General features: G+C 39.0%; 4 protein-coding genes across 71 annotated transcripts; 2 read left to right on the forward strand and 2 right to left on the reverse strand.

The window, feature by feature from the left end:
- The first annotated feature begins 29,903 nt into the window (after positions 1-29,903).
- FBXL2 (F-box and leucine rich repeat protein 2) lies at positions 29,904-130,964 on the forward strand. Of its 10 annotated transcripts, none has more exons than XR_014822678.1 (17): positions 29,946-30,102; positions 44,700-44,761; positions 58,677-58,731; positions 59,229-59,303; positions 72,363-72,457; positions 89,152-89,220; positions 89,321-89,416; positions 89,579-89,705; positions 89,811-89,885; positions 90,623-90,753; positions 92,327-92,387; positions 93,147-93,191; positions 93,927-93,983; positions 103,675-103,887; positions 104,652-104,876; positions 108,533-108,650; positions 129,397-130,964. XR_014822678.1 is itself a non-coding variant. In XM_084987625.1 (16 exons), exons 7-16 carry the CDS (start codon positions 89,196-89,198, stop codon positions 104,757-104,759), a joined length of 957 nt encoding a protein of 318 aa, XP_084843751.1. In that variant the 5' UTR covers positions 30,074-30,102; positions 44,700-44,761; positions 44,906-44,999; positions 58,677-58,731; positions 59,229-59,303; positions 72,363-72,457; positions 89,152-89,195; the 3' UTR covers positions 104,760-105,565. The 10 variants fall into 10 exon arrangements, 5 of the variants coding, with proteins under 5 accessions (XP_020927218.1, XP_084843749.1, XP_084843751.1 ...); XR_014822676.1 differs by lacking the exons at positions 58,677-58,731; positions 129,397-130,964 and adding exons at positions 44,906-44,999; positions 112,955-114,800; XR_014822679.1 differs by lacking the exon at positions 129,397-130,964 and adding an exon at positions 112,955-114,560.
- On the reverse strand, positions 105,573-178,207 carry UBP1 (upstream binding protein 1). 7 transcript variants are annotated; one of them, XM_084987616.1, is made up of 17 exons: positions 178,087-178,207; positions 177,374-177,565; positions 152,480-152,631; positions 136,426-136,502; positions 132,845-132,950; positions 132,295-132,401; positions 129,952-130,104; positions 129,747-129,857; positions 129,208-129,315; positions 120,813-120,916; positions 116,651-116,705; positions 116,319-116,412; positions 113,870-113,960; positions 113,063-113,172; positions 112,008-112,150; positions 111,236-111,287; positions 105,573-108,488 (listed from the first exon to the last, which is right to left on the reverse strand). In XM_084987616.1, the coding sequence occupies exons 2-17, from the start codon at positions 177,484-177,486 to the stop codon at positions 108,451-108,453; spliced, it is 1,614 nt and encodes a 537-aa protein (XP_084843742.1). In that variant the 5' UTR covers positions 177,487-177,565; positions 178,087-178,207; the 3' UTR covers positions 105,573-108,450. The 7 variants fall into 7 exon arrangements, with proteins under 7 accessions (XP_084843742.1, XP_084843741.1, XP_084843744.1 ...); XM_084987615.1 differs by lacking the exon at positions 178,087-178,207 and adding an exon at positions 177,944-178,007; XM_084987618.1 differs by lacking the exon at positions 129,208-129,315.
- Positions 178,208-206,773: 28,566 nt separating this feature from the next.
- Positions 206,774-411,945, reverse strand: CLASP2 (cytoplasmic linker associated protein 2). 50 transcript variants are annotated; one of them, XM_084987581.1, is made up of 43 exons: positions 411,522-411,945; positions 400,487-400,565; positions 390,355-390,458; positions 388,244-388,335; positions 386,980-387,055; positions 384,619-384,716; positions 370,906-370,976; positions 346,366-346,512; positions 326,932-327,011; positions 324,330-324,422; positions 316,036-316,181; positions 312,824-312,959; positions 306,809-306,879; positions 303,734-303,793; positions 302,322-302,399; positions 300,797-300,964; positions 298,417-298,472; positions 296,711-296,884; positions 288,508-288,531; positions 286,458-286,475; positions 284,236-284,337; positions 284,056-284,082; positions 281,192-281,218; positions 278,324-278,494; positions 277,301-277,408; positions 273,467-273,529; positions 272,372-272,478; positions 270,167-270,190; positions 268,413-268,657; positions 265,995-266,058; positions 253,701-253,864; positions 252,831-252,909; positions 252,648-252,698; positions 248,669-248,812; positions 233,618-233,761; positions 232,001-232,107; positions 228,557-228,710; positions 225,351-225,579; positions 219,498-219,691; positions 218,868-218,996; positions 212,152-212,358; positions 211,926-212,042; positions 206,774-208,510 (listed from the first exon to the last, which is right to left on the reverse strand). In XM_084987581.1, exons 1-43 carry the CDS (start codon positions 411,714-411,716, stop codon positions 208,424-208,426), a joined length of 4,710 nt encoding a protein of 1,569 aa, XP_084843707.1. In that variant the 5' UTR covers positions 411,717-411,945; the 3' UTR covers positions 206,774-208,423. The 50 variants fall into 50 exon arrangements, with proteins under 50 accessions (XP_084843707.1, XP_084843667.1, XP_084843670.1 ...); XM_084987541.1 differs by having other exon boundaries at positions 326,932-327,014; XM_084987544.1 differs by lacking the exon at positions 252,648-252,698.
- Positions 411,946-501,078: 89,133 nt separating this feature from the next.
- On the forward strand, positions 501,079-565,271 carry PDCD6IP (programmed cell death 6 interacting protein). Of its 4 annotated transcripts, none has more exons than XM_021071621.2 (18): positions 501,079-501,441; positions 509,025-509,079; positions 510,766-510,835; positions 518,016-518,143; positions 520,396-520,549; positions 521,867-521,967; positions 524,242-524,373; positions 534,236-534,458; positions 537,046-537,169; positions 539,498-539,675; positions 543,617-543,728; positions 544,624-544,793; positions 552,714-552,962; positions 553,307-553,441; positions 554,592-554,686; positions 561,765-561,888; positions 563,348-563,565; positions 564,605-565,271. In XM_021071621.2, the coding sequence occupies exons 1-18, from the start codon at positions 501,233-501,235 to the stop codon at positions 564,777-564,779; spliced, it is 2,652 nt and encodes an 883-aa protein (XP_020927280.2). In that variant the 5' UTR covers positions 501,079-501,232; the 3' UTR covers positions 564,780-565,271. The 4 variants fall into 4 exon arrangements, with proteins under 4 accessions (XP_020927280.2, XP_020927281.2, XP_084843761.1 ...); XM_021071622.2 differs by having other exon boundaries at positions 524,257-524,373; XM_084987635.1 differs by lacking the exons at positions 501,079-501,441; positions 509,025-509,079; positions 510,766-510,835; ... (1 more) ...; positions 520,396-520,549; positions 521,867-521,967 and adding an exon at positions 522,356-523,127 and having other exon boundaries at positions 524,257-524,373.
- Positions 565,272-576,716: the final 11,445 nt, after the last annotated feature.

The raw sequence follows: 576,716 nt of genomic DNA on the forward strand, positions 1-576,716 counted from the left end.
TGAGTGGAAATCAACAACAAGAAAAAACTGCAAAAAAACCCCACAAACACGTGGAGACTCAACAACATGCTACTAAACAACCAATGGATCACTGAAGAAATCAAAGAGGAAATTGAAAAATACCTAGACGCAAATGACAACAAACATATGACACTCCAAACCTATGGGATACAGCAAAAGCCGTACTAAGAGGAAAGTTTATAGCAATACAAGCCCACCTCAGGAAACAAGAAAAAGCCCAAATAAACAAGCTAACTTTACATCTAAAGCAGCTCGAGAGAGAAGAACAGACAAGACCTAAAGTTAGTAGAAGGAAAGAAATCATAAAGATCAGAGCAGAAATCAATGAAATAGAAATCAGGAAAACCATAGAAAAGATCAATGAAACAAAAAGCTGGTTCTTTGAAAAGATCAACAAAATTGATAAACCCTTAGTCAGACTTATCAAGCAAAAAAGAGAGAGGACTCAAATCAATAAAATTAGAAATGAAAAAGGAGAAGTAACAACAGACACCACAGAAATACAAAGGATCATAAGAGACTACTATATGCAACTATACGCCAATAAAATGGAAAACCTAGAAGAAATGGACAAATTCTTAGAAATGTACAATCTTCCAAGACTAAACCAAGATGAAATAGAAAAGATGAACGGACCCATCACAAGTATGGAAATTGAAACTGTGATTAAAAAACTTTCAACAAACAAAAGTCCAGGACCAGATGGCTTCATAGGCGAATTCTATCAAACATTTAGAGAAGAGCTAACACCTATACTTCTGAAACTATTCCAAAAAATTGCAGAGAAAGGGATACTTTCAAACTCATTCTATGAGGCCACCGTCACTCTGGTACCCAAACCAGACAAAGACTCCACAAAAAAAGAAAATGACAGGCCAATTTCACTGATGAACATCGATGCAAAAATCCTCATCAAAATACTTGAAAACCACATCCAACAATACATTAAAAGGATTGTGCCTCATGATCGAGTGGGATTTATCCCAGGGATGCAAGGATTCTTCAATATCTACAAATCCACCAGTGTGATACACCATATTCACAAACTGAAGAATAAAAACTATATGATCCTCTCAATAGAAGCGGAAAAAGCCTTTGACAAAATCCAACACCCATTTCTGATAAAAACCCTTCAGAAAGTGGGCATAGAGGGAACCTACCTCAACATGACAAAGGCCATATATGACAAACCCACAGTGAAAATCATTCTCAATGGTGAAAAGCTGAAAGAATTCCCACCGAGATCAGGAACAAGACAAGGATGTCCCCTCTCACCACTACTCTTCAACATAGTTCTGCTCTTGCCACTACTCTTCAACATAGCCACAGCAATCAGAGAAGTAAAAGAAATAAAAGGAATCCAAATTGGAAAGGAAGAAGTAAAACTATCGCTATTTGCAGATGACATGATACTATACCTAGAGAATCCTAAAGACTCTACCAGAAAACTGTTAGAGCTCATTAATGAATTTGGCAAAGTCACAGGATACAAAATGAATACACAGAAATCGATAGCGTTTCTATATACTAACAATGACAAAGCAGAAAAGGAAATTAGGGAAGCAATCCCGTTTACCATCACATCCAAAAGAATAAAATACCTAGGAGTATCCTACCTAAAGAGACAAAAGACCTGTACTCTGAAAACTATAAGACACTGATGAAAGAAATCAAAGATTACACAAATAGATGGAAAGATATACCATGCTCGTGGATTGGAAGAATTAATATTATCAAAATGACTATACTACCCAAGGCAATCTACAGATGCAATGCAATCCCTATCAAATTACCAAGGACATTTTTCACAGAACTTGAACAAAATATTTTAAAGTTTCTTTGGAAGCACAAAAGACCCAGAATAGCCAAAGACAGACTGAAAAAGAAAAATGGAGCTGGAGGAATCAGGCCCCTGACTTCAGACTATACTACAAAGCAACAATCATCAAAACCATATGGTACTGGCACAAAGACAGACATATAGATCAGTGGAACAGGATAGAAAGCCCAGAATTCAACCCGTGCACTTACAGCCAACTCATCTATGGCAAAGGAGGCAAGGATATACAATGGAGAAAGGACAGCTTGTTCAATAAGTGGTGCTGGGAAAACTGGACAGCCACATGGAAAAGAATGAAATTAGAACACTCCCTAACACCATACACAAAAATAAACTCCAAATGGATTAAAGACCTAGATATAAGACCAGACACTATCAAACCCTTAGAGGAAAACATAGGCCAAACACTCTCTGACATAAACGACAGCAACATCTTCTCAGATCCACCTATCAGAGTATTGACAATAAAAAGAAAAATAAACAAATTGGACCTACTCAAACTTCAAAGTTTCTGCACAGCAAAGGAAACCCTAAACAACACAAAAAGACAACCCACAGAATGGGAGAAAATCTTTGCAAATGAATCAACTGACAAGGGATTCATCTCCAAAATTTATAAACAACTTCTGCAGCTCCATACCAAAAAACAAACAACCCCATCAAAAAAATGGGCAGAAGATCTAAACAGACAGTTCTTCAAAAAAGACATACAGATGGCCGATAAACACATGAAAAGATGTTCAACATTACTCATTACTAGAGAAATGCAAATCAAAATCACTCTGAGGTACCACCTTACACCAGCCAGAATGGCCATCATTCAAAATTCTACAAACAATAAGTGCTAGAGAGGGTGTGGAGAAAAAGGAACCCTAGTACACTGTTGGTGGGATTGTAAATTGGTGAAACCACTGTGGAAAGCAGTATGGAGATTCCTCAGAAAACTAAACATAGAACTACCATTTGATCCTGCAATCCCACTCCTGGGCATCTATCCAGAGAAAACCATGACTTGCAAAGACACATGTACTCCAATGTTCATTGCAGCACTATTTACAATAGCCAAAACATGGAAACAACCTAAACGTCCATCAACAGAGGAGTGGATCAAGAAGAAGTGGTACATATACACAATGGAATATTACTCAGCCATCAAAAAGAACGAAATACCAGCATTTTTAGCAACATGGATGGACCTAGAAACTATCATGCTAAGTGAAGTCAGCCATGCAATGAGACACCAACATCAAATGCTTTCACTTACATGTGGAATCTGAAAAAAGGACAGACTGAACTTCTTTGCAGAACAGATGCTGACTCACAGACTTTGCAAAACTGATGGTCTCCGGAGGAGACAGTTTGTGGTGTGGGGGGATGTGCTTGGGCTGTGGGATGGAAATCCTGTGAAATCAGATTGTTATGATCATTATACAACTACAGATGTGATAAATTCGAGTAATAAAAAAAAAGAAAAAAAAATTAATCCCAAATGCTAAAGAAATTGTCTGGCAAAAGGACACTTTCTTATCCAAAACTCTTCTGTCCTTATTTCCAAGTGCCCCTTTCACCAGTATGATTCTAATAATTTTTCAAATTTTAAATTACACAAGTCAAAACTTATTAAAAAACTCAAAATGTTATATAAAATTCAAGGTGCCCTTTGACTACTGACTCTATGAAAGACAAACCCTAGCCCTACCAGAGATATCCACTGTTATGTGTGCAGTAGGTACTGTCCAAAAAAGAATGGGGAAGATCTATATGTTCTGATACAGACGTACAAGACATACTGTCCAGAAAACAAAGAAATTACTAAATTACACTATGATACTATTCTTGTAAAAGATTAAAATACACTCTAGATAATACTGTATCTATGTATCTGTATATCATGTCTATCTAGATCTATTTATGTCTATATTATCTATATATGTATCTAAAGCTATTTATGTATGTAGTAAGTAGAAAAAGTTTAAAGGAATTTTCACTTCTGGTAATGGTGAAATAAATTTCTTTCTGAGGAGAAAGGACATTTAAAAACCCATGCAAAATTTGTTAACATGTACTTAAAGGCATCAAGTATCCAGTAAGACTCGGATCTATGGAAAGGCAGGTACTCAGAGATATTCTAGGAATTAAGACCTCTTTCTCTCTGGTGATTTTTTACTCATTTTAGAGGGGACTGCTGAGAGGATGAGAAATGAATCATTTCTATAGACTTATCAGGCTAAGGAAACTGAAAAATGACCCAGGGCAACTAAGAAGGGGCGCTCCTTTGTTTTGTTTTGGGACCTCAATGCTCTACATTAGTAATGAGGTTATACAAAAATGGAATGTTCCTCCAGAGATTGCAACTCAGCTTTGAATAATCTCAGCCATAAATTTGGTTTAAAGTTAACTCCTATTACATTGGTTTAAAGTTAACTCCTATTACTTGGGTGTGCATGTGTCTACCAGAAATAAACATACGTTCTCTAGAGGAAGAAAACATCATTCTGGGGAACAAATCAGTCCACAAACAAATTTCCAATTACATATCTGACCTACAATTAAAATAAAACAGGCACACATGAGACAAAAAGGGGAAAAAAATGAAAATGAACAAAAACAACAGATGATAAAAAGAGAACCACAGAGAAACCAGATATTGTGCCATAAGACTCAGATTTTAAAATACCTATTTATTATATTCAGGAAGACAAAGACAACTCTGAAAAATATGGCAGAGTACCAGAAACTATAAAAATTTAAAGTCTACAACTAAAACTTAAAATTAAAATTCTACATACATTTTCTTTTCTTCTTCTTCTTTTTTTTTTTTTTTTTTTTTTTTTTTTTTTTTTGCTTTCTAGGGCTGCATGTGTGACATATAGAAATTCCCAGGCTAGGGGTCAAATCAGAACTGCAGCTGGTCACAGCAATGCCAGATCAGAGCCACATCTGTGACTAACAGCACAGCCACAGCAATGCTGGATCATTTATCCAATGAGCGAGGCCAGGGATCACCCCACTTCCTCATAGACACTAGACAAGTTCATTACTGGTGAGCCACAACAGAAACTCCAAAAAACTCTGAATATTTTTAACAGCAGGCTAGACATCGCTGAAGAGAGATTTAGTGAAGTGGAAGATGTGTTGGAAGAAGATATCTAGAATGAAGCATAAAGAGACAAAAGGAAGAAAATATAAAACAGAAAGAAAATAATATAGAGAATTCTTTGTGAAGATCAATGATATGATAACTTAAGTGCTAGAAGAAAAGGAGAGGAAGGATGGAACAGAAAATTATTTTAAGAGATATGGCCTAGGAGTTCCTGTCATGGCTCAGTGGTTGATGAATCCGACTAGGAACCATGAGGTTGTGGGTTCGATCCCTGGCCTTGCTCAGTGGGTTAAGGATCTGATGTTGCCATGAGCTGGGGTGTAGGTCACAGACATGGCTTGGATCTGGTGTTGCTGTGGCTGTGGCGTAGGCAGGAGGTACAGTTCTGATTAGACCCCTAGCCTGAGAACCTCCATATGCCGCAGGTGAGGCCCTAGAAAAGGCAAAAAGCTAAAAAAAAAAAAAAAAAAAAAAAAAAAAGGAGAGAGATTATGGCCTAGAGTTTTTCTCAGTTGATAAAAAGAAATCAAGTCATAGATCCTAAAAGACGTACAAAGCCATGCAGGATAAATTCAAAGAAAGCTATACCTAGGCACATTGTAGTAAAACACTGAAGCCCAACAACAAAAAATATATATCTTAAAGTGCTAAAGAGAAAAAAAGATTATCTTCAAAGGAGAAGCAACTAAACATTATAGAAACAATGAAAATCCAAAGATATGAATAATCTATTTAAATTATAGAGAGATAATGACTGCTAACAAAGAATTCTACCCCAGGGAAAATATCCTATGTGAAGGAAGGTGAAATAAGAGATGCAAAAACCACAGAACTTGGATTTCCTGTTGTGGCTCAGTGGTTAACAAATCTGACTAGGAACCATGAAATTGCGGTTTTGATCCCTGGCCTCACTCAGCGGATTAAGGATCCGGTGTTGCTGTGAGCTGTGGTGTAGGTTGAAGATGTGGCTCGGATCCTGCGTTGCTGTGGCTATAGGCCAGCAGCTACAGCTCCAAGTAGACCCCTGGCCTGGGAACCTCCATATGCCACAGGTGCGGCCCCAGAAAAGCCAAAAAAAAAAAAAAAAAAAAACCTACAGAACTTAACAACACATTAAAGGAAGTACCAAAAGTATTCTGGCAGCAGGAAAATGATCTATCATGGAGGACTAGAGGTAGAGCAAGGAATGAAAATTAATAATAGGTAAATAAAGAGGATTATTGACTGCATGAAACAACAATAATAATATCTTTTTGGGCTTTAAATGTTTAATAAACTAAAATACATGAAAATAGCATGAAAGTTGAGAGGGAGAAATGGAGTTAAGATGTTCTAAGATCATTGTATTTTTTGGGAAGGGGTGTGTGTAATGGACTAAATATTTGTGTCTCTCCCCCTCATATATTGAAATCCTAACTTTAATGTGATGGTATTAGTGGGATTCGTGCCCATATAAAAGGGACTTCAGAGAGGTCTCTCTCCCTCTTTGCACCATGTGAGGATATAATGAGAAGAAAGCAGTCTGCAACCTGGAAGACAGCCCTCACTAAAACATGACCATCGTGGCACCCTAATCTCAGACCTCTAGCCTCCAGAACAAAATTGTGAGAAATACATTTTTGTCATTTATCAGTCTATGGTACTTTGTTATAGTGTACCCAAACTGATGAAGAAAATGGGGGGTGGGTGGGAAAGGAACTCTTAGCTAAGATTAGACATTGAGGATGTCTGATGCTGATCAAGATGGAGTATGCCTACTACAGTCTATGTTTTATTACAACAAAATACTGTACAGAATAGAAAAGGCAAGAATTAGAAAACTCTGAGGAATTCTCATTGTGGTTTAGCAGGTTAAGAGCCCAACTAGTATCCATGAGGACGCAGGTTTGATCCCTGGCCTCGCTCAGTGGGTTAAGGATCCAGCATTGCCATGAGCTGCAGCGTATGTCATGGACATGGTTGGGATCTGGTGTTTGCTGTATCTGTGGTATAGGCCAGCAACTGCAGCTCAAATTCATCCCATAGACTGGGCACTTCCATATGCCAAGGGTACAGCCCTAAAAAGACAACAAACAAACAAAACCTCTGAGAAAGCACTGGACAAAATTCAATATGCATTCAGTGAAACAAAACAAACAAACAAACAAAAACTCCCAGCAACTTAGGAATAGAAGGAAAAGTTGTTAACTTAAAACAGGGCACCTATAAAAACTCTACAGCTCAGAGTTCCCTTGTGGCTCAGTATATTAAGGATCTGGTGTAGTCACTACAGTAGCTTGGGTCACTGCTGTGGCATGGGTTTTATCCCTGGCCCAGGAACTTCCACATGCTGAGGCCAAAAAAAAAAAATTCTACAGCTAACATCATGCTTAATGTTGAGATATTGAATGCTTTCCCCCTATAACCCAGAAATTGTAGACCTGATTATCTATCAAAATGAGTTGAAAACTAATGTTCACACAAAAATCTGTAAGTGAATGCTTTTAGCAGCTTTATTCAGAATTGTCAAAACTTGAAAACAACCCAGATGTCTTCCAGCAGGTTCATGGAAACTGAGATATTTCCATACAATGGAATATTATTCAGCAGTAAAAAGCAATAAACTATTGATTCACATAACAACAGAGATGAATCTCAAATGCACTTTGCTAAGTGAAATATCCAAAAGGCTATACATGCTATATGATTCCATTTATATGACATTCTTAAAAAGGCAAAAGTGTAGGGATGAAAAATATATTAGTGGTTGCAAGGGGGTGGATGTGGGAGAAAAGGTTGATTATAAAAGGGTATAACAAGGGGGATATACCCTTGGGGGATAATGGAACTCTATTATATGGTTTTGTGGTAGATATACAATTTTATGCATTTGCCAGAAGCCATGGAACTATAAACCAAGAGGAGAAAATTTTACTGTACATGGTTTTTAAAAACCAGCCACCAAGATGGAATTCAGAATGTGACAAATAAAGCTAACTGTATATAACATCATTATTATATTTGACACAACCACACTGAACGGGGTGGTTAAAAAAATGAGCTTATCTACATTGGAAAGCAGTGTTTTGAATGAATACTGAAATGCTGCAGACAAAAAGAACTGCCTAAAAACAATATACTCTAGGAGTTCCCACTGTGGTGCAGCAGGTGAAGGATCTGGCATTGCTATAGCTATGCCATTGGTTGCAGCTGCAGCTCAGATTTGATCCCTAGCCCAGGAACTTCCATATGCTGTGGGTACACCCACCCCAAAGAAAAACCCAATATGCACTAGTTGGTAAATTCGTTTCTTACAGGGGTGTGGCTTAGTAATTCTGAAACTATTTTACATGCCTACTAGGGTTGAAAAAATAAGTACGTGTACTATAGATAATGATAACCAAGTCTCTCGCTGCCAGAGAAAGAAATTACAATATGCCAAAGAGGAATGCCAGAATGAACCCTGTGGCTAAAGTGGAGTCCAAAGCATCAGTATAAACTCATGTTTTCCTTTTATACCTATACAAGAGGTAGCACAGAATAGCACATGCACAGATTGTGAAAACATTCACAAATATTGCATTGTTTTTTAGTTGTGAAAGGTTTGTGGCAATCCTGCATTGAACTAGTACATTGGCACCATTTTCCCAACAGCATTTGCTCATTTCATGTTCCCGTGTCACAATTTGGTAATTCTCACATTTCAAACCCTACAACAAAAAGATTGACTCATTGGATGCACAAATGATGGTTAGCATTTGTTAAGCAGTAAAGTATTTCTGTGTGTGTGTGTGTTCTCTTGTAGCTCAGGAAATTAAGAATCTGGCATTGTCACTGTAGCAGTTTGAGTTGCTGCTCTGGCAAGGGTTTGATCCCTGGCTCAGGAACTTCCATGTGTCATGGGCGTAGCCAAAAATAAATAAATAAATACTAAAGTACTTTTAAAAAATTTGACCATGCCCACAGCATGCAGAAATTTCCCAGCCAGGGATTGAACTCTTGCCACAGCAGTTTACCCTCACCACAGCAGTGACAACACCAAGCCCTTAACTGTTAAACCACCAGGGAACTCTAGCAATTAAGTACTTTTAAAGTGTGTACATTGGTTTTTTTTTAGACATACTGCTACGCACACTTAGACTGCAGTATAGCATAAACATAACTTTTCTATGCACTGGCAAACCAAAAAGTTCATGTGACTTGCTTTATTTCAACATTCACTTCATTTGTTACAGTTGATTAACCAATTTATTAACTAGAGTTCATAGCTTACAGTACAGTTCACTCTTTGTGTTGTATAGTTCTGTGGGTTTGTCAAATATATGCCAAGTAGCCACCATTATGGTATCATACGGAATTGTTTCTGTTTTAATAAATTTCCTACGCTGCTCTTTCTCCGTTTACCTATTGAACCCCTAACAACCATTAATCTTTTTTCTGTCTCTATACCTTTTACAAAATGTCATATATTTGGAGTCATGTAGCATGTAACTTTTTCAGATTGGCTTCTTTCACTTAGAATGTGCATTTAAGGCTCCGTCATGTCTTTTCACGGTTTTGTAGCTCATTTCTTTTTATGCTAATAATATTCCATTGAATGGAGGTACCACAGATTATCCATTCACCTACTGATGTGCACAGGTCCGGTGTGCCTAGACCAATGCATTATGTCCTCATTCAGCTGACCATATGAATAACTTATGCCTTTAGGTCGTTGTTCTTAAGCTTAAGTCATTTGCGAGCACTGCGACTGTTTTTCAAGCAGGAATATGGGGTAAAGTAAATCAGGACAAGATGGAGTTTTTGGCATAGAAAATAGAAGCAAAGAGGCTAAGAAAATATTGTAGAAACATATTTCCTGACACTGATGTACATCTTGTTTGCTTCCAAGTTTGGCATTTATGAATAAAGCTGTCTTAAACTTTGTGTGTGGGTTTTCTGTGGACATAAGTTTTGACTCATTTGAGCAAACACCAAAGAGCACAAAATGTTGGGTTGTATTGTAAGAGTATGTTTAGTTTTATAAGAAACCACTAACCTGTCTTCCAAAATGGCTTACCATTTTCCCTTTCCACCAGCAAAAAATAACAGTTCCTGTTGTTTACATATTCACCAGCATTCGGTGCTGTCAGTTTTTTTGATTTTTAGCCATGTAATGTTATCTCGTTGTTTTAATTTACAATTCCTATATGATATTGGCCATCTCTTCTTTCTTTTTTAACAACTTGAACAATTTGATACCTAATTTTGAAGATGTTTGCCATACTTTAATTTGATGTGGAACAGAAAAGAGAAAAAAGATTGAAAACAAATGAAGAGAGTCTCAGAGAACTCTGGGGCAATGTTAAACACACCAACATCCATATTATAGGAGTGCCAGAAGGAGGAGAGAGAGAGAAAGGGACAGAAAAAAATGTTTGAAGCGATAATAGCTTAAAAATTCCCTAACATGGGAAAGGAACCACTCACTCAAATCCAGGAAGCTCAACAAGTACCATATAAAATAAACCCAAGGAGGAACACCCTGAGACATGTATTAATCAAACTGATCAAAATTAAAGACAAAGAGAAAATCTTGAAAGCAGCTAGGGAAAAGAAACAAATAACATATGAGGGAACCCCGATAAGGTTATCAGCAGATTTTTCAGCAGAAACTCTGCAGGCCAGAAGGGAGTGGCATGACATACTTAATGCGGTGAAAGAAAAAAACCTCCGATCAAGATTACTTTATCCAAAACGGCTCTCATTCAGATTTGAAGGAGAAATCAAAACCTTCACAGATAAGCAAAAGTTGAGAGAATTCAGCAACACTAAACCAGCTTTACAACAAATACTTAAGGAACTTCTCTAGGTGGAAAAGAAAAGGCTGCAACAGGAAACAAAGATACCACAAATGACAAGGCTCACCAGTAAACGTATATATATAGTAAAGATACAAAATCATCCATGCATAATTATGTCACCAAAATCAGAAATTGTGAGAAGAGGAAGGTACAAATTCAGGACACTGGAGATACACTTGCAATTAAGAGAACAACAACTTAAAACAATCTCATATATATATATATATATATATATATATATATATATAGACTCATATCAAAACTTCAGAATAACTGCAAGCCAAAAATCTACAATTGTTACACAAACAAATAAGAAAAATCAACTCAAATACAACACCAAAGAGAGTCATCAAACCAGAAGAGGAGAGAACAAGAGAAGAAGGGAAGAAAAAAGAGCAACAAAAACAAATCCAAAGCAGTTAATAAAATGGCAGTAAGAACATACATATCAATAATTACCTTAAATGTGAATGGACTAAACGCCCCAGCCAAAAGACACAGACTGGCTGAATGGATACAAAAACAAGACCCATATATATGCTGTCTTCAAGAGACCCACTTCACTTCTAGGGACACATACAAATTGATAGTGAGAGGATGGAAGAAAATATTCCATGCAAACAGGAATCAAAAGGAAGCTGGAGTAGCGATACTCATATCAGACAAAATAGACTTTAAAATGAAGAATGTTTTAAGAGACAAGGAAGGGCACTACATAATGATCAAAGGATCAATCCAAGAAGATGTTATAACAATTTTAAATACTACGCACCCAACACAGGTTCACCACAATATATAAGGCAACTGCTAACAACCTTAAAAGGAGAAATCGACAATAACACAATAATAGTAGAGGACATTAACACCCCACTTACAGCAGTGGACAGACCATCCAGACAGAAAATCAATAAGGAAACACAGGCCCTGAATGAAGCATTAGACCAGATGGACTTAAGAGATATTTATAGGACATGCCATCCATAAGCAACAGAATACACATTCTTCTCAAGTGCACATGGCACATTCTCTAAGATTGATCACATCCTGGGCTACAAATCAAGCCTCAGTAACTTTAAGAAAACTGAAATCATATCAAGCATCTTTTCCAACCACACTATATGAGTGGAAATCAACAACAAGAAAAAACTGCAAAAAAACCCCACAAACACATGGAGACTCAACAACATGCTACTAAACAACCAATGAATCACTGAAGAAATCAAAGAGGAAATTGAAAAATACCTAGAAGCAAATGACAACAAACATAAGACACTCCAAAATCTATGGGATACAGCAAAAGCCGTACTAAGAGGAAAGTTTATAGCAATACAAGCCCACCTCAGGAAACAAGAAAAAGCCCAAATAAACAAGCTAACTTTACATCTAAAGCAGCTCGAGAGAGAAGAACAGACAAGACCTAAAGTTAGTAGAAGGAAAGAAATCATAAAGATCAGAGCAGAAATCAATGAAATAGAAATCAGGAAAACCACAGAAAAGATCAATGAAACAAAAAGCTGGTTCTTTGAAAAGATCAACAAAATTGATAAACCCCTAGCCAGACTTATCAAGCAAAAAAGAGAGAGGACTCAAATCAATAAAATGAGAAATGAAAAAGGAGAAGTAACAACAGACACCACAGAAATACAAAGGATCATAAGAGACTACTATATGCAACTATATGCCAATAAAATGGAAAACCTAGAAGAAATGGACAAATTCTTAGAAATGTACAATCTTCCAAGACTAAACCAAGATGAAATAGAAAAGATGAACAGACCAATCACAAGTATGGAAATTGAAACTGTGATTAAAAAACTTCCAACAAACAAAAGTCTAGGACCAGATGGCTTTACAGGCGAATTCTATCAAACATTTAGAGAAGAGCTAACACCTCTCCTTCTGAAACTATTCCAAAAAATTGCAGAGAAAGGGATACTCGCAAACTCATTCTATGAGGCCTCCATCACCCTGGTACCAAAACCAGACAAAGATGCAACAACAACAACAAAAAATTACAGGCCAATTTCACTGATGAACATCGATGCAAAAATCCTCATCAAAATACTTGAAAACCACATCCAACAATACATTAAAAGGATTGTGCCTCATGATCGAGTGGGATTTATCCCAGGGATGCAAGGGTTCTTCAATATCCACAAATCCACCAGTGTGATACACCACATTCACAAACTGAAGAATAAAAACCATATGATCCTCTCAACAGAAGCGGAAAAAGCCTTTGACAAAATCCAACACCCATTTCTGATAAAAACCCTTCAGAAAGTGGGCATAGAGGGAACCTACCTCAACATAATAAAGGCCATGTATGACAAACCCACATTAACATCATTCTAAGATTAGGAACAAGACAAGGATGTCCCCTCTCACCACTACTCTTCAACATAGTTTTGGAAGTCCTTGCCACAGCAATCAGAGAAGTAAAAGGAATCCAAATCCAAATTGGAAAAGAAGAAGTAAAACTATCACTAAACCTATCACTATTTGCAAATGACATGATACTATACCTAGAGAATCCTAAAGACTCTACCAGAAAACTGTTAGAGCTCATTAATGAATTTGGCAAAGTCTCAGGATATAAAATTAATACCCAGAAATTGACTACATTTCTATATGCTAACAATGAAAGTTCAGAAAGAGAAATTAGAGAAGCAATCCTGTTTACCATCGCATCCAAAAGAATAAAATACCTAGGAGTAAACCTACCTAAAGAGACAAAAGACCTGTACTCTGAAAACTGTAAGATGCTGATGAAAGAAATAAGATTACATAAACAGATGGAAAGACATACCATGCTGTTGGACTGGAAGAGTCAATATTATCAAAATGACTATACTACCTAAGGCAATCTACAGATGCAATGCAATCTCTATCAAATTACCAAGGACATTTTTCACAGAACTTGAACAAAATATTTTAAAGTTTCTTTGGAAGCACAAAAGACCCAGAATAGCCAAAGACAGACTGAAAAAGAAAAATGGAGCTGGAGGAATCAGGCTCCCGGATTTCAGACTATATTACAATGATGAGACCTTCTCGTCAACCCAGGTCCCAAAGTCAGCGGTGCCACAGATTTAAGAAAGAAGAGACAAAGAAATAGAGTGGGGATCGGGAGGCTACTGCCTTTGAGAGGCAATAGCAACCCTCTGAGCCAAGTCATGGTTTTTATTTGCTATTTTCTACTTCCTTGTATGTACAGAATCACATATGTCATTTACAATGTTACTGATCAAGGCTACAGATATGCAAAGCACAGACCCTTTGTATTCATAGGTGCTATAAATGATTAGCCCTCCAGAGAAAGATTATATTGTTTATGCTTAAGGATATTATGCCCTTTCCTCTAACTCACTTAGGGTTCTGGTCCTGAGAACAAGAATGTCAATGGCTTTCCATCAACGACATCTGGAGTATTTGGAAACTTGCTTTGTACATTTCCCATCTAACTCCCTTTCCCCCAAGGGTCTGGGAAAGTCTTATATATTTTGCAAGCCTACATTAGTGTCATTCAAGCGCCATCTAGTTTCTTTGATTCACTATGGCCTGTGTACATGCATATCTGGCAAGCCTCAAACACTACAAAGCTACAGTCATCAAAACTGAATGGTACTGGCACAAAGACAGAAATATAGATCAGTGGAAGAGGATAGAAAACCCAGAATTAAACCCACACACCTATAGCCAACTAATCTATGACAAAGGAGGCAAGAATATACAATGGAGAAAAGACAGCCTCTTCAATAAATCATGCTGGGAAAACTGGACAGCCACATGGAAAAGAATGAAATTAGAACACTCCCTAACACCATACACAAAAAGAAACTCAAAATGAATTAAAGACCTAGATATAAGACCAGATACTATAAATCTCTTAGAGGAAAACATAGGCCAAACACTCTCTTGACATAAATGACAGCAACATTTTCTCAGATCCACCTCTTAGAGCAATGACAGTAAAAACAAAAATAAACAAATGGGACCTAATTAAACTTAAAAGTTTCTGCACAGCAAAGGAAACCCTAAACACAATGAAAAGACAGCCCACAGAATGGGAGAAAATCTTTGCAAATGAATTGATGAGTGATTAACCTCCAAAATTTATAAACACCTCCTACATCTCAATACCAAAAAAACAAACAACCCCATCAAAAAATGAGCAGAAGATCTAAACAGACAATTTTCCAAAGAAGACAAACGGATGGCAAAAAAACACATGAAAAGTTGTTTAATACCATTCATTATTAGAGAAATGAAAGTCAAGACCAAGACCACTATGAGGTACCACCTTACACCTGCCAGAATGGCCATCATCAAAAAGTCTACAAACAATAAGTGCTAGAGAGGGTGTGGAGAAAAAGGAACCCTATTACACTGTTGGTGGGAATGTACATTGGTGCAACCACTGTGGGAAAGAGTATGGAGATTCCTCAGAAAACTAAAAATAGAACTAATATTTGAACCAGCAATCCCACTCCTGGGCATCTATCCAGAGAAAACCATGACTCAAAAAGACACATGTACTCCAATGTTCATTGCAGCACTACTTACAATAGCCAAGATTGGAAACAACTTAAATGTCCATCATAGAGGAGTGAATCAAGTAGATGTGGTACATATACACAATGGAACATACTCAGCCATTAAAAGGAAAGCAATCATGGCATTTGTAGCAACATGGATGGACCTAGAAATTATCATGCTAAGTGAAGTCAGTCAGGGAATGAGACACCAACATCAAATGCTATCACTTACATGTGGAATCTGAAAAAAGGACAAAATGAACTTCTTTGCAGAGCAGATACTGACTCACAGACTTTGAAAAACTTATGGTTTCCAAATGAGACAGTTTGGGGGGTAGGGGGATGCACTGAGGGTTTGGGATAGACATGCTATAAAGTTTGGTTTTGATGATTGTTGTATACCTATAAATGTAATAAAATTCATTAAGTATTAAAAAAATCTTTCTAAAAAAATTAAATAAGGCACAAAAAACTTGAGTAGCTTATTTTTAAAATTGCATCAGGAAATTCCCTTGTGGCATAGTGGGTTAAGTGTCCAGCATTGTCACTGCAGCAGCCTGGGTTACTGCTGTAGCATGGGTTCAATCCCTAGCGCAGGAATTTCCACATGCTACAGATCTGACCAAAAAAAAAAAAAAAAAATGCATCAGGATAGAAGGATAGTAAGCCTGGTATCTGAGTATGGGTCCATAATTCTATTTCCAGATTTCTGAAATTCCCAAAGCTCTGAAAATCAAAAGTTGTTTTTCTTTTGTTTTGTTTCCCAAGTATTTAGCATGAAAATTAAGTTGGCAGTGAAACTTGACCCAGACAGGTTAATTTTATTCCTTATTTATCCCACTTTCTGTGACTACTCATACATTTTACTGAAGAAATATTAATTCATTTAATGCCCAGGGTTGTACCAGGCCGCAGTCAGAACGTCATATAGAAATTATACACATATACATATGGTATGCCTTCAACAAACAAATGAACATACACACCCACACTTTCTGAATTCTGAAACATGCCTGACCTCAAGATTTTGGTTAAGGATTGCACTATACTACAGCTTTTTTTTTTTTTCTCTAATAGTCACACCCAGGGCATGTGGAAGTTCCCAGGCTAGGGATTGAGTCCAAACTGCAGCTGCAACCTGTGCCAGATCCTTTAACCCACTACGCCAGGCTTGGGACTGAACCCAAGCTGTTGCAGAAACAATGCTGGATCCTTAACTCACTGTGCCACAGCAGGAGCTCCTCTTATTTTATTGACATATAATTGACTGGCTGATGTTCATTTAAGATGTACAATATAGTGTTTCAATATTTTTGTATATTACAAAGTGAGTACCATAAATCTAGTTGCTATCTGCCACCATACAAAGTTATTACACTATTATTGACTATATTCCCCATGCTGTATACTGTATTCCTGTAATGTATCTTATGACTAGAAATTTGTACCTCAGTCTCTCTTACCTATTTCATTCATACCCTCTATACTAGTTTTTTCTCTGTATCTGTGACTCTATTTCTGTTTTGTTATTTAATTTGCTTTTCTTTTAGATTCCACATGTAAGTGATACCATATTTTTGCCTGACTTATTTCATTTAGCATAATACTCTGCAGGTCCATCCATGTTATCCCAGATGGCAAGATTTCATTTTTTTTTATGGCTGAGAAATATTCCATTTTCTATATATACTACATATTCTTTATCCATTCATATGTTTATGGACACTTAGATTGCTTTCATATCTTGGCAATTGTAAATAATTCTGCTACCAACATTGGGATGCATGTATCTTTTCAAATTAGTGTTTTTGTTTTTTTGGATATGTACCCAAATGTAGAATTACTTGGTCATATGGTAGTTCTGTTTTTCATTTTTGTTGGCTCCACCAACAGCACACAGAAGGAAGTTCTGAGGGCAGAGATTGAACCTGTGCTGCAGCAGTGATAACACTGGATCCTTAACCAGCTGAGCCACCAGGGAACTCCTATTTTTCACTTTTTGAGAACCTCTATTCTGTTTTCCACAGTGGATGACCAATTTACATTCCCACCAACAGTGTATGAGGGTTTCCTTTATCCACATCCTTACCAGAATTTATTACTTGTGTTCTTTTTGATGATAGCCATTCTAACAGGTGTGAGGTGGTTCTCATTGTGGTTTTGATTTACATTTCCCTGATGAGTAGTGATGTTGAACATCTTTTCATGTTTTTGGTGACTAGCTGCATGTCCTCTTTGGAAAAATGTCTGTTCAAGTCTTCTGCCCATTTTTAATTTGGGTGTCCTTTTTTTTATGCTGAGTTGTATGAACTATTTATATATATTAGATATTAATCCCTTATTGGTCATATCATTTGCAAATATTTTCTCCCATTCAATAGGTTGTCTTTTCATTTTGCCAACATTTTCCTTTGCCATGCAAAAGCTTTTAAGTTTAATTAGGTGCCATTTGTTTATTTTCACTTTTATCTCTGCTTCAAGAGACAGATCCAAAAATATGACTATGATTTATGTCAAAGAATGCTCTTCAGATATTTTACTCTAAAGTTTTGTTGTTTCCAAACTTACATTTAGGTCTTTAATCCATATTTTATATTAGAGTATTCAGATATTTTGATTTTATTCTTTTACATGAGCTGTCCAGTTTTCTCAGCACCATTTTATGAAGACTGTCTTTTCTCCATTGTATATTCTTGCTTCCTCTGTCATAGATTAATTGACCATGGTTGTGTGTGTTTATTTCTGGGCTCTTTGTCCTGTTCCATTGATCTACGTGTCTGTTTTTGTGCCAGTATCATACTGTTTTGATTACTCTAGCTTTGTAGTATAGTCTGAAGTCTGGAGCAGGATTCTCCCAGATTTCTTCTTTCTCAAGATCATTTTGGCCATTTAAGTTCGTTTATGTTTCCTTGCAAATTTTGAACTTATTTATTCTTCAGAGTTCCTGTTGTGGCTCAGTGGTTAACGAATCTGATTAGGAACCATGAGGTTGTGGGTTCAATCCCTGGCCTTGCTCAATAGGTTAAGGATCTGGCGTTGCCATGAGCTGTGGTATAGGTTGCAGACGTGGCTCAGGTCTGGCGTTGCTGTGGCTCTGGCTTGGGCCGGGGGCTACAACTCTGATTAGACTCGTAGCCTGGGACTCTCCATATGCCACAGGAGCAGCCCTAGAAAAGGCAAAAAGACAAAAAAAATTATTTGTTCTATGTCTATGAAAAATGCCATTGGTATTTTGATAGGGTTTGCACTGAATCTGTACATTGCCATGGTAAGTATGGTCATTTTAACAATATAACTTTTTTTCCAATAAAAGAACACAGTCTATCTTTCCACCTATTTGTATAATCTTCAATTTCTTCCATTAGTGTCTTAAGGTTTTATGAGTACAGGCCTTTCTCCACCTTAGGTAGGATTATTCCTAGGCATTATATTCTTTTTTTTTTTTTTTTGTCTGAATATGGAAGTTCCCAGGCTAGGGGTCTAAATGGAGCTGTAGCCCCCAGCCTATGCAACAGCCATAGCAACATGGGTTCTGAGCTGCGTCTGTGACCTACACCAGAGCTCACAGCAATGCCAGATCCTTTAACCCACTGAGCAAGGCTAGAGATTGAATCTGCATCCTCCTGGATACTAGTCAGGTTCATTACTGCTGAGCCACAATGGGAACTCCCCATTTTATTCTTTTTGATGAAATGGTAAATGGGATTGTTTCCTTAACTTCTTTTTCTTTTCTTTTTTTAAATGATTTTAATGATTTTTATTTTTTCCATTATAGCTGGTTTACAGCCTTCTGTCAATTTTCTACTGTACAGCAAGGTGACCCAGTCACACATACAGGTATACATTCTTTTTTCTCACATTATCATGCTCCATCATAAGTGACTAGATATAGCTCCCAGTGCTATACAGCAGGATCTCGTTGCTTATCCATTCCAAATACAATAGTTTGCATCTATTAACCTGAAATTCCCAGTCTATCCCACTCCCTCCCTCTTCCCCTCCCCCTTGGCATCTGCAAGTCTGTTCTCCATATCCATGATTTTCTTTTCCCTGGAAAATTTCATTCGAGCCGTATATTAGATTCCAAATATAAGTGATATCATATGGTATTTGTCTTTCTCTTTATGACTTACTTCACTTAGTATGAGAGTCTCTAGTTCCATCCACGTTGCTGCAAATGGCATTGTTTTGTTCTTTTTTATAGCTGAGTAGTATTCCATTGTGTACATATACTGCATCTACTTCATTCATTCATCTATCGATGGACGTTTTAGGTTGTTTCCACGTCTTGGCTATTGTGAATAGTGCTGAAATGAACATACAGGTGCATGTGTCTTTTTCAAGGAAAGTTTTGTCCGCATATATGCCCAGGAGTGGGATTGCTGGGTCATATGGTAGTTCTAGATATAGTTTTCTAAGGTACCTCCATACTGTTCTCCATAGTGGTTGTACCAGATTACATTCCCACAAACAGGCAAGAGGGTTCCCTTTTCTCCACACCCTCTCCAGCATTTGTTATTTGTGGACTTATTAATGATGGCCATTCTGACTGGTGTGAGGTGGTACCTCACAGTAGTTTTGATTTGCGTTAACTTCTTTTTCTGATAGCTTGTTGTTAGTATCAAGAATGCAGTGGATTTCTATATATTAATTATGTATCCAGAAACTCTACCAAATTCATTGATGAGCTGTAGTAGTTTTCTGGAGAAATCTTTAGGATTTTCTATGTATAGCTTCATATCGTCTGAAAACAGTGATAGTTTACTTCTTCCTTTCCAATTTGGATTCCTTTTATCTTGTTTTCTTCTCTGATTTCTGAGGCTAGGCAGTACTCTGTTGAATAAAAGTGTAAAAGTGGTGAGAGTGGACATCCATGTCTTATCCCTGATATGAGAGGAATTGAGTATGAGTATGAATATTTCACCATTGAGTATGATATTAGCTGTGGGCTTGTCATATATGACCTTTATTATATTGAGGCATGTTCCCTCTATGCCCACTTTCAGGAGAGTTTTATCATAAATGAGTATTGTGTTTTGTCAAAAGCTTTTTCTGCATCTATTGAGATGATCATATGTTTTTATTACTTAATTTTTTCCTTTTTTGATTTTTAGGGCTACACTTGCAACATATGGAAGTTCCCAGGCTAGGAGTTGGATCAGAGCTGCAGCTGCTGGCTTATATCACAGCCACACCAATGTTAGATTTGAGCCACATCTGTAAAGATGTGATCTATGCTGCAGCTTGTAGCAACACCAGATCCTTAACCCACTGAGCAACATCAGGGATCAAATCCTCATCCTCATGGATACTAGTCAGGTTCCTAACCCACTGAGCCACAATAGGAGCTCTGAATCTTCAGTTTTTAAGTGTGGTGCATCACATTTATTGATTTGTGGATATTGAAAAAATCCTTGTATTCCCTAGGATAAATCCTACTTCACCATGGTAAATGATCCTTTTAATGTTTTGTTGGACTTGGTTTGCTAATATTTTTTGTATATTTTTTTTTGCAGTTTTACTTTTTTTCTTGCAGGTGATTTCTAGTCTCATAGCCTTGTGGTTAGAAAAGATGCTTGATATCAGAGTTCCCATCGTGGCTCAGTGGAAACGAATCTGACTAGGAACCATGAGGTTGTGGATTCAATCCCTGGCCTCACTCAGTGGGTTAAGGATCTGGCATTGCCATGAGCTGTGGTGTAGGTTGCAGATGTGGCTCAGATCCCATGTTGCTATGGCTGTGGCTGTGTCTGTGGCATAGGCCCACAGCTGTAGCTCCGATTGGACCCCTAGACTGGGAACTTCCATTTGCTGCAAGTGTGGCCCTAAAAAAAGAAAAGATTCTTGATATGATTTCACTTTTCCTAAATTTACTAAGACCTGTTTTTTGGCCCAGCATGTGCTACATCCTGGAGAATGTGCCATGTGTACCTAAAAGAATGTATTCTGCTTCTTCTAGATGAAATATTAAGCCATTAAGCCACCTAAATACCCATTAAGTGCTCTTGGTCTACTATGTCCTTTAAATTCAGTGTTCATCGATTTTCTGTCTGGCTGATCTGTCCATTGATGCAAATGGGGCGTTAAAGTCCCCTACTATTATTGTGTATCAGTATGTGCTTTATCTATTTATTACTCCTGTGTTGGGTACATGTATATTTACACCAGTATCTCCATTGTTATATATTCTTCTTGGATTGATCCCTTGATCGTTATGTAATATGCTTCTTTGTCTCTTGATCTAGTCTTTGTTTTAAAGTCTATTTTGTCTGATATAAATATTGCTGCTCCAGATTTCTTTTTATTTCCATTTTCATGGAATATTTTTTTTCTATCCTTTCATTTTAGTGTCTCTGTGTCTTTAGATCTGAAGTGAATCTTTTGTAGGCAGCATATATGGGTCTTATTTTTGTATCCATCTAGCCACTCTGTGTCTTTTGATTGTGGCATTTAGTCCATTTTCATTGAAAGTAATTATTGATAGATATGTACTTATTTCTGCCTTATTGTTTTCTGGTTATTTTATAGTTCTTTTTTTTTGTTACTTCTTTCTTGCTCTCTTCCCTTATGACCAAATAACTATCTTTAGAGTTATGTTTGGAATCCTTTCTCTTTTTTGTATGTATATCTATTACAGATTTTTAGTTTATAGTTATCAAGAGGTTCATATGTAAGAGCATAATCATATATTTGATTATTTAAGTTGATGATCTTTTAAATCTAAATACATTTAACAACTCTGCATTTTTACTTCCCAGTCACATTTAATGTTTTGATATTATATTTTACCTCTTTTTGTTTTGTGTATTCCTAGCTATCTATTGTGGATAGAGATGATGTTGCCACTTTTGTCTTTTAACTTTCTTACTAGCTTTGTAAGCAGATGATTTCCTACCTTTACTGTATGTTTACTAATGAGATTTTCACTTAGTAATTTTCCTATTTCTAGTTGTGGCTTTTTATTTTCACTTACACAAGTCCCTTTAATATTACTTGAAAATCCAGATTAGTGCTGCTGAATTCTTTTAGCTTTTGCTTATCTGTAAGTCTCTTTATCTCTCTCTCTCATACATGAATGATTGCCTTACCAGATAGAGTATTCTTGGTTGTAGGATTTTTTTTTTCTTTCATCACTTTGAATATATCATGCAATACCTTCTGACCTGCAAAGTTTCTGCTGAAAAGTCAGCTAATGGTCTTATGGGAGTTTCCTCATATGTAAATAGTTGCTTTTCTCTTGCTGCTTTTAAGATTCTCTCTTTATATTTAACTTTGTATCTTTAATTACAATGTGCCCCAGTGTGCACTTCTTCAGTTTCATCTTATTTGGACTCTGTGCTTCCTAGAATGTGATGTCCATTTCCCAGAACAAATAAATTTTCAGATATCATGTCTTAAAATAAATTCTCTGCCCCATTCTTTCTCCATTTCCTTCTGGGGTGCCTATAATGCAAATGTTAGTATGTGTGATGTTGCCCCAGAAGTCTGTGAAACTATCCTCACTTTTTTAATGGCCACGCCTGTGGAATATGGATGTTCCTGGGCCAGGGATTGAATCTGAGCCACAGGTGTGACCTACACCACAGCTGCAGCAGCACTGGATCTTTAACCCATTGCTCTGGGTCAAGAGTTGAACACGCATCTCCACTGTGACCCAAACCACTGTAGTCAGATTCTTAACCCACTGTGCTATAGTGGGAACTCCAAAATATCCTCAATAAAAAAAAATTCTTGTCTTTTTTCTGTTCAGTTTGGGTGACTTCCACTGTTTTGTCTTCCATTTCACTGATCTGTTCCTCTGTATCATCTAATTTTCTGTAGATTACTTCTAGTGTATTTTTAATTTCAGTTATTGTGTTCTTTAGCTCTGTTTGGTTATTCTTTACATTTTTACATATTCTAGCTCTTTGTTAAACTTCTCACTCTGATAACCCATTCTCCAGACTTAGTTGAGCATTTTTATGATCATTACCTTGAACTATTTTTATTTTCTTTCTTTCTTTTTTGGCCATACCTGTGGCATATGGAAATTCCTGGGCCAGGAATTGAAACTGATCCAGCTGTGACCTGTGTCACAGCTACATTGTTGCATCCTCAACCCACTTCATCAGGCCAGTGATCAAAACTGTTGCCGTTACACAGATAACACCATATCATTAACCCACTGTGCCACAGCAGGAACTCCACCTTGAAGTCTTTATCAGAAACATTGCTTATCTCCACTTTGTTTGGTTCTTCTATGGTTTTGTTCTGTTCTTTTTCAGAAAATATCCCTCTGTCTCCTCATTTTGCCTTATTTTCTATTTTTTTTTTTTTTGTACATACTGGGTAAATCAGTTACATTCCCCAGTCTTAGAGAAATGACCTTATGTAGGAGATGTCCTGTGGGTCCCAAGAGTGCACTCCCTTTTTGCCACTAAAGCTATATACTCTGGGGGTGCCCCTATGTGTGTTGCATGGGCCCTTTTGTTATGGAAGACTGAGTACTGTGGGTATGCTGGTAGGTGGTGGCCCCAGCCCAGTTGGCTATCAAGCCCTGCCTCATATGGTCGCTGCTGGCCTACTGGTGGCAGGGCCAGGTCCTGAGGTGGCTGGCCATGGAGTCTGAGGGACCCTAGTTCTGGTGTCAGTCTGCTGGTGGGTGGGTAAACCCTTAGAGATAATAGACTAGGGGTAAGACTCCAAAATGGTGCTTGCCAGCATCCGTGTCCTTGTGGTAGGACCAGCTCCCCAGAATGGCTACCAGGAGTATCTATATCCCCAAGAGGAGTCTCCATTGATTTCTCCTTCTAGGGAGGTTCTTCAAAATCAGCTTTTGATTTTGACTCAGGTGCCTTTCAAGTTACCACCTCTTAGCCAGGACTGAGATTTTGCGTGCCCCTTAAGAGCAGAATCTCTGTTTCCTATAGCCTTCAGGCTCTTCTATACAAACTCTACTGGCCTTCAAAGCCAGATGTTCTGGGAACTCATTTTCTGGTACAGGACTCCAGGCTGGTGAGACTAGGATTCCTAGCCCCTTGGGGAGAAACCCTGAAATTGTGATATCCTCCCATTTGTGGGTCACCTCCTCAAGGGTATGAGTTTTGACTGTATTGCATCTCTGCCCCTCCTACCCATCTTGTTGTGGTTCCTTTTTCATATCTTTTGTTGTGAAAAATATTTTCTGCTAGTCTTTATTTTGTTCTCATAGACAGCTGCTTTGTAAATAGTTGTGATTTTTGTTTGCAAATGTGAAGAGGTGTCTTCCTACTCTATCATCTTGCCCACCATTTTCATACACTATTTTCCATTTGCATATCTTCTTCAGTGAAGTGGCTGTATAGATCTTTTGACCATTTTCTATTTGGGTTGTTTTTTTTCTTACTGTTGAGTTTTTAAAATTCTTTGTGGAGTTCCCTATTGGCGTAGCAGTTAAGGACCCAGCATTGTCACTGCTTTGGCTCAGGTCACTGCTGTGGTGGGGATTCAGTCCCTGGCCAGAGAACTTTCACACACCATGAGTGTGGCTGATAAAAAAAGTTATTTGTATATTTTGGATACATGTTCTTTATCAAATATGTGTTTTGCAAATATATTCTCCAGTGTGCTTTATTTTTTCATTGTCTTAACCTGCCTTCATTTTATTACCTTTTTCTTCAGCATACTTTATGTTTCTTTGATTGTATGTTTCTAGCTACTTTTGCTTACTTTTAGTTGTTTTAGTTTTTACTTAATGCATTAATGGCAACAAATGTTTCTCTAAATACTGTATCAGCTGACTCCCACAAATATTCATAGGTATACTTTTATTTTTTATTTATTTATTTTTTTTGTCTTTTTGTCTTGTTGTTGTTGTTGTTGTTGTTGCTATTTCTTGGGCCGCTCCCGCGGCATATGGAGGTTCCCAGGCTAGGGGTTGAATCGGAGCTGTAGCCACCGGCCTACGCCAGAGCCACAGCAACGCGGGATCCGAGCCGCGGTCTGCAACCTACACCACAGCTCACGGCAACACCGGATCGTTAACCCACTGAGCAAGGGCAGGGACTGAACCCGCAACCTCATGGTTCCTAGTCGGATTCGTTAACCACTGCGCCACGAAGGGAACTCCTATTTTATTTCTAAATACTTTTTATTTCAGTTTTGATTTTATCTTGAAATCATGATTGATTCAAATCTGCCTTTCAGTTTTCAAACGTATGGCTATCTTTTGTCATTTGTCTAACTTTATTGTACTATGGTCAGTGGATATAGCTAGTAGGGTACTTGTTTTTAAATGCATTTCAAGTGATATCCTTTATGTCCTGGTATGATTAATTTGGAAGCAGGAGTGTCATGTTACACAACTCTGAGGTACCAATTTATATCCTAATTTATGCAGCTGATGCCCTTTTTATGCTTGTATAGTATATATGTTTTGTAGCTGTCCATGGTGGCACTTCCTGATTTGAGAGAATATTTTGTGTATTTGAAAAAAAATTTGTAACTTGGTCACATTTGTCAATTTTTCTGTTATGTAATTTAAATCTATGTTGTTAATGCAGTAAACTTCAGAATCTTGAAATAGTCTCATACCAGTTTTCAAAAAGGTACCCAGACCATTCAATATGGAAAAGGATAGTCTTTTCAAGAAATGGAGCCAGAAACACTGGGTAGCCACATGCAAAAGAATGAAGTTGGACCCTTACCTTGCAAAATTAACTCAAAATTTGTCAAAGATCTAAATGTAAGAGCTAAATGTATAAGACTCTTATAAAGAAAGTTCCTTGGTGGCTCAGCGGGTTAAGGATTCAGCCTTGTCACAGCATTGGCTCTTGTTCAATTCTTGGCCTGGCACAAGTTCAATCCTTGGCCTGGGAACTTCTGCATGCCATGAGACACACACACACACACACACACACACACACACACACACACACGAGTCATAAAAAGAAAACATAGGGATAAATGTTTATGGCCTTGGATTTGGCAAAAGATTTTCAGATATGACCTCAAAAGCAGATGCGACAAAAGAAGCAAAGGAAAAATACCTCACTTAAAAATTAGCAAAGGAGGGAGTTCCTGCTGTGGTGCAGTAGATTAATTATTCGGTTTGTCTCTATGGTGGCTTAGGTTCAATCCCTGGCCTAAGAACATCCATATGCTTCGGGTGCAGCCAAAAACGAAAAGAAAAAAAAATTAGAAAAGGATATATATAGTCATTTCTTCAAGGAATATAAACAAATGGCCAGTAAGCACATGAAAAATACTCGAACTCATTAGTTGTGAGGAAAATGTAAATTACTACCACAATGAAATACTACTTCACATTGCTAGAATGGCTAAAATCAAAAAGTCAGATAAGAACAAGTGTGACATGGCTGCGAAAAATTGTTATCCTTACATGCTACTTGTAGGAATATTAAATGGTGAAGCCACTTTGGAAAACAGTCTGGCAGTTACTCAAATGCTTAAACATAAAGTTACCACGTGACCCAGAAATTCACTCCTAGGTATAGAGCCAATAGAGAAATAAAAACATATATCTATAAAAATGTGTTCGTCAGAGTTCCTGTTGTGGATTAGTGGGTTAAGGACCCGATATTTTCTCTGTGAGGATGTGGGTTTGATCCCTGGCTTCAGTTGGTTAAGGATCCAGCGTTGCTGTGAGCTGCAGTGCAGGTTGCAGATGTGACTCAGATCCAGTGTTTCAGTGGGTATGATGTAGGCCCCAGCTGCAGCTGTGATTCAACCCTTGGCCCTGGACTTCCATATGTCATGAGTGAAGCTGTAAAAGAAAGAAGATGAAAAAAAGTGTCCATAAATATTCACAGCAAAATTATTTACAACAGACCAAATATAGAAACAATTGAAATGCCCATCAATGGACAAATGGATAAGCAGAACCGTTTTATATCCATTCGAGGAATATTATTTGACTATAAAAAGGAATGAAGTACTGATACATGCTACAACTTGGATAAATCTTGCAAATGTTGTGCTAAGTAAAAGAAGCCAGTTACAAAATCCCAGTTATTGCATGAACACATTCATATAAACTTTAGAATGGGAAAAGCTATATATTATACAATGGAATGTTATTCAGTGTTTAAAAAGAAGGAAATCCTGGACTTCCCTGGTGGCCTAGTGGTAAGAATTTGTTGTTGTCATTGCTGTGGCTTGGGATTGATCCCTGGCCTAGGTACTTCTGTATCTTGGATGTGGCCAAAACAAAACAAAACCCACACACAAAGAAGGAAATCCTACCCTTTGTGATGAACCTAAAGGACATTATGCTAATTGAAAGAAACTTGACACAGAAAGACAAACACTGCATGATCTCACTTATATGTGCATTCTAAAATAATGAAACACAGAGTGGCATACAGTGGAATGGGGGTTATAGGGGCTTGTTTGTAAAAGAACATGGGGGGATGTTGGTCAGGGGTATAAAATTTCAGTTATTCAGGATGAAAAAGTTTGGGATAGCTAATTAACAACAATGTGAATGTAGTTGACAATACTGTATTGTACAGGAGTTCTAGTTGTGGCTGAGTGGAAACAAACCCCACTAGCATCCGTGAAGATGTGGGTTCAATCCCTGGCCTTGCTCAGTGGGTTAAGGATCAGGCATTGCCACGAGCTGCAGTATAGGTCACAGAGGCAGCAGATTGAGTGTTGCTATGGCTGTGGTGTAGGCCAGCAACTGCAGCTTCAAATTGACCCCAAGCCCTGAGAACTTCCATATGCCATGGGTGCAGCCCTAAAAAGACAAACAAACAAACAAACAAACAAAAAAAAACCCCGTATAAAATAAAAAAATAAAAAGATCATTTCAAGGGGTAGCCGGTATTTTAAAAACAAGACAGTTAAAGAGAGGCAGAGTAACAGGGATGAGATGTTTTATTTTATTACAGCATATTTAAAATTTTGTATTGACACCCCAGCATGTGTAATTTCCCTGCGCCAGGGATCAAACCCTTGCCATAGTAGTGGCCCAAGCCATAGCAATGACAACGCAGGATCATTAATCCACTGAGCCACCAGGGAATTCCAAGATATTTTATTATTATTTATTTAGCCATCCCTCAGCATATGGAGTTCCCAGGCTGGGGCTCATATCCAAGCTGCAGTCATGATCCAAGCCCCAACTGTGGCAATGCTAGATCCTTAACCCACTGTGCCAGGATGGGGATGGTACCTGCATCCCAGTGGTCCCAAGACACTGCTGATCCTGTTGCACATAAATTTTTATTAATGAAGGCTTTTGTGAAGATGACTTAACTGAACTGGATCAAGTGAAGGAGAGGGCAGTGTGAAGTTCCAGAGGAGGGCTATTCCAAATAAGGGAAGCAGTTGTTGCTGAGGCTCTTAAGTAGGAGAGTGTTTAACATGTTTGAGGGGCTTTAGGAAATACAGTGAGGCTAGTGTGGAGTGAATGTGGGAAGGGTGGTAGGAGACCAGTTTATGCAGTAGACAAGTCTCCCATCATGGAGAACCTTGCAGACCACAGGAAGAGTGTGGATCTTTGTCCTAAATGTCATGAAAAGCCACTGAAATGCTCCTGTTGCATGTCCACAAAGCACTCAGGTGGCCAGGGAAGACAGGGGACATGGAGACAGACTAATTTAGGCAAGAGATGATGGTGGCTGAGAGGTGGAGATGGTGAGAAACAGATAGATTCAGAATTTACTTAAGTATAGAGACAAGAATATTTGTTAATGGATTGAATGTAAGGTGTGAGGAAAAGAGAACCAAGGATCATACCTAGAAGGTTTTTGTTTTGTACTAAGGGGAATATGTGCTGAGATGAGGAAGAATGGAAAGTAAGAGACTTGGATCAAAAGTCTTATTGGGACCATATTATTAGACATTCAAGAGGGGATGTCAAATTGACTGTGAATATGTCTCTTCATAGCCTTAACAGGCTGGATTTGAGGATATCTGAAGTTCCCTTCAAGCACATTAAAAACATCCAACAAGTTGCTGAATGATTTAATAAATTAGAGTGTATACATACAACGCTATTACATGAATTGGTATGCAAAGATAGTTTTTAACTGAAGAAAGTAAATCATAAAAGTGTGTGTGGGAGTTCCTGCTGTGGCACAGGAGGATCAAAGGCATCTCTGTAACCCAGGACACAGGTTTCATCCCTGCCTGGCACAGTGAGTTAAAAGGATCCCCCATTGCCACAGCGTAGGTGGCAACTGTGGTTCAGATCTGATCCCTGGCCAGGGAACTCTGCCTGGCAGCAAAAAAAAAAAGGAAAAAAAAAAAAGTGTGTATAGTTTTCTTCCATTTCTAAGAATACAATGTTATAATACACATTTTGTTGGAAGCTTGGAAGCAGATAGACTAGAATATATGCAGTTACCTAGGGGTTTGCTAGGATTTGGTGTAGTTTTATTCTTTTTAATTCATTATTGTTTAAAATGTCTCCAATAATCATTGTTACCTGTGTAATCTGTTTCTTAAATAAAGAAAAATCCATAGTTTTTTTTCAGCAGGGCAGCCTTTGGGCTGTCAGGTGAGCGATGTAAAGGTGAGCAGCAACGATTATTTCAGGTGAGGGGTGTGAAGGTGATCAAATGAAAAGGAGGACAGGCCAAGAGGCCAGGCCCCAGAGCTGAGGCTTGGGGGGCGAGGGGGCGGTCCAAAGGGCAACGCCCCTGCGGGTCACGTGCTCGCCGGCCGCCAATGGCCGCCTCCAAGCCCACCTTGAGCACGGGCGGGGTGCCCAGCTGGCGTCACCAGGACAACGGGCGTTGCCGGCGCCGTGTGACTTCGGGCTGTGGGCGCGCTGGCGGCTCTTCGGCCATGGTAAGTCTAGGGCCCGCGGCGGCCAGGCCGCCCGCCCTTCCCTGCCGGGGCTGGGTCCCCGCGCGGCCGTCTGCTGGGCTGGGGCGGGCAGCGCCAGGGTCGCAGGGAGGCCGGGCCGCGGCCTTCGGGGCGGCAGGGCAGGGCAGGGCGGGCCCGCGGGAGGGGGAACCCGCGGGTCTCTCAACGCCCGCCCGCTGCCTGGGGCCGCGTTCTGGCCTTTGAGTGCCAGGGTCGCAGCTGGGACCCCCACCCCGCGGGCCGCAGGTCAGCATGACGCCGTTTGGCCCCAGCGAGCCTGGGAAGCCACTCAAAGAGGGTGTGGTTAAGAAAAAAAAAAAAAGGATATTCATGAATATCAGATACCATATATATTCATATTAACAGTATATTGCAGTCGACGTGTCTTGTTTCTGTGCAGTTACATGTTAGTATTATACAAATAGGTATTTTTTTTGAAATTCATCCTTCGAACAGGTTTTTTTGTTTTTTTTGTTTTTTTTTTAGCATGTGGACTTTTAAATGGGAGATTTTGGAGATTCCTCCCTCCTTTTTAAAAAAGGGACTTTAAGCTAGATCTTTTTTCTGAATGCTGCACCCTCACTCAGGGATTTAATCTATAATTAGTATGTGGTAAACATCTTAAATCATTACCTATATTCAGTAAACTTGAGCATGAGTGGGCATTCTCCCTCCCCCCTATTAAGCTCATTTAAAACCTGACCTGAAGACTCAGCTGAGATACTGGCTTGACTAGGTATTGGCAAGGACTTGCCAGCCAAAGATGTGATTTCTCCAGAAGCCTCCAATGAGTGTAAAAGAAGAGAGAAGCTGATTGTCTGCTTGGGGACACACCTTCGGTATAGAATATAGGGAATGGGGATGGGTAATAAGAAAATGCCTAATTTTGAGAAACCGTTTTTTTTTTTTTTTTTTTTTTTTTTTTTTTGGAACTGTTAAGAATTTAGTGTAGCTTTTTGCTCCTTATCTTCAAGGGTTAATGGAAGTGCTGATAAGCAGAGGATGCAGGGTGCTCCCCAAGTGTCAGTCAGTCTTCTGGAGGGAGAAGCTGCTGTTGGGAACTCTGGCTGGCTCTGTGTTTTCTGTAAGAGAATGTGGATGGTGTGTATCTCCTTAAACTGGAAAACAACTGCCAGGTGTGTGGCCTGTTGATCGCAGAAGAAACATATCACTCAGAAGTAACAGCAATGCCTTCTTTCTTTTGTGTATTTTTCTTTTTAATTCTGAATTGCTGTTAAGTGAACGTTAATGGAGCCAGCAAGAGTTTCAGAAAATGAATTTTATAAATACCTAAGTGTTTTAAATATTACAGTGTCTTACTTTTACCTGTTGTATGTGAGAAAAGCTCTTACAATTAAAGCAGTTTAATGCAGACCACAGTTAAAGTAAGGAAAAAGAATATTCAGAAGTTACATTCTCAGAGTTCCTATTGTGGCTCAGCAGTAATGAACCCAACTAGTATCCATGAGGACGAAGGTCTGATCCCTGGCCCCCGATCAGTGGATTAAGGATCTGGCATTGCTTTAAGCTGCGGTGTAGGTTGCAGACTCTGCTCAGAGCCCACATGGCTGTGGCATAGGCGGGCAGCTTCAGCCCCAGTTTGACCCCAAGCTTGGAGGGTGTGGCCCTAAAAAAAAAAAAGCTTACATTCTCAAAGCTGAATTCTCACATTCCTCTTGTCCATTTTTCTTTTCTTCTCCTTCATCCACCCTTTCCTTCCCCATTCACGGTCCACCTTGATTCACGTTTGTAAATCTTAGAGTTTTATTTACTCTAAAATGAAAGCATTTTACTGTACTTAGGTACTTAGTGTTTGCTTTGCTCTCACATGACATAGTTAAGAGAACTTGTATAATGAGATCTGTGTTAATGGATCATGACAGGAAGTTTCTCTTTCCTTTAATTTCCCTACCCTTGACAATATTGGTCTTCCTTTTGGTTGCACGGGGAGTAGGGGGTGGAATAATTTTTAGTAATTGTAACAATAACTTTCATAGAGCCCTTACACCATGCGCAGTGGCACAGCTAATCACTGAACATTTATTTCATTTAGTTCTTCTAACATCCCTTTGAGGTTGACATTATTTCACCTGCTTAACAGGCCCATATCGATTAGGCAGTTTGGCCCAGTCACACAGTTGGTGAGTCACAGAGCCAGGATTTGAACTCAGCTAGTCTGTTTTCAAAGTCTGGTGTCTTAACCATCCATCACACCACAGCTTCTTTCCAAACTAAAGATTGTGTCCAGCTCCTGGCATGAATGTCCCACACCAAGATTAAGCGTCTCGGTGTCTTAGCTGAGCCAGCAAAGTTTTTATTTTATGACCGGCTGTTATGAGGTTGTCTAATGACATCCTGCAGGATTAATTTCGCTTTTTTTTTTTTTTTTTTTTTAATGCAGACCACTGAAATTCAGATATGGACAGCCATAGGTTGGGCTACACTTGCACCTCTGCCTTTCCTGTCTCATTTTATGTCTCACCTTTACTCTTGAGTAGTGTCCACCTCAGCCACTGCCACTTTCAGCATTGGGGTTGCTGTACAAGAGATGAAGCCAGGAGCAGAGGGGTCTAGGGAAGTGGAACAGGGTAGTCATTGTTAAAAAGTTTTTGTGGAGTCAGAATCATGGTTCAGACCCAGCTTTTCTATTTCCCAGTACTGCCCTTATAAGTATCTTTCCATGAAATTTTTCTGTCCTGTGGTTTATTATTTTAATTTTTTATTAATTTATAGTTGATTTATAGTGTTGTGCCAATTTCTGCTGTACAGCAAAGTGACTCAATTTATATATATATATATATTCTGTATATATATTATATATATATTTTAATATACTTTTTTATATTCTTTTCCATCATGGTCTATCCCAAGAGACTGGATGTAGTTCCCTATGCTATCTATACAGTAGGATTTTGTTATTTATCCATTCTAAACGTAGTAATTGGCATTGACTAACCCCAAACTCCCAGTCCTTTCCTGTCCCTTCCCCTTCCTTGGCATCTTCAAGTCTCTTCTCTATGTCTGTGAGTCCACTTCTGTTTGTAGATAGGTTTATTTTTGCCATATTTTAGAGTCCACATGTAAGTGAAATCATATGGTATTTGTCTTTCTCTGGCTTTACTTAGTATGATAATCTCTATTTGCATCCATTTTTCTGTGGATGGCATTATTTCATTCTTTTTATGGCTAAGTAGTATTTCAATTTCTTAATCCATTCATCTGTTGATGGACATTTACGTTATTTCCATGTCTTGGCTATTATGAATAGTGTTGCTCTGAACATAGGGGCACATGCATCTTTTTAAATTATAGTTTTGGTGAAATATATGCCCAGGAGTGGGATTGCTGGATCACATGGTGGTTTATATGTTTAGTTTTCTGAGGAACCTCCATACTGTTTTCCATAGTGGTTGCTCCAAGTTACATTGCCACCAGCAGTATAGGAGGGTTCCCTTTTCTCCACACCCTTTCCAGCATTTGTTATTTGTAAACTTTTTAATGATGGTCATTCTCACGGTGTGAGGTGGTACCTTGTTGTAGTTTTGATTTGCATTTCTCTAATATTAGTGATGTCTATTGGCCATTTGTATTTCTTCCTTGGAGAAATGTCTATTTAGGTCTTGTGGCTATTTTTCGGTTGTGTTGTTTGCTTTTTTGTTGTCAATTTGTATGAATTGTTTGTATATTTTGGAAATTAAACACTCATCCATCATGTCATTTGCAAATATTTTCTACCATTCTGTAGGTTGTTTTTCATTTTGTTTAAGGTTTCCTTTGCTGTACAAAAGTTAGTAAATTTGATTAGGTCCTGTTTGTTTATTTTTGTTTTTATTTCTATTGACCTGTAAGACTGACCTAAGAAAACATTTGTATGATTTATGTCAGGCAGTGTTTTGCCTATGAGGGTCGTTTATTTTCTTGCTATTGAGTTGTAGGAGCTATTTGTGATTTGGGATATTAATCCCTTATTGGTCATGTTATTTGCAAATATTTTCTCTTATTATGTAAGTTTTCATTTTGTTGAGGGTTTCCTTTGTTGTGCAAAAGCTTTTAAGTTTAATTAGGTCCTATTGTTTATTTTTGCTGTTATTTCCTTTGCTTTAGGAGACAAGTCCAAAAAAAATATTGTTACAATTTATGTCAAAGTGTTCTGCCTATGTTTTCCTGTAGGGATTTTTATGGTTTCCAGTGTTATATTTGGGCTTTTAATCCATTTTGAATTATTTTTGCATATGGTGTTAGAGAATGTTCTTTTTTTTTTTTTTTTTTTTTTTTTTTTTGGTCTTTTGTCCTTTTAGGGCCACACCTGCAGCATATGGAGGTTCTCAGGCTAGGGGTCTAATCAGAGCTGTAGTCACAGGCCTATGCCGCAGCCATGCCACATCTCAGCTGCGTCTGCAACCTACACCACAACTCATGGCAATGCCAGATCCTTAACCTACTAAGCAAGGCCAGAGATTGAACCTGCAACCTCATGGTTCCTAGTTAGATTCATTTCTGCTGCGCCACAATGGGAACTCCTAGAGAATGTTCTAATTTCATTCTTCTACACTTAATTGTCCAGTTTTCCTTGCACCATTTACTGAAGAAATTGCAGTTTCTCCATTGTATATTCTTGTTTCCTTTGTCATATTTTAATTAATGATAAATATATGGGTTTATTTTTGGATTCTCTGTTCTATTCCATTGATCTATGTGTCTATTTTTGTGCCAGTACCATACTGTTTTGACATTATAACTTTGTAGTGTAGTCTGAGGTCAGGGAGCATGATACCTCTAGCTCTGTTCTTTCTCAAGATTATTTTGACTATTTGAGATCTTTTGTGCTTCCATACAAGTTTTAAGATAATTTGTTTTCATTCTGTGAAAAAATGCTATTGGTATTTTGATGGGGATTGCATTGAATCTGTAGATTTCTTGAGTAGTATGGTTATTTTTATAGTATTAATTCTTCCAATCCAAGAACACAGTATATCTTTCCATCTGTTTGTATCATGCTCAATTTCTTGCATTACTGTCTTATAGTTTTCTGAGTACAGATATTCTACCTCCTTAGGTAGGTTTATTTCTAGGGATTTTATTATTTTTGATGCAATAGTAAATAGGGTTGTTTCCTTCTCTTTCTGATGGTCCATTGTTACTGTGTAGAAATGCAACAGATTTCTGTATATTAATTTTGTTATATTCTGAAGCTTTCCTGAATTCACTGATGAGCTCTAATAGTTTTCAGGTGGTATCTGTAGGACATAAGAGTATTATATCGTCTGGAAACAGTGACAGTTTTACTTCTTCCTGTCTAATTTGTTTTCTTTGTTTGTTTTTAGGGCCACATACATGGCACATGGAGCTTCCCAGGCTAGGGGTTGAATCAGAGCTGTAGCTGCTGGCCTACACCACAGCAGTGCAGGATCCAAGCTGCATCTGTGACCACACCTCAGGACAAGGCCAGATCTTTAACCCACTGAGCAAGGCCTCATGGCTGCTAGTCAGAGTCCTTTCTGCTCAGCCATGACAGGAACTCCCTTCCTCTCTAGTTTGGATTCCTTTTATTTTTCTTGTTTGAATGCTGAGGGTAGGACTTCCAATACTCTATTGAATAAAAGTGATGAGAGTGGGCATCTGTGGCTCGTTCCTGATCTTAGAGGAAATGCTTTCAGCTTTTCACCATTGAGTAGATGTTAGCTGTGAATTTGTCAATTATGGCCTTTATTATCTTGAGGTTGAGGTACTTTCTGGAGAAATTTTTTTTAGCCATGCCTGCAATGTATGGAAGTTCTTGGGCCAGGGTTCAAACCTGAACTACAGCTGTGACTTATGCTAAAACTGCAGCAGTGCTGGATCCTGAACCCACTGTGCCAATCCAGGGATTGAACTGGTGCTACCATAGAGGCAACACCAGATCTTAACCCACTGTACCACAGTGGGAACTCTTGGAGAATTTTTATCATAAATGGATTTAAATTTTGTCAGAGACATTTTCTGCATCTATTGAGATTTTCATATGATCTTGATTATTTAATTTTTTTAATGTAGTATATCACATTGATTTTCAGATATTGAAAAATCCTTACGTCTTTGGGATATGACCATGGTGTATAAGCCTTTTAACGTATTGTCAGATTCAGTTTGCTGGTGTTGTGTTGAGGATTTTTGCATGTATATTCATCAGTGATACTGGCCTCTAAATTTCCTTTTTGGGTGATATCTTGGTTTTGGTATTAGGGTGATGCTGGGCTAATAGAATGGGTTCAGAAGCAATCCTTCCTTTGCAGTTTATTAGAAGGATAGGTGTTAAGTTTTTAAATGTTTGGTAGAATTCACCCGTGAAGCTGTTTGGTCCTGGACTTTTGTTTGTTTGGGGTTTTAAAATTACTGATTGAGTTCCATTAATGGTAATTAGTCTTTGCATATTTACTGTTTCTTCCTGGTTCAGTCTTGGGAGAATGTACCTTTTAAAAAACTTGTGCATTTCTTTTGCCCATTTTATTGGCATATAGTTTTTCATAGTATTCTCTAGTGATCCTTTGTATTTCTGTGGTGTCAGTTGTAATTTTTTTCATTTCTGATTTTATTAATTTGGGCCCTCCTTTTCTCTTGATGAATCTGGCTTAAAGGTTTAACAATTTTATCTTAAAAAAAAAACAGCTTTTAGTTTCATTGATCTTTTCTATTTTTTGTTGTTGGGTTTTTTTTTTTTTTTGTCTCAGTTTCTTTATTCTGATTTTTCTAACTTTAGGTCTTGTTTGTTCTTCTCTAGTTCCTTTAGGTATAAGGTTAGGTTGTTTTATATTGTTTGTGATTTTTCTTGTTTCCTAAGCCAAGCTCTTTTTTTTTTTTTTAATGGCCACACCTGCAGCATATGAAAGTTCCCAGGCTCTGGGTCAAATTGGAGCTACAGCTGCTGGCCTACTCCATAGCTACAGCAACTCATGATCTAAGCTGCATCTGTGACCTACACCACAGCTCACGGCAACGCCAGATCCCAACTCACTGAGCAAGGCCAGGGATCGAACCCACATCTTCATGGATACTAGCTGAATTCCTTTCAGCTGTGCCACAGTGGGAACTCCCCTGAGCTAAGCTTTTAATCACTATAAACTCCCCTCTTAGAACTGCTTTTACTGTGTCCTGTAGGTTTTGGATCATTGTGTTTATTGTGATTTTTCTCTAGGTATTTTTTTATTTCCTTGATTTCTTCAGTGATCCATTTGTTGTTTACTATCATATTTAGCTAAACTCCATGTGTTTATGTGTTTTTTGCAGTTTTTTTTCCTTGTCGTTGATCTCTAGTCTCAGCACTGTCGTCAGAAAAGATACTTGATATGATTCCAGTTTCCTTAAATTTACTGAGAATTGTCTTGTGGTCTAGTATGTGATATGTCTTGGAGAATATTCCATGTGTACTTGAAAAGAAAGTATATTCTGCTGCTTTTGGATGGAATGATCTATTTGTATCAATTAAGTCTGTCTGGTCTAATATGTCATTTAAGGTTAGGGTTTCCCACTCATTTTCTGTCTGGATGATCTGTCTGTGATTTAGGTGGTGTGTTAAAGTGGCCTACTATTATGTTACTGTTCATTTCTCCTTTTATGTCCATTAATATTTGCCTTATTTATTTAGGTGCTATTATGTTGGGGATATATATATATATTTATAATTGTTATATCTTCTTGGATTGATCCCTCGATCATTATGTAGTATCCTTCTCTGTCTTTGTAACAACCTTTATTTTGAAATCTATGTTATGTGATGTATTTATTGCCACTCTTGCTTTCTTTTCATTTCCATTTCCATTAGATGCCTTTTTCCATCCCCTCACTTTCAGTCTTTGTCTTTAGATCTGAAGTGAGTCTTTTGTAGGCAGCGTAAATATGGGTCTTGTTTTTGTATCCATTCAACCACTCTGTGCCTTTTGATTGGAGCATATACTCCCTTTACATTTAAGGTAATTATTGTTACGTAAGTTCTTATTGCCATTTTGTTCATTGTTCCAGCATTGTGTTGTTTTGTCTTTTTCTTCTTTTGCTTTTCTCTTGTGATTTGATAACTATCTCTAGTGTTTGGATTCCTGTTTGGTTTTTTTTGTGTGTATATTTTAGGTTTTTAGTTTATAGTTAGCATGGGATATTTAGATAGCAGTCTATATCTACATGATTGTTTTAAGGTGCTTATCTCTTAATTTCAAATGCATTTTAACAATCCTGCATTTGTATTCTTCTCAGGATTGTTCTTTTTGATATCATAGCTTTCGTCTAATTGTTTTGTGTATCCCTTAAGTACTTATTGTGGATATAGATGATTTTACTATTTTTGCTTTTTAACCTTCCTACTAGCTTTTGTCCATGGATGATTTCTTACCGTAGTGTATGTTTGTCTTTACTGACAGGCTTTATCATTTCATAATTTTTTGTGTTTCTGGTACTGGTGTTTTTTTTGCCTAGAGAAGTTCTGTTAACATTTGTTGTAGGAATTTCCATTGTGGCTCAGCAGTAATGAACCGGACTAGTATCCATGAGGATGTGGGATTCATCCCTGGCCTTACCCAGTAGATTAAGGATCCAGCATTGCTGTGAGCTGTGGTGTAGGTTGCAGATGCAGCTCAGATGCCTCATTGCTGTGGCTAAGGCTTATTTAGGCCAGTAGCTATAGCTCCAATTTGCCCCCAGCCTTGGAACTTTCATATTGTGTATGCTGTGGATGAAACCCTAAAAAGACAAAAGAAACAAAACAAAACAAAACAAAAAAATGTGTTGTAAAGGTGAGTTGGTGGTGCTGAACTCTCTTAGCTTTTGTTTTTTTTTGTGAAGCTTTTGATATTTCTATCATTTTAAACAAGCGCTTTGGTGGGTAGAGTATTTTTGGTTGTAGGTTCTTCCCTTTCATCATTTAAATATATTATGCTCTTTTGGCCTGCAGTGTTTCTGCTGAAAAATCAGCTGATAGCCTTATGGGAGTTCCCTTCCTGCTTTTCACATTCTTTCTTTTATCTTTAATTGTTGTCATTTTAATTAAAATGTGTTTTGGTGTGTTCTTTGGGTTAATCCTGTATAGAACTTTCTGTGCTTTCTAGAGTTAGTGATTGTTAACTTTCCTAGGTTAGGGAAATTTTCAGCTTTATTTCTTCAAAAATGTTCTCACCCCTTTTTCTCTCTTCTCCTTCTTGGACCCTTGTAATGTGAATATTAGTGTGCTTGTTTCATTTCTAACTTAGGTTTGGTCCTTAAGTTTCAGACCTTTCACTGAAAGAAAGGATTTATTTTTCTCACATTCCTGGTTCTGTGGTCTCTGAGGAGCACTGTGAATAGAGCATCGATGCTTTCAAATGTAGAACTTTATTTTTCTTTCTTTCTTTTATTTTTGGCTTTTTAGGGTCATACCCATGGCACATGGAGGTTCCTAGACTAGGGGTCAAATGAGAGCTGTAGCCTTCAGCCTATGCCACAGCAACATGGAATCTGAGCTGCTTCTGTGATGCAACCTATACCACAGTTCATGGCCAGTGCCAAATTCTTAACACACTGAGTGAAGCCAGGGATCAAACCCGCATCCTCATGGATCCTAGACGGGTTCATTAACTGCTGAACCATGAAGGGAACTCATATTTTTTTCTTTATGTGGCTGCACCCATGCCATATCAAAGTTCCCAGGCTAGGGGTTGAATCAGCTACACCTGCAGGCCAATGACACAGCCATGGCACCCCCAGATTCGAACCTTCTCTGCAACTTATGCCACAGCTTGCAGCAATGCCAGATCCTTAACCCACTGAGTGAAGCCAGGGATTGAACTCACATCTTCATGGACACTATGTTGGCTTCTTAAGCCACTGAGCTGCAATGAGAACTCCCAAATGTAGAACATTCTAGTATGGGTTATTCTAATTGCTAGAAAATTTTCCCATATGTTCTGTTGAAGTCCTGTAACTGATTCACTGGTTACTGCGACAACAGAAAATAAGCCTGTTCTTCTAACAGCTGTTAAGATATGTAAAGATTGGGAGTTGCCTTCATGGCTCAACATATCAAAATGTATGGGATACAGTAGAAGCAGTGATCAGAGGGAAATTTTTAGTTGTAAATGCCTACATTAAAAAGAAGAAAGAGGAATTCTCACTGTGGAGCAACAGGATTAGCAGCAACTCTGCAGCTCCAGGATACAGGACTGATCCCCAGCCTGGCATTAAAGGAATAAAGGATCTGGCATTGCTGCAGCTTCAGCATTGGTCACAACAGTGGCTCAGATCTGATCTCTGGCCCAGGAACTCTATATGCCATGGGGTGGTCAAAAAAGAAAAATAAATAAATAATTAAAAAGAAGAAATCTCAAATCAATAGCCTAACTTTATACTTCAAGGAACTAGATAATGATTAGTTAGATAATTTAGCTAGTTTATTTAACACAGTACTTACTGGAACTTATAGTAGGTACTTAATGTTAGTATCGCACATACATATCACTAAGGCTAAGGTTAATCACTGAGAATACTTCAATAATGGGTATAGGGTGCTATTTTGGCACTGTTTCCACTTCTGCATTTGTTTTGGTGAATAGTGGCATATGTGTTTTTTAAGCAGAGATATTACCATATTACTATAAATTTCACCCATTTAAAATGTACGTAAAATGTATGACTATGTATTTTAACATAGTCATTCAGTTATATCTTTATCAAAACTGCCTATTTTTTTTTCTTTCTTTTTTGATTTTTAGGACTGCATTCTTGGCATATGCAGGTTCCCAGGCTAAGGGTTGCATTGGAGCTACAGCTGCCAGCCTATACCACAGCCACAGCAATACCAGATCTTTAACCCACTGAGCAAGGCCAGGAGCGAACCCACAACCTCATGTTTCCTAGTAGGATTTGTTTCTCCTGAGCCATGACAGGAACTCACCACACCACACCTGTCTAATTCAAGAACATTTCCTGGAGTCCCATCATGGTGCAGCAGAAACGAATCCGAGTAGGAACCATGAGGTTTCGGGTTCAATCCCTGACCTCGCTCAGTGGGTTAAGGATCCAGCATTGCAGTGAGCTGTGGTGTAGGTCACAGACGAGGCTTGGATCTGATGTGGCTATGGCTATGGTGTAGGCTGGCAGCTGTAGCTCCAATTCGCCCCTAAACCTCCATATGCCATGGGTGCACTGAGCACCACTGAGCAAGGCCAGGGGTCAAACCTTCATCCTCATGGATACCAGTCAGATTTGTTTCCACTGAGCCATGACAGAATTCCGAATGTGTAAGTTTTACATAGACATATGTCTTCGTTTCTCTTAGGTATTTACCTATAGTTGAAATTGCTGGTTCACACAGGTACTCTATGTTTAATCTTTGAGAAACTACCAAACTGTTTTCCAGAGTTGCTGCACTGTTGTGTTTCCATCAGCAGTATATAAGGGTTCCAGTTTCTCCACATTCTCACAATTACTTATTATGTATTTGATTTGAGTCATTCTTATAGCTGTGAAGTGTCTTTTGTTTTTGATTTGTACTTCCCTAATGACTAATGAGGTTGATCTTTTTATTTGCATGTATTCTTCAAAGAAATGTCTATTCAGATCTCGTGCCTGTTTTTTTTTTCTTTGTCTTTTCAGGGCCACACCTGCGGCATATGGAGGTTCCCAGGCTAGGGTCTAATTGGAGCTGTAGCTGCTGGGCAAGGCCAGGGATCGAACCAGCCATGCCAGATCTGAGTGGCATCTGCAACCTATGCCATAGCTCACAGCAACACCAGATCCTTAACCCACTGAGTGAGGCCAGGGATCAAACCCATATCCTCATGGATGCTAGTCAGTTTCGTTTCCACTTAGCCATGATGGAAACTCCCTCATGCCCATTTTTTTTTTTTTTTTTTTTTGTCTTTTTGTCTTTTTGCTATTTCTTGGGCCATTCCCACGGCATATGGAGGTTCCCAGTCTAGGGGTCCAATCCGAGCTGTAGCTGCCAGCCTCCGCCAGAGCCACAGCAACTCGGGAACTGAGCCGAGTCTGCAACCTACACCGCACGCAGCTCAGGGCAACGCCGGATCATTAACCCACTGAGCAAGGGCAGGGGCCGAACCCGCAACCTCATGGTTCCTAGTCGAATTCGTTAACCACCGCGCCACACTGGGAACTCCCCTCATGCCCATTTTTAAGCTGAATTTATATTTTTATTGTTGAATTGTAAGAGAGCTTTATATATTCTGGATACAGTTCTCTTGTCAGATATGATTTGCAAAAATTTTTTTTTAATCTTTTTAGGGCCACACCTGTGGCATATGGGGGTTCCCAGGCTAGGGGTTGAATCGGAGCTGTAGCTGCTGGCCTACACCACAGCCACAGCAATGCAGGATCTGAGCCACATCTGCGACCTGCACCACAGCTTAGGGAATGACAGATCCTTAACCCACTGAGTGAGGCCAGGGATCGAACCCATATCCTCATGGATACTCGTCAGATTTGTTTCTGCTGCACCACAACAGGAACTCCAATCCTTGTTTTCTTTTAGTTTTTTTTTTTGTTTTGTTTTTTGCTTTTTTAAGGCCACCCCCGAGGCATATGTAAGTTCCCAGGCTAGGGTTTGAATTGGAGCTACAGCTGCTGACCTACACCACAGCCACAGCAACACAGGATCTGAGCCGAATCTGTGACCTATACCACAGCTCACAGCAACACCGGATCCTTAACCCACTGAGCAAGGCCAGGGATTGAACCTGTATCCTCATGGATGCTAGTCAGATTCGTTTATGCTGAGCCGCAACCGGAACTCCCCTTGTTTTCTTTTAAATGTTGCAGTTTTAACTCATATTTGTTTAGGTCTTTGATCCATTTTGAGTTAATTAGTCTGATGTGAGGTAGGGGCCCAACTTTCATCTTTTAAATGTAGATATTTAGTTGTTTTGGTACCGTTTGTTGAGAAGACTATTTTTCTTCATTGAATTATCTTAGCACCTTGTCAAAAATCATTTGCCTGTGGGAGTTCCTTGGTGGCTCAGTGGGTTATGGATCCAGCATTGTCACTGCTGTGGCAAGGGTTTGATCTCTGGCCCAGGAACTTCCACATGCTGTGGGCATGGCCAAAAAATAAAATCAGTTGCTCATAAGCATAAGGGTTTATTTCTAGACTCTCAGTTCTGTTCTTTTGATCTGTATGTCTGTCTTCATGTCAGTACCACAATGTACCAATTACTACAGCTTTATTACTTTACTACTTCAACTTTATTTTCCTTTTCAAGATGCTTTTGGCTGTTCTGGGTCCCTTACATTTCAACTTTGCAATTTTTTTAAAAAAAGTAATTGGAGTTTTTTTGGAGGGGCCGCCTCGTGGCACATGGAGTTCCCAGGCCAGGGATCAGATCTGAGCTGCAGTCATGACCTAAGCTGTGGCAACACCAAATCCCTATCCCCCTGTGCCTGGCCAGGGACAGAACCTGTGTCCTGGTGCTCCCAAGATGCTGCCCATCCCATTGCACCACAGCAGGAACTCCTGTAACTAGAATTTTGATAAGGATTTTAGGATTTATGGATAAGTTTGAGAAACATTGCTAACTTAACACTATTTGGTATTTATGAACATGGGATGTGTTTCAATTTATTTGTCTTTAATTTCTCATAACAATGTTTAGTATAAGTTTTCAATATATAATGTCTTAAACACTTCTTTAAGTGTATTCCTAAGTGTTTTTTTTTTTACACTGTTGCAAATGAGATTGTTTCCTTTATTTCATTTTCAAGTTGTTCATTGCTAATGTATAGAAATACTTTTTTTTTTTTTGGCTGCAGTGAGGTGTGTGGAAGTTCCTGAGCCAGGGATCAGACTCACACCATGGCAGCAATTTGAGCCAGTACAATGACAATACCAGATCTTTTACCAACTGTACCACAAGGGAATTCCGAAATACAGTTTATTTTTGGAATTCCCATTGTGGTGCAGCAGAAACGAATCCGACTAGGAACCATGACGTTGAGGATTCGATCCCTGGCCTGTCTCAGTGGGTTAAGGATCCAGCATTGCCATGAGCTGTGGTGTAGGTCACAGACGCGGCTTGAATCTGGTGTGGCTGTGGCTGTGGCATTGGGCGGTGTCTGTAGCTCTGATTAGACCCCTAGATTGGGAACCTCCATATGCTGTGTGTGCAACCCTAAAAAGACAAAAGACAAAAACAAAACAAAGTAAAAAAACCAAAATACAGTTTATTTTTTGTATATTCTATATTTGTATGTTATATCTTACAACCTTGCTGAATTCCGTGATTAGTTCTCATATTTTTTAGAATTTTCTGTGTACAAGATCATGTCCTCTCTAAAAAGAAGTTGTTTTATTTCTTCCTTTCCAATCAGCATAATTATTTTCTTTGCCTAATAGAATTGGCTAGGATCTCTAATACAGTGTAATATAGAAATAGCTGTGTGTTGTCATTTTTACGAAATAATGAAAGGGTATAAACTATTTTTATATCAACACTAAAGTTCGGTGGCTTCATGAAATTAGTATCATAATTGTAGGACAGCAGCTTTGGCCATTCTGATCTACAAAACATGTAACTTTTTTTGGAGTGATTGAGGAACACTTTAATCAATTCCCTTTTTTTTTCCTTTAGGTTTTCTCAAATAATGATGAAGGCCTTATTAACAAAAAGTTACCCAAAGAACTTCTTTTGAGGTAAGTGACGATAAACTTTAGATAAAGATTTCAGATAGGATTCAGCCATCAAGTTCCAAGACCATCCTGTTTCTCACTATTGAGTCCATAGCATAAAACATCAGCCAGAGTTAGCCTAACTGACTTTTTGTTTTTGTTTTATAGAATGCTGTTCAGCTTGTTGTTAAATTTTACTTGGTCTAATCCAGAATGTACTAAGTATGTACATAGCATTGGTCTGGATTCTTTTTGTAATGTGGTAAGTATTGTAATAATCTTCAGTAGGTGCCACTGTTTTGGCATCAGTAGATTACCTCAGTGTAGTCATAACATGAGGAGTGATTATTGTTAAGTTTGTGAGTTTCTCAAGTCATAGACACCTAGATGGTTTCTGATCAATTGGTTTCAAAATAATTACACTCTGAGTTTTTACTGAGACTTAAAATGCTGTCCACCCCCCAATATTGATGTTTTTTACCCATTTTATGAGAATTACATGCTGAGTGACAGTACTATAAAATAGGCTTTTGGAGGAGTTCCCTGGTGGCATAGCACATTAAGCTTGTCACTGCTGTGGCATAGGTTCGATCCCTGGCTCAGAGTCTATATGTCATGGGTGCAGCTAAAAAAAAAAAGAAAAGAAAAGAAAAAGAAGAAAATGGTGCTAGAATGGAAAATAACTGTATCACTTGAAAGTCTTCTTTGAACATCAGGGCACACAAAAAAAGGCCTTTTGTCCTTTATTTCTAGCATTACCGAATATACAGTTAATGGTATTTTGGTTGCCATTTTACCAAGTGAAGCTATCAACCAACATTTGTTGGTCTTGAGGCATTGCAGTTTCCTTTTTTACTCTCTGAGCATCAAGAAAATCTTATTGTAGCTTTGGGTGTTGTATTTTGTTAACAGACAATTGATATATGTATACATGGTCATCTTTGAGTGGCGTTTCTGAGACTCTTTTCATATCACTGATGTTTCACAAATAAAACAGGTTTTATGATCAAGTAAGTGTGGGAAACAGTGCATTAACAAAACCAATTTCTTTATGACTTCTCAGAGCCTTACTGGGCTAATACCCACGGTGGTGCTCCCAGGTGAATAGTTTTTCAAACTTACCATGTTATCCTTTTAATATCCTATAGACAAGTTTCAAGGAAGTGTTGACATACAATAAGAGGTGGACCAGCTGACTCTGTTCCCTGACTGTGCCAGATTTCATTTTAACATTTAGGGAATGAGTTTGTGTGTTTTGTTTGCATGTTGGAGTCCCTCAGAGTTGCTTTATAAATAACCACCTCAGTTTGGTATCTTTGCCACCTGAGTATGTAAGACACCTGTTCTTGAATCAGAAATGGTGTGAAGATTTAGCTTCTTTGTGGTGGTGATCACATTGTAGGGGCTTTACAGTGATGTTTCATTAGTCATCAGGTGTTGTTTGACTCTATTGTCATGAGTTCATTCTACTCAGTTAATAAAAACGAAAATGGCAGGATGGTTATGAAAAATAAAGTGGTTATATTTTATTTCAATAAAGTAAATATTTGGTCAAGAGAGAATATTCTTTAGCATTTTAAACCACTTTAAAGTTAAAAAAATGATAATTAGGAAGAACGATATGTTTATCATACAAACCCACAAGGTCTTGATCAAGCACAGTAAGCTGTCAGAACCATCATGGTTGGTTAGGGCAGGCCGGCTGTTACTGTGCAACTGCAGTGGTGCCATCCACAGCAGACCACAGAGTGAATGGTGTTTCCTGGAGTTGTGCTGTGTTTCATTCTTGGTCTGAACTTTTTGCTAGCACAGGCATCAAACTGTAATATGACGGTGTCATTTTTACCCTGGGGACTCATAGCCAGCTCCAGGCAGACCCATATTAGTCATTCAGTGCTGAAGTGTGATTAAATTCCACCCTTCTCTTGAACACTGCTATTTGTGACTCAAGGCTGCCAACTTAATATTATTTTTCTCTTTTGGTAGGGTTAGCTTTTACACTGTACTCAACCGTGTACTACCTATTGACCAGAAGGTGGAGAAGTTGGCATATATTGCTGTCTATGCTAGTTATGATTTCTGAACTGCTGATTTAGAAATGTTAGTTGTTCTAAAGGTCCCTGCTGGGCCCAGCTTTCAAAAATCCTGGAGTTAAAGTTTTTGAATCATGCTAAAGGCTCATACATAGATGGTTTTTCAGAAAGAATTATCATTTGCGAACAAATGTTCATAACGTGTCTGTTCGTAGACTTGCATTTCCTCTTCTCTTCTTATTTTGGAGTCTGTAAGAGGATTTAAATTTTAAAGTGCTTCCATTACAGGTCTTCTCTGACTCTTGAGTCTCAAAACTAACTCTAGCCAACCAAGGTATTTTAATTTTCTTTTGGTGTTTAAGTCATTTCTGCTGGTTTACTCTCAGACTTTCCTACTCTCAGTAATAGAAGCTCTCCCCATTCTCAGCTACCCTTGTTAAGCAACATTTTGAAGAAGGATTTGAGGCAGGTTACCAAATCAAACATTGTCACCACTTAATGCCATGACCATGACATCATGAGTGAGTACAAGAGTCCCTGCCTCATGGAGCTTCAGTGTTAAGAGTGTTACCACCCTCTTACGTTGTGTGCTGCTTCCATTACTGATCACATCAAGTGAAGCCTCAGCTTACCCTCTGGAACCATTAACAAGCATGGTCTGGAATTATGTGCTTTTCATCTGTCTATATCACTTTGAATCTACTCAGATAAATCTGTGAGTTTTTTTTAAATATGATCATTTATTGCTAGTTTTAAGAACACCCAATATTAATTGAAAGATTCCTTCTGCCACCCATTTTTTGTTATTTTGCAAGCTTTTAGAATTTTGCTTTTTCTATCTAGCTTTCACTCCTAAATTAAAGGTGCTCAAGTTCTCCCCCTCTGTCCTTCATTCTCACAACAGTTCAACAAATAGCTTATAATTTAATTCTTCCTGGGGAATCAGTTATATATTGTTTATAACAAGGAGAATATATATAATTATATATAATATATATAAATGGAAATATATAATAATCTCTGTATCTGTTAATAAGTTGGGTTGTCCTTGCATATATTGGTCCTCAGCGTTACTGTCTGTATTACTTTTGGAGCAGTCTGGCTCAAGATTTCAGTTCTCCCCACTGTAACCTTAAACTGACGTCACTCTCTGGGCCATAGTTTCCCATATCTGTAAAATGGGAATAGTAAGAGTTTTTACCTTAGGTTCTTACCTAAGAACCCAGTTCTTATGCTTTTTTTTTTTTAAACCAATTTAAAATTTTTATTTATTTATTTATTTATTTTTCTTTTCATCACCACACCTGCGGCATGTGGAAGTTCCCAGGCTAGGGGTCGAATCAGAGCTGCAACTGCCAGCCTGCGCCACAACCACAGCAACACCAGATCTGAGCCGCATCCACACCTACGCCACAGCTTGTGGCAACGCAGGATCCTTAACCCACTGATCAAGACCAGGGATTGAACCCACATCCTCACGGACACTACATCAGGTTCTTAACTCACTGAGCCACAACAGACACTTCTGTTGCTAGCTCCTGAGAGTACCTGGTGAGTTCCTGACATGGCTCAGAGGAAATGAATCTGACTAGGAACCATGAGGTTGCAGTTTCTATCCCTGGCCTCTCAGTGGGTTAAGGATCCGGTGTTGCCATGAGCTGTGGTGTAGGTTGGCAGCTACAGCTCAGATTAGATCCCTAGCTTGGGAGGCTCCATGTGCCGCAAAGTTGGCCCTAAAAAGAAAAAAAAAACAAAACAAAACAAAAAAAGAGTTTGGTAAACTTAAATAAATGTTACCTTTTATTAATTACTATCAATTTTGAATGAATGCTTAATAAATTCTGTTTGACAGTGCAGATGGTTTTAATACAAACAACTGATAAAAGCAAGCTGCCCTGATACGGATCTTAACATATGCTCCTGCTAACAGCCTCAGTAAAGAACCTGATTATTAAGTAAGTTAATGTAGGAGTTCCCTTTGTGGCCAACTCTGGATCACTGATAATTCTCAGTTAACCGTTATTCATCATCACTGATCTATGCACTGCCCTTTCCCCCTCTCCAACATAAAGTTACTTTATCAAGAACTTTGCATTTATGATTGCTTTCTTTAAATTTTTTTATCTTAAATACATTTGACTAAAGATATAATGTATACTCTTATTTATTAACTATAAATAAAAGTATATCTTCAGAGACATGGTTTTCACTCAAAATTATGTTACTGAGAGTGATCCATGTTACTTTCTTTGACTATTACTCATTCACTTTTACTGTATAATATTATATGGTGTGAATATACCAAGATTCACTTACCCTTCTTTTGTTGAGTATTCAGGTTTCCTAAATCATGGATGCTAGTCAGGTTTCCAGTATTTTGTTCATAAAAGCAGTGTTGTTGTTTTGGACATCTTTGTAGATGTTTCCTGATATACATGTGCAAAAGTTTCTCTAAAGGAATGAAACTGCTGAGGGTAATATCCTATACCAATATTTAATTTCATGTAGTAATATTTTATCTTTTCAAAGTGGCCTTACCAGTTTGCATTTATTTTTCAATGTCTAAGATACTCAGTTGAGTCATTCCTTTCTAATATTTAGTGTTTGTATGTCTTATAAGTACAGGAGAGCATCTCATTGCGCTGTTGATTTGAATTTCTCTGAATTCTAATAATGTTGCACATCTGATTATATGTTTATTAGTCGCATGTATTTCCTCTTCTGTGAGATGCATATAAACATGTATTTTATCTTTTGGGCCGTTTCTTATTGGTTTGTAGGAGTTTTCTTGCTCTTTCTTGGTTCTTAACACTACTTCTATATTTTTTCATCCAATTTTCCAAATAGTGTCCCAATTTAATAATCTTTATACGAGGGCAATATGAGGTTTTAATGATTAAAAGGACTATTTTAGTCACTATGATTATTATAATTTTTTATTAATTTCTCTGTAAATGATGCTGCAGTAAACGTGGAAGTGCATATATGTCTTCAGTATCCTGTTTCCATATACCCTGGAATTGCTGGATCATATGGTAATTCTATTTTAAATTTTTTCAAGAATCTTTATATTTTTTTCTGTAGTAGCTGAACTAATTTACATTCCTACCAACAGTGCAAATCCCTTTCTCCACATCCTCTACAACACTTGTTTTCTCGTGTTCTTGATGATACTGGTTTTATTATTTTGTGTTTTTTCTTTGTTTTCGATTTTAATTGTTTCCACTCCTAGCTTTTTAAATCCCATTCTTTTTTTTTCTTTGGGTTAACTGCGTTTCTTTTAGCTACTTCATAAGTTGAACGTTTAGCTTGTTTTTCAGCCTTCTTATCTAGTAAGTTATTTGGGCAATAAACTCAAATTCTACTTTTGTCAAATTTCAGAAGTTTTGAAGTTTAATTTTTTCTTACTGTTGTTTTAAGTATTAATTTCCTTTGCTTTTTGACCCATATATTATATTTTCTTAAATTTTTTGTTATAAAAGTATAATATATAGAGAAGCACCTCCATTTCCCATTCAAATCATAACTGTTTCTTCCTTTTCCAGAAGTAATACTTTTTTGACTTTTATTGCTATCACTGTATTTCAATTTTTTTTTTTTTTTTTTTTTTTTTGGTCTTTTTAGGGCCATACCCATGGCACATGGAGGTTCCCAAGCTAGGGGTTGAATTGGAACTGTAGCTGCTGCCACAGCCACAGCAGTGCCAGATCCAAGCTGTATTTGCAACCTACACCACAACTCACAGCAATGCCAGATCCTTAACCAACTGAGCAAGGCTAAGGATCAAACGTGTATCCTCATGGATGCTAGTCAGATTCATTTCCACTGAGCCACAACAGGAACTCCTGCATTTCATTTCTTTATGGATCTTTCCCCATATGTGCATCCCTGGAGATGGTACAGTTCATTACATTTTAGTCTTGCCCATTTAATAAATCTCTTAAGTCTCTGATATTCAGCAGGTCTCCTGTCCCTTTGTGTTTCATACATTCTTATCTGTTGGAGAACTTGAGTTATTTGACCTGTAGAATTTCCCACAGTCTGGATTTTGCTAATTGCATCCTTAAGATGCAATTTCAACATGTTTCCTGTACCATCTAGATTTCTTGGGAATTAACAGCTGGATCCAGAGGCTTGATTGGACTCAGGTTCTGTCCTTTTAGTAAGCTCTGAAGTACTGTGTTCTTTTTACTAGGATTCACATAATGTCTAGTTTTCCTTTTTTGTGGAGATGCTAGCATCTGTGTGTTCTTACTGCCTGATTGTATTAATTTACTGGGGCTGCAAAATGATATTCTGATTCTTTTTCTTCATCTAATAGTTGGAATGCTTTTATTTATTTATTTATTTATTTTTTGTCTTTTTGCCATTTCTTGGGCCGCTCCTGCGGCATATGGAGGTTCCCAGGCTAGGGGTGTAATCGGAGCTGTAGCCGCCGGCCTATGCCAGAGCCACAGCAACGCAGGATCTGAGCCGCGTCTACAACCCACACCACAGCTCACGGCAACGCCGGATTGTTAACCCACTGAGCAGGGCAGGGATCAAACCCGCAACCACATGGTTCCTAGTTGGATTTGTTAACCACTGCGCCACGATGGGAACTCCCAGTTGGAATGCTTTTATAAAGACTTTTCTTTTCTATTTGATTACAAAGTGCTACTGTTTACACAGAGAAAGCAGGATAAATGTTTAATTTCCCTTTATTTGCCTTTTAAGAAATTTTTTTTAATTTTATTTTTTTTGTCTTTTGTCATTTCAGGGCCACACCTGTGGCATGTGGAGGTTCCCAGGCTAGGGGTCAAATTGGAGCTGTAGCCGCCGGCCTATACCACAGCCATAGCAACGTCAGATCCGAGCCATGTCTGCAACCTACACCACAGCTCACAGCAGCTCCGGATGGTTAACCCACTGAGCAAGGCCAGGGATTGAACCCGCGTCTTCATGGATACTTGTCGGTTTTGTTAACCACTAAGCCACTATGGAAACTCCCTATTTGCCAGTTTTGAAACAACGAGGATATGTGAAGGTATGACATTGGAGAAGCAAAACATTTTCATTGTTTCGAATAATCTCCAATAAGATATGTAGTACCTGCAAAGGGAAAAATGGTAACTTTATAATGGGCACTCTGGCAGACATCATCTTAACCCAATGATCAAAGTAAACATCAAATAAGAGTACAAGTGGCTGCTTCCTGACATGATGCACAAGGACAGCATGACGTTATTTCTGTGGAATCCTGACAAAATGAGAAAATGTTAGACACAAAGGGACCTATAGAGTAACTAGCCTATATGCTTCAAAAATAGCAAAGTCATGGAGTTCCCGCTGTGGCACAGTGGGTTAAGAATCCAACATTGCTGCAACTGTGGCGGAGGTTGCAGCTGCAACTTGAATCTGGTCCCTGGGCCAGGAACTTCCACATGCATGGGTGAAGCTGAAAAAAAAAAAAAAAAAAAATAGGAGTTCCTGTTGTGGCTCAGGGGCAGAAAACCCAGCTGGGATCTATGAGGATGTGGGTTTGATCCCTGGCCTCACTCAGTGGGTTAAGGATCTGGTTTTGCCATGAGCTGTGGTGTAGGTCAAAGACACAGCCCAAATTTTACGTTGCTTGTAGCTATTGTGGAGGATGGTAGCTACAGCTCCCATTCAACCCTTAGCCTGGGAACTTTCATATGCCGCAGGTGCAGCCTTCAGAAAAAAACAAATAGAAAAGGCAATATTTTGAAAGAGACTAAAAAAGTGTTTGAGGTTAGGAGAGACTAAATAGACATGACAAATAAATGCAGTGTGTGATCCCAGGCCAGAAAAGAAAGATTTTCTTTTAAGGGCCATTAATGGGACAATTGGCATATTTTAAATAAGATCTATGTTTTATAGTATTATAGCAACATTAATTTCCATGTTTTATTAATGGCACCATGTTTCTGAAAAAGAATGTCCTTGTTTTCCAGTAAAAAGCACAGGAAAAAATGTAGTTGACCTTGGGTTTGACGTGAGTTTTTAATGATTTATCGATTTATTTTATGGCTGTACCAGAAGCATATGGAAGTTCCCTGGCCAGGGATTGAATCCAAGCTGCAGATGCAGCTGCAGCGTACACCACAGGCTTCAGCAACACCAAATCCTCTAACCCACTTTGCTGGGCTGGAGATGGTATCTGTTCCTCCACAGCAACCCAAGCCACTGCAGTTGGATTCTTAACCCACTGCGTCACAGCGAGAACTCCTGGCAGTGAATTTTTAGACACAACATCAAAAGCATGATCCATGAAAGATAAAATTGATAAGTTGGACTTCATTAAGATTAAACCTTTCTCCTTGAAAAGACTGTTAGGAGAATGAAAAGGCAAGCCACAGTCTGGGAGAAAATATATTCAAAGACCTACATTATAAAGGATTGATGTCCCCAGCATATAGAGGATACTTAAAACCCAACAAGAAAACAAACCAGGAGTTCCCATCGTGGCTCAGTGGTTAACGAATCCGACTAGGAACCATGAGATTGCGGGTTCGATCCCTGGCCTTGCTCAGTGGGTTAAGGATTTGGTGTTGCCGTGAGCTGTGGTGTAGGTTGCAGATGTGGCTTGGATCCTTTGTTGCTTTGGCTGTGGTGTAGGCCGGCAGCTACAGCTCTGATTAGACCCCTTGCCTGGGAACCTCCATATGCCTCAGGTGTGGCCCTAGAAAAGGCAAAAAGACAAAAAAAAAGAGAAGAAAACAAACCAGTTTTAAAAAGGGCAAAAGCTATGAACTGACACTTCACCAAAGAAGATATACAGATGGCAACAAGCATATGAAAAGATGCTTAATATCATGTGTCATTTGGGAATTGAGAACTAAAATAACAGTGAAAACATCACTGTACACTTAATAAAATGGCTAAAATTTAAAAATATATCAAGTGTTGGCAAAATTCAGAACAACAGGACCTCTCATGGCTGGTGAGGATTCAAAATAGTACAGCCACTTTGGAAGACAATTTGGAAGTTTCTTACATAGCTAAGCACAAACTTAATGATCTATCACTCATACTTCTAGATATGTATCCAACTGAATAGAAAACATATCCACCTGCATAGGTGTTTATATGGAAGCAACCACGATGTCCTTAAATAAATGAATGGATAAACAGTGATATATCCATACAGTGGATTATTATTCAACAATAAGAATTAATGAACTGTCATGCCACTAAAAGACATTAAAGGCATACACTAAGTGAAGGAAGCGAATCTGAACAGTGACGTATTGTACGATTCCAATTACATGACATCTTGGAAAAGGCAAAACTATAGAGACATTAAAAAGATTAATTGCTGACAGAGTTTCCTAAGGAGATTAGAAGTGAAGTACATGTGATTTTTAGGAAGATACATTATATGATACTATAATGGTGAATATATGTCATTATGCATTTGTCAAAAATCATAGTCTTTATACAATACAAAGACTGAACTTCATCATAAACTGTTGTCTCAATATTAATGTTGTATCAGTATCAGTTAATTACAACAAATGTACCACACTAATCCTGGATGTTAATAGTAAGGGAAACTGTGTTTCTCAGAATGGGGGTATGTAGGAACTCTGTGTCCTGTCTGTTCATATTTAGTACATTTTCAAAGGGGAAATAAGCAGATGTTAAAGAAATGTTGTTAAAACCATGTATGTGCAAATTGAGATATTTTATAGGGTGTAGAAAAATTAACTAGAAAATTGAAAAGGCCTATGATAAAATCATAATCAGTGATTAAAGAGTGACAGCTTTTTCTGAGATGGGAATGAGAAAAAGATGTCTTTCATTACCGTTATTGATACTAGAGAAAGTCATGGCCACTTCAATAATGCAAGAAAAAGAATAAAAGGTATAATTATTGGAAAGGAGGGAAGGAAGTTGTCATTCACAAATGTATTGATTTTGTTTATAGAAAATCATTAGAATATCTAAATGAATTTGGAAACATGACTGTGTACAAGGTAATATATGAGAATTAACTATGTATACTAGCAACAGTTGGAAAATGACATTTTAATAGTAATAACATCAAATAACCAGGGAAAAAAGTCTGAAAATGAACAGAGCATTTATATAAAAACTACCGTGAGAAATTAAGTCCTGAATAAATAATGGAATATATCTTTTCCTAATTTGGAAGACTTAATATTGTAAAGATCTTAGTTCCTCCCCAAAGATAATATAAATTTAATGTGGAGTTCCTGTCGTGGCGCAGTGGTTAACGAATCCGACTAGGAACCATGAGGTTACGGGTTCAATCCCTGCCCTTGCTCAGTTGGTTAAGGATCTAGCGTTGCCGTGAGCTGTGGTGTAGGTTGCAGACGCGGCTCGGATCCTGCGTTGCTGTGGCTTTGGTGTAGGCTGGCAGCTACAGTTCCGATTAGACCCCTAGCCTGGGAACCTTCATATGCCGTGAGAGCAGCCCAAGAAATGGCAAAAAGCCAAAAAAAAAAAAATATATATATATATATATGTGTGTGTATATATATATATATATATATAAATTTAATGTAATTCAAGTAAAATAAAGTTGTCTTGCAGAAATTGGTATGCTGGTGAAAATTCAAAGAACCAAAAGTAGTTGAAAATAACCGAGGTAATCTTGAAGTAGAAAAACTAAGTTGGAAGACTTTCATTACCACAATTAAGATGTAATATAATTCAAACAGGGTCTTATTGGCACAGAGGCAGACAGACCAGTGGAACAGGATGCAAAGTCCAAAAGTACTTCCATTCCCATATAACCCTGTATGTATTTATTTATAACCAAGTTGCTTTTTTCAGTGCTTTCCTGATAAAAGAGTTATTACATTTGAGATAGGAAGCAATTTCCAGAAAAAAAAAAATGTTTTGGAAGGGCCAGAGCCTCTTTCCCAGTACACTAACTCCTTTAGCTATCTCTTGTTTCAATTGCCATTTGCCAGGCTCTGTCATTCAGAGCATTAATTTTATTCTTTAAATATGATTCAGAATTTTGCTTAGACTGCAGTTCGGCAGTTTGGAGTCTTATCACGCCTATTTAACTTGTGCAAATTCCACTACATGTAATTGTGGTGTGGGGAAGATTATGTAAATAATGCAGGCAGTCTGCTTTTTCATTCAGTAACCATAACATTGGGTAGTGAGCCTGAGATGGGAAGTGTAAACTTAAGTTTCAGCTGTTGGTTCTGACTTATATCCAAATATCTAACCTCTTGTTTGAGTTAGTGTGATTGTCGAATCTAAGATACAGCATGCTCACTAAACACGAACTACTTTGTCTGCTGTTCATTTGAAGAATTGGTATCTAGTCCAATCCTGAGGGAACAATAGCTGGTGCTAAACTTTCTAGGGTACTTTGTGTAGGGTCATGGCTTAGGCTCTCAAGCCGGACAACCTGGGTTCAGATTCTGGCTGCATTCTTTCTGTGTGGCCTAGGCAGGTACTCAGTGTTCTTACCTATAAAATGGAAATGATAACAACACCTCATGGCATTGTTGTAACAATTAAGTGACTAATGTAAACAGTGGCTAGCACATAGTGCATCATCAAGATTATCAGTACTGGTATGTGTGTACCTAGGTGGTACATTCTTAAGGGGTTTTCAAGGCAAACTGCTTTCTACCTTCAGCATGTACATTAAAACCCAGCCTCAGTGTGAAACATGACTCTGCCATACCATGCTCAGTTCTCTCTCTCGTCTTTGGTTTTGTTTTGTTTTTTTGTCTTTTTGCTATTTCTTGGGCCGTTCTCACGGCATATGGAGGTTCCCAGGCTAGGGGTCGAATTGGAGCTGTAGCCACCAGCCTACGCCATGACCACAGCAATGGGGGATCCAAGCCGCATCTGCGACCTACAGCACAGCCCACAGCAATGCCAGATCCTTAACCCACTGAGCAAGGCCAGGGATCGAACCCGCAACCTCATGGTTCCTAGTCGAATTCGTTAACCACTGAGCCACAACGGTAACTCCTGGTCCTTGGTTTTAGTGAGCTTATGACCATTGTGGCTCATGGTGGAATGGTCATATGGCACAAAACACAGATGTTTGAGGCCGGAGGGCCTGAGGGTGGGGCAAGATGTAGTTCTGTGAAAGCAATGTAGGTATGCAAACACCCTGAAATATGTTTAATAGATGGCTTTAAGCCACTTTTATTTCATTTTTTAAAATTTTATTTATTTTAATTTGCCACACCCATGGCATGTGGAGGTTCCCAGGCTAGGGGTCAAATTGGAGCTATAGTTCCTGGCCTATACCATAGCCACAGCAACGCCAGATCCAAGCTTCATCAGTGACCTACACCACAGGTCACAGTAATGCCAGATCCTTAACTCACTGATTGAGGCCAGGGATCAAACCTGCGTCCTCATGGATACTAGTCAGATTTGTTTCCACAGAGCCACGACGGGAACTCCTAAGCCCACATTTTTAGCCATGAGCACTTTCCTACATACAAAGTTCCATTGCGTCTTTTAAGGTCAGCATATCCTTTATGCATCTGTCCTTGGCTTTTCACAGTAAAAGGGTTGGCGCCTGTATTATACAACTGGGCTACTGCTAACCCTGTGGTGCTCCTTGCGGATGCTTTCTTGTAGGTTGCAGTGCCCTGATGTTTTATGGATCAGTTATTTTCCCCAAGCCCATGGCTTTTCAACTCACTGCTGATTTTGTCATCTTTGAAGAGTTTTAAAGAATTTTACAGGTGGCCGTTGGCCATCTCACCTTCTCCCCTTCTTCCTGCTTCCACACGGTCCCAGACTCTCATATTGGCTTTCTAGTACTAAGGGGATTGAAACCCTGCTGACCCTGACTGCATCCCCATCTACCCTCCCTCTCTCAGGAAAGCTGTTCTTTGTTTTCAGCTGCTGCTTCGCAGCACTGAGGCACACATAGCACACGAGTGCTGCTTGTCTCCACTGCCAGGACATCAGGCCTGTTCTCTGACCCTGCCATGCTGACAGCTACTATTTCTGCTGGGGGAACTGCTGGTGTCAGTGTACTTTTTTTTTTTTTTTTTTTTTTTTTTTTTTGTCTTTTTGCCATTTCTTGGGCTGCTCCTGCGGCATATGGAGGTTCCCAGGCTAGGGGTTGAATCGGAGCTGTAGCCACCGGCCTATGCCAGAGCCACAGCAACGCGGGATCCGAGCCGCGTCTGCAACCCACACCACAGCTCATGGCAACGCCGGATCGTTAACCCACTGAGCAAGGGCAGGGACCGAACCCGCAACCTCATGGTTCCTAGTCGGATTCGTTAACCACTGCGCCACGACGGGAACTCCATCAGTGTACTTTCTCTTTGCTTCTCTGTGCTTTTCCTTTTCCCCACCTTTCCTGTCTTTTATATTTGCTTGGTTTTGCTCAGAAAAAACTGATCACTTATACACCTTGCCAACTAATGAGTTCCATCTTTCTGTGCAGTGAATAAATACATCAAAAGCAAGTGGGTCCTATCATCGAACCTTTATTGGCCGTGTTATTTGATCTTCAGGTGCAGGAACCTGTTTCATACATCTTCCACCAAATCAGGAGTTTTGCACTGCGTATTAGGGGCATGGAAATTAGAATGGTTTAGCTGTCACTAGGCTTAGTCCCTGGGAGATGAGAGACTTGGTCTTTGAATACATGTGATGATCTGCTGTCCCATGTCCATGAGTTAGAAGAAGGGAAATAGGAGTTTAATGAGTTCTTGTTTAAGGGGGACTTTGGTAGTGTACAGTGTTGGAATGTGTAAACATTTACTATTTCACGATAGTGATGTAAAATTATAGTGCACCTGTGTGTTGTGAATTGAGGAATCTGAGAAAACTTAGGACCATCCAGATGGTGCACTGGATTTTAACTTTCAAGTTATAAATATTCTAAAATGTTAACAGCATCTCATTTTTGTGCTTTCTCCCTTTCTTCCTAGAATATTTTCCTTCTTGGACATAGTAACTTTGTGCCGATGTGCACAGATTTCCAAGGTAGGGTATTAACCAGATTTGTAATTAAGAAGTACCAAGTTTTATTAGAATGAGGAAGAGTTTTGGTTCAAGTAAATGGTTAAAAATTAAAATGTCGGAGTTCCCGTCATGGCGCAGTGGTTAACGAATCCGACTAGGAACCATGAGGTTGTGGGTTCGGTCCCTGCCCTTGCTCAGTGGGTTAACGATCCGGCGTTGCCATGAGCTGTGGTGTGGGTTGCAGACGCGGCTCGGATCCCGCGTTGCTGTGGCTCTGGCATAGGCCAGCGGCTACAGCTCCGATTAGACCCCTAGCCTGGGAACCTCCATATGCTGTGGGAGCGGCCCTAGAAATGGCAAAAAGACAAAAAAAAAAAAAAATTAAAATGTCACCTTTTATATTTAACATAACACAATGTTATAATTCCACATTTGATTATCAACTTAATGAAGCAAGACTTACTTTAGCAGTCTCAATAAATGTATCTTTTTCACCCTAATCCCTCCCAACTTTCCAGGCTTGGAACATATTAGCCCTGGATGGAAGCAACTGGCAAAGAATAGACCTCTTTAACTTTCAAACAGATGTAGAGGTAAGTTAACCTTGTTTTAGACAAAAGACTTTTTAAAAACGTAAATAAATTGCTCACTTTTTCCTGCCTTTTTATTTTGCTTCATTTAGATTTGATATTAAGGTGCCAAGGTGGAATAGAGAAGAAAAAAACCTGGAAGGTATTTGCATCCATCAAGACCAAAATTCTGTTTGTAATTTACTTTTTGCTTTGTATCAGTCAGACCAGATGTTTGCTTTACTTTTCCCTCTTGTCATGGTTATAATCTGAGTTTTACCACTCAGCTGCTGCTGCTGCCTTTTTTTTTTTTTTTTTTTTTTGGCTTCTTAGGGTCAACACCTGTGACATTTGGAAGTTCCCAGGCCAGGAGTCAAATTGTAGCTGCAGCTGCTAGCCTACGCCACAGCTACAATAATGCAGGATCTGAGCCATGTCTACGACCTACACCACAGCTCGCAGCAACACTGGATCCTAAGCCCACTGAATGAGGCCAGGGATCGAACTTACATGCTAGTCAGATTCGTAATCTGCTGAGCCACAATGAGAACTCCTACCATTCAGCTTTTAAAAGCCTCACACCTTCATCGGTAACACCTGGTTCAATGCTTTAATATTAGGAAACTCTTGACAGATATTTATTGATCTGAAAGATCCACTGAGAATTCTAATTCAGGATTGGGGATGGGGAAATGGCAGAAACACAGGCCCAGGAATGAGGCTGGAGACGGGAAATGTCACTCCAGCTCAGCCATTTAAGCCATACACCCTCTGAGTGCCTCAGCTTTATTATCATAAAATAAAGAAGTGAAATAATCTTTAAAGCCTTTGTAATTCCAGGGTTCTGGTATGTTTAATCTGGAAATGTATAAATATCCTCATTTAAGAATGGTAAACTAGATCTAATGAGAAAAGTTTATTTCAAAACAACTTTAATATTAAATACCAGTTATAACCAAAAAGAAACAGGAGAGTCATAAAGACCATTGCACATAGTAATTGTCTAGAGTGTTGTTTTAAAGGTCTGGAGATTCTGAAGTGTATTATTTACCCAGTGTTAGTAAAATCTTACTCATTTCCAGTTTAGCCAAATCAGTTAGAGTAGTAGAATTGTGTTTTAATTGTTACCCATGGAGCATGTTCATCACGTTTTTATTAAAGTATTGTGTCTTTTTTAATGGACAAGGAAATGAATGTGTTTAATAGTGAGATGAGCCCAAATGATTTCCTGTGAGTCACTTAATCTGGTGTCGCCTAGAAGAACTAACGGCCAGTCCTGGAGGCCCTTCACCTCCTTTTCCGGGTTCCTTACTGCTTATCAGTCTCTGGTCCCATCTCAAACCAGTGGAGCAGCAGCACTAACAGGAGTGGGGCACAGGGTTTCCCACTGCTCAGGTTTCTGTGCTCTGAGCTTGGAAGGGGGCAGGGACCTCAGGGCTTCCCATTTCCCTGGAAAGGTAAGAACAGAGCTGGAGGAATCAGTCTGAAGTTGTAGAGCCCCATTCCTCCAGCTGCATTTTTCTCACTCAGGTTTGCTTTGGCTATTTGGGGTCTTTTGTGTTTCCATAGACATTTAAAAACTTTTTGTTCTAGTTCTGTGACAAATGCCATTGGTAATTTAATAGGGATTTCACTGAATCTGTAGATTGCCTTGGGGTAGTAGAGTCATTTTGACAAAACTGATTCTTCTAATCTAAGAACATGGTAAATCTTTCCATCTGTTTCTGTCATCTTCTGTTTCCTTCATCAGTGTCTTCTAGTTTTTAGAGTACAGATCTTTGTCCCTTTAGGTAGGTTTATTCCTAAATATTTTATTTATTCTCTTTGATGTCATGGTAAATAGGATTGTTTCCTTAATTTTTCTTTCTGATCTTTCATTGTTAATGTATAGAAATGCAAGAGATTTGTGTGCATTAATTAATTTTGTTTCCTGCAACTTTACTGAATTTGTCGATGATCTCTAGTAGTTTTCTGGTGACATCTTCAGGACTTTCTTTTTTTGTTGTTGTTGTTATTTTTGGGTTACCTCTCAGTATATGGAGCTTCCTGGCCAGGGATCAGATCCAAGCCACAGTTGTGACCTACACTGCAGCTGTGGCAGTGCAAATCCTTTAACTGTCTGTGCTGGGGAATTGAACCTGCATCCTGGTGCTGCAGAGACACAGCTGATCCCATTGCACCAAAGCAGGAATTCCAGGGTTTTCTATGTGTAGTATCATGTCATCTGCAAACAATGACAGTTTTTTTTCCTTTTTTTTAAAATTACCTAATGAATTTTATTACATTTATAGATGTACAACAATCATCACAACCAAATTTTACAGCCTTTCCATTCCAAACATGCAGTGCATCCTCCCGCCCTCCAACCTGTCTCATTTGGAAACCATAAGTTTTGCAAAGTCTGTGAGTCAGTATCTGTTCTGCAAAGAAGTTCATTGTGTGTGTGTCCTTTTTTCAGATTCCGCATGTCAGTGACAGCATTTGATGTTAGTGTCTCATTGTCTGACTGACTTCACTTAGCATGATAATTTCCAGGTCCATCCATGTTGCTGAAAATGCTGTTATTTCTCTCCTTCTAATGGCTGAGTAATATTCCATTGTGTACATGTGCCACATCTTCTTTATCCACTCCTCTGTCAATGGACATTTAGGTTGTTTCCATGTCTTGGCTAAACAGCAGTTTTACTTCTTTTCTAATTTGGATTCTTTTTATTTCTTTTTCTTCTCTGATTACTGTGGGTAGGACTTGCACAACTATGCTAAATAAGAGTGATGAGAGTGGAAATCCTTATCTTGTTCCTAATCTTAGAGGCAATGCTTTCACCTTTTCACCATTGAAAATGATGTTAGCTGTGGGTTTGTCATATATGGCCTTTATTGTGTTGCGGTAGGTTCCCTCTGTGCCCACTTTCTGGAGGGTTTTTATCATAAATGGGCGTTGAATTTTGTCAAAAGCTTTTTATGCATCTATTTGAGATGATAATATGGGTTTTATTCTTCAATTTGTTAATGTGTATAACACTGATTGATTGCGGATATTGAATAATCCTTGCATTCCTGGGATAAACCTCACTTTATCATGGTGTATGCTATTTTTTTTTTTTTGTCCGTGCCTGTGGCATAGGGAAGTTACTGAGCCAGGCATTGAAACCCACTGCAGCATAAGAAATCCATGGTGTGTGATCCTTTTAATGTATTGTTGGATTTGTTTTGCTAGTAATTTGAGAATTTGAAAATTTTTTGTGTATATGTTCATTGATAATATTGGCCTGTAATTTTCTCTTTTTCGTGGTGTCTTTGTTTGGTTTTGGTATCAGAGTGTTAGTGGCCTTATAGAATGAGCTTGGGAGGTTCCTTTATCTGTAGTTTTTTGGAAGAGTTTCAGAAGGATAGTGTTAGGTTTGCTGAGGAAGAAACACGCAAGGCCTAGTTGGTAAAGCAAAAGAGATTTATTAAGGCATCAGAGGGGCATGGGCTGAGCTCAAGATGGTGCCAGTCCTGACTGTGAGGAGGTGCTAGGCTTATGAAGGATCTGTGGCTGGATGGAGTTCATGGCAGGAAAGATGAAGGAGGTAGAGGGGAAGGTCAAGGGAGGTTTAGGTAGGGAGGGATAGGTGGTCGAGTCCAGTGACAGAGGGCAGTGAATCCTTGTAGGTGGTTAATCTATGCTCCACATTCTGGGAAGGGCTGTAGATCTTGTGCTGGGCTGTGCCCATGTCCGCAGCAGGTCTCCAAGGTAAACAGTCATGTGAGGGGAGAGGTGGGGGGGAGGGGTCTGTCTCCACCCTCCTGGAAACCTATCAGATAGGTGTTAACTATTCTCTAAATGTTTGATAGAATTTGCCTATGAAGCCATCTGGTCCTGGACTTTTGTGTTTTGGAAGTTTTAAAATCACAGTTTCAATTTCAGTACTTGTGATTGTTCTATTCATGTTTCTGTTCCTTCCTGGTTCAGTCTTGGAAGGTTGGTTGTACCTTTGTAAGAATTTGCCCATTTCTTCTAGATTGTATATTTTATTGGCATATAGTTGCTTGTAGTAGTTTTTTATGATCCTTTGTGTTTCTGTGGTGTCACTTGTAATTTCTCCTTTTTCATTTCTAATGTTAATGATTTGAACCATCTCCCTTTTTTTCTTGATGAATCTGGCTAAAGGTCTATCAGTTTTGTTTATTCTTTCAAAGGACCGGCTTTTAGCTTCATTGATCTTCTCTATTTTTTTTGTCTCTATCTCTGTTTATTTCTGTTTTGATCTTTATGGTTTCTTCTACTAACTTTGGCTTTTATTGTTGTCTTTCTCTAGTTGCTTTAGGTGTAAGGTTAGGTTGGTTTTGTTTTATTTTGTTCTTGCTGCACCTGTGGCATACAGAAGTTCCCAGGCCAGCTACTGAACCTGTGGCACATCTGTAACCAGAGCCACAGCAGTGGCAATGCCAGGTTCTTAACCCACTGAGCCACCAGGAAACTCCAAGGTTAGGTTATTTATTTGGGATTTTTCTTGTTTCCTGAGGTGATTGTTATTGCTATAAACTTCCTTCTTAGAACTGCTTTTGCTGTGTCCCATAGGTTTTGGAACATCATGTCTCCATTGTAATTTTTCTCTAGGTATTTTTTGATTTCCTCTTTGATTTCTTCAGTGATCCAGTGATTGTTAATAGCACATTGATTAGCCTCCATGTGTTTGTGGGGTTTTCTTTGCCCCTTTTTTTTTGTTAGGGTCTCACCCATAGGATATGGAAGTTCCCAGGCTAGGGTGGAATCAGAGCTGTAGCCGCTGGCCTACACCACAGTAACGCCAGATCCAATCGACATCTGCAACCTACACCACAGTTCATAGCAATGTTGGATCCTTAATCCACTGAGTGAGGCCAGGGATCAAACCTGCATTCTCGTGGATACTAGTCAGGTTCGTTACTGCTGAGCCATGATGGGAACTCCCTGTTTGTGTTTTTTTGCAGTTTTTTCCTTGTGGTTGAATTCTAGTTTTATAGTGTTATGCTCAGAAAAAAATCTTGGTATGATTTCAGTTTTCTTAAATTTACCAAGGTTCGATTTGTGGCCCAAGATGTGATCTGTCCTGGAGAAAGTTCCATATGCCCTTGAGAAGAATGTATATTCTGCTTTCAGATGGAATGTTCTGTAAATATTAATTGAATCTATCTGGGCTAATGTGTTATTTAAGACCTGTGTTTCTTTATTGAATTTCTGTCTGGATGATTTGTTGATGTAAGTGGGCTGTTAAAATCCTGCACTATTACTGTGTTAGTGTTGATGTCTCCTTTTATGGCTGTTAGCAGTTGCCTTATATATTGTGGTTGCTCCATGACAATTTACAGTTGTTATGTCTTCTCAGATTGATGCCTTGATCATTAGGTAGTGTCCTTCCTTGTTTCTTGTCACATTCTTTGTTTTAAAGTCTATTTTTTCTGGAGTTCCTGTCACGGCTCAGTGGAAGAGAATCTGACTAGCATCCATGAGGACGCAGGCTCCATCTCTGGCCTCGCTCAGTGGGTTAAGGAACTGGCATTGCCAAGAACTGCGGTATAGGTCACAGGTGTTTCTCGGATCCCGAGTTGCTGTGACTGTGGTGCAGCCCTAAAAAGACAAAAATAATAAAAAAATTTAAAAAAGACGTAAAGCCTGTTTTTTCTGATATGAGCATTGCTACCTCTTTGATTTCCAGTTGCATGGAATATCTTCCATTCCCTCACGTGTGCGTCCCTAGATCTGAAGTGGATCTCTTGTAAATGGCAGATATACAGGTCTTGTTTTTGTATCTATTTAGCCAGTCTTTTTTTTTTTTTTTTTTTTTTTTTTTTACTTTAAAAAAATTTAAAAAAAAATTTTTTTAGGGCTGCATCCACAGCATATGGAAGTTCCCAGGCTAGGGGTTGAGTCAGAGCTGTAGCTGCTGGCCTATGCCACAGCCACAGAAACTCCAGATCTGAGCTGTGTCTTCGACTTGCACCACAGCTCATGGCAACGAGAGGTCCTTCTTTTTTTTTTTTTTTAACTCAATGAATTTTATTACATTTATAGTTGTAGAACGATCCTTACAACTCAATTTTATAGCATTTAACACCAGATCCTTAACCCACTGAGTGAGGCCAGGGATTGAACCTGCGTCCTCTTGGATACTAGTTGGGTTTGTTACTGCTGAGCCACGACGGGAACTCCCTCTTAATTGTTCGTATTAGTTATTGTTGGAATTTTTTTCTTCCTTTCCTCTTTTATTCTGTTCTCATGTGATTTGATGATTATCTTAAGTGTTGTAATTGAGTTGCTTTTTCTTTTTTATGAGTGTGTCTATTGTAGTTTTCTGGTTTATGGTTCCCATGAGGGGTGTGTGTGTGTGTGTGTGTGTGTGTGTGTGTGTGTGTGTGTGTGATTAGGGCCATACCTGTGGTATATGGAAGCTCCCAGGATAGGGGTCGAATGGGAGCTGCAGCTGCCAACCTCTGCTACAGCCACAGCAACGTTGGATCCAAACCATATCTGTGGCCTGTGTGCCACAGCTTGTGGCACCCCGGATCCTTAACACACTGAGCAAGGTCAGGGGTCAAATCCTCGTGAATATTAATCAGTAGGGTTCTTAACCTCCCCTATGAGGGTGTTTTTTTTTTTTTTTTTTTTTTTTTTTGTCTTTTCTATGACTGCACCCAAGGCATATGGAAGTTCCCAGGCTAGGGGTCTAATCGGAGCTGTAGCCACTGGCCTACACCACAGCCACAGCAACTTGGGATCCAAGCCGCGTCTGTGACCTACACTACAGCTCACGGCAACACTGGATCCTTAACCCACTGATCAAGGCCAGGGATCGAACTTGCAACCTCATGGTTCCTAGTCGGATTCATTAACCACTGAGCCACAACAGGAACTCCCCCCATGATGTTTTGATGTAGCATTCTATATATACATATGTGTATACACACACACACACAATTGTTTTGAGTTGCTGATCTCTTAATTTTAAATGTGTTTTCAATATTCTGCATTTGTTCTCTCCTCACAGTTGTTGGTTTTGATAATCATATTTGTCTGTAGTTGATTTCCTACTTTTTTTTTAGGGCTGCACCTGTGGCATATGAAGGTTCCCAGGCTAGGGGTTGAATTGGAGCTGCAGCTACCACCCTGGGCCACGCCAGATCCTAGCCACGTCTTCAGCCTACACTACAGCTCACAGCGACACTGGATCCTTAATCCACTGAGCGAGGACAGGGATCGAACCTGTCTCCCAGTGGATAGTAGTCAGATTCATTTTCGCTGAACCATGACAGGAACTGCAGTGGTGCTGAATTCTTTTAGCTTTTGCTTGTCTGTAAAGCTTTTGATTTCTCTCTTGAATCTGAATAAGGGCCTTGCTCAGTAGAATATTCTTGGTTGAAGGTTTTTTGCTTTCATCACTTTAAATATATCATGTCACTCCCTTCTAGCCTATAGAGTTTCTGTTGAAAAATCAATTTATAACCTTATGGGTCTTGAGTATGTTATTTGTTGTTTTCTCTTGTTGCTTTTAATCTTTTCTTTTTTAGTACTTAATTTTTTTTTTGTTTTTTTGCCTTTTCTAGGGCTGCTTCTGCGGCGTATGGAGATTGCCAGGCTAGGGGTTGAATCGGAGCTGTAGCCACTGGCCTACACCAGAGCCACAGCAACGTGGGATCCAAGCCGCGTCTGCAGCCTACACCACAGCTCATGGCAACGCCGGATCCTGAACCCACCAAGTAAGGCTAGGGATCCAACCCACAACCTCATGGTTCCTAGTCGGATTCGTTAACCACTGAGACACGACGGGAACTCCGATTTAGTACTTAATTTTTGTTTATTTGATTAGTATGTCTTGGCATGTTCCTCCTTGAGTTTATCCTACATGGGACTCTGTGCTTGCTTGACTTGAATAAATGCTTCCTTTCCCATATTAGGGAAGTTTCTAGCTATAATCTAAAGAAGAGTGGTTTTTTTTTTTTTTTTTTTTACTTTTTAGGGCCACACCTGCGGCATACGGAGGTTCTCAGGTTAGGGGTTGAATTGGAGCTATAGCTGCCAGCCTGTGTCACAGCCACAGCAACACCAGACCCAAGCCATATCTGTGACCTTCACCACAGCTCACGGCTAAGCTGGATCCTTAGCCCACCGAGTAAGGCCAGGGATCAAACTCACAACCTCATGGTTCCTAGTTGGATTTGTTTCTGCTGCGCCAAAATGGGAACTCCAGAAGAGACTTTTAAAAAAAATTTTTAGAAATAGTTTTTTTTCTTCTGTGGTTTTTTTATTGTCTCCTCAGTTTTCTTTGATTTTTCCAAACTATAGCTTTTTGGAAGTCACATAAAAAACTTTTAATTCAGATATTTAAAAAAATATTATCACAAGTAAATATCACTACCTTCTGCATTATTTGATTTCATAATTTTAGGTGACTACTGACTAAAGCCATAGAAACACACTCACTTCAGAAATTCTTGAGTATTTCCACTAGAGGAGAAACCAGCTTATGGTTCAGCACTTAAGTAGAGAACCACAAGTGAAAAATATGGTCTAATACTATTCAATTCCTCCTGGGGGCTACCACTTTGAGTCCAGGTTGGATTATAAACCAAGTCTGGGGCCACCCACAGACATTAAAAGGACCCTCTGGATACTCACCCTGGAAGCATGGATAAACTCGTGGTCTCAAATTCATTGTGAGGGGACAAAAATGGTGATTTATGGATCTGTTGAGAGAAAAGAGAAGGTGCCAAGAATCAGGACTGTCATATAACAGTATGTACTGTGTACTGGGCACTTTCCTAAGCCCTTCACATGTGTTAATTCATTTGATCATTTCAGAAACATCACATTGAAGAAATTGAGGCAGAAAAGTTAGAAAAACTTAGCCAAAGTCACTTACCCAGTAAGAGGAGAGAGTAGGTACTTTGAACTGTGGGGTTTCATGACCTGAATTTCAAAGAAAAGTCAGAATAAAGCATTTCAGGTGGCAGGTGTGCACTGAGCCTGTCCTTGAGCATCTCTCTCCTGAGTAGGTTTGTTTCTCTGGGGTCTAGGTGTTTTCCATGCTTTTCAAAGTTGAATGTTTTGTTGTCAGTGTCTTCATGGTTACTAAAGAGTCTACTGGGCAAAAATGAGAAATAACCAAGTAATATGTTGTCTGAAAGTCATAAATCCAGGGGTCCCTCTGTCAGGCCCTGTTTTTCTGCAAAACCCTTCTTTCTAAAATGCTGTATAGGAGTTCCCATTGTTGTACAGCAGGTTAAGGATCTGGCATTGCTGCAACTACGGCATAAGTCACAGTCAGATTCAGTCCCTGGCCTAGGAACTTCCATATACTGCAGGTGTGGCATAGAATAGGATAGGATAGGATAGGATAGAAGGTGTTCCTTTTGTGGTTTAGTAGGTTACGAACTCAACTAGTATCCATGAGGACATGGGTTCAATCCTTGGCCCTGCTCAGTGGGTTAAGGATCTTTTGTTGCCATGAGCTGTGGTATAGGTTGCAGACGCAGTTAAGATCTGTCGTTTTTGTGGCTGTGGCAAAGGCCAGCAGCTGCAACTCCATTTCAGCCCGTAGCCTGCAAACCTCCATATGCCACAGGTGTGGCCCTAAAAAAGCAAAACAAACAAAACCCTTACAATATACTCTCTAGTAGATGTTATGCAGAGTCCTCGACTCAAATTTTGTATTGGAAAAGATTTGCTTATTGTTTTCTTCTTAGTTGGAAACAGTAGAGTGGAAAATTCTGAATATAATTTTACTCCAGTATAAAAACTTTTATTCCAAAGAAAGGAAGAACAGGAAGTTTTTATAAATGTGACTGACTTGAAATGGAGAAAATTGATGGTGTGCTCCACTTGTAGGCGTTGGTGTCAAGTTGTTTTTGCTGTTTTATTCAGTACTGAAATATTTATGTTGGATTTCCAAGTCATAATCTTTTTTCCTCCCACTGACAGAAATTTATTTTACAGATGTCTTGAGTTTTGATTCAAAAACTAATTATTAACTTAGGTAAGACTCAAGAAAGCATAGAGAAAGCCACCAGCAGTTGCAGAATTTGGATTCTCAGCTTAATTAAGCTGTTAACCAGATATAGTATATGTGAGCCCTGCTTCTGTGATCCTGTGGTTTGATGTGTCCTAGTGAATTCTTAGTGCTTACAGTTCAGTGTCAACATCTCTCTTTTATAAAGTTAGGATCATAATATTAAAAATGAAACAAGATGACCTTTTCAATGTTTCCTCCCTTGTGAAGGTGGTAGTTATGCAAAGCACACAGGTTTTAGAGTCATATCAACTACAGCCCTACTAATTACTAAAGTGTGACCTTGGCAGTTTAACCATTTAATTTCTTTACTTGTGAAATGAAGATAATGGATTCAACCTGTATTAGGATTCTTCAGAAAAACAGAACCAGTAATATGTGTGTATATATGATATCACTTATATGTGGAACATAAAATATGATACAAATGAACTTATCTATGAAACAGAAACAGACTTACAGGCATAAGGGACAGACTTGTGATTGTTGAGGGGGAGGAGGGAGGGAGGGACTAGGAGTTCGAGATTAGCAGATGCAAACTAGTATATGTGGAATGGATAAACAACAACAAAACAAAGGTTATGTGTGTACATAGGTAAAGGCAGAGATTTATTATAAGGAATTGGGTCTGAATTCCCTCATGGCTCAGTGGGATAAGGATCTGGCATTGTCACTGCTGTGGCTTGGGTCGCTGCTGTGGTGTGGGTTTGATCCCAGGCTCTAGAACTTCTGTGTGCCATGGGTATGGCCAAAAAAAAAAAGGAATTGGATCATGTGATTATGGAAGCTGAGAAGCCCCCAGATTTGCAGCTAGCAACCTGGAAACCAAGAGAGCTGATATGTAGCTCCACCAACAAAGCCAGTGGTGTAAATTATACTCTGAAAGCTGGCAATTGCAAGACCCAAGAGGAATTGCTGTTCAAGTCCAAAGTCCAGAAAACAGCTAGTCTGGCTCAGCAGTAAGGCAAGAAGAGTATCCTTTCACTCAGGCATTTTTGTTCTAGACAGGTCTTCAGGATGCGGCCCACCCACGCTAGGGAAAGCAGTATGCTTTACTCAGTCCACTGATTGAAATGCCAGTCTCATCCAGAAACCCTTGCAGACGATACTCAGAATGTTTGGCCAAAAGTCTGGGCACTCTATGTCCCAGTCAGGTTGACACATAAAATTGATGATTAAAAGTTCACCTCTTGTCAACTTGGCACCCACATGCATCTTCTTAAACCATACTTAATATGATACAACTATCCAATGTACAACCGAAACCAAACTAACCCCTTCCTCAGAAGAGAAGGTAAAGTCCTAGAGTGATATTCACTCTCCTTGATGTCCTGTGCTTTAAGTACTGTGATGTAGAACTGACAATACTTAAATACTATGATACAATGTTAATACATCTTATACGATAAGGGGATAAGAGAGGAAAGAAAACAAAAATGTTTGTTGTATACACACATTCATAACAAAATAGGGAGAAAACACTCATGACAAGTATAGTTCTTATTTTTGTAACTGGTCATGTGGTCAGAGTTGGTATTTATTTATTTATTGAGTCTTTTTAGGGCCATACCCACGGCATATGGAGGTTCCCAGGCTAGGGATCCAATCAGGACGCTGGCCTACGCCAGAGCCACAGCAACACAGGATCCAAGCCACATCTGCGACCTATACCACAGCTCACGGCAACACCAGATCCTTAACCCACTGAGTGAGGCCAGGGATGGAACCCGAATCCTCTTGGATGCCACTCGGGTTTGCTAACCACTGAGCCACACTGGAACTCCCAGAGTTGGTATTTATAACTACCTCCTACCCACTCAGTGTGTTCTCTTTGTCTTCAGCAAACACCTCAGCTTGTCGTGGCTCCTTACCTGGTGGAGTGACCCAGACCATCATTCCTGAAGCCATGAGTAGTCCTGCTTGGATTGGCTTGCAATTTTCCTTTGCCTTTAATCATAGGGCATATTAATTTCAAGAGACATCCTAAGAGATTCCAAATATACTCTTCCTTACTTCAGTGTGGAGCAGTAGTCTGTGCATTTGTTGTGAATATTAAATGAGCCGTAATAGGTACACGCAAGTATTAAAATCATGCCTAAAAAAGTGGAAGTGCTTAATCAATGTTCATTTTCTCAGAGTTCCTATTTTGGCTCAGCGGAAACGAATCTGGCTAGTATACACGAGGATGCTGATTTGATCCCTGGCCTTGCTCAGTGGGTTAAGGATCCGGCATTGCCATGAGCTGTGGCGCAGGTCACAAACATGGCTCAGATTTGGTGTGGCTGTGGTGTAGGCCAGCAACTACAGCTCCAATTTGACCCCTAGCCTGGGAACTTCCCTATGCCATGAGTGGGGCCCTAAAAAGACCCCCCCCCCAAAAAAAAGTTCATTTTCTTTTTTCTTCCTCTAGTGTATTTGCCAGCACCCAGCCCAAGTTCCTTTTTCAAAGCAAATGTGTTTAAATAGGGTTTTTTAAAATTTATTTTTACTTTTATTTTTTGCTTTTTAGGGCTACGCCCATGGTGTGTAGAAGTCCCCAGGCCTATACCACAGCCTCAGCAACGCCAGATTCGAGCCATATCTGTGACCTACACCACAGCTCAGGGCAACGCCAGATCCTTAACCCACTTAGCAAGGCCAGGGATCAAACACACATCCTCATGGATACTAGTCCATTTATGCTGCGCCACAACGGAAGCAACGTTGTTTTAGAGCTCTTCTCAGTAGCCAGTGTTTCTATAGCTGACCTCAGAAAGCCTTGTAGTTGGTGGTGCAGCTGTGAGCCCTGGCTAGGGACTGCCTGACTCCAGAGTCATGGCTTTCAAAGAGTAGTGTGTGATTTTTTTAAAAAAATACTTCATGCTTTAGTTGAAAACATTTTTTCAGAGCTTGCACCCCCTTTATACACTGGGAGCAAAGGTGAGGTGTTAGAAGAATGTTCTAAAGTATCTGTTACACCTGGAAATACACATTCAGTTCCTAAATTTCAGGTTATCCTGCTGTTGGATAAGCAGCATGAAAAACAATATTTTCTCCAACTTTCTCCATTTTGAAGGGTCGAGTGGTGGAAAACATCTCAAAGCGCTGTGGTGGATTCCTGAGGAAGCTCAGCTTGCGAGGCTGCATTGGCGTTGGAGATTCCTCCTTGAAGTAAGTCAGTCCACAGTGACTCACTCTCATGGCAGCTTGTAGCTGACATTTTCATCAACAAAAATAAACCAAGCATATTATTTGCTTTTTTTTTTTTTAATTCTTTCTTTGGCAATTCATGTAGAGAAATGAGACTATCACAACTTTGGAGCCAGCAGGCTTGAACTAGAAACCGAGCTCCGGTGTTGTCAGGGATGTGACTTTGAGACAGTATATTTCACTTTGCTGTCAGTTTTCTCTCTGCAAAGTGAAGGCATTTGAAGCTCCTTCATGGGAATGTCATGGTATCACATAAAGTAACATGAGTGTAGGAGCTGGCACATAATAATATTATGACCTTAGTTCACCATTCTTCTTGGCCCTTCTTCACTTTCCCACCTTCCTAGGTTCCTTGTCGTAGTTGTGGCTCCCTTCTTACCTAAATTATACTAATTAACAAAATAATTTTGTTTTGTCTTTTTAGGGCCACCCTCATGGCACATGGAGGATCCCAAGCTAGGGGTCGAATGGGAGCGATAGCTGCCGGCCTACACCGCAGCCACAGCAAGGTAGGATCTGAGCCACATCTGCGACCTACACCACAGCTCATGGAAATGCCGGATACATAACCCACTGAGCAAGGCCAGGGATCAAACCTGCGTCCTCGTGGATATTAGTCAGGTTGTTAACTGCTGAGCCACAATGGGAACTCCCCAAAATAATTATTTTTAAAAGTTCCTTAGCATAACCTGGAATTTTGCTTACCCGTAATGGGATGTGATTATCATATTCATTTTATTATCATTAGCAGTATACCCCAAACAACCAGATACTTGCCCACCCCTTATTGGATAACCATTATTTACCAAGAATGTTATCAATTCACTGTAAAGGATATGTAGTTTGAGCTTTTCTGAGATAGGACAAAATTAAAATCTTTATGTCCTTATCCTGGTGGCTTTAGATATTGTTTGAGGTTAACTATGTTAGGACACAGACTGCCCCTAGAATCTGAGACTGGACTTTGCCTCTTGCAGACTTAAGCATTACCACAGTATACATTCATCAATCACAGATCTCCTGTAAGAATGTGCAGTGTGTAGTGATTGCAGACAGTAGAATTTGTCATTGAAACCTATACTTTACCATTGCTAAGAAAATTGGTTTGTAACATCTTTTGTCCTGGACCAGGGATGGAACCTATGCCACAATAGCGACCTGAGCTACTGCAGTGACAATGCCTGATCTTTAACCCAGTGAACCACAGGACAGCTCCCAGATCCCCTTTAAGAATCAAAACATTCCTTTAAATGTTATGGAACAAAGAGGTTTTTTATAAATCAAAAAATTTTAAAAAAAGGGGAGGGGGTTCCTGGTTGTCTAGTGGTTGGGATTTGGCACTTTTACCACTTTGGCCCAGGTTCAGTCTTTGGTCTAGGACCTGAGATCCCACTTCAAGCAGCTGCACACCACAGGCAAAAAAAAAAAAAAAAAAAAAATTCATATCATCAGACCAAATTTTCTGCTACTTCAAAAGCTTTGCAAACCAGTGGAATAGATTGATTCTCTTTTAACAGGAAGCTTAAATGTACCAAATAGGTCCTAAGATAACTTGTAATGGATAACATAAATCTAATAGTGGTTCCATTAAAGAAACTAAAAATAAATGTGAAGTTGTAGATTGTCAGTGAGGAATATTAAAGTAATACAGTCTCATCTTGGTGCTTGGAATAGAGCCATGTGTAACAAAACTGTCCTATAAGAATGTTATTTACCATAAGTTTTAGAGCAGGTATATCTATTAATACCTATATAACTTTTAAAATATGTGAGGCAAGATCACTGTGAAAAATAATGATAAGCATAATCACAGAATCATGATCGGGAAGAATTTTATCATGCCTTCAGTTTTTGACTGTAATCACCTAGAACCAACCTTGGCCTCTAATCTGCCCCTTCCCTGTGGGTGTATTGTTGCTTTGGTGCAAGGGGGTGCTATTTGGCTACAAGTGGTTATTGAGCCTCCCCTATACCAGGCACCAATTTAGGCACTGGGGATATATCAGAATAGATTGAAATTCTGGTTCTAACAAATCTTGCATGTAAATTCTCTGTAACTGCAGCTCCATCACTTACATGAAGTCCTAAGGACTTTTAAGTTTTATTGAGATATAATTTAAATATGGTAAACTGTGCATCTTTTTTTTTTTTTTTTTTTTTTTTTTTTTTTTGCTTTTCAGGGCTACATCTGCAGCATGTGATGTTCCCAGAGTAGGGGTGGAATCACAGCTGCAGCTGCTGGTCTGCACCACAGCCATAGCAATGCAGGATCTGAGTCACATCTGCGACCTACACCATAGCTCACAGCAATGCCAGATCCTTAACCCACTGAGCGAGGCTAGGGATTGAACCCACGTCCTCATGGATACTAGTCAGGTTTGTTAACCACTGAGCTACGATAGGCCCTCCTACAAATTTTTTTTCCCAGTCATTGGTTTACCTTTTTGTTATTTTTAACTTATAAAATGTTGCACTTTAACGAAGTTTATCAGTTTTTTTTTCTTATGAATCATACTTTTGGTGTTACATATGAGATCTTTCCTAACCCAAGATCATAAAGATTTTCTCCTATGTTTCTAGAGGTTTTATAGTTTAGTGCTCTTATCCATTTTGAGTTGATTTTTGTATATGGTGTGAGGTATATATTGATAGCTTTTTTTTTGCCGGTGATTTTGGCTTATTCCAGCACCATATATTGATATGAACACTCTTTCCACAGAATTGCCCTTATACCTTTGTTGAAAATCAGTTGTGCAAATAATTGTAGCTGTTTTTATACTCTCAATGGTTTCCATTGATCTCTTTGTCTGTCTTTACAACAAACCACACTGTCCGGATAGCTATAGCTTTATAATAAGTTTTGCAGTCAGGTTTTATTAATCCTGGAACTTTATTCTCTTTCAAACTTGTTTTAGCTGTGCTAGATCTGTTGCATTTCCGTATAAATTGTAGCATCAGCTTGTCAATTTCTGCAAAGAAGCTTGCTGGGATCTTGAATAGGATGATGGTAAATCTGTAGCTCAATTTGTGGTGAATTGACATCTTAAGAATATTGAGCTTTTCAACCCACAGGCATGATATATCTCTCCCTATATTTAGGTGTTTTAAAATTGCCCTCTGTATGTTTTGCAGTTTTAACTGTACAGGTTGTGAACATCTTTTGTCATATGTATCCCTAAGTGTTAATGAAATATTGTAAATGATTTTTTTATTTCAATTTTTGATTATTCATTGGTGGCAAATAGAAATACTATTGATTTTTGTATATTTGTCTTTTCACCTGTAACCCTGAATAGACTCAACGTTTGTTCTGTAGCTTTTTTTTTTTTTTTGTATCTTTTTTTTTTTGCTATTTCTTGGGCCGCTCCCGCGGCATATGGAGGTTCCCAGGCTAGGGGTCGAATCGGAGCTGTAGCCACTGGCCTACACCAGAGCCACAGCAACGCGGGATCCGAGCCGCGTCTGCAACCTACACCACAGCTCACGGCAACGCTGGGTCGTTAACCCCCTGAGCAAGGGCAGGGATCGAACCCGCAACCTCATGGTTCCTAGTCGGATTCGTTAACCACTGCGCCACCACGGGAACTCCTCCTCTGTAGCTTGTTGATTATTTTGGATTTTCTTTTTTTTCTTTTTCTTTCTTTCTTTTTTTTTTTAGTCTTTTTGCCTTTTCTAGGGCCACTCCTGTAGAATATGGAGGTTTCCAGACTAGGGGTCTAATAGGAGCTGTAGCCACCGGCCTACGCCAGAGCCACAGCAACACTGGATCCGAGCCGCGTCTTTGACCTACACCACAACTCACAGCAATGCTGGATCATTAACCCACTGAGTAAGGCCAGGGATTGAACCTGCAACCTCATGGTTCCTAGTCGGATTCGTTAACCACTGCACCACGATGGGAACTCCCTATTTTGGATTTTCTATGTAAACAGTCATGTCACCTGTAAATGAAGATAATTTTTGTTTCCAGTCAGTGCCTTTTCTTATTCTTGCTTGATGGCCCTGGCTAGAATCTCTAGTACAGTGTCAAATAGAAATGGTGAAAATAGGAATTCCCTAGTAGCTCAGCAGGTTAAAGATCCAGCATTATCACTGCTGTGGCCCTGGTTAGAGCTGTGGCACAGGTGTGGTCCCTTGCCCAGGAATTTCCCCATGCTGTGGGAGTAGCTGAAAAAAAGAAAAAAGAAATGGTGAAAACAGACATCCTAGCCAGTTCTCCATCTTAGGGAGAAAGTATTCATGTATGATGTTAGCTATAGATTTTTTTTTTCGACATTATCAAATTGGAGACATTTCTATTCATACCTTGTGAGCTTTTTTTTTTAATTAAGAGTGGATATTAGATTTAGATTTTGAAATGCTTTTCCTGCATCTTTTTGATCATCATTTTTTTTTTGTTTGTTTTTTGGGTTTTTTGTTTGTTTTTTGGTTTTGGTTTTGTTTTGTTTTGTTTTGTTTTGTTTGCTTTTTTAGGGCTGCACCTGCAGCATGTGGAAGTTCCCAGGCTAGGGGTTGAGTCGGAGTTACAGCTGCTGGCCTTCACCATAGGCACAGCAACATGGGATCTGAGCTGCATCTGCAACCTATACCACAGCTCATGGCAATGCCATATCCCCGACCCACTGAGCCAGGCCAGATTTCAAACCCACATCCTCATGGATACTAGTCAGATTCATTTACTCTGCACCACAATGGGAACTCCTGTTTTTTCTTCTTTAGTTTGTTAATGTGGTAAATTGGTTGATTTTTTTTTAATTGAAATAAGGTCGATTGACAATATTGTATTAGTTTCAGGTGTACAGCAAAGTAGTTCAGTTATATAAATATTTTTTTCAGATTATTTTCCATTATGGATTGTTACACTGAATTTAATTCCCCTGTGCTATACAGTTAATCCTTGTTACTTATCTATTTTGCGTATAGTAGGTTGTATCTCTTATCCCAGACTCCTAATTTTATATCCCCCCCAAATAACTTTTGGTAATCATAAGTTGTTTCCTATGTCCCATTTTGTATATAGATACATTAATCTTATGTTTTAGATCCCACATAAAAGTGATGATGTAAGATATAGTTGTCTTTGTCTGAATATTATACTTCACCAGGTATAATATTCTCTAGGTTCACCCATGTTACTGTAAATGGCATTATTTCATTCTTTTTATGGCTGAGTAATATTTCATTGTGTGTATATATACACCATATCTTCTTGAGTCACTTGTCTGTTGATGGGCACTTGGGTTGCTTCTGTGTCTTGGCTATTGTAAATAGTGCTGCTATGAACATTGGAGTGGATAAATCTTTTCAAACTAGAGTTTTCATTTCTTTTTAGATATATTCCCAGGAGTGGGATTTCTGGATCATAACTCTGTTTTTAGTTTTTTAAGGAGCCTCTATCCTGTTTCCATAAGTGCAGCAATTTACATTAGCACCAATGATGTAGAAGGAGTCCCTTTTCTCCACACCTTCTCCAGCATTTGTTCTTTGAAGGCTTTTTGATGATGGCCATTCTCATTGGTATGAGGTAATAGTTCATCGTAGGGTTTTGTTGTTTTGTTGTTGTTATTGTTTTTTGTTTTGTTTCATTGACATAAAATTGATTTACAATGTTGTGTTCTTCATTGTGGTTTTGATTGGCATTTCTCTCATAATTAGCAATGTTAAGTGACTTTTCATGTACCTCTTGTTCATCAGTGTGTTGTCTTTTGAGAAATGTCTATTTAGACCTGCCCATTTTTTTGATTGGTATTTTTTTAATATTGTATGAGCTGTTTGTATATTTGGTATTTAATCCCTTGTTGGTTGTATCATTTGCAAATATTTTTTCCCATTCCATAGGTAGTTTGTTTGGTTTTTGGTTTCCTTTGCTATGCAAAAGTTTGTAAGTTTGATTAGATCCCATTTCTTTATTTTTTGCTTTTATTTCTTTTGCCTTGGGAAACTGATCTAAGAAAATATTGCTGTGATTTATGTCAGAGAATATTTTGCCTTTGTTCTCTTCTAGGAGTTTTATGGTGTCATGCCTTCTACTTAAGTCTTTAAGCCATTTTGGATTTATCTTTGTGTTTGGTGTAGGAGAGTGTTCTAACTTCATTGATTTACATGTAGGTGTCCAGCTTTCCCAACACTACTTTGTTGAAGAGACTGTCTTTTCTCCATTGAATATTCTGTGCCTGCTTTGTCACATTTTAGTAGACTATAGGTGTATCATATTTTTGGGTTCCCTACTCTGTTCCACTGATCTGTATGTCTGTTTTTGTGACAGTATCACATTGTTTTGATTACTGTAGCTTTCTGGTTATTCCTCTTGCTTGTTCTTTTTCCTCAGGATTGCTTTGTTAATTCTTGGTCTTTTGTTGTCCCATATAAATTTGGGGATCATTTGTCCTAGTTTTTTGAAAAATGGCATGGGTATTCTGATAGGCCTTGCATTAAACCTGCAGATTGCTTAGGATAGTATGGCCATTTTAATAATGTTAATTCTTCTAATCAAGGTATCGGATAGCTTTTGGTTTCTTTTAATCATCTTCAGTTTCCTTTGTCTATGTTTTATAGTTTTCAGCATATAGATCTTTCACTTCCTTGGCTAAGTTTATTCCTGGATATATTTTTTTGATCCAGTTTTAAACACAGTATATATATTTTTTTCTTTCTGCTATTTCATTGTTGGTATAAAGAAATGCAACTGATTTCTGTATGTTAATCTTGTATCTTGCTGAATTCATTTATTCATTTAGTTTTTATGTGAAAACTTCAAGGTTCTCCATATAGAGTATCATGTTATCTGCAAATAATGACTGTTTTACCACTTCCCTTCCAGTTTGGATACCTTTTATTTCTTGTCTGATTGTTGTGGCTAGACTTCTAATACTGTGTTGAGTAGAAGTGGTAAGAGTGGACATCCTTGTCTTGTTCCTGATTTAGCAAAAAGGCTTTCAGCTCTTCGCTGTTGAATATTAATACTGGCTGTGGGTTTGTCATAAATGGCTTTTATTATGTTGTGGTATGTTTCCTCCATACCCATTTTGGTGAGAGTTTTTATCATACAAGGATGTTGAATTTTGTCAAGTGCTTTTTCTGCATCTGTTTTGATCATCATGTAGTTTTTAATCTTTCCTTTTGTTGATATAGTATATCACATTGATTGATTCACGTATGTTGAACCATCCTTGTGGCCCTGGAATGAATCCAACTTGATCATGATATATGATCCTTTTTATGTATTGTTGGATTTGGTTTGCTAATTATTTTTGTATCTTTCTTTCTTTCTTTTTTCTTTTTAGGGCCACACCCGAGGCAGATGGAAGTTCCCAGGCTAGGGATTGCCAGCCTGTGCCATAGCCACAGCAGTGCCGGATCTGAGCCACTTCTGTGACCTATGCCACAGCTCACAGTAATGCCTGATCCTTAACCCACTGAGTGAGGCCAGGGATGTAACCCACATCCTCATGGATACTAGTCAGGTTCATTACTGCTGAGCCACAACGGAAACTCTTGGCTTGATTTTTTTTTTTCTTTTCATTTTTATTTTTTAGGCCTGCACCCACATCATGTGGAAGTTCCCAGGCTAGGGGTCAAATTGGAGCTGTAGTTGCTGGCCTGTGCCACAGCCACAGCAACACCAGATCCACCACATCTATGACCTACACCACAGTTCATAGCAATGCCAGATCTGTAACTCACTGAGCAAAGCCAGGGATCAAACCTGAGTCCTCATAGATACTAGTCAGATTTATTACTGCTGAGCCACAATGGGAACTCTTCGGTTGCTAATTTTTGTTGAAGATTTTTGCATGTATATTCATCAGAGATATTTATTGTCTGTAATTTTCTTTCTTTTGTTTTTCTTTTTTCTTTTTTTTTTTTTGGTAGTGTTTGGCTGTGATGGTGATGTCACAGAATGACTTTGGGAGTGTCCCTCATCTTCAGTCTTTGGAAGGAGTTTGAGAAAGATGAGTATAAGTTACTCTGTATGTTTGGTAGAGTTCTGCAGTGAAGCCATCCGATCCTGAACATTTGTTTAGAGGCATTTTGTTTGGTTTTTGGTTTTATTGGTGTGCCAGCAGCACTTGGAAGTTCCTGGGCCAGGGATCAAACTTGAGCCACAGCAGTGACCCAAGTCACAGCAGTGACAACGCTACATCCTTAACCACTAGGCCACAAGGGAACTCCTACAAGGAGTTTTATACATTCCAGATCCTATTTCATTTCTAGTGATTGGTCTGTTCAAATTATCTGTCTCTTCTTGACTCAGTTTTGGCAGCCTGCATATTTCAAGAAACTTGTTCATTTCTTATAGGTTGTTGAATTTGATGGCATATAGCTGTTTGTGGTGTTCTCTTGTGATTTTTTGTATCTCTGTGATATCAGTTGTTATTTCTCTCCTTTCATGTCTTATTTTGTTTATTTAGCTCTGCTCACTTTTCTTGGTGACTGGCCAGAAGTTATTGATTTTTTTTTTGATCTTTTCCAAAAAAGAGCCCTATTTAATGATTCTTTTCTATTTTTAAAAAATCTCTATTGTATTTATTTTCTCTCTGATCTTTATTATTTCCTTCCTTATGCTGACTTTGGGTTTGATTTGTTCTTTTCATAATTCTTTTAGGCAGTAGGTTAGGTTGTTTACATGAGATGTTTCTTTTTTTTATTTTTTTTATTTTTAATTTTAATTTTAATTTTTATTTTTTACAGAATAAAATACATACATTTAAACACAATTACATTCACACAGATTATTATATCATGGATCTTAAGAAACAAATTAAGTGACTCCCACTGGAGAAGTGGAATGGAAAATATGCTGAGACAAATAGGAAATTTATTCTATACTTTGTCCCATTTTTATGGTTTTCATTTTACTACTTAGTTTTACCTATTACATTTCAATTTTTCTTTAAAAATTAGTATTATATTAAAATTGTTATATTATGCAACTAAAATTTATAAAGAAGAAAGCCTTATATACCATTAAATATTTTATATAGCATAATAAAAAGAATGACTTAACTGGTAAGAATAACAAAAATAATACACCCTCTGAAAATAAGTAAAATATAAAATGCATAAATTGGTTAAAAAACAATGTAACTATATAAATATGTCCTCACAATTTGTTACATCTTATTGATTCTTCAATGTAGGCATTACACCATTCTAGGTGATGTGATAAACAAGACATTATAGACCTTACATTGTACCATGGAGAGAAATGGTTATTAATACTACAATTGTAGAACTGTATTATTTAATTGTACAGTCACATTGTTTAATTATAATTGTCATAAATTCTTTGATGGAGAGGAAATCAGAATCAGATGTAAGAAGACTTCAGCATTCCAAGAATGATGTCAAATGACCCCCTTCATGGTGGATTATGCACTCATTTACTATGAGATATATTTCTTCTCCAGAGATTCCTTGTTTATGTACCAATTGTAGATTTTTGGTTTGCAGTTATTCTGAAGTTTTGATATAAGAGTCTATATGTATATGAGATTGTTTAAAGTTGTTGTTCTCTTAATTGCAAGTTCATCTCCAGTGTCCCGCATTTGTACCTACCTCTTCTCATGATTTCTGACTTTGGTGGTATAATTGTGCATGGATGATTTCGTATCTTTACTGTATATATACCTTTACTGGTGAGCCTTGTCATTTGTGGCATTTTTGTTTCCTGTTGCTGATCTTTTCTGCCTAGAGAAGTTCCTTTAGTATTTGTTGTAAGGCTGGTTTAGTGTTGCTGAATTCTCTCAGCTTTTGCTTATCTGTGAAGGTTTTGATTTCTCCTTCCAATCTGAATGAGAGCCCTGCTGGGTAGAGTAATCTTGGTTGGAGGTTTTTTCCTTTCATCATGTTAAGTATATCATGCCACTCCCTTCTGGCCTGCAGAGTTTCTGCTGAAAAATCTGCTGATAACCTTATTGGGGTTCCCTTGTATGTTACTTGTTTCTTTTCCCTAGCTGCTTTCAAGATGTTCTCTTTGTCTTTAATTTTGGTCAGTTTGATTATTATGTGTCTCGGTGTGTTCCTCCTTGGGTTTATTTTATATGGTACTCATTGTGTCTCCTGGATTTGAGTGAGTGATTCCTTTCCCATGTTAGGGAAGTTTTCGGCTATTATCTCTCGGAATATTTTTTCTGTCCCCTTCTATCTCTCTTCTCCTTCTGGCACCCCTATAATATGGATGTTGGTGTGTTTCACATTGTCCCAGAGTTCTCTGAGACTCTCTTCATTTGTTTTCAATCTTTTTTCTCTTTTCTGTTCTGCATCCGTAATTTCCACTAATCTGTCCTCCACCTCGTTTATTTGTTCTTCTGCCTCCTGTATTCTGCTGTTAGCTGCTTCTAGTGAATTTGTTATTTCCGTTATTGTATTTTGCATCTCTTCTTGTTTAAGTTTTATATCTTGTATCTCTTTGGTCAGTGTTTCCTGTAAGTTATCCATCTTTGCCTCCAGTTTATTTCCAATGTCTTGCATCATCTTCAGTTTCGACAGTCTAAAGTCTTTTTCCTGGAGGCTGAGAATCTCCTCATTGCTTAGCTGATTTTCTGGGGTTTTTCCTTTCTCCCTCATCTGAGTTAGAGTTCTCTGTCTTTTCATTTTTATAGGTTTTTGGTGTGGTGACCTTTTTAGAGATGGTAGAGTTGTAGCCTCTCTTACTTCTGGTGTCTGTCCCTTTTGTGGCTGAAGTCAATATGGGGACTTCCTGTAGGCTTCCTGATGGGAGGGGCTGATGCCTGCCCACTGGTAGGTGGAGCCTCTGGTGGGTGGGGCTTAGTCTCTGGATGGGATTAGGGGTAGCTGTGTGCCTGAGGCTCTTTAGGTAGCCTGTTTACTGAGGGGTGGGGCTATGATCCCAGCTAGGTTGTTGTTTGCCCTGGGGCTTCTCAGGGGCTGGCTGACGGGTGGGGCCAGATTTTCCCAGAATGGCCACCTCCAGAGAAAGGCAACTGCTGAATATTCCTGAGAGCTTTGCCTTCAATGTCCTTCCCTCACAACAAGCCACATTCACCCCTATTTTCCCAGGATGTCCTCCAAGAACTGCAGTCAGGTTTGACCTAGTTTCCTGTGGAGACCTCGCTCTGCCCTGGGACCCAGTGCACGTGAAAGTCTGTGTGCGCCTTTTAAGAATGGGGTCTCCGTTTCCCCCAGTCCTGTGGAGCTCCTGCGCACAAGCCCCACTGGCCTTCAATGCCAGATGCTCTAGTGGCTCTTTCTCCCAGTGCCAGATCCCAGCATGTGAGGGTTTGATGTGTGGCTCAGAACTCTCACTCCTGTAGGTGAGTCTCTGTGAACCAGTTAGTTTTCAGTCTGTGGAGCTTCCCACCCGGGAGGTATGGGGTTGTTTATATCGTGAAATCATCCCTCCTACCTCTTGATGTGGCCTCCTCTTTTTCTTCTGGAGTAGGTATGGGTTTCCGGTTCATTTGGGTGGAGATTCCTGTCTTTAGTTGTGAATTTCGTTGTTTTTAGGAAAGAAGTTGTGTTCTAGTCCTTCTGTTCTGCCATCTTAATCCTGTCATCCAGGGTATCCATGAGATGTTTCTTGAGGAGGGCCTGTATCAGTATCAACTTCCCTCTTAGAACTGCTTTTGCTCCGTCCCATAGATTTTGTAAAAGGTTGTGCTTTCATTTTCTCTTGTTTCAAAGTATTTTCTGATTTCTTTTTTTATATCATTGTTGACCCATTGGCTTTTTTAGTAGCATGTTGTTTAGTCTCCATGTGTTTGTTCTTTTCTGGTTTTTCTTTCTGTAGTTGATTTTTAGTTTCATACCATTGTGGTCAGAAAAGATGCTTAAAATAATTTGTTCTTAAATTTATTGAGGCTTCTTTTATGACATAGTATGTGGTCTGTCCTAGAATGTTATATGCACACTTGAAAAGAATGGGTATTCTATTTTTTAATTGAATGCAATGTTCTTTATATATCAATTAAGTTCAACTATCCTGTTGTGTCATTTAGAAACTGTTGGCTTATTGATATTTTGTCTAGATGATTTGTCTGTGGATTTCAGTTAAAGTCTCCTACTATTGGAGTTCCCATCATGGCGCAGAAGAAACAAATCCAACTAGGAACCATGAACTTCCAGGCCCTAAAAAAAAGAAAAAAAAAAAAAGTCTCCTCCTACTATTACTGTAGTATTTTTTGTTTCTCCCTTTATATCTGTCAATATTTGTTTTATTTCTTTAGATGCTCATATAATGGATGCATATATGTTAATGAGTATAATATCTCTTCTTCTTGATCCCTTTGTCATTACATAATGTCCTTCTTTGTCTTGCTTTATGGCCTTTGTTCTAAAGTTTTTTTTGTCTGATATGAGTATTGCAACTCTCGCTTTCTTGTTATTTCCATTTGCATGAAGTATCTTTATCCATCCCCTCACTTTTTTTTTCTTTTTTTGTCTTTTTGTCTTTTTAGGGCCACACCCATGGCATATGGAGGTTCCCAGGCTAGGGGTGTAATCGGAGCTGTAGCTGCTGGCCTACACCACAGCCACAGCAACATGGGATCCAAGCCTCATCTGTGATCTATACCACAGCTCATGGCAACACCGGATCCTTAACCCACTGAGCGAAGCCAGGGATCGAACCCGCAATCTCATGGTTCCTAGTCAGATTTGTTTCTGCTCTGCCATGACAGGAACTCCCATTTCTTTGTGCATCCTTTGCCCTAAAATAAGTCTCTTGCAGGCAGCATATTGTAGGCTTTTGTTTTTTAATCCAGTTTGTCTTTTGATTGGAGTGTTTAATCCATTGACATTTAAGGTAATTATTGATGGATATGTATTTATTGCTGTTTTAGACCTTGATTTCCAGTTAATTTTGTATTTCTTTATTCATTATGCTTGTGTTCTCTTTTTTGTTTTTGTTCTCTTTTCTGTTATAAGCTTTTGATTTGTGGTTACCCTGTTTTTTAAATATGTTAAAGACTTCTTACATCTTCTTGCTTTAGACTGATTGATGACTGTTTTTAATGTTGTATTTGTATTCCTTTCTCTTTTTTTGTGTGTGTCTGTTTTGGTTATCATGAGATTTCTATATAGCCATATATGTATCTTAAAGTGTATTGACCCATAACTATATTTGTTTTAAACTGATAGTCATACAAGTTCAAACACATTCCCCTCGTGGCCTGGTGGTTAAGAATTTGATTCATTGCTGTGGCTTGGGTTCAGTCCCTGGCCCAGGAACTTCCGCATGCCATGGATATGGTCAATAAATAAATAATCTACATTTTTATATTCCCATCCCCCACATTTTGGGATTTTGATGTCTCATTTTACAACTTCATGCTTATCCTTTTACTGCTAATTGTAGTTATAATTACTTATACAAAAAAATTTTTAATTGTTTTTTAACCTATATACTAGACTTAGTGCTCTTCAATCTTTTTTATTTTTTATTTTTTTTAGGGCCATACCTGTGGCATATGGAAGTTCCCAGGCTAAGGGTTGAATTGGACAATGCTGGATCCTTAACCCACTGAATGAGGCCAGAGATCAAACCTGCATTCTCATGGGTACTAGTTGGGTTCATTACCACTGAGCCATGACAGGAACTCCAATCCTTTTTATATATTTGCCTTTCCTAATGTAATCTTTCCCTTTCCTATAGATTCTTGCTCCTTTTCTCTTTAGAGAAAATCCTTCAACATTTCTTTTAGGGTAGGTTTAGTATTGCTGAATTCTTTTAGTTTTTGCTTTTCTGGAAAATTCTCTCTCCTTTTATTCTTTTTTTTTTAATTACTCAATGAATTTTATTACATTTATAGTTGTACAACAATCATCACAACCAAATTTTATAGCATTGTCATCCCAAACCCTCAGTGCATCCCCACACCCCCCTTCTCTCCTTTTATTCTAAATGATGATCTTGCCTCATAAAGTATCCTAGGTTGCAGGTTTTTCCTTTTTAGGACTTTGAATGTATCGTGTTACTCCGTTCTGGCCTGCAGTGTTTCTGCTTGAATCAAGCCTTATAGGTATTTTCTTGTAACTGACTCTTTTTCTCTTGCTGTCTTTAGAATCCTCTCTTTCACTTTTGCTGTTTTAATTATGCTATAAATTGGGCTGTGTATGTTTGGGTTCATCTTGTTTGGGACCCTCTTCGTTTTGTTTCCTCTCTCTGGATTTGTTTCCTTCTTAAGGTTTGGAAAGATTTCAGCTATAATTTCTTCCAGTACATTTTTGATCCCTTCCTCTCTCTCTCTTCCTTCTGGAACCCCTATTATGTGTAAGTTGGAATGCTTTATTATCCCACAGGTCTTGTATGTTTCTCTCAGTTTTTTTTTTTTATTTGTCTTTCTGCTGTTATGATTGGGTGATTTTCATTATTCTATCTTCCAGATCATTTATTCATTCTTCTGTGTCATTTATTGTTTTTTTTCTTCTGTGTCATTAGTCAGATATTCATTGCTTCTTGATTGGTTTTTCTTGGCGATTGAATTTTCTTTTTTGGTCGGTTTGTCTTTAATTCCTAGTTCCTTGGTTACAGTGACCTGTATATCTATTGATAATCTTTTTAAAATTCCTTTGTCACTTTTATTATTTCCTTTTTGAACTTGCATTCTAGTAGATATTATTTGTTCTTTCAGGTGATTTCTTTTGTCATTTTAATTGAGAGTAGTTCTGCTTTTTCATTTTACTTTTTCTGTCTCTGTGAATTTAGGAGAAACAGTTAACTGCTGTGGTTTTGAAGGGCTGTCTTCCTGTGGGAGTGTCCATGTGTAGGCCATGTATGTCCACTATTTTTGGTGCAAGGGCTGTTTTGGTATGGATGTCAGCCACATCTTTCCTTAGAGTGTGCTGCTTGCTATCCCTTTGATAGGGTGTGTGATTGGTATTGTAGTGTCAGTGTCTAGTGCCTCTGCTGGATGTGAAGCAGTTTGCTCTACGGTTGTCACTGTCCTGTTGGGGGAAGGGTCTGCTCCCCCGTTGTTGGAGTAGAAGCTCTGAGGGTCAGTTCATTCAGGCTCTGTTGTCCTTGAGTGCTTTTCCTGACAGAGAGGCACCAGTAGCTGAAGCAAGTCAGACCTGTGCAGTCACAGCAAACCTATGTGCTACCTGTGTAGGCATCCTCAGTTCCACTCCGAAGCAGCCCAGGGTTGCATTCGTTTCTCTGTTGTGTTTGTCCCAGATCTTGTGCAAGGCTGTGGTGTGGAGTAGCCTGGGGCTGAGGGTCAAGGTGTTGTTGCTATAGGAGTTGATATGGCCATGCTGCCGACTCATGTGGCATGAGTTCTGGGCTGCCTCTGTGGCAGTCTTCTCCCAGGACCTGTCTGCCCCAGACCTAGCACTAAGCTGCAGTGTGGAGTGGGTGGAGCTGGGGCACTCTTGCTGGAAATGAATCGCTGTGTACTGCTGCCCAGAACCTGTCTTCCTGAAATTCAGCGCTGAGTTGCTGTCCACTCTGGTGGCACTGCCCAGTGCACACACTGACATCATCTGCTGCAGCTAGACCAGTCTTGGCCCAGAACTCATGCCAGCTGTTGTGTAGACTGAGCAGGGCTGGAGTGTTGACCCCTTTGGATTGTGAGTGCAACGCTGCAGCAGCCGCCAGTGCAAGGCTCACTCCACCCTGACTGTCAGCAAGCCAGCACGCATACTTTCCTGGCAAGTAGAGTCTATGCCTCTCCAATTCCCAACTGTCTCAGTGGGCTTCCCAGCAGGCAAGGGGCCTTGTCTCCTCCATGCTGGACCCTGGGACTTAGATGCCCAGTTGTGAGTCAGCTGCTTCCTCCCAGGGTGAAAGTCCACTGGAGTGGACTTTGTCATTTGTATGGGTCTTTCCCAGGGGCCCAGGCCCCTACTTGATGCCTTTTTTTTTCCTTCCCTCCATTCTCCCCAGTTACATGGAGATCTTTCTTGCAGCTTTGATTGTATAGTTCTCCTTCCAGTTTCCAGTTCGTTTTTTGCGAGAATCCCTCCTTATGTAGCTGTATTTTTGATGTGTTGGTAGGGGAGGTGAGGTCCACATCCTCCTCCTCCGCCATCTTGATCCCCTCCTCCTACCTTGATTGATTTTTCGAGCATTCAAGATTTGATCCCGTAAGATACGTTGAAGCCATAGTTCAGGAAAATGCAGGTGACTTGAGCCAGTCCTTGCTGAATATGTTAAGGAATAAAGGTCAGGAATGTTTAATTTTTGCTTCTGGCCTTGCTGTCAGCTCACGAATTGTTGAGGGCGTTGCCCTTCACAATTCAGTGTCCTCACCAGTGTCCTCTCTCAGTTCTTGATACTGATCAAATGCTGACTCTGCCAGTGGTCAGAGATAGTTTCTCCAGAAAGGCCCTGGGGTAACCAAGTGACAGCATGGTACAGTACAAGAAAGACTTGGCCCCCTTGCTTCCAGCTGATTTTCCCAGAGTAGAAGCCTTGGCATCACAGAAATGCGGGCTGTCAAGCAGTTTGCCATTGTTGTCTGCACTGTGCCAAGAACTGTAGCGTTTTATGTACATGTTGAAGTTTGAGGGGCACTGGTAGGTGTCATATGTTACACACTTAAAAACCTAAGAGAGTAGATCTCATGTTAAGTGTCCTTTCCACAACAGAATAAAATGTTGAGGAGCCTTGTTCCAAATGTAAATGGTTATACATGCCCTCTAGTGGCTGCTAAGCAACTTGCAGGCAGTTTTTAAATGTTTTCTCATTTTAGGACCTTTGCGCAGAACTGCCGAAATATTGAACATTTAAACCTCAATGGGTGCACAAAAATCACTGACAGGTAAGCAATGAAAATTACTTTGGTGATGGATTGGCCATGGGGACAGAGAGGGGAGAGAAAGGTGGTTGAAAATAGCTTTAGTGCATCTGCTATATTTCAGCACGTGTTACAGCCTTAGCAGATTCTGTTCCAAGCTGAAACATCTGGATCTGACCTCCTGTGTGTCCATTACAAACAGCTCCTTAAAAGGGATAAGGTAAGAGTACCTCTCTGACTGTCCCACTGGATCAGAAAGTGGGTGACTTAGGGCACAGAGGTCACTCTGCCTTGAATTGCTTGTGAGCCACTGAACTAAGAGTGGGTCCTGAGCCCTCCATGGGACGGGCTTCACAGGTGGGGTTCTGTTTCCTGTTCTCAGTGAGGGATGCCGGAACCTGGAGTACCTGAACCTGTCATGGTGTGACCAGGTCACGAAGGATGGCATCGAGGCCCTGGTGCGAGGCTGCCGCAGCCTGAGGGCCCTGCTGCTGAGGGGCTGCACACAGGTATGGGCCACTCGAAACTAACACCAGGGGGCTTGCTTCACTCGGTTGCCTGTATCCACCTGCTTACCTGGCCCCATCTCTCTTCTGTTCTCTCCCTCCACTCAGTTAGAAGACGAAGCTCTGAGACACATTCAGAATTACTGCCACGAGCTTGTGAGCCTCAACCTCCAGTCCTGCTCGGTGAGCACCATGCTTTTCCCACGAGCTCCCATCCCTCCCAGGAGCTCCCTTCCCTGAAGCTCTCCAAGTAGGTGGGGGAATTGCTACACACTTATTTCTGTACCGTCTACCAGTTTGCCACAGGGTAAAAGAACAACAGTCTGAACAAAAAGGCCAATGCAAAGCCATTAACATCTCCCCTTAAAATAGCATAGCTCAGGGTCTTAGTTTAAGATATCAGGAATGCTGTGAACTAGTCACTAACCTGAACACTTCGTCGTAACGTCTCAGTGTCTTGTCTTTACTTAGAAAGTGGGGATGGTGATGCCTCCCATGTTGCTTCAGTGGATAAAATGAAATTACAGATATGAAAATGCTTTGAAAAATAAGGGCATATTCAAGACAGGGTGTGATTTTCATCAGTGCATTTCTAGCCTTTGGAAGGTTATTGTTCTTTCTTTACTGCCATTGTAAATGCTGATAATTGAAGAGAATGCTTGGGACAGCCTATTGGGTTTCTCCAGGGGAACATCAATTCTGAGGAAAGTAAGAGAAATAAATACCTCTCATTAGGCATCCATTTATACATACATGTCTGCCCCATGCTTCACCTTTTTTTGTTCAGTTATCAGGATAAAATGCTGGTAACTGGCAACCCAAACCAATCAACTCACAGTAGTCAGTTCCATCTGTCCACTGCTCCTGTTTCAGTGTTGCTGGCACCCTCCGATTTTCCTTTCTGCTTTGGTTTTCCCCAGCGCATCACAGATGAAGGCGTGGTGCAGATATGCAGAGGCTGTCCCCGGCTGCAGGCCCTCTGCCTTTCTGGCTGCAGTAACCTCACAGACGCGTCCCTCACGGCCCTGGCTTTGAACTGCCCAAGGCTTCAGTGAGTGTACTGTACTTTCAGCTTTGAACTCAGAGCTTGGGGCTGACCTGAAGGGCTTCCTGCAGGAGGAGAAAGGCTTGGCAGCAGGGTTAGGGTTAGATGGAGGCGGTGGTGGTAGTGGTGTGGCTTTTGTCAGATGGATTGGTGCGGGGCAGTATGGAATCTCAATCGTTGAGGGCTGCATACAGAGCACCACCCTGTCCACCACCAGGGAATATGAGTCTTAATTTCCCGATGGATTTGACTCATTTGGCCACCTGGCTGGCCTCATCCTCTTATCAGTCTGACATCTGAGTGATCTGATAGTGAGCAGAGTGACAGCCTCATGTCCAGACATCACCAGGTTCTCCTCTAGACCAGTAGCTAAACAGAAGGGGAGGAAAATCACAACCACCTTATTATCGTTTTCCCCTAGTAGGAGAGAAAGGTTTGATTTAACAGATAATGATTTATTTTCTGATTCTCCATATGAATGATGAAATGTTAATAATGGCAACAAAATAGTAGTCATGGTCAACGTCACTTGAACTTGGGGTTCAAGTTCCCGGCTCTTTGTTAGGCACCATCATGAGCACTGACTTACATCATCCTTACCTCCTCTCCAGGAGGTCAGTACAGTTATTCTTGCTTGTTTTGCAGAGGAGAAACCGAGACTCAAAGAAAAGCACATATTTTATTCTGCGTCATGTGATGAGTAAGAAATAAGGCTAGAGTGTGAACTTCTGAGTTTGACTTCAGGACTGGCAATCTTAACGCCTATAAAACAGGCAGAAAAAAAGATTCATGTTTTCTTATTCTTATCAGTAAAATGGATCCATTTTTCGTGGTTATATCAGTGACAAATCTTTTAAGGGTTGTCTCCTTCTGCTTTTCCCCCATTTTTCCTTATTGTTGTATTAGGGAAGATTCTGAATAATTTTGATATTTCTGCATAGTAGAAGGAATCTGGGTAATCAACACTGGTCAGAAAGGAGGTCAGAGTTATTGCTATAAGAGAGTAATTTAACTTTTTGTTTTTCTGGCTGCACCCACGGCATATGGAGGTTCCCAGGCTCGGGGTCTAATTGGAGCTGTAGCCACCGGCCTACGCCGGATCCTTAACCCACTGGGCAAGGCCGGGGATCAAACCCACATCCTCATGGATACTAGTTGGGTTTGTTTCCGCTCCACCACAGTGGGAACTCTAGGGAGTAATTTAACTTTAAAATGTTATTTAAGCTAGCGATGGATGATTTTCATTGGCCACAAATTTTTAAAATTTCCTTTAAGACAACGGAGAATTTCATTAAGTTCAGTGTACATCAAAATGATTTTGTTAAGTGAAAGTGCATTTTAATTGTGTTTCAGAGTCAACAAATATTGGAATATTTCAAAGCAAGAGCAACATGTGCTGGTATTGTGGGAATATTCCTGGATTTACTGTCCAGGTTTGGAATGGGACTTTGGAACTTAGGGCAGGTCAAAACCCCATTTTTTGGTCAAAGAGTGGAATAAACTCAAGAGTTGCATTGTAAAGTATGCTTTTCTGTTGTTAACCAGTCCTACCTTTTCTCTCGTGTGCTCCTTATCCCAGGATTTTGGAGGCTGCCCGATGTTCCCATTTGACTGATGCAGGCTTTACTCTTTTAGCTCGGGTAAGACAGAGTGTTACACAACCAAACCAAACTCTTCATTCAGCTCCCTCAGTCAAAGTGACTTGGAATGGTTTTGGAGGGTGCAAAAAACTACCTTGAGAAATGACAGACACCAAGTAGAATAGAGCCCTTGGGGTATGTCACATTTTTCCCAGCTGGCAGGAGAGCTAGGAGGCCCTGTAGAAGGTTCTGTGCCAGCCCAGCCCTGCTCTCACGAGGTTGGAAGGGACGATGAGAGTCCTCCTCTTGGTGGAGATGCTCCTCACACAGACCCCACCTCAGCCTCTCAGCAGATCCCCGCAGCTGGGCTGTGCTCAGCCCCTTCCCACACTGCGCTGCAAATGCCAGCCACCATGGGGTCCCTGTGGCCTGCCACCCAGAACCCATGTCTTCTTGGGGTGCTGATACACCCCTCTTCCTACCCCTACCCACCCCTGTCTACGCCATGGCTGAGCACACCCTCCCACCCCCAGGCCCTTCCAGAGCCTGTCCATGGCTGAAATGTACCCCCTGGGGAGGCGTAGGCAACTACCTCTCCAGGATGAGAGAAGTAAATGCAGTCCCAACTCCCATTTCCAAAGTGAATGTTACTCAGAGGGCACCTGCTCAGAAGGGCCGGCTCTCTGGGTCACTTTAGTAACAAGGCACATTTCTTAATGTGAGAACAAGGATCCTGGACCAGTACTCAGAGGGACAGGCAAGCCCCCAGTGTTGCCCTAACCACTGACTGATAGTGGGGTGTCTTCTGGACTCTTCCAGAATTGTCATGACCTGGAGAAGATGGATCTCGAAGAATGCATCCTGGTGAGTGGACTCCTGACAGCCCTTCAGGGCCACCCCTCAGCCACTGACAGACAGACAGATGTGACCAGAGATTCTGACTGGCTGTTGTCTGGACTCTCCTTGCCCCAGCAGAGGTGTCAGGGCCACAGCAGGGGGGTGCATACACTTTGGGCTGTTATCAGTCCTGAGAGCCACAGCCAAGTTCAGGGAGCACCATCTCTTGCCAAATGTTTCAGAAAAATCCCTCATTTTCATAAAACTTAAGGAAGAAATAGATCCCGCTGAATAGCATTGAGAACTATGTCTAGATACTCATGTTGCAACAGAAGAAATGGTGGGGGAAAAACTGTAATTGTAATGTATACATGTAAGGATAACCAGACCCCCTTGCTGTACAGTGGGAAAATAAAATTTAATAAAAAAAAAAAAAAAAGTTAAGACCAAAAAAAAAAAAAAAAAAAAAAAAAAAGAAATAAACTTGCACATCCAGTGATGAGGTGACTCTAGAGAGACAAATCTGGGAGACCCTCCTTGTCCCTTGGCCCTGTTGGAGCACCAGAGGACAGATCAAAGAGGAACTTTGTATCCCTGGGAATGAGCAGAATTGGGGTTGCTGGAGAAGAGAGGAGCCCCCAGTCTGAGTGGGCCTTCAATGCATTTTTAATTCTCTGTTGGACCTTTTGATTCGTGTGTTGGGAAGAAGCAGTATCAAGTTGTGGTATAGAGGCCACACTGAAACAGCATGTTTCTCTCCAGATAACGGACAGCACACTCATCCAGCTCTCCATTCACTGTCCTAAGCTGCAAGCCCTGGTGAGTCTGAGCTCTTCATGTTGTTATTTACCTTGTCGGAGGAGAGAACCTTCTTTTCTCTAAGAGTGTTGTCATGCTTGATGCCAGAGATCTATTGATTGGCCTAACTTGGGAGACAGGGCATCTAAATGTTACGGCTTTCGTGTTAGGATGTGGATCCACGTCCTTGCTATTTCACTCTAGTTCACATTCATCATGTCAGGTAGAGTGAAAGTTAGTTAAAATGAGGCCATGCTGATGTTACATTTTTTCATTTCATATCTGCTCACATGTCTGTGGGGGGGGGATTATATAGAAAGATCCAACATGAGCAGTGAAAGGCGTCACTACCTTCATAGCCGTGCAGGCGTCTCATGCATGCATCCAGCCAGCTGTTGCCCCCGGAGGGGAAATGGAGGCCCTGTTCATCAAGCAGGCTGTGTGACTCCCGTTAGACACACACAGTCGCCTTCAATCCCCACACAGTCCTGCGATGCAGGCACCATGCACATCCCCACTTTATCAGTGATGAAACTGAGGCTCAGAGTGGTTAAGAAACTGCCCACATTTATACAACTGCCCAAAGGCCCCGGGTTTCATGGCTTCAGTGGGGTCTGGTCTTTCCACTGCCCTGAGGTACATGACGGATTTGTCATAAGCCAGCTGCCTCTGTCCTCGCTTCATCAGCAGGGGCTGGGAGGTTAGAGCATCATTAAGGCTCCATTTGGCCTTGAGTGTCTCTCCTCACCCATTTTCCTTACTGCCACATTCCTCTGGATGACTTTTCCCTCAGGCACAGGTACACAGGGCTTTGAACAGCTTTGGAACTTTTTGTTTGGGGTCAGATTTCAGAGAAGAGTCAGGAACTGACTGTACCCAAATTCTCTAAGCAAAGTGTTTCCCTTCACCTATTTGCAGATAATTTTTGTAGTCCTGCTGTCTTTACTTCCAAATTGGTTCTGATCCGGTTTTGTAATTGACAGAACCTTTTCCTCAACCATGCTTTCTCCACCTCTTGTCCCCGAGACCGCCTGCCTCAGCAGAAGTTCAGGAGCCCTGTGCCTGCTTTCACTTCCTTCCTGTCTTTGCCCAGCTCCCACACACTCTGGAGGACTCTTCACCCCTGCATCCCTGTCGTTGCTGGTGTGCACGGGGATGAGGCCGTCCACTGGCTCCCTGATTCCTGCCTTCCTCCCACTTCCTCAGGAGGGCAGGGTCCCCCCCAGGAACGGGTCAGGAGATGCCTTCCAAGTAAACAGTGTAATCCCCGGTGGGGATTCTGCTGACTGAAAATCTTTTCCATCTGGTCCCCCATATATAAGCCACTTCCAGAAAGGGGGCTTAGAGTAAAAGTTAAACTATAATGAAAACCAAAAGTCCAAGATAAGCACCCCAAATTAAAAACAAACAAACAAACAAACAAACAAAAAACCCAGGGAAGCTTATTAGCAGAAAAGTAAGGGAACAATTGCAATTGAAATCTAAACTTAGCTTGGAGATGCCTAACAGCCAAGACAGAAAAGGGAAATGCTGTGGATTATGTCTGATCACATCCAGCAAATTTACTTGACAAACATCTCTTGAGGACCACTGCACACCAGGCAGTGTTGCAGACACTGGAGAATAAAAAGCTGATTGATTGGAAAAGAGTAACTTTATCCTCCCTCTGAAATTCCAGAGCAGGATGTGTCTGGAACATGCTCACTTCAGGTAGAGCTGAGGGTGAGTGACAGCCCAGGTGCGGGTGTGCACAGGAGCAGCCAGACCCACCTCCCTGGAGGAGGCCCAGACAGTGCTCTCTGCTTTGGAGCTGGGGCTCCACCTCAGGGGTTTCTCTCCCAGCCTAGGGGGCTCAGAGGAGGCCATGCTGTTAGGGCAAAGCACCATAGATTCAGAACTTTGAAATCTGGTTTTTCTCTTTTACTAAAGATCCAGGAGCAAGAAGAAATGAGGGAAGTAACCACCAGCCCCGAGCCAGGTGACTTGTCACACCCCATCTGCTAACATTTCAGTTCCAGGTTGTCCTTGACACGTGAACGAGGCAAATGTGCACACACACACCCCTTCCAGGAACTGTTCTATGGGTTCCTCAGGGAAGAGGGGCCACGTACACACACAAAAGCAAAATCTGGAGGGCTCTTTGAAAGGGAAGCTAATCGTGTTTATTTGACAATAAGTCAAATATACCTTTACATGGAGTTCCCGTCATGGCTCAGTGGTTAACGCACCTGACTAGGAACCAGGAGGTTGCGGATTTGATCCCTGGCTTTGCTTGGTGGGTTGGGGATCCAGTGCTGCTGCCATGAGCTGTGGTGTAGGTTGCAGACACGGCTCGGATCCCACGTTGGCTCTGGCGTGGGCCAGTGGCTACAGCTCCGATTAGACCCCTAGCCTGGAAACCTCCATATGCCACGGGAGCGGCCCCAGAAATGGCAAAAAGACAAAAAAAAAAAAAAAAAAAAAAAAATATATATATATATATATATATATATACACACACACACACACACACACACACCTTTACAAACAAGGGGAACTCCAGATTCAGAAGCACACAGAGGAGTAGGACCTTGAAACATCTGTGAAGAGTTCAAGACATTTATTCAGAGGAGGTTAAGGATCTTCTTTATTCAATTTTAGCTTGTGGGATGTGTCTTCCAAAGGGTCTGTTGATAATGAAGAGGCTGGTTTTCTCTTCAGCATCAGAGCCAGTTCTTTGGAGAAAGAGAGAGTGTATATGTGTATCTGTGTGTGTGTGTGTGTCTGTGTGTATGTGTACGTGTGTACTGCCAGTATATGGAAGTTCTCAGGCCGGAGATTGAACCCATGCCACAGCAGCAGCAACACTGGTTCCTTAACCTATTAGGCCACCAGGGAACTCCTTGGTTTTTTTGAACTTTTTTTTTTCTTTTTTCTTTTTACAGCTGCACCTGCAGCATATGAAGGTTCCCAGGCTAGGGCTTGGATTGGAGCTGCAGCTGCTGGCCTACACCACAGCCACAGCAACACCGGATCCTTAACCCATTGAGCGAGGCCAGGGATCGAACCTGCATCCTCAAGGATGCTAGTTGGGTTCATTACTGCTGAGCTACAACAGGAACTCCTTTGAAATTTTTAAAATCACATTAAGCAGGAGTACTGTTGTGGCTCAGTGGTTAATGAATCCAACTAGGAACCATGAGGTTGCGGGTTCAATCCCTGGCCTTGCTCAGTGGGTTAAGGGTCCGGCGATCCTGTGAGCTGTGGTGTAGGTTGCAGACGCGGCTCAGATCCCGTGTTGCTGTGGCCCTGGGGTAGGCTGGCAGCTACAGCTCGGATTGGACCCCTAGCCTGGGAACCTCCATCCATATGCCGCGGGAACGGCCCAAGAAATGGCAAAAAAAACCCCAAAAAACAAACAAAAAAAATCATATTATGCAACTCAGTGGTCCTAAAAGCTATCTAAAATTTTTAGCTATTATTTAAGAATAAGGAATTATAGCCAAAAATGGCAATATATTATTTTCTTTATGCTACAGAGTTTTATTTTTCATCCTAATCTGTTAAAACTGATGATGTGTGGAAAGCCAAGTCCATCAGGCCACTCTTTCTTTAGAAAGATGAGTACACAGGCTGCCCACCTGGCAGAAGCCTGCTCTTGGCAACGTGTGGAGAATCTCACCAAGCTCTGCTCACTGCTCTGGAGGAGAAATAGGGATTCAAGGCTCAGTGACATTTAGATGAGTATTTCTTCCAGTTTAAAGTGGAACAGTTAAAAACTTTGAAAACAACCATGTAAAACAGAATGGATGTTGTTTCTGTCCCAGTTTCCCATGCCCCACAGTCTGACAAATACCTCCTGTCTTTCCCAGCCACCCCTTCTGTTACCTACCTGCAACATAATTTCACCTAAAGGGGACCCATTCATGCCACCATTTTCTCATTGTCATTCTCCATTGCTGCCCCTGAGTTCTGTGGTCCTCGAGGTCCACCTTCACTTAGCAAAGCTGTTTTGCTTAAATCTGCCAGCTCCTGAGCCAGCTCTCCAGAGCTGAGGGCATTTTCTGCAATGGAAGAGGCTTGCTTTCTGGGTTTTATAGGGCGGTTGGAGAGAAGATGAGGTGGGGGACCAGGCTAAGCGCTGCTCACTCTCCATGAGGCTTAAGAAGGCTGGAGTGATGGAGTTCCGTGGTGGCGCAGCGGGTTAAGGATCTGGCGTCTCTTCTGTGGCTCAGGTTCCACCCCTGGCCTGAGGAAACTTCCACATGCCATAGGCATGACCAAAAATAAAAAAGAAGGCTGACCATGAGAAGCTCAGGGGGGCCTCACAGTCTTAGGGCCGTTGTTCTGTGGCAGCTCCTGAAGGAGAGCAGCCCAGACCATGTTTGCTCCCCAGCTGAGGACCCCAGTTTATTCAGACCTCCTAGTTATCTCAGCTTAGAATGTTGAGGATCCGGTGTTGCCGTGAGCTGTGGTGTAGGTCACAGACACAGCTCAGATCCTGCCTTGCTGTGGCTGTGGTGTAGGTCGGCAGCTGTACCTCTGATTCGACCCCTAGTTTGGGAATTTTCCTATGCCACAGGTGTGGCCCTAAAAAGACAAAAACAAAAAACATCACAAGATCTCCTGTAAAGCTCCCTTCTAATCAGTAACCCCAATGGTAGTGAGTTACAATTGCATAGATTTGTTTTGCCATTTTTTGTACTATGTTATATAAATTGTATGACTGGAATCACGTGCACCTTTCTGGCTTCTTCAGATGTGATGTTTGTGAAATTCATACTGTGTGTAGTTGCACATCGTTCCTTCTCATTACCCGGGGAACGGGTGTGCTCTGATTATTTCTACTTCCGGCTGCTGAAAGTTTGTGGACTTTCCAGTTTGGGGCTGTTAAAACCAGGGTTGTTAAGTCTCTGGTTAACACCGATGTGTTTCAGTCAGGATTGTCCGCATTCCTCTGCAACACTTGCTTCACATCTCGACAACTACTCATTTTCTATTTATTTATTTATTTTTTTCTGGTGGGTAGAGTGATGAGCAGCCATCTTCTTGGAAAACAAACGTAATGTCGCCTTCTTAAAACGCTTCCCGGTGGCCTTGGAATCAAAGTAAAATTCCCTTATGTGGCACACATAGCTGTGATGGGGTCTCTGCCTTTCCAGTCCTGTATGAACTAAATGCTTCCCTTACTCCTCGGTACTTGCCCTTTTCCTTCTGGCACCTGGTCCTTCATCATTTCCATATCCCCAGCTTCCCCAGAGCAGAAGTGAGTTTTTACTCACCATTGCGACAGGGGCTAGCACAGAGTTGGAATATATATATAATTTGTCTCTTTAGGGCCGCACCCACGGCATGTGGAAGTTCCCAGGCTAGGGGTTGAATCAGAGCTGTAGCCACCGGTCAACACCACAGCTCACGGCAACACCATATCCTTAACCCACTGAGCGAGGCCAGGGTTGGAACCTGCATCCTCATGGATAGTAGATTTGTTTCTGCTGAGCCACAAACTCCTGGAAGTCATATATTTGAAGTATCAAATGAGTGATTAGAACTTTAATGCAGTATTTTTTGCCTCTGAACTTGTATGGTGGGATGGATATTACATTTTATATGAACTGGGTGAAACTGTCAGGTCTTCCATATGGAGAACTTAAATGACGAAAATGTCATTTAGCTCAATAACTTTAATCTGAATTTATGTTCTACAACGTTTGCTGTTCATACTCAAGAGCAGCCAGTAATGTCAGATCACACTGTTCAAGGTCTAATTATAAGCTTCAAAAATGCAGAGTGTTTCTGAGTCATGGCTGTAGACACAACTTTCTAAATGAACAAAGACGTTGTCAGACTCATTGATTTCACTGGCCTCCCCTCTAATGGAGAATCAAGTTATGAGACAGTGATAAATGAAGTAAACTCTAAAATTTCCATTTGCAGTTTTTTGTGTTTTCTTTTTAAAAGGTCTTTAATGATAAGTGAGCAAATTAGTAACAATTTAATTAAAATGTACAGTAGCTTACTCTTAGCCATGCTAGGTCAGAGTGGGCTTCCATTCCTTAATCACCAGAATGCCACCAAATCTAAAATAGAAATGCTTTCAGTCCACGCTGTGTCTAGTATCCAGACATTTGCTTTTTTTCCAGCACCCTGCTGCCCACCCTGTCTCTGAGGGCAGGAAGCACTGCTAATCATTCTTTTATTATTTGTTTGGCTGTGCCTGTGACATGCAGAATTTTCTGGGCCAGGGGTTGAACCCGCACCACAGCAGCAGCTTGAGCCACAGCAGTGACAATGCCAGATCCTTAACCGCTAGGCCACCAGGGAACTCCATAGTCGTTCTTCTGCTCGTCACTGAACTGGATTCTTTTCAGAGCCTTGGCGGCCCTTCCTGGATATGGTGAGACCTGCTTAGACCATCCGGATTCCTCGGCAAGGCAGGCAGTCTGAAATCAGGTGGTTGGTGTCCTGATTCAGTTTCCATAAGACCCATTAACTGTGTTGATGGGCACCGTAAGAGCATTAACTCCTTCATTCCCAGGCCTTCCAGGTACTAAAGTTTGACTGTTTCAGGAGAATTACTGCTGCTTTTAGAGAATCCTGGACACCAGTAGCTCTGGTGGTTCTTGTAAATTTTATCAAAGTATAATTGATAGAACATTCTGTTATCAGGTGTGCAACATAATCATTCAGTATTTGTATATGTTGTGAAAGGATCACACGACTAGGTCTAGTTAACGTCTATCATCCTATGTCATTCCACTCTTGTTGTAATGAAAACTTTTTAAGATGTACTTTTAGCAACTTTCCAAATCTGCAGTCCAGTATTAATACCTATGGTCACCGTGCTGTACATGACATCCCCATGACTAATTCTATAAATGGAAATTCGTACCTTTTGACCCTCTTCATCTGTTTCACCCACTCCCACCCCCATCTCTGGTAATAACCAGCCTCGTTTCTGTGTCTGTCAGCGTAGTGCTTTGTGTGGTTTGTGTACAAATGTGCGTGTTTAATTCCACATAAGAGTGAGATCATTTAGTATTTGTTTTTCTTTGTCTGACTTGTTTAGCATAATGCCCTCAAGGTCCATCCAGGTTGTCAGAAATGCAAAATTTCATTCTTTTTTATGGCTGGATAATAGTCCATTGTGTTGTATTGTGTGCATGTACATGTGTATATATCACATTTTTCTTTTTTTTTTTCTTTTTCTTTTTGCAGCCAAACCTGCTGCATGTGGAAGTTCCTGGGCTGGGGTCAAATCAGAACCACAGCTGCCAGCCTGTGCCACAGCCATAGCAATACTGGATCCAAGCTGCATCTATGACCTACGCCGCAGCTGGTGGCAACACTGGATCCTTAACCCACTGAGGAGGCCAGGAGTTGAACCCACATCCTCACAGAGACAACACTGGGTCCTTAACCTGCTGAGCTCCAATGGGAACTCCTACCATATTTTCTTTATCCATTCAGCTATTGGTGGATCCTTAGGTTGCTTCTGTATTTTGACTACTGTCAATAATGCTGCAATGAACACAGGGGTTCATTTTAAATTAGTGTTTTCATTTTCTTCAGATAAATACCCAGAAGTGGAATTGCTGGATCATATGGCAGTGCTATTTTCAGTTTTTTTGAGGAATCTCTATACGGCACCAATTTACATTCCTACCAGTGGTCCACAAGAGTTCCCTTTTCTCCACATCTTCACCAGCACTTTTCTGTTGCCTTTTTGTGATAGCTCTTCTGATAGGTGTAAGGTGGTATCGCTTTGCGTTTTGATTTGCATTTCCCTGATGAATAGTGATGGTGAACAACTTTTCATGTGCCTGCTGGCCATGTGTAGGCTGTCTTTGGAAAAATGTCTGTTCAGACCCTCTGCTCACTTTCTTTTCTTTTTTTTTCTTTTGCTTTTTAGGACTGCACCTGTGGCATATAGAAGTTCCCAGGCTAGGGGTTGAATCAGAGCTGCAGCTGTGGGCCTCCACCACAGCCACAGCCACAGCCACAGCCGTACAGGATCCAAGCCACACCTGTGACCTACACCACAGTTCACTGCAACACCAGATTCCCTATCCACTGAGTGAGGGTGGGGATCGAACCCACATCTTCATGGATACTAGTTGGATTTGTTTCCACTGCACCACAACAGGAACTCCCCTGTGCTCATTTTTTGAATCAACTGTTTGGTTCTTGCCATTGAGTTCTTTATGTATTTAGGTTATTAACCCCTTATCAGATAGATGATTTGTGAATATTTTCTTCCATTCAGTAGACTGCTTTTTCATTTTGTTGATGGTTTCCTTTAGTGTGCAGTAGCTTTTTAGTTTGATGTAGTCCCATTTGTTTGCTTTTATTACCTTTGCTTCTGGTGTCAAATGCAGAAAAATCATCATCAAGACTGTTAAGGAGCTTACTGCTTATGTTTTTTCTAGTTTTATGGTTCCTGGTGTTACATTCAAGTCTTTAATCACTTTGAGTTAATTTTTGTGTATGGTGTAAGACAGGGATACAGTTAATTCTTTTGCATGTAGCAGTCTAATTTGCCCAGCAACATTTATTGAAGAGATTATCTTTTCTTCATTGTAGATTCTTGGCTCCTTTGTTATAAATTGACCATATATATATGTGGGTTTATTTTTGGCTCTCTATTCTGCTCCATTGATTTGTATGTCTGTTTTATGCCAGTACCACAGTTTTGATAACTGTAGCTTTGTAGTATCACTTGAAATCAGAGAGTATGATGCTTTTAGCTTTGTTCTTAAGACTGCTTTGGATATTCAGGATCCTTTTTAGATTTAAATTTTAGGGTAGTTGTTCTGTGAAAAATGCCATTGGAATTTTGATAGGGGTTATGTTGAATCTGTAGATTCCTTTGGGCTATATGAGTATTTTAAAAATATTAATTCTTCCAATCCACAAACAGAATATCTTTCCATTTATTTGTATCTTCAGTTTCTTTCTTCAGTGTCTTATAGTTTTCAGTGTAGAGGTCATTCACCTCCTTGGTTAAATGAATTTATTCCTAGGTATTCTTTTTTTTTCAATGCAATTTGTAAGTGGTTTTTAATTTCTCCGACAATTCATTTTTAGTGTATAGAAACACACCAGATTTTTGTATATTATTTTATCCAGAAACTTTACTGAATTGGTCAATTAGTTCTAACAGTTTTTTTGATGGAGTCTGTAGGGTTTTCTTTCTTTCTTTTTTTTTTTTTTGTCTTTTGCCTTTTTTTGAGCCGCTCCTGTGGCATATGGAGGTTCCTAGGCTAGGGGTTGAATCGGAGCTGTAGCCACTGGCCTACACCAGAGCCACAGCAATGTGGGATCCAAGCCGCATCTGCGACCTACACCACAGCTCACGGCAACGCCGGATCCGTAACCCACTGAGCAAGGACAGGGAGCGAACCCGCCACCTCATGGTTCGTAGTCTGATTCGTTAACCACCGAGCCACGACGGGAACTCCTTGTCTTACATTTTTGATGTCTTACATCTTTTTATTTTGTGCATCCCTTAGCCAATTATTGTAGTTCTAGGGCCTTCTTTTTTTCTTTCTTCCACCTTTACATCTGGGGATGGTTTGAGAAGCCACTGCCTATGGGCTAAGGCTTTGTGCTCAGTGCTCCTGGTCAATCTGCAGTTCTGGGGGCACTGCCTGGCCAGCTCCCCTGCCATTCCTGGGCCTCAGGCCTTGGAATGAGAGGGTCCTGTGACATCTGCCCCTTCTCCTCATTGCAGAGTCTGTCCCACTGCGAGCTCATCACAGATGACGGCATCCTACACCTAAGCAACAGCTCCTGTGGCCACGAGAGGCTACGGGTGCTGGAGCTGGACAACTGCCTCCTTGTCACCGATGTGGCCCTAGAGCACCTAGAGCACTGCCGGGGCCTGGAGCGCCTTGAGCTCTATGACTGCCAGCAGGTCACCCGTGCGGGCATCAAGCGGATGCGGGTGAGTGAGGGCACCATCACATGTGGCAGCATCTAAGCAAATGACAAATATATCAAGAACCAACATCCATTTTCTACCTCCTGTCCTAAGCCACTAGCCAAACCATCTCCTTAGACCACTTCAAAATCTCCTTATTAGACCCTACCCTGAAAGATTCAGCTTCTGGACTGGGCCTCGGTGGAGGCTCCCTGTGGTCTGTTGATCAGCAAATTTCTAAGAAGGAAGGCATTTAGGCCATTATCAGGAGGAGCAACAGCAGCCTTGGTTAATTTCCAGGTGAACACTGACGGGCACCACAGCAACACGAGATGCGAGCCGCGTCTGTGCCCTACACCACAGCTCACGGCAATGCCAGATTCCCAACCCACTGAGCGAGGCCAAGGATCAAACCTGCGTCCTTGTGGATACTAGTGGGGTTTGTTACTGCTGAGCCACAATGGGAACTCCCAACTTCTTGGATATACTTTTAAGTTGAGGAACTTTGCGCTCACCCCGCTAGGCAGCCCTGGATGTACCACTGTTAGCCCTTTCCCGTTGTGCACACAGGGACAGTTACTTCCCCTGGGCAGAGATGTTTGTCTGTCTTTAGGAGGTGCTGTTTGGGGGATGTGCCTGTTAGCCCACACCAGAAACTGTATTGGAACTATTTGCCTAGTCATAGAATGAAGTGGATTACACATGGAGAACTCTGGGCTTTTCTAGGATGATGCCTGTAATCCCTAAACCACCGTCAACATGACCGCACGTTTTTCTTCTCTTTCAAGGCCCAGCTCCCTAACGTCAAAGTCCATGCCTACTTTGCCCCTGTTACCCCGCCGACAGCAGTGGGAGGGAATGGACCACGGCTGTGCAGGTGCTGTGTCATCCTCTGACGGCAGCCACCCAGCCTGGGGCTTCAAGCGGCACCCTTTCCTCCAGAGCACAGTCTCTCTGACCTACTCCACCGTCACCCACATCTGTTGATTCTCCTTTGGGAAAGGAATTTACAGGTAAAGGACTTCTTCAGTGACTGGTGATAGGATCCAATTCAGAGCCTTGTGTCAGTAACACAGGGCAAGAGTGGTCTTAGTGTAGCCAGGTTGTTGCAGGAAACTGGGATCTCCTCAGGGGTGGGTGCCTCCCTAGGCACAAAATTCCTGCCCCACCCTGGCTGGCAGCATTCCTCAGACCCAGTGCTAGCACAAACTGAGCAGAAAAACGAGCTTTTGATTTTTCTATCTGATACTTAAGCCAGTGGCCTACTTTTATTCACAACAATTCCATTTTGATTAGCAGGACTTTTCTGCTTTGATAAAGAACAACTCAGTCAAAGTGACAATACTGTAAATCTACAATGCCTGACAGTTTTCTATGTAGAGACTTTAGGTGGAAGGCAAGTTAATAGGTTTCCATGAGACACCAAAGAAATGAGGACTCTGGGTAGCATGGAGCAGCGTCTTCACCTTTCTCTTGCTGTCAACTTGTCCTGTGTACTTTCGGGGACCAGAAACTAAGCAAAAGCAACTCAGAGTTTGTGTATCCCAACTGGAAATGATAAGCTCTGGCATATGCTACAGCACGTGCATTTTTGTTAAAGACAGTTATGTCATCACAAAATTTGGGGAACCTTAAGGAAACAGAATTAAAGCTCAAGTTATCTATAATATAATCAATTAAAAATAATCAATGGATGCATGTAGAATGGGTGTGATTTTTTTTCCAAGTTTATTTTAAAATCTTAGAAATCAAGTTACACCAGGACTACTCAAAAATTATACACACTTAAAACTCATCAGTAAAGTGTTGGCACCTTTGAGAATTTAAGACTATAAAAATGAAAAACCATTGCAGTGCTTAAGTTAGAAGATTTTATTGCTATTACCTATGGCAGACAATTCTGAGCAAAACCATTTTGCAAATTTGTACGTCCCTAATGTTACCTAAAATGTGTGGAGGTGATCTAGTTTCTGCTCTCTGCTGTCCACATCGGTGATCTTTATTCATTAAGATTAGGAACCCAGTCACCACCTTCATTGTGAACCTCTGTGTTAACGGCAGCCCAGCCTTCTTAGGTTGCCCCAAACTGAAGAGCCCAGAGCTCCTGAGAAACTAAAGTGAAAGAGCAAAAACAAATACCCCATGACTAGTGACGCTTCTGGTAGGGTTAGGGTTTCTAGAAGTGGAGAGTTTTAGAAGCTTGTAGGATACAAGGCTTCAGCTGTATTCTGGGGAGAGAAGGCCAATTAGACAATTCCCTGTCAGTTTAACAAGCATTAAAGTCCTAATGATTTTACTGCCTTACTATATATTCCAGTATTTCCTGCTCTAAAACTGTATGTATAACAGTTACTTAAATATACATTTATACCACTGTGGGGTGGGGGCGGGGGAATGACTGATTCAGGAAGCTATGAGTATAGTTTCTATTTAAAAAATTTAAATGACCAGGGCCTTCTGTACATCATCTCCTCTGAGCCAGGACACAACTTATCACAGCTATTGGACTCTGGAACAATTACTGGAATAACCTGTCCTCAGTTGCATCAGCTTTGAGAAGACAACAAACTGAAAACACACAACACACCTCTTCAAACATTTGGACTGGTGTGTATTCAGAACATACACAGTGAACCCCTCGAGTCTTATGCCGTGAGTGACACTGGCAGGAACCTGGATTTTAAATGAGACACACATTTGCAAAACAATCGGAAAACATTTATTATACTGAAATGTGTACATCCTACTATTAAAAAAACAAAGTAGCAAATTTGCTGGTGCCATAATTTAACCTTTTTCACTGGGACAAACTAATGTTCAATGCCGCTTGGTGTAATTTCAAGTTTGATGAGCTTTTAATTATTCTTACCCCACTTCTAAAACCTGATGAGGAATTCAAAATAGCACACAGCATTAAATGACATTTATTGTTCCATAAATCTTGAGACTCAAAAAGGAATGCTAAATAGACAAGCAAAACTCTAAAACAATTGAGAGATAAGCTCACTTCTTTCCCAAGTGACTGGTACAGAAAACATGTGGTCATACAAAAGCAAAGGGAAAATGACAGAAAGGAAAGCTCTCCTGCTTTAGGGTCTATACAAGTTACAGATTTCAAACTGAAGATGGAAACATTTAGAGACAGTACTTTCTCAGCTCAAATAACCCCCTTTATGAATAAAACAATGCCAAAGCCTTTACTCACTTAAGTAGTTTGTCTTCTGGGAGAGATTTTCAACTCAATATTATTCCTATTTCTGCCTGAACAAAGGTAAGAATCAAATAATACATTCAAATCCAAGACACAGGGTAAATGGACAGAGGTGTATAATTAAAATGGAATCAAAGTTTGAGAAGAAAACTGTCTAGTACACCACAGGCCTCAAATGCTTGCTTGATGATTTTTGGGAAGGCTTTGGGTGAAGGGAAGAGAAGTAGTAGAAAAAATTGCAAAAACAGTGGATTCCCTTTGAAAAGTGTACTGGCCGACAAGCATTTGGTTTTGTGAAAGAGGCACTCTTTATAGAAAAAAGCTATTGTGTGGTGTATAAAAAAGTCCCTAAATAATCACTAGAATGTTACCCATGATTGTACTAAAGCTCAATATTTGAGAAGAAGTGAGAGGAATTTTGATGGTACAATATAGTGTTTGATTTGTGATGTCTAGTGTTCCATGAATAATTTCAACTCTTCATAATGAAACCCGTTAACACCAAGTCAGAAACTGCTTCCCCTGCCTAAATGTATTTCCAATGTCAGGAACAGGGCTTTAAAAATGTTTTAGGACTGGATAGTGCAGAGTGGGGTGGGCAATTGGAGACCGAGAGGGAGAGAGGAAAAAAAACCACGAGTTTAAAAGGCATTGGGGCTTCAAAAATGAAAACCAGAAACAAAATGCTAAGAACAGAAGCAGAAGCAAAAAGTTTCTCGATAAATCTGTGACAAAGCAAAAACACAAAGTCTTTGTACCTATTAGGATTTACGCTGATCCTCTCACCAAGGTACTCTTGATAATGCAGTTTGCGTCAAGCCCATCTTCCCGGCTTGGATCTTCCCCGCTCTGGCGTGATCACGTCACACATTCACCCTCAGACATGATTTCTTCCGAGAAGGCGCCAAGCCTCTCCCATGACCACCCATCACCCGTGTCAGTGGTGGCCTCGTGTCTCTCCGCACACAGATTCCGTCCCCACCCTGCCCCAGGTCAGCATGAGGTCCAGGCGACAGAAGCCAAGCTGGCACAGAGAGGTAAATGCCCACAGTATGTCTTTACATTCACTTCCAAACCGCATACAGTGTAAAAAGACAGCAATGGCTGCTTCTAGGAACTGTGTCGACTGGCCTCTCCGCCAGAGAAGCAGGTGGTCCTGCCTGTCCCTCGGCCCCAGGCACTCGCTCTCCTGAGGGGCCGTGATGGTGACGGTGAGATGCGCCTCTCACAGCTCATTAGAAAGGTCATCCTGTGTTTTCAATATGAAACATCTCATATGGTAAAATCCAATCCCAAGGCTTCTTGGATTCAGTCTTCACACACTTTTAAGCGTGGCTTTATTTGGTGCTGAATGAAGTTCAGACTACGTTAAGACGTCACTTCAAAATTATGTGGACACCACCCCCGTTTTCAGCTGCAGAAAAAGGAGAAGTTACAGGCTTTTTTGTTTTTAACCAGGCTGGAGACTCAAAACTGAACTCCTACAACTCTACAACCTCCCATCCCAGTTCAGAGGGTACCTTGAATATGCTCGAGTGAAAAAGCTGGTAACTTGCTCCAGCTCCTCTTCCCCAAGGTAACTTCATATACACTCTCCCTCCCCTTTTCAGACATGGTGCTTTTCAACGTCTGGCCCTCACTCCCATAGGTGCCCTGCCTGCCTGCTGTTCTAGGAGGCAGAGGACCCGCAAATAGTGCTTATACCCACCTTTTCGGGAAATAATTTTTAAACTCCTAAAAATTAGATCTACAACATTTAAAAAATATATTTTGTCTGATGGCCTAGTGTTTCTACAGAGATGGTGAAAAGCAATACAGGCATTCGACAAGGAACAAGTGAGTTTTTTCATAAGACAAGGTATTCGAAGCCCAGTACACTGAGATGGGAGGGGTCACCCTTTGATGACTGACAGCAGAAATAAATGCCTGCTGACTTCACAGGACACAGCTGCACACAGTATGAATTTTCTTTTTTACAGGCAGTTTTGAGTTTTGCAGAGTAAAAACTATTGCTTCGTGAACAGGAAGTTGAGCAGAACGGTACTAAGCCAGATATGTTTGTGCAAGTAAAAGATCACATGAACCAGGCCACAGTTAAAAACTCAGCCCTGCAGCTGACACGATGGCTGACATGACGTGTCAGCACAGAGTGAAATCCTTCCTGATTTCAGCACTTCCCTTCTAGGTGGGCTCCCAGCTTCAAGAGTGACTTCTCAGGAAAGGGGTGACACAGCACTTTTTTCTTTGAGGTGCAGCTTTCGTGCTCAGAATGGACTTTGGTTAGCTCATCAGACCTTTAAAGGTCTCCTCTTGTATTAACTTTACATTTAAAAACTCCTCCTTTTCCACCTCCAGGAATTCTCTCAAGCCCTGTCTGGGCCCACTCTCCACACCCTCTCCCTCCATAACTGTTTTGAGTCACTGTGGATACGCTAAAGGCTTCCAAATTTACGGCTCAAGACCAGACCTGTCTTGCCAGCCCCAGAGGTTATAATTAACTTGACATTTTCACATCCTAAAATGAAACTCTGGACTGCTTCCCTCAATGGCACCTACCACTCTATTGGGACCACTACCTGCTCAGTTGTTCATAAGAGTCACAACCACTCCTCTCTCAAAGGTAGAGCCCAGTAGGGCCCTGTCTATAAGTGTATGAGACACCATAACCTCTCATCTGGATTCTCCTGCCTCCAGTTTGCCCACCTTCTCATCTGTCTCCAAAGAGTTGAGAGAGAAAAGAAAAACCTATTTACATTACTTATTTGTTTAAAAAACCTCACTGACTTTCCAATGCATTTCAAATAAAACCTAAACTTGGAGTTCCCGTCGTGGCGCAGTGGTTAACGAATCCGACTAGGAACCATGAGGTTGCGGGTTCGGTCCCTGCCCTTGCTCAGTGGGTTAACGATCCGGCGTTGCCGTGAGCTGTGGTGTAGATTGCAGACGCGGCTCGGATCCCGCGTTGCTGTGGCTCTGGCGTAGGCCGGTGGCTACAGCTCCGATTCGACCCCTAGCCTGGGAACCTCCATATGCCGCGGGAGCGGCCCAAGAAATAGCAACAACAACAACAACCAAAAAAAAAAAAGACAAAAAAAAAAAAAAAAACCCTAAACTTGCATCAGTACCAGACCTGCCTCCTGCTCTGCTCACCTTCGCGCTGCACGGCAACCACAAGGCCCTCCCAGCCTCCACACAGCCCCATTCTTCCAGGGTGCAGCTCCTCAAGGGCATGGTCGGCTCCCCACCACACTCCAGATCTCAGCTTTCATGGCCTCAGAGAAGCCCTAACAGTTTCATGTAACCCTCCCTGAACCCTGCATCCATGAGTACCCACACTTTCCCACTCCTTCATGGGCATCTAAGTTATATACTGGTAATTGGGTGCATCTACTGAGCAGTTCTGGCTTGCTTTCTCCGCTAGAGTAGTGGAACACCTTTCTAGAACTAACAGCATGGGTCTGACACAAGGCGTTCAAAATGCTGGCTGAATGAACTGGGGTTTTTCTCCAGGCATCTAGAAGGACAGACTCCTCTTCCTTATTTGCTAATTTTCATTTCAATCAGAAATATTCTCTTGGAAGTTCTAGCTGTAGCTCAATGGTAGTAAACTTGACTAGTACCCATGAGGAGGTGGGTTCGATCGCTGGCATTGCTGTGAGCTTTGGTGTAGGCTGAAGACACAGCTTGGATCCTGCATTGCTGTGGCTGTGGTGTAGGGCAGCAGCTGAAGCTGATTTGACCCCTAGCCTTGGAGCTTCCTTATGGTGCAGGTTTGACCCTAAAAAGCAAAGCTGTCTTCATTTTTCAAATTTTCTTCTTAAAATTACTAAAGCCAGCATTTTCAAAAATAACCACACAAGGAGTTCCTGTTGTGGCACAATGGAAACAAATCGTACTAGTATCCATGAGGATGCAGGTTCGATCCCTGAATTCACTCAGTGGGTTAAGGATCCAGCATTGCCGTGGGCTGTGGTGTAGGTCACAGATGCAGCTCAGATCTGGCATGGCTGTAGCGTAGGCCAGCGAACCTAGCCTGGGAACCTCCATATGCCACGGGTGTGGCCCTAAAAAGACAAAAAATAAAGAAAAAGTAAACACAAGATGACTGATTTCAAGCACAGTTTTCCAGCCTTTCAAGACACACATACACATGCAAAGTACCTTTTACTGTGGAGAATAAAAAACAACTCTCATCTTGAAAATTCTGAACCATCTAAAAGGATAAAACAGATACATAATTAAGATCCAACTGTCTTAACTGATTAGAAAAGGTTAAAATTAGAAGAGATTAAAATTGGTAAAAGAATGTCATTATCTGTATACTGCTGCACAAAGCACAGGACTCAATGGCCAAATTAGTAATTCGAGGAGGCAGTGTGAGGGAGCCAGAACTTACACCTGTTGTTCTGGCTAGGCTGACTGTACTTGCCTGTGGTGGTCCCTGAGATCTGGTCAATCACCCTCTGGCCCACGGGGGACCATTCCCTGCTGGGAATAGTGAATGACTAACAAAAAGTCACTGCCAAAGTATTCTTCTGTTATTGCTTGCTTGCTGCTCAACATAAGCCCTTCTAACCTCACTGCTTTTTAAAATTAATCATCAAATAGTGTATAAAAGGAAAACATACCCAAATGCCTTGCTATATAAAAAGGGCCAAAAGCTGTGCTAACACAGAGTCCCCCGGTGACCAGCACCAGAGATCAAAGAGGGTGGGAATGGAGCCACAGTTCTCAACTTGTATTCCTCCTACCACTCAGAGCACCAGGAACTTTTGGTTATAAATTCTCACCACTTTTGATCCCCAACTCTGAAAATGATTCCCGTAAATACTTGCAAAAGAGGCCACAGGATTTTTTTCTATAGATCTTCAATGATCTATATAAAAGTCAACACCAGAATGAAAGGGAAAAGGGCACACCACTTCTGAGTTACCTGATCGCTAACAAGAATGTGAATACCAGTGGGACCCTGTCTGTAAACCTGGTTAATTTGGTGGAGAGGAATATTAAACACCAACGCAAGTTTTCGAGCAACTTCTGAGGCAACCATTTCTTCTAAGTAGATTGCATGATAAACTGAAATAAAAAAACAAGAACAGCATTTTAACAGTAATCTTCGATCTGTTTTCCACCTTATCTACAACAAGGTCGTACCTTTCAAAGTACTAAAGAAATAAAATATAGAAATTAAAAATGGGGGTGTTCCTGTTGTGGCTCACAGGGTTAAGAACCTGACATAGTCTCTATGAGGATGCGGGTTCGATCCCTGGCCTCGCTCACTGAGTTAAGGATCAAGTGGGCTATGGTATAGACTGGCAGCTCCAGCACCGATATGACCCCTATCCCTAGTAACTTACATATGCCAAGGGTGTGGCTATAAAAAGAAAAAAAATTAAAAATGGGAATATTTTCCCCACATGCATCTTTGAACATGTTATAAAGATTTTACGACGTCAGTAAAATGGGAAAAATGTAGAAGAAGCCCCCCACTCCCATCAATGCTTTCTTCCCAAGCCACCAATGTTCTAGTCATCATTTTAGTAAATCTAAGATTTTAAAAAAGCAAAACTGGAGTTCCCGTTGTGGCTTGGTGGTTAACAAACCCAACTAGTATCCATGAGGACGTACGTGGGTTTGTTTGATCCCTGGCTTCACTCAGTGGGTTAAGGATCCAGCCTTGCTGTGAGCTGTGGTGTAGGTTGCAAATATGGCTCAGATCCAGTGCTGCTGTGGCTGTGGTAGAGGCCGGTAGCTATAGCTCTGATTTGACCCCCAGCCTGGGAACCTCCATGTGTCTCAGGTGCGGCCTTAAAAAGACCAAAGAAAAAATAATTAAAAAGCAAAACCCCAGCGCATTCAGGGTGGTCTTTTCCTTGTTAGGTATTTCTCGCATAGAAGGCCACATGAGAAAGAGATCACCATGCAGTCCCCACCCGGCAGAAGTCCTGCAAAGCCCATCTCAGAAGGGCACCCACCTCCCATACCCACCGTAGGGCGTGGCGCTGCTGCTGTCGCCCCCACCACCAGCTGCCTGCTGCTGCCCCTGCTGCACTGGCTGCTCGCGGCAGACATAGAGGGTCAGGCGGGGCCGCACCGACCTGCAACCAGAAGATGGTGCTTGTGAGCTGGCAGGAGGGCCGCATGCGCAAGCAACAGCTACAAGACTCCAGGGTCTACTTCCTGAAGTGAACTGGACAAAGTTACTTCATCATACGAAATCGTTTACTAAAAAAATATACATATATATGAAAACACACACCTCACACCAACTATTACAGGTAGTCTAATCTGACGATCCACACTCAACCACTGAGAGGGTCTGTCAGATACTGGTAAATTTAAGTTTCAAGATTAAGTCAGCAATTTAAAATCAGTAAGATTCAGCTTTAATGGAATTCTCACAGCACAAGTCTAGAAATATCAAAATAGTAAATGGATCTTAAAAGCCAGCACAAGTTTACAGTTCTATTATTTTAATTCACAATTAGAAATTTACATGTTTAATAACTGTTTAGTAGTGTGATATGACCTTGAAAACCAGAGATTCTGTAGCGCTCACCTACGTGAGAAGTTTGTTTTCTTGGCAACAAACCCAGTCGTCTTCAAGAACTCAGTCCTGCCCAGTGCATTTCTACAGCCTTAGTCTACCTCTGCCCTCATCAGTGCCTGCCTGAAGGTGTACACAAAACAGTCTCCTCGTGAGCACGGCGCCCCGGCCCACGCCGCCCGGGGAACGCAAAGAAGGCACAATCTTGTTTCAAGAGGACAACTCCTTTCCAACACAGCATTTTTTACCTGGACTTCAGTGAATGATAAAGCCGAATCCCATCGGCTGTACCACAAATCTGTACTAGATCCTCCTTTGTCAGTTTTAGTAAGTCGGCACCTGGAAAAGAGATGATTAAAGAGAATACTCTCAAGGAAATAAGAAGAGAGCCAGCAGTACTGGCTGCTTGATAGCATGTCTTCACAGTTAAACATCCTTCAAATCCACTGCAGGTCTCCTCTGCCTACCCACACACATGAACAGCACACCCCCTTCCCTTGGAACCAAAGAGAATACTGGTCCTCCCTCCCTCCCTATGCCAGGAAGGAGCTCCAGAAGCCCAGAAGCTGGTAAATCAGGGCAATGAGCACGGCAGACAGGACCCTGTTCCCAGTACAGGACTGCACTGCCTGCCTTATTTTGGCTGGGTTGTGGTTATGTGGAGAAATGTGACTCTGACACCAGACAATCCATCTTGAGATCATCAGACCAATCTTTAACTCAAGGAAGGAAGAAATGCAAGTCAGTTTTGGAAACCTGCCCAAAGTCACACAGTTGGCAGAAGAGCTAACACTAACCCTTTTTACACTATAACATGCTATGTCCAATTGAACATTCTGTAACACAATTCTGTCACAGCAGCCAGTTTTGCTACAAAAACATGGCAGAGAATTGCATCTTATACTTAAGATTTCCCCATAAACACTTGGTAAGTGTAAATGACATGATATCTAGTCTATGCTTTAAAACAGAACAGAAACGGAGTGGGGAGAGGGAGACAAAGGCTAGTCATTTTGGCATTTCACCACCACCAAAATTAGGAGACAGAATCTTGCCACAGGGGTCTCCCTAATTACCTAGTACCCCTCCTCCACCATCCCTAATATCTGGCAACCATTCATCTGTTTACTGCCTCTGATTTTTGTCATTTTGACAGTGTTATATAAATGGAATCATACGTATGTTACTTTTTTTTTTTGCTCAGCATAATGCCTTTGCCTCTATCCAAGATGTTGTAGCAACAGTCTTTTTTTTTCTTTTTATGGCCACACCTGTGGCATATGGAAGTTCTCAGGCTAGGGATCAAATCAGAACTGCAGCTGCCAGCCTATGCTACAGCCACAGCATCTCATGATTCAAGCCACATCTGTAACCCATGCCACAGCTCACGGCAATGCCGGATCCTTAACCCACTGAGTGAGGCCAGGGATTGAACCTGTGTCCTCACGAATACTGGTCAGGTTCTTAATCCACTGAGCCAAAACTACTGTTGTAGCAGAAGTGTGTTCCCCTTTAATGCTCTGTAGTATTACAGAATATGGATTTTATAGACTTAAGTTTTTCTTACCTAATAAGCTAAGGGAGTATTTAGATGGAATTTTTAAAAGGACCAAGCAGTGCTTCTTCCAAGTGGTACAATAAGAAGACTGCTTGGAGGGACAGTAATAGAAATATCAGGGGCAGCATTTCCCAAACATGGCCCTGGGACCCTTTCCTAAAGAATACTTCATAACGTGTCCTGCCACCTCATCCTGTGAAATGCCAGGCCGCAGCAAAGTGCAGCCAGCTGTCCTTGGCCCACAGTGCTATGGAACCATGCAGATACGGCTTGAGCCTTTTATGAGGACGGAACATTGTATGCACACAGTTGGCATAGAGGAAAACTTGGTTTCACAAAGAAATTGGTTTCCTATGACATCAGCCCTGTATGCTGTGCTTATGCTGTCATTAGCCATTCCCCAGGTAGTCTTTGTCTGTCTAAAGTTTTGGCTGAAAGTCATTCCCTAGGTGGGAATCCACATTTTTATGATTAACTGTGAAAAAACTGACTTAAAATTTTAGTGCCTGTATCGGGAGACAGATGAGGAGCACAGCACAGGGCAACACCAGCTGGGGCACAAGGTGGCCCCAGGTTACTGCTCTGTCAGACAGATTTGTGTTTTTAGTTCTGAGCTCTTCCCTGTGAGCAGTGACCACTGTGGCTTGGCCTTCTGCCATTTCCTTCCCCTGTGAGCATCCGCACAGTAGAAAAAGCAAGGAGAGGGAGGCTTCTTGCTCTGACCCTCTCTGGGAGGCACTTTTCAGTAGTTGTGGCTCAGTGGGTTAAGAACCTGACCAGTATTCGTGAGCATGTTAGTTTGTGTCCAGCTCTGAATGTGGGTTAAGGATGTGCACACACATGCTGGTGGTGGTTCTATGAACTTGTACATAAAGCAAAAATTATTATCAAATAAAAAGTTATTAACTATACATACCTAAACAAAAATATGGGCATGTAAAACTGTTGAAACAGTATTGAGTTCCTATTTTGAAACTGTATCGTAAGTCTGCAAGAGCTTACCAGTGAGGACACTGGGGGACAGGTACACAGGACTTCCCTATACAAATTCTGCCATACGCTTAGGAATCTATTTACAGTTATTTCCAAAAAAATTAGGGCTACTGAAAATACAGAACAAGTAAACAACACAAACATACCTAAAAAATTGGAGAACAGTCTTGTATAGGAAGAGAATCTGTTTTTGAGCAGCCATTGTTGTGTTTCCTGGATTGTGGCTGAAGGCTGCAGTTGCTATTAACAAAGAAAATGAACATAAATAGAAGAAACAATTCAAGGTTACCAAAAAAATAGTCACTGGAATGTTACAGAGAAGAATATTTAAACGAAACACAGAAATCCTCCAGGTTTAAAGTTTAAAATGCCCAGGAAGAGCCCAGGGGTTGTGGCTATTCAGTGACATGAACCTCTGTCAGAGGCTGCAAAATGCAGGACCCTGAGAGCATAATAGCTTTAAAGAAAAGATACTTACTTCACTAGAGGCCTGTGAAACTCCATCTCCCTGATGATTTGGGGAAGAAGAATTGCTGGGGAGAAGGAGGGAAGGATGATTATAACATTAAAAATTTAACAAGACATTAAAAGCTATTAAACTAGGAGAGTTTAAAACAATACTGTGGGACAGAGCAATGTAAATATGCAAAAAGAATGTATGCACAACTAGTCAGGGAGTGAATAAGATTAAGACACAGAAGACATTCAATTTGTGCCTTCTCCTCCTCCATCTATTCTAGTAAAAAAAAATTCAAGTTTCACGGAGTTCACTTACGGTGCAGTGGACTAAAAATTTGGCATTGTCACTGCAGTGGCTTGGGTTGCTGCTGTGGCGCAGGTTCAATCCCTGGCCTGGGGAATTTACATATGCCCCAGGTATGGCCAAAAACACAGAAAAAAAAAGAAAAAGAATTCAAGTTTCATGAAATAAAAAGGCTCCAGTCATTTCCAGGTGTACTAGGAAAATGAAGGATACTCATTCATTTCAGTTAGGAAAAAAAAATACGAGAATCAAATAAGATAAACAGTTGAGGAGTTTCCATTGTGGCTCAGCAGGTTAAGAACCCAATATTATTGTCTCCATGTGGATGTGGGTTCAGATCCCTGGCCCTGTTCAGTGGGTTAAGGATCCAGTGCTGCCATGCGGTGATGTGGCTCGGATCCTTTGTGGCTGTGCTGTAGGCCTGCAGCTGCCTGGTCAACCTCAGCCCGGGAACTTTCATATGCCACAGGTGCAGCCCTAAAAAATAAATTAATAAAAATTAACTTTCTTTAAAAAAAAAAACGATAAACAGTTGAAAATAACTGCAAAAGTCTACTTTAGAGTTCCTACTGTGGCTCAGTGGTAATGCACCTGACTAGTGTCCATGAGGTTGCAAGTTCGATCCCTGGTCTCTCTCAGTGGGTTAAGGATCTGGCGTTGCCGTAAGCTGCGGTGTAGGTCACAGATGCAGCTCAGATTTGGCGTGACTGTGGCTATGGCATAGGCCAGCAGCTGCAGATCCAATGTGACCACTAGCCTGGGAATTACCATGTGCCACACAGCCCCAAAAAGCAAAAAAAGGAAAAAAATCTACTTTAATAATGAGCTATAAGAAATGATATAATGGGAGTTCCCGTCATGGCGCAGTGGTTAACGAATCCGACTAGGAACCATGAGGTTGTGGGTTCAATCCCTGGCCTTACTCAGTGGGTTAACGATCCGGCGTTGCCGTGAGTTGTGGTGTAGGTCGAAGATGTGGCTCGGATCCAGTGTTGCTGTGGCTCTGGCATAGGCCAGTGGCTGCAGCTCTGATTCGACCCCTAGCCTGGGAACCTCCATATGCCGAGGGAGCGGCCCAAGAAATAGCAAAAAGCCAAAAGCCAAAAAAAAAAAAAGAAATGATATAATGATCCTAAGCCAAAATAGTAAATAATATCCCTTTAATGAATACATTTTAATGTATACATTTATCTGTGATTAAAGAGGGTGAAATTCAAGAGAACAAAAGAAACTTGTGCCACCATCCTCATGTTTCCAAGGGAAAATGAACACGAGGTGGCTTCAGGGTGGGTGCGGCCTCATTCCTGGTTCCTTCTTAGCCTGTGTACCTCAATTTCTTTGGTTTATCATGTTGATTATTTACCATCCTTCTCCACCCACTAGGACTAGCTCTTGGGACAGAGCTTTCCTTCACTTACATATCACAGCACCCTAGTCCGTGCTGGGCACACAGCAGGCTATCAGCAATTATCTGGTCAACCAGTGTGTCAAGAATTCACAGGTCATCTCTAAAACTGTCATCGTTTTCTTTTTCTTTTTTTTTTTTGTCTTTTTGCCTTTTCTAGGGCCACTCCTGTGGCATATTGATATTCCCAGGCTAGGGATCTAATCGGAGCTGTAGCCACCGGCCTACGCCACCTACAGCAACGCAGGATCTGAGCTGTGTCTGAGACCTACACCACAGCTCACAGCAATGCCAGATCCTTTACCCACTGAGCAAAGCCAGGGATCAAACCCACAACCTCATGGTTCCTAGTTGGACTTGTTAACCACTGAGCCATGATGGGAACTCCTGTCATCATTTTCTAAGTTTATTCAGTCCCCTACATGGTAACACGCTGGTGCCAGAGTGGCCTCCTACTCTCGAGGGATAATCACCTGCATGGAAATAGGCTGCCTCGTCAGAATTACCATCTCTTCAGGGAAAAGGCATGGCTTAATTTGTTTTCTCACCAGACCCTGTTACAGACTGAATGTTTGTGTTCCCTCAAAATTCAGCTGGAAGCCTTACCCGCAATGTGATGGACAAGTACTGACAGTATTAGGAGGTGGGGCCTATGGGAAGTAAAGAGTGTTAGATGAAACCTTAAGGGTGGAGCCCCAGGAATGGGATCAGTGACACTTCTCATGAGTCGTGAGAAAAGAGTCTGCTTTCCACTGCATGAGGACACAGGCCTGCAGTCTGCAACCCCAAAGAGATTCCTCACCAAATCCTGACCCTGTGGGGTCTTCAGCACCATAACATATGAATTTCTATTTTTTCTTCCTTTTTTTTTCCCTCAGGGCAGTACCTGCGGCATATAAGAGCTCCTAGGCTAGGGGTTGAAATGGAGCTGCAGCTGCAGCTTGGGGCACATGCCACAGCCACAGCAACACCAGATCTGAGCCACGTCTGCAACCTACACCACAGATCCCAGCAACGCCGGATTGTTAACCCACTGAGCAAGGCCAGGGATTGAACTCACATCCTCATGGATAGTAATTGGGTTCGTAACCTTCTAAGCCACAACGGGAACTCTGAATTCCTACTGTTTAAGAGCCAGTCTGTGGTTTTTAAATGTTATGGCAGCCTGAGTAAGGCATACCTTGTCAGCATGACTGAAGTATAAAAATGAGAACCCCCCTTCCCCACCCCCCCAAAAAAGGAGTTCCTGTCGGGGCTCAGTGGTTAACAAATCCGACTAGGAACCATGAGGTTGCAGGTTTGCTCCCTGGCCTCGAACAGTGGGTTGAGGATCCAGCGTTGCTGTGAGCTATGGTATAGGTCCCAGACGCGGCTTGGATCTGGTGTTGCTGTGGCTGTGTGGTATGGGCCGGCAGCTGTAGCTCCAATTCGACCCCTAGCCTGGGAACCTCCATATGCCGTGGATGCGGCCCTAGAAATGAGAAAAAGACAAAATAAATAAATAAATAAAAATAAAAACAGAACTCTTTCCTTTTAGTCCTTTAACTTTCCTAATTTTCCTTCTCAGCAAAAAATTTCCTTAAGGGTAGGGACCTTCTGATCTGACCTACTCAGCATGAATTCCTGCGCCTGGGAAGGAACACATCCCCTGCTCCATTTCCCATGCCGCCCCAACCCACCAGGCACCAATGACCAGCAGCCAACAGTTAGGGTCAGTAACAGGATGAACAAAGCTACCACTCCCATTTCTAAACCAGAGTAAGTCTTTAGAAATTCAAAAGTCCTTCAAGTTTAAAGACTTACCTTAAAAAAAAAAAAAAAAAAGAGTGTGTCTTTGGAAGGGAGAAGAAATAGAAAACAGTTCTTATTTGACATGGTGAGCATTTAAGTCAATGCAATCCTGACACATTCAAGTCACAGTTTCATCTTAACAACTCACTGTCCTTTTCTAGCCATGAACCCCATTAATTTTGTTTTATCTCACAAAGAATGTATCCTGAGGAGTTCCCGTCGTGGCTCAGTGGTTAACGAATCCGACTAGGAACCATGAGGTTGCGGGTTCGGTCCCTGCCCTTGCTCAGTGGGTTAAGGATCCGGCGTTGCCGTGAGCTGTGGTGTAGGTTGCAGACGCGGCTCGGATCCCGCGTTGCTGGTGGCTATAGCTCTGATTAGACCCCTAGCCTGGGAACCTCCGTATGCCGTGGGAGCAGCCCAAGAAATGGCAAAAAAAAAAAACGTATCTTGAAAACGCACCCTTTTCTACAATTTCCATGGCTGTGAATGTGTGAGACACAAGGAGCTAGGAGCAAAAAGGCTAAAAGGGGAAGAAAAGACAATTTTCCTCTGAAAAGGCTACTTCTAATGACTACATACACCAGATATACAAAAAGGGAGGCTGCTGTAACTTGTGAAAAAGGGAGCTGACGAAGCGTGGGCACTATTGGGCCCTGGCACATGGCACTCACGCAATACCTGTCTGGGACGCTGCACGTGCTCTGTGGTGGGGATGAGAAGGTAGGCGCTGGGGATGGGCTGTGGTTCACGTAGGTTGTGGGGGTATCAGGCCATGGAGAACACTGAGGATAGAAACAAAAGTCAATTAATGATACACTTCTAAAATTATATAGGAGAAATATTCCTGTAATTCACTCTCTAGTCTGGCCAAATGCAAGATTATGAAACACAAGACACCTAACATTCATCAAGCAACCTCACAGAAACATATCAAATGGACTTCCATGTGGCAAGGAAAAATGTTATCTGCTGTGTGCATCTAGACATTGACTAATCTCAGAGGGGACCTGAAGTGATGACAGCAGCAAACATTTATGAAGCGTTTGAAATGGATGCTTAAGTACAATGTACTTTTGAGAAACTTCACCTCCCGCTTCACCAATTCCCCAGGATGTACCTATCAAGGTTTAAAGAACAGCAAAGGCTGGAGTTCCCGTCGTGGCACAGCGGTTAACAAATCCGACTAGGAGCCATGAGGTTGCGGGTTCAATCCCTGGTCTTGCTCAGTGGGTTAAGGATCCGGCATTGCTGTGAGCTGTGGTGTGGGTCGCAGACGCGGCTCAGATTCTGAATGGCTGTGGCTGTGGCTGTAGCCAGCGGCTACAACTCCAATTAGACCCCTAGCCTGGGAACCTCCATATGCCGTGGGTGCGGTCCGAGAAAAGACAAAAACAAAACAACAACAAAAAAGAACAGCAAAGGCAAGAAAGGATTCAGAAGCAACACCTGATGAGGCATGGTGACAAGGATGGTGGCTCTGTCTCACCTAGTGCTTTCTGTCCTCTTCCCTGAGGAGCAGCCTCACCAGCACCCATGTACTTCCTCAGCCTCTATAAGATTAATACTCATCCCCAAGTAAGATGAGATAGGCCCAACACCAAAATACATCAGCTGTGGATGGTACTGCCTGGGTACATCTACCTATCTATTTATGTTTTACCACTTATATTATTTGGAAGGGGTAGGATGAATTGAAATATTTTTCAGCCCTTGGCACAATTCTGATCAAAAACAGAGCAAAGACACATTAACTATTACACTTAGGAGTACTGAAAAAGCCAAAGCCAACGGCATATGCTGAGCAGGCCAGGGTGGTCTCAAATGCTGAGGACGGAGGGAACACATTTCTTCCATGGGTGGTCTTTCTAAAACTGCCAGTTCCCTCAGTTCCAAGGGTCCCCTTTCATAATCGCTTTTCTCCCATTACATACAAGAAAAAACGACATCCTCTCTCACCATGGCTATGGGTTATAAGACTACCAAAAACCAAGTAAAAGACCATTCAAAGACATTAGGAGAGATACTAAACGTACATGACTCCACAGCATTCTTATGTGTGTCGGGGAGTTTTCAATTCTTTGCTTTCAAAAAAAGCAAGGAGGACATCTTGTCACCTGACAGTGAAATAAATTATCAGATCATATAAAAATAGATCATTGGGATTTGGGTCAAAGGAAGGAGATCCCAAGATCTGAATGATACTGCTGAAAGAAAAATAAATACATCTCAATAAAGTTTATCTTATTTATTAAAAAAAAATCTATAAATACATTCTACCCCGACTCATCATTCAAGAGGCATTTCCAGTAACATTTTTATTTATATACTTAACATTTATTCATCAAAATTTGTATGATTTGCTGTTTTGATAAACTGGTACAAATAACAAGTTTTGAATTCTTCAACTGACCTAAGCCTTATGGCCATTGGAAACTTTAAAAATTAAATTTCGATTTATATAAGTTTGTTGTAAAAAATTAATTAGTGTGAGGAGTTCCCACTATGGTACAATGGGATCAGTGGCATCTCTGGAGTGCTAGGATGCAGGTTCTATTCCCAGCCCCACACAGTGGGGAAAGGATCCAGCACTGCCACTGCCACAGCTGCAGTGTAGCTCATGACTGTGGCTCAGATCTGACCCCTGGCCTAGAAACTCCATATATGCCACAGGGAGGCCAAAAAAGGGAAAAAAAAAGAAAAAAAAAAAAAAAGCAATTAGGGTGATCATTAAAAGATTTCCAACCCATAGCAAATATAATACTTAATGGAGAAAAACTGAAAGCCTTCTCACTTAAATCTACAACAAGACAGGGATGCCCACTCTCACCACTGCTATTCAACATGGTTTTAGAAGTCCTAGCCACAGCAAGCAGACAAACAAAAGAAATAAAAGGCATCCATATAAGAAGAGAAGAGATAAAACTGTCACTGTACGCAGATGACATGATACTATACATAGAAAACCCTAAGGACTCAACCCCAAAACTACTTGAACTGATTAATAAATTCAGCAAAGCAGCAGGATAGAAGATTAACATTCAGAAGTCAGTCGCATTTCTGTATACCAGAAATGAAATATTAGAAAAGGAATACAAAAATACGATACCTTTTAAAATTGCACCTCACAAAATCAAATACCTCGGAATACACCTGACCAAGGAGGTAAAGGACTTATATGCTAAGAACTATAAACTTTAATCAAAGAAATTAAAGAAGATGTAAAGAAATGGAAAGATATTCCATGTTCATGGATTAGAAAACTCAATATTGTAAAAATGGCCATACTACCCAAAGCAATCTACAGATTCAATGCAATCCCTATCAAATTACCCATGACATCTTTCACAGAACTAGAACAAACAATCCAAACATTTATATGAAACAACAAAAGACCAGAATCGCCAAAGCAATCCTGAGAAACAAAAACCAAGCAGGGGGCATAACTCTCCCAGACTTCAAGAAATACTACAAAGCCATAGTCATCAAAACAGTGTGGTACTGGTATCAAAACAGACAGACAGACCAATGGAACAGAAGAGAGAACCCGGAAAGAAACCCTGACACCTATGGTCAATTAATCTTTGACAAGGGAAGCAAGAACATAAAATGGGAAAAAGAAAGTCTATTCAGCAAGAATTGCTGGGAAACCTGGACAGCTGCATGCAAAGCAATGAAACTAGAACACACCCTCACACCATGCACAAAAATAAACTCCAAATGGCTGAAAGACTTAAATATATGACAGGACACCATCAAACTCCTAGAAGAGAACATAGGCAAAACACTCTCTGACATCAACATCATGAATATTTTCTCAGGGCAGTCTCCCAAAGCAATAGAAATCAAAGCAAAAATAAACCCATGGGACCTCATCAAACTGAAAAGCTTTTGCACAGCAAAGGAAACCCAAAAGAAAACAAAAAGACAACTTTCAGAATGGGAGAAAATAGTTTCAAATGATGCAACCAACAAGGGCTTAATCTCTAGAATATCTAAACAACTTATACAACCCAACAGCAAAAAAGCCAATCAATCAATGGAAAAATGGGCAAAAGACCTGAATAGACTGTTCTCCAAAGAAGATATACAGATGGCCAGCAAACACATGAAAAAATGCTCAACATCGCTGATCATAAGAGAAATGCAAATCAAAACTACCATGAGATACCACCTCACACCAGTCAGAATGGCCATCATTAATAAATCCACAAATAACAAGTGCTGGAGGGGCTGTGGAGAAAAGGGAACCCTCCGGCACTGTTGGTGGGAATGTCAACTGGTACAGCCACTATGGAGAACAGTTTGGAGATACCTTAGAAATCTATACATGGAACTTCCATATGAACCTGCAATCCCACTCCTGGGCATCTATCCGGACAAAACTCTACTTAAAAGATACACATGCACCCGCATGTTCATTGCAGCACTATTCACAATAGCCAAGACATGGAAACAACCCAAATGTCCATCGACAGATGATTGGATTCGGAAGATGTGGTATATACACAATGGAATACTACTCAGCCATAAAAAAGAATGACATAATGCCATTTGCAGCAACATGGATGGAACTAGAGAATCTCATACTGAGTGAAATGAGTCAGAAAGACAAAGACAAATACCATATGATATCACTCATAACTGGAATCTAATATCCAGCACAAATGAACATCTCAGAAAAGAAAATCATGGACTTGGAGAATAGATTTGTGGCTGCCCGACAGGACAGGGCGGGAGTGGGAGGGATCAGGAGCTTGGGGTTATCAGATACAACTTGGAATGGATTTACATGGAGATCCTGCTGAATAGCATTGAGAACTATGTCTAGATACTTACACTGCAACAGAAGGAAGGGTTGGGGGAAAAAATGTATACATGTAAGAGTAACTTGGCTCCCATGCTGTACAGCAGGAAAAAAAAAATAAATAAATAATGTCCTATGAAGACAAAATTATTTAAGGGGAGTGAAAGAGAAAACAGAAGTTCAAGAAAGAAGAGCAGAGTAGAATTTCAGACAACCACAATGGGCATCAAACTGCTATGGCATTTAGACTGCACAGGGTACATGACAAACAGTAATAAGACGGTTTCACCTAAACTGAAATACAAGTATTCGCTATGTCAGAAACTGTCTTCTTTGCAACTATTTAAATTTACAATGAAAACTTTCAGTTGTCTATCTAAAAACGTGCAAGAGAGTATATATTATATTCTTTTTCAATATTCTTTTGTGTGAAGTCAAGACCACTAGTATGAAGGATTCTAAAAGTAGAAACCAAGTCTTTCCAAGGGTTACAAGTGCTTCAAAGAACAAGTCTGACGCCCATCAGAAGCATGGAAAGAGGAAAATAAAACAGAAATCCCAGAATCTTAACCTCCTTTACGACTACCCATTAGGTAGGTACCCACTCAAAAATGGGGGAACTGACCGCAGATTTAATATTTCAACTATTATCAACTTTCAAAAAGAGAAATCCAATCTGGGGATTCCTTTGTGGCACAGTGGGTTAAAGATCAGGTGTTACCACTGCAGTGGTTCAGGTCATGGCTGTAGCCTGGGTTTGATCCCTGGCTGGGGAACTTCTACATGCTGTGGGCGTGGCCAAAACAAACAAAACCCACAAGAAATCCAATCTGGCTGGAATACACTGCTAAACCCACCGCACGTTCTACCAATTTCACTATAAATGACATTTTACACAACGCCCATTCATTTTATCAAGGGCCTTTGGGTTTTTTCTCATCTTACAGAGTAGTACCTCCCCCAACTTACCTAGATTAAGGGACTCAAGACTCTGTGAGCCAACTGACAGGTCTCATAACTTGTAGGTGTCACATGCTCAGTCACCTGCACTACTTGGAAAACATTCCTGTGACACAACTTTCCCCAGAAACAAAACATTACAAAAAATAGCAAAACATGCATAAACAGCATAAACCTTTTAATGTCAAGTCTCCCATATTTGCTTTGGTAATTACTGCCAGCAGTTTAACTGAGGAAATTAAGCCATCAACAACTCCAAATTGGCATGGCACATAGTTCAGCAAAGACACCATTTTTTTTTTCTTTTTTGGTTTTTTGTCTTTTCTAGGGCCGCACCAGTGGCATATGGAGGTTCCCAGGCTAGGGGTCTAATTGGAGCTGCAGCAGCTGGCCTACGCCACAGCCGCAGCAACACCAGATCCGAGTCGCATCTGTGACCTACACCACAGCTCATGGCAACGCCAGATCCTTAACCCACTGAGCAAGGCCAGGTTCCTCATGGTTCCTAGTCAGACTATCTCCACTGCACCATGATGGGAACTCCAAAGACACCAAATTTACTGAAACTCCATAAAGATATCGATTTGACTTTTACACATCTAAACTTGCCCAACAAATAAGAGACTTGTTTCGCTGAACACTTGAAAACTAGCAATCAACAAAAACTGGCCCTGTTGGGAGGCCTCTACTTTTAGAAAACAACTGATTCCAGGTTCTTCTTTTTTTTTTTTTTAGTCTTTTTTTTTTTTTTTTTTTTTTAGTGCTGCACCTCAGGCACATGGAGGTTCCCAGGTTAGGGGTCTAATTGGAGCTATAGCTGCCAGCTTATGCCACAGCCATAGCAACTCAGGATCCAAGCTGTGTCTGCAACCTACACCACAACTCAGGGCAATGCCGGATCGTTAACCCACTGAGTGAAGCCAGGGATCAAACCCACAACCTCATGGTTCCCAGTCGGATTCGTTTCTCCTGGCCACAATGGGAACTCCAATTCCAGGTTCTTAAATGGCCAGGCTGGATGAAACACCAAGACTCTCTCCCACCTGGATTTTTTTTAGGTTTCTCTTACAGTCTTACCCATAAGGATAAAAGCATACCAATGATATTTTCGAAGTGTTTCTTCCGCTTTGCCATTCTTTTCTATCTATATAATTAAGCAACTTAACAGTCTAATTCATTAAAGCTCCAGCAACACTGGCCTGCCTGCATAGTTTTGGTGCACTGCATAGTTTTGGTGCACTGCATAGTTTTGGTGCAGAGTCCTTCCCCAGGCAGAATAGAAAATGAAGACCCTGGATAAGCAATGAGATCCTGCTGTATAGCACTAGGAACTATATCTGGTCACTTATGATGGAACATGATAATGTGAGTAGAAAGAATGTATACATGTATGTGTAACTGGGTCACCATACTGTAAGTAGAAAATTGACAGAACACCATAAACTAGCTATAATGGAAAAAATAAAAATCATTATAAAATTAAAAAAAAAAAAATGAAGACCCACTGCAGAATGTAGATACTGGCAGCCTGATAAAATATAGCTCAGATGCAAAGACCAACAGAGACACTAGGGGTTTGGTTGTGCTGTGGCTCCTGGGAACCTACAGTGCTGCCTCTATTCAGTGAAGGATCATTTCACACAGCACCTGTGAACTTGAAAAGGTGAGTCTGGCTATCCCTTTCTGCTCAAAGCCAACTGTAACTATCAGAATTGCTGGCCTTCTTTTCAGGCACTTGATGAAATATACAAAACGCCATAGGACTTTCTTTTTTAGGGGATTAATCTCTACCTTTTTTTTAAGGAACGGGTTCCCAAGAAGAGCTCTAACCACCCCAGAAACATCTTAACCAAATCAAATGCAGCCGGGGGTAGCATGCAATACACACTAAGAAGATGTGAAATCCCAGGCCAGTGAACTGCTGATGTTTTGCATACTTTAGACTTAAGATTCATTAATAATTTACCAACAATTCTACCATCTTCAGATTAGCCCTGGGCTATAACAGATTTGTTTAATTTACAAATTATCAGAATGCATTCCTTTTAATTAGTTTATAACAAGAGGGGAAAAGTGATTTGAGTTACCAGGGTCTCCCCCCAAAATCTACTAAGAACCATCTGTGGGTCTTCAGCTGGGAAATCAGAAGAGAATAAAAACATAAAATTGGAGGAACAGATATTTGGGGGAAGGAGTATACAGTTGTTCTTTACAACCTTTGATTTGAATCCAAAAAACCCAGTTAAAGAAAATGCAACATGTATGCTCCCCCTCCACTCAGGAGGACATTTTTAGTTTTACTACATATAAAAGCATTTAAAATATTTTCATTCAATGATGTTCCTGGGATAGTGCCTGTGACGTTCAAAGTCTACAGACAATTTCAGATTCATGTATTAGAGTGAAAATTCCATTTTTGATACCTTGATATAGTTTAAACACTTCAATGATGAATAGAGTAGCCATTAATACACATGATGATGGTTATTTTAAAATAATTAATGCTCTCTTTCACACTTACTATGGGTATACAAATGATCTAAGTTTACATATAACAGTATAGTCATTTGTCAACTGTTTGATGAAGAGTTGTGTCATGAACAAAGATCTGCTCTACCCAAGCTAACAAAGCTTATATTCAACCATTCCCACCCTGGAATGCACACTGGGGGGACCAGGGCGGGGTGCAGCAAGGTGCATTATTCTGGCATGAAGCATAAGGTCATAATGCAGGTGCAAAAAGGAAATACTAACACAGTCAAAGATTGTTTTTCTACCAGTGCTGCCAAACAGGCTTTTAAAAGCACAGACAGACACACATTCTTATTCTACATGCAGGGAAATGTGACACAAAGTATTGCATATGTTCATGTCAAGCTTGCTGCTATACTTTCTCTAAATATTCTTACCAGTTACACACATGAGAAAACAAAACTTTTTACATCACACAAAAATTCTAACTATTTTACTACAGAAAGTATTTTCAATTAATTTCAGTGCTCTTAAAGGAAGCATGTGTGCAAAGGAGAGGGAGGGAGAGGGAGAAGAAGGAAATAGGGAGGGACCACATTTCTGAGTGCCATTTTTCCCTCCAAAACCACCCAAAATGGTCAACTTGGCTCCAAAGTGTTAGATTTAGGAAATTTTCCTCAGTGAGGAATAAACAGAAAGCAGGAAGTCTAAACAAAAGCAAATTAAATCAAGAACATCAAAAACAAATTTGGCTTTACTTTTCAGTAGAAGTTGGTCCTATATCTAACACTGCACAAGGTTTCTTGCACAATGAAAAGAGAAGCAGAAGCCCCTTACACTGCCTCGCTTTGCCAGAGAATCACCGTAGTCTGCTGGCAAAGTCCGCTTGCTGGACTTTTTCTGCTCATGTTCAACTGCATCTTCAATTATAGGCTCAAGCCTCATCTGGACAAACACCAAAGATTGGGATCAATGTCTTTTCATTATACAAAGAAAGATCTAATACCCTGTTTTATGTCTCTGCAGCCCATTTAAATGACTAGCAGATTCAAAGGTAAAGAAGATGCAAAACCCCAGCAGTGACAAACATCGGACATTCTGGGCCCCGACTTAATCTCTTGCCAACTTCGAGGTTTTTAAGGTCTGTTTCTGAGACCTGATTGGGATTTCAGCATCTTCATTCAAGATCCCACCCAGGAAATGAATCTATTAAAACCCCCAAATTTAAAGAGAATACTTCCCCCACAAATTTCACTAAGAACATTATATCAATCTACCACCCAATCTTCCCAGACCCTTCACAGTGAAACTCATCCTCAGAGGTGGTGCCAGAAAGCACGGCTGGCGTCTCAGGACCAGGGTGGCGCCCGCATTACCTCGGTGAGGACCGTGGTGTCATAGGATGGCTGGTACTTCTCCTTCTCATGAGCAGTTCTCTTCTCCATCTTTTCTCGATCTGTTTTTTGTTTCCTATCTGCACCTTTAGGCTTAAAAACAAAGCAGACTTTTTCATCTATCAGGCTCCTGACAAACACTTTACAAACACTGGGCCTCACTGAAAGCCTGGTTTCCATCTCTTACCTTAAAAACTTTGATTTGGCAGCTAGCTGAGTGTAGATGATCTGTGTACTCTCCATTTTCATTCTGCTTAAAGGTGTCAACCTGGATCCTAAAAGGCACTCCCTTTTCACCTCCGTGCTTCCTGGGAGTAAATTCTGTGCTGATGCAGTGCACCTAGAGAGCAGGTCAAGCTGAGATGGACTCACAGTCCTGTCCACTCATTACCCTTCTACTGCATTCCCTTTTCAGATGTCCTGCCACCAATATAAAGCCAAGCTCCTTTAAAACGAACTCCCATGTATTAGCCAGACATCTCCATAAATATCTGATTGTTTTTAACATGTGGCTTTCCTTGCACAAATCCAACTGGGCCTTTCTGAACTTTCTGGGAATAAGCTCTTCCCAATCCAGTTCCTCTCCTCTAAGCCAGGCCTTATCCCAATCATGGGCACATCAATACAGAGACTTCCTGTGTCCGTCCCCTACCCACCCCCCAAGACCGTTTGCTGCTCTCAGACCCTGGTCCTAAGCCTTCCATGTGGCTCAATCCACAGCAGTTATCACTCATCACTCAGAACTCCCACTGTTTGCCCTCTACCATCCCAACTCCAGCCCATCACCCTACTTCTTGTGATGCTTTGCCCAGGGAATTTCCTCAGTGCACAAAACCCAATTCTCATTCCACTTGCATCCATCTGAACACTCCCACCAACCCTTCAGAGTTCACTGAGGATCCTGAACTCTGCCATCACTGCTGCCCCTCTCCCAACACTACCACATGACAGCTCTAGGATACCTCACAGGGTTAGTTACAAAACTGGTCAGTTACAAAACTGGTCATTTCCCTTTTTCTCTTTCTTTTGGGGGAAAACCAATAGTGAACAGTGAATACTTATTTAAGACTGAATCATATATTTGAAGGGGAACAAATATAGAGGGGAAAAAAAAACCCATAAATGTCTGGCACATAGAAGGCCTTTAATATCTATTGCTTTGATGACATAAATGAAGTAGACACATGCTTAAAAAAAGAACACCCAGGAGTTCCCATCGTGGCGCGGCAGAAATGAATCCGACTAGAAACCATGAGGTTGGGGGTTCCATCCCTGGCCTTGCTCAGTAGGTTAAGGATCTTGTATGGCCATGAGCTGTGGTATAGGTCACAGACGTGGCTCGGATCTGGTGTTGCTGTGGCTGTGATGTAGGCCGGCAGCAACAGCTCCAATTATACTCCTAGCCTGGGAACCTCCATGTGCTGCAAGTGCAGCCCTTAAAGAGCAAAAAAAAAAAAAAAAAAAAAACACCCAGACAGACAAAAATCACAAAACAATGAGATGAGGCAGTGATTCAAGTTACAGGCCTTGGTATATCTTTAGTCTAATTTTCCCTCCACATAAGACTTTGGTAATTTCTGCTAGCTACATATTCCAAAGTTAAAACTGATCTCTGCACTAAGAAAGACTGTGCACAACCTGAGATGCATGGCCGGTTCTTATAGTGCCCTCATTCACCACATGACCAGTTTCCCTGTTAGATTAACAATATAAGAAAATATTCAACTAATATGAACTATGGCCCTAATGATTATTAGCTGATGTGGGCTACTACCCGATGATCAAGAAAATGCAAAACACTAAAGATTTTCTTCAGCTCCCACAAACTAGAGCCTACGTAGCCTGGTTAGCAATTAAGTGGTTCTCCTTTTCTACATAAAGATCACCTACTTAGTAGTTTTAATTCTGCCACTTACAAATTTGAACATACTGAGTAACAGAATTACTGTGGACTTCATTTTATATATAATATTTGTTTAAAAAAAAACTCAATCTCTTTGAGTATTCTTGGGTGAAATGAAATGCCTGGGAGTTGCTTTAAAGTATTCTATCAAAACTAAAAAGAGGGGACTACTAGTAACTGTTGAAGCCAGGTGTTGGGCACAGAGAGGATTCACTATTATTCTCTTACTTTTGTGATGGCTTGAAAATATCAATATTAAAATATCTTAAAATAAAACTAGAGAGAATTTAAAAACTGTACACTCTTTTCAGTCATGTTCTTTTAAACAGCAGCTTTTGTTAAAAAAATGCATTTTAAGAACAATGTAAATTTTGATTATTACTACTACTGGTAACAGTAATATGTAAATGTTTTACCTATCAGATTGTCTTTATATATGTTAGTTTATAAATGATGAATTTAGTAGATTAACTCCAATTTAACAGACTGCACATGTGCATGTATGTGTGTATATAAAGGACATTACAAGATAGCTTACAAATAAGCATTTAAAGAAAATATCATGCATTGAGAATTCCATCTCACCCATGGCTTTCCAAATGTGTCTAATAATGTAAAAATCCAAACCTGAATGAAAGCAGATGTACGTTTTGCAGGATCCCACAGAAATTCAACTGCATTTAACTGGCTTGGATTTGTCCTTGTATCAATTATTCCCACAGACATTGGAATATCTGTATTTTAAAAAGAAGTGACATAGAAACTCGAATAAATAAAACATTACAACCTACTTTAATTATATTCCAATGAAATTATAATACCTCCCTGCTGAACTTTTTTCTTCAGTGTTCTCCATGGTCAATCACTTCAACATCAAAACCCGCCTAATGTGTATAATAATTTATCCCACCGTGGTTTCTATTCCATTTTCTTAAGAATATGATGGATGGTGCCAATCAAAAAGTAAATTAATGGTTTCAAATTCATAAAATTCCTGGCTCACTTTTTTTAAGCACCAAAAACCACTTTCACTTTTAACTATGAAACAACTCAAGGCACACAGGATCTGCTAACACCAGAAATCTCTCCAAATAATTACATGTGGTGCTAACGTATTAAGAGGTACAGCCAAAGAATTGCCCTCATCTCTCCATGGTCTTCTGATGGCCACTTGTACCTAAATCAAGAAGTCTGTCTCCTGGGCGATTCCACTTCCAACCTTCAAGTTGCTGATGCTCTGTATACTGGAGCCGTCTGTCATGGAATACAACTCTTATGATGCTCTATGGGATAAGTGAGAGAAATGAGCACTTTTAAATTGTTCCAGCTAAAAAGCGGGAAGTGTTTTTCACTTCCTATGCATTAGTCTATAACAGAAATGCATACAAAAACAAAGTCTGCTTTCAACATTTTCTAAGTGAACTGTTTTGCTCTTGAACACCTGAGTTATGGTACAATCGTTTGGTGCAAAGAATTATAACTCAAAAATAATAAGACCAAATAAAATAGTTTCTTAAGGCAAATCTTTATTAAAAAACTGATATCGTAATTCAAATTAAGGTACATGTCCTTAAGAAACTAGTAAGAACTATATTTCGATAAAGAAAATATCCAGTATAGACAGAAATTCCTAAAATGAAAAGGTAGTATATAAACAGAGACGGAACCCAAGGCACAATGGTAAACTGTTCATTTAAAACAATAAAAATTGACTTTCTTTCAAAAGACAGTGTGTGTTGCTGGGGGAGGGGGGATTTGCCCACCACCCTAAAAAGAGAATCTATATACAAAATCCATCCTCAACTGTTTAACCTCTAAATGATGTTATCTGAGGTAAGAAAGGAAAAACAAACAGAGAAAACACAGGTAAAAAACTTCACCAAAACACTCAGGTCCATTCCTAGGGAAGGCTTTAACTCTGCTCCACAAACTCAAGACCAATTCTCTGCTCTCTACCCATTGCCCCTCTCACCTTTGGCAGGTTTGGGCTGCCAACTACTGTCTCATTCCAGGAAAAGGATAAAAAGTCAGATACCAGATTTGCACTAATTAGTGTTTCTGACACATTTATAAATAACTGTTTCTCAGACTATGGTGCAATAAAATAATCTTATTTCCAGCAGACTCTCTGCTGGTTTGAACAGGAAATAACTTGCTAGCAATACATTTAAATACTACTTGAGTGTCCCTGCCTTCCTCACCTGCCAAATGCTGTCCAAAACACAGCTGATAAATATTCTGAAGTGAACCACTTAAAAGTAGCAATATTTTAATTTGAAACAATTTAAAAAGAGACCAGGTCAGCTGTTGGGACCTACGTGGATGCCTGTAAAGGCACAGTTGCCACTGATCCATGCCCATTTTCCCCTCCGGCACCCACTTCAACTCTGCCTACTGGCCACAAAGTCCTCAGAGTGATGGTGCCTGGGCTAGTGGTGGCTCCTGGCTCATATTCACCAGCAGGTTGATCTCTCACAAGAAAGTGCAGCACAGAAAATGTCATGATGATTTGATTCTTCTGTATTTAGTAAGAACCAGATCAAATGCATGAATTCAGATGAAAATAGTATGATAATATAGATATTAAATTTAAGGGCTTTACTGAACCCCATCCTAGGCCAGACTAAGATAGTACAGTAAGGAATATGAAGGAAGGACCACAGTTAAGAAATAGCAAGATATAAAAGAAAAGCTCCTAAATGATACTGGAAAGGAAAGTTGTTATCTGGAAGTTCTCACTAAAAGGGGATAATAACCCTAGAGAACCAGCCACAGATAAAAGGGACCTAACAATAAGACGGAAACAGAATAAGCAGAGAAAGCGGATCACTGAATTAATCAAGCACATCAAGAAGTTCCAAAGCATCTTTGATCAGCATTCAATCCCTAAGACTCCCCTACAATAGCAGAGTCAAAGATGATGGGGCCAGGAGGTTAAACTCTGGATGGTTGCAGAGTATTGTAAGGATCCTCTAGCTGAAGAAGGATGTGATCTTTAAGACATTCATCCTTGGAGTTCCCGTCGTGGCGCAGTGGTTAACAAACCCGACTAGGAACCATGAGGTTGCGGGTTCGGTCCCTGCCCTTGCTCAGTGGGTTCACGATCCGGCGTTGCCGTGAGCTGTGGTGTAGGTTGCAGACGCGGCTCAGATCCCGCGTTGCTGTGGCTCTGGTGTAGGCCAGTGGCTACAGCTCCGATTCAACCCCTAGCCTGGGAACCTCCATATGCCGCGGGAGCAGCCCAAGAAATAGCAACGACAACAACAACAACAACAACAAAAGAAATTCATCCTTGAGGAGTTCCTCTTGTGGCTCAGTGGGTTACGAACCCAACTAGTATCCTTGAGGATGTGGGTTTGATCCCTGGCCTCATTCAGTGAGTTAACAATCCAGCATTGCCATGAGCTGTGGTGTAGGTCACAGATGTGGCTCATATCCCGAGCTGCAGCTCTGGGGCATAGGCCAGTGGCTGCAGGACCAATTTGAACTCTAGCCTAGGAATGTCCAAATGCGGCAGTTGTGGCCCTAAAAAAAAAAAAAAAAAAGAAAAGAAAAGAAAAGAAATTTCTCCTTAAGTTCCCTGGTGGCTCAGCACGTTAAGGATTCAGCATTGTGACTGCTGTGGCTTGAGTAGTCCCTGGCCAGGGAACTTCTGCATGCTGCAGGCACAGCCAAAAACAAAGACAGAAAACTCATTGTGGCTCAGCGGTAACAAACCCTAATAATATCCATGAGGATGTGGGTTTGATCCCTGACCTTGCTCAGTGGCCTTGCTATGAACTGTGAGTGGTGAAGGTCACAGACATGGCTCGGATCCTATGTTGCTGCGGCTATGGTGTAAGCCAGAAGCTGCAGCTCCAATTCAACCTCTAGCCAGAGAACTGCCGTGTGCGGAAGGGGTAACTCTTTAAAAAAAAAAAAGAGTATACCCCTTGCACTGTGAATGCTACTTACTGTGCACTGTCTGGCAGGCAGACTTGAGGGGCCGGGAATGGTCTGAAGACATACCCTAAAGGAAGAGCCAAGCCTCCTAAACCTGGAATGACTGACTTCTTTACTCAGATACACCAGCAGGGTAAAGAGATTTCACATTTTACTTGAAATTTTAAAAGGTGAAATTACAGGATTTTTAAAAGTTTCGTATTCCCCCCACCACTATCTTTTACTTTTAAAGAGAAGCAAAGTTTCTGTTGTGGTGGTAGGTGCCCTACCCCCACAGCTTAGCTACAACTAACTTTTCCACAGTACTTTGTTTCCAGAAGGCCTTTACATTTAGTTCACCCAGTAATTGCTGTAATCCCTATCTTACAGATGAGTAAACAAAAACAGCTCAAAAAGTCAGAGTTTTGGGGGTTCCACTGTGGCGCAGCAGAAATGAATCCACATAGAAACCATAAGGTTGCGGGTTTGATCCCTGGCCTTGCTCAATAGGTTAAGGATCTGGTGTTGTTGTGAGCTGTGGTGTAGGTCACAGACGTGGCTCAGATCCTGCGTTGCTATAGCTGTGGTGTAGGCCGGCAACTGTAGCTCCGATTCAGCCCTAGCCTGGGAATTTCCATATGCCTCAGGTGCGGCCCTAAAAAGCCAAAAAAAAAAAAAAAAAAAAAAAAAAAAGTCATAGAAACAGCCATTACTTCGTTCACGTGAAATTAAGTTTTTTTAATAACCCCTGCAACCAAAAACAAAACTCTTGCAGCAAAACTGCTACAATTGTTAGTCACTGCAGTATAATTATGAATGTAAAGAGATCATCCTTACCTTTACCAGTTTCCCAGTGATCTCAGGCACATCTCCTATTTTCCGATTATCCAGCATTCGAATTTCATAAGACTGACCTATTTTTAAAAATTATGTATCAGAAACAATCCGTATAAAATATACCACTGTGTAACAAAAATTCAACTGTCCATCAAACATACTATTACTCAATGTTAATTACTAGAGAAGCAAATTCAGGTTGACCTTTCTCTTCCTGGCAAATCACCTCGTCTCCTTCTTCCACCATCAAAGAAGACTGAAGAGTTCCTTGGTCAGTTTACTTTCCACCATAAGTCTTTCATTCTATAGTTTCATTTTGCATAAATGCATTATCCGAGATCAATCTTTCATTAATAGCTCTACAACTTACATGCCATAAAATTACCTTTTAAAGCATACGATTAGTTTTTAGTATATGCACAGTTATGCAGCCATGACTGCTATTAATTTTAGAGCATCTTCATCACCAAAAAGAAAACTCACACCATGACCAGTCCTTTTCATCCTTCCACCCCAAGCCCTTTGCAAACAATCTTTCTGTCTGTCAGGATTTGCCTGCTTTGGACACTTGATATAAATGGAATCACACAACATGTGATCTTTAGGGCTGGCTTTTCCATTATGTTTTCAAGGTTCATCCACATTGTAGCATGTGTCAGTCTTTCCTATTTATGGCTAAATTATTTGAATGAATGCACATTTTGTTTATTCATTCATCAGTTGATAGACACATGGGTTGTTTTCACTTTCTGGCTTTTATGATAATGATGCTAGGATTATTTATGAACAGGTTTTTGTGTGAGTCAAGGTCAAATTTTAAACCTGGAGCTTTCTCCCTTGTGTCCAATGAACCCAATCACATTTTCTCACTGCTCAATTAGGGTCCATAAAAGAACACAAATAGATATTCATGTACCAATCTACTTAATTAGGAAAATAAGCTGCTGCCAAAAGTAAGTAATATGTTCCAAATCCACAAAAATGATTTCTGGATTATGTCATTAAATAATAAAAATGACAGTATAATTTGATAAGCAGAAAATTAGAGAACCAGATCAAGACAGCAGAGACGTAGGAGGTGGAGCTCAACTTCTCCCACACACATCCAAAAAAAATTACACCCTCCATCCACATGTAGAAGATTCTCACAGAGTATCTATGAATGCTGAGAGAAGATCTCAGACTTTCAGAAAGTGCAAGGAAACATCCACATAACTGAATAAGACAATAGGAGAATGAAAAAAAAAAAAAGAGAGAGAGAGAAAAGAAGGAATCAAGATAAGGACCAGCAGCACTCCTGAGAGGGAGCTATGAAAAAGGAAAGGACTCAGCACACTGGGAGGTCCCGATTGGAGGGGAGATCAGCCAGAATGGAGGGAGAGCCTTAAAGCCTCAGAGAAAAGCACAGCAGTCAGTCTGAGGAGGGCAAAGCAGAGAGAGAGAGAGAGAGCTACACAATCTATTGGTATTTCCGCCAAACCACCTCAGCCTGAGACACTTGGGTGGGGTATGATGCTAAGGCTCAGGTTTCAGAGGTCAGTGCCTGGGAGAAGACTAGGGCTGGCTATGTGGAAACAGTCTGAGGGGGCTGGAGAAAAACAAGACCAGAGTTCCCATTGCGGCACAGTCGAAAGGAATACAACTAGTATTCATGAGGATGTGGGTTTGATCCCTTGTATCACTCAGCGGATTAAGGATCTGGCATTGTTATGAGCTGTGGTGTAGGTCACAGACTCGGCTCAGATCTGGAATTGCTGTAACTGTGGTGTAGGCCAACGGCTGCAGTTCCAATTTAATCCCAAGCCTGGGAACTTCCATACGCCACAGGTGAGGTCCTAAAAAGAAAAAAAAAAAAAAAAAGAAAAGAAAGAAAGAAAGAAAAAAAGAAAACAAAAACCTATTTGTGAAAGTGATGATAAACAGCAAAGGATAAACAGGAAGATGTAAAAAGGGATATTAAATCATAAAATGTGCAGAAGGAGAATAGGAAAATGTAGACTCTTTTAAAATGTGTTTCAGCCTATATGACTATCAACCTAAACCAAGCAGATATAGCAGATATAGGAAGGAGTTAACATACTTAAAAAACAAGGCAGTCACAAATCAAAACCAAAAAATTCACAAAAAGAAAAGGACAGATGCATAAAATAAAAGGAAATCATCCAACCAAATGAAGAAACAGAAAGGAACAAAGGAGAAATGTAGACTCAATTGGAAAACAAGGTTTAAAAGGGCAATAAATGCATATGTATAAATAATTACCTTAAATATCAATGGACTAAGAGCTCTAGTCAAAAGGCACAAAGTGGTAGACTGAATTAAAAAACAAAAGCCTACAAAATGCTGCCTACAGACACACCTTAGAACAAAGGACACGCACAGACTGAAAGGGAGGCAATGAAAAAAGATATTTCATGCAAATGGAAACAATGAGAAAGCAGGGGTTGCTGTACACATATCAGACAAAATAGACTTTAAATGCCATAAAGAAGATAAAGGGACACTATTCAATGATAAAAGGATCAATTCAAGAAGAGGATATTACGATCATCAACATAATACGGCAGTACTCAAATACATAAAACTACTGGCATAAAGGGAGAAAGTGATGGGAATGCAATAATAATAGGAGGTCTCAACCTCCCACTCACATCAATGGCAGATCCTGAAGACAGAAAATTATTAAGGCAACAGAGATCCTAAATGACACAATAGAACAGTGAGACTTAATGGATATTTTCAGGACATTACATCCCTAAATACCAGGATATACATTCTTTTCAAGTGTACATGGAACATTCTCTAGGATTAACCACATACTAGGGCACAAAACTAACCTCAACAAATTTAGTAAGACTAGAGAAATTATTCCAAGCATCTTCTCTGACCACCAAAGCATGAAAGGAGAAATCAATTACAGGGGGAAAAATGAGAAAAACTGATTACATGGAGACTAACAACATGCTACTAAAACACCAATGGGTCAACAAGGAAATCAAAAAGGAAATTTAAAAATACTCTGAGACAGGAGGTCCCATTGTGGCTCAGTGCTAACTAACTTGACTAGCATCCATGAGGACATGGGTTTTTCCCTGGCCCTGCTCAATGGGTAAGGATCCAGCATTGCTATGACCTGTGGTGCAGGTCACAGGATGCAGCTCAGATCTGACATTGTTGTGGCTGTGGCAAAGGCCAACAGCTGGAGCTCCAATTCAACCCCTAGCCTGGGGACTTCCATATGCCATGCGTGCAGCCCTAAAAAGACTAAATAAACATCTCCCTACAAACAAAAGTCCAGGACCAGATGGCTTCACAGGCAAATTCTATAAAACATACAAAGAAAAACTTACAACAATCCTTCTCAATCTCTTCCAAAAGACTGAAAAGGGAAATGCTCCAAAAGATATTCTATGAAGCAACCATCACCCTAATACCAAAACTAGACAAAGATATCATCAAAAAAGAAAACTACAGGCCAATATCTTTGATGAATATAGATGTAAAATTCTCAACCAAATTTTAGAAAACCATATCAAACAACACATAACAAAAAAAAAATCATACAACATGACTAAGTGGGATTCATCTCAAGTTCACAAGGATGGTTCAAAACACACAAATCAGAGTTCCCTTGTGGCACATAACAGGTAAAAGACTTGGCATTGTCACTGGAGTGGCTTGGGTGGCTGCTGTAGCACAGGTTTGATCCATGGCCCAGGAACATCCACATGCTGTGGGAGCAGCCAATAAAAAAAAAAAAAAAAAAAAGCAAATCAATGTAATACACCACATTAATAAAAGTCAAAAACCACACCATCATTTCAAAAGATGCAGAAAAAGCATTTGACAAAATTCAACAGCCGTTCATGATTAAAAACTCTTACCAAAGTGGGTACAGAGGGAACATACCTCAACATAACAAAAGCTATTTAAGACAACCCCACAGACAATTTAATACTCAATGGAGAAAAGCTGAAAGCCTTCCTGCTAAAATGTGGACATGATGGCATGGATGCCCACTCTCACCACTTTAATTCAAATTAATACTGGAAGTCCTAGCTACAGAAAATCAGACAAGAGAAAGATATAAAAGGTATCCAAATTGGAAGGGAAGAGGTAAAATTGTCACTATATGCAGAAAACATGACACTATGAAATAGCAGAAAATGAATATGAAAAAATTTTAATTATACCAAAAAAAAAAATTTAGGAATAAACCTGACCAAGGAGATGAAAGACTTAGACACTGGGAACAATGAAATGTTAGTAATCAAAACGGTGTGGTACTGGTACTAAAACAGACATACAGATCAAAGGAATAGAAGAGAGCTAAAAATAAACAGACACCCATGGTCAATTATATTCAACAAAGTAGGCAAGAATATAAAATGGGAAAAAGACAATCTCTTCAGGAGGTGGTACTGGGAAAACTGGACAGCTGCATGTAAATCAATGAAATTAGGACACACCCTTACCAAGTAGAAAAATACACTCAAGATAGCTTAAAGACTTAAACATGACATGATACTATAAAATTCCTAGAAGAGAACACGGGCAAAAGATTTCTCTGATGTAATGGTAAATTACAAATGTTTATCAGCACAGTTCTCCCAAAGCAATAGAAATAAAAACAAATAAATAAAAAAACGGGATCTAATCAAACTTACAACCTTAAATCTGCAGCATATTTAACAACAGATCTGAACTCAGAGAAAAACAAAACAATTTTAAAAATTAAGCAAATGAATAGATATCTTTGAAAAATACACATTACATACCTGAAATTATACTCAACCTCAAGAATTTAGGAAACAAAAACTAATAAAATGTGATTATCGGGTCAACACAAAACAGTTTAATTAAAAAAATCAGGTGTTCCTGTTGCAGCTCAGCAGGTTACGAACCCAACTAGTATCCATGAGGATGTGGGTTGCATCCCTGGCCTTACTCAGTGGGTTATGGATCCGGTGTTGCCATGAGCTGTGGTGTAGGTCACAGACACGACTTAGATCCCATGTGGCTGTGACTGTGGCTGGGAGCTGCAGCTCTGATTCTACCCGTAGCCTGGGAACCTCCATATGCCACAGGTGCAACCCTAAAAAGCAAGATCAATCAATCAATCAATCAAGTGGGTATAGATGGGGAAAAAATAAGCACATAAAATGTGGGGAAATATAATCTGAAAAAGTCTTTCTGAAAGGTAGTATGGCCGTACCTAAGTTAAATACTGCATCCTTCAACTCTGGGATTCTATTAGCAAGAGGGGAAATACATGCAACTCATATTACACACAATGGGCTAACTCCCTCATCCAAAGAGAAAAGAACTCGTACAAAACTGCTAACAAATACTCAACAACCCTAGAATAAAATAACTGAGCAAATGACATGAACATGTGGTTCACACAACAGAAAGAAAAGCCAATAATTCATAAACATATTAAGACATTCAAGGAGTTCCTGTTGCAGCTCAGTGGTTAACAAACCTGACTGGTATCCATGAGGACCTGGGTTCGATCCCTGGTCTTGCTCAGTAGGATTTGGGATCCAGCACTGCTGTGAGCTGTGACGTAGGTCGCAGACACAGCTTGGATCCGTGTTGCTGTGGCTGTGGCACAGGCCAGTAACTACAGCTCCGATTCAACCCCTAGCCTGGGAACCTCCATATGCAATGGGTACGGTCCTAAAAAGACAAAAAAAATTAAAATTAAAATTAAAAAAAGACATTCAACCTCCATCAGACAAATTCGAGTTAAAGCCATACTGAAATGGTTTTTCACCTATGAGGTTAGCATGAATTCATCAGTTTCAGAGGTCTAGGCTAAAGGAAAATATTCACTCCCATCAAACGACAGTAGGAATGGAGATGGTCATTCTCTAGAGAGATTCTGAGGGTAGGGCCTACACACCTTCTGGTGTATTAAAGTGGGAGAGAAAGAGGAGCTTAAGGGTGAGTCCAGATTTTTGACCAAGGAATTTCCTGACATGGGGAAGATCACAAGGAGGATCTGAGGGAGGAAATCAAGCAGTGCAACTGCACACATCTAAGTCTGAGATACCTGCTGGATATCCAAGTAGACAATAAAGTTCACTTATAAATCTGAAAATCACCTAAAGAAAAGCAGCCTGTGACACAGGAGATGGATCAAGTGGACAAGGAAAGAGGGAGAACTTCTCTTACCAGGATTATCTTGTCCTCAAAAACTCAAAATTCTCAGGATCCAAAAAAAAAAAAAAAAAACCACAACAAAAAACAAATAAAGGAAGAAATCTCAATATTCCTATTTTCTTCTGTATTATTTCTCCTACTCAACCTTAGGATATTTCTATATAAACACAGAAATATTGCTCAAAAGAAAGTTCAATCTATTTCCACAAATGTATCTCAGGATTTGCTACTATTAAATAAAGCCCTAGAGATTTTTTTATTCTTCTAAAATCAAAAGCAAGTGTTGCTGTTGTTGTTTTAAGGCGCTGAAACACTTATTATGTCTAAAATGATTTCCCTATTGGAAACTATCTATGTCCTAGTTTTCTTCCTTCTTCAGTTTTATCCTGACTCTCTCACTAAAAATCCCTCCCCACCAACAATTTTATGCAACGTTAATACCCATTGAGTGAACTACCAGACTTTGATTGGTTTAATTTCTCCTTCTATTTGATTCCCTTCCTTAATTCTTTTTTTTTTTTTTTTTTGTCTTTTTGTCATTTCTTGGGCCGCTCCTGCAGCATATGGAGATTCCCAGGCTAGGGGTCTAATCGGAGCTGTAGCGCCGGCCTATGCCAAAGCCACAGCAAGGCGGGATCCGAGCCGCATCTGTGACCTACACCACAGCTCACGGCAACGCCGGATCGTTAACCCACTGAGCAAGGGCAGGATCGAACCCGCAACCTCATGGTTCCTAGTCAGATTCGTTAACCATTGCGCCACAACGGGAACTCCCCTTAATTCTTTTAATAACACAGCTTCCCAAAATATTAGTCTAGGTTCTAACTGAAATATAAAAAAGGTCCCACTACCAAGAAAGTATAAAGTTAGCACATGCTGCATACAATATTCTATGAGTTACTTGTCTTATTTTTAGCTTTATCCTCTGAATTTACCTTTTGAATTTGGACTTTAGTCCTTTCTTGGCTTAGAAAAGCAAAAGCACTGACAGAATTGAAAAACAGGAGTTCCTATGTGGCGCAGCAGGTTAAGGATCTGGTGTTGCTGCACCTGCAGCATAGGTCACAACTGTGGCACAGGTTCGATCCCTGGTCCAGAAGCTTCCATATGACTGCAGCTGTGGCAAAACAAACAAACAAACAAAAATAAACCCCTGAAAAATAGAACTGTATGAGTTCATGTTCCCACCCAACTTTGAATATAGAGTCTAAGATGCACTCCAGAGCACCATGGAGCCCAAGATGTGACAGACTCCCTTCAGGTAATATTAAAGCATTTACCTCCAAGGTCCTAATACAAAACTTTTTACAAGAACCAAAGCCAGCCTCAGGGAAATCTACTAAGGTGTAAAATGATATTAACAAAAAAAATGGTTTTCATTTATTTATATATATATTTATTTACTTTTTGTCTTTTTTTTAGGGCTGCACCCATGGCATATGGAAGTTCCCAGGCTAGGCGTCAAACTGGAACTTTAGCTGCAGGCCTATGCCACAGTAATGCCAGATCCTTAACTCACTGAGCAAAGCCAGGGATCGAACCCACATCCTAATGGATACTAGTTGGGGCTGTAACCACTGAGCCACAACAGGAACTACCCATATTTTCTTTTTTGAAGCTTCAAGAATTAAAAGGTTTTTTTTTTTTGGGGGGGGGGGGTTGACCATGCCTGCAACATGTGGAAATTCCCAGGCCAGGGATCAAACCCATGCCATAGCAGTGACCTGGGCTGCTGCAGTGACAAAGCCAGATCCTTAACCTGCTGTGCTACAAGGGAACTCCTTGACAGTGTTTTTAACCCAACAGACATGCTATTTTCTAGGATCTAAAGCTTGTTTGCAAAGTAGCTAATATTGTTTAATTAACAGAGGACACTTGAGGTAGAATCTCGCCTCCAAATCAACAGGTATTCCTGATCTAATACCAGCAATAAAATGACCTGAAATAAATCAAGTGTTTAAGATCAGAAGTCTCACTCATACATATCACAGTGGGGAAGCATCAGAGATTCAGCTGGAGCTGTTGCAGCAGCTGGATCCCTGCTCAAAGGGAGAGCCAGCTGCTTACTGCCTCTTCTTGTGGCTCCATGTTGGGACCAGTTTTTTACTCCACAAAGTCAGAGACTTAAGTCTTCTCATTACCTCAGAGCAGAGGATAACTGCACAGCATAACCAGAAAAATACAAACACAGTTTTTATTTTTCATTTATTTAGTCTTTTCTAGGGCCCCACCTGTGGCATATGGAGGTTCCCAGGCTAGGGGTCTAATCGGAGCTGTAGCCGCCAGCCTACACCACAGCTCACGGCAACACCGGGTCCTTAACCCACCAAGTGAGGCCAGGGATCGAACCGGCAACCTCATGGTTCCCAGTCGGATTCATTAACCACTGAGCCCCGATGGGAACTCAAAGACAGTTTTTAAACTCTGTACTTTTACTGTTCAAAATGGTACAAAAACTGACACTCTAAGGCATCACACAACTTGGGAAATTTGTTCTAATTTCTACCTGGGTGATATAAAGACTACACGGAAGTTACTTTTTTTTTCTTTTATGGTGTTACACACAATGGCAAGTGTTCTTTGGCAAGAGCTGTCCAGGAAGCAGAAGGTGAGCCATGACCTTCAAGGGGAGGCCACTAGGAATGACCAAGCTATGGCCAAAGAATGGCTATAGCCCCACCTATGTCAATCAATCCTTTGAGAAAATCCATTTGTAAGTGGTGGTACTGAGGCAAAGCTCATATATTTGCCTGAATACTCTTGAGTAATAAAAAGCTGAAGCATGGTCCTCAGAGCAGCAGCATCAACATCACTTGGAAACGAGTCAGAAATGCAAATTCTCCAGCCATACTCTAGGCCTACTGATTCATAAATCACATCAATCATGTTTTGACAAGCCCTCTAGGTGATCCCGATGCATGCCAAAGTTGGAGAACCACTGCTTTGGGTAAAGCTACAAATATCTAGTAAGTCAGTATTTTTTCCAACACAAAGAATTCAGGACATTCTCCTGGGAATAACCATGTTAAAATTAAGAACTAAGTCAATCTAAAGCTGTTTAAAATAAATTATGATTCCCTTGCAAGTGACAGAAATTCATTAGTCAACATTTTTGACATTATAAATCTTGCAACAGTCTAGAAGAGTTCTTGCTCCAAAACACACATATGCTCCACAAATCCACTTATGTTCATATATATTCATTACACATATATTTGAATATACATAAATGCACACATTTACACACACACACAAAGCAAGCAAGGCCCCAGGGTTCATTAGACGCCCATCTCAAGATCCAGCCTTGATTGGGCCATCAGAGATAAGCTAGAGGCAATACTGTATGATGCAGTGTTTTTTCTAAAATCTTAAGAGTAAATGATGGCTACACTGTTGAAACCGCTCTGATACAAAACAGTGCCTCATTCTGCATCACTCTGGAGATCACCCACCTAGCATACTTTCGCCTTGACTGATGTGTTAATTTCCCATTGCTACTGTAATGAATTTCCACAAACGCAGTGGCTGAAACTATATAAATTTATTATCAGCACCAGAGTTTGGAAGTCCAAAATGGATTAAAAGTAAGGTGTCAGCAGGCTGCACTCCTTCTGGAAGCCCTAGGTGAAAATCTACTTCCTTGCCTTTTCCTATTTCTTTTTTTTTTTTTTGGTTTTTTTGCCTTTTAGGGCCACACCCATAGCATACAAAGGTTCCCAGGCTAGAGGTCAAATCAGAGCTACAACCTCCGGCCTATGCCATAGCCACAGCAACGCAGGATCTGGAGGATCTGGGCCGCGTGTGTGACCTACACCACAGCTCACGGCAAGGCTGGATCCTTAACCCACTGAGCAAGGACAGGGATCAAACCGGCATCCTCATGGATCTTTGTCGGGTTCATTAACCACTGAACCACGTAGGGAACTCCTTCCTACTTCTTGAGGTAGCCTCCATCCATTGGTTCATTACAATCTTCCTTCCTCCATCTTCAGAGCACAGAGCACCTCCAAATTTCCCTCGGACCCCTGACTATCCGGCCCACTTCTTTTACTTTTTTTAAGGATCCTTTTGATTTCACTGGGCCCACCTGGATAATCCAGGTTAATCTCTCCATCTCAAAAGCCTTATCTAAATCACACCTGTAAAGTGCCTTTTGCTATATATGGTAAAAACATCCACAGTCTCTGAGGATTAGGACATGGATTTCTTTGGAGCACCATTATTCTGCCTGCCACAGTTGCCAGACAGTGCAAATATGCTATTTCTACAGTTCAAAACTCTACTACAGGGTTATTTAAAAGACTAGAATCATACTTGCCAACAAACCTGGCAAAATTCCTGAGTCATTACATAGGTGTCTAGTCCCAGGGTTGTTTTCTAACTATTTGTAAAAACTATTCATCTATCAGTAATTGGAAACTAACATGTCAGCCAAGGTCTAATTACTTGGTCTTCTAGTACAACCAGAACTCATTAAAGCTACTAAATAACAACAGCAGCAAAGTCTAGTGTTGTGCTTCCTATGTGCTGATCACCTTGTAAATGCATTACATACATTAACTTAACTGAATTTTCAACCACCTTGTGTGAGGAGGTATTAAATTAAGGAAATTGCCCAGGCTAGCAAGTAGTGGAATGGGATCTAAACACAGGTAGCCTGTGGGAGTTCCCATCATGGTGCAGCAGGAATGAATCCGACTAGGAACTATGAGGTTTCGGGTTCAACCCCTGGCCTTGCTCAGTGGGTTAAGGATCTGGCGTTGCTGTGAGCTGTGGTGTAGGCTGCCAGCTGCAGCTCCGATTGGACCCCTAGCCTGGGAATTTCCATGTGTCGCAGGTTCAGCCCTAAAAAGCAAAAAATAAAAATAAAAATAAAATAAACACAGGCAGCCTAACCACAGAGACTTTTGATAACCACTGCTCATGCAGAAAAACCACATTTCAATCAGTTAGTCCCTATAACTAACTGAAACATTTGAGAGGAACAAAAAAAGGTATTTGAGTAACATGCATAAGGACATCCCATATGCAGCAGAAAGGGCATATATCCTGGGCAGTTCTATTTCACTGGTAACTACATGTGCCAGCTTCTACCAGGCATATATAGTTACCTACAGGGACGGAAGTTCTCTTTTGCATTACATTCTTTTTTCTTTTTTGGTCTTTTTAGGGCCGTATCCATGGTATACAGAGGTTTCTGGGCTAGGGGTTGAATCAGAGCTATAGCTGCTGGCCAAAGCCACAGCCATGCCAGATCTGAGCTGCATCTGCAACCTACACCACAGCTCACAGCAATGCCAGATCCTTAACCCACTGAGCGAGGCCAGGGATTGAACCTGAGACCTCATGGTTACTAGTTGGATTTGTTTCCACTGAGCCACGATAGGAACTCCTACATTTCATCCTTTAGTGACAAGACCATTAAATTCACTATAACTTTGCTTAAGCGTATAATTCAGTCATTACATGAACCAATTAGCTTATTGGAATAAAGTATTATACAATAGTTTTGTTACACAAAGACTGACTTAAAATAAGATTACAGGATTCTTAGGTGTCTAAAAAGGATGCTAATTCGGTGGCTACCTGAGGTGAGCAGAACTAGGTAACTGGGAAGAAGAGTTTTTGGTTTTGTTTTTTAGCAAAGCCCAAGGCATGCAAAAGTTCCCAGGCCAGGGATCAAACCTGCACCACAGCAGTGACAACACCAAGTCCTTAACCACTGGGCCACCAGGGAATTCCAAGAAGAGTTTTTATTATACACACTTCCATACCTTTTGAACTTTGAACCATGTATATCTATTTAAACTGTTAAATTTTAAATAGTGACAATTAACTGAAAATTTAGAAAACACTGGAACTATTCTAGTAAGAGATTTGGTGGTTAAGAAAGAGATTTGGAATCAGAAAGCTCTGGATTTAACTCTACAAAAAGTATGGTCAATCTAAAAGATAACTAGGAGAAATTACTCCCTCTAAATCTTTAATATAATAAAATGTGGATAACTGTGCTTTCCTTAACTGTCACTGCTATTTCCAAGTGAGAAAAAAGTGCTTAATTTCCCACTCATTTATTGGAAGGAATGTGAAGTCTAAAAAGGAATTAAAATCTGGAGTTCCCATTGTAGCTTAAGGTTAAGAACCCGACTAGTATCCATACAGATGTAGGTTTGATCACTGGCCTTGTTCAGTGGATTAAGGATCCCATGTTAACACAAGCTGCTGCAGCTTGGATCTGGCATTGCTGTGGCTGTGGCATAAGTTGGTAGTTGCAGCTTCTATTTGACCTCCAGCCTGGGAAGTTCCGAGCCTGGGAACTTTCATATGCTGAGGGTACCGGCCCTAAAAATATATAAAAAAAAAAAAAAGGAATTAAAATCTGTACTGATAAAGGACAACTTCAAGTGCCCTATCTAATCCCTTCCTCATAAAGTTTTTGTATCCTTTTTTGATAAACAAGGCAATACTGCCATTTTCCCTTGGTGGAGCAGCATAAGAAAATTAATAACTCATGAGCAAATCTGAATAAAAACCCAATTCCCAAAACAGGAAGACTAAAGAATAAATTATACCAATACTCAACAGTCACACTAACAAAGATGATGCACAGACGTTACTACACTAAAATGCTTCACTGAGACCAATTTTACATACTTTGTAAGAATCTACCATGGCAATGTCACTCCAGCTAAAAAATATTCATGGAATTTTACTGGAATTCCAGGATAAAAAAGTCAATCAAGCCTGAATTTCATTTTCCATATCTATGCTTGATTCTCTTTACACTGTTTATTTCAGGAAGAGCTTCATATACAGTTTTGAATATGCACTACTAAGAATGTTTTCCTTTTAATAAGTGAGTGTGATCAGTTTAAGATACTTCACTAAGTTGTGACCTTTGTTTACTTTATCAACTTAAAAGAGGTGGGGTGAATGATACCCAAGCAACATCTCAGTTTCAAACCTAGCCTCAATCTAGAAAAAAATCTATGGATCCTCTCCTTAGAAAAATATACATTTACTAAAAATCTGAAACAATTTAGAGGATTTACAAAAAAATCTTATGTTCAAAATTTTTTGTCAAAATGTAATGCTAGGAAACAAGCCTATTTGATATTCATCTAAGTTTAAAGTATAATTTCTTTTTAAAAGGTATATAAAAGTAGAATTCCTTTATGATTACTCAAATGAATTTTTTGGTCTCACCTGCAGCATGTTAAAGTCCCAGGCCAAGGACTGAACCTGTATATAGCAGTGAACTGAGCCACTGCAGCAACAATGCTGCATTCTTAAACCACTGTACCACTCAAATACGTTTTTAATGATTACTGAAATATGTTTTCAAAAATGCAGCCTACATATGCAGTTCACTTTTTTTTCTTAAAAGGCTGGGAGAAATTAAGAGGTAAATTAACATAATTCTACAACTAAGAAAATACTCATCATTAATATTAATACTGCAGTGAGCAGAGCCAAGTGCCAGAAAATCACCTGTACTTATTATACTGATTACAGGCAACCTGGAGTGTCAGCTGAGGAGGGGAGCTAAGAGAGTCTGCTAGGGTACAGGAAATACTGGACATTAATAGTATGTTCAATGGGATGAACTGTACACTTAAGATTTATGAACACTACTGTAGATACTTCAATAATTCTTTTCTTAATCTAAGCCTGACCAAATTGACATTAAGCAGATTTATCAACTGCTTTAACCTGCAGTTTTTAAAATCTGTAAACTTCTCCTTGGTTTACCATGCGAACTAAGATAACACACGCATAGTGTTTAGTACAATACTTCATATGCAGTGAGCACTCAGTGACTGTAAGTCCAATACATTGTCACTAAAGATGATGGGTTACAACTTTTATCAGTATGAAATGTCTTTATCCAATTTAATAATAATAATGATAAGTTATGGATATTTCCCCAGGCCAAAAGAAAGACAATATTCTTCAAATAGAGGAAAGGTATATGTATGTGTGTGTGTGTGTGTGTGTGTATACGTATGTGTGTGTATGTGTGTGTATACGCATGCACGCACACACTCATTCATGTCATTTTTTGGTCTCACCCACTGCATGTGGCAGTCCCCAGACCAAGGACTGAACTTATTCAACTATCCCCTATGTAAAAGAAATCCAGGTTATTTCCCTTTTTTGGCATTAGAAATAAAGCTGGAGTGAATATTCTTGTCTCTACATTGTTCCTTCTGATACTTTTATGTGTAACACAGATTATCATATAACTCCTAAGTAAGGTTCTTTTAAATATGAACCTTAAATCTTAAATAACTGAATGCCCACCCAAACAAATCCTAAATTAATATTAACACCAATATTGAAGTATTGCCATAGGCTACATATTAGAATTACCTGAAGTAAAACTTCATGAATTCTAACATTTTTATTTCAAATAAAAAGTAAGAAATAAGTTACTCTTCCACATTCCAGAATAATAAACAGTCTAAAATCTGCAGCTTTCAAAAAGTCTGAGGAATTGAAGATTCTACTTAATGACAGAAAAACAAGCATAATACAATCTTAAGTGAATAGATTTTTTTTGTTTTTTGTCTTTTAGGGCTGTACCGGCAGCATATGGAGGTTCCCAGGCTAGGGGTCAAATAGGAGCTGTGGCCACTGGCCTATGCCATAGCCACGGCAACTTGAGATCCGAGCCATGTCTGCAACCTACCCCACAGCTCACGGCAATGCCAGATCCTTAATCCACTGAGTGAAGCCAGGGATTGAACCTCAATCCTCATGGATAATAGCTGGGTCCATTAACCACTGAGCCACAACGGGAACTCTTTAAGTGAATAGATGTTAATTCCCATTTTGTTGAAATAAAATATATATACAAACAAGGAAACATACCTAGGATGTTAATTCTCCTAAAGGGCTGCAACTGAAATCCATTTTCAGTTTTATCCCTTAAAATTAGGTATTACCTAACTTTTCAACACTGAGTATGTAATACTTTATAAAAATGAAAATATTCAATTCTTTTTTATTGTTATAAAACCATTAAAAACATCCAACATGCTTTCAGTATAGGTATCCAACAAATTAATTCCTGCATGACTGAATACTTTTCTCTACACCAGTAAGTCACACTGGCTACTGCCCAAACTGCTGAGAACACCTCAAAAAAAAAAAAAAAAAAAAAGAAAATCCTTTATTCTTTCCAATGGTAAATCCTACCCCCACATCTCTATTTTCCATTCTGCCCACTCTGGCTTTCATATTACCAGAATTTAGTATTCCATTAGGTGTAAACAAGATTCCAGACAGTTTACTTTAGCCACAGACTCCACCTTGGTGCAGCTTATATCTATTCTTAGCACAAATCTCCTTTATGCCTAAGACCAGGTTCCTTGATAGCTGAACTTCTGAGTCACTCTCAAGCTCCCAAATTGAAATCACTGTTCCTAAAAATAACTGACATCCTTTCCTCGTGGCTCCTCCTTTGGATTTTGCCTAAAAAAAAATTCTGTAATAAATCTCGGGCCACAGGCCCTCTTTAGGCAAATGAATTTCCACAAATTATTGCTTTGCTGGCTCCCAGTAAAATTCCTACAATTTTGTTAACTAAAGTTGTAAAATTGAAGAAAAATAATCTAATTTTAAAACATTACTGAAACATTACTAGAATTCCCTTGTGCTGAACTGGGTTAAGTATCTGGCATTGTTACTGCAGCTGCTGTGGCAAAGGTTCGATCCCTGGCCTGGGAACTTCCACATGCCACAGGTACGGCCAAAAATTAAATTAAACTTAATTTCATTTAAAATGAAATAAAGCAACTACCATTAACCTAGGCTGCAATGGCAAAACATTATTTGGATTTTTGTAAACTCTTATATCAAAATATGACACAGCCATACTAACCTTGGTTCAAGTAAGTCAGCGTTTCATCGTGTAGCTTTACTGCTGGTGATGTTGCTGCACACATCACATACTGAAAGGGCGGGTGTTTAGTTTCATCATCCAATGGAAGGCTGGAATCTTCCTGCTTGAAAATGGGCAATGCCAAGACATCACTGAAAACCAAAACATCAACACTGGCCTTACTTTGAGCTTAAAATACTTAGCATATAAAAACATTTAGGGGTAGTTTCTTTTAAAATGTAAGATCAGAAATGGTATGTACAATAAAAGAACTATTAATGCTGATCAGGCTCCCCCAAAAGGTAGTTTTAATAACCCATATCTCTTGTGTGGGGGGGGAGGGGTGTAAATAGGCAGAAATATTAAAATAAGAAATATTTCAAAGTTAGTAAAGTCTAAACTACTAATAAAGAAGTTAAGCTAATAATATATATGGTACTCTTTTTTAAAAAGTTATGTCAAGAGATGGGATTAAGATGGTGGAATAGAAGGACTGGAGCTCAACTTCTCTCCTAAAAACATCAAAATTCACAACTAAAGACTGAGCAACCTCCACCCGAATGGACCCAAAACCTTAAAAAAGATACCCTACTCCAGAAGAAAAAGAGGAGGCCACATCAGGAAGTAGGAGGGGCGAGTTCGTGATATAAGCAACACCATACCTTGGGTGGGAAGGTCCACAGACTATAACTGGTTCACAGAGACTCACCTACAGGAGTGAGAGTTCTGAGCCCCACATCAAACTCCCACATGTGGGGATCTGGCATTGGGAGAAAGAGCCCTTGGAGTATCTGGCATTGAAGGCCAGTGGAGCTTATGGCACAGGAGCTCCAAGGGACTGGGGGAAACAGAGACCCCATTCTTAAAAGGCACACACAGACTTTCACATGCATGGGTCCCAGGGCAAAGTAAACTGACTGCAGTTCTTAGATGACCTCCTGGGAAAACAGGGGTGAGTGTGGCTTGTTGTGAGGGAAGGACAATGAAAGCAAACCTCTCGGGAATATTCAGCAGCATGCCTTTCTCTGGAAGTGGCCATTTTGAGAAAATCTGGACTCACCTGTCAGTCAGCACTGAAAAGCCTCAGGGCAAACAACAATCCAGGTGGGATCAAAGCCCCACCCCTCAGTAAACAGGCTACCTAAAGAGCCTCAGGCACACAGCTACCCCTAATCCCATCCAGAGACTAAGCCCCACCCACCAGAGGCTCCACCTACCAGTGGGCAGGCACCAGCCCCTCCCATCAGGAAGCCTACAGCAAGTCCCCATACTGACTTCAGCCACAAAAGGGACAGACACCAGAAGTAACAGAGGCTACAACTCTACCATCTCTAAAAAGGTCACCACACCAAAAACCTATAAAAATGAAAAGGCAGAGAACTCTAACTCAGATGAGGGAGAAAGGAAAAAACCCAGAAAATCAGCTAGGCGATAAGGAGATTCTCAGCCTCCAGGAAAAAGACTTTAGACTGTTGATGCTGAAGATGATGCAAGACATTGGAAATAAACTGGAGGCAAAGATGGAAAACTTACAGGAAACACTGAACAAAGAGATACAAGATATAAAACTGAAACAAGAAGAGATGCAAAATACAATAACTGAAATAAAAAACTCACTAGAAGCAGCTAACAGCAGAATACAGGAGGCAGAAGAATGAATTAGTGAGATAGATGGAGGACAGATGAGTGGAAATTATGGATGCGGAACAGAAAAGAGAAAAAAGGTTGAAAAGAAATGAAGAGTCTCAGAGAACTCTGGGACAACGTGAAACACACCAACATCCATATTATAGGGGTGCCAGAAGGAGAAGAGAGAGAAAAGGAGACAGAAAAAATATTCCGAGAGATAATAGCCAAAAACCTCCCTAACATGTGAAAGGAACCACTCACTCAAATCCAGGAGGCACAACGAGTACCATATAAAATAAACCCAAGGAGGAACACACCGAGACACACATTAATCAAACTGACCAAAATTAAAGACAAAGAGAAAATACTGAAAGCAGCAAGGGAAAAGAAACAAATAACATACAAAGGAACCCCAATAAGGTTACTGGCAGATTTTTCAGCAGAAACTCTGCAGGTCAGAAGGGAGTGGCATAATATACTTAACATGATGAAAGGAAAAAACCTCCAATCAAGATTACTTTACCCAGCAAGGTAATCATTCAGATTTGAAGGAGAAATCAAAACCTTCACAGATAAGCAAAAGCTGAGAGAATTCAGCAACACTAAACCAGCTTTACAACAAATACTTAAGGAACTTCTCTAGATGGAAAAGAAAAGGCCCCAACAGGAAACAAAGATACCACAAATGACAAGGCTCACCAGTAAATGTATAGTAAAGATATGAAATCGTCCATGCACAATTATGCCACCAAAATCAGAAATCCTGAGAAGAGGAAGATACAAATGCAGGATACTAGAGATACACTTGCAATTAAGAGAACAACAACTTAAAACAATCTCAGATATCAAAACTTCAGAATAACTGCAAGCCAAAAATCTACAATTGACACACAAACAAATAAGAAAAATCAACTCAAATACAACAATAAAGAGAGTCATCAAACCAGAAGAGGAGAGAACAAGAGAAGGGAAGAAAAAAGAGCAACAAAAACAAATCCAAAGCAATTCATAAAATGGCAGTAAGAACACATATCAATTACTACCTTAAATGTTAATGGACTAAACACCCCAACCAAAAGACACAGACTGGCAGAATGGATACAAAAACAAGATCCATATATATGCTATCTTCAAGAGACCCACTTCACTTCTGGGGACATGTACAAACTGAAAGTGAGAGGATGGAAGAAAATATTCCATGCAAACAGGAACCAAAAGGAAGCTGGAGTAGCAATACTCATATCAGACAAAATAGACCTCAAAATGAAGAATGTTTTAAGAGACAAGGAAGTACACTACATAATGATTAAAGGATCAATCCAAGAAGATATAACAATTTTAAATATATATTCACCAAACACAGGTTCACCACAATATGTAAGGCAACTGCTAACAATCTTAAAAGAACAAATCGACAATAACACAATAATAGTGGGGGACTTTAACACCCCACTTACAGCAGTGGACAGACCATCCAGACAGAAAACCAGTAAGGAAACACAGGCCCTGAATGAAGCATTAGACCAGATGGACTTAAGAGATATTTATAGGACATGCCATCCATAAGCAACAGAATACACATTCTTCTCAAGTGCACATGGCACATTCTCTAAGATTGATCACATCCTGGGCTACAAATCAAGCCTCAGTAACTTTAAGAAAACTGAAATCATATCAAGCATCTTTTCCAACCACACTATATGAGTGGAAATCAACAACAAGAAAAAAACTGCAAAAAAAACCCCACAAACACGTGGAGACTAAACGACCAATGGATCACTGAAGAAATCAAAGAGGAAACTGAAAAATACCTAGAAGCAAATGACAACAAACATATGACACTCCAAAACTTATGGGATGCAGCAAAAGAAGTTCTAAGAGGAAAGTTTATAGCAATACAAGCCCACCTCAGGAAACAGGAAAAAGCTCAAATAAACAAGCTAACTTTACATCTAAAGCAGGTAGAGAGAGAACAGACAAGACCTAAAGTTAGTAGAAGGAAAGAAATCATAAAGATCAGAGCAGAAATCAATGAAATAGAAACCAAGAAAACCACAGAAAAGATCAATGAAACGAAAAGGTGGTTCTTTGAAAAGATCGACAAAATTGATAAACCCTTAGCTAGACTTATTAAGAAAAGAGAGAGGAGTTCCCATCGTGGCTCAGTGGTTAATGAATCCGACTAGGAACCAAGAGGTTGCCTGTTCGCTTCCTGGCCTTGGTCAGTGGGTTAAGGATCCGGTGTTGCCATGAGCTGTGGTGTAGGTTGCAGACACGTCTTGGTCCCATGTTGCTGTGGCTCTGGCCTAGGCTGGTGGCTACAGCTCCAATTAGACTCCTAGCCTATGAACCTCCATATGCCGCAGAAGCAGCCCTAGAAATGGCAAAAAGATGAAAAAGAAAGAAAAAAAAAAAGAAAAAAGAGAATGTCTCAATAACATTAGAAATGAAAAAGGAGAACTAACAACAGACATCACAGAAATGCAAACGATCATAAGAGACTACTATATGCAACTATACGCCAAAAAAAATGGAAAACCTATAATGGACAAATTCTTAGAAAAGTACAATGTACAATCTTCTAAGACGAAACCAAGATGAAATGGAAAAGATGAATGGACCAATCACAAGAACTGAAATTGAAACTGTGATTAAAAAACTTCCAACAGGAGTTCCCATCTTGGCTCAGTGGTTAACGAACACGACTAAGAACCATGAGGATATGGGTTCGATTCCTGGCCTCACTCAGTGGGCTAAGGATCCGGCGTTGCCATGAGCTGTGGTGTAGGTTGCAGACGTGGCTCAGATCCTGCCTTACTGTGGCTCTGGCGCAGGCCAGCAGCTACAGCTCCAATTAGACCCCTAGCCTGGGAACCTCCACATGCCACGGGTGTGGCCCTAAAAGGACAAAAGGACAAAAAAAAAAAAAAAAAAGAAAGAAACAAAAACTTCCAACAAAAGTCCAGGATCAGATGGCTACACAGGCAAATTCCATAAAACATTTAGGGAAGAGCTAACACCTGTCCTTCTGAAACTAATTCAAAAAATTGCAGAGGAAGGGATACTTCCAAACTCATTCTATGAGGCCACCATCACCCTGATACCAAAACCAGACAAAGATATCACAAAAAAGAAAATTACAGGCCAAATTCAATAATGAAGATAGATGCAAAAATCCTCATCAAAATACTTGAAAACCACATCCAACTTTACATTAAAAGGATTGTACATCATAATCAAGAGGGATTTATCCCAGAGACGCAAGGGTTCTTCAATATCCACAAATCCATCAGTGTGATACACCACATTCACAAACTGAAGAATAAAAACCATATGATCCTCTCAACAGAAGCGGAAAAAGCCTTTGACAAAATCCAACACCCATTTCTGATAAAAACCCTTCAGAAAGTGGGCATAACGGGAACCTACCTCAACATGATAAAGGCCATATACGACAAACCCACAGCAAACATCACTCTCAATGGTGAAAAGCTGAAAGAATTCCCACTGAGATCAGAAACTAGACAAGGATGTCCCCTCTCGCCACTACTCTTCAACATAGTTTTGGAAGTCCTAGCCATGGCAATCAGAAAAGAAAAAGGAATAAAAGGAATCCAAATTGGAAAGGAAGAAGTAAAACTATCACTATTTGAAGATGACATGATACTATACCTAGAGAATCCTAATCTACCAAGAAAGCTGTTAGAGCTCATGAATGAATTTGGCAAAGTCACAGGATATAAAATTAATACACAGAAATCGACTGCATTTCTATATACTAACAACGAAAGATCAGAAAGAAATTAGGGAAGCAATCTTGTTTACCATCACATCCAAAAGAATAAAATACCTAGGAGTAACCTACCTAAAGAAACAAAAGACCTGTACTCTGAAAACTACAAGCCACTGATGAAAGAAATCAAAGATGACACAAATAGATGGAAAGATATACCATGCTCATGGAGTGGAAGAGTTAATATTATCAAAATGACTGTACTACCCAAGGCAATCTACAGATTCAATGTAATCCCTATCAAATTATCAAGGACATTTTTCACAGAACTTGAACAAAATATTTTAAAATTTGTTTGGAAGCCCAAAGACCCAGAATAGCCAAAGACACCCTGAAAAAGAAAAAAAATGGAGCTGGAAGAATCAGGCTCCCTGACTTCAGACTATACTATAAAGCTACAGTCATCAAAACCAAATGGTACTGACACAAAGACAGAAATGTAGATCAGTGGAACAGGATAGAAAGCCCACAATTAAACCCATGTACCTACAGTCAACTAATCTACAACAAAGGAGACAAGAATATACAATGGAGAAAGGACAGCTTGTTCAATAAGTGGTGCTGGGAAAACTGGACAGCCACATGGAAAAGAATGAAATTAGAACACTCCCTAACACCATACACAAAAAGAAACTCAAAATGGATTGAAGACCTAGATATAAGACCAGACACTGTAAAACTCTTAGAGGAAAACATAGGCCAAACACTCTCTTGACATAAACCATAGCAACATCTTCTCAGATCCATCTCTTAAGAGCAATGACAGTAAAAACAAAAATAAACAAATGGGACCTAATTAAACTTAAAAGTTTCTGCACAGCAAAGGAAACCCTAAACAAAACGAAAAGACAACCCCTGGAATGGAAGAAAATCTTTGTAAATGAAGAGACTGACAAGGAAGGGATTAATCTCCAAAATTTATAAACACCTCCTACATCTCAATACCAAAAAAAAACAAACAACGCCATCAAAAAATGGGCAGAACATCTAAACAGACAATTCTCCAAAGAAGACGTACAGATGGCCAAAAAACACGTGAAAAGATGTTCAGCATCAGTCATTATTAGAGAAATGCAAATCAAAACCACTATGAGGTACCACCTTACACCAGCCAGAATGGCCATCATCAAAAAGTCTACAAACAATAAGTGCTGGAGAGGGTGTGGAGAAAAGGGAACCCTATTACACTGTTGGTGGAATTGTAAATTGGTGCAACCACTGTGGAAAGCAGTATGGAGATTCCTCAGAAAACTAAAAATAGAACTACTATTTGAACCAGCAATCCCACTCCTGGGCATCTATCCAGAGAAAACCATGGCTCAAAAAGACACATGTACTCCAATGTTCATTGCAGCACTATTTTCAATAGCCAAGACATGGAAACAACCTAAACGTCCATCGACAGAGGAGTGGATCAAGAAGATATGGTACATATACACAATGGAATATTAATTAGACATTATAAGGAACGAAATAACGGCATTTTTAGCAACAGGGATGGACCTAGAAATTATCATGTTAAGTGAAGTCAGTCAGACAATGAGACACCAACTTCAAATGCTATCACTTACATGTGGAATCTGAAAAAAGGACAGAATGAACTTCTTTGCAGAACAGATACTGGCTCAGTCTTTGAAAAACTTATGGTCTCCAAAGGAGACAGTTTGGGGGTGGGGGGATGCACTGGGGTTGTGGGTTGGGAAATCCTATAAAATTGGATTGTGATGATCACTGTACAACTATAAATGTAATAAATTCATTGAGTAATAATAAAAAAATAAAAAGTTATGTCAAGAAATTTTTTAAAAACTTTAAACTTGTTATTCATACAAAAAAAGAGCAAGAGTACACAGCCACCTACTTTGAAAGGTAGGTCACACTGGAACCATGAAATCCCAAAGAAGCATTTGATTAAAACAGTACTTTACAAAAAGTTCCCTGCTAGGCCTGGCCAAGTACTGAGAGCATAAAGCTTCATACTTGGCCAAAAACAATGGCTTCTTCTGAGAAGAAGCAAACAGTATCAGTAGTAACAGCTGCTATTTTTCCCCTAAGAATAACTTGGGAGGGGGATGAGAGGGGGTCTTCCACGGTATTGCATATATTCTGCTAAATTGGGTGGTTAAACACACATGGATGTATTTGGCTTGCCTTTTTTTAAATAGCTGAGATAAAATTTACATACCTCAAAGTGCACCCCCTCCTTTTTTTGTCTTTTTATTTTAGGATCGCACCAACAGCATATGGAGGCTCCCAGGCTAGGGGTCCAATCAGAGCTGTAGCTGCCGGCCTATGCCACAGCCATGCCAGAATCGAGCCGCATCTGCGACCTACACCACAGCTCACCGCAATGCTGGATCCTCAACCGAGTGAGGCCAGGGATCGAACCTGCATCCTCACGGATGCTAGTCAGATTTGTTTCCTCTGAGCCACAACGGGAGCTCCAAAATCCAACCTTTTAAAGTGTGTAATTCAGTGGCTTTTCATAGAGTTTACAGTCTTCATTGCCATCTAATTCCAGAACCTTTTCAGCGCCTCAGAAAGAACTCTCATACCTTTAGCAGTCCCTCCCTATCCCTACCCCCCCACCCTACCCCCAACCTCAGCAAACACTGATTTGTTTGCCTCTATGGATTTGTCTATTCTGGATATTTAATGCAAATTACTCACTAATTCTCCTCCTTTATTTATACTTAGGAACTATCAAAATACTCCTAAGTCAAAAGCATAACTGAGGAATACATAGTCAGCAATGGTCCCCAACCCTTCTTTGGGACAGATATAAAAATCTAGTGGTAAATCTAAAAACTTTTCAGGAAACTTACAATGGTGTTTTAAGACTCAGAGTAGCTCTCTTTATGAAAAATAACTGTAACAGCTAAAATGGCTCCATGGTAGATGAAAATATATATACATTCCTATGTCATATATTTGTAAACATTTAAAGTTCTCTTGGTGAGAAAGAAAAACAAAAATGAGAGGTGTAACTCAGATGCATTTGTTAATTATGCCAAAAAGTGACATGGAGAATAATGTAAAAATTTTTTTTTTTTTTTAGGGCCACACCCATGGCATATGGAGGTTCCCAGGCTAGGGGTCTGGAGGTTCCCAGGCTAGGAGTCTAACTGAAGCTACAGCTGCCAGCCTACACCAGAGCCATGGCAATGCCAGATACGAGCCGCATCTGCAACTTACACAACAGCTCATGGCAGCACCGGATCCCTAACCCACTGAGCAAGGCCAGGGATTGAACCCACAACCTCATGGTTCCTAGTTGGATTTGCTTCTGCTGTGCCACAACAGGAACTCCTAATTTTAAAATCTTAATGCTAACTGCTTAGGTGGATCTCTAAATACAGGTCATCACATACGAATGGGCAACTAATTATTAGAGAATCAATATCACTAATTATTAGAGAAATGCAAATTAAAACTACAATGAGGTATCCACACACTGGCCAAAACGGCCATCATCAAAAAGTCTACAAACAATAAATGCTGGAGAGGGTGTGGAGAAAAAGGAATCCTCTTACACTGCTGGTAGGAATGTAAACTGGTGCAGTCACTATGGAGGTTCCTTAAAAATTAAAAATAGTGTTGCTATATGATCCTGCAATCCCTCTCCTGTGCATGTATCTAGAGGAAACTGTAATTCAAAAAGATACATTAACCCCAATGTTCACTGTGGTACTATTTAAATAGAAAAGACATGGAAACAATCTAAATCTCCATTGATATATAAATGAATAAACAAGATGTGGTATATTTATTGAACGGAATACTACTCAGCCATAAAAAAGAATGGAATTTCTTCAAGGGAATACTACTCAGCCATAAAAAATAAAATAACACCATTTAGAGCTTTGGCCCTAGAAATTATCATACTAAGTGAAGTAAATAAGTCAAAGACAAATATCACATGATATCACTAATATGTGCAATCTTGAAAAAAAAAAAGATACAGAAGAACTTACAAAAGAGAAACAGACCCACAGTCATAGAAAACAAATTTAAGCTTACTGAAGGGGAAAGATAAATTAGGAGTTTGTGATTAACATATACACAGTACTATATATAGAAGATAACCAATAAGGACCTACTATATAGCAAAAGGACCTCTACTCAATAGTCTGTAATAACTTATAAAAGAATTTGAAAAAGTATATACATATATGTATAACTTTGCTATATACTTGAAACTAACACAATACTGTAAACCAACTATATGTCAATAAAAAAGATATCAAAATATGATATTAGATTGCAGAAGAATGATCATTTCCATTTGAACTCTCCATCAGCAGCTCACTTTCTAAACTAGGGTCCTTACAAGATCCTACAAGACCTTATTCAATCTTCTCATCTCCTTTTTTCTTCTACCCACCCTCGCATCCTCTGCCCCAGCCATGCCAGCCCCTTCCCTGCCTTTTTCAGGACCTTTGCACTGGCTCTACTCTTACGTCAATATCCTACTGGCTCATTTCATTCAAATGTCACCTTTTCAGTGACAACTGTAATCTTCCTATCTACACTACCAGTTTTCCCTTTCCTGCTCTATTTATCAACAAAGTGTTTCACTGTCCAAGAGTATACATTATACATGACTTAAGCTTGCATGCCCTATAAGTATATAACCGCCCACCAACTGGTTTCTCTTCATTGACTAAACCCAGCATCTAGTACATATAAGGAGCTCAAATAACGAGCTGAATCAATGAACTGTAGCACTGATAATCATGTCAATTATTACTAAAATGAAAAACTAGTCTTCAGATAATCTAAGATCATAATTTCTACTAGGTGAACCATAAGAAAGTTCTAGTATTCAATTGCTTTTGTAATCTCATATCCCAAGACAGGTAGGGCTCCCACGGATCTGACAGCAAATGAAAAGCCTGCAGGCGTCAAACTATTCCAAGTAATTCTGAAATGCCAGCATCCAAAAATAACCAGGCACACAAAGACAAACAGGACTTCAGGAGCAAGAACCAACAGCAAAAAACAACAGATGGCATATACCCAGTTCCCAATTTTGTCTGTTGGTATTCCTTTTCTTTTTTTTCTGCCTCTGTTGCAGAGGATTAGAGGCCTGAAAACTACATATACAAGACTTCCTGCCAGCTGGAACCTTGCTATAGGTTGTTCCAAAAAGAACAGTGGGAAATTAAAAAGGGAATGGCAAAGGAGTTCCCGTCGTAGCACAGTGGTTAATGAATCCGACTAGGAACCATGAGGTTTCAGGTTCGATCCCTGGCCTTGCTTAGTGGGTTAAGGATCCAGCGTTGCCATGAGCTGTGGTGTAGGTTGCAGACGCGGCTCGGATCCCGCGTTGCTGTGGCTATGGTGTAGGCCGGCAGCTACAGCTCCGATTCGACCCCTAGCCTGGGAACCTCCATATGCTGAGGGAGCGGCCCAAGAAATGCCAAAAAAGATCGGGGGGGGGGGGGGGGAAGGGAGTGGCAAAGAACAGAGGCAGGCAAACGCATCTGCAGTGAGGTTCAAGGCAGCAGCAGCAGCTGTGCCTCCAGGAGCAAGCCCTTTTCCCTGCATCCTTCTAGCACCTTTACAATCAAGAACTTCACTAAATCCCCTGCTTGAAACATCTCAATGGTTTCTATCTTCCTGACTGGGCATAGACTAATACTCCCTGCCAAAGACTTCAAGATGCCAGAGTTACTGGACCTGTGCAATAAAATTAAGCTTACTCTCTTTAAGGAGATAAAAGATAAGTCTGAAAATATCCACATAAAATAGGAAATTTTAAGGGACAGTAAAATTGAGAGGGAACTAACAGAACTTCTAGAACAGGAAGATAAAATTGTTAGAATTAAAAACTCAGGGAGTTTCCCATGGCTCAGCGAGTTAAGGATCCAACATTGTCACTGCTGTGGCTTGGGTCATTGTTGTAGTGTGGGTTTGCTCCCTGGCCCAGGAATTTCCACATACTGTGGTCATGGCCAAAAAAGAACGCAGGTTTAACAGAAGCTCACACACAAGAGTACAGAAGGAAACAGGAATATAAGTAAAAAGAAGTTATCCAGAAGGCAGCAGAGAGAGCAAAATGATAGAAAATGCAGAAGAGACATTAAGAAGGAAAAGAAAAAGTGAGAAAATATAACACTTACGTCTCAAAAAAGAAAAGAGGTAGGCAAGAGGCAATATTTGAGATAAAGGCTAAGGAAATTCCAGAACTTATGAAATACACCAATTCACTGATTCAAAACCCCGAAATACACCAAAACAGGATAAAGAATAAAAGAGCCACACCCAGGAGATCCCAAGTGGCCTAGGCAGTTAAGGAAACAGTGTTGTCACTGCTATGGCTCCAGTTTAATCCCTGGCTGGGAACTTTCACATGCCATAGACACGACCAAATAAATAAATAAATAAATAAATAAAAATAAAAGAACGAACCAGAGAAAGAAAGAAATCCACACCTAAATTCATCAATAAAAACTTATAAACCAGTACAGTATGTGGAAACTCAATTTTCTCAGTAAAGTATCAAGTATAGAAATCAACTGAAAGTAGGTCCTGGGAAGAAGAGTGTGGGTCTAAGACTGAGCCACCCCATCCTTCAGGAGAGCAGGAGAGGGAGTGGACAAGGGCACTGCAGTGGTACCACTGAGCAGCAAAGGGATGCACTGGAGCTGGGGTCATGCACTTAGAGTGAATCGCAATCAGTGCTTACCACATTCAGCTACTTAAGTAAGGAGGTGAAGAACTGGATTTAACCAGGGCTATGGTTTCACCAAAAGAAAAGGAATAAAGCAAGAGGGGCAAGAGAGACAAGGGTAAATGCAGAGAAGTAATTATAATGATTGACCAAGGAACCTGAAACTGGCTGGAAAGAAGGAATTCAAGAGGGTGAGGAACAGGGAACTGAGAGCAGCACCAGTGTCTTAGATATTAATGGACCCAATAAGGACAAGAGCAGGGTAATGAGCACAGAAGATGGTAGGAGAACTCTGAAGTTACAGACAGGTTGCATAATTGGTAATGTCAAGGTCTAACATATAACCATAGGATTGAGCCACAGAAGATACTGCCACAGTGAGACAGATAATCAAGGAACAGAAGTGTCAGGCTATTGGAAAACCCATTTAAAGATCTTCTGAAATCACGAAAAACTAATGACAGTGAGCCAGGATCTACAATTTCTAAATTGAGGAATGACCCAGAAATCAGAAGATGGCTGCAGTAACATATTCAGTGACATGAAATTCAAAACTGTGGGTCTTGCAGCAAAGGAGAAGGGAGAACAGTTGGGAAGTGGCAGTGAGAAGGGTCTCTCTCCATCCTTCAGTTGCAGTAGCAGGGCTGTGAAAATAAACCACCACTACTTGAGAGGGCTTCCAGAGAAAAGTGTCCTCAGAAGAGGGCAAGGTCTCCAAAAGAGTAATAAGGGGAAAACAGCATTAAGAGACCAAGTTAGCTGTATTAGTTTCCTAAGGCTGTTATAACAAAGCATCAAAAACTGGTGGCTTCAGGAGTTCCCATTGTGGCGCAGTGGAAACGAATCTGACTAGGAACCATGAGGCTGTGGGTTTGATCCCTGGCCTCGCTCAGTGGGTTGAGGATCCAGCGTTGCTGGGAGCTGTGGTGTAGGTTGCAGACGTGGCTCAGATCTGGCACTGCTGTGTGGCTCTGGCATAGGCCGGCAGATGTAGCTCTGATTAGACCCCCTAGCCTGGGAACCTCCACATGCTGTGGGTGCAGCCCTAAAAAAAAAAAAAGAAAAAAAGACCAAAAAACTCTGGTGGCCTCAAACAACCAAGATTGTCTGTCTCACAGTTTAAGGAACTTATAAGTCTGCCATCAAAGTTTTGGTGGGGTTGGTTCCCTCTGAGAGTTGTGAGGAAAGGTCTGTCTGTCTCATAGCTTCAAGTGTTTGGTGGTATTCCTTGATTGAAAACAAATCACTCAGGCACAAAGTCAGCTTGCCAGCTTCTCCTGTGTGTCTCCACAGTCCTCCCTCTATTCATGTCTGTCCCTGTGTCCAAATTTCCCCTTTTTATAAGGACACCAGTTATTCAATTAGTGTCCACACTGATGACCCCATTTTAACTTGACTGCCTTTGTAAAAGTTCTCATTTTCAAGTAACGCCCCGCATTCTGAGATAACTGGAGGGGATGGTTAGGAATTCAACATATCTTTTTGGGAGGACACAATTTGAACTACAACACTGACCATTCAGGGGATTTTTCTGACAGAATTCCAGAGGGCAAAATGGAAGAGTTTTAGGAATTGGTAAGAAAGGGGAGCTATATAATGGAGGTGGTACAGAGCAGTGTGTTATCAGAGTGCTGAGAAAAGGAGAGTTCCAAAAATCTGGAACTTTTAGTCCTGACAATCAAGAATGAAGCACACAAAAGGACTATTCCAATATACCCTAAAAAATCATATATATGTGTAGAAGAAACTGATCCAAAAGAGAAGGTACAAGTAAATCTGAATAAAAATATATAGTTAATGATTTTAAAAACCTAGTAAGTTGAGAATATCACTAACAACTTTATGTCAACATATTTGAAAATACAGATGAGGAACGATTTCCTAGAAAAATAGCACCAAAACTTTTTTCAAGACATAAAAAGCTTAGATGTTCCCGCTGTGGTACAGCGCATTAAGAATCTGACTGCAGCAGCTCCAGTTGCTGCAGAGGAGCAGATTCGATCCTTGGCCCGGCGCAGTGGCTTAAGGATCCAGTGTTGCTAAAGCTGTGATGTAGTTCACAGCTCTGCCTAGGGTACAGTCCCTAGCCCAGGAACTTCCATATGACACAGGCACAACCAAAAAAACACAACTAGGTACAAACAAAACTAGAAAAAAAAATGAAAAATTCATTTTAACCATAAATACAGGTGCAGAAATCCTAAAATAAGTATCAAAAAATCAAATCCAAGAGTATAATAACAAACCATGATCTAGTTGGGCATTCCCCAGGAACTTAAGGACAAACTCAGAATCTGGAATCAGATCACCACATTTAGAACTTGATGGGCACTGGATTTAGAACAGAATGGCATTAGGAAAAGGTGAGAAAAGGACCCAATCAAACTTACAAGCTTTTGCACAGTAAAGAAAACCATTAAAAAAAAAAAAAAAGACAACCTACAGGATGGGAGAAAATAAGTTTCAAACGATGCAAATGATAAGGGCTTAATCTCCAAAATATATAAATAACTCATACAACTCAAGAACAAAAAAACAAACAACCCAATTGAAAAATGGGCAGAAGACCTGAATAGACATTTCTCCAAAGAAGATATACATATATACTCATGACCAAGAGACACATGAAAAAATGCTACTATTAGAGAAATGCAAATCAAAACTACTATGAGGTACCACCTTACACGGGTTAGAATGGCCATCATTAGTAAGTCTACAAATAAATGCTGGAGAACATTGTGGAGAAAAGGGTACCTTCCTACATTGTTGGTGGGAATGTAAATTGGTACAACCACTATGGAGGTACCTCAGAAAACTAAATATAGAACTACCATATGATCCAGCAATCCCACTCCTGGGCACAGAGCTGGACAAAACATTCCTTGAAAAAGACACATGCATCCATATGTTCATTACAGCACTATTCGCAATAGCTAAGACCTAAATGTCAATTGCCAGATGAATGGATTAAGAAGACCTGGTACATGAACACAATGGAACACTACTCAGCCATAAAAAAGAACTAAATAATGCCATCTGCAGCAACATGAACAGAATTAGAGACTTTCATACTAAGTGAAATAAAGAGAAAGACAAATACCATATGATATCACATATCTGGAATCTAATGTGTGGCACAAATGAACCTATCTACAGAAAAGAAACAAACTCATGGACATGGAGAACAGACTGTGGATGCCAATGGGGAGGAGGAGGGAGTGGAATGGACTGGGAGGTTTGGGGATGGTAGATGCACACTATTGCATTTGGAGTGGGTAAGCACGAGATCCTGCTATATCTAGTCACTTGGATGCAACCTGATGGAGGATAATATGATAAAAAGAGTGTTTATATATATGTATAACTGGGTCACTTTGCTGAAAGTAAAGCAGAAATTGACAGAACACTGTAAGTCAACTATAATAAAAAAATTTTTAAGTCCTTTCAATTATATTAGGTAAACTGCATAATCATACAAGGGTAAGTGCAACTGGCCACCTCTCATACCATAAAGAAACAGAAGGAAAAAAGAAAACCAACTCCAGAGAGCTTGTAAACATATCTGTAATATGTAAAGAAATCTTTAGAAAAGACTCTAACCATATTTCTATACCCTCAGAGTAAGGAAAAGCTAACTATAAATGCAACCTGACCACACCCAAATCAAGAACTTCTGTTCAAAAGCCACCATAAAGAGAAAGGAAAAACAAGTCAGGGAGTAAAAGGAAGTATTTGTGACATATAAGTATAATTAAAGGCTAGTATCCAGAATATATTTTTTTAAAAAAGAAGGAAAACAATAGAACTAAATGAAAACAAACGTACTGCCTTCAAAACTTGGGAAACTTACAGAAAAGTATGCAGCCATAAGCACATCTAAGGAGAAAGCATCTAACTACAAGCTGGAAAAACAAGAGTAATCAAGACAAGGAAGAACCACACAAATTAAACAGAAAATGCAACAGAGAAGAAAAACAAACCCCAAATGTGTTTTCTTACAACACAGTAGATATAAACCTCCGAAATAGGTCACAGAAGGAAAAGACAGAAGCAATGCATGGAAGTAAGGGAGTAATCACAAAGATCAGAGGGATCAGCAAAAGACAAGAAATCTGAAAAAAAAATTTCCACAACTGGCCACAACATAGATATTGCGAGTTTCCTATATCCATTTACTACATTACAAATGTAAACTCATGTAAAAAAAAATTAAAATCACCAAATCCAGGCTAAATTCCAGGTGACCTTTACAAAATCTTGAAGAAACAAGTCCCATACAAATATTTTTGGATCATAAAGAAAAAGTCATCTATCAAACCCACTGGAAGCTGCTGTAGCCCTAATGCTGTCATTGTTTTAAATGACAGGAGAAAAAGAAAATTGAGGAGTTCCCGTGGTGGCGCAGTGGTTAACGAATCCCACTAGGAACCATGAGGTTGTGGGTTCGATCCCTGCCCTTGCTCAGTGGGTTAACGATCCGGCGTTGCTGTAAGCTGTGGTGTAGGTTGCAGACACGGCTCGGATCCCGCGTTGCTGTGGCTCTGGCGTAGGCCGGTGGCTACAGCTCCGATTTAACCCCTAGCCTGGGAACCTCCATATGCCGCGGGAGCGGCCCAAGAAATAGCAACAACAACAACAACAACAAAAGACAAAAAGACAAAAAAAAAAAAAAAAAAAAAGAAAATTGAGGACCAATCTCATCTAGGAACAGAGATAACCTAACCTATTCATGAAACTTTGGAGGCATTCTCCAATCAGAGAAGACTAAAGATTCAAGTTCTTTGAGCTACTAAAAAACACTGCAGCAAAGACAAGGGCTTACCCAACACTAAGGCAAGAAAATTAAATCTAAAGCTTACACAGGAAGAAACAAATCTACCACTACTTAAAGATATCAAATAGGAAATCTGAGGGCCTACAAATTATGAGAACTATTAAGTTTAGCAAGGTCTAAAACTATCAAGTTTAGCAAAGTCCTGGAAGGGGGGGGGATATATATGGCAGCATTTCCAACTGATTTTCCTCTTAGCCATTAAAACCATCTTCTATTACCTTAAGATGACTTCTCAGTTATTCACTGGTAGACATCTCAAGGGTGCAGTGGAAAGAAGTGGAGATCAGATGCCCAACTCTGGAGCTTCAAATGCAGCTCTGGCTCTGCCCCTTACTGAGTGACACCAGGGCTCTCTGAATGCTAATAATGGGTTTATTTTTAATTTAGAAGAAAATATTTTAAGTATCCTAGCTCGAGGCACACATTAGACCAGAGGTTCTCAAAGTGTGATCCATGAAATCCTAAGGAACCTGAGATTTTGGGGGGTTGAGGAAGTCAAAACTATTCTCAGAATAATTCTCCTCCATTATTTGCCTTTTTCACTGTTGATATTCGCAGTGATAGCACAAAATTGACAGTGGTTAAAACTTCAAGTGCCTTGGAGTTCCTGTCGTGGTGCAGTGGTTAACGAATCCAACTAAGAACCATGAGGTTGTGGGTTCGGTCCCTGCCCTTGCTCAGTGGGTTAACAATCCGGCGTTGCCTTGAGCTGTGGTGTAGGTTGCAGACGCAGCTTGGATCCCACGTTGCTGTGGCTCTGGCATAGGCCAGTGGCTACAGCTCCAATTCGACCCCTAGCCTGGGAACCTCCATATGCCGCAGGAGCAGCCCAAAGAAATAGCAAAAAGACAAAAAAAAAAAAAATTCAAGTGCCTTGACATGGATCAAGGCAGTAGCAGCTAGTGTACTAGTAGTCATGGTATAAAAATTATTAATCTTATTAAATGTCGGTCCTTGGGCAGGAGTAATGTATTTCTGCTGCACACCTAAGTGTGCAATGGCTGTCTCACAGAAACTTTTATGAAACTGTGATCTGTGAGCTGATCTAGCAGTTTCTCTCACAGAATATCATTTTTACTTGAAAGAAAAACTGACTATGATTCTTCTTACCCAGGTATTTCACAGAAATTTTCTCAAAAAATGAATGAAATAAGCCTACCATTTTGAGGAAAAAAACTGTGATAGCATTTGTTTTCACTGAAAAAAACATGCACCCTCCACCATGGGCTTTCTCTGATGAGACAGTGGCCATAAGGAACATGATTTTTTTGATACTGCACAGTGAAAAGCATCAACATTTAGAAGATCTGCATAACTCAAGAAATCACTGTTTCCCAAATGACCAAGGCATGCATATTTCAAAATTATTCAGCATTAGAGATCCATAGTTCTGGAGTTCCTGTTGTGGCTCAGTGGTTAACAAATCCAACTAGGAACCATGAGGTTTCAGGTTCGATCCCTGGCCTTGCTCAGTGGGTTAAGGATCCGGTGTTGCCGTGAGCTGTGGTGTAGATTGCAGACATGGCTCAGATCCAGCGTTGCTGTGGCTCTGGCGTAGGCCGGTGGCTACAGCTCCGATTGGACCCCTAGCCTGGGAACCTCCATATGCCACGGGCGTGGCCCTAGAAAAGACCAAAAAAAAAAAAAAAAAAAAAGAGAGATCCAAAGTTCAAAACAGACTGATTCTAATGAAACACTACAAAAAGGGCATTGATAGAGTTTTTTTAGATTCCCCCAACAACTTTAAGAAACTACTACTTGTCAAGTGCTGAAATATTATCAAAGAATATCCAAAATAATCGGCAGAAGCTATTAAAATAATCTTCCCCTTTTCAACAACATATCTATGTGAGGCTGGATTTTCGTCATATATGACAACCAAAACAATATATTCTGATAGCAAGTAAGATAATCCACCTGCTTTTCTATACTAGACATTAAAGAAATCTGCACAAAGTATAAGATAATGCTGCTCATCTAAGTGTTTTAGTTTTTTAACAAAATATATTTGTGGTAATATATACTGGCTTGTAATTTTCAAATAAATTAATAAAATTTAAAAGTTCCTGATTATGAAGGGACCACAAAACACCCAGGATACTACTCCATTCAGACAGACTGAGTGAGACAAAGTAACCCATAAATAACACTGACAGTGGTCCTACTCTACTCAAAATCATCCTGCTAAAATGATAGATCATTTAAAAGCTAAAGGGTATTTTAGGTATGTTCTATATTTGCTTACAAAGTTTTATGTGTTGGAGTTCCCACTGTGGCACAAGAGGATTAACGGTGTCTCTGTAGCAGCAGTGACTCAGGTTTGATTCCCCAGCCGGCCACAGTGGGTTAAGGATCCAGCACTGCTGCAGCTGTGGCACAGGTTGCAACTCTGGCTCTGATTCTGTCCCTAGCCTGGGAACTTCCATATGTTATGGGTTGACCATAAAAGAAAAAATTATGTGTTTAAAAGCAATGGTTAATGAAGGGGAAACCTTATGGAGAGGGATAAATTTTGAGGTTGGGACTGACATATACACACTACTATATATGGAATGGATGAGTAACAAGGAGCTACTGCACAGGGAACTCTACTCAGAACTGCAGGGACCTACATGGGAGAAGAATCTGAAAAGGAACGGACACATGCATAACTGATTCACTTTGCTGTACACCTGAAAATCATACAATATTGCGGATCAGTTACACTCCAATAAAGTCTTTCTTAAAAATTAAAAAAATAAAAATAAAACAATGGTTCTGACTACTACATATTTGAGTCATAAAAAACAAAGACTAAGGAATTCTCACTGAAGGAGACTAAGTGCAATATGGGATCCTAGATTGGACCTAGATCAGAAAACAGGAAACAGAATAGGAAAAAACAAAAACAAAACTGTGAAATCCAAATGAATGTTGTAATTTAGGTAACAGTCTGTACCAAGGCAGTTTTGAATACTGCAGTCTGGTTATGGACATAGGAGAAGCTGGGTAAAAGGCAGATATAAGTCAACTCCCTATAGTATCTGTTTAATTTGTAAACATAAATTCCTAACTCATAAACCCAGAAAGTTTAAGACAAAAAGACCATACTATCAAGGTTCATCATGGAACAGTTTCACATCCATCTATTAGGAATGTCCTAAAGCAAGAAAATAAATATTACAGAGCTTCTTTTAAATCCAGTCACAGAACCTGTATCAGATGAGGCATCAGAAGGTATTTCCACCAAAAGCAAATGTTTAAGTTGTCCTGGCATACTGACAAATGTCACGATGATGAAACATAATCAAGTTTATGAGACTTTACCAATAATCTACCAAGTTTCAAACAGCCCTGATTAAAGGACATAAAATGTACTGAATCTTAGTGCAAGGAGGGGAGACCCTACTTTTAAAAAGTGAACACAATAAAATCTATGGACAAACAGTAGAATGTACATAAATTAGTTGAGTTCTTTTTTTTCCCCTTTTTCAAGCCACGCCTGCAGCACAGAAGCCAGGAACAAATTGGAAGGGTCGAATTGGAGTGTAGCTGTCGGTCTACACCACAGCCACAGCAACAGAGGATCCGAGCCGCGTCTGCAACCTACACCATAGTTTGTAGCAACACCAGATCCTTAACCCACTGAGTGAAACCAGGGATCAAACCCACATCCTCAGGGACACTATGTTGGGTTATTAACTCACTGTGCCACAAAGGGAACTCCAGCTGAGTGAGTTCATAGTCTACAAAAAAATACTTTTTGAATATAAGGTTTCAATACTCAGCAAATGTTTTTCCAAGGCAATCAAAGTATATTATTAGAATCTATCCTTTAAAGCAGGGGTCAGAGCAAGCGGCATTTTCATCCAACCACGATCTAAGAATGGTTTTTACATTTTTAAAGGGTTATAAACTAAAAAACAAGAGTGACAGAGTCCTCTGGCCTACAAAGCCTTAAATATATGCTATCTGGCCTTTTATAGAAAAAACTCTCCAATCCCTGCTTTAAGGTAATAACTTAGTTATTATTAATTATAGTGTCCAATGTGGACACTATACCCTGAAATCACTCTTTCTCATCCACAATTTATTAAATTATTTCTTTCTTTTTAGCTGTCTTTTTAGGGCCACATCCATGGTATATGTAGGTTCCCAGGCTAGGGGCAAATTGGAGCTACAGCTCCCAGCCTACACCACAGCCACAGCCACACCAGATCCAAGCCGCATTTGCAAACTATACCACAGCTCACGGTAACGCCAGATCCTTAACCCACAGAGCAAGGCCAGGGATTGAATCTGCATCCTCATGGATAGTAGTCAGGTTCATTTCCACTGAGCCATGGCGGGAATTCCTTAAATTATTTCTGTACTTCAGCCAAAATTAAATCCAAAAAGGTTTTAAGATTTGAAATGAGAAATCCTACAGAAGTTATTGCCGATGCTGGAAGCAGTCTCAGGTACGACCATAATAAAAGGTTTAAATTTCACTGAAAATTTTCTATATTTCCAAGAAATGTCACCTACTCAAGGATATTCTATTTTAGCATGAGACCCAAAGAAAATCATCAGACATTAATAGCTACATAACAAATCATATCCTTCGAAATCTTCTGCTAACTTAACACTGATCAATGGAATTCCCTTGTGCAGTTGGTTAAGGATCCAGCATTGTTACTGCAGCAGCTTGAGTTTCTGCTATGGTGCGGGTTCAATCTCTGGCCCAGAACTTCCACATGCCAGGAGCACAGCCAACAAACCTCCCCACCCCAAACCCCACCCAGCAAAAGACAATGATCAAAGCTGAAATTTTCCCATTACTTCAAAGGGTCTATGAACTGACATTCTATCCTTTCACTCATTACAGGAAAACTGTCTTCACCCCAAAGCAGTTGTGATTAAGCAAATTATTTGTAAACTATGAACATACCTCTCACTTCAGAATGTTAAGTATATCTTTTGTTTCAAAATATATTTATACCATAGTGAATCAAAAAAGCTTTTATGTGTAAAGAATTCACATTACTTTTATCTTTCAAATTACTCCTTAAATTCTGAAAATTAACTTACTATGGAGTATAAACTTCATGTAAATAGTAAGACAGAAAGAAAATTACCAGGTACCCCAAAAGATCCTCCTTGGAGAGTTTTAATAGTTCTACTTTTTAAAGTCATTTGGTTATCTGCTCCTCACTTTACAAAACATGAATCACCCAGATTTCAAGTTACAATGGGTAACTTCATTCAGTCAGAGTAAATTCAGCCCTCACTTGGAATGGGAGCACCACTGATGATCGCTTTCACATAGATGAGCTTCGGTTTACTCACTTATATGAAAAGGATTCATCTATTAGTTTTCTACTCAATTTATCTATCCCAGGAATCCTGATACTATAACTAAAATTTTAAAAGACCACTTACGACCTGGCTCATTTCAAACGCAATCTGCAGCAGCCCATCCCTCACACAAATGTGCTCCAATGGTATGTACAGAAGAACACACACACAAAATGAGAGGCAGAGTATAGGAAAAAAAAGGAAAGAAACAAGGATATTACCAGAAATTAGCCTCAGCATATCGCAACACTATCACTATTGTTTAACGTGAATATATATATACATATATTTATAAACTGAGAGAAACCCTATGTTTCTTTCATCCCATCTTCCCCCAAAGCTGATGAAATCACTCCCTAAAAGAAGTCTTTAGGAGTTCCTGTCGTGGCACAGCGGAAACCAATCTGACTAGGAACCATGAGGTTGTGGGTTCAATCCCTTGCTTTGCTCAGTGGGTTAAGGATCCAACGTTGCCTTGAGCTCTGGTGTAGGTCGCAGACTCAACTCAGATCTGGCATTGCTGTGGCTGTGGTGTAGGCCAGCAGCTACAGCTCGGATTCAACCCCTAGCCTGGGAACCTCCATATGCTGTGGGTATGGCCCTAAAAAATACAAAAAAAAAAAAAGTCATTTTTTCCAATAATCAAATTTAGCACCTCGCACATACTTCTTGAACTTGAGAGAATAAACAAAATCCAAAGATAAGAATCACTAGACTTACTTTCCTAGAGCTCCTGACTGCCCTTGCACAAAAGAGAGGCTGGGCCCTCTCCAGCTCCAGCGGCAGGCAAGGGAAGCTAAGGGCCAGCAAAAGAGGCCTGTAACAGTCTAAAGCCCTCTTCAGACCCTTTCTTGATGGGAGTCAATTATGGAATTTTCCTAAATTTGAATTTCAAATAAAGGCCCTTGAATTTGCAAGAAGCAAGTACTCTGAGTCTTGGAGGACCCAGTTAAATATGAAAAAATCATATTTTTTCATATTTAATATTTTCAACTCCTTGAAAATATCTGCCTTCAAAGATACTTGAAAATCCAGATTAAATAACACAAGCCAAATAACCAAGTAACTAAAAACAATCAATGGAAAAAGTTTCCATACGGAAAGTGTTGTAAAAGACACAGTTACAAAGATGTCAAATGTTAAGAACCAAGTAGTGAAAGGGCTTACTATCAAGATTTTATTTCTTTTTCACAGAATAAACCGTAAAAGTTCATTAGTTGGCTGAATCATTGCAACAAACAGAACTCCAGGAAAAAAGGAAAAGTTCAAAATAACCCTCAACAAGCAAAGTTTTCAGCAGCAAACTTTCAATTTACCATAATCAAGAAATACTGAATGTGCCTCACTTCTGCCTTGACTGCAAGTTCAAGGTTTTCAGGAGCAGCATAGCACAAGGGGCCCAGAGGTGTTTTTACTAGGAAACCAGTGCCTCTAGCGCTGCCAACTGGGATGACCCTATGACTTTCAGTAGCTCAATTTCCTCAACAACTGAGACAGTTGTTCTAGAAAAATAAGCCACCTCATCCAGAACCCTCAAGCTGCACAAGTGCAGAGAGAAGTGCCAAGTTCAGAAAGATCAGCACAGACCCAATCAAGTCAGAAGGAGTGACCTAAGGCTTTCCTTCATGCACTTTCGCACCCCAAGAAAATCTCCACCTTTCAAGCTCAGTTTCCCTTTAAGATTTAAAAACTCAATTATTTCAGGGAGCAGTTCCTATCATCCCAGGCCTGCTCTGACCCAGAAGTCTTTTTTCTTCACGACTTTCATGCTCCCTGTTCTCGACCAGAGCTGCAGTGAGATGTATAAAAGCTACTGGGAAAGTGGACAGCACTTCAAAGACATCAGGCACTACTTTAAAGAACGTATTCGGAAAATCTCACTAAATTCGCATTAACGAAAAGCTGTCAAACCACTGAATTTTACACTTTAATCGGTGAACGCATAGCATATAAACTATATTTCATAAAGTTGCTAAAAGATAAGAAATACAGGGCTGCCAACTGATAGGAAGAGGAAAAAAACGTATTCTTCAGGATAAAGGCAAGAGACTAAGCTCTGATCTATTTCAACTCTTAAAATTAAACAAAATGAATGGCTCCCTGTACAAACAGCAGAGACTAAACAAACTCTCGTTTGTGGTGCGATCACTGCATCTTAAAGCCTTTTTCAAAAGAAAACAGCCTAAGAGGGTAGTTCCCCCCATGAAAAACTTCAAGTTTGAGACAATCAAAAAACATAACTAAATTAATGTGCTCTTCTCCCCCGTGGCTACTTCCACAAACGATATAATTACTACTGGAATATCAAATGATTAAACTTGCCACCAGAGAAGACTACAATGTAAAACCGAGTAGCAACTGACAGCAAAACCTCGGAGAGTGTATTCCCAATAGAAATCCTACCATTTCGTGCACCGTATTCCAGCTCTAAGTGGCTTGTAAATCACTTGCAAGGGAAGGAAGCCCCTTCCCCCCTACTCAAGCCACCCCAACGCGGGGCGTATTTTATACCAAAAATGCCGCCCTCAGTCCCCCGGCACCGCGGAGGGCAGAGGCCCGCGGTGCTCCATGGCGCCGGACAGAGGCCCAGGGTCGTGAAGGCCTTTCCCAAGGAGACAGTGGCTTAGCCCGACCGCGCACGAGTACCTCATGCTGTAGGCGCCGGCGCCCAGCTCCTGCCCGATGCCCGAGAGGCTGGCGTCGAAGTCGTGCACCAGCCCAGACTCGATCACCTCGTCCATCTTGAGCACCCAGGCCATCTTCCGGCCTCGCCGCCGCCCGGCGCGCAGCGCGGCCTCCGCAAGCGGGGCGAAGAGGCCGGAGCTCCGCGGGCGCGTCCTGGGGGAGGGCGCGGGTGAAGCCTCCGGCGGCGCGGCGAATGGTCACCAGCGGCGACCCGGGCAGCGTCCGGAACAAGAGCAGCCGGGGCCCCGCGGGCAGGGAGCGGCGAGCCCGGCGAGCAGCTGCAGCGGGAGCGGCCGGGCCGCCGGCAGCGCCTCCCTCCCGCGGGCGCCGGCCCCGCGCCTCATGCCGCCGCCGCCCACCCCCTGCGCCGCTAGCGCTGCCAACGCCGCCGCCCGCCCCGCCCCGAGGCCCCTGGCCGCATCCTCCCCTGGACCGCGCGGGGGCGGGAGCTCAGCCCGCCCGTCACCCGACCCCCGGCCTCGACCCTCGGCCCGCCCGCCCAGGCTCTAGCGTCCCGCCGCCCCGGCCAACCCCGCCGACGCCGCTCCGTCGGCCCAGATGCTGGCTTCGCTATGGCTCCGGCTCGAGCTCGCTCCCCGCTTCCGCCTCCTCCGGCCCCACCCCGGCCGCGCCCCCGCCCCCGCGCTCGCCCGGGGCTCAGGCCCGCCCCGCACCGCCGGGGATTTCGCGGCACTCCCGGAGCTTAGCGGTGGAGGAACTGTCGCGCCGCGCAGCACGGCCCCGCCCACGCCGCAGGTTCCCAGCCCCCGCGGCCGGGCGGCCTCCCTGCACACCACCCCCAGGAAGAGGCGGGGCCAAAAGGGCCGTCCGTTTCCGCCCATCCAGAAAAGCGGGCTGACTGACAGGCGAACTGAACAATAATGGCAGGTGCCTGGTCTAGGCTCCCGTGAGTCTCTGCCCTGTACTAAAAAACCAATCAAATTCTTCTTCCTCCTGGGCGGGCTCAAGGACCAAATTTGCTGTCAAAAGAAAGAGTTCATTGAGTTGAACTGGAGGAAGCCTCCATACTTGTGAAGGTGCTTTGATCCCGTGTGGTCTTTGTGGGTAGTTTCTGGGGTTTTGCCCACGCTATAGATGGAGAAAGCAGTTGTGAGTTTAGCCAATAGACTCACACCCTGTCTTGGGAACTAAGAGACTTATTGGGCAAAAAGTCTTGACTGACCTGAAAGCAAGCCAATCAATGCTCCCTAGAAAGGGCTCCGGAAAGTTCCTTCAACAGCTTATTGCCCTGAGCAGTTAGGCTAGTTAAAGCGGGCGTTCAGTAGCAGGAACAGTGGGCAGTTGTGCTGTTGTTGCTGTTCAGGATTCTGGGGTTCCCTGGGCTTAGGCGATTCTCACCCAGGGTCTCTCCTGTGAGTGCGGTCAGGTGGCTGAGGCTAAAGTCTTGTCAAGACTTCGATACTCAAGCTTATTGGATGCTGGCTGTGGACTGGGACCCCACTTGGGCCTGTTGGAAAGCCTACACAGGCCTTTCCACGAGGTCTTGACTTCCTTCATAGCGTGGCAGCTGGGCTCCAAAATCAAGTGTCTCAAAAGACGGGCAGTAGAAGCTGCTGGGTTTTTAGGACAAAGATTCTTTGCTTGACCAAACTTTAGTCAAGCTCTTGATCTTCTCCTAGTCCTATCTGAGCCCTTACTTTGTAAAATTCAATTTTAGCAAGAAAGTGTAGGTACACTCTATTTGCATATCTGATCAGGTTCTTAGCCTTCACCATCCCCCAGGTGATGTCTGATCATCCTGGCTTGCCTTCAACAAAAAAAATCTTGTTACTTGGGTTTAACAAAAAACACCACTACCCTGTTGTTTCTCTTAGTAATTTTCCATCTGCTGACGCCCTCCCTATTCCCTTTACCATGCTTTATTTGGGATTGAGTCCAGTCTCCCCCACTGCAAATCCCACTGCAGTGCTCTCTGTACCTGTAGGAATGGTCCTAAATAAAGTGTGCCTTACCATCTTTTTTTTTTTTTTTTTTTTTTTTTTTTTTTTGTCTTTTTGCCTTCTCTAGGGCGGCTCCTGTGGCATATGGAGGTTCCCAGGCTAGGAGTCTAATCGAGCTGTAGCCACCGGCCTATACCAGAGCCACAGCAACTTGGTATCCCAACCACCTCTGCAACCTACACCACAGCTTATGGCAAGGCGGGATCCTTAACCCACTGAGCAAGGCCAGGGATCAAACCTGCAACCTTATGGTTCCTAGTCAGACTCATTAACCACTGTGCCACGATGGGAACTCCATGTGCCTTACCATCTTTAACAAATGTTGAAAATTTTTTTTTGGGCTGCTTGGGGCTGCATGTGCAAGTTGCAGGGACAGAACCTGCACTGCAGATGCTACCTGAGCCACAGCTGCAGCATCACCAGATGCCTAATCCAATGCACCACTTGGGAACATACTGAATTTTTTTTCTTTAACACTTCTTTTCTGGAAACTGATAGAGCATCTTTATTCTACACTGTATTCTATTAGTCAAACAGCCACAGGATCACATTGGGAAGAAAGTTAAATAATTTGGGGCTCATGTTTTAAAGCTTCCAGAATCCACCCTCAGGACACAATGTTTTACATTCTTTCCACATGCAGTATACACTCATCCCTTCCCCAGACCCCTGTAAAATTTTCATTCCATCATAGCATTAATGTCCAGAATCTTGTGAGGTCCTTGAGTAGATGAAGCTCTTGGATGCAGTTTCTTGAGTGTAAGTCCAGTGGGTCCTTCTGGGTAGGAAGGTCTGTGCATTAAAAAGACAAGGACTCTGGAGTTCCTGCTGTGGCACAGTGGGTTAAGGATTCGACTGCAGAAGCTCAGGTTGCTGTGGAGATGCCCGTTTGACCACTGACTCAGGAAATTCCATATGCCATGGGTGCAGCCAAAAGAAAAAATAAAAAATAGACAAGGGATCTGTACCTACCAAGAGCATGTTCATAACACTCGAGAAGGAGAGAAGCATGGGAAACTGTGCATCTATGGGCATTTCCCTTCAGACAGGAGTGAAATAGGAAGTTCCCTTGTGGCTCAGGGGTTAAGGACCTGGCATTGTCACTGCTGTGGCAAGGGTTTCATCCCTGGCTCAGGAACTTAGGCATGCAGGCAGGCATGGCCAAAAATAAAGAGTTTTAGTGGCTCTTTCCTCCATCCACTGGGCTCTTAGCTCCACCTTCGAGTTATCCTTCCAGTACTATAAAAAGTAGCCCATGTTCTCTCAGCTTCCTCCTGTCTGTAGTTGTGCAGGAGTCTGAAGACCTCCCAGGAAGTTTGCAGGCCTAATCAAGTAACTGGCAATATTTGTGTAGTTAGATTTCAGAATTTCTATGGACTAGTGTGACTACCATGTGCCTTTCATTTCTCTCCTTTTTTTTCTTTTCAAACATGTTTGAAAATACAATAGAAGGAAAGGACCAATTTACAATAAAATTTTAAAAGATAAAAATTTACACTTAACATAGTGTGAAGAACAATGTGAGCAAAATTTTTAGATTCTTAAACCAAAGGTATATTGAAAATTTTTAAAATTACTACATCAAGGGGGTTCTGCTATGGCACATTGGAAATGAGCAGTATCCACAAGGATGTGAGTTTGATCTCTGGCCTTGCTTAGTGGACTAAGGATCCGGTGTTGCCATGAGCTGTGGTGTAGGTCACAGACATGGCTCAGATCTGGCGTTGCTGTCTGTGACTGTGGCATAGGCTATCAGCTGTAGCTCTGATTGGACCCTTAGCCTGGGAACCTCCACATGTTGCCCTAAAAAAAAAAAATTAAAAATACTACATCCAGTATTTTAATGGTAGTTCTCCTTAAGCTAACCAATAAATTTAATATGATTCCAATAAAAATACTAACAGATTTTTTTTTTTTTAGGTCCACACCCACAGCATATAGAGGTTCTCAGGCTAGGGGTCTAATCAGAGCTGCAGCCACTGGCCTAAGCCACTGCCACAGAAATGCCAGATCTGAGCCGCATCTGCAACCTGCACCACAGCTCATGGCAATGCTGGATCCTTAACCCACTGAGGGAGGACAGGGATCAAACCCATATCCTCACGGATACTAGTGTGATTCATTTCCCTGAGCCATGACGGGAACTCCCACTAACAGAATTTTTTAACTGGACACAGTGATTCTAAGATTTATATGGAAAAATAAATGAGGAAAGACAGTCCCTAAAATTTGAAAAAATCAAAAGATATTAAGACATTATAAATATTTATAAACCTAAATATTTAAAAGACCATGGACAGTATGAAAGCATTCCAGTTCTCCTGTATTCTTCATCTATACATGGTTGGTATGGTCATTTTTTTTAATGATTTTTATTTTTAGCATTATAATTGGTTGACAGTGTTCTGTCAATTTCTGCTGTACAGCAAAACAACCCAGTCACACATATATATACATTCTTCTTCTCACATTATCCTCCATCATGTTCCATCACAAGTGATTAGATAAAGTTCCCTCTGCTATACAGCAGGCTCTCATTGCTCATCCACTCCAAAAACAATAGTTTGCATCTATTAACCTCAGACTCCCATCCATCCCACTCCCTCCTCCTCCCCATTGGCAACCACAAATCTGTTCTCCATGTCCATGAGTTTCTTTTCTGTGGAAAGATTCATTTGTGCCCTATATTAGATTATAGGTATAAGTGATATCATATGGTATTTGTCTTTCTGACTTATTTCACTTAGTATGAGAACCTCTAGCTCCATTCATGTTGCTGCATATGGCATTATTTAGTTCTTTTTTGTGCCTGAGTAGTATTCCATTGTTTATATGTACCACATCTTCTTAATACATTCATCTGTCAATGGACATTTAGGTTGTTTCCATGTCTTGGCTATTGTGAATAGTGCTGTAATGAACATACAGGTGCATATATCTTTATCAAGAAAAGTTTTGTCCAGCTCTATGCCCAGGAGTGGGATTGCTGGATCATATGGTAGTTCTATATTTAGTTTTCTGAGGTATTTCCATAGTGTTTTCCATAGTGGTTGTATCAATTTACATTCTCACCAACAGTATAGGAGGATTCCCTTTTCTCCACACCATCTCCAGCATTTTTTATTTGTTGACTTGTTTATCATGGCCACTCTGACAGGTGTGAGGTGGTACCTCTTAGTAATTTTGATTTGCATTTCTCTAATAATTAGTGATATTGAGCATTTTTTCATGTGCCTGTTGGCCATGTGTATATCTTCTTTGGAGAAATGTCTATTCAGGTCTTTTGCCCATTTTTCAATTGGGTTGTTTCGTTTTTTTGCTGTTGAGTTGTATGAGTTGTTTGTATGTTTTGGAGATTAAGACTTTGTTGGTTTCATCATTTGCAAATATTTTCTCCCATTCAATAGGTTGTATTTTTTTTCTGGTTTCCTTACTGCATAAAATCTTATCAGTTTGATTAGGTCCCATTGGTTTATTTTTGCTTTTATTTCTCTTTCCTTGGGAGTCTGACCTAAGAAAACATTTGTATGGTTAATGTCAGAGAATGTTTTGCCTGTGTTCTCTTTAGGAGTTTGATGGTGTCTCATCTTACATTTAAGTCTTTAAGCAATTTTGAGTTTATTTTTTTGTGTGGTGTGAGGGTGTGCAGGTTTCATTGATTTGCATGCAGTTGTCCAATTTTCCCAGCATCATTTGCTGAAAAGACTGTCTTTTTCCCATTTTTATATTCTTACCTCCTTTGTCAAAGATTGACTGTAGGTGTCTGGGTTTATTTCTGGTTCTCTATTCTGTTCCATTGTTCTGTACATCTCTTTTGGTACCGGTATCACACTGTCTTGATTACTGTAGCTTTGTAATATTGCCTGAAGTCTGGGGGAGTTATGCCTCCTGCTTGGTTTCTGTTCCTCAGGATTGCTTTGGCAATTCTGGGTCTTTTATTGTTCCATATAAATTTTTGGATTGTTTGTTCTAGTTCTGAGAAAAATGTCATTGGTAATTTTCTAGGGATTGCATTGAATCTATAAATTCCTTGGGTAGTACGGCCATTTTTGATATTAATTCTTTCATGGAATTAATGGAATATCTTTCCATTTATTTGAATCCTCTTTAATTTTCTTGATGAATGTTTTATACTTCTCAACATATAAGAAAGGAGCTTATTTCGCCTCTTTGGTCAGATTTATTCCTAGGTATTTAATTTTTGGGGTTGTGATTTTAAAAAGTGTTGTATTTCTGTAATCCTTTTATAATATTTCATTGTTAGCATACCGAAATGCAACCAATTTCTGAATGTTAATCTTGTATCCTGCTACTTTGCTGAATTTGTTGATGAGTTCAAGTAGTTTCGTGTGGAGTCCTTAGGGTTTTCTATATATAGTATCATGTCATCTGCATAGAGTGACAATTTTACCTTTTCTCTTTCAATTTGGTTACCTTTTATTTATTTTGCCTGATTGCTGTGGCTAAGATTTCCAACACTATGTTGAATAAAAGTGTTTAGAGTGGGCATCCTTGTCTTGTTCCAGATTTTAGGTGTGGTCAGTATTTTAAAAATTACTTGGTTTAAAAATATGTAGAGGTATTGTCTAAATTCATTTTCCTAATGATTCATGATGTTGAACATAAGACAATAAAAGAAATGTGTTGGAAATAAATACATAATTAAAAGAATGTGCATTGATAAATGAATAGATGATCAAGGGAAGAGAATGAAAAAATATGGAAAAAGATGAATATGCATATGGATATTTATTATGCAATAAAAGCTGGCATCTCAAATCATGGAGGAAAATGGAGTATTCAATAAATAATTTTAGATTCAACTTTTTTTTTTTGCTATTTCTTGGGCCGCTCCCACGGCATATGGAGATTCCCAGGCTAGGGGTCTAATCGGAGCCGTAGCCACCAGCCTACGCCAGAGCCACAGCAACGCGTGATCCGAGCCGAGTCTGCAACCTGCACCACAGCTCACGGCAACGCTGGATCGTTAACCCACTGAGCAAGGCCAGGGACCGAACCTGCAACCTCATGGTTCCTAGTCGGATTCGTTAACCACTGCACCACGACAGGAACTCCTAGAATCAACTTTAACCATCTGAAAAACATGCCAAAATAAATTTCCAGCGGCTTGAAGTTTTTTTTTCCACAAAAAATGATTAAAAGGATAGAAAACAAAATCATAAAACACTGCAAGAAAAATTAGAGACTAATTTTAGTCCTTTTTTTTTTTTTTTTTTTTTTTTGGTCTTTTTAGGGCGCCACCTGTGGCATATGGAAGTTCCCAGGCTAGGGTTCAAATTGGAGCTGCAGCTGCTAGGCTACACCACAGCCACAGCAATGCCAGATCTTTAACCCACTGATCGAGGCCAGAGATTGAACCAGAATCCTCATGAATATTATTCAGGTTCTTAACCCACTGAGCCACAATAGGAACTCCAAGAGTGCCTATGTTCTATGAACAGAGTAAAGGTGTAAACAGATAATTGGAAGCCAGAAAGGTGTATTGTAACAGATTGGCTATGGTACCAAACCAATTTCCTTATGTTCAGCCACACAAAGTACAGTTCGCAGTCTCCCTTCCAATGCTAGAGGTGACCTTGTAATTAAGTTCCAGCCAAGGGAAGACAGGTGGAGGCATCTCCTGCCTCTTCCAGGCCCAGCTATTTAAATTCTCCCTTGGGATTGTCTACACTCTCTTTTTCTTCCTTGATCATCAAGTCAGATGCAAAGTGTCTAGTGGAGGACTGTGAGGCCTGGCAGAGGGTGGAGGCACCCCTTGGGCCACAAGAGCTGGATCCCTGTATGTTTCCATGCAGCAGATGCCCTGGGCAAAGTGCATTACATGGTACATGAAATAAATGTTGAAAAAAGCCCCTGAAATTCTGGAGATGTCTGTTGAAGCAGTTAATTTTTCTGCATAATCATGGGTTTAGCTACCTGTATTTGTTTCCTCTTGCACTGTAACAAATTACTGGGCGGATTAAAACAGCACACATTTATTTGCTCACAGCTCTGGAGGTCAGAAATCCAAAATCATTGTCACTGAACTAAAGTTAAGGTGTTGGGGAAGTTCCCCGGTAGCCTAGTGTTTAAGGATCTGGTGTTAAAACTGCTGTGGATTGGGTTTGATCCCTGGCCTGGGTACTTCCATTTGCCACAGGTGTGGCAAAAAGAAAAAAAAAAAAAAGTGAAGGTCTAGAATTCCCGTTGTGGCGCAGCAGAAGTGAATCCGACTAGGAACCATGAGGTTTCGGGTTCGATCCCTGTCCTTGCCCAGTGGGTTAAGGATCCGGTGTTGCCGTGAGCTGTGGTGTAGGTCGAAGACTCAGCTTGGATCTGGCGTTGCTGTGGCTGTGGTGTAGGCCAGCGGCTACAGCTCCAATTAGACCCCTAGCCTGGGAACCTCCATGTGCCATGGGTGCGGGCCTTAAAAAAAAAAAAAAAAAAAAAAAAAAAAAGTGAAGGTCTTGGTAGGGCTGTGTTTCTTCTGGAGGTTCTAAGGGAGAATCTGATTCCTGGCCTTTTCCAGTCTCTGAAGGCTGCCTGCATTCCTTGGCTCCTACATCACTCTGACCTCTGGCCATCACATCTACTTCTCTTACCCTGACCCTCCTGCTTCCTTCTTTCACTTGTAATGATCACATTCAGCCCACCTGGATAATCCAGAATAATCCCTAGCTCAACATCCTTAAATTAATCATATCTGCAAAGTCCCTTCTGCCAAATAAGGTAACATTCACAGGTTCCAGGGACTAGCAAATGGGCATCTTTTGGTGCCATTATTCTACTACTGGTGAAATAAAATAATTTTAAGTCAGGAAAAGAACTTTTTTTTTTTTTTGCTTTTTAGGCCCACACCTGCGGCATATGGAGGTTCCCAGGCTAGGGGTCTAATTGGCGCTGTGGCCAGCCTATGCCACAGCCACAGCAATGCTGGATCTGAGCCGCATCTGTGACTTACACCACAGCTCACAGCAACGTCAGATCCTTAAGCCACTGAGCAAGACCAGGGCTCGAACCTGCGTTCTCATGGATGCTAGGCAGATTTGTTAACCACTGAGCCATGACGGGAACTCCAGGACAAGAACTTTAAAAAGAAAAAATTTTTTTGGCTGCGGCATGCAGCGGCTTGATGTGGGATTTCAGTTCCCAGACCACAAAGCCAGCCACAGTGGTGAAAGTGCCAAGTCCTAACCACTAGACCACCAGGGAACTCCCAAAAAATTTTAAACATAAAATTCTCTGCCACTACTCCTGCCCCTTTTGTGTGTATTGTGCATGTGCATTATACATTAACTAGAATCATTTAGAAAATACAGGCAGGCCGACTAGCCACAAAAAAAAAAAAAAAAAAAAAAAAAAAAGAGAGAGAGAGAGAGAAGCAATTTCCTCCAGAAGCCAGAAAGCCTTGGAAGATAACATTCCTTTCTCAATACTGTAAGGGATCACAATAACTCACTACTTGCCTTGTTGGACTCTGTAAACTGTCAATATGTTGCTTTAATATATAACTGCTTGTCTCAAGAACTTACATAACTGTGCTGTGAGCTCTAATGGGTGGAACAGTCCTCAAAGCCTTCTGAAAAACTGACTCCCAGATTATAATCCTCATTTTGGTTTAAATTAAACTTTTCACTACTTTTTCTGGTTTGTTTTGTTTTCATGGCCACACTCCAGCATATGGAAGTTCCCAGGCTAGGGGCTGAATCAGAGCTGCCGGTGCTGGCCTATGCCACAGCCAAAGCAACACCAGATCCTACACTGCAGTTTTCAGCAATGCCAGATCCTTAACCCACTGAGCGAGGCCAGGGATGGAACTTGGATCCTCAGAGACACAATGTGGTGTCCTTAACCCACTGATCCACAATGGGAACTCCTCTATCACTTTCTTAGATTAACTATTGATGAGTTTTTTTTTTTTTTTTTGGCCGCACCCACAGCATGCAGAAATTCCAAGGTGAGGGATCGAACCCATACCACAACCCCAGCCGCTGCAGGGACAATGCTAAATCCCTGACCTGCTATATGCCATCAAGAATACTCCTACTGATTAATATTTTCATCGACACTTCCATACTCTGCTTTCTTCACCTCCTTGCTCAATATCCTGCTCTGTACGGTGTTCACTGGCCAGTGTTTGTAAGATTCCATCACATCCTCACCTTTTTCATCCCTCTTCCCTGATTCTTTTCCTTAATCTTTATCACTACACTAAGTATGCTATATTTTTCTTATTTATTTTTTCTTTTATTTTCTTTTGGGGGAGGGCATACCTTTGGCATATTGAAGTTCCCAGGCTAGGGGTCGAATCGAGCTGCAGCTTCCAGCCTATGCCACACCCACAGCAATGCCAGATCCGAGCTGCGTCTGCAACCTATACCACAGCTCACAGCAAAGCCAGATCCTTAACCCACTGAGCAGGGCCAGGGATCAAACCCACATCAACAGGGGTACTATTTGGGTTCATTAACGCTGAGCCACAAGAGGAACTCAAAGAGCTTTTTTTTAAAATTTATTTTTTTTTCCTTTTTTGGCTGCTCTGACTGTATATGGGGTTCCCAGGCTAGGGATCAGATCTGAGCTGTGGTTTCGACCTACACTGTAGCTGCAGCAATGATAGAACCTAGGCTGGGAAATCAAACTCGTATCCTGGTGCCACAGAGACACTGCCAATCCCATTGCTCCACGGCTAGAACTCCCAACCTTTTTTTTTTTTTTTAATGGAAAGGAATCACACTTGTAGTATTTACTGCTCAAGAAAATTTGACTCGTAACTTGGATCAGACGACTTGATATTTTACCACTGTACAACATACATTTCATTGCTAGAGGCTGGGTGATCTTGGGATGTAGTGCTAGAACTCCCAGGATTGTAGTTAATAAATTTGTGCATGGATTTCCTATGAGAATGTGTAACATCGACAACAAAAAATAGCTGCTAACTGGAACGATTCAAGGCGGAGCTCATACATCATTTAACAACTGCTAAAATGAAAGGGATTCTGAAATCAAAGAACTATGCAATGTAAATAACATCAGCACTGTTTATCATAAATGCCTCTAGATCAATGCTTCTCAGATGTTAACATGCCAATGAACCATACGCAGTAACATGCATATGAGTTACCTGGGACCTTGTTAAAAACAGAGATCGTGGAGTTTCCATCGAGGCTCAGCGGTAATGAACCATACTAGTATGCATGAGGATGAAGGTTTGATCCCTGGACTAGCTCAATGGATTAAGGATCTGGTGTTGCTGTGGCTGTGGTGTGGACAGAGGCTATAGCTCTGATTTGCCCCTAGCCTGGGAAATTCCATATGCTGCAGGTGCGGCCGTAAAAAAAAGCCAAAAAAAAAAAAAAAAAGGTACAGATTCTGATTCAGTAGGTCTGAGGTGAGGCCTGGGATTCTGCATTGATGAATTTCTGCCTGATGCTGATTCTGCTGGTCCATGGAATAGCAAAACTTTACAAGATATGAAAACCAGAAATTTCAAAGGTGGTACTTCTCTTGCAGGAAATGTGTTAAAACCAAAAACTGGGACCTAAAGAATAGGTCTGCCCAGGTTGTAACCATTATGGGATCTCCGATGTGGTAAGGGGTTTTCTGAACTGAAATACCACTTTTTTTGGACTAAACATCATACATGAAAGACTGGTGTTTGTAATATATAAATAAAAGTTGAACTATAGAGGCAGGAAAACAAGCAGACTGGGCTAAGGCAGCAGAAGAAAACACCAGAAGGCTTAGTTACCTTTTTGGTAGGATAAGCTTTGTCTATTTTTTATTTATTTATTTATTTTGCTTTTGTTTTAGGGCTGCACCCACAGCATATGGAATTTCCCAGGCTAGGCATCGAATCGAAGCTACAGCTGCCAGCCTATGCAACACCAAAATCAGGCAGCATCTGAGACATACAACACAGCTCACGCAACGCTGGATCCTTTAACCCACTGAGCAGGGCCAGTGATCAAACCCTCGTCCTCATGGATACCAATTGGGTTGTTTCTGCTAAGCCACAATGGGGAATCCTAGGATAAGCTTTTAATAAAAATATATATATAGAGAGAAAAAACAACAAATATAGTAAGTCATACAATTAAGACATACCCCACATCTCAAATACTCTTTTTTTCTCTGTTCCTCAATTCCCTCTGTCCCTGTATCCCAGGTTTGCAATCTTTTAGACTTCCATTTTTTAATTTTTATTTTTAATTACTCAATGAATTTTATTACATTTATAGTTGTACAACAATCATCACAACCTAATTTTATAACATTTCCATCCCAAACCACCAGGGTATCCCCCCACCCCCTAACCTGCCTCATTTGGAAAACATAAGTTTTGCAAAGTCTGTGAGTCAGGATCTTTTCTGCAAAGAAATTCATTGTGTCCTTTTTTCAGATTCCGCATGTGATAGCATTTGATGTTGGTGTCTCATACTGACTTCACTTAGCATGGTAATTTCTTGGTCCATCCATGTTGCTGCAAATGGCGTATTTCTTTCCTTTTAGTGGCTGAGTAATATTCCATTGTGTATATGTAGTTCATCTTTACCCACTCTTCTGTCGATGGACATTTAGGTTGTTTCCATGTCTTCCCTATTGCATACAGTGCTGCAATGAACATTGCAGTACATGTATCTTTTCTAAGACATGATTTTTTTCTTTTTAGGGCCTCAACTGCGGCATTAGGCACTTCCCAGGCTAGGGGTCAAATTGGAGTTACCCGGTGGCCTACACCACAGCCATAGCAACACCAGATCCAAGCTGAATCTATGACCACAGCTCACAGCAACACTGGATTCTTTAACCCACTGAAAAAGGCCAGGGATAGAACCCATAATGGCATGGGTCCCAGTCAAATGTTTCTGCTGCACCATGACAGGAACTCTGAGACACGGTTTTCTATGGAGAGATACGCAGGAGTGGGACTGCTGGATCATATGGTAATTCTATTTTAGTTTTCTGAGGAATCTCCATACTGTTTCCCACAGTGGTTGCACCAATTTACATTCCCACCAACAGAGTAATAGGGTTTCCTTTTCTATACACCCTCTCCAGCACTTCTTGTTTGTAGATGTTTTGATGATGGCCATTCTGGCTGGTGTATGGTGGTACTTCATAGTGGTTTTGATTTGCATTTTTCTAATAATGAGTGATGTTGAACATCTTTTCATGTGTTTTTTGGCCATCTGTATGTCTTCTTTGGAGAATTGTCTGTTTAGATCTTCTGCCCATTTTTTGATGGCGTTGTTTGTTTTTTTGGTATTGAGATGTAGGAGGTGTTTATAAATTTTGGAGATTACTCTCTTGTCAGTCGCTTCATTTGCAAATATTTTCTCACATTTTGTGGGTTGTCTTTTCATTTTGTTTAGAGTTTTCCTTTGATGTGCAGAAATGTTTAAGTTTAATTAAGCCCCATTTGTTTATTTTTGTTCTTATTGTCATTACTGTAGGAAGTGGATCTGAGAAGATGTTGCTGTGGTTTATGTCAGAGAGTGTTTGGCCTATGTTTTCCTCTAAGAGTTCTATAGTATCCTGTCTTATATTTAGGTCTTTGATGGATTTTGAGTTTATTTTTGTGTAAGGTGTTAGGGAGTGTCCTAATTTCATTCTTTACCTGTGGCTATCCAGTTTTCCTAGCACCACTTATAAAACAGGCTGTCTTTTCTCCATTGTGTATTCTTGTCTCCTTTGTCATAGATTAGTTGACTGTAGGTGCGTGGGTTTAATTCTGGGCTTTCTATCTTGTTCCACTGATCTATATTTCTGTCTTTGTACCAGTACAATTTGGTTTTGATGACTGTAGCTTTGTAGTATAGTCTGAAGTCAGGGAGCCTGATTCCTCCAGCTCCATTTTTCTTTTTCAGGATGTCTTTGGCTATTCTGGGTCTTCTGTGCTTCCAAACTTTAAAATATTTTGTTTGAGTTCTTGGTAATTTGATAGGGATTACATTGAATCTGTAGATTGCCTTGGGTAGTACAGTCATTTTGATAATATTAACTCTTCCAATCCACGAGCATGGTATGTCTTTCCACCTATTTGTGTCATCTTTGATTTCTTTCATCAGTGTCTTATAGTTTTCAGAGTACAGGTCTTTTGTCTCTTTAGGTAGGTTTGTTCCTAGGTATTTTATTCTTTTGGATGTGATGGTAAATGGGATTGCTTCCCTAATTTCTCTTTCCGATCTTTCATTGTTAATATATAGAAATGCCATCGATTTCTGTGTATTAATTTTGCATCCTGCGACTTTTCCAAATTCACTGATGAGCTCTAACAGTTTTCTGGTAGCATCTTTAGGATTCTCTAGGTATAGTATCATGTCATCTGCAAATAGTGATAGTTTTACTTCTTCCTTTCCAATTTGGATTCCTCTTATTCCTTTTTCTTCTCTGATTCCATGGCTAGGACTTCCAAAACTATGATGAAGTGTAGTGGCGAGAGGGGACATCCTTGTCTTGTTCCTAATCTTAGAGGAAATGCTTTCATCTTTTCACCGTTAAGAACGATGCCAGCTGTGGGTTTGTCATATGTGGCCTTTATTATGTTGAGGTAGGTTCCCTCTGTGCCCACTTCCTTTTTTTCTTTTCTTTTCTTTTTTTTTGGGGGGGTCTTTTTGCCTTTTCGAGGGCCATACCCATGGCATATGGAGGTTTCCAGGCTAGGAGTCTAATCCGAGCTGTAGCTGCTGGCTTACACCAGAGCCACAGCAACTCGGGGATCTGAGCTGCTTCTGTGACCTACACCACAGCTCATGGCAGCGCCAGATCCATAATGCACTGAGCGAGGCCAGGGATCAAACCCACAACCTCATGGTTCCTAGTTGGATTCATTAACCACTGAGCCACGGGAACTCCTATGCCCACTTTCTGAAGGGTTTTTATCAGAAATGGGTGTTGGATTTTGTTAAAGGCTTTTTCTGCATCTATTGAGAGGAACATATGGTTTTTATTCTTCAGTTTGTTAATGTGGTGCATCACACTGATTGATTTGTGAATATTGAAGAATCCTTGCATCCCTGGGATAAATCCCTTTTGATTATGATGTACAATCCTTTTAATGTTTGCTAGTATTTTGTTGAGGATTTTTGCGTCTATGTTCATCAGTGAATTTGGCCTGTAATTTTCTTTTTTTGTTGTATCTTTGTCTGGTTTTGGTATCAGGGTGATGGAGGCCTCATAGAATGAGTTTGCGAGTATCCCTTCCTCTGCAATTTTTTGGAATAGGTTCAGAAGGATAAGTGTTAGCGCTTCCCTGTTTTATGGAATTCGCCTGTGAAGCCATCTTGTCCTGGACTTTTGTTTGTTGGAAGTTTTTAAATCACAGTTTCAATTTCAGTTCTTGTTATTGGTCTGTTCATCTTTTCTATTACATCTTGGCTTAGTTTTGGAAGATTGTACTTTTCTAAGAATTTGTCCATTTCTTCTAGGTTTTCTGTTTTATTGACATATAGTTGTATGTAGTAGTCTCTTATGATCCTTTGTATTTCTGTGATGTTCATTGTAACTTTTCATTTCTAATTTTATTGATTTAAATCCTCTCTCTTTTTTTCTTGATAAGTCTTGCTAAGGGTTTATCAATTTTGTTGATCTTTTCAAAGAACAAGCTTTTCATTTCATTGACCTTTTCTATGGTTTTCTTTGTTTCTATTTCAGTGATTTCTGCTCTGATCTTTATGATTTCTTTCCTTCTGCTAACTTTCGGTCTTATTTATTCTCTCTCCAGCTGCTTTACATGTAAAGTTAGGTTGTTTATACTTTTTCTTGTTTCCTGAGATAGGCTTTATTGCTATAAACTTTCCTCTTAGAACTGCTTTTGTACTGCATCCCATAGGTTTTGGAATATTATATCTGTGTTGTCATTTGCTTCCAGGTATTTTTCAATTTCCTCTTTGATTTCTTCAGTGATCCATTGGTTGTTTAGTAGCATTTGTTTAGTCTCCACGTGTTTGTGTTTTTTGCAGTTTTTTCTTGTTGTTGATTTCTAGTCATAGAGTGTTGTGGTCGGAAAAGATGCTTGATATGATTTCAATTTTCTTAAAGTTACTGAGGCTTGATTTGTGGCCCAGGATGTGATCAATCCTAGAGAATGCTCTGTGTGCACTTGAGAAGAATGTATATTCTGTTGCTTTTGGATGGAATGTCCTATAAATATCTATTAAATCCATCTGGTCTAGGGGAGTTCCCGTTGTGGCTCAGTGGTTACCAAATCCGATTAGGAACGATTAGGTTGCAGGTTTGATCCCTGGCCTCGCTCAGTGGGTTAAGGATCTGGCGTTGCCCTGAGCTGTGGTGTAGTTTGCAGACGTGGCTTGGATCCCGCATTGCTGTGGCTGTGGCGCAGGCCGGCGACTACAGCTCCGATTAGACCCCTAGCCTGGGAACCTCCATATGCCATGGAAGCAGCCCTAGAAAAGGCACAAAGACAAAAAAAAAAAAAATCTATCTGGTCTAATGCTTCATTCAGAGCCTCTCTTTCCTTGTTGATTTTATGCCTGGATGATCTGTCCATTGCTGTAAGTGGGGTGTTAAAGTCCCCGCTGTTACAGTGTTATTGTTACTTTCTCCTTTTAAGGTTAGCAGTTGCCTTATATATTGAGGTGATCCTATTTTGGGTGCATATATATTTACAATTGTTATATCTTCTTCTTAGATTGATCCTTTGATCATTATGTAATGTCTTCCTTTGTCTTTTTAAGGTCTATTTTGTCTGATATGAGTATTGCTACTCCAGCTTCCTTTTGATTTCTGTTTGCATGGAATATTTTCTTCCATCCTCTCACTTTCAATTTGTATGTGTCCCTAGAAGTGAAGTGGGTCTCTTAAAGACAGCATATATATGGGTCTTGTTTTTGTATCCATTCAGCCAGTCTATGTCTTTTGGTTGGGGCGTTTAGTCCATTCACATTTAAGGTAGCAATTGATATGTATGTTCTTATTGCCATTTTATTAACTGTTTTGGATTTGTTTTTGTTGCTCTTTTTTCTTTCTTTGTTCTCTCCTTCTCTTGGTTTGGTACTATCTTTAGTGTTGTATTTGAGTTGATCTTTCTTATTTGTGTGTGTATCATTGTAGATTTTTGGTTTGCAGTTACCCTGAATATTTGATATGAGTCTCTCTCTCTCTTGTTTTGAATTGTTGGTCTCTTAATTGCAAGTGCATCTCCAGTGTCCTGCATTTGTACTCTCCTCTTCTCATGAATTCTTATTTTGGTAGCATATTTATAAATGAATGATTTCCTACCTTTACTGTATGTATGCCTTTACTGGTGAGCCTTGTCATTTGTGGTAATTTTGTTTCTAGTTGTGGCCTTTTCTTTTCTGCCTAGAGAAGTTCCTTTAGTATTTGTTGCAAAGCTTGTTTAGTGTTGCTGAATTCTCTTAGCTTTTGCTTATCTGTAAAGCTTTTGATTTCTCCTTCAAATCTGAATGAGAGCCTTTTTGGATAAAGTAATCTTGGTTGGGGTTTTTTTCACTTTAAGTATATTGTGCCACTCCCTTCTGGGTCTGCAGTTTCTGCTGAAAAATCTGCCAGTAACCTTATTGGGATTCCCTTTTATGTTGTTTCTTTTCCCTAGCTGCTTTCAGTATTTTCTCTTTGTCTTTAATTTTGGTCAGTTTGATTAATGTGTGTCTCGGTGTATTGCTCCTTGGGTTTATTTTATATGGTGATTCCTGGATTTGAGTGAGTGGTTCCTTTCCCACGTTAGGAAGTTTTTGGCTATTATCTCTTGGAATATTTTTCCTGTCCCCTTCTCTCTCTCTTCTCCTTCTGGCACCCCTATAATATGGATGTTGGAGCGTTTAACATTGTCCGAGAGTTCTCTGAGACTCTCTTCATTTCTTTTCAATGTTTTTCCTCTTTTCTGTTGTGCATCAGTGATTTCCACTAGTCTGTCCTCCAACCTTGCTTATTTGTTCTTCTGCCTCCTATATTCTGCTGTTGGTTGCTTCTAATGAATTTTTTAATTTCAGTTATTGTATTTTGCATCTCTGCTTGCTTACATTTTAAATCTTGTATTTATTTGCTCAGTGTTTGCTGTAAATTATCAATCTTTGCCTCCAGTTTATTTCCAATGTCTTGCATCATCTTTATCATCATCAGTCTAAAGTCTTTTTCCTGGAGCCTCATAATCTCTGGATCACTTAGCTGTTTTTCTGGTTTTTTTTTTTTTTCTTGTTCCCTTATCAGAATTATAGTTCTCTGCCTTTTTATTTTTACAGGTTTTTGTTGTGGTCTCCTTTTTGCAGACAAGAGAATTGTAGTCTTTCTCACTTCTGATGTATGCCCCCCTTGTGGCTCAGGTAGGTACAGGGGCTTGCTGTAGGCTTCCTGATGGGAGGGAATGATGCCTGCCCACTAGTGGGTGGGACTTTGTCTCTGGGTGAGATTAGAGGTGCCTGTGTGCCTGTGTGCTGTGGTGTCTGGGTGAGGCTGTGATCCCACCTGGATTATTATTTGGGCTGGGGCTTTCTCAGCGCTGATGGGTGGGTCCAGATTTTCCCCAAATGTCACCTCTAGAGGAACACATGCTGATGAACATTCCCTAGTCCTTTGCCTCCAATGTCCTTCCCCCACAACAAGCCACAGTCGTTCCTTATTTTCCCAAGAGATATTCCAAGAACTGCAGTCAGGTCTGACCCAGATTCCTATGGAGCTTCTGCTCTGCCCTGGGACCCAGTGCACGTGAAAGTCCATGTGTGCCTTTCAAGAATGGGGTCTCTGTTTCCCCCAGTCCTGTGGATCTCCTGCGCACAAGCCCCACTGGCCTTCAATGCCAGATGCTCTGGGGGCTCTTTCTCCCAGTGCCAGATCCCCACACGTGGGAGTTTGATGTGGGGCTCAGAACTCTCACTCCTGTGGGTGAGTCTCTGTGATACAGCTACTTTCCAGTCTGTGGGCTTCCCGCCCAGTGGGTATGGGGTTGATTACATTGTGTAATCGCCACTCCTACCATCTTGATGTCTTCTGGAGTAGGATATCTTTTTGAAAGTTTCCAGTCCATTTGGTTGAAGGTTGTTCAGCATTTGGTTGGTTTTCTGGTTTTATGGGAGAAGTTGAGCTCCAGTCCTTCTATTCTGCCATCTTAATCCTGTCTCCTCCAGGTTCGCAATCTTGAATGTACCCTTTTCCCCCCTCACTTTAAAATCATATATTGTGGAGTTCCTGTTGTGGCTCAGTGGAAATGAACCTGGCTAGTATCCATGAGGACTCAGGTTCGATTTCCAGTCTTGCCCAGTGGGTTAAGGATCCAGTGTTGCTGTGAGCTGTGGTGTAGGTTGCAGATGGGGCTCCAGTCTGGTGTTGCATGGTGGTGGTGTAGCCCGGCAGCTGTGGCTCCAATTCGACCCCTATCCTGGAATTTCCATGTGCTGTGAGTGTGGCCCTAAAAGCCAGAAAAGAAAAAGAAATCATATATCATGCACACGTGTTAGTTTTTTTTGGTGGTTATTATTTTTGCTACCATGAACAGACACATCTGGAAGTGTTAGTGTAATTCATTTCCTTTTCAAGAAAATCAAAGTGATAGAAAAATATAGCTTAAAATTTCCATTAATGCTACTAAGTTTACAACAAAGCACAGTCGCCTGCCCAATATCCCTTCTTATGAGGTTACTACTTTCCACAGCAGATGCTTTCAACCTTGAGCAATGTGTCCTGCTATGTGGTTCTAGTTACGTCTGTTTACTTCAAGGGAAGGTAAGGGTTCAGGAGTCTATACACCTCCTACCTAATCACAGCTAAAGCAGCTTTTGGGAAAAGTCAGCTTTCACTATTGCCATCATTCTGTGTATTTTTTTTTTTGTTGTTGTCTATTTTAGGGCTGCACCCCAGGTGTACGTGACAGCAATGCCAGACCCTTAACCCACTGAACATAGCTAGGGGTTGAACACATATCCTCATGAATACAAGTCAGGTTCGTTACTGCTGAGCCATGACGGAACTCCTGTGTAGGTATTATTCACAAATAAATATATAGTATATTATAGTTTTCATTTGCTTGTCAAATTACCTACATTCACTCCCAAGGTCTGAGAAGATTTTTTTCTCCAGGCACTCACTCATCACATCACTCATGAATCCCCATCCTTCTTTTCTCTTCTTGGAGACATTCCCAGGGGAGCCTGCTACACCTGTATTCCAGGCTGGGCTGATGACCCCTCCTCAGGGTTGTGGTATGCTGTCTTCCTGAGATGTGTCTTACCAGCCAGGCTTGAAGATGAGCAAGCAAAGAGAGGAAGGACAACTGGAAAGGATGGTAAAATCTGAAGTTTTTATTTTAGCAAGATGGGCTGGAGCTCAGCTGGCTTGCCCGGCCACACTTTGGGTTATTAGGCATCTCCAACACAAATGGTGTTTGGGTTGAATTATCAGGCCTCATTTTATCAATGCTTTCAGTAAAATAGAAGGTAGGGAAATTGCATCTTCTTCTTTAACTACTATGAATATTATCTTTACATTGTGTGAGTACTTCAGTACTTCCCTAGGTGAGATGGGTACATTTTTAGAAATTCAATATTTTTATGCTCCAGTTATTCAAAATATCTAAGGAGCAGTTTTGAAATGCCATAGGTTGTTGTTGGGTTTTTCTTAATCTTAAAAATCACCAATAGGAGTTTCCTGGTGGCCTAGTGGGTTAAGGATCTGGCATTGTTATTGGTATGGCACGAGTTTGATTCCTGGCCTGGGAATTTCCACATATCTCAGGCATGGCCAAAATTTACAAAAAGCACCAATACTCATAAAGTTGGGAGGGGGACCTTAAACATGCAATGTAAAGTAACTAGAGCATTTACATAGCACAGAGGTTAAGTTTTCTATCTCGGGCCTTACCCTGGGTTTAAAACTTCATTACATGACTTGTGAGCTATACCTCTTAGGGCAAATCAATTATATTCTCTAAGTCTTAGTCTCTTCTTCTGTAAGTTGGGGATGGTGATGATAGTAATAATACCTGCCATAGAGGATTGGAATGAAAAGTTAATGCATCTAAAGTACTTGGCACAAAACCTGACACATAGGAAAGAACAATTAGTAGACAGTATTGATTATGTACTTTCATGAAAAAATATAAAGTAGCCATGAAAGTCAGATATGAAAAGATATAGAACAATTTTATTAAGAGACTTGGCCATTCTAAAGACTCACTGAATTTATTCATGCATTCATTAATAAAACAAGTATTAAGACTTGTTATATTCCAAGTATTGTGGGACAGTGCTTGGGACACACAAATTGTTAAAAAAAAAAAAAAGGCCTGTGGAGCATTACAACAGGCAAGACGTGGAAGCAACCCAAATGTCCACTGATAGATAAATGGATAAAGAAATATAGCATATACACACAATGGAATATTAGCCTTAAAAACGAAGGAAATCCTGGCACATGCTATAACACAGATGGACCCTGAGGATATTATGCTAAGTGAAATAAGCCAGTAACAAAAGACAAATACTGTATGATTCCACCTCTATGAAGTATCTAAAGTAGTTAGAATCATTAAAAAAAAAAAAAAAAAAAAGCAGACAGGTGGGTGCCAAAGGCTAGGGGATGGGGAATTCAGGAAAGAGAGTTTCAATTTTACAAGATGAAAAAGTTCTAGGAATTCCCGTTGTGGCTCAGTGGTTAATGAATCTGACTAGGAACCATGAGGTTGCGGGTTTGATCCCTGGCCTTGCTCAGTGGGTCAAGGATCCAGCTTAGCCGTGAGCTGTGGTGTAGTTTGCAGATGCGGCTCAGATCCCACATTGCTGTGGCTCTGGCATAGGCTGGCAGCTACAGCTCGGACTGGACCCCTAGCCTGGGAACCTCCATGTGCCGCAGGAGCGGTCCTAGAAAAGGCAAAAAGCCAAAAAAAAAAAAAAAAAAAAAACTAGAGATCTGGTTGTACAACAGTGTGAATGTACTTAACACTATTACATAGTATACTTACAGATGGTTACAATGGTAAATTTAATGTTACATGCTTTTTCTACCACAATAAAAAAAGTTAGAATGTTAAAAGCCCTGCAATTAGCAGATGAAATGCTGCATCTATGATAGTCACGTGGAGCAGCTCAGGTTCAAGGAGGGTAAAATAAATGAACCCAAAGGAAGACGGCAGCAGTTCAGTGCACTGGTCAGATGGCTACAACCTCTTTAAGACGGTGCCTCCATAGGCCCTTACTTGTGGAGTGTCAGGCATCATTTCATTTAGTCCCACAACGTTCTTACGTGGTAAGAACTATTATTTTTGCTGTTCTGTAGATGAGGAATTGAAACTTTGAGAGATTAACTTGCCTGAGTGGTGGAGTTACTTTGTCTTAAGCAGTTTCACTGCATAACCTATACTCTGCTACTATACCTCTTTCTCGAGATGAGGAAATCTTACCTGGTACAGATGTCAAGTCCCTGATGCAACAGGAGAAGGCAAGGATGGCTGACAAGAGGCAGAGGGTGGTAGATCCACCTGTGACATAAACCTTAAAGGAGGCAGGGTTTAGACAAAGTGGGTCTGCTTTTATATGCCAGGTTCAGAAAAATAGACCAGTGGTGAAGTCAGAATTCATGAAATTGACATCACGAACAAAACGAACAGTGGGTGAAAACAAAGCAATGATTGAAATTTTACAATCCACGTAGGCAACACATCTCAACGCAGCTACTTTTTAAAGAGTTGCTTCAATTTGCCTACTCTGTTCTTTCATATACTCTGTATATATCTGTATATATTCTTTACCATAGATATTATATATTATTCTATATTATTTACCCAAACATCTTAACATAGAGTCATTCATGGTAATCAGGTGGTGAACAGAGTTTTTTTTGGGCCACACCTGTGGCATATGTAGGTTCCCAGGCTAGGGGTCCAATCAGAGCTGTAGCCATCGGCTTACACCACAGCCACAGCAACATCAGATCCGAGCTGTATCTGTGACCTACGCCACAGCTCATGGCAACGCCAGATCCTTTAACCCACTGAGTGAGGCCAGGGATTGAACCCATGACCTCATGGTTACTAATTGGATTTGTTTCTGCTGCGCCACAATAGGAACTACCAGTTTTTTTTTTTTAATTGAAGTATAGTTGATTGACAATGTTGTGTGAATTTCTGCTATACAGCAAAGTGACTCAGTTATACATAGATATTCTTTGTCATATTCTTTTCCATTATGGTTTCTCACAGGATATTGAATATCATTCCCTGTGCTATATAGTAAGACCTTTTTGTTTATCCATGTTATATATTCTAGTTTGCATCTAACCACAAATTCCTGATCCTTCCCTCCCCCACCCACCTTGGCAAGCACACGTCTTGAATAGAGTTCTTAATCACTTTTGTATTTTGACCTCATTTTATTATTATTTTTTTTGTCTTCTTAGGGTCGCACCTGCAGCATATGGAGGTACCCAGGCTAGGGGTCTAATTGGAGCTGTGGCTGCTGGCTTATGCCACAGCCACAGAAATGCCAGATCCACGCCACGTCTGTGACCTACACCACAGCTCACAGCAACACCAGATCCTTAACCCACTGAGCAAGTCCAGGGATCGAACCTGCGTCCTCATGGATACTAGTCAGATTCGTTTCCTCTCAGCCATGTCAGGAACTCCTTCACCTCATTTTAAAGAACTTTTTTTTTTTTTAAATTGTTTTACCTCCATCCATTTCCAGAACTCTTTTCATCATTGAAAACTAACTGTGCCCATTAAACAATAACTCACCATCCCCTCCTCCCCACAGTCCAACAGTCACCATTCTACTATCTGTCTCTATGAATTTGACCCTCTGGATACCTCATACAGGTGGCATTATACAATACTTATATATCAAATTTATAACACTGGCCAACCAATCTCAAGGTTATTCTTCTGGGTCTCCTCGGTCACACACCTGGAGTAACCTAACTCTATGGAAATTCTCGACTTCAAGTAGTAGAAATTGGAATTCCCATCATGCTCAGTGGTGATGAACCCAACTAGTATCCATGAAGATGCAGGTTTGATCCCTGGCCTGGCTCAGTGGGTTAAGAATCCTGCATTGCCATGAGCTGTGGTGTTGGTCACAGATGTGGCTTAGATCTGACATTGCTGTGGCTGTGGTATAGGTGGGCAGCTGCAGCTCTGATTAGACCCCTACCTTCTATTCAATGCTAGCATAAAAACAGAACTGTAGCCAATCTTCTAGGATAAATGAAATTTCCGTAATGAAAAGGAAAATTAAGAAAAAGAATGTAGGGAATTCCTGTCATGGCTCAGTGGTTAACAAACCTGACTAGTATTCATGAGGATGCAGGTTTGATCCCTGGCTCTGCTCAGTGGGCATTGCCATGAGCTGTGGTGGATCGGATCCTGAGTTACTGTGACTGTGGTGTAGGCTAGCAGCTCCGATTCAACCCCTGGCCTGGGAACCTCCATATGCCAGGGTGTAGCTCTAAAAAGACAAAAATAAGTTAAAAAAAGAGAATGTATATATATGCATATAACTAAATCACTTTGCTGTACAGCAGAAATTAGCCCAATAATGTAGATCAACTACACTTTAATTAAAAAAATATATTAGTGTAAAGAAACTGACTCAGTGCTTTTTAATCTGGGCTGTATTACCAGTGGAGCTATCTATGGAAACTCCTTGGCTCTACTGTAAGGTTTCTCAGCCTGGGCATTACTGACATTTGAAGCTGGATACTTTTGTGTGTGTGTGTGTTTGTGTGTGGTGCTTGGGGGGTGGGTACAATTCTGTGTATGGAGGACATTCAGAAGCATCTTTGGCTTGTACTCACTAGGTGTCAGTGGCACTCCACCACAAGGTGTGATCACCAAAAATGCCTCCAGATATTGCTGAATACCTTGCAGAGGCAAAACCACGGCTTTAGGAGGATGGTAAAGAAAAAGTACGTGTCTTCTTCGTTGATGTAATCCAACTGTGATCTGAGTTCCTAATCTGACTGGAACTGTGATAAAAATTAATGTAAATTTGGCTTTAGATTAAAACCAACCAATATGTTGTCAAGCAACTTCTTTTTGCACTCAGTTCCAATCAAATAACAGATTCACACTTTCTTAAGGGGAAATATGCTTGGGAGACTGGGGCTGCACACAGAGCTTTCTCATCAGGATGGTTTGCAACAAGCAGCACCTCTAAGCACTTTCTACTTGAGTTACAGGCCAGCCCCTACTGTACCAATCACATTTCTGAAAGCAGAGTAATGCAAAAGAGAACATTTGAACTAAAACACTGAAAGAAAAGCTATTTCCAAACTTTTGTCTGCACCCACAGCATGTAGAAGTTCTGGGGCCAGGGATTGAACCTGAGCCACAGCAGTGACAACACTGTATCCTTAAAGTGATGAGCCACCAAGGAACTTCCTTCAAGTTTCCTTCTTTCCTTCCTCCCTCCTTTTCTTTTTAGGGCCACAGCTATGGCATATGGAAGTTCCCAGGCTAGGGGTCAAATTGGAGCTGCAGCTGCGGGTCTACGCCACAGCCACAGCCACAGCATATCCGAGCCACATCTGTGGCCTACACTGTAGCTCACGACAAAGGTGGATCCTTAACCCACTAAGCAAGGCCAGAGATCGAACCTACATCCTTATGGGTCCTAGTTGCTTTGGTGACTGGCTGAGCCACAACTGGAACTCCCCTCCAAGATTTCTTGATTGTGAGGATGCACAGATTTCTGGGGGTGGGGGTGGGGTTGATGTCTTGGGGGAATTCTAAAGAGAGTGTGGGAGACTTTTTACATTTACCAGAAGAAATCAGGGTTTTAAAAGTTCCAGTGACATGCTTTAATGCTTATTTCCTACAGCACTGCCTTGCTCTTTGGCTTCCCTCTGCTTTCCCTGCCCTATAACCCCAAAGAGTCTCAGACCCATTCAGCTTCTAGAGTAAGTTTAAGCATCACCTCTTCTTCTGGGAAGCCTTCTGTGGTCACACTTCATGTGTGCCCCCATCCTTGTTCCTCAGCTCCCATCCACACCCTCTGTTACAATATACACTACACTTTATCATGGGTATTTGCTCTCCCTCTTTCTTGAAGGCAACTATTCAGGTATCTGTTGCATAGATGAACATAGGTAAATCTGAGATAGTGAAATTCCGATACACATAAAGATTTCTTGTATCTTCCTGTTCTATTTTAAAAATCATTTGGAGTTCCCGTCGTGGCGCAGTGGTTAGCGAATCTGACTAGGAACCATGAGGTTGTGGGTTCCGTCCCTGCCCTTGCTCAGTGGGTTAACGATCTGGCGTTGCCGTGAGCTGTGGTGTAGGTTGCAGACGAGGCTCAGATCCCGCGTTGCTGTGGCTCTGGTGTAGGCCGGTGGCTACAGCTCCGATTCGACCCCTAGCCTGGGAACCTCCATATGCCGCGGGAGCAGCCCAAGAAATAGCTAAAAAGGCAAAAAAAAAAAAACCAAAAAAAAAAAACAAAACGTTTAAACCCAGCTATTTAAGTATATCTTTAAACAAGCAATGTCTTTATCTAGCAATTTTATATTAAAGACATATAAAAAACTGCCTACTATAAAATAACGAGATATACCAAAGATGTAGCTATTTGTTTTAAGAATATTAAGTGAAGATCAACAACCCGGCATTATGTTGCATACATACAAAGGAATATTTTGCTGCCATTAGAAGTCATCCTATAGAGTTCCCTGGTAGCCTAGTGATTAAGGATCTGGCATTGTCACTGCTGTGACTCAGGTCACTGCTGTAGCATGGGTTCCATCCCTGACAAAGAAACTTCCAGATGCCTTGGGCATAGCCAAAAAAAGATCTTTTTTTTTTTTTTTTTTTTTTTTTTGCTATTTCTTTGGGCCGCTCCCGCAGCATATGGAGGTTCCCAGGCTAGGGGTCGAATCGGAGCTGCAGCCCCCGGCCTACATCAGAGCCACAGCAACTCGGGATCTGAGCCGCGTCTGCAACCTACACCACAGCTTACGGCAACGCCGGATCCTTAACCCACTGAGCAAGGGCAGGGATCGAACCCGCAACCTCATGTCCTAGTTGGATTCGTTAACCACTGCGCCACAACGGGAACTCCAAGAAGTCATCTTAAAGAGAAACAAAGAGAGACAATATATTCAAAACATGTTGTTAAATACATGCATAGAAGAACAGAAGCATTCAAAATACTAACTAATTCTGGAGTTTCTGTTTTGGTTCAGCAGTAGTGAATCAGTCTAGTAACCATGAGGATATGGGTTCGAGCCCTGGGCTTGCTCAGTGGGTTAAGGATATTGTGTTGCCATGAGCTGTGGTATAGTTCGAAGACGTGGTTCAGTTCCTGCATTGTTGTGGCTGTGGCTGGTAGCTACAACTCTGATTCGATGCCTAGCCTGGAAACTTCCATATGCCACTGGTTCGGCCCTAAAAAGACAAAAAAAAAAAAAAAAGCTAATATTAACTTTGTTATTCTCTGGTTAACAAAACAATGGTGCCTTACAGTTTTCAGCATTAAATCAAATTACCTTAGTACTCCAAAAAACAGCAACATTTATCACTTCAAGTGGTGCTATTAGAGATAATTCTTCCCTTCAGTTTTCCATTATTTTTCAAATATTCCACAGTAGAGATGGGTAACTTTTGAACTGACTTTTTTTTTTTTTTTTTTTTTTTGTCTTTTTGGTATTTCTTGGGCCGCTCCCGTGGCATATGGAGATTCCCAGGCTAGGGGTCCAATCGGGGCTGTAGCCACCGGCCTACACCACAGCCACAGCAATGCCGGATCGTTAACCCACTGAACAAGGGCAGGGACGGAACCCGCAACCTCATAGTTCCTAGTCGGATTCGTCAACCACTGTGCCACGACGGGAACTCCGAACTGACATTTTTTTAAAAGCTTCATTCTAGACCTTTTTTTCACTGACCTATAAAACTGTATTGATTGACTGCAATAAAATGAACTAAAATAAGACAGGAAGCAAAGACATCAAAAGGTAAAAAAAAAAACCAAAAAACTCATGTATTATGGAGTAATATATTAATTCTCATTTCTATTTACTATAAATGCTATTCTAAGCTAAGAATACTAAGAAACATTTGAATTTACAAATACGTTTGGCCTGAAGATTTTAGTTTTTAACTATAAGATATAACTCGGTAAAAGTCATTTTGCACTGATGTTTCTAAGAATAAAATATGAAGGAATAGCAAATTTACTCCAAATTTGAAACCTCAGGCTCAAACCATACCTTAATTGAAAATGTCAAAAGTGTTCTATAGATTTTGAAAACTTATAAGAAACAAACATATTTTAAAATCTGGAATTGTAGGCTTTTTAACTGATTCTCAGTAGTGCAAGTAAATGAATGACACTGTGGTGTTCGATCGTGGCTCAGCAGTTAATGAACCCAACTAGTATCCGTGAGGACAAGGGTTCCAACGCTGGCTCAGTAGGTTAAGGATCAGGCATTGCCCTGAGCTATGGTGTAGGTCATAGATGCGGCTCAGATCTGACGTTGCTGTGGCTCTGGTGTAGGCAGGTGGCTGTAGCTCTGATTTGACCCTTAGCCTGGGAACTTCCATATGCTGCAGGTGTGGCCCTAAAAAGACAAAAGACAAAAAAAAAAAAAAAAAAAAAAAAAAAAAAGAATGACATTGATAATTAGCTTTGGGGAGAAAAACAGAAGGAAAAATATTTAGCCAGTAGCTTTTTTTTTTTTTGTCTTTTTAGGGCCTCACCCACAGCTCACAGCAACACCGGATCTTTAATCCACTGAGTGAGGCCAGGGATTGAACATGCATCCTCATGGATACTAGTCAGATTTGTTCCCATGATGGGAGCTCCCTATCATCATTCTTTAATAGCTGAATGAATTAAAGGTATCTTGTATATAACAATCTGAAGAGTCAACAATAACTTTCTTATAGTCTTATCCACTGAAAGTATAGAATTTTAAACATGACTTAGCTTTCATGATGTCACATTAAACTATACTCATCTGTTACTCAGTTCATTTACTGCTTGAGTGCCTGCCTTTAGATGCCAGGTGCTTGATCTAAGTTTTCAAGTGACATTATTAGTCAGCCTAAGTCACTCTATTTCGTTGTCAACAGTAGTTAAAGTAGGACTTTAAAGAAGAGGTCAAAATTAAATCAATACTTAGATTCAAAATGATTATAAAACATACCAAAGGTCATGGAACATAGAACATTACTGAGAAGAGCTCAACATTTAAAATGCCTTTCCTTTGTAAGTATAAGCTATAATACATACATGCATAGAGCTATATATATCAAATTGTGGTTGCTACTCCTGACAAATATTTTCTCCTCAGAGGCACTTACAATTCATAAGAATACTACTGATACAGGACTTTTAAAAATTAAAAAAAACAAACAAACAACTAGTCATGAGTTAGGTGAGTTGTCACACAGTGAGACAGAAAAACAACTGATATACATTGTTAATTTTTTCAAGTAATGTTATGTACAGTTTTATTGCCAGTATATGCGCAACAGTAAGCATAGAACTATAAATACACAATGTAATTAACAGCAGAAAACAAAACTGTTACAGGTAAAGGGGGAAATATAGAGAAACTATTTTCCTGCTGCTAGAACAAAAACAAAGGAAGGTAAAAGCCTATGACAAGTCATCCATTCGGTACTCTCCTCTTAAAATTCTTTACATACATTTCTACATTTTTTTCAATTAAATAAAGTACAGGTCACTCTGTAACAATAGCAAATTGCTTCCCTAATAGCTATTTGCCTTTCCAGTCAAATTCACTTTATGTTAGGATTAAAAAAAAAAAAAAAAAAAAAAGTCAAAATGAGAAATCTTTAGTATCCTGGTTCCAAATTATCTGATTTGCTTTTCACCAAAACTGGTAAATTTTGAAAGTTGGCTGCACAGGAAAATAATAGGTGTAGCAAAAGGTGATTAAAAAAATTTGTTAAAAAGTAACAGAAAATCACCCTTTAAGTAGTTTTCCAAAAGACACTATAGGCAGCAGCTCAGTTAAAAGTATTAGCCCTGAAGAGGTAGAGAATTTGAGCCCATTATACAAAGATAATAGCCTTGGCACCATCTTCTCTCTCATCAGGATCAACATTTTCAAGTAAGACAATTCCATGGTAAAAGGAAACCAGGTTCCACCATTTAAAGAAAAGCGCTGGTTGACTCCCATGTCTCAGTAATTAGTTTGTTTATTAAATGAGAAACAGAAGACGGTCAAGGACACACATGCACTTGATTTTTTGTCTGCTTCCATTATCAAGTTTATTCATAAGTGAATTTGATATTAATAAATAAGAAAAAGCATCATTCACAACAAAGATAAACAAACCAAAAACCCCTGCAATGAAACCTTCTATTTTAATAAGTATCAAGAAAAACACAGGCTGATGATTTGGTGCAGCTTTCTTAAGGAATTACAGAGGGGACATGGTTTTAAATAAAGATGGCAAGATCAATAACCAACAAACATCAGGTTTACAGAACTGGCTGATTCTGTAACATTTCTTGAGGTCTTAGTTTTAAACTACACATTACCCCAAAGAAGTTTCAACTAATGACATATATCACAATCACACCAACAGAGTCCAGCTGTAGTTCAAATTAGTCCTGCTTTGTTTCACATCATTTCAATATTTCTAGCATAGGACATGATACGGAACAAAACTCAAAGTAGCAATAAAAATATTATTCTGCATTTGAATAAAGGCCAAAAATGTGTTAGACTGTTAAACTTTTTAAAGCTTTAAGCATTCCTGTTTAACCAGCATTTAAAAAAAATTTATACAATCGTAACACTGGCAAAGGTTAATGGGAAGACAAAGAAGTACAAACATGTGAAATGATGAATTAGATTAAAAATTACTTCGTATTGATCAACTGATGTTAATACTGCTTCTTCTTGAATTTGGAATAACTATCATAAAAGTTACATGCAGACTGAGGGCAGCCCTCTGTTACAGAAAATACAAAATAAAACAAAAAACTAAAACTGGGCAACAATGTAAGTTCCAAAAGATGTACTTGAAAATTTCCTTTCATTGATGGGGTGGTCTGTCTGTCCTTTCTCTGAGAGACCTGGTTCACTTCCATCAGCTTCACTAGCTTTGTCCAGACACATCAGTCGTGGGATCACCTCCTCCTGAGCCTGTCTGTGCACGTTTGATGTAAAGATTCAGTAGCTTCATCTGCAGATTCAAGCCAAATATATGTCACTGTGTAAGTGGCTTTAAGTTAATGTAACATGTTCATTAAAAAAATTACATACATATGTGAGTTTCAAAATATTGGTTCTCCTCTTTCTGTTCTCATTGTGATCATGGCAGATGTATAACTTTGATTTGGGAGTTAAATTTTCCAATTAGTCCTTAAGACTTAAATAAACAAAATCAGTCCTCCTTTCTTCATTTCTTTGATACTAATAGTATCATAGTTTAAACAAATTGTATGTTTGTTTGTTTATTTATGGCTGCACCCTGGTATGCATAAGTTCCAACCTGAGCCACAGCAGCGAAAACACCGGATCCTTACTTATTAACCCACTGAGCAAAAGAGAACTCCTAATCAAATAGTTTAAACTGAACAGTTATTATTATGCCCCAATTACCACTGATAATTAAGAAAGAAAATTTTTTAAAGTTTCAGTTTGTTTGTGACCGAGTATTCTGGCATGCCTTTTCAAAAAGTGTAATAGTTGGAGTTCCCATCGTGGCCCAGTGGTTAACGAATCCAACTAGGAACCATGAGGTTGTGGGTTCGATCCCTGGCCTTGCTCAGTGGGTTGACGATCCGGCGTTGCCGTGAGCTGTGGTGTAGGTTGCAGACGTGGCTCGGATCCCATGTTGCTGTGGCTCTGGCGTAGGCTGGCAGCTACGGCTCCGGTTCGACCCCTAGCCTGGGAACCTCCACATGCCGCGGGAGTGGCCCAAGAAATGGCAAAAAGACAAAAAAAAAAAAAAAAAAAAAAAAAGTGTAATAGTGATAACACGAAACAATGACAATGATGACAAACATTTGAGCATTACATCCTATTCAGTATGCTGCCGTATCTCTTTTTACCCTCACAACATTGTATTTTTTTAAATTAAAAATTTTTTTTTTGCTTTTTAGGGCCATACCCATGGCATATGGAAGTTCCCAGGCTAGGGGCTGAACTGGAGCTACAGGTGCTGGCCTACACCACAGTCACAGCAATGGAATCTGAGCTGTGTCTGTGACCTATACTACAGCTCACAGAAATGACAGATTCACTGAGAGAGGCCAGGGATCAAACCCACATCCTCATGGATACTAGTCAGATTCGTTTCCACTGAGCCACAATAGTAAATGCCCTATCCTCACATTTTATAGATGAGGAAACAGATACAGAATGTGCCATCCCTGCCTAAGATCAGAAGGGTAGAAAGGAGTGGGCTAGGAGAGGAAACCAGGCACTTGGCTTCCAGGACACAAGACTGTCTCACAAGAACGGCGTTGAGGAATGCCAGCTGTGGCTTAGAGAGTTAAGAAACCGACATAGTGTCCATGAGGATGCGGGTTCAATCCCTGGCCTTGCTCAGTGGGTTAAGGATCTGGTGTTGCCAAAAGCTGCAGCGCAGGTCTCAGATGCAGCTCAGGTCTGGCGTTGCTGTGGCTGTGGCATAGGCCATCAACTATGGCCCTAATTCAACCCGTAGCCTGGGAACCTCCATATGCTGTGGGTGCGGCCCTAAAGAGACAAACAAACAAAAAAGGTTTTGATTTATTTGTGTCATTCTGCAGTCCTTACTATATGCGGTTATATTTTATAGTTTTTAACCAAAGCACATCTAACTCTGTTTTCCATTTTTTTAAAATTCTAATGTCATTCTCAGATATTTTTCCACTTCCTTACTGTCTTCATATGCAACATTATTACTGGTTGCCTAGAATTCTAGTAAAGTGATGAATTTCAGTTCTTCTACAGATAATTCTAGACTAACAGATCCTAACTCAAACTTATAATAAAAGTTAAGAGAGATATAAATATGTGTGTATATATATATATATATATGTATGTATATATATATATTTTTTGGCCATGCCTGCAGTGTGTGGAAGTTCCCAGACCCGGGATTAAACCCGTGCCATATGGTGATAACACTGGGTCCTTAACCTCCCACCCCACAAGCAACTCCAAACATAAGAATACATTTTTTCTCTGAAGATACTTTGTTATTTAAAGTTTGTTTTTTTTAACATTAACTTTTTGACTTAAGGGTTATTAACCTGGTGTCCATGGGATTCAGAGACTCTCTGAAACTGTGTGTAAAATTTTTTGTATGTATTTATTTTTCTTGGAATGAGATTATACCTAAACTTCAAAGTGGTCTGTAACACAGAAAGGGTTAAGAACCACAGCTTTATCTGTAACTAGTAAAAGTGTTTAATTTAAGGTATATACATGAGCTCGTTTTTATTTTAAAATAATTTTTTTTTTTTTTTTTGGTCTTTTTGCCTTTTCTAGGGCCGCACCCGTGGCATATGGAGGTTCCCAGGCTAGGCGTCTAATCGGAGCTGTAGACGCTGGCCTACACCACAGCCACAGCAACATGGGATCTGAGCCGCCTGTGACCTACACCACAGCTCATGGCAAGGCCAGATTCTTAACCCACTGAGTAAGGCCAGGGATTGAACCTGCAACCTTATGGTTCCTAGTCGGATTTGTTAACCACTAAGCCACAACGGGAACTTCTTAAAATAATTTTTTAACTTATTTTTTTCTCTCTTTCTGGGGCCACACCTGTGGCATATGGACGTTCCCAGACCAGGGGTCAAGTCGGAGCTGTAGCTGCTGGCCTAGACCACAGCCACAGCAACAGCATATCCAAGCCACATGTGTGACACAGGCTGCCTTTGTGGCAATGCCAGATCCTTAACCCACTGAGCAAGGCCAGGGATTGAACCTGCATCCCCATGGATACTAGTCAGGTTTTTAACCTGCTTAGCCACAATGGGAACTCCTTTTTATTTATTATGTGGTTTTCATGACATTTTGCTACTTAAAAAAAATTTTCATTATAGTAGTGACAATTGTTAGGATTTGGGGAAACTCTTTAAATGAAGGTGAGGGTCTTGCTAACTGGTCCATAAACCATAATTCAACAATCATAGTTTATCCTCACCCCTTAGAATGAATTTCAAGGTTAGCAATAGCCAGATCCTTTAACCCACTGTGCCGGGCTGGGGATCAAACCTGCGTCCTGGTGGTGCAGAGATGCTGCAGATCCCGTTGCACCAAAGTGAGAACTTCCTATTGTTATTCTTAAACAGTCTGTGGTGTAGGGAATTGTGTGTGTGTGTGTGTGGGGGGGATGGGGGAATCAGCTGGGATTATAAATAACCAGAAGCTGTAGGCACTGCAATCATAGCCGTTTACCAACTGCCTTACAAACTGCTGACTTTACCTGAGTGACAGATATGAAAGTACAAACAGCTAAACTGCCAGTGGTCAGAGGAGTAAGTGGGATGTTCAAAACCTGACTATTTAAAAGTTGAATAACAAATGTACCCTTTAGCACAAACAAAGAACCAACCCTTGAAGAACCATGGCCACCATCTTTGGGGCAGAGCAGCACCACTTACTTTACTGCCAGTGAGCTGACTGAGGTGTGGTTTGAGTTCATCACCAATGACCGCGTGAACAGCCACCAGGCAGAAGACACAAGCTTTCCGAACACTACTCTCCGAATTATCATAACCCTAGGAAGAAAAGTCCTTGTTAGCACTCTTCCGGGCACTGAGAAAAGTATTCTACAGCGATGTGGTGAAACTCAAAGAGGAGCTTATTCCTCCAAGCTTTGCTGCTTACCTGTATCAGGCCTGGCATAATCTCTGGCAAAAGCAGGTTAAGAGTTTCCTTGGACACTCTCTCTATCACTTTTGTTTGCATTTTGATGGCGGCCAGATTAATTGGGTAATCTGCAGTTTGGATGATGGGACAAAGCACTTTGATGCACTGCTCCGGGCTAATTGAAGTGGCTAGCACTGACGCAGCTTCTTCAGCAGATCTTACCACCTAAAACAGAGAGGTCAACATTTAGCTGGGAAGTAATTCTGTAAAATGTTAGATGGTATTCCTGGATGTACATACTTCATAAAATATGTAATAGGATATGGTATCTGGGATTTGTTTTGAAAATACTATGGTTAAAAAAAAAAACATAAAAAATGAGGGTACAGGAATTCCTGGTGGCTCAGTGGGTTAAGGATCTGGTGTTATCACTGCTATGGCTTGGGTTCAATCCCTGGCCCGGGAACTTCTGCATGCCACCAGCACAGCCAAAAAAAAGTGGGGTAAAGATAAAACAGAACTGGTAAAATGTTACTAACTGCTGAAGCTGGATACATGGGTCTTTATTACATCACTCTTCCTTCTGTGTTCTCTTAAGGTTGGCTTGCTCTAACGATTAAATCAATTTTAGCAGGTTGAGGTCTAGTTGTATGGGGAATGGGGGCTGCTTCCCTGGACTATACATGAATGGAGGCCTCTGCACCAGCCATGCAGAAACCCTGCTTGGTATTACTACTACCCTTAGCTCCAGGAGGGCTTGTATGCCTTTTATCACATTATTACAAAATATAAGAAACATTGTTTCATTAGTATGTTATCAAATTAACAGGCTATTTCCCCTACTATTCACAATGATTTTCTTCTGTATCAGGCCTGGGGAAGGTAAGACACTGGTTTTACAAAGAAGAAGAAGAAATAGGAGTTCCCGTTTTGGTTCAGTGGGTTAAGAACCTGACTAGTATCCATGAGGATGTGGGCTGGTCCTTGGTCTTGTTCAGTAGGTTACGGACCTGGTGTTACTACTGCAAGCAAAGGTCAGAGGTGGCTCAGATACCTGTATTGCTGTGGCTGTGGTGTAGGCCGGCAGTTGCCGCTCTGATTTGACCTCTAGCCTGGGAACTTCCATTTACTGTGGGTGCAACCCTAAAAAGAAAAAAAGAGGGGGAAAAAAAAAAAAGAAGACACAGTTGTCTATGTTGTTATTGGAATCTGTAATCTCTAAAGATGGTCTTGAAACTATGTAAAAATTATTGCTTTTGCTGCTATTTTGGTAGTGTCTCACTTAACACTGTCAATCTGTAAGAAATGCTGAGAAAGATATAGTGGAAAATACACTGCAAGTTATAAGACCTAGGGCTAACTTTAGCTCTAACAGCCTAATAATGTCAATTTTATCTTTTGTAAAAATTGGTATGCTACAGGCCTTATATGAATCAGAACTTGGATAACTAAACCAGAAGTTATCTATCTACATAGTTTTTAATTTTTTTTGCTATACTTGCAGCATGTGGGCCAGGTATTGAACTTGGGCAATAGCAGTGACCCATGCCACAGCAGTGACAATGCCGGATCCTAAACTGCTAGGCCACCAGGGAACTACTACATAGTTTATAAAGCCATCAGTAAGATGCTACAGATGCACCACTAATAAACACCAGCTGTATTTAAAAAAATTGGGATGAAGATACAGATTTAAAAGTTATGGCTCATGGAGTTCCCACTGTGGTTTAGCAGAAACAAGTCTGACTAGGAACTATGTATGACCTTGCAGGTTTGATCCTAACCCCATGAGGGTGAAGGATCCGGCACTGCCATGAGCTATGGTGCAGGTCACAGACATGGCTCGGACCTGGCATTGCTGTGGCTGTAGCAGAGGCCAGCAGCTGTAGCTCTGATTGGACCCCTAGCCTGGGAACCTCCATATGTTGCAAGTGCGGCCCTAAAAAAGGCAAAAAAAAAAAAAAAAGTCATTGGCTCACTCTCCGGTAAAATTCAGCCACAGCTTCTGGAAAGTGAATTACTCAGAGGGTTTCAATTTCTTCATTTCTTTATTCACATTTCTTTCTTTCCTCCTTTTTTTTTTTTTTTTTTTAGGGCTGCACCCACAGCATATGGAAGTTCCCAGGCTAGGGGTCCTACACCACAGCCACAGCAAAGTGGGATCCAAGCCATGTCTGTGACCTACACCGCAGCTCATGGCAATGACAGATCCTTAACCCACTGAGCGGGGCCAGGGAGTGAACACAAATCCTCGTGGATACTTGCGTTCGGAACCTCTGAGCTTCAACAGGAAGTCTCTTATCCACATTTCTTACTGTCATTCTTCCTGGTGTGTGTGAAGTATGGTATCTCACTGTGGTTTTAGCTGTATTTCCCAAACAACTAATGAGGTTGAGCATCTTTTCATATGCTTACTGGCCATTTGTATATCTTCTCTGAAGAAACGTCAACTCAGATCCTTCGGTCATTTTTTTTTTTTTTTGTTAATGGCCACACCTGGGGAAGTTCCCAGGCTAGGGGCTGAATCAGAGCTACAGCTAAGGCATACACCACAACCACAACACTGAATCTGTGCCTCATCTGTGACCTATACACCACAGCTCACAGCAACGCCAGATCCTTACCCCACTGGGCGAGGCCAGGGATGGAATCCTCATCTTCTTAACCTGCTCATCCACAGTGGGAACCCCCTCATTTTTAAAGTGAATTATTTATCTTTTCATTGTTCAGTTGTAAGAGTTCTTTATATATTATGGTTGTTAGTTCTTTAAATGATTTGCAAAAATTTTCTCCTATGATGTGGGTTGTCTTTTTACTTTCTTGAGAGTGTCCTTTGAAGCACAAAAATTTTTAACTTTTTCAGAGAAGGTAAATATTTTTTAATATTAGGAGATTTAACATTTTATTTTTTTGCTTTTTAGGGCTGTACCTGTAGCATGAAGTTCCCAGGCTAGGGGTTGATTTGGAGCTACAGCTGCTGGCCTACACCACAGCCAGAGCAACGCGGGATCCTAGCTCAATCTGCAACCTATACCACAGATCATGGCAACCCTGGATCCCTGACCTGCTGAGTGAGGATAGGGATTGAACCCTCATCCTTACGGATACTAGTCAGATTCGTTTCCACTCAGCCACAATGGGAACTTCAGTAATTTATTTTTAAAACATTTTTTTTTGGCGTATAGTTGACTTACAATGTTGTATTAGTTTCAGGGGTATAGCAAAGTGATTCAGTTATACATATAAATATATTTTTTTTCCCATATAAGTTATTACAAACTTTTGAGTAGACTTTCCTGTGTTATACTGTAGGTTCTTGTTAATCATCTATTTTACACTTATACAGTAGCATGTATATGTTACTCCCACTATCCCAATTCTTCCCTCCCTCCAAGGGCTTTACCTATGGTAACGATTTGATTTTGAAATCTGTGAGTTTGTTTCTGTGTTTTTGTTTTGTTTTGGCTGCAACCAAAACATGTGGAAATTCCTAGGCCAGGGATCCAACCCAAGTCACAGCAATGAAAAGGCTGAATCCTTAACTCTTAGGCCACCAAGAAACTCCTGTTTCTATTTTATAAATGTTCTTTTAATTATTTTTAATAGATTCAACATATAAGTGATACCATGATGCTTGTCTTCCTTCCTTTCGACTTTTTAGGGCTGCACCCACAGCATATGGAAGTTCCTGCTACTGTCGAATCAGAGCTATAGGTGCCAGCCACAGCCACAGCAACAAGGGATCTGAGCTGCATCTGTGACCTACACCACAGCTCAGTGAGGCCAGGGATTGAACCCATGTCCTCATGGATACTAGCAGGATTCATTTCTGCTGCGCCACAACGGGAACGCCGATATCTGTCTTTCTCTATCAAGTTTTTAATTTTTTTTTCCCTCCTTTTTAGGGCCACACCTGGGGCATATGGAAGTTCCTGGGCTAGGAGCTGAATCAGAGCTGCAGCTGTTGGCCTATGCAACAGCCACAGCAATGCCAGATCCAAGTTGTATCCGTGACCTATACCACAGCTTGTGGTAATGCCGGATCCTTTACCCCTTGTGCGAGGCCAAGGATTGAACCTACATCCTCATGGATACTAGTCGGGTTCTTAATGCACTAAGCGACAATGGGAACTCTAAAAGTTTTTATTTTATTTATTTATTTTTTTTGGTCTTTTTGCCTTTTCTAGGGCCGCTTCCCACTGCATATGGAGGTTCCCAGGCTAGGGGTCTAATCGGAGCTGTAGCCACCAGCCTATGCCAGAGCCGCAGCAATGCGGGATCTGAGTGGCGTCTGTGACCTACACCATAGCTCATGGCAACACCGGATCCCTAACCCACTGAGCAAGGCCAGGGATCGAACCCGCAACCTCATGGTTCCTAGTTGGATTCGTTAACCACTGTGCCACGACAGGAACTCCTAAAAGTTTTTAATTTTGATGAAATTCAATTTACTCTTTTTCTCTTGTTAGTGATTTCTGCTTTTGGTATTATATCTAAGAAACTAGTGCTTAACCCAAAGCAACAAAGATTTACACCTATGTTTTCTTCTGTAAGTTTTATAGTTTTAGCTCTTACATTTATCTTTAATCTATCTTGTCTCACTATTTTATTGCCTTTTTTTTAAGGGCTGCACCCATAGCATATGGAGGTTCCCAGGCTAGGGGTCAAATAGGAGCTACAGCAATGTCTTCGACCCATACCACAGCTCACAGCAATGCAGGATCCCTACCCCACTGAGTGAGGACAGGGATCTAAATTACATCCTCATGTATGCTAGTTGGGCTCGTTAACCACTGAGCCATGATGGGAACTCTGTCTCACTGCTATTTTAACTTTCTTTTTTTGACTTATCTTTCTCTAATATCTTGATTCTACCAGAAATACCTAAAGCTATTGCTCTGGTGCTTTCCCTTGGAATTGCAGGCAGGCTCTAGTGGAAACTTGCTTTTCTAATTATTTCTGAGATTTTAATAAAAATTCTTATAGTTATTTCACCAATGTTGTTGGTTGTGGTGGGGATATTCTGACTACAAAGTAATGAGACATTGGGGCCGGGAGGATACACTGAGGGTTTGGGATGGAAATGCTATGTAATTTGGTTGTGACGATTGTTGTACAATTCTAAATATAATAAAATTCACTGAGTAATTAAAAAAAATAAAGCTGTAAAATAGAAAAAAATAAAGTGAGACAGGTTTATAGGATTCTTTCAGGAAAGCTGTTCTCATTATTTTATTTAATAAACTTTTAACAGATATCTAGCTCCTATAGATAATTTACCACTTTAAAATAGCAATGAGTCTCGGAGTTCCTGTTGTGACGCAGTGGTTAACAAATCCGACCACGAACCATGAGGTAGCGGGTTCGGTCCTTGGCCTTAATCAGTGGGTTAAGGATCCAGCGTTGCCGTGAGCTGTGGTGTAGGTCGCAGATGCGGCTTGGATCCCATGTTGCTGTGGCTGTGGCGTAGGCCGGCGGCTATAGCTCCGATTCGACCCCTAGCCTGGGAACCTCCATATGCTGTGGGAGTGGCCCTAGAAAAGGCAAAAAGACAAAAATAAATAAAATAAAATAACAATGAGTCTTATCTTCATTAGTTATGTTATTTTATTTTTATTTATTTATTTTTGTCCTTTTAGGGCCAAACCTATGGAAGTCCTCAGGCTAGGGGTGGAATCAGAGCTGCAGCTGCTGGCCTACACCACAGCAATGCCAGATTCAAGCCATGTCTGCTATCTATACCACAGCTCACGGCAATGCTGGATCCTTAACCCACTGAGCAAGGCCAAGGATCAAACCCTCGTCCTCATGGATACCAGTCAGGTTTGTTACCGCTGAGCCACAAGGGGAACTCCTCATTAGTTATTTTAAAAACCAAATTCTTGGAGTTCCCGTCATGGCGCAGTGGTTAACAAATCCGACTAGGAACCATGAGGTTGTGGGTTCGGTCCCTGCCCTTGCTCAGTGGGTTAACGATCGGCGTTGCCGTGAGCTGTGGTGTAGGCTGCAGACGTGGCTCGGATCCAGCGTTGCTGTGGCTCTGGCGGAGGCTGGTGGCTACAGCTCCGATTCAACCCCTAGCCTGGGAACCTCCATATGCCGTGGGATCGGCCCAAGAAATAGCAAAAAAAAAAAAAAAACAAACAAACAAATTCTTATTGGTAAATGGAAATGAAGTTAAGATTGGCAAACTCTAAGAGGAAATCTAAAAATGGTCTAAAGGGGGAAATGAAATCATACTAATTATATCCTAGACCTGGTCTGTTTTAGGTTAAAGACCATGATATCACCAGAATTCACTTAATAGAATATATGGGGAGTTCCCATCGTGGCTCAGGGGTTAACGAATCTGACTAGGAACCATGAGGTTTCGGGTTTGACCCCTGGCCTCGCTCTGTGGGTTAAGGATCCGGCGTAGCCAAAAGCTGTGGTGTAGGTCACAGATGCGGCTCAGATCTGGTGTTGCTGTGGCTCTGGTGTAGGCTGGCAGCTACAGCTCCGATTAGACCCTTAGCCTGGGAACCTCCATATGCTGCAGGTGTGGCTCTAGAAAAGACAAAAAAAAAAAAAAAGAATATATGTTTGCATCTCAATCAGGTACTATCTTGAACATTAGAGTAAGTGTTCATTAAGGAAATGATTGATATGAGTACTTTTCAAACGTTTATATATTGCATGCAATAATATCAGAAATACTGAGAATAAAGTAATAATTCAACCATCAGGTAACTTACCTCCTTATGAGGGTCTTTATGTGCTTCCAGTGTTTTCATGACAGTCAGTTCTGCATAGTTTTTAAATCTTGCTGGTTGGTGCCTTAGGATTTCTCTTAAAACCTTTAATGCCAAAGCCCTGATTGTAGGCTAAGAAGAAACATTTTAATGTTTTTAATTTTTTTAATTGTAGATGATCTTTTATGTTTTCCATTTCTGTAATTTAAGGGTGTTAATATGGGTTGGGGGAAACATAGACAATTGCAGAAAGTATGTGGCATATTATATAATTAAGTTTTCACATCTCTAGTTGAAAACTTACACTTCTTAAAGAAATCAAGAATCAACTACATTCTATTAAAAAGGAATGTAGTTTTACTTCTGAACAGCTAATTCAAATATGCAAAAAAAAGTGCTCTCATATAAACATTCTGTCAAACATTTTTCATTTTTCCTGTTGTCAATGGTTCAAAGCCACTGAGGTACTTAGCCGAGAAGAAAAAGTACTTTATAGTGAAAATTTGGTGTGGAAGCTAGCAATAAAATCTCATTTCCCCAATTTCCAAAAGTGCATACTGTTTCATTAATAGGCAATGACAGGCAATCCAAGACAGGAAAAACAGGCTATTGTTTACACAGTCTACCATTTACCTCTTTATCCCCAAGGGTTTCAAGCAATAAAAGTAATATTGTTTTGAAATGTTCATCCCAAACACTGAAAGATTCTTCCTGTGTCAGTTTCATGAGTTCATATAGAGCGATTTTTCTTTCTTCTACACGCTCATTATGGTTGGACAACTCTTTCAATAACTCTGCAACCAGGTCAGAATGGTCTAGGGAAAGATCTGTCAAAAGGACATGATGTTAATTCCATAAGTTTATAGGTCAACTTTTCTAAGTATGGGAATGATAACTTTATGAAAAACAGATGGAAAATTGGTTCTAAGAAAAATCAAAAATGAAGAAAAATGACAAAGTAATATTCTTATCCATCTGTCATTCCCAAAACATCAATGCTAGTTTCAAACCATTTATAATCAAGATACACAGGAGTTCCTGTTGTGGCTCAGTGGTAACCAACCTAATATCCATGAAGACACGGTTTCATCACTGGTCTTGCTCAGTGCGTTAAGGATCTGGTGTTGCTGTGGCTGTGGTGTAGGCTGGCAGATGTAGCTCCGATGTGTCCCCTAACCTGGCCACTTCCACATGCCACTGGTGCGGTCCTAAAAAGACAAAAAAAAAAAAAAAAAAAATCACAAGCGAGAGAACTGTATAATAAGTCCCCATACACCTATCAGGCAGATTTTACAATTATTAAGATTTTTACCATTTTTACATCATCTTCATCCCCTACAGCCCCCAACTTTCTTTTTCTGAAATATTTCTAGCAAAGCCCAAAGGTATCATTTCATCCTTACATACTTCAGCATGCATTTCTATGTTGTCATGCCAGGAGGCTCACAGTATCTGGGCACTACATTTTTAGTATACCAATAATGATCACTGGATTTAACTGATGACAATTCGATCCCTCTATTGTAAATTCCCCGAATTTCCTGGGCTAGGGGTCAAATCTGAGCTACAGCTGCCAGCCTAAACCACAGCCATAGCAACTGGGGATCCAAGCTGAGTCTGAGACCTGTACCACAGCTCACGGCAACATCGGATCCTTAACCTCCTGAGCGAGGCCATGGATCAAACCTGCATCCTCATGGATCCTAGTGGGGTTTGTTAACCGCTGAACCATGAAGGGAACTCCTTAAAAAAAAAAAAAACTTAAGGAAAACTTTCATGGAACTATAAAAAGAGCACCAAAAACCTCTGGCCCCCAAACACTTATACACAGAGCACAAAATGGAACTACTGAATTAAAAAAACTTGGATAGTCTGGAAAGAATGATCACTGAGGAGAATGAAATTAGGGTTTTGGAAGATCAAGAACCTCTGCAAAATGCACAGCAAAACCATGGAGAGGAAGAAATTTTAGAGTTCAAAGATAAGACCTTAACTTGGAGAATAAAAACTGTCTCATAATAATTTCATGTGTACAGACCAACATTAGAACAATATTGCTGGATTAAAAAAAAAACTACTGCAGCAGGATAAATGCATCTCTACAAACCTCACAAAAATCACTTCTGCAATGTTACATTATCAGAATTTTACAGATGGCAGTGGACCATTCTGATAAGAGTGTATTTTGTTCCAGCTGAATAAAGGGAAATCTTAAGAAAATGCTTTTCAGAGGAACTCAGTTCTCTTCATGAATATAGTCTTTGTAATTACTCTAGAAGATCATTAGAAATAATTTGTCATATAATGATCTGGAGAGATGACTGACAGGAAAATTTATATCAAAGAAAGTACATAAATTATTTGTTAAAAGACCCAACTGTTTACATTACACAAATGAGATAAACTGAACTAATTAAGATAAAGTATAATCAGGAGTTCTCGTCATGGAAATAAATCTGACTAGCATCCATGAGGACGCAGGTTTGATCCCTGGCCTCGCTTAGTAGGTTAAGGAGCCAGTGTTGCCCCTAAGCTGTAGTGTAGGTTGCATATGCGGCTCGGATCTGACATTGCTGTGGCTGTGGCTGTGGCCTGCAGCTACAACTCTGATTTGACCCCTAGTCTGGGAACCTCCATATGCTGCAGGTGTGGCCCTAAGGGAAAAAAAAAAAAAAATTATAATTAACTGCATTTCCTCTTCTCACAGAGGAAGGCATTGTGGTCCTGTGAAAAGAACACAGGCTCTGGAATTTCACCAAACCTCTGTTTCTTAGTCTTTGTGTAATAGGAGCATACTCTCAATTATAGTACAGGCTTGGTCTCCTTATCGGTAAAATGGGAAAACAGCACCCAGCTCCTAGGGTCTCAGTGAGAACTTGGGCCTGAAACATGTATGTCCCCTGGACAACAGCATCATCTTCACTAAATTCTGGTATTCTGGAATATTACAGTCCTTGGTAAACTTTATAAAGGCCATAACCAGAAGTGGATAGCAGTATGTTTTTTTTTTTTTTTTTTCTTCTTCTTTTTAGCTGTGCCCTCAGCATGCAGAAAATACAGGCAAGGGATTGGACCTGAACCACAATACCACCCTAAGCTGCTGCAGTGACAATGCTGGATCCTTAATCTGCTGTACCATAAAGGAACTCCAGTGTTTTGTGTGTGTGTGTGTGTGTGTGTATGTGTGTGTGTGTGTGTGTGTGTGTGTCTTTTGAGGGCCAAACCGGTGGCATATGGAGGTTCCCAGGCTAGGGGTCTAATTGGAGCTGTAGCCACCGGCCTACGTCAGAGCCACAGCAACTCGGGATCTGAGCCTTGTCTGTGACCTACACCACAGCTCACGATTACACTGGGTCTTTAACCCACTGAGCGAGGCCAGGGATCAAACCTGCAACCTCATGGTTCCTAGTTGGATTCGTTTCCACTGCACCATGACGGGAACTTCTCCAGTGTGTTTTTTTGACCTGTTTATTTTGATAAATGTATCACTAACATGTGTATCTGTCTATAAGGTATATGGAAATAGCTGAGTGAGATACTTAAGAGTCTCATAATTTTTGAACAATTTCCTTTTATAAATATTTTCACTTGAACAAAATAATTCTGTCCTGACAAAAGTTTTAGATTTTAAAAACAAACAAACAAAAAAAAAAACAAAAAGAAAAAGAAATTTTACTTTGGGACAGGACATAAAAGAAAAATCAAAACAGCAATGGAGTAGTTCCCACTGTGGCACAGTGGGTTAGGGATCTGGCATTGGTGTAGCTGTGGCATAGGCTGAAGCTGCAGCTCAGATTTGATCCCTGGCCTGGAACTTTCATATGTTGCAGGTGCAGCTGAAAAAGAAAACAAACAAAAAACCAGAAACAGAGGTCAATAAATTAAAAAGGATAATATCAGCAATATTCACAATAAAATAATGTCAAACAAGGTCTTCCACGTCTCAAAGTTAAAAAAGAAAAAATGTATCTTTATTAAAAATGTTTTAATTTATTAATGTTTTAATAAATGAAAACTACTGCTATATGCAGCTTGAAACAACTTGTATTTTGGTTTAACTGAAGGTTTACCCATCTTCAGAAAGTCTTTACTCAACATAAAAGGATTACCTTATGTTTTGGAAGTCAATCTAGTATTATGCTATGAAGAAATAATGTTCTCAAGTTCAAAAATATTCTACCCAGTTTAGGTTTCAGTTATGTAATTCTCAAAGTTGTCTTTCTTTAACAAATGGAAAAGAAATGCTATCCTTAGGAAAAGAGAAGAGAATTAGACAACAAGGGAGTGATCTTGCTAAGTTGTCATTATTTTGGCTCTGTGATATTTGTGATATATGAAGTCTCTGGACAGTTGGCAAAAACACAATTACTCAATGAAGAACTTTTCAATTTGTCAGAACTGCAAATGACCAGGCCTGGGGACAGATTCTTGGATAGAGTAAGGAGGGTTTCCATGTGTGAGAGTGGGAAAGATGGGGTGTCATAGCTCAGCCAGGGTAAAATGGTGTCCTCAAGTTGTGGCCACCAGGTGTGATCTGTCAGAGTCCAAGCAGGATGGCAATGGGAATAGGAGGCCAAGGAGGTGATGGTGTCCATGTGGAATGGTAGAGCCCAGCAGGGTGAGGAATGCATCCGTGCAAGTGAGGAGGTGGTGGCAGAGATGAGGAGCTGGCTGCATACAGCAGTACTGATCACATAAGTAAATATATTAAAGATAACGGAAGTCAGATTCATCACTGTCGGAAAAATGGAGTGGTCAATATGGAAAGGGAGAAACTAGAATTACTCTTATGGTGCCAGACTGGGAATTGGAGTTATTAGTATAAACATAGAGCTTGTGATAGATATAGAAATAGATATAAATCAGTGTGTGTGTGTGTGTGTGTGTGTGTGCACCTGTGCATATGACATAACAGAGCTGGGGGAATAGTGATATTCCAACAGCAGTGAGTACACCTAGTGTGCCCAGACTTTAGTATTTATTTATGCCTTTTTTTTTTTTTTTAGGGCCACACCCGTGGCATATGGAGGTTCCCCAGGCTAGGGGTCGAATCAGAGCTGAAGCTGCTGGCCTATGCCACAGCCCAGCAACACCAGATCAGAGCCGTCTCTGCGATCTACCTCACAGCTCATGGCAATGATGGATCCTTACCCCACTTAGAGAGGCCAGGGACTGAGCCCACGTTCTCATGGATACTAGTAGGGTTCATTAACCACTGAGCCACGAAGGGAACTCCTTTTATTTTTCAGTTTTTTTTTAAAGCTTTTGATTAATCTGAAATGATACTTCAAAAAACTCCACCTAGGAGTTCCTGCTGTGGCCCAATGGGATTGGCATTGCTGGGTATGATCCCTGGCCCAGGAACGTCCACATGCTGTGGGTACGGGCAGAAAAAACAACAACAACCAAAAAACACTGAAAATGTTTGCTGTGTTTCATACTTTACAATCAGTTTTTATACACCTTATCCAAACCTTGCTGCAAACTGTGATCAGTAGGGCAGGTAATATAACATCTCCAACCTAGTGACAACTGAGATTCAGGAAAGTCAACCAACTTCCCGGGTGATACAGCTTATTAAGTGTGAGAGCTTAGATCTAAGTCAGCTCCAAATCCTAATGGTAGTTTTTCCCATACTCAGTCCCCGAATGTATCTTATTAAAGAGTTTATGACTTCACACTTAAAAGGTTATAGTAAAGAATGGGTATTCTGGCTTTCCTGCTGTGGCTCAGAGGCAGCATGGGTTTGATCCCTGGCCTGGCACAGTGGCGTAAGGATCCAGTTTTGTTGCAGCTGTGGCTCAGATTTGATCCTCGGCCTGGGAACTTCCACAAGCTCTGGTGTGGCTGAAAAAGAAAAAAAAAAGGGTATTCTTCAAAAGGGTTTGGCATTCTGGTATAAAAATTAATAACTAAGTGTGGGAGTTCCTGCTGTGGCGCAGCGGAAATGAATCCAACTAGGAACCATGAGGTTGCGAGTTCAATCCCCAGCCCTGCTCAGTGAGTTAAGGATCTGGAGTTGCTGTGAGCTGTGGTGTAGGTTGCAGATGCAGCTTGGATCCTGTGTTGCTGTGGCTGTGGTGTATGCCAGCAGCTGTAGCTCTGATTGTACCCCTAGCAGGGGAACCTCCATAGGCCACAAGTGCGGGCCTAAAAAGCAAAAAAAAAAAAAAAAAATTAATAACCAAGTGAACTGTGTCTAGGTATAGAATAAATTTATAAGCTACAATTGGTTTCAGTTGTTTCTGGGAGATCACTAAAGTTTTCTTGATTTCAAGGATGATCTTAGGATGATTAATTGTCTCTCATTTGGGGTAAACTAACAAACCACTAGAAATGAACTTTTACAAGATGGGAGAGAACATTCCCACCTCAAAGAGCCTTACTTTTTAGGGCGCTACTATAAAAGAGGATGCATGTTTCTTTTGCTTCATTGATAACCACTCCTTCAGTACACAGACAGTAGCAGCATGACCCAGGACATACCATCAGGAAACTGGTCAGCGTCATCATCAAACATGGCTTCCTTGAGGGCAGACTTATTGAAGAGACTGATGCTATCTGAATAGTTATACGGATTATAGTCTCGAGAGCGTGGAGAGGAGTGAGCAGGCATCGAATGGAGCAATGAAGCTTTGTTATCAAGGGCCGTTTGGCTTGAGTCAGTAGCATCACCTCCTGCTCTTGGGTCGGACATCCCAGGCCCGCCACACATCTATTAAAGGGAAGGGGAAGGCAGAGCAAATTAACCCATTTTCAAATATCTCTTCAAAATACTAAAAACATATTTCCCTACTGCTGAAAGGCTATTTTAAAAAGGTAACAACAACGACAAAAAAGGAATGGAAATCAAATGAGTTAAGACTTAAATTCAAAAAGTCAAAGCTTATAGAGAAGATGTAAAGAAACCACAGCTATGAGGGCAAATAAGAACCATAAAAGAATGCCTTCTCTAGTGATGCCTATAGTTTCCTTGCCAATGGCTTGATCAAACAGTGTGATTAGCTACAGCTTCTCCATGCCAGTTAAAGATAGCATCACAGAACTAAAAACTACCAGATACTTATCATTAAGGTTGTTGATTATACAATGAAGTATGTCAACAAAGTCTAAGAAAACCAAATTTAAAAAGGCCTATTTAAAACAAAGGCCTAAAATAATCACATAACTTTTGGAAGGATGCCTGATGTAGTTTGCGTTCATTAACAAACTTATCAAAATATCAACTACCAACAAAATATCACCATTAACACCATTTACTGAGCAACTATGTGCCAAGCCATTAGCTAGCTGCTTTACAAATATCCTTTAAATATTCACTGTGTACCTATTCCACACCAGGTATCATTCTTGGCAATGAGAATATATTAGTGAACAAATGAGAAAACACTATCTTCATTAAGTTTACATTCTAGGAGTTCCCATCGTGGCGCAGTGGTTAACGAATCCGACTAGGAACCATGAGGTTGCGGGTTCGATCCTTGGCCTTGCTCAGTGGGTTAAGGATCTGGTGTTGCCATAAGCTGTGGTGTGGGTTGCAGACATGGCTCCGATCCCACATTGCTGTGGCTCTGGTGTAGGCCGGTGGCTACAGCTCCGATTAGACCCCTAGCCTAGGAACCTTCATATGCCACGGGATGGGCTCAAGAAAAGGCAAAAAGACAAAAAAAAAAAAAAAGTTTACATTCTAGTGGAGGGACAGAGACATTAAAAAACCATAATGAATGAGTAAGTATGTGGTACAGTAGGAGTGATGAGTGTATGGGAGGCAGTACAGTATTAAAGGAATTGTGAGTGCCAAGGTGGGAGGGAGGAGGCTGCAGATAAAATATGGTGGTCAGAGTAAGACTCACTGAGAAGCCATCTGAGTAAAAGGAAGGAAGTGAAGCAACTGGCCATGGGGTGATCTGGAGGAAGAGTGTTTAAGGCAGAGGTAGCAGCTATGACAAAGGCCCTGAGGAGAGTATGCCTGGTAAGTTAAAAAAAAACAGCAAAGAGGTGTGTGTTTAGAACAGAGTGAAGGAATGGGCAATGAGGCCAGACAGAGGGAAAAAAGTCTATTGTGTAGACTGTGTATTTTGAAGATAGAGTTGACAGATTTCCTGATGGACTGAGTAGGCAGGATGAGAAAAAGAGATTAGACAAGGACTACTGTTCTGTTCAAGGTTTTGGGCTAAGCAATTAGCACTGCTATCAACTGAGATAGAAAAGATCAGGAGTTCTAACAGGCAGTTAGAGAGAGGTCTGGGCTGGGTGGAGTCATGTGATTTATTATACTCACAATAATTTTTGTCATTTTTAGGGCCACACCTGTGGCATATGGAGGTTCCCAGGCTAGGGGTCCAATCAGAGCTGTAGCCGCTGCCTACGCCACAGCCACAGCCACAGCAACGCTGGATCTGTGACTTACACCACAGCTCATGGCAACACCAGATCCTTAACCCACTGAGCGAGGCCAGGGATCTAACCTGCGTCCTCATGGACACCAGTCAGATTCATTTCCACTGAGCCACGATAGGAACTTCAACAGTAATTTTTAAGTATGTAGTAATATCCCTATTTTCCTTAGGAGTGCACTGAGACTTAGAAGTAATAATCTAATTAGTAAATGCCAATCTCACTTCTGCCAGAATTTACTGCTTGAGCTCCAGACACTGTACCATGCATCTTTGGAGGAAAAAGATTCAATTAAGCAGTGACTCTTACTAACCTATTATTGCTACCACATGCAGCTTTGGGGATAGGGAACCTCAAACACAAGGAGTGGTAAGTAGGTTTTTGGCAACCAGTTTAGTAGATCCAGTTTACTAGCTTTGGGGATAGGGAAGCTCAAACACAAGGAGTGGTAAGTAGGTTTTTGGTATCCAGTTTACATATAGGCATGGGCAGAAAAACAATAGTAGGAAAGAAGTCAGGAAGCAGAGGGAGCCCTTTAGAGATTTGCTGAAGCACTGCAATGCTCCACAATTTTGCAAACACTGAGAAACTACAGATTCCACAGGAAGTTGTGGGATAGATTGTTTTGAGAAAAGTCTAAGCTGTCAGAGAAAAGTCTAAGAAGCAGAGTAAAAAACAATTGCTCTTTGTATAGTGGCAGAGTCAACAAACTGAATAATAATATTCACAAATGTCAGAAAGATGGGTCATAACATTCTTAACTCGAACTGCATAAATCAGTACCACTATGCATTAACAGGAATAAAAAACATCTAACCACCTTATTTTGTCCTAAGAGCCATGTCATCTGGCCCATGTTTCAGTCCTCCACACTTCCATAACGTTCCAAATACACCTCCTGGTTCTTAACTGTACAAAGCTTGCTCCCATCTAACTGTCTTTGCACTTGTTATTTCTTTCATGGAATTCTCCTCTTTTAAATCTTGTATGGCTTTATTTGGGTCTCAATGCAAATGTAATCTTTCCTGACCACTTAAATCTAAAGCAGATTCACTTCACATTCTAACCGCAAACTCCATAGTACACATCTCCAGCCAGAAATCTATAAGGAACACGAGGGCAGTGAGTCTGCCTTGTAGATGTGAGACCCAGAACAGGGCCTGGCATATGGCAGACACTTGGTAAATACTGAGTGACTGACCCTTGGACAGTTATATTTCAAAATGATAGAAAGCAAAGTTAAAACAAAAAACTTAATGAAAAAGGGAGCAATGTAAGAATATTCAAATACTCACTGAGTCGACATCATCTTTTTTAGATTCCCTTTTCAATGGCTCATTCATATCTTCTTGACTACGGAAGCTGAAATTCTGAATTGCTTCAGTGACACCTCTAAGAGAGCTATAAATATCTTCAGAGTTCATATTTTCTGTGTCATAATCAAATGCACTGTGAAAAAGACAATTATTTATGCATAGTTTTAAAATATCACACATTTGAGAAAATTACATAGGCTATTTACAAAGACAGGAATGGAGACTGTTTATGCTCTAAACCAGAATTAGGAAAACAAAACCTAACAGCTACAAGTGGCTAAAGTACATGTCCCCTTGTTTGACCATCAAGGGCAGCCTACAGTAACTCTAGAGTCATGGCTCTTTTTTTTTTTTCTTTTCTTTTTAGGGCCACACCTGCAGCATATGGAAATTCCCAGGCTAGGGGTTGAATCAGAGCTATCAGAGCTACAGCTGTTAGCCTACACCACAGCCACAGCAACACCAGATCCAAGCTGCATCTGCGACCTACACCACAGCTCACAGCAACACCGGATACCCAACTCACTGAGCAAGGCCAGGGAGGGATCAAACATGCAACCTCATGGATATTAGTTGGATTCTTAACATATTGAGCCACAATGGGAACTTCCTAGAGTACATGGCTCTTAACAACTGGTTTACTTTTCACCTTCAAAAATGTTCTGACTGAACTAGAACAAGCAATCCAAAAATTTATATGGAACAACAAAAGACCAGAATCGCCAAAGCAATCCTGAGAAACAAAAACCAAGCAGGAGGCATAACTCTCCCAGACTTCAAGAAATACTACAAAGCCACAGTCATCAAAACAGTGTGGTACTGGTATCAAAACAGACAGACAGACAGACCAATGGAACAGAATAGAGAACCCGGAAAGAAACCCTGACACCTATGGTCAATTAATCTTTGACAAGGGAGGCAAGAACATAAAATGGGAAAAAGAAAGTCTATTCAGCAAGAATTGCTGGGAAACCTGGACAGCTGCATGCAAAGCAATGAAACTAGAACACACCCTCACACCATGCACAAAAATAAACTCCAAATGGCTGAAAGACTTAAATATACGACAGGACACCATCAAACTCCTAGAAGAGAACATAGGCAAAACACTCTCTGACATCAACATCATGAATATTTTCTCAGGTCAGTCTCCCAAAGCAATAGAAATCAGAGCAAAAATAAACCCATGGGACCTCATCAAACTGAAAAGCTTTTGCACAGCAAAGGAAACCCAAAAGAAAACAAAAAGACAACTTTCAGAATGGGAGAAAATAGTTTCAAATGATGCAACCGACAAGGGCTTAATCTCTAGAATACCTAAACAACTTATACAACCCAATAGCAAAAAAGCCAATCAATCAATGGAAAAATGGGCAAAAGACCTGAATAGACTGTTCTCCAAAGAAGATATACAGATGGCCAGCAAACACATGAAAAAATGCTCAACATCGCTGATCATAAGAGAAATGCAAATCAAAACTACCAAGAGATACCACCTCACACCAGTCAGAATGGCCATCATTAATAAATCCACAAATAACAAGTGCTGGAGGGGCTGTGGAGAAAAGGGAACCCTCCGGCACTGTTGGTGGGAATGTCAACTGGTACAGCCACTATGGAGAACAGTTTGGAGATACCTTAGAAATCTATACATAGAACTTCCATATGAACCTGCAATCCCACTCCTGGGCATATATCCGGACAAAACTCTACTTAAAAGAGACACGTGCACCCGCATGTTCATTGCAGCACTATTCACAATAGCCAGGACATGGAAACAACCCAAATGTCCATCGACAGATGATTGGATTCGGAAGATGTGGTATATACACAATGGAATACTACTCAGCCATAAAAAAGAATGACATAATGCCATTTGCAGCAACATGGATGGAACTAGAGAATCTCATACTGAGTAAAATGAGCCAGAAAGACAAAGACAAATACCATATGATATCACTTATAACTGGAATCTAATATCCAGCACAAATGAACATCTCCTCAGAAAAGAAAATCATGGACTTGGAGAAAAGACTTGTGGCTGCCTGATGGGAGGGGGAGGGAGTGGGAGGGATCGGGAGCTTGGACTTATCAGACACAACTTAGAACAGATTTACAAGGAGATCCTGCTGAGTAGCACTGAGAACTTTGTCTAGATACGCATGTTGCAACAGAACAAAGGGTGGGGAAAAAAAATGTAATTGTAATGTATACATGTAAGGATAACTTGATCCCCTTGCTGTACAGTGGGAAAAAAAAAAAAATGTTCTGACTGAGGAGTTCCCTGGTGGTGTAGTGGTTAGGACTCAGCACTTTCACCACAGGGGCCTGGGTTCAACCCTTGGACTGAGAACAAAGATCACACATCAGGCTACTGCTTGCAGGCTGAAAAAAAAGTTCTGACTAACCAGGGACCGGCAAATTATAACTCCTGAAATCTAAGAATTTTTCATATAGTTGAGAAAAAAAATCAAAACAGTAACATTTCATGACACATGAAAATTATAAAAAATTCAAATTTGTGTCTAGAAATAAAATTGTTTTAGAACATAGCAATGCTTACATATGTAGCTATTGTCTATGCTATTTTCATACTACAACAGCAGAGTTGAGGAGTTCCCGTCATGGCACAGCAGAAATGAATCTGACTATGAACCATGAGGTTGAGGGTTCAATCCCTGGCCTTGCACAGTGGGTTGAGGATCCGGTGTTGTCATGAGCTGTGGTGTAGGTGGCAGACACGGCTCAGATCTGGCATTGCTGTGGCTCTGGCGTAGGCTGGTGGCAACAGCTCCGATTAGAACCCCTAGCCTGGGAACCTCCATATGCCATGTGTGTGGTCCTAAAAAGACAAAAAAAAAAAAAAAAAAAAAAAAAAAAAAGGCAGAGTTGAGTAGAGGTGATAAAGACTGCATGGACTGAAAAACCTAAAATACCACGTGGTATTTTATAGAAAATTTGCTAACCACTGCGATTAGCTCAAAGTAATGGTACCACTTGAAGAAGAGATACTATACACAAATTTGTAAGAAGGCTGAGAATTATTTTTTTAGGGCCAAATCACAGCATATGGAATTTCCCAGGCTAGGGGTTAAATTGCAGCTACAGCTGCTGGCCTACGCCACAGCCACAACTCAGGATCTGAGCCATGTCTGCGACCTTCACCACAGCTCACGGCAACGCCAGCTCCTTAACCCACTGAGTGAGGCCAGGGATCAAACCCACATCCTCATAGATACTAGCTGGATTTTTAATCTGCTGAGCCACGATGGGAACACCCAAAGTTAAACTTTTGTGAATTTACTAAGTATCTATGTCTAAGATCTTTCAAGTCAAGTAGAAATCACCTGGAATTACTGTCTGTTTTTCAAAGAATGGGAACCTGCAAACACAAATCATGATGGAAAATAACTCTTTTATTACCTTGGAGATAAAGTATTCTGAGATGTATTGGTAGGCGAAGTAAGAGGACTGGACCAGTTGGCTGGTGACCGTGGTGTAGGTCTTGTCAAAGGACTCCCCATGGAACCCTGCCAGAGTCAAAGAAACATTACCATGTAACAGGTAGTTCAACCAAAAGGCTCTTAAGGAAGCCACACAATCATGAAGTTGAACAACATGAAAGAGTCATAATTATAGGTCAAAATTTTAAATATTCATGTACTTATCTCTAGTTTTTAAAGGGGAAAACATTCTTTCCATTCAGAAATCTAGCTTTTTAACTTTTTTTTTTTGTTCTCCTCACCTACCTCCTGCTTTCAGATATTATATCTTCTTCCTCAAAGATTAAACAAGATGCCAAATTAACTATTTTATTTTATTTTGGTCTCTCCCATGTGAAAATTCCCAGGCCAAGAATCCAACCCATGGTATAGCAGTGACCTGAGCCGCTGTAGTGATGCCAGGTCCTTAACCTGCTAAGCAACCAGGGAACTCTCCAAATTAACAACTTTAAATTAGCTTCCCATTCTGAGACAATTTCCTTCCTGTATCCATTACTAATGCTCAAGTTTTATTTTTCCTTGAGTTTGTTTTACAAATTATTTTTACAAAGACAAAAAAGGTGTAAAATCTGGTAATATAAGTAATTTGCCTATCTTTAAGGAATAATGAAACAATCCTCCTTTTTTTTGGGGGGGGCTGCACTCGTGCCATATGGAAGTTCCCAGGCTAGTGGTCAATCGAAGCTACAGCTGCTGGCCTATGCCACAACCACAGCAACACCATACCTGAGCTGCATCTGTGACCTACACCACAGCTTACAGCAACACTGGATCCTTAATCCTCTGAGCGAGGCCAGGGATGAACCCACATTTTCATGGATCCTAGTCGGGTTGGTTAACCACTGAGCCATGAAGGGAACTCCTAATCCTTCTCCTTTTAAAACACTGATTTTGATCCCAAGAAATTATCCTCAGATTGTTTTCCCCTTAGATTTTACCTTAGGCTGGCCATAAAGGCATCTACTTTCTCCTTTATCTATTATAAAAATTATCTCTCTGTTTTTTTAAAACTCAAGTTCAATTCTTTAGGCACATTATGTAAATGGTTCAGTACCATTTAGATATAACACTAAATGAGATCTTATCTCTCCAAAACAAAAATATCATCCAAATATCTAAGGACCAACAAGCCTGTAATTAATACATGTGAACATATCCTTTAAAGCACTATTTTCCTTGGGCCTTATTTGTCATCTTTTCTGGTCCTCAAATAATGACTGGTTCATCTAAAGGGGATGGCCTAATTCTAATGGCTTGCAAAGCTGATGACCTCATCTAAGTTCTGCTACAGCTTGCTTTTCTTGTTCCTATCCTGCTCACCATTCACTACCATCCTAATATACACCAAATTAGAAAATAAACACGATAAGCCTAAGGACTCTCTTCAAGATAATATTTAATTCTGTTCAGGAAATGCTGTCCAATGCAGATGCAAAAATTATACATTTGGATTCAAGTTTACTTCATGTAAAAGATAGCAATTATTGTTAACCAACCATCACATTATACAAGGGTCAAGAAAATAACTGAAAAAAACCTGGGTTCCATTGCCAGTGTTTCGAAGGTGATTATGAAGAAGTTTGGTAGCACCATCCTGAAAAGTTTTTGGTAAAGCTCCTAATAACATTGTAAACTCTGGGGTATTGAGTTCAAATAAGGAAATCAGGACTGACTGCGCTGCCTAGAAAACAAACACAGACAAGAAGTAGATGAATATATTTTGGTTACTTGAAGGAGACCAATTTCTTCACTCAACATTTCTGTTCAATAGTACAAGGCCATCTTTCTTTGCTGGAAGAATAAAAACAATACGACCTAATGATCAATGGTAAAAATCAACCGGATGGTTCCTAGAGTTACTCTATCAATATACATTATTACTGCAGTTCTCCTGATAAATGATTACAAGAAGAAACATGGATTAAAAATAAGGAAGTACATCTTGAAGTTATACAAAGCCCATCAAGAGCAACTTAGCACTTTAATTTTCATTTCCTCAATATATGATTCTTTTTTTCTTTCAGGCTGCGCTCACAACACGTGGAAATTCCTGGGCCAGGGACTGAACCTGTGCCACAGCAGTGACCCAAGCCATAGCAGCGACAATGTCAAATCTTTTAACCTTTAGGCCACCAGGGAACTCCAATCTATGACTCTTAAATTAACTAGTCATACCTACTCTTCTCTCATAGCAGCTAATCTTGACAATCTACAATTTGAAGCTAAAACTAGTCTAATGTCTTGTGGAAATGGGAACAAAACAAAGATCACTCAGATCAGTTAAGAAACAAATTTCTTTCTTTCTCCTTTTTTTCAATGGCTGCACCTGCAACATATGGCAGTTCCCGGGCCAGGGATCAAATCTGAGGACCTACACTGCAGCTGTGGCAACACCAGATCCTGCGAGGGGCTAAGGATCAAACCTGCACCTCTGCAGCTGCAGTCAGATTCTTAGCTCATTTTACCACAGTGAGGAACTCCTCCCTTCTTTTTCTAAAATAATCAACTGAGTTATTAAAAGCGAAATTGCGAAATCCAGATTATATAGAAATTTAATTAAGAGAAGAAAGAAACCTAAAGAGTTCATGATCATGACTTGTATCTAAATGTGCATATCTTGTTCTGGATCCTTTTTTTTTTTTTTTTTTTTTTTCTTTTTAGGGCCACCCATGTGGCAGGCTAGAGGTCAAGTCAGAGCTGCTGCTGCTGGCCGACACCACAGCCACAGCAACACAGGATCCGAGCCACATCTGCAACCTACACTACAGCTCTCACAGCAACGCCGGATCCTTAATCCACTGAGCGAGGCCAGGGATCGAACCTGCATCCTCATGAATACTAGTCGGGTTCCTTACGGCTGAGCCATGATGGGAACTCCTTTTTCTGATCTTACTCTATGAAAACCTAGGTGTTCTATGTTTATGGCATCTTATATACAACATAACTCTATGTTTAGTTTCTCTGGACCTTCTGAAAGGAATGATTAAATTATGTTATACGGGAGCAATGGCTACTACACAACACAGCCTTGAAAGATGATGCAGGCCTATATATGAAGAGATTGGGAGAGGACTGTTAGATACTGCTGAAGGAAAAAAAATGATAAAATAGCAATAACATAAGCCCATTGTGTTACGAATAAAATATATACTGCGTGGGTATGCACTCTTAACATGTTAACAGTGCTTACATAAAGCTATCTGCATTTTGAAACAAAATTTTATGATTCAGTTTTAGGAACTGAAACATTGAAGGGATCTCAAGTTAATTTAAGCAAATGAATTAGCTTTATTTTCCCTCTAGAGATAGCCCAATTGTTTCCAAATCAGTGTATCCTTTCCTTATGACTCAACTGACACCTTTATGATATGCACTAATCTTCTACATAAACTTTAGTTTCTCTGGACCCTCTTTTATGTTCCACTGATCTATTTGCCTCTTTCTGCATAAAACAATAGAGGTGGTTTTTGTTGTTGTTTTTGCTTTTTTTTTAGGGCCAAACCTGCAGCATATGGAAATTCCTCGCTAGGGGTCAAATGAGAGCTGCAGCTGCTGGCCTGCTCCATAGCCACAGCAACATGGCATCCTTAACCCACTGAGTGAGGCCAGGGATCAAACCCTCACTCTCATGGATACTAGTTGGGTTCGTAACCTGCTAAGCCACAATGGGAACTCCCAAACAATACAGGTTTAAACTGCATGATTTAAAATGCAATAGCTCTATTCTTCTTCTTCTTTTTTTTTCTTTTTAGGCTGCACCTTCGGCATGTGGAAGTTTCCAGGCGAGGGGTTGAATTGGAGCTGCAGCTGGAGGCCTATTCCACAGCCACAGCAACAACGGCTCTAAGCCAAATCTGCAATCTATGCTGCAGCTTGAAGCAGCACCAGATCCTTAATCCACTGAAGGAGGCCACTGGTTGGAGGTTTTTTCCTTTCATCATTCTCATCAAACTCACATTCTCAGGGACACTAGGTCAGGTCACGGGAGGAACTACACTTTAGTATTTTTTGATGAAGAGCTTAATTTCTGTGAATTTATATTTTAATGTCACATTTTAAAAAATTGTACATTTGCATTCTTTAATTATAATTATCATAAATTCTTTGATGGAGAGGAAATCAGAATCAGATCTAAGAAGACTTCATCATTCCAAGAATGATGTCAAATGACCCCCTTCATGGTGGATTATGCACTCATTTACTATGAGATATATTTCTTCTCCAGAGATTCCTTGTTTGTGTAACAATTGTAGATTTTTGGTTTGCAGTTATTCTGAAGTTTTTATATAAGAGTCTATATGTATATGAGATTGTTTTAAGTTGTTGTTCTCTTAATTGCAAGTTCATCTCCACTGTCCTGCATTTGTACCCACCTCTTCTCATGATTCCTGATTTTGGTGGTATAATTGTGCATGAATGATTTCATATCTTTACTGTATATATACCTTTACTGGTGAGCCTTGTCATTTGTGGCATTTTTGTTTCCTATTGCTGTCTTTTCTTTTTTGCCTCGAGAAGTTCCTTTAGTATTTGTTGTAAGGCTGGTTTAGTGTTGCTGAATTCTCTCAGCTTTTGCTTATCTGAGAAGGTTTTGATTTCTCCTTCAAATCTGAATGAGAGCCTTGCTGGGTAAATTCATCTTGGTTGGAGGTGTCTTCCTTTCATCATGTTAAGTATATCATGCCACTCCCTTCTGGCCTGCAGAGTTTCTGCTGAAAAATCTGCTGATAACCTTATTGGGGTTCCCTTGTATGTTATTTCTTTTCCCTAGCTGCTTTCAGTATTTTCTCTTTGTCTTTAATTTTGGTCAGTTTGATTAATGTGTGTCTCGGTGTATTGCTCCTTGGGTTTATTTTATATGGTACTCGTTGTGCCTCCTGGATTTGAGTGAATGGTTCCTTTCCCATGTTAGGTAAGTTTTCGGCTATTATCTCTCGGAATATTTTTTCTGTCTCCTTCTCTCTCTCTTCTCCTTCTGGCACCCCTATAATATGGATGTTGTTGCGTTTCACGTTGTCCCAGAGTTCTCTGAGACTCTCTTCATTTGTTTCCAATCTTTTTTCTCTTTTCTGTTCTGCATCTGTAATTTCCACTCATCTGTCCTCCACTTCGCTTATTCATTCTTCTGCCTCCTGTATTCTGCTGTTAGCTGCTTCTAGTGAGTTTTTTATTTCAGTTATTGTATTTTGCATCTCTTCTTGTTTCAGTTTTATATCTTGTATCTCTTTGTTCAGTGTTTCCTGTAAGTTTTCCATCTTTGCCTCCAGTTTATTTCCAACGTCTTGCATCATCTTCAGCATTGACAGTCTAAAGTCTTTTTCCTGGAGGCTGAGAATCTCCTGATCACTTAGCTGTTTTTCTGGGGTTTTTCCTTTCTCCCTCATCTGAGTTAGAGTTCTCTCCCTTTTCATTTTTATAGGTTTTTGGTGTGGTGACCTTTTTAGAGATGGTAGAGTTGTAGCCTCTCTTACTTCTGGTGTCTGTCCCCTTTGTGGCTGAAGTCAGTATGGGGACTTGCTGTAGGCTTCCTGATGGGAGGGGCTGATGCCTGCCCACTGGTAGGTGGAGCTGATTCTAATCCCTCTGGTGGGTGGGGCTTAGTCTCTGGGTGAGATTAGAGGTGGCTGTGTGGCTGGGGGTCTTTAGGCAGCCTGTTTACTGAGGGGCGGTGCTGTGATCCCACCTGGATTGTTGTTTGGCCTGGGGCTTCTCAGTGCTGATGGGAAACCAAAATGGCCACCTCCAGAGAAAGGCAGCTGCTGAATATTCCCGAGAGGTTTGCTTTCATTGTCCTTCCTTCACAACAAGCCACATTCACCCCTGTTTTCCCAGGATGTCCTCCAAGCACTGCAGTCAGGTTTGACCCAGATTCCCATGGAGACCTTGCTCTGCCCTGGGACCCAGTGCACTTGAAAGTCCATGTGTGCCTTTTAAGAATGGGGTCTCCATTTCCCCCAGTCCCGTGGAGCTCCCGCACACAAGCCCCACTGGCCTTCAATGCCAGATGCTCCAGGGGCTCTTTCTCCCAGTGCCAGATCCCCGCACATGAGGGTTTGATGTGGGGGTCAGAACTCTCTCTCCTCTAGCTGAGCCTCTGTGAACCAGTTAGTTTTCAGTCTGTGGAGCTTCCCACCCAGGAGGTATGGGGTTGTTTATATTGTGAGGTTACCTCTCCTACTTCTTGATGTGGCCTCCTCTTTTTCTTCTGGAGTAGGGTATCTTTTTTAAGGTTTCCAGTCCATTTGGGTGGAGATTGCTCAGTCTTTAGTTGTGAATTTTGTTGTTTTTAGGAGAGAAGTTGAGTTCCAGTCCTTCTATTCTGCCATCTTCTGTCACATTTGTTTTATTAGTTACATTTTACATTTATTTAAAAATAATTTTCTCAGTCTTTTGGAGTTCCCACTGCGGCACAGCAGGAACAAATCTGACCAGGAACCATGAGTTGCGGGTTCAATCCCTGGCCTCGCTGTGGCTGTGGTGTAGGCCGGCAGTTGTAGCTCCAACTGGACCCCTAGGCCTGGGAACCTCCATATGCCTCTCGAGTGTAGCCCTAAAAAGCAGGAAAAAAAAATTTTTTTCCCCAGTCTTTAAATAAAGTAATACAAACTTATGGATTTTAAAAAAATAAACTGCTTTTTAGAAAAGGTTTTATAATTCTCAATTCCTCTGTTCAGCTCTGCAGTGTTCTTTTCTATAATGCTTGCTGTTTTTCTGATTGTTACACATTATATAATTATCAACTAGAAATTATGCTTATATAATTTATCAACTAGAAACACTTTCCAATAATTTCCTACTACTTTAGACGGAAACTTAGCTTCCTTTCAATATCAGCCCTACTCCTCCTACCCTCTTCTCCCTTAAATAACATAGCAACAGTTCGTTATTTTTTGGGGGGGCAGGGAAGCACCTGTGACATGTGGAAGTTCCTGAGCCAGGTATTGAACCCACACCAAAGCAGCAACCTAAAGCACAGCAGTAACAACACTGGATCCTCAACCTGGTGAGCCACCAGACAACTCCACATTTGTCTATTTTTGTCACACTTACCAACATAATCTTTAAACACATAAATCAGGTCATATCATTCCCTTACTTAAAACATACCAAGGGTTTCTATAGGCAGACCAGTATTTCTTTTCATGGAATATGCCCAATTCTTAATTTTGACCAAGTCTAATTTATCTAGTTTTAGAATCCATTGTCAAACCCAAGGTCATGAAGATTTATTCCCCTTCCACCTCTTTTTCTTTTTTGGCTTCCCAATGGCATATGGAGTTCCTGGGCAAGGGATCAGATCCAAGCCACAGTTGTGACTATGCCACAGCTGCACAATGCTGGTTCCTTAACCCACTGTGCTGGGTTGGGGACCTAACCTGTTTCCTAGTGCTCCAGAGGCACTGCTGATTCTGTTGCACCATAAAGGGAACTCCTATCCCCGTTGTCTGAAGAGTTGGTTTAGCTTTTACATTTAAGTCTTTGATAACTTTGAATTAATTTTTGTATATGCTATGAGTTAAGGGTTCAATTTTATTCTTTCACATGTAGCTGTTCAATTGACCCAAAACAATTTGTTGAAAAGACTAGAATTTCCTGATCAAATGGTCTTGGTACCCTTGTCAAAAATAAATTGAGGAACTCCTACTGTGGTACAACGAGATCGGTAGCTTCTTGGGAGCGCTAGGATGTGGGTTTAACCCCTGGCCCAGCACAGTGGGTTAAGGATCTGGCATTGCTGCAGCTTCAGCTTAGTTCATGGCTACAGCTTGGATCTGATTCCTGGCCCAGGAGCTCCAAATGCTGAGGGTTGGCCAAAAAAAGAAAAAAAAAAAAAAAAAATGGAGAGGGAGAGAGAATTTGCCATAGTTTTCTTTTTAGGCTCTCAATTCTATTTCACTGGTCTTTATGTCTATTCTTTTGCTAGTTTCATACTGTCTTAATTATTATTTGCTTTATATTAGGTTTTGAAATAAGCAAGTGTGAAGTCCTATTTTTTTTTTTCCAAGATTGTTTTTGCTATTATGGGTCCCTTGGAATTTCCTTATGAATTTTGGAATCATCTTGTCAGTTTCTACCAAGCCAGCTGGGATTATGGTAGGGATTACATTGAATCTGTAGATTACTTTGGGGAGTACTGCCTCTTAAAAATGTTAAGTCTTCTGATCCAAGAACATGGGTTGTTTTCCCATTTATTTCAATTTCCTTTAATTTCTTTCAATTGCTTAATAGTTTCTACTAAAAAATTTTGCACTTCCTTTGTTAAATTTACTATTTTACTCTTTTAATGTTATTTTAAATGGAATTTAAAAAATTTTATTGTTAGAAAAAAATTATGGCTGCACCCGCATCATATGAAAGGTCCTGGGCCAGGAACTGAATTTGAGCCAAGTGTGACTTACGCTGGAGGTTTTTTTTTTTTTTAAATTATAGTTGATTTACAATGTTCTGTCAATTTCTGCTGAACAACAAAGTGGACCCAGTTATATATATATATATACACACACATATATATATGTATATATACATATGTATATATATGTATATATATATGTGTGTGTGTGTATATATATATATATATATTCATATTCTTTTTTTCACATTATCCTCCATCATGTTCTATCATAAGTGACTAGATGCAGTTCCCTGTGCTATAACAGCAGGATCTCATTGCTTATCCACTCCAAATGGAATAGGTAGCATCTATCACCCCATACACTGGATCCTTTAATCCACTGTGCTGGGCCAGGGATTGAACCTACACCTCTGCAGTGACCCAAGCCACTGCAGTCAGATTCTTAACCCACTGTGCCACAGCAGGAACTCCTGGAATTGTGTGTTTTTTTTGTTTTGTTTTGTTTTTGGGTTATTCATTTCAAGTGTTTAGAAATACAACTCATTTTTGTAAACTGATTTAAAAATTTTTTTTTCTCCAGGGATTTCCTGCCATGGCACAGTGGAAACGAATCCAACTAGAAACCACGAGGTTGCAGGTTGGATCCCTGGCCTCCCTCAGTGGGTTAAGGATCTAGCGTTGCCATGAGCTGTGGTGTAGGTCATAGACGTGGCTTGGATCTGGCGTTGCTGTGGCTGTGGCTTAGGCCAGCAGCTACAGCTCCATTTCGATCCCTAGCCTGGGAACCTCCATATGCCTCGGGTGCATCCTTAAAAAGACAAAAAAAAAAAAAAAAAAAAAAAAAAAAAAAAAGACGAAAAATTTTTCTCCTTTTTTTTTTTAATTTTTTAATATATATATTTTTAATTTTCCCACTGTACAGCAAGGGGGTCAGTTTCTCCGTATTTTTAAATGGATTTTATTTTTTAGGTTCCCAGCCAAACTGAAGAGAAGGTACAAAGATTTCCATATATCCATACATACACAGCCTCCCCCACCATCAAAATCTAAAGACACCTCATTTTAATCCTTCTCAGGTCCCTAAACTCAGGGTTGACCAGAAATACCCATCTCTTCCTATGATTCATACATCTTACTACCTTTGGAAAAACTAATGCCTATTGAACACCTCCTATACGTCAGGTATTTTTATTAACACATTTTCATTTAAATCTTGCAGTATCCCTGAAAGCTATTGATTGTAAGCACTCAAAGAACTACAACTTAGGTTAAATGATTTCCTTTGAGAATACAGGATGAATACTGTGAGACTAGGTGAAACTGTAAAAAATGGTTGAATATCTGCACTTTCATATGATTCAACCTAATAGAATGTGAGAGGGTAAATATTTAAACCCAAGCCAGTTTAGTTCTAAAGTCTACACTCTTCATTTTACCAAATCTGCCCTAAGTGCTAGATTTTTAATTTTTCCCTTGGCAGCTCTGTGGTTTCAGATTAATATTCCCCTCCCTGAAAGATTAGAACAAGGTGGGGTCTGAGAGGAATATTTGTCAGCCCCAGGTATGACAAATATTGAGTTGGGTCTAGGGATTTTTATATCTTGCAATCTTGCTGAATGGGTTTATTAGTTCTAGTAATGTTTTTAATGATTCTGAAGGATTTTCTATATATAAAATTATATCTTTTGTGAATACAAGTAGTTTTACATTATCCTTTCCAATCTGGATTTTCTTTCTTTTTTCTTTGTTTTCCTCCCCTAACTGCCCTGGCTAGAACCCATCTACAATGTTGAACTGAAATGATGAGAGCAGACATCCCATGTCTTGTTCCTGATATTAGGGAGAAAGCATCCAATCTTTCACCATAAAGTAGCTGTGGATATTTATAGGTATCCTGCATTAGGCTGAAGTACTTCCCTTCACTTGCTAGTTTGTTTAGGTTTTTTGTTTTTTTAAAATCATGAAAAGATGTTAGATCTTGCCATATGTCTTTTCTATTCAGATAGTCATGCGGTTTTTGTCTTTTAATTACTGATATGGAATACTACAATTGACTCTCAGATGTTAATTCACCCTTGCATTCCTAGATTAAATACCACTCAGTCTTAGTGTATAATTCTTGCTTGCTCTCTTTTTTAGCTGCACCTGCTGCATATGGAAATTCTTGGCTAGGGATTGAATTTAAGCCACAGCTTAGATCTATGCCCCAGTCGCAGCAACGCTGGGTTCTTAACCCACTGTGCCACAGGGAAAACTCCATATAATTCTCTTTTTATGTTTTGCAGAATTTGGTGCCAGTATTTTGCTAAGGATTAAAAGTGTCCAAGTCTATAGGAGATACTGATCTGTAATCTTCCTTTTTTGGTGTGATCTTTTTGTTTAGGTTTGTTATCAAGATAAAACTGCCCCCATAGAATGAGTTGTAAAGTATTCCTTCCTCTTCTAATCTTTTGGAAGAGTTTGTGAAGAACTGATATTAATATTTGGTAGAACTCACCAGTTAAGTCATCTGAGCCTGGGCTTCTCTCTGTAGGTAGTTTTTTGATTACTAAATCAATCTCTTCACTTGTTCTATTGACTTCTTGAGTCAGTTTTAGTTGTTTGTGTCTTTCTAGGAATTTGTCCATTTCCTCTAAGTTAACTAACTTATTGGCATACATTTTTTTGGTAGCCTTCCTTTACAATCCTTTTTATTTCTATCAGGTTAGTAATAATATTCCTTCTTTCACTTCTAACTCTAGTGAAATTTGAGTCTTCTCTTTTTTTTTCTGGTCAACCTAGTTAAAAAGTTGTCAATTTTGTTGATCTTTCAGAAAAATCAACTTGTGGTTTCACTGACTTTCTCTATTTTTTTCTTTTTTTCATTTTTTTGGTGGCAACTGTAGCATATGGATGTGCCCAGGCCAGGAATGGAATCCAAGCCACAGCTGCAACCTACACCAATTTTTAACTTACTACGCTGTGCCAGGGATCAAACCTGCGCCACCACAGAGATAATGCCGGAACTTTAACATGCTGTGCCACAGAGGGAACTCCTCTACTGTTTTTCCACTCTGTATTTTATTAATTTTTGCTTTAATCTTTTAATTTTTTTTTCACTGCACTTGAGGCACATGGAAGTTCCCTGACCAGGGAATGAACTTGCACCACAGCAGTGATCAGAGGCACAGCAGAGATAATGTTGGATCCTTAACTTGCTGAGCCACCAGGGAGAGTTCCTGCTTTAATCTTTTTTTTTTTTTTTTTTTTTGGTCTTTTTAGGGATGCACCCACTGCATATAGAAGTTACTAGGCTAGAGCTGAACTGGAGCAGTAGCTGCCTGCCTACACCATACCCACAGCAATGACAGATCCTTTAACCAACTGAGTGAGGCCAGGTGTCAAAACCGTGTCTCATGGATACTAGTTGGGTTCATTACTGCTGAGCCATAACGGGAACTCCTGCTTTAATCTTTTTTTGTTTGCTTGTTTTTTTTTGTTTTGTTTTGTTTTGTCTTTTTAGGGCTGTACCCACAGCATATGGAGGTTCCCAGGCTAGGGGTCCAATCAGAGCTGTAGCCACTGACCTACGTCAGAGCCATAGCAACTCGGGGTCTGAGCTGCATCTTTGACCTACACCACAGCTCACGGCAACACCAGATCCTTAACCCACTGAGAGAGGCCAGTGACTGAACCCACATTTTCATGGAAGCTAGTCGGGTTCGTTAACTGCTGAGCCATGATGGGAACTCCTGGTTTTTTAAATTGAAATACAGTTGATATATACTAATCATCTAATATATAATACTATGTTACATGTATACAATGTAGTGATTCACAATTTTTAAGGTTATATTTCATGACCCCCAAGTCCATCCATGTTGCTGCAAATGGTAAAATTCTGTTCTTTTTTATAGCTAAGTAGTATTTCATTATATATATAGAAAATATACATATTATATATATATTGTATATTATATATACATACACACACACATCACATCCTCATCCATTCATCTGTTGTTGGACACTTAGGTTGTTTCCAAGTAAATTTTGGCAATTATAAATAATGTTGCTATGAACACTGGGGTGAATGTATCTTTTTGAAGTAGGGTTTTTTGGTTTTTTGTTTGTTTTGATATATATACCCCGGAGTGAAATTGCTGGGTCACATGGCAGTTCTATTTTTATTTTTTGAGAAACCTCTATACTGTTTTCCACAGTGGCCACATCAATTTATATTCCCACTAACAGTGTACAAGGGTTCCCTTTTCTCAAAATTCTTACCAATATTTGCTATTTGTGTTGTTTTTGATGATATCCATTCTGACTGGTGTGAGATGACATCTCCTTGTGGTTTTGACTTGCATTTCCCTGATGATTAGCAATATTGAGCATCTTTTTCATGTGCCTGTTGGGCACCTGCATTTCCTCTTTGGAAAATGTTTACTTAGTTCTTCTATTTTTTAATTGGTTTTTAATTTGATGTTGAGTTGTTTTGATATGCTGATTATTAATCCATTTTTAATCATTTTCAAATATTTTCTCCCAATCAATAGGTTGTTTTTTCTTTTGTCAATGGTTTATTTTTCTGTGCAAAAGCTTTTAAGTTTAATTAGGTCTCATTTGTTTATTTTTGCTTTTCCTTTGCTTTCGGAGACGGATCCAAAAAAGCATTGCTGCAATTCATGCCAGAGACCACATTCTGCCTATGTTTCCTCTAGCAGTTTCATAGTATCTGGTCTTACATTTAGGTCTTAAATTCCTCGAGTTCACTTTTGCATATAGTGTTAGAGAATATTCTAATTTCATTCTTTTACCCAGAGCTATCTAGCTTTCCCAGCACCATTTATTGAAGAGATTGTCTTTTCTTCATTGTATATTCTTGCTTCCTTCATTGAAGATTAACTGACCGTAAATTTCTAGGTTTACTTCTAAACTCTCTACTCTGTTCCATTGATCTATACCTCTATCTGTGTACCACTATACCATACTGTATTGATGATTGTAGCTTTGTAGTATATAGCCTGAAGTCAGGGAGCTCTTCTTTCTGAAGATTGTTTTGGCTATTGGGGTGTTTTGTGTTTCCATACAAATTTCACTTTTGTCTTTTTTAATTTTTTATTTATTTCTTTTTAGGGCCACAGCCATAGCATATGAAAGTTCCCAGGCTAGGGGGTCAAATCGAAGCTGCAGCTGCTAGTCTACACCAGAGCCACAGCAACACAAGGTCCAAGCCTCATCTGCAACCTACACCACGGCTCATGGCAACGCCAGATCCTTAACCCACTGAGTGAGGCCAGGGATCAAACCCATGTCCTCATGGATACTAGTCAGGTTTGTTTCCACTGAGTCACAACAGGAACTCCTCCATACAAATTTTAAAATTATTTTTTCCTGTTCTGTGAAAACTGCCATTGGTTTTTGATAGGGATTGCACTGAATCTGTAGACTGCCTTAGGCAGTAATATCATTTTAAGGATATTGATTATTCCAGTCTGAGAACATGGTATATCTTTCCATCTGCTTGTGTCATCTTCAATTTCTTTCATCAGTGTCTTAACAGAGTATAGGTCTTTACCTTCTTAGGTAGGTTTTATTTCTTGGTATTTTATTCTGCTTGATGTGATGGTAAATGAGACTGTTCCCTTAATTTCACTTTCCGATAGTTTGTTGCTAGTGTATAGAAATGCAACTTATTTCTGTATATTAATTTTGTATCCTGAAACTTTACTGAATTCAGTGATGAGCCTTAGTAGTTTTCCAGAGGCATCTTTCTGATTTTCTATATATAGTATTCATGTCATCTGCAAACAGTACCAGTTTTACTTCTTCCTTTCCAATTTGGATTCCTTTTATCTTTTTCTTTTCTGACTACTGTGGCTAGGACTTTTAAAACTACGTTGAAAAAAGTGGTGAGAGTGGGGATCTGTGTCTTATTCCTGATCTTAGAGGAAATGCTTTCAGCTTTTCACCATTATGACGTTAGCTGAAGTTTTGTCTTATGTGAGCTTTTTTATGTTGAAGTATGTCCCCTTTATGCCTACCTTCGAGAGATTTTTTTTTTCTTATCACAAATGAATACTGAATTTTATCTAAAGCTTTTTTTGCATCTACAATGATGACCATTTGGTTTTTATTCTTCACTTTCTTCATGTGGTTTATCACAATAATTGTTTGTAGATATCAAAAAATCCTTGCATCCCTGGGGTAAATCTCACTTGATTATGGTATATGATACTTTTAATGTAATGTTGGATTTGGTTTGCTAATATTTTGCTGAGGATTTCTGCATCTATGTTCATCAGTGATAGTGGCTTATAATTTTTTTTTTTTTTGGTGACATCTTTGTCTAGTTTTGGTATAAGGGTAATGCTGGCCTCACAGAATGAGTTCAGACGTGTTCCTTACTCTTCAATTTCTTGGAATAGTTTGAGAAGGATCAGTGTTAACTCCTCTCTAAATGTTTGGTAGAATTCACCTGTAAAGTTTTTCTACTATCTATTTTATTAGTTTCTGCTTTAATCTTGATGATGTCTTTCTTTCTGCCTACTTTAGTTTGCTCTTCTTTTTCTACTTTTGTGGGGGTGGGTAAAGTTATTGATTTGATGTTTCTCTTCTTTTTTATTAAGGTATTATCAGCTATAAATTTCCGTGTAAGTACTGCTCTAGCTGTATTCCATACACTTTGTTATGTCATATATTCATTTTCATTCATCTCAGTGTATTTTCTAATTTCTCTTTTGATTTCTTCTCTGATCCACTGGTGATTTAGGAGCATGTTGTTTAATTTCTCCAGATTTGGGAATGCTCCAAATTTCTTTCTGTTACTGATTTATAATTTCATTCCATTGCGGACAAAGACCATACTTTATATACTGTTTTATCCTTTAAAAAAAATATTGAGGTTTGTTTCATGGCCTAATATATAGTCTATCCTGGGGAATGTTCCATGTGCACCTGAGAAGAATGAATATTCTGCTGTTGTTGGGTAAAGTGTTCATAATTAGAAATAAAGATCACAAAACTTATATCCTATGTACTCCTTGATAGCAAATATTGAAGGAAATAACCCATCAAGGAAGAGCAGCAATAGCATGCAAGAAACAAATGACTAAGGTTGAAGAAAAGTCTCAGAAAGATAGTGAAGAGGGATACCGATCATGGCTCAGTGGCAACTAACCCAATTAGTATCCAAGAGAACACAGGTCCAATCCCTGGTCTCATTTAGTGGGTTAAGAATCTGGTGTTGCTGTGGCTGTGGCGTAGGCCGGCAGCTGAAGCTCTGATTGGACCCCTAGCCCAGGTACTTCCATATGCTGCAGGTGTGGCCCTAGATAAAAAAAGATGGTGGAGAGAACGTAGGGTCTAGAAAGGAACTTTCCAGAAAATAAATAACCTATGTTTTTGAGCATATGGAAACTATCAGCAATTAGCATGTGGTGGAGATGTTAAAACTACGAACGAATACTTAAGGCAGATTATTATTATTACTTTTTTGCTTTTTAGGGCCCTACTGGCAACATATGGAAGTTCTAGCCTAGGGGGTGATTTGGAGCTACAGTTGCCGGCCTACACCACATCAACACTGGATCCTTAACCCACTGAGCAAGGCCAGGGATTGAACCCACATCCTCATGGACACCAGTCGGGTTCATTTCTGCTGAGTCACAATGGGAACTCCTTTTTTGTTTTAATTTTTTCAAATTAAAAAAGTTTTTTTAAGGCAAATTATTAACACTAGGGCAAACAGTTTCTGTAAGGAAGGAGGCACTAATAAAACATATGGTATAGGAGTGAATACTTCCCTTCTATACCAAATTAAATTTATTCTATTGATTACCAAAAACTTCATTTATAAAGGCAGAAAGACAGATACATAATGTTAAATCTATCAACAGATCAACAGATAACACTTAAAAGTAATAAATCAGGAAACAGCTGAAACTTTTACTTGAAATACATAAGTAAATGGAAGGGAAAAAAATTTGAAATATTTTAGATGGTTATAAGATTACAGGTTGGGAGGATTGTGGCAAGGGCAGCTATTTTTGACTCTAAGCTTGAAAGCTGTACTCTCATTAATTAGATAAAATTTAAAGGAGAAGATTTTCTTTAAAAAGGTCCACATATTGCTAGACTAATAACTCTATGCTAACTGATAACATTCTGAAAATATTAGCTTCCTCCACTGATGATACAAAATTATTAATTTGCTTTTCTAATTTATCTTCTAAACCTTAAATTAAAACATACCTTCCTAACATCAGAACTTTTGGGTTCTGTCGTCCAAGTGATGACCCGGGATACTGCTAAGCGAGTTTCACTGGAATTTATAAAATCTCCTGGATCCATCTGTTTGGCCAGAGTTTCTATGTATTTGAGGATAGCAACCTTCACCTGCAGAGGTAAGCACAATGAGAAAGGGCAATCAGCTGGTCATTAAGGGGCAATGAGAACACTTCAGAAATAATTCTGTGATTATTCTTTGGACAAACACAAAATGAAAAAGTATCAACAACAAAAGAGAAGTTATATAATCACCTACCTACTGGAGGTACAAGTATGTGATAATGCGATTTTTTTTCACACAAGGCAGAATTTAAAAAGTTTTATTCCCCCGTCTGAACAACTGCTGAAGTCTCTTGGTAAGATTAGGCACTTCTGGAGTCTCCTTCAGGGCTTAGAGCTGAGTTTTGTCTAGATATCCCTGGGAACCAGTCTTTATAAATTGAGTATAATTTGGCTCTTGGAGAAATGAACCAAAGTATTTTGGAAATGAGGTATTAAAAAAAAGTTTTACACAAGTATCACTGGAGAAGAAACACAACTTATTTGTATAAAAGAACTGTCACATATGAGTTTAAAAAGTCTTATTCTCCCTGGAATTCCTGATGTGTGGGTTGCATCGAGGCTAAGTGTGTGGTAGGATACAGGCTTCAAAACTAGCAGGAGATGGGAGTTCATGCCGTGGCTCAGTGGTAACAAACTGGACTAGTGTCCATGAAGACGCTGGTCTGATGCCTGGACTTGCTCTGTGGGTTAAGAATCTGGCATTGCTGTGAGCTGTGGTGTAGGTCACAGATGCAAGGCAGCTTGGATCCCATGTTGCTGTGGCTGTGGTGTAGGCCAGCAGCTACAGCTCCAATTCGACCCCTACCCTGGGAACTTCCACATGCCGTGGGTGCAGCCGTAAAAAAAGAGACACAGACACAGACACAGACACACACAGACACACCCCCAGTAGGAGGTGATGCAAAGCAAACATGCTTCTTTCTCAGATGCAGCTTTCTTTACCTTTAGAGTAAGCTGTTGTTAAATTATTTCTACTTTCTTAGGTATGTTGGGGAAAAAAGTTTGAGAACCACTGTTTTCAAAGTCACATCTTCTGAAACTCTAGGACTGCTAAATAACAGTTTTCTAAGACTTTACCAGTGCTATTTATTTATCTTTTTAGGGCCGCACCTGAGGCATATGGAAGTTCCCAGGCTAGGTGTAGATTCTGAGCTGTAGCCGCTGGTCTATGCCACAGCCACAGCAATGACAGATCTGAGCAGCGTCTGCAACCTACACCACAGCTCACAGCTATGCTGGATCCTTAACCCAATAAGCAAGGCCAGGGATGGAACCTGCGTCCTCACGGATACTAGTCAGATTCGTTTCCACTGAGCCACAATGGGAGCTCCTACCAGTTTTCTTTAAAAATGGCACCTGGCATAGAGCACAGTCCTTGGATATAGCTGATGCTGAACGTTTATTAAATGCTGATTTGCAGACTTAGAAAAAGGAAGATTTAAATATATGATTAAAATAGCAAATTTGAAAAAATACTGTCAAAGAATAAGGTAATCAGGTTTTCTATGCTCTTTCTTCCCTTATTATTGATCTTTTTTTTGGTCATGCCCATAGCATGTGCAAGTTTCTGGGTGAGGAATCAAACCTGTGCCACAGGAGCGAGCTGGGCTACTGCGGTGACAGTGACAACACCAGTTCCTTATCCCTCTATACCACCATTGATCTTAAGATGCTATTTTTTTACTCAGTTCAAATAAAATCTCTGGGAAGTAATATCCCAAGTTAATAACATAGGTGTATATGTTAAAATAAAGTTCTGACTCTTGTACATTTTCCCCCTTCTGCTTCCAGTTTAAAAAAAAAAAAGACAGAAGTCATCAACTTACATGTTTCATTTCATAATAAATGAACTTTAAGAAGTAGCTATAACTTTAAGAAATGTATTAAAAACAAGAATGAATCTATAAGCCATCCTGAGTAAAATGTATAGGGGAGAGGGAAAGAGATTTATCGTAGATTTTGCAGTAGCAGGCCCAACTAAATTATGGCAGCACATAACATTCTGGATTCTTTTTTTTTTTTTTTTGCTTTTCAGGGTCGCACCCTCAGCATATGGAAGTTCCCAGGCTAGGGGTCAAATTGGAGCTACAGCTGCCGGCCACAGCCCCAGCCACAGTAATGTGGGATCTGAGCTGTGTCTGCGACCTACACCACAGCTCGCAGACAACACCAGATTTCTGACCCACTGAGTGAGGCCAGGGATCGAACCCACATCCTCATGGATACTAGGTGGATTTGTTTCTGCTCTGCCACAACAGGAACTCCTGAACATTACTTTTATTTTCAGCATAAGGTATAGCTCCAATATAGCTTCTCCTTGCTATCCTAAAACATCAATTCATTAGCGGAAGAATGCTTTTCCGCTACAGCATTACGTGTGTGCATATAATATAATGTGTGTATATATATATATTTACATATATATTATGTTTTTATATAACACACATATATATGTATATATGGCTTTTAGAAAAAACATTCTTTGATGACCAGTATATTTTCCAATAGGGAAGCTAATTATCTATTTCGCACTGTCTTTTTCTTCAGGCCTTCAGCAACTTTGTTCTATCAACTGACCTATGGCTCTTATTTCTTAAGCTAATGGTTTAGAACTCCGTTTCTACTGGCCCATGAAACAGCTCTATATACATTTTCTTTTTTTTTATTTTTTTATTTTTTAATCTATATACATTTTCAACAGCACTTGAATACCATCAGTACCTAAATCATAACTCTTAGCACAGTTTACAGTTTATCATGTATCATAAACAATAATGATAAAAATGTTTTATACTCCTAGAAATACCTAGCACAATGGCTTGGATAAATAAGTTTAAAAAATATTTATCAATAATATCAAGTGGATCATTCTTCTGCAGGTCACTTTTAAAAATCAAAACAGATGGAACCTCTTTCACAAAGCAGCTCTGAGAAAAAAATGCTATGTTGAGTTTAAGTCAACCCTGGTATGAAATATAACTGTGCTTTTAAGGCAAAATCATATTCAAAAACTTAAAGGAAAATCAATCCTAGGCAAAAATGCTTGTAGAAACATATTTCGTGCAGAACAGAGCAGAAAAAGACAAGGCTTGTAAATGCATATATGCTTGTTATTTCCCTGATTTTAATCTCATTTAAGAAAACTCACTAAGAAACATCTTAGTAAAGATTTCAGGCGCACATCTTTTAAATTATTTCTTTTATGTTAAACAGTTCTTTTTAATCAAAATTTGGTTGTTTAGTGGTTAGTTATAATTTTGGTGTTTTTGTGAGAGAAGGTGAGTTTAGGTCCTTCTACTCTGCCATCTTGTCCCAATTCCTTCAATTAAAATTAGGAATCACCCTAGTTTTCACATAAATTAACTAGAAAGTGTGTGCTAATGACAGCTGAAAAAGTTAATCCTGAATTAAATTTTATGCACACATCAGAAATATTGCATTGCAAAAAGAAAATTATTGTTTCATTTAAGAACTGGAGAACAGCAGCACTGAGATTAAACTTAAAAACTTTCGTTTACTGAAATAAGTAGGCAAAACTGTCACTTTGCCCAAAATATCTATTCAAACTTCAAAAGTTAAAAAAACAAATATTGGGAAATCACAAACATAAAATTAGATAAGACTTTATAGAGCAATTTTGCATAACAGCTTAGGGTTAGATGGCCATACTTTTGTTGCCTTCTAAATGTCTCTCCAGTAAGCTTCTCCAAAAGATAGCCTGGCATTGAATAACATTTGGAATCAAATCTGTGCATGCTTTAAAGGCTTACAAAGGGTTAGTAGTTGAATATATAGATGCATACAAATATTATCTGAAACACTGCAGTTTGTAGAGAGTTAAGAAAAGATATAAGGCAGATTAAAACAAAACCAAAAAAACCTTGGAGCTCCAAAAACAGTGAAGCTGGTCCCGAAGTGCTGGCTTGACTGTCTGAAAGTTTATAAAAACAAAATCCACTGATTGAACAGCTTCTCATGTGACAGAAATACAAGTATTAACATAACTTCATGAATAAAATACTTCAATTCTTTACAATGTTTTCAAAAGACCCCAAATTTTTACCTTCAAGCTTGGTGTTTGGGTCTGATCAACTGTAAATCTCATTAGAATATTGAACTGAAGATCATTTGGAAAAGATTCTCTGAAATAAGAAAAGAACACAGCAAAACAAAATCAAAATTAAGTCAGTAAGTAAGCATTTAGCAAACTTAACAAAAGATTATGCTTAACACAAAAACACAATGTCATTCAGAATGCATGCATGAAGTAGTATCTGTATGTGGTATAGTCTATGTGGTAAAGAATACAATAAAAGCTACTCCCAGAAGAATTTGAACATTTTTTTTTTAACCCTGCAGAAGGTTAAAAAGCAACACTATGGCAAATAATGATTTCTTGCCTCAGTTACATATTTAATCAGAAAAACGTATCCAGTAAAAGTTCAACATTATCAGAGATGTTTCCATACCTAATATCTGAATTCTAGACTCACCTCAACTTAGTAAATGGATATTTGAAATAAGTCACTTCAACAATCTACACAAGAAAGTAGAAATATATCATTGGTTCAAAATCTTCTGAAAAAAGAATGCATAATAAAACATTCTTTTTAAACTTAGAAAATATTTTAACATTAGATCGAATAAAATCTTCAATTCTACTTTTCAGATACATCTTAATTAAAATAAAATACAACCCTGAATTACTCAACCAATGTTAATAAAATTTTTTATAGATTAAATGCAGTGTTTGAACTAAGGACCATTAGTTGCATCAAATATACCATGTAAGCTGCCATCATTAACAATTTTCAAATGGAGTTCATGCAGTCTACATGGTTTGAAAGGACTCAGAAATCTGAATTTTTAACACAGAAACTAAATATTCTTGATTACTGTTGAGTAAACTTGAAATATAAGGAGAAACTCTTACCTTGTAACATCGAGGGCTTTCTGAACTTTTGCTTGAACAGACCCAAGCAAATCAGCACCCATTTTTTTTAGTAGTTGTGTCAGCAGTACAAACAACCAATCTTGAAGATCGTCTTTGTGGACTTGTATGAAGTCCACTAGAGTCTCCAAAAACATGCTGAACACCTACAGTGGATAAATGGGGGAGGGAGGAGAAAAAGGAGGAAATATTGATCTCTATGATCAATTCAAAAGTGAAGTAGAAAGGAATACAGGAATCAGAGGCACAGCGATTGGCAGCCAAGCGGAAAAACAATCTCTCTTGCTTTTCATTGGACTCTGTGATACAAGAGTACGTTTGAACTGTTATCCAACTTCTGTCGAAGTTCGACAATTAGCTATTCCATGCAGCATCACTTGGTAAAGAAACTTTTGCCATAATGGCTGGCACACCTAAGGGTGTTAATGATGCCACAGCTTGAACTGAAATCCATTTTACCTGAAATTTAGGAAGAGGAACTACCTATAGGCTCATCAGCCCCCAGGTCTTTGGAAGAGTGGTGGTGAGTTAATCAGAAGGTGACTATGCTGACAGCTTCCTTAAAGTATAAGATCATTTTGACATGTGGGCTAACTGGAGACTTCTTGGCTCTCAAAATGTCAGTAGTCACAATTTTTTTTGGTCTAAGATAAATTATTTATTAAAACTGCCCCAAAAGTAATTTTAAATGGCCTAAGATAAATATAACTGCACACAAAATAAGTCAAATCAGGATACAAATCTATATCTACATTTTAATGATCTCTAAAAAGTCCTAGATGGCATGCTATTATTAGTCCTCATTATTACTGATAGGTCATATACTTGTTTCCAATATTAATCTAGTTTAAGACTTTTTCTAAGATTCAAGAAAAATTTAAGGGATGAGAAGCTAAAATTCATAAGTTACTTATCTGATTAAAAATACCTATGAAAAAATACTTATGAAAAGTGACAAAATTAAGGTTATATCTCCACAAGAAATTCAATATTATACTGGAAAATTTATTTCTAGGTAAAGAGGAGAAAATTCAAGACAGTGTCTCTCATGCTGTATTGTGAGACAATTTATAATCACAATGGATTATAAAAACTATGGTTTAAAAAAGTTAATAATCCCAAAGTAACTATGCTAATTTAAAAGTTAGGAGTTTTGTTCTCAATATATATATTTCTTTCTTAAATTTCCTTTTACATAGTTATACACGAACTCCTGTTTTTTTTTTTTAATGTCAGAAATGAAGGATTATTCTCTATCAGAATGCCTTTTTAAATTTTTTTTTAAAGAGCTGCACCTGCAGCATAGGGAATTTCTGAGGTTAGGGGTAGAATTGGAGCTGTAGCTGCTGGCTTATACCACAGCCACAGCAACGCCAGAGCCGAGCTCTGTCTGTGATCTACACTGCAGCTCAGGGCAACCCCAGATCCTTAACCCACTGAGCAGGATGAGGGATCAAACCCGTATCTTCATGGATACTAGTTGGGTTTGTTACCACTGAGCCACAATGGGAACTCCTCTATCAGAATTCTAACTATACTTGTTTTGCCTCATTCGTGGCATGTGAAAGTTCCTGGGTCAGGGATCAAACCTGTGCCCACAGCTATGACCCAAGCCACAGCAGTGACAATGCGGATTCTTAACCTGCTTTGCCATAAGAGAGTCTTGTGGTATTTGAATCTGCCATTTGAATCTGAGTTAGGAAAAAATACACTTTAGCTATTTGCTCAAGATGCTATTTGTTTTTGTTTTTTGCTCAAGATGCTATTTGTAAAAGCAGAAACTATGACTACTTTAAATCTTCTGTTACCTTCTGATCCCCAGGCAGTAAGTACCTGCTTCAACACTGTTCTTATTCACAATGCAGATTCATTAACTCTGGTCTTATCCTCCCATCCCCACTTACAACCATAACCAAAAAACCTGGCTTCTATTAGATTAAAAACTTGGCCTACGGCTTTACTTAAACTGTCTCTGGCCCTCTCCTCAGAGCATGGACACAGCTGGAACTTCACTAGACCTACTCTGACAAATGCATGTATTTAACCTAGTGCTCACTTTTATTGTACCTCAGAAATCTGTTCAGTGATGTCCTGGAGCCAGTCAGTACCTGCCTAGGAAGTCAAATGTTAAATATCCAGGAATTTTGTGAGTTGGCTGGTGGTTTGAAATTAACCTCGTCCTGGAGCCAGTCAGTACCTGCCTAGGAAGTCAAATGTTAAATATCCAGGAATTTTGTGAGTTGGCTGGTGGTTTGAAATTAACCTCGTGGGAGTATTTATACCTAAGAAATTATAGCAAAGACCACAAATCAGGCTTCCTGCCTCTCCCTCAAACCTGGTTTATCAGCACAACATTCTCTAATTCTTTGGTACATTTTCATTCTTGTTGTTTCAGCTGCTGGCTATTTTCCTGAAGATTCCAACATTAAGTTTTCACTATGTCAAAATCCATTTTGAAAACCACAGACATTAGAATGCCTAAATCAATTCTCCCATTTTATCTGGTTCTCAGGAAAATGAGAACTAGAAAATAAAGTGACTTGCCCAAGTTTCCACAGCTTATCAAAGGCTGGGTCATGACTTAAATCTAAGTCACTTGGTTTTTAGTTGTATTCCATCTGCTTTATTACTTGATAACTTATGTAATCTACTATCATTCAAAAAAAAATTCTCCAGTGACCCCCACCGCCACTTTGATTCCCTCTATAGCTATCCTTCTAATAGTCATTTTTTCCAAGGAAGAGTCAGTATTTATTCCTCTTTAAGACGAATCTTTTCTTTCTATATTTTTGGTCTCTGAAGTATGGGCCTCTATTATTTTTATTCTCAACCTATATTGTTTACAGATGCAGAAGATACTGTCTCAAGAATTTCTCCTTCAACTTCCAGCCTATTGTGCCTATCGATTATCTTCCAATTGTGAAATGCAGCAGCTTTTTCTTAGTATGTTTGGCCATTCTATAGCTTGACAACGCCTTCCTCTTATTAACTCCCTTCCTTCATTCTTACTACAGGGAATTTCCCTTTTGCATCCTGAATGTGGGGAGCTCTAACAGCCAGTCTTCATTCTGATTCTCTTTTCCTCAAAAGCATGACTTCCTTGACAGGGCCTCTCTGATCTAGCCTACCAGGCCCCCAAACCTCTAAATAGCTCTCACTTTTGGTCTTCCTCAAATCTATCAATCATCATGGGCACCAGGCCTTTCTGACTCTAAGTCTGGATTTCTGTAACAGGCCAGATAGTAAATATTCTAGGCTCTGCAGGCCATATGGTGTCTGTCACAACTACTCAACCCTGCCATCGTAGCTCAGCCATAGACAGTGTGCAAACATGTAAGCAGAGCTGTATTCCAATAAAACTTTATAAAACAGATGGCAGGCCAACTCATGCTTCTTTCTCACCATGAGATTGTGATATCACTCTTTTGATAGAAGCAAAAACCCCTTAATGTCCCTTCACTGTCTATAGAATAATGTCTCAAATGCTTAGAAAAAGCTCTAACTCTCCAAACTGATCTTGGAGTACTTGGCAACAAAAGTTCTTTGTCCCTGACACATCTTACGCACACTCCTGATTGCTCACCTACGCCCTAATTCTCCTATTCATACAAAGCATGTGACTCCCTACAAAGCTTTCCACTTAAGTCCTAGCCAAAGAGCTTCTCGGACCTCTTTAGATAATAGCCACTGATCATCCCTACTTGGAATTTGTAGTGGGACTAGCTTTATAGTGCTATTTAACTTTTTCTGTATTTATATTATCTTTGCACCTGGAGCACATAACATATAACCTAGTTTGAGAATAAAGACTATATTTTCAGTCTTGTACCATCAATTAGAACCAAGCCTGAAGTTATGAAAGGCTGAGGAATAAACAAAAAGTTGTTCAGTGAAAGTGCAGGAAAGGTTCCTTAAAGAATAAAGATTTTCTCTTAAGTAAAACTTACCCTGTAATTGGTAGCCAACTCCTTTTTCTCAATGCAAGGGAAGATATGTAAGATCTTCCTTTAATCCCAACCAAGATTTTATTTTTCTTTCCTATAAACTTTCTGACATATCCCACCGCTCTGGACTCAGGCCAGTCATTCCTGGGGGGACCTTTTTTCTCATGCTGACATAATCCAAAGTCAAGATCTGAATTGCTATTTTTTAAAAGAAGACTTCTCTGAGTCTTCTAAGTAGAAATTTCTTTTGATTAGATATAATGTGTGTATAGCTGAATAAAAATGTAGACATGTTTTTATAGTACTCTATATATAGAATTATACTATTCTTTTTCAAAATACTTATATCCTATCAATGGTACTTTACTAAATAATACACGTATGTGTGAATATATATATATATATATATATATCCAAAATACATAATGAAAATTTTACATAAAATTTCTTACATGATAGCCCTAACACAAAAAGTTCAATGTCAAATGTTGATAGCCTCCCATTTCCTTATCTATGGTTAATGGAGATAGAGGAAAGTGGAGCTAAAAATTTGATTCCAGAAGAGAAAGCTGAGAATCATAGGTCCTTTAAAATGCTCTGTTTGCTTTTATGGAATGCCATTAACAGGATATTAGAAAGTGTATACGGGGAGGGTGGAACTCAATTTTTAAAAAAATAATTATGAAACTTGGGAATTGAAAAAAAAAACAATTAACTGGAACCACTTTTCAATGGAATCAATTTATAATTCTACATATCTCACAACTGTAGTTTATTGGAAAAGAATTAACAATATTTGAGCTATTACAATTGAGGCAGCCTTTTCTTAACCTCGCTTATATCTTAGGTGTGCCAGTCATCAAATACAGAACAGAAGAACATAATCAAATTAGATTAATTAGTAGATTAAAAAGCACATCTCCAAACAGAATGACAGTTTGCATAACTGCAAATAGCATTTCGTGGATTGCAAAGGGTCCGACACTGCATGAACTCTTCGGGAGAGAAAATAGAGAAAAAGGGTTAATTTCACAGTCATGCAGTATAGTTAGCTTTCCAACAAATATTGAACCAACTTACTCTCTATTGAGAGTTCCAACACAGGGGACAGCATGCAAAAAGAAAAAAAGAAAAAAAAGAAAAACACACAAATTAGTCGCCATCAATGCCAACTTCCTGTATGGAAGAAAAACACTTAGAAAATAAAAGTGACAAATGTTTTTCAAAGTTTTGTGATAAACTCAAAATAGTTTTTAAAACAAGAGTAAAATGAATAGTATGGAAGACGAGTATGTGATTTTCCTGTTTTTCTCTCTCACTTCCTTGTCAAGGAAATTTAAAAACAAAATATAAACAAAACTACTCTTCTCCAGACCCTACTATCCTTGCGGCTCAACTTCAGGAAAAGAATGTAAGACTAACAGACACCTGCCAAAACTTCTGAACAGTGGCAGCATTTGCTTCCAAAGCACAGTACCTAGAATCTTTCTTTCTTTTTTTTTTAATGGCCGCCCCTATGGCATATGGAAGTTCCCAGGCTATGCGTCAAACTGGAGCTGCACCTGCTGGCCTACTTCACAACCATAGCAAAGCCAGATCCAAGCCTTGTCTGTGACCTACACCACAGCTCATAGCAATCCTGGATCTTTTAACCCACTGAGTGAGGCCAGGAAATGAACCTGTGTCCTCATGGATACTAGTTTGTTTTGTCACTGCTGAGCCACAACTGGAACTCCCTAGAATTTTTCTTTTCTTTATCTCCTCCCACACCCCTTCGAGAAGCAATGCATTCACAAGCTAAATTATTTCTTTGAAGGCTTGAGACAATTACTATTGTTAGGAGCTAAAAAGTAAATATACTACAACTTGTAAATCCCCTAGGTAAGGTGTAAGTTTTGGTCTCCTGATCTTAAGACTGCAGGGAGTTCAGTTGTCTAGAACACACTTCAGGAGACCAGATATGACCTTCTAAGTACGACACTCAACTGTGTCCCATTTTAGTAGTCATGTGTTGAACTCCTAATTTAGCTATTCAAGACACCAAGAGGTGGACTATATAGACCATAAAATGTCAAATTAAAGCATGTACTTTACTGAAGGTGGGTCTTCTCAAGGAGTTCCTTCAGAATCAAATGTCAGAGCCTTAGGGGACAACTTTTGGTATTTGACATTCTTTACATTTGAAGCAAAGAATGAGTCTAGAGCAGTCAAAATAAAAGTCTGCCCTGAATTCCCTAAGTTTTTTCTTTGTCTTTTTTTCAGGGCTACACCCGAGGCATATGGAGGTTCCCAGACTAGGGGTCACATCAGAGCTACAGCTGCTGGCCTACACCATAGCTCACGGCAACACTGGATCCTTAACCCAAGGAGCAAGGCCAGGGATACTAGTCCTCATGGATATTAGGTTCATGAACCGCTGAGCCACGATGGGAACTCTTTTTTTTTTCCTTGTCCAATGTTCATGTAATTTTCATATGTCACTAAATAGCCTTTTCTTTTGAGTATTTTAAAAACCATTTTTAAATGTAAAAACCATTCTTAGCTTGCAGACCGTAGTTTGCTGATCCCCTGTTCCATATAATCCACCCTGGTCATTGACACTAAAATAGAAAATAGGGCCACAACAGGAACTCCCCAAATTCCTTAATTTTTTAAACATTTAAATTTAGTTTTTTAAAAATACAGTGCTTGGTGTGTTTTAAGGGCTTTACATATATTAACTCATTTAACCATTATCATAATCTTATTAACTCTATTTTATAGATTAGGAAAGAAAGGCACACACAGCTAATCAGTGATGGAGGCAGAATCTGAACCCAAGAAACCTAGCACCACTATCCAAATTTGTTATCACTGTATTGTACTGCCTTGCTTAGAAAAATATTAAGAGGCTTTAAATGACACAGTTGCAGCTTTATAGTATAAATTAATGTCATACATATACAGTGATTCCATCACTGGTGTCTGAAGTTTAAGAAGTTGATCAAGTTATGCACACCAAATAATTTCAATTTGCAAACTGTATATATCAATCATATTACTCCTGTCCCAGGAAAAAAAGTGCAGCATCTACTTAAACTGTATTCACAAAGAACTCTTTCCTAGCCCATCTCTTCTGGGATGTCTCTACTATACACTGAAGCTCATCTGATATTTTAGCTGGACTTAGATGCGTATTCTAAAATATATACGAGAAACATTCTGAGGGCTAGAGGTGATCCTAGATGAAAGGAGACTGGGCTGTTGCTCATAACTTGGTTCTCTAAGTATCCTCCTTCTGTGTTGGGGACAGCAGGTGGGCTCAAATGTGTGGGGGAGAAGCGAGAACAACCTGCAGTTATCATGGAAGCCCGATCCAGTCCAGAGGCTGTTAACACAAAGGCTGAAATGTTGACTTCACCTTACAAGGACATGGGAAAACCCACTTACCCAAGCTCATGTATGAGGTGTTTCCTAAACAATATGGCCCATTCTGGGGGCAAGGCTTCAGACAGTTTCAAACCTATGAACTTTCAGGATGTTGAGGTTACAGATAAGTGATTTCAACTTAGAGTGGAGAGCAAAGACAAGTGTCCCTGATAGCCTATTTCGAGGATATGAGGAAAAGCATGTGGCATATATGGGGAAATGAATGTAGTTTTCAGGCTGGGTTAAGAGTGAGAACGGAAGACAAGTAGTCACAGAAGGGTTTTAAAAGTTAGTAGAGAAGATTTATCTTTTAGAAAAATTATTCGAGGAGTTCTAAATATGGCACAGTGGGTTAAGAATCTGACCGCAGGGGCTCAGGTCGCTGTAGAGGTGCAGGTTCTATCCCCAGCCCAATATGGTGGGTTAAAGAATCCAGTGCTGCTGCAGCTGTGATACAGCTCCCATCTGTGGCCTGGATTCAACACCTGGCTCCAAAACTTCTATATGTCTCAGGTGTGGTCATAAAAATAAAAAAAAATTATTCTAAGGATGCAGTGTGGAGAAGAATTTAGGGACAGGAGATGGGGAGAAGGTGCAGCAGGTCAAAGATGACTGTGCCTTGAATGCTATGAGAATGGAGAGATATTTAGAAGGCAGAATTAATTAGGATTGAGTAAATTTCTAGAATACTGCCCAAATTCCTCACTTGAGCAAAGAGGGCATGGTGGTTTTTCCAGTGAGATAAAGCAATGCAGAAGGAAGAATAGTTCTGAGGTTTAAGATGAGCAAAGGCATGACTAAGTAAGCATAGGAGAAAAATATGAGCTAGAAGTATCATTTGAAAGTCACCAGGATTAAGCTACAGATAAGGTACAGAGTGAAAAAGGACGGCATAGGGCAATCTCTAAGCAATACCAACATCAGTAAAACAAGCAGAGAGATAGGTATCTGAAAAGAAAAAGAACTGGTATGAGGGAGATTGGATCAGGCACAACAGAAAACACCTCTCTCCCACACAGAAAAGACAGACTGAATAAACTCACAACAAAGTTGGAAACAAAAACAAAAACAAAGAACGGATGTCAAACAGCAAACTGAAATTTCTGAGAATTCCTGGAAGATCAAACAGATGACCATATTAGCAGAAATGAGAGTACATGTTTATGTGGCTACCAACAACTTTAAGGTGAGACCTCCTTCCATTTCCATAGAAGAAAAGGAGGTACAAAGAATGGCTGAAGTTTGCTGATTTGGGGTCAGGAAATGGAGCTTCTGCTGGATGGCTTCTACTTTCTAGGTAAACTAAGAGAGCTGGACATAGGTTTGGGGCATGAGATGGGTGAAGAGGTGAACACGGCTGGAGTCTTGAGAGACACCATTTGACACTGTCTCCATGGCAGACAGAGGAGAAAAACAAGAAGACGATGCAAGGCAGCACTGAGCATTTAGACAAAAATCACAGATCAGAAATAGAGAAACAGGAATTAACAGGGCTGACTTCACCTAGCAGGGGCTAACACATTGTTTCCCTTCAATAGTCTTAACCTTCATGCCTGAGCATGAGCAGAGGTTCTTGAACATATTTCTATTTTAGTGTCAATGACCAGGGTTGACTATATGTAACAGGGGTCAACAAACAAATGACTGCGAGCTAAGCATGGTTTTTACATTTAAGAATGGTTTTTAAAAAACTCAAAAGAAAAGGCTATTTAGTGATACATGAAAATTACATGAACTTTAAAATTTAGTAGTTTTATTACAAATCAGCCACGGTCATTTGTTTATATATTATCTATAGATGCCTTTGTGTTATAATGGCAAAGCTCAGTAGTCATGATAGAGATCATTATGGCCCATAAAGCTGCAAATATTTACTACCTGGCCTTTTACAGGGAAAAAAGGAAAAGGCTGATTCCTGATAAAGAACAAAGTTTTACGTGGAAAGAAAAGAAAATATCAAAAACAGGTGCTTGATGCTGAAGATTGGACTGTTAGTACTTTATAAAGGGGGGGGGAGGGAGTTCCTGCTGTGGCACAAAGTGATCAGCAGTGTCTCTGCAACACTGAGATGAAGGTTTGATCCCTGGCCTGCATAGTGGGTTAAGGGATCCGGCGTTGCTCAGCTGTGGCACAGATGGCAATTGTAGCGTGGATCTGATCCCTGGCCTGGGAACTCCAAATGTGCTGTGGGGTAGCCAAAAAAAAAGGGGGGAAAAAAGGTGGGATATAACTGCTACTTTAATAATATCAGGATATAATTAAAAAAGAAACACCTCAATTCGAACACTGACATTTTATTTTATTTTTTATTTTTAGTCTTTTTGCCTTTTCTAGGGCCGCTCCCTCGGCATACGGAGGCTCCCAGGTTAGCGGTCTAATTGGAGCTGTAGCCACTGGCCTCCGCCAGAGTCACAGCAATGTAGGATCCGAGCTGCGTCTGCGATCTGGACCACAGCTCATGGCAACGCCGGATCCTTAACCCACTGAGCAAGGCCAGAGATCAAACCCGCACCTCATGGTTCCTAGTCAGATTCGTTAACCACTGTGCCATGATGGGAACTCCTGAACACTGACATTTTAAACTCAGCCCAGTATGATGACATATCCAGCTTATTCTTAATGAAATTAATTATTGGCAGAACCTCTGATGGACAATCACCAAACAAAAACAAATTAACAAAAAATCTTCCCTTTACATTTGTATTCACTGAGCTAATAAAAAACTGAAAACCAAGCCAAACAAACAATGGCATATGGAGCAAAAAGAATTGTATGTTGTTATAAAATCCCATAAAAAAAAAAAAAACAAAAAACAACAACCCAAAAGTCCCCTCTCTGACAAATCAAGACAGGCTTGTAGCTGGTTCTCAACATCTAATAAGGGAGGCCAAACATTTGTGATCAGTTAAGCTCTTTCACTAACATCAAACTTAGCTTTCCTATTTGATCTGCAAGTGACTTAAAACTTTTTAAAACATTTATCTAATTTTTCCTTCCAGAGACTAAAAAGAAATGTTCCCCTTTATTACTGTGTAAACCCTAGAATCCAACCAAATTGCATTACTGTCCTCACAAAAAATAAACAACTATGACCTCAAAAATAACCCAGCCTCAGTCTTATAACTTCCAGTAGAGAAGAATTACATCACTTGAAGATGTTTTAAAACTCTATCTTGGAGTTCCTGTAGTGGCTCAGTGGTTAATGAACCCAACTAGGATCCATAAGGATGTGGGTTCAATCCCTGGCCTCATCAGTGGGTTAGCAATCTGGTGTTACTGTGAGCTATGGTGTAGGTCACAGACGTGGCTCAGATCTGGCATTGCTGCCACTGTGACATAGGCCGATGGCAGTACCTCTGATTCAACTCCTAGCCCAGGAACCTCCATATGCTGCAGGGGCGGCCCTAAAAAGCAAACAAAACAAAACAAAACAAAAAAATTCTATTTTAAAAGCTATATAGATTATTAATTAAAATAACATTTAATAAAACAGGTCCATCCAGATCACAATTGTTTTGTCCTTTGGCTCATACCACCAACAAAAAATATCAAGAGCTAACGTGTTCAGAATTTATGGAAATTATCACATTAAAGCAATCTCTACAGCTGTAATAGTTAGTGGTAGTGCTATCAGTATAACACTGTATAGTTATCTACATGTTCAGTTTGAAAGTTATAAATTTAGGATACTTTACCCTGTGTTTAATGGAATTTTGCATTCTTGGATAAAATAAATATACCTTCTGATAAAAGGATAATATTTGAAAATTATTGTTTTAAAGTGTAAGCAATTTATAACACTTAGTTGTATTTCAGTTTATGTATAAAGGGGAATTTTATTATTTTTTTTGTCTTTTGTCTCTTTAGGGCCACACCCGAGGCATGTGGAGGTCCCCAGGCTAGGGATCTAATTGGAGCTGTAGCTGCTGGCCTACACCAGAGCCACAGCAAAGCGGGATCCGAGCCATGCCTGCGACCTACACCACAGCTCACGGCAACGCTGGATCCTTAACCTGCTGAGTGAGTCCAGGGATCAAACCTGAATCCTCATGAATGCTAGTTGGATTCTTTTCCACTGCGCCATGATGGGAACTCCGAATTTTAGTATCTTTAAGTAGTGTCACAAGTAATGAAAATATTGAAAACAGAAAAAAAAAAAAAACCCAAGGAGGAAATGACATGTGCAACAATAAAATGAAGACAATAAAAAGAAAACCAGTAAAGTGAAATTTATTAATATTTTTCTTATGATTTCTTTCTCAGTTAAGTTAGAAATTCACATGTAGACACCTGGTGTCCTAAAGAAAGATACTGAAAAAAGTTTCACCATTGCCAAACACACTGCTGAAAACAGAATAAATGAATACATTGAACAACAGTACTATCCATCAAGGTAAAGCATAATTTCACAGTATACATGCAGATTATGCATAAATACTTTAATAAACTATGGTTGAAGCCATATTTTGTGTTTTTGTGTTATTTAATGGCAATTCTTTTCTACAAAATTGCTCTTTCAAGATAAGAGAATATTTACATTAATAGAGAAAACTGAATAAAAAGTTATAAACTTTTTTCAACTTAGCCCAATTATTTCCTTTACAAGTAGTAAAACGTTTTTAGTAATTCAAATACTCACCCTAACTGCGTAAGAGTTGTGCTTGTCACTGTGTCTTTCAGTTTATAGTCTTAGATAATCTTTCTTTGGAAAAGCTTAAATGGTTACCAAAGAGCAATTTCTAAATTATGAATGCTATCAAGTACTTAATTTCAATTATGTTTGAAATGATCATTACCATCTTAGGGCATTAATAAAACAAAAAATGGCTTACAGTTTTTTGTTATTATTTCACTTTTTTGGGGGGGAGGGATAGCAATATACAAATGACACCCTATAGGAGTAATCTTAAATACTAAAACATACCTTGCCATGAGGATCAGCAAACATTCTTGTGAAAATTTCACATAATCTTTTCAGTTCAACTCGACTGTCAAAATAATAAAGTGGCTAATTAATACCTTGCTGTAGGAAAAAAATCATTTAAAAGTGACCTTAACATATAACTGAACTTAAAACAAAAGCTAAAAAAAAAAAAAAAAAAATCAGCCCTTAAAAATTAAGAAATTTTTGTGATTTACTAGTCAGGGCTAAATACGAATTCACTAAATGCAACAATAATTGTTTTTACATACACTATTGTACAGGTTGAAAGTTGTATGAAAATAAATATAACAATATTTCATTAATGTAGCATGACAGAGGAACCTATACAAATGACATTCCTAGTACAAGAATCTTATCCTTTTAAATGCTAAGATGTTTTCTTAAATTTTGCCACCTGAGGGCTAAAATCTTTCTAAACTACGATACTGTCTTAACATTTAAAATGATATACTGAACCTAATACGAACGTAATCTTGATGGAGTTGGGAACACTATGATGCTTTACTGCAGTGATTCATTAACAGCCATATGCAAAGATTAAAATATGTTAGGTAGTACACAGATAAACATTTAATCATATGGTTCTAATACTTTCTAAAACAAACACACAACTAGTACATTGAACCCTGATTTCAGATATCAAGTCAGGGAGTAGTCCTCTATTTTCCACTACACTTGAACTTAAGAATTATCTGAGGGGAGTTCCCGTCGTGGCTCAGTGGTAAATAAATCTGACTAGGAATCATGAGGTTTTGGGTTCGATCCCTGGCCTCGCCCAGTGCATTAAGGATCTGGCATTGCCCTGAGCTGTGGTGTAGGTCGTAGGTGCGGCTCGGATCTGGCATTGCTGTGGCTCTGGTGTAGGCCGGTGGCTACAGCTCCAATTAGACCCCTAGCCTGGGAACCTCCACATGCCATGGGTGTGGCCCTAGAAAAGACAGAAAGACAAAAAAAAAAAAAGAAAAAAAAGAGAATTATCTGAGGGAGTTCCCTTCATGGCTCAGTGGTTAATGAACCTGATTAGGATCCATGAGGATGAGGGTTCGATCCCCGGCCTCGCTCGGTGGGTTAAGGATCCAGTGTTGCTGTGAGCTGTGGTGTAGGTCGCAGGCACGGCTTGGATCTAGCGTTGCAGTGGCTGTGTTGTAGGCCAGCAGCTGTAGCTCTGATTGGACCCCTAGCCTGAGAACCTCCATATCCGGCAGGTGCGGCTCTTAAAGGGATATATTATAGAAGTTTAGAACATGACATGGGTAAAGACAATAACAAATTTAGCGAGGAAAGCAAGCAAAAGTCATTGGGAAAGGAAACCAAATCAACCCAACTGAAAACCAATATAAACTTTGGTCAGGGACATTCACTCCAAGTCCATTTCATATCACACCAAGATTCAAATATTACATGAACACCAAGAATGTACCTTCATTTTTGAGTGACCATAAATATTCTTTCATCTCAATGGAAAAGTTACCAGGAAAGAATTTTAGTAAGTGACCCATCTTTAATATTATGTATATTTTACTTATTTTCATTTAAAAATTAGTAACATTTTTCATTTAACTTCTATTTATGAATAAAAAGTATCCTTTCAGAATGTTCCTTTATTTTAAATTTTTCAAAATTATTATTATTATTTTTTTGTCTCTTTGTCTTTTCTTGAGCCACTCCCACGGCATATGGAGGTTCCCAGGCTAGGGGCCTAATTGGAGCTGTAGCCACTGGCCTCTGCCAGAGCCACAGCAACTCGGGATCCAAGCTGTGTCTGTGACCCACATCACAGCTCACAGCAATGCCAGATCCTTAACCCAATGAGCAAGGTCAGAGATCAAACCCTCAACCTCATGGTTCCTAGTCAGATTCGTTAACTACTGCGCCACCACGGGAACTCCTCAGAATGTTTCTTTAAATAGAGAAAGTTAATTAAAAAAAATTTTTTTGGCCACATTTGCAGAATGCAGAAATTCCTGGGCAGGGATTGAACCTGTGCCATAGCAGTGACCAAAGCCACAGCAGTAACAATGCCAGATCCTTAACCTGCTAGGCTACCAGGGACCTCTTAAAAATTCAAAAAGTGAGTATAGATGATCCTAAAGAATTAAAGTGTGGGAAGATATTTTGATGCCCCTTCTGAATTCAGGGCATGTATGATCCCATACAGGTACCTTTAGAGTGTTATGAAAACAAACTCAAGTCGAAAAGTGCTAACGAGACAAGGACTTTTATTACTTATTATTTTTCATTTTGGCCATACCCATGGTATATGGAAGTTCCCAGGCCAGAGATCAAATCAGAGCTACAGCTATAACCTATGCCACAGCTATGGCAATGTCGGATCCTTAACCTGCTGGGCCACAGTGGGAACTCCAGGACAATTATTTTAAAAACAACACAACTCACCTTAGCGTTCTCTGATTTTTTAATAAGTTCTGCAGACCCAGAAGACCTTCTTTCCTTTCTGACCAGTTGGAACTAGCACATCTATTGAGGACTTCTGCCACATCCTCTGTCTGCCGCATGTATGTAGGAATACTACCATTCCGAGAGCTATAGGAGCGCTCTGAGCAAGCACTGGACGCATCGCTGTTGGCATCGTCATCTGAATGCATCCCGTATGATTCATATCTTCTTCGAGCAGGTTTTTTCTGTTACACATAATGATTCTCATTAGTGGCAGCTAAAATAATATACTAGTATTTCACAATTTTACTGACCATAAAAGAATTTTTTGTTTTAAAATCAGTGCAAAGCATGCTCCTAATCGTTGTAATAATAAAATGTCAACATTTAGTTTTTCTTCAGAAAACATGTTTTAGGAGTTAGTAGAAGATGAAATATTCTTTAACTATGGGGAGTGGTAGAAGCAGAATAAGTCTACTATATGGAAGTCAGATATGTAAAGTGGGGAATGCTCAAACATGGGATTTTTCCTTTTCTTCTTCCTTTTCGTGGAAAACTAAGAACTACTAGAGTATAAATGAATAGACTCTGTACTAAATATCTGAGTTGTTAAGAAAAAATTATTACCCTTTTAAAGATGAGAATGGATCAGAGTATGGGCAATGGATTAGAAAAACATGTTTCCCCGTTGTAAAGTTCTATTTTTTTCTGTCTCTCTACCTTCTCTTTCCTCTATATTCTTCTTTTACTTCCACTATTACTTCTCTTGCCTCTCTTTCTTCCCTTGTACCTACCCTGATGTCTCCTACAGAAGTAAAATACAAATAATGATGAGAGCCTGTTTTCATCTACTACTATTACTTTTAGGAGGCAAGCTCCTGGAGGGTCCTCCATGTTTTTCCCTAATGTGTCCATATTATTTCAATATCTGTGAGAAAGCATATATATTAATTAATTTAATTTGTTTTCTGGCTGCACTCACAGCATGCATAAGTTCCTGGGCTAGGGATAGAACCCAGACCACAGCAGTGACAATGCCAGATCCTTAAGCTGCTAGGCCACCAGGGAACTCCTGAGAAAGTGTATTTAGAGTCCTTTGATTTCTTTACATCTGAAGCTTATTATTTAATAAATGTAACTACTAGTTATACCTTGAATATTAAAAATGAAAGCAGAGAGAATAAATATCTTATTTGATATTTCCTTGGAAGAACTGGAAATAAATCTTTCTGTAATCTGACATCTGAATTTAGGCTGGTGAGCAGTAAAGATATTTCTGTGAAATATGTTTAAGCACAATAATTTAACACAGTTCTAGGTGACTTAAATTCTCCAAAAAGTGTAAAATCTAAAAGAAGTATCACTTGAACTTAATTCAAAATAGTTTTATAATGATATTTCCATCACTAAGCTGATTTAATTTAGAGATACCAACTTAATTTAGAACGGCAAAAATGTGATATTTCCCCAGGATGTGTTGGGCCCCAGGATCAGTTCTGTCACAGACATCAGTGTGAATGTTCACCTCACTTGTACAAAGCAGTTAGGCTTAAAGGATAAGAACCCCCTCAGGACACTCTATTCAAGCACTATCTCTCTACTGATAATCATATATACCGAAAAATGATATGTGTCTAAGATTTTATTACTTTTACTTGAATTTTTCTTATAGAACACTATTATCTGTTAAACTGATGAAGGAAAGAAAAAAAGTTATGATATCAGAAGATGTCAGAAAATAGCAATGTCTATACCTTAGTCCGTATGTCTCCTAAGAGCTGAAAGCAGTAGATTTTTAAAGAGAAAAATTGAAAATAATGAAGAACATTTTGCTAAACAGCACAATGAAGTAGGCATAAATAATGCCCCAATCAGAAACATTGTTTTAATATATAGATACATTAAGAATGGCTTATTAGCCAACTATATCTTTAATCTTGTCAATATCCTTTAGTCCAAAGAGAAATGTCTAAGTTATAGAAATAGTCCATTAACCAGTTTTCCCAAAGAAACTCAAGTCTTCTTCCTGTTTGCATCCTTTTGTCATTTCCAAAGTTAATTTTATTTCCATGATTTTCCTTTAGGTCTAACTAGGCTTAAAAGTTGGATAGATTTTTCCTAAAAATTGATAGTAATAACTGGAGTAGCTATGCTATGCAAATAAGGGAAGTAGAGAGAATCAAATTATTGTTTCAGTTTTTAGTCCTGGTGGCTGAATATTCCTCACATAATTTGAATACAACATCTCAGTATTATAATAGTTCAAGAATAATCCATTCAGTTCCTAAAATTTATGTGAGCAGGATTTAATTAGTAAATCATCCATTTAAAATAAATTAGAAAACATGATTTGAGAAATACACTGATGATGAATAGTAAATTTAAAATGTATGACTAATTTAATATCATCAGAACATGATGTGATCAATATATCCCAAGTTCAAGAGAAAAAAGTTCCTACTTAGTTATATTAGTTCATACAAAAATAATCAAATGGCTAAGAAAAAGAGAAAAATTCAGCACATACAGACTGTTAGAGCAGAACTATACACATGATTACATTTAATATATTATAGCTATGACCAATATGTTTAAAAACTTGTTTTTCAAATATATGTAGCAAATATTGTATCAACACTGGTTAAGAGGTGATATGCAGTTTTAAAAGGCATAATGTGTTTTTTAATTTCAAAGCAAAGATGATGCCTTTTATGGGTTCTGGAACTAATAAGTGAATGCTTCTTAAATATAGACTTAATATCACAATTTGAAATATCATATTGAATTGGGATGGGAAACTGGTAAAAGGAATTACAAACACTGTTTCGAATACTTCTTTCTTTCTTTCCTTCTTTTGGTTTTGCCTTTTCTTGAGCCACTCCCGTGGCATATGGAGGTTACCAGGCTAGGGGTCCAGTTGGAGCTGTAGCCGCTGGTATACGCCACAGCCACAGCAATATCAGATCTGAGCTGCTTCTATGAGCTACACCACAGCTCAGGGCAATGCCAGATCCTTAAGCCACTGAGTGAGGCCAGGGATTGAACCTACGTCCTCATGGATTCTAGTCAGATTCTTTTCTTCTGAGCCAGGACGGAAACTTCTCTTTCATGATTTTAACTGAGAAAAACAATAGTGATATACGTACAGCAGTTTTTGTTTGTTTTGGCTGCACCCCTGGCATATGGAAGTTCCCAGATCAGGGATCAAACTCAGGTCACAGCAGGAACAACACTGGGTCCTTAACCCACTGCGCCACCACAGTGGGAACTACTGTATAGCATTCTTCTGACAAACTATTATGGATCTATAGACCATGTTTTTATTTTTGGCCATGCCTATGGCATGCAGAAGTTTCAGGTCAGAGACTGAATCTGTGCCAAAGCCACAACCTGAGCCATAGCAGTGGCAACACCAGATCCTTAACTTGCTGCACTACCAGGGAACTCATATAGATTATGTTTTCAAACCTCACTGTTGAATGTGTCATACATAAAGAGCCAGAAAGACATCTTGAAGGTGTACTTTTTCTCAGTGCAAGAAATACAAATAAGTGAAAGACTAAACAAAATTTTACCCCAAACTAAAACAATCCCTAAATATTCAAGGTTAGAGCTAGCCTTGAAATTATATGCTTGTTGTGTACATATTTATATACTAAACTATCTGCCCTTATTCTCAATGTATTATAGTGCATAAAAACATCACCACATTAACAATACCAATATTTATATTCCTGGCATCCCATCAATTACTATGGGCTCTGACTTAAAAACCTGACCAATTAATAAAGATCAAGAATTAATCACACAGTTTTGCTTTTACACTGCCAACATTTGATCTTCCTAGATGTAATCCACATGAATTTTCCCATCTCCTTTCCCACAAGGTGGACTGACTCACTCATACAATAATTTCATAACTTGAACATCTATAATGTTAAGGAAATGGAGAAAAGTACCAAGGCATCAGCTACTGCCTCCTCCACGTCGGAACCTGTGTTCAGGACTCTCATGGCACTGACAGAGGATGACAGTCGGCTTGACTGGCTGATCCCATACCCCGGACCTAATTCATCAGAAGAAGGAAAACAGCATTGAGAGAGTCATAAATGTAACAGTGTCAGATTGGAGACTTTAAGATCCTTAAGGGGAGGAAAAAAAAAAAAAAAAAAAAAAAACCAATGGGGCAAAGCATTTTAAAAGCAATACTGTATTCCCTCGGTACATTTAGTTTTGGTCAAATAAAAGGGTAAGACAATTAAAATCAATGACATTGTGTAGGAAGTAAATTTAAAGAATAGTAGTGACAATACATTTGTGACCAGAAGACAGAAGAAAGCATGGCTGGCCAGCTAAGTAAGGGCTTGCAAGTCTACAGCCCTGTCCAGCTCTATCAGTCAGGCAAATCTCATCCATTTGGTTGAGCCAGAGAACAGCCCAGAACAAAGACCAATCCTCAAACCAGAAACAATTAGGGACCTCAATGAAGCCACACCAGGAATTTACAAGGGAAAACCCCTCCAAGTATTATCTCTTCTCCTTCACGACAGGCTGATTCATTCTAAAACTAAGACATATCATTTGATAATTGTTAAGCACCTAGAATGTGCCCAACATTCTGAGGTATGTACAGACAAACCATAGATGCCTTCTTCTCCTCAACTACTCTCTATACGATCATTTACTATTAAAACACTTCATCCACCATTTTGGTTTTTTTTTTTTTAAACATGTATACAAAGATGAAGTACATAACTAAGAACATAAAACAATTCTATATTTTAAAATGACATAACTTAGGTTACACAAAAGAAAAATGTCCATCTGCCAGTGAGAAAAAGCTCAAAATAAGATTGCTGAAGGGAAAAAAGTTACTTAGGGGAAAATTAAAAAAAAAAAAAGAAAAAAAACCCACACAAATGACTTATCCTCCAACAAATTAAATGTAAACAAAAACAAATCAATTTTAAAACATGATCATTCAATGGAAACTGAAAAGGACAAAAATCTGAGATGAATGCACAGATGATAGTGAAAATGTACTCATCCTTCACCTGAGGCCCCATACACATCGGGGGCGTAGAGGGCACCAGTAGATCTGGAATGGTGTCTGGAGGCTGGAATAACAGGACCATACAAACCTCATCTATTACTATAGAAACAAGGAATAATGGCAGCACTATAGTCAGGCAAGGAGAGTTAGTTAACAATGGTATTATTATTGAATAGTTCAGGATCAGATTATTGCCAAATAGGGCAACTGAACATTAGCATTCGAACACCATTCTTGACACACAACAGATCTTACGCCTAAGGGGACAGACATAAGCTCACAGGAGACAAAAAAAGCAAGTATTCAAATGGAAGGAAATGTCAAAAGTACAAGCATGAAACAAAGAAATGAACATTGTCGTTAAAAAAAAAACCACTATGGTAACTAGTAACCAATAATAATAATCTCTTCTAATCCTGAACCCATTGAGCAGCTGCTACCAATCAATTTTACAAAATAGGTAAACTAAAGCATAAGGAAGGTTACTTAATTTGTTCAAAGCCATACCTCAGTATCTGTACTCTTTCAAGGCCTTTGCTCTAAAACAGTACACATACTATCTTCAGATTGTTTAAAAGATAACATACTTCATTTATGTTAAGATAAACATTTGCTATAATGGTTTATAGAACATAAGTTCTACATTAAGTAGGGTTTTTTTTTTTTTTTTTTGCTGCACCCGAAGCATGTGGAAGTTCCCAGGTGAGGGACTGAACCCATGCCACAACAATGACCTGAGCCACAGCAATGACAACACTTGATCCTTAAACTGCTGAGCCACCAGGAAACTCCTTGGTTTTTTAAATATCAGAGCACATTTGAACACCAAAGAAACAGTATTAATAATTTAATAAAAAAAATCCCTAGAAACATGTGATTATTCCTATATTTATGACATCTCTCTAAATCTAAATTTAGTATATTTAAAAATTTAGATCTTAAAATCATGATTTTCATAACATCACAAAGTGAGTCTTTCTTAAACAAACCAGGAAAAATTCATTTTATTATTTAATGAAACATACTTAAAAGTTACTGTTTCAGAGATATTAATTAGGACAGTTAAAATACTTTTATTACATGAATTACCCTTTCCTTTGCCACAGGACCTTAATGAATAAGAAAATGACCAAAAGTTTGAAAGGATTAAAGAGAGAATGTTGCATAAAATGTTTAATCAGACCCTGAAAGGTGACTGGTATCATCAGCAAAACACGGTAATATATAGTTTTAACTTTACCAACAGAAATAATTTCTAAAATGATGAGAAAGTGTTGAAACTATATGGAAATACTTTAATAGAGGAAAAACTTTGAAAACCAATTGAAATCAATAGCTTTCTATGGCTGAAGATAACACTGATTTGCCTGTAATAATGTAAGCCTTATTCTGAATCTTGGTTCTAGGAATAGATGGACACTAAGAGTGCAAGTTCCAGAGTTCACCTCTGCTTAGCTCTGACTTACTTCTGGTATTTTAGGGCCTTTCCATGGGCCTTGTGTTACAAGTGAATAAACGGCAAGCTATGGGATTCATCTGCTGAACAGCAATATTCAAGTCAGAGGAGGCAGAAGGATTCACCAAATAAAGACAGCAGAATGCTGGTGAATACAGCAGAAAATGGAATGTAAAGCACAGTCTGGTCTCTGGGAACGCTATCTTCATCCCTGTGTGATAAACAGGGCTATAAAATCTAATTCTTCTAAAACCGTATGATTAAAAGGTTTAACTACCTTTAACCCAAACAGGATGTTTCATTACAATTGAAAAAACTGTCTCTTTCGATAATAAAATGTAAATGATTTAAATGGTCAAGTGGTGGCTTCAAGATAAATCTAGAAAAGTAATGGCTAAACAATCTTTTTAAAAACAGGGAGAACATGTTTATATTTTAAGTAATTAGAAGTTGGTTATAAACATCCTTCAATCTCTATGATATAGGTTTAAACAGTACAGAAACATATTTTTGTTTCTTCTTGAAATGTCAGGTTTTCTACTAATGCCACATTAGATCTTAAAAAATTTAAGATCCCTGCTAATAATGTGTAATACAACTAATGGTAGGGTAGGCAAGCAAGTTTCAAGTAGAAGATGTGGACGAGCAGGAGCAGCAGCAGTGCTGGGTGGCAGTGATGATGACCACAACGACCATGTGCTCACGGTGTGCCAAGCTCTGCTCTGAGGAATCCCAGGTACTGAACAGCTACAGAGCTGGGGTATCAGCCATGCCAAGTGACCCTAGAACACATGCTTTTAGACTACCACACACCTACCCTGCTACTTTCAGCTCTTCAAGGAGGTATGCTTATGTTATGCCAATGTAGCATTTATTTCATTTTTTAAACATATATGCATGAGGATGTACCATGTGTATATGTATATATATATATATGTATGTATGTGTATGCGTACACACACATACACAGACACTCTACAGACTAAGCCTAGTGTATTTTGCATGTCAACTAAATATATCTTTGGTAAAGTATAGAAAGGGAAACTCTGTGGCACCTGAGACTGGAACACCAACATGGGTTGAAGAGACTCCTGTTTGTGCCCACAGCTCAAAGGGTCAGTACAGGATAGTCTAGTAGTGATATATTTGAGCCAATGGCCTAAAGAACAGGAGATTCATTTCTAGAAATTCTATACTAACATGTCTATTGAAGGAAATAGTAATTCCAACAGATAACAAATAGAACTGTGTTCTACTTAAGTGTCACGAAGTCTGAAGCAAAACTTACTAAGTATTACAGTAACCCGCATTTTTGCAGAATTAAAGAAAACACTTGAAATGGTCATAGGTAAGTGCACAGAAACAAAATACTAGTTAAAATGCTGAGGACCATACCAAAATTCTAAAGATTTTCAACATAAAAAAATTCTCTCTCCAACTATTCTAAAATACTAAAAGTTAAAAAATCTTTTAATATTTTTATAATTGAGGTAAATATACTATTATAATCCAGCTTATAATACAATCTTTATTTATTTACTCATTTATTTTTTGTCTCTCTCTTTTTTTTAAGGACTGTACCAGCAGTTGTATGGAAGTTCGCAGGCTAGGGGTCGAATCTGAGCTGAAGCTGCCGGCCTACACCTCAGCCACAGCAATGTGGGATCCCAGCCGTGTCTGCAACCTACACCACACACAGCTCACGGCAACAGTGGATCCTTAACCTACAGAAGCCAGGGATGGAACCTGTGTCCTTATGGATACTAGCTAGGTTTGTTACCGCTAAGCCACAATGGGAACGCCTATGATCTTTATAATCAGAGACAGGTTTTGTAACAATGACATGATATAATCTAATACATGGGAAATGACTATTAAACTGTAAAATACTATGAAAATATTAATCCCTGCCATTTTAATAAGTAGTTCATATAATATTTTGTAATATATATTCCCTTTCTAGTAACCTAAATAAAATATCTAATGTGAAATGTTAACATATCTGGTAAAAAAGACAAAAGCATTTTATCAAACTAAATAGTCCACATTTCTCTTAAGAGTAAATACTTAAATATCACCTTCAAATTTTACTGGTATATTTATTAGGAAAAATCTTGAATTCAGTATTTATTTACTTTAAATCTATCAATTAATTATGAAGGCAATTTGTTTATCCAATGCCTAACTTGCTCATTTAAAACAAGTATATGTCAAAGGAATTTTCCAAACATAAAATTTCCTTCTGACCCATCTCCAAAAGTCAGAAAAGAGAAGAAGAATAGAGTTGATGAAGAAAGCTAAATCCAGGGTTTGTGGAGGTTATCAGATGGTGAAAACACAGTGGGAAGCAATACACCTCACACTTGTGTCAACACTTACCAAGCGGCTGGAAAGAGCGAACAGGACTTGTATCCCGGCTGCTCTCCCGACTGGCTTCCCGGCTGCACCCTTGACTTACACTTGGCCGAGGAATACGACTGCTTCGCGCTGATATGAAGCAATGGACAGCAGCATAGAAGGGGAGTAAAGAGAAGAGCTCGTATTTTTCAATATTTTTTTAATTCTCTTTTTTCCTTTTAGGGCCACACTCGCAGCATATGGGAAGTTCCCAGGCTAGGGGCTGAATCCAAGCTGCAGCTGCTGGCCTACACCACAGCCACAGCAACGCCAGATCCGAGCTGTGTCTGTGACCTATACTGCAGCTCACGGCAATGCTGGATCCTTAACCCACTAAGTGGAGTCAGGGATGGAACCTGCATTCTCATGGTTATCAGTCAGGTTCTAGGTTCATTATCGCTGAGACACAAAAGGAACTCTGAGGAGAAATTATTCTCGATGAAGCATTACCAGTTAAAATTCTTTCTTATTTTACTTTTTTTTGCTTTTTAGTGCCACACCTATGGCAGGCATATGGACATTCCCAGGCTACGGGTTGAATTGGAGCTGCAGCTGCCAGCCTATGCCATAGCCACAGCAATGCCAGATCTAAGCCGTGTCTGCAAACTACACCACAGCTCACGGATCCTTAACCCACAGAGCAAGGCCAGGGATTGAACCAGCATCCTCATGGATACTAGTCAGGTTCACTACTGCTTAGCCACAATGGTAACTCCTACCAGTTAAAATTCTTGAATACAGTTTCTAGTTTGCATGTGATTAGTAAAAATAATACTTCACTAAAATAAAAAAGGTACAAATAAAAATATTTAAAATATAAATGAATTAGAATTTCAAAATAAGATATCTAATTCAATTTTTAACCTATATATATACTTCAATTCTCATTGAATTTTAAGTTGTTTTCCTCTAACTTAGAAGTGTCTAAATCAAATTCTTCAATCCCACCAAAGCCTGAAGTACAAAAGAAATATAAGGTTCCAAGTTTTACAAAAAAGACCTTACCCACAGAAAGCCTAGATGGACTGGCCTCTCTGCTACAGCCCTGGCTTCGTGGTATCTTGCTTCTCTTCTGTGCTGAGGCTGAATTGACCAGGACTCTTTGAACACCAGAGCTCACAGTGGAGAGGGCTGTTGTGGTCAGAACTCTTCCTGGAGACCCAGACCGGCTGCCAGCTGGACACCAAACACACATACAAATGTTAAGATGTGAACTTCAAGAGAACCTACTGAAAGGATAAAAATTCAAGAAGTACATCTGAGAAAACTGATAGAATGGCAAGTTCTAAGTTCAAAGGAAACAGACTGAGGAAGATTTATATATAATCATAACCTGTAATAAAAAGGTATTCTATATCTACTAGGATTGACTGGTAAATCATGTAAAATATATTTTCATTTTTGGTGCATATTAAGAGGCTATGTTAATAAGGATAACACTATTAAGATTTTCAGAACATAAACAGTATAAAAGATTTCCAAAGAAACAATTTATCTAATACATTTCATATAGTTAAAGCTATACATTAAAGAGTTATATATTAAAGCTACATATTTAAAAGGAAAATTTTAATAGGTCTATTACTGCTATTATTTTTGTAAAGAATATAATAATTAAAATTTGCTTCCTGTTAAAATAGTTCGTCTGCTGAGATGTCTCTAAATAGTTATAATAAATTTATCTATTTTGCTACTATGTATATCTTAGAATTTTATATGATTAAATTTTTAATGTTTATAAAATTGGGCCAGCTAAAAAAGAAACTTGCATTTTGCTATTTGTCTTCAAATAGCATAGGAGTCTTGGGTGGCCACAGTCTGGGATGTAGATGCAGAATGAGGGAAGAACAAGACTAGCTGGCAAATAAATGTTAAAGAAGTGAGACCCTTTCTAAACTAGTGATTTTCAGACTTGAAGACAGAGGATTTGTGGCCAGGGAGATAGAGAGAGCTGGACAAAAATCTCAGAGATTGGAGTGAAAAAAAATTTAAGAAATATGGTTTTAAACTAGAATTTTAAACTAGCTTTTAAGAGAATAAGCTCCTGGTCAAGCAAAACATTTTATATCTGCATTGAAAGGGAAAATGAACTTGATAGCTATAAGGTAAAATCTAATTCTAGGTTCTGAGTGATGGCATTACAGAAAAGTTAAACTTGCACTTAAATAAAATATCATGAGGAGTTCTCTGGTGGCTGAGTGGGTTAAAGACCTAGCATTGTTACTGCTGTGGCAAGAGTTTAATCTCTGGCCCGGAAACTTCCCCATGCCATGGGCACGGCCAAAAAAAAAAAAAAAAAAAAAAAAAGTCATGAAAGCAAAAGTGCCCCCTTTATTGGGCATTTCTCCACAGTCACAGCTCAACTAGTCACAGCTCAACTTGTGCAATTTTACCTATCATGCTTCACTTCCACAGAGCACAGATTAAAGCCACAGATGACAATGGGGACAACTAGGGAAAGTCTGTGAGGGAGGGTGCTGAATGCGAGGCAGGGAGTGGTGACTTTTTACTTCAAGCCACATTTTGAGATTTTTTTTTTTTTTTTAAATGAAAGCTTTGATATTTCCTGACTTTTATCATGTTGTGTAGACCAAATAATACATGAATAGAGAGGCAGGTTGGATGTGGCCCATGAACTGCTGAGCTGTGACCCTTGCTACTGTTTTTTGGCATGGTCTTTCTGTACACAATTTAAACTCACGCTTTATTCCTAAACTTTATCAGCACACAAAACGAAACTTATTTTCCAATGATTATAACAATACTGTAAAACAAAACAATGCTTCCGATGAAATAATTTATTATTTGCGTAGAGGGAATTCTAAATTAGTGCAGGGAAATTATACAAGTATATTTTAAAATGAGGGCTCATTTGAATTTTCATGATATTTCAGGTGAAGAATCTTTAAATCAGGTTTCTTTTACTTATAACGTTAAGGATACTCACAAGGCACCTATTTGCTCCATGCAGAGTCTAAACTAAACATACACACCAAAACATCCAAACACCCAACATGCCACAAACTCACAATGCAAGGTAAGCTGATGGAATACTCTATGGCAACACTTGCAACAATATAAAAAGTATAAATAATGAACTGAACACATACAATATGTTACTCTGTTAAAATTAATAATATGAGTTTAGGGGTGAAGGTGTTGGTAGGAGATTGGAGGATTCCTTGAAATGTGGATCTATTCAGCAGAGAGGAATAGAAGCAGAGAAACCATTCCACCTATTCTAGATTTATTGAATTTATCAAAATTATGTAAGCTCACTCTCTCTATATTGAAATTCATTCATGCCCTCTCCTAGAAATAAAACTGTCAGTGTTATTCATTACCCAGTTTCCCCATGCCTCTTGTCCCTGCTGCCTACCAACAGTGTGATATTACCAGTGCCTAAAACTCATTTTGGAATTACTTATTCTTAAATGAAACCATCAAGGCTCAGCAAAAGAACTACCAAGGCTAATTATTTCTTCTGAGAAAACCACAGAGTGATGAAAAAGAGTATGAAACACCTAGGGAATAGAATATGACTAGAAAATATGTTACAAAATTTTAAATTAGATATCTAATTTCTCTTGCACTGCCTAAAGTTTTCAAATTATCATTTAATACCTTTTATGAGACATTCTCCAGGCATTACTAAAGCTCCTCTGCTTCTGTGGGAATATGGATACTTAAAAAAAAAAAACACCAAGATTTTGGTAATAAATAAGGACAGGTCAAAGAAAAATTGTAAATGGCAAGAAAATTGTAAATTGTAAATTGTAAATGCTAAGAATTTCTGCTGAATAGAGCCCTTTCTTGATAATGAAAATAGGTGATCAAACAACAGAAGCACACATAAAGTCTATAGATTCTTACCACCAATGGTATTAGCAGATTGTGATCCTGAACAAGTGTAAAGGCAGAATTAGGGTAAGGGTTATAATCCATGAAGAGGGAAGGAGCAGATTTAAAATGGATGGCAGATGGAAATAAAAAAGCTTTAGTCAGTTCTCAGAAACTAAAAAACGCTAAAGCAAAAAAAGCAGATTAAAAAAAAAAAATCCCAAAAGCATTGATGTCCATAACAAAAGCAGAACATTTAGTCATTTTTATAGCTGATAAACTGAAATCAGACACTCAGGTACAAAGCAGATGAAATGAAGGTGCAAAAGTAAAATTCTTTAGCTTTTCTTCTACTGATAGCCCAAAATCTAAATAATTAAATGTTTAAACTAAATTATTATTTAAACATTTAATTTAAAACTACAGGTAAGGAAGAACTACAACATCTTCTAGCTGAAGAAAAGTTACATGAAGAAGCTACAGATTTTATCTTTTTCTTAAGACACATAGGGAAAAAAGCAAACAGCAGGAGAGTGGGGAGACAAATTTCTGACAGGCTGTACAATCATTTATACATAATCACTACCAACAACAGGCACTACCAACAACAAAAGACACATTTTTTACATAAATACAAATCCAGAAATCTCTCAGTTGAGTCTGCCTTTATTTATTTTGGTTAGCCATCAGAACATAACTGCTTTGACCCAAGAGATATTTTTCCCCCTAAATGGTGATATAAAAATATGGAAAGACCATGCAAACCCTAATGAATTATCTCACAACAATGTGAAAATGGAGATCACAGCAATATTTTTGTGCAAATATGTTGTAAAGAAACTACTTTCAAATCATACAGGGCCAGAAAAAAATCTTTTTCCAAAAGAATTTGAAATGAAACAAAGTCATTCAAATAAATAAACAGGAAAATAAACATAAACCTCACCAATATAATTTAAAACCTAAGTGATTTTACAGTGGGAAAATCTTCTGATCTTAAAAATCCTACTAGGTCTAAAACGCCTATCATTATGTTTTCCCACTCTAAGAAAGGATATGAAGTATTGTGGACTGGGTTTCAAAGTGAAAAAACAAAGTAAAAAAATTATTTTATATTCTTTGAAGTGATCAGTAGTTATAACACTTAAAAAGGAGGTCCTTAATACAGTAAAAAACCATATACAAAGCACTCTGAATCTCTGCCATAAATCTGGCCTTAGTTTACTTTAGAGGAGAACTCAGTAATCTCACATAAAATTAAGTTTTATCCTTAAGGTACTGGATATAGACAGTTTCTGGCTGCTGCTTTTATTTTTCTTCATACTGTAAATTACTTAACTTTACCAACTGTTTTTGTTTCCTGAAGGCCATAAGAATAACAAGGTACAGAGAAGTGCACAACAGGAGTATAAAATTCAGTCGATATCAGGTTAAGAATAACAAGGAAAACAATTTTATTAGCTAAAATATAGAGCATGTATTCTGGGCTCAGACATATACACACATAATTTGATCCTCACAACAATCCTGTGAAATTATCCTCTTCATTTTACGGGTTATAGTAGAAGTATACAGAACTATAGCAATTTTAGATAACCTGAAAGAGTCACATTCAAATCTGGGCAGTAAGGCTCCAGAGTCTATGATCCAACTTGACTGAAACACAAATCACTCAGTGATCTTGTTAAAGACTGAATTTAGCAGATCTGTGGTGGCAGGAGATTGTGATGCTGATGCTAGTCCAGGTATCTGGAGTAGCAAGGCTCTAAACTACCCTGCTACTCTGCTAAAGATTAAGTTACTTTAAACTGATTACTCTGAAAAGAAACAAGATCAGAGAGGAATGTGATATGATCTATTCCTAATTTGGTTGGGAGATAAACCCTTACCTAGAGGGCATTTGCCCTTATTCCATTTGTAAATAATCCTCAATTAGCAAATCCATTTTCATGGGCATTTCTACTTATTTTAGGACTCTTGTTGAGTGCTCCCATCATTACTCTGCCTGGATTTTTTGACTTTGCAAACAGGATAATCTGTTAGGACTCTGGACTTGTCTAATCACCTCCCTAGCCCCCTCTAAGCCCATCTCTTTTCCCTTATTCCAAGATTTAGGAATCAAGTTAAAAACAGGGCGTCTATATCCTGACAGATCACCTAAACAGCAGTGGAGGATAGCTACAGCTATTTCTTTCCAAAATGGCCAAGTATGTAGAAGAACTTCAGACCACATCCCTAGAAAAAAATTCCTGTTCTAAGAGGTATGTGTGAAGGAAAACCTCTTGCTAAAGAAGAAACAAGAACAAGCTCTTTCAAATTAATAATGCCATAAATGTATATATTTCTATTCTGGAACATACAGGAATGAATCATTCATTTTTATCTAGGCAAAAATTGTGCTTTTTAATAATTGTGCTTATGAAAAACAGCTTCCCAAGAAACTGCAAAAACACAAATCTTAAATTTAACAAGGAACTTGGTCATTTCAATTTATATTTCTTCTCTATGAATCAGAATACACCTGCCAAACATGCTAACTGTATTCTAATATATTTTAAGGAGAGTACAAAGATACCACATATCTGCTCTTGAATACCATTAGCAAGATGCAACCAGATTTCATGCTAACATACAGCAATTATTTGGCCTCTAAAAAGCACAATTTTCCACATTTGCAAGTTTCTGAGTAGACTGTGAAAACCTCAATGCTAAAAGATTCGTACTATTTAAAATATCTCCATGCAAAAGTTTGTACAGCAGATGAAGTTTTTTCTTTCTAAGTGGCAGATATCAATGATGCAGCCCTAATAACACACCAAAGACAAGACAACACCCACTCCAAAAATTCCAAAACATGCACAACAACTGACCCAAAACATTGAAAAAAAAAAAAATACCTTCATTTTTGTCAGGTGATGATGAACCTAAAGTACAGAACAAGAACTCAGTTGTGGCTTGTCTTTTTTGAAATTCTTTTTGTCTTTTTCCACTGGTCAATCTCCTAATACAGTAATATACAAGAAAGATGCTTATCCTAACATATTAGAAATACAGGAGAGCTAACAGGCAATACATACGCTGTGACTGAGACACCATTTTTGTTCGACTTCTTCCTCTGGTATCTGTCTTGGCACTTCCCATACCAGCAAGTGGTGCTGAAAGCTTTGCTCTCACCCGACCTAAGGAATAAAATTATTTTCATAAAGATATTTTTCTATAATAATATTTGGTAATGAGGAAAAAAATCACTATAATTTTCTAATTGGGTGTGCTTTTCGAGTATTGTTAAATTCTGTAAGATGTAACCTTCACTTACAGATTACAGTCTTAAAGATTCAGAAATACATACTGCTATTTATGTGTTGTACTATAAGCTAACCTTCTTTGACAGTAAAAATAAAGTCAAACTAAAATACCTCCATTCTTAGTTTGATATTATTAGTCCAGTAAAGTAGAGTTATAACTAGGATAATTACTGCAGCATGCACTTACTCTTAATTGGTAGTTCTAATCCTAAAATTTCAGTTTCTATGAAATTTAATTTATTCTCAAGTTCAGCCTATAGCTTAAAATACAAATCTAATCTTAGAAACAACAACCCAACAATCTTTTTGCTTGAAAATGTACTTCCAAAGGGATCTGCAAGAGAACACAGTACAAGGTAAAAATATCTAATCTTTTTATATCCTGTGCTAAAAATCAGATTACTACAGGTGTATATGGACATGTTTACTATTGTCTTTCCCCAACCAACCGATTTCATTCATAAATCATTTGAGGAAATACCAATCACATAAGAGTTGGCACTTTTCCCCACACTTCTCTACCTCCAAGTTGCATTCCTTTCTTCCCTATATTGCCTCATCTCCCTCCATGAAAACAAGCCAGAAAGGTCTGCTTCTAGAACTCTTGAACCAAAGGAAATAATACTTATCAAAGTGTTTAAGTAAACTGTCATTAAAAAGAACAAAAATATACCACTAGTAGGTACTCTGGTGTTCTCAAGCAACAGTCTCAAACACTATCCAAACAGAACCAAAACCCATGATCATAAAGAAAGGGGTCAGAACCCTTTTGAGTTAAAATGTACAAATTGTAGGGGAATCTCAATATAAACATAATATAGCTTGATATGGTTTTGTTAATTTGGAAAAATATACTGAAGAGTACAAAGAAATTACCAAAAGAAAGGAAAGGGAGAAGATAGTAACTAAGAACTAGGCATAAAACAGAAGCAAAATGAGAAGTACAGTTGGCAATCCTAGAAATGAATCCTAGGATTCTAGGCCCCTAAAAAGCCAGTAGTTCAGAACTTTTGCCCTTTTATAGAGTGTTTTTAGAGCAGGATACAATGTTCTCCTGACTAAGAAGTAAAACAGAAAGATGAAATTATTATTTTTGAAATGGAGAACTCACCCAATATAACAAAGAAATTAGGATAAATTATTTTGACACTATCTTTATAAATTACAGTGCTACAGGGCCAGTAACTATATTTATAGAATACTCTAAAACTTAAAATATGGAAATATTTCAAAAACATAAGAGTAAATATGAGGCCTCCAAAATGTTAAATCTACCTGGTTGTGTATCATAAGAAAATGTCATCCATGTAAAATTTAGGAGAAAAAAGCGTGTTTCATATCAGAGGTTTAATAAGATAGCCTTCAGGCAGGATAAACAGAAAAATTGAATTTTTTTTCCTTTCTACAAATTCAAAAGCAGTGAGTATTTTTTTTAAAGGTAAACTGACTTAGTAAATTAAAGTCTTATATCTAGAAAGCTTTTGTAATCCCCAGTTCAAATCATATATGCAATTCTCCAGTCAAAGATTCAAAATCAAAGATACATTTAAAAGTTGACTAACTAAATACATTTAAACGCTGATGATATTTAAACTCCAATGATAAAGCAATGGCACATGCTCTCTCAAAGTATAAATGAATTGGCATAAATTAAAAAACAAAAACACAAAGCAAAAGCATTAATGTCACTACAGGAAAAGATGAAACTATGTAACTTTATACTAGATATTACTAAACATGTTAAACAATTATGTTTTTCCAGCATGAGATGATCCAAGAAACAAAGCAAAACTCCAGGATGAAGGATTAAAAAAAAAAAAAATCCATATGTATAACTAACACAACCAAAAATAAAATGTAGAAGTTACCACAGCTGGCAAATTATATGGATTTGCAAAGAAATTAGCCTATTTTAGTTTTTAACATTTCATTCCTACCAATGAAAATATTAATGTAAAGGTATTTGTGTTACTAACAAAATGTATAATTCTTACCATCGTCAGATGCTGTTCCTAAATAAGAGAAATAAAACAATAACATTTCAACAAAGTCTGCCAATGCTGATGTTAAGACTTCCTTCTGCCTCCCACCCAAGACAAAAACCAAAGGGCAAAGAAAAAAAACTATCTTCTAGTTTGTTAGCCTTAAGTTAGTTTTTAAAAGGTTCATTTCGATATAAAACAAAATTTGAAGTAACCTAATGACTCACAGCACCAAAAAAAAGGGCTAAATTAGCCGAAAATAGCAAAATTCTCTAGCGAACACTTTTGTCTACTATATTTCACACTTCAAATTTTAAATGGTGAAAAAAAAATCAGAGAAATCAATCACTCAAGGAAGAGGCAACTCTGCCATTACTCTCTCCAAAACAAAGATTTTTACAGATCTTTTCAGTGTAAGAATACTTTCTGTGCATTTTCAAAAGGTAGCTATGAAAGAACTACAAAAGCTAACTAAAAAACATGGGAGTCAAATCCACGACCTAGGCCTCATTCACCTAGTATTTTCATCAAAGCTTTACAAAGACCCATCCGTCCCTCAGCTATTTTATTGAAAATATTTGTGTTCCCTAGATGGCAATGAAAACTAGCAAAAATGATCAAGTATAAATATCATAACTCACTACTACTACATGGCAATGAGAGATGTTTCTCTGGGTGCATGTAGTTTCCTTCTTTTTTTTTTAATTGTAGGGCTACATATCAGAGAGTAACACATCATGAAACACAGGTGATTTCTCAAAAAGGCTGATGTTTCTGACTCAATAAGAAAAAAATTTTATCTGAAAAGTGACACTACTTTGTTTTTAAAGGATCTAGAATCTCAGCATTAGAAGTGATATCAAAGGGATTGAAATGCAGAAATTATCTCTTGATAAGTTTTCTTTCACTTAATAAGTTTTTAAATGTATGAAATACATTTAAAATACAGAGAACCAGGAGTTCCTGTTGTGGCGCAGCAGAAATGAATTTGACTAGGAACCACAAGGTTGTGGGTTTGATCCCTGGCTTTGCTTGGTGGGTTAAGGATTCAGTGTTGCCGTGAGCTGTGATGTAGGTCAGAGACATGGCTTGGAGCCCCAGTTGCTGCGAATGTGGTGTGGGCTGGTGGCTACAGCTCCGACTGGTCCCCTAGCCTGGGAACCTCTATATGCTGCAGGTGAGGCCCTAAAAAGACAAAAGCCAAAAAAACAAAAAACAGAGAACCACAGAAACTAATTATAAGTAACACTCATGTACCTAACCCAAGATTCAATAAATCTTCCATTTCATCAGAATAGAAGATATACCAATTTCAGAGTGTATTCAGTAAAGAGCAGAAATCATACAGGTTTCCATTTTCCCTAGATTTCATACTATGACTTACAGATTCAGGATCTTCTTATAAATTCTTAAAGAAAAAGCTCCTAGATAACATTATGGTATCTGATGAAGTGGAGGGAAAGTGATGATAACATGTAGTCTAATATTATACAAAAATACCATACAGATAAAAATTACCATATTGGGTCAAGTGATTAAAGAGTAACTAAATACTGAAATTTAAAAAGCAAAGCTTAAAGTTCAATTTTGATTAAATGTTAATTTAAAACTCACTCTTAAAAAGATAGCATCTGTAACTTGCATTTCATTTTCATAAACAACCATATGAATCTGTAAAATGTCATTTGTCTCTCTCAGGATCAGAGTTAGTAAACTAAAGAATTGAATCAAATGATTCTGGAGATTCCTTTCCCTTCTGAATCTAATATTTCAGAGAAAGAGTTAAGAAATCAAGAATATTCTAAGAGCTCAGGCTAAAAAAAAAATTAAGATAACTTATTTAACTTCTAAGAAATATTCACCTAGTATTTGGGTAAACTGGGTAACTCAAAATGGATATGCCTAACCCAAAATATATCAGAGAATTATGTATGCATTTTCACATTAAGATTGCTGCTAAATAAGCAGTCTGTTTTCATAAATTAAGAGAATGAACAAAGATATTATATAGAATCCAATAGCCATAAAAATTTTTAGTAGAATTAGAAAAGGAAGTTCTTACCATCCATCTTGTCAGAAGTATCCTCTTTGATGAAAGAGCAAGCAAAGAACAGAGGAAAACTTAGTATATTAGAAAAAAAATTTTATAACCCCTGGAAAACATTATTTTTAAGAAGACAGAATTCATAGTACAGATACATAAAAAGGAAGTTTGTTTTCAATTAAAACATACTAGGATGGAGTTCCTGTTGGGGTTCAGCAGTAGCAGATCCAGGTAGTATTCATGGAGATGCAGGTTCGATCCCTGAGCTTGCTCAGTGTGATAATGATTCAGCATTGCCATGAGCTGTGGTGTAGGTTGCAATTTTGGCTAAGATCCTCTGTTGCTGTGGCCGTGGCTGTGGCTGTGGCTGGCAGGCTCTGACCTAACCCCTAGGGGAACTTCCATATGCAGGGGGTGTGGCCCTAAAAAGACAAAAAAAAAAAAAAAAAATTAAAAAATTAAAAAAATAAATAAAAGAAAGAAAGAAAACATACTGGGAGGTTAAATAAAACAAGGTTCCTTGGTGAGATAAAGATACCTCCCCCCTCAAAAAAAAATTAAAGAACTGAAATGATAATAAGTCTGATTTCCCAAGCATAGAAAAGTTAAAGAAGCTCATGTCCCAACTATGGACCCTTGCACCATCAGGGAAACCCCTGCTTGGATCTGCTGAGTCTCCCGGAATATGAATTGGATCTGCTGAGTCTCCCGGAATATGAATATAAGAGTCACTTTGCCACGCTTTCTCTTTTTCTCTGCAGGCTATAGTACACCCCTAAATTCTACTTTGAATTTAGCTCTCTTGTCATTATCTTATATACTGCCTTTTTGCTTTCTCGCCCGTTCCTTCCTCAGTACTTTCAGTCTCTTTAAGACCTGAAATATGGATAAATCTAATAACTCAATTTCTCTATCCCACTACTTGAGGTGCCTCAAGAGAGAAAATCATAAAACCACAAAGCCATGCCTACTGCCACTACTAGAGATTTGGGTAATTATCAGTCTTGGCCTTGAGTGACTATACAGAAAAGCATTAACATACTAGACTTGAGGCTCTTAAGAGGCTATTTGTGAGACCAGCCCTTATCTAGCCTTTGGGAATTTAGTTTTAAATCCTGATTATATGAATGATAAGGCTGTTTTGTGTGTTTGAGTGAACTCCTGCTATACCAAACTGCCTAGACTGTTTTCACAGATATTGTGATTTACGGTGAACATCTGCTAACTTTTGGCGAGCAGGGAACTCTGGCAATTGTGGCTGGTCATGTGGCAGGTGGTTACCACCCTTATTCTACCACCACTCTGGATCTTGTGTCTTAAATGAGCTTCCTGGGCAGAAACACTGTGTACATGTTCTTGCAAATGTGGGTGGTGCAGGAAGAGTGCCTCCACTCTCGTGCTCCCTCAACGGCTATTCCTAAACTCAGGCCACCTCTCAGATACTCTGCTTTTTATTAGCATAGGATCGTGACTTAGACTCCTCAGACAGGAAGTCCTAACAACCTCTGGATAATATGCCTTGTAATGCCCACTTACCCAAATATATCTGAATCTACCTCCTTCTTAATTTTCTTTCCTTCTACCCCAGTGAAACTGATGACCCTTTCACATCCAAGGCTAACTCCCCAGCTATGCTCTACACATCCTATTCCTTATACCTCTTGTAAGAACTCTGGTCACAAGTGATTTCCTCTAGTCCTTACGGTTTTCAACTTTTCCTTCTCTACTGACTCTACTATTTAGTACGCAAATATATTTAACTCCTCTGATCTTAAAAAAACAACGTTGCTGTGGCTCTGGCGTAGGCTGGTGGCTACAGCTCTAATTAGACCCCTAGCCTGGGAGCCTCCATATACCTCGGGCACAGCCCTAAAAGGTCAAAAGATAAAAAAAAAAAAAAAAAAAAAAAAAAAAAAAGAAAGAAAAATTTCATTAACCTTTAATTACAGATAATTGTTACAATGTTTTTTATACCTTCTTATCCTAAAGTATAGGAATAATTTATACATATTCTCCTTCCAACTTCTTCCTCAATAAACTGAATCTGACTTCTGTCCACATGACACTACTGAAGCCATTTATTTTCTTTTTCATTTAGGTAATTTCATAAACCTAGTTGTTGAGAAGAAATGTTTATCAATATGTATAGATATGTCAAGGTTTCCTTATACAAATTCCTGTCTCCCAACACAGCAAGCTTCCTCTTTAAAATTTTAAAAGATAAACCTCAAATACCATACCCCTGTTGCCAAAGGATTCAGTATTTTAACTGGCTTTTACCTTTAAAAACCCAGTGGAAACAGCTTTAAATAATGTATTAAGTTTAACATTGAAAGATTATAGTATGAACAATTCTCTAATGATTTCCAAATCCAGTCTCAAGCATGGATCTCTCTTCTGAGTTCTCTACCACCATATCTCAGTGTCACTCTGTGTATCTCTCACTATACCACTATGCCTCTAGAACACCTCCAGTTTGATGTCTCAGGGATTTCAAACTCAAAATGCATACAACTCAGCAAGCTTTTGGCTGTTCATCCTTTAGCAACCTACCAATAGATTGAGTGACTCTTTGAATACATACATACATACATACATACACACACATATATATATGTGTATATATATATATATATTTTTTTTTTTGCTTTTTAAGGCCGCACCCGTGGCATATGGAAGTTCCCAGGCCAGGGGTCCAACTGGAGCTATACCTGCCGGCCTACACCACAGCCACAGCAACATCAGATCTGAGCCACATCTGTGACATACACCACAGCTCATGGCAAAGCTGGATCCATAACCCACTGAGTGAAGCCAGGGATGGAACCCCCAACCTCATGGTTCCTAGTCGGATTTGTTTCCGCTGCACCACAATTCGAACTCCTAGAAGCATATATCTTTGGATCCATAAATTTCAACCATGATAAACAAGGCTCAAAGTAGAAGAAAACAAAGATACCTAATTACATCTGTCTAAGAAACCTCAGATGAGTGGGAGGGGGTTGAGAAAAAAGAAAGAAGAAGGAAAGAAAGAAGAAAGACAGAGAAGAAATGAAAATAAGAGAAAAAAAAAGAAAGACAGACAAAAGCAGAAAGAATTAGAAAATCTATTATTTAAGCCCTGGAAAGAGCTGTAGGCAATTTTCTCACTTTCCCTGAGTGTGAACCTGGGCCAAATAAAGAAAAGAAGATATAGAGACATCTTTCCCTTCTGCAAAGAAGCAGACATGCTATTCAAACCTTAAAAGAATCAAAAGAAACAAATTAGGTCAATCTCCTGGCACTATTATGGTTTTTTCATGGAAAAAATTGCTACAAATGGATTTCTAGTTCACATTAAAACATTTCAAATTTATATTTTCTTTTCTGGTACTAATTTATATTTTCTTTTCTGGTACTAATGATAGACATCAAATATATGTTTTTATTTTTAAGACTCAGGATGAACAAGTTTTATTTTTGTTTTCCATTTTTCCCCACTTAAAAAAATTAATGTATAATTCAGGTACCATAAAAATTCACTCTTTTATAGTATACAATTCAGTATTTTTCATATAGTCACAAGATTGCACAGCCCTCATAAATATCTAATTCCAGAACGAAACCTTACACCCATTGATGTCATTCCTTTTATTCACGACTCCCAACCATTGGCAATGATGGATTTACTTTCTGTTTCTTTGAATTCACCTATTTTAGGCATTTTGTGTAAATGGAATCATAGAAAATGTGCCTGTTTCTAATTTTATAATATTTTCAAGGTCCATCTTAGAGTATGCATTAGTATTTCATTTTTATGCAATGTATTCCTTTTAATGGCTGAGGAATATTCTGCTTCATTGGCTATATATTCCTATTTAACCATTCACCAGTTGATGGACATTTGGGCTGTTTCCACTTTTTGGCTATTATGAATAACGTAGCTGTACATATTGTTTACATGCTGTACATGTAAAACATTCATGTACATGTTTTTATTGAGAACATATGTTCCATATGTCTTGAGAATATAGCTTGGAGTGGAACTGCTGGGTCATATGGTAATTCTATGTTTCACTTTTTGAGAAATTGCCATCCCACAGTGGCTCCACTTCCATTCTATGAGCGGTGTGTAAGAGTTTCCATTTCTCCATATCCTCACCAGTATTTGCTACTGACCATTTTCTGGATAATAGCCATCCTGGTGTGTGTGAAGAGGTAATCTCATTGTGCTTTTGATTTGCACTTCCCTAGTGTCTAATGATGTTGAGCATCTTTTCATGTGCTTTCACTGGTAATCTGTATACTGTCTTTAGAGAAATGTCTGTTCAAATCCTTTGTCTGTTTTTCTTTTTTTTTTATTTTATGGCCATACTCATGGTACATGGAGTTCCCAAGCCAGGGATTGAATCTGACCCACAGCTGTAACCTATGGCACAGTTGTGGCAATGCTGGATCCTCTAACTCACTATGCCCGCCTAGGGATCATACCCATGTCTTCACAGTGACTCAAACTGCCGCAGTCAGATTCTTAACCCACTGCACCATGATAGGAACTCCATTTTGTCTTTTTTTTTTTTTTTAGGGCTGCAACTGTGGCATAAGGAGGTTTCCAGGCTAGGGGTTGAATCAGAGATACAGCTACTGGCCAGCACACCAGATCCGAGATGCGTCTGCGATCTACACCACAGTTCATGGCAACACTGGCTCTTAACCCACTGAGCGAGGCCAAGGATGGAACCTGTGCCCTCATGGATGCTAGTCAGATTTGTTTTTGCTGAGCCATGACAGGAACTCCTGTCTATTTTTAAATTGAGTTGTCTTTTTGTTACTGAGTTGTATGAATTCTTTAATATGTGAGAGATGAGTCCCTAATCTGATATGATTTGCAAATGTTTTCTCTCATTTTGTGTGTTGTTTTTTCACTTTCTTTTTTTCTTATTTTTTTCACTTTCTGAATGGTGCCCTTTGAAGTAATACATTTTTAATTTTGATGAAGTCCAATTTATTAGTTTTTCTTCAGGTGTTTGTGTGTTTGGTGTATTATCTAAGAAAACACTGCCTTATCCAAGGTCACAAAGATTTATACCTGGGTTTTCTTCTGAGAGGTTCATAGTTTAGCTATTACATTGGGGTCTTTAATCCATTTGGGATTATTTTGGATATGGTATGAGGTAGAGGTACAAATTCATTCCTCGGCATGTGGCTATTCAGTTTTTCCATGACCATTTGCTGAAAAGAATTCTTTTCCTACTGCATGGTCTTGGCACCTGTGTTGAAAGTGAACAGCCCATAAACGTATGGGTTTAGGAGTTCTCGTTGTGGCTCAACAGAAACAAGTCCGACTAGTACCCATGAGGATGCAGGTTCAATCCCTGGCCTTGCTCGGTGGGTCAGGGATCCAGCACTGCTGTGAGCTGTGGTGTAGGTTGCAGACACGGCTCGGATCCCATGTTTCTGCGGCTGTGGTGTAGGCCAGCAGCTGTAGCTCTAATTTGACCCCTAGCCAGGGAACTTTCATATGAGGCAGGTAGGGCCCTAAAAAGCAAAAACCAAACAAAATCAAACCATATAGGTTTAATTCTGGACGCTCAATTTTATTACATTGGTGAATATGTCTGTATGTCTGTACCACACAGACTTGATTATGGTTGTTTTGAAGTAAGTTTTGAAATTAAGAAGTGTGAGTCTACCAAGTTTATTCTTTTTTTGGGGGGGGGTGGGGAGGGACAGAAGCACAGGTAACAACCTGGACTTGCAACTGATGTCTCAAGTGGGAGTGAGATGAGGTGGGGGGAGTCTTAACAGACTGAGCCTCTAACCTGTGAGTCTGTGTTAACCATGGTTGGTGTCACAACAGAATTGAATTTTAAGACACCCAGCTATTGTCTGAGAATTGCTTGGTGTGAAAAACCCACACATCTAATCTAGTGTCAGCAGTATTATGAGTGTGACTAAAGGAGGAACACTAGAAGGCTTTTTTCTAGAGAAGTCTTACACTTCTTTTGCTATAGTGATTTATTCTTTTTGAAGCTACTGCAATTGGAATTGTTTTCTTACTTTCATTTCCTGATTGTTCATTGCTAGCATCCAGAAATACAACTGATTTTTGTATACTGATCTTGTCTTCTACAACCTTGCTGAACTCACTAATAAGCTCTAACAGTTTTTTTGTGTGTCTCTTTGTGTTAATACCTTGGGATTTCCGATATATAATATGTTTTCTGTAAATAGGTTTACTTCTTTCCCAATCTGGATACTTTTTATTTCTTTTTCTGGCCTGACCTGGCTGGAACCTCCATAATAATGCTATTAGAAAGGACAAGAGTGGACATCCTTATCTTGTTTCTGATTTGGGGGGAAGCATCTAGTCTTTCATTGATACATATCCACTAGCTGGCAATCTTTCAGATTTTTTTTTTAATCAGGTTCAGAAAGTTCCCTTCTATCTTCGTTTGTTGACTACTTTTATCGTGAAAGTGTGTTGAATATGTCAAATGCCTTTTCCGCATCTACTGAGGTCATTTTTGTCCTTCACTCTGCCAATATGATATATTACATTGGTCATGTGCTTTTTGTCCCTTATTCTTCTAATATGATATATTATATTGGGCCGTTTTCGTGTATTGAAATAACAATGCATTCCTTGCAAGGTAATGTTTCTAGTACAACTTTTATGAAAATTAAAAGTACCAATCAACCCAGTGCTGACATCTTTGTCCAATCTCTCATCTATGCATAATTTTATATAAAATGATGAAATTATCACACAGTGTTTGATAGGCCATATCATTTGCTCTTTGCTGAAAATCAAAAGATAAACTGTAAATGGCTACATGGTATATACAAAGATACACCGTAACATAATCACTCCTTCTTTGTTAAGACATGAAGGTTGAATCTAATACATCTATTACTAAAAACATATTCTTTCTATTTTTTGGCACAATTACCTATAAACATTGGATTACTGGCTCAAAACTGAGCATTTTTAAAAAGCTTCATGAGTATCACTAAAATGTCACTCAGATAAAGTTTCCATAAATAATTCACATCAGCACTTTTAACCACACTCTTTGGCAATAGCAGGCAACTACCTTAACTTGCTTGTTTTATTTACAGGTTTTTCTATTTGCATTTGTTAAATTACAACTCAGATTCAATATCTATTCTGGTGTTTTGGGGCAATTTTTGAAATATGCTTTTCTTGATACATGTAGAATTTTTTTTCTATAAAAATAAGCTCATCTGTTTCTCATAGTTTTATAAACCTGGGACATTTTAGCTATTTTTGTAGTACATGGCAAAATCTTTTTCCTGTTTAGTTTTCAGCCACTTGATTTTATATTTTCACACTTATTTGAGGGACTTTTCTCTTTTTTGGTTTTTATGCTTATAAATTTCTTCTCCAACCTAAGATTAGATGAGTACTCAACTACCACGTTTTAATCAACTTGCTTCATATTTTGTTCAATTTTTCAGTCATTTGGAATAAATTTTTATATAATGTGAAACATGGTTCTAGCTTAATTTTGTACCAAATTGTAAGCCACGCTGTCTAAACACCACTGACTGAATAATTTATCCTTTCCTCATTGGTGAGGTTATGCCAACTTTATCATGTACTACATTCATACATTCAGAATCTCTGCACTTCCTATTGTATTCTACTGGTACTAACCAAGAGGAAGAAAATGAAGCACAAGACAGAGATAAATAACATGGATAACCGACCTGAAACATTTACATTTGATGGATATGAAAAAAAACCCTGAATAAGTATGGGAATGTATGTTTAAGCTTTGATTATGATTAAGCTTTGCAGTTTTCTCAGATCCCCAAAAGGTTTTAACTTCTTAGTAAGGGAACAGAGGTAGGAGAAAGAGAACAGAGAAGCTGGGTACGAGACGAATGCCCTTTTCAAACTCTGAGTAACCGGTAGTTGGATATGGCAGTAGAACAGAACTGTGAAAATTCTACAGGCAAATCATGGAATCAAGAATTGTTCCTTGATTAAGAGGATTAGGAGAACAATGGGGGAAGAGTGAAAAAAAGGCATTTTAGACACCTTAGGATTTCATCCCACGGACAGAATCATATTAAAATAAATGGACTCTCCTTAACATGAAAGAGAAATGATAAAGATATCACCATTATCATTAACTGAAACTGATTACAGTTCACTGACTCACTGAGACCAGGGAGCAAATACTGTATGACCTCCCAGAGTTGGCTGTCTTACCTAGTGATGCATAGGAACCTGGGTTCAGGGCACCTGCACCTAACCGCCCACTCCGCACAGACTGCCCAGCAGCATGATGTGCTTTGGCACCAGCAGCTGCATTCACATCAATGTCACTTCGTGAGCGCTGCAGGCTTCCTGGAAGGGAATTGGCTTTGCTGCTGCCTGTGGATACTATGGGAAAAAGTTAAGGTAATCTGTATTATTTTAATCACTGCAAACAGCATGAAAGTTACAAAAAATTTAAACCACCATGAGATAATCCATGATAACAAATTGTCAAAAAGGAAAAAGTAATCAAATGGATGTTAGAAAGTATTTATAATATTTTAAAATCAGAATGTCTCAGTTTCAATTCTAAATTTTTTGGACTATTTTCTCAATATTTCTCTGCCTCATTTTTCCCTTCCAAAAAATGGGAAAAATAATATAGTTTGTAAATTCACAGGACTATTTCATAGATGAAAAGATGATATTTATGACTGATTCATGAAAATGAGGCACTGGGCAAGATAAATAGATGCAGCAGTGCTATTTTTTAACTATAAGAATAATGCAAGGAGAACTAGTATGGGAATAGGATTATTCAGAAAATAGTGGAGGTTCTGCCACTCTTTTTTAAAATTATTTTTTTTTTTTTTTTTTTTTTGTCTTTTTGCCATTTTCTTGGGCCGCTCTCGCGGCATATGGAGGTTCCCAGGCTAGGGGTCGAATCGGAGCTGTAGCCACCAGCCTACGCCAGAGCCACAGCAACGCGGGATCCGAGCCGCGTCTGCAACCTACACCACAGCTCACGGCAACGCCGGATCGTTAACCCACTGAGCAAGGGCAGGGACCGAACCCGCAACCTCATGGTTCCCAGTCGGGTTCGTTAACCACTGCGCCACGACGGGAACTCCCCTTAAAATTATTTTTTTTAATGGCTGCACCTGTGGCATATGGAGGTTCCCAGGCCAGGGATGGATCCAAGTCACAGCTTGGCAATGCCCGATACATTACCCACTGTGCTGGGCCAGGGATCAAACCTGCACCTCTGCAGTGATCCCAGCCACTACACTCAGATTCTTAACCCACTGAGCTACAGTGGGGACTCCAGTTCTGCCACTCTCGGGCAATGAAAATTAAGTCATTATATTTCTAGTATTTAGTTTTTCAGTTTTAAAGAGAAGCAGTTTTATAAGCTCTATGAGTTATGACCCATTAAAGGCTTTGAAATCAACTCAGTGGGTCATGAAAGCATTTTAAAGAAGTGAAACATAAAGAAAATAAAGTGTGTCACTAGTAAGGGTAAGTAAGCATCCTGGAATTTCAGATTATATTGTATATGTATTCCTGTATACAGTATACTACATAGTAGATGTATCTTGTATGTATATAACTGTATACACTACAATGTGTATACTACATGTAGTATATGTGTATGGCATACAAACATAGGTACAGTGTAAATGTGTGGTGATGGGTTATGTAAAATGAATTTCTCATTGTGAGTCACATTAAAATAGTTTAAAAGTTACTACTTTTAACTGTTTAGCTTTTTAAAATGTCTTAATGTGCTTTTAGAACATTTAAAGTGTAACTTTTAAGTGTTGTGATCTTTTAAACTCTTGATGTGACTCACTGTGAGAATATCTTTTTACATTGTAACTTTTACTTTATTTAGTAAACAATATGCATGATAACTCTTACTTAAAAAGGCAATTTACCTCTTCCAGCCACAGTTGATGGGTTTGCTGTGGACCATTTGGAAGAAAAAGGGCGACTGCAAGGTAAAAAAAAATACTTTTAGTAAGAAGATTTAATTTACTACTTCTCTGACAACAATTAATGAAATACTATCGAGTTTTCTGAAGGGTTGAGAAGTACCTCTGATTTCAATTTTCCTTTTACAAATTACTTAGAACTGCTTTTTTTCGTCTTTTCTAGGGCCGCACCCGTGGCATATGGAGGTTCCCAGGCTATGGGGCCAATCGGAGCTGTAGCCGCCAGCCTATGCCAGAGCCACAGCAACGCAGGATCTGAGCCGCGTCTGCGACCTACACCACAGCTCACGGCAACGCCAGATCCTTAACCCACTGGGCAAGGCCAGGGATTGAACCCGCAACCTCATGGTTCCTAGTTGGATTCATTAACCACTGTGCCACAATGGGAACTCCCAGTTTAGAACTGTTGTTGTCACATACAAATGGTATCTAAATTAGATCTGAAGCAAAAGTGAAATAACTAGCATTGAATAAAGACGGTAAGTTCTACAGAAATAGGAATTAGGTTGCTGTTGCCCACTATGGTCCTCAGCATACATGACATTATTTTACACTCACCATAGGGAACTCAATACTTAATAACGGCATTCTCCAACACTTGTTTCCTGAGATATTTTACTTAGGAGAGAGAGGTAGTATTATCACTAGCACACATGGAATTCCGTTTAACAAAATGCCTAAGTCAAAATGGTTATGACCACTGGCAACTAACGCAGTTACCTTACAGGTAGAACACCATCCACAGTGCTGTAGCATTAACTGTCTGGGGCAACAGAAACAAAGCTAAGGACTACTGCTGAGGATAACATGTATGTTTAGAAAGCAAAACAGCTATAATCATCTCAAAGAATCCAACATCTTCTTTAGTATCTTTGATTATTTATCTTTAATTTCAATGATACTCTGTAGCTACCACAAACAAATAATATATCTAAATATATACACTTAAGGATCTGGAAAGTATGTGTATAAATTTTAAAAGTGGGAAGAAAGGTTTATATTAGGCTATTAAAATATACTCTGTAAATTAATATTATCAAATGATAAATTTGGTAGTTGGTTATTAAACTCAGTATTATATTATTTTTATACCTGTCTCCTAAAATTGTTAACTCTAATAGGTTAAGGCAGATCACTTCAAGTGCAAAGATTTTAAAGCTGTTTGTTTAAAGATGTTATACTAGCACAAGATAAAATATCTTGATTACTTAAAGTGTGGTCCATGGATAAAAAGCACTGACATTATCCAGGAGTGTGTAAAAAATGGGAAATCTTAGGTCCCATCCCAGATCTACTAAATCAGATTCTGAATGTTAACAAGATCTTCAGATGATCCATATACATTTTAAAGTGTGAGAATAGTAAATAAAAGTAAAGGGTAAAAGAGAAAAAACTCCTTTGAGGCAAAGGATTTATCACAAATTTAGAGAATTATTCCCACAATAATTATTTTTTGAAATCATATCATATATGCTTTTACTCTGAAAACTTATAATCCACTCAACTTTATTTGGTACAGTACTCACAATATTCTTGTGAGTGCTTCCTTGAATTTTGCACCCTAGCTGCCTCCCTTGCCCACCCTGGTCTCAGTCCTGCAGCAGAGAGCTTCCAAGTCAACCAGCAATCTCTGCGGGGTAAAGGTCCTAAAAAGATAGGAATTACAGAGAGGGGAAATCTGTAATCTGAAATTTTCCTTAGGGAAATCTACAGATACTTTTGGGCACTGCTAGCGAGCAGAGAAAGCATTGGAGATCTTAGCAATCTCATGTGGTTAGAGAGACAGAAAATAGGGGCAAGGCTGCCAAGGCAGCAAGGCTTTGAGGTAGCCAACATAATGATAGGAGTGGAGTTATAGAGAAGTGAGTCATATAATTTTGCCCCTTTGAGGGATTTGCTGAAATCCTATGCTGTGAAAGGGGCGAGGAAAGAAGGCAGTGCAATTTTGACCAGTCACCCAGTGCTGTGTAAGAGCTGTAAGATGACTTCTGAATCTGTTACAACTCCTCCGCTACAATGCCCTAGAAGTGGGACATTTACATTATGGACTATTTTCGGGGTATTAAGAAAAGTATATAAATTAGTGCTTCCCAATTTTTTTCACAGACATGAACATACAGAAACAAAAATTTGAATCACTGAACTCTTCATGTAAAGAGAAGTATGTAATTCAACCCTTGAGAAAACAGCAGAAAATAAGCACATTCAGGCATCATTCTTTCATGGCTTTAAGTGAAAACGATGAGATATGCAACCATCCGACTTAAGGAACTCCGGGGAGCTAGAGAGAGGAAGAAATCAACAATCATTCATATGACCTTACTTGAGACTTTCCTGTGAGCTAGATGAGGACCTGTCTGATTGTGGAAGAGATGCTACACTGCCAGAACTCTTTAAGTAGGTCTGAAGACTCTTCTGATAAGAGGGCTCAAGGGAATTATACAATGTTTCAGCTTCACCAGGAAAGTGGTTTCTAAGACCCATATATGTCCTGAAAAACAAATGAACAAACAACAAAATAAAAAAAAAAATCTTAAAGTAATAACTTTGCATGATTAGACATTAATTGTAAAATGTGTACATTCAAGAGGTCTGAATTTAAAGGCCACACATTTTTGGGGAGGAGGAGCCGGGTTTGGCCGTACCTGCAGCATGCAGAATTTCCTGGGCCAGGGACCAAACGCATGTCACAGCAGTGACCTGAGCCATGGCAGTAATGATGCCAGATCCTTAACCCACTTAGCCACAAGGGAACTCTGCCCACTGGTTTTTAATATACCCACAATATACCAAAGGAATATTTTCTAAATTTGACAAGTTTTGTTAGAAGAATGGCAGGCTTTTGAGAAAAACAGATCTCAGTTCAAAACCTGACCATAATCCTTACTGTGTGCCCTTGAATAAACTCCCAAATCTCCAAACTTCAGTTGCCAATCTAAAGAGATAGCACCTTTGTGGAAGCATTTTAAGGATTAGAAAAAAACGTATACCAACTGTCCCAGGCAGTACCAGGTACATAACACATGCTCAATAAATTAGTTATTTTTATTCACAACAAAAGTGGATATGTTATGATGGAACAGAAATACTGATGAATATGTAAATGAAAAATGTGAAATTAATCATTAAGACATCCAGGACAGAATTGATGGAGAAAAATCAATCTCAGTTGTAGTAAGAGCTAGTGAGGGAGTTCCTGTTGTGGGCTGAGTAGGTTACGAACCCAACTAGCATCCATGAGGATGTGGGTTTGGTCCCTGGCCTCACTCACAGGTTTAAGGATCTGGCATTGCTGAGAGCTGTGGTATAGGTCGCAGATGCAGCTTGGATCCCACATTGCTGTGGCTGTGGCATAGGGCGGCAGATGAAGCTCCAATTTGACCCCTCGCCTGGGAATCTCCATGTGCTGCAAGAGAGGCACTAAAAAGCAAAAAACAAAAACAAAAACAAAAAAAGCTAATCAAATGGAATACTTAGAACACTTCTGATATTTTCATTCTTCCAATATAAATCTTGTCAAAGAAAAGACCAAAGCATGGTCTTTTAAAATGTCATAAAGAGGAGTTCCTATCATGGCTCAGTGGTTAATGAATCCAACTAGGAACCATGAGGTTGTGGGTTCCATCCTTGGCCTCGCTCAGTGGGTTAAAGATCCAGCTTGCTGTGAGTTGTGGTATAGGTCTAAGACACGGCTTGGATCCTATGTTGCTGTGGCTCTGGCATAGGCCAGCGGCTACAGCTCCAATTAGACCCCTAGCCTGGGAAGCTCCATATACCGTGGGTATGGCCCTAGAAAAGGCAAAAAGACAAAAAAAAAAAAAAGTCATAAAGACGCATTACAGACTTACTTTCTTGCCTCCACTCTGGCCTCAGCATCTGCATCATGAATTCCCTTTTTAATAGTTTCAACCAAGACAGCTGCATGCCTATAAAATAAAACATCTTTAGATTCACATGCAAAAGGTATTTTACCACAAATGATACTGCCTCTATGTTACTCATCAATCACAAAGGGGCAGGGGAGATAAAAAGATAATTAGTATACAATAATAAACCTAAGACCACAAAAGATTTCCTAATAACACATCTCATACATTTCATTCATGTATGCTTTCCTTCTGACAAGTCGAAAACTATAAAACTGAACATTTTTTTTTTTTTTTTTTTTTTTTGTCTTTTTGCTATTTCTTGGGCCGCTCCCGCGGCGTATGGAGGTTCCCAGGCTAGGGGTCGAATCGGAGCTGTAGCCACTGGCCTACGCCAGAGCCACAGCAACTCGGGATCCGAGCTGCATCTGCAACCCACACCACAGCTCATGGCAACGCTGGATCGTCAACGCACTGAGCAAGGGCAGGGACCGAACCCGCAACCTCATGGTTCCTAGTCGGATTCGTTAACCACTGCACCACGACGGAAACTCCTGGACATAATTATTTTTAAACAGAGTCCAGATATATACTACTCAAATTAAAATTTTTCATGAATTAAAAAAAGCCTTTTGTGTAGTTCCTCACTAACCTATCATTGTAGAAAATGATTTGCTAATAGTATGATCAGTTATGATCTAACCAACTGAATAGTAGCTGCCAAAAAAGAACTTAAGGAAACCTTGGAATTATATCATGCCTGCATTAAACAATGAATTGTTTTTAAAAAATAGGTTATGAATAGATTTAGTGATTTCCATGAAAATGAAAATTAGCAACGTGTTCAATATAAAGGCATATATACCTCAAGCTTCAAACTTGAAATTAATGACAAATACAGTCATGCAAACAGCCACTGAGACAACAGCTAACCACAATTGTCTCTTGCTCACCTCAGAGCATCATTAGACACTGCCCAGTACATACTTGACCAATGATACGTGACAGGCGGTGTGGAAAAACTTTCCAATTAATCTCTATTTTTAAAATCTCTTTCCTCTGAAAGGAAGTGCCTTTCTTCTATCTTAAACCATTCATTACTTAATTACACTCTAAGAAACCTATCTTATGTGACTAGAGATACATTTTAAAATATTTACTCAATTTAACCTGGAATATTTTATATAACCCATTTCACCTAAGAGACCCTCAATCACCCCATAGAGAAGAAAATCACAGCTTTAATGAATAAGAGGAGCACCACAGCTTTAAAGGAAAACCAGTACAAACAGCTTTTAAAGCAAAATGAGAAATAATGCAAAACCAATACCATCAATTTCTAAGGAACTGATGACAATGGGAGGGAGAGTGATGGGGAGAGGAAGAGTCGATACCTTTCCAATGAGTGAGTCTGCCACTCCTGTAACAATAAATCTAAAAATTCAAATGAACGCCTGCAAAAGAAAAGATAATTATAACTTAACATTATATTAAGTTATATTAATCTATAACTAAATGTTAATTAATTAACACTTTCTTCCATAACATTGCACTTTGCTCCCTGAATAAGAAATCTTTTTAGATATCTTTACTACCAAATACTTATTTTAGGTCTCCAACTTTTTTTTTTTTTTTTTTTTGCTTTTTAGGGTCACACCCACAGCATATGGAGTGGCTTCCCAGGCTAGGGGTTGAATTGGAGCTACAGCTGCCGGCCTACACCATAGCCACAGCAACATAGAACCCAGGCCACATGGGTAACCTACACCACAGTTCACAGCAATGCCAGATCCTTAACTCAGTGAGTGAGGCCAGGGATCAAACCCCCAACCTCATGGTTACTAGTTGGATTCATTTCCACTCCACCACAATGGGAACTCCAAGGCTCCAACCATTCCTATGCTTAATAGTTCAACAAGACCTTAAGAGTTTCACATAGTTTTAACTTAAAATGTCAAATTTAAAATTTAACTTAATTCAAAAGATACTTATCAAACATACTATGCACTAGAAACTGAAGATATATGATGGTGACCAGGAACATTTTCTTCTATTTCTACATTTGTTTCCTTAAATATATGATTCTTATTTTTTTTTTTTTTTTTGTCTTTTGTCTTTTTTGTTGTTGTTGTTGTTGTTATTGTTGCTATTTCTTGGGCCGCTCCCGCGGCATATGGAGGTTCCCAGGCTAGGGGTTGAATCGGAGCTGTAGTCACCGGCCTACGCCAGAGCCACAACAACGCGGGATCAGAGCTGCGTCTGCAACCTACACCACAGCTCACAGCAACGCCAGATCCTTAACCCACTGAGCAAGGGCAGGGATCGAACCCACAACCTCATGGTTCCTAGTCGGATTCATTAACCACTGCGCCACGATGGGAACTCCAAATATATGATTCTTCAGCAGATATTTGCATGTTTTCTCCTAAGCCTTCTCAAATTCTTCAATTATCTCATGCTTGAGCTTCTCTTCTTTTCTGGCATCTGATGACACAGCTCTGCCCTTTTTTTTCTTCCTTTATTAACACTTTTCCTCCACCTACCCTTAAATATGTGCCTACCTGGTTAGTGCTGATTTCAGCCCACTTCCCATTTACAGTCTCTCCTTGGGCAGTATCACCTGTGCCCTTAGCACTGCCCATCAGCTGTACTTCTCACATCTAGTTCTTTATCTCTAGCACTAGTTCTTCAATTCAGTGTCAAAGTGTCAAGCAGCTCACAGTCAGCTCTACACAGGCAGGAAATGTTAACTCAAATACTACATACAAAAGAACAAATTACTCCTTACCCTCTCAAATCTAGTCTTGCAGCCCGTATAATACAAATCACAAAACGAGAAACATAAAGGTTAAATTAACCTGTCCAAAGTGATAAAGTTGGGATTTAAACCTGCTGGCATTCTGACTCCAGACATCACAGCCCAAAGCACCTGACATCACCTCCCTCATCCATACCCAACTATCAAGTTTCATTTCTATACCTGAAATCTCTTGGATTTACTAAATAAAATCTCCTTCAACCAATTGTCATAAATACAGCTCTAGTTCAGACCCTTCCTCTTTGTTTGTTTTTTTGAAACAGAAATTCCTGCTGCCCATCTCTGTAACTTCCTTTTTATTTTATTTTTTTCCCACTATACAGCACAGATCCTTCCTCTCCTACTTAATTAGACCAAAGCTTCTCATTGTCTTTTTAATCACTGCTCATATAGCTGGAATAAAAACTAGGATGGATGACATTACCTCCTCATCAAAAATCGCTAATGGAACAATGGCAAAGTGTCTCTTCCTGACATTCAAAGCCCTCTATGCTGTGACTTCAAGCTATCTCCCCAGCCAATCAGCCTTGTTTCCTACTGAGCCTCCCACTTATCATGTGCTCTGGCCTTGGGGGCTGCCCAATGGCCTGGCAGCAAGCAACATAGCTTTCCACCTCTGCTCAGGTTTTATCCCATTCTCTTTCCAGAGAGGTACTGACTCATTCTCTGACTTCCTCTTCTCTGTCACATTCCTATTTCTCCAATTACCATTTTGTTCAATGCAAGACAGATTGGTAAACCTTTTCTGTAAAGGGGTGGGTAGGTAAATGTTTTAGGCTTTGTGAACTACACAGTCTCTATTTCATATTTTCCTTCTTTCCCCCTTTTCAACCACCCTTCAAAATGTAAGAAACAGCCTTAACTTGTGTGCTATAATAAAACTAGATTGCTGGACAGATTTGACCAGTGGGCTGTTGTTGTCTGCTGACCCCTAACATAAGAGAGAAGTAATTAAACAACTGTCACCCAAACTCCAAATCACTTACAGATAATAATGATATCTTATTTAGCTTCTTCTTAACATTAAGTACTTTAATAAACATATTTATCAAATAAACAAGAGAAAAAGTTCTTTACAATTTTCTTAAACATCCAATGCACAAATCCTGTTTTTGCTATCTTTATGAATGATGGCAATAGTGGTGCTATTAAAGACTGTAGAAATCATAAGGAAAGAGATACTGACTGATTGACCTGTTATGGCTGTATACTCTATGCCAAACATTATGTTCAGTTCTACTAGTATGCATCTCATTTAATCCTCACCTCTTTTTGGGGTCCACATCATCAGCCCTACAAACATATGTAGACACTGAGGTTCAGGGCAGTTAACTGCCTGAGACAGGACAGTCAATGGTTGCAGTTGTAGGACTCTAAGGGAGGCCCTACTCTGGAATCTATACTCTCTGAAAACCAAACTAGTGCCCCAAATAAACCAAACCTTAACAGGATAAGACCCAGAAACATGGGTGGTCACAGTGACTGTTTTGTTCCCTTTTCTCCTATATGACATGATATAACATTTTTAAATAAGGTTTCTAGGAAGGAAAAAATTGATGACAACTAATTTTGGTACACAACTAAGAATTAAACATAATGTAAGAATATTCGACATAAAGCTACACAAGGAATAGTTTCTCCTAAAACTTACCTCCTTACAGGAACTGATTTTGATGTGCAATTGCTTGTTATTAAAGGTATAAGTCTGGGTACATGAGTATGCTGAAAAAGACATTTTAGAAAAGGTTGAAAAATCCTGTGTACTTCACACAATCCTTTTTGCCATTTACCTTACATTCAAGTATTTCGTTACATTAGAACAGGACAAAAGTACCATAAAATCAGATTCTGAAAGAAATTTAGAGCAGTCAAAATATTTTCCCAAGTTAAAGTTAACAGTAATGACATAGTTTCAGAAGGACAGAAATGCTTAAAATATTAAATAATAAAAAAGAGTTAATTATAATAGCAGAGAACTATTAGGATAGTGTACTCTGGGGGGAGGGAGCACCAAGAATGACCCGGCATGTATCTGTTCTTTTTTTTTTTTTTTTTTTTGTCTTTTTGCCTTTTCCAGGCCTGCACCTGCGGCATATGGAGGTTCCCAGGCTAGGGGTCGAATCAGAGCTATAGCCGCTGGCCTATGCCACAGCCACAGCAACGTGGGATCCAAGCCGCGTCTGCAACCTACACCAAAGCTCACAGCAATGCTGGATCCTTAACCCACTGAGCAAGGCCAGGGATCGAAACCACAACCTCGTGGTTCCTAGTTGGATTCATTAACCACTGAGCCACAACGGGAACTCCTGTGTTTATCTTATTTTCTTTATTTATTTATTTTCTGAAGTACCATCGCTCTTACTGGTAGAAGACAGTAACTGCTATGTCATCAAAGCAGATTATCAGAATGAATCTATGTAAGTACTGTGAATGTACTTTGAAATGGCGATTTTTTTTTTTTTTTTTGTCTTTTGTCTTTTTATGGCTGCACCCACACCACATGGAGGTTACCAGGCTAGGGGTCAAATCAGAGCTGTAGCCACTGGCCTATGCCACAGCCACAGCAACAAAGGATCCAAGCCATTTCTGTGACCTATACTACAGCTCACGGTAATGCCGGATCCTTAACCCACTGAGCGAGGCCAGGGATTGAACCCATGTCCTCAGGGATGCTAGTTGGGTTCATTAGCCACTGAGCCATGACGGGAACTCCTGAAATGGTGATTTTAACTGAACTTTCATTCTAGCTGAGCCAAAGTTCTCTAGGATTCAGGTAAAGTTCAGTATATCTAATATTCTGATTTCTATTAGTAATCTTATGTTCTTCAGTGATGCAAACACTAAAAAGTTCATAATAGACATAAGAGTAAAATCGTAACCTAAGCATACACATTTGATGCTTTAAGTCTCCCATGTTTCCTCTTAGCTAATGGTACAGGCTGGGTTACCTAGGAAGCAGGCTCTAAGATGGAGTTCAGCATTGAGGATATTAAGAAGTACTCTTGGGATGAACAGCTGTGGAAGGGAGGAGACAGAGCAGGAGTGCATAGAGGAAGAAATCAATCTGTGATGTGGCCCAAAGATATCCTTGCCCAAAGCCAGTGGGGAGCTCTGGAGCTAAAATGGCCCTTCGGAATAGTGTCAAATTGGTCTTGGACGGCCAAACCTTTACAGTTCGAATCAGTGACTGAATGTGGCCCATAACTAGGAAGACATAAGACCTTGGGAAGGCAGCTCTCTGCAAGCTGAAGCGGTCCTTAAAGAGGCTGGAAGATGAAACTCTGCAAACAGTGCTTCCAGTATTGGGGAAATGAGCCTTTCACTGAAGGAGAATGTGAGGGCACATCAGTGTGTGTATGTGCCACAACTAACTTCTCCAAAACCAGAGGGAAAACTTTTTTTAGCTCCTACAGAGGGAACCACTCACAGACTTTAAGTCGTTCAAGATGAAGATAATGAAGCAGAATATTGACCTGCACATTATTCGGCTGTTACCTTTAGCATGGAAGGGCTCTGAGGACCCACTCCTTTGGGGCATCCAGAAGAACATTACTTTCCCGAACATAACTGTGAAGTTGAAGCCACAGGAGGTCTCAACTACCATTCTCCTACTCTTATAACCTCCTCAAAATCCTACTGCTAATTAACTCACATCCAACACAGTGGCAGGGATGGAGAGGCAGTGGCTACACCATATGCAGGGGGAGCTGTACCAAAGGAAAATAAAAAATGACTCTCGGAATTACGGATGACACCTACAACCAAACACTAAGTCAGAACAACTTAGAAGCAGTCACCTGGGAAACAGAATACAGAATACAGAAAATAATGTAAAACAACAACAAAATACCTGATTTGTATTTTCCGTGAGATGATAGGAGAGCATTCATCAATAATATGAGACAAGCTCATGAAAAAAAGAGCAATTTGAAAACAATATATCAAGAGTAAACAAATCTAAGAATGGCAAAGTTGTACTGTCAAGTAAGGAGAATTTAAAGGAATTTTTCCTGAGAACACACACATCTAAGACAGGAGACAAAAAATTATTCAAGAAATGATAAATGATAAGCAGAAGCAATAAATAAATGATCCATGAAAATGAGCGTAAATTTAAGGAAACTTAATTTTACTCAGAAATCCTATTTTTTTCTTTTTTCTTTTTCTTTGTCTTTTGTCTTTTTAGGGCTGTACCCATGGAATATGGAGGTTCGCAGGCTAGGGGTCAAATTGGTGCTGTAGCTGCCAGCCTATGCCACAGCCACAGCAATGTGGGATCTGCGCAGCATCTGCGATCTATACCAGAGCTCACAGCAATGCTGGATGCTTAAACCACTGAGTGAGGCCAGGGATCAAACCCGCATCCTCATGGATACTAGTCGGGTTCGTTAACCACTGAGTTATAACAGGAAGTCCAAGTCAGAAATCTTAATCTACTGTGTATGGAAAGCACTAATGAAAGACGCCTGCTGTGAGGAAACTCCTGACATAAAGCATCCTAAAATTTATTTGCTTATTTTTTAAAATAAAAGAATCAAATGATATCTCACTTAGGGAAAACAAGTGAGAAAAAGTTAAGAAAACAATTCTGAGTGAAAAGGAAGCAACTCTGAGGGAAAAGAAATGTGAACCTAAAGTCCAGTTATCTTAGTTTTTATATAAGAGCAAAGAAAAGCCATTTCAAAATATGCAAAGATAAATACACATGAAAATTGAGAATATATTAAAACCAAACAAAAACTTAAAATGCAGGTAAAAGTTTACTAATAAACACTGGATAGGAGTGAAAGCATAAAAATCCAGTTAACTTCAATTGCTGAAAATGAAAATGTCATTGCTCAATTTAGTGGTTAAGTGGAAAAAAGATGTGAGTAAGATAAAATATACACTCTTTAAAAGGTGGGGGGAGTGAAACATAGGTTTTATTCTTAATACCAACAAAGAATAAGGAACTGCTAAGAAAATAATGAAACAGGTGAGAAGGCACAAAGAACAGAAAACAGAAAAGACAGGAAAGAAAAAAATACTTCTTTTAAGATGGTAGGCGTCAAAAGCTTTTACCATACATAAAGTATTTATACATAAAACAAGAATTGTTAGGAAAACAAAGTTGTTGAAAATAAAAATCAGAATCTGCCAAATAAAGAAGCTTCTAAAAAAAGAAAAGGAGACCATAGGAGTTCCCACTGTGGCACAAGGGCTAAGGATCCAATGTTACCACAGCTGTGGCTCAGATTCAGTCCCTGGCTGGGAACTTCCACATGCTGCAGGTGTGGCAAAACAAAACAAAACAAAACAACCTTAAAGAATTTGAATAATATAAATACCAAGATAGATTTAGTGGTGAATAAATTAGTACTCTATAAACAAATTCCATATTTTGCAACTACTAAAAGATTACCTACATAGACTTATAATGTAGTAGGATATTAACAAACTTCAGGTTATTCACTGAAAAATAAATTGTACAATCAAATTCTATAATCAGAATGTCACAAAATTACAAAATGATGAGAACAAAAGAGCCATCTGAAAATGCAAAAAATACCCTTAAGTAATTCAAAGAGAAAGTTGAAATGGAAATTATAAATTATTAATAAATCTGGAGTTCCCATCAAGGTTCAGTGGTAACAAACCCCACTAGGATTTCTTCATAGGCACTGGATTTCACTGCTGGAAAAACCTTCTGATACAGCAGTATTAGAAAGAAACTTCATTTAATAGGAGTGGACCAACTGATCCAAGAAACTGAAAAGACATTTAAGAAACAGACCCATATATTTATGGAAATTCACTACATGAAAACGGAGGTATTTTAAGAAAAGACTGAACTATTCACTACATGCCACTGGGTCAACTGGTATTTTTTGTATTTGGGGGGAAAATGAAGTTAGATACCCCTTTTTCACAAAGAAATAAAAGTAAGATCTAAATCTAAGAAACAAAATTATAAAGGTTTAAAAGATCTGAATATTTTATTATTGTGAAATGGAGAAGGTTGTTTTAACTATAATAAAACTTACAAGGAGTGTTACCTCAATGCAAAACAATTTTAAAGTTCTCTATTACAACAAATGATAGCTTAAACAATATTTGAAGAATTGACAAACTGGTAGAAAATATTTGCAACATACATAAAACGGAATTAATATAAAGTCATCCCTCAGTGTCCATGGGGGTTGGTTCTAAGACCCTATAAGGATACCAAAATCCATAGATGCTCAACTCCCTATATAATATGGTAGAGTATTTGCATGCAACCAGCCCACATCCTCCTGTACACTTTAAGTCATCTCTAGATTACTTATTACTGTTCATATAATGTCAATGTATAGATAAATAGTTGTAATTACAACATAAATTGTTATGTAAATAGATGCCAGCAGGAGGCATACTCAAGTTTTGCTTTTTGGAAATTTTTGGAAAATTTTTTCCTGCCAGCACTTGCCATTAGAGGTTGGTTTAATCCATGGATGCAGAACCCATGGATAAGGAGGACTGATTATACTTATTATATATAAAAAAGGCCTTGGAAATCAGTGAGGAAAAAACACACAGATTATAAATTGGCCATCCATAGAAAAATTATTAAAGGAAAAAAAACTTAACCACTCTAGTAATCTGAGAAATGCAAAGCAGAATATGAAATAATATTTCATTTGTTAAATTACTGAAACTTCTCAAAGACTAATAATATACAATCTTGGTAGAGAATGGAGAAAAAGAACTTCACAAACTTTATGGAGAAGAAATGTGAGGATAACTTAATGTTATGTCCTTTAAGAGAGAATTAATTTAGACATTAAAAAGAATTATATGTATGGACAAGGAAAGCTGCCCAAGCATATGATATTTAAAAAGTTTAAAAAACCATTTTTACATATGTGTAACATATAAATACCACATTTACATTTTGTAGTAGATATAGTTTGCATGGGCACAGAATAGAAATTTTCAAAAGTATATACTGAGTGGCTAGAGTGAAAAGATGCAGAAGAGAATTCAAGGGAAGAGATTTATTTTTTTAACTGTTGTTTTGGGCAATTTCAAGATGTGGATGATGAGAAATATTAAAAACTTGTCATCTTTTATCACTGCCTAAAACATGTTTACTGTTTTACATTTGCCTATTACTACCTGTAATGTGTATGTTGTGCTATATTTTGTATGCAAGGATGTTTACTTTGTAATCCTCTGTATTATTTAAATGTTCTATAATAACTGTGCATTGCTTTTATTATCAGAAAAATAACTCAGGCATTCCTGTTGTGGCTCAGCCGTAACGAATCCGACTAGTATCCATGAAGATGAGAGTTCAATCCCTGGCCTCAGTCAGTGGGTTAAGTATCCAGCATTGCTGCAAGCTGTGGTGTAGGTCACACACATGGCTCGGATCCTGTGTTGCTGTGGCTGTGGCTATGGCGAGCAGCTGCAGCTCTTTTTTAACCCCTTGTCTGGAAACTTCCATAAGCCACATATACAGCCCTAAAAAGCAAAATAATAATAATAATAATAATAATAATTCAAAAGTAATTTTCCCTCAGGGTTTTAAAAATACCAATGATTTATTTATGTACATTGCAAGAGAGACCAGAGAGACAGACAGACACACAGAGAGAGGAGGGAAGACAGAAAAAAGGAAAGAGAAGGAAAGAAAAGAACCTACCCGAATTATGAATCTGATTGCTGCACATCCAGAAGTTGCCATGACTTTTGCACTATTGGGGACGAGATTAAAAAGTGTAGGTACAATGGCTTCAGCGCCATGATCAAACTTGTTTCCCAAAACTGTCGAAAGATGGCTACAAAGGAAGACGAAAAATATTTTTTTTAAAAAAAGAGTGTAACATTAAATATAGATAGGACCAAATAATTTTAAAATATTCTTTTAATGAATTAACTTAAAAATTTTTATTTTAACTAGTTCTAATGGGAGATAAACAAAAGAGAAAGGGAAGTGAAGATATTATGTATCTCCTTCTTTTTCTGGTTCTTTTAACTGTCTAGTGTAAAGTTGAAATTTGGCATTTTACCCTCTCTTTACAGTGGCACTTGGAGAAGCCATCTGATCTCAGAATTTAACCATTAATATGTCAGATAAGACATTCCACTGTGATTGTCCTGACGTTTAGTCTTTATTCATCAGATATTTCCATTCTGATGCCCTAATATAAATCTTTTTATTTTTTTGCTTTTTAGGGCTGCACCCTCAGCATATGGAGGTTCCCAGGCTAAGAAACAGAGGTATGGCTGCCATAGCTGTCAGCCTATACACCACAGCCATAGCAATGCCAGATCTAAGCAGCATCTGTGAACTATACCACAGCTCACGGCAACGCCGGATCCTTAACCCACTGAACGAGGCCAGGGATCAAACCCACAACCTCATGGTTCCTAGTCAGATTCGTTTCCGCTGCACCATGATGGAAACTCCATGATGCCCTAATATAAATCTTAGGTCTAACAATATTTTACAAACAAGAAAAATCTTACCCAAATCAGTACTCTTCAAGACACATTCTCTATTTCTATTAATGTTACCACCATTATTTTATTCACAAATACTCCCCCCTGACTTCCTGGTGTAGGATTTCAGAATTCCTGACTGAAAATACAACTGCACCATACACAGGTTCGTTGAGTGATTCTAAAGACATCTGCTTCTCTTTCCAAATCTGCAGTTACACAACTAATTCGGTCTAAATAATTCAACATGATTTTGGTTAAAACATTTAGGAAACACGCTGTAATCAGAGTTCTGACAAAGCTTGTAGTTACTTAATCTCTCTATACTTCTATCTTATTTAAAATATAAAGCTGGGGTACAGTTAGCTCCAAAAATTCAGGTTTCTGATTCAAAGTGGCACTCAGACTCAGACCTACTTATTGGTGTTTAGTTAACCTTCAGTTTTGCAATGTGAAACTCAAATCAGAAGCAAAGCGGTGCCACCTGTGCCTGGGTGTTGCTGTCTTCCTTTAAAAAGTGGGACTTCTGGAGTTCCCGTCGTGGCGCAGTGGTTAACGAATCCGACTAGGAACCATGAGGTTGTGGGTTCGATCCCTGCCCTTGCTCAGTGGGTTAAGGATCCGGCGTTGCCGTGAGCTGTGGTGTAGGTCGCCGACGTGGCTCGGATCCCGAGTTGCTGTGGCTCTGGTGTAGGCCAGTGGCTATAGCTCCGATTTGACCCCTAGCCTGGGAACCTCCATATGCCGCGGGAGCAGCCCTAGAAAAGACAAAAAAAAAAAAAAAAAAAAAAAAAAAAAAAAAGGTGGGAGTTCTATTTGGTGGCAGGTAATATACCTGGGAATCAGCTTGATCTTTTTTTTTTTTTTTTGCCACACCCACAACATGTGGAAGCTTCTGGGACAGGGATTGAACCCATGGTACAGCAGTGACCCAAGCCTCTGCAGTGACAATGCTGGATTCCTAACCTGCTGAGCACACAGGAACTCCAGCTTGATCTTTATACGCTTCCTGGGACGGATGGGGTTGTGAGTGGCCTGAGCAGTGTGATTCCTATACACCAGCCTTTCTGGGGTCTCTACTGAATGCCCTGAGTGGTCCACAAGCTGTTTATCGTATAGCTTCCAACAGTAGTTCTTTCTGGTCCTCAGGAAGCTGGACCTTTACGTGCACAGATCAGTATTCAACTAGAGTCACGGGATCCCCTATAAAGATTTCTATAACTCTTTGTCCATGTATCTCTATTCTCTCCAGGATTGTGCACTGCAAATTTAGCACCTCAACTTTCAGAAACTCCAATCTATGTTTATTCTTCAACTCAGTGAAGCTGCCTTGCTCTGCTTGGGTTCTCCCTTCCTTTCCACAGTCCAGACAATGCATCCAGGTCAAAACTGTGCTGATCATACTGTTCAACTGATTTGTTTCAAGAATTACAGTCCTGCTCTGTCTGCTGTCCATAATTGTCTGACATATTTTTGCCAGTTTTCTGGAAGAGGGCTAATCCTGTACCATTTACTGCATCACGGCAAGAAGCCAATTCCTCACCACAGAATATATTTCAAGGTTGCATTTTGTGGATTTTTGTTTTGTTTTGCTATTACTCTTGATATTCAATTATTATTATATTGACTTTTTATCTAGCAATCTTGCTGTATACTTATTAAATATTCTTATTATTATACTGACTTTTATCTAGCAACCTTGTTATATAACCTCAATTATTATCTATCTATTCTCAAAGTTTTCTGCGCAAATAAGTATATCATCTGTTAATAACGACAGTTTTGTTCATTTTCTTGCAATCCTCATAGTTTTTATTTCCTGGGGGTTTTTGTTTGTTTACTGTTCTGACTAGGAATCTAACACAATCCAGATTAGAATTAATAATAGATATCTTTGTATTCTCTCTCCTCAAAGGAATGCTTATATAGCAATGTATATAACAAAGCATTCTGGTTGGGAGCAGTTGTAAAAGGAGTTTAAGTGTTCCATCATCCCTAAATTTTGGAAACATATAAATGTAAGGAATAGGTTTAGAATTTGATAAGTTAATGATGCATGTTACAATTTCAGGATAATTGCTAAAGTATCAGAAATAAAAAGCTTAATATCCAATTTAGTAAAGAGAAAAATACATATAGCCAGTTCTCAGACTCATTAATTTTCCTATAGAGTTAGCAACCAAAAATCTACCGGGGGACTTTTCCTACGTAAACCCATTTTAAGGTTGGTATAAAGTGCTAGTAAGAAAGATTTCTTCAAGCCACACAAATTTAATCCTTAAATATGTAATTTTTGGATCATTCATATGCTTTTTTGGGGTTATCCTGCAACTGCTTTATTTAAGAAGCACTGAATCAATGAGTACAAAATCTATTCATAAAAAATACATATCAAAAAAAGAATATACTTACGCTACAGTAATGCAAGCTTCTCTAACCACCTGGGATCTAAGATCCTTAGCTGAAAGTTTAAGTGCTCCATCCAACAAGCGTAAATGTTGGAAAAAGCAATCGTACTGTGCAGCTCCAGCAACAAGCAACGATCGAATTTTCTTAAGCTGAAATAAAGAGAATTTTCATTATTGAATGAAAAAGTGGCAGCGCAAAAAAAAAAAAAAAAAAAAAAACCAACAAAATACCTAAACTTCATTATTTGAACAACAACAACAAAATTTCATCAGATTTATATACCTACATTCCGTTTTTTTTTGTTTTTTGGGTTTTTTTTGGCTTTTTAGGGCCACACCCGCACATAGGGAAGTTCAAAGGCTAGGGGTTGAATTGGAGCTGCAGCTTCTGGCCTACACCACAGGCACAGCAATGTAGGATCCAAGCTGCATCTGTGACCTGCACCACAGCTCTGGATCCTTAACCCACTGAGTGAGGCCAGGGATCAGACTTGGCGTCCTCATGGATACTAGTCAGATCCTTAATCCACAAGCCACAACAGGAATATTCAGACATTTTAACGTGATTAAATGTATCTTATAAATAAACATGCAAACAAAAAAGGCTTTCTGGAAAAGAACATTATACATTCAGCTATATGCATAATATGTAATGTTTGAGTAGGTAAGTAAATTTAAAATTTTTAAGGTAATTTAATTGTGACAAAATACATATTAAAATAAAATCTACCAATTTAATCATCTTAAAGTTTACAATTCACTAGCAGTAAGTACATTCAAAATGTTGTGCAATCATTGTCTATCTACTAAGGAGCCTATTTTCAAAAGAATCAAATTTGGAAACTATACTCATCCATAAGCAAAAGTATAAAATCAAAGGGACTAACCATTAAGTAATCACCAACTCCAATATTTGAACCCATTATCACACTCACTTTGTGAAACAAATATTCCTAAACCTTTAAGCACAGGCTTGCCAAATGTTTTCCATCTAAACATCACACATACCTAATACCTTAATCAACAGAGCTACCCACAGGGGCACATTTATGCTCACATATATTCAGGAGCTAGAATTTTGTCTATTATACCCCTATTATGTATACTTTCACATTCAATTCTGAGGGTTTTTTTAAAAAATGATTTTTATTTTTTCCATTATAGCTGGTTCACAGTGTTCTGTCAATTTTCTACTGTACAGCAAAGTGACCCAGTCAAATACATATATACATTCTTTTTCTCACATTATCCTCTATCATGTTCCATTATAAGTGACTAGATATAATTCCCAGTGCTACACAGCAGGATCTCACTACTTATCCACTTCAAAGGCAACAGTTGGCATCTCTTAACCCCAGATTCCCAGTCCATCCCACTCCCTCCCCCTTGGCAACCACAAGTCTGTTCTCCAAGTCCATAAGTTTTTCTGTGGAAATGTTCATTTGTGTCATACATTAGATTCCAGATATAAGTGATATCATGTAGTATTTTTCCTTTCTCTTTCTTCACTTAGTATGAGAGACTCTAGTTCCATCCATGTTGCTGCAAATGGCACTATTTTTTTCTTTTTTATGGCTGAGTAGCATCCCATTGTGTATATATAAATACCACATCTTCTTAGTCCATTCATCTGTCAATGGACATTTACAATGTTTCCATGTCTTGGTTGTTGTGAGTAGTGCTGCAATGAACATACAGATGCTTGTGTCTTTTTCAAGAAAGTTTTTGTCAGGGAGTTCCCACCGTGGCGCAGTGGTTAACGAATCCGACTAGGAACCATGAGGTTGCGGGTTCAATCCCTGGCCTTGCTCAGTGGGTTAACGATCCAGCGTTGCTGTGAGCTGTGGTGTAGGTTGCAGACTCGGCTCGGATCCCATGTTGCTGTGGCCCTGGCGTAGGCCGGTAGCTACAGTTCAGATTCGACCCCTAGCCTGGGAACCTCCATTTGCCGCGGGAGCGGCCCAAGAAATAGCAAAAAAAAAAAAAGTTTTGTCAGGATATACGACTAAGAGTAGGATTGCTGAGTCATATAGTAGTTCTATATTTAGTTCTGTGAGGTACCTCCATGCTGTTCTCCACAGTGGTTGTACCCATTTACATTCCCACCAACAGTGCGGGAGGGTTCCCTTTTCTCCACACCCTCTCCAGCGTTTATTTGTGGACTTATTAATGACAGCCATTCTGACTGGTGTGAGGTGGTGCCTCATAGTAGTTTTGATTTGCATTTCTCTAATCATCAGCGATGTTGAGCATTTTTCATATGCTTGTTGGCCATCTGTATATCTTCTTTGGAGAAGTGTCTATTCAGGTCTTTAGCCCATTTTTCCATTGGGTTGTTGGCTTTTTTGCTATTGAGTTGTATAACTGTTTGTATATTTTAGAGATTAAGCCCTTGTCAGGTGAATCGTTTGAAACTATTTTCTCCCATTCTGTAAATTGTCCTTCTGGGTTTTTTTTATGGTTTTCCTTTGTTGTGCTTGTCAGTTTGATTAGGTCCCATTGGTTTATTTTTGCTTTTATTTCTGTTGCCTTGGGAGAGTGACCTGAGAAAACATTTGTACAGTTGTTGTCAGAGACTCTTTTGCCTATGTTCTCTTCTAGGAGTTTGATGGTATCTTGTCTTACATTTAAGTCTTTAAGTTAGTTTGAGTTTATTTTTGTGCATGGTGTGAGAGCGTGTTCCAGTTTCACTGATTTTCATGCAGCTGTCCAGTTTTCTCAGCAACACTTGCTGAAAAGACAGTCTTTTTCCCATTTTATTAGGTTTTCTTACTTAAAGTTAAAACAGATGGATTAAAGATGGAGAAGCATAAAAATAAAATACCACGGATATTAGAAAAACACTTGAAAGAATAACTATATAATCTTAGAGTATATAAGGATGGGATTATAAATGAAGGGGAAATAAGGCACTTAAAAAGATTAACCAAAAAAATTAAAATGACAATATGTTAGGAGAAAATTGTCTGCAACATATAAGTATAATACACAAGTGATGACAATAAAGTAAGAAAAAGACAAATAACTAAATATCAGGAAAAACAAATATAAGAAAATGTTTTCAAACTTACTAGTGATAAGAAAATGCAAATTACAACAAAGACATCATTTTCCTCCATTAGACTACAAAAATTAAGAAGACCAAAAGAACACAGATGCTTTTACTGTAAGATCTGTAAGATCATGAACTAACATCTTTGTTCAAGATATTTTGATGACATCTACTAAAATTAAATTGTATCTACTCTTTACCCATTAACCTCACTTCTAAAAATTTAACCTACAATATTAAAAATTTGTTTTATAAATTTGTGCAAGGATGTTTATTGAAATTCTGCTAAAATAGTAAAACATGTAAAAACAAGTACATCTACATTTCTAGAAACATACACCCCACCAAAACTGAATTAAGAAGAAATTGATAATTTGAACAGATTGATCAATAGAAGGGAAATAGAATCTATAATTTAAAAAAACTCCCTACAAACAAAAACCTAGGACTGGATGGCTTCACTGAGGAATTTTACCAAACAATCAAAGAACTTATACTGATCCTTATCAAACTCTTCCAAAAGAATGAAGAGAAGGAACACTCCCAAAGTCTCTATGAAGCCACTATCGCCCTGATAACAAAACCATACAAAGACACCACTAAAAAAGAAATTTATAGGTCACTATCTTTGATGAATACAGTGAGAAACAAAATATTAGCAGGGAGTTCCTGTCATGGCTCAGTGGAAACAAATCTGACTAGTATCCATGAAGATGCCAGTTCGATCCCTGGCCTTGCTCAGTGGGTTAAGGATCAGGCATTGCTATGAGCTATGGTGTAGGTTGCAGACCCAGCTGGGATCTCAAGTTGCTGCATCTGCAGGGTAGGCTGGCAGCTACAGCTCTGATTTGACCCCTAACCTTGTAACCTACATATGCCATGGTTTGCAGTCCTAAAAAGACCAGAAAAAAAAAAAAAAATTAGCAAACCAAATCCAACAATACATACAAAGGATCACATACCATGATCAAAGTGGTTTCAGTCCCAAGTTACAAGGGCGGTTCAACATACATGAATAAATCAGTGTGATACACCACATTAAAAAAAAGACAACACACTATCATCTCAAAAGATGTAGAAAAAGTATTTGATAAAATTCCACATCTATTCATGACAAAAACTCTCACCAAAGTGGGCACAGAGGGAACATATTTCAACATAATAAAAGCTATTTATGACAAACCCACAGCCAATATAATATTCAATGGTGAAAAGCTAAAAGTCTTTCTGCTAAATTTTGGAACACATAGGATACATACTCTCACCAGTTCTAATCAACATAGTACTGGATGTCCTAGCCACAGCAACCAGTCAGGAAAAAGGAATAAAAGGTATCCAAACTGGAAGGAGAGAGGTAAGTGTCACTATATACAGATGACATGTTATTCCATACAGAAAACTCTAAAGAATCTATACAAAAACTGTTAGAACTGGTAAGAGTTCCCTGGTGGCATAGTGGGTTAAGGATCCCATGTTGCCACTGCTGTGGCTAGGGTTGCAGGTGTGGTGTAGGTTTGACTCCTGGCCCAGAAACTTCTGCATGCCACGGCTGCTGGGAAAAAACAAAAACAAGAACAAACAAAAATAAAACCAAATGATAACAAAAACAACCTATTAGAACTGATAAATGAATTCAGCAAAGTAGCAGGATACAAGATTAATGGGAAATCTGCTGCATTTCTTTACACTAACAATGAAATATTAGAAAGAAAAAGTAAAAAAAAAAATCACTTTTAAAATCACATAAAAAAATCCCTATGAATAAACCTTAATAACAAGGTGAAAGAATCATAGGCTGAGAGCTATAAAGCACTGATAAAGAAAACTGAAGATGATTCAAAGAAATGGAAAGCTATCCCAGCTCAGTAAGAATTAATACTGTTTAAATGATCATACTACCCAAAGCCATATACAGAATTAATGCAATCCCTATCGAAGTACTCAGGACATTTTCCATAGAATGAGAACAAGTAATCCTAAAATTTATATGGAACCACAAAAAACCCAGAATTGCCAAAGCAATCCTGAGGAAAAAGCTGGAGGCATAACCCTTCCAGACTTCAGACAATACTGCAAAGCTACAGTAATCAAAACAACATGGTACTGGCACGAAAACAGACATTGGATGAATGTAACAAAACAGAGCCCAGAAATAAACCCACATACCTATGGTCAATTAAACACTGACAAAGGAGGCAAGAAAATGAAGAAAATACTCTTCATCAAGTAATGCTGGGAAAGCTAAACAGCCATATTGTAAATCAATGAAGTTAGAACACTCCCTCATGTCATAGACAAAAATAAACTCAAAATGGTTTAAAGGCCTAAATATAAGACATGAAACAATACAACTCCTAGAAAAGAACATAGGCAAAACATTCTCAGACATAAATTGTAGCAATACTTTCTCAAGTCAGTCTCCCAAGGCAAAAGAAACAAGCAAAAATAAACAAATGAGACCTAATCGAACTTTATAAACTTTTATAATGCAGAAGAAACCATAAACAAACAAAAAGACAACCTATGGAATGGGAGAAAATATTTGCAAACAATGCAACCAATATGGGCTTCATTTACAAAATATAAAAGAGCTTGATATAGTTAAAACAAACCCCAATCAAAAAATAGGCAGAAGACCTAAACAGACATTTCTCCAAAGAAGACATACAGATAACCAAACACACATGAAAAGATGCTCAACACTGGTATTATTAGAGAAATGTAAATGGAAACTACAATGAGGTACCACCTTACACTGGTTAGAATGGCCATCATCAAAAAGGCTATAAGGGCATTCCTGTTGTGGCTCAGCAGGTTACAAACCCGAGTAGTATCCATGAGGATGTGTGTTTGATGCTTGGCCTCATTCAATGGGTTAAGGATCTGGCGTTGCTGTGAGCTGTGGTGTATGCAGGCAGCTGCAGCTCAGATGTGACCCCTAGCTCAGGAATTTCCCTATGTTCCAACTATAGCTCTGAAAAACAAAAAATAAAAAAAGTTTACAGATAATAAATGCTAGAGAGGGTGTGGAGAAAAGGGAACCCTCCTATGAAGAATAGTAGGAGGTTCCTCAAAAAACTAAAAATAGAACTGCCACATGATCCAGCAATCCCACTCCTGGGCATATTCTGGAAAAGATAAAGACTCTAATTTGAAAAGACACATGCACATCAATATTCACAGCACTGTTTACTATAGCCAAAACGGGGAAACAACCTAAGTGTCCATTGACAGAGGAATGGATAAAGAAGATGTGGTACATATATACAATGGGAAAGTACTCAGCCACAAAAAGAATAAAATAACGTCACCTGCAGCAATGTGGATGAATCTAGATCATACTAGGTGAAGTCAGAGAAAGACAAATATCATACATCACTTACATGTGAAATTTTTAAAAATGATACAAGTGAACTTATTTACAAAACAGAACTAGATCCACAGACACAGAGAATAAATTTATGGTTACCAAAGGAGAAAGGGAGAGGGATAAATTAGGAATTTGGGATTAAGAGACATACTCACTATTATATACAGAATAAACAACAAGGACATACAATATACTCAGTATCTTGTAATAACCTATAACGGAAAAGAATCTGAAAAAGAATGTATATGTATAAATGAATCACTTGCTGGATACCTGAAACTAACACATTGTAAATTAACTATATACTTCAATTAAAAAAAAAAAAGCCAAAACACAAGAACATCAAGTGGAAAACACGTTAATAAAATATATCTTTTAACTAAGGAATATCTGCATATATAGATCTGCATTCAAATATCTGAGTAACTATTATATACCTGACATTTAGGCCAAGTATACTGAATGGTATGATTTGCAAAACATAAAATACCGTTAGTAAATAATAATAGCATGATCTCATTTGTTTTTACAAAAGAGGTGGGTGGGGGAAAAACCTGTGTTTATCTTGTCATACGTGTTTGAATATATAAACATTGCAAAGGACATACCTCAAGATGAAAACATGTTTCCTTAACAGGGAGTAAACTTACTTTTTCTTTACAATCTTCTGCATTGTTTCATTTACTGCAATGTGCCTGTGTCACTTTTCTAATTAAAAAATTAAAAACCCATCTGTGTTTCCAAATGCATTGTTAAAGTAAAACAAAAAGTATCAAGTACCAAGTCTGTATTTTATTTTGACAACATTTAATTTGTCATGTTTCTCCACAGGATACCAGTGACAGGGGCTTTTCTATAGCAGACTAATCTCAGAACTGAAGAAAGAATAGTGAATCACATTTAACAAATCTGGAGTAACATATTCTCTGTTAAAATATTTTAAGATCTTAAAATATGCAGACTTTCTATCAAAGAAAAGCTGAAAAATGATCTTTTGTTCATAGTGTCATGACGGTCAATGTGTCAAAGGGCCATGTTTGATTTCTTAATCAAATGGAGATTGGCAGCTCTCAGAGCAGAGGAGAGTCTTAGATGGAACCCCTTTGCTGGTTTCTTGGGGGTACTGATACACTCATTTGGTAACTCGGATGTAAATTTGACAAAAATTAAAATATAAAATCCTTTGTCAATGCAAATACTTGAAAATTTATCAAATATTTTCTTAAGGTATTTAGGCTAAATATTCTTAACACGAGGAAATCATACCCCCCACACACACACTTTATTACAAATCATGGGTGGAAAATATTTATCACATTTCGAGAGATGTGAGAAAAGAAAGAAAAAAGCCAAATGGACATATTCCTGTGAATTTATGTCAACAGTGTGAAAATATTAAGCACGCAGGCAGAATGAACTGCTTTTTTCTTAGCCTTGTAAGAACTGAGGATGGGTGCTGATGAACAACCATGAAGTCCTATGGAGCGCCAGGGCCCTGAGGCATCAGTGAAGTACATTAAATAGACACGTGAACACACTAGCAGATGGGTGAGAAAGGCTGTGTCTGATCAGGAGAGCAGAAAAGGCCAATTATCTCAAGTGTTTTCCAGAAAGAAATGTTACCTATCAGACTACTTCGTAAGCAAACACCAGACAGTACTACTGCTGAAAGTTCCTGTGTGGTGCAGTAGGTTATGGATCTGGTATTGTCTCTGGCTTGGATGGCTGCTGTGGCATGGGTTCGATCCCTGGCCCAGCAACTTCCATATGCTGTGAGCATGGCCAAAAACATAAAAGTAGAGTTCAGATAGTACTACTACTGAATTTCCATGTTTTTTGAAAAAAGAAGAGAGGAATAAGAAAATAAAAAACTTACTGCATTGGCACGTTGATCCCAGTCGTGTTTGTCATCTGACAAAATTTCCCTGATTTTATTTAATGTTTCTTCAAGTTCTCGACTAGAATAAATCTTAAAGATGCAAAATTATAATGTTAATATTTCTTACCATAGCAAAATTATGCCCTGATGTTCAAAATAACCTTTCAAGTAATACAGTTATTTCCCATTCTAGCACCATTTTTAAATGGAGAATTGAAATACATTATGGACATCATAAAATAAAATGCTCTAATTTATCTTCCTTACCTGTTACCCATATGCTATTTCTCCACTCATGACTAACCTCAAATACATTCTTAAAATGCTTTGTCATTGAAAAACAAGATGCTAACATCCTTCAAATTAATACAAATTGGCCTGATTTCTCAAAATGATTTCAGGTTTATAACACAGCCATTGCATTCACATTCCAATAGAGAATATCATGAAAGGACATATTTTAAGTTAGTTAGTCCCTCTTCCACCCTTCCCCATGCTAGACTGTAGCCAGGAGAGTTACAAGTTTTTTTCCTTCTGGAGCCATCTATTTGTCAAATACCATTATCCTTTCATTCACTTAACAAATAATCACGTAATAGGGATGTAATATTCTTGGCACTACAGATACCATGGTGAGCAAAAATAGATGTGGTCTTTGCCTTACGGAGCTTATAATCTAGTCAGGGAAAGGAAAAAGAAATTTATCAAATGATATAAAGTAGGAAATTTCAGAAAGAAAATACCAGCAAAGAGACTTATACCCTGCCATGAAAGTATATATACATAATAGGGAGTTTGGACTAGTGAGGAAAGTCAATTTGAACTGAGAGCTAAAGGATGAGGCAGACATCATTAGACAAAATGGAGAGATATAAGCCTTCCCTGTAGGGAACAGCAAGTGCAAAGCTCTGTGAAACTGATACAAGGCCAAGTACAGGAGTAAAGAGTGCAAAGGGAACCAGGGGAAGAGTCAGCAACCCAGACCTAAGTCAACTCCAGTGCACAGCATTTCTCTACGTCACAGTCAAGGTTCAGAAGTGGGTGTGTGACACAAATAAGTTCAGTCAGAGTGAAGTTCACAAGTTTTACATGATCAACTGGAAAAGAGACAGAAGGCAGTGAGGGTGTGAGGCTTGAAGAGCTGCAGCCATGATGCTGACCAAAGGGCAGACAATGAAGAAGAATCCAGAAATGAGAGATGAGAAAGAAAGGGGGTCCTAGACACTATCTGAGTAGTATAATCAAATGCTATCATCAGAACAGCCCTACTTATATTTTTCACCTTCAATAGCCATGAAATCCCCCTTTTACTTAAAGGGAGTTCCCATCATGGCTCAGTGGTAACAAACCCAACTAGTATCCATGAGGACTCTGGTTTGGTCCCTGGCCCTGCTGAGTAGGTTAAGGATCTGGCACTGCTGTGAGCTGAGGTGTAGGTTGCAGACGAGGCTCAGATCCCACATTGCTGTGGCTGTGGCATAGGCTGGCAGCTGCAGCTCCAGTTCCATCCATAGCCTGGGAATTTCCATACGTCACAGGTGCGGCCCTAAAAACAAAACAAAACAATAAAACCCAAAAAACAAAAAACTTGCCAGAGACAAAGCTTAAGAAGCAGCAGAGGGACTAGATAACATGCTATTTGAGAAGAATTACTGGACGCTTCCCAGCCTTTCCTGCCTCCCACTTTCCCCTCATAAAAGCCCTCCTGCCATATTTTAAAAGAAAGGCAGGTCCTTGTACCACTCCTAATCTTATGACGATGCATTACTCTGGAATATAATGCAAGGCTCCCCCTTCCCCGGAAAAGAAAGAAAGGGTCAACGCAACAATTTACTTTAGTGAGGGGGGTACATATTTTTTTAAACATTCTTTTAGGGAGTATATAAGTAGAATAAGTTTGAATACCACCAAGTTGGAAATTGGTTGCAGTAAAATAATTCCTAGGTTTCTGACTTGTGTAACTGATTAAGTGATGATTTTCACATTAAAAAACACAGGAAGAGTAGGTTTGTAAGGGGAAGATCATGAATCCAGTTTAGGGAAGGCTGAAAGAAGAAGTCAAATAAAAAATCAGTGGAAAAAATTACTTTCACATTCAAGAGAGGTCTGGTTTAGAGATAAAAACCTGTGCGTTATTACTGTAATGGCAGGAACTGAAACCATGGGTTTGAAGGATGTGTTTAGTATGAAAATGGAGAGTGAGAAGAAGGGCTCAGAACTAATCCTTAAGAAATCCCAATATTCAGCAATCAAGTTGAGAAGGATATGTCTATCAAGAAGACAGAGATGAAGTGGACAAAAAGGTAGGAGAAAAAAAAGGAAGACTGTTATATCACAAGGACCTTAAAAAAAAAAAAGTGGATGTAGTGTAATGTAATATGATCCAAGAATTTGGATTCAATTTTATTTCACCCTCACTAAAAAAATCACTTGAAAATCTAACTGTACTAACAAGTAATAGTTTGGTAATAAATCAAGTATTTTATTTAGGTAGTCAATTAAGGAAAAAGAGTATGAATAAAGGGACAAAAACAAAAAATTATATGAACAAGCACACAGGAAATATTCGTGGGGAATCCCACTTTACCAGTATCCTTACCTGAATAGAAGGGACATCTGTGAAGGCTTTTATAAAATCATCTTCATCAACTGCTCCGGCACCTCCTTCCTTAGAGGCACCTGCTAATTAAAGGGAAATTTATTTTTGAAATTTTACTTCTAAGCATTTTGGCACCAAGAACATCAAAAATATTAACTCTTTGATATGAACAAAAGCACAATTTTGAGACATTCATTTTATAAGAAGGCATTTTTAAAAATCTCCAACTTTTCAGAAAAATCAAGATCCTTAGCAGTAACTGACTATCTCTTGGAAAAGTATTAGAAGAGGCTATGTAGTAGAATCCAGAGTTGCCGTGAGCTGTGGTGTAGGTTGCAGACACGGCTTGGATCTGGCATTGATTTGGTGTAGTGTAGGCCAGCAGCTGTGGCTCTGATTTGACCTCCATATGCCTCAGGTGCAGCTCTAAGGAAAAAAAAAAAAAAGCTTAACAGTTTAAATGACACTAAATGTCAATATATGATGGCAAATAAGTGAGGCAGAGGGCCCATGTGTGCTGCTGTGGTTAGAAAAGCAAACATGAAATAAATGCAGGTTTGAAACTAAATTTAAACATGCAAACAAATCTTCCTTTATTTTATTGCACATACACGATAAAAAAAGTAAACTTAATAGGCAGCAGTCGTTTAATAATTACATTTTCTCGGTTCCAAATCCATTCTTTTATGTTCTGTGATCATGGGCCTAGGATTGAGCAAACCATTTTTATGCTGATTCTAATTGTTTCCTGTTAAACTGTGCTAGAGAAACTGGAGGCTGAAGAAAGAAGGGACTGACTAGCTCCTTCCTAACTGCTTCCAGTTCTTGACACTAAAACCCTAGCAACCTGGCAGGACAATCATTTCAGTAGAAGTCCTAGTCTTTTTTTTTCTTTCTTTTTTCTTTTTAGGGCCTCAACTGCGGCTAGGGGGTGAAGTGGAGCTACAGCTGGAGCCTGTGCCACAGCCACAGCAATTGTGATCCAAGCAACATCTGCAACTGACACTGCAGCTCATGGTAATGCCAGATCCTTCCAGATCCTTAACCCACTGAGAGAGGCCACGGAGTGAACCTGCATCCTCACGGATACTAGTCAGTATCTTAACCCACTGAGCCAAAAGGGGAACTCCTCTTTTTGCATTCTTTATTCATCAATACCCATTTAACAACTTTCATTATATTCTCTCTAAAAATAACTGTTGTGGATTCCGTCTTCTGACTAGACCATGGCTGGTAACTACTTAACGCTTTTTTCTTCATGGTAAAAATCCAACACATGAGATGGTTTTCAAGTACATAAGATGCACAGTCCAATAGACAATTAATTTAAAAATCTCTCCAATTACGAAAGTAAATAGAAAATATCTAAGTTTATTGTCTAGAAGGAAATATTAATACTTCAAAACTTGATTTAAAAAATAATGTTGTCTTAATTAAAAAAAAAAAAAAAAGCTCAGGATTTCCAAAGGTATGCAAAAAAGGTTCCTTATCTAAAACAAAAACAAAAACAAAAACAAAAACTGAAGATCTTTGTATATGAAGGTTTTTTTTTTGTTTGTTTTTGGCCACACCTGCAGCATGCAGAAGTTCCCGGGCGAGGGAATGAACTCATGCCAAAGCATGACACAGGGGATCCTGAACTTCCAGGCCACCAGGGAACTCCCTGTGAGTTTTAACAGCCATGAGATGGTCCACAGAATACAAAGTTTAGGGCAATAAAAAACTGCATATTAAAAGCAATGACAATTTATTTGTCAATAATGAATGAATGTTTGATATAGGAAATTCAATTACAAAAGTAAATAAAGTATACTTATTCTCCAGATATTAAAAAAGCCAATAAAATAATAAAACTCTCAACCCATGTCTATAATCAGACCTAGTAACTTACTGATGACCTAAAAATAATGAGCTACAGTCCCAATTTGCTATATCTAACCATGTTATCTTAACTTCTTCTAACACACTACATTCATTTACAAATCTCTCATCAGCTACAACACAAGGTCAAAAAAAAAAAAAAAAAAAAAAAAACCAAAAAAAAAAAAAAAACCTTCAAGGGAATGCAGAGTACCAAACAAATCCCTCAAAAGGCCAGAAAAATGTGCCAATGACTAAGGACAAACCTAAGAAAGTCTAAGTTTCAAAGTCCCAATTTGCTCTAATCATAATGTCTTTATTATGCAATAAATTCTGTCTTATGAGGAGGGCCAAATAAGCCAATGGGGAAAGGAGTAGGGAATAGAAATTTTTAATTTTAAAAAGTCCCAAAGAAGACAAAAACAAATGCAGCCTTATGACTATCTAAGGTACACAATTAGGTCTCTAAACCTGAACATGGGCATTGCCAAATTAAGTAAGAACATGCATGGTTGCATGCATGGTTTGAATAATTGATCCCAATCTACCTTACTCTTACCTCTGAAAACCACTTTAAGTAGAGCTGCTGCTAATGGGAATGTCTGGGGTATGGGAACAGTGTGGAGACAGAGGACAAGCAGAGCTCCCCACTGTGGCCTTGCTTATACGTTGCATGTATCACAAGTACATCTGTTTATAATCCTAGTTTGCCTAATGTTTCCCCTCACCTTAGTTTTGACTGTCTGGCCAACAGAGTAGGAAAAGGATCTCTGGAGGGGAATAAGCTGTTGAATGATCTGTTTCATCTCACAATCATCATTCCATTTTCTGATACAGCTTAGAAAAGTTCACCTAAAAATACTATTAGATACTTTTAGCACCAGCAAGGAGAATGAGTAACATAGAAGGAGAGTCAACAAGAGCAATGGGTCCTAATGTTAAGTATTACTTACTGCAAGGAAAGGGGAGTGAGTGTGCATGCCAAGAGGAGATGTATTTAGATAAATTAAATTTGAGAGCAGAAGCACAAGTAGAGGTTGGGCTGAAGGGACAAGCAGGACTGGCTTCCAAGGGGACTAAAGCTCTTTCATAAATAACTGGGTTAATAATCACACCAGAATATATTAGCGGGTTGAAAGAGAAGAGAAGAGCTTTGGCCAATTGTCTAACCACTCTAAAACAGATTTCAGTAATTTTTTTCTGTAAAAGACCAGAGAGTAAATATTTTAGACTTTGTACGTTTCTGTTACAATTTCTCAACTTTGCCACTACAGCCTGAAAGCAGCCATAGGCAACACGTAAATAATAAACAAGGCTGTATACCAATAAATCTCTATTTGTGGACACTAAAATTTGAATTTCATATAGTTTGCATACATCACACAATATTATTCTTTTTTTGAAGATTTTTAATCATTTAAAGACGTAAAAAATATTCCTAGTTTAAGAGTGCAACAAAAATAGTTGGCTGGATAGGGCCTGTGTACTAGAATTTGCTGATTCCTGCTCTAGAATTCACTCTAAGCAGTAATCACTTGGATTTGCAGGTGGAGCAAGAAGAAAGGGGATTAGTGGGTACTGTCTCAGGAGATAACATGGTTTCTAGCGCGCCAGACTGACTGGAGGGGGCACTCTCAGAAATTCCCAAATACTACTTTAAGAGATTCAAGTAAAAAGAGAAAACTCCATTCTACTTAGTCTTAAACTACTCATAAGTTGAAATGCTGGATATAAAGGTAAAAATGAAGCAAAGGGGAGTTCCTGTCGTGGCTCAGTGGAAATGAATCTGACTAGCATCCAAAGGACGCAGGTTTGATCCCTGGCCTCATTCAGTGGGTTAAGAAGCCCGTGTTGCTGTGAGCTGTGGTGTAGGTTGCAGATGTGGCTTGGATCTGGTGTTACTGTGGCTGTGGCATAGGTCAGTGGCTACAGCTCCAATCTGACCCCTAGCCTGGGAACCTCATATGTCAAGGGTGTGGCCTAAGAAAGAAAGAAAGAAAGAAAGAAAGAAAGAAAGAAAGAAAGAAAGAAAAGAAAGAAAAGGAAATGAAGCAAAGGGTCAAGTAGCAAGTAGTATGTTTCAGATACAAGGGCAAAGAAAAGTCTGAGAAATAGAAAGGAGCAGGTTCTTCTCATGCTACAATGAAGTGACTAACACTGAAGAGAGATGCAAATGCTGGAGAAAAAACAAGGAGGAAAATGGGGCATGAACCTTTTGAAATTCATAAGAAAACCTGTATTTTTTAAGGAGAGTTATGCTAACGAAAGCACTATCAGTGCTTTTGAAGAGTGTTATGAAAAGACAGAGAGGAGCCTTCTTGATCCCCAACTTTCTAAGGAAAACAAGTTGAAAAAGATACTCCATTCTTTTTTTTTTTTTTTTTTTTTTAATGGCCAAACACACAGCATATGGGAGTTCCTGGGCCAGGGAATGAACCTGAGCCACAGCTGTGACCTATGCTGCAGTTTTGGCAACATAGGATCCTTTAACCCACTGTGCTGGGTCAGGGATGGAATCTATACTGCTACAGTTGGATCCTTTTTTTTTCAGGGCCACACCTGCTACATATGGAAATTCCCAGGCTAGGGGTCAAGTCAGAGCTGTAGCTGCTGAGCTGGCCATAGCCACAGCAACACCAGATCCTTAACTCAGTGAGTGAGACCAGGGATTGAACCTGCGTCCTTCTGGATACTAGTCGGATTCCTTACTGCTGAGCCCAAACGGGAACTCCTGCAGTTGGAGTCTTAAGCCACTGTGCCACAGCAGGGACTCCAATCATGTGACATTTTTATGCAAAAGAAAGTACAATTTCAGGGGCAGAGTCCAGAGTCCAGGGTGGAACCAAGAATAGCGGAAAACACGGACCTAAAGAGGCACCCCAAAGAGATAATGAAACCTTCATGACAGAACATTCACAACCCTTAAAGTAAGGGATCCTGACTGCAGGTTCCTGCTTGATTTCAAAACTGCTATAAATCAGTGACTACTATGAACTTCCTGCTCCTCCCCTTTAGGAATGGGAGTGTCTATTACAGTTTTCCTATCCCTGGTACCACCACTGTATGTTGAGTATGTAGATGTCTTTTTAGTTCAGAGCCCTCTAGATGGAGAGAACCCTTACATTCATCTCAACCTGATGCAGATCACAAGACCACGGGCTTTGGGCCCGATGGCATAATTAGGATGAGACTTTTGGGAAATGCCTGAGTGCATTTTGTATGTGGGAGTTATGTGAATTATTGTGGCCAGAGGGCAAGCTATCAGTAGATTGTTTACAAGGATAGCTGTAACAATTGCTCTTATTCTTGTCAATTGCTCCTTTTACAATGTGACTTGGCAATTTCTGATCGGAAAGTGGAGTTCCCAGTAAACAGATGGAGAAGAGTAACCAAGAATTCTCCAGTTGAGACAAGACCTAGGAGAGGCTGCAGGGGCCCCGGATAGGTGATTCCCCAATATCCAGCAGGAAAAAATCTCTGAGAAAAGCTTCTAGAAAGCCCAATTTGGACCTAAAGAATTCTACCAATTAAGTTCAAGCAATGAGCTCACAATCTAAGTTCGAAAACCTTTAGACCTTTGAACAAAATATATTTGAATCCACTTAAACTCGGATTTTTTTTTTTTTAACTAAATATTGCAGTACTACATAATCCACAGCAGGGTGAATCCACAGATGTGGAACCACAGAGAGGGAGGGCTGATTATGGCGCTTCGAGGATTTTGGTATCCATGGTGGGTCCTGGATAGGCAAACCACTAAGTCACAAGGAACAAACAATGGATTTTTGAACTGTAGATACTAGAACTGCCGACTTACAGATTACAGAATAGATGTGAATATAATGTCTGAAGAAATAATGTGGACAGAATCACAAAGATACCAATCAACAAATGGCATTAGGAATGAACGGATGAAATTGGGGGAAAATGCATTAACTTGAATAATCAACTGTTAGAATTAAAAATAAAAACAACCTTGACTGAAAGATTAAACAGAAGAAATATTTAGAGAACTAAAAGACATACCTGAATAAATTACTCAGAATGTGGCCAGGAGAAATAGGTAAATGGAAAGACATAAAGAGATATAGAGGATAGCAAGAGAAGATCTAATATGTATCTAATCAGAGTGCCTGAAAAACAGAATGGAAATATTTATAAAAAGATAATGGTTGTGGAGTACCCTGGTGGCCTAGCAGTTAAGGATTTGGTGTTGTTGCTGCTGAAGCACAGTTCGATCCCTGGCCCAGGAATTTCTGCATGCCATGGTGTGACCAATAAATAAATAAAAAGATTATGAACTTTCTAGATGCATGAAAACCATCAATGTATAGACAAGATGCACAATGTAACCCAAGCAGGATAAATAAAAAGAAACCCACATCTAGAACTCTGTGGGGTAACTGCATGACACCAAAGACAAAGAGTTAGTCCTCAGAGAAATAAGAGATCACCTAGAAAGGATCACTTCTCAAAAGCAACAGTGGGAGCCAGGGAAAATATATTAATATATTTAAGTTTCATAAAAAGTAAATCTAAAACTGCATACTTAGCCAAACTAATTTTTAAGAATACACGTGGAAAAAAATTCCGTGTGCTGAAAGTGAGGAAAACAAAATATTTATTAAAGACGGTTTGACTGTCTAAATCAGAGACTGGCAAACTTCTTCTGAAAAGGACCAGATAACAATAATATTTTAGGCTGTGTGTTCTGTGCTGCAACTACTCAACTCTTCGCAAACGAATGAGTGTGGTTACACTCCAACAAAACTTTGATTTTTGTTTTTTTGTTTTTTTTTTTTTGCTTTTTAGGGCCATACCCGTGGCAGAGAGTTCTCAGGCTAGTGGTTGAATTGGAGCTACCAGCTGCCAGCCTACCCCACAGCCATAGCAATGCAGGATCCAAGCCACATCTGTGACCTACACCATAGTTCATAGCAACTCCAGATCATTAACCCACTGAGTGAGGCCAGGGATTGAACCTGTATGCTCATGGATCCTAGCTGGGATCATTAATGGCTGAGCCACGAAGGGAACTCCCAAAACCTTATTTGTAAAACCAAATAACAGGGACCTATTTGGACTACTGACTGTAATTTGCCAAATCCTGGTATAGATAGAAAACCCAAAATAACATATAGTAAAATCATTAAAAAATTAAACTTTAGCCAGGTAACTTGCTATAAAATCAAAGTAAAATAAATTAATTTCATTACTACGCACCAGTGCAACAAAGTTAGAAATTTAAAATTAAAAAAATACTGTTGAGGAAACTTGAGGGCATTATGCTGAGTGAAATAAATCTGAGAAAGACAAATAAATACAGTGTGATCTCACTTATGTGTGAAAGCTAAAAAACAAATAAATGCACAGATACAGAGAACAGACTGGTGGATACCAGAGGCAAGGGGTGGATGAAATGTGTAAAGGGAATCAAAAGGTACAAACTTCCAGTTATAAAATAAATAAGTCCTGGGGTCTAATGTACAGCATGGGGACTGTAGTTAATAATACTGTATTGCATATTTGAAAGTTGCTAAGACAGTAAATCTCAAAAGTTCTCAAGATAAGATTCTGTAATTATGCATAGTGATGGATGTTAGCTAGACTTATCTGTGGTGATCATTTTGCAATATACACAAACATCGAATCATGATGTTGTACAACGGAAACTAACAGAACATTATGTGACAACTATACCTCAATAATAATAATAATAAAGACGGAGTTCCTGTCATGGTTCAGCAGTAATGAACCTAATATTGATGAGGACACGGGTCAGATACCTGGCCTCGCTCATTGGTTTAAGGATCTGACATTGCTGTGAGCTGTGGTGTAGGCCTCAGCTGTAGCTCTGATTCAACCCCTAGCCCAGGAACTTTCAGATGCCATGGGGTGTGGCCATATTAAAAAAAAAGAAAGAAAATGTGTTGACTCTATAGATGAATTTGGAGAGAACTTACATCTTTGTAATATTGTTTTTCTAAGCAGAAATATGTCTATTTATTTATACCTTCTAAAATTTTTCAATAAAGTTTTATAATTTAAAAAAGACAATATTTTTAACATAAAAATATTTTGGGTATATAGAAATAAACCAACCAACCAAAAACAAAACAAAAAAAGTGAAAATTTTTGAGAAAAAAAAAGAATAAATTTTAATGAGACATTAAAGAATACTAAAATAAATAGTCTGTGTTCATGTACAGGAAGACTTAATATCTTAAGATGTCCAGTCTTCCCAAAGTACTACCTAATAATCAAGCCTCCAAGAGGATTTCTTAAGCTGATTTCCAAAAATTTGAAAGAGTTCAAGGTCAAGAACTGTTGAGATAATCCTTATAAGTAAAGGGAAGAAGTATTTGCCTTACCAAAAATCACGACTTACAAACCTAAGACAAGGATGACAGGTTTTAGTGCAGGGACAGACCAACTAAGCAAATACACAACATACAAACTTCAAAAATAGACCCGCAGATGTATAAAAATTTGATACATGACCAAGAAATGATTCAGATCAATGAGAAAGTAATTCAGTAACAATGTCCTAAAATTCAACAAAATGCTGATATAATGGATTATCTAGTTTTTTAAAAAAGGTCATTTCCTTACCAAATTACAAAACTTACAGTAGATATTCAGATTCCTTTGGGAAAATGATAGTCATCCAAATTTAAATCAAATTTCTACTAAATATTCTAAAATCCAGAGACCAAAAGAAAAATAAATAAACTACCCAATGGACATACTAGTAATATGAGTAAGAGACAAATAACATTTCAAACTTCAATTTACAAGTAAATAGGCAAAAACAAACATCTAAGGCCAGCAATGTCAATGATCAAGTCCTCACTGGAGAGAAAAATTAGAGGAATTTACATGGAAAAAGAAAATACTGATAGGGGAGGAACACAGACATCTAAGGTAAGTAGCCCTTAGAAGGGGGAGGTATCCACTCTAAGCTTGATGGATAAAGGAAAAGAAGAAAGAGAAAATAAAGTTTATGCTGAAACAAACTGGTATCACAGAATCAGAAGGAGAAACCTCCATGCCCACACATCCTTTAGAAAAGAGGCTGCACTTCACTATGCCAACAGAAGAGGGCATTCTTGAACTAAGAAACAGTACATTTTTCTTTCTAGCCCCACAGAATTATTTATTAAAAAATATTCTTAGAACATTTGCATAAATTGGAATATAGAATGGAAACACTTAAAAGGAGGCATACAGTTTAAAATAATAAATTTATGGAAAACAAAAAGGCTTTAAGGAACAAGTAAATCACACCACAAAGGAATCAGACAAATCCAGAACATGGAGCAATTGTAAAAGATAACTGGCCTAGATTCCAAGAAGTCATTGCCATGGTATAAAGATTGCTAAGGGGATTGTTTTATACATAATACTATGGAATTTCCATGCATATGATAATGGTATTATGGTTATAATGGAGCATACCTTTAAGTCCTAGAATGAGCATATTAAATATTTATGGCTGGAGTTCCAGTCTTTGCACAGCAGAAACAAATCCGACTAGGAACCATGAGGTTTCAGGTTCAATCCCTGGCCTCGCTCAGTGGGTCAAAGATCTGGCTTTGCCATGAGCTGTGGCGTAGGTCACAGACACGGCTCGGATCCTGTGTTGCTGTGGCTCTGGCGTAGGCTGGCGGCTACAGCTCTGATTGGACCCCTAGCCTAGGAATCTCCATATGCCAAGGGCCCTAAAAAAAAAAAAAGCAAAAGAATAAAAAAGTAATAAAAAAATTAAAAAGTAATAAATATTTACAGATGAAACATCATGATGTCCACGATCTATTGTCTAATTCCTGAGATTTGAAAAAAAAGAATATTTATGGGAATATACATATGGAGATAGTTAGAAAAAATATGGCAAAATGCTACTTATTAAATCTGGTGATGAGCATTCACTATATGCCAACTTTGCTATATGCTCAAAATTTTTCATAATAAAAAGTTTGGGAAATCAGTCAATAAAAAGCTACATTAAGTACAGATAAATAGATCAAGAAAAAAGGAAAAAAACCCAGAGTAACCAAAATTCATCTAGGTAATAGTATCTCAATTCGACAGCGTGAAGAATGTTTTACCTAATTACATAGACATTATTCTGGCCAAGCATTAAGGAAGAAAAGAAATTAAAATGGTACCGCAACCTCATAAAAAAATTAATTATAGGGAGTTGCCATCATGACTCAGTGGTAACAAATCCAACTAGTATCCATGAAGACCTGGGTTCAATTCCTGGCCTCACTTAGTGGGTTAAGAATCCGATGTTGCTGTGAGCTGTGGTATGTGTCACAGATGTGGCCTGGATTCCACACTGCTGGGGCTGTGGTGTAGGCCAGCAGCTACAGCTCTGATTTGACCCCTAGCCTGAGAACATCTGCAGGTGCGGCCCTAAAAAAAAAAAAAATTACAGATCTGTTGAACAAACTAACTGTAAAATAATCTGTTTTAGAATAAATTGGACTATTGTGTCAACTCTGGGGACCGCATAATAACCATTCTTATTCAAGACAGGAAATCTGAAGTAAAAAAAAAAAAAAAAAAGACAGATATTTTACCTACCACACCAAAAACTTGAAATTTTGATGTAAACATGCCATAGACAAAAGGAGAGACTAAGGAAATATTTGTGAAAAAAATTTTTTGGCTGTGCCCACGGCACACAGACATTCCTAGGCTAGGGATCAAACTCATGCCATAGCAGTGACAACGCCAGATCCTTAACTGCTAGGCCATCAGGGAATTCTTGCAGCTTTTAAAAAAAGAATGAAAGACAAATGTAATAAATTCATTGAGTAATTAAAAATAAATGAAATAAAAAATAATAAAAATTAAAAAAAATTAAAAAAGAATAAAAGGTCTGGGAGGTCCCGTTATGGCTCAGTGGTAATGAGCCCAACTAATATCCAGGAGGACTCGGGTTTGATCCCTGGCCTCACTCAGTAGGTTAAGGATTCAGTGTTGCTGTGAGCTGCAGTACAGGTCGTGGGCCCCGAGTTGGTAAGCTAGCAGCTGCAGCTCTAACTTGACCCCTAGCCTGGGAACCTCCATAAGCTGCAGGTGCAGCCCTAAAAAAAAAAAAAAAAAAGAATAAAAGGCCAATTAAACATTGCAACAAATTGATGAGAAGACAAAACAGCTCAATAAAAAAATGGACAACAGCAAATTACAATGTATACAAGAGAATATGCTAATTGCTATTACTGCATTTAAATATTCTCAGTCTTACTACAATATAAACTCTATGCAGATAGGGTCTTTGTTTTTGCTCACTGATATTTCCCAGAGATTACAAAAGTGGTAGCACACTAAAAACTTTACTGAACATTTGTTAGTTGCTGGCAGAATAGATAGGTGGATGCAAATTAAAAGAAAGAAGAAGCACCATTTTTCACCTATCAAAATGACAATAATTAATAAGGCTGTTATAGTCAATGATGGAGAAGTTAAAACAATGTCTTTAATAAAATTAAAAGCATAAACAACCTCTGACTGAGAAACCTCATTTAGAGGAGTCTATTCTACAGATTAGAAGCACCAGAATGTCCAAATACATAAGTACATGGACATCTGCATTCTTCCTAATGGCATAAAGTTGCAAACAACCTGAATGATACTGGCAGAGAAATAGTTTATTAAATCATGGTATGTCAATAATGTGGAATACTGTATAGCTATAAAAGGAAAATGATCACTCCAATTATTTTTTCTTTTCCTTTCTGCAGCATGTGGAAGTTTCTGGGCCAGGGACTGAACCAGTGCCACAGCTGTGACTGGAGCCACAACAGTGACAATGCAGGATCCTTAACCCACTAAGCCACAAAGGAACTCTCTCATTCTTTTTTCTTCTTTTTTTTTTTTTTTAAGGGCTGCCATTGTGGCATATGGAAGTAACCAGACTAGGAGTCAAATGAGAGCTGCAGCTGCCAGCGTACGCCATAGCCATATAGCAATGCTGGATCCTTAACCCACCGAACAAGGCCAACAAGGCCAGCAATTGAACCGCATTGTCATGGACTAGTCAGATTCATTATCACTGAGTCACAACAGGAACTTCCCCTCATTCTTGATGCTGAAGGATGGAAAAATGTTTTGTGGAAAAAAAAAAATCAAGTTGCAAAATGCTTACTAATATGTTTATTGTGGTCAAAAACAAAATCTAATCTGAGAGTTCCAGTTGTGGCTCAGTGGAAATGAATCCGAATAGTATCCATGAGGATTCAGGTTCAATCCCTGGCCTCGATCAGTGGGTTGGGGATCTGGTGTTGCTGAGAGCTGTGCTGTAGGTTGAAGATCTGGATTGCTATGGCTGTGGGGTAGGCCAGCAGTTCTAACTCCGTTTTGACCCCTAGCCTGGGAAATTCCATATGCCTTAGGTACAGCCCTAAAAAGCAAAAAAAAAAATCTAATCTGAGTACCTACACAAATGAACATGGAATAAGATGTGTGTGTACGGTACAGGTCACACATAACAGTGGTTACTCAGGGCAATGGATTTGAGAGGCAAGATATTATGAAAGATTTTTTTTTTTTTTTTGGTCTTTTTTGGGCCACACCTATGGCATATGAAGGCCCCCAAGCTACCGGCCAAATAGGAGCTACAGCTGCCAGCCTACACCACAGCCACAGCAATGCTGGATCCTTAACTCACTAAGACCAGGGATTGAACCCGCATCCTCATGGATACTAGTTAGGTTCGTTACCACTGAGCCACAATGGGAACTCCATGAGAGATTTTTTTTTCAAAGTCTCTCATCCTTTGACTTGTCAACAGCGAGGATGCCTTTTATATTTTAAAAAAGCAAATTATGCATCTTATTAGTAAGAAACACATGAATTGTTTCTATAAAAGAAAAATGTCGTTTTCTATAAAAAAAGAAATTATATTTACAACATGCCCATCATAGAAATAATGCTTCTTACCAATTCAATATAACATATGTAATAAATAAAAAATTGGGATTTGTAAGTTATTACAAACTTCTACTTTTTATGGATCAAGTATAATGAGTCTAACTAATGGAAAAATCTCTCACATGTGCAATCTATATTAAGGATATTTCATTCCTTTCCGAGGCAAAGTGAAATCAATTGGCCTGCCATATGAGACTATAATTTTCTAATGCCGAAATCTCAGTCAAAAGTATAGACTAATTGGGAGTTCCCGTCATTACACAGTGGTTAACGAATCTGACTAGGAACAATGAGGTTGCAGGTTCGATCCCTGGCCTCGCTCAGTGGGTTAAGGATCTGGTGTTGCTGTGAGCTGTGGTGTAGGTCGCAGACGTGGCTTAGATCCTGAGTTGCTGTGGCTATGGTGTAGGCCTGTGGCCACAGCTCCGGTTAGACCCCTAGCCTGGGGACCTCAATATGCCATGGGTGTGGCCCTAGAAAAGACAAAAAAAAAAAAAAGTATACACTAATGAAGTATGGAAAGGTCAAACACTACAACGACTAACACTGGTTGGTGGGATAATGAATATGGACAGATACTGTAATTTCTTTCCAAGTTTAAAATCTTGAGCATTCCATACAGTCTCCTCAGTGCCTAACATGAAGCCTTACACATAGTAGGCTCTCCATAAACCTGAAGATAAGGACAATAACTTATGTGTGAAGAGATTAGGTCTTCAATATGCCTATTAATTTCAACCAAAACAGTTGGGCTGTTTATATTATTTTCTCCTGTCTCTTAAACATTCTGAATGCTTTAAAAAATAAACCTTACACAATGAATTTCTTTGACTTTAACTTTTGCACAAGAAGTAAAACAAAAGTGAGATGAAAGGAAATAAGTCCAGCAAAACATACTCTTAGACATTGTAGGCAATTAGGCAGCTTAGTGATTTATACTTATACTAGCTTATCAGTTAATTATCCAAATTAGATTTGCCTTAAAACCACAGTTAAAAGAGAGAGCACCAGGGTATCTCATGATGAATGATATGGAATTCACAATAATTTAAGACATAATGGTGACTGACCAATCCTTAAATTCCAAACATCAATAATAGCGTTTTGCTACATGAAATAAATATAAGAAATACGTATCAGATACAGTAGTAGATAACCCAGAGAATATGTGAAAAAACTCTGATAGTGGGTTCTTGCTTCATCTCTCCTAATATCTAAATGATCTTAGATACATCATTTAACTTGCTGAGGTTTAATCTATTTATCTGAACTGGGCTCAGATCATCTTTTAAGATCCTGCTGTAGCTCGGCGGGAACAAACCTGACTAGGATCCATGAGGTTGCAGGTTCAATTCCTGGCCTCCCTCAGTGGGTTAAGGATCTGGAGTTACCATGAGCTGTGGTATAGGTCACAGACTCAGCTCAGATCTGGCATTGTTGTGGCTGTGGTGTAGGCAGGCAGCTGTAGCTCCAATTAGACCCCTAGCCTGGGAACCTCCATATGTTTCAGGTGTGGCCCTAAAAAGAAAAAAAAAAAAGATCCCTTCAAGGGCCAAAATCTTCTGATTTAGTATCAATTCCTGTCACTAGGGTGAAGAAGAGAGAGACAAGCAAAACCAAACACACAAACAGAAAATTTACTTGGTTTTACATAAGTTCAAAAACAAGAAACTGAGGTTGACAAGTTAAAAATTTGGACTGCAAAATTAAACAACAAATTCTGTGAGATTCTTTAATTAAATATATGCCAATTTTTGTGATCCTTTGTTTAAAAGGAAAAAACAACTTTACTGTTTAATGACAGGAAAAAATGGAAATGATTAGCATAATCTGTGGAGAACAGATACTTGGACAGTCTTTTCTTTTTGCTTTTCAGGGCTGTACCTGCAGCATACTGAAGTTCCCAGGCTAGGGGTTGAATCAGAGCTGCAGCTGCCAGCCACAGCCACAGCCACATGGGATCCGAGCCTCATCTGCGACCTACATTGCTTCTCACTGCAATACCCGATCCCAGACCCACCAAATGAGGCCAGGGATCGAACATGCATCCTCATGGATACTAGTCAGATTCATTTCTGTTGTGCCACAATGGGAATTTCCAGACATTTTTAATAAAACCTCAGGTAAGACATACATAAAGTAAAACTAACATAAAATTCATAAAGATGAGTAAGTACTACTGAATTTTAAAAGGCTGTAATTACCCAATTATAAGAATTGAAACCATTACACAGTAGTCTTTGATATCAGATGGCAACAACAGAAAATATTCTGTCCTCTTGAATGAATGGGCAAGTGAGAGAGAACAAGAGAACTTCAAGAATCAATGATTTGGTTAGTGATATGTCTTAATGATTACAGACATGATGACTCAGTGACAAATCACTAACCTCAAAATCTTGTACTAATTATAAACAAAAACAATTATATCTAATTCAATTTTTATTTTTAAAAAAGAATAGTCAAAATAATTGGTACAGGAATAGAGACATTATAACTCAGAAAATAAACTTTACAATAGCATTTCAAAAAGAAAATACTAAAAAGCATTTCCATTTATAATGAAAAAATTACCAGTGTGCTTCTTTCCAAATATTCTACTCTGCTGGGAATATACTAGCTGAGGTTTAAAGTGATTGATTCATGGATGCTGAAAGTAGTGATCATTTCTATAGACTATAATCTCAGAGCTTTAGGATCTAGAAGAATCCTTGTTACCCAGTGAGATTAGTGGCAATAAAGCAAAGTGATTTTTATACCTCATCCACTTACTAGATGCATGACTTTGTTCTAGTTGCTTCAATTCTCTAAACTTTAGTTTGCTCATCAGTAAAACTGAGATAATAAAGTAACTCTGAGGTTTTGAGGTTTAAATAGGAGAACACATGTAAGAATACCCCCAAGATTTTTTAAAATTACTACCTACTATAAATATATAAATATTTTAAATAATCAGGTATATCCAGCAATTGTATGCCAAAATAAAGAAAAACATGTTTATTTAAATTTCTTGTGAAGTCACAAATGTTATTCAAAAGATGGACTCTTTAACGGAATTCAATTTGTCCTTATTCTAATTAGCAAAGTACAAAGGTAATGCAAGTTCCCTTGTGACCCAGTGGGTTACGTGAGTTGCCAAAGCTGTCGCTCAGGTTGCAAGTGTGGCTCGGGTTTTATCCCTTGCCCAGGAACTTTCACATGTCAGGGGTGAGGCAAAAAACAAGCAAAAAAAAACAAACAAAAAAACCACACAAAGGTAACACTTTTAACACCCCATAATACACACTTTTATAGTAGTGATATATTGATATGGAACAACCCATAAATTTCCTTTCTTTGTTTTTTTTTGTTTGTTTGTTTGTTTTTAATTCTCCTTAGTTTAAGGGCCACACAACTACAATACGAGTACAACATGCTGGCACACTGAGCCAAAGGACAAAACAAAACTAATATGCACTAAAGATTAAACACAGGCCCTACTGCCTTTAATTAACTGGATAGGATACTTTGCTAAAAATAGCATACATCTCTTTAATCTTGACATGTATCTCCAGGAGAAGTAAATTAAACTCCAAAACTTCAAAAGTAGATTCAATCAGGATTCCAAAGACACTCACTTTATTTTACTAATCTTACCTGTTAAACTCATTGGACTGTGAATGGCTTATATGACTATTGTATACCTCCGCCTACCATGCTACTTTAATTAGAAACTAGTATCTATCTGTTTATTACATACCTAGGAGTAGCAAATAAAATGCCTGGATTGAATTACCATTATTGCATATAAACTTATAAGAAAGAAAATGTATAGTCTAGAAAACAAAATGGTTATAAAGAGAGACCTCAAGTATTTGAAAGTATTGTGCTAACAAATAATTCATCTTCCCTGCCAAAGTTACAAAGGAGGCAGATTTCAATACAATGTAAAAAAAAGAATTAATTTATCCAGAAATGAAATAGCTTATAACTTTTCTGGAGGATACTATACCAAACTGAAAGAACACCAAGAAATCCCTGTACCTTTTGAGTCAGTAAACTTTAAAAATTTATTCCAAGGAAATAAATGGAGATGTGTTGAAAGATACACATAAACGAATGATGGCACAGTTTATACCAGCATAAAACAGCGAAAGCAACCTAGATATTATTTACCATGAATAGTTTTCAATTAATAATTTAAGACAATGAGAAAATGATCAGGGTAAAATATTAAGGAAAAGGGTATACAAAACTATACAATGAAGGGTGCCAATTCTGTTCCCAACCTAAGAAAATATTTGTATGTGTAAAAATAACTGAAAAAGTAATTATAAAAGTAACTTGAACAAAGCACTTCATAATTAATCAGCTGACTATGTCTATATGTAGTGGTACTTCAGGTGGTTTTTGTTTCAAGTTTTAATCCATAAGCACATATTTAACTAGATGCTGAATAATCAATTATCAGGAATATTCTGAAAGGGATTACTATACTTGAATAGAAAATTGAACTATGACTCTCAATGTCCCTTCTAACTGAAAGATTCTAAAACTCTAAGAAAACTTTCTACAACCAATTTAAAAAGCAATAAGCCTCTGCCAAGAATAAAAAAATCTAATGAAAAATTTTCAAAGTACCAACAGCCAAGAAAAGCATTTATTTCTGAAGCAGTATCAATATCCTCTGGCTAGTAGCTTTTTTCTTAGATAGAAAAATGGGCAGTGAACCTAAAATGAGCTGTGGTAAACAAAATACACAAAACAAAAAATTGCAGAATGAATATGCAACTGTCAAAAGGAGGAGGAGAAGGAGGAAGAGGAGGATGAAAGTCTACCCCTTATTTTTATCAAGGGGGCCGCTGCCAAGAAGGATGATAAAATCTGTATGAGTGATTGATGACTATAATCATAAAAGCTACCTCATGTTCTCTTATGCGGTAGGACTACAAACCACAGGAAGGATGATGGCATTAAGAAAGTCGCTGTTTTCTTAGAAATTTGATTTTTTTCAATTTGATTTACATTAGAATTAGGTGACTGTTGGTAGGTAAACTACAGTATTAATTTTCATCTAAGAAAAGAAAGTCAAACATGAAAATCAGAGCTAATTATAAACCACTGGCTCAGATTCACAAAAATGTTAAATATCATCATCATGCAGATTCACAAAAATGTTAAATATTATCACAATGCATTTCAAATATTAGTCCACTGTAAGTCAAAGAAGACAATTTTATAAAATAGTTATCACATCATCATAGATTAGAAAACCATAACTCAAAGAAAAAAAAATCCCTTTGTAATAAGCAAAGGTAGCCATTTGCTACAAAATAAGAAACCACGGAGTATCATCTGCTATTTCTGAGAGCTAAGTAAATGCATAATAGAATCAAGTAATCTCATCTCATTTGGATGAGAATACACTCATATTTGCAAAATAAAAACAAATTAAAATACTAAAGTAAAAATTACTCAAAATATCCAGAGAAATCAGTAAGATATCTCTATTAAACAATATTTTATTTATCTATTTATTTATATGCATGCAAATAAACATGCGTATATACCTATACCATAGCATCTTTCTTGCTAGTTATATGACATACTACTTAAAAATATTTAAAATGAAGTATTTATAATAATTTTTCTATATTAGACTATTGGTTGACACAGAAAATGTTTGACTATATAGAAAGATCAAGAGAACACAACTTACAGAACCCTATCAAAATAGTTTTTTTCTCTTTTTGTTTTTAATAAAAGAATTATAGACGAAAAGAGAAAAAGAGAAGTCCTGAAGATCGTGATTTTCCCACTAGCTATCATAAACAAAGAAAAAAATCTGTTTTCCTCAATTACAACTAACACATATATTTATTAACAAAAAAGAAAGGAAACTACTCTCTTTAGCATTAAGTATTTACCCTTCTTCTAGGTTTCATTTTATCAGAAAGACCTGGTTAAACTGGCACCAGAAAAGTACTCATGGCTTTCTAATAAGTATATGAAAAAATAGTCAAAAATTTTTTGATAAACAAGATGCTAGAAACAGTTTTAATATGATCAAAGAATGTACCATGTGGAATATAATTACATAAAATCTGTCCTTTTCTATTTATTATTATCTAACCCAGAAACCATTCTTGAAGCAATTTTACCTGACCACCACCCATTTCCTACTGTGACAAATTATTCAATATCCAGTATTTTCAAGCATTTTTCAATGTTAGAGTATTTAATATTCATGCCCTAGATGAATGTATAAGAGCACTATATAAATCAGTATTTAACAGCCTTAGTACATGAAAATTGATAGCCAAATTCTGAAAACCCTGCTCATTCCCCTCTCCTTAAAAATAAAAAAAAAACCAAACCCCAAAAAACTCCCTTAAATATCTTTTTATGGTCAATGAAAAATAAATACTCCCCAGAAAACACAAATTCACATATGTTCTGACAGGAAATACAAATATACAATATTTTAAACATTTCCGAAAAGGCTGCACATTTTTCTGTGTGTTGCAACAGACTCTCCAGATCTGCAATCCTGCTGCAGTCATGAATAAACATATTCCTCTGAACTTCTAAGTACATGTGGCCATATCAAGGGCAAGAGGCATGCACATCAGATTTTAAATGGATTTACATTACCTCCAACCTTAGGGCCACCTGCTGAACCAGGCTTCCTTGCACTATTGACAGGATTTCCGGATGTTTTAGGTGCAGGAACCTTGAAGGCTGAAGCAGCTGATGATGGCCTATTTCCATCCACTGATTCTTCATCATCAAAGCTTTTATCTGCACAAAGCGTTAGAAAAATTTATTTTAAGAGAACTAAGCTCTGCTCCATTTTCTGTAAGACTAAAAATTGAATAAAGCTATATACAAAGTCATTACTTTCTAAGATACATAATGCAAAATAAAGCTCCTTTGAATAAGCATTTATATATTGGCTAACACTACATAAAATAACTCAAGATAATTTAAAATTGGTTTATAATATTATCATATTTTCTACCTATATATATTGTCAAAACATAAAACCAAATATATTAACTCCAAGAAGACTAAAAAGCATTTTTCATTTCTCTGCTACTCATATAAGCATTTTCTGCCAGCTCCTCCCATAGTGCATCTTCCAGCACACCCTGCCTTTTTCCTTATACCCAGATTCTGCAACTTACAATCACAGATCCGTTTGCAAATCAGTCGCCTCATTCCTCTGAAAGCTCTTAATTTCCCTCACCCTAGGATGCTCCGAATAGTTCACATGGCCAAATACAATAGATATGATACTAATCAAAGATTCTATCAAAAATAGACAGAAACAACCACAGAACCACCACTGAGGTTTGTGCCGGCATTTTTCTTTCTCCTCCCTGCCCTAGGTGCTGTAACAGCCAATCAGCTACAAGGTGACATCATCTTATGGCAGCTACTGCCAGATGAAAGGTAAAAATTCTCCATATATTTAAAAAATTCTCTATGTATCTGCAACCCTTATTTTATATCAAAATTTCAGAAGCATTCAATACTAAAGGTTTACAATCCTAAATCTGTTTTCTCCTATTTAATTCACATGAAAAATTCTGCAAATAGAATATAAGGTTTCATGCAATAGTCATTCTGCTGGAGTGCTTATTATTGCATCAGTAAAACACGGAATATCACTGTGCTCATTACCGTGCACAATTAACTCTGTAATCTTACAATTTGCTGTTTATTTGGGCTGCAGAAACCAAACTGAACAATATGTTCTCACAAATGATTCTAAAATATGCTACAAAGCTCCTTTTGGAACAATTATGAATAACCACATCAGTATAACCTCCTTGTATAAAAATGAACCCTTCCAGCCCCAATCCACCGCCTAAATCGTTAAGATGTATGCATTTTACTCGTCTGAGAAGACGGTTTTCTCTAGGACCTTGCACAAACCAATCACGACAAACAAGATGGGCGAGGCAGAGAAGCAGCTTTACCACAGGCTTCAGATGAATATACTAGAATCTCTTCCTTTTAGGCTGCATCCCTTACCTATGAAAACACCCAAATCAAGTACAATAAATTCATCCCTACAAAGGACTCCTAACTATTAAATATGTTTTAAAGAAAAGAGATCAAACAAGTGTTAAGAATATTTTATTTACTGGAAAAAAGAATCAAATAGATACCCTAATATAAAACACTTTCCATTTCAGCAAGTGTTTTTCTTAAATAGCACAACCTGTAGGGAAAAAATAGTATCTTCCAGTTAAAAAACACTTTTTTTTTTTTTTTTTAGCATAATGCTCTTAGCCAGTGTGGATCAATTAAAATCTATGCTCTATAGAAAATGCTTTGTTAAAAACACTAATATAATTCCAAAAAAACTTTTTTTGCTACCACCATACTAAAAAAAAAAGAAAAAATGTAGCTAAGAGAGACCTAGAATACACAAAAATCTACAGAGAAATAGGCACTAAAACACTGAGTAGCCAGAAGTTTCCATGGAAACAGTGTTCTCTGTTCCTACACACACACAAGAACTGAAAAGAGTAAATATCTCTATCACTTAAAAATTAATTAACTCAATATTCTCAAACTATTGGGAAATTAATATTTACCTTTTAATCAAAACAAGGGAGAAAAAAGTATACAAATTAAAGTGTGCAGCTCAATGAATTTTTACAAAATGAATTTGTCAGTGTAACCAGTCTTCAGATCAACAGATGATTATCAGCATCCTATAAACACCATCACCGACCCCCCAAAAGTCACTATTTCCTACCAAAGCTAAACCAGTCTTGACTTCTAACGTTATAGTTGGTTTTGCCCATTTCTGAACTTTATAGAGAAGGAATCATACAACAGGAATTCTAGTACCTAGCTTCTTTTCACTAAATATAATGTATGGAAGATTCATTTTCATTATTTATAGTTTTTTTAGTGTATGAATGTACTACAAGTTATTAATAGCCATTCCATTGCTGATGGTCATTTGAGTTGTTACCAGTGTGAGATTATAAAGCAGTGCTCCTAAGAGGTAAGCAAAGTTAAAGGGTCCTAAGGCTTTTAGCATTACTGTGGAAGCAGTAAACACTGTAATTTATTTCAGGTTGTAGTAAGTCAAAGATGCATATTAGCAAGCCCTCCTAGTGATTCTGATGCATAATCAAATTTAAGAACCACTGCCCTACAGCAGGAAAAGGCAAACTTTTTTCTATAAAGCGCCACACAGCATATATTTAGGCTTTGCAAACCATACATATATGTAGGCTCTCTGTGCAGCTACTCAGTTATGCCACTGTAATATTAAAGCAGTAATAAGCAATATATAAACTAATGAGTGTTGCTGTGTTTCAATAAAATGATATGAATAAAAACAGGAGGGCAGCTGGATTTGGCCTGCAAGCAAGTTTGCCAACAATCCCTGTCCTAGAGATTATTTTAATTACTAAAATAAGAGTAAATATAGACATCAAAAAAACAAACAGAAGAAAAATAAAATAAAAATAAAATTAAAAAGTTTTGATTAAGTGAAAAGCAGGAAAAGACAAAAAGATATAAAACAATAAAATAGAAATAAAAGACAATGGCAAAAATAAAATTGAATATATCAGAAACTACTTTAAAAGTAAATGAACAACTTATTCCAAGTAAAAGACTGACTGAATTTTTATTCGTTTAATTAAATGAATTTTATTATATTTACAGTTGTACAACCATCACCATAACCTAATTTTAGAACATTTCCATCCCAAACCCCCAGTCCATCCCCCTCCACCCCAAGTTTCCTTTGGTAAGCATAAGTTTTTCAAAGCCTGTGAGTCTGCTTCTGCTCTGAAAATAAGCTCACTGTATCCTTTTTTTATATTCCACATGTAAGTGACAGTGTGATGTTTGTGTCTCACTGTCTGACTAACTTTACTTAGCATGATAATTTCAAGGTCCATCCATGTTGCTAAAAATGCCAATATTTCATTCTTTTTTAGGGCTGAGTAATATTCCATTGTGTATATGTACTTCATCTTCTGTACCCACTCCTCTGTCAATGGACATTTACGTTGCTTCCATGTCTTGGCTATTGCATACAGTGCTGCAATGAACACTGGAGTACATGTATCTTTTTCAGTCATGGTTTTCTCTGCATAGATGCCCAGGAGTGGGATTGCTGTATCAAATGGTAGTTCTATTTTTAGTTTTCTGAGGAATCTCCATACTGTTTTCCATAGTGGTTGCACCAATTTACATTCCCACCAACAATGTAAGAGGGTTCCCTTTTCTCCACACCCTCTCCAGCATTTATTGTTTGTAGACTTTTTGATGACGGTCATTCTGGCTAGTGTAAGGTGATACCTCACTGTGGTTTGATCTGCATTTCTCTAGTAATTAGTGATGCTGAACATCTTTTCATGTGTGCATGGTTTTTTCTGTTTGTTTATTTTTTGCCATCTGTATGTTTTCTCTGGAAAACTGTTTAGTTCTTCTGCTCCCCCCCCCCTATTTTTTTGCTTTTTAGGGCCACACCTGCGGCATATGGAGGTTCCCAGGCTAGGGGTCTAATGGGAGCTACAGCTGCTGGCCTACGTCACAGCAACGCCAGACCCAAGCCACGTCTGTGACCTATACTACAGCTTACGGCAATGCTGGATCCTTAACCAACTGAGTGAGGCCAGGGATTGAACCCCACAACCCCATGGTTCCTAGTCGGATTTGTTTCCACTTCACCAAAACAGGAACTCCTTCTGCCCATTTTTTGATGGGGTTGTTAGCTTTTCTGATATTGAGCTGTACATTTTCTAAAAATGAATTTTTAAAAACTAGGTTGCTTAAATGAGATACACCTTACATTTAAGGGTCATATAAAAGTTAAAAGTAAAATGATGAGATAGATTATGGCAAACACCAACCAAAAGAAAGTTGGTGTAGCTAATACTTTCAAACAAAGCACCTTAAAGAAGCAGAATAGAGCTGAATAGAGATTTTTTAATAATGATGAAGGTACCCAATTCAATAGAGCGATAAAATAAGAACCATACATTTTTATGCATCAGTAACATCTTCAAATACATAAATCAAAAAATGAAGAACTAAAAGGAAAAACAGACACATCTACAAACATGGAGGGAAATAAATTTTCACCCACTTCCAATAAGGTTATGTACCTTTTTAAAAAAAACTGAAGTATGGTTAATTTACAATATTGCATTAGTTTCTGATGTACAGCAAAGTGACAGATATATATCTATATACCTATATAGATGTATTCTGCTTGTTTTGTTTTTTCTGTGGCTATACCCATGGCATGTGGAAGTTCCCAGGCCAAGGATCAAACACACACCACAGCAGCAACCCAAGACGCTACAGCCATATCCTTAACTGCTGCACCACAAGGGAACTTAATGTGTATGTATGTGTATATACATACAGACATACATACACACGCGTATACATATGTACACTCAGACACATATATCTTCTTTTTCAGATTCTTTTCCATTATAGGTTATTATAAGATACTGATATAGTTCCCTAGGCTGTAAGTAGGTCCTTGTTTATTTTATACGTAGTAGTATGTATATGTCAATCCCAAACTTCTAATTTATCTGTCCACCCCTTTCTCACCTATCCCCTTTGGTAACTGTAAGCTTTTTTCCTATGTCTGAGTCTATTTCTGTTTTGTATGTAAGTTCATTTGTATCACTGTTTTAGATTCCACACATAAGGAATATCACGATACATGTCTTTCTCTGTCTGACTTATTTCACCTAATATGATAATCTCTAGGTCCATTCATGTTGCAAATGGCATTATTTCATTCTTTTTTATGGCTGAGTACAGCGTATACCTTTTTTGACCACAAATAAACTAGAAGAATTCATAAAAGCAATTCATCATTGCAAGCCCCCCCAATTAAGAATGTTTTGTAATTTAACATATACAGGTCATAAATACTATATGCTTAAAATATTTTCTTAATAACTATAAAGTATCAGAACAAATCCTTTATTTCTTCATAGCAACTACCACCTCCTGAAATAATAGATTCTTTTGAGTGAACTAGAAGGTGGAATGGATGTAGGCAGTAACTTTGTCTTGTTGATGCTATAACCCCAATACCTAGAACAATCCTGGGATACAAGTCATTGCTAACTCTTCTTCCTGCTCCAAACACCTTCGCCTCCTAGAGTTTATTCTCAATATAATGTCCTAAGTTGTAGAAAGTCATATAACGTTGCTGCTAAAAATCCTCCTATAATTTCATAAAAAGGCCCACCAGAACTCCGAAATCTATGAGACCTTAGGTACCACGCAGATCTCTCCAACCTCGTGTTCTATTTGATCTCCATCTCTCTCTCCAACCTAGCCCTAACAGTCTCCTTGCTATAACTCATATCAGGGGCTCTGCACTTGTTTGCCTAGAATGCTCTTCCCCTCCATAGCCACACTATTTACTCATCTCCTTCAAGTCTTTATTCACCTGTTATTTTCTCAATGAGGTCCCTCTCAGGATACTAAAAGTATCTGACATTCTGGCATGACTGATCTATCCCTACACCTTCCTGCTTTATTTCTCTCCCTAGCATTTACCATTTATTAATTTTGCTTATTTTATTATGTGTCTCCTCCCACTGAACTGTATTATCTATTAGGGTGAGAACTTTTGCCTGTTTTGCCCACTGCTCTATCTCCAACATGAAGAACAGCACTCAGGATAGCACTTTTCATAGTAGGGAGACCTTCTATCTCCAGTAAAAGTGTTACTAGGTCATTTAAAATGAAACACCAAAGGCAAATAACTATAAGCACAGGATTAAATGTACATTTTAAAAAAAAACTTCTTAAAAACCTGACAAATGGTAAGAAATACTAAGGCAAAAGTGGAATATTTGAACTTCTGAAGGCCTGCAGGGCAAAGGAAACAGAATGTAAAATTGACATAAGATGGTAAGTCTAATAGGAGACTTCCCACCAAAAGATGATGTACCAAACCACTATCCTTACAAGGTTAAAGTCAACCATAAGTAAGCCCTTACCTTCTCATAGTCTTTTATTCTTTTTAAACTTTTCTCAAAAGAGAGCAAGAGAGATAATAAGTAAATCAAATGGAGGACTTCATTAACGTCAACTGCTTGGCCAGCTGAGGCACTTAGGCCCTCAAACTCAGTAGGCTCTCATGGGTAGTACTTTCAAGCAACAGCCAAAGCAAAAGCAAAATTTTCCTGGAAGAAACCCTCTGGCCTCACATTATTTGCACAAATAATTTTCCAAAGGTCACTCGGCATGACAGGATACAAGACATCATGAGCAAGAATAAATAGAAAGAAATAGATGATAAGAACAGATCATAGAATTATCAAAGTCCTAGAATTTCAAATTTAAATCTTAAAATTATTAAGCATGGACTATAAAATAACTATACTTGGAAGCTTTATTAAGCAAGCTTGAAAATAACTTCAGGGATTAAAAAAAAGGGACATAGATTTAAAAAACAAAACAGGGAGCTGCTCGTGGCTCAGGAGTAATGAACCCAGTTAGTATCCATGAGGACATGGGTTTGACCCCTAGCCTTGTTCAGGTGGGTTAAGGATCCGGCACTGCTGTGGCTGTGGTGTACTGGCAGCTACAGTTCTTTTCGACCCCCTGCCTGGGAACTTCCACAAGGCATAGACGCAGACCTAAAAAAGCCAAAAAAAAAAAAAAAAAAAACAAAAAAACCCAAAACAGTTGGCAGGCACATCAGTAGATTAGAGAGATCTATTGATCAAGGGATCACTGGTGAACTGGAAGACAAATCAGGGGGAAAAAATCACTTAGGATACATTATAGTAAGCGCTTTATAACATTTACTAAGTAAAGAAAAAAAAAGGATCAAATACAGAAAGCAACCTATAAATCATGATTATGTTGACACCTCTGTTCTCACTTCAGTGTTTCAAAATGACAATACTATGCTTTGGTGCAGAAACTGAAGAGGATGAATATATCAAAAAGTTATTAGAGGACATAAGCTAATAAAGTGAAAAGGCTGAAGTGGTTATGTGTATGGTGGAAAAGGAAAGAAAGAGGAGGAGAGGAGCTGATGACAGTTGGAAAAAGAGATGAATATGGAGAAGGAGGAGATGATGAAGGAGGAAAAAGAGATGGTGATAGAAGGGAGGAAGAGGTAGAAATAAAAGAAGAGGAGAAAGGGAAGAGAAGGAAGAGATGGAAATAGAGGAGGTGAAAGGAGGGAGAAGATAAGGGGTGGGGGACAGAGAGAGAGAGAAAAAGAAGCCCAAATAGGATGAGGCTTTAAACCTTTTGTTCCTTCATATAATGCTTGGAAACTATCCTTAGCACAAAGAAAGATCGTACAGGCCTACAATACCATCTGCATGCCTGAAAAACAAAAAGCTCTAAAAGTCCAGCTTTATCTTGTTTTGTCCTTTTAAATACACTTGGTGGCAAAACCTGAACTGATTTGAATTCAGTTTATATCAAAATATGATGTGAACTGATAAGACACTACATATTGTCTTTATTTTAATCATTGTGAATTTGTACATTTAACTGCAAAAATGTTAATGTGTTTGACATTACAAGGTACAGACCCAGACGCTTTTCTATAACCTGTCATATTCTGAATTCCACAACACAACTAGTCCCCAAAGTTATGGTAAGATAATAAATTTATATTACCATAATTGAATCCCTTCTCTTTTTTCTTTTACTCTTTGAATGAAAGTCATATATTTACTTATTTTTTTATTTTACTAATTTTTAAATTTATTTTTTATTGTTATTTCTCCCAACACACTTTTTTTTTTTTCTCACTGTACAGCATGGGGACCCAGTTACACATACATGTATACATAATTTTCTCTCCCATTGTCATGCTGCATTGTAAGTATCTAGACATAGTTTTCAGTGCTACACAGCAGGATCTCATTGTAAATCCATTCCATGAGCAATAGTTTGCATCCATTGACCCCCAAGCTCCCAATCCCTCCTACTCCCTCCCCACAAGTCTATTCTCCAAGTCCGTGATTTTCTTTTCTGTAGAAAGATTCATTTGTGCTGTATATTAGATACCAGCTATGAGTGGTATCATATGGTATTTATCTTTCTGACTTATTTTGCTCAGTATTGCTGCAAATGGCATTATTCCATTCTTTTTTATGGCTAAGTAGTATTCCATTGTGTATATACCCCACATCTTCCTAATCCAATCTTCTGTCTATCGAAGGACATTGGGGTTGTTTCCATGTCTTGGCTATTGTGAATAGTGCTGCAATGAACATGCAGGTGCATGTGTCTTTTTTAAGGAAAGTTTTGTCTGGAAATCTACCCAAGAGTGGGATTGTTGGATCATATGGTAGTTCTATGTACAGATTTCTAAGGTACCTCCATACTGCTCTCCATAGTGGTTGTACCAGCTTACACTCCCACAAACAGTGCAGGAGGGTTCCCTTTGCTCCACCCCCCCCCAGCATTTGTTATTTGTGGATTTATTAATGATGGCCATTCTGACTGGTGTGAGGTGGTATCTCATGGTAGTTTTGATTTGCATTTCTCTAATAATCAGGGATGTTGAGGATTTTTTCATATGCTTGTTGGCCATCTGTATATCTTCCTTGGAGAAATGTCTATTCAGATCCTTTGCCCATTTTTCCATTGGGTTGTTGGTTTTTTTGCTGTTGAGTTGTATAAGTTGTTTGTATATTCTAGAGATTAAGCCCTTGTCAGTTGCATCATTTGAAACTATTTTCTCACAGCAACGCAGGATCCTTAACTCACTGAGTGAGGCCAGGGATCGAACCCGTAACCTCACGGTTCCTAGTTGGATCCATTTCCACTACGCAACTACAGGAACTCCTATACATTGTTTCATAGGAAATAGATTCTTATATCAAAGTTCCTCTTTGGACTTGAAGCTGTATCTTTCCTTATTTTAATTAAAACTAGTAAAATGACTTTGGATTTCCAAATTGTTTTACACTCTTGTAGCTAAACTGGCAACTGAAATTAGGAAACAATAATTCCTATAAAAGCTACTGTATCGTAGGTGTCTCAGAAAACTCAAACACATTTGAGTTATCTACTCTTCACTCTGCGCTTTTACGATAGAATACTCTCCTTGGCTTTCCTCTGATCTCATAAATTCCTATAGCTCAGTATCTTCCTCTCTTGCTGAACTACTAAGGCTGAATATCTTCCTTCTCTGCAGACAACACTTTTATAAATGGCTTCATCCATTCTCAATAGTTTTAAATATATTCTGTATGCTGGCAACTCCCAAATGTTTGTCTCTAGCCTAGACCATCTCTGAATTCCAAACCTATATATTCAATAGCCTACTAAACATCTCCCCCATGGGCATTTCAAAGGCATCTCTAATTTGACACAGGTAATCCAACTCCAGAACCATCTCCAAACCCTGTTCTACCTAAGTCTTCCCCCATACCAGTAGATGATGTATCCATCTATTCAGTTGTTTAAATTCACAACATAGGAGCCCCATTCCAAGTTCTCCTCTGCCCCTCATGGATAACTTACCAAGAGGTCTTGTTGTATATAACTCCAAGTTTCATCCCAAACCCACTTACTTCTCTTCACCTCTGTGACCACACCGAATCTAAGACTAGACCAGTTTCACCTCTGCTTCTATTGCTAATGGCAACTTCTTAACTGGTCTCTTTGTTTCCATTCTTGACCTAAACCACTGAAGAGACAATGCAATCCTCTAAAAAAGATAATGTGGATCAATGGTTGCTGAAACCATTAAGTAAAAGGCTGATGGGGAACATTACATGAATAATCAGGTTGATAACACCTAAACCTACTATTCAGTATTAATATCACAGAGAAAGACACTGTATGTGTAAGTACATACATAATACCATTACTAAAAATTTGTGTCCCAGTCCCATTCCCCAAAACAAAAACAAATCAGATCTGATTGTCATCAGCTATTAGCAGAACTGCCATTTTTTTCAGGAAATATAGAGGATATAAAAACATTAAAGAACAAAAAAGATAAAATCACCATGGTAACTCAATCAACAAAATCTAGTATGTGGGAAAACATCACCTGATAGACGTTTTTTCTTCAACAAAGAAATGGCAAGTGGAGAAAAAGAGAACAAGATGAATAAAGACTTTAGAGATGCATCAACTAATCACAATGGTGAACCTTGTTTGAACCCTAATTCAAACTATAAAAAGAAATTTATAAAACAATCAGGGAGGAGTTCCTGTCGTGGCTCAGTGGTTAGCGATTCTGACTAGGAACCATGAGGTTGTGGGTTTGATCCCTGGCCTTGCTCAGTGGGTTAAGGATCTGGCATTGGCCGTGAGCTGTGGTGTAGGCTGCAGATGCGGCTTGGATCTCGCGTTGCTGTGGCTCTGGCGTAGGCCAGTGGCTACAGCTCCGATTAGACCCCTAGCCTGGGAACCTCCATATGCCACAGGAGCAGCCCAAAAACTGGCAAAACGATGAAAAAAATAAAATAAAACAAAACAATCAAGGAAATTTGAACACTAAATATTTGATACTATGGGTTAATTTTTTAAGTTGTGACTATGGTACTGTAATTATCTTTTAAAAAGACGTTTTACTTACATGCACTCCTATGTTCACTGCAGCACTATTCACAATAGCCAAGACATGGAAACAACCTAAATGTCCATTGATAGATGAATAGATTAGGAAGATGTGGTACATATACACAATGGAATACTACTCAGCCGTAAAAAAGAACTAAATAATGCCATCTACAGCAACATGGATGGAACTAGAGACTCTCATACTAAGTGAAGTAAGTCAGAAAGACAAAGACAAATACCCTATGATATCACTTATACCTGGAATCTAATATATGGCACAAATGAACCTATCTAGAGAAAAGAAAGAAACTCATGGACTTGGAGAACAGACTTGTGGTTGCCAAGGGGGAGGGGGAGGTAGCAGGATGGACTGGGACAAATACAAAGTACAAATACAAAGTATTGCATTTGAAGTGGATAAGCAATGAGATCCCGGTGTATAGCAGAGAACTATATCTAGTCACTTGTGTTGGAACATGATGGACGATAATGTAAGAAAAAAAATGTATGTGTATATATATAAAATATATATATGACCGGGTCACTTTGCTGTACAGGAGAAAATCACAGAACACTATGAATCAACTATAATAGAAAAATAAAAATCTTTTTAAAAAAGATGTTTTGGAGTTCCTGTTGTGGTCCAGTGGTTAACGAATCTGACTAGGAACCATGAGATTGCGGGTTCGATCCCTGGCCTTGCTCAGTGGGTTAGGGATCCAGCATTGCCGTGAGCTGTGGTGTAGCTTGCAGACGCGGCTTGGATCCTGCATTGCTGTGGCTGCGGTGTAGGCCAGAAGCTACAGCTCCAATTCGACCCCTCCCTAACCTGGGAACCTCTATATGCCATGGCAGGGGCCCAAGAAATGGCAAAAAGACAAAAAAAAAAAAAAAAAAATTTACATATGTGTATGAGTGAATGTGCATATGTGCACACACCCACACATGCCAGTCCAGCAGTACAATAGGGCTAGGGGAAGATAGGTAGGAATACAGATGAACAAAGACTGGCTATGTATTGATAATTTCCTGAAGCTGGATAATGGGTGACAGACAATGGAGGTTTGTCATAATATACTCTCTATTTCTGGGTATGTTTGAAATTTTTCCTTAAAAAAATTATGGTAGGCGTTCCAGTCGTGGCTCAGTGGTTAACGAACCCGACTAGGAACCATGAGGTTGCGGGTTCGATCCCCAGCCTTGCTCAGTGGGTTAAGGATCTGGCATTGCCGTGAGCTGTGGTGTAGGCCGGCGTCTACAGCTCCTATTAGACGCCTAGCCTGGGAACCTCCATATGCCATGGGAGCAGACCTAGAAAAGGCAAAAAAAAAAAAAGACCAAAAAAAAAATTATGGTAATTTGAATCACTTTACTCTCTTGCTCAAAATCCTGCAATGAAACCCCAATAAAATGATAAGCAACATCATAAGAGCAAAGAAAATGAGGAAGGGCAGAGAGTATGTGAAATCAGCACCTAAAAGACAGCAATGATTTCTTATAAAAAAAGGATGGCTGGCTTTTGAAGAATAATACCACAGCAAAGCTGTAACTTAGAATTTTTGGAAGCAGACTGAAACAGCAGAGAGAACTGATCTACCTTGTAGAATGAGAGAAGTGACAATTTCTAAGCCAGCAAGTACAGGGCTGATTGGCAAGGAAGAACTGAAAAATCTATGGAATGATTTCATCATTAAGCTCTTCCCACCCCCAACTCAGGGAACTCAAAATTTTATATGCAGGTGTGCATGTCCATTCTGTAAAAATGGAACCAGCAAAAAAGGAAAAAGATAGTTCATAAAACTATTTAAACTTTTGTTTAATAGTTGAAATTTAAATTTAATAGAAGAACTTGATGAAAAAGCCTAGGAAACCTCCCAGAACACAGAATAAAAGAGAAAAAGATGAAACTTAGAGAAGATAAAGCATAAAAAAAACACAGTGAGTCAGCCCAGGAGGTTCAACATCTGACTAATAACAATTCCATAAAAAAGGGACTAAAGCTAATGAAAGGAAGAAACCTAATCAAAAAAACCCCAGAAGATTCCTAGAGCTGAAGAAAACCACAAGTCTTCAGAAGTAAGATAATTAAAATGTAAAATTTTAAATGTCTTCAATTTACACTAAAATTAAAAATTTCAGTAAAATGATTAGAAATTGAAAATCCAAGTAAATAAAACAATCACCAGATTTAATACTCACATGAAGACACTGTGTTCTGAACAGCACAGTTAATCAAATAGCTAGCTATTTATTAAAAATAAAGTTTATTTCACACAAATTTTAAGAGAGACCAAGAAATCTGATAAAGTCTCTTTTTAAAATTTATAGGCAGATATTAACACTGGTTAAAAAGTATTTGAAGACTTTTAACCTCTTCTTTAAAGGGGCCTTGAAAAAATTTAAGACCTTCAATAGTTGAGTGAAGTAAAAGGACAAACACAACTTAAACCATTATTTGGTATTAATAGAATTGCTATTTCATGTTAACTATGATAACAAACTAAATGCTAAATGAGGCTCATAATAAGGCCTATTTAGAACCTTTACGAAACGTAGTCATTTCAAATAGTTAACATTTTATGAGAGCTACAGGTTTATAACAACTATCAAGAACATTAACTATAACAACTATCAAGAACATTAACTATATATTCTGCATGCACAAAGAAAAGATGTGAACTTTTTTTGAAGATTCAGGTTCATTAGTAACATCAGTTTGAGGACATGTTGCTACTGAACCCAGGTGGGTAAATGGGTTTGTTTCAAGATTTTCAATCTTAGTATCCACTACTTATATGTCTTTATTGCTGATGAATGCCCAATTTTTTCCTCGCTTGCAATTTACTTCTTCTTACAGACTTTTTTTTTACTTCTTCTTCCTTTTTTTTTTTTTTTTTTGGTCTTTTGTCTTTTTAGGGCCATACCTATGGCATATGGAGATTCCCAACTAGGGGTAGAATCAGAGCTGTTAGCCACTGGTCTAGGCCACAGCCACAGCAACTCGGGACCCGAGCCACATCTGTGACATATACCACAGCTCACAGCAACACCAGATCCTTAACCCACTGAGTGAGGCTGAGGATCGAACCTTTGTCCTCATGGATACTAGTCAGATTCATTTCTGCTGAGCCACAGTGGGGGAACTCTGACCCTTTACTGCTTATCATTGCTCCTGGGAGAAAAGTTTGGCCTTTTGGCCAGTAAATTAAAAGATTGCTTTCTTTCAATTACTTAACTTATCCAATCCTGGTATATAACATAAAATATTCAAGGATTTGGATGAAAGGAGATAGATTCAGCATTAATTTCTTGCTATTATTCCCAAGCCTCCCAAGCAGTGGTTACATGTCAGTTTGGCATGGTCCCAAAAGGCTTACCCCAAGAAAGTCAAGGTTACATCATCACTTGTATGTTTTTTAAGAGATTCATGTTTGGAATAAAAGACTGTTTTGAAATGTTTAAAGTTTAGAAACAGTCTATTTGCAACAAAACCTTATTTCTTTCCATCCACTCTGCAGCATAACAACAAAAGGCCAAATTCCTCTTGTGAGCTTTTGAGGCTGATTTCAGGGCTCAATGCCACATAATAATCCTACAGGTTTTTAACTCTTAATCAGTTTGACTGCCTGGTTTTACACTCTTGGGTAAGGATAAGGACAACTAAACAGAAAGGCACCTTAAAGTCACCCCAACAACTCAACTGATAGTCATTAAGGAGCTTCACATAGAAAGAACATAAAAAAAAAAATAAAATAAAATAAAAAAGGTGTTCCCACTGTGGTGCAGTGGGTTAAGAACCCATTGCAAGAGTTCCCGTCACTGGCTCAGTAGAAACGAACCTGACTAGAAACCATGAGGATGCAGGTTTGATCCCTGGCCTCACTCACAGTGGGTTAAGGATCTGGCATTGCCATGAGCTGTGATGTAGGTTGCAGATGGTGCTCAGATCTGGCACTGCTGTGGCTGTGCCCTAGGCCAGTGACTTACAGCTCTGATTTGACCCCTAGCCTGGGAACCTCCATATGCTGCTACTGCAGCCCTAAAAAAGTCAAAAAAAAAAAAAAAAAAAGAAAGAAAAAAAAAAACCCCAAAAACCTGACTGCAGTGGCTTGGCCAATGCAGAGGTGTGGGTTCAATCTCTGGCCTGCAGAGTGGGTTAAAAAGATTCAGCTCAGACTCAATTCCTGGCCCATCTATGGCCCAGGAACTTCCATGCACTGTGGGTGTGACCATTAAAAAAAAGACCTTCACAAATCCATGTACGCCTAGAAATAAAACCATTAATAAAATATTTCATATGGCCTTGAAGTTAAGCTTATATAATGTATTTAATAGATAACGGATTAATAAACAGAATATATAAAGAACAACTACAAATAAACAAAAAAGTCAAAGCCAAAAAGTTGGCTAAGGATGCCAGAAAGCAATCTTCAGAAAAGAAAATACAAACAACAACTAAACCTATGAAAACAATCAACTTTATTAGAAAGCAGAGATGTTTTTTCAAAAAGTGGGATATTTTTCACCAATCTGATAAACAAATTTTAAAAAAGACTAATAATAATGGGAACTGAAAGGAATGCAAAATAGAAGGCACCGTTGCTGGGAATGTAAGTGGTAAAGCCTCTTTTGAAGGAAATTAGCTGTAGTTAACACAATTTGAAATGAATAAAACCTTTGATTCAGAAATTCTACTTCAGACTATTTTTAAAAATATATACCTGCACACACGATTTGTGTAAAGGTGTTTATTTCAGAATTATTTAGAAAAATATGTGATTAAGTAATCTGAAATTCCATAAATGAAGAAATGATTATGATATACACATGCTATGGAGTACTATGCAACAGTTCAAACAAATGAAACAGTTACAAAGGATGACATTTAAAAAACATCACTATGCCATACTGAGTAGACACAGTAAATGGCAAAAACATATTGATAACATTTATGTAAACATAGTCAAAACAAAATCATTTATTTTGATACTTAATGTGCCTGTAAGGCAGAGTAAAAGGTATGAAAAGACAAACTAACTCCATACTAATAAACGTTTTCCTCTCTACCTATACCTGGGCTTGGGGCTTGGAGGTGGTTTTGAGAGGAGTTTTGCTTTATTTGTATTGTCTGAATTTTGAAAAAGAGAAGATATTTATCTATTAAAGAATAAAAAACAAAGGTTAAGAATAGTAAATCCATTTGTTATATGTCTTACATGATACTAATATGGTATATGTGTGTATTATATGAGAGAGACTAATATATAGAGGAGTATTACAGAAGCTATTAAGATCTATAAAGATTTTAAATTCTCTGTTTTGTTTTTTGTCTTTTTAGAGCTGCACCTGCAGCATATGGACCCCAGGCTAGGGGTCAAATTGGTGCTACAGCTGCTGGCCTACGCCATAGCAATAGCAATGCCAGATCTGAGCCACATCTGTGACCTAAACCAATGCCGGATCCTTAACCCACTGAGCAAGGCCAGGGATTGAACCTTCGTCCTCATGGATGCTATTCAGATTTGTTTCTGCTGAGCCATGACAGGAACTCCAAGATTTTAAATTCTTTAATAAAGGTATATTACCTTAATTATCAATAAAATCCAAGAAAAGTATTTCAATTTCAAAGAAAAAGAGAATATGCAGGCAAGTTACCCTCTGAGATTTAAAAGAGATTGTTACTTTGATTTTTTAAAAAAATCAATACATTCCTAAACAGTCCGAACATATTTAGTATTCCTGAAAAAGAGAAGTTAATATACACTGATGGCCACTGAACCTATAATGTTTAAAAAATAAATAAAATCTGGATATGGCCCAAATCATATGTAACATTTAGAGCTGCTTGTAAATTAAGGTTTAGGAATAACAAACAAAGAAACTTGGCAATACCCTTAAGTATATAAAAACTTAACTTGCTAATTTTGATGAATTTTACCCTAAAAATTGGAAGCCAAAATTATACTGTTATTTATTTCTATAAGGACATAATAAAACACCTATGAAAATTCTTGGAATAAACTATAATGATATGCATAACCAGATTTACTATCATATTTCCATTAAAAGGTACATAATAGTTTAAATGACTATTTACTAATATCATGATTTGGTAAGTTTTCACCCTATTCTTCATCATCCCAAGGGAACAGATTCCCTAGAGGGAAGTCATTATACAGTCATAAAAGAAAGCTAAAACTGCTAAAAGTTAAAACTACCAAATACACTCCATTCTTCCTTAAGAATGCAGTGAAAAATACACAAAACATTTTTGAAGTAACCTCAAATTCTCCTTTGCACACATCTCTGGTGTTGATGCGATTATAAAGTATACCTCAAAGCATCTTAACAAAAGGTTGAATAACGAAGAAATATGTTCAGTATTAAGTGATATGAAGGACAATACCAAATGCACATTTGAGGCTCTAGACCTGATTCTAGTTTGCTCTCTGTGCCTGGATCTGGGACTTAAAATCTCAACAAGCCTTAGTTTCCCAATCTTGAAATGGAAATGACAAAATACTCTGTATGTTTCAGTTATTTGTGGCTTAGGAGTTAATGTACAATAAATATACTAAAGTGCTTTGGAAGACTATAAAGCACTATAGAAATATGTTTTCAAATTATTCTTATCACAATAAAATACTAGCAAAATCAATTTTTGTTCAAATTATACCTATGTAGTATTTATAAAAGACTAAACATTTTTTAGAGAACTATTTACTAGGGACATTGACAAATCACAAGCATATCCATTAAAACAGTGTCCATGGCAAGCCATTTTGCTTCTTTACATACTTTATCATCACAGAATTCCACTTGTCAAATCCAACATGAAAGATGTCAAGCTAGCTAACTAAACCTTCCTGCCAAATCTGTCATTTTTCCAAAGGCCATGCTCTCTCTTCAAAGCTTTTGCATATATTCCATGTTTCTTCCTATATCCCTTTATATCCACCACCAAAGACTGAGGGTTTGCTAGGGTGGCAAGGTAAACTGTCATATTTGCCAGATCCCATACAGACATATCAAGTAGAAAAAGATACCAAATGACAAGTACACACACACGTGCATACATGCACATATGAATGTGTACACACACACACACACAAAGTGTCCTTCATTCTTTAGGGAGAAAGATATTTCTTATACAGCAAATGATCATCACTTTAAAAGGAAGTGTATAACACAGGCGAAAGAAGAAAAATAAATCTTACTCACCATCTCCCATAGCCATTCAGATAGTCCAGGGAGCTCTCTCAAACCAAGAGGTCAAACAGCACAGCAAATAAATGCAGCTTGATGCCTGCGCCACTGGGCTCGGCCTGCAGCCTGCAGACACCCTGCAGACACCCGGAGCACTGTGTGACCCAGGCCGCGCTGCAGCTCTGCACCGCAATAGCCAACAGCTGCTACTCCATTTCAAAATAAAAGTCTGGGGTCTTACTGAAAATCCTCATCTATTTAGCAGAGCCTAGCAGAGCTTGATCAAGATTATTCTTTAACTGCACATAGGCAGTTAGATACAGGTTATGGTGTTTCTCCTTGTACTGGCTGCCAGCAATTTAATGTAAGAAAAGCTCTAGGAACCAATAAATGCCATCCCACTGGGGGACTTTTAATGCAATCATCAAAACACAAGGCATGTGTTCAGCAATCATTTCCTGCTTCCCTAAAGATATCCATGTAATCAGTAGCAATCACATGATCTGATGGATTAACTGATTTGTGCCTTTTTAAAAGGTTTTCATCCTTTTGTCATTACCTTTTAATATTTACAGCAAAAGATTGCTAGAAGTGCACAAACAGGAATAGCCTAGTTTCCATGATTAACTGTTCTCATTATGCAGGAAGCATTTCTGGCTGCCGTAAACAAATCACGTCAAAGGCAGCCCATCAAAGGCTGCTCTGTGTGCGGACAGCAGGGCCGCACGAAACAAAGCTTGCCTCTGGTGGAGGAGACAGAACCTAGCCAGTGCGCAGCTGCAGGGACACGGAGCACCCTCCCTCCATCCAAGCTGCACAAGCATCAGCATATTGTCAAGCTCCGAGAAAGCCCTGGGGCTCATGGTCACAAACAGATATGTTTGTAAATCAACCTAAGAAAAGGGTTGCTTTGCTTTTCACCAAAGGGTATGTTATAAACTAGACTGCAAGTTACCGTATTGTCTCTTATCACCAAATAGCAAGGTAATTTCAAAGCCTAATTTCTATGCTTTATTTTATTGCCAGCCTCCCAAAACAATTCTTTTTCCTAGCAACAATTTTCAAACAGAGAAGTTGGGAAATATTTTACAGTGATTGCATGCCAAGACTGCATTAGGTCCTTACAATACACTTGACAAATCAGAATTGTGTAGTTTTTTCGTGAAAAAGAAAAAGACTTGCAGTCACAGTTACCAACACGTTGGTGTTTACATCTCTGTTAGCCTAGGAGCCTGTCTAGAAAGCTCCATGACGACACCAGACCCTGCCATAATCACAAGGGGCCTGCAACTTTCAGTCTTTTCTTTCCTGCAAGGCTGGTGTTAACTTCTTTCAGCCACGATTTGATTAATTTTAAATCTAGTGTCCTTCTAATAGCAGAGTTAATTCCACTGCACTTAAAGATTCTGCCTAACTTATTCTGTAACATAAGAATTAAAGTTAGGCTTGAAAAACCCTAAAGACAAAAATAAAAAAGCCATGCGCTTCTTACTATTCCCCAATTAACTGACATGCTCAAATCTCTGCTAAAAGAATTTATTTTGTGTTCCTGAGTGTGCGGAACTTATGCTCTAGAAAATCAAGTCAAAGAGTTCAATTAAAAACCTAAATTGGAGTTCTCTTGTAGTGCAGCGGTTGAGGATCTGATGCCACTGCTGTGGTGTGGGTTCAATCCCTGGCCCAAGAACTTCTGCATGCCAGTCTCGGCCAAAAAGAAAAAAAAAAAAAACCTTAAAAGAGTAGAACAAGCTATTGCCTTTGGAATTGATTAGCAATGATAATCTGCTGTGTAGCACTGGAAACTATGTCTAGTCACTTATGATGGAGCATAGCATAATAATGTGCGAAAATAGAATGTGTACATGTACGTGTAACTGGGTCACGACGCTGTACAGTAGAAAAAAAAATTGTATTGGGGAAATAACTATTAAAAAATAAAATAAATAAAAATAAAATGAAAAAAAGAGTACAGATATGGCAGTCATAAAAGAAATCAGAGGCAAAAGCATGAGACGAAAAGTTATATACTAGGACATGCATAAGTGGAGAAGAGGTGGACTGAAGAAAAAAGAAAAGCTATTTTTCCTAACAATAAATGTATCTAAGATAGTGTTAGGCCATGTCACTTCCACCACAATCCTCTCCAGCCTGAAATCCTTCCTACTTCCAGAAGTCTATTATATTCCCTTCCACGGCCTAAAAGGCCCTCAATTTCAGGGTTCCTGCTTACTTTTTCAACTTCATTTCATATATGGTCTCCCTTTCAACCCAGCTCTGGTCTTCCTTTCATTCTTCAAATATACTAAGACCTTTTCTACCGCTCAGCCTTTTTGATCATGTTTTCTCTGCCCAAAGTATTTTTCCTACCATGTATCCAATGAGTAGCTCATTCTCCCTTATCAGGTCTCAATTCAAATGTCAACTTTCAGACAGACTTGCCCCACTATTCTATCTAAAGTGGTATCACTGAGTTGGTTACTTAGTATCTCCATACACTATTTACTTCACTTAATTACTGTGCAGATGACAACTTTTGGGGAGTGGGGGGCACATCCGTGGCATGTGGAAGTTCCCGGGCCAGCAATCAAATCTGAGCCGCAGCAGTGACCCAAGCTGCTGCAGTGATAAGGCCAGATCCTTAACCAGCTGCGCCGCAAGAGAACTCCTAGATGATAACTTTCCACTACAGTGGCTCTTAAAAAGTTATACTACCTTTACAACAAATCCTTTGGGTTTCGTCTGTGTGTATTTAGTTAAATGACTTTTTTTATCCCAAAACACTCTAAATCAATATACTGTAAGCAATGCAATATTTCATTATTATGGTTTTAGGCAAAGACACACTAAAATTTTTAACTTACTCTAATAGGTTTGAGTCACAGACTATCAGATGGAACAAAGCTGAACTGAATGCAATGTTTGCGCGAACTCACAATTACTAGCTTTGCATATGTGCACCAAGTGAGAGAGAGAAGAGGTGGTATCTTTAAAAGCTCTTCAATCTACTGTGTGCATGAACTATTTCCACAAGTTTCCATGTTGAGCCTTAGTTGTGCCCTAAATGTTTTCCTGGTCTATAATTTTATTTAAAAAATTTAAAATTTAAGTAATGATGAGCCAACAAAGGACTGAAAATTATGTGGGGAAAAATTGTGTAAAAATAAAAAAGGAGTCAAATAAACCTTCATTATATTACTTTAGGCATAAACTATTTATTTGCCTTCAAATTGCTAATTATAAAAATTTGTTTTCAGGAGTTCCCGTCGTGGCGCAGTGGTTAACGAATCCGACTAGGAACCATGAGGTTGCGGGTTCGGTCCCTGCCCTTGCTCAGTGGGTTAATGATCCGGCGTTGCCGTGAGCTGTGGTGTAGGTTGCAGACGCGGCTTGGATCCTGCGTTGCTGTGGCTCTGGCGTAGGCTGGTGGCTACAGCTCCTATTCGACCCCTAGCCTGGGAACCTCCATATGCCACGGGAGCGGCCCAAGAAATAGCAAAAAGACAAAAAAAAAAAAAAAAAATTTGTTTTCAGTGCTGGATTGATACATTTTTCTACCTGTGAAAATTATTAAAGCATCTTGGGTTGGGACAAAACATAATATCAGTTAGGAAAGTTGAGAAATAACTTTTTCATATAATTGCTTTTTACTTAGAAGCAAGAATTTTAGGAATAATTTAATTTCATTAAATTCATTAAACAAGGAATAGTGACATTTCTTCCATTACTAACTATAATCATTCTGGATATCTATTTGTTTACTTGTTTATGATTTACCTTTCTCACTAGAATAGAGACAGAAACTTTGTCTTCTTCACTGCTGTGATACAATCTATCTAAATCTTTTTTTTTTTTTTTGTCTTTTTGCCATTTCTTGGGCTGCTCCCGCGGCATATGGAGGTTCCCAGGCTAGGGGTCGAATCGGAGCTGTAGCTGCCAGCCTACGCCAGAGCCACAGCAACGAGGGATCCGAGCCGCATCTGCAACCTACACCACAGCTCACGGCAATGCCGGATCGTTAACCCACTGAGCAGGCGCAGGGACTGAACCTGCAACCTCATGGTTCCTAGTCGGATTCGTTAACCACTGCGCCACGACGAGAACTCCTACCTAAATCTTAAAAAGACCATTCTTACATCTGAGTACAAAATAGATTCCAGGGGTAAAAGAGATATCTATTACAATAATGCAGATAAAAACTGAAGGAGACTTAGAATAGGGTTTTGATTGTAGAAATGGAAAAAAAATAAGTGACTTTGGCATATATTAGGATTTCAGACGTAGAAATGACTGATGAGTTAGAATGGGAGATAAATTCTAATCAAGAAAGTTTTTAGGAGTTCCTGATGTGGCTCAATGGGATTGGCGGCATCTCGGGAGCTCTAGGGACACTGGTTCGATCCCTGGCCCAGCACAATGGGTCAAGGATCCACATTACCACAGCTGTGTGGCTCAGGTCACAACTGTGGCTTGGATCTGACTTCTGGCCCAAGAACTCCATATGCCACAGGGTGGCCAAAAAAAAAAAAAAATTCTAGCCTGAGCTGATGGTAGTACCACTGACTGAAATGGGTAAACTGGGGGAAGAACAGTTTTGAGGGAAAGGAAGAGACAATAGGGTTTAACTCTGGACTTCTTAAGCTTGAAATATCTATTACACATCCTAACAGAAATGTCATCAAAAGCACAGGCTCCCAAATGTAGAGCTCAGAGAGATAAATGAGGGCTAGAAAGGCACATTCAGGAATCATCAGCAAATAGTTACCACTTAAAGCCTTTAGGCTGGATTAGATCACCGGGAGAGAATAAAGACAAGGGAAAAGAGACTTGGGCCTTGAGATCTGCCAACATGATAAATGAGCTTTCCTCTCTAGTCCCTTTCCTTACTAACAAATTCATTAAAGTCTTTTTCAATGACAGCATAATACTATCATCAAAATCATGATGACCAATTTTTACACACCAATATGTATATTATAAACTTCAACATGCACATTTGACTGTTTGCAGTATTACTTCAATCAAAAAGATTTCTGAAGTCTCCCTCCAAGAGAAATTAATGCCAGATACTAATTCCAAAATTCCCTGTTTATGGAGAGACAAGAGGAAACAAAAAATCTTTATTTTGAAGGTAACAGAAATAACCTCACAAAAAATAAGTATGATAAGAGGTTCAAAAGAGACCATATCCAAATAATAAATATATTAAATTTATAGTATGCATTATCCTTTTTTTTCTTAGAGTTACAACTATGTAGTCTTGAATACACAAATGAGAATGCACTGTAAATGGTATGAAAACACATAAGACTCAATTTAAAGAATTTTAGCAATTCTCCATCTTCTTGCTGCTTATGGCTCCTCTGGAAATGGACAGAAGTAACTGTTAGAAAAATAAGGACACGGTACTTAAAACACCTTCTATTCAGAGAAGAGGAGTGAGAAACAGCTGGCCATCAGGGTGAGGACTGGTAGTGCTGAAGTCAATTTACGCTAAGTTTAGATTGGGTAGGCACAATCTTTTTAACATTAAATTCTCACTCCATCTGCCTTCCTGCAAATAAGGCACAATCTTGGTTTACTCCAGAGAAAAAGAACTAAATTATATTAGTAACTAGTTTTCCTCTATTTGACTATAACAACTCATACACCAAATTTTTTCTCCAACATCATTCACATTACAAAGCTAACCACACTCTCTTAAATATGAACCTACTTTTCCAGGTGGAAAAACCATGTATACTATCTTTGGAAACAGAATATATTATTTACATATATGGTTAATTAGTACTTAAGGACTGAAGTCTAGGTAAATGCTAGCTAATAAAACTAAACACCATTTAGCAATCTTACAAAAAGGAGGGCAACCACAAAAGCAAATAAATGCCAGATACCAACACCAAATCTCCTTGAATTCCAACTTGATTTCATTCTAATTAAAAGTAAAAAATGATTATACTGGTCAAGTTTCTAAGTCTTTGTCTCTTTACTAGTATCGTTACTGACTGTCTACACATAGATGTAACAGAGTAATCAACCCTACAATTTCTGCTAAAAACAACTAAGTAAAATAATTCCTCTGGGAATGAAAACACATTTTACGCATGGAAGATAGCGGGCAAGAGGATCATCATACCTTCAACGCAAAAGATACAAAAAATTAGACAAAAGAATAGACTCATTTTAGACAATTAACCAATCTTAATATTTTCACTTATTCCAAAAGAGTCAGAGGATAGATAATGATCCACAGGATGTAAATACTTTGTTACTATATCCTAAATTTTAAGTCACGAAGTCAAGTCTGCTGAATCAGTGATGTAATACTGACTTGAAGGTATAGTTTAGTGTCTATCTAGAACTTTGCTAAATAATTTTAGAAATGTTTGAGAACTGGAATAACTTAATTATTCTTACCTTTGCAGACACTCAAAATCATACCGCCTGAATTTTGCACTTCATCAAATTTGGCAAGTATCGTTTCTAATCTGGGAATAAAGAATAAATTTTGTTTTATATACAATTTAATAGAAACAATTTCCTTCACCATCTCCCTGAGAAAAAACAATTCCAGGGATTCAGTTAGCTCTATACAATTCTCTTTTATAATTAACTCACTTACTGAAAGGAGATTCTTCAATGGAAAGAAGCAATCAAATAGAGGCAGCACTCTACACACTCACAGGTTATGTTTATGAAAAGATAAGGGGCAGGGGAGGGGATTAAGAAGTACAAACTAAAATGTATAAAATAAATAAGGATATACTGTACAACAGAGAGAATATAGTCAGTATTTTGTAATAGCTACAAATGGAATAAAACCTTTAAAAATTGTTAATCACTATGGTGTATATCTAAAACTTACATAATGTACATCAACTATACTTCAATTTTTAAAAAGATAACTTTCACACAAAAGTTTCACATTTCATTACAAAATTATTTCTCCAAACCCATCAAAAACATTTTAGTTCCAAACTTATAATGAATTTCACTCAGTCACCAAGACATCTTTAGAAAGTACACAAAAATCATGCCAAGAAACTCAAGGCAAACATAAAAATAATGAAATATAAAATGTCAGAAATTAAAGTGAGGCCAATATGACTGATAATTTTATAATCCCTATTAACCTGTTTTAATTCAATACTAATTCTATTAGCACTTCTGATATTATATTCAGAATAATTACTTTCTATACTTCTGCTGTCACTTTTTTAAAGTTAAAAATGTGTTTCTCATTACAAAAGCAATGTACACTCATAAAAGAAAATTAGGAAATATAAATAGGAACAAAGGAAAAAACCACAATCCCACCATCCTGAGATTTTATGTAACCATATGCTTTCTGATGCCTTTTATTTATATATAAATTTTCTTTGGACCAAAACGGGATCATGCTGACAGCACTATTTTTTACTCTCTAATATTGTATCATGCTGATTTATTCTTAAATTTATGATTTGGAGATCAGGGGAGGTCTTTAATTGCCAAATGTTTTTCTCTGACTTACCTCAATGTTTCTGTCATAATTTCAATTCTAAATCAGTTATACATCAGTCCACTCATGTCATTTCTTCCTTGTAAACTGAGGAGGCAGATACTCCTCAATCTAAAAAATTTTTTTGGTTGAAAATCATCTAGGAATTCATTATAATGGGATTTCTACACCTTAATCTCATCTTTTACTTCCATTAAATTCAACAAATAAAAATTCAACAAATAAACATCGGAAGGCACGTTCAATCAAAAGACACAGATCTCTTCATCTTACATAGTAGTTATATTATAGAGAACTGAGCAGAGGCTGAACAGGTTGCCCAGAGACAAGGTGTGGACAAGATGAGGTGGGGGAGGGAACACTGAAATTAGAATGAAAACCAGAAAGGTCAAAACAAAAAGGAGAGCACTTAGGAGAGCTCTTTGGGAAAAAGGCAGAACAAGACATATAGAAGGAGGAAATTAACACTCAGCTTTTCGCAGCAAAATGGGAGTAGGAAACCAAGGGCTGAAAGCTCTGAGAGAAAAAGAGGATTGGTAAGGGATTGAGGTGGGACAGATAAAATTATCCCAGGGAATGGAGATGTAGGCAGCTTTAACAGGAAGATGGGTCAACTGAAATACTTGACAAGTATAACAGTAACAAGGAGAAAGAAAGGTAGAAGAAATAATAAAAAGCTATGATAAAATAATAATATAGCTATTTAGAAAAACAAGTTTATTCATAATGGAAAAGGAGGAAAGAAACAATGTGAGAGCAGAAAGAAGAGACTAGGATATTTAACTAATTAAGGAAGAAAAAAATAAGGAAATTCAATGGAAGGCAAATACAAAAGAGGCTGGAATGTCTAAAGGATTATGCACACAATTTAGGAGGCCAAAGAAAAAAAAAGAAGCCTGTAAAGCTCTGGAAGGCTCTGATGCAGGATAAAGATAGAGACCCGTAAAGTACTAGTTTAGAATTGGAGAAGTGACTCTATCCAAAGTCCATATTTAAGTTGGAATCATAACAAACCACAGGTACAACATGAAAGAGACAATTAGGTATCTCAGACCTTATCTTTTTTTGTATAACAGCCTATTATTGAGATAAAAGTCATCCCATACAATTCACCTCTTTAGAGTGTGCATACAATTCAATGGCTTTTAATTTAAAGCCAGAGTTGTGCACAATTCTAAAACATCATTATCATCCCAAAAAATAACCCTGTACCCATTAACAGTCACTCCCATTTCCCCAAATTTCCTCAGTCCTATAGAGTCACTAATCTGACTTCCTTTCTTTTTTTTTTTCCTAACTTCCTTTCTAGAGATTTGCCATAAATCATTTCATATAAGTCAAGTCATTCAACATGTAGTCTTTCATAGCTGGTTTCTTTCACTAGGCTCATTTATGCTGTAGCAAATATGAGTCATTCCTATTTATGGCCAAATAATAGTTCATTGTAAGGATATATCATATTTTGTTTATCCACTAGCTTACACACGAGAGGAGGTGAGGTATTTTGATTTTTTTTAGTTACTATGTATATTCACAGTGCTCTTATGAACACCTGTGTACAGATAGGCTTTTGCATGGATATATGTTTTCATTTCTTAGGTATATAACTAAGGGTAGAACTGCTGGGTCATATGGTAACTCTATGTTTAACATTTTTTTTTTAATGGGCCACACCCATGGTATATGGAAGTTTAAGGGAAGGAACGGAATCTGAGCCACAGCTGTGACCTACACCACAGCTGTAGCAACACCAGATCCTTTAACCCACTGCGCCAGGCTGGGGATCAAATGCCCACCACCAGTGACTTGAGCTGCTGTAGTCAGACTCTTAACCCACTGTGCCATGGCGGGAACTCTTACGGTTAACATTTTGAGGAACTGCAAACTGTTTTCCAAAGTTGCTACACCACTTTACATTCCCATCAGCTATGCATCAAAGTTCTAACTGTCCTACATCCTTATCAACACATATTATTGTCAGTCATTTGGTTTTAGCCATCCTAGTAGATGTGAAGTAGTATCTCATTACAGTTTTAACTTGTATTTGTCTGATGGCTAATGATGAGGAGTATCTTTTCTCACGTGCTCACTGGCAACTTGTGTATTTTCCTTGAATGTCTATTCAAGTCCTTTGTATGTTTTTTTATACTGGATTATCCATCCTTTCACTGTTGAGTTGTAACAGTTTTTTATACTTTCTTTATATCCTCAGGACATCAATCTTTTAACAGATGTATGATTTGCAATATTTTTCCCATTATGTGGGTCTTTCTGATTTACTGATGGTGTACCTTGAAAAAAACGCAATTTTTAATTTTGATGAATGAAAATTTATCTATTTTTTTCCCTTTGGTTGCTTATCCTTTTGGTATTATATAGAAGGAACCATTGCCTAGCACTTTCTACAAGTTTTATCATTTTGCATGTAGTTCTATGATCCATTTTGAGTTAATTTTGGGATGTGGAATGAGAAAGAAGTTCAATTTTATTCCATTACATGTGGAAATCTACAAGCACCACTGATTGAAAACACCCTTTTTTTTTTTTTTGTCTTTTTAAGGCCGCACCTTCAGCGTATGGAAGTTCCCAGGCTAGGGGTTGAATCGGAGCTGTAGCTGCCGGCCTATACCACAGCCACAGTAATGCCAAATCTCAGCTGTGACCTACACCACAGCTCATGGCAATGCTCGATTCTTAACCCAATGAGCAAGGCCAGGGATCAAACCTGCATCCTCATGGATACTGGTTGGGTTCATTACCACTGAGCCATGACAGGAACTCTGAAAAGACTAATTCTTTCCCCACTGAGTGCTGAGTGCTGTTGGTACTTTTGATGAAAATCAATGGACCATAAATTTAATCTAAGAGTTTCTTTTCCGGTGAGCTATAATGTCCAGTGTTATGATGGTACCATACTGCCAGAGCTTTATCTTTTTAAAAAATAGCGGACAAAGAAAAAATTTTTTGTATATTATTAGCTTTAACTGATTTGATTCAATGGATTTATGAATTATACTTAAGTTTGGTTGTTTAACAAAGAAGAATGTGGGTTTTTTTTGTCTTTTTGCCTTTTCTAGGGCCACTCCTGCAGCATATGGAGGTTCCCAGGCTAGGGGTCTAATTGGAGCTGGAGCCACTGGCCTATGCCAGAGCCACAGCAACGTGGGATCTGAGCCGCATCTGTGACCTACACCATAGCTCACAGCAACACTGGATCCTTAACCCATTGAGCAAGGCCAGGGATCAAACCCACAATCTCATGGTTCCTAGTCAGATTTGTTAACCACTGAGCCACTATGGGAACTCCAAAGAAGAATGTTTTCTATATAAACATGAGGGTAGGTGAAACAGAACTTTAAACTGTATCCAACGAGAAATTTGGAAACCACAAAGAGGGCAGCATTTGAGAGGCAGAAATATTCTTTCTGAAAACTAAAGTTAGAATAGGACCACTCTGATTAATATATATAAACATATTTATACAGTTTCTATATTTTATAGTTTTCATAAACTATATATAGTTTATATACATACAGTTTTTGGAGTTCCCGTTATGGTGTAGTGGAAATGAATCTGACTAGGAACCATGAGGTTGGGGGTTCCATCCCTGGCCTTGCTCAGTGGGTTAAGGACCTGACATTGCTGTGAGCTGTGGTGTGCGCTGAAGGTGTAGGTCAGATCCTGCGTTGCTGTGGCTGTGGTGTAGGCTGGCAGCTGTAGCTCCAATTTGACCCCTAGCCTGGGAGCCTCCATGTGCCATAACTACGTCCCTAAAAAGCAAAAAAAAATTAAAAAAAAAAGAATAGGACCACTCTGATTAATATATAGATATTAATATATATATAGTCTATATGTTTTATAGTTTTCATAAACTATATATAGTTTATATATACAGATTTCAAAGACTATTTAGTATAAAAGTCACTTGAGAACAGACATTGGTAGAAAGGGAGTTCCTGTCATGGTGCAGCAGAGACCAATCTGACTAGGAACTATGAGCCTATGGGTTTGATCTCTGGCCTCACTTAGTGGGTTAAGGATCCGGCGTTGCTGTGAGTTGTGGTGTAGGTTGCAGACGTGGCTCAGATCTGGCATTGCTGTGGCTGGGGCATAGGCCAGAAGCTACAGCTCTGATTTGACCCCTAGCCTGGGAACCCCCATATGCCATGGGTGTAGCCCTAAAAAGAAAAAAAAAATGTTGATAGAAACAAGGAAACAGTGGAACAATCATCTGAAGAAATGGGTACACCAAAATTCATTCTATTTTACCTTAAAGAAGTTTTAAAACTCTTCAATATAAATATACCCAGTATTCTGAAAATTCATAATACAATCTATAAAATAGTGAGGCCAAATTGTAAAAGAATAGAAATTACTGGAGTTCCCGTCGTGGGGCAGTGGTTAATGAATCCGACTAGGAACCATGAGGTTGCGGGTTCGGTCCCTCCCCTTGCTCAGTGGGTTAACGATCCGGCGTTGCCGCGAGCTGTGGTGTAGGTTGCAGACGCGGCTCGGATCCCGAGTTGCTGTGGCTCTGGCGTAGGCCGGTGGCTACAGCTCCGATTCGACCCCTAGCCTGGGAACCTCCATATGCCGCGGGAGCGGCCCAAGAAATAGCAACAACAACAACAACAAAAAGACAAAAAAAAAAAAAAAAAAAAGAAATTACTGCACCCTTGAAAAAGCAAAGCTCACCATACCATGTACCCACTCAGAGTCCTTCCTATTTCCTACGTCATGGAGGGAAGCATTGTAGAGAGGCACAAGCACAGCACAGAAGAAAGAACTATGGACTGGGGGTCAGGAAGCCTTCAGCTTCTCACCAACCAGCTGCTACTACTCTGGACCTCAGAGCCCTCATCTGCCAAGCGGCTAGTTGTTCAGAGGAGGGAAAAACCATAATAAAAATGGACAAGATTATAAATCACTGGCTTATTTCAGAAAAAATAGTAAAGCATAAACTATCCACATATGATAAAACCTCTACGAGCTGATTCTGATGAGAGAAAAAAAATCAAATTGGGATTGCCTCTAATAACTAAAATTACTTACAAAACATAACTTAAGGAAAAAGGAGAATTATAGGCCAATCTTACTTTGAGCACAAATACAAAAAATTGTTAAGCAATATATGTGGACGATTTATAACAAAGGCAAAAACTGAAAAAAGGTGTTTACAACAAGTGGTTCTGAGTCAAATGGAGATCCATGTGAAAAAAAAAAAAATGTAACCGAACACTTATCTTACACCATTTACCAAAAATCCTCATGAGGTCAATAAATCAAAATGTGAATAAAATTTCAGAGAATGTCTCCACGACATTAGGGTCTTCAACTGGGCACAGAAATGTCCAATCATGAAAGAAATGACTAAGAACTACATTATAATTAAGAAAATATGCACATTGAAACCAATCCAACTAGTAACCAAGAGGTTGCTGGTTTGATCCCTGGCCTCACTCACTGGGTTAAAGATCTGGCTTTGCCCTGAGCTGTGGTGTAGGTCACAGACGCAGCTCGGATCCTCCATTGCTGTTTCTGTGGTGTATGCTGACGGCTACAGTTCTGATTCGACCCCTAGCCTGGGAACTTCCATATGCTGCCGGTGAGGCCCAAAAAAAAAAAAAAAAATATATATATATATATATATCTATATATATATATATATATATCAAGACAATATCAAAAAAGTAAAAAGGCTCTCCCAAGTGCCAGGCTAGGCGCCAGTGGTGCAGGGCTCACCTGGGCCCTGCGGGCTGGGATGCAGGCGTGGCTGTAGGGTTCACGTGGCTGCTCCTGGGCCTGGGCATGTGTGGCCGGTGCCTCCATGCATGGGACTGGTGGCCCTCAGCCCTATGCGGGCAACACGAGCTAATGGCTGAGTCTGTCATCAGAGGTCATGAACTTGGCGCCCCACCCTCTGCAGTTCTACCTGTGCCTCATGCCCACAGGAATCTGGTTGCTATATCTGCCATGTACCTAGAGCACTGGTTTGGCAGCTGAACCAGGTTGTTTTCCAGATTGGTACATATATATCCCTCTTTGGCACTGGAGCTGTTCTTTCTTTGTCTTCCTGCCTTTTTATGAGGGCTGCTCCCGCGGCATATGGAGGTTCCCAGGCTAGGGGTTGAATTGGAGCTGTAGCCACTGGCCTACACCAGAGTCACAGCAATGCCAGATCCAAGCCGCGTCTGTGACCTACACCACAGCTCACGGCAACGCCGGATTGTTAACCCAATGAGCAAGGCCAGGGATCGAACCCTCAACCTCACGGTTCCTAGTCGGATTCGTTAACCACTGAGCCATAACGGGAACTCCTAGAACTGTTCTTATGCGTGGAACAGGCTGTATTATTAATGGACATGTGGGACCAGGACTACTATAAGAAGGTTAAAAGAACAGCAAGTCGCCCAATAGCTGCTGGAGACATTTCAACTCTTCAATCTTGTTTTTCTTGGAGCACAGCTGACCTTGGCATTGGGTGTTCTTCTCTATGTGAATCACTATAGCATAGCTCTTGAAGCATCATCCCTACTTCTTGTCATCACCTACCTGCTAATGAAAAGAATTACGGGAGTTCCCGTCGTGGCGCAGTGGTTAACGAATCCGACTAGGAACCATGAGGTTGCGGGTTCGATCCCTGCCCTTGCTCAGTGGGTTAACGATCCGGCGTTGCCGTGAGCTGTGGTGTAGGTTGCAGACGCGGCTCGGATCCTGTGTTGCTGTGGCTCTGGTGTAGGCCGGTGGCTACAGCTCCGATTGGACCCCTAGCCTGGGAACCTCCATATGCCGCGGGAGCGGCCCAAGAAATAGCAACAATAACAACAACAACAACAACAAAAAGACAAAAGACAAAAAAAAAAAAAAAAAAAAAAAAAAAAAAAAGAAAAGAATTACGTACTGGCCTCAATTAGCCTTGGATTTACAATCTGGACATCCACAGACCTGAAGATTGTTGGGATAAATTCACCTCCAACCAAACAATAGGACTACTACTTTTTTTAGGGACTGTCCTTGGGAATTTGTGGAAAGAAAAGGAGACAGGTGAAACAAAGAAATATATAGATAATAAATAGAAAGTTAGCAAATTAAGTTTATTTAAGGATTTTCTAAAGCAAACTTTTATAGAACACGCTCACGTCTTGTTATCACATAATTTGATTTGAATAAGCAGTCTTACAATATGTTAAAGAATTACAGACCAGAAGATGAAGACTTAGAGCATATTTGCCCAGATTTTCATTCAAGGATGTTCTAGTCAAATTCTCCCCCGTCACAGAAACCAGGGACTCTTCAGGATTTGAAAAGACCTGGATTGTTTAAGTTAATGCATTCTTCTTGTTGTAATTCACATGTTCAGTTATGGGAATTATGTGAGCTTTGGCTCTTTAGAAAAAACCTGATGTATGTCTCATCTAAATGAATGTCTCTGTAGGAAAACGGACTCTCTTTTTAGGGGAAAATAAAAGCTGCTACAGAAAGTTGGGGCTTATTGTTCTTTGTTATGACCTTTATTACTGCCAAAAGCTGTAATTCAGGAAACCATCCGGTTTTTTATATTTTAGGAGAATTTAAATAAATAAACTTTTATACCTACTGTAAAAAAAAAAAAAAAAAGAAAGAAAGTAAAAAGTCAAGTAATAGGCTGGGATAAGATATCTAAAACATATGGACAGTGAAAATGGGCTTGTATCCAGAATATGTTTTAAAAAGTCCTATTAATCATTTTTTTAAATGACAGACCATTCGATTTTTTAAAATGGATGAGAAATCTGAAAAGACACTTCAACAGAACATATCCAAACAGCTAACAGATACATGAAATGGTGCTCTTCTTTATTAGTAATCTGAAAAATGCAAATTATAATCATAATGACCACACATGAACCAGAAACATAAAATTTTAAAAATTAGAATAATGCAAAATATCAGCAAAAATGTAGAATAATGGGAGCTGTGAACAGTTTGAGAGTATTAATGGTAAAACTACGCTGAAAACTGTGAATATCAACTAGCAGGTGAATGTAACTTACAGCCCAGAAGATTCACTCAAATACATCCCAAGATTAACACAACTTTGTAAAGCAGCTATACTTCAAAAAAGTTTAAAAAAAAATTCCAAGCAAACAAATACATAAGTATAGCAGAAGACATGGATAAGAGTGTTTCTAACAGGATTACTCATAAAAGCTACAAATAAGAAACAACTCAAAAGTTCACTGATAGTACGGATTCATAAAATATGGCCTGCTCACACAAAGGGAAACTATAAGGTAATGAAAGTGAACAACTAGAGCTGGATCCAACAATAAAAATGAATCTTAAAAAGACAATGTTAAAAGAAAGACGCAAGACACCTAAGTGCATATTATATGACTCCATTTACATAAAATTCAAACACAGGCAAAACTAAGGTCTGGTAATAGAAGTCAGGATTTTGATTCATTTTGGGAAGGAGAGAAAAGGCAAGGATTAAGAAAAGATCCTGCTGTGGTACAGTGGATTTAGAATCTGACTATAGCAGTGTGGGTTACTACAGAGGCATAGGTTCAATCCCTGGCCCAGCATAGTGTGCTAAAGGATCCAGTCTTGCCCAGCTTCAGCATGGGTCACAGCTGTGGCTAGGATTCAATCCCTGGCCCAGGAACTTCCATATGCTGAGGTAAGGAGGAAGGAGGAGGGGAGTTCCCGTTAGGACTCAGGAGAAATGAATCTGACTAGTATTCATGAAGACATGGGCTCAATCCCGGACCTTGCTTAGGGAGGTCAGGTCAGGGATCTGGCGTTGCTGTGAGCTGTGGTGTAGGTTGCAAACATGGCTTGGATCCTGCATTGCGCCTGTGTAAGCTGACAGCTGCAGCTCCAATTCAACCTCTAGCCTGGGAACTTCCATATACTTTAGGAAGGTAGATTTGGGAGGTTTCTGGAATGTTATACTGTTCTACTATTTCACCTGTATGGTCGATACATGGTTGTATGTATTCACTTTGTGATAATCTACAGTGCTGCATACTAGTGATTTATGCACTATTCTTTTTTTTTTTTGTCTTTTTGGAACCACACCTGAAGCATATGGAAGTTCCCAGGCCAGGGGTTCAATCGGAGCTACAGATGCTGGCTTATGCCACAGCAACGCCAGACTGGAGCCTCATCTGTGACCCACACCACAGTTCACAGCAACACCAGATCTTTAACCCACTAAACGAATCCAGGGATCCAACCAGCGTCCACATGGTTACTAGTTAGGTTTGTTATCACTGCACCACAACAGGAACTCCATTTCCTTTTATATATATATATATACACACACACACACACTATTCTGTAACTGATGTTAAAAATGATAAAAAATTTTAAACTTTAATAAAACAATCTCAATATACATTTAAATATAGATAACGTAACATAAATATATACATACATATATACATACACACTCACACAAAATACTTATGTTAACACCATTTCTTTCATGCACATAATATGATGCATAATTTACTCAAATAAAATCCTTGTTAACCCTAGAAGTAGAAAGCGAATTAATAAATAAAGCACGATTTTTTTTTTCTTTCTTCTTTTAGGGCTGTGCCCACAGCATATGGAAGTTTCCAGGCTAGGGGATGAACTGGAGCTGCAGCTGCCAGTCTATGCCATGGCCACAGCAATGCCAGATCTGAGCCGTGACTGCGACCTACACCACAGCTCACAGCAACAATAGATCCTTAACCCACCAAGCAAGGCAAGGTACTGAACCTGAGTCCTCATGGATACTGGTCCGGTTTGTTACTGCTGAGCAATGACAGGAACTCTCGATGAAATGCAGTTTTTAAGATGACCTTATTACCTACAAATAATCGTCATGGAAATAATCTACATGGTAAGAGAAGCAGCCAGATCTGATGAGACTTATGATAACAGACTGCACCACCACCTCTGAAGTAGTCTTGCTCCTCCTGCAATCCCCTACCGAAAATCTGATCAAGCCTCTAGATCCAACTACTGATTTATAGGATATAAAGACAGAAGAACACATTAAGCCACACCACAGGAAAAGAATTAGTAATAGCCAGAATATGGGAAACCTTTCAAGATAAACTACTCAGATTATTCAACAAATTAAAAAAAAAGTATTAGGGATACATAAAAATTTAAAAAGAGGAGTTCCCATCATGGCTCAGTGGTTAACGAATCCGACTAGGAACCATGAGGTTGCGGATTTGATCCCTGGCCTCGCTCAGTGGGTTAAGGATCTGGCGTTGTGAGCTGTGTTATAGGTCGCAGATGCGGCTCGCATCCCGAGTTGCTGTGGTTCTGGCGTAGGCCGGAGGCTACAGCTCCAATTAGACCCCTAGCCTGGGAACCTCCATATGCTGCGGGTTCAGCACTAGAAAAGACAAAAAGACCAAAAAAAAAAAAAAAAAATCAAAAAGACTTGTAATAAATATCAACTAATTGTTAGACTTTATCTAGTGATTCAAACAAACTTTTTTTTTTTTCCCCCGGCTTTTTTAGGGCTGCTTCCAGTGGCATATGGAGCTTCCCAGGCTAGGGGTCTAATTGGAGCTGTAGCCGCCTGCCTACGCCAGGGCCACAGCAACTCGGGATCTGAGACTCGTCTGCGACCTACACCACAGCTCACAGCAACGCCATATCCTTAACCCACTGAGCAAGGGCAGGGACCAAACCCGCAACCTCATGGTTCCTAGTCGGATTTGTTAACCACTGCACCACAATGGGAACTCCCAAACAAACTTCTAAAAATATATACATACTGACCTGATCAGTTTTCCCCCAATGTGGATTACCCAGGCAAATGTAAAGGAGGGCTAGCACCAAGGGACATGAGCTATACCCAGGGCAAGAAGCTAAATCACCCCGACATTAAGGGACAGATATTTTGATTATCAATGCTTTCTATTGAAGGACTTAATTGAAAGGGGAAATGATAGAAAATCTATACATATTGAGAACTAAAACCCCCAACAAATGAAAGATGTTAACTACCTGATGAAGCATTCTTCATTCCAGAAAGCAGAACCACCAGAACCAGTCCCGGGGCCCTGAAACCCCAGCCTTAAAGATGAATACAAGCTTGCATCTACCCTGATCTTTGTCTGTGGCCCTATTTCCCACTCCCAAACTATAAAACTACCTCTATTTTCTCCCAAAGAGGACAGTCTGCTGTGGCCTCCTTTGCCTGGCAAAGCAAGAAAGCTATTTTTTTTCTCCTTCATGCCCCCAAAACCATACATACTTATGACATTTATAAAACATTATCATATCTATGAAAGTTTGAACCCTAGCTGGATTTGATATTACAGAATTATTTGCAAGAAAATTTAAGGTGTGATGATTGTATTGCAGTTGGGATTGAAAAAAAAAATTTTTTTCCCCTTTAGAAATATATTGAACAACAAAGATCTACTTTATAGCACAGGGAACTATATTCAATAACTTGTAATAAGCTATAATGAAAAAGAGCCTGAAAAAGAATATATATATACACACATATATAATGGCATCACTCTGCTGTATACTTCAATTTTAAAAATTAAAAAAAAGATACATTGAATTATTATAGATGAAATGCTATGATTTGGATTTGTTTAAAAATATAGGACAGGGAGTTCCCATTGTGGCACAGCAGAAATGAATCTTATGAGGATTCGGGTTCAATCCCTGGCCTTGCTCAGTGGTCAGGGATCCAGCATTGCCGTGAGCTGTGGTATAGGTTGCAGACACAGCCGGGATCCCGTGTTTCTGTGGCTGTGGCTTAGGCCATTTGACCTCTAGCCTGGGAACATCCATGTGGTACAATGTGGCCCTAAAAAGCAAATTAAAAAAAAAAAAAAAAAGGGGGATAAGAGTAAGTAAGTGAGGGTGTAACATACAAAACTGGCCACAAGTTAATTACCGAAGCTGCATAATCAGTACTCAAAGGTTTATTATAGTATCCCATCTACTTTAGTATATATTTGAAATCTTCCATAATAAAAAGTTAGAAGAAAAATTTTTAGGTAAACCCCCTTAAAATGAAGACTAAAAATACATTACAAAAAGAAAATTTAATTACAATAATATCTTTAATAAAAATTAAAGTACTAAATAAGTACTAAAAAAAAAAAGCATCCTTAAAAAAAAAATGCTCTGATACACTAAAAGCTTATCAGCAGGATCATCACTGATTGCTACTCTACTCAGGTATTATTGGTCTTCTTTTCATTTGACTAGGTTGTAAGGGTAGTAACTGATCATTTTTTCCTTTGTGGGTCTATTTCTTTGCTTTTTATGCAAAAAAAAAAATTACTTAATGAATGGATTAATATTTTCATTAAATCCTTGCTCATCAAGTATCTTCTAAATAATGACTGTAACTACCTGGTATCAAAAGATACTGAAGATGGTAATTAATTATGTATTAAATAATACATAAATAATATATAAGTATATAATGAAACAGTATCAAAAATTATAGGATATTAGAAAATTTTTAAACAGTAATAAACTAAATATCCTTTAATATCTTTAGAATACTAAAACATTCCAGAATATTGAACCTATTTTAAACAAACACATGAAATTATAACTTTTAAAACGAGTGGCAAAAAAATAAAGTTAGCAGGACTTACCTAGCAGGAGGAATTCCTTTCTTATAAAGGTCCATTCTCACTTTATCTCCCACATGTCTATATATCTCCACTATAGCCAAGGTTGCAGCATCTCTAACCTGCCAAATAATTTGAAACTTAAAAATAAAAACGTACACAGGATACAATAAAATACTTCACCTCAAGATAACATTACATCTGCAGACCAACTAGAAGTTCCAATTGTTTTAATGCCTTTAAACCCCTGGAAGAGTATGGCAGGTCACTAACAAAAACCAAGAGGACCTGCCAAGAAATCTCTAGAGAAATCTTGTAAAAGTTTTGTAGAAATCTAAAAAACATGTAAATAAAAGCAGCTTTTAAAAAATCTATTTGTAATAAGATTATACAAAAAACTAATAACAACTGTATGACTACAAATCATTGTCACAGTTTATATATTTCCCTTGGATAAAACTGCCTTTCAAAAATGTGACCTGGGGAGTTCCCAGTGTGGCTCAGCAGGTTAAGAACCCAACTAGTATCCACAAGGACACAGCATATTCAATCCCTGGCCTTGCTCAGCGGATTAAGGATACAGTGCTGCTGTAAGTTGCAGCGCAGGTCACAGCTGCAGCTCAGATCTGGCATTTCTGTGGCTGTGGCACAGGCCCGCAGTTGCATCTCTGATTCAACCCACAGACTGGAACTTCCATATGCCACAAGTTCAGCCCTTAAAAAAAAAAAAAAAAAATGTAGCCTGGGAGTTCCCGTCGTGGAACAGTGGTTAACGAATCTGACTAAGAACCATGAGGTGGTAGGTTCGATCCCTGGCCTTGCTCAGTGGGCCATCAATCCGGCGTTGCCATGAGCTGTGGTGTAGGTTGCGGATGTGGCTTGGATCCTGCGTTGCTGTGGCTCTGGTGTAGGCCGGTGGCTACAGCTCCGATTGGACCTCTAGCCTGGGAACCTCCATATGCCGCAGGAGTGGCCCTAGAAAAGACAAAAAAAAAAAAAGTAGCCTGAACTCAAACAGATAATACACACCAATGTTCATGGCATCATTATACACAATAACTAAAAGGTGGGAACAAATGTCCATCTAAGGGTGAACGGATAAACAAGATGTGGTATACATACAATGTAGTATTATTCAGCCTTAAACAAGAAAAGAAAGAAAGAAATTCTGACACATGTTCAACATGGATGAACCTTGAAGACATTATGCTATGTGAAATATGCCAAACACAAAACAACAAATACTGTATTTTTATGAGTAAGTCAAATTGATAGGGAGAAAAAGTAAAATGTGGCTGTCAGGAGCTGAAGGATTGTGGCGAATGAAGTGTTATTGCTTAACTTGGGTAGATGAAAAAGTTCTGGAGATGGATGTTAGTGGGGGCATATAACAATGCGTACTTACTACCAATGAACAGTACACTTAAAAACAGGTGAAATGGTAAACTCAGTATTGTGAATATTTTACCGTGATTAAAAGAAAAAAATAAATGTGGCCTAAACAGAGGAATTTGGAAGACAGCTTTTAGTTCCATTGAATAGCTCACTGTCAAAAGACAGATAAAGAAAGAGTAGAACTCTCTAGTAGAACCTCTAGATGCAGATCTGGGGTCTAAAAGCAGGGGAAACCTTATCCAGGGTAATTCCAAATGCCTAAGCTGTGCCAAAAGGGTCACAGCCAAGATTCAACTCCACCAGGAGGGACAAGATCCAGACACATCCCGGTATTGATGCCTATACCAGGATTTTCAAGTCAAATAAAGAAATTTCTAACAGGCCATATACCACAACAGGGTTATGAAAGTTGTTGTTACACAGGAATGAAAAGGAAGCTGACAATGTGACCTTATAGGAGGACTATAGAAGGGAATCCAGGATCTTTGTTACCCAATCTTTCAAATTCAAGAACTACCCTTTAATTTACATCTATTTCTAATCCTAACCAAACAACTAACAAACTTAAGCAACGTTTGTGAATATAACATATTCTTAAAAACTAATTTTGGTGGATTTTTTTTAAAAAATGAAGTGAAATTTTTTACTTTTTTTAGGGCAGCACCCATGGCATATGGAAGTTCCCAGGCTAGGGGTCGAATTGGAGCTGGAGCTGCTGGCCTATGCCACAGCAACATGGGATCCAAGCCTCATCTGTGACATACACCACAGCGAATCCCCAACTCACTGAGTGATGCCAGGGATCGAACCTTCATCCTCATGGATACTAGTTGGATTCATTTCCACTGCACCACAACGGGAACTCCTAAAGTGAAATATTGATTTTATCACCCCCCTCCACCCTCTCTGTCTTTTTAAAAATGGATTAAGAGTGCTAGAAAAGGTGAGGCCAAAAAATTAGGCAATGCTTGAATATAAATAAAGTTTTACCTGACTGTTGTAATCTCCAAAGAGGATACACAAATGTGGTACCAACTTGCTGAGGACTAGTGGCTGAGCCCCAAAACTAAATATAATTTGAAAAAAAATTGAGAGAATTTGCTTTTAATAAAACAGTAAACAAAATATTTGTATACATTCTTCTTGTCTGTCTCAATAAGACAAATATGGTAGAGAGCATGGACACACATCATTAAAACATGAAGGACAGGAGACACAAGCAAAAACTATTCCAAACAATGTGAGATACTCAAACGTGAATAATCATGACTGATATGAAAACTGTCAACACATGAGCCAATAGAGCAAAATGTTCAACCAATGGCATTCTGAAACCTAGTAACCTATCAATAACTCAAGAAAATTTGAGCTTTTGCATTAAAAGTAATTTTCTTTAGACCCTAGGTCTCAAATGAATTTGTATTTCAATAAAATAAGAAAATTAAAAGATTTTTATTTATGTTTATTAATATTTTGATGAGGTCATGGGTTGAAAGCAAATGACAAGAGAGCCAAAAACCGCAAAAGCTGTGCAAATTGAATGCACTTACAAGTTCTAGATGGCAGAAAGGACCATAGAGGAGTAAAAGAAAATAAAGTGAAGGTACAGTTAGAGAAAAGGAAGTAACAGCATAGAAGAAGTTGAAAGCTACTATATACTACCTTTCTTGTTACAGAGAACTTGAAAAAAATCATCTAGAAAGAGAACATAAGCCCTAGTTCACAATTTCTCCCCTAGAGTTCTGAGCTCTGTGGCATCTATGCTGTCAGACCTTTGCACACTATCGCAGCTCTACTGTCTGATTACCTGGGGGGCTCCTGTTCAGTCTATGATTTTGGTAACCATCTGCCATGCTCTAGAAAGCCCAGTGCTAACTGGCAAAAGGGGGCGAGGGAAAATGACTACAATAGCTACAATACCACTGAGTTGAAAAAAATTCCAAACTGGGTCCAGGACAGAAGCAGATCCTACGTTACATCAGCATATTTGCTATATGACCATCTATTTTGGGTGGCAACTATTAACATGCTAAAGAGAAAAAGAGAAGCTTTTCTTATCATCGACTAATAATTTTAAATTAACAATAAAGATAACACACAAAAAATTAAGACATAAAATAAAATAAAAAAAAAAACTCATGCCAGAGATTAACTAATAACTATTTAAATTTTATTTACATAGCTTTCCTTGAGCTTTGTGAAACGTATTTTTTTAGAAAAACGAGAAACATATTCCAGTAATCATAAAACTTACACATTTAATGTTTCGATAAGACAGAGACACACGCCTTCTCGAGATTGAGAATTCTTGTGCTTAAAACCAGAAGCCAACTGTTCCCAAATGTACTATTTGAAAGAAAAGTAAACATGTATAATAAAAAAATTAAATTACTCATGTTACAACCTTTTATCTATTCTCAATCTTACTACCGACCTTATTGGTAACTATTCACTTCTCTACAAGTTTTTCTAAGCCAAATTTACACTGATGCTGCTCTCACCTATTTTTAAATATCCTAATCACATTTTTAGTTTTTATATCTTTCATCTTAGATTTCAATTTTTCTCAGAAAAACCATGTCCAACACCTACAAACCTTAAAATTTCCAAGGACACATAATTTACTCTAAGCCTTTACAAACCTTCAATAACAATGCTACCATTATAAGCCCAGTAGTACTGTAAGCATTTGAAAGGTCCAATGTTGCCTAGCAACTAGTAAAGACTGTCACATGGAACAGGCTTTTTCAACATTTTATAATTCAGGCATTTTTCCTTTTAACACTGGATATAAGTACAGAAACATATTTGAGCAAATCATTCTATTGTTACTCCACCATAATCTTTTTGTTCTTTTTGGGGGGGAAAAGTGGAGATAAACCTATACAAACAATCTAAAACAATTATATGGGTTTGTATAAAAAGGCCTTCCGCTTTTACTTTTTCCAAATATATAGCCAATTGTCCCAATCAATCCTTCTCCACATTTAGAAACACCACCCTTACCACTTACTAAATTCATGTGTACATACAAACAGAAACGCACGCGCGCGCACACACACACACACACACACACACCCCAAAACCCTTCATGGAATCTATATTCAGTTCTACTAATAACACATTTTTCTCTGCCAAACTTTCTGGAAGGTAACTTTGAAGCTTACCCCCCCCCAAAAGAAAACCACCAAAATCTTAAATGTGAATAACCTTCTCAGCCACACTGTCCCTTGTAATCTGTTACAGAGTTATATTTATGTCCAATGACGTTTGTATAAGGATGCCCTTTATAGCACTCACTGTAACAACAGCACATCAAGGGAGTTTCTGTCATGGCTCAGTGGAAACATATCTAATATCCATGAGGACGCTGGTTCAGTACCTGGCCTCGCTCAGTGGGTTAAGGATTTGGTGTTGCTGTGAGCTGTGGTGTAGATCACAGACGCAGCTCAGATGTGGCATTGCTGTGGCTGTGGTGTAGGCCAGCTGCTGCAGCTCCAATTCGACCCCTAGCCTGGGAACTTCCATTTGCCACAGGTGTGGCCCTAAAAAGCAAAAAAAAATTAGAATTTGAGCTGCTAAGTCAGTGTCAAATGATACCCATTGTATTATAAAAATCAGGACACACACACACACACACCCCTCTGTACTCTACAGTATAAAATATCTGGGAAACAGTTTATTTTTACAATTCAATATTCTTTGGATATTTTATAAAACATATGTAATATTTTTAAGCTGTATTTTAAATAACACATAATATCATTGCATATACTGTAAATTCTGATTTTCCCCCCATTTAACATGAGCTACTCTTTAAATCTCTGTTTACATGTCAATTTATTTTTACTCCTCTTTCAAAATACCTCTGTAAGGGCAATTTTTTCTCCTGTATTCGTAAAACATACATCACTGTCATATAACATATGCCTTATATAATTAGCAACCACCTGTTAAAATAAAAAATTTTCTTCCTGTCTCTGTAAGGGTTGCAGAAATTCATATAATATTCAGTAGTTCTCAAGCCTTCTCACTGAACACTGTATAATTTGCAGGTAACAAAAACCACAAAATCGTAGCAAATAATATAAAAAGTACATTGTCAAGTCACTTAAATCTATGGTTAGCTTTTTGAAAAATCATTAAAGAATAGAAAATAAGAAAAAGCAAAGCAAAAAAAATCAAAAAGTTAAACACTGACATTTTATCTTAAATTTCAACTTCTTTAAAGCATCAGCAACAATTCACTGTTTAAAATTTCAGCTTTCACATCCCTGGTGTTTTACTGACTTGCTGTGATTACCATCTATTTTACTGTTACATCATCATTAATAGCAAAATTCAAATTTTAAAATGTAGGCCTACCATAGGTGGTGCTACTTGATCCATTAACTTCAGTATCAGAGCCTGAGTTTTATCTCGAACCTTGTCTTTGGCATCTCCCAATCTGTCTATTAAAGCTACAATAACTAGAGAAAAGAAGAGGAAAGAATAAATATAATTCATCTCCATCATAAAACATATTTTACAAAATTACAAACACCAATTATTTCCATAAATGAAAAGTTATGAGGTAATAAGCAAATTGTTTTAAATTCTTTATTCATGAGTCAAAAAACACTGAGAAGTTCCTCTTGTGATTTAGCAGGTTAAGGATCTGGTGTTGTCACTGCTGTGTTGCTGTGTTACCTGTAGAGGTACAGGGTTCCATCCCTGGCCTGGGAACTTCCATATGACAGTGTGGCAAAAAACAAAACAGAACAAACAAACAAAACCAACATCCAGTGATAATAATAATATGTTCAAAAAACAGTTAAAACAATATTACTCTATTTAGAGATACATATAGATGGTTAAGTTCTGCAGACTAGCAAGGGAGTGATTATGACAGTAGTTACCTCTGGTAGAGGGTGGGAGGCGTCATCAGGAAATGTAGAGAGAATACACAAGTTCTAGTTTTTTGACCTGGACATAGGCAGGTGTTGGTTTTATAATTATTCTTCAAGTTGTTTGATGTCTATTCTTTTATATGTACAACACATTACTCAACTGACAAAAACAAAAGACTAGGTTCATGTGATTGAGGTCTTTCTCTACTATTTCCAAGATTTTGGCACTACTCCTTGAAAGGAGGCAGGAAAGGCAGGCTAGAGTCCATTCTTAGAGTTTTCATGAAACAGATTTCTGTACTTAAAACAAGGCACCACAAAGAAATCACAACCATTGGGGGGTAGGGTAAAGGGGATGGCAGTGGGTAGAATTTGGAGGGCATGGGTTCCAAGGTCAGCTCATAGGGCAAAAATATCTCATAACAAAATTATCTTTTTGTAATCCCTTATATTTCCACCATTTACTTAATGTGGTTTTACTAAATGTAAATGTAAATAGTGACCACACTATTTAATCTTTTTGTCTTTACTTCCTCAATGCATAAATGTTAGCAGCAGCACACAGAAGACAAATGAAAATTAAAATACATGTAAACAGCTCAGAGAGCAAAGGACACTGGATAAGCACTCAATGTGTCACCTACTACCCCCACATAGCTGTCATCATCCTGCAAGTTCAAAAGCGAAGAAATTAAATTCTTTTGTTTTTCCTTTGATATTACAGCTACAACCTTCCTTTCCCTGAGGCAGGAGAAGCTGAGGCCTACTTTAAATAAGGGAAGGAGGAAAAAATGAGATCAAGAAAGGGATTTTTCTCTATTTTATTTACAGACACATATAATTAAATGTGTATGTAATAAGATGCAAATGTATTCTACAATGTAACAATGTCTACAATATAACAAGACTGATGTAATAATGATCAACAACATTTAAGGAAAGAAGAAAGACGACAGTGAGAAGCCAACTATACAAAATGGAAAGATTATTCAAAAATCTAAGCTTGATCAAGGAAAAGATTATGTAAGAAAACAAAGTTCTTGCCATAAAAATCATAAGCCTAATCAAGAGGCAACTGAAGTATCTATCAATTGAAACAATAGAAATATTTCCTATTTTGCTTAGCGTATTGTTAATACTAGAGAAATTCACCTATACCTATAGGATTGGCTACTGTGGAACTCTGGTTCTGATAGCTTCTGAGAGGCAGAGGCAGAGACACTTAATAAATGTTAGATACTATTATGTGCTAAGCACTTAATTATCTCATTTAATCCTCATAACAATCTTATGAAATAGAGTATGCCTACTGGATAGAGACAGCCCAAAAAGATTAAATGTCTTGCCCAAGATCACACAAATAGCAAGCAGTGAAACCATGATTTAGGTAATCTCACGTTAAGCTGCAGTCTTAAGTACTTCCATTTATTGGTAACTGAGGTGTTTTGGGTGTATGTGTGTGTATTAACCGCCACATGATAATGGGGAAAAAAGGACATTTCATTCTTGAGAGATGGAGTTTAACTCCAAAAATAAAATTAAAATTTTGGCCGAAAGAGGCTCTCGTTTTAATTTAAAAACTAAAATTTATAAACACAAAAAACCTGATACTATACATAAACCTAGATTTACAGCTAATAAACAAAAAAATTCATAAATTTTTTGCACTAGAATCCCTTTCAAACATATACACTCTTGGAGTCAAATAGAACAAGGTTTATTTCTAGCTCTACCAGTTACTAATTACGCACGGTAGTAAACTGCTAAAACTTCAAAGTTTCCTTGTCTGTAAAATAAGGAGGGATCCAGGTCTATACCTCACGTTAGTGAGCAAATAAATAAAACTGGTAAAAAGCTCCTGTGCCAAGCCCATAATAAGCATTCAGTAGTGTTAGCACTCTTCCTTAAAAATCTGTATATAATACCACAGAATTATCATTCAACATGATGAACAAGCAACAGGTAATCACTGGGAATCCCAGGTGACTACCGGGAATCCAAAACAGAGCTTTTCATTCTGTAAATTCACAAAAAGAACTTGTTAAGCAAATAAGTATAACTATCATAGACTAGAATTTTGAGTGAAACATGGAAAAAGTCTGAAGTGCAGCTGTCTGCATATTTTATTCTCTTGGCATTGTACAACATGCAGACCATTTTACAAGACATAAAGCTGATGACCAGTATCCTGACTGTTCTAATTCCCTTTCTACAATACCATTTTGGATTAACACTATCTGTTCAGAATTGTACTGAATTCTGTTATCATAAGATAAGGGTTGGTGATTTGCAATTTACATGTAAATTGTCTTTTCTTGGTTTGAACATTTAATGCTTCCACAGTTCAAGTCATCACCAAAAAAATTTTAATATTTTATATTAAAGAATTACATTAGGAGTTCCCATCGTGGCTCAGCGGTTAACAAACCTGACTAGTATCCATGAGGATGCAGGTTCGATCGCTGGTCTTGCTCAGTTAAGGATTCAGTGTTGTCATGAGCTATGGTGTAGGTTGCAGACACAGCTCAGATCCAGCATTGCTGTGGTTGTGGTGTAGGCCAGTGGCTAAAGCTCCAATTCAACCCCTAGCCTGGGAACCTCCATATGTTGCAGGTGCAGCCCTAAACACACACACACACACACACACACACACACAGATAGAAGATTTACATTAATGGAGCCCATACTCTTTTTGGTATTTTGTCTAAAACTGAATATGAGAAGTTCCTATGTGGCTCAGTGGATTAAGGATCTGGTGTTGCCACAGTTGTGGCACAGGCTGCAACTGCAGCACGGGTTCGATCCCCAGCCCAGAAATTTCCACGTGCCACAGTACAGCCAAAAAAAAAAAAAAAAAAAAAAAAATTTCACAGTGGGGAAGAGTGGGTCAGGTGCTTGGGAAATAAATGGGACAATTTTTAAAAATAAATATATAAAAATAAACATGAATCTAAATTTTCCCAAAACTTCACTTATAATTTAAAAAAATAAAAAATATCTGTAATGACAGTTACTAACCTAAGAATAGCAAAAGAAAACAGTATCACTCAGGAGTTCCCCTCATGGCACAGCAGAAACGAAGAGGTTGAGGGTTCGATCCCTGGCCTTGCTCAGTGGGTTAAGGATCCGGCGTTGCCATGAGCTGTGGTGTAGGCCACAGACATGGCTCAGATCTGGCATTGTTGTGGCTGTGGCATAGGCCAGCAGCTGTAGCTCTGATTTGACCCCTAGCTTGGGAACCTCCATATGCCGCAGATGTGGCCCTAAAAAGCAAAAAAAAAAAAAAAAAAAAAAAAATCCAAAAAACAAAAAAGAAAGAAAGAAAATAGTATCACTTACCTCAAGTTACATATACCTAAAGTTACATTATCCAAAGGGCTCCTAAAATGGTTTAGCTAAGGTCTAAGACAGTAAAATAAGAAAGCTAACCCAGGGTCTCTTAGTTGAGCACTATATCTCTTTAAGAGCACACAGATATAAGTTACCTGTGCAAAGAGCTATCATACAAATCAGAAATAATTAGCTTTCATATTTGTAAAGTAGAAAAACCCAGTAAATGGGTAAAAAGTGGGCATTCAATAAAAGGTAGCAAAACTATGATGAAATTTTCCTATTATATCACAGTGACTCTCAAGTAATAAGTTCAAAATGAACACTTAGGGTCCCCAGTGAAAACAATACTAACAGTAAATACACAGGGATAACCAGAAAGAGTAGGAAATTAAAAGATAAAAAATTTGGGAGTTCTCGTTGTGGCTCAACAGTAATGAACCTGACTAGTATCCATGAGGTTGCAGATTCAATCTCTGGCCTTGCTCAGTGGATTAAGGATCTGGTGTTGACATGAATTGTGGTGTATGTCGCAGACATGGCTTTGATCCCACGTTGCTGTGGCTGTGGTGTAGGCTGGCAGCTGCAGCTCTGATTCAACCTTAGCCTAGGAACTTCCATATACTGTGGGTGTGGCCCTAAAAAGACCAAAAAAAATTATACATATGAGAATATGTAGATACATGGGAAACACATGCAAAATACACCAACCAAAACAAACCAATTTAATATAATTTATTAAGTATCTAAGGATATAGGAGTTCCCGTCGTGGCGCAGTGGTTAACGAATCCGACTGGGAACCATGAGGTTGCGGGTTCGGTCCCTGGCCTTGCTCAGTGGGTTAAGGATCCGGCATTGCTGTGAGCTGTGATGTAGGTTGCAGAGGCGGCTTGGATCCCACGTTGCTGTGGCTCTGGCGTAGGCCGGTGGCTACAGCTCCGATTGGACCCCTAGCCTGGGAACCTCCATATGCTGTGGGAGTGGCCCAAGAAATAGCAAAAAAAAAAAAAAAAACAAAAAAAGTATCTAAGGATATAAGAATCATGATGTAAAGAAAAATTCAGAGTAGGTGAAATTAATCTGAAAAGCTCCCAGATACTGAAATCTGAAGTAAATCATTTAGAGAAAGGAAGGACATTGGAGAAGAGAGATTTCAAAAAGAAGTAACAACACAGCAGAGGCATAAACAAGTCAAGGCAGGGTAAGCAAGTTTCTGATTAGCAAGAGTGAGAGTATCACAAAGTTATGAAGATCACAAATTAATAAGGCTGCTGACATGGAGAAGAGTCATACATGCTGAGATGACTGCAACACTAAGGACAGCAAAAAAGAAGTAAGTTTTGAAAGCAAGACAGTCCTAGGAGGTAGTAAACTAGAGTTCTGGTCCTAATACTTGCACTGCCTCAACAGAAGTCAGTACGTACACCAAGCCCCATCTGGCCCTCCTGTGTCTGAAAAAAAACGTGAGACACAAATACCTAGTTACTCCCAAGTCTATGATATTGTTCTTTAACAACTAATAATAGAAAGCTACTACAGGGCAGGGGTTACAAACACAAATGTCAGGGAGGTACCAGAAATGCCAAAAATGAACCAGGCCTAAGAACTGCAGTACTCCACCCTCTGTGTATTATAACCAAAATTTTCAGTTATGAAGAGAAGAGGAACTTATGAATTGGAAAGCTCATAGGCCAGACATAAAGGAAGCTACGACACAGCTTCTGCCAATATTCACATGTGGGAATGTAAGATAAGGGCTGCCACTTGGCCAATTTTTCAAGTCAAGCCACAAATATGGATTTTTGTGTAAAACTTCCTAAACACTGATTCGAAAATACATAATCAAGTAACACATTTTTACAGAATACAGTATTTAACATCTATCATAGGATTTTAAGCAGGAGACTCACAGTAAAAATTATCTTTCCAGAAGATATTCATACAAAGACTGAAATGGAACCAGGTACTGACTAAAAAAGAAATAATAAAGATAGGGAAAGTCACTAAGATGCTTCTGCTGAAAGGATAGTTGAACAATGAGAAAAAGAAACTGGTAGAATTTGGTGGCATACTGAACATGAAGAAAAAGCTGACCAAAGAATGTGAAAATAAGTTGTGATGCTGTATTATGAGGCATTAATTTAATCCTGGAAAGAAGATCACAAACATCTAAGGAGACTCTTAAATATATTTATTTTCTTTTTTTGGTATTTTTAGAGCTGTACTCACAGCATATAGAAGTTCCCAGGCTAGGGGCTGAATTGGGTCCAGGCCTGCCAGCTACACCAAGCCACAGCAACCCAGACGGCAAGCTGCTGCATCCGAGACCTTCACTGCAGCTTCCGGCAAAGCAGATTCTTAATCCACTAAGCAGGCCAAGGATTGACATCCTCATGGACACTAGTCAGTTCATAACCTGCTAAGCCACAATGGGAATTCCACCCTTAAATGTATTTCTATATAATAGGACCAAATCCAATTAGTGAAGCACTCCAAAAGGCACGCCAAGGTCATTTAGGTTTAGCAAATAAATCAAAGTAAACTTTGCAATCCAAAATACTATACAAAGAGCATTACACCAGGATATCGGATATCGTTCTGGACTGCATCTCACTTTAAGTGCTGTCAAAGTAGTCTACAAACTACTTCTGGTAAAGAAATTGTGAGTTCTTCTAAAATAAGATTTGAAAACAATCTGACCAGTTATTTTACATTTGTTGAATCTAACAATTAAAAATTGAGCCTTGTTTTTCTTTTCAATTTCATTTTGCTATAATTTATTTCTACTGTACTTTATAAAAAAATATTGAGAGACAGGATTAAGATGGCAGAATAGAAGGAATGGAGCTCAACTTCTCTCCTAAAAACAACAAAATTCACAACTAGAGACTGAGCAATCTCCACCCAAATGGACTGGAAACCTTAAAAAAGATACCCTACTCCAGAAGAAAAAGAGGAGGCCACATCAAGAGGTAGGAGGGGCGATTTCACGATATAAACAACCCCATACCTCCTGGTGGGAAGCTCCACAGACTGAAAACTAACTGGTCAAAGAGACTCACCTACAGGAGTGAGAGTTCTGAGCCCCACATCAAACCCTCACATGCAAGGATCTGGCACTGGGAGAAAGAGCCCCTGGAGCATCTGGCATTGAAGGCCAGTGGGGCTTGTGCACAGGAGCTCCACAGGACTGGGGGAAGTGGAGACCCCATTCTTAAAAGGCGCACACGGACTTCCACGTGCACTGGGTCCCAGGGCAGAGCAAGGTCAAACCTGACTGCAGTTCTTGGAGGACATCCTGGGAAAACAGGGGTGAATGTAGCTTGTTGTGAGGGAGGGACATTGAAGGCAAAGCTCTCAGGAATATTCAGCAGCTGTCTTTCTCTGGAGGTGGCCATTTTGGGGAAATCTGGCCCCACCTGTCAGTCAGCGCTGAGAAGCCCCAGGGCAAATGACAATCCAGGTGGGATCACAGCACCACCCCTCAGTAAACAGGCTACCTAAAGACCTCTCAGGCACACAGCTGCCTCTAATCCCATCCAGAGACTAAGCCCCACCCACCAGAGGGATTAGAATCAGCTCCACCTACCAGTGGGCAGGCATCAGCCTCTCCCATCAGGAAGCCTACAGTAAGCCCCCCATACCGACTTCAGCCACAAGAGGGGCAGACACCAGAAGTAAGAGAGGCTACAACTCTATTATCTGTAAAAAGGTCACCACACCAAAAACCTACAAAAATGGAAAGACAGAGAACTATAACTCAGATGAGGGAGAAAGGAAAAACCCCAGAAAATCACCTAAGCGATGAGGAGATTCTTAGCCTCCAGGAAAAAGACTTTAGACTGTTGATGCTGAAGATGATACAACATATTGGAAATAAACTGGAGGCAAAGATGGAAAACTTACAGGAAACACTGACCAAAGAGATACAAAATACAAAACTTAAACAAGAAGAGATGCAAAATACAATAACTGAAATAACAAATTCACTAGAAGCAGCTAACAGCAGAATATAGGAGGCAGAAGAACGAATATGCGAGGTGGAGGACAGATGAGTGGGAATTACGGATGCAGAACAGAAAAGAGAAAAAAGATTGAAAACAAATGAAGAGAGTCTCAGAGAACTCTGGGACAACGTGAAACACACCAACATCCATATTATAGGGGTGCCAGAAGGAGAAGAGAGAGAGAAGGGGACAGGAAAAATATTCCAAGAGATAATAGTCAAAAACTTCCTCAACGTGGGAAAGAGATAATAGCCAAAAACTTCCTCACTCAAATCCAGGAAGCACAATGAGTACCATATAAAATAAACCCAAGGAGGAATACACCTGAGGCACACATTAATCAAACTGACCAAAATTAAAGACAAAGAGAAAATACTGAAAGCAGCTAGGGAAAAGAAACAAATAACATACAAGGGAATCCCAATAAGGTTATTGGCAGATTTTTCAGCAGAAACTCTGCAGGTCAGAAGGGAGTGGCATGATATACTTACTTAACATGATGAAAGGAAAAAACCTCCAACCAAGATTACTCTACCCAGCAGGGCTCTCATTCAGATTTGAAGGAGAAATCAAAACCTTCACAGATAAGCAAAAGCTGAGAGAATTCAGCAACATTAAACCAGCCTTACAACAAATACTAAAGGAACTTCTCTAGGCAGAAAAGACAGCAATAGGAAACAAAAATGCCACAAATGACAAGGCTCACCAGTAAAGATATATATACAGTAAAGATACGAAATCATCCATGCACAATTATACCACCAAAATCAGAAATCATGAGAAGAGGTGGGTACAAATGCAGGACACTGGAGATGAACTTGTAATTAAGAGAACAACAACTTAAAACAATCTCATATACATATAAACTCATATCAAAACTTCAGAATAACTGCAAACCAAAAATATACAATTGATACACAAACAAGGAATCTCTGGAGAAGAAATATATCTCATAGTAAATAAGTGCATAATCCACCATGAAGGGGGTCATTTGACATCATTCTTGGAATGATGAAGTCTTCTTACATCTGATTCTGATTTCCTCTCCATCAAAGAATTTATGATAATTTAATTAAATACTGCAACTGTACAATTAAATAATACAGTTCTACAACTGTAGTATTAATAACCATTTCTCTCCATGGTACAATGTAACGTCTATAATGTCTTGTTTATCACATCACCTAGAATGGTGTAATGCCTATACTGAAGAATCAATGAGATGGAACAAATTGTGAGGACATATTTATATAGTTACACTGTTTTTTAACAAATTTATGCATTTTATATTTTACTTATTTTCAGAGGGTATATTATTTTTGTTATTCTTACCAGTTAAGTTATTCTTTTTATTATGCTATATAAAATATTTAATGGTATATTAGGCTTTCTTTATAAATTTTAGTTGCATAATATAACAATTTTAATATAATACTAATTTTTAAAGAAAAATTGAATCGCTTCTCGGCCTTTTGGCTAAGATCAAGTGAAGAAAAATTGAAATGCAATAGATAATACTAAATAGTAAGGATGAAAGCCATACAAAATGGGATAAAGTATAGAATAAATTTCCTATTTGTCTCAGCATATTTTCCATTCCACTTCTCCAGAGGGAGTCACTTAATCTGTCTCTTAAGATCCATGATATAATAATTTGTGCAAATGTAATTGTGTTTAAATGTATGTATTTTATCCTGTAAAAAAAAATAAATAAAATTAAAAAAAAAAATTGATCTGCAACAGACTAGCAATGGAAAAACTGGTCCTTCACCACAGGTAAACCCGAAAAGTGAGGGGGCAAATTAAATTATAAATTATTAGTGTTACAAAAAAGTAAAATACACAGTATAAAATTTGAAAATATGAAGTAAAAATCTATAGCAGTACACTCAGAAAGTTTTTTTGGTTTTGTTTGTTTTTGTTTCAAAGGGAACCTTTTTTTTTTCTTTTTTTTAGCTGTGCCTATAGCATGCACACATTCCCAGGTCAGGGATCAAACTTGTGTCACAGAAGTGACCTGAGCAACAGCAGTGACAATACCAGATCCTTAACCAGCTGAGCCACCAGGGAACTCCATCAAAGGAAACATACTTATTTAAATAGCCTTAAAATCTTTTATGTCTTGGCAAACTAAAATGTTAAGTAGCAGATCTCTAGGTTATACAAAATTATGATTTTGCATTTACAGAGTACTAATAGTGTTAACAAAAACTATGAAAAAAAGTAGATCAAGCTCTATAATGATTTATAAATAAATAAAGTTAACTTACCCATTGCTACATAGGACTTAAATCGTGTTGATAATCTGTCCACAAAGGCACTTAAAATTTCCAATCCCATTAATGACACCTACAGATAGAAAGAAATTTTAACGAATACAAATTACTGATACATACTTTTTTTTCTTTTGGCCACCCCATGGCATATGGAGTTCCTGGGCTAGGGATCAAATCCCAACCACAGTTGCAAACTACACTGCAGTTATGGCAATGCAGGATCCTTTAGACCACTGTGCTGTGCCAAGGATCAAACATGCGTCCTGGCATTGCAGAGATGATGCCAATCCAGCTGCACCACAGTGGGAACTCTTACTAATTCGTACTTTAATATCAGTATACAATTGCTGACATACAAAGATCTTCGTATATATCCAAGTTTTAATAAAAATTATGAGATTGAGAGCATTCCCATTGTGGCTCAGTGGGTTAAGAACCTGACTAGGATCTATGAAGATGTGGGTTTGATCCCGGCCTCACTCAGTGGGCTAAAGATCTGGTGTTGCTACAAGCTACACCACAGGACTCGGGGATGCAGCTAGGATCTGGTGTTGCTGTGGCACAGGCCCATAGCCTGGTAAATTTCATATGCCACAGGTGAGGCCCTAAAAAGACAACTGGAAAAAAAAAAAAGGAGACTGAGATATTCAGGGTGACAGGGTGAACAGTCATGAGCTTAGGGCATCCTATTCTCAAATAATAATGTGCAAATGAAGGGAGATAGTTATAGAGCATATCTGGCAAATGTTAATAACTGGCAAATTAGGTGAAGGGTACACAGGATTTCACTGACTATACCTGCAACTTTCTTGTAATGTTGAAATGTTTCTTAAATGAAATAGTTTAAAAAATTAAAAGAACACCTTTTATTACAGAGGAATTCTAGCTTCTGCCTAGGATGAAGAAATTGGGGGGAAAAAAATCACTCCCATTATAAACAAGAAAAAGCCAAATAATCAACAAAACAGTAACTGTTCTTGAATCCATCAGAAAACTAAGGCTGTACAATAATCATCTAGCTTGAAATCTTAAGGACAGACAGATGCCCCCAAGGAGAGATAAGCAGTAGGTCACACATGGCAGAGGAAGGGAAAATGAAGCAGTGATGCAAGAGTGTAAAAAGAATTCAGCTATGTTCAATTCACTGCTGATAGCTGGACGTAGGCTAGCATGAAAACACAGAATCTCTATTAGCTACAGACGGAAGGAGAGTTCAAACCCACTTGAAGGCTCTTTCTCTACAAACCTGCACTAGACACTCAGGCTCAGGACTAGGCAGGAGTTATGGGCAAGTCTCTCAGAGGTTACAGGTCTTAGAGCCAGGAACTGAACCTATACCACAGCAGTGACAATACTGGATCCTTAAACAACTGAGCGACCAGGGAACCCCAAAATCCAAGAATTTTTAAAAAGAGATACTGAGACTATGAGAGTTAATAAACAAGTTAACTGAGATAAGCAGAAAAATGGCTTCCCGAAGGTGTTCACATCCTAATTCCCAGAGCCTGTGAATACATTACCTACATGACAAAAAGAATAACAAAAATGTGGTTAAGAATCTTAAGATAGAGAATAATCCTGGGTCCAAGAGTCCTTATAAAATAGAGAGAGGTTGGAGAGTTGTCAGAATCCGAGAAGATGTGATGACAGAAGCAGTGATCAGAAATATTGATTTGACGATGCTATACTACTGGCTTTGAAGATGTAAGAAAAGGCCATAAGCTAAGAATGTAAGCAATTTCTAGAAGCTGGAAAGTTCTCCAAAGTGTGCAAAAGGAACACAATCCTGCTAAAACCTTATTTCAGACTTGTGACCTCCAGGACTGTAAGAAAATAAATGTATGTTGTTTTAAGATGCTAAGTGTGTGATAACTTGCTACAGCAAGTTACAGCAGCAATAGGAAACTAATATACTAATGAATCATAATACGTCAACCTTATGTGGATTCTGATTTTCCTTTCTTTTTTTTTTTTTTTTTAAAGGGTGGCATGTGCAACATAAGGAAGTTCCCAGGCTAGGAATTGAATCAGAGCTGCAGCTGACACAGCAATGTCAAATTCAAGCAGCGTCTGCGACCTACACCACAGCGCACAGCAACACCGGATCCTTAACCCACTGAATGGGGTCAGGGACTGAACTCGTGTCCTCAGGGATACTAGTCGAGTTCATTACAAGTGAGCCACATGGGAATACCCTGGTTTTTCTTAAAATATCTAAAGAGTTCTCTTATGAAGAGTGGGTTAAGGATCTGGTGTTGTCACTGCAGTGGCTTGGGTTGCTGCTGGGGCACAGGTTCAATCCCTGGCCCAAGAACTTCCACATGCTACAGGTGTGGCCAAAAAAAAAAAAAAAAAAAAAATTAAAAATTTTGCACAACATTTTTAAAAACTGGAAATTTGAACCCTGGATATTTGATATCAAAAATTTTTATATATAAGAATAGAACTGAAGTTATGCTAATTTTTGGCCAGGCCCACTGCATGCATAAATTCCTAGGCCAGGGATTGAACCCAAGCACAGCAGTGACAATGCCAGAACCTTGAACCCACTGAGCCACCAGGGAACTCTGAGGTTATAATATTTTTTTTTATTTTAAGAGCACTTACCTTTGAGGCACTAACTAGAAAAACTTACAGATAAAACAATTTATTTGCGACTTGTGACAAAATCAGAATTACAAATATATCAAGTCTTTCCCCAAAAGATGATATTCAATGCAATTCCATTAAAAAGTTAAAATTTTTGGTGCAACTTGACTAGCTGATTCTAAAATTCACATGGGATAATAAATAAAGGTGCAGTAATAGCCAGTACATTTCAAAGAATCTGGTGGGTGAATGTGATTCAGCAAATAACAAGATTTACCACAAAGCTACAAATAACTTTCCTGAATTTCCATTTAGACATCTTTCGACTTTGATTAAGGGTCCTTTCAGTAGAATTTTAAAACCTGCAAAAAAAAAAAAAAAAAAAAAAGAAAGAAAGAAAAAAAGAAAAAACCACTAGAGCAAAATTCCAATCTGTTCCTCAACACTTCCTTAGGACCTCAAACTCAAATGCCTTCATTCAGATCCCATTAAAAAAAAAAAAAAGCAAAAATAATGTACTTTTAGAGTTCACTGATGGTTCAGTGGGTTAAGGATCCAGCATTGCCACTGCCTCAGCTATGGTCCAGATTCAATCCCTGGCCCAGGAACTTGCTGCACGCCACAGGTGGGGTCAAAAAAAAAAAAATACAAAAGCAAAAATAACATACTTTTTAACAGGCAGAAAAATAAAAACTAAAAAGCGAAATGTGGGAGTTCCCGTCGTGGCGCAGTGGTTAATGAATCCGACTAGGAACCATGAAGTTGCGGGTTCGCTCCGTGCCCTTGCTCAGTGGGTTAACGAACCGGCGCTGCCGTGAGCTGTGGTGTAGGTTGCGGCTCGGATCCCGCGTTGCTGTGGCTCTGGTGTAGGCCAGTGGCTACAGCTCCGATTAGACCCCTAGCCTGGGAACCTCCATATGCCATGGGAGCGGCCCAAGAAATGGCAAAAAGACAAAAAAAAAAAAAAAAAGCGAAATGTGGGCTAAGACCAAGCTTAAATTTTAGGGTGTTTTTAAGACACAAAACTGAAATTTTAAAAAATGTGTGAAATGTTATTAACTCTAAAAAGTCCCAGCAACTTTAAAGGTACATTTTCCCATTCTTTCTCTCTCTTTTTACCTCTGAATCACAAGTGGTTGAATATATTTGAGTAATTTGATGTCAATAAACTCACATGCAGGTTGTCAACCTTGTCACAGTTTCAATTCAATATAATGCTTAATCTTCCAAATGTTTTAAATCAGAAATGTTGTCAACCAAAAACAGAGTTAAGTAAGATTCCTGCTGTGGTGCAGCAGAAACAAATCCAACTAGTATCCATGAAGGTGAGGGTGTGATCCCTGGCCTTGCTCAGTGGGTTAAGGGTCCAGCACTGCTGTGAGCTTCGGTGTAGGTCGCAGACAGGTCTCCAATCTTACACTGCTGTGGCTATGGCGTGGGCTGGCGGCTGTAGCTCTGATTCAACCCCTAGCCTGGGAACTTCCATATGCCACTGATGTAGCCCTAAAAAGCAAAAAAAAAAAAGGAGTTCCCGTCATGGCTCAGTGGTTACCGAATCTGACTAGGAAGTATGAGGTTGCAGGTTCGATCCCTGGCCTTGCTCAGTGGGTTAACGATCCGGCATTGCCATGAGCTGTGGTGTAGGTTGCAGATGCGGCTCGGATCCCGTGTAGCTGTGGCTCTGGCGTAGGTCAGCAGCTACAGCTCCAATTAGACCCCTAGCCTGGGAACCTCCATATGCCATGGGAGTGGCCCAAGAAATGGCAAAAAGACAAAAAATAAATAAATAAATAAATAAATAAATACACACACACACACACACACACCCACACACACACACACACACCCACACTCTTAAGTAACTGCATGAGACAGTAATGACTACCCCCAATATAGGAAACACAACTAACAAATTTCCATGTAAAAGCCAGAAATCCTGACCACAAAAGTTCTGAAAATCTAGGAAGGACACAAGCTTAATTCATAATCACAGATGATTCTCCAACATTAGTGGAACAAAAAAGGCATGTATTATTCATAACCATATTATTCATAACATGCATACTCCTGTAATGCTCCTTCTCTCATTAGGAAATACTGTAGGTTTATGGAATCCCCCCCCACACACAAATTAACTCAGCACCTAAGAAAATGACTAACAGAATGATACAGAATAATTGGCAAGTGAACATGTATGCACAGAGCCAATGAATTAAGCATGATGGCTTACAAATTTTGAAAACCTGAAGAGAAATAGCAGGTAATTTTTATAAAAATATGTAAATAAAACTATTTCCCTCAAAAAAGGAGAGAAACAAATAACTTAAAATACTGATTAATTCTAGGTAGAGTGAGGGGGACAAGACAGGAAGTTTAACCCAGTATTTCCACTTCTAGACACATGCTTAACAATTATTCTCATTGAAGGTGACACATAATAGTCTTCCCTGGAGCTATGTAGCCCAAAGGAATATGCCATACCTGGTGGCCCTGCTGCCAGTCACTCACTGTACAACAGAAATTGGCACAACATTTTAAGTCAACTATACTCTAATTTAAAAAAATTTTTACTGTGAGTTTGGGATTAGTAGATGCAAACTAGTGCATGTGGAGTGGATAAGCAATGAGATCCTGCTGTATAGCACAGAGAACCATATCTAGCCACTTGTGATGGAACATGATGGAGGCTAATATGAGAAAAAGAATGTGTATAACTGGGTCATTTTATACAGGAGAAATTGAGAGAACATTGTAAATCAACTATAATAAAAAGTAAAATTAAAAAATTTTAAATTCTCTTTGAAGTTATCAGAGCCTAGAGCCTACTTCATGTAGGGAGGGGGTATAGGGGAGGACACACACACACGGTTTTAGTATATCTTTCTAGAAATGCAGCTAGCAGGTAAATCAAGGGACATGTGTGCTTTCATTTACTGATTCAACTAATACAAAGGCCTGGAATAAATGCTGGAAGGTGGGTACATACAGTAATGGGAGTTTTAGGAAATTCTAATTCCTTCAATTTTCTCAGTGAAGTAGAAAGCAAAGCCATTAGCTGAGAGTGATGATGGAAGAAGGGTTATTGACAGGTCTGAAGAGAGAGGAATAGATGTAAAATATTTGTCTAAGTGAAAGAATGAATGAATCAAGAAAATATAGGATGACTACCAGGCACCAATGAGGATCCACTGAAAGATCAGGAATTTAAGATGGAATCAGGAGTTCCCGTCGTGGCGCAGTGGTTAACGAATCCGACTAGGAACCATGAGGTTGACGGTTCGGTCCCTGCCCTTGCTCAGTGGGTTAACGATCTGGCGTTGCCAAGAGCTGTGGTGTAGGTTGCAGACGCGGCTCAGATCCTGTGTTGCTGTGGCTCTGGCGTAGGCTGGTGGCGATTAGACCCCTAGCCTGGGAACCTCCATATGCTGCAGGAGCGGCCCAAGAAATAGCAAAAAAAAAAAAAAAGACAAAAATAAATAAATAAATAAATAAAAATAAAATGGAATCAGAGGTTTTATGCTTTTCTCCATACACCTTGCAGGTGGGTAGATTGCATTTTATCAAATGAGAACCACAAAGCAAGAATGAGGAGGGAAAAGAGAATTTTAAAATGAATGTAAGGGTGTGACTGACCAGGATATTCATACTTAGATAAGAGGGAGAATGGGACAGTTAAAACTCATATGAATTAGAGGTCACAGAGGGTGGCTAATCTTTTTAAGATGGTATACTCAGAAAAATAATGTTCAGAATTTAGAGTTCTAGGAGTTTCCCTCATGGCTCAATGGGTTAAGGATCTAGCATTGTCACTGCAGTGGCTCAGGTCACTGCCATAACACAGGTTAGATCCCTGGCCTGGGAACTTTCACATGTCATGGGCACAGCCCCATCAAAAAAAAAAAAAAAAGAATTTAGAGTTCTAGAATACCACCATCACCAACAGCAGTGCACTTGTGAAGTCTGAATCACCAGCAACCACACACCTGTCGTGGTTGGAATTGGCAGTGGTAGCATTTATAGCAACATGTACTAGTGGAGCCATCTGACTATCATTATGCCTTCTTAGGTAGTCAGGCTTGCACATTTGCATAATGAAATATATTTTATCCCATTATAAATTATGTGTAGTTTTCCTTTAGAGTCTAGTTTGGACATTATTTGGATTTTATAAAATGATGTGTACTTAGTATTATGATAAATTTAATTTCAGGATAGTAAAGGGGGCATTAAAAAAGGGCACCGAGGAGTTCCCTGGTAGCACAGTGGGTTAAGGATCTAGTGTTGTTACTGCTGTGGCATGGGTTTGATCCCTGGCCCAGGAACTTGAACATGCCCTAGGCGCAGCCAAAAATAAAGAATAAATTGAATCTGACAGAATCACTACCCTAGAGAAACTCTCATGCACATATATAAGGTGACAATGTGAATAGTAAATTATTAAAAACCAACTGGATGTTTTACCTACGTGGCAGGTAAAAGGAGCGACAACATACATATATGCAGATAGACTTCACAGGCTTTTTTTTAGCAAACTAAAAATTTAAGAAATTGATGGTTTATTTTAAAAAAAATACAATCAAAGTGATGCTGACATTGGAAAGTATCATCCTTCAAATGGCAAAAGGTCTTGGTTTCCAAGAAAAGACTTGAAATCCTAGCACATTATTATCCCTGCACTATGTTGTTATGTTATTTATTGTTTTCTCCATTTTTAGAGTCAACTTATTGTTATAGTTGCAGATAGACACAATTTTTAAAAAATGAAAGTAGAGCTGACAAATGACAGGATACTCACAAGGTTTACAAAAGTATAGAAAAGGAAAGGAGTAGTAAAATCCTAATCTCCCTTGGTTCAAGTACTCCACCAATTTACCAGGTCTATTACCTAAGGCAAGGCACTTACATCTTCTTAGTTCCTACAAAATGAGGAAACAGTAGTGACTTTCTAAGGCCACCTCAAAGATTGAAATGAGATAATGGAAATATAGCACTTGAGACAATGCCTGATTCCAAGGACTCTTTAAATAGTGGGTATCATAGTTCAGTAAATTTTATAAGGGATATTTTATTGCTGTAATACCATTTTAAAATTTGGGGATTCCTGAAATCACAGGACTATATTACCAAAGTCAAATGCCAGGGCATATATAGTTTATATAATATACACACCTATTCCAACGTTTTTAATCTTCATTATGATTTCTCTACTGAGCCGAAGAACCCAAATGTCTATTTAACATCTCAATTTGGATGTCAAACAACCTTCTAAAAACCTAACTTTTTACTTTCTTCACCCAACTTTTCTCAGTCTTCCCCATTTTAGTAAAAAGCACCTGTCTTGATACCCAAGCAATGCAATCACCCCAAATTCCTCTCTCAATCCTCATATTCAGCAAAAGGAAGTGCTGTTGGCTCTACCACATCATTTGCCAAATCTTCCACTTCTCAGTACTGCCAGCCTTAGCACCATCACCTCCCTACTTTTGCTTCTTTACCGGCCACTCTCCACAAAGCAGCCATTCCTCTACATAAAACCTTCCAATGACTTAGAATAAAATCCTATCAAACTCTTTCTTCCTGCCTTCCTCAACTTCATCTTTACACCTCACTCCACTGTAAACTCAAGCTATGCTGCCCTTCTTTGTGCTCCTTAATCGAACTAGGATTTCTGCATTTGCAGCTTCCTCTGCCTAAAGGCATTCTTCACCCCAGTATTTCTTTTCTGTCAGCACTCAAATTTCACCTTACTTCCATTACTTCCAAACAGTCTCATCTTCCCCTCATTCTTTCACATCAGTTGATTTACAAGCCCTTGTTATCATGAAACTATCCAATTTGGATAGCCATCTGCCTTCCTCCATCTAAACAGGCTCTCCTGGACAGGAGGGATCTCACTCTTCCCTCCTTTAAATCACTCTCATTGAGGTCTTCAATGACCAACTACCTAAAATTCCAACAGCTGCACCCTGCCCAACACATCCTACTTCTTTACTGCTTTTCTCCAAAGCATGTATTACTAACTAACCTACTACAGATTTTAGTTACTTACCTTGTTTATTCCCCTGTCCCCCCCAGAATCTACGCACACAAAGGCAAGGACTTTTATCCTTTTTTTCCCCTACTGTATCCCAAGTGCCCAGAAGAGTGCTTGCAATTAATATCTAAATGAAGCTCAGTGAATGAACCTGTCTGGTTTTGCTCACAGCGGGTCCCCAATATCCAGAAAAATACCCAGCATATAGTAAAAGTCACTCAAATTCACTGAAGCAATGACTGCTAAAAATACTCAAATTCTGAAGTACTATCAAATCCAAGAAAAACTATATTTTGTTTAGCACAATCTAAAATTTAACTACATTTCTATTTGTGTGTATGTTCAAAAAATTCTCAGCTTTCTTTTGGCACAGTGGGTTAAGGATCCAGACTGCAGTGGCTTGGGTCACTGCTGTGGTGGGGGTTGGATCCATAGCTGGGGAACTTCCACATGCTGCAGACTTGGCCAAAAATAAAATTCTGACACCCTTTTTTCAAAAGATTTAAATATTCATTGTATCCGGAGTAAAAAAAATGATGACCTAGCTTGATAACTAATTAGAATACCTGTCTCCCCAGCAATGTCAGAAAAGCAGAAAGGAGAGAACTAAGGAGTCAGGAAAGAAAAATCAGAATTGATGAATTAATGTCTTTGACTAGTCAAGAGGGCATGGGATACACATGCTCTCAATACACATGGGGAGGGATGGGTATAAGTGAGAAAAAGATTTTATTCACTCTAACAGAGAAGGTAGAGTTATATGGGCACAGCTTCAAGGAAGTATGTACATGAGGTTGTGGGAGTTTTCTGATGGCTGAAATTGTCTCAGACTCCAATATTTACTGAGGAGCATAGAGAATGTGTAGTAAAGAGATAAGAACTTGAGTCAGATCCTTAATGGATTCTAACTCTTAAGGACCAGTTAAAGAAAAAACATAGCACTGAGTGGAAGTAGTGCTTAGTGACATAAAGAAAAAAAAAAAAAAGGGATACTATATAATCACAGAAGCCAAGAATATGTTTCAAGGGGCAACTTGTCATTCACTAATGGTACAGCTGAGGAGTGAGACAGCCCAAAGCCAGTTCAACCACAGCCAGAGTAGAAACACATCAACCTTCACTTGGAAAGCAGAGCAAACATTACCAAGGAGCTAACTTTCTCCAACAGCCTATGCTGTCATACAAAATCAACTATTGTGAGGGTGTATGCCCTTCTTAGAGTGTAAATTTAGCTTCTTTCAAAGAAGTAAGACTAATTCCTGATACAGTAATGATATATTCTCACATATTAACTTTTTCCAAAATTTTAAAAATTACAGATGGCATAATGGAGCAGTGAGGTGGTTCATTGTTTAACTTTGTAAAAAGTCAAACCCTTCCAAAACTCATATAACTTTCAAAATTAAATCTGTATAATAATTCTAGAGCTTGCCTTTCTTCTCTATGATGATAATGCTTTTGAACTACAGCCTACTCGCTGAGTTATAAATATATACTACTAAGAAGAATCACTTCATCTACGGGACCGTGGGCCAGCATTTTAAAGCAACACTGCCACCAGAAGACTAGAAAGAAAAGTTACCGCTAAAAACTACAGTGCAAGCTGATTACAGAATATTTATCTGGCCTCCCAACGTGGCTACATCACAACGTGCTTGCCACGGGCTCTTCAGAAACACTCATTCCTTCCTGTATCTCATACTTATATTTATTTATTTTTCAGCATCATATAACTTGCTACCGCATGGTTTCAAATTCGAGCCAGTCAACTGTGACAAAACAAAATGACAGAGAGCGTTCAACTGTTTTCTGTCGACTACATAAGCAAATAAATAATGCCATGGGTTCAGCATCTTTCATTAGGTTTAACGGTAAACTTCATCAGGAAATTTATGCAGCGCTAAGGACGCCTTGGAGACGAAAAGCACAACCTTCTAGACACAAAAATTATATGAGAGAAAAGAAACAGTCGACTAAGTAGAATAAAAATAACTAATGAAGAGGGATTAACTTAACCTCTCTTTTCAACTTAAAACCGTATCCTCATGTCCTACATTTTGGTTTGGGTAGTGTTTACATAGGAACATACAAAATGTAAAACACCTTCGAACATTTTATGCTTGTAAATGACCACTGATTTTTAAAATGGGTGATGAAACATTATATTCCAATGCCAAGAACTCCGCACGGTGTCAGGGAACCGCTAAATTTGTCATTGTTCACAATGGTGGAAAAAGTTGGTCGTGGTGGGAAGTCGGTCTCCGGCTCGCGTTCGGAGAGGCAGGCTCGCCAGCGGGGCCGCGTCGGAGGACTCCCCGGGGGCTGGCCCGGCCCACCCCGCACGTCCGGAATTAAAGGGCTGGCCGGAGAGGGCGTGCCCGGCCTGGCCGCGCCGCCGCCGCTTACCCGGTAGTTGCTCGAGCCCACCCAGCCGGTGAGAGCGTCGACCGTCTTGCCCAGACAGCCCAGGTTCTCCTCCAGGTCCGGGATGGCGCCGGGGACGCCGAGATAGAGCAGTAGCTCCTGGCCAACCTGCAGGCGGCCGCCGACGTCCTTCTGCTGCACCTGGGCGCTGAAGTACTCCATGCTGCGGGGCTCCATGGCCCCGCCCGCTGGCCCGTCAGGGGCCAACTTTCGCCGAGCGCCACCCAGCCGCCAGCGCGGAGCCCCGCGGGAAGGGGCCGGACGCGATCGTGCCGGCCGAGACGCGGCTCGCGGGCCGCGACGGGCGGCGGGAGCAGCGCCAGGCGCCGAGCGGCCCCCGAACTAGTCAAACTCGGCGCCCCCCGCGCTCCAACCCGCTTCAGAGGCCGCGGCCGCCGGCGACGTCAGCACGCGCGTGACGTCAGCGCGACGCTGGCGAGCGCCCGCCCGCCTGTACCGATTAGGGTTTGGCAGTCGGGGCGCGAACCGCTGGGGGCAGTAGGACGTCTGCTGGGCGTTGGGGTCGGGGTGTGTTGACCATGCCGGGAAGTCGACCGCTCTCTGCCACGCGCCATCGCAGCCCTGTACCCTCGCCCTGTAAAATCTAGATCTCTTCCAAGTTTTCCTCCACTTGAAATCAGTACTTGGGAAAGTTTCTGGTACTTGGAATTCCCCTTCCCCAAGCCCACTCTCATTTTTTGTTTTGCTTTTTGTTTTTGTTTTTACTTTGCAAAATACACGTCCTCATAAAAAAAGAAAAACATCATGACCCCTGCTTCTAGTCACCACCACTGGTTGAGTCACAATGTGAGGCTTTTTTTTTTTTTTTTAAACAAAGGTTTAATTTACATAGAGTAAAATGAACAGATTTTAAGTGTGCCGTCCACGCATTTTAACAAATGTATTCACCAGTGTGGCTAGTTAGCATCCTCAATAAGACAGAACATCACTCCAGGAAGTTCCAAGAAATTCCCAGGCAATTCTTTCTAACCTGATTTCTATCACTGTAGCATAGTTTTCCCTGTTCTTTAATTTCATATGACTTCATGCAGCCTGTAGTCTTTGGAATTGGGCTTCTTTCTCTCTTTGACATAATGTTTTGAGATCCATCCAGTGCTGTTTGTCAGTAATCCCTTTTCATTGCTGTGTAGTATTCCATATATGGAAGCACCATAATTCTTGATCCACTCACCTGTTTGTAAACATTTTCATTATTTCATATTTCAGTTTTTCAGCTGTAATCAACTATATTGTTAGTGTACAGGCATATTGTAGAGACAGGGTTTTACTTCTCTTGGTTAAATACCAAAGACTGGAATTACTAGCTGCTATGATAAGCTTATGTTTAACTTTAGAAGAAAATGCCTATTTCCCAAAGTGCCTGGACCATATTACACTCCCACCAGCAGCCCTGGAAAGTTCCCGTTGGTCCACATCTTCACAATATTTAGCATGGTTAGGATAATTAGTTTTAGTCATTTTCATGGTTGTAAAGTGGTATATAATTCATTCTAAATGCACATTGTATTTTTCTTCCTGCCAATTATTTCCAGCCACAATTTAATAATTATTTGTATAATATCTGTCTCCTCTACTACTCCGAAAGCGCCAAGATCATTTGCGTTTTCCCTAGGATGGTGCTTGGCAAGTATTGGGCACTCAATCAATTTAAGTGGAACAAGTGAATGAATTCAGTTGAAATTGACATTTGAAATGTTCGCAATAACAAAATAATAACAGAACAGTAATAATACTCTCCAAATTCAAAGAAACATCTTTTCTGTGTTAACTCTGAAAGTTTTTTTTCTGTATTTGTGTTTCTCTTTGTATGTGTTGTACAGTTTTTTCCATCCTTAATTAGCTGTAATTTCCCTGTGTTTGGCCCTTAATAAGTGACCCTTCCTTGGGTATCTAAAGGTTCCTTAGTAAAAGTTATAGAAAAATATAAAAAGAAGGTCCAATCCAAAGAAGTTTATGTTCTAATTGCTGGTAACTAGGTGCAGTATGTGGTATAGAGAAAAAAAAAAAAAAGCAGGAGTCCTAGATTCTAGGTTCAGCCTTACCTGTCCCTGTGACCAAAAGCGACTGCTGCTCTTAGCCCTCTGTTGTCTCCATTCACCTTTCTGAACTTGAGTAACTCAAGATTCTTAAGTTATAAGATAATTAAATACTCTTCATGATATAAGATAATACTTACGGCATTTGAGTTACTCCTGGAAGTACCTCTGAAATGCTTAGTAAACACTGGTTACTATGACCTATATATATTCTCTGCATGTATCATTAATACACTAACAAATATCTTCTGAGAGCTTGTTTTGTGCTAGCCACTGCCAGGTTCCACAAAATTCATTTAGGTCTAACAAAAGTAGAGACAAGAAAATCAACATTTCCAGGATGCTATGATGGGTAAGTGGAGGGTTTTGGGGAGCCTAGATGAAAGAGGCTCCTTACCTAGATGGCACTGAGAATGGGGGCAGGAGAGTTGTAAATCACTGAAGGCTTCCTGGAAGAAGTTTATGTGTAAATTGAGTTTTGAGAATACATAGGAATTAGGTAATTAAAGAAGGAATTTCCTGAGGAATAACATGTTTACCTACAAGATGTAGTCTTGATTATTTTAACACTTGTTATTATCATTACATACCTACTACAAAACCTGCTTATTTCTCTATATCACTGTTGTCTGTCCTCAGTTAAACATCATTAGAGCAGGAAGTCCTTCTAGTTTACAGCACTTTAGTATCTCAGTCATTTTCACACATTCCTAGACCAGAAGAAATAACTAAGAAATACCATCTACTCAACAGTAAGATCCAAACATCTAAATAGTCATGTCTCTTTTTTTTTAGAAGAGGCTTTTTTTCCAGTTTAATTTAGATATAATTTACATATAACATTGTATTACATCATAATAGTTGATATATGCATATATTGTGAAATGATTACCAAGATTAGTTAACATCAATGACCTCACAGTTACAAATTTTTTTGTGTGATGAGAACTTTTAAGATTTATTTTCTTAGCAACTCAAAAATACAATAAATATTGTGAACTATAGGTATGATGCTATGCATTATGCCCCAAACTTATTTAATGTGACTGAAAATTTATGCATTTTTTTGACTGTGCTGCAGCATGCAGAAGTTCCTAAGCCAGGGATCAAACCCACGCCACAGCAGTGACTCAAGATGCTGCAGTGACAAACCTTAACCCACTGCACCACAAAGTCCTGGAAGTTTGCACTTTTTTTTGAAATGCTGTGCTCTTTATTTTAGTTTTGTCTTTTTAAAGCTGCATCCTTGGCATATGGAAGTTTGCAGGCTAGGGGTCAAATCGGAGCTATGGCTGCCAGCCTATACCAAAGCAACACAGGATCTGAGCTGCATCTGTGACCTACGCCACAGCTCACAGCAATGCCAGATCCTTAACCCACTGAATAAGACCTGGGATCAAACCCGCATCCTCATGGACACTAGTTGGATTCATTACTGCTGAGCCACAGTGGGAAATCCCGAAGTATGCACATTTTTTTTTTTTTTTTGTCTTTTTTTTGCTATTTCTTGGGCCTCTCCCGCGGCATATGGAGGTTCCCAGGCTAGGGGTCTAATCAGAGCCATAGCCACCAGCCTGCGCCAGAGCCACAGCAACGCAGGATCCGAGCTGCATCTGCAACCTACACCACAGCTCACGGCAATGCCAGATCGTTAATCCACTGAGCAAGGGCAGGGACCGAACCGTCAACCTCATGGTTCCTAGTCAGATTCGTTAACCACTGCGCCACAACGGGAAGTTTGTGCATTTTGACTACCTTCACCCGTTTCCCGCACCAACCTGAGTAGTCATGTCTTAACGTCTTGGGAGGCATATGAAAAAATAATACACATACATTTTAAAAATTCATTTTAATTTCATTCTTAAATAACCCCACTTTCTAATGAGATATGTGTATCTCTTGGAACACTGAACAATTTCCCAAAACTTGGAATCACACTGAACCTGCTACCTTCATCTTGTGGTTCAGTGATTTTCATGCAACATTTACTTTTTATCACAGCAACCATGGAAAACATAGCCTTGCAAAAATATGACATCAATGACAGAAATGTACTGCATCAAATGTTGAAACTTCCAATTCCTTGGAGCTAGTCATTCTCTCCATATCTGACAGATGCCAAGTATCACTGTTTCCCTTTAAAATTTAAAATATCAGAATCTTGGCAAGTTTGTGGTAGCACCCTGGGGGACCCGAGTACACAGTTTAGGACTCTTGGCAGACAGATATCTGACGGTCCCCAAGTTATCAGAGAGAAAGAGAAAAGGAAGCGAAAACGGCAGCTCAGGCAGGAGAACGGCATGGGTCCAATGAGAACTGAGCTTCACAAAGGACATTGCTGAGGAGCTCAGTTTGACATGTTAGTTCTTTTAATCCTTTAAGCAACACTATCTGGAAAGTATTATAGCCCCATTTTAGAGATGAGGAAGCTGAGGCTCAGAGATTAAGTCTCCAGCCTCACTCATGACTTGATTCATAATTTAAACCCAGGATGGCTGGCTTCTCCTAAATAGATAATTTCAAAGGAAAGAAAACAAACAAAAAAGTTTGGAATTTCCTACCAAAATAATAACACTTCTTGTATAACACAGTCTTTCTTTGAATATCTATGTATTTCCACTGAGAACTTGATTTTCTCTGAATTGCTGTTTAAAAGAAAAGGAGGGGAGTTCCCGTCGTGGCGCAGTGGTTAACGAACCCGACTAGGAACCATGAGGTTGCGGGTTCGGTCCCTGCCCTTGCTCAGTGGGTTAACGATCCGGCGTTGCCGTGAGCTGTGGTGTAGGTTGCAGACGCGGCTCGGATCCCGCGTTGCTGTGGCTCTGGTGTAGGCCAGCGGCTACAGCTCCGATTCGACCCCTAGCCTGGGAACCTCCATATGCTGCAGGAGCGGCCCAAGAACCAAGAAATAGCAACAACAACAACAAAGACAAAAGACAAAAAAAAAAAAAAAAAAAAAAAAAAAAAGAAAAGGAAAAGGAGATGAAGGAAATGGGTAGAAATATTAGGGGAAAAAATAGCATAAGAAATATCTACATCCTTTCATAATCTGTCACTAAATGTATCTGGGAATACAAGTCTATTTTTAACTGGTAACAAGACTGAAATAGATCATTTGAATCCAGGAGACTGACTTCCTGACCTATTTGTTCATTATTTGTGATAATAGTGGAAACTTTGAGTCAACTTTGTTCTGACACTGGATTTTATTTTCCAGATGGAGACTATCAGACAAATCACCACACTGCTAGTTTGGGAACTATACTTCCCACAAATATCCATCAAGAAGGACATTGTGTTAGGTACTAGAGCGGCAGTGGGGGCTTTGAATGGCTTACCAAAGAGAGAATACAGTCTCTCCTCAGAGGTTAAGAGGGATATGTACACAAATGTTCAGAGAAGCTTTATTCTTAATAGCCCAAACTGGAAACACCCCAAATGTCCACCAACTGGAAAACAGATTAACAGTGGAGTAGAACCATACAATGCTATTTTACAAAGAAAACAAAACAAGACAAAACAAACCTACTGATACACTCAACAATGAGGATGAGGAATTCCCTGGTGGCTCAGCAGGTTAAGGATCTGGCATTGTTACTTCTGTGGTGCAGGGTCAGTTCCTGGCGCAGGAACTTCCACATGCTGTGGTTGCCACCAAAAAACAGAAAACAAACAAAAACTAATGAGGATGAATCTCAAAACATCATATTGAGTACAAGAAACCAAACATGAAACAATATATACTCTGATTCTGTTTACATGAAGTTCTAGTACAGAGGAAACCTTACATAATGGTGATGAAAGTTAGAAGAGTGATTATCACGAAGTATGGAGATCAGTGGGTATTGATTAGGAAAGGGCCTGAAAGAATTTTCTGTGGTGATGGAGGTGTTATCTATATCTTGACTCGAGTAGTGATTATAGGAGTATAATAGGTACAAATATATATAATAGGTATAAATTCAACAAGTTGTGTGCTTAAGGCCAGTACATGGTGTATTTACTATATGTAAGTTAAAACTAATAAAAAATGGAGGGGGGGGAGAGTGAAGAATAAAGGCCTAAAAGGAAAATAAAGGGTAAAAAATTTATGGTCTATTGCCGTGCTATCCAGTAGAAATATAATATATTTATATATGTGACCCTAAAATATATGTAATTAAACTTTTCTAGTAGCCACTAAATAAATTTTTTTACCAGGAAATAAAACTTTTCTTACTAGAAAAATAAAAAGAATCAAGGGAAGGTGTATTTAATAATATGTAAATTATATTTCATAATATTTGATGATATTTTTTGAAATATTTTATAAAATGGTAGGCAGTTTGTGAATTTTATATTTAATTTATGATATTTTAATATTTTATTAATAGCTAATGTTTTTTAGATCTGTGATCAAAATTTAAATTATTACTACAATATTTTCTATGTTAGTGCAGGTCAGTTGAAAACACCAATTTAGAATTAGAAAACTCAAGATTTGATATTATTAGCTTTGTAAACTTATTAACTTCCTGGGCTTCATTGTCTCAGCCTAAACAAAGGAAATTAGTGATGAGTGTGGGGAAAGATACTCCTACGTGTGTCTCATGTACAACTTGCTGGGTATGCCAAGAAAGTAAGGCCTGACCATTCTTTACCTGGACTACTTCTCAGGGTTATGTTTGCAGTGAGCAACCTTGAGGGATGAAGTCATGTCTTCTTCCAGAACAAAGAACAGTTTTATTTAGTACTTGCTATAAAATGGAGGATTCTCCAGCTTCTACTGTCTCCTGTAACACAACCTGGTGAAATCTAGGAGGCAAAGGGGAACTGTTGCAAACATGAAGCTTACACTACTTATCATGCCACAAATAGAAAAAGCCTTTGTCTCTGACCCAGGAATCTTGGGTCTTCTGTTCGCATCTATGAAACAGCAGAAAGATAAGTTATTAGTTTGTAAATAGGGTAAAATCAAATCCCATAACCCACCACTGAAGGCTTTTTTTTTCTTTTTTGGTAAAGACCAAATGAAACCTATTAAGAAGTGAAAGATTCCGTCAATGTAGTACGTATGCAATGTTAGGTGGCATACAATTAACCCCTAGACAAATGAAACACATGTACTAAGGAAGTTCAGCTCAAAAGATCAGGCAAATCTTCAGAGATTGCTCTGGAAATTAATGATGAAATAGACCTACTTGTCCCTGCAATGTTTGTTGTAAAATTATTTCTGTGAGTAAACATCTTCTGATATATTTCTAATATAAGTCAAAGGTATGTTCCCAATGAGCAGAATGCTTTGTTGAGAAATGGGGCTAAGGGTTAAAATGGAGATCTAGTATAGAATACACTGAAAGTTACAGAGCCATCACCCTGCCTAGTGCAAGGGCTCTACACAAGCGTCACCAATGGCTTCAATTCTAACTGCCCACTATCACCCTGGGGTGCAGAAGGACTTACGTAATCTTTCATTTGGGAAATACCTTTGAGTCGCCTACCATTTTTAAGAATTTTAAGTTCTACAAGGGGTAATTCAAATCCAAAAGAAACGTAAATTCCTCTTGGGGAGAAGAATTTAACTCCAAATAGGTCTACATTACAATGCTACATGTGGGAAGAGTCATAAATGGATACAGTCCCAAGGTGGGAAAGATTACTCTGATATGGCAGATTTAAGAGAAACCTCTTTATTTTATTTCATTTTTTGGCTGCACTCATGGCATGTAGAAGTTCCTGGGCCAGGGATTGAACTCACACTACAGCAGTGACCCAAGCCACAGCACTGACACCCTCTAACCACTAGGCCACCAGGGAACTCCCAGGAGCCTCCTTAGATAGAAGTAAATGAGATGAGTGGGAGTATGGATGTCATTTCAGCAAGGATAAGCAGAGACGGGATCCCAGGGACAAGAAGGAATCTGGATGTAAAGGCAGGCAATGCCAGGCTGAGCTCAGCAATCGCGGCCAGGATGGTTCCTGGGACTCAAATGCTGGGTTCTTGTCAGGATCGTTAAGCCCTAAAAACTCTTTGTCACATGCAATCGATAAGAAAAATAAACAATATGCCACTTTTTCGTGGCAGCCAATCTTATTTTCCATAAAAGCCTGGAAAAATAGAAAATTTTATGTGCAGTGAATGATAGGAAATTTTGGTGGTTTGATGTTATCAGGGTGTTCAAAGATGTTTTCCCATCAAACATATCAAAAGCGAGTGAGTTAGACTGTGATAAGAAAGCCATGAATATATCATGAGATATCATGTATTCATTAATGTGAGATTCCTTGCTCAGTCTGCAAGGTCCACCCAGCCAGTATTTTCAAAAATACATTTCCCACCTTATAAAAGACTGGTTTTAAAAATTTTCATGACAAAAAAGATACCCACTAACTCCCACAAAATCAGTTCCTGCCCAGTGGCTTATGACTGGATATTTTGTTCCAAATGGTACTTTTTCATTTCCTTTAGCAGTGAGATTTCTGATAAGAAAAGCACCCAAAAGCATGTGATTTGAAACTTTGGTTTCTGTCTGACAGTCTTTATTAATTATTTATTGCTGAGTAACAAATTGCCTCAATTGAATGGTTTAAAACAACAGTGTATATTCATAATCTCACAGATTTTGGTGGCCAGAAATTTCAGAAAAGTTTAGCTGGGTCTTTCGGTTCAGGCTCTTTCATGAAGTTGCATTTAAGGTATCAGCCAAGGCTGCGGCCATCTGACAGCTTGAATGGGATGGGAGGATCTCTTTCCAAGGTGGCTCACTCCCATGGCTGTTGGCAAGAGGCCTCAGCTCCTCACCTCATAAATTTCTCCAGAGGTACTTGATTGTCTTCATGATTTTCTCCAAAGTGAATGATTCAAGAAGTTTCCTAGTGGCCTAACAGTTAAGGATCTGGCATTGTCACTGCTGTGGCGCAGGTTCGATTCCTGGCCTGGGAACTTCCACATGTCATGGATGTGGCCCCCCAAAAACAAAACCAAAACAAAGTGAGTGATCCAAGACGAGGGAGAAAGTGACAATGTCTCCTATGGCCTCATTTTGAAGTCACACACCATCTTTTCTCCAGTAGTCTTATTGTTTACAAAGGTTAGTGTGGGAGGGGACAACACAAGGGCATGAAAAACTGGAGTAAAAAAGGAAGATTATTTTAGAGGCTGATACCACACTCTCTTTAATTGTATTATTTTAAAAATATTGGTAATTGTATTTTTCAGATGGGAACAGGAATCAATGGTTAAAAGGAGTAAGTTTTATTTTATTTTATTTTTGTCTTTTTAGCGCTGCACCTGCAGCATATGGAGGTTCCCAGGCTAGGGGTCGAATCAGAGCTATAGCCACCGGCCTACACTACAGCCACAACAACACCAGATCTGAGCTGAGTCTGTGACCCACACCACACCTCATAGCAACACCAGATCCTTAACCCACAGAGCGAGGCCAGAGATAGAACTTGTGTCCATATGGGTACTAGTCAGATTCATTTCCACTGAGCCACCATGGGTATTCCAAAAGGAGTTTCAAAAGTGAGTTTGAAACAGTGAGAACAGAAGAAATTCAGAAAAGCCTGAAATTACTGAGGTTACTGACAGCCAAAACTACCCAAATTTCCCTATAATTGTTTGACAGTGTTGTATGCCAATCATCATTTTAACAAGCTGAAGTCCATTCTAAAATGTATAAAAACAGATGTTTAATGCAAACTTCTGTTATTGTGGATATGCGAATGAGCCTAAAGGTTGGTATCTGGTTTTTGAGAAAACTGAGTAATAATTTTCTGAAACCATTATATTTGAAGGGACATTTAAAAATTAAATTTGCAATTTTTAAGAAAAACTGTGATAACTTTAAAAAAAAATTTTTAGGGCCACTCCCATGGGCCAGGGATTGAATCCAAGCCTCTACAGTGACCTCAGCCAAGAGTCTACGCAGGTGAATTCTTAACCCATTGCACCACAGTGAGAACACCGTGATCACTTTAATTATAAAAAGGGAAGCTCTAATTACAGTATTACAATAAAATTCACAGATGAAGTAAAAATTTCATAAAGCTTCAAGACTGGTTTTTTAATTACTTGGGAAACTGACATTTACTTTTAAAATATTAGGAGTTCCCACTGTGGCCCAACAGGTTAAGTTTCTAGCATTGTCTCTCAGTGGTTCGGGTTCAATCCCCAGCCTGGTACAGTGGGTTAGAAGGATCTGGTGTTACCACAGCTGTGATGTAGGTCAAAGCTGCAGCCAGAATTTTATTCCTTCCATATGTTGCAGGTGCAGCCAAAAAAAATAAATAAACAAAATATAAAATAAAAATATGTAAAATTATTGACATACTATATGTTAGATATTACCAAATCTTTTTGTTTAGGTCAAAAAGAGGCTGCCAATCTGCAAAATGTGTTCTTATAAAAATGACAGAGCTAATAAATACACCTGAGTATAATTTTAAGTCATATGTAATTCAGTACTTTTTCTTATAGTTGGATGAATATACAGTTGTTATTTTTGTTATTAGTTTTAAGTAGAAAACTATTTGATTTGTAATGGCAATGTCTGTGAAGATGTGTGTTGATAAAATAACTCATGAATATATTTTCAACCAAATAATACAGGATTTTAGCACACAGCATTTTCTGGAAATAAAAGTATGCGAATATGCAGAGATGATGCCAAATATATTATGAACAGAACTCCAAAAGCAGTAACCCACATCGTCTCCTGCTCCAAGAACACTTTTATGCAAAGAATCTGTTTTTGTATTTTCTCAGAGGGCTAGTAAAGAAGTAAATGTTGCTGTAAAAAAATTAGTGGTATGATTATTGGTTCTTTTGAGTCAAATTCATAATATTTTGATTTTGAAAGCTTGCTTTACTATATACATGTATACTGGTTTGATCAGGAGTAGCATCTGGTCAAAGTTTCCTAACTGAAGATTGAATTTTGTTGTTGTTGTTGTTGTTGTTGTTGTTGTTGTTGCTATTTCTTGGGCCGCTCCCGAGGCATATGGAGGTCCCCAGGCTAGGGGTCGAATCAGAGCTGCAGCCACCGGCCTACGCCAGAGCCACAGCAATGCGGGATCCGAGCCGCGTCTGCAACCTACACCACAGCTCACGGCAACGCCGGATCGTTAACCCATTGAGCAAGGGCAGGGACCGAACCCGCAACCTCATGGTTCCTAGTCGGATTCGTTAACCACTGCGCCACAATGGGAACTCCCTGAAGATTGAATTTTAAAGAAAAAGGGAAGTAAATGTCATGACAAAAGCATGGGTTAAAACTTGGATTAAATAAATGAATTCTTTATAATCCACTATATCAATAAAAGTTGCTCACAAAGTTGATAATATGCATTTTAAAAGCTAAATTCTCAGAGATCCCTGGTGGTTCAGCAGGTTAAGAAACTGGCGGTTGTCACTGCTGTGGCTCTAGTTAATGCTAGGATGCAGAGTTTATCCCTAGCCTGGGAACTTCTGCATGCTAAGAGTGCAAACAAACAAACAAAAAACTCAAAAGACAATTACAAAGTAAAGTTAATATTTTCACTGCGTGTGACATGACTACTGGAGTGAAAATAAACTCTGAATTATGGTGAAACTATGAATTGTTGACACTTTTGGTTCATTTACATTAGATTTTAAGATTGGCAGTAAACTAAAAATTAGTCACTGAAAAAAATGTTTTTACAATTATTTTAAGAGAATAAGGGAGCTGGAATGGTCAGAAATGAATTCTGCCTGCCAATAAACTAAAGCAATTTGACACATGGAACACTGCAGTCAGTAGCTATACCTTTGTTCTGCCTAGCACCGTTTCCCATCCACCTTTGGTTGCAACTGCTTTTCCTCTGGGTGATGGGGAAGGGGGACCAATTGTCCTGATTTGCCCTGAATCAGTTTTGGCACTCAAAGTTCGGTATATGAGAAATCTTATAGTCCTGGGAAAATAGGAAGCATTGATCATCCTAGGGGTGTGAGATGTAGGATGGTGAGAATCTCCTTTCTTCCCGGATAGGTATGGCACTTGATCAGGGTCTGATCACTCACTGCATCCTACGCACATGGTCGCAGTGACTGAATGAGAGATGGATTTGAGCAATCCATCGCTGGTCTGTCTCTGGCAATTTTCTACTAGAGATAATAGGGAAAATGAGCTCTTTTCAATTTTTACAATTTACCATGACCACCATCTTGACTGCCATGTGGAAAGATCCTTCCATTGAAGTGGAAAGCCAGAGCCCTGATCATTTGACCCCTGGAAATACCCACAGATGAAGCCAGCTGCAACCCTGGACTTGAAACTTACTAAGCTACAAATTCCCTTCTCTGCTTCAGCTGACTTGAGTTGATTTTCTATTGCTTGCAACCATAAGAATCCTACAGCCTGTCAGCATGAAGACATACTTACTAAAATTTTAATCAACTGAAGTCTGAAGACGTACTGTTCCACTTTTTGTCAGCATTTAGGGCATCTTGACTTAATGATTATCCCACATAGCTCCTAAAGCAGATAAAAAAATTATATCCATACATTTAACTGTCTGGATTCTAGAAATATTGTGACACCAACAGCAAAAAGAAATTGTCTAATATGAGCTGTCAGGCCTCTGTTATTCAGTCTAATTATCCAAAATTGATGTAGTTGATGCAATAGCTCTCATCAATTAGCCAATGAAACAAGTAGGAAAAATCTTTTGAAGACTTTCCTGATGGCAAGAAGTGTGAAATATTTCTTAAGTTAAAATAAGCATGGCTATGTTACTGATTAGAATCTAAAACTGACGTAATATTTTTAGAACCTGGAATTCAAAAACATTTCTTACTTGTGCCTGGTCACTTTAGTTTATATATCCCAGGGCACACGTTCATTTTCCTGTGTAGTTAGGAATGACATTTCTATTAAAAACTTAGCAAAGCCTCACAATGCATATAGAGAGCCATTGAAATTTCGGGAGCAAAACAAAAACAAAAACTGAGACACGAGCAAAGCTACTAACAGCAATAGGTAAGAGGATCTGGAAAGAGAGAAGATCAGAGATGAGACCCCTCAGGAGCGCAGTGAAATTTTCTAGACAAGCCTTTTCTAGGCTGTCAACCTTTATTGATAGCCTCAATAAAGATAAGTGATTTCCTGCTCTGGTTTCCACCTGACCCAATGAAAAGCACCATAAAAGGGAAAGTACATACTAAACACTAAATAGTCAACACACATAAAGTGCTTTATTTAGCAAACTCCCAGACAGCATTTATCACAAGCCAGGCCCTTGTCTAATCACTTTACAAATATTAGCTCACTTAGTTCTCATAACAAATTTATGAGGTGGATACTATTAATACACCCATTGTACAGATGGCAATGCAAAGGGAGGTGGGGATACATTGTACAAAGGGAGGTTAAGTAACTTGCCCATGCTCACCCAGCTAATAAATGGCAAAGTGAAATTTTGAATCCAGAAGTCCAACCCCAAATCTCTTGGTTTTAACTGCAGTGCTTGCTTATTTGGGGCAGGGGAGGGGAAGAGAATCTTGTAATCTGAGTGTTAATACTGAAGATATACTTTTAAAAATTTAAGTATGGATGGTTTAAAGGTTAGCTCCTGGTGTCTAGTAAAGTGACTTACTTATACATATATATGTATTCTTTCTCATATTCTTTTCCATCATAGGTTATTACAAGATATTGAATATAGCTCCCTGGGCTATAGAATAGGGCTTTTTTGTTCATCTATTTTATATATAGTAGTGTGTATCTGATAATCCCAAACTCCTAATTTATCCCCTCTTTCCCCTTTGATAACCATAAGTGTATTTTCATTTCTTTTTTTACTTTTTCGGGGCCATATATGGAAGTTCCCAGGTTAGGGGTAGAATCAGAGCTATAGCTGCTGGCCTATACCACAGCCATAGCAACAAGTGATCAGAGCCATTGTGTGACCTACACCACAGCTCACAGCAACACTGGATCCCTAACCCACTGAGCAAGGCCAGGGATCAAACCTGTGTCCTCATGGATACTAGTTGGATTCATTACTGTTGAGCCACGATGGGAACTCCCCCATAAGCTTGTTTTCTACATTTGTGAGTCTGTTTCTGTTTTGTAAATATGTTCACTTGTATCATATTTTAGATTCCACATATGTGATATCATATGATATTTGTCTTTCCCTTTCCAACTTATTTCACTTAGTATAATAATCTCTAGGTCCATCTATATTGTTGCAAATAGCACTACTTCATTCTTTTTATGGGTGGGTAGTATTATATTGTATATATACACTGTATCATCTTTATCCATTCATCTTTTAATGAAAAATTAGGTTGCTTCCATGTCTTTATTGTAAGTAATGCTGCTATGCACATTGGGGTGCACGTATCTTTTTGAATTAGAGTTTGCTCTGGTTATATGCCCAAAAGAGGGATTGCAGGTTCATGTGGTAATGCTATTTTTAGGTTTTTTTTTTTAAAGGAATCTCCATACTATTTTCCACAATGGCTGCACTGATTTACATTCCCACTGACAGTGTAAGAAGGTTCCTTTTTTCCCACACTTTCTCCAGTACTTATTATTTGTAGTCTTTTTAATGATGGTCATTCTGACTGGTATGAGATGAAACCTCACTGTACTTTTCATTTGGATTTCTCTGATAATTAGCAATGTTGAGCATTTTTTCATGTGTCTGTTGGCCATCTGTATGTCTTCTTTGGAGAAATGCCTATTTAGATCTTCTGCCTTATTTTTTTTTTTTTTTGTCTTTTTGTCTTTTCTAGGGCTGCACCTGCAGCATATGGAGGTTCCCAGGCTAGGGGTCTAATCAGAGCTGCAGCCACCTGCCTACGCCAGAGCCACAGCAAAGCAGGATCCCAGCCGCGTCTGCAACCTACACCATAGCTCACGGCAACTCCGGATCCTTAACCCCCTGAGCAAGGTCAGGGATCTAAAGCACATCCTCACAGATGCTAGTCAGATCCGTTTCCGCTGAGCCATGACAGGAACTCCTGGACCAAGATTAAATTTCCACCACTCTAATGGAATGGAGGCTTAGAAAAACAAGTATGCAGGGAATTATAGAGGGAAAAAAAAGAGTCATGTCTTTTGCATATTTGAATATGTTCCCTAAGATTTGTACCCATCACACAAGCACAGAATGTCACTGACCTTCATTGTATCTTACGCCCATCAGATATGAGTGGCAGACTGAAGCAACAAAGTTACAGGGCAGTGATTCAGTCTTTCAGAGACAGAGTATCCTTTCAAAACTCTGATAACACTATGGTTCTCTTCTTCTCAACTTCACATGCTCAACTACCCATACTATATCTCCCCAGTTAAAATGCCCTCCACATCCAACTTTTTGTTTGGATATCTTATGTTTCCTCCAAAAACCAGCAAATAAAACCATGAAGCTGTAAGCACTCCTTTTTGAGATTCCATCATGTGTACACAGAGGACACTGAATATTGTCTGCATGAATTAAAAACACTGGCCTCATATTATACTTCATATTATATGCCTCTTTATGCCTCATCTCATTGACTAGTTTATACTTTGTGTGAAGGTATGGACTATAGTATACACATGATCATGATTGTTTCTTTTTTAAAAATTATTCTCTATTTTATTTTTATTAAAGTATAGTTGATGTACAATATTATATGTTACAGGTGTACCATATAGTGATTCACAATTTTTAAAGGCTATATTCCATCTACAGGTATTGTAAAATATTGGCTATATTCCCTGAGTTAGGCAATATATACTTGTAGTTTATACATAATAGTTTGTACCTCTTAATCCTTCACCTCTCTCTAGTGCCCCCCTTCTCTCTCCCCATTGGTAACTACTAGTTTTTTCTCTATATTTGTGTGTCTGCTTATTTTTTGTTATATTCACTAGTTTGTTATATTTTTTATTTAATAAATTTAATTAATTTATTTTTTGCCACACCCACAGTATATGGGCGTTCCTGTGCCTGGGATAGAGCCCATACCACAGCAGTGACAACATTGAATCTTTAACCCCTAGGCCACCAGGGAACTCCCTGTTGTACTTTTTAGATTCCACATATAAATGATATCATTTGGTACTTGTCTTTCTTCGTCAGACTTACTTCACTTTCATGATCATTTCTAAATAGTACTGGAGTTCTCTTGTGGATCAGTGGGTTAAGAATCCAGCATTGTCACTGCTGTGGCTCGAGTCATTTCTATGGCATGGCCAATCCCTGGCCTGGGAACTTCCACATGCCATGGGTACAGCAAAAAAAAAAATAAATAAATAAATAAATAACATAAGAGTTATTCAGTGTACATACATAAAAGAATGAATTCCCAGGGTGTTTATGCAACAAAATAGAATATCTAGTGTCTTAAGTGGGGTTTTCCAGAAGCTGACTAATCCACAGATTCAAGTGGAAGTACTCCCAGAGCAGATTAGTAAGGGTGTGGGGGAGCAGGACAGGGAAGAGGAGGCAGACAAGCAAGGATAAAATTTTCGGTGAATTCTTGGATTTGGTCTGATCCTGCAGGGAGCTCTGGAGCAAAAAGTACACCTTTGGCTCATGCAATCTAAAGGCTAGAGAGCTGGGATTTGTACACTGTCACTACCAGCCTTTTTCAGGGTTGGGAATGCCAGGCCTCCCAACCTTCCAACTGGAGGTGGTTCTAATAGCCAGGGGCAATTATTTGAAGAAGGATGCTGGTATAACCTGAGAAGTTCTGAGGGGTTCTGAGCAGGGTCCCTGTGAGTTCACGCACCTGGGAACAAACACAGTCCAAGGACATCTATGATTCACTTTGGATAAGATGTTCCTATTAATCCTTGCTTTTTGATTTGTTGAATTTTTTTTTCCTCTTTGGTCTGTTTGCTAATCTATATCCTACCTCCTTGTGTTTGTTTATACACAACAATAAAAAAAAAAAGTTTAACTACTCTTGGAGTTACCTTCGTGGTGCAGACAGAAACGAATCTGCCTGGCATCCATGAGGACGCAGGTTCAATCCCTGGCCTTGCTCAGTGGGTTAAGGGATCCAACATAGCCGTGAGCTGTGATGTAAGTTGCATACACAGCTCAGATCTGCATTGCTGTGACTGTGGTTTAGGCAGGCAGTTATAGCTCTGATTCTACCCCTAGCCTGAGAACCTCCAAATGCAGCAAGTGCGGCCCTAAAAAGACAAATTAAAAAAAAAAAAAAGGGAGCTAACTATTCTTAAACAAGACTAAAATACTAGAGAGCCCAAAGATTTCTGTCTAAATAAGGAAACCATAAATGTCCTGGACGAAGGCGCAGAACTTCTTTAGGAAGTACAGTTTGAGAAGGTTGAAGTGCTCTACAGAGGAAATGAAAAGAATTTGTTTATATATTTTTTTCATTCTAAGAGGGCAAACAGGAGAGAGGAGTGAGTACAGAAACAACAGATGTAGCCCAAACTGCTGCAAACCAGAGTGTCTGATGCTTGGTTTTTAAGATGCTTATGTGGGAGGTCCCTGATGGCACAGTGGGTTAAGGATCCAGCGTTGTCACTGCTGTGGTGTGGGTTCAGCTCTCTACTCCAAACCTTTGGTAAACAGGAGCTTCTTTTGGTACAAAAACCAAGGAATGGATCAAAAACAGGGTGGAGATGAAGAAACAGCCTTGAGTTGCACAATGCAGAACAAGATTTTAGTGGCAGCAGCTAGTGGCAGCTGGGGCCTGAGAGAAGAGCTCCACAGGGAATTCAGAGAGAGCTTAAGGGAGGCACTGGGTTTCTTTTTTCCCAAGGCATGGAATATAATAACCACTCAAGCCAATCTTCTCTAAATTCATCGGAGAACCGAACTATGCCGAGTAAGCTAAAAGTACTTGTGAATATCTTTACGAGGTGCTTTTATAAAATAATATACAGGGGTTCGCTGGTGGCCAGTGGTTAAAGAGCCAGCGTTGTCACTGCTGTGGCATGGGATTGATGCCTGGCCCAGGAACTTCTGTATGCTGAGGGCATGGCCAAAAAATTAAAAATTAAAAAACATTAGAAATAAAATAATATACAATCATAACATGGGAGAAGTTATATGAGTTGTGTGAAAAGGCAAAGGCAGAACTAGAACCTGAGAAATTTGTGATCCAGGCTTCTATTTATATACATACTCCTCCCTCCCCCCCCCCCCCCCCACCGCTGCCCACCAATGGCATATGGGAGTTCCCTGGGCCAGGAACTAAACTTGCACCATGGCAGCGACCTGAGCCACTGCAGTGAAAATGCTAGATCCTTAACCCACTGCACCACAAGATAACTCCTTTGTTATATATTTTTGTTCTCAGCAGCAGTTTGCAATGCCAAGAGCAGAGTAACTGAGTGTGTCAGATGCTTCTCTGAAAACCCTCACAGTAAAACAAGGAATCTCAAAAATGGGTTTATTTCAATTCTTTCTGTGTCTTACCTGCCTGAAAAGCAGGTGACTTGGAGAATAAGGTATAGTCACCGTAACAAATTGAAAGTTTTGTCCAAAGCAGTAAAATGAGTGTGTACCCTCCCAGAGGGATTAGCTCTTAGTCAGAGGCTGGGGGCAGAGGGTGACTTGCTTGGGTTTTGTCTCGGTCTAGTTTTCTCCAAAGGCAAGGACTGGGGTGCACGTAACTGATTCAGGAAGTGATCCCTGGAACGGTGATAAGAGAGCTGGAAATGAGACATGGAAGGAAAACAAGCCAAGAAAGAGAACATTAGTGGGGGAGTTACTATGGGGGGTAACTAGGGCTCAATCCCTCTGGGGACTGTGCAAAATACTTAGAATTGTCTCACACAGAGGCAAGGAAGATGGGGTATTTATTGACCAATCCCTGAACCTCTTTGGTTGAAAGTTGCTCTTGGGGTCTTAACTCCACAGCACATCCTTATTGCCAGGGAAATCCATCATGGAGAGAAATGCAGGACCTGAAAATATAGGACTATCTGTAGGTAGGGATGTTCAGAGATTTTTTTTTTTTTTTTTTTTTTTGCTTTTTAGGGCTGCAGCAGCATATGGAAGTTCCCAGGCTAGGAGTCAAATCTGAGCTGCAGCTGTCAGCCTACACCACAGCCACACCAATGTAGGATCTGAGCCACGTTTGTAACCTACACCACAGCTCACGGCAATGCCAGATCCTTAACCCACTGAGCGAGGGCAGGTACTGAACCAGCGTCCTCATGGATGCTAGTCCAGTTCATTACCACTGAGCCACGACAGGAACTCCTGACATTGAGAGTTTTGAATGACCTTTCCCCAGCTTATTAGTTAAGTGACTTTTATTCTTTGTGCTTCAATTTACTCATGGTGATAATAATAGAACATCATGGGATTTTCATGAGAATTAAATGACAAAAGACATGTATGTAAAATGCTTGGAAAATCTCCAGGAACATATTTAATAATATGATTATCATGTTATTCTGCAATGTCCATTAAACTGATTCAAATTAATTATAGCTACTTCTCTCTTATTCTTTGGACAGATGATAATTTATTTGGTGTTAGTTGCTTTCTTTTTAAAAGCAATCTAGGGGTTCCCTGGTGGCCTAGCAGTTAAGGATTCAGTGTTGTCCTCCTGTGGCTCAGGTTCAATCCCTGGCCCAGGAACTTCTGCATGCCAAGGGTATGGCCCCAAATAGGTAAAATCAATAACTTTTTTTTTTTTTTTGGTCTTTTTGCCTTTTCTAGGGCCACTCCCACGGCATATGGAGGTTCCCAGGCTAGGGGTCTAATCGGAGCTGTAGCTGCCAGCCTACGCCAGAGCCAGAGCAACGTAGGATCCTAGCCGCGTCTGTGACCTACACCACAGCTCACGGCAACACCAGATCGTTAACCCACTGAGCAAGGCCAGGGATAGAACCCCGCAACCTCATGGTTCCTAGTCAGATTCGTTAACCACTGCGCTACGATGGGAACTCCAAAATCAATAACTTTTTAAAAATGAATAAGTAAAAGCAATCTAAAGTTTTTTCTTAGCAGACTTTCAGCTTCATTTGTGTTTATCATTGTGAATTTTTTTTCCTGAGCCTTCAACATTTGGAAGCTCTCAGGCCAGAGGTAAACCCTGTGCCACAGCAGTGACCTAAGCTGCTGCAGTGACAATGCCAGATCCTTAACCCAATGCATCACAAGGGAACTCCTATAAATTCTATATTTTTAATTTAATTATTTATTTAATTAATTGTTTTGGCCACAGTTGCAGCATATGGAAGTTGCTGGGCCAAGGACTGAAGGTGAGCCATAGCTGTGACCTACGCCACAGCTGTAGCAGCACTGGATACTTAACCCGTTGCACACAGTGGGAACTCCCTATATTTTTTATAATGACTAGTTAAAAAGGTTGCTATCAATGAAGCAGTTTAACATACAAAGGAATTTCTATACAGCTTGAGCTGTAGATGAGATTTTATATTGAGTCAAGCTCTTATTTTTTTGTTTTGGCTTGTTTTTCTAATGCTATCTCTGCTAAAGTAAATGACTTAAGCTCTGTCCAGATCACCAAGACTGGCAGCATGTTTTGGGTGTCATTGTCAGCTAGTGAACTCTGATATTACTGAGCAATTTCTTTCTGATACCATTTCCAGCATTCTGCCAAATCAATAAATATACACCCAAATCTAGAAAGGAAAAGATTTCAAGTTGGGGACAGAAAAAAATGGATTCCTAATGTGCTTTTTGGTTGCTTTTTGCTTTGGATTTCTTCATGTTTAGAAGTGTTTTATAAATGTGCCCTAAGTTGTGCCACCTATTTATGCCTGTGATGTTTACAGAAAGTCATCTATTGCTGAAAGAGGACCGAATGTCCAGGGACTGATCGCAGTTGATCTTCTTGAGAAGTTGCATCCTCAGTATAAAAGACTGTAATATGTTGGCTGTATAAAAACTAGTGAAACTAGTAAATGAATCCCTGAGGTGTGCCGCTTGAACAAGACACTTGAAAGCTGGCATTAAAAATGTCATACAGGAGTTCCCGTCATGGCGCAGTGGTTAACAAATCCGACTAGGAACCATGAGGTTGCAGGTTCGGTCCCTGCCCTTGCTCAGTGGGTTAATGATCCGGCGTTGCCATGAGCTGTGGTGTAGGTTGCAGATGTGGCTCAGATCCAGCGTTGCTGTGGCTCTGGCGTAGGCCGGTGGCTACAGCTCCGATTCAACTCCTAGCCTGGGAACCTCCATATGCCGTGGGAGCGACCCAAGAAATAGCAAAAAAAAGACAAAAAAAAAAAAAAAAAAAAAGTCATACAGAAGCATTCCCATTGTGGCTCAGCAGGTTAAGGACCTGATGTTCTCTCCGTGAGGATGTGGGTTCGATCCCTGGCCTTGCTCAGTAGGTTAAGGTCCAGTGTTGCCACAAGCTGCAGTGCAGGTTGCAGGTGCGGCTCGGATCTGGTGTTGCCATTGCTGTGGCATAGGCCTCGGGTGCAGCTCCAGTTGACACCTGGCTCAGGAACTTCAATATGCCAAAGTTTCTGCCATAAAAAAGGGGGAAAAAGGACAAACGGAGTTCAAGGTGGTCTAGTGCATAGGACTTGGTGCTTTCATTGCTGCAGCCTGAGTTCAATCCCTGGTCTAGGAACAAAGATCCCATATCAAGATGCTGCATGCCAAAAGTTAAAAAAAATAAAATGTCATACAGAAATGTGTTCAGGTAATCCTTCAATAAAAAGACCAATGTGAGCACCTCTCCTCTCAACAGGAAAGATGCTTCAGTGGGGAAACTCAGTTACATTTGCTGCTTTTTTCCCCTTTTAAATAGACGATTTTTAGAGCAGTTTTAGTTTCACAGCAAAATTGAGCAGAAGGTACAAAGATTTTCCACATACACAGCCTCCCCTACTATCTACATCCTCTACTAGAGGTGTTCATTTATTACCACGATGAATTACACTGACACCTCATTATCAGCGTAGTTTATTTCAGGGTTTACTCTTGGTGCTGGAAATTCTATGGGTTTGGACAAATATATACTGACATGTATCCATCACTATACTATCACACACAGAATAGTTTCACTGTCCTAAAAATCCTGTGTGCTCTATCATCTCTCCCTTGCCCCAACCCCTGGAAACTACTGATCTTTTTTTTTTTTTAGGACCACACCAGCGGCATATGGAAGTTCCCAGGCTAGGGGTCGAATTGGAGCTAGAGCCCCCAGCCTACACCACAGCCACAAGCCACAGCAATGTGGGATCCAAACCATGTCTGTGACCCACACCACAGCTCAAGGCAACTCTGGATCCTTAACACACTGAGAGAGGCCAGGGATCAAATCCACATCCTCATGATCCTAGTTGGGTTTGTTAACCGCTGAGCTACGAAGGGAACTCCTGGAAACTACTGATCTTTCTACTATCTCCATTGTTTTATCTTTTCCAGAATGCTGGAATTATACATTATACCTTTTCATATTGGCTTCTTTTACTTGGTAATATCATTTAAGCTTCCTCCATGCCATTTCATGGCTTAGTAACTCATTTCTTTTTAGTACTGAGTACCATCCATTGTCATGATGTACCTAATTAATTATCAACTCACCTACTGAAGGACATGTTGGTTGCTTCCAAGTTTTGGCAATTACAAATAAAGCTGCTATAAAGATTTGTGTGCAAGTTTTTGTGTAGGCATAAGTTTTCAATTCATTTGGGTAAAATACCAAGTAGCACAATGGCTGGATCATATGGTAAGAACACGTTTAGTTTCATAAGAAATCACCCCACTGTCATCCTAAGTGGCTGTATGGTTTTGCATTTCCATCAGCAATGAATGAGAGTTCCTTTTGCTCCACATCCTCACCAGCGTTTGGTGTTATCAGTGTTTTGGGTTTTAGGTGTGTAGTGCTATCTCACTGTTGTTTTCATTTGCATTTCCATAATGACATACAAGGCGGAAAATCTTTTTATATGTTTATTTGCCATCTGTGAGGTATCTGGTGAGCTGTTCATTCAAATTTTTTCCTCACTTTAAAATCAGGTTTTTGTTGTTGTTGTTGTTGTTGTTGTTGTTGTTGTTGCTATCTCTTGGGCCGCTTCCACGGCATATGGAGGTTCCCAGGCTGGGGGTTGAATCGGAGCTGTAGCCACCGGCCTACGCCAGAGCCACAGCAACGCGGGATCCGAGCCGCGTCTGCAACCTACACCACAGCTCACGGCAACGCCGAATCATTAACCCACTGAGCAAGGGCAGGGAGCGAACCCGAAACCTCATGGTTCCTAGTCGGATTCGTTAACCACTGCGCCACGATGGGAACTCCCAGGTTGTTTTCTTATTGTTGAATTCTTTTACAAATTCTTTGTATATTTTGGATAACAGTCCTTCATCAGACATGGCTTTTGCAAGTCTTTTCTCCCAGTCTTTAGCTTGTCTTCTTATTCTCTTGAGAGCTCTCTCACAGAGCAGAAGTTTTTAATTTTAATGGAATCCAATTTATCAATTAATTCTTTCATGGATTGTGCCTTTGGTGTTGCTTCTAAAAAATCATCACCATGCCCAAGGTTATTCAAATTTTCTCCTATATTACCTTCTAAGAGTTTTGTTTTGTTTCATTTTGTTCTTCTTTTTTGGCCACCCCATGGCCTATGGAGTTTCCAGGACAGGGATTGGATCTGAGCTGCAGCTGCGACCTATGCTGCAGCTGTGGCAACACTGGACCCACTGTGCCTGCTGGGGATCAAACCTGCATCCCAGGGCTCCAGAGAAGCTGCTGATCCTATTGCACCACAGCAGGAACTCCCATCTAGGAGTTTCATAGTTTTGCATTTTACGTTGAGCTCTATGATTAATCTTGATTTATTTTTTTGATTATGGGTCTAAGCTCTATGATTCTTTTTTCTTTTTTTTGCAGTTGTTTGGCATAATTTGTTGAAAAGTATTTTTTTTTTTTTTTTGCCATTGTATTATCTTTGCTTTTTTGACAAAGGTCAGTTGACCATGTTTATGAGGGTCTATTTCTGGGCTATTTCGTTCCATTGATCTATTTATCTGTTCTTTCATAGTGTCAAAACTTTATTCTTTTCCTTTAATGTTTTGTTGTCCATCTTGAGTCTTTTGCTTCTCCATGCAAACATTAGAATCAGTTGTTAGCCGCAAAATAGCTTGCTGGGATTTTGAATGACACTGAGATCAATACTGGCACAGAAGAAAGAATTATTTGGACATGGTTCATCCCCAATAAGAATATAGCACAACAGCCAGCACAAATTATACTAACATTGACACTTAAAGCTGGTCACAGTTTTGAATCTCTTTTGTAAAGCTAGCACATCAAGCCAAAATATTTTTTTAAACATATGAGCATCAAGGTCAAGAAATACAAAAATATAAAGAAGGGGGGTTGGACTGTTCCAAATTAAAGGGAACTATAGAGACATGACAATTAAATGCAATGCTTAATCCTGGAATGGATGCTGGACTGGGGTAGAAACAGGAATAAAGGTCAATATGGTATAATACATGAATTTTAATATGGATTAGAGATAAAAGTATTGTATCAATGTTTCATTTCCTGATTTTGATCATTGTGCTGTGGCTATAACGGAGGACATCCTTGTACTTTGGAAATACGCACTGAAATATTTAGAAACAGAGGGTATGATGTTTTCAATTTTCTTTCCTTTTTAAAAAAAAAAAAACCATAGTCACCTTACTGCACATGTATGCGTGTAAAAATGTAAACATACATTTTCTTTTTTTTAATGTCCAAACCCACAGCATAAGGAAGTTCCCTTACGGCCAGGGATTCGAATTTGAGCCTCAGCTGCAACCTACACCACAGCTGCAGCAGCACCAGATCCTTAACCCACTGTGTCAAGCTGGGGATTGAACCTTTGCAGCTGCAAGGACCTGAGCCACTACAGTTGGATTATTAACCCACGTGCCACACTGGGAACTCCCACATACATTTTTATATAGAAGAATACAATGAGAAAGCTAATGCTGGAAAACATAAACAAACTGAGTAAAGAATACATGAACAATCTCTGTACTCATCTTGAAACTTTTCTTTAAATTAGAAATAATAACAAAACTAAGTTACCAAAACAAAAACAATGCTTAAAAGTTAAGTCCAAAAAGTTTAAAAATAGGAATTCCTGTCATGGCTCAGCAGAAACTAATCTTACTAGTGTCCATGAGGACACAGGTTCAATCCCTGGCCTCCCTTAGTGGGTTAAGGATCTGGCGTTGCCATGAGCTGTGGTGTAGGTCACAGACTGAGCCTGGATCTGGCATTACTATGGCTGTGGCCTAAGCAAGCAGCTCCAATTCGACCCCCAGCCTGGGAACCTCTGTTTGTTGTGGATGTGGCCCTAAAAGACAAAATAATAAATTAAAATGGTATTAAAAATGTTTAAAAATAATGCATTTGACGTATTGTCCTGCCTTCATTCTAATAATTCAGGCTCTTTTTTTTTCTTTTTAAAGCCGCACCTGCAGAATATGTAATTTTCCAGGATAGGGGTCAAATCAGAGCTGCAGCTGCCAGCCTATGCCACAGCCACAGCAACACCAGATCTGAGGTGCATCTGTGACCTACACCACAGCTCATGGCAATACCAGATCCTTAAAACACTGAGAAATGCCAGGTATTGAACCTGAATCCTCATGGATACTAGTTGGATTTGTTACTGCTGAGCCACAATGGGAACTTCCATATCTTTTTTTTATTGCAACTTTTCTGTAAATTTGAAATTCTTTTTTTTTTTCTTTTTTTGGCTATGCTCATGGCATGTGGAAGTTCCTGGGCCAGGGAATGAATCCCTGCTAGTGACCCAAGCCACAGCAGTGACAACACCAGATCCTGAACCTGCTGAGCCATCAGGGAATTCTGAGATTATTTTCAAATAAAAGATAACAGAAAAACATATGCAAACATATATTAGGAGTTATCAGAGGGTCCTCCTCACAGCCCTTCCTCGCTAGTGCCAGAACAAATTCCAGATCCCAGGATCTACTTTCTGAAGTAGCTATTCACACAGGCACATCTTGATCCACCCCGGTTTGCATCGCATCTCTCTGAAGCCTGCATATTAAGCTCTGTGGCTACCTACCAGTGAGACTGATTCAGCCTAGGAATCACACTGAGAAACTCTTTCCTGACTGGTCAGACTGGTTAGGGTCCTCTGGGGGTGTACACAGGAAAGCAGGTAAGCAGCAACAACAGGCCCATTAAAATATATATTCTGTTTAGTTGAACTTTAAAAGCAAAATCTAAAAAAACAACCTGTTTCACTTCAAAAACAGGAGACTGGGAGTTCCCATCGCGGCTCATTAGAAACGAATTCGACTAGTATCCATGAGGATGTGGGTTCGATCCCTGGCCAGGGATCAGTGGGTTGGGGATCCTGAATTGCCATGGCCTGTGGTGTAGGTCACAGACAAAGCTCAGATCTGGCGTTACTGTGGCTGTGGCTGGCAGCTGCAGCTCTGATTCATCCCCTAGCCTGGGAACTTCCATATGTCACGGGTGTGGCCCTAAATAGGAAAACAAACAAACAAAAAACAGGAGATTAGTCTGAGGTTTTCTGTTTGTCAGCAGATCCTAGGCATCTGAGAGTGCTGGTGCTTGCAGTGGATGCCTGCAGCCTGCTTGAAGCACTGTGGCCTCCCCAACCCAGTCTCTGTGGTTACAGTTTTTATTTTCATGATTTTCTTTAGTGTAAAATAAAGGCCAAGGGGCATATTGTTCCCCACAAAAACAGTGATTAAAAGCAGTGTGTGGACTGACATTCAGTCTAGCCTTTGTATTTGCATATTCTTTCTTGTTTCCTAATTGTTGATGTGTTACCATTATGAATATGAAAGCACATTTTCCAGGCTTCCCATATTATTATAAATATTAGGTAACATTAATTAGAAGGGGAACTTATTTTATTGCATTTGGGGTATTTAATGTATCACAAAGGGGATAGCTAAGAAATATGTACCTTGTATTTAATAGAGGATTTGCAAAGAAAGACCTACTTTCATGTGATTATGGATGTTTGGGAATGTTTGTTGACATTTTTTGTGAGTGATTTAGTGAAAACAATAATGCATTGAATCTGTAGATTAGATAAATGTGTTCTGATCAGCAGACTACTTAAGGGCATAGGCAGTGATAATGAGGAAGAGGTATTTTTGTTTCCACACTTTTTTAGTCAAAAAGTGAAGTGAGACAAGAGCTAAGATTTTACCAAGGGGAACAGAGGTCTTAACAGAGAGTAAATTGCATAACCTTATGAGTGTACATGAGGTACTTCTGTCTATTTTGATTACATTATAATGAGCAAAACCCCATGAAAATAACACAAGTTGTACAGGAGAGTGGATGGGACACCAAAAGGTCTACTGGGCATAATATTTAGAAAGAGTTTCAAGAGAAAATTTAAAAATTAAACCACCAAGGGGAAGTGCCTAATTAATTAATTTTCAAAATTTTATTTCATGAGTCACATAGAGAAAAGAGATTCTTTGCAGTAAGCCCATTTCTCAGCATGCAAAAGAGGGTGTGTGGTGGGAGTTGAGGTGATTTTCCTAATTCTCCCAATTAAAAAAAAATTTCTTATTGTTATTTCCCCAATACAATTTTTTTCTACTGTACAGCATTGTGACCCAGTTACACTTACATGTATACATACTTTTTTCTCCCATTATCATGCTCCATCATAAGTGACTATAGTTTTCAGCAGGAGGATCTCATTGCTAATCAATTCCAAAAGCAATAGTTTGCATCTTTTAACCCCAAGCTCCCAATCCATCCCAGTCCCTCCCCCTCCCCCTTGGCAACCACAAGTCTATTCTCCAAGTCCACAATTTTCTTCTCTGTGGAAAAGTTCATTTGTGATTCCATATATAAGTGATATCATATGGTATTTGTTTTTCTCTTTCTGACATACTTCACTCAGTGTGAGAGTGTCTAGTTCCATCCATGTTGCTGCAAATGGCATTATGTCGTTCTTTTTTATGGCTGAGTAGTATTCCATTGTGTGTGTGTGTGTGTGTGTGTGTGTGTCCTTTGCTGTGCAAAAAGCTTGTCAGTTTGATTAAGTCCCATTGGTTTACTTTTGCTTTTATTTCTATTGCTTTGTGAGACTAATTCTCCCAATTTTCCAGATGCTCAGGGAAAGTTAAAAATTTGCAGTGTCTTTGGGGTAATTTCATCCCTTCTCAGAGTCCCTTTGCTTCACTCTCAAGATAAGAATGTTGAGACTTCTAGGTGGAGAATTCTAATGCCCCAATTCATTTGCAGCCTGTTCTAGGAAACTGTGAACTAAAATGCCACCTGCCATGGGTAAAAAAAGGATGTTGCAGCCAACAGCTACTAAAGCTCCTCCTGATAGTGAGCCCTGAGGATGGAAACAATGGAATCATCAGACACTTAGCCACCTCTTGTTGTGCACCCTGAGGAGATTCAGGATGAAAAAAACACAGGATCCAGGTCCCAGGTGGCTGAGATGCGTATCAGAGGAGTGATTCCAGTGAGCCCAGACTCTTGCATCTTCTCCTATATGGAAGGGTGCTAAATTCCTTAACTTGAGATATCTGGTTTTCTTTAATTAATAGTAGTTTTTTGATGTTCTGACTATTTGGTCTTTGTTGCAGAAACTCCTATATATGTTGGCTTCCCTCCTTGCCTCTTTGGAGCAGTCTCTCAGAGTTAATCTGAGATACTATGTCCTGGCTTAAGTCCTTAGTTTTGTCCACCGAACAAATATAACTCTCATCCTTTAGGTTGTGCAATTTTTTTCAGCCAACAACACCTAGAAGCCCAGAAATGGCTCAGAAGCTCCAGGTCCTGGAGTAGGTAAGGAATTGGAGAGCAGGGCAAGGAGGAGGGCAATCAACCAAGGGGAAAAGAGTAGCATGACTATTACTGTCTCCTGATTACCTTCCTACTAAAGTACATATTGCAGAACTCTTTGATTATTTATTTATGTATTTGGCCTTGCCTGAGACATGCAGAAGTTCCTGGGCCAGGAATCCAACCTGCACCATGGCAGTGACCCTGAAGTGACAGTGTCAGATCCTTAACCCACTGCACCACAACGGAACTCTACTTTTGGAGACACTTGAATTTCTGGGGAATCAGGGAGAACCGTGGTTCCTTGGTGGGCATAGATTTTATTTTATTTATTTTATTTTTATTTATTTTTGGGAGGCATATATGTGGTATACAGAAGTTTCTGGACCAGGCATCGAACTCATGCCAGAGCAGTGACAAGGCCATATCCTTTAACTGCTAGGCCACTAGAGAACGCCTATAGATTTTAGGTATAAGGCATAGGCTATACCTGAGAGTTCATGAGTATCCTGGGCAAGGCACACAACCTATCATTTCTCCCACTGGCAGGCTACATCCAAGGATCAGTGGACACACGTGGTCTCGCCTGTCTGGTTTCCCGGGCTTACTGCATGGAGAACACCTGTAGAAGGTGACCCGAAGCTCTTCCTCTTCACAGCTTTTGAAATGCACATGAGAGGAGCTGGCCACCATGGCTGTCTTCCCACCTCCAGAGGAGGTTAGAGATGAAGGTGAGATGCGTCAAACTTAAAACACAAAATGTTCTCCGGGGACATGTGTTTGCAATGATAAACAGAAGTCACTGAGCATTCTCTATATGCCAATAGCGGACTCCTGCTATGCATAGTTTTGACAAATTAAAGAGCTAAATATCTGTGAGAATGCATATATTATGGCAATTTGTCTTCTATGTCCAACAGTGGCATTTAATGAATACATGTTGCCAACAGTTCATTCTGCTGGCTCTCCAAGCCTAATGTTTGTTGTTAACTTTACTGCATGAATATCCAAGCTCTTTAATGATAATTTAATTTATCCCTACTTTGTTATTCAGAATGCAACTTTGAACAATGGTTTTCTAGCTTTGGTCTCTTTCCCTATGTTTGTAACAAAATCTATTAACTACATTGTTCTGAAATTAAATAGTAGTAGTGATTGCACACCTCTGCAAATATACCCCAAGCCACTGAACTGTACAATTTAAATAGGTGACTTTTATGGTATGTAAATCTCAATAAAACTGTTTTTTTTAAGTGCCAACTTTTAATTTAATATTGCAATTAAAGAACAGAGAAAGACCAGTTTATGAAACACAGCTTATATGGGTAAGGGAGTTAAGACTGGATATGATTCCTGCCAAATTTTACTGCCCTACAGTGAGGTTTTATATGGAGTTGAAGCCACCATCTTCTTCATAGCAAGTGTCTTACTGAGAGGGAAATCTCCCATTCCCTAACACCTTCTCCCCACAAGGGTGGAGGATCAAATTTTGTTTGGACATCTCACAAAGAGAAGGCTAAGATTATTTAAGAAAAGGACTGAAATCAGTGTGGTAGTATTTGAATGTTGTGCATAATGGTTCTTTATAGAGCAATACTTCCCAACCTTGGCAATGCTGGAGTCATCTGGGAAGTTTTAACAATACCAATGCCTGGGTCTCACCTCAAGAGATTCCGACTTACTTGATCTGAAGTGCGGATGGAATTTGGAATTTTAAAAGCTTTGCCAAGTGATTCTAACGGATGGACAAGGTTGAGATGCATTACTATGGAGAAAAAGGAGTAGCAGAATATCTGACTAGTATGTAGATCCCTTGGTGCTCTGTAATTCCCACTTAACTGCTCATTTTTAAAGCTTAAATTTATGCCTAGCCCAGACAAGTGATGTTGGCAAGTGCCTAGAACAGCTAAGTTATTCTTAGTGGTTGTATTTAGGTTACTATTTTCATGACTCATTTTTTTTTTTTTTTCACTACTGCATGTGGAAGTTCCCAGGCCAGGGATCGAATCCATGCCACTGCAGTGAAAATGCCAGGTCCTTACCCCACTGCACTGCACCATAAGAGATCTCCTTCATGACTAATTTTAAGCTTCCAAAAACCGTATCTCAAAGTTGATATAATAGATGATATAGGGATATAGAATAAGTAGAGAGAATAAAATCTATTAAGTTTAACAACAACAACAACAAAATAATTACATAGAAATAACTCAAAAACACCAAGGCTGAGATAAACTATATCTGGTTAATTGAACTTTAGCCAAAATGAGTTGTCCTTTAAGAACAATTTAAAAGCTATCTTGGGAACTCCCACTGTGGTTCAATGATTAACAAACTTGACTAGTATCCACAAGGATGCAGGTTCAATCCCTGGCCTTGTCAGTGGGTTAAGAATCCGGTGTTGCTGTGAGTTGTGGTGTAGGTCTCAGACGTGGCTCGGATCCCTCATTGCTTTGGTTATGGCTGTGGCCAGCAGCTGCAGCTCTGATTCAGCCCTTAGCCTGGGAACCTCCATATGCTGCGGGTGTGGCTCTAAAAATGACAAGAAAAAAAACAAAGCCACCTTTGGAGTTCCCTGGTGGCTCAGCAGGTTAAGGATCTGGCATTATCACTGCTGTGGCATGGGTTTGATTCCTGGCCAGGAAACTTCTGCATGCTGAGAGTACAGCCAAAAAAAAAAAAAAAAGCTATCTTTAAGACTAATGATTCTTTCTTTAAGGCTGCACCTGTGGCATGTGGAAGTTCCCAGGCTAGGGATCGAATCAGAGCTGCAGCTGCTGGCCTACATCACAGCCACAGCAACAGCAGATCTGAGCTGCCTCTGTGACCTACGATGCAGCTTCCACATCTGTGACCTACAATGCAGCTTGTGGCAGCGCTGGATCCTTAACCCACTGAGCAAGGCCAGGGATCTATCCTGCGTCCTCATGTATACTAGTCAGATTCATTTCTGTTAAGCCATGACAGGACCTCCAAAACAAATTATTTCAAAGAGCCACGTTTTTGAGAAAGTCATGAATAACTCTTACTTTAAAATTATGAATAATATGAGTTACTACTTTTCTTTGGAAACTTCAAAGTGCTTGAGAACGATGCTCTTGGCATTTCAACCTCAGAAACACTTGCGGTGTGTCAGTGTTTCCATCAACTGTAAATTATGTTCAACACCATACCTGTAGTGCCCGTATGGCTTCTTTGACTTTTTAAAATTTCTTAAAAACCAAAGTTTTACATGTAAAATGTGCATATTTCTGTAAACATACTGTAATGCAATAAAAGAATTTTAAAATTATACATATAATTAATTTAAAAAGTCAAATAGGTCAGTAAACCTACAGCGACAAGCAGCATCACCTATCCCTAGCCCTCTTTTCCTATATTTTTTTCGCCACAGCATGTAGTGGCTTAATGTGGAGTCTCAGTTCCTTGAACCCAGGCTGCAGCAGTGAAAGTGCCGACTTATAACTGCTAGACTATCAGGGACCTTCGTCTTTCCCTATTCTTGCTTTCCATTACTCAGAAGTACTCTTACTTAGCTGGTTTTTTTTTGTTGTTGTTGTTGTTGTTTTTTGGGGGGGGGTTAGTATTTACTATCATATTTCTAAATGCTAGCTAATGAAGCTATGTCTTCATTTTTCAAAATTAAACATTAGCTACTGTTTTCAAAATGGAAACTGAACATTTCTTTTTCTTACGCTCCCATCTTCCTCTCCTCACTTCTACTTCCTCTCATCTCATTTTCCAGATATCATTACATCACAATTTGTGGTTAGCTCAATATTTATGGTTTATTTTATGATGGTTTGTGAAACTACAATTTACTATTGAGTCATATAGAAAACTGATTATATTTCCTTTCCTGTATAACTTTTTTGTTTTTTCAACCTATGAATATTTAAGTGCTTTAGTTTGGGTTTTTTCTTCTTTTTTTGACCACCCCGTAGCATATGAAGTTCCTGGCCCAGGGATCAGATCTGAGCTGCAGCTGCAACCTAAGTCACAGCTGCGGCAATGTTGGATCCTTAACCCAGTGTTAAGGATCAAACCAGGCTGGGGATTAAACCTGCATCCCAGAGCTCCTGAGGTGCCACCAATATGCTGTGCCACACTGGGAACTCCATATAATTGCCTTAGTTTTCTGTATGATTGTTTAATTAATGTTTTCTATACTGGTCATTAATTCATCTTCAATGTATTTGTCATAGTGAATCACTGTGCTGTACACTTGAAACTAACACAACATTGTAAATTAACTATACTTCAAGTTCAAAAAATGCTGCAAAAAAAAAAAATCCAACTCTAGTTATTTTGGTGGGGTTTCTGGATGGAGCAGAGAAATAGATACATTTTGTCCACCATGTTTAACTGAAAATCCAATCACATAATTTTTAAATAATTCCGTTCTCATTTCAAAAACTGAAAAAACAATAAAAAAACACTTTTGGAGTTCTGTGGTTTTGGCTCACAGTAATGAATCCAACTAGTATCAATGAAGATGTAGGTTCGATCCCTGGCCCTGCACGGTGAGTTAAGGACCTGGCATTGCCATGAGCTATGGGGTTGGTTGTAGCTCGGATCCCATGTTGCTGTGGCCTTGGTATAGACTGGCAGCTGCAGTTCCGATTCAATTCCACCTCTAGCCTGGGAACTTGCATGTGCCGAGGGTGTGTGCCACCGTAAAAAAGAGAAAAAAACCAAACAACTTTTGCTTGCTCTATTTCTCTCTCTTATTCATCAATACTCCCATTCATTTTATGCCTCATGTTGTTCCCAGTCGAACCAGGTTTTGGGTTGGGTACTAGGGATAGGCTCCAATGCAATGAATTACCAAAGGTGGCTGGAATGTTATTGCCTGAGGACTAATTCTATAGTTAAATCAGGTGCAGATCTGTCTCTGAAGCAAGAGAACAGACAAAGCAGTGTTTCCAATTCTTATCTTTTCAATAAATTCATTAAGTAGTCATGCTATAAATGGCTGCTCTTAAAATGAAGGAAGCAAGTAAATTAGGTTGTGTGTCTTGGCATTTGCAGTTTCATATATGTCCCCTCTCTTCTCATCCCTTCATCCACGCTTATTCAGATCTTCATAATGTCTGAGAGAGACCTTGACTCTACAGGTTCCTGAGATGGGTGGAGTGAGCAGGAATGATGTACACATGTAAGGTATGCCCAGGACAGGAGTGGACATGTCAGAGGCACACCTACATTATGACTGGGCGAATCTAGATTGGAATTCTTTTTCTCAGAACTGCTTTAATCATGCATTACTTCTTTTAATAAAAGGAGCCTGGTTTTACCAGTTATTTTTTTCCTTCATAACCCCATAGACCAATAATATTTTTACTTTTAAATGTTTTTGTTTTCACAGTGAATGGGAAAGTCCTAAAATGACCAGGAATTTTTCCTGAGTATAATTCAGAAACAGAAACTCCCAGATCTCAAAGATCTTTAAAATAGAAATCAGAAGCCTCCAGTCTGGAGTAGTACCTTACAAATGAGGTAAAGTAATTGACTAAATTGTTACAGGAAGGAAAAGGAATAAAATTAGGGATAATGAGCTCCTTGAAGGTAGTGTCCATGTTTCATTATCTCTGTACTCATATTGCCAAGTACAACTGGTAGAAGACATCTGTTGGGCATCTATCTTTTGGAGGTGTAATTTGCATTCCTTTCCTCTTACTCTGATACCAGACCACCTCATTTCTGTGGGGAAGTCCTATCATGTAGATCTGGTGAGATTCTCAGTGTTCACTCTCCTACAGGTGACCAGGCCTGGCCATTCATTCCCCAAGGAACAGTGAGATGAACTAACCTGGGCCAAATGCAGTTTTTCCCAAGGCCTTTTTGGCTTGTTCATTCACTGGAGAGATTTTTCTGAGATATATATATACAGCCTTTGATTGCAGGAGAAAACATGAGGCCCTGCAGACAGTGTTTGAGCCCCTAGTCCAGCTATGGCTAAAGCAGACACAATCCTTTTCCATTTGATCTAAACTTGAGTTGGGATTCTGTTGCTCACAACCAAAAGAATTCCACCTACTGCAATCATAGTGATTTAATGACACTTTCTAAATAGGAAGGTCAACTGTCTTTCAACTCAAATGAAAACAAAATACAAGAAAATAAAATTTAATTCCATCTTGGGAGAATTTTTGCAAGTAGAAACAATTTTCAAATAGTAGACTCCTTTAGACAATGAATGGAAATAGTGAGGGAGTCTAAAAATTTCTCTTTAGAATTTTTAGAAATGGTCTCTCATGAAAAGTGATTTAGCTACCTAGACTTGAAGAATAAGTGACATCTTAGGATCTCTGAGAATGTAACTATAGCCTATGTGTCTAAGTTGCGCTAAAGTAGAATAAAATGAAGCTACATTTCCTTTAGTATCTTAGTTACAATGGCTTCGAGCCCCTCCCTGCCCACTAAGGTACTTAATCTCTGCTCATACATGCTCTGCCTTTTCTCAGAGTTCCCAGGTATTGTCTCTCTGCTGGTGACAAAAGACTCTCATACTTCTGCTCCTGTCTTATCAGCTTACTTGGCTGTCTCGAATCTTCAAGAAGTATCCAGGGTCAAGGAGCAATGCTGACCTCCAGAATCCTCTACCACCTCCCTGAACTTCCAGAGTCATGTGGGTTGTCATGTGCAGGTGGGGAGAATGATTTCCCTGTAAATGCTTATCACATATTGTCAGCCAGGGCACTAAAGTCTTATAAAGTTGGTCATGAAAACAGATTGAGCTGTAAGTTCAAACACGGTCAATTCCCCACCCCCCACCCCACCCCATCCCACCCCCGCCACTGCTCTTTGTTACAGAACACAATAATTTTTCTAAAGTAAACATATAGTCTCTCAACCTACAGCAGTGCAGACAAAATTTTACCCTTGTCAAACCAAGCACTCCAATAAAGTAGAGCCCTTCCCATCTCCATTTTAAAAGAAGCTCTTTGGTTTACTTTTTTTGAAAAAATGTGACTGGTGTCATTTATCACTTTCTTATTTATAGTTTCCTATATTCCTTTAGTTTTAGGGTTTTTGTTGTTGTTGTTTTGGCCTCGACTGCAGCATGTGGAAGTTCCTGGGGCAGGGATCTAACCTGCACCACAGCAGTGGCCACAGCAGTGACAATGCAGTATTCTTGAACAGCTGAGACACAGGGAATTCCTTAGGGCTTTTTTTTTTTTTTTTTTTTTTTGGTGCTGATGTTTTAGCAGTTTGAGTGAAGTATAGAAACTTTACCTTCCTTCCCTCTTATTTATCCCCATTTATATTATAACTGCCTTAAATGTTTCCTCTCCATATAGTGAGTCACATCAGGCAATGTTGTAATTTTTGCTTTAACAAACAAACATAATTTTAAAAACTCAAGAAGAGAAATTGATTATATTTATCAATATTTCTATTCTTTTCATTATTCTTTCTTCTTGCTATTATAAGATTCCTTCTTTTTTTTTTTTTTTTTTTTTTTTTTTTTTTTCTTTTTTTGTCTTTTTTGCTATTTCTTGGGCCGCTCCTGTGGCATATGGAGGTTCCCAGGCTAGGGGTCTAATTGGAGCTGTAGCTGCTGACCTCCGCCAGAGCCACAGCTACATGGGATCCGAGCCGCGTCTGCAACCTACACCACAGCTCATGGCAACGCCGGATCATTAACCCACTGAGCAAGGGCAGGGACCAAACCCGAAACCTCATGGTTCCTAGTCGGATTCGTTAACCACTGCGCCACAACGGGAACTCCAGATTCCTTCTTTTATAAATTTCTGTTTTAAGAGCTTCCTTTAGCTATCCTTTTAGGGTTGCTGTGATGGTGACAAATTTTTTAGTTTTTCTTCATATGAAAATGTCTTGATTTTGGCTTCATTCCTGAAGAATATTTTCACTGGATATAGAATTCTAGATTCACAGTTCTTTTTTTAAAATTATTATTATTAATGCATAGTTGATCTACAATGTTGTGCCAAATTCTGCTGTAAAGCAAAGTGACCCAGTAATACATATATATATTATTTTGCTTATATTATCTTCCATTATGTTCTATCTCAAGAAACTAGATATAATTCTATGCAAATTCACAGTTCTTTTCTTTTTTCTTTTTTTTTTTTTTTCTGGTTAAAATTTGGCGGGTTTTTTTTTTTTTTTTTTTTCTTTTCTTTTTTTTTTTATTTTAATTTTTTTTTTTAAGGGCTACACCCATGGCCTATGAAGTTCCCAGGCTAGGGGTCGAATCAGAGCTGTAGCTGCTGGCCTACATCACAGCCACAGCCAACACCAGATCCAAGCTGTTTCTGAGATCTGTACCACAGCTGACAGTACAGTGGATCCTTAACCCATTGAGCAACGCCAGGGAATGAACCCATGTCCTCATGGTTACTAGTCAGGTTCATTACCGCTGAGCCACAGCAGGAATTCTTGGCCTCCATGATTTCTGATGAGAAATCTGAAATCAAATTACTTTTATTCTACTTATTTGTAAGCATCTTTTTCCTCCAAAGTTTTTTTCCTCTCTTTATTTTTCAGAAGTTTAATGTGTCTTGGAATGTATTTCCTTGGGTTTATCCTGTTTGGGGTTCAATAGCTTCTTGAATCTATGAGTTAAGACCTTATGCCAAATTCAGAAAAATGTTAGCTATTATTTTTTTTGAACACTTTTTCAGTCTCACACTTTTTCTCTTCTTTGGAAAGACTTGTTAGAGTACCACAGGTCTCTGGGTTTCTCTTTATATTTTTCCTTCAGTCTATTTTCTCTCTGTAGTTCAAGCTTGGTAAGTTTTACTGACCTTCAGTCAAAATGAATTGCCCAGTGGCTCAGTGGGTTAAGGATCTGGCGTTATCACTGCTGTGGCTCCCATCACCCTTGTGGTTCAGGTTTGATCCCTGGTCTGGGAACTTTGCACGCCGAAGACATGGCCAAAAAAAAAAAAAAAAAAATCCATTTGATCTAACTTCAACTTACTGATTTATTCTTCTGTCCTCTTCCATCAGCTATTGAGCCCTTCCATTGAGTTTTTACATTTTATTATATTTTTCAGTTCTAAAATTTTCTTTTGGCTCTTCTTTATAGTTTCCATTTCTTTGCAGAAATTTTCTATTTTTTCCCCTCTTTTTTTTTTTTTTTTTTTAAATGGTGGCACCCAGCATCCTTCAATCCACTGCACTGGGTGCAGATCAAATCTACACCTCTACAGCAACCTGAGCTGCTGCAATCAGATTCTTAACCCACTGTACCATGGCAGGAGCTCCAAATTTTCTATTTTTTCTGTCTCAGACAGAATCGGAATTTCTCATTGAAGCATTTTTTTTATGGTCTCTTTAAAAATCCCTGTTGGATAGTTCCAATGTCTATGTCATCTTGGTCTGGCCATCTGTTTTGACTGTCTTTTCTCATTCTAGTGGAGATTTATTTTCCTGATTTGTGGGAAAAGGATTTCTTTTTAAAATTAGTTCCAGACGTCTTGGTTACTATGCTATGAGACTCTGCATTTTATTTAAATCTTCGGTTTTAGTAGGTCTCTTCTGGCACCACACCAGTGGAGGAAGGAGGATGCTACCTTTCACTGTCAGGTGGGAGTGGAAGCCAAGCTCCCCACATTATCGTCACTGAAGCTTTGGGGGATGGATGGACTTTGAAGTGGCTGTTTAGGGTGAAAGTCCTGGCTCCTCACTTGGCCATCTCCAATACCACTCCAGTGTGGGGAGGCTGGGAGGAGGGTGTCTCCTTCTAGATAGATGAGGGTGGAAATCTAGGCTTCCCACTCAGTCTCTGTTGATAAGGGTGAAGGTGGGGCCTCAGTTTCTCCTGAGGCATTGACGCATTATTGCCTAAAAGTTTTCAGTCTTGTCCTTTGGCTTGAAACAATGGGTTTTTCTTGCCCCCCCACCTCACCCCCCCGCTTTTTGTCTACATTTGTTGGCATTTCTGAGTTATCAGCTTCTCCATGAAGCAGTAGAGAACATGGAAGAAAAAGAAAACTAGGGAGCCCAAAGCAGGTCAAATCTTAGGTCCTGAGGTCCCTCACTCGCCATTCTGCTTTCCCTGCTCCAACTCTCAGAGTTTTCTAGTATTTGTTTTAAATATAATGTCCAGGGTTTTTATTTGTTCTTAGTGGAAGGAACAAGGAGAAACGTTTCTACTCCATCTTGCCAGAAGTTTGTTTAGTTTATTTTTCATATCTAAAAGACCCAGTTGGGAGTCTTATTATTTGTATTTAAATCCCAGCTGTGCCTTCTTGGATAATTCTTTACATCTCTGTTTTCCCTTCTCTAAAATGAAGATCATATGAATATTTGTCTCATGGGAGTATTCTGAAGGATTAAATGAAAAAAATATATATTTATATTTCTTATCAGCCCAATGCCAGTGGCTGGCACATAGCGAGTGCTCAATAAAGCACGGAGCTTTTGTCATTTACAATGGCATAAAATAAGTATCTGCTGGATAGAGGGTCCCAATCCATGGGTTAGCAGGCTCTAGTTTCTCTTTTCAACTAGTTTTTTTTTTGCTATCTGGTATATTGCAGGAGAAGGTATCTCAAGTCCACACTTAAATTAACCTACACATGAACCCAATCTCTCTAGTACCTAGTACATTAAGGTCTCAATCTTCATTGCCAAAGTTAGCAGCCCCCTTTCGGCTGGTCACCTTTTCCTACCTCATAACTGCTCCAGGTAGTTGCTGCTTTCCCCAACATCAAGTGTTCACAGAAGCCTCTCCTTAGTTTACCCCAAAACACCTCATATATCAGGCTTACTAAAAGTATTAACACATGTGAATATTAGTAGAGAGAAAATGGAACTTTAAAACTATATATCAATCATTACTATTCCTAAATCAGCTATGCTACAAAGTCTCAGCTATTTTATATCAACTAAAGGCTCTTGAAAGGCTTTTTACAGCTCTTATAACCTATAAAGCAAAAGACAAAAATTACAGCTATAATTTTTAAAACAACATTTTTTCTTGTCCCTATAACACTAGGAACAGTATTCCCACAATGCTCTTTACAGCAAAGGAGTATTAAAAACATCTTTTAAAAAGAAATGTTTTTTCCCTCTATCTTTCCACCAAGGATTCAAACATCTTAAGGCATAATTAGATAGCTCTAATTTATATAACTCTATACTCTCCAAATAAAGATACATCTTCTTTTACATGCCCAAGAAATATTCACAAAATGTGAGTTTAAAAAGTCAATAAATTTCAAAAAATAGGGATGATATAGGCAACATTAGTTTTTGACAACATTATTTTATGCTTAATTCAGTCAAATTAGAAACTAATGACAAGACTGTACCAGTAAGTCATCATAAACATTTCTTTGCGTCAAAGAGGAAATTGAAACTGAAATCGAAAATGAATTTCACACAGGAAAACATCAGAGATACATAAAAAGTAAGGCTTGGAAGAAAATGCAAAGTCCTAATACACAAATTTTTTTAAAAGGCAAGACCAATAGTAAAAGAATTAAAGATTCAAATCAAGAAATTAGAAAATCACAAGAAAATAATCCTAGTGACATAAAAGTTAATGAATTAAAGATAAAACAATAAATTAATAACTTTTAAAAAAGTGGCAGATCTGAGAAATGAATCCAAAATCTAATTCTTCAAAAAGTAAGATTAATAAATTGTGTTTTTAATTTGAGGCTAAATGAGTGAAATCATAAATACATAAAATAAGAATGTATATGGGGAATTAAATATAGATATAGGAGAAATTAATAGATTCAGGAGAGATGACTGTACATCACTAGAAAATAAATTTGAGAACCTGGTTAAAATGAAGAACTGTCAAAATTGACCTTAGAATGGATAGGAAATATAAATAGACTGATTACCATAGGAAAAAATGGGGAGAAATATTAAATAGCTAGTCCCCCCAAACCACTCTGGCACAAACATTTTCACTGAAAACTTCTATTAAAATTTTAAGAAATAGTGACTCTGTGCTTCCATGTGCTAAGGCATGGAAGGAAAAGACTTCTAAATTTTTGGCAAAGTGAATATAACCACAAATACCAATATTTGTGGCTCAATATGTGTAGCTCAATATCACTTATGAATATTTATACAAAAATCCAAAATTGCATACTATCAAACGGAATTAGCAAGTACATCAGAAGAATAACACAACTTCACTAAGTGGTATTTACTTCAGGAATGCAGGGATTGTTCAATAATTCAACATTTTATAGAGAAAAAGTGGGACAATCATATTATCTTCATAAGTGGTTCTGAAAAGAGTTTGGTGGTGCTGAAAAGAGTTTGATGAAATCTAACGAAATTTTTTTTTGTGTTTTTTTTTTTTTCCCGGGCAGTAGGTACAGCATATGAAAGTTCCCAGACTAGAGTTTGACTTGCAGCTGCAGCTGCCTGCCTACACCACAGACACAGCAACGCCAGATCCAAGACACATCTGCAAACTACACTGCAGCTCGTGGCAATGCTGGATCCTCAGCCCACTGAGTGAGGCTAGGGATTGAGCCCGTGTCCTCATGGATACTAGTTGGGTTTGTTACCCCTAAATCACAATGGGAACTCTCCAATATATTTTATAACAGCTGTTAATAAAACAGGAATATAAGATGGGTTATTTAATAAATTACATTGAGATAATTGGCTATTAATCAAGATTACAGGATCATTTCTTCTCAATTTATAACAAAACAAATTAGAGATGCACTTTTTTTGGCCACACCCATGGCATGGGGAAGCTCCCAGACCAGATTGATCTCGTGTCATAGTAGCAACCCAAGCTGCTGCACTAACAGCACTGGATCCCTAACCTGCTGTGCGACAGGGAACTCCCTAATGCATTTGATTAAATGGAAAAAAAAAGATAAACTCATAAAAGTAGAAGAGGAAGTTCCCTTGTGGCTCAGTGGTACTGAGCCCAGCTAGTATCCATGAGGACAAAGATTCGATCCCTGGCCTTGCTCAGTAGGTTAAGGATCCAGAGTTGCCGTAAGCTGTGGTATAGGTTGCAGATGCAGCTTGGATCCTGGGTTGCTGTGGCTGTGGTATAGGCCAGCAGCTGTAGTTCTGATTCGACCCTAGCCAGGGAACTTCCATATGCTGTACCTGAGGCCCTAAAAACCAAAAAAAAAAAAAAAGTAGTAGAAGAAAATTTGGGATAATTTCCGAAATAATTTGAACCAGAGGAAGAACCTTGCCCAGTATCATACAAAAATCAAGAACCACAAAATAACAGATTTATATATTTAACAACCTAAAAATGACAACAAAATTTCTGCATAGCCCAGAAACTTCATAAACAAAGAAAAAAGATGAATAATAAACTTGGGGGGAAAATTTGTATCACAGAGAATTAATTTTCCTAATATAGAGCGTGCCTACATATTAATAATAAACAGCAAAATATGATATAAAAATAGAAAAGAACATAAATTGTGCACATAAAAGGAAATACAAATGGCTCTTAAATGTATAAACACATGCACAGTCATTCATTATAAAAGATACCATTCTTTGTACATGTAAGGTTGGCAAATATAAAACATATGGCTTGGCTACACATCATGTTGGTGAGGACTGCTGGAGAAACATCCATTCCCATATATTTTCAGTGGTAGTGAAAAGTGATTAAATTTCTTTTTTTTTTTTTTTTTTTTGTCTTTTTGCCATTTCTTGGGCCGCTCCAGCGGCGTATGATGGTTCCCAGGCTAGAGGTCGAATCGGAGCAACGCAGGATCCAAGCCGTGTCTGCAACCTACACCACAGCTCAAGGCAATGCCGGATCGTTAACCCACTGAGCAAGGGCAGGGATCGAACCCGCAACCTCATGGTTCCTAGTCGGATTCATTAACCACTGTGCCAAGACGGGAACTCCAAGTGATTTAATTTCTGTGGCAAGCACTTCAGTAATATTTGCCAAAATACAAATGCATGTACCCTTTGACGCAGAAATTCCACTAATAGGAATTTATACTATGAAAATATACAAAAGTTGTGATATTTCACACAAACAAGGATCCACTGTAGCATTGCTGTATATATTTAATAGCTAAACTTTGGAAACAACATACATGTCCATAATTAGGGGATTAATTTCTTTTTTCTTTTTTTTTTTTGTCTTTTTGTCTTTTTGCTATTTCTTTGGGCCGCTCCCGCGGCATATGGAGGTTCCCAGGCTAGGGGTTCAATCGGAGCTGTAGCTGCCGGCCTATGCCAGAGCCACAGCAACACGGGATCCGAGCCGCATCTGCAACCTACACCACAGTTCACGGCAACGCCGGATCGTTAACCCACTGAGCAAGGGCAGGGAGCGAACCCTCAACCTCATGGTTCCTAGTCGGATTCGTTAACCACTGCGCCACGACGGGAACTCCAGGGGATCAATTTCTTAATTACAGTAGATACAACAGAATACTGAATGGCTTTTATAAATGGAACATAACTTGGTGTACTGGTTAGGAATCATCTCCAAGATACATTAGCAAATAAAAAGACAAAACAGTGATGGGGTATAACTATTTCTTTATATAAGATAAAAATTGACCCATAAATATACATATTTACTATATCTACACTTACATATTATATATATACACATATTTGTTTTACACTTACATATTATGTATATTTGTGTGTGTATATATACACACAGTTGTTGTTGTTAGTTTACCCAACACACTGACAATTCTGGTTACCTCGAAGTGGGTACCTGAAGGAAAGATGCAGGAAGGAAGCTTACTTTTCACTCTACCCTCTTGTCTTCTATTGGGTTCCCTAGATGCAGAGCCCGAGATAGGGATTCTTGAGTATGTGCTTTCAGGAAAAAGAGCATGGGGTAAGCAAGATACGGTAGGGATCACAAGCTAAATAAACAAGGATGGCTCTTACCTGGAGCCTAGCTTCTGCCTGATACCTCGAAGAACTCTGCAGTGTGAACCATACCTTGAGACAAAGGGTCCAGGCTTCTGTATCTTTATCACTCAGTCATTGGCTGCCTCCAGGAGGTGGGTATGTCTTCTCAGGAGACGGCTCCTATTGGTCAAAGGCAATTCTCTAGAAAAGGGGGCAGCTCTGAACAATTAGCAATCAATCTTTCAAGCAGCCAAAGAACTAGATAAGAAAAAGAGATTTAGGCCCAATAGGTGTTTTCTACAAACTCATTGTACTGCCCGAAATCTGTACTGTATCAATTTACCCTCAAAAAAAATTAAAATAATCAGCATTACAGAAGGGTCTCTGTGGTTTCTCTAGATTCTAAATTGAGCCTGAATGCCAAAATTTAAACAGTAAAATTTAGCCTTAAAAATCCTCAACAAGGCTCCAATTTGGGACAATGTGTTAGTCAATTTTTCTGCCACTATTAGAACAGACTGTGTTTTTTGGGACGAGCACAACATGAAATAGTTGGCTTGCATTTAGGTGACCTCCTGTTTGAAAAATCCACAGCTTTAAACCCTGGACTCATTCATTGACGAGAGTCTCCAGTTGGCAAAGAGGATCTGAGAGAAGAGTAGATTTTTATCTCCTTTCCCAGGCTTACCAGGACCGAATTGGGGGGGGGGGGTTGGAAATCAAGCGTATCATTTGTCTCTACCCTTTCTTTTCCATGCCAAATATAGTTATGAATGTAGTATTTGTTCTACAGAAAAAATTTATCCAGAAATTGGCCAAAAGGCTTAAAGATAATCATGTTACCCTTTTTTTTTTGGTCACGTGACAATGTTGGATCCTTAACCCACTGAGTCGTGAGGGAACTCTTAGTGACCTTTTAATATCATGTTGGAGCATTTTCTTTCTTTTTTTTTTTTTAGGGCCACAGATGCGGCATATGGAAGGTCACAGGCTGGGGGTCGAATCAGAGCTACACCTGCTGGCCTACACCACAGCCACAGCAATCCCAGATTCTTAACCCACTGAGCGAGACCATGGATCAAACCCGCATCTTTATGGGTCCTAGCCAGGTTTGTTTCTCCTGAACCACAAAGGGAATTCTGCCAGCATTTTCTAATAGACTAATCTGAGGAATGTATCTTTCAGGATATGTAACTTTGGCTAGCAATTGATTAGGGCCTAGATGTCTCTCAACTCTGTAAAGTTAGATGTTCACTTGTAAAACTGTTAAGGTATGTAAGGTATGGTAAGGTACCCCATCTGGTAGAGAAAATAACCCAAAGGCTATGGTTTTATTGCCCCATAGGAAATAAATCAGTTTCATATCTAACTCAGCAATTTGATTTCAGTATTCCTTTTCCCACTGACATTTACATCCCAGATTCTCATGTCTTCATCAAACTATTTTCTGTGTCTTCTGGTTCCTTCATTAATCAGTTAAATAAAGATTTGACATGTACTCACTATTTATATGAGAATCATGCTTTTTAGATAATTTGAGAAAATGTGCTTTTTCAGTGTAAATTAACATAGTGTAAAATTATATGGTTAAAGGAGTTCCTGTCGTGGCTCATCAGTAACAAAGCCGACTAGTATCCATGAAGATCTGGGTTCAATCCCCGACCTCAATCAGTGGGTTAAGGATCCAATGTTTCTGTGGGCTGTGGTGTGGGTTGCAGACGTGGCTCGTGTCCTGTGTTGCTGTGGCTGTGCTGTAGGCAGGCAGCTACAGCTCCAATTGGACCCCTAGCCTGGGAACTTCCACAAGCCGCAGGTGCCATCCCCCAAAAACAAACAAACAAACAAAAAAAGTATGTGTATAGTTTTCTAAGGTACCTCCATACTGTTTTCCATAGTGGTTGTACCAATTTACATTCCCACCAACAGAGCAGGAGGGTTCCCTTTTCTCCACACCCTCTCCAGCCTTTGTTATTTGTGGACTTATTTAATGATGGCCATTCTGACTGGTGTGAAGTGCTACCTCATAGTAATTTTGATTTGCATTTCTCTAATAATCAGTGATGTTGAGCATTTTTTTATGTGCCTGTTAGCCATCTGTATATTTTCTATGGACATGGAGAACAGACTTGTGGTTGCCAGGGGGGAAAGGAAGGGAGTGGGATGGACTGGGGATTTGGAGTTAATAGATGCAAACTATTGCCTTTGGAATGGATAAGCAATGAGATCCTGCTGTGTAGCACTGGGAACTATATCTAGTCACTTATGATGGAGCATGATAATGTGAGAAAAAAGAATGTATATATGTATGTGTGACTGGGTCACCTTGCTGTACAGTAGAAAGTTGACAGAACAGTGTAAACCAGCTATAATGGAAAAAAAAATCACTATAAATAGAAAAAAAAGTATGTGGTTAAATGCATATACAGCGTAGCTTGCTCTAAAATAATACACTGAATGACCATGACTCCCAGTGGAATAAAACGCTACCAGATTCATTGTACATTATCTTCTCTCTTGAGGGTGGGTTTGTGTATGTGTTTAAATCTGAGTTTGTGACTATTAGCCTAGCTGCTGAAGTACTTCACATGCTGACATAGGTAGTATTTGGAAAAGTGGATTCACCAGGAAAAAGAATAAAAATTAAAAGTATCCATGTATTTTTCCCAGTGTATTTTTCCCCCAAATCAAATATCCTTGGCACAGTCCTAGGGCTACTGTTACCAAATTTAGCAGATGAAAATATAGGACATCTAGTTAGATTTGAACTTCAGGTAAGTAATTTATAATATGTAAATATGAGAGTACCCACTGTGTTGCAATGGGATCGGCAATCCCCAGCCTAGCACAATAGGTTAGGGATGTGGTGTTGCCACAGCTGCAGCATAGGTTGCAACTGTGGCTTGGATCTGAACCCTGACCCAGGAACTCCATATGCCACAGAGCAGCTATAAAAGAAAAAAAAATTTTGTAAATATATCCCAAATATTGCAAGTATTTTATCTCAAAGACCTACCTGGAGCATCTCAAAGTTCAGGGGTTGTGGGAAGCAGCTGAGAGAAGCAAGGTAGTTTCCAGTAGTAACAGGAATGCAAGGGATCATAGGCAGAGTTTCTTCCCCTGCACTGGGGAACATCAAAGGCCAAACCCAGGAAGTGGAATCCTGTTGTCAATTCCAAGGCGTGAGCACTGAAGCCTTGAGCCAGGGGCTTGGTGGTACTTTAATAGGGCAAACAAGCTAGAGCCAGGAGTAGGGCCATTCAGGAAAACTGAAAAAGCTGCTCTGAAAGGTAACATGTTAAAGTGGGTTTTTATTGCCGAAGGACTTTGGAGAGTCCATCCAGACGAATGAGTTGACTAGACATATTTAAAAATTAAAAGTCTAAGAGGACCTATTTTTAAAATTGTGGTAAAATATATATAACATAAAATTTATGATGCCAACCATTTTTAAGTGTACAAACCAGTAGGATAAAGTACATTCACAGTCACCATCTATTCCAGAACTTTTTCATCTTTCCAAATAGAAACTCGCTACTGACTAAACCCCTGGTAATTTGTATTATATTTTCAGTCTTTATGAATTTGCCTATTCTAGGTATTTCATGTAAGAAGAGTAATACAACACTTTTTTTTTTTTTTTTTGGTCTTTTTGTCCTTTTTAGAGCCACACCCTCGGCATATGAAGGTTCCCAGGCTAGCGGCCTAATCAGAGCTGTAGCCACCCGCCTATGTCACAGCCACAGCAACACAGGATCCGAGCCGCCTCTGTGACCTACACCACAGCTCACGGCAACACCGGATCCTTAACCCACTGAGCAAGGCCAGAGATCGAACCCGAAGCCTCATGGTTCCTAGTTGGATTCATTTCCACTGTGCCACGATGGGAACTCCAACACTTATTCTTTTGTTTCTGGCTTATCTCACTAAGCATAATGTTTTCAAGTTTTATCCATGCTATAGCATGTATTAGAATTTAATCCCTATCTAAAGCTGAATAACATTCTATTGTATATACACACTGCATTTTGTTTATCCATAAAGAGGACATATTTTTTGGACATTTTATTTTTTCAATTTGCCTATAAAACAGTTATGTATTGGTATATATATATATAAAACCACTCCATAACTAAGTGCGTTAAAATAATAACTTATGTAGTTTCCGTTGTGGCCTAGCAAGTTAAGTACCCAACATGGTGTCTGTTAGGATGCAGGTTCAATCAGTGGCCTTGCTCAGTGGGCTAAGGATCTGGGGTTGCTGCAAGCTGTGGCCTACACTGCAGATGCAGCTCAGATGTGGTGTTTCTGTGGCTGTAGTATAGGCCTACAGCTGCGGTTCTGACTTGACCCCTAGTCCAGGAACTTCCTTATGCTGCAGATGTGGATGCAAGAAAATAAAAATAAAAAATAAAATAACAACTTAAAGTTGTTATTTGGAGTCTTTAGATAGACTGGGAAGTTCTGCTGATTGGGGCCAGGTTTCAGTGATCTCAGTTGGGTTGCCTATCATATCTGTGATACCTTCTAGATTGGCTGGGAGCTAGTTGGTCTGGGACAGCCTCTGGCGTGGTTTGTCTCTGCTCCATGTGTCTGTGCAGGTTAGCCTGGGCTTGTTCACATGGTACTAGAATGAGGAGAAGTGTGCAAGGCATCTTTAAGCCTAGCATAGTGTCACTCTTACCTCATTCTTTTTAGTCAAAGTAAGTTACAAGGCCAGCTTGAATTCAAGAGGTAGGAAACAGACTTCACAATTTGATGAGAGAAGCTTAAAAAACATAGCATCTATCCATAGATATGTGAAAGATAATAACTATCTTTGCAAACAGTCTGCCACAAGCTATTAAGCTAGAATAAAATTATTTTAAAAGTTAGTTTTATACTCCCCAGTTGATCTACAGATTCAATGCAATCCCCATCAAAATTTTAATTTTTTTCTTTTTTTTCTTTTTTTTTTTCTTTTTTTTTCTTTTTTTTTTTGTCTTTTTGTTGCTATTTCTTGGGCCGCTCCTGCGGCATATGGAGGTTCCCAGGCTAGGGGTTGAATCGGAGCTGTAGCCACCGGCCTACGCCAGAGCCACAGCAACGCGGGATCCGAGCCACGTCTGCAACCTACACCACAGCTCACAGCAACGCCGGATCGTTAACCCACTGAGCAAGGGCAGGGACCAAACCCGCAACCTCATGGTTCCTAGTTGGATTCGTTAACCACTGCGCCATGACGGGAACTCCTTTTTTCTTTTTTTTTAAAATAAAAATGGACAAACTAATTCTAAAATTCATATAAAATTTCAAGGGACCCAGAATAGACCAAAAAAATCTTGAAAAAGAAGAATAAAATGTGAGGACTCACACTTCCCAGTTTAAAAACTTGCTACAAATAACAGTAGTCAACACAGTATGTTAGTGGCATAAGGATAGAAATGTATAACAATGGAATAGAATTGAGATTCCAGAAATAAACCTATACATCATTGGTCGATCCAAATTTGACAAGAATGTCAATATCATTCAATGGGAGAAACAATAGTGTTTTCAACAATTGGTGCTGAGACACCTGGACATTCACATGTAAAAGAGTGAAATTGGATCCCTATCTCACATCGCATACAAAAATTAACTCAAAAATTAACTCAAAATGGATCAAAGACCTAAATGTAAGAGCTAGAATTATAATATTTCTTAGAAGAAAACATGGTGGTAAATTTTCGTGACCTCAGAATTGGCAATGGCTTCTTAGCATGAGCAACAAAGAAAAAAACAAATAGGATTTCATCAAAATTTAAAACTTCGAATGTTATGTTTCAAATGATACTATCAAGAAAGTGAAAAGACAACCCACAGAATGGGAGAAAATATTTTAAAATCATGTCTAATTAGGGGTTTATATCTGGAATATAGAAAGAACTCTTAAAACTCAGTAATAAAAACATATAACCCAATTTGAGAAAGGACAAAGGGGGAGTTCCCATTATGGCTCAGTGTGTTAAGAACCAAACTAGTGAGGAGGAGGGTTCAATCCCTGGCCTCACTCAATGGGTTAAGGTGCACCTACTATGATGGCTATATAAAGAAGTCACATAATATGTTGGTGACAGAAACTGGTCAGAATTGTATGATGCCAATTATATAAAATGTCCAGAATAGGTAAATCTATAGAGACAGAAGGTAGACTACTGGTTTTTTGGGATGGAGGAATGGCTGGGAACCTGGAGTAACTGTTAAAAGGTACGAAGTTTCTTTCTTCCTTTCTTTTTTTTTTTTTTTTTTTTTTTTTAGGGCCACACCCGAGGCATATGGAGGGTCCCAGGCTAGGGTTGAATTGGAGCTACAGCTGCTGGCCTACGCCATAGCCACAGCAAAATCAGATCCGAGCAGTGTCTGCAAACCACACCACAGCTCACGGCAACGCCGGATCCCTAACCCACTGAGCAAGGCCAGGGATCCAACCCAAAACCTCATGGTTCCTAGTCAGATTTGTTTCCACTGCATCACAATGGGAACTTCTAAAAAATACAAAGTTTCTTTTTGAGGTGATTTAAATGTTTTGAAATTAAAGAGTAGTGATGGAGTTCCTGTCGTGACTCAGAGGTAGCGAATTTGACTAGTATTCATGAGGACATGGATTCAATCCCTGACCTCACTCAATGGGTTCAACATCCAGCGTTGGGATGCGATGTCTAATAGGAGTTCCCTGCTGGTGCAACCGGCTAAGAATCTGGCACTGCTACATCTGTGGCTCAGGTTGCTGCTATGGTAAGTGTTGATCCCTGGCTCTGGTTGATCCCTGACTCAGGTTCAATTCCTGGCTCAGGAACTTCTGCAAGCTGAGGCCAAAAAAAATGTCTGTTAAATATCAGTGGAATTAACATCGTGCAGGAACTTAATGTGCATTTTATATATTCATTTACACACTGTGGTTGGATCTTGACATGCTGAATGTTTGCAAGAAGGGCTCTACTGTAATCAAGTTAGATCCAAATCTGTAAACAGGTTGGCAAAATTTCCATTTATTAAGAGGAAAATTGCACCCTAGAGAGAAGATCAAAGTCCATAATTCTGTAATAGAAAACAATATTTATATAAGACAGAAAGAAGTTTTAGTGATCAGGAGACATGAAAATAGTGTAAAATCTGTTTGTCTCAAAATAGCCAAGCCTGGACATATTTCACAAAGCGTCCACCAAAAATTGGGTTAGAAAGTTGAAAATTAAGCCAGTTGAGTTTATAAAAATGAGGCAAATCTCCATTTTTGTTAATGTTCTATTATAAGCAGTGTCTTGGTGTCATTTTTTTCACGCTCACTCTGGGGCAGTCTGAAATTGGTAGTGTCTCCCTTGGGCTCCTCTAGTTTGCATATCCAGGTATCTTTCCAGGACTGCACTCTCATAACCTGTCATGCACTCCTTTCCCAGCACCCCACCTGGGTAACCTGATAAACAGCCCCAGGATAATGGAAAGTAAAGACCTCATCACATCTAGTGATTAAATGCATTTTAAGCCTGGCCGACTCCTAAGAGAATCAATCTCCCTAGAAATCTCAGGCAAGACAACAAGCTGGTATAAGATATTTTGGTGCCCCCCAAATATTGTTGAGTCTTGCCCTGTAAGGCAGGTTTTTCTGCGTCTGGCTTTTTCCAAAGTGCTGCAAGGAAGCTAAACACAGGTCACCCCATTAGGACCACTAAAGTGTGTGTCCAGTCTTCCCCACACATGGATAGCTCAACGAACTATTGTTACTGTCAATAGTTAACTAGAAGTTTGTTATTTTCAGTATGTTTCTGGACATGGCTCCCTCTTGTGGGCCATAAGATAAAACTATGACATACAAGAGAGAAGAAATTACTTCTGCGTTTTTTGTTTTTTTTTTGTTTTGTTTTTTTGTTTTTTTTAATGGCTCCACCCATGGCATGTGGAAGTTCCTAGGCCAGGGACTAAAGCTGAGCAGCAGCTGCAACCGGAGCTGGTGCAGTTGGATTCTTAACCCACTGTACCACAGTGAGAATTCCTACATCTGCATTTTTATGGCTGCAAAGATTACTTGAGCCCTGTTAGAAAAATCGTTATAGCTGAATGGATCAATAATTTTTTGCATGCAGAAGTTCTGGGGCCAGAGATCAAACCCATGCCATTGCAGTGATCCGAGCCAAATAAATGATGACACTGGATCCTCAACCCACTGAGCCTCTAGGGAATGTATCCTTAAAAATTATTGATTTTTAAAGAGACATTGTAAAGACCTAAGTAAACTTAATCCAGAATTACACACGTATAAAGACTTAGTGTGTAAAAAATTATACCACTTGAATAAAGAAAAACCTGGCTTGGAGTTCCATCATGGCGCAGTGGTTAACTAATCCTACTAGGAACCATGAGGTTGCGGGTTGGATCCCTGGCCTTGCTCAGTGGGATAAGGATCCAGCGTTGCCATGAGCTGTGGTGTAGGTTGCAGATGCAGCTAGGATCCTGTGTTACTGTGGCTGTGGCTGAGGCCGGTGGCTACTGCTCCAATTAGACCCCTAGCCTGGGACCCTCCATATGCCGCGGGAAGCGGCCCTAGAAAAGGCAAAAAGACAAAAAGACAAAAAAAAAAAAAAAAAAAAAAAGAAAGAAAAAGAAAAACTTGGCTTATTCATTCTTATAAAAATAATAACCAGCATTTATTGAGTGCTATGTTCCAGGTACTGCTATGATCATTTTAGGCAAAGAATTATGTAACTTTTTATTACGGGAAATTTTATTTTTTATTTTTTGGTCTTTTTGTCTTTTTAGGGCTGCACCCGTAGCATATGGAGGTTCCCAGGCTAGGGGTCCAATCAGAGCTGTAGCTGCTGGCCTACGCCAGAGCCACAGCAACACAGGATCCAAGCTGCCTCTGTGACCTACACCAGAGCTCACGGCAATGCTGGATCCTTAACCCACTGCGTGAGGCCAGGGATCGAATTGCTTTCTCATGGATGCTTGTTGGGCTTGCTAACCCCTGAGCCACAATGGGAACTCCAATTATGGGAAATTTTAAACTTAAGAAATAAAGAAAATATCACTTGAAAAAAAAAAATCCTTGCGAGTTCCCATCTGGCTCAGCAGTGACAAACCCGACTAGTATCATGAGCATGCTGGTTCGATCTCTGGCCTTGCTCAGCAGATTAAGGATCCAGCCTTATGGTGAGCTGCCGTGTAGGTAGAAGACGCAGCTCGGATCCCCCATTGCTGTGGCTGTGGCTGTGGCAGTGGCATAGGCCGGCAGCTGTAGTTATGATTTGACTCCTAGCCTGGGAACTTCCACATGCCATGGGTGCTGCCCTAAAAACCAAACGAAACCAAAAAAAAACCCCTCAGTGTATGTATGTATTGCCTACGCTAAGTAATTATCAACATTTTAACATTTGCCACATATATTTTATCTACCATGATCATTCTCTGCCCTCAATTTTTTTTACTGCATCCGAAGCATGTGGAAATTCCCAGGTCAGGGATCAAACTCTTGCCACAGCAATGACAACTCCAGATCCTTAACTCGCTAGGCCACCAGGGAGTTCCTATCCTCCCTCATTTTTTTTTTAGTCTGTATTATTTAAAGCAAATGCCAGATGTCCCATAATTCACTCACGGTTACCTTAAGTATATTCTTCTTTTTTCTTTCTTTTTTGCCAGCCCTGAAGCATACGAAGTTCCTGGACCAGAGCAATGGCAATGCAGAATCCTTAACCCACTGTGCCAGACTGGGGAATCAAACCTGAGTCTCAGTGCTCCAGAGATGCTGTCGAACACTTTGTGCCACAGTGGGAATACCTTAAATATATTCTTAACTTTTAAAGTATATTAGTGATTTTAGCCCTCAAAAGCAGTACTTTTATTATTCCCATTTTACATATGTATAAATGTTATTATTCAGTGATCCAAAATGAATGTTATTATTCAGTGATCCAAATCCTGGAGTCCGACGGCTAGTCTCCAATGTGGCCCCACCCCCTGCCTTCAGGTATGTCTACCTCGTGGTGCCTTGCAAGTTACACCAGGGATGATCTGTGAGACCAATGGTGTATGACAGAAGAGGTGGGATGTCACTTCTGAGACTGGATTGTAATTTCTGTCTTGGGGAGGCCTCTCCCTTTCTTAGTTCACTCGCTATGGGGGAACCAGCTGCTGGGTCCAGCAGCCCTGGGGAGAGTCCCATATGGTCAGGAGTGCAGATCTCCAGCCAACAGCCAGTGAGGAGCTCAGATTTCCCAGCAACCGCATGAGAGAACTTGAGGGCAGATTCTCCAGGCCTATTGGAGCCTTGAAATGACTGAAGCCGGAGCTAACAGTCTCAATGCATCCTCACAAGAGACCCTGAGCCAGGACCATCCAGCTAAGCCACTCCCAGATTTCTGACCTATGGACATTGTAAGATAATAAATATTTGTGGTTGAAGTTGCTATTTTGGGGGGTAACTTGTTATGTGGCAATAGATCACTAACACAGCCTGTATTCTCAATCACTGTTGTGTTCTGCCCTCCCCCATGCAAGTCTATACTAGCTTTTGCTTTGCCCCTACTATGATATTTAATGACAAGGCTGAGGCAGTGCAATGAGTTGAAAGAGGAAGTTCAATATCACATACATTTCACTGTTACTCTAATCTGTGAGTGGTGAATATAGTAACTCTTTAATGTGGAGACTAGTTAATTAAACCAAATATCCCACTGTTCATATTTCCATATCAACACAAACTAATCTACTTCATACTTTAAAAAATGACTGCAGAGTATTCTCAATTAGTTAATAAACCAATACCACATTAATTGCAGCTTAATTGTTTGCAGGTTCTTCTTCTTCTTTTTTTTTTTTTTGGCACACCTGTGGCATGTGGAAGTTCTCTAGTCAGGGATCAAACTCATACCACATTAGTGACCCAAGATGCTGCAGTGACAAAGCTGGATCCTTAACCCGCTGCATCACAAGGGAACTCTCTATACATCCTATCATTTTTTCTGGGGGGTGCCAGCCCGTGGCATAGGCAGTACCTGGGCCAGGGATCATATCTGAGCTTCAGTTGTGACCTAAGCCACAGCTGCAACAACACCGGATCTTTAACCCACTGTGCTGGGCCAGGGATTGAACCTTAGTCCCAGCACTCCCAAGATGCTGCCGATCACTTTGCACCAGAGCGGAAACTCCTACACATCCTATCTTGATGAACTTTTGCAGGTAGAGCCTTAAGGAATATTTCTAGCAGTGAGCTTGACAGGCCAAGGGTATATGCAGTCTCCACTGATAGTTACTGCCAAATCACTTACACAAAAGTCCTTCTAGTTACAGTACCATCTGTCCTGTGTGAGTTTCCCTATCTTCTCACACTTTTGTTAGAACTAGATACCATTAAATTTCTCAGTTTTGCCAATCCAAAAGGTTTTAAATACCTTTTGTCGTTTGAATTTGCACTCCTTTAATTGTGGGTGAAGTTCAGTCTCTCTTTATGAGTTTTCTGATCATTAGTATTTCTTTTTCTCTGAACTGTTTGTCCTTATATAAGCTCTTTGTAAAGTATGGACATTAGACTGTCACATATGTTGCTAATATGTTTCTCAGTCACTTGACCTTTGACTCTGTTTATGATTTATGGTTTTGGACTTTAGGTACTACTTAGTAAGGCTTTCGTTATTCTACAGTAACAAATATATATTCCTATGTGTTCTTCTAGAAGTTTTTTTTTTTCATTTTTTACATAACAACATCTTTTCTCCCTCCAGAACTTATTTTGGTTTAAAGAATGAGATAGGGATTCAGTATTTTTGATTCCTCACTGTCCCCATATATATATAATAATCTGGTTATTTTGATGCCATATATATAATAATCTCTCATTCCTCATCAATTTGACATGACACCTTTATCACAGACTCTCTGTATGTATTTGGATCTATTTTGGGCCCTTTATTCTGTTCCATGGAGCTATTTGTTTGTAAGTTCTAAAGTGCTTTAATTATTACAGCTTCAATCTGTGGTAAGACCAGAACTCTCCACCATACATTGTTTTGTACTTTCCTGGTTACTGTGAATTACAGAATTATTTTTAAGATAAAAAAACCGTATTTTAATTGGGATTGGATTAAATTTATAGAACTCAGAAAGGGAGTTCCCCTCATGGCGCAGTGGTTAACGAATCTGACTAGGAACCATGAGGTTGCAGGTTCGGTCCCTGCCCTTGCTCAGTGGGTTAACAATCTGGCGTTGCCATGAGCTGTGGTGTAGGTTGCAGACGTGGCTCGGATCCCGCATTGCTGTGGCTCTGGCGTAGGCCAGTGGCTACAGCTCCGATTAGACCCCCTAGCCTGGGAGCGGCCCAAGAAATAGCAAAAAGACAAAAAAAAAAAAAAAAAAGAACTCAGAAAGAACATGCACATTTAACATATTCAGTCTCTGATCCAAGAAATTTATGTTTTTCAATTTACTTATCTTTTACATCCCCAAACAGAATTTTGACATTTTCTTCATTTAAGTTTTTTATATTTTTTATTTGTGAATGCCTAGATATTTGAACAGTTTATAGTTTTTAAAATAAAATGGTTTCCTCCACTAAATTTTCTCATAGTTATTGATTAGGAATATGTTACTGATTTTTCTTTTTTGGCCATGCCTGAGGCATGTGGAAGTTTCTGGGCCAGGGATCAAGCCCATGCCACAGCAGTAATCCAAGCCGCAGCAATGACAATGCTGGATCATTAACCTGCTAGGCCATCAGGGAACTCTGTTACTGGTTTTGATGTAATAAATGTATAACCTTCCATCTTGCTGAATTACATGATTGCTTCTAATAGATTGTAGTAATTCTCTAGGTTCTTTTTTCTAGGTATATATTGTAAGCACTGTTGGTATCCCACCCCGATCCCCTTAACAAGCCCAGTGCACCCACCCACCAGCTGTTGTGAATGTTGACTATTAACTGGTTACAGTTGCCCCCTTCTCTGGAGAACGGTCTTTGGTTGGATGGGAGTTGAGTTGCCTGGAGAATAATATTTCTCTCCACCCCAACTAAGCAGCTCAGACTCAATAACTGATGACAGAAATAAGTTTGTCCCCTTGTTTCAAAATGGTATCAACCCCGTGTGCCATTCATGCTCCAGAGCTTTCTTCGGAATCAGGCTGAAGCTAGACTTCAGCTGAGACCACAATCCTTTTAGTTCATCTCCTGTCTTACCCTGCTTCTCTCTCTGCCTTTCACCAAAGAGCACTCCTTCAATAAATCACATGTTTGTGCATCCCTGTCTCAGGCTTTGCTGCTGGGAAACCTAGTTGAAGACAATATAAAATTCTATGGATTAAACAAATATTTATTAAAGAAATGTTGGGCATCTGAAATGTGCAAGCACTTTCTAGACAGGCATCTGAACAGACCAAGTTTCCTGTCTTGTGGAGCTTACCTTTTTTTTCTTTTTTTTTTTTTTATTTTTTAGGGCTGCACATGTGGCATATGGAAGTTCCCAGGCCAGGGGTCGAATCGGAGCTACAGCTGCCGGCCTACACCACAGCCCCAGCCATACAGGATCCAAGCCCAGTGCACCCACTGGGTGACCTACACCACAGCTCAAAGCAATGCTGGATCCCTAACTCATTGAGTGAGGCCAAGAGTTGAACCTGCAGTCCTCATGGGTACTAGTCAGGTTCGTTACCACTGAGCCACAACAGGAACTCCAGAGCTTACATTTTAGTGGGAGACACTGACAGTGAACAAGCAAACAAAGAAATAAATATATAATAAGGAGGATAAGCTAGTAGTGTGTGAGGGGGTAGGGACACTATTTTTAAAAGGCCAAAGAGAAGGTGTATCACTTATTTTACTTTTGGCACAAATATATAGAAAACCCAACTCAATGTGGCTTAAGAAAAAAGAATATTTATTATATCACATAACAAAAGTTCAGAGGCAAGAGGGCTCTTTAGTTAGTAAAATAAAGATATTACCAAGGAACCAGGTTCTTTCTGTTTTTCTGCTTTGCCATTCTTGGTGTATCAGTTTTGTCTTGCAGAGAAAACACACAAAGATTCTGAGACAGAGTAAGTGTTAAACTGCAAAGAATGCTTTGGGGACAAATTTAATGTAAGGTCTTGGGGATTTACTCATGTATAGGTATATAAGAGAGAATACAGCCTTCGGAAGACCGTGTCTCTGATCAAGGGCAAGGGCAGGACCTGTAAAGGCAGAAGTCACAAGTTTTCATAAAGAGTAACAATTTCTGGAGTTCCCATTGTGGCTCAGTGGAAACGAATCTGACTAGTATTCATGAGGATGTGGGTTCTATCCCTGGCCCTGCTCAGTGGGTTAGGGATCTGGTGTTGCCATGAGGTGTATGTAGACTGCAGGTATGGCTCGGATCTGGTGTTGCTATAACTGTGGCATAGGCCAGGAGCTGTAGCTCAGATTTGACCCCTAGCCTGGGAACTTGCATATGCCACATCTGCAGCCCTAAAAAGAAAAAAAAAAGAAAAAGAAAAAACAAAAAGAATAATGTTTTCTTGGTTTCAACAACTCCTTCAACTGCCAGTTCAAAGTTGGTTGGTTATAGTGGAGGTTGGCACAGCTGATTGCCATGCCTCAAGTCAGTTTGTTGAGTCTCGATAGTCACAAATTCCCTATCAGGAAGCTCTTCTACTAACTAATTATCTGAAAAGCAGTTGCTCTGTTTCCTTCTTCTTGGGAAGCAGCCTCTCTGACTCCTTGCTATATTACAGGCACAGGGTCATGCAGAAGGTAGGTCTGAATCTATATATTCAAGGTTCACCAAAAATTTCTTGTATCACTTTCCTCATGGTCACGAGATGGCTGCAGCAGCTCCAGAGGTCAGATCCAGAAACACTAAGAGGCTATCTTGTGTCATGCTGTAGCATAGTAATAGCAAGCCTTCAATCGTTTCTTTAAATAGTTAAGACAAAATACACCAGACAAAATGTGCTGGATTCAAAATGCAATACTCATTTTCCCCCAAGCAGTGAAGCAGAAAAATATTGGTCAGAATGAGAATCATGGTGACTCATAGTTTTAAAAAGGGCAGGTTGAATCATGAAAGGACAAAAGATTCTGAATAAATTGCCCAAAGAAATATCGAGTGCTGTTTGCATCAGATTATCTTCTTGCCTAAGTAAATGTTGTTTAGGAGCCATTGATTCCATATTGAATAATCCATAAACTCAAGGACTTTTGTTACCACTGAACATTTTAAAGAGATATACTTCTCTGTACTGCCTCCCCTAACTATACTACTTGTGGAGGAAGCTGGGCTATCAACAAGCACACTTCTGGAACAAAGTATGAAACAAAGACCAGAAATCCCAGCTCTTTCTTCTAGGAAAAATATCAGATTTTATTTCAACTCATTGGTGATACATTCTCCCTCTGCAGCCTGGGGAATTTGCCCTGAGGCCGCAGATGGAGTTGAGCTATTTTTGGAGCTAATTTCAACCTACCACCATTGTATTTTCCTTGTAATGTAAAAAAAAAAAAAAAAGGGGGGGTGGGGGGAGAGTGGAGAAAATCTGAGGTGATTGTTAACCTGGAAAACAGCTGAAGGCAAGGGGGGGGCGTCTGGGGACCACACAAAGAGACCAAGCCAGTTTCACAATTTTACTTGGGACCAGGCTGAAATGGTTTACTTCAAAGCTCTTGTAACTGGTTGAACCACATCTTCTCTTCCTAATTCTATAATGTCTCTGGCTATAAATTTCATTCATAATTGCAACTTGGCTTGTAATTAGCTAATTCAGACCTTCCCCCCCTTTTTTTTTTTTTTGGCTGTGCCCACTATTGTAGAAGTTCCTGGGCCGGGGATCAAACTCATGCCACAGCAGTGACAACGCCGGATCCCTACTTCCATAACCCACTAGGTTATGGAACATTTTTTAAACTTCAATTTACATGTGGGCACTTTCATTCATTCTTTTATTTATTCATCTAAAAATATCTATTAAGAATCATTTGTGGATAGATGAAAACGATTAGCGTCACTCCTGAGGTGGCAGCTTTGGGGAAACCAATCATCCCATATCTTGTACCTCTATAAGTTGACTGGCTTTAGCTTGAGATGATCCTTGCAATACCTGTTATCTCCATTGGTCGGAGATTTGGAATGGGTTATTGTAGCCTCCTGCAAATGAGGACTATGGTTGCAGAGAGGAACGTGGGGGTGTTTCTGCCAAAATCTTGAAGATATGCTGACTGTGCATATATTACAACTAGAAAGACATTCATAAGGAGGAAATGATATGCTAGTTTTTATATATTTTCAGGCATCATCCCTTGACTGTGATGTCTTTAGGGTCCTTCCAAGACCATTTTCCTTGATTTCTGTGCCCTAAGATCCAAGCTACCAGATGCTTTGGAGACTTCCTTCCATCTCACCCTTTTGTCTCTCCTCAGTGTGGAAACCTGTGGTGATCAACTGTATCCTCATTGTCCTAGGTCCCCAGTTGTATAGCCATCTTCCTCACCTCTACTGACCACTATGTAAAAGACACAGATGGTAAAATTCAAACTGCAAGACAGTTTGGAAAAGGTAAAACTATGGAGACGATTTAAAAAATCAGTGAGTTTTAGAGATGTGGGGAGTGGGGGAAGAGGAGGTGAAATACAAAGAATTTTAGGGTAGTGAACCATTCTGTATGATACTCTAATTGTGGATACATGTCATTATGCATTTATCTAAGCTATAGAATGTAAAACGCCAAAAATGAACCCGAATGTTAACTATGGACTCTGACTGATAATAATGTGTTAATGTAGGTTCCTCAGTTGTAATAAATGTTCCACTCTGGTGTGAGATATTGATCATCAAGAAGGTTATGCATGGAGTTCCCATCGTGGCTCAGTGGTTAACGAATCCGACTAGGAACCATGAGGTTGTGGGTTCGATCCCTGGCCTTGCTCAGTGGGTTAAGGATCCAGCATTGCCGTGAGCTGTGGTGTAGGTTGCAGATGCGGCTTGGATCCTGCATTGCTATGGCTCTGGTGTAGGCCGGTGGCTACAACTCCGATTCGACCCCTAGCCTGGGAACCTCCATATGCCACAGGAGCGGCCCAAGAAATGGCAAAAAAAAAAAAAAAAAAAAAAAAAAAAGAAGGCTATGCATGTGTTAGGGCAGGGGTTATATGGGACATTTCTCTACCTTATACTCAACCTTGCTATCAACCTAAAACTGCTCTAAAAAAATCTACTTTCAAAAAAAAAAAAAAAAAGACACAGATGGCTAAACTGTGTAAGAAAACCAATCAGCATCCAAGCTCAGAGAAAAAAAAGGAAATGGATTCAAATGCTTAACCATTTTCTTTTTAGCTTATAAGAGTGACTCTTTATCCATTCAATAAATTTTTGAGCATCTTCATGCATCTGGCAGAATACTCTGCCTTCAGAAGCAGTTTCACTGTAAAATGTGTCTCTTCAGAACATTTACTCGCATATGTGTTGGGGTAGGAAGCTTCCAAGACAGCATCCCAGTGATGTTTTCCTCCAGGTATGCCCACCTTTGTGTCGCCCCCTCCCAGAGTGTATCAGGGTTGGTCTGGGAATATGGCAAAAGTGATGATAGATATATGACTTACAAGGCTCAGTCATAAAAAACATGCTGGTTCTTCCTGGCCACCCATCAATGTTTGTCATTTTAAGCCTCTACATTTTGGGGTAATTTATTATGCAGCAATGGTTACTTCAACACAGTGTGTGAGGCCAGAGATAATCCATTTGAAGTTTTAAAATGGGGTTTAATGGAGCAAAATGATTTGCCACAAAAAAATAACAAGTTTATAATTGTTTATCACAAAATTAGTTTAGCAAGCTGTATAGCTTTGAAAAAGTCATTTATCTCTTATTGCTAAAGATATCCTGAAAGGGGTTCCCATTGCGGCTCTGTGGGCTAAGAAACCGACATAGTGTCTGTGAGGATGCAGGTTTGATCCCTGGCCTTGCTCAGTGGGTTAAGTTTCCAGCATTGCTGCAAACTGCAGCATAGGTCGAAGATGCAGCTCAGATCTGGCATTGCTGTGGTTGTGGTGTAGGCCTGCAGCTGAAGCTTTGATTTGAGCCCTAGCCCAGGAACTTTTATGCTGCAGGTGCGGCTGTGAAAAGAAAAAAAAAATGTTTTTTAAAGTTTCTAAAAACAGCTAATGGGAGTTCTTGCTGTGGCACAGTGGATTAATGATCTGGCTTGTCTCTGTGGTGTCATTAGTTTGATGCCTGCCTCAGTTGATGTTCAGTCTGGCACATAGGTTTGGATTTGATTCCTGGCTAGGGAAATTTCATATGCCTTGGGTGGGGCCAAAAAAGAAAAAAAAAAAAAACATAAAGCCAAACAGCTAATAGTAAATATGGCAGAATATCAAAAAAGAAAACTTAAAATTGATTTTAAATTTTTTGAAACTTAAGAATCAGTTTTCTTCAGACATACAGATGGCCAAAAAACACATGAAAAGATGTTCAACATCACTCATTATTAGAGAAATGCAAATCAAAACCACTATGAGGTACCACCTTACACCAGCCAGAATGGCCATCATCAAAAAGTCTACAAACAATAAGTGCTGGAGAGGGTGTGGAGAAAAAGAAACCCTATTACACTGTTGGTGGGATTGTAAATTGGTGCAACCACTGTGGAAAGCAGTATGGAGATTCCTCAGAAAACTAAAACATAGAACTCCCATTTGATCCAGCAGTCCCACTCCTGGGCATCTATCTATCCAGAGAAAACCATGACTTGCAAAGACACATGTACTCCCATGTTCATTGCAGCACTATTTTTGATAGCCAAGACATGGAAACAACCTAAATGTCCATCGACAGAGGAGTGGATCAAGAAGATGTGGTACATATACACAATGGAATATTACTCAGACATTAAAAGGAACGAAATATTGGCATCTTTAGCAACATGGATGGACCTAGAAATTATCATGCTAAGTGAAGTCAGCCATACGATGTGACACCAATATCAAATGCTTTCACTGGCATGTGGAATCTGAAAAAAGGACAGACTGAACTTATTTGCAGAACAGATGCTGACTCACAGACATTGAAAAACTTATGGTCTCCAAAGGAGACAGTTTAGGGGGTGGGGAGATATGCTGGGGTTGTGGGATGGAAATCCTATAAAATTGGATTATGATGATCATTGTACAACTACAAATGTAATAAATTCATTGAGTAAAAAAAAAAGAATTAGTTTTATTCTCTCAGTAATTACTATCATTCATTAAGTCTTTTCAATAGCCTTGTGTTAATATGCCCAACTTTTAGCTGAGGAAATTGAAGCGTGGACCACTTAAATACCTTGTTTAAAGTTACCCAGATAGGATTTCCTGCCGTGGCTCAGCGGAAATGAATCTGACTAGTAACCATGAGGACGCAGGTTCCATCCCTGCCCTCTATCAGTGGGTTAAGGAACCTCCATATGCCACTGGTGCAGCCCTAAAAAAAACAAAAAAATAAAGTCACTCAGATAGTACATAACTGAGCTAGAATTTGAACCCAGCTTTGCCTGTCTCCTTATCCTATACTTTTTCTTATATAATAGGACATTTTTCTAAAATTAGTTTTAAGGTTTGATACGTGTAGAATGTTCATCTGACATGAAGCTCCTTTGCCTTCTTTCTTCCCTTTTTCCATATTTAACACCATCTATACATCCACCCCTTTCTGCCAGCCTCAGGAGATGTGCCTTTTTGCTCCACGCAGAGATCTTTGTGCTTGGTCTCACCTCTCCCATCTCCCTGTGAACTTGGGTTCATCATTATCTCTTTCATTCTTTCGGCTTCATTCTCTCCCTCTCTGCTAGCTTTTGGCCTGCTGCTTATAACTGAGCTCAAAAGTTTCAGCTTGATAACAAAACTAAATGATCCCTACCTGATAACAAAACAAAAGCCCTCTCTGCAAAAAATTAACTCAAGTAGAAAACATTAGTGGGTCAATAACATTAGAAGAAACAGAAAAAAAATTAAAGAAAAATCATTAACTAATCATTAATGGTAGTAACTACATTTATTAGCCTTGCTAAACATTTAGCTATCTTTATTTATTTTTTTGCTTTATAGGGCTGCACATGCAGCATATGGAAGTTCCCAGGCTAGGGGTCAAATCAGAGCTGCAGCTCCCAGCCACAGCCACAGCTTCAGTAACTCGGGATCCAAGCTGCATCTTCGACCTACACCACAGCTCACAGCAATGCTGGATCCTTAACCCACTGAGCGAGGCCAGGGATCGAACCCAAGTCTTCATGGATACTAGCCAGGTTTGTTACTGCTGAGCCACAGCAGGAACTCCACATGTAGCTATCCTTAAAGTGCCGTGGCTGGGAGGAGAGGTTTCTAGCTCAGCCCTTGTAAATGTTCCTCTAGTGTCACAGGTGTGTCCTGGAGAAAGAGCCCTTGGTGTTTATAACCACAGACTATCAGAGCACTTAAGTTTTAATAGCTCCATCTTGTGAACAGCTGTGAAATAGCAAGTGTTCTCTGTTTCAAGAGTGACACCTTGTGGGGAAGAGGTAGGAGATACTGGTGCCTGTGCGAACTGCAGCACTTTTCCATCTTTCGTTTTTCATCTCTTATTTTTCCTTTTTTCCAGCCTTATTGAAATATGGTAACAAATGAAATTATAATATTTTAAAAGTGTGTAAGTGTTCCCTGGTGGCTCAGAGGTTTAAAGATCTGGTGTTGTCACTGCTGTGGTTCTGGTTACTGCTGTGTCATAGTTTCGACCCCTGGCCTGGGAACTTCCGCAGGCTTCGGGTGCAGCCACAAAATAAACAAATTAATTAATTAATAAAGTATAATGCTATGATTTGATACATGTATCCATTGTGAAAAGTTTCTCACCATTGAGTTAATGGACACAGCCATCTTTTTGGTGTGAACACCTAAATTCTACTCTCTTGGCTAATTTTCAATCGTACAATACTGTGTTATTAACTAGTCACCATGCTTGCTGAACATTAGATCCTCAGACCTATTCACCTTATATTTGAAAGTTTGTACTTTTTACCAACTTCTCCCTATCACCTCCACCATTCCTGGCAACCACCACTCTACTGTTTCTGAGCCCAACTCTTAGAAAAAATTATTTTATTTTATTTTATTTTTTTGTCTTTTTGCTATTTCTTGGGCCACTCCCACGGATATGGAGGTTCCCAAGCTAGGGGTCGAATCGGAGCTGTAGCCACCGGCCTATGCCAGAGACACAGCAACATGGGATCCGAGCCGCGTCTGCAACCTACACCACAGCTCACGGCAACGCCGGATCGTTAACCCACTGAGCAAGGGCAGGGAGTGAACCCACAACCTCATGGTTCCTAGTCGGCTTTGTTAACCACTGCGCCACGACGGGAACTCCAGAAAAAATTTTTTTAGATTCCACATATAAGTGGTACTATGCAGTATTTGCAGTATTTGTCTTTGACTAGCTTATTTCACTTAGCATAATGCCCTCCAGATTCATAATAACAAATAACAGGATTGCCTTTTCTTACCACTGAATAATATAATAAATACAATATACACTGTAATATATATAATGGAGTATTATTTGTATATGTTACATATAACAGTTTCTTTATCATTCATCCATCAGTGGACACTTAGGTTGCTTCCATACCTGAACTATTGTGAATAGTGCCACAATGAACATGGGAGTACAAAAACATATTTGACATAATGATTTCATTTACTTTCAATATATACCCAGAAGCAGGATTGCTGGGTCAGATGGTAGTTCTTATTTCTAATTTCCTTTCTTTTTTTTTTTCTTTTTTTTTTTTTTTTTTATGGCTGCACCTATGGCATATGGAAGTTCCCAGGCTAGGGGTCGAATCAGAGCAGTAGCTGCAGGCCACAGACACAGCCCCAGCAACGCCAGAGCCGAGCCGCATTTGCAACCTACACCACAGCTTACGGCAACACTGGATCCTTAACCCACTGAGCAAGGCCAGGGATCAAACCCGCATCCCCATGGATACTAGCGGGGTTCGTTACACTGAACCACAACAGGAATTCCTTTAATTTCTTGAGGAACCTCCATATTGTTTTCCTTTAATTTCTTGAGGAACCTCCATATTGTTTTCCAATGTGGCTACACCAGTCTACATTCCCATCAACCGTGTGCAAAAGTTCTCTTATCTCCACATCCTTGCCAGCATTTGTTATCTCTTGTCTTTTGTACAATGGCCATTGTAATGGATGTGAGATGCTATCTCATTGTGGTTTTGATTTACATTTCCCTGATGATTAGTGAGATATTTTCACGTACTCTAAGGAAGGCCATTTTTATGTCTTCTTTGGAGAACTGTTTATTGAGTTTCTTCCTTAGTTTTTTTTTTTTTTTTTTTTTTTTGTCTGTTTGCTATTTCTTGGGCCGCTCCTGCGGCATATGGAGGTTCCCAAGCAAGGAGTCCAATCGGAGCTGTAGTCACCGGCCTATGCCAGAGACACAGCAACATGGGATCCGAGCCGCGTCTGCAACCTACACCACAGCTCACGGCAACACCGGATTGTTAACCCACTGAGCAAGGGCAGGGACCGAACCCGCAACCTCATGGTTCCTGGTCGGATTCGTTAACCACTGCGCCACGATGGGAACTCTGCTTTGCTCAGTTTTAAACTGGGTTATTTGTTTTATGGTATTGAGTTGCATGAGTTATTTATATAGTTTGGATATTAACCCTTTATTGGATAAATGGTTCGCAAATATTTTCTCCCTTTCCATATGTTGCCTTTTTTATTTTGTTGATCATTTCCTTTGCTGTGCAGAAGGTTTTTAGTTTGATGTAGCCCCATTTGTTGACCTTTCCTTTTGTCGCTTTTGCTTTTAGTGTCAAACATGAAAATTCATTGTCAAGACCAAGGTTAAGGAGCTTACTCCCTGCATTTTATTCTAGAAGTTTTATAGTTTCAGATCTTACACTCAAGACTCTAATCCATTTTGAGTTGATGTTTGAGTATAGTGTAAGACAGGAGTTCAGTTTCATTATTTTGCATATGGGTATACAGTTTTCTCAACACCACTTACTGAAGAAACTATTCTTTCCCTATTGTACATTCTTGGTTCCTGTGTCATAGATTAATTAACCCTATATGCATGGGCTTATTTCTGGGCCCTATTCTGTTCCATTCATCTGTGTGTTTTAATGGTAACACCATACCATTTTGTTTACTATAGCTTTACAATATAGTTTGAAAGCAGGAAGTGTTATACTTCTACTTCACTTTGTTTTTCTTCCTCAGTATTGCTTGGCTATTCAGGGTCTTTTGTGGTTCCATACAAATTTTAGAATTTTTTATTTCTGTGAAAAATGACATTGGAATTTTGATGGGGTGGCACTGAATCTGTAGCTCACTTTGGGTAGGATGGAAATTTTAACAATATTAATTCTAACCCATGAACACCGAATATCTTTCCATATATTTGTCTTCCTAAATTTCTTTTCTTTCTTCGTCTTTTTTTTTTTGAGGGGGGGGTACAATCTTGTGGAAGTTCCCAGGCTAGAGGTCAAATTGGAATTGTAGCTGCTGCCTACACCACAGCCACAGCAACACAGGATCCGAGCCGTGCCTGCAACCTACACCACAGCTCATGGCAAAGCTGGATCCTTAACCCACTGAGCAAGGTAAGGGATCAAACCCTTGTTCTCATGGATAAAAGTAAGATTTGTTACTCCTTAGCCACAATGGGAACTCCCCTAAATTTCTTTCATAATTTGTTTTTGGGAGGCTACACTCATAATATATGGAAGTTATCAGGTGAGTGATCAAATCCAAGATGCAGCTGTGGCAATGCTGTATCCTAAACCCATTGCACTGGGTCAGGGATCAAACCCATGCCTCAGCAGTGACCTGAACTGCCATAGAGACAATGCCAGATCCTTCATTCACTGCACCACGGTGGGAACATCATTGTTTTATAGTTTTTTAGTACATGGATCTTTCATCTCCTTCATTAAATTTATTTCCTAAGTATTTGTTTTTGACACTATTTAAAACAGGATTGTTTTCTTTTCTTTTTTTAATTTCTTAATTTAATTTAATTTTATTTTTTTGTCTTTTTTCCATTTCTTGGGCCACTCCTGTGGCATATGGAGGTTCCCAGGCTAGGGGTCTAATCGGAGCTGTAGCTGCCAGCCTACACCAGAGCCACAGCAACACGGGATCCAAGCCGCGTCTGCAATCTACACTACAGCTCATGGCAACGCCAGATCCTTAACCCACTGATGAGCAAGGCCAGGGATCAAACCTGAAACCTCATGGATCCTAATCGGATTCGTTAACCTCTAAGCCATGACGGGAACTCCAAAACGGGATTGTTTTCTTAACCCACAGTTCATCATTAGTATACAGAAATGCAACTGATTTTTATGTATTGATTTTGCAAATATACTGAATTCATTCATCTTTCATTCTTTTTTTTTTTTTTTTTTTTTGTCTTTTTGCTATTTCTTTGGGCGGCTCCCGCGGCACATGGAGGTTCCCAGGCTAGGGGTCAAATCGGAGCTGTAGCCGCCGGCCTACACCAGAGCCACAGCAACGTGGGATCTGAGCCGCGTCTGCAACCTACACCACAGCTCATGGCAACGCCGAATCGTTAACCCACTGAGCAAGGGCAGGGAGCGAACCTGCAACCTCATGGTTCCTAGTCGGATTCGTTAACCACTGCGCCACGATGGGAACTCCATCATCTTTCATTCTTAAAGCAAGATTAATTAATGACTAATTAATTCAATAAAGGAAGATTAAGCCTTTGGACTTTTTTCCTGAGCCTATCATGGAAGAACACAAACACAGAGCACACATGATGTACTATGTACATCTGTTTGCCTTTTCTTTTTTAGGGCCACAACCACAGCATATGGAGGCTCCCAGGGTAGGGGTCGAATCAGAGCTGTAGCTGCCAGTCTACAACACAGCCACAGCAATGCAGGATCCGAGCCATGTCAGAGACCTACACCACATCTTACAGCAATGCTGGATCCTTAACCCACTGAGCAAGGCCAGGGATTGAAGCTGCATCCTCATGGATACTACTCGGGTTTGTTAACCACTGAGCCACAATGGGACCTCCATGTACATCTGTTTTATATGTATATTATTAAAGCCTACAGAACCAGATATTCCCATCCATGTAGAAACCAGGTCCAATTGTGCTTTGCTTCTGCGATCTGTGCATTCAGGGTACCATGGCCATAGGCACACCAATTTGATTTGAATGTTAAAAACATATATACCAGGAGTTCCTGTTGTGATGCAGTGGAAAGGAATCTGACTAACATCCATGACAATGCAGGTTTGATCCCTGGCTACACTAAGTGGGTTAAGGATCCATCACTGCCAAAAGCTGTGGTGTATGTAGATCACAGACATGGCTCAGCTCTCATGTTGCTGTGGCTGTGGTATAGGCCAGCAGGCGTAGCTCTGATTCAACCCCAAGCCTGGGAACTTCTCTGTGCTGCAGGTGTGGTCCTGAAAAAAACACACACAAAAAGGCAAAAACAAAAATGTATATATCAAATGAAAAATTGTAATGGAGGGCAGATCAAGATGGTGGAGGAGTAAGATGTCACGCTCACCTTCTCCCACAAACACATCAAAAATGTAAAATGACTTACACAGAACATCTACTGAATGTGGGCTAAGGGGAGCAGGGGACTAAGTGTGCACATGGTGCCTCTTGCATAATCTACAGGCAGCAGGGACTGACCATGGTGGTCATCTCAGAGGCCAGAGGGAGGTGTGGCCTGCCACTACTGGAAGCCTGTAAGTGGGCTCGACTCTGCAGCCCCAGTCACCTCAGGGGTCGGCAAAAAAAAAAAAAAAAAAAGAGGGCACTGCAACCAAGCACCACATGTTATTTCTCTCACTCCCCTGGGAACACACCTGCCACTGCCAAATGCTCTGGGAAGTGCTCAGATGCTTGATCACTGTCCCATCCCAGGAACCTACAACTAGGAGCAGCTGGTGCAGTACCTCCTGTGGGGGCTAAGCAGGATGAGGTATTTCTTGCATGGTCTACAGATGGTGGGGGTAAACCACCACTGTTATCTCTAACTCCAGAGGTGAGTGTGGCCCGCCACAACTAGAGGTCTGTGAATAGGCACCACTTGCAGCCACAATCACCTCAAGGGTACCACAGAAGAGGGCATTGTGACTGAACACCACCTGTTGTTGCCCTAGCACCCCCAGAAACATACTGGCCCTATTGCTGCCACTGCCAAACGCTCTGGGCAGTGCCCACACGCTAGATCTCTGTAACTTTCCAGGATCTTGCAACTAGAAGCAGCTGATGCAGCACCTCCTGTGTGGGCTAAGTGAGATGGGGTGCTTCTTGCATGGTCTGCAGGTGGCAGGGACAAACCACCACAGCTATCACTGACTCCAGAGGTGGGCATGGCCTGTTACCACTAGGGGTCCCTGAACAGGCACCACTTGTTGCTCCAATCACCTGAGAGGAAGGCATTGCAATCGAACACTAACTGCTGTTGCTCTCACTCCCCTGGGAACTCACACATGCTGCTACTGCCACTGCCAAGTGCTCTGGGCACCTTGTAAATCTGCCTAGGCTCATTACCACTTCCCAGGGCCCTGTAATTAGAGGTAGCCTGTGCCACCTTCCTCCAGGTCCTTGTTGCTGTTAAGAGCCCAGCAACCAGGCACTGCCTACTAGCCCTACCTATTGCCTCCTTCTCCCTGGAAACACACTCAGCACCCTGGGGATAACAGCCTGATCACACTGAAGAGACAGAGCAAATATTCAAACTCCCACACCAAAAATAAATAGTAACCCCCCCCAAAATACAAAGGGGCATTCTTGCATAGAAGTAGCCATCCAAGACTGTAGTGTGGCTTCCCTAAACTCATAGAAAAAGAAAAACATAAGCAAGATGAAGAAGTTCAGGAACCATTCCCAGTTAAAAGAACAGGAGAATTCACCTGAAGAAGCAAACAATAAAACAGACCTCTGCAGTCTGACAGACACTGAGTTCAAAAGGGAGGTAGTGAAAATACTGAAGGAATTAAAGTTGAATATCAAGGTATTAAGAGAAGATATGAACAGTAATGCAGATTCCTTTAGAAAGGAACTAGAAAATACAAGGAGGACCATAGAAAAATTAGAAAATTCATTTGCGGAGATGCAAACTGAGCTAAAGGCAATAAAGAGCAGAATGAATAATGCAGAGGAACAAATCAGTGACTTGGAAGATAGAATAATGGAAATCACCCAATCAGGACAGCAGAAAGAAAACCAAATGAAAATACATGAAAGCAATATAAGAGATCTATGGACTAATATAAAGCAGGCCAATCTACACATAATAGGAATTACAGAAGGAGAAGAAAAAAAGGGGATTGTAAATGTATTTGAAGAAATTATATCTGAAAACTTCCCAAATCTAAAGGAAACTGATATCAAGATACAGGACGCACAGAAGGTGCCAAACAAGTTGAACCCAAATAGGCCCACAGCAAGATATATTATAATAAAAAACGGCAAAAGTTAAAGAGAGGATTCTAAAGGCAGCAGGAGGAGTTCCCATTGTGGTGCAGAGGAAACAAATCCAACTAGGAACCATGAAGTTGCAGATTCGATCCCTGGCCTCGCTCAGTGGGTAAAGGATCTGGCGTTGCTGTGAGCTATGGTGTAGGTTGCAGACTCGGCTTGGAAATGGCATTACTGTGGCTCTGGCATAGGCCGGCAGCTGTAGCTCCAATTAGACCCCTAGCCTGGGAACCTCCACATGCTGCAGGTGCTGCCCTAAAAGGACAAAAAAACAAAACAAAACAAAACAAAAAAGGCAGCTAGAGAAAAGCAAAGTGTTATTTTAAGGGAACCCCCATAAGGCTATCAGCTGATTTCTCTACAGAAACACCAGAGGCCAGAAGGGAGTGGCAAGATATATTTAAAATGCTGAAAGGAAAAAAATTTGCAACCTTGAATACTCTATCCAGCAAGAATATCATTTAAAATAGAAGAGGAAATAAAAAAAGAATTTCTCCAACAAACAAAAGCTAAAAGAGTACAGCAATACTAAGCCCATTCTAAAAGAAATACTGAAAGGGCTTATCTAAATAAAAAAAGAAGTAAGAAGAAATAGGATGGAGGAAACCACAATTGGAAAGCAATCACTTAAACAAGCCAGCATAAAGATCTAAAAGGGGGAGGGGAAACTACTGTGAAAGCGAGGATAAATACAAGAAATAGCAAAAGGACAAACATGAAGACATTAAAAAAAAAAAGACTTCAAAATCATAGAATGTGGGGAAGGAAAGTAAGAAAATAATCACCTTAAATGTCAATGGACTGAATACTACAATCAAAGGACACAGAGTGGCGGATTGGATAACAAAGCAAAATCCTACAATCTGCTGTCTACAAGAGACTCACTTTAGGGCAAAGGACAAATATAGATTGAAAGTGAGGGGATGGGAAAAGATATTTTATGCCAATGGACAAGACAGGAAAGCAGGAGTTTCAATATAAATATCAGACAAAATAGACTTTAAAATGAAGGTCATAAAGAAAAAGAAGGACAATATATGCCCCTAATATACGAGCACTCAGATACCTACAACAAATACTAACAGACATAAAAGGAGAAGTTGATGGGAATACAATCATAGTAGGAGACTTTAACACCCAAATCACATCAATGGACAGATCCTCTAGACAGAACATCAATAAAGTGACAGAGATCCTAAAGGACACAATAGAAAGATAGACTTAATAGACATTTTCAGAACATTACATCCAAAAAAATCGTAATATACATTCTTCTCAAGTGCACATGGAACATTCGCAAGGATCAACCACATACTGGGGCACAAAGCTAACCTCAACATTTTAAGAGTGTAGAAGTTATTTCGAGTATCTTCTCTGACCACAATGGCATGAAACTAGAAAACAACCACAGGAAAAGAAATGAAAGAAAAACTAACTACATGGAGACTAAACAACATGCTACTATAAAACCAATGGGTCGATGAGGAAATCAAGAAGGAAATTAAAAAATACCTGAGACAAATGATAATGAAGACACAACCACTCAAAATCTATGGGATGCCGCAAAGGCAGTGCTCAGAGGGAAATTCATAGCAATACAGGCCTTCCTTAAAAAAGAAGAAAAATCTCAAATTGACAACTTAACCAACCACCTAAACGATTTAGAAAAAGAAGAACTAACAAAACCTAGAGTCAGCAGAAGGAAGGAAATCATAAAAATCAGAGAGGAAATCAATAAAATAGAGATTAGAAAAAACAGTAGAAAAAATCAATAAAACCAAGAGCTGGTTCATTGAAAAGGTAAACAACATTGAAAAACCTCTGTCCAGACTCACCAAGAAGAGGAGAGAAAAAACCCAAATAAACAAAATTAGAAATGAAAAAGGAGAAATCACAATGGGTACTGCACTAATACAAAAAACCATAAGAGAATACTATGAACAATTGCATGCCAACAGATTTGACAACCTAGAAGAAATGGACAACTTTCTACAGACTTACAGCCTACCAAAACTGAATTAGAAGAAATAGATCAACTAAACAGACTGGATCACTAGAAGTGAAATTGAGTATGTCATAAAAACACTCCCTACAAATAGAAGTCCAGGACCAGATGACTTCACAGGCAAATTCTACCAAACTTACAAAGAGGAACTTATACCCAGCCTCCTTAAACTTTTCCAAAAGGTTGAATAAGAAGGAACATTCCCAAAGACATTCTATGATGCCACCATCACGCTAATACCAAAACCAGACAAAGATACCACAAAAAAAACTATAGGCCAATATCTTTGATGAATATAGATGCAAAAATTCTCAACAAAATTTTAGCCAACCAAATCCAACAACATACAAAAAAATCATACACCAAGACCAAGTGGGATTCAGCCTCGGTTCGCAAGGATAGTTCGACATATGCAAATCAATAAATGTCATAAACCACATTAACAAAAGAAAAGTCAAAAACCACACGATCATCTCAATAGATGCAGAAAAAACATTTGAAAAAGTCCAACATCCATTCATGATCAAAATTCTTACCAAAGTGGGTTTAGAGGGAACATACCTTAACATAATCAAAGCCATTTAGACAAACCCACAGCAAATATAATATTCAATGGAGAAAAGCTGAAAACCTTTCCACTAAAATCTGGAACAAGACAAGGATGTCCACTCTCACCACTCTTCTTATTCAACATAGTATTGAAAGTCCTAGCCACAGCAATCAGAGAAACAAAAGAAATAAAACATATCCAATTTGGAAGAAAAGAGGTAAAATTGTCACTGTATGCAGATGATATGATACTATATATAGAAAACCTTAGGGACTCAACCCCAAAACTACTTGAACTGATCAACAAATTCAGCAAAGTAGCAGGATATAAGATTAACATTCAGAAATCAATTGCATTTCTGTACACTAAATATGAAATACTAGAAAAGGAATATAAAAATACAATAGCTTTTAAAATTGCACCTGAGAATAAACCTGACCAAGGGGTTGAAAGACTTATACGCTGAGAACTTTAAAACATTCATTAAGGAAATTAAAGAGGATGCAAAGAAATGGAAAGATATTCCATGCTCCTGGGTTGGAAAAATTAATATTGTAAAAATGTCCATATTACCCAAAGTGATCTACAGATTCAATGCAGTCCCTATCAAATTACCCATGACATTTTTCCCAGAACTAGAGCAAACAATCCAAAAATTTATATGGAACCAAAAAAGATCCAGAATTGCCAAAGCAATCCTGAGGAACAAAAACCAAATAGGAAGCATAACTCTCCCAGACTTCAGGCAATATTCAAAGCTGCAGTCATCAAGACAGTGTGGTACTGGTACCAAAAAAAAACATACAGACCAATGGAACAGAATAGAGAAACCAGAAATAAACCCTGACACCTATGGTCAATTAATTTTCGACAAAGGAGGCAAGAATATAAAGTGAGAAAAAGTCTTTTCAGCAAGTGGTGCTGGGAAATCTAGACAGCTGCATGCAAATCAATGAAACTAGAACACACCCTCACACCATGCACAAAAATAAACTCAATGTGGCTGAAAGACTTAAATGTAAGACAAGACACCATCAAATTCCTAGAAGAGAACATAGGCAAAACATTCTCTGATATCAACCTTACACATGTTTTCTCAGGTCAGACCCCCAAAGCAACAGAAATAAAAGCAAAAATAAACCAATAGGACTTAATCAAACTGACAAGCTTTTGCACAGCAAAGGATACCAAAAAGAAAACAGAAACAGAATAGGACAAAATAGTTTTAAACGATGCAATGACAAGGGCTTAATCTCTAAAATGTACAAACAACTTAAACAACTCAACAGCAAAAAAGCAAACAACACAATAGAAAAATGGGCAAAATACCTGATAGACATTTCTCCAAGGAAGATATACAGATGGACAACAAGCACATGAAAAAATCCTCAGCATCCCTGATTATTAGAGAAATGCAAATCAAAACTACCATGAGATACCACCTCACATCAGTCAGAATGGCCAGCATTAATAAGTCCCCAGATAACAAATGCTGGAGGGGGTGTGGAGAAAAGGGAACCCTCCTGCACTGTTGGTGGGATACAACCACTATGGAGAACAGTATGAAGATACCTTAGAAATCCATACATAGAACTACCATATGACCCCGCAATCCCACTCTTGGACATATATCCAGACAAAACTTTCCTTAAAAGAGACACATGCACCCGCATGTTCATTGCAGCACTGTTCACAATAGCCAAGACATGGAAACAACCCAAATGTCCATCGACAGATGATTGGATTAAGAAGATGTAGTATATATACACAGTGGAATACGACTCAGCCTTAAAAAAGAATGGAATAATGCCATTTGCAGCAACATGGGCAGAACTAGAGACTCTAATACTGAGTGAAGTACGTCAGAAAGAGAAAGACAAATATCATATGATATCATATATTTGGACCCTAATATATGGCACAAATGAACCTTTCCACAGAAAAGAAAATCATGGACATGGAGAACAGATTTGTGTTTGCCAAGGGCGGGGGAGGGAGTGGGATGGATAGGGAATTTGGGGTTAATAGATGTAAACTATTGCCTTTGGAATGGATAAGCAATGAGATCCTTCTGTATAGCATTGGGAATTATATCTAGTGGAGCATGATAATGTGAGAAAAAAGAGTGTATACATGTATGTATAATTGAGTCACATTGCTGTACAGTAGAAAATTGACAGAACATTGTAAACCAGCTATAATGGAAAAACTTAAAATATTTATTAAAAAAAGAAACGTGGGCATGCAAAATATATGACAAAAATTATTTTCTTAGCAAACAAAGAATACTTATAAGTCAATAAAGAAAAACATGAGTAATCTAGTAGAAAATTAACCAAAGGATAAAAATAAGCAGCTAACAGAAAAAAAACCATGTAAAGAATTTTTATTTTTCTCATTAAACATAAAGATGAAAACTATGAGATGTTACTTTTCATCTAATCAATAAATTATTAATAAATAATAAATATAAAATAGGATAATAAGTAAGTTAATAAATATTAAAAAGTAGGATAACATTTACTATTAGTGATGGTGTGAAGAATCTCATAAGCTATTAGTGGAAATAAACATGAACGGAAAATTTTGGAAGGTAAATTATTAACATATATTCAAATTTAAAATGCATATACCAGGAGTTCCCATTGTGGCTCAGTGGTAATGAACCTAATGCACATGAGTTTGCTGGTTTGATTCCTGGACCCACACAGTAGGTTAAGGATCTGGTGTTGCCGAGAGCTGTGTCTAGTTTTGCAGACGAGGTTCGGATCTGGCATTGCTATGGCGTAGCCTGGTAGCTGCAGCTTCAATTTAACCCCTAGCCTGGGAACTTCCGTATGCTGCAGGTGCGGCCCTAAAAAGCATATACCCTGTAATCCAGTAGTTGTTCAGAATTTAGGAATATTTTCCAGTTATTGTTTCTGTATCATTTCAGATGTATTTTACTTTTTTTTTTTTGTCTTGTTATAACCACACCTGCAGCGTATGGAAGTTCTCAGGCCAGAGGTCAAATCGGCTACAACTGCAGGCCTACGCCACAGCCAACAGCAACACCAGATCCAAGCCTCTTTTTTAACCTACACCACAGCTTGCAGCAAACCTAGATCCTTAACCATGGAGCAAGGCCAGGGATTGAATTTATATTCTCACAGAAACAATGTCTGGTCTTTAAGCCGCTAAGCCAAGTAACAGGAACTCCCAGATGCATTTATTTATAAGTAAGAGAAAATCCAATTTAAACAGGTTCAAACAGCAATGGGGATTGATAAGACCATGGACCTAGAACTCAGAGATAGGGTGGGCTTAGTTCTGGTTTGATTCAGTGTCTCAGTGATATCATCACTGACCCAGCTTCTTTCTAGCTCTCCTAACTTCTGGCATGTCAATTTCACCTGAAGTTTAACTCTCCATCAAGGTCATAAGCTGGTTGTCAAAAGCTTCAAATGTATGGTGGACATACCCATTCTTTTTTTTTTTTTTTTTTTTTTTAGGGCTGCAGGTGCTGCATATGGAAGTTCCCAGGCAGGGGTCGAACTGGAGCTGTAGGGGTCGAACTGGACCTGCAGCGGCTGGCCACAGCCACAGCCACAGCAATGCCACATCTGAGCTGCATCTGCGACCTACACCACAGCTCAAGGTAGGGTCGAATCTTTTAACCCACTGAGCAAGGCCAGGGATCGAACCTGAGTCCTCATGTATATTAGTCAGGTTTATTACCACTGAGCCACGAAGCAAACTCCTTCTTCCCACATACTTTAAATCATCTATAGATTGTTTATAATACTTGATACACTGGAAATGCTATGTAAATAGCTGTCAGCCACAGCAAATTCAAGCTTTGCTTTTCAGAACTTTCTGGAAATTTTTTCCAAATATTTTCTGCTATTGGTTGAATCCACAGATGGGGAATGTGCAGAGGTGGAGGGCTGACTGTACACTTCTAAAGAATAAATCTCACCTTCAGTACTTCTGACATTTTGGGCAGGATACGTTTTTGTTGTGTGGGATGGTTTTATGTATTGTAGGTAACATCCTTGGTCTCTACCCATTATATGCCAGTAGCAGCTTCCCATCCCCAAATTTTGACAATCAAAAGTGTCCCCAGTCATTGTTAAATGTTCCTTGGGGAGCAAAATTACCAGAATTTGAGAACTACTAGGTTTAGACAAATACCCTGGGGGAGAGTATGGTGGGTGAGTCCTCTCATACTCCAAGTTAAGGTGGGGTATCCTGACCCCACAAAGTACAAAATAGGTGAATGAACTCACTGCTACTGAGAGTTTTAGGTGAGATTCTTTTTTTTCTATGAAAGATGCTGCAGGTGACTGTTGAGTCATCATCTCCCAAAGACAAACATTACTTTTTATGGAGAATATAGTCTAACCACAAAGTGGAAAATATATACTTTCTCATCTGCCCTATAACTTGCAAGGCCACATCTCTCATAATGAGGTTATTATTACACATTATTTACAGCAGACTTAACCCACCTATTTTGCTTCCAAATGTATCCTCTTTGCATCATCCCTGAGTGATACTCCTTTTAATTCTCTTAGATACTCAAATATTTAGCTAAAAGATTTGAAATTGTTATTTATAAATTTAACCTTGCAGTGTCTTTTTTTGTGTGTGTGATGGTGGTTGCTGTGTTGATACATAGATATTTTAGGTTATCTGATACATAGATATTAAACCCTACAATTGTGGCTTAGTTATAATTTTTTTCTGGACAATTTTTTTCTTTAACATTATGAAATGTCTCTAATCATATTTAAATATTTTGGGATTGAATTGTCTGATATCAAGATAACCACCTCTGCATTCTTATTGTTTCCATTTGTTTGGTATCTCTGTCTATTTCTTTCTATTTGTCCTTTCTAAATCACCTTGTTTTATGTATATTGCTGGTAAGTGCAATGTTGGTGTGAGTTAGCTTTTGTTATATAACAAACTGTAACAAAACTTAGTGGGTTAAACAAGAATCATTTATTAAGCTCATGATTCTGTGGGCTGGTTGGGTATTTATGGTCTAGGCTGGCTTGGCTAAAACTCTGTTGGACTTGCTCATGTAACTGACATCAGCTGGGGGTTGGTTGGCAGCTGAATGATCTAAAATAGCTAATTCACCTGTCTGACAATTGGCTAGGACTAGGGGATGACTAGGCCATATGTCTTTCATAATCTGTCAGGCAAGACTTCACACAGAGAGGACACAGGTTTTAAGTGCAACAAGACAGGACAAGCCCTGATGGCTTAAGTGTCTGGTGCATCACAATTACTAATGCCTCATTGGCCAAAGAGATTTACATCAACAACCCATACTTAAGAGTGGAAAGACAGGATTCCCGCAATGGGATCAAAGGCCTCATGTGAGCACTGGGTCTTTGGTTTGATCCTTGGCCTGGCAGAGTGGGTTAAGGATCTGGTGTTTCACAGCTGCAGCAGCTGCAGCTTGGATCTGATCCCTGGCCCGGGGAACTCCATAGGCCATGGAGTGGCCAAAAAAAAAAAAAAAAAAAAAAAAAAAAAAAGGAGTTGAGAGACAGACTCCAATTGTTGATGGATGGAAAGAAAGGTCTACAATGCCACACTGCAAAGTCATATATGAAGAGAAGAATTTTTTAAAAAACAATCTTTCACACTTGGGTTTTCCCTTTTGATTTCAATATAAAAGTCTTTTTCTTTCAATTGTTGATTTATTACATTTATTACATGACTGATCTCAATTTGTCATATCATTCTGTGATATATTTATTGAGTGCATTGTCATTTTTTATTATGTTTCTGACTGTGGTCTGTTTGCTATTTTAAATTTTCTTTTGGTTTTAGGAATGATTATATTTTTGTTTCAATGGTTATCTTTATACTAACGTCTTTTTCTTAATTATTAGGTCCTCTCTTTCTTTTTTTGCCTTTTCTAGGGCCACACCCTTGGCATATGGCGGTTCCCAGGCTAGGGGTCGAATTGGAGCCATAGCCACTGGCCTACGCCAGAGCCACAGCAACAAGGGATCCGAGCCTCATCTGCGACCTACATACACCACAGCTCATGGCAATGCCGGATCCCCAACCCACTGAGCGAGGCCAGGGATTGAACCCGCAATCCCATGGTTATTAGTTGGGTTCATTAACCACTGAGCCACGACTGAACTCCCTAGGTCCTCTTTTTCTTTATTTCCTTCTATTTGATTTGTCAGCTTTAAATGACATTTGTTGATATCGTTTAGATAATATCTTTTGACTTCCATCTATCACTCATTTACCAATCAGGTCACTTTTTTTACTTTTCCTTTCTGATGTTTGCAATGTACTGTGAAATGGATCAAAATAAGTGATGGATGGACGGATAGAAGGATGATTTGATAGATGTGTGATAAAGACAGATATGTGTGATAGTAAAATGTTAGAATCTAAGTAAATGGGGATGTAGATGTCAACCGTAAAATTCTACACTGTTTGAAATTTTAAAAAATAAATATTGGGAAAAAGAACATAGGAGCCAGCCTAGAGGTGCTTCCATTAGTCAAACCTTGGACAAATAGAACGTCAAAATAAATAATGATAACAGTAAATCATAGTCTAGTGAATGAAATAAAAATCATGAGACCATGCTGGTATAAACATATAAATTAGTAAATAAATAGAAAAAGAGAAACTCTTCCTTAAAAATAATGCCAACTAATAAATGATGGATAAGAAACTTACTATTTTACAACAATCATAGATATAATAGTGTCAGGTGAGATTCAGTAAAGGATGCTAAAACTAGTAAAAGAAAAAAAGTTTAGGGACTTCCCTTGTGGTGCAGTGAGTTAAGGATCTGGCGTTGTAACCACAGTGGTTCGGGTAACTTGTGGTGTGGGTTCGATCCCTGGCCCAACTTCCACATGCCTCAGGCATGGCCAAAAAAAAAGTTCAATGAGGAACTACACATTTATATAGTCTCCCAGGTATATCCCACTTTTTTCTTTTCTTTTCTTTTCTTTTTTTTTGTATTCTGGCCACACTTGTGGCATGTGGAAGTTCCTGGGCCAGACACTGAACCCACACCACAGAAGCGACCCTAGCCATAGCAGTGACAATGCCAGATCCTTAACACACTGAATCACCAGTGAACTCCCCCCACAAATTACGTCTTAATTACAAAAATAACACAGTAATTTTTCCAAGAAGAAACCTGATGGACACAACTTCGAACAATTAGTGTGTATCATGACTGTAGATGTTGTTACTTTATCAAGGGATGCACTATGATTTTATTTTCTTACTTGCTTAGTCTTTTGTTTTTCTTAGCATGTTACAGCCTTTCTTTTGTTCTTCTTTGTAATAATTCCTACTTTTTTTTCTAAAAGCTCCATCACGTTAGGTATTTTAACCCCTTTAATTCTTTTTTTCTTATGGACCTTCTTTCTGGCAGTCCTTCATCTTCCTGTTTTAAGCTGGGCTGGCTACTCTGTTGAACAGCTACCATTTAAGACTTAACTGCTTTCCTAGACCCCCTCCTATGAACCATCTTCTGAACTATTCTCTTTGAAGGGTGGAACCAAGATCTCTGTAAATATATGCAATAGATTGATGCACTGGTTTTGGAATCCTCTAGATTTAAATTTTGCTTGGCACATAGTGGAAATTGAAGATATATTTGCCTTTTTTTTTTTTTTTTTTTGGCTGTGGCCATGGCATGTGGAAGTTTCTGGCCCAGGGATCAAACCTGAGCCATAGCAGTGACAACGCCAGATCCTTAACCACTAGGGAACTCCAAAGAGATACTTGCCAAATAACTCAGTATGACCATCTACAAGTTACTGATAATTTCCTTTGTATCCTGAGACTTAAAGGGTTTGATTTTTAATATATGATCATAAATACTAAATAAGATAAATGAGGGAGTTCCCGTTGTGGCGCAGTGGTTAGCGAATCCGACTAGGAACCATGAGGTTGCGGGTTCGATCCCTGCCCTTGCTCATCAGTGGGTTAAGGATCCGGTGTTGCCATGAGCTGTGGTGTAGGTTGCAGATGCGGCTCGGATCCCGCGTTGCTGTGGCTCTGGCGTAGGCCGGTGGCTACAGCTCCGATTCAACCCCTAGCCTGGGAACCTCCATATGCCGCTGGAGCGGCCCAGGAAATAGCAACAACAACAAAAAAGACAAAAGACAAAAGACAAAAAATAAATAAATAAAAATAAATAAATAAGATAAATGAAATCATGGAGTTGCCGTCGTGGCTCAGTGGTTAATGAATCCGACTAGGAACCATGAGGTTGCGGGTTCAATCCCTGACCTTGCTCAGTGGGTTAAGGGTCCGGCGTTGCCGTGAGCTGTGGTGTAGGTCACAGACACAGCTTGCATCCTGCGTTGCTGTGGCTCTGGTGTAGGCCAGTGGCTACAGCTCCGATTCGACCCCTAGCCTGGGAACCTCCATATGCCACGGGAGTGGCCCAAGAAATGGCAAAAAAACAAAAAAATAAAATAAAATAAAATAAAAAAGCATAAATGAAATCATGTATGTTCTGTGTATAGGCATGCTTTTCTTACAAGGAAATTCAAGAGTGTTTAGTATGAGGAAATACCAGTAAGTATTTACTTATTGGTCCCTAAATCTGAAACAGAGAGCTAGAGTATGCTGGAGGGAACAGATTAAAGACACTTCATATAGCTCTAAAGGCAAATAACAGAAATCAGGGTGAGAGGGTTAGGGAGCTCCTCTTCAACTGTGGATACTACTTAAACAGATAAAGGATTTTAGTGAAAAGTAGGAGATGAATGCCCTCAGTGTCCAGACACGCATAAGATAATTTCCAGCTGTCCAGAATTCTTTTTCTTTTCTTTTTTTTTTTGTCTTTTTGCCATTTCTTGGGCCGGTCCAGCGGCATATGGAGGTTCCCAGGCTAGGGGTCTAATCGGAGCTGTAGCCACCAGCCTACGCCAGAGCCACGGCAACGCGGGATCCGAGCCGCGTCTGCAACCTACACCACAGCTCACAGCAACGCCGGATCCTTAACCCACTGAGCAAGGGCAGGGATCGAACCCGCAACCTCATGGTTCCTAGTCGGATTCGTTAACCACTGCGCCACGACGGGAACTCCCTCTTTTTCTTTTTAAAAAAATTAATTTTTATTTTACATTGGAGTATAGTTGCTTTAGTTGTATTAATTTCTGCTATATAAAAAAATTTCTGCTTTACAGCAAAGTGATTCAGTTATATATATATGTATATCCATTCTTTTTCAGATTCTTTTCCCATATAGGTTATTACAGAATATTGCATAGAGTTCCCCATGCTATACAGTAGGTCCTTGTTGATCATCTGTTTTATTTAAAAAATTTTTTTATTTCTTGGGCATGCCTGCTGCATGTGGAAGTTCCTGGGCCAGGATCCTACCTGCACCATAGCAGTAACTCAAGCCACTGAAGTGACAACACCTGATCCTTAACCTTCTGGGGACTCCCTCTGTTTTATATATAGTAGTGTGAATCTGTTAATCACACACTAAATTATTTATTTTTTACTCTATAAAGCAATTCCTTCAATGCTGATATCTATTCCCAGAAGTTATCTCACACAAGTAAAACAACTATTGTCTAAGAGAGACACTGGTGGAAAAGGACAGTAGTTATTTAAATAGCTGTGAATGGTATTAGAGAACTGGCAGTTGATGAAGACATGGTCTTAAGTATAAAGAATGAGAATTGGCTTGCACAGGGAATAATTCTAAATAAAAGGCTTAAGAATTTCCTTATTTCTCTTTAAAAATTTAGAGGCCATATGGACAAAATTTACATACTCGTGTACAAAATACGTAATTTTCCCTTCTTGTAGTATTTATTTATTTATTTTAATTAAAAAATTTTTTTTGGCTGCCCCACAGTATGTGGAGTTCCTGGGCCTGGTATCAGATCCAGGCTGAAGTTTCAACCTAAGCTGTCAATGCAGCAACACTGGATCCTTAACCCACTGTGCCGGGCCACGGCAACTGAACCTGTGTCTCAGGCTCCCAAGATGCTGCCAATCCTGTTGTACCACAGCGGGAACTCCTGAATTTTTTAGTTTTTAAAAATTAAATATGCACAAGGGTGTCCTGTTGGCCTAGCAGTTAGGGATCCAGTGTTGTCACTGCTGTAGTGCCAGTTTAATCCCTGGACTGAGGACTTCCTCATGCCCCAAGCATAGCCAACAAAATTAAATATGCAAATAGTTCTCTATTACATGGTGCCAAAAACTCAGTGCCCTGCTCCACACCATTCTCCTCTTTCCATTCCATACACGTGCTGTGTCTCCAATTTCAGCAAGTCTATTTGAACACTTTTATTCCATGCTTCCTTCCCATTAGGTTTACCTTGAGAGTGTGGAGTAAGGAAGTGAGGACACCTTATTAACCTTTTGCCCTTCACTTTCTTTCTCTTGGACTCTTCCTCCTGGCACCCAAAAGGACTTTCTTACATTGCAGAGACTTTCCTTATGCCAAATCCTTGTCCTATTTACACTCTCACTTATTGCAAAAACTCATTAGTCTTCCGGGCTTGGCTTTTTTTTTTTTTTTTGGCTGTGCCTGCAATATTTGGAAGTTACTGGGCTAGGGGTCAAATCCACACAGCAGTGAAAATACCAGATTCTTAATCTGCTGAGCTACCAGGGAACTCCTGGGCTTGGCTTTTATAAGCTTCTTTTCTTCTCAGCAAAGCTTGGCTCCTCCAAAGATCACAAGTGTTAACTTTCAGGCTATTGTCCCAACAGGCACTTGAAAAACTCTATTGTGAAACTGAAAGCTGTTTTCAGCAGGATTCTGTCCATCCAAAGAGGATTGTTTCCATCAGTTCTTGCATTGGGGGTAATGATGGGATTAGATGATTATCACGGAGGGAAAAAAAATCTATTGATTTAATATTCCCCCAAACAAGGACCTACTGTATAGCACAGGGAACTATACTCAATATTTTGTAGAAACCTATAAGGGTAAAGATTCTGAAAAAGAATATATGACTTTCTGCTGTGGTGCAGTAGGTTAAGGATCTGGTGTTGCCACAGCTGCAGCTTGGATTCGATTCCTAGCTGGAAACTTCCATATGCCGTGGGTGCAGCCAAAAAAAAAAAAAAAAAAAAAAAAAGAAAAAAGAAAAAGAAAAAAATAACATATATCTGAATTTCTGTGCTCTATGCCTGAAACTAACACAATACCAAAAATCAACTATACTTGGAGTTCCCGTTGTGGCTCAGTGGTTAACGAATCCGACTAGGAACAATGAGGTTGTGGGTTTGATCCCTGGCCTTGCTCAGTGGGTTAAGGATCTGGTGTTGCCATAAGCTGTGGTGTAGGTTGCAGACATTTTGGATCCCGAGTGGCTGTGGCTCTGATTCGACTCCTAGCCTGGGAACCTCCATATGCCACGGGAGTGGCCCAAGAAATGGCAAAAAGAAAAAAAAAAAGAGAGAGAAAAAATATAAATCAACTATACTTGAATTTAAAAAAAATAAAAACAATAAAACCAAATATTCCCCTGAGTGTTACACTGTGGATACACTCTCAGAACATATTTTATGGAGTTTCATTATATAGACAAATAATCAGTGTTACCATAAGCATATTTGGAAGCTGTGTAACGCATGTTGGAATGCTCACTAGAGCATAGAGAAGACCACCCTTCCAATCCCATTCCAGTTTGATGGAGCCAGGTGAGAAGTTCTAGCCAGTGAAAGCTAATGGGAGAGCTGAGACAGTGAAAAGCTGCTCCGTGGTGATGTCATAGATTCCTCTTCCCCCTTTGAGAGTGGAGTCTCACAGTGAGATGGCTGAGCTACAAAGATCAAACCAGTCTAAATAGTTCCTGAGTGGCAAAGTACATTAAGAAGGATCTGGCCTTGTTGCAGCAGTGGCACAGGTTGCAACTTTGGTCCAGGTTTGACTCCTGGCTCGGGAACTACCACATGCTGCAGGTGTGGCCAAAACCAAAACCAAAACCCAAACAACAAACTAGTATGAACAGTAGTCAGCTTGGAAGTCAAGTAGTCTGCTTGGAAGTCAGCTACCCTGGACAGTTTATGAACAAGGAACAAATTATTATGCTAAGAGGCTGAGATTTATTTATTTATTTTTTTGCTTTTTAAGGCTGCACCTGTGGCACATGGAGGTTCCCAGACTGGGGATCAAATTGGAGCTGTAGCCGCCAGCCTACACCACAGCCACAGTAACATGGAATCCTAGCCGTGTCTGCGACTTACACCATAGAGTTCATAGAAATGCCAGATCCTTAACCCACTGAGTGAGGCTAGGGATCAAACCCGCACCCTCATGGATACTAGTTGAGCTCATTACCGCTGAGCTGGTGCTGAGATTTTAAAATTATTATCAAAGCATGAGCTAGCTTACCCTTATATACCCTCTGCTGGTCACTGTCCTGTTTAATCAATGAGGCTACCTCTTATTGAGGGTAAGGTGTTATTTTGATAGTAGAAATCTAATCTTTTTCAAGAAGTGAAATTCATTTACTCGTGTAAAAATATTGAGTAAGTTGCCTACAAATGCCAGGGCTAGGAATGTAACAGTACACAAAACAAACACTATTTTTGTCCTTAAGGAGCTTATTTTCTTATAGGGAAATCAGAAAAAAATTAACTAACAAAACACTTACCAGATAGGATAAGTATTATGATGCAGATGGACAATGGCTGAGTTAGACATTAATGGGGGGGGGGGATCTACTTTAGATAAGGTTTGATGGGGAGGAGATATTTCTTCCTAGATATGAAGAAGGGGTAAAGTATTCCAGGTCATATGAGGAAAGATCTTAGTGAGTCTGAGAAACTGAAAAAGACTAATGTGACTGGGCAGTAAAAAAATGAGAAACAAGCAGCAAAACATCAAGTTGGAGAGATATGCAGAGATAGCTCATGTTCCATCAGATAAGATCACCCTAATCCTCCTTTGATCACACAGTTAACCACATCTATGTTTATTTCCGTTTTCACTCCATCTGCCTCAGCAAATGACACATCACTCATCTTATGACAGTGAATCCCTCCCTGTGTACGCTCCTTGCTCTGGTTACCCTTTGCTCTCCACTTTTATTTATTTTTTTCTTTCCTCTTCTCCTTTCACATACTTGGTTTCTTTGGTTATTCTCAGCTCTTCTGAATCGTCATTCTGTCCTCAAAGGATCAGTCCTGTCAGCCAACCTATAAAATACTCAACTATCTTCTGTCTTAAATAACACATAATCTAATACTGTATTTCCTGACAGTTTCTGACCTTTTTCTATTTCTTTGTGTTCCTTCATGGTTCCAGAGACTTAAAATTAATTTGTATGCTGAATGTTGATTCCCAGACAAGGTATCTTCTTGGAGCTCTAATCTCATATACCCAACTGTCAATTTAATGTCTCTACTTGAATGCTTGGGTATAAACACTTTTCATACTCTGGCCCCATCAGTGGGTTATCCATCAGTATTTTTTTTTTTTTTAAATATCAGTAAATAATTCCACTGACTGTTCAGAAGTTCAGGCCCTGGAGTTCCTGTCGTGGCTCAGTGGTTAATGAAGCTGACTGGCATCCATGAGGACTCAGGTTCGATCCCTGGCCTTGCTCAGTGGGTTAAGGATCCAGTGTTGCCATGAGATGTGGTATAAGTCACAGAGGCAGCTTGGACCCAGCGTTGCTGTGGCTGTGGCGTAGGCTGGTGGCTACATCTTGGATTGGACCCCTAGCATGGGAACCTCCATATGCCACAGGTGTGCCCCCACCCCCCAAAAAAGACAAGACATTCAGGCCCCAAACCCAGATGCCTGGCTCACTAATACTAATGTCAGCTTTCATGATCCCTTGCCAGACCTTTTCTGGGGGGAGGGGGGTACGCCCACAGCATGTGGACATTCCCAGGCCAGGGATCAAATCCCAGCCACAGCAGTAACCTGAGCCACCACAGTGACAATACTGAGGCCTTAATTGCTAGGCCATCAGGGAACTCCTTGCCTGGACTTCAAGATTTGGCTTCCTGCTTCTAGCTTGCCTTCCTCTAATGCATTCTCTACATAGCACCCAGAGTTACTATTTTATTTTAACCTAGAACATTTTAACTAAAATAAAGTTAAAAAATTAAAAAAATTGTGGCAAAATAAACTTTCATGAGAGAAAGTAGCATATGCTATAAAAAGTTACACAAAAAATATAGGCAAAAATAAATAAAAGTATACATTTCCACTTCCAAAGATCACTTACAACTGCTAACATTTTAGGGTATAATCCTTCTAGACCTTTTTTTTTTTGTAGTACATAAGTACTTTTTTTTTTTTTCTTTTTTTCTTTTCAGGGCTGCACATGTGGCCTATCAATGTCCCCAGGCTAGGTGTTGAATTGGAGCTGTAGCTGCCTGCTTATGCCACAGCCACAGCAAGGCCAGCCACATCTTTGACCTATACCACAACTCACAGCAATGCCGGATCTTTAATCCACTGAGGGAGCCCAGGGATTGAACTGCATCTTCATGGATACTAGTTGGATTCGTTTCTGCTGAGGCACAATGGGAACTCCCCATATGTGCATTCTGTAATCAAAACGAGATAGTGTAACATACATACAGTTTTGTGACTTGCTCTTTTCATTTAATGACCTCCATCTTTCCATGGCCATACATTTTCATCTCATATTCAGTCCATCTATATTCAGATTTCTTTAACTGTCCTGAAAATGCATTTTATACGTGGTCTGTTGAAATTAGAACTCAATCCAGACTCTATGTCCCTCAAATTCCTTTTCAAAGGCTTTTTTCATAACTATAAATTGTTCAAGAGATGGGGCCAGTTATCCTGTGGAATGTTCCACCTTTTGGATTTATTTGGTTACTTTTTATGGTATCATTTGGCTTGCTCTTCTATTTTTTATATCTCTTATAAATTGTGTGTTAGATGCAAAGAATCGATAGATTCAACTTAAACGTTTTTGCCTGGAATATATCATAGATGGTGACATTGTAAACTTCATACTATATCTCATCAGACTGATGCACAAGGTGGCTTTTAAAAAATGTAAATTGTATCATGTCACTGGTGCTTAAATGCCATTCATAACTTCCTTTTCATTTATTCTACAATACAAATTCTTTAACTTGGCCTACAAGGTTCTGAAAGATTTGATGCCTATATACTCTTCCAACTTCATTTCATCCCATTCTCTACTTGCTTTTTATGTTTCTTCCACACTGTTTGCTAATACTCCCTAAACATGGGAAGTGCTTGTCTCCTAGGGCCTTGGCCTCTTGCTCTGGGAGGCTCTCCCCTGCCAATACTCTCCTGGACACTTCTCCTTTCTCCTAATGTCAAGCATCTTCTCAAACTGTAGATTTTCTACAGGTCACCGTCTCTCATTATCTAATTATTATTATTGTTTAAACTAGGTTCTTTCGAGAACCTCATAACCCATATTCCAAGTATTCTGCTTTTTGTACCATGATACTTTTTTGGTCCACCTTAATATCTGTGTCCTTACCTGACAATAAGCTGCACAATGGCAAGGACCTTGCCTACTCGGTTCACTGTGCACGCAGTATTTGTATAGAGGAGCCCGGTGAACAAATTACCATAGGTCACAATATACCCTGAGGCTGCCAGGTCTTTGATAGGTGGTCGAAAACTCGCGCAGGTGGCAGTAACAGGAATACATCCCTGGGAAGTTATTCTAGTAGAGAAACATTTATCTTCACTTGAGAGTGCTTTGCCCACCCGCCGAGGCAATACGCAGAAAGCAAAGAATTCCTCAAGAGGACGGAGCCACGACCTTACGGCTGAGCCTGGGTGCAACCGGGCCCAGGTGAGCTACGCCGTCGCGGGAACTCCCTCACGTGACCGCGGGCGTCGCGCCGAGTGCGCCTGCGCGGAAGCTCCCGGAAGTGGCTGGACCCAAAGCGCAGGCCGGGCGCACGTCCGTCAGCCAGTCCAGTCCGCCGGTGGGCCGGTCCGTGGTCCCGGTACTCCGCGCGCCTCGGCTCTTGTCGCCGTCCCGCGGTCTCTTCGGCCCTAAGGGCGGCCGAGGCGCTCGCCATGGCGACGTTCATTTCAGTACAGCAGAAAAAGACCTCGGAGGTGGACCTGGCCAAGCCGCTGGTGAAGTTCATCCAGCAGACGTACCCGAGCGGCGGGGAGGAGCAGGCCCAGTACTGCCGCGCGGCGGAGGAGCTCAGCAAACTGCGCCGCGCCGCGCTCGGCCGCCCGCTGGATAAACACGAGGGCGCGCTCGAGACGCTCCTGAGGTGGGCCTGGGGTCGGAACGGGGGAGGCCGTCGGCGGCCTGCCACTCTCCTTGCTTCCTCTGCCCTCCCTGCCTCCCTCCTTTACACCCACTGCCCCGGGCCCGGCCCCAGCTTGCCTGGCCGCGTAGGTGTGGTCTGCATTCCTTCCTGTTTAGCAGGCCCCGGTGACCCTACCCGCTTCCCCTGGCTTCCCACCCCGGCCCTTGGTCTGCTGGGACTCGGTCGGTCTGGGAGGAACGCTCTGCCACGTACTGATCTATCTTGCCACATTTACCCAGAACTAGTTTTCTTCACTTTTTCGGGGGTTCTAAATGAGACTCCTCCCTTCACTGCAAAACTTTCCTGGTCAGGTTTGGATTTCATAATGCTAATTGCTTGAGGGAAGTGGCAGAATTGGGACATTGGAACACATGTTTATTACCTGTCCACTTGAAATGAGCCGTCTTCCTAAGTCCCTCATAACCAAATAATTATGTAGGTTAGGAGCTGCCATTATTTGAAATTAAACTTGAGTGTCAGAATGTTCAAGGTAGGTTGCTTGAAGTCAGTTTCTTCATAAACAAGTAGGCACTTAATGGAGTAAATTTATCTTAGCAAATGTTTATTGAACTCATGCTGTATTTAATGGGAGTTCCTTTTGTAGTACTTTGCAGTTAGGATGGCAGAACATTTCTATAGCGCTTTATAGTTAAACATTTCTTTGCTCTACCTTGTTAATGATCTCATTTCCTATGTGTAACACTTTCTCCTTGTTTCAAGAGAAAAACACAGCTCTGTTAGAATGCAAGTAAGGAGAAGCTCAGGTTAAACTAGCTTGTTTGTTCTAGAAAAGCCAAGGAATATTGCTCCCTTAGCTTTAGGCATTCCTGAAGATCGTCTTGCCTCCATGATTCCCTCTTAGGAGGGCTTTGTTCCTTTATTAGGAGAGATGGCCACCTGCTGTACTGTAATTACAGTGGTCCTTAGCACTCTGGATCTTACAAAAGAGAGTTCTTTTTCTCCGTCCTACTGAACGTCCAAGAGAGGCCTCTGATTGGCTTGGCTTCTGCCCGTGTGTGATGGTGGGAAATAGCCTAATTTAATTGCCCTTGGCTGAGTCACTCTGCTGGTTTAACTTTTCCATGCACCGTGGATTAAAGTAATATTGGCATGGCCTGGGAAAGAGTTGGTTCTCTAGAAGGAGGACAAGGAATAGATTGCTTAGAGAGATTATGACCCCTTGGTGTCAGTTTTAAAGATAAGACTGTTGGGTTGCAAAGATCAGTAGTTTGATACTTAGTATAAACTTATAGGCTTTTTTTTTTTTTTTAAGTTCACCCGTGAGTACTTAGTCATTCTTTAGAATTAACAGACTTAAAAAAAATCTCCAGTACAGCAGAAATTACCACAACATTGTAAATCAACTATACGTCAATAAAACTTAAATCTTCAAAACAATACTTGCGTAGACATGAGTAGCATTTAGTGAGGATTTTTCACTAGTAGTATTAAAAAGCATGGGTTGTGGAACAATGAACACATGAATAAAATAGATCAAGATTGGTCCCAGCCCTTAAGGAGCTTGGAGTCTTCAGAGACATTTCGTACATGGGTAACAGAAGAGAGAATAGTGGATAGTGGCTCTGTGAACTTTAAAACTTCATTTATTCATTCCTTTAGTCTTTTCTCAAGCATAAATGTGAGAACTGTTCCCATAGGGCTCTTGCAAAGAAAATCTCTTTAAAACCTCGTTTCACCAGTCACCTCTGTGTTATCCTTATATTAGCATATTCATTCAACAACCACACTTTCTTCTTCCTGTTCTAGTGGACTTAAGGTAAGCTGATAGATGTACTACAGTCTAATGGAGGTGTGTACAAAAGTACCTTTGGTATACATGCTGTAAATAGTTGTGGGGTGTTCACTGATTCAAGCAGAATATTGTAATAATTATATTTGGATAATTGTGTAAACTGAACATGAATTTACATATTTTTAACTTAATGAACTTTTAAATAAAAATTTTGGAAAAGAAGCTTTAAGCTTACTCCTAAAGAATAGAAGCTAGTTTGATAAGTACTGATGCACTGCTCTACATACAGGTCCACTGTTGGACTTCTTTTTTTTTTTTTTTAAATTTTGGCTACACCTGAGGCATGGCCAGGGAACCTGTGCCACAGCAGCGACCAAAGCCGCCCTAGAAAATGCCAGATTCTTAACCTACTGAGCGACAAGGGGAGTCCAACTTGCCTTTTTATTGTTAACTTGCAGATGATATATTAAAATGTACACTTATGTGTTATAATATTAAGGGTGAATGGCATTTTTATAAGGTGACTTTGCAAATTGATTAGGAGAGCCTTGGTAAATGGTGAATTTTACACTAGGGTGATAAGATAGGAACCCTGCCTTTTTTTTTTTTTTTTGGTAGGAGGGAGCTCCAGATATCAGCTTCCATCTGTTTTGTAGTGATTAGTGTCACTTCAGTGACTTCCAGTCTCCCTCCATGAAAAAGCCTGGTCGACAGCTTTCTTAAATTTGATTGGGGGTTGGGTGGGGGCGTGGAGGTTTAGGATCTCAACAATCATATGTACAGGTTTTTTTTTTAATAATGTATGTTTTAGTTTTCTATCATCTGTTGTACTGCATTAGGATTGGATTCAGCTGTATGTGGTAGATCTCAAATGATCAGTGAGGTAAATATGATTTTACTCCTGTGTAAAAAGTTAGTAGGTGGGTAGTTCTGATGGTCCAGCCATGGTAGAGTGGTTCTGTGAAGTTCATCAGGCTTAGACTTCTTCCAGTGGTGTGCTCTGTAAAACCTGGAATCCTTGTTCTCCAGGTCCAGATAGCAGTCATACCCAAATTTTAGACAGGAGAGTGGAGGCAGGGAGAAAGGAGATAGAGAGCTCAGCCTCCAGGATGTTTCCTGGAAACTGCCTCATAACATCCTGCTCTTGTGTTTAGCTCCCCCCTACCTCCCCCTTTGGCTGTGCCTGTGGCATGCAGAAATTCCTGAGTCAGAAACTGAACCTGCTCCACAGTAGTGACAATGCTGGATTCTTAACCTGTTGAGCCAGCTGGCAACTCCTTAGCTTTTTTTTTTTTTCCTCATCCATTTGCAGAGCCAGTAGCTTCATCTACTACTACTTGCTTCCTTGTTCTCTTTAGAGCAGAGGTCAGCAAAATAAGGCTTGCCCAGCTGCCTGTTTCTTTATGGTCCACAGGCTTTCTTCTAGCAGATTGGCACCGTGAGCCTTGAACACCTAGCTAGGATGTCCCCTTTATTCCCAGTATCTGCCTCCCTGGCCAGTGGCCATGCCTCACTGCCACCCAGGGCTTCCTCTGGTGCCACCTCTGCATTGGGCATTCTACTTGGCAGTGCCTTGGCAGTGAATGGTGGAATCTCAGATTGGTGATTCATGACTCAGCAGATTGCCTTGTGTCCTGTCAGCTGTGCCAAACACCTACATGAGGTGGCCGGACTCTCTGGGAGGAGAGAAGGGTGTGCCGGAATTTGAGTGTCACTGGGGCAAAGAATGAAACTGACTGTTGGCCACTACCCACATCTCTCCTCTGGTGCACAGTAACTCTTAGTGTATCTTTGTTGAATGAGTGAATGAATAAGGACAAGAAAAATGGGAAATTTTGATGAGAAAGTTTCCAAGTACAGAGAAAAAATGGATGAAGGTGCTGAGCCGAGAGAGAGCATAGAATTTTAGTGACTAGAATGTATAGTGAATATTCTGAGATAAGGATGGGGAGTTGAATGATGGTCAGGTAAGCCACATTTTGTGGATGTAGTTTTCAGTATAATGAGAATCTGTTAAAGACTTTGAGCACTTTGTACTTCAGAGTTCTTTCCTAAATAAAGAACACTCTCCTACATAGCCACAGTACAACTTTCAAAATCAGGCAGTTAACATGGATTGAATATTACCATTTAATCCCATAGAACTCATTCACATTTTGTGGATTCTCTCGATAATGTTGTTTACAGGTCCAGGATCTAATCCCAGATCCTGCGTTACATTTAATTGCCTTTTTAGTCTCCTTCAATCTGGAACAGTTCCTTGGTTTTTCTTTGTCTTTCGTGACCTTGGCATTTTTGAAGAGTATAAGCTAGTTACTTTGTAGACTGTCCTTCAGTAAGGGTTTGCCTCATATTTTCTTGTGTTTTGTGCCTTTTGGGGCTCTAGTGCCATCCATGTGATACTGTGTTCTTTTTAGGGCATATTAGGAAAAAGGTTGGTTTCCTATTGCTGGTAATGTTTAACTTTTATCACTTTGATAAGATGGTGTCTGTCAGGTTTTTTGACCTTATAATTAATAAGTAAGTTGTACTAATATTTTTTTGGAAGATACTTTGAGACTTTGTAATATCCTATTTCCATCAAACTGTCATGTTTTAGCTTCTATTAATGATTTTACCTGAATCAGGTATTATATTATGAAAGGTGCCAAATGGTGACTTTTCTGACTTCATCATTTCTTCTAGATTTATTAGTTGGCATTGTATAGTAGGGAAGAGCTTTCCCTATTCATTTACTTTAGGATGGTTTTCTTATTTTCCTCAGTGGGTTATGATTTATTATTTATTTAAATTGTTCTGGACTTGGCTGGTGGAAGCTGCTTAAAGCTAGTTCCTGTGTTCTTTTGACATGTCCTTATCATTTTTTTGTGTTCTTCCTGAACTTTTTGGCATGGCTAGATGTTTTAGGCTTGACTCCTGAATTTTCTGTCTTAGCTGTGGGAGCCAGCCATTTCTTTAAGGAGCATTGGCTCCCTTTAATGCAAAGCATTGTTTATCTGCACTCTAGGTATGCTTATTGCTACTGAGGTATTATTGCTTCTAGGGCCTCTTAGCATATACATTTAGGAAGTATGCACATCTACACATATTTACTGTTTTTTGTATCTCTATTACAGTGTTATAAAAAATGAGTTCACACTGATAATTCCAATCCAAAATTGTTCTTTTCCTAGCCTTCTACCTTTCCATACTTGTAACTTCTTTCTCTGATAGTTAGAAACCTATAGTTAGAAACCTAATTCCCATTATTTCCAGTGTATTTACTTAATTGCTCAGTTCTTCTTCTTTGTAACCAAACTTGTGGCCAAAAACTTGATTGTGGGACATGTTGCTCCCACCCCTCTGGAAAACTGGACCTCAGAAATAACAATAAAAATAATAACCCGGAGTTCCCATCGTGGTGCAGTGGTTAACGAATCCGACTAGGAACCATGAGGTTGCGGTTCGCTCCTTGCCCTTGCTCAGTGGGTTAACGATCCGGCGTTGCCATGAGCTGTGGTGTAGGTTGCAGACGCGGCTCGGATCCCGTGTTGCTGTGGCTCTGGCGTAGGCCAGTGGCTACAGCTCCGATTCGACCCCTAGCCTGGGAACCTCCAAATGCCAAGGAGCGGCCCAAAGAAATAGCAAAAAGACAAAAAAAGACAAAAAAAAAAGAACCCTGAAGATGGGAGGGCAGGGGGAGGAAGGTGATAAGGGAAGGAGGAAATATTAAAGGCCATTTAGAAAGCTTGGCTGGCTCCCCCCCCCCCCCCCCCCCCCGCCCCACCCCACCCCAAACTTCCAAGCTAGCTCAAAGGTCAGCCTGATAAGGGAAGACTGCTTCCTGTTCGATGATCTTTCTAGCTGCTACTTGGAGAACAGTTTAAAGAGAATTAGAAAGGATACGGAGTGATTGGCTAGAAAGCTTTTGCACTGGTCTACTTTCAAGGGAGAGTGGAAGCTTTGATGAACTGTATAGCAGTGATGCAGGTGGACAGGAGTGGCCTACCCAAATCATGTTTGAAATTGGTAAACTTGTTTGTAATCAGTAGTTTACTAGAGGTGTTAATCTGCCCAATGGATACAAACAGTTATCTTAAGAAATACTGCTTTAAGAAGTAACACTGGAGTTCACGTTGTGGCTCAGTGGTTATTGAATCCAACTAGGAAGCATGAGGTTGCGGGTTCAATCCCTGGCCTTGCTCGCTGGGTTAAGGATCCAGTGTTGCCGTGAGCTGTGGTGTAGGTCGCAGACGCCGTTCTGATCCCGAGTTGCTGTGGGGTTCTGGCATAGACCCCTAGCCTGGGAACCTCCATATGCTGTGGGAGTGGCCCTCAAAAAGCAAAAAGACAAAAAAAAAAAAAAAAAAAAAGAAGTAACACTGGTAACCTTGGGACACATTAGGTTGCTTTTAGCCAATAATAGCTAAGTGTTTTTCTTTGGCGGTAAATTTTTTCGTTGATGGGTTTTTCTCATTGCATGCATTTTAGCTACAGATTTACACATTAAAAGACAATGTTAATTAACTTAAAAATGGCTGATTGAAATTTGATTTGCTGGCCACTGAAAGTAAGCATGCATAATTTTAGTATCCTCTTAAACTAGTTGTATTTACATAAATGTGTGTGATGTATATATATCACTGGCAATTTAAAGTTTTGATCTGTTTTTATATTTAATTATTTTATATATATATATATATATATATATATATATATATATATATTTTAGGGCCACACCTGTGGAATATGGAAGTTTCCCAGGTTAGGGATCAAATTGGAGCTGCAGCTGCAGCTGCCACCTTATGCCACAGCATAGATCCCAGCCTTGTCTGCGACCTACACCACAGCTCACAGCAATGCCAGGTCTTTAACCACTGAGCAAGGCCAGGATCGAACCTGAGTCCTCATGGCTACTAGTTGGGTTCATTACTTCTGAGCCCCAATGGGAACTCCAATTAATTATTTTTTGTAGTTCTTTTTTCTTCCTGTATTGAGATAAAATTGACATGTAGCACTGGGTAAATGTAAGATGTACTGCATAGTGATTTGACTTATATACATCATGACACCACAGTAATTCCCATGAACATCAATCATCTCATATAGATACAAAATTAAAGAAATAGAAAAAACATTTTTCTCCTTGTGATAAGAACTCTGGATTTCCTCTCTGAATTTTTACATATAACATAGAACAGTGTTAATTATTTTCATCATTGTACTTGACCTCCCTAGTACATATTTAACTTATAACTAGAAGTTTGTACCCTTTGTCTTCATCCAGTTCCCCCTCCCCTCAGCCTTCACCTCTGGTAACCACAAATCTGTTTTGTTTCTGTGTTTGGTTGTTTGCTTTTGAAGTATAATTTACCTTTTAGTTTCTATTAAACAAATGTAGTGATTCGTTATTTCTATACATTTCAAGATAATCACCACAATAAGTCTAGATGCCATCTGTCACCATATAAAGATATTACATAATTATTGACTGTATTCCCCACATTCTACATTACATATCCGTGACTCATTTATTTTGCAATTGGATATTTGTTCTTAATCTCCTATATAGTAGGGAAAAGACAGCCTCTTTAACAAATGGTGTTGGGAGAACTGGACTACTTTCTCATACAATGTACAAACGTAAATTCAGAATGGATTAAAGATTTAAATGTACAGCTTGAAACCATAAAGTTTTAGAAAAAAACATAGGCAGTATGCTGCTTGACATGTGTCTCAGTGGCATTTTTTTGTATGTTTTTCAGTCTGGGAAACAAAAATAAATTTGCTCCTTTTTTTTTTTTTAATTTAGATATTATGATCAGATCTGTTCCATTGAACCCAAATTCCCATTTTCTGAAAACCAGGTAAGTTATTACTTTTAATTTGTTTCAAAGTTATGTTATGGTAAATCACCCATTTCCTCCTACCCATGATGTTTTATTAAAATAAATGGTGCCTTTTCACTATCACTAGATTTTTATGAGACTTTTAAAATACAAATCGGAAACTTTTAAGTCCATCTGGCATGAATCTATGTCCTTTTGAAGAGTCTCTTGGAAGTTCTGTTCATGTCATTCTTCAGTCACTTCTGGGTTCATGTAGCATATTGGATTGTATTTTTTTTTTCCTATTTTTTTTTTTAAATCAGTAGGATCTATTGACTAATCTGTGGTGTGCGTTCCTTTGGTTTTTACAAAATAAAGAAGGAAACTGTATAATCCAGGAAGTATTTACTCTCAGTTTTTGTGCTTTAAAAATTATTTGCTAGGAATTCCCATCGTGGCGCAGTGGTTAACAAATCCGACTAGGAACCGTGAGGTTGTGGGTTCGATCCCTGGCCTTGCTCAGTGGGTTAAGGATCCAGCGTTGCCGTGAGCTGTGGTGTAGGTCGCAGACTCGGCTTGGATCCCACGTTGCTGTGGCTCTGGTGCAGGCTGGTGGCAGCAGCTCCAATTAGACCTCTAGCCTGGGAACCTCCATATGCTGAGGGAGTGGCCCTAGAAAAGGCAAAAAAAAAAAAAAAAAAAAAGACAAAAATTATTTCTAGATACTGAAAATGTTGATTTTTTTTTTACAATTTTATTTGGGAGACTTGTTAAAAGTTTTAATTTGTGTAACATTTCTAAATTTTAAAATAGTTTATACGAAACACTTTAAACATTCTTGTACTAAAGTTTTTACAGGTCAAATAATGTGGTTGATTTCTAAAATGTTTCAGTAAAAACATATATGTGTATTGTTAGTGGGGTGGGGAAGTGAGGGTAGATGAACCAAGAAGGGCAAAAGGCTAAAACTGGTGATGGGTATATGAGAATTCCTTGTGTTACTCTCTCTAGTTGTGTGGTACTGAAGATTTCTCTATCCAGAGTTAAGAATTTTTGTATTAGATTGCAATACATAATTTAAAAGAGCCTAAGTTCTTTTTAACCTTCATATGTGAAATATTTGAGAGTAGAGTGAGAGGCAGTTTTTAATTGAGTAAACTTTTTATTCGTGTATAATATACATACAGAAAAGTGAACATATCATGTGTATAGCTTGAACCTTCTCAAAGTGAATGTACAGCTACCACCCAAATCAAGAAATAAAATATCTCATCCTTTCCCCCAGAGGTAACCATTCTCCTACTTTTGTCATCATGGCATAGTTTTTAAATTTATCTTCTAAGACACCTGTAGAACTTATTTAGTTGCCTTTGCTTCTCTTGGCTTATTTGACAGTCATTTATTAAGTGCCTTGTTCTGTTCGGGTCATCAGGTATTTGTAAAGATGAGTAAGATTGTGTTTTCTGAAGAAGATAATGTGTGTACAGTTACTAAGGTGGAATGACCATTTGAAATATCCTAATGCCAGTATTTAACTTTAAAAGAAGAAAAGTTTATGGTCTACAAAAAGGAAAAGGAGTTGGCTGTTCAGAAAAGATGGCATTTTAGACAAGTTAAAGTTTTTGTCCTTTTGTTCACGGTGGATTTTTCTTCAAAAGAGACTTTTATCTATAATGCGATCCAGGAAGGTAACATAATTTTCTGCTTTTTCTCTTTTTTATCAAGATCTGCTTGACATTTACCTGGAAGGATGCTTTTGATAAAGGTTCACTTTTTGGAGGATCTGTAAAATTAGGTATGTAATTTTTAAATAAAAATGATAGGGAATTGGTCTCAATACTTTGTATTGTTTTAGGTTTTTAAAATTGCTCTCTGAACAACTCTCATAAATAATAAAAATTTTTACATTTCATTTTCTTTTTTTTTTTTTTTTTGGCTTTTTAGGGCTGCACCTGCGGCATATGGAGGTTCCCATGCTAGGGTCAAATTGGTGCTACAACTGCAGGCCTACACCACAGCCACAGCAACGCCAGATCCGAGCCGCTTCTGCGCCCTGTACCACAGCTCATGGCAACGCTGGATCCTTAACCCACTGAGCAAGGCTAGGGATCAAACCTGCAACCTCATGGTTCCTAGTCGGATTCATTTCCACTGTGCTATGAAGGGAACTCCTCATTTTCTTTTTAACTTCAACTTTTAATGCAATTTCCAATTATTTGTAGAGAGCCTACGCCTTGCCAGGCACTGTCCTAGTTTTAAAAATGAGTAAGATAGTTGTGCTCAGTCTCATTGGGAAGACATTTGATGATTCTAAGATATAGTAGGGAGTAAATTAGTCTGCGGACAAAATTATGGGAGCATAGATGAAGAAGTAGTTAATTCTGCCTGTTGAACGTAAGTGATGTTTAAGTGAAGCCTTGAAGGATGAATTTGGCTTTTCAAGGTAGAAAATAATATTACAGGTGGAATACTATAACCAGAAGTCTGGAGAGTCAATGCTTTTTGATCTACTAGCTTGGCAAGTTAACCTTTCTGTGTGTTCATTTTCTTATCTGTCTTATCTTAGTAGAAGTATGGTATATTTTATTGGGTTCTTGTGTGCATTAAATTGAGTATACATGTAAATTCCTTAGAACGATGCTCAATAAATATTAGCTGCAAGAAATATTATTTTACATGTAACTATGTAATGTATTATAAATAATATATATGCATTATAGAATATGTATCATGTAATATTATATAACAATATCATATAGTATAAATTTATGTAATACATACTAATATAATTACTGTTAGGCTTAAAACCATAGATGAATTAGAGATTATGGTGAGTCGATTGTTAAGAGTTGCAAACATACTATGAATTTGTGCTCTTCCCTCTCATTTGTTAATAGCTACTATTTGTCGAGTACTTATTCCACTTGGACACTGTGGAAACGGCTTTACACACATTATCTTGCCATATTCCCTGACAGCTCAGTGAGGAAAAGTGCTATTATTACCAGTTGCACAAACTGGCTTCTAAAATCATATGGCAGAGATTTAGTGAAGCTGGGTATGACTCAGGAAGCCTAACTCCTGAGACTAGAAAGAAACAAACCAGTTGACTGAGAGGTGATGGAATTAGAGTGGGTAGTGTAGTGGGTCGGGATGGGTTTGAGAGAGGGTTAAGAGATGAAACTGATGGATCTGTGGGCTTTGTGTTGGAAGTAAGAGTAGGAGTTGAAGGTTAACTCAGATTTATAATTTGGTTTGACCTGTGGATAATTATTCCTTTCAGTAGGTTGAGTTTGACTTTTCTGTATTGTATCAGGGTAGAAACTTTGGCATTTGGAAATAATGTATTTAAAGCTCAAAAGAGGTAAAGACATAGATTTGGGAATACTTTTCATTAAATGATAATAAATTTATCTCTTCTGGTAGACTGTAGATTGGGAAAAGTATGAATGTAATGCTCAGGGGAAATAGAGGAAGAGGTTCCTGGGAATGAGGTTGAGAAGAGGAAACTAGCAGGTTGAGGATCTGGTATTGTCTCTGCTGTGGCATGGGTTCAATCCCTGGTGAGTGTGGCAAAAAAAAAGAAAAAAGACTTTCAGATCTTGGAGGAGCCAGGGTAAAATAGAGACATGAAATTGAATGCCAGAAGAGTTTTAGAGGCCAGTGGTAGTTTTAGAGGCCAGTGGTTCCCAGACCTGACTGTACATTACAGGTATCTTGGGAAATAGATTGTATCTTTAAAGATAAAGATACTGAATGCCAGATGTGATGGGAGGAAATTTCAGGGTGAGCCAATGGAATTCATTTCTTTGAAAATACTTTCAGGTGTCTCTGATGTTGAAACATCATTGACAGAGTCATTGTGGCAGAGGTCAAAACATAGAAGGTTGTAGAATTCACTGATCTGGCAGAGAAAGAAGTTTCATTAGGGACCTGCTGAAGAAGCCAGATTGTCTCAGGTTGAGGGGTGGACTAGAAGTGAGGAAATGCAAACAGCATGTGTGGGCTGCTCACTCCAGAAAATATTCAGTGAAGATTTGGGACAAAGGGAAGATTATGCTGAGAAGGAGGCAGGGTCAAGGAAAGGACTTCTAGTGCTGTTGTGACAAGCAAATTGTTAAGAAAAAGGAGCAGATAGCCGGAGAACTAGGAGGTACTTAAGTGAGTTAGGTTAAGTTAATAAACCAAGGCCCTAGAAGAACTGGGACACACAAAAAATTGAGAGCATTGCCACAAGCCATAGGTCACAGATGTGGCTTGGATCTGTTGTTGCTGTGGTATTGTAGGCCAGCAGCTGCAGCTCCCATTTGACCCCTAGCTTGGGAACTTCCATATGCTGCGGGTGCAGCCCTAAAAAGAGCATAAATAAAGCAGGAGATAGGTCACCATGGCATTTCTGGTAGTAAATAAATATTGGGGATTAAATGTCCATCAGTAATGTTTTGGTTACATAAAGCATGGGCTCCCCATTCATTAGAATATTGTATAGTTTAGAATATTAAGAATGATAATGCAGATATGTATTTGTTGACAAAGCAGATATGTAAAGCTTTGTCCACTTACTATTCAATAAGAGGCCTATTACAGGTCAGAGCTACTGCATTGTATAACTCGGGGCCCCAGAGTTGGTTTCCTTGGGACACCATTTGTGTAGAACCCACGGTGATGGCTGCTTCCTGGAGGTGTGCATTCCAGGCACCTTGTATATTGTGTACTGTTTGTGAAAAATTGGGTATGTGAACATGTATGTATGTAGTTGTCAAGATATTCACCAAGAATGAGGGGGTAACTCTGGGAGGTTGCATATTGGATGATTTTTAATTTATTTTCTTTTGTGTGTGTGTTTTTTAGCACTTGTTTGCATTTTATAACAACTTTTTTTAATAATGAAGCTATTTTCATTTTGAAAAGCTTAATGAAAAAGAGCTCAGGTGTAAAAAGCAATGGAGTTGAATATTGGGAAAGAAGGGCTCTTTGAAGAAAGGAGTATCGAACACTTATTAAAAAAACAACCCTGATTTAAGTTTAGATGTGATGATAGAAGTCATGAAAAAGTTAATTACAAGAAAAAGTTTTCACAAAATCTCTTATGCATGAGAGATTGTCAAAATAAAATGACAGGTAGTTCCCAAGTGGCTCAGCAGGTTAAGGATCTGGCATTGTCACTGCTGTGGCACCAGTTTGATCCCTGGCCTGGAAACTTCTGCATGCTGTGGGTGTGGCCAAAACAAAAACAAAAACAAAAAACAGGCTACCGTCAGGGGTGATAATATTTATGAGAAATGTAAGTTTGAAATAACAGTTTGGAATATTTATCTTCTATGTAAAAAGTTTACTTTTATCTGTTGCTTGGAGTATATTTCATTATTCTTGAAGTCTACTGACTTTCTGTCATATGGTGGATGAGTTACTTAGTATTTAGACTGTGACTTTCTTTTTGTTTTTTTGTTTTGTTTTGTTTTGTTTTTGTTTTTTTTTTTGCTATTTCTTTGGGCTGCTTCTGTGGCATATGGAGGTTCCCAGGCTAGGGGTCGAATCGGAGCTGTAGCCGCCGGCCTACGCCACAGCTCACAGCAACTCGAGATCCGAGCCACGTCTGCAACCTACACCCCAGCTCATGGCAACGCCGGATCGTTAACCCACTGAGCAAGGGCAGGGAGCGAACCCGCAACCTCATGGTTCCTAGTCGGATTCGTTAACCACTGCGCCACGACGGGAACTTCTCTTTTTGTTTTTTGCTTTTTAGGGCTGTACCTGCGGTATATGGAGGTTCCCAGGCTAGGGGTTGTATTGGAGCTACAGCTGCTGGCCTATGCAACAGCCACAGCAACTTGGGATCCAAGCCGTGTCTGCGACCTATACCACAGCTCACGGCAATGCCGTATCCTTAACCCATTGAGCGAGGCCAGGGATCAAACCTGCAACCTCATGGTTCCTAGTGGGATTTGTTTCTATTGTGCCACAATGGGAACTCCTAAACTGTGACTTTCTTTATGGCTGTGTGGGTGTTTGGAAGTTTTAATTGCTCCACCACATTAATTCTGTGCTTTTGTCATATTCTCAAGATTTTCCAAACTCTCAGTCTTACTTTTTATGTCTCTGGACTCCCCTTTTCCTGAGAGAGTATTCTGTTTCCTTTGGTCTTTTCTGTTTCTGTTTGCTTGCTTGAATCTGGACTGTTTGCTATTCACAGCTACTGCATTTCTATTATCCCTTAGGTTAGAGCCATTTTATGGATAATATGTCTTTCTCTTTTGCTGGAATATATTCTTAAGTAACTTTCTCAGAAGAGGTTAGATTTCTGAATCTTTGTGAAAATGTCTATATTTTGCCCTCATGAAATTGGTTTGAAATTCTGGCACCTGGTGCTTCAGTCAAAAACCTTGGAGTTATTCTTGATATTTTTCACTTCATTCCCCACATTCAGTGAGCTCAGCAGCAAATTTTATCAGATTTTCTTTTGAAAGAGATTCAAAATCCAGTCGTTTCTCGGCACCTCCACTACTGCCCTCCTTGTCAGAACCATCCTCCCAGTCTTTGCTGCAGCACTGACTGACCGAATCTCCAGCTCCTACCAGTTCTGCTTATCCACAGTCTTGTCCTGTTTACTTCCTGTGTCACTCAGAGTAAAGGCTAATGCTTAACAGCATAAGTTGGTTCTCTTTTACCTCCCTAACATCATTGCCTTCCATTTTGTCCCTTGTTCTCCCTTTTTCAGCCATAGTGGCCTTAACATATCTTTTTTGAATTAATTAGAATTATATTTTTTTACAACTTGAAGGCATTGTTTCCTTACCTTTTACTGTCCATTGTTGCTGATGAAAAGTCTGAGTATTCTTTGGTAGGTGAGTTGTTCCTTTGTTCTTGGGAAGATTTTTATAAATTTCTCTTATTCTTTCATAGTTAGAAATCCCAAAATACCTAATTGGCTTTCATCTTGTTCTTTGGGTATGTTATTTTATTGTTGGCCCTTTCAGTTTGAAGATTCATCATATATCTCCCTACAGCCCTGGGAAATTTTCTTACATTTCTTTGATTTCTTCTTCATTTTTTCCTTCTCTTCTCTTTGAATGCTGAGTTCGCCAGATGTAGGCTGTTCTGAGCTACTTGTTCGTATCTTTTTCACTTTTTTTTTTTTTCCCTTATGGCCTGCCTAGGTATTATCTTCTAACCTTTCTTTTGAAAAACTTTTAGCAATCATGTTTTTAATTTCCAGGAGCATTTTCTTATTCATGGATTGTTCTTTTTAAATAATGATCCTGTACTAGTTTTATGGATGTACCGTTTTTTTGAGTATTGTTAGGCGTGCAAATTAGAAATGTTTTCTTCTATTGTTGGAGTTGTTTTTGTTTACTTTGGGCTCACATATTCAGTTCATCTTAATCTTTATTTTGCTGCATGCTCTACTTGTATCGTGGTTGTTCTAGATTTTTTTAATATGTTTATTTAAGAGAGTAGGTTAGAGTAGCTAGTGTGTGTGTCCCCTTTACTTTATGGTGAGGAGGCTAGAATTAGGTTGGAGGTAAGCTACAAGCTTGGCATAATTACAAGGAAGACTATTAAAATGCTATGTAACAGGGAAGGTTTTATTGTATGGCACTACTGTGTGGCACAAACACACAACTGTGGTGTTCTGATTTTCCTAGATGGTTTGATGGTTTGCTCAGTGTTTTAAGAAGTCTTCTAATTATTTTGTTTGGTGCTCAAATACCTGGTATTTTATGTAAGACCTTGAATGTCTCTTTGAATTCATTCCTCCTTTTTTTTTTTTTTTTTGTGTGGTTAAAAAAAAAATCCATAATATGAAATTGACTCTCTTAACCAATTTTAAGTGTACAGTTCAGTGCTGTTAAATATATTCACATCGTTGTGAAACACATCTCCAGAACCTTTTGATCTTGTAAATCTGGAACTCTGTACCTTCTACACCACACCTGCCCTTTTGCTTCTTTCCCCATTCTTTGGTAACCACCATTCTTCTTTCTGTTTCTGTGACTTTGACTGCTTCAGATACCTCATATGAGTGGAATCTTAGTATATGTCTTTTTGTGACTGGCTTATTTCACCTAGCATATTTTTCTCAAGGTTCATCCATGTTTTAGCATGTGGCAGGATTTCTTTCCTTTTTAAGGTTGAATACTGTTCCATTCTAAGTGTATACCCTATTTTGTCTATCTGTTCATGAATCAATGGACACTTGAGTTGGTTCCATCCTTTGGCTGTTGCGAATAATTCTGCTATGAACATGGGTATAAAGACACTTCTGAAACCCTGCTTTCAGTTCTTTTTAGTTTGTATGCAGAAGTGGAATTGTTAGATTATATAGTAATTTTATTTCTAATTTTTTTGGGGACCTCTGTACGGTTTTCCACTGTGGCTGCAACATTTTACATTCCCACCAACAGCATACGATTCTAATTTCTCCACACGATTGCCAACAATTGTTATTTCCTACTTTTTTCAATAGTGGCTATCCCATTGTGTGTGAGGTGTGTGGATTCTTAGCCAGATAATCTAGTTCTCTGAGAGAAGTATTGGCCTAAAGTTGTGAGAAGCTAGCTAGGAGGTGCTTGCATTGGTTTAGGTTCGTAGTAGTGAAGAACTGGATTAAATGTCATGGGAAGATAAAATTTTGAGCAGGGTGATGGAAAAATGGAGATAATTTATTTGGATTGAATTTGAAATGACATGAGAATGACTTCATTTGAATCTGACTAATAGCAGTGTGGACGTTAAGGGAAGGAAAGATGAATTTATGGGTCTTTAGGTTTTAGGTGATGAGAATATTGTTGTGGAAATAAATGCCTGGCAGGGCAGCTAGAAATATGGGTGAGTATAATGGGTGAGAAAACAGGTCTGGAAACTTGTTTTTGTGAGAGCCAGTGGGGTAGAGGTCACAGTATTTCTCTTTGAAACACTCGTTTTCCTTAGAAAATATAATCTGATAAATTTTTCCTTCTCAATTTTTTTTACAGCTCTTGCAAGCTTAGGATATGAAAAGAGCTGTGTGTTGTTCAATTGTGCAGCCTTAGCTAGCCAGATTGCAGCAGAACAGAACCTGGATAATGATGAAGGATTGAAAATCGCTGCTAAGCATTACCAGGTATGCAGAACAGTAGTTAATACATAACCATTAACACTAAGTTGGATTATGGTGAAAATAATTCTCGTTTAGATTTAATAGATGTTTCTTTATACACTTTCTTGAAAAATAATGTACTTTTTAATGAACCGATACATATTTTTGAAGCCCTTAGGTAGACTGCTTACCTGTGGATCTAGCTCTGTTTTTCCTCACTATTGTATACCCAGCCCCTAGCACAGTGCCTGGCACATAATAAAGGCTCAATAAATGTTGGGAGAACAAATGATTAAATATTTGATGTGAAATCCTTTGTAAGTACCTTTCACATTAATGACCTCATTTAAAAAATCTGTACATTGGTTTTACATAATTTTTCTTAGAGAAACACACACTTAAAATTTCACCAGTATCAGAAAAATTAAGACCTCTTGGCAAGAAAGTTTTAACTCTGAGACTTGTGGTCAGATATCTAATGTTTCCAAGTCAGCTAAATTTAGATTTTAAACATGATTGTTTACTAATATGGCATATTATTTGGTGGCAATACATTATTTACTCAGCTTTTATTTTTTGTTTTAATTTAAAAAACAATAAGTGGTGATTTACTAGGTGATATTGTCTGTAATTATGTTTTCATGTTTTGTACTGCTTTATAATTTATAGATTATCTTTGTGCTCTCACATAAGCTTTTTGATACATATTTTATAACATCATTCTCACTTTACAGACAAGGAGTCTAAAGGGTAGAAGTCATTGGGATTTCAGGTGTTTGGATTCCAAATTTTATGAAATTCTAAATAGTCCTTACTACTGTCTCCCATGGCTCTGAAATTTGCTTGTCTCAGAGGTGGAGTTTAATAATTCCTGTTGTTGAAGGTTAGGGGAGAGGTAAAGAACACTATTTTAAGAAAGTGAGAGGAAGATGAACTTTAAGCAAGCAGTGTCCTCCAGATTGTGATATGCCTTAAGTTTTGGATGGGCACAGGTGACAGTTATGGTGCATGTACCTTTCCTTTGCGAAGCTATAAGGGGCAAATAATTTTTTTTTTTTGGTCTTTGTGTCTTTTCTAGGGCCGCACCCATGGCACATGAAGGTTCCCAGGCTAGGGGTTGAATCAGAGCTGTAGCTGCTGGCCTACGCCAGAGCCACAGCAACATGGGATCCAAGCCACATCTGAGACCTATATACCACAGCTCATGGCAACGAAGGGCAAATAATTAAAAGTGTTAAAATGAAATGAAGTTTTATTTAGTTTTCTATTAACTCTAATTTCATTACAGTTGGCAGGTGAGATCTTAGAGGGCATTCTGAGTTATTGAGGACACATTCCAATCTGTGAGTCATCTCTGATTCACAGCAGGTACCCTAGTGTGATGGAAAGAGATCTGTCTAGGCTATAAGCTGCCAAACAGCTCTCTGCCCTTGTAAGTGTGTTAACCTCTGTAGGTCTCCAGATCACATTTGTGAATGAGAGACTGAATTCCTTGTGGTTCTAGTCTGTGATTCTTAGTTTCCTAAGCAAGTCAGCTGATCCCGCCTTGGAGGCATTCTAGTTTTATGGTACTTTGTTACTGCAGCAAACATGAGGTTCATGTCAGTATAGTTAACCTTGAGTTATCTCGCTGCAGCTCAGCTGCATAACCCACAGCACCATTTAATCCCAGACTGACGTCTTTCTTTTTCCTGGGGTCATTTGTTTCATAAAAGCAAAGTTATTTTAGCGTTAACCTTAGCAAAATATAATTGAGAAGAAAAATCTGATGGGGAACATTTCACCAGGGAGCTCTAAAAGCCAAATAAAAAATCTTTAGCAATGGATCGTCATGCTGTTCCCCAGAAACTAGGCATCCGTACTATTTGAGGTTTCTCCTAAGTATGGGAAATATTTGTGAGACGAATTTGGGACTAAAGCAAGAACATTTTAGTTCTAAAAACACTTTCATAATGTTTTATCCCTGCCTCTGTTCTCATGTTAGTTTTGGGAAAGTATTTCTAAAAAGTTTAATGAATTTGTCCCCAGTTTACTTTGTTTTTTGCTGCACTTGACTTTGAATGTATGCTAAATTTCTTGTTATTCTGTAGTGTTTCAGAAAAATACCCATATTCTCTGTAGGTCAGGTGTTTTAGATTGGTTTTTCACAATATAAGCATTAAAGTACATTAACTGTTCAACTGAGTTAACATTTGAAGTAGTTTTGTGTGTAACAGTAGAAAATTGTCTTGCTGGGTTCCCATAGGTTTTAAAGAAATTCTTTTCTCCCCCTCTAGTTTGCTAGTGGTGCCTTTTTACATATCAAAGAGACTGTTTTGTCTGCCTTGAGTCGAGAGCCTACTGTGGACATATCTCCAGATACTGTTGGGACCCTCAGTCTTATCATGCTGGCACAGGCCCAAGAAGTATTTTTTTTAAAAGCTACAAGAGGTAATTCCACTTTGTCCTCTATTTTGTTACATGTGAAAAGAAGCGATAGGCTTAGAATAAAGTGATTATAGTATGTTCAACAAAGAGCTTTCGCCTTTCAACATGACATATGGATTATTGAGAAATTTTAGCTGTCCTTTTCTGACCTTAAAGTGGTACAGATGCACATTTAAGAATACAGGCTGTGTTAGAAGTCTTTTATGAAATGGATAGTTAGTTATTATCTTAAAACCCTGAATTTATGTAGGTTTGTTGTATGTCAAAAAATTCATTCATTCAGCAAATATGTATTGTGTATGTCTATGCCAACCACTGTTCTAGGCTCTAGGTAGAATGAGCAGACAAACAAGATTTCTGTTTTTAGGAAGCTTATATTTTATTGTGAGGGAGATGATAAATAAGAAATTAAATAGCTAAGGTAATTTTAAGAGGTAATTGCTATAGAGAAAATAAGATGTGATAATGACTGGTGGTCTGGCTATGTGGTGGGGATGTGGAGAGAGAGTCATGCTAATTTTAGTTTCTTTAGTCAAGAAGAGTTTCTTTGAGAAGGTCTTGATTAAGCCAGACTTAAATTGACAAGAAGGAGCCATCTGGACAGAGTCCCTGGCTTTTTGAATGAAGGAGTAAGAACAGTTCTTATAAGTCATGTAAGTTAGTATGGGAGATTAGAATAAAGACTGGATATGTTAGTACAGAGAAATTGAAAATAAGGGAATAGTCAGCAGGTGAAAGCTAAATGAACTGGAAATGTTTTTCTTTTAAAATAACAGCTTAGCAGTTCCTGATGGCTCAGCAGGTTAAGGATCTAGTGTTATCACTGCTGTGGTTCGGGTTGCTGCTGTGGCATGGGTTTGATCCCTTGTCTTGTAATTTCCACAGGCCACAGGTGCGGCCAAAAACAAACAAAAAAAAAACCCCACAGTATTTATGTTGAGATGGAATTCACATAACCCCTTTAAAGTATATAATTCATTAGTTTTCAGTGTTTTTAGGGTTTTGCAGCCATCACTACTGTCTTATTTTAGAACACTATCATCACTCCAAAAAGAAATCCTATACCCACTGGCAGTCACCCTCCATTCCCCTTTTCCCTCAGCCCCTGGCAACCACTAATCAATTTTCTGACTCTCTGGATCTGCCTGTAGAGTAATTACATTGTATGCAAAAGATTTGATATCATCAGTAAGGTTTTTTTTTTTTTTTTTTTTTTTTTAGATAAAGGCACAAACTTGTGATCTCGATGTCTATACTGAGCTATCATGATATCAGATTATTTATTTTCATTATAATGGTCAACTTAATATTTTATTCTAGATAAAATGAAAGATGCCATCATAGCCAAATTGGCTAATCAGGCTGCAGATTATTTTGGTGATGCTTTTAAACAGTGTCAGTACAAAGATACTCTTCCCAAGGTCAGTTATTGTTTTTTTGTAAACACTTGATTATTTTGCATGTGGAAATATTGGACATTTTTGTGTATAAGAAGCAAGTTGAAAATTGTCTTATAAAGAAATTTGAAGTTTAATGAGAGGCATTTGAAGGATATACTTGTAGAAATAGTGTTTTACTTAAGATGCATGACAAATTCTTTTGTATTTAGGGGATGCCTTTGCTTCTGCTCTTTACTAAACTTGTTTTTACAAGCTAAAACTCTTTCTGGGAGATTTTGAACACCTGTCTCCAATAGTTTTTTCAAGTTAGGGTATTGTGTAGTTCTGAATCACTGGAGATGTGGTACAGCATGAGTACTTGAGCATGTTGATTATTCACCCTTTTAATTATTGTCCTGTTTTCTTAAAGATGAATCTTAAAGCGCCAAAACAGACATAAAGACAAAAGGAAAAGGATATTTAACAAATTCATCCAATACTGTGATTAGAATTTTGCCAACAGGGATAGAAAATTGGGCTGCTATTGGACAGCTAAGGAAAACAACCATCTAAAACCACATATCCCAGGAAGTATTGTTTTAATGTAAACCTTTCTGACATGGCATTTGATAGGATTAGTCAGTGATGGTCATTTGAAAATGACAAAGCAGATGGTGAGACTAAAGTAAGTTCAGAACGGTTAAAAACTGAAAGTTACAGATTGAGTGAAATGTAGTGTGATTCAACTGCTTTCTTTCAGAAATGTTCAAGGAATTAATTTTGTATGATAGCAAATGGCATTTATTACATCATCTTTTGTAGGGGAATTTATTGGTTTATAAGTCTTGCAGGAATCTTTACAAATTATGAAAATGCAGACAATTTTGTGGTGAAGTAAAAAAGCATGTAAGTACATCAACACATTAGTCAGAAAATGAGCAATAAGGAATTTTTTGAAGATTCTTGAAGATTTAAAAATATACTAAGAGATCCATAGAACTTTGCCCAGGATTTTTGGGTGGTAATAGTGTTGCCTGTTAAAAGAGACTTGGGATCTCCTCTCACCTTTTTTTCATCTGAAAGACGTCATGTTCAGCTGCACAGTGTACCATTACATCCTGTTGGGCCTTTAGTTCAGTCCTGTCCTGGAGAGAAGAAGGTCACCTACAAAGACTTGGAAAACTACCTCTGCACCATTTCTGGTATTCATTGAAAATCTCCTGTTTAAGTACCAAGTTGCTAGTTGCTCTATACTTACCTTGAGAACTGGCATGAGTGCAGTCTGAGATTTAGATGTATTTATTTTTGCCTTTTTACTAATAAAGCTCATAAGGTATTTTCATATTCTAGTTATAAAACTGGAATATCTGCAAGTAGTGACCCAGGAAGCTAGGAAATTATTCACTGGGAGACAGGAAAGCACACAAGGTAGTAATCCAGTTTTTGATTCTCTTATTTTTTTTTTGTCTAGACAGTGATTGTCTAGTATATTTCTTGGATATTATATATGGCATGTATTTCCTAAAAACAATGAGGTTGTATGTAGGCTAGGATTTGACATTTTGGAAGACCCTCTACCAGTATAATTGCTTTTTTGGTTCATATTTTTGGATCTTCTGAAATTAATTTTGACTGGTTTTTTTTTCAAAACAAATTAGGGCAGAATAGCAGTTTATCATATTAGTCATTAATTTAGCATATCTGTCTGTTTACTGTATGCTTTTGAGTATATGATACCGAAATACTAGTCTTTATGTGATTATGGCTAAAAATCATCTTTATTAAGATGTCTCAGGATATGAATTTAAGAGGGAACTTATTTTATTCTTTTGTCTTTTAAACATGATGAAACAGTCAGCTATAGAGCAGTTTCGTTAGTATATGTGAGTAATGGTGGTTTAGTTAACTCTGAGGGCTGGGTGAAGGCTCATAAGAAAGCTTCTAAAGCCCTGTGCTTGGTACGTCTGTGAATGTCCATTCTACTTCTCTTTCTAATGCATGCTTTCCTTTCTTCTTTGTAAACAAAATGTTGACTTCATGGCTCCATTAAAGAGAATTTTAAAAACTTAAATTGGCTTCACTTAACAGCTCAAAAACAAAACCAAAAAAGTCCTTAATTCTAATTGGAAGAAAAAACCCCGAATTTGTTGAATCCAGTCCATGCAAAATCATGTGGTCTTCTCTGTTTACACCTAATAACTAACCTATCTCTAAACCATTAATGGGGTGATTCTAATTTCTGTCTCCTTTTCCTTTTTCTTCCTGCATCCCATGTTGTCTGTGATGGTTTGTGTGGTTGGACTCTCCCCTGGTCAGTATTTTTATTTCCAGGAGGTGTTTCCTGTCTTGGCTGCAAAGCACTGTATCATGCAGGCCAATGCTGAGTACCACCAGTCAATCCTGGCAAAACAGCAAAAGAAATTTGGAGAAGAGATTGCAAGGTTACAGGTGAGTTTCTTGGAAATAAATATTTAAGTAACTTGAATTTCCTTTTTTTTTTTTTTTTTCCTTTTTCTAGTGAGATTCCCAAGTTTGCTTATTAAAAACTCTCCCGATCATTGCCCCTGTCAGCAGAGAAAGGTGATTGTTATTATTTTTTTAGGTTATACCTACTGTGAGCTTTTTTTTTTTTTTGGTCTTTTTTGTCTTTTTTGTCTTTTCTAGGGCCACACCTGCGGTATATGGAGGTTCCCAGGCTAGGGGTCGAATCGGAGCTGTAGCCACCCGCCTATGCCAGAGTCACCGTAACGCAGGATCCGAACCGCGTCTGCTGCCTACACTACAGCTCACGGCAATGCCGGATCCTTAACCCACTGAGTGAGGCCAGGGATCAAACCCGCCACTTCATGGTTCCTAGTCAGATTCATTAACCACTGAGCCACGATGGAAACTCCCTACTGTGAGCTTTTTGAAGACTCATATTAAATCTAAAAATTTTGTGCAACATTTACATTCAGTGCTCTTTTATTTATCCATGTTTATTTAAATATATAATATTCTAAATTAATTATGCTCCAGAAAGCATTGCAGTGCTTAACTTGTGGCCTAGCCTTGATATAAATTGGGTCATATAATTCTACGGCTTGAGAAGGACAGTGGTAATATGTATAAATAGACCTTGTGATCAGCAGAGTACCTTCTCTGCTGTTGTATCACACTGGGTATGTGAGAAACTTGCTGTGACATCTGGGGCAACGTCACAGCAGGGTCAAGGACTGTTGTGTGAGTTGTTTGTATTTTGAGGACTGGTAAGCAGAGGGTAGGAAGAGGACTGTTAAGAGGAACTGTAAATACAGACTGGATATTAGAGGATACTATGCAGGTATTATTTAGGAAGTTCAGATTAATTAGTCTTTTCATGGGAAGAGAAACCCAAGTTTTATAAAAAATAAAATGTATGTTTGTATTATACTCCACCCTGACAAAATCAGAAAAAGGCACACTCAGACACATTTCATTTGTCCAGGGGCTCACTTTGATTTCAATAACTTAGATTTTTATATGAGAATACTTCAAAGAAGGGGGTTTCTGGGAGAAAGTTTTTTTTTTTTTCTTTTCAGGGAAGCATATTTAAAGTATTCAAAGTATCAACTAAAATAAAAACACAGCATAAGAGTTGGAGTTTTGTTTTATTCAGGCACCTTACTGAGAACTGTAGCCTGGGAGATAGCCTCTCGTAGTTTTGCGGGAACAGCTATGAAGAGGTGGAGAATACGTACAGTCAGGCTTATGTCTTGGTGAGACATTACTGCTAGTCACAAAGAACAGATATCTCAAGTTAATGACTTTAGTACTTTCCTTTTTATGGGAAGATGAAAAAATCTGGGTTCATTAAAATTCTTCCTGAGATATGCATCTGACTAAGGGGCCTGTTTTTCCAAAACGTTAGGTGCTTCATACTGTTTTTCATTCCGAATTCCTCTCTCAGGTTGCATTGTTGGTTAGCACTGCAGTGGATAACGACTGGTGGTGAGCATACTCTTTGTTTAATGAAGCTTAGGGTGTTTATGTTTTTGTTTTTTGTCTTTTTAGGGCCACACCCACAGCATATGACAGTTCCCAGGCTAGGGGTTGAACTGGAGCTGCAGCTGCTGGCCTATGCTGCAGCCACAGCAATGCCAGATCTGAGTTGTGTCTGACCTTTACTGCAGCCCATGGCAACGCCAGATCCTTAACCCACTGATCGAGGCCAGAGATCTAACCTGTATCCTCTTGGATAGTAGTCAGGTACGAGTCAGATTTGATGCCGCTGAGCCATGACTAGAACTCCTTAGCTTCTTTATTTTTGGGGAATTCTGGGGCTGTTATATTCAAATAGGTCTTTTTTTTTTTTTTTTTTTTTTTTAGTCTTTATAAATTAGTCATATAAGAGTTTTTTTTTTTTTAATTTTAATCTAGTTTTTAAAACTCTGGAAAAAGTAAACTATTTCAGACTCAATAAGAGATTTTTTTCAGTTATAGACACATAAGAGTTCATATCTTCAGTTTTGTAGCTTTAGTCATGGGTCAGATGTTATAGGTTAGTCATAGGCACAAATACTTCCTGATTCATGTGTCAAAGGGCTGTTCCTCTTTCCTTTAGATACAAATTTTTTTTTTTTTTTACTTGATTTGAGCTCAAAAATAGGCACATAGAACAAAACAGACCAAAAAGGTGACCAATAAATCATATTCTTTGCCGTCTCTTACTCAGAAGACCCCATGAACCTGATGGTCACACGGTTCAGTAAGGTTTGTGAGCATGGTTAGCAGGAATGGGAAGAAAACTTACTGGTCATGAGCAAACCAGAAATGAAAACAAAAATCACAGGAGTCAGGAAAATCACAATAGGTAAAGTAAGAAAGGGAAAATTGCTGCTAGTGATTTCTGCGGCCAAGAAAAATTGACCCTGGGCTTATATAGCCCATGAAGTATACTTCTTAGACAGTATAGTGTATTTGGCTCCAGAAGGTGGGCCCATATGATCATCTTGGTGGTGCCTCTAAAGCTACCAAGGTACAATTTTCAAAAAGGCAGAAATACAGTTGGCCTGTGAGCAACGTAAGTTTGAGCTGTCTAGGTCCACTTTTTGCAGGTTTGTATCAGTAAATAAATATTTGGCCCTCCATATCTGGAGGTTCTGAATGCACAGATTCAGCTAGATGCTGGTTGTGTGCTATGTTTAATCTGCAGATACAGAGTCTGTGGGTATGGAGGGCCAGCTATGGGATTTGAGCATTCGAATTTTGGTGTCTGGTGGTGGGTCTTACTTAGAACCAGTCTCCCACAGATTCTGAGGGGTGACTGTATGTAGATGTGAAAATGTGACTCATATAGAATGAATACATACTAGAAATTTAGTTCATTAAATAGGGACCTAATAAGGTGATAAAACTGATTTTGTGAAAATATTGTGTTTTTTTGTTGTTGTTGTTATGATAGTAGCTTGTAGGTGTGAAGGAGATTGTCTGTTAGGAGATATGTGCTGAAGTATTTAGGGATAACATGATGCCTGAACTTTAGTTTCAGATGATTCTGGGGAAAAAAAAAAAGGTCCATGTGTATTTGGGAAAGAGAGCAAAATATGGCAAAATTGGTAACAGTTGTTTAACCTAGAAGAGGGTCTGTTGTTACTCATTGTTCTTTCAGTTTTTCTGTGAACTTGAAAGTTTTTCAATATAAAAATTGGGAGAAAATAGGTATACACTTCAACCCATCTTTCTACCTTTTCCCTTCTATTTTGCTTCCTCCATCTGCCCCCACCACTCCATAGGTAATTTTCATCCCTTCCTTGTTTAATCCTTTCAGTGGCTTTTATTTCCTCTTTGAAATACAAGCAAATATGTACACACATGCATGCATATTAACACATATTCTTTTTTTAATCTCCATGAATTTTATTACATTTATAGTTGTACAATGATCATCACAACCCAATTTTATAGCATTTCCATCCCAAACCTCCACCCCCCAACCTGTCTCCTTTGGAAACCATAAGTTTTTCAAAGTCTGTGAGTCACTGTTCTGCAAAGAAGTTCATTACATCCTTTTTTTAGATGCCACATATAAGTGATAGCATATGATGTTGGTATCTCACTGTCTGATAAATTTTACTTACCATGATAATTTCTAGGTCCATCCATGTTGCTGCAAATGCCATAATTTCTTTCCTTTTTATGGTTGAGTAATATTCCATTGTGTAAATGTACTACATCTTCTTTATCCACTCCTCTTTTGATGGACATTTAAGTTGCTTCTGTGTCTTGGCTATTGTATATAGTGCTGCAATGAACATTGGAGTGCATGTATCTTTTCGAGTCATGGTTTTCTCTGCGTAGATGCCCAGGAGTGGGATTGCTGGGGCAAGTGGTAATTCTATTTTTAGTTTTTTGAGGAATCTCCGTGTTGTTTTCCATAGCAGTTGCACCAATTTACATTCCCACCATCTGTGTAAGAGGGTTCCCTTTTCTCCACACCCTCTCCAGCATTTATTGTTTGTAGACTTTGATGATAGCCATTCTGGCAGGTGTAAGGTGGTACCTCATAGTAGTTTTGATTTGCATTTCTCTAATAATTACTGATATTGAATATCTTTTCATGTGTTTTTTGGCTACCTGTATGTTTTCTTTGGAGCATTGTCTATTTAGATCTTCTGCAACATTTTTTGGTGGGGTTTTTTTTTTTGGTATTGAACTGTAGAGGTGTTTATAAATTTTGGAGATTAATCCCTTGTCAGTCACTTCATTCATGAATATTTTCTCCCATTCTGTGGTTAACACACATTCTTAACTCTCTTATTCTTGTATAAAAGGTCACATGCTGTTTATAGTGTTGTGCATCTTCTTTTTCTCATATAGCAGCATATTCTGAAGATCTCTCCATTTTAATACAGCAATAGAGAGACCGTCCTCATTTTTCTTGGGAGTTGCATTGTATACCTCATTGTGTAAACCACACTTTATTGGTGTCTCCTATTGCTGGATACTTGTGTGTTTCCAAGATTTGCTCTTAAAACCATATTGCAGTGAATAGTAATGTGCACATGGCGTTTTGTATTTCGACAGGTATCTTAGCTCAGGCTTCCATAACAAAATGCCGTAGACCAGGTAGTTTAAACAACAAAAATTTATTTTCTCATAGTTCTGGAGGCTATAATTCTGAGATTGGAGTGCTACTGGCTAACTTCTTGGTATATCCTTACATGAATGATAGGGAGAGGCAAAGCCAGGTCTCTGGTCTCTTCTTACAAGGGCAATAATACCATCAGGAGGGTCCCACCCTCATTACTTCATCTATAATTTCCCAAAGGCCCCATCTCCAAGTACCATCACTTTAGGGGTTAGAGTTTCAGAATATAAACTTTAGGAGGACACAGTTCAGTCCATAGCATCAGTTGCATTTTAAATTCCTTTATACCTGGATCTTTGTTACACTTGGAGTTTATCTTACAGGTGATGTGTGAGGATGGATCCAATTTTTATTTTTCCAAATGGCTACCCAGTTGTCTCCAAACCATTTATTGTAAGACATTCTTTACTCCACCGATTTGAGATTTTGATTATGACACACACCTGTGTGTATGTATTTATATGTGTGTTTGGGCCTTCATATATATTTGGGTCTACTTTGGAACTTTTTATTCCGTTTCATTGGCCTGCTTATCTGTTCTTGTTTCAGTTCTATACTGTTTGACTCACTGACACTTTAGAATGCTGTAAGTCCTCATAGATATTAGTCATCTCTCATTTTCTGAATTTTCCTGATTGTTCTTATTTATGTTTCTAAGTGAATTTTTTTTCTTTTTTCTTTTTTTTTAATTTGGCCACGCCTGTGGCACAGGGAAGTTCCTGGGCCAGGGATTGAACCTGTGCTGCAGCTGTGGCAATGCTGGATCCTTAACTTGCTGCATCACAAGGGATATTTTTCTGAAATGTCTTTTTACAGTTGGTTTGTTCAAATCAGGATTCATACAATGTTCTCACATTGTATTTGGTTGATATGTCTCATGAGTTATTAATTTGTAATGGCCTTTGCTCCCCAACTACCACGTTGAATTGTCCTCACTTTTTGCTTCTTTTGTATGTTTCTTAAATTGATTTCTCTGATGTCTCTTATCCCTTTTATGTTTCATGTATGACTGTTTCAGTCTTTCTTTTATAAACGACTTCATATTTGTCTATCTTTCTTGAGTTCTGCAGGTTCTGTTTCACATTCTCTTGCTATCTGACTATAACCCACTGTTATCTGGGCCATCTTGTCCCCTGTCCATATTTTGTATTCTTTTGGCATTGTGCTTGTGTCCTTAAGTTTTTTAGGTTTTTTTTGGTATGCTTTGTTCTTTGCTTTGAGACAATATTTCTTTGGTGACTTTTCATTATCTATTGGAAAGTTAAACTGCACATTTTCATCCTTTTCCTTGTGGTTTCTTTGTGTTGAGGCAGATACCTTTTTGGTTACTCCTGTTTGAATGAGCTTGATTTTAGTCTCAGAATAGAAGAGGTACCTGGTTGGGTAGTGCCCAGGTACTTTCCAGGCCTCCTTGTGTGGGTCCTTCCTCAGCTTCTTTTCTTTGATTCTCAAAGCCTGCTTTAGGAAAGATTCCACTCTGTGTCTCTTTTCCCCTGAGTTCCTCACAGCCCCTTTGCTTTATAGAGTTTGTGTGTTGTTGATGTTTTCTGAGTGCTCATCTCCCCACTTCTCAGTCCTCTTTTCTGCTGCCCCCAGTCTCCCTGCCTTTGTTGTGCTCAGCAGCTCCTTCTTGGGAAGAGGCCCCTCAGTATTTCATTTTCCCTGTACCCCCTGGGTAATTCCATGCTGCCATTTGGCTTTACCTTTATAGTCTGCTGGCAACTGTCACCTAGTTGCATTTCACTGTTTTCGGATTAATCACTTTCCCCTGAGGGTGAGGCCTTTAGCAGCATCTTTTTTCTCCTGCTGTAGTCAGCATTTCTTATGTTCCTAATGCCAGTTTTGCTGTTTGGAGGGGTGTTTGGCCACATTTACAAATCAAATTTGATTTACATTGTACATTTTCCCATTTTCTAGTTTACATTAATGATGTAGCTTTTGTTTTGGTTATTCTTGTTACTCTCTTCTTCATGTTAATCTTTTAAAAAAAATTTACTTGAGTATAGTTCACCTACAATGTGTTAATTTCAGGTGTAGAGCAAAGTGGTTCAATTATACATATACATATATCCATTATTTTTCAGATTCTTTTTCCATAAAGTTTATTACAGAGTATTGAGTAGATTTCCCTGTGCTACACAGTAGGTCCTTGTTGACTATTTTATATATAATAGTGTGTATATTAATCTCAACCTCCTAACCCCCCCATATTTCCCCTTTGGTAACCATAAGTTTGGTTTTGAAATCTTGAGTCTGTTTCTGTTGTGTGAGTAAGTACTTTTGTATCATTTTTTATTTTATTTTTTTATTTTTTTTTTAATTTTTTTTTTTTTATTTTCCCACTGTACAGCAAGGGGGTCAGGTTATCCTTAGAGGTATACATTGCAGTTACAGTTTTTTCCCCCACCCTTTCTTCTGTTGCGACATGAGTATCTAGACATAGTTCTCAATGCTATTCAGCAGGATGTATCATTTTTTAGATTCCACATATTAGTGATTTTGTATTTGTCTTTTTCTGACTTACTTCACCATATTAATCTTGCATGTCTTTTTAAAATTTATTCCTGAATGTTTTGTCTGTTTCTAGTTAACAATGGATTTTTTTCTTTTGTTATCTCTTCAAATTGCTAGTTGTTTATATGTATTTGCTCTGTTGATTTTGTATCTAAGCTACCTCTCTTTTTGAATAGTTGATTTCTTAGGTTTTGCTGGTATACAAATATATTACCTTTAAATAACATTTTTTTCCTTTTTTTAATTTTATAGCTCTAATTTCATTCTTTTGTGTGGTTATTTAGACATTTTCCTTGTTCATGGTGATACTGGTAATCTTTGTTTTATTTGACTCTAGGAATATTTTATTTCTTTTTTTTTTTGCTAAGCATGATATTAGCTTTGGGGGGTTAAGATTTAACATATTAAGGAACTGGATATCTATTAATATTTTACTAAGATTTAAAAAAAAGTCTAGGAAGTTCCTATTGTGGCATAACAGAAATGAATCTGACTGGTATCTATGAGGATGCAAGTTCGATCCCTGGCCTCGCTTAGTGGATCAGGGATCCAGAGTTGCCATGAGATGTGGTGTAGGTTGCAGATGTGGCTCGGATCCCAGGTTGCTGTGGCTGCGGCATAGACCAGCAGCTGCAGCTCTGACTTGACCCATAGCTTGGGAACTTCCATATGCCTTGGGCGTGCCCCCCCCCCCAAAAAAAGCCTAGTGAGTATTCTATCAAGTGATTTTTCAACATCCATGGAGATAATTTGATCTTTTTTAAACTTAAATTTATTATTTGGTTAATTACATAAGTAGGCTTTCTGATGTTAAACCCTTCTTATAATGTAATTTTGATGTTTTAGAGTTGCTTTATCTTCATGTGATCACTTTATGTAGATAATCTTCATATGTCTGGAAATATTATATATTCTCTATTTATGGAGTCCAGGGTTTTCCATAGCTGATTTTATCAAAGTCATTAATTGTGTTGTTCAAATCTTCTGTAATCTTACAAATTTTTTATATATACATGGTCCATTCATTGTTGAGACAGAAGTGTTAAAATTTTCCATTCTAATGATGGATAGATTTATTGATTTCTTTTTCTTTTTTTCTTTTTCTTTAGCTGTCTTACTTTTTTTTTTATTTCCCCAATACTCCAATACATTATTATTATTTTTTTCTGCTGGTGATGCAGTTACACATACATGTATACATTCTTTTTTCTCACATTATTATGCTCCATCATAAGTGACTAGACATTGTTCCCAATGCTACGCAGAAAGATCTCTTTGATAATCCATTCCAAAGGCAATAGTCTATATCTATTAACCCAAGCTCCCAATCCATCCCACTCCTTCCTCCTCCCCCTTGGCAACCGTAAGTCTATTCTCCAAGTCCATGATTTTCTTTTCTGTGGAAAGTTTCATTTGTGCCATAAGATTTATCGATTTCTCATTGTAATTGTTTATGTAGATAAAGTCTTTTTTTTTTTTTTTTTGCCTTTTCTAGGAACGCTCCCGTGGCATATGGAGGTTCCCAGGCTAAGGGTCTAATCAGAGCTATAACCGCCAGCCCCCGCGAGAGCCAAGCAACACGGAGTCCGAGCTGCATCTGCAAATTACACCACAGCCCAAGGCAACACCGGATCCTTAATCCACTGAGCGAGGCCAGGGGTTGAACCCGCAACCTCATGGGTCCTAGTTGGATTTGTTAACCACTGCGTGACGATAAAGTCTTTTAAATATAAAATTTAAGAAGTTTTATATCTTTGTGGCAAATGGGCCAATGTTAAACATATACTGAATTTACTCCTAATGCGTTTGGTGTATTTTGTCTGATGTTACTATACCCAACACCACCTAAGTAATTTGAGCCCTAAATTTATGTGAGGCATATGTTCACCTTATGTATTACAGGGGCAACCTTTAAAGAAAAAAATTCCTGTTGATGCTGATACAACATGCTTCTTTGTTCATTTCCTGTGTTACATAATTTTCTTCTGATCTACTGTTTCATCACAGATGTAGCATTTTGAGGTTCCTGCCTTCTTGCAGCTGGAGGTGAAGAGGATATTTCTTAGTTTTTGGTCTTATGTAGTTTCATGACCCCTGTCTTGTCTCCCGAAGGGCTTTTAATGCATTTTAATTGCTAGTCCTTTGGATACAGAAATACCCAACAGCCAGAACCAGCTTTCCTCATTGTCAGTTTATAGTTTTGATTTCTTTTACTTCTTGGTAATTCATCCATGTGTTTAAAGGGATGTTTGATTCTGATATTTTGTTATTTTATGATGCAAAAATTTCTGTTGTTCTGTTTATCATATTACTAGTAATGCCAGTCCTCAAAGAAAGATTTTTTTTTTTTGTCTTTTTGCCATTTCTTGGGCCGCTCCCGTTGCATACGGAGGTTCCCAGGCTAGGGATCCAATCAGAGCCAGCCGCGTCTGCGACCTACACGACCTACACCACAGCTCACGGCAACGCTGGATCGTTAACCCACTGAGCAAGGGCAGGGATCGAACCCGCAATCTCATGGTTCCTAGTCGGATTCGTTAACCACCGTGCCATGACGGGAACTCCAGAAAGATTTTTTTAAAAAAACCAATGCTTGGATACTTTGTTGAAAAAAAAGAAAAAACATTCTTATTTTTTCTTTCTTTCCCCTTTCTCCCTTCCTTCCTTTCTTTTATATTTTCTTATTAGCATGCAGCTGAATTGATTAAAACTGTGGCATCTCGCTATGATGAATATGTCAATGTGAAGGATTTTTCTGACAAAATCAGCCGTGCCCTTACTGCAGCAAAGAAGGATAATGACTTCATTTATCATGATCGAGTTCCAGACCTTAAAGATCTAGACCCTATTGGCAAAGCCACACTTGTGAAATCTACCCCAGTCAATGTACCCATCAGCCAGAAATTCACTGGTATGTCAGATATTTACATGTACTTTAATCTTATTTACTTTTCTCCAGTTTAATCTATTTTGCATAGCTAAAATCACATAGTTGATATTGTATGCTTTGAATATAATTTGAATTCATGTTGTTCAAAGTGAATATAATTATAAGAATTACAGTGAGGTTTTTTTTTTTTTTTTTTTTTTTCCGTAAATGGCCTCACCCACAGTATGTGGAAGTTCCCTGGCCAGGGTCTGAATTCAAGCTGCTTCTGCGACCTATGCTTCAGCTCTGACATTGCCAGATTCTTTAACCCACAGTGCCAGGGATGGGATTGAACCTGCACCTCTGCAGTGACCCGAGCCGCTGTAGTCAGGTTCTTAACCCACTTCACCATAGTGGGAACTCCTACAGTGAAATTTTAAGATGGAGAGTAAATGGTAGTAAAGCCTAAGTATACAACAAAGTTCAGAGAACTTGAAACTGTATGTTTGAGTAATGATAAAAATTTTATTATTTTTAGATTCTCCTGTTTAAATGTACATAAATATGGCTTTAAACATATAAACTTTGGACTTATGGTTGTATCAGATTAATAAATTTTCTAATATCCTTGAATATTGTAGGTATATGCAGTATGTGGTCTCTTCTAGCTGAGATCCCAAGGATAATATTCTAAGTAATTGAGTGATAATTTTACACTTGGCTGTCTTTATCTGTGGTTTCATAGCTGTGGATTCAAGCAACTGCTGATTGAAAATATTTACAGAAAAAAATTTCCAGAAAGTTCCAAAAAGTAAAACTTGAATTTTCCATGCTCTGGAAACTTTTACATAGCTTCTATGTTGATTAGGTATTATAAGTAAGCTAGGATATCAGAGAATATGTGTAGGTTATATGCAAATACTGTGCCATTTTATATTAGGGACTCGAGCATCCATGGATTTTGGACCCCCACTGGGGGTCCTCGAACCAATTCCCTGTAGATACGGAGGGACCATTGTACTTACTTCTTTTAACTAAGTTTTTACCATGTGCCAGAGACTTTCAAATACTTTACATATATCAGCTGATTTATTGCTAAACAGTAGCTCCATGAGACAGGTGCTATTATTATTACCTTTTGACTGATAAGAGTACTGATGCATAATGGTAACGGAATTTGCCCAACGTTGCAGAACCAGGAAGTGGTAGAGCTGGAAATCATAGCACTGTGGCCTCTCACCCGGTTTTTTTTTTTCCCCTGTCTTTTTGCTATTTCTTTGGGCCGCTCCACCAGGCAAGGGGTCAAATTGGAGCTGTAGCCCCCGGCCTACACCAGAGCCACAGCAACACAGGATCCGAGCTGCGTCTGCAACCTACACCACAGCTCACGGCAACGCCGGATCGTTAACCCACTGAGCAAGGGCAGGGAGCAAACCCGCAACCTCATGGTTCCTAGTCGAATTTGTTAACCACTGTGCCATGATGGGAACTCCCTCACCCAGTTTTATCAACAAATGAGCATTGTTTTCTCATGAGTAGTTATTCTTCCCCAAAGATTCCTTAATCTTAATGATAGACATGTCTTTAAAAGCTAAGAAAATGAAGTCAAAAGAAAAAGCTTTCTTTATCATTGTCCATGAATATAGTGATCTGAAAAGTTCTCTTCATCATTGTACTTTTTTCAGTAGTACTTTAGCTTGCTCTTTAAATATTTGTAGACTTTTTTTTAAATTTATTTTTTATTGTTAATTTCCCCCAACACACTTTTTTTTTTTCCCACTGTACAGCATGGGAACCCAGTTACACATACATGTATACATGTAAATTTTTTCTCCCACTGTTGTGCTGCATTGGAAGTATCTAAACATAGTTCTCAGTGCTACACAGTAGGATCTCATTGTTAATCCTATTTGTAGACTTTTTTTTTTTTTTTTAGGGCTGCAATCGTCATATGGTGGTTCCCAGTCTAGGGGTTGAATTGGAGCTGCAGCTGCCACCTTAACAACCACAGCAACATGAGATCCAGGCCTCGTCTGCGATAAACACCATAGCTCACGGCAGTGCTGGATCCTTAACTCACTCAGTGAGGCCAGGGATGGAACCTGCATCCTCATGGATACTAGTTGGGTTTGTTAACCCCTGAGCCATGACAGGAATTCCTTTTTGCTTTTTAAAAAAATTTTAATTAATTTATTTTTTGTCTTTTGTCTTTTTAGGGTCGCACCCATGGCATATGGAGGTTCCCAGGCTAGGGATCAAATTGGAGCTGTAGTTGCCAGCCTACGCCAGAGCTACAGCCTACGCCAGAGCTACAGCCTACGCCAGAGCCACAGCAACGCCAGCAATGCGGGATTCGAGCTGCGTCTTCGACCTACACCACATCTCACAGCAATGCCAGATCCTTAACCCACTGAACAAGGCCAGGGAACGAACCTGCAACCTTATGGATACTGGTTGGATTCGTTTCTGCTGCGCCAAGATGGGAACTCCTTTTTTTAAATTAAAAAAAAAAAATTTTTTTTTTTTGTAGACTTTTAATGTGAATGTTGGAAAGGAAGTATGAGTAGTGACTTTACAGTTTTTGTTTTTGGTCTTAAAATTTTGTTGAAATTTCTGTTCCTAATTTTAGATCTGTTTGAGAAGATGGTTCCTGTGTCAGTGCAGCAGTCATTGGCTGCCTATAATCAGAGAAAAGCTGATTTAGTTAACAGATCGATTGCTCAAATGAGAGAAGCCACCACTTTGGCAAATGGGTAGGTAGAGCTTACCTTTCATGAATTTACCTCTAAAATTCTAATGCTTCCTTATCGATTGTTTATGAACATTTTAATTTTCTGAGCTCAGAGATGAGTGTCAAGGATATTTGAAATAGCAAATACACACACACACACACACACACACACACACACACACTTCTCAGGGACACTATATTTACTGAGCCCTGGAAAATACATTATAGTTGGAAGAAATTACTGAAACCAAGTGAAAATATTTGTGTTTTAGGGAATATTTGAGGTAAATGACAGAAATTAACTTTTAAAGTTAAGATATATGTGTCTTCAGTATTCTGAACCAGTTTTTGGTAGATTGAAGACTAAGAAAATAATTCATTGTTTTAAATAATACCTTAAGTATAATTTTATACAATAAACTACACAGTATATACATTTTAAGTGTATAGTTTAGTTCTTTTTGATAAATGTGTGTACTCATGTAACTACCACCACCATAATCAAGATAGAGAACATTTCCATCACCTTAAAAGATTACCTCATGCCTTTTCTTTCATTTCCTCTTCTTTTGCCCCCTAGCCACTACTGATCTGCTCCCTGTCAGCATAGGTTAGCTTTACCTTGTATGCAGTTTAATATAATCATCATAGCATGTGCAGTTGTGCTTTACCGTATATAGTACATTACATACAGTAAATAGTACATTACACCTTATATATAATACATTATATACAGTGTATAGTATTGCTACAGTATGTATAATATGCAATACTTAAAAGTATTTTTGCATGTACAGAGTATATTAAAAATGTGTTGGTCTTTTTCCACTTAGCATAATCTATGTTTTGTGTATTAGCTGGATCCTTTTTATTACCTAGCAGTGTTCCTTTTAACATTTTGTTAAATTTTTCACCTATTGTTGGACATTTCAGTTGCTTGAACTTTGATGTACACATCTTTGTGAGGACATGTTTTATTTCTCTTGGGTCAATGCCTAGGATTAGAATTGCTGAGTCATATGGTTAACTTCATACAATATGGCCAGATTTTTTTCCAGCCAGATTTTTTTCCAAAGTCAGTGTTCCAGTTTATATTCCACCCACACTGTCTGAGCAGTGCACTTACTCTTCCTCCTCATCAGAACTTAGTATTGTCAGTATCTTTAATTTTAGCCATTTCAGCTTGTGTAGCAACATCTCATTGTGGTTTAATTTGCATTCCTCTGATGGCTAATCATGTTGAGCAACTCTTCATGTGCTTATGAGCCATTTGTATAATCTTTTGTGAAGTGTCTGTTGAAATCTTTTGCTCATTTTTTAAAGTTGAGTTTTTCTCCTTATTAACTTTTAGAGAGTTCTTTACATATTTTAGAGGCAAGTCCTTTGTCAGATATGTATTGAGAATATTCTTTCCTAGTCTGGTTTGTTTTTTCATGTTTTTAACTTTGATGAATGCATAGGTTTTGATCTCATTTTTCTTCTTCCAGCAAGAGAACAACATGAGTTTTAATACCACCCTCTGTTACGTAAATGAAATATCAGAGTAATTGTTAATGTGCTACAAAATAAAACAGATGAAGATTTTGTATTAATATGTAGATCAGCTATGTTCTCTTGACATCTTGCCTAGATGATATGAAATTACAACTATTTTGTATATTTTTTCTGATTCGTTAGTGACAGTATAACAAGAGTGTGATAAAGGATTGCCTTTTTGAGATAGAATTGTTTACTTTAAATTAGTTAGCTTGGAAGAAGTTAAGTTTGACCTGTGAGCCAAAGTTATCTAGTGTATTTTGCTGTATATTTCTTGCCTTTTGATTTAGTTCTGAATTGTGAACTTAATACTTTAATGATTTTGTCTTAATTTTATCAATCATTGGTTTTCTTTTTTTTTTTTTTTTTTGTCTTTTTCTAGGGCCGCACCAGTGGCATATGGAGGTTCCCAGGGTAGGGGTCTAATTGGAGCCGTAGCCAGCGGCCTATGCCACAGCCACAGCAAAGTGGAATCCGAGCAGCGTCTGAGACCTACACCACAGCTCTTGGCAACGCAGGATCCTTAACCCACTGAGCAAGGCCAGGGATTGAACCCGCAACCTCATGGTTCCTAGTCGGATTTGTTAACCACTGAGCCAGGACAGGAACTCCGATCATTGATTTTCTTTTTTTCTTTTATCTTTGTTTTATGTTTCCATTGACAGGGCTTAACTACTTTTTTTGGGTGTTAACTCAGCTGCTATTAATTTTTATTTTATTTATATATTTTTAGCTGCTATTGATTTGGATTTAGGAGATTAGTGTATTAAAGGTGGTTTAGAACACTAGATGACATAGTATCCCATTTTTTCAGGGTGTTAGCTTCCCTTAATCTTCCAGCAGCAATTGAAGATATATCTGGAGATACTGTACCTCAGTCTATATTGAACAAGTCCACATCTGTAATTGAACAAGGAGGCATCCAGACTGTTGATCAATTGATTAAAGAGCTCCCTGAGCTTCTGCAAAGAAATAGAGAAATCCTTGATGAGGTAAGGTGAATTGTGATTGAGTGAAAAATAGGTTCGTAAATGTCTTAAATGTACATTAATGAGCTTCATACAGACATTGTGTAAAACTAGTTTTTTCAGTATCTCAAGAGGATCACATGTTTTTTTTTTTCCTTCTACTAATACAGAGTATTACATTAATTGATTCTTTGATGTGAACCACCTTGCATTCCTAGGATAGCCCACTTTGTCATGGTGTAGAATCCTTTTCTTTAAATTTTTTTTTGAAAATTTTTAATGATTTTTACTTTTTCCACTATAGTTGGTTTACAGTGTTCTGTCAGTTTTCTACTATATAGCAAAGTGACACCGTCACACATATGTACATCCCTTTTCTCACATTATCCTCCATCATGCTTCATCACAAGTGACTAGATAAGAGTTCCTAGTGCTGTACAGCAGGATCTCATTGCTTGTCCATTCCAGATGCAATAGTTTGCACCTATTAACCCCAGACTCCCTGTCCATCCCACTCCCTCTCCAGGTATAGAATCCTTTTAATGTGTTGCTGGATTTGGTTTGGTAGCATTTTGTTGAGCATTTTGCATCTATATTCATAAGGGATTTTGGTCTGTAATTTTCGTTTTTTGTTATGTCATTGATTTTTAACTGGTGTGTCCTTATGGTTGTCTTTTATAAAGAGCATATAGGAAGATTTTTCCTTTTCTTTTAGTTTGACAAACTTCATTTGTATTCATGGAGAGTTAAATCCATTTATATAAGCCATGATTATTCATATATTTGGTATCATGTTCTTCTGTATTTTCTACCTGTCTCACTCTTTTGTCTTCCTTATTTTTTCTTTTTTTTGGTTCCTCCTCACCCTTACTTTTTCCTGGTTTTGAGTTCCATCCATTTCTTTCATTTTTTCTTTTAAACAGTAGCATGGAAGTTATACACTTGTTTTTCTTCTTTAAAATTCATTATAATGTGTATGGATATGGGTTTCCTTTCATTTATTTTGCTTGATATTCCACTGGATCCAGTGAATTTGAGGTACTGTCTTTCGTCCATCCTGGAAAGTTCTTAGTTTTCATTTCTGTGAATATTGCTTTTTCCCTATTTGCATTATTATCTCTTTCTGGATCTCTGATGTTCAGTCTTTTCGCTGTTTTTCTGAACCCCTCATGTTTTCTATTGCTCTAAGCTTTGTTGTAGGCAGTTTGTTCTGGTTTGTCTGTTAATTTAGTAGCTCTCTTCAGTTACATCTCAGTAGTTTTTAACTATGGTAATTTTCTAATTTTATTTTACTCATTTCCAGAAATTCTGTTTGGTTCTTTTTCAGTCCTTCCCATTCTCTTTCTCCTATGTCATACTTTTAATTTATCTCTTACTAGTAAATGTATTTATTTGTTTTATATCTTTGTCTTATTATCTCATTGTTTGCAATGTTTGTGGTTTGCTTCTGTGATTTATTGTTTTGCTCATAGTGGTTTTTTTCCTCTTATTTCAGCGGGGTTTTTTTGGTGTTTGTTCTTCTACTTTATTACTTTTAACTTGGAATTCACATTTATGGAAAAGCTGTAAATTTAGTGAGGATAGTTCCTTCACCCAGCTACCTCAAAGTAAGAATCTTGTGTTGCTGTGGTCCGTTTGTTAACAGTGGTATAATATCATTACTCAGATTTTATCCATTCTTTTATTAGTGTCCTTCTGTTTTAAGATCCAGTTCAAAATACTACATTGTATTTAATATTCGATGATTTTTCAATTAGTGAATTCATATTTCCTGGATCTTCGTTTGTGGGAACTCTTAGAGGTCTAGATTTAAAGTAAATTCATGTAGGAGTTCCCACTGTGACAGAGAGGAAATGAATCCAGCTAGTATCCATGAGGATTCGGGTTCAATCCATGGCCTTGCTAAGTGGGTTAAGGATCCAGTGTTGCCATAAGCTGTGGTGTAGATTGCAGATGTGGCTTGGATCCTGTTTTGCTGTGACTGTGGCTGGCACCTGTAGCTCAGATTTGACCCCTAGCCTGGTAACTTCCATATGCTGTGAGTGTAGCCCTTTGGGGGAAAAAAAAAAAAGGAAATTCATCTAGAGAGACTTTGTATTTGCTTCTACTATAAAAAGGCATTATATACTTGACATCTTTTTAAACTTGGGAAGAATATTTTAGTTGTTATGTTTTAATCCAAAGTTCATTTTAGAACTTTGTGTCACACTGGGATTTTGATTTCTAGTCCTAAATTCAGGCTTTCACTTGGGCTCTTAAGCTGATACTTCTTTTCTTTCCTATTTAGAGCCAAGGTACAGACAGGTAAATTCCCTTCTGTTGGGCAGTTTCCATTAAAAAAATTTGTCCACTGAGTGTCACAAATTTGGAAATGACCCAGTTTGAGGAAAATTAGTGACTTTGATCTGACCTCCTCCTCATATTAGCCCCATCTGCTTTTTGTTTGGGTTTTTTTTTTTTTTTCTTTTTTACCACTGTTCCTACAGTATATGGAAATTCCCAGGCTAGGGGTTGAATCAGAGCTATAGCTGCTGGCCTACACCACAGCCACAGCAATGTGGGAACTGAGCCGGATCTGTGGCCTACGCCACAGTTCATGGCGATGAGCCTGGATCCTTAACCCACTGAGTGAGGCCAGGGATCGAACCCAAGTCTTGATGGATACTAGTCGGGTTTGTTACTGCTGAGCCACAACATGAACTCCCCCACCTGTGTTTTTTGACTCCTATGCATATTCTGTTAAGTTCACACTCTAAGCCAGTAGAGAATGTATAGTGGGTGAACTGTAGTAGTCCAGCTCCACCTTGTGACTTGTTTTTGTATGGTTCACTAGTTAAGGATTTTTTTTTTTTTTTGCCACATTTAGAGGGTTGGAAAAAAAGAAAGGAAAAGAATATGTGACAGAGATTGTTGTCCACAAAGCCTAAAATATTTACTCTAGCGTTGACAGAAAAGTTTGCAGACCATGCTCTTAGATATCAGAAATTATTAGACACCAATGACTCTAGCACTTACGTCCACTGGTGATTAGCACTTTCCTTTTTAAAAGCAATTTATTTTATTGAAATATAGTTGATTCATAATCTGTTAATTTATGCAGTAAAGAGATTCTGAGATATATGTATATATATCTCACACATATATATACACAGACATTCTTTTTTGTGTTCTTTTCCATTTTGGTTTATCACAGGATATTGAATATTGCTCTCTGTGCTATACAGTAGGACCTTCTTGTTTATCCATCCTTTATATAATAGTTTGCCTCTGAGGGTTAGCACTTTCTTGTGTTTCTGGCCTTTTACTGCCCTGTCCTCTCAGCTGTGCATTAAAAATGCATTTTTCTGTATGTTCATTTTCATTTTGTTGTATTGGGATTAAAGTGTGAAACTTTTATTTTCATGAATTGGTTTTCTCCTTGTTTATGGCTTCTAAAATTTAAAGGCTTTCAGTTTATTTTAATCTTAAAAAAATCTTTAAGATAGTCTTGGTATGTGTATGTATGTAATCTCTTAATCATTTTTCTTAATTTTACCGAGAAAAATAGTGGATAACCTAGGCTTAAATTTAACATGATTTTTTTTGTTAAATATATCATAACTTTCTGCAACAAAAATTATTGTTCTAGTTTGTATTCTGACTGGTAATGTAGAAGTCTCAGCTCACCAATTCTCACCGATATTGAGTATGATCATTTAAAAAAATGTGTTAATAGTTTCCACTGTGGTGCAGTGGGTTAAGAATCTGACTGCAGCGGCTCAGGTTCATGGGTTTGATCCCTGACCTGGTGCAGTAGGCTAAAGGATCTGGTATTGCCACACCTGCAGTGTAGTTCACAGCTGCAGCTTGGATTCAGCCCCTGACCTGGAAACTTCCATGGGTCATGAATGCGGCTATTGAAAAATTAAAAAAAAAATTTATACCGGAAATAATAGCTCATCATTGCTTTGCCTCTTTTTAAAAAGTCATTAAGATTGCTGGATGAAGAAGAAGCAACTGACAATGATTTAAGAGCAAAATTCAAGGAACGCTGGCAAAGGACACCATCCAATGAACTCTATAGGCCTTTGAGAGCAGGTAAAAATGTGAATAAATGACTCACTTGAATAAGTTCTCAATTTTGATCCACATTTTTACTTGATTAAATTAGGCTCTGTTGTAAACCTGTTTTTATGAAGACGCCTGTTATGAAAATACATGTGTTTTTCTTCAGTTTGGTGTAAGATAAAAAATAACAGGGGTGATCCATGTTTATTATGAGAAGCTCAGATTCTTAAGAAGGGTGTACAGGTGAAAATTAAGATGATCCTATGATTCATTTCCTATTCCAAGCTCTATGCATATTTTAGAAACATAAATGAGGTAGTATTGTAGGTATGGTTTTGTGATTTCATTTCACTAGTAGCAAATCCTGGGTGGCAAAAGAATGAGTTTTAACAGTTAACGTGAAGCCAAATTATTTTTAAGACTGATTAATAAGATTGTGTGCTTATTAAGATAAGCGATGTCTTCATGGTAACTAGACTTGTTTTTATTTCTCTGTAATAGTAATTAATACTATTGAGGTTTTTCTAAAAATATATCTGCTTTTCTTTAAATCACATTGAAGGAGTGGTCCCTTGAGAGAGGAGTACTTTTGAAATAAGTTGTAACAATTTTTGGAGTGAATGTTATCTTTCTATACTGAGCTGTAGGAAAAGATTAGACTAATGTTAATTGGCTATTATTTGGTTGATAGTAACTACAAATTTATTTTAAGGTGTAACTATGCTTTTGCTTTATAATTAATTTGGTTGTTTTTCCAAAAACAAACATGCCAAGGCTGTCAGGAGCTCAGTTTCTATTATCTAGTGAATTGGGGCTTATAGAAGAGGGGAAACAAAGTTGGAGAATGGCATTAACAGTACAACCAGCCCATAAAATTACTGTTTAAAATCATTACTGTGCTCTGGACATTCTCCCCACCCCACAGAGGGAACCAACTTCAGAACTGTTTTGGATAAAGCTGTGCACGCAGATGGACAGGTAAAAGACCGTTACCAGGCTCACCGGGACACCATCGCGCTCCTGTGTAAGCCAGAGCCAGAGCTGAATGCTGCCATCCCTTCAGCAAATCCGGCAAAGACCATGCAGGGCAGTGAGGTAAGGAGGTACTTTTTGATGTGGGTGGTCATCTGCTCATGGAAACTATGTTCAAACCATTCTCTACCATGAGTGGCTAATTTTTTTCTTACTGGCTTCTTTTTAAAAATGCCTGATGTACATTGAGGTGCTTGTTTTTTAAGTTGCACATTAAATACACTGTGTAAAGAGTAATTATACTAATACTATCCTGTAATAATAATTTCCCTTTACTGAATGCCTCCTGAACTGGGTACGATATTCTAAGAACTTCATATGCTTGCACTGTTTAATTCAAGTTTTATAAAAGGGAGAGGCTTGGAAGTGAAAGGACTTCTTGAAGTGGAGGGGCTGTCCAGATATTCTTCTGACCACAGATTCATTATTTCTTATAATATTCTTTACCACCATGCCCCATCATTCACTAGGACTGTCTTTAAAGGGAAAGTTGCCAGGGCGTGCATGTTAATAAATGGATGATGTCATCAGTGACCTTTCTATCAGTGATAGGAAGGAGAAAATCAGTGGTGGGGCATGTGGTTTGCAACATCCCCAAAGAGGAGAGTATGGCTGATCACGGCATGATCATGTAGAAGGATGAGATGGGGCCCTGAAACCAACAGTAAATACCACTCAAAGGGTAAGAAAATTTCTTGAAGAAGCTGAATTTCCTGGCACAGTAGTCAATACTGTTTGTCTTGCCATGGAAGCATTTTGTGTATTTATTCAGCCAAGAACTTAATGGATATCTGCTATAAGGCGCTGTTCTTGGTACACATGATTCGCAGTCTTCACCTTCAGTTTACAGCCCAGTGTGTGGACAGTGATGGCTATAATGCAGGGTAGAAACTGAAAAGGGTTAAAACTATACAGAGTGTGCTGTGTGGATGGAAGTGACGAAGTACTTACATTTCAGCATTTGGAGCTCCTCTTTTAGGAGGCTTCTTAAGAAAGTGGCAGATTATGAGAAGAGTAGACAGGGTGAAAAGTGAACATGTGTAGGATGTGAGAAGATTGAGTGCATGCATGTGTCCAGAGTGGCTAACAGGCGGGGGTGGACACCAGCCCCTGGAGAGAGGAGGAGACAGCATAGTTGGATAGTCACAGATCCTGAATCTGAAAGCGAGTGTGGGGGTACTTGATGGAATAAGACTTTGAATCAGATGCTTTGGGTAAGTGGAGGAGAAAAGGAAGGGGAGTAGAAGATTAATTTATGAAGAAAAGAGATTGCAGTCCCACAGAACTGCAATATATTCTGCCCCCCCTTTTATTTTAGAAAAAACTTATTTAGTATCCTCTTTTTAATGTCACATACATGCCCTAGAACTTTTATGGCTTTTGTCTTTTGATTCTCCTGCTTTCTATAGAAAAGCAAAAATGGTTTTTGCTGAGCAAAATTAGAATTAGCATGTACTGAGCTGTTATTTTTATTCACTTATAGTAATAGCTGCTTTGTTAATCCATGGTGGTATAACATAGGGGAAGAAAATTTTTACAGTCAGTATGAAGTTATTTTACTGAAATTAGATTTTCTGCATAGAGGTAACCAAAAATTTTTCAGTGTTCTATATATTCAGTTATCATGTGTACTTATCAAAAAATGGAGACATCATGTGTTTAGCAAAGTTGTTTCAGATAGGTGTCGTGTACTTGATGACACATTAACCAGAATTTTTTTGAGAAAAACTTGGTCATTTACTATCTTTTATTAAAGTGATAACAAAGCACATATTTTATTAGGAGGTCCAAGCATAAGGCGTTGTTTTATTCTTTTGTTATGAAGAGGCCAACTGTCTAGTTACTTATCTTTGTTGTATCTGGGCATCTGGTTTTAGATACTGAGATACTCTGAAAAATTATTCAGGCTATTGGTAGTTTATATTTAAAGGTCCTTTTAAAAATACTTAGGACCCCTGCTTGTGATTGTGTGCCTCTGATCAACTGGGGTCTGGAAAACCTTGTCGGTGCTAGGCCAAGACGGCTGAGATAATACCTGCTGATACAGGGTTGTATCCCTTGGGGTGATGGAGGGGTACATTTGAAAAACCTTCATCTCTTCGGTGGTAGTGTATGAAGTAGCACTGTCCAGAGCTGTGTGCTCCAGGTGTTGCTTTTTTCTGGTTCACACAAAGACACCTTAAAGACTAGTGGATGATTTGCAAACACAGCTTTCATACTTAGTTTTTCATAATAGAGAGTTTATGGACAAGTTTTGAGAACTGGCTGGCAACTGTTCATTCATTTGTTCACTGAAGAGTTGTTGAAGTCCTACTGTATACCAGGCTCTGTGGCACCAGGGTCCCTAACAGAGAGATGGGAAACCCCTCTCTAGGTTAGCTTTAGTGTAAGGTAAATGCAGTCATGTTCCTGTGTTCTGTTGCTGGGTAGATGCTCCAGTGTCTGCCTTTTCTGAAAATGAAATGATAAGGTCTGAAAAGTAAAGTTGAAAATACCATTGAAAGCATTTCTTATGTGTGTATATTATTTCGTGCTATCAGATATGACAGTTTTATCATTTAAAATGGAGGTTGGCAGGAGTTCCTGCTGTGGCGCAGTGGGATTGGTGCTGGGAGGTAAGTTCGATCCCTGCCCAGCACATTGGGTTAAAGGATCTGGCGTTGGTTCAGATCTGATCCCTAGCCTGGGAACTCCATATGCCACAGGGCAGCAAAAAAAGAAAAAATGAAATGAAATAATGAAATGGGGGTTTGCAAAATAAGGCCTGTGGTCCAAGTCCTGCCTGCCTCCTGTTTTGTATGGCCGGTGAGTTAAGAGTTCTTTTTACACTTAAAAAAAGTCAAAAAATAATGTTTAAGGACATGTGAACATTATACAAAATTCAGATTTCATTGTCCATAAATGAATTATGTTTGGGTTATAGCCACAGTCATTCATTTGTGTTTTGGCTGCATTTTGTACTACAAAGGCTGAGTTGAATAGTTTGAACAGAGACCATAGCTCCCAAAGCCTTACTTTGGTACTTTACAGGAAAGGTTTGCTAGACGATCACGCCTTTCTGTTTGGCCTCACCTCCCACCATGCTATCTTTTGTTTACTATGCTTCTATTGGACTGGTCTTTTTTTCTTTCCTTTGAACATGCCAAGCTTGTTCCTGCCTCAGGATTTACAAATTTGCTTTTTCCTTCTGTTGGGGTCTTTCTTCTCTTTGCATGGTTACTACCTCTTTTTTGTTAAAGGCTCAGATGTCACCCTTTCCCCTTCTCTGTCATTGTCTATCATATTAGTCTATATTACTCTATTTTTATGTGTTTGTTTAATCCTCCTCTCCTATACATTGCTCCCCAAATGAACGAAAGGACTCTGTTTTTGTTAATAGTTGTATTTTAGAACCTAGTACAGTACCCAGTACTCAGCATTCAAAAAATTTGTTCATTGAATGATAGCTACTGGCAACCTAGCTTAATAAAGAGATGTAATTAATTGCAGTTGAAAGCTAAGTGGAGGAGTTCCCTGGTGGCTCAATGGGTTAATGATCTGGCATTGTCATTGCTGTGTCTCTGGTCACAGATGTTCTGTGGGTTTGATCCCTGGCCCAGGAACTTCTGCGTGCTGTATGTGTGGCCAAAAAGAAAGCTAATTGGAGCTGTTTGTAAAACATAGAAATAAATATAGCATCCTAATTATTGTTTTTCACCTTTTTATTTTCAATTGAGATATAATTGACATGTCTATTGTATTGGCTTTAGGGGTACATCATAATGATTCTATACTTATGTATATTGCAAAATGAACTAGAAAATAAGCCTAGTTAATATTTGTCACTGTACATTGTTCAGAATTTTTGGGGGGATGAGAACTTTTGAGATTTATTTTCTTAGCAGCTTTAAAATATGCAATATGGTGTTAATAACTAGAGTTACCATGTGCGTTAGATCCCCATGACTTACTGATTTTATAACTAGAAGTTTATACTTTTTGTCTCCCTTCACCTGTTTTTTTCCACCCCTCCCCCCGTTGCCTCTGGAAACTACAAATTTTTCAGTATCTATGAGCGTAGGTTTTGCTTATTTATTTTAGGATTCAACATGTAAGTGAGATCATATGGCATTTGTTTTTCTTTGTCTGACTTAGTTCACTTCACTCAAGGTCCTCCATGTTGTCAAAAGTGGCAAGATTTCATTCTTTCTCCTGGTTGAATCATAACTCCATTGTGTATATATACCACATTTTCTTTTTCCATTAGTCCACTGATGGGTGCTTAGGCTATTTCTGTATCTTAGCTTTTTTAAATAATGCTGCAGTGAACATGGGGTGGGGATGCATAGGAATTCTAATTATTTATATCCTTTAACTTGATAACATGTTAAGTTTCAGATGAGTTTATTAGAAAATTTAGGTAGCTTTTTTTTTTCTTACTGTCTTAGTCATTTGTTTATAGAAGCAGTTTAATTCATTTTCTATTTTATTCACTGTTAAAGTGAAGCCAGTATTATACAATCTAAAATATGGTTAAACTAGTGTATATGACAGTTTAAAAAAAGAGGATTTTTTTTGATATGAAGAATTTCTAGTTTTATGTGGTGGTCTGATAGGTCATTTATAAATTGGCTGCTTCAAATGGCATATATATATATTTTTTTCTCTCAGAGAATTAGAATAAGCATTTGGCGGTAAATTAGGACTTACTAAATAGCTATTTGTTTCTCCTTTGTCCTCTGGTTAGAAAACTGACTACCGTAAAAGTTAGGAAGTTAGTCCTTCTTCATAATGGAACTGGTATTAGAACTTGTGGTTCCTTAAATTCTAGCGGAGGCCTCTTCACTCTGCTGGCCTGTGTGTGGATAGTTTTCCCTGGAGAGAACATTGTATCCATGTGAACCATGTTGGTCTTCTCACATTACTTACTAGCTCATTTGAGGGTATTATCACTACACTTTTGGTCCATTATTTGATGAGAAGATCTTAGTTCTTATACTATGCAAGAGGTAGTACATGGTCTTTTTCAAGGTAATAGTGTTCCTGACTTTCACCTTTGTTTATTAGACTATTTTTTAAAATCAGTTATGGATATTTCTGTTTTTCCTCCAGCTTTACTTCTCTTGACAACTTAAAACAATTTTTTTTTCTAGCTTTTGTTACATTATATATAAAGACAAATGACATTTCTTACTCTCTTAGCCAAGCAACCTTCACATAAGGTCCAGGTCATTGTTGAGGTTCCATTTTCAGTTTAAATATGTCAACACATAAAACTGTCAAAACCTTTCCAAATTTATATGCTGTTACATCCCCTCAATGCAAATGTGTTAAATGATTACAAAATAATTGCAGTTAGCAAAATAAAGATACTCAATTCTTTTTTTTTTTTTTTTTAATTTTGGCCTCATCTGTGGTATGTGGAAGTTCCTGGGCCAGGGATCCAACCTGTGTCACAGCAGTGATAACACATGATCGTTAACAGCTTGGCCTCTGGGAATGGCTAATTCTTGATCTATTCCTTGTTGTTCCTTTTTTTTTTTTTCATCTTTGGAAGCCCTGTGGCACATGGAGCTCCTGGGCCAGGGATCAGATCCTAGCTGCAGTTGCCACCTAAGCCGCATCTGTGGTAACACCTGATCCTTAACGCACTGAACCCATGTTCCAGTGCTCCCAAGATGCCACTGACCTCGTTGTGCCACAGTAGGAGCTCCTGTCCTCTATTCTTGTCTGAATGCTTAAATGCCTATGCCTCTTTAGTCCACAGTGCACATGAAGTATAGAGTTAAATCTGACTTACAGTTAATAATAATGAGTACTACTGATTGAACATTTAGCTTGTGTTAGAAATTACATTGAGCACTTAGATGGATTATTTCAGTCTTCACAAAGTCCTGACATACAGGTATGTTTATCATTCTTGTTTTGCAGATGGGAAAATTGAGTTTTCCAGATAAATTGTTCTTGGTTACATAGTAACTAAGCCCATTATATTCACTAAGGGAGTGTATAGTCAGAGTTGAAAATTTTTTATTCAGTATAGTCATGTTTCACTTTGCTGGACAACTAGGTTCATTTGTTTCTACATTCAAGTTTTGATTTAAATTTGTATTTTAGACATGTGAAAAATTATGTTAATGATTTGAAAGGAACATGCAGAGAAATCTCATACCTCTTCATTCCGCCTTGTTCTCATACCTTCTCTTTAACAACATTCATTAGTTTTTGCTTTGTCTTAGCGTTTTGCTTTTTGCAAAAGATACATGTACACACAGATGTATATTTGTTTATATTATGTGTGTGTATATCATTATATTCTGATTTCCCTTCTCTCTTACTCAAAATGCAACATATTATATATATGTGCTTGTACCTTTTTTCATTTCACGATATATCCTGGAAATCATTTGGAAGCAAGATTTTGGTCCACTTTGCCTAACATCTGATTCTACTAGATCCCTTATACAGACTTTGCCATGTCCATCTAGGTATGATTCTTTCTCCTTTTCCTTTTGTCTGTCTGTCTATCCATATGTCTGTCTATCTGTCTATCTACTTTTTATGGCTGCACCTGTGGCATATGGAAGTTCCCAGGCTAGAGGTTGAATCAAAGCTGTAGCCAGAGCAGTGCTGGGTCGGAGCTGTGTCTACAGTCTGTGCCACAGCTTGTAGCAACACTGGATCCTTAACCCACTTGAGCAAGTGATCAAACCCGCTGAGCCTCTGTGGTAACTCCCTCTTTCTTCCTTTTAGAGTGTCTGTGGTTTGATGCTTCTTTCCACTGTCCTGCATGTTAGGAGACTCTGAATTTAAGATAGGACCCTTAGGAGATGTGGTAACAGAGGCCAAAACTTAGAGGAAACTTAAGGCTTTTCCTCAGGTCTTTGGTCTTCACATGGGAAGGTCACTCTGGATACTTTTGCCAAGGAGCTAACTAGGGCCATGGTCTGAAGAGCAGGACAGAACTTCTTGGAAACAGGCATTAGGTGAGCAGATCCTTTGGAGTTGGAAGTGCTGCTGAAGAAGAAAGACGGGTGCAGACGGAGGCCATGGATGGCCCCTTCTTCCTTGTCTTTCTCCACTTTCTTTTTGTGTGAGTATCCTTGGGGCGAGCAGAACAGGGAGCTTGGGGTTGCTCTTCTCCCTGCTGGTTCTAGCAGAAGTATGAAGAGACGTGAGTGAACGGGGCCAGCTTGTAAGTGGTCTTGGAGGGCACTTGAATACTATGACACTATACTAGAGAGGGGAGTTTATGAATCGTGTGGACTGAATTTATGGGGAGTTTATGAACCCTGGACTGAATAAGAGAGGCTTCCTCCTTCTCTTCCAGGATATAAAATAAAGATGTGGTTTTCAGTTTTTTATCAGTCTCTCTCTTTGTTTATCTAGGGTGGTCTCTCCATGTATATATCTCTATCTCTGTTTTTATCTCTGTGTCTCTGTATATCTCTCTGTCTTGCTGTGTTGACAGAATAGCATCTACGTAGTTGACAAAGACATACCTTCCCCTACCTCTTAGTCCTGACAGGGAAGCAGTATAGTGTAGCAGGTTAACAGATTGGTTTTGGAGTTAGGCAAACTTAGGTCTCCAAGTTCACCTCAGCTCCTTAGTAGCTGTGTAACCTCAGACATGTTACTTACTTTTTTTTTTTTTTGAGATTCAGTTCATCTGTAGAATAGAGGTGTTAAATATATCCCTCATGGGTATTGTAAGGAATACATTAAATTATATTTGTAAGGTGTTGTGGAACAGTGCCTGGCACATAATAAATGTTCATTAAGTCATAGCTCTTGCTACTGTTATATTGCTGCTGCTCTTATAATATGAAACTGTTAAAGTACAGCATCTATATCTAATTAAATCTGATGTATAATTTATATTTAGGTCTCTGAGAAATCATTTCTCCCTAACCTAGGATGAAATTTTGTATATAATTCCCTTCTTGAAATTAGCTTCCATTTTTTTTTGGTGATTAAACTAAGAGTTTTTAAAAAATTCTTTAGGTTGTAAGTGTCTTAAAATCCTTATTGACAAATCTTGATGAAGTAAAGAAGGAAAGAGAAGGGCTGGAGAATGACCTGAAATCAGTGAATTTTGACATGACGAGCAAATTTTTGACTGCTCTGGCTCAAGATGGTGTGATAAATGAAGAAGCTATTTCTGTTACTGAACTGGATCGAATCTATGGAGGTCTTACAACTAAAGTCCAAGAATCTCTAAAGAAACAGGAAGAACTTCTTAAAAATATTCAGGTGAAGTTTATATACTTTAATAATTTTTTTTTTTTAAATTACAGAAAGGATAAGCCAGGACTGAATCTTTGTCCATTTAGGATTGTTTTTTTGCAAGCATTACGTATTAGTAGAAATCTGTAAACATTATTGGTTATATTTTGATATCATTGAATTTGTGATATTTTTACTTAAGGAAAGATATGAAGTACTATCACTCCAAAAGGAATATATTAGGTAAATTTTTAGTATTTCTGCATGTAATTATATGTGATTTTCATAGTTAGAAAAGTATCATTACAAATGTTATGAGCTATATTAATTTGATAAGTAAACACAGCTGCATAAATCTTTCTTTTAACAAGGTCTCACACCAGGAATTTTCAAAAATGAAACAATGTAACAGTGAAGCCAACTTAAGAGAAGAAGTTTTGAAGAATTTAGCTACTGCATATGACAACTTTGTTGAACTTGTAGCTAATTTGAAGGAGGGCACAAAGGTATGAAGCACAAAAGAAATAAGAACTCACTCACCAGTGTGAATGTGAAAACAGAGTTTGGGGAGTTAATTGATGTTTCTAGTTGGACCAAATAATTTTTTGTCTCAAATTTCTTAGCTTTAATGATTTTTGCCCCTGAGAGCTTTGTTATAAGTGGGAGGAAGTTTAGTGAAGGTAGCAGTATTTCATGGGAACTTTGAAGAATAAATTTTATATTTCACCAGGCAGTGTAGGGTGTAGGCAATCCAGGTAGCAAAAATTGGCACAGAGGTGTCAAAAATCAATGATACTTTGTTGGGGAATAGAAAGTTGGTCATTTTGAGTGAATTATGAGGGAATAGGAGTAGTTAAAGCTGAAATGTGATGGGGAAGGGGGTGGGTATGGCTTTTATATTCTGTGTTGATGGTTAGGATGAGAATAAATTTGTGATCTGCCTGTTCTCATCTTGTATACTCAATATGATTAAATATTTTCTTGCCTTTCCTTTAAATAGTTTAGGGAAGCACTTATATTTGTTTTTACCAGTTACTTTGTTTTTGAAGGGAACAAGTGATTTTTAAGTTTTTCAAATCCATAATTTCTTTTGGTACTTTAACGATTACTTAATAAAGCTATCTTGATGTAAATACAGTAGATATGTCACACTCTCTGAGGAGCACATAGTAATACTGCAAAGCCTTCCATAGAGAAAGGATGGTAAAATACCATTTTAAATTGGTTTAAAATATTTTGTTGAAATAGATAAGAAGAGAAAACTCTCCAGAGAGCCTTTGGAAATTCTTCTGAGGTTTTCTGAAATGATGCCTGCATTTCTGAAGTGAATGTGCAAACCTGATACTTCTACCTAAATAGTCTTAGTATCTTTACTTAAGTAGTTGACTTTTCTCTAGGAATTGAGAACACGTTCACGATTATCCGTCTTTTCACTGTTGGTGACAGAACTCTCTAAAGGCAATTTTGTTATTTTAATTTTCTTAGGAAATCTTAGGTCGTATTTAACCTTAAGTTACTGAACTAAGTAATATGACCGTGTCTTTTGCAGAGTTTACCTTTAACCATTGTTGACAAATGAGCTTTAGATTTTGTTCCTCTTAGATTAAAAAAATTGTTCTTTTTTTAAAATTACTTGTGCTTGTTCTTTGCTTATAGTTTTACAATGAACTGACTGAAATGCTCGTCAGGTTCCAGAACAAATGCAGTGATATAGTGTTTGCACGGAAGACAGAAAGAGATGAACTCTTAAAGTAAGTTTCTTTTTGATGAAATTGTAGTTTTGAAGTATTTTTCTGTTTTTCTTTTAAAGAATTATGTTCCTGCCACCTCTTAAAGAAAAATCATATGTGGAGACTTTTGTGGTGACTTGGCAGTTGAAGTAACAATTTCCTTCCTTTCCTCTGTGGTGTTTTACACAACAACAAACAAATAACTGCATGATCTGAGAACAAAAGGATGAAAAGGAGTGTAAAGTCTGGACATAGGAAGTACAATGATGTCACAGAAATGATAACAGAACAGTTCAGGGTGATAAATCTCATGAAATGCCATTAAATATAAGCAGTTTACCCTGAAGTGGCAAGTAGGTTCCTTTCATGAAACTAGAGGTACAGAACATGAGGAAGACAGGGTGAGGTGAATAGCTCAGAAAACATCAGCAAAATCACTTTCTGAAGGAGCCTACTGAGAAAGCTAGGTGAGTAACATAGGTTTCATTCTGTGCTGAATAATCAACAGAGTTGACACAGTATCGATACACAGATACAGTATTCATTGAGGTGAGAAACAGAATAAAATTTTGTAAAACCTAGATGAAGAACATTCACCAGAGTAATATTGTTACAGAACAGATGACAATTCTGAATGTTTTCATGGATTAAAAAAAAAAAAAAAAGTTAGGAAGCAGCCGCTTTAAGGATCACCACAAACAGAAATGTCAGAACTCAAGGAGGGTGGTAAGAAAACTGGAAGTGATAAAATGTGAGGTGTCAGGATTCAGAAACAAGTAGGAGAGAAGAACAAAGCCATCAGGGATTTAAGGTGAAATGAGGAAGAGCAAAGACTAGACAGTGAAGAAAACAGAGGAGCACAGAGTAGAGAAGAAATAAAAGAAAAACTAAAGTTAGGAAAGAATTACAAAGGATTAGAGAAAGTGGGCAAAGAAGATCCAATATATGTAAAACTGAATTCCCTTCAAAGAAGAAAAATCAAAACAGTGAACAGAACAGATATTTAATGATATTATTCAAGAACATTTTCCTAAACTTAAGTGAAAGCTTGTTGAAAGGGTATATGATATGGTCAGGAAAAATGATCAGGAACTGTCAGCACCAAGGCTGTATAAATTTATTAGCTTTAAAAGATGGTGCCAGAATCTTAAGGTAGTCAGGCAAAAAGATCAAGTCAGCTTATAAAAAGGTGAAAAAAATGTAGGCTGGCAGCATTGCATGCTAGAAGAGAGTGGAGTGATCACTGTTGGAACTCAGGGAAAGCAAATATGAACCAAAGGTTTTGTATCCATTCAAACTGTCCTTCAGGTGTGTACAGAGCCATGTGTTTATCAGTAATGAACATAAAGAATCTGGAGACAACTATTCTCAGGAGCCTTTCTTGAGCCCTCCAGACGACCGGATCATTATTCTTGTCTCTGTCCGTGTTTAAACAGTTTTCCATAGAAGAGGTAGGAGAAGTTAAGAGTTTCTTCCTTCCACCCTCAAGAAAGAGCAGGGCCAGTTGTTTTTGGTTTTTCTGCTAAACTTTTGAAAAACAGTTAACTAGAATGCTTTTTAAATGGTTCTAGAGGCCAAGAAACAAAAACCAAAAATACCCCTCCAAACTAGTCTTACTGATAAGAAAATCTGATGAAGATATAAGCAAGTTTTCAGACCAGTTTCATTTTATGAATATGGATATGAAATTTCTTTTTTTTTTTTTTTGTCTTTTGTTGTTGTTGTTGTTGTTGTTGCTATTTCTTGGGCCGCTCCCACGGCATATGGAGGTTCCCAGGCTAGGGGTCGAATCAGAGCTGTAGCCACCAGCCTACGCCAGAGCCACAGCAACGTGGGATCTGAGCCGCGTCTGCAACCTACACCACAGCTCACGGCAACGCCGGATCGTTAACCCACTGAGCAAGGGCAGGGACCGAACCCGCAACCTCATGGTTCCTAGTCGGATTGGTTAACCACTGCACCATGACGGGAACTCCCTGAAATTTCTAAATAAAAAACTTGTCATTGACATTCTTCAGTATGTTTATAAGGAGCCACAGCGAAAGGGGAGGAACCAGTCAGTACTATATTGATTGGTTCAATATTTTTACATCTAAGGAGAAAAAGATTCTCTTCATAGAGGGGGAAAAAGCATGAGAACATATTCTGGTACTCAATAAAATAGGAATTGATGGATACTTCCTTAACATGGAAATATATGTGTGTGTGTGTGTGTGTGTGTGTGCATATGTGTGTGTTTTTTTTCTTTATATCTGTATAAAATTCAGCTTCATGGTTAATGGAAAAATATTATAAACATTCCCTATAAAGACAAATGCCCACTATCAACAATATTATTTAATATTGTATTGGTAGTAGCTACGAGCACCATTAGACAAGAGAAAGAAATTAGAGATATAAAAATTAGAAAAGAGTTTTTCTGGTGGCTCTTGGGTTAAGGATCCCGTGTTGTCATTGCGAAGGCTCAAGTACTGCTGTAGCATGGGTTCAGTCCCTGGCCTTGGACCTACCACATGCCATTGACATGGTCAAAAATAATAATTAAAAACAAAACAGGAGTTCTTCCTGTGGCCCAGTGGGTTAAGACTGACTGTGGTGGCTTGGGGTGCTGTGGAAGTGTGAGTTCAATCCCTGGCCCAGCATAGTGGGTTAAAGGATTCGGTGTTGCCATATCTGTAGCTCAGATTCAGTCCCTGGCCCAGGAACTTTCATATGCTGCGGGTGCAGCCATAAAAATAAATAAATAAATCAGTAAGTAAGTAAATAAATAAAAAACCAAAAACTGAACTCCCTTGTGGTACAGTGGGTTAAGGATCCAGTGTTGTCACTTCAGTGGCATGGGTTACTGCTGTGGCACAAGTTTGTGCCATGGGCACAGCCAAAAATTGCAAAGGATTAGGTAAAACTGTCACCACTTACAGATTTTGATTGTACGTCTTTTTATTTTTTTTATATTTTTGTCTTTTTGCCATTTCTTGGGCTGCTCCCGCGGTATATGGAGGTTCCCAGGCTAGGGGTCCAATCAGAGCTGTAGCTGCCAGCCTACAACAGAGCCACAGCAACTTGGGATCCAAGCCGCGTCTGCAACCTACACCACAGTTCACGGCAACACTGGATCCTTAACCCACTGAGCAAGGCCAGGGATCGAACCCACAACCTCATGGTTCCTAGTCGGATTCGTTAACCACTGAGCCATGATGGGAACTCCTATGATTGTACATCTTGAAAACCCAAAAGAGTCAACCTCCAAACTCTGCAAATAATGAAAGAATTATTACTCTGAAGATAAGTGTTTATGAAAATGTTTTGTAGAATTCAGTAGCTTTTAATGTTATTAAAAACACATAGACGATATAATGGTTCCTACTTGGATTCTTTAACCTCTGAGCTACAGTAGGAACTCTGAGGGGGAAACTAATTTACCACATATTAAAATATATTGAATCATGGGGGTACTGGTACATGATGAGACTAAAGACGGAATAGAAGATAGAAATAGATTCAAATACATGTGTAAATTTAGTGTAAAAAAGATCCTAAGTTGTTCATTAGAAGTTAGAGACAAGTGCCTAACCATTTAGAAAACAGAAGTTATTCTTATATCAAAATAACTTCCAAATGGATCCTACTTGAAATGTATAAAAGGAAATGTGACATCTAAAAGAGAACATGAGAAAATTTAATAAAGCTGAAATGGGAAGGGTCTTTGTAACTCTGACTTAAAATCCAGAAGCCATTTAAAAAAGAAAGGAGTAAGTTCATCATAACATGATAAGCAGGGTCAAAATGTAATAAACTGAGGAAAACGTGTTGAAACATGTTTATGGGCAAAAGGCAAATTTACCTTTTTTACAAAGAACTTTATAAAGAGTTCCCATTGTAGCTTAGCAGGGTAAGAACCTGACTAGTATCTATGAGGATGTGGGTTCAATCCCTGGCCTTGGTCAGTGGGTTGAGTGTCCCTTGTTGCCATGAGCTGTGGTGTAGGTAATGGCTCAGATCCTGCGTTGCTGTGTCTGTGTGGCTGCAGCTCCAATTTGACCCATGGCCTGAGAACTTATATATGCCATGGGTGTGGCCCTAAAAAAAAAAACCCCAAAAAACTCCTGGATGTTAATGAAGAAGGAAAAAAACCCCAGTAGAAAACTTGGCAAAGGATGTGAGCAGAAATTCTGCAAATGAACTGTAAGTGGTTCTTAAGCATATGAAAAAAATACCTATCCTCATTCAATATAAAATAAATACCAATTAAAATTACTCTAAAATAACATTTTTCAGATTGGCAAAAACTTGGAAGTTAGAGAACATGCTGCTTTTTTAGCACACATGGGACAGTCCTCTAGTGGGACCTGGAAAGGTCTGGATTACAAATTGTACAGCTTTTAATCTAGCTATTCTGCTTTTGAGAATTTATTCTGACAGCATATTAGACTATGCTAGAAATGACATACTCGTGAGTAAATTTATTTCTAAGTTGCTTGTATCAGTAGAATAATAGAAACAAATGAAATGTCCAGGGCTGGTGAAATAAATAAAGGTAGATCTGTATAGTGAAGTATATGCAGCTATAGTTAATGGTGAAAGAGAAAAGTAAGATACAGAACAATGTGTAATTTTATGTAAAAAGGGAGAAGATAAAAATAGGCATCGAACTGGTTTATTTCAGATAAGGGGGAAGCTTTGGATAGATTCATAAGAAATAAAGAATAATGGTTGTCTGTGGGAGTGAATGGTGGGTTGAGAATTGTAGAGTGGTCTGTCACTTTTTAGTTTTTGAATCAAGTGAATGAGTATATTACCTTTTCAGAAAGTTGATCTAAATAATTAAAAGGGTTTTATATATTTTTTATAGTCACAACCAAGTGGTCTTATTTTTCAGATTGTGTCCATACCCCTGGCCTTTTTTTTTTTTTTTTCTTTTCTTTTTTGGTGAGCTGTAGAACCCTTTATTCAAACTCAGTCTTGCAGAGAAGCTCAGTTTGTGAAACATAAAAATGATTTGTGATTTAACAGCTTTGATTTATATAATTAGTAAGTGACTAGGAAATTTGCATTTGTCCTGTAAATGTGTTATTTACTGCAACCATCTGTAGAGTTTATCAAAGGAAAAAGATTGTTATGTTTTATATGCTTTAAAATATAATTATGCATGTTAGATATTGTATTTATGTTTAAATATACTCGAATGTCAGAATAATTATAATTAATAGTTATAGTAAGTATATAAAATTTAAAATTTAAATGTAATGAAATATATTTAATATAAAAAGTATTTTATAAATATATAAATATATATGGAAAGTTATATGTAATATTTATATTTTATATTATTTTAATATTTAAAATATATTTAAAATATATGTAATTATATTTTATATAATATAAAATATAAAAATATAAAATATGTATTTATAATTATGTATTATATTATAAGTATATTTATGTGATATATTAGATACTTCAAAATCTGACCTTTTCAAGTTTTAATATTATTAAAACAGTTTACAAGCATTTATTGCAGATTTACGGACATTAAGAAGTAGTTTTGATTTCTTGATGAATGTATGTTAGTTTTCTTTATATATGGAATGTCTAATTGTCCAATCTTGGCGGGTGTTTTTGAATGTGGAAATGTGGTCTGGGAATCTCTGGGAATTGCTGTTAATTGTTACATCAGGACAGTAGGTGCTGTTGCAGGCACTTTGGGACATGTCATATTTACTGCTGTGTGTATGACAGTCAGTACAGTGAGAAGTTGATGATACTTTAGGGTTTTGTTCAGTGAGATTTTGGGATGGATCCCAATTTACTGTTAGAGGAGACTTTAAAATATAAAAAATTGGGGTTCCCATTTTGGCTCAGCAATAACGAATCTGATCAGTATCTCTGAGGATGTGGGTTCAATGCCTGGCCTTGCTCAGTTGGGTTAAGGATCTGGTGTTGCCGTGAGCTGTGGTGTAGGTCGCAAACTCAGATTCCATGTTGTTGTGGGTTTGGTGTAGGCTGGTGGCTGCAGCTCTGATTCTGTCCCTAGCCTGGGAACTTCTGTATTCTGCAGGCATGGCCCTAAAAAGCAAAAAACCCCACAAAAACCATATGTATATATAGTTTTTTAATACTATATTTTAATGGCCCTTTCATCATCGACCTTTAATGAATTTACCTTAATAATAGATTATGAGGTATCTTTTAACATAAAATAACTCACTGCCACATTTTGAATATCTTCAGAAAGTTTTCATCAAGACATTTGCACAGTGGTTAACTTTTTCACTTGTTTTCTGTAACCACTTATATGATACAGTGATTAAAATATTAGTGGGGTGACTGAACAGTTGTAGTTTTCTGATAATTTTTATATTATTGCCTTAGGAGTTTCTCATCTAGGGGATGAGGGCAGTCTTGTAGGATCACTTGCCTAGTTTGACATGTTCCTTACTCTAGCTGTAACTATGATCTCAGAAAAGGTTTACCTTTTTTATCCCCTTAGTCTTCAGAAATAGAATAAGAACTAGTTTTGATTTTACTTTATTGAACAAATATTTTATTTGTTGTAAAAATGTATGTTCAACTTTAGTACTGTGTTCACTACATATAAACTTTAGGCATTTGAAGAAAGAAGTAGTGATATCACTTTCTAAGTGATAGTTAAAATTGTTTTTCAAATACAAACCTTGAAAACAAGAGTTCTAATATATTACAGTAATTTATCTTATCACCAGCGCATGAATCTGCAGTGTTCTCTAAATATAATTGTGAGAACTAACTTTATTTAATAGTAGGAAGAAAGAAGATTTCAGTTATTTCTAGTCAAGAACAGAAATGTATATTTTAAAATACCCATTGGGAGTTCACTGGTGGTGCAGCAGGTTAAGGTTCTGGCGTTGCCACTGCTGTGGCTCTGGTCACTTCTGTGGTGTGGGTTTGATCTTTGGCCTGGGAACTTCTGCACGCTGCAAGCATGGCCAAAACAAAAATCTTTGTTTTGAGTCTATTTTCTGTGTTTCATGAAGAAAAGAAAGTAAGAAAAAGATCTGGTATTTTGTATCTATTGGTTTTCAGCACTGTGTTAATTTTTAACACTCTGGTCTTTAATAAGGGACTTGCAACAAAGCATTGCCAGAGAACCCAGTGCACCTTCAATTCCTACCCCGGCCTATCAGTCCTCTCCAGCAGGAGGACACACGCCAACTCCTCCGACTCCAGCACCGAGAACCATGCCGGTCAGTAAGCAACCATGTTTTTTAAATGGAAGTTTTATTTTAAATGGAAGTTTTACGTTCGTGATAGCTTGTTTGCTGTAAAGGATAAAACAGACTTTATAGGAATTCCCTGGGGGGCTTAATGGGTTTAAGGATCGGGCATTGTCACTGCTGTGGCTCGAGACACTGCTGTGGCTCGAGACGCTGCTATGGCACAGTTTTGATCCCTGGGAACTTCCCCTGGCTGTGGGCATAACTTAAAAGCAACAGAAAAAGAAACAGAATCTACATGGTAGAGGTCTAGTGATCACCGCTTTCATCAGATGATCAGCCTTCTCATTTTTGTAGTATAAAGAGTACAGCATCACACATGAATTCTTACCCCAAAATGTTCAACTTAAGTCTTTAGAACCAACTTGCAGTTTACAGCAAATACAGTGATAAAGTTAGGTTGTGCCATTAGGAAACACTTGGACAATCTAGAACTTGGATATTCTGTGAGATACTTGGCTTGATCTTTTCTAAAAGCAGACATCATAGACAGAAAAAAATTGCTGAGGGGCATATTCTAGATTAAAAGAAAGGAAAGATTCCTAATAATCAAATGCAGTACATGAATCTCAGTTAGATCTTGGTTCATAAAAACACCTAGAAGAGTTTTTTTTCCTGGAAAGTAGGAATCTTGAATGTGGAGTAGATACTCAGTGATATTAGAGAATAATTATTAATTTTCTGAGGGTGAAATGGTATTGTGATTATGTTGGATAATATTAGGACTTGTATACTGAAGTCTTTATGGCTGGTGTCCTGAAGTTTGCTGCTTAACTTGTAAATGGTTCTGTCAGTATATAAATAGATGAATATATGGATATAGCTATAGATAAAGCAGATATGGCCAAATGTTAATAACTAATAAATTTAATTGGTAAATGTGATTGTTTATAGTAGTAGTCTTTTAAGTTTTCTAGTGTTTGAAAATATTCATATAAAAAATCATGGGGCCAGGAGGAGATTACAGTAATAAACTGTACCTTATCTGCTCCTTCCCCCAGCCTGCCTCAAATGTCTAACCATTGATGGAAGCATTAATGAGCAGTAAATGATTAAATATTAGGCATCAGGGAAAAGAGCAGTGGCTGTGGGGGTATCCACAGACTGGAGAATTGTTTTCAGTTATGGTACATCTCTAGAGTAATAAGCCCACATTTAAGAATGGAAGTTATGGAGTTCTCCTGTGGCTCAGTGGGTTAAGGAACTGGCATTGTCACTGCTGTGGCTTGGGTTGCTGTTGGGGCGCGGATTTGATTCCTGGCCCAGGAACTTTCGCATGCTGTGGGCACAGCCAGAAAGAAAAAAAAAAAAATTAGAAGTGTATTTGGTTGAATTCTAGAGTGTCTCACACACCCTCCTTTATTTTAATTAATGGCAATTTGACAGAAATATGACACATTTTGTAGTCACTGATGACTCTTTCTTATAGCCTTCTAAGCCCCAGCCCCCAGCCCGGCCTCCACCTCCTGTGCTTCCAGCAAATCGAGCTCCTCCTGCTACTGCTCCAGCCCCAGCCCCAGCTCCAGCTCCAGCTCCAGCCCCAGCAGGCACTGGGACCACTGCACCAGCTCCATCACAGACTCCTGGTTCAGCTCCCCCTCCACAGGCCCAGGGACCCCCGTACCCCACCTATCCAGGGTATCCTGGGTAAGGCTGAAACTTTGTATATCCAATGAGTTAGCTAATTTTTCTAGCTCTGGTTAATCTTTTAAGAACAGGGCTACCCATTCTGTGAATGGAGGTGTAATGAATGAATAAGCTACATTGCCAATTCCATAGAAATAAAAATAATGTCATAGTCACTTTATTTAAGTAGTTGAATGGCCATTTCCCAGGCTTATTTAATGTGTTTTTAGTTTTTACATATTGGGCTTATATTAAGTATATCTCCTGTATGGAATTTAGAATGTATTTCCTTCATCGTCTTTATTTAGGTGATAAACAGGTAGGTGCCCTTTCTGAGCTTAGCATAGCAAAATTGATAAGGCCTTGTTTATATACATATACTTTGAATTCTTGATATTCTGATCAACTCTTGAATAGAAATCTAATTATGGCATGTGCTTTCTTAAAGATCAGCTTTCTTTGTGATAATTCTTTTAATCTTAAAAATCCAGACATTTAACTTCCCTTTAAGATGTCTTCCAAACTTTATTTAGCAATTATATTTTATCTTCTAAATAGTAAAACTTCATAAGTAGTAAATTTGTGAGCATTACAGTGAACATTGAATCTTGTGAAACATTAAAATGAAGGGTCTCTGGGGAGCTCCCTGGTGGTTTAGTGGCTTAAGGATTCAGTGTTATCACTGTTGTGGCGTGGGTTCAATCCCTGGCCCAGGAAGTCTGCATGCCACAGGTGCAGCCAAAAAAAAGGGGGGGAGGGTTTCTGTTTTTATTCCTTGTTTATAGTTGAATATTTAGTCCTCTTTCCTTCAGTAATCTGATTTTCTGGGTAGTATTAAATACTTGGTTTTCTTTCATATCATTTAGTAATAGGATAGAACACTTTTCTCTAGCCAAGTACCTTGAAACAGCTGTTTTTTTCTCTACTGTTCTTTAATAGACTAAGAAATAGAAAAAAATGGCCTTATTGAAAACATTTTGTTTTAGATTGATTATTATATGTTTCATTTTCTAGTGTTTGACTTACCAATGCAGTTTTTTTGTGTTCTTCTTCCTATCAGGTATTGCCAAATGCCCATGCCCATGGGCTATAATCCGTACGCATACGGCCAGTATAACATGCCATATCCACCAGTGTATCACCAGAGCCCTGGACAGGCTCCTTACCCAGGACCCCAGCAGCCTTCATACCCTTTCCCTCAGCCCCCACAGCAGTCTTACTATCCACAGCAGTAATAATGTCAGCTCAGAAGCTCAGCTGGTTCAGTTCAAAGGGAAAGAAATACCATCCCTGCAATAAGTGTACTAAACTCTACGCTCTGGTTAATATAACATACTCTACTATACCGAATGCAGTGTATAATTTCTGTCTGCGGCTAAAAGCTGTGCCCCAGTTCCACATTTGATTGCACATGTGAGATTTGCTGCTGTTGCAGTGTAAACACTAGGTATAATAGGATTTGAAATAAATTTCACTATGGTTCATAAAAGTTGAAAATGAGAAATTAAACCCACACTTGAAATGTTTGAAATTATTATACTTATGTCTGCATAAGACATGATTGGAAAATCAGTTACTTACAATGATGGTTTAAGTACTGATATTCAAGAAAACTCAGTTTTCTTTCTCTTTTTTGGTTTATTGATTTGGTCTAATTTTCATTATGCTATTTTGCATAATCAAAACATTGTAAATCTTATAATTTAAAAATAAATTCCTTAAGAACAGTTGTCATTGTTATGTTTTGTCATTGATTCTCATTACTGTCTAATTTCTTTCTGATATTAGTCTCTCATTTTATATGTACATAAGTTGAACAGATACCGTGTTAAGTGCATGATTAGTACAAGTTAATAGGTTCAAGTACATTTTATAGGCAAACCAAAAGAATAATACCGTAATTTGTCTTTCATATGCTGATGAGTAATTTTGACATTTATTTTGAAAAATCCTATAATGTGGAATAAACACAATTGCTACCAAAGATTCTTCAAATAAATATGTGTATTTAATGTTTTATTATTAGCTTCTCCAAGAAATGGATACAAATTCTGGTAATATTTTTTTTTTCTTTTTTCATGACCTGGTTAAAATAAATACATGTCACTAATAATGTAATGGAATTTGTTTGAAGAAAATTTACTGTACCCTTCAATTCCTTTTTCTCACCTTAATGTCCTAGCCTAGTAACATTTAATGCACAATGTGTATGAATAGATGTAAACCCTTTCATTTTTATGCTCCGAAAAGATCAGACTATTTTATAATTCAGGGAGTGCACAAAACAGTTGTTGGGAGCACATGCCAATTCTGGAATAGGCTGTGTATTTAATACTAGTCTCTGCTGTTAGGATAACTCATCACTGTATAAACTTCAGTGAGGCTTGCCTAGTGGAATGCATAGATATGCATCATGGAAGGAGAAGAGAAAGGAATGAGTTGCCTGATGTCACAGTCAGATCTGTGCTGTGTGAGGTTCATTTCTGAATACACCAGAGCAGATTTCCAATGAATCTGTTTATTTTTCCCATTTTAACACTGACCTTTCCTTGCCATGTTGTTTCCTTTAAATAATATACTGTTAGTTGGTCTGCTTCTGTTTTCATTTTGACAGTTTGGGTTTATCTTTTAAATGTTGGACTGAAGGTGTGATTGTAAAGGGAGTGAATTGGTTTAAAATATATGTATACTTTAAAAAATCTTTGTTGTTGTATGTAGAAAACTTGAAGGCATGTTACTTCAATATAAATAACCTTTACATAGAATACAGAAATTGGTTTAAAGTTGAGTAGTTAAAACCTTGGTAAACTATTTTTACATATTATAGCTAAGTTTTATTAATGTGGAAACATCAGAGTGTGACATGGGCTTGTTTGACTCTTGTGTAAATGGCATTTAAATTCCTCATTCTTATCACTCAAGGTATTATTAGTAACATGAGATACTCAGTGAGATTAGGGGCATTCTAAATTGCCAGTTTATAATTCTCACTAATGCAGAAAAAACAAAAAACAAAAGTGGCCTGAATATTCTCTTGGGGAAAGAAGACACCAAAGAAAAGAGTAAGTGCATCTGAGGGCCAAGAGAGGTTACCAGGCCATTTGGCCCATTGCCTGTGCTGAGCCAGGCCTCCTCTCAGAGAATCATGGGAAGGTTGGACAGAATCTTTAGGGAAGGAGAGTCTCCCCAGGTGCCAGGGCCACCTCCCCAGCATACCCACCTTGCTCAACTCGTTAGCAAACCCAGGCCCATTCCCTCTTGTCAGTTCATTCATCCTTTGATGAGTTGTTTGGGGATGCCCTCTTGGTCACCTGTGTTTAGGTACAGATGACCAAATTCATGCAGCTTGATTGCCGACTCTGTCTTCAGAGGGCCATCTCATTTCATTAAGGTGGCTCATGGAAAGAAGTTTCTCTTGGGTCTATTTTGCATTCTGGCAAACAAGAAGGAAGCCCTCACTGGGATTATTTTTGTCACCAAACTTTTATTCCTTTGCTTAACTTTTTATATTCCACAAAATACCCTAAAAAGTCATTATGTGTAATGTGTAATGCTTTGCATTTAGAGGTATGAGAGTGTCACTCTGGCTCAGGTGTATTGTAATAATGTTTATAATTAGGCTTTTAGATTATCTTCCTAAGCTAAAGAAAGGACACTATTCTTATGTTTATTTATGTTGGGCTTTGGAATACTATTTTGAAATGACCTATACTTGAAGTGATGAAGCTCTGTGTAGATGAGCTGGTCTGAAGTGGGGGAAAAAAACTAACTTCTTTTATTTCTTATTCCTAGTTGGAGACAGTTGGCTTGACTTCTCTGTCTGGTGTAACGTACTGGTCTACTCCTGTGCCCCTTGGTCTTTACTCTCATTTAAGAAAAATAGTCATATGTCACTGTGTACCCAACTTCTTTGCAATTTATAATCTCCTCCTCCCCAAATCTAAGTAATCACAGAAAAGAAGATTTCACAGAGCCGTCTGTCCCTGATTTTCTATCCCAGTCAGCAGCCTTTCTGGTCAAAGCAGATTTAAAAAATGTTTTCCATTAGAGCTTTACAGTTTGCAAAAGTGCTTTGTGGACGTTTTCTAAACATGGCAAAATACAGTTTGCTAATTAGGTTTCAATTGGCTAATGGGGAATTTTTCTTTTTTTTAATGATCAGTATATCTTGGAAGAATCTTGCTGCAACCCAATGGCATCTCCCCCCTCCCCTTTGGACACTTCTGCAATTATTAGTTGATTCACAGTACAAAACAGGATACAAAGTAGGAGGAAAACAGTGCTATAGCATTATAATTACTAGTTAAAAATAGACTTTAGAACTAAGTGGTTGATTATAAGATTTACATGGAAAGCAAAGAAGGAAAAATTATATTTTTAAAGAAAAAGAGAATATTCAGGCTTTATTTCTGGTATGAAGTTTATATTTTTAAAAAAATCCTATATTATCACACCAGAGATTTTAGATTTCTTTTCTGGTTACAAGCATTGCTGGTAGTTGGATTATATTTTTATTGTATTCATTTCTCTTAGGGGGAAAATTGTAAAGAAAACAAAAGGTTCCAGATGAAATGTATCCTAGAAATAAAAGTTGAAAGATTCTTACTTCCTTGTAGTATGAATTCTTATTTAAAGTGTTTATCCTTCAGCTTTTATATTTCTATAAACTCTTTAACAGTGGATTGGGAAATTAAGAACTACCCACTTTGACTAACTGTATGAGATAAAAAGAACACAGTGTTGTTTAAATGTTTTCTTATAGCTGTTCAACCCTATAAATTGACCGTAGTTTTCATCACTTACGATTTGACCCAGACCTTTCAAATGAATAATCTCTTCGTCAGGTGTCATTTTGGGGGTTAATTTTTGGAAATGTTTGGCAATATTACCACATTCAGTTGAGCAGGGAAAAGGGGGAAGGTTCAAGGTGTTTGCTTCTTAAAACGTATTATTTTCTTCCTACTCCCATGTTTTATGGTCAGATGCAGCTATTTTACTATGTAGCTCAGAATATACAATTTTTCAGAGGTGTCGATTTTCTATGTCTTTCAAATATGTGGAAGTTGAACAAACTAGCTCTAGGAATGAATCGATAGTCAAATCCTTGTATACATTTAAAGTATATAACTACTTGGCATAGTTAAATCTTTGTTTTCATTTACTGGCCTCTGGATTGGAGAGCAGAGTTCTCACTGAAGGGCTTGGGAACCTAGTCATGTGGGTGGAGGGACATCGGGGACCTAAGGGACCCTCTCAGGAACTTGGGCTCAGCTGCAGCTGAAGGACAGTGAGGAGTTCTACGTGTCAGGGCTGTGTCAGTTTATGGCCAAATGGTGGGTGGATTGACCTGGGCACTGTTTAGGAGCGGATGTGAACTTGCTTAGAGCCTGCACACTAGAGAGCCCAAGGCCCCTGCTAACCAGGGTCCCCTTCTACTGACCAGTCTTGCCTTTGTAGTTATTTCATCTGGAGCTCAACCACATCAGCCTTAGCACTCTGCCCACAAAGGCCCCTGGTTCCTGTCAGCTTTGTGGCTTCTAATTTCCTTGTTGCTTAGAAGCTGCTTAGTTCTTTTTCAACCAATGACACCCAAATGATAGAGGTGAATAGATTCAAGTCTTTTACCTTTGTGTTTCTTTTTATTATTTATTTATCAAGTATCACAGTGTTTATTGATATGTACAAGTATATAAAATCAGGGCATGACCATGACTTGATAAATTAAGTAGACTTAATTTCAATAAGAGGGACCAATTCAAAATCTCACCATTTGTTTCACACCCGCAATCATATCAAGGGCATTTACGATCTTTCAAAACTGATGAGAGCTACTGTGTTCTATTGATATCATGGTTCCCTATTATTTTTTTTTGTGTGTGTCTTTTTGCCTTTTCTAGGGCCACTCCTGCAGCATATGGAGGTTCCCAAGCTAGGTGTCTAATCAGAGCTTTTGCTGCTGGCCTACGCCAGAGCCACAGCAATGTGGGATCCAAGCCATGTCTGCGATCTACACCACAGCTCACAGCAATGCCAGATCCTTAACCCACTGAGCAAGGCCAGGGACCAAACCCACAACCTCATGGTTCCTAGTCGGATTTGTTAACCACTGCACCACAATGGGAACTCCCATAGTTCCCTATTTTTATTTCATATAATAACTGGCTCAACACTGGCTCTGTACTTACTGGTTCTAAGGACTGTACTGAGTCTTTAAATAATAATTCATTTGTTGCAGAAGAACCTTATGAAACATACTACTTTTATCCACTTGTGCAAGTAAACCATGTTTCTTTTAAACTTGCCCAGGCTCAAGGATATTAAAATCTAGCACATAAAGCCCATTACTAGAGGTAGAAATACAGGCAATATACTCTTAGGGCAACAACTATCAATTACAGTTAAGAATTTGTGTTTCTTTTTATGTTTTTTTGATATTTGTAACTTTTAATCTCGACATACGTTAAAGCCATGTGACTTATAACTATGCCAAGTATTGTGAACATGAAGTGACCCTTTTTTTTTTACTTTTTAATGTATTTTATTATTAATATCACTTTTTTTTCTAGATGCCTTAGCATTTTTCTCATAATCTAATAGGTAAGTTTAATTTACATCTTTGTTAAAATTATATGATCTTGTGACATTTTGTGTGGAAGAGGTATTTTGTTCTTTCTCTTTCCTTTTCCTGTCTTTCATTGCTTGGGCCATATTTTCTTTTTTCTTTTTTTAGTTATTTGGAACACTAATCCTCTATTTTCTTCCCTCCCATCCTCAGCCAAATCTTTTCTTTTTCTTATGTGTATTTGTAGACAGGGTTTGGGCCTATATTGTTTTTTGTTTTGTTTTCTTTTGGTTTTGGTCATGCCCACAGCATGCAGAAATTCTCAGGCCAGGAGTTGAACCTGTGCCACAGCAGTGACAACACTGGATCCTTAACCCACTGAGCCAACCTGGGAAGTCCTGCTGGACTTATGTTATTATTAATGTATTATTATTCTTACATTATGACATTCTGAATGTCAGCTTGGTTGCTTCTAGTTTTTGTTGACTGAATCAAGCTATGTGCTGCACATTTTTGCATTTTCTCCCAGATTCTGGCTCTAGTGGCTTCAGTGCCCAGTAACCTGTGATTCTCTGTCTTCGCCAGTGTCTCCAGTTTGGGAGTTTTGCCCTGTGATTTCCCATCTCATCTTTACATTCTGATGCACTCTACTCATCTCACCTTTCTCTTGAGTCCACAGCTACTGTGTTCTATTGATATCATGGTTCCCTATTTTAATTTCATATAATAACTGGCTCAACACCAGCTCTGTACTTAACTGGTTCTAAGGACTGTACTGAGTCTTTAAATAATAATTTATTTGTTGCAGAAGAACCTTATGAAACAGATAATTACTTTTATCCACTTGTTGGAAACTGAGCAATTTGCCCATGGTCACATGGCTGCCAAGCAGCTGAGCTGGGGTTCTTTCCCAGCCAGCCTCTGATCTGAACAACTGTAATAACAAATGTAACTTCCTCTTGTGTGTTGCTACTGTTAAAAGTAGCTAACATCTACTGAGTGCCTGCCCTTTTCCAGGTCCTCTTCTAAGCACTCAAAATCCATTAACTTATTTTAGCTGAGTGGTCACTAGTGAGGTGTCCAAATATTTCACCCCACTTTGCAGAACAGGAGGAAACAAGGCACAGAGGGCCTGAGTTCCTAGGGCTGTCTGGTGATGGTGCTGGGATCTCACTGAGATAAAGTTAAAGGCTTTCTAAAGCTTCTCCTGTCTTGGGAGTTCCCTGGTGGTTTAGTGGTTAGAACTTGGTGCTTTCACTGCTGCAGCCCGGGTTCAGCCCCTGGTCTGGGAACTGAGATGTCACATCAAGCCGCTGCATGCCTTGGCAAAAAAAATAAATAAATAAAAAGTAAAATGAGATTAAAAAGTTTCTCTTGTCTCTTAGAGTATATCCTTTACAGTAAGACACTTGCTCTCATTCCTCACATCCATCTATCCATTCACCTATTCATTGTTTCCCCTCCCAATAATTCAAAATTATATATTGAGAGACTATGGGCTATTCTAGGTGCTGGGAATACAACTGTGTCTTCGAGGAATTAATGTTCCTGGAAATAGTGAAATTGAACTGGGAAAAACAGTAAGTTTTTAGGCGGATGTTAAGTGTGAATTTGTGGGAGTTCTCTGTTTCCGTTTCTTTCCTTTCATCACCAACCAGGTAGCTAAACCGCTTGTGTGATCCTGTCCTGGGAGTTTTTCCCTGTGTGGAGAGCAGAGGCTCAAGTCTCTGGGGCCAGGAGTTAAAGGAAGCAGCAACATCTCAGAGGGGATAGTTTTCGCAGAGGGATCACAGCAGGCCCAGAGGGTGTCAGACTCCACATAAGGTGAAGCTTGCATATCTGAAGGGACCATGGGACTGGGCAGCACGGAAGGGTGGCACCGCCTTGGGCATTTGTGTGAGGAGCCAGTAATGACTGAGGTTGAATTTCTCATCACCCTGTGGGATGGGCTTTAGAGTTGGAAATGAATGACCTCAATCAATCAACAGATATTTGGAGTTCCCATTGTGGCTCATTGGGTTAAGGACCCAACATTGTCTTTATGAGGATGTGGGTTCGATCCCTGCCCCTGCTCGTTGGGTTAAGGATCTGGAGTTGTCTCAAGCTGCAGCATAGGTCACAGATGCAGCTCAAATCCGGCTTGGTATGGCTGTGGCACAGACCTCAGCTCAGCTCCTATTCAACCCATGGTCTGAGAACTTTCAAATGCCATAAAAAAAGAGAAGAAGAAGAGTTCCCATCGTGGCTCAGCAGATTAGGAACCTGACTAATATTCGTGAGGATGCAGGTTTGATCCCTGGCCTCGCTCAGTGGGTTAAGGATCTGGCATCACCATGAGCTGTGGTATAGGTTGAAGATACGACTCGGATCTGATGTTGCCACGGTTATGTTGTAGGCCAGCATCTGCAACTCCAATTTGATCCCTTGCCTGGGAACTTCTATATGCCTCAGGTGCCGCCCTAGGGGAAAAAAAGAGTTCCTGTTGGTGTTCAGGGGTAATGAACCTGACTAGCAACCATGAGGATGTGGGTTTAACCCCTGGCCCCACTCAGTGGGTTGGGGATCTGGCATTGCTGTGAACTGTGGTGTAGTTCGCAGATGCAGTTTGGATCTGGCGTTGCTGTGGCTGTGGTGTAGGCTGGTGGCTGCGGCTCCAATTGAGGCAGGATAATAACTCAGATAGTGTAGGAGCATGGACTTTGATGCATTCTTTGATATGGCCATTGATTAACATTTGTGGCTTAAGAGCTCCAGGGAGTAATATCCCCACAGGCCTTGTTTACTATAGGGAGTGTACCTGTTTCACATCCAGGTAGGCATTAATCACCAACCCACTCCTCAACTGATAGAAAAGCAATGAGAGGAATGGCGACTCTGAGTCTAAGAAAGAGAAGGGCAAAGAAACCATAAAACTTACAGGGCATTTCCACCTCTAAGAACCCTATTGGATGAGGACTGATATAGGTAACTGGACAAGGCCAATGGGAGAAAACAACGTCTTTCTGGACCCCACGTTGGTAATCCCCATCTTTAAGGGATAAAAACCCCTATAGGACAGTGGTGGGCAGTGGTGGGGGTTACTCTTCTTCCTCCCAGCTGTCCTGAAAGCTCTTTGCTTTCCTGTAATAAAGACTTTGCTTGCTTGCTGTCTGCATGTTCTTGAAGTTCATTCTTTGGCTCTGTGAACAAGAACCTGGATTCAGGTAACATCTTTCCAGCATCACGATTTAACCTCTAGCTTGGAAACTTACATATACCAAGGGTGCCGCCCTAAAAAAGCAAAAAAAAAAAAAAAAAAAAAAAAAAAAAAATCAATAGATATTTCTTACATAGCTGAGCTGACCGGCTTCAATTCACAGCTGACTTCTGCAATTGCGCAGTCTCTGGGATGGCAAAGAATGCTCATGCCACACACTTGCACCCCTGGTCTGATGACAGCATGGCATCTTCGGATGGGCTGAGACCCCACTGGTGCATTGGTGAGTAGAAGTAACAGGCTCCTGGAAGCCTCTGCTGGTGTTTTAAAGCGCGACCTGAATGCTTTCACCTGTTGGTCAGATGGGGGATTGACAGGATGGAGGGAAGCTAAATCAATCATTAGTGCTAAGGAAATTCACGTATATCATTCCCATCAGAAAGTTCCCTGGACTTAAAAAAGAGCTGTCTGACTCCCCAGGTGGCTCCAGCCTGGTCATGCCAGGTCAGGATCAGGCCAAGGAGTGCCCCAGTTGTGGGGAAGCCTGTCCTGCTGCAGTGGAAATGAGCCCACCAGAGGCTCTGTGTAGGGAATAGGGTGGTGTCTCCACCTGCTTGCTGGTCTGGCCTCAGCGTGCAGCGCAGGGCCAGAATGGCGACCTCTGGGGAGCTCACGGGCCGCTAATTCCCTGGGCCTCTGCCTCAGCATCCTGCTCCCACAGTGAGCCTCGGCGACCCTCACCTCCCCAGGAGACCCTCCAGGGCCTGCAGGTAGGTCTGGCTGAGGCGTTTGCTTTGCCCTGGAGCCCAGGGCTCGGGAGGCCCTGTGCGCCCACCCAGAGGGGAGTCTGTTGTCCCTAAGTGGGGCCCTTACACTTCAGTGTCCCGCCGGCCTTCAATGCCAGGTGCTGTGAGGACTCCTCCTCCCTATGCTGGACTCTCAGGACCCCAAGGCTGAGGAGCCTGATGTGGCACTCAGAGGTCTCCTGTGGGAGAACCTCTGCTGTGGTGTAGGTTGAAGGTGCAGGCCGGATCCCTTGTTGCTGTGGCTGTGGTGTAGGCCAGTGGCTGCAGCTCCAATTTGACCCCTAGTCTGGGAACTTCTATATGCCATGGGTGCGGCCCTATAAAGAAAAAGAAAAAAAAAAAAAAATCCACCTGTCCCGTGGTTCCTGTAGTGGGGCCAGTTTCAAGGGTGCAACCTTGAGAGAATAAACTCTGGGCTGAGACCCTCTGGATGGTGGAAATGATGGAAACCAGCCAAAGCCTCTGCAGAAACCTGTCAGATTCTGATGAGTGGGTGTGAAGACCAAGACCAGCCTTTTACGCTCCTCTGCTTGTTAAAGTGTCACCTATGATTTGGAGAGGCTTCTACTTTCTTGGCTCTCTCCCTACACTCGGGAGTTAGTTTTAGATTTCACCCCTGAAGCTCACAAATTTACAAACCACCAACAGCACTGTGCAGAGGTTAAAAACTGGTTGTTAGAAGCAGCCTGACCTGGGCTTGATCCTGTGTGGTTCTGGGCAGGACATAGGCTGTTAGCCTCCATTCATCTGCCCTTTGGGGCCACAGGAAAGGAGCAGAGCCAGAAGGACCAGCCAGGGCAGGTGCTCAGATGCTGCTGGCTGTTGTAATTGTTCCCAGCTCCTTGAACACCCCCTCACTCGGGAGAATTTGGTGAGATTGCTGGCCCTTCTCTGACTTCACATTTATCTGTATTTCATCTCGCTGAAGTTTCCTTCCATTTCTGCACATTCAGGCAGGATGGAACAGAAGCTAGGGTCTTGGTGTTCAGAGCAGTATTGTTTCAGTGTTGGATTGGCCGTTTCATTCAGTTTCCCCTGGTTCTCACACCCTGGAGCTAACAACAGCATTCCCCCCCTCCCCTGAACTATACAAAATTGGTAACCTCCTTGCCTCAGGTGGAAACACTGCTCCATGGATAGATTAATTAAATAGACTAGCTAAGGGGATGGAATTCTGGAGGTCAGAGGTCATCTTCTCTATTAGAATGGAAAAAACTGGGGCTTTGCATTTACTGACCTCTCATTGAAATAGAGAATTTCCTTCAATTGTAAATGGCAACAAAATTAAAAACTGACCTTTATAGTATTGCCAGATCCTGTGAATTTGTCCCTTCTCCAAATCCTAGTTATTCGTATATCACATTAAAGTTGCTTCTGATTCCTCTAAATGTCATTTATACTCATCATTGCCTTACAGTTACGGTAATTAGACCTGCCACCAGGTCTTGTTATTTATCATTCAAAAGGCGCATATGTTTAATAATTGGATAAATACATATATATATATAATTGATTTTCTTTGTAATTCCATGTCTTTTACTTGATAAATTTGGGAAAAGACCTACAGGCTCTCCGATTGTCCACATGGTTCACGGCGCAAAAAATGTAATAACCTCTAGACATTGGAAAACTTTCTGGGTGAGAACTGCAATTCCCATTTAAACCACCAGAGGGTACTATTTCCCAACTAATGCTTTGAACGAGCACAACAGGGATTTTTATTACTCTTAACTCTTGTTCTAAAATTGGTTCAAGTTTTCTTCTTTACCAGATAACAATGTAATTGGGGCCTTGGGATGAGGCTCTGAGCTGATACCCTGCCAAGAACTGAAGCATCCTTGTATTTTGAGTCTAGGAAGATGTGATACAAAAAAGTGGGTCTCCCAGGCACCAAATGAGAAACTAGTTTAAGTGCCCACAGGTGTTTGCAGTCTTACCTCCATCTGCCCCCCCTGCCCCCGCCCCCCGCTCCCAGCCCTCAGCCTGTGAAGCAGAGAGTATACTTGGTTTGTTACTCTGGTAAGAACAGACATTCTATTAGGGCAGAAACAAAGCTGAAGGGTTTTCATGAAGTCAGTGGCTGTATGTGTGTTGGATGGGGAGGGGCGGGGGGGATGGGGAAGAGGGAGAGACACCCGAACTTGATAAGGAGAGAGGCCACAATCCTGTAACAAAAACCTGGGGACCCAGCTAGGCCTACCACATGGTTATGCAGTGGTTGCTGCAGGCCTGATTTTAATGCAAACACTTTCAAATGTTCTTGGTTCTGGCCAGACTGCACATGGGTCACTGTATGTATTTAAGACCTTAGCGTGGAGGTCTGAGAGTGTCTAATTGCAAAGGGCAGCAGCCACTTTTACAAGTCAGCCTGGGACAGGGGAATAGCCCTATCCATCAACCCCGCCTGCCTCAGGAAGTAGGTCGGGCTGGAGGAAAGCTCAGCAAAATGACTTTGTGGGCAGAGTCCCTGGGTGGGGGCTGGGGGGCTGGTTCTGTGTTCCAGTATCCCTCAGTGACTCAAAAATTAACCTTTGTTATACTCCCTGCTCCTCTGACCTTTAAGGATTGTTGGCTGTTATTTTATAGTATTTTTTTGTTTTGTTTTGTT

This window comes from Sus scrofa, chromosome 13 (assembly GCF_054392235.1).
Source record: "Sus scrofa isolate SSC_HxYL_T2T_F1_AM1 chromosome 13, Sscrofa_HxYL_maternal_Yorkshire_Landrace_v2.0, whole genome shotgun sequence".
In the NCBI taxonomy this organism is placed as follows: Eukaryota; Metazoa; Chordata; class Mammalia; order Artiodactyla; family Suidae; genus Sus; species Sus scrofa.

What these genes read in the sequence shown, in the direction of transcription:
- UBP1 (XM_084987616.1), bottom strand. Translation starts at nt 177,486, where the DNA reads ATGGCCTGGGTGCTCAAGATGGACGAGGTGATCGAGTCTGGGCTGGTG. An exon ending in CTCTGGCAAAGCGAGGCAGT is followed by an intron (nt 120,917 to 129,207) that starts GTAAGGGGCTTC and finishes TTCTATCCTCAG; the next exon opens with TGTTCTCCATGGCCTGATAC. An exon ending in ACTGTTCTCCAATTTTTTAG is followed by an intron (nt 113,961 to 116,318) that starts GTATGTTTGTGT and finishes TCTCTTTTCCAG; the next exon opens with GTGCCGACTTACTAAAACTG.
- FBXL2 (XM_084987623.1), top strand. Translation starts at nt 29,980, where the DNA reads ATGGCCGCCTCCAAGCCCACCTTGAGCACGGGCGGGGTGCCCAGCTGG. An exon ending in CTGGCGGCTCTTCGGCCATG is followed by an intron (nt 30,103 to 44,699) that starts GTAAGTCTAGGG and finishes TTTTTCCTTTAG; the next exon opens with GTTTTCTCAAATAATGATGA. An exon ending in ATCTCGAAGAATGCATCCTG is followed by an intron (nt 93,192 to 93,926) that starts GTGAGTGGACTC and finishes GTTTCTCTCCAG; the next exon opens with ATAACGGACAGCACACTCAT.
- PDCD6IP (XM_021071621.2), top strand. Translation starts at nt 501,233, where the DNA reads ATGGCGACGTTCATTTCAGTACAGCAGAAAAAGACCTCGGAGGTGGAC. An exon ending in AAGAGATTGCAAGGTTACAG is followed by an intron (nt 524,374 to 534,235) that starts GTGAGTTTCTTG and finishes TTTTCTTATTAG; the next exon opens with CATGCAGCTGAATTGATTAA. An exon ending in ATTTGAAGGAGGGCACAAAG is followed by an intron (nt 553,442 to 554,591) that starts GTATGAAGCACA and finishes CTTTGCTTATAG; the next exon opens with TTTTACAATGAACTGACTGA.
- CLASP2 (XM_084987541.1), bottom strand. Translation starts at nt 411,716, where the DNA reads ATGGAGCCCCGCAGCATGGAGTACTTCAGCGCCCAGGTGCAGCAGAAG. An exon ending in TGGGCTCGAGCAACTACCGG is followed by an intron (nt 400,566 to 411,521) that starts GTAAGCGGCGGC and finishes TTCTATCTGTAG; the next exon opens with GTGTCATTAATGGGATTGGA. An exon ending in GATTTTGAGTGTCTGCAAAG is followed by an intron (nt 346,513 to 370,905) that starts GTAAGAATAATT and finishes CGCTTTGTGCAG; the next exon opens with ATAAAAGCTTTGATGATGAA.